This window comes from Notolabrus celidotus, chromosome 3, assembly GCF_009762535.1.
Source record: "Notolabrus celidotus isolate fNotCel1 chromosome 3, fNotCel1.pri, whole genome shotgun sequence".
Classification (NCBI taxonomy): Eukaryota; Metazoa; Chordata; class Actinopteri; order Labriformes; family Labridae; genus Notolabrus; species Notolabrus celidotus.
Genome location: NC_048274.1, coordinates 18,747,019 through 19,323,734, shown reverse-complemented (window position 1 = coordinate 19,323,734; position 576,716 = coordinate 18,747,019). Strand labels below are relative to the sequence as shown.

Genomic DNA, 576,716 nt, shown 5'->3' with positions numbered 1-576,716 from the left:
AACAAGTAAATAAATAAATAAAGTAGAGTAAAAATGACTAAATTTGAAATATATAATAAATAAATAAATAAATAAATAAATAGATAAATAGATAAAACTATTAAGAATAAAAATTAAACTTAGTTAAAAGCAAGACTAAAAAGGGAGGTCTTGAGTTTGCCTTTAAAAATATTTATGCTCTGGGCAGCCCTTAGATCCTCAGGCAGGGTGTTCCACAGGTGTGGGCCGTGATAATAAAAAGCTGCCTCACCGTGGGTCTTAGTTTTACGTTTGGTACAATTAAAAGTCCGCTACCTGAAGACCTGAGGGCTCTCACTGGCTCATATGATAAAAGCAAATCTGATAAATAAGAAGGGCCAAGGCCATTAAGAGATTTATAAACCAATAAAATAATCTTAAAATCTATTCTAAAAGTTACTGGAAGCCAATGCAGAGACTTTAAAATTGGTGTGATGTGGGCTCTCTTTCTGGTATTTGTCAGCATTCTAGCTGCTGAGTTCTGGAGCAGCTGAAGCTGAGAAATGTTCTTTTTGGGGAGACCAGAAAGAAGAGCATTACAACAATCAATTCTACAGGTTATAAAAGCATGAACTAGTGTCTCTGCATTGGCTTGAGAGAGAAACTGACGCACTTTGGAAATAGTTTTTAGGTGATAAAAAGCCTTTTTTGTTATTTCTCTAATGTGTGGCTCAAATCTGAGGTTTCAGTCAAAGATCACACCCAGGCTCTTTACCTGCTCACATGGTTTTAGAGCCAGTGCTTTGAGTTTGGTGTTCAGTTTCTCTCTCTGAGGTCCAGTACCAATGACTAAAACCTGAGTTTTGTCCTGGTTGAGCTGTAGAAAGTTCTCTGCCATCCATGACTTAATATCTAAAATACAGTTAAAAAGTGTGTCAATTGTTCCTGGGTCATCAGGAGACACGGCGATATAGAGTTGTGTATCATCTGCATAGCTATGTTTTGGCAGATTTAGCATCAGAATTAGGATGATTCAGAGTCAAAGGTTTCTCACTTCTGGTGCTTTCAACAGGCTTTATTTTGTCCTACATTTACATAGGATAGCTGTCCATTACTATCAGTTTTACACCTGGAACTTTTAGGTTGGACTCATGGCTAACATGCCTTCCTCAAAACAACATCAACAACAGATGCGTAGAGAGGAGAGGGCGGTGCTCCGTGAGCATGAACTGAATTCAGTCAATAAATCAAGATGTAAATACTGGATACTGAGCTTGCCTGAAGTGTCCACAGTACAAATAGCTGTAATAGAAAAGTTTTAGGATAAATAGCACCTTTCCCCTCTTAAAGTTCACCCTGTCTCTCTCTCTCACACACACACTCACACTTTGTGAAGACAAACGGCCTTATCAAACTTTAAAAAAAGACTCTGCTTGGCGGTTGCATCCTTCAAACTAAAGCTGACAAAAGTGCAGAAGCCTCCACCTCCGAGACATTTATGCTGATCTGATTGGTAAGATGGAGGAAATGTCAGCCAGACTCCCAAAGGGCAGCAAAGAGTTCCCTTCTTTGGATCTTCATTACGTTTTCAACCATCTCCAACTTTATCTCACTTTTAACAGCAGGAGTAAGAAGCAATGTCGAGCTAAAGGCAGGGCTCCAGACTAACTTTCTGCATTGGTTGCACTGGTGCACCAGCACAAAATTTACGTGCACCGGAATTTTTTATTGCGTCGCCTTTAACACCATGAAGTCACCTTTTTATCACTCTCCATAACTTTCATATAATGAGAATGATTTTTAAACAAAAAAAAGGTGTTGAGAAATGCTCTTTATTTGATGCACAATTATGTATAAACAGAAAATGCTGTATGCAACATTAAATTTGATTATCATTTCTGATTCCTCAGAGGACCTGATCCAGTGGCAGAGCCATAGAGTTTTGACTTGGGTGGCCCAACTGGGGCACTGACTGTTGAAGGGTTGGCCAGGCGTGGAAAACATTAGGGCCTTACCCCAAACCTAGGAGGGTTACTTCCAATAATCACATCTACTGTAACTTCTTTATATAAAATAATTTAAAGTTAACATTAAAATGTAACTGGACAGAGTGTCAACATTTAAATTTGCTGAATTGAACTCTTTAAGGACTCAAATGAAGATGAATGTCCAAAGTCAAAGCATCAACAAACAAATCCTCAGAAACTACTGTCTCTGCAGCTTGCTGAAACGCAATAGCTGATTTGAATATAAGTAATGCATTTGACATGGCAAATAGCCAATCATGTTTCAGAATTTCAGGGTGTTGTGCACACTCTTTGTACCTACTTTTTTTTTATATACTGTCAAGCTTATATGCACTATACTACCAAAATCAATAAAAAGAATTGTGAAAGAAAGAATTTCAGGGTGGCCAATCAGTTTTCAGAGGTGGCCATGGCCACCCCTGGCCACCCCCTGACACCATCACTGACCTGATCATTACTGCCTGCCGCTGAAATGCAGCTGGGAGAGGGGCCACTTTCTGTGCACACTTGTCACGGCATAGGGTATGTTTTTTAGACATGTTTTATTAAGTTTCGATACGAAACGTTGTTGACCCGCTTACGAATGCACTATTACCTGCCATATTCAGTAAACACAATGCTTTGTGTTCTGTCCTTTGTCTTACCTCAGCCAGGGAAATTATTTCAACCTGTCCTGTCTGAAAGAATACAATTTGGGCTTTTTCATTTGAGTCTTGGGTCCAGGCTCTAGCTAAGACTCGGTTGTCGCCTCTGGTTCCAAGTCTGATGTTATCGCTGAAGGACCGGGGCTTGGCATTTTACCAGGTACCGAGGGTGTCTTGGCTGGATGGATAGAATGACAGGAGCAGGGCTGGTTGTAAACCTGGAGCAGTGAACGAGACCACAGCCAATCAGAGGCAAAGACCCGCCCGAGCTCTGTCTCTTATTGGTTTAGACCACGATATGATCTTAACATGATGTGAGTTTGGTCACAGGGGAGCAGAGATGATTGCTTGCAAAAAAAAAAATAGATGTTTTCACCCGGGCAGTGTCAGGTGCACCAGTGTGACCTAGAAAAAATTTTAGTCGCACTCTGGAGCCCTGTAAAGGTCTTGAAAGTATCGTGAAACTGAAACTTTCACACACAAATCTGTAACTGAGGACAGTGCTGCACTGTAATAAACAAGAGTTTGGTTAGTATGGTTAAAATAAGTGATGTGCATGAGTGGAGAATATGTGTGTGTGTATGTGTGTGGGTGTGTGTTGCTGAGTTACTGTAACTGGCGTTCTGCAAAGGAAACATGTCAAAACACACCTCCAAGATGACATCAGCAAAACGTTACATGACACTACAGAGGTATTAAATATGATCTTTGGTGGCTATAGCTAACTATTATAAGTGAACTAGTTGCTCTTCCTTACTGAAGTTTGACCTAACACGAACAACCTGAAGCTGCTGGAAATTTGACGCAAATACTGAAAAGGCTGGTTTCCCAGCTGTGTTCAATACTTGATTCTGATTGGTCAAGACTCAATAACAGTACCTTGTTGAACACTCACTGGAAATGATCAGTTTAAAATGAATTATAAAAAATGAGCAGGCTAATGTTGTAACTTAACCATGGATAGAGATGTTCAGTTTAGAATATCTATCCTGCAAGGTGGCTTTTCTCCCATATGGTTGATCTCTTTCATTACTTGCCAGGTGATAAGCAGGAATGTAAGTCAGTAGTATTTAAGTAAACTTTATTTATAGTATAGCACCTTACACAGACCATAGTCACAAAGTGCATCACAGAGTATCACAAATGGACAAGACAAAACAATGGGCAATACATAAGACAATAATGAAAGCAGACAAAATAACAATGAATCACAAAAGATGGTCAAAAGCCATGACAAACAAATGTGTCTTAAGATGCTTTATTAAAGCTTCAGAGGAATCAGCACAGCGCACTTGGGGCAGAAGATTGTTTAACAGAGTCAGAACCACATGCTCAAAGGCATGGTCACCTTCAGTTTTTTAGCCTCACACGAGGCACAGCAAGCAGACCCTGGTCTGAGGATCTGAGGGGTCCTACTGGGGATGTGATGATGGAGAGCTTTACGCTAATACAAGGATCTTAAACTTTATTCTGAATTTGATTGGCAGCCAATGTAAGGAGCATAGGATGGGGTGATGTGGGTTGTTTTACTGGACCTGGTTAACAGTCTTGCAGCAGCGTTTAGAATTATTTGTTGTCAGTCAACAGGAGGTTTACTGAGGATGGTGAAAAGAGAATTGCAATAGTTGAGCCGTGAAGACATAAAAGCATGAACCAGCATCTCTAACTCTGGGATTTAATTTTGGCTATGTTTCTTAGGTTGAAGAAGCCTGAACTGGTTATTGATTTGATGTGTTGGTCAAAAGCAATCCATGATCAAAAGTTACAATAACCTGACAGCATCAAGAACCAAGGCCACTAACTCAAGATACAAACACGTTGGCAGAAAAACACTGACTAAAAGATTATTTTACTGATATAAAATGATTTATGTATACAGTTTTTTTAGATATACTCCCAGTGATTCCACAGCAGTAAGTCATGGCAATAGATTATTCGCCTGTTGAGGTCAACTTCACGTTAAACTGAACACTTCAACTAACAAGTAAGGCTTTTGCCTACATTGTTTACCACTGCGATGACAATCGAAACTGATGGTTATACCTCACATACGGTCTATGGTGTCAATAAGCAGAAGCAAAATGTGCTGGAACTCTTTTCCACGGATTGATTTGACATGACGTGTGGGATCTTGTCTATGGCGTTGCTTGTATTAGTCAAAATTAATAACCATCGTCAAGGGGTGGTCAAGGGGCTCTGACCAGTCAGAATCAAGTATTTAACAAGGGTAATAGTCCTAGATAATTCATGGTCCAGTGAAGCAAGAAACTGAATATTTGTTAATAATGCAATAGCTATAGCATCTTTATGAAAATGTGTTTCTCTGAATGCCAGGACAAACTGTACAAATGTTTATTCTTCCCAAACCTGTGTCCCTTCAGTAATTAGTCTGATATCTTTTTACATTCACCACCTAATACAACAGGGCAGCCAGGCCTCGCAGCTCCCACTGCCAGAGCACGGCTTAGAAGTTGGCTCATTTTGCCATTAAATGGAGCTAACAAGGTCCGCTGGGATCACGCCGGCACAGCAATTGATGTCAGTTTAGAATAGTTAAGAAGCGTTGATAATACTCGCAGGAACATCCCAGTGGCCCAGATCTCTTATTTTTTTTCCATGGTGGAGCTGATAGGAGCAGAACTGGACACCACACACCCATGAGCTTTCTCTTTGAGGCTTGAAAGAAAGTGGCTTTTAATGGACTGGTGTCCTAAAATCGTGAGCACTTCATCTGCTTATAGATTCTCTTTGAGGCTTGCTTCTTAGTCTGCATAGAGGCATCTGCTGGAGAACATTATTGTCTTAGTAATCAGCATGTTGAGTGTTTGATTTAACCTTTTTTTAACCTGTAGTGATTTACTGGTCTGTCTGACTAGTCACAGTACACTGTAGAAAAACAAAGGGATGCTGACACTGAAGCTTGTCTCTCCCTGTGTTTCCCCTCTTATTCTTCAAGCTTGTTGCATTGTAATACATTTGCATGTGATTTACTCTCACCTCAGAGTTTTGATGTTGGAGTGTTCCTTGAAGCCACGATCCTCAGGGTTCATGCGCAGACATGAGCATGCATTTGTCAGATACTTCCCTGAGCTCATTGCTAAGGAAATAGGTCACAAGCTGAGTTTAATTGAGTTCAGTGTGTGGAAGGAGGTGTAAGGTGGTAGCTGCCTGGCAGGAGGCAGGGGGGGGGGGGGGGGGGGGGGGGGGGGGTATAGATTAAAATACTTTTTTTCTTCAAAAAGGCCCTTTGAAACTGCTTGGCAGCCTATCAACCACAGTTCGATATTCAGCTGACCCTGCTCCTGGGTTAACTTGCATTACTTTCTGAGCAGCGGCAGAGCAGTGGTTCATTTCAGCCATTTTTACCTGCGCAGCCCTGACAGAAGAACCACATCCCTCATCGTTAAGACCACCTGTGAGTTCATTTGTGAGTTTATTTGTTATGACTCTAAACTGACATGATACATATGTCGCTCATTACCCAGCCTTCAGCCAAAGATACACCAAGATGGCATTAAATATTATTTAAAGATGTAAAAGATCGTCTTCTCCCTAACTTTTGTTATGGCATTTCTTCTCACTCAACCAGTCCTGTAACACTCCCAAAGCTTAATCCGAGTTGCAGTTTGTGGTAGCTTAGTGTCTGTTTTCTTTAATTATATCTGTGATGTTTCCCAAGGCTTTTCTGAGAATGTTTTTGCCACACGGTCAACAGGAAGAGGTGAAATCGTGAACTTTATAAATGTGCCAGACTTCTTTCTGCAGATTGATTTGATATGTAAGTAAGAAAGTAAACTTTATTTAGTATAGCACCTTACACAGACCATAGTCAAAGTGCTTCACAGAGTTTCAATATTCGCAAGACAAAACAATGTGCAATAAATAAGACAATAATGAAAGCATTCAAAATAACAACAAATTACAAAAGATGGTCAAAGCCATGATAAACAAATGTGTCTTAAGATACTTTTTTAAGGCTTCAGGGGAATCAGCATAGCGCAGTTGGGGTGGAAAATTGATCCACAGAGTCAGAGCCACATGCTCAAAGGTCCAGTCACCTTTAGTTTTTTAGCCTCACATGAGGGCACATCAGCAGACCCTGGTCTGAGGATCTGAGGGGTCTTACTGGGGATATAAGGGGGAGAGGTCAGAGATATATGAGGGTTCTTGATGATGGAGAGCTTTATATATTAATATGAGGATCTTAACCTGTATTCTGAATTTGATGGCAGCCAATGCAAGGAGATGGGGGTGATGTGGGTTGTTTACCTGACCCTGGTTAACAGTCTAGCGGCCAGCGTTTTGAATTAATTGTAGTCGGTCAAGAGGAAATTTATTGAGGCTGGTGAAAGAGAATCGTCTATCTGATGATAGGACGAGAACCAATCAAGGGCGCTCCAGTGATACCACCCATCTACTGATTCTGTCCATCAAACTACTGTCATCTACAGTACGAAAGCTGAGCTAAGGTTCAGGAGGACAGGACTTGTGACAGAAACCAGTCTGGAAATTGTCCAAGATATTGTGGGCTGTTATAAAACAGAAAGTGAGCTGACTGGCAACAACTTTTTCTAAAAAATTGAGAGTAAGGCAGTTTGGAGATGGATTCAAGGATTCAAGGATTCAAGGTTTCTCAGGTCTGTATAAAGCCAGAAATGGGCCTGTCATTATTGATGTATTATATGATGTGTGTGATCAGGTTATCTTAAGCATCACTCTTGCTGTTCAGAAATACTAACTGTTGTTATGGGGTTTTTGACCAATCAGAATCAAGCATTTTAACACAGCTGGTCGACTAGTAAGACAGTGTGTTTCAACCATCTTCCCTTAAATTCTGCTCATTAGTTACTATCTCCGTTTAATGTCATTGTGTTGAGGTTTTATGGCTAACTCGTGACTATTTCTTTCATCAGCAGGTAGAGCTTTTAGTTGAAGGATATGAGTTTTAAGTCTCAATCTGAATCTTTGTATGGCCTGTTTCTGTTCTGTGCCTGTTCTTCCTGGGTGAGAGATTTTAGAAATACTGCTTTGTGTATGACCATGTAAACAGAGCATGAAGATGACTCTCCTTTATGAGCACAATGTGATACGATGTGTTACTCTATGATCCGATACAATAAGATGCAACACAATACAGAATGGTACCCTTTATTGTTCCCTTAGGAGAATTTGTCTTTGACAACAAACCAACATGCCAACAGAAACACTGCAAACTATATCTATTTTGCATTGCCAAGTGGAAATCTCCGGTCTAAAAATATGAGTCCAATGCAGAAGTGCTAAAAACCGCAGTTCATCAAGTATCCACTAGAGAATGGCTCCAGAAGTACTGGAAACCACATATACACCAATTCAAAAAAGCCAATCTTTACAGCAGAAATAAACATATTTACAGCCTGGTACAAAAGACGAGGGTAGTCTGGATAGCTCATTTCTCGATCGGCACACACTGTAGGGGGGGTTGAATTTTTTTCTAACACGTCAATTTCGAAGATATTTAGATTATGACTCTTCCAATGAGAGGCACAACTGATTGACAGGCGGGAACACTGTAGGAGGCTCAAAGCCCGCCTCTTTACGTCACAACCGCTCGACAGCAGCAATATGGCTGCCAGCGACGATTGGCCTCAAAACCGCTTCAGAAACAGATGGGTGACGTCACGGATACTACATCCATATTTTATACAATCTATGTGCATTACCCATGTTGCACATTATTTTAACCAATTTATGCACCAAAGAAGTGCTGGTGAATGATATGTATGCATATGGTTATAATGATATATGGAGTAATCAAAACTGCATACACTGAGGATTTTGCAGTGGTACTGTGAATTATATTGTATTTAAAAAAACTAATATCCTTATGTATTAAGCTAAGCTCTGGTATTTAAGAGCTTAAGGTTAAAAGTAGGCAGTGTTTCAGAATAGAGGGAAAACAGTTTACCTGTTTATTTAGACTGATATAATGAGTTTTATTATTATGATTATTATGTCTGATGAAGACAGACTTCAGTGGCTGTGTACGAATAAAGTGTTGCAGCTCGCTCAGTGTGTTAAATACCCTAACACTGTATGAGGACACTGAGTTTGATTCCTGAAATTATTGCCAATACTTATTAGGTGCTGAGGTTGTAATGTTTTAGGTGTAACATTGTGTCAGCCTCTGGTTGACATACATGGAAATGTATTTTATTATTTTTTCTCTAGATGCTATTGTTCTTGTTTCTTGTCTAGTGTCTACTAGGTCCATGTGGGCTGGGCATCATTTTGGCACATGGAGCATTGATTAAAATAAACTGTGCAGTGCTTTATGCAGTATTTGTATTTGTCGATTTAAAACAACGTGTGCTGTAGTAATCTTTCATGTCCATTAGTTGTTTTCCTGCTTGCAGGAACACCACAGTTACCATACATCTTATTAGAAGATGTATGGTAACTGTGGTGTCTTGTAATTCTATGGAGACCAGGCAAAATGTTTGGAATGACATGGAAACTAGCAGAGAAACTTCATTGAACTGTATTTTTGACAAATTATTTGAGCCACTGCTGGATCTCAGCACTCCATATGCAGACCATCCAGCTGCAGACGTGGCTTGTAATAATGATCATCAATAATCATCAATAATGACTGTGAAGTTTATTGGAGGCCTGGTAACTGGTTTGAGTCCCTGATATTTTAGAGAAACTTTTCAAGTCCTGCAGTTATCCTCACTCCTGAAGAAGACACAGCAGCCTGTTTCTTCAGTAGGAGTGTTGTGTAGGTGACAGTAGCATCTACCAGCAGGAGTGTGTGAGTGTGTGGATGTGTGTGGATGGGTGGGTGGTGCGTGTGTGTGGTGTGTGTGTGTGTGTGTGTGTGTGTGTGTCTGTGTGTGTGTGTGTGTGTGGTCTGTGTGTGTGTGTGTGTGTGTGCGTGTGCGTGTGTGTGTGTGTTAAGCAGAGCAGTGCTGACAAACAGCATGGAGCTCAGCTGACTCTCCTGAATAATTACAGTCCGTTCTAAAAAAGAAAGTGAGAGCATGGCTGCTGCAGTGGCTTATCTGTGTCTCTCTGTGTCGTCTCGGCTCCTCTAAGTGCAGCATCTGTTTCTGCATTGAGTCTGTCTGAGCTGTGACACAGCCCCAGTAAACCAGTGTGCTTCTGATCCAGCTCAGCAGGTCACCCTGCTGCTGTGCAGAAACCTTTCTTCAGTCTTTTATATGAAACACTGTAGAAGCGCAGTTTAAAACCCTTGAAGAGCTCTATTGTCTTTTTAAGATATTATTATTCATTGCTGCTTGTTATTGCCAACGAGACCCATTAAACTTCAGTTACATATCATTTGAATCCCCACGGGGTACTGTGCGGGTGTTTTTTAACAAAACGAATCCCTTCTTAATTAGATTACATTGAGAGAAATCTTTGTTTGTCACCGGGTGAAGTTAATTGCTGGATTGTAAAGGAAAAGGCAACAGATTACTGCAGAGACCTTCTGTTCCCCTGCACACTGCAGGGAAGTTGGAAGGCATCCATGTGAACCTGCTGACTGGAACGAACATACAGGGGAGAATCAGTGCTCCTCTTTCAGCTGGGCTGGAGGAGGACGTGTTAGATCCTGGTGGCTTTGTTGGTTTCACAGGAACAAGTGCTGTTGTTGGGAGACAACTCCAGTTTAAAGAAGCACTGTGCAGAACAATGTACAACAAAACAACACCAAGAAACATGCATCTCCTTTTGTCAGATACTGCTTCTAGCTTCTTCTTTTTCAGTGTCTATTATTTTGTTTGTTCAGAGTTAATAAAAAGACCAAGAAACACCAAACCCCACATTTTAGCCATTAATATGATAACAATCAATTAAGTCTTGATTTTTAGGTGTGTGTATTTCATCACAAGTTGTAATACACAATACGAAGTAAAAAACTATTTAGTTTTTAAACCATTGACTTTATAAAGATAGACAATGGCGGTCCAATCATTCTTGTTTTAAAAGCCAAAAAGAAAAAAGAAATCAAGTCAAAATGAAGTGGCTGCTCAAATCTTGTGCTGGTGTCGTCATTTAAAGCCAGGATCTGCTATTGGAGTGACATCTCCTGTCTAAATTATGCTTCTGCTTGCTGTTCCTCTTTTAATCTGCTAAAACAGAATGCAGAATAAGGATTTGACCTCTTTTCATAACAACAAATAAATGAAAACCTAGCTTCTCAGAAAAATGAACACTCAGTATGATAAGAACCAACTATACAAGAAATGTACCATGCCTAACTTTGAGCAGTGGTGGAATGACTCCGTGCCACCACTGTATCTCTGTGAGATTCATATTAAAGCTGAGACATTCAAGGGCATAAATATCATCACTTGAACTGAAAATATGAATGGGCTATTGACATCTGCATCAACGGCAACAAAATGTTGATCTCTCTTCCTGTGAGTTTTGAAAGGCTTTCTATCTAGGATGACATCAGCGAGGTGAGTGTATGAAATCACTAGTGAACATAATGACCCTCTCAAGGTCTATAAAATAAGTGATATATGGATATCCCGCTGTTTTTGACCTCTGGAGTTCCCAATGGCTCAGCACTTGACCCAATGGATTTTCACTGTTACCATGATGATGACATTATTTTCCTCCTCTACACAAAAGGGAAACTGATATAAAAGTAATATCTAAATAATGTAAAATGTTAACACCCATAAGATTATACCATCATTCTCAAACCTTCTTATACTGCTGGCCACTGAAGTGTTTGGGAGTAGATTTAACCCAAGAAGTGTGCATGGACTCATTCACATTTTGACATTTACCCTCTCTGAGCTGTAGCAAACTGTGCACTCCTCAAACAGGACTATACCTGAGGTCTTGACTAATGGGCCACCTCTGCCTTTTGAGACAACTGCAGCTGCAACCACATATCAACATTGGGTTAACCATATCAGTATCCACTTTGGGTGTCTTCCAAACAGACTCTCAAAAAAATGTGCATTCATTATTGATTTTCCTTTCATTCTCAGAGCAGCTCTGTCAAACAAAATACAGTCGTGATAATCTAATTAAAGAAGAGTATGAGATAAAAGTGAGATGTGCATGAGGTGAAACAGAGCTGATTATATCTGCCCTATCAGGTGTGTTAAGCTGATAAAGAGATATCACTGAAAATAACAGGAAGTGTAGAAGTCAAAGCAAACCATAGAAGTGTCTCTGCTTTCATTCCCTGATGTGTTGTGTAGACACACTGACGTGTTGCTATCATGTGTGGCACAAACACGGTTAATTAAATGAGTCTTTTCATTTCAAAATTAAGGAAATGAAGAGAGGATCCCTTCACCTGAGTGATGAGAAAACATTTTTCTTGGGTGGAGGAGAGACAGACTCCCTTGGGAGACAGGTATCTTACTGCAGCGTGAACATGTTTCAGCAATATGCTAATTTGTTTTCAAATTAACACTATTTGTGGCATTTTTTGCCTTTATATGATTGGACAGCCAGAGAGAGTTATCATATGTAGGGAATAGAGGGGGTGATGACATGCAGCAAAAAGATCATGGCCAGGAGTCAAACTAGCATCCACACTGACGAGGACTATGGTCTCTGTACATGCCAAACTATTGCCCAGCCATGTACAAATTGTATTCATTTTCCGTAACTGTTCAGAAAACAAGAAATTAAGCAATACTATGATTTATTAAGATTGCATCTTGAGTACATTCTCCGCACATACAAACCAACTCATAACTCATAATGATGGACGTTCACAAACTGAAGTCAAAGTCAAACACAAATGTAACAAAAGAGATGCACTGCAAATAAAGGAACATGGTAAAGACAAAACAACTACACTCAAATATCATGCATATACAAAAACATCAAACAATACTATGCAAGTAAAAAAACGCGTTTAGACCATAGACTGTATCAAATATGGACGCAGGATCCACAACGTCACCCATCTGTTGCTGAAGCGCTGTTTTGAGGCCAGTCATCATCGGCAGCCATATTGCTGCTGCCGAATGACTGTGATGTAAAGAGGCAGGCTTTCAGCCTCCTAGCCAACAGCTACAGTGTTCCCGCTTGTCAATCAAGTCAGCTGTACCTCTCATTGGAAGACTCGTAATCTAAATATCTTCGAAATTGCTGTGCTAGAAAAAAAATCACCCCCCCTACAGTGTGAGCCGATCGAGAAATGAGCTATCCAGACTACACTCGTCTTTTGTAGCAGGCTATAAACATGTTTATTTCTGCTGTAAAGATTGGCTTTTTTGAATTGGTGTGTATGTGGTTTCTGGTTCTTCAGGAGCCAGCCTTAAGCGGATCCTTGATGAACAGCAGTTTTTAGCACTTCCACATTGGACCGATTTTTAGACCAGAGGTTGCTGCTTGGTTTAGGCTGAAACCAAGTGCATTTTTTATTTATTTAATGAAAGAACCGACTTTATTTTTGGATAACAAAATGAGGACAGGTAGTAATATTGAAATGAATGTAGCTGCAGGGCTAAATGAGCTCCATAGCAAGCACACACACTGTATTCAGAGCCTGGCAGCTGGTAAAGTCAGCTCTAAGTAGCATTAGCCACACAGCTGACCAGTATTGTCACAAAACCTCAACTCTGAGGTGAACCTTGGGTCCTCAGTGATCAAGTCAGAGTCACCAGAGGAGAATATGAATCAAGTTCCTTTTATCTGAGTATTTATAAAGAAGACCGTTGTGTCACTCCAAATATTCCCTGTATGAACCTCAACTGACTGTGTGGGATCTTTTGGATGTGAAGAAAAAACATTTCATTTATAAACATTAAATTCTGACTGATCCTGTGTCTGGAGATTTAAGTTATCAAAGTAACAGTGCTGCACCATACAGAAATGCACACAGTGCCTCTCTTAATGGGGGGATAAACTCATCTACCAGCAGGAGTGTGCGGATGTGCAACCCTGCTGCAGTGGGATCACCCTAATAAACTCAAAGATACCTGCAACCCACACGCTACTAATCAGAATTTTAACTAACCAAACATATTGGACTGTTACTGTTAGCGAGCTGCTTGCTAACAGTAACATTCTGAGTAACTTCAGAATCTCACTTACTTTTCTTGCTGAATCCTGATGACTGTTTAAGTTTGAGTCCCTGCCTTCACTTTGAGTTTTTTTAATACATTTTATCTTCTTTTTTTTAGCATTTGCTGTGAAATCTCTAAAATCAAAACACCCTATTCGTGGCACTTCTTGAAGCCTCCTGGAATGAACATGAACGTGCATGCAGATGAACACATACCAACCCTTGCTCAAGACATACATTTTATTAATAATAATAATAATAATAATAATAATAATAATACAAAATAAAATAAAGTACAAATAAAAAAGGGGGTGGAGGGTGGTCTAGTGCATTTCTATTCTTGATGTAAGGTTATGAAATTGTACATTCTGCCAAGTCTGATTTTAGGGTAGATTTTATGGATTTTTTCCACATCATCTCTAATAGTATGAATTATGCATTATCTTTTATGCACGTTCAATTGTTTTTAACCATAAATTAATTTTAGGTGGACTTCGTTGTCTCCATGTCCTTGTCATCTGCTTCAAAGCAGTCACACGTAATACATTAAATAGATACCCCCTCCAGCAAGGACCTTATATGAACAAAGACAGAAAGAAAAAAATGAATACAATTAAATTCTTTATCTATGATTTCTTATTCCAAATACACCGCTCCGTCTTCAGAGTCCAAATGCAACCAATATTTAAGTCAGAGTTCATGCCAGTTGTTGAATGGAGGCAAGACTTAACTCACATTAGTGTCCAAGTCCTGTCCTTGGTTACTACAACACTGCAGATAACCGAGAGTCGAAGCTCACATGAGCTGCACTGAGAAGAGGTAACATTAGCAGAGCTAGCTGGCCATCAGAGACAGAATAAAGGTGTCGAATTCTGTAAAAAATGTTTTGGCACAATGGTCGGACACTCAGCTCTGGCCGTACTATTGTTCTAAGGCAACTGCCTCAAAATGTTGAATTTATTGTTATTAAATATTTCACTGAGCACCCCTAGAGGCCTGAAGCACTTCCACTGCCAGGTCTTGATCTACAGCGTTTTGCCCTTGGATGTGTGGCCTGCGTTTGTGTGTTTTTTGATTTGCATTGTTTCAGCGTCAGCGGGCCATTGCATGTGGGTTAAAATGTTAGGCCTCCATAGACAACACACATTGACACACAAACTTGCAAGTAGCTTGTGCCACTTGACTTTACGAGGCAGTTTAGCATCAAGCTAAATGAAAACATCTTGTATGTGAGTGTAAACCGTTAATATGGGATGAAAACATCCATCACGAGCCAAGCTTTTCCCCCCAGCTGAGGTATTAGGGACATTATTAAACACCAGACAACTTCCTAATACAATTGATGTAAATGGAGCTCATATACTGTAAGCACAGCTCCACAGGCTTATACAATGCTCTCAGTCATCGGTGGAGAATAGATGGGTGTTATGAGCCCATCCTTCATTAGTGGACACTTTCCAACGATTACTCTTTAACTCTATCTCCTCTAAAGACAATTCACAATATAGTCCCTACAGACAAACTATGTATTTAGATCAGAGGAAATGTTGTGAGCAGGATAAAACAGCCCTGAAGTAACACCACATCTTCTAGTGAGCAAATCAGGATGGACACACTGTAGGATGTGCATGATTTTTATTCCATGTAGCACTTTAGGTCACATAAGCTTTATGTTTGTAGAATCTCTACTATATCTCACCCTGCAGACTGTTACGTAACGCACACTCGTAGCGCTGGGGAGTAGTTTGAAAGAAGAAGGAAGGAGCAGACTCTTTGCCCGGGGATGTTGGCCCGGGTCTGTCATGTTTGTGGAGAAAGACTCGAGCATGAATGCTGGGGACATATGCTCTGCCCAGTTCAACCATATGTCCATTCTGCTGCTGCCGTTTCCCAACAAACTGCATCACTTTAGCACAACAAGTCTGTGTCTGGCAAGCCTGCTCCAGCAGTATTAATGTGGACAGTGGCTATATTTGAAACAGAGCCTGTGAGGCAGAGGTTAACGGGAAAACTCACTCTAAATCTGCATTACAATTGTCCTTCTGTAATGATTTTACAGAGTTAAACTGTGATCCGAAAGCACAGAAAGTCTTCTCGGTTATGAAGACATTTATTTAGATTGTAAATTTACATGTTATTGACACAGATTGTGTTTTTCTTTGCTTTAGAAATAATATTTTCCCTTGAGATATAAAATCTGTTTTACGAGGGAGACCTGACCAAGACAAAAGCATAATCAGTTTCAAATTAAAGCCTTAAAAAAAAAAGACTTAACAGAAATGACATTAAAAAGAATTAGCAGCATTCAGCCAAAAAAGGTAAATTAACTTATCAAACATTTTTACCTGTTTCCATTATCATTTCTACTTAAATACTTAAATAATTATCTAGTTTGAAGCCTTTGTGAGAATTTTGCAGTCTGCCTTGATTTTGGCGCCTCCTGTGGAAAGAGCATGGAGTAAGACATGTCTTCTGATCAAACAATTCTCATCCTGCATTATTCTAACAGTTATCTTTCACTGCAGAAAACGTCAACAAAGAAAATGTTTAAACTGGTCTGTATTCAACTTTGTCTGTCACCTCCACTGTAGCCGTGGTTACAAGCATTAAAAAGACTAAGTAAGGGGTAATGTATGGTGAATGGTTGGTTCCCAGTTACCAACTAAAGACATTAACGTTGACACAAAACAATGATTTGAAAATGATTTCATTGATCTGATTCACGATGAGCTAAACATTTCATTTAATGAAAAGTCAGACAAGGTGAACAGGACTTCTGCAAGATTATTAGAGTATGTTGACTTTTCTGTCCTCATTCCGCTCTCCTCCTCAGAGCTTTATTGTTAAGATGACTTTAAACATTAACCAACCTTAATGTCACAACTTGTTGCTTATGTTACAATTGCTTCTGCTTTGAGTTGCTTTGTAGCAATTGTTAGCTTAGAGATGCTCTTGCCTGCTCTGCTATTGTCTGGATTGCAGGACAGGATGTTGCTCCTCTTCCCTTTCAGAAGTGATTGGGGCTTAGTAGCTCTTCAGGCGGCTCTGACGTCCGTGCCTGCTAACTGTCTTGCTTTAATGCCACTCTCAACAGCAGCCTGAGATGGACACTAACGTTTTTGCCACAGTGTTAACAGCAGGGGTGAAATGTATCAAACTCCTTTCATCAGATTGATTTGATTTTTAACCAATCAGAACAGGGTATTTAACACAATCGGTAATAGATCAGAAATGATCAGTTTTGTCAGAGACAGCCTTATATGCATCACAAAGAGGCATTGATAATAATTTCAGTCTGCTCTACAGCTGGGCGATATGGACCAAAAATCATATCTTTGTATTTTCTAGCTGAATGTTGATATAAGATGAATCCACATTAAGCCTTAATAATTCAAACTGATTTTTTTTTGGTCAATAAGCATTAATGTAAGTGGTTCTTACTGTAAACAGTCCTTTTACTGAGCACAAGGCCTGGCATCTTTAGGTTATGTAATCTGTTCATTTAACACTGCATTCACCAATTGCCGGATGGAGTCTGTGACCAAAACATTGCATCCTCTGCCACGTGTTTTTCCGCACTCTTCTGACAACATTACTCCTATTGTTCGTTGTTATAGCAACCAGTCCCATCGGGCTGGGCTTTCAACTTGTGAGGACATCGAAGTGTGACCTTGGAGAACATTTCTGGTTAGGAGACAGGCACTTTGCATCTCCCAGTCTGAAATGTAATGTCACACCTATACATGGCTCACAGGTCTTGCTGGACCACATATTGATGGTTGGTGTGAAGTGAGGCACTTTGGAGAGCTGTGTGGCGAGGCTCTTTCTGACTGCTTTTGCAAAGTAATTGCGACTGGAACTTGGATCAGTGGTTGTTAAATAAGCGGCAACCTCCAGTCTTAAAATATGAGTCCAATGCGGAAGTGCTAAAAACTGCAGTTCAACGAGGATCCACTTGAGGTTGGCTCTGGAAGTACCAGAAACCACATACACACCAATTCAAAAACGACGATCTTTACAGCAGAAATAAACATATTTACAGCCTGGTACAAAAGACGAGTGTAGTCTGGATAGCTAATTTCTCGATAGGCACACACTGTGAGGGGGTTTGAATTTTTTTCTAACGCAGCAATTTTGAAGATATTGAGATTACCAGACTTCCAATGAGAGGTACAGCTGACTGCCGGAACACTGTAAGTGTTGGCTAGGAGGCTCAAAGCCCGCTTCTTTACATCACAATCGCTCGTCAGCAGCACTATGGCTCCTGCCAATGATTGGCCTCAAAACAGCGCTTCAGAAACAGATGGGTAACTCATGGATTCTACATCCATATTTTATACAGTCTACGTTGTTAATAGATGTTGAAATCTGTCCGGTTTCAAAGCTACAACGGGGAACATGTCTTTTGCAATATGATAGGCTACTGCCTCAATAATATCACAACACGGGCATGAAGCTTGCAACATGGATTGTTCCAGTTCAGAGGGTTGTGAAGACCTCATGATCTGGGTTGCATCATGCAACATAAGTATAACAAACTGAAAAAAAAACAGGAAAATGACAAACATATTGTGTCTCTGTGACCTCTGGATTTAACTACTGATAGTTTAAGGAGTTTGTAGACAAGATAAATAAGAAGTAATGTAGTAAGATATGCCCTTACAATAAAAGATGTGAACATGTTCAATCCTACGCTTGAACAAGGATGACAAACCTATTTTTAATCCAAGATGGAGTGGAGTTCCTGACCGACTTGTTTCCTCACAATTTTTAGTGTGAGACATCCAGTCCATCTTATGACAGCTGTGAATCACAAAATGTCCCTGTACCCCAGCGAAATCTCACAGCTGCTGACACAGTGTCCCAGCAGTTCTTCCATTATTCAGTGTCTTCAGCATTGGTCTCCAGATGACCTGTCTGCAGAGTCTGTCTCTCTCCTGATTGAAACAAAGGATGTGAAGGAAAAAAAACACGTAAATCCTGCTTAAGGCTGGATTTAGTCTCCAAAAGTAACAAACTGTAAATATTTATATTTGTATGTTAGAGAAATGTAGATACAGTCTTGAGGACAACTGGAATGAACCCACACAAAACCCCTTCTAACATCAGTCAATGTGTAGTAAACCTCTGAACCTTTGTGGTGCAGACATGGATCCACTCTTGCTCTATTTCTGAGGTCTCCCCTGGCAGCCTACAAATGCTTTACATGGGAGGATGAATATTTTCCATCTCAATGGTACACATTCACATCCCTCTATCATGTAAAGCTGTTTTATATCAAATGCAACCCTGAAATTGAGTATGCATGAGCACTGCACGCACTGCCAAACACTTGGCAGAAAATCCTTTTCATATTCTGAAGGGATGCTATTCTCTGAGTGTCCCATGGCTGCGTGCACAAATGCCCACCCCTTGGCTTTTTGCTGCTGGATGAAGTGCCAAGGGTAATGCTTTTTGCTGGGTGTCAATGCTGTGTCAGCCAGTAGGGGGCACTGTGACTTTGTGGCAACCCTGCGCCTGTTGATTCCCTCCTGCAGCGGCTGAGTGGAGTGGCCTCAGCTACATATATCTGTCTTCTCTCAGGAGCTTTCAGAGCTGGGAGAAAATCACTGTGTTTGCTGATGATAATGCAATTAATTAAAGAGCCAATCATTTTAGCCTGGCACGTCTAAATTTGAATGGAAGTTGTGACATATTGCTGTGTGTTTTACATGCTGACGCCGCGCTGTGTCTCTGCTCATCATCTGCAGACTTGTTTTTGTTTTTTCATTGAATGACCACCATAATGCAGATCATGTTTCTTATTCATTTTGATATTCAAGGTGCTGCACAGCAAGCTTTGGAGAAAACAAACAAAGGCACAAACAGACCCTCCCTTATTGTCTTTCTGCAAGCTACTTTTAAATTGAATTCTTTTCCCTTCCTCTTTGGGTGTATTTGTGAGGTTAATGTATGTCTGTGTGTTCTGTAGCCGGGGGCAGCTCTGGAGATGAGATCCTGTTCCCCTGCCAGATGAAGGCCTCTGCTGCCATTAGGGTTGCAGTGGAGTTAGAAAGCAGCTCGCATAATGCAGCAACTTACCGGAAAAGGACATAGACACGGAGGAAAAAGATAAACAAAGATGAGGACTATATGCAGAGAGGAAGGCAGGAGAGACTCTAACCAGCATCCTGGGCTTTACAGGCAGGCAGAGGGAATGAGTGAAGACAGTTTGGTCCCAGATTTCCTGTAAGGCTCTCTCCCCTGCGCTCCGTGTGTGATGGATAGCATGACAACGCCTGGGTAAAAGGGAGGCGGTGTAAATCGTGTGTTCACATCACAGTAGTGTGTGTCGTGATGTGTGCGTGTTGACAGGGTCTCCTCAAGTGATGAGGTTCACTGGCATGAGATCAAGTCTGTGAACATTATTGCATGGCTTACTGGTAAAGCTGCAATTCTTCTGTGATGTCAGAGGAGAGACGAGAAGAGGAAGAGTGAGGGATAATCAGACAGCCAGAGAAAAGGAGAGAAACAGACAGAGAGAGAGAGAGAGAGAGAGAGAGAGAGAGAGAGAGAGAGAGAGAGAGAGAGAGAGAGAGAGAGAGAGAGAGAGAGAGAGAGAGAGAGTGAGCAGAGGGGAATAGCAATAACGTCAGCTGCAAAATGCTGCCGGGGTTTTTCTATTTTTCTTGCCTTCCAGCTAGCGTAAAGGGAACATTCATGTAAGCTACTCTTGCTCAGCCTAAAATATGAACTTGGTGTGTGCATGATTTTTCTCTCACTGTGTCCACTGGGATCCAGTTCGCTGAAGCAAAGTGCAAGCTGTTTGTAATGCATGCAGTCGAATCTCCAAACGTGCTGCAGCGTAAAACTGTAAAACGTTTCTCTGATTCACTGATTATCTACGTGCTAAAAATACACGCTGTCAGTCGCTGTATTTACTCTAAGAGAACATTTGCACCAAGAACAACAAGCAATCTGAATCCGTGGGACGTGCAACAGCTGCAGGCACATTTGTGGGGGAGCACGGATCTTTGTGGTTGTGTTTGCAGCAACTTCCTGATGTTTGGGTTGCATTTGTGGTTCATCAATCAGAAATCATGGTGCTTGTTGTCTTGGTAACTCCACCGTCAGCTCATTTGTACCCAGTCAGTGAGAGGCGTTCTTAGAGACACTTTCTATCAGCTGTGAATATTGATAGCTTGAACAGAAATAAGCTGAGACAAAATGTGCATGTTCCCCTCGCAAAAATATAAAAAAAACGCTCTCTTGTCACTAACATCAGTTTGATGAAACAGGAAGGCCACCTGGGACCATCTGATCCACTGACTTCAGTTCACCCTTCACTAAACTCCCTCCCTCATACTGTCACTGCCTCAACCTTTCCATTCCAACAAAACAAAAATGCAGTTTAAAAAAAAGTGAAAATGACAGTCAAGTTCTCTATAATAGACCATGTTCACAAGGCAGTCATTTCCTCATAACGTTGTGCTCAGGATGGAAAGCTCAAATGGTGCCAGCATGCAATACTGCTTAGTTCCAGGTTGTTGGTCATCTAAACATCAGCAATCGGATCATTTGTAATCATTAACAGCTTTCAGATGGAAAAGCAACTACAAAGACAATGGATAGTTACACGTAGTGCCAAATGTCAAGTTAAAATATATTTGAGAAAACATTAGCTAACATCTGAACACAGCTAGCAGTATTCAGACAATCTTGAATATACAAACCCAAATGTTAATAAAACCAGAATGTTATGGTTTGCAAATCTTTTAAACCCAGTCTTTAATTCAACATAGTGCTAAGACAATATAACAAGTGTTTTTGTTGTATGACCTGTATAAAATCACTTAAAATGTGTTGTTCATTCATTAGGGTATGTGTTTTTTAAGTTTTCAAAGCTACAGATTTTTTCTTCTGTTTAATCTGGATTTTCTTGGCTTTTAAACTTAATATTTGACTTTAATTCTGTAGTAGAATACAGTCATTAATTTAGTTTAGGAAATGTCAATGATTGAGGGCTTGGGATTGAAGCATATAGGAGGCTCTGCTTAAACAGCATTTAAGTGCAGCTAAAGAAAAATGAATGAAAAAATATCAGTTTTCTGGACCTTGAACATAGATCAAAGTTAAAGTTGTGAACTTTGAATGTGAACTATAGTTCATATTAATCTGTGTGAACTAAACTTTGAGCTAGCTCATTTCTGGTGTGAACTTGCACAAAACTGATATCTATCCCAACCTGCAATGTTTACAGTGCAGTATGGTCTTAGTTTAACATTTTCTCATCCCTTTAGCTAATTCCATACAGAATTCAACAGAAACTGCTCAAACCCACCCTCAGTGTGATGACGCTGCAAAAAGGCTGCTGTGTGTGACCATGGGCTAATTGGTCAAAACTAAACAACAGTTACTAAACAACAGCTGTCAGTTAGTTGGCTGAAATTGATATTGCAACCATGGAGAGTAAATTCATCAGCTTGCTCACTGAATTATTAAATTTTTGATAAATATTATTTTTTGCAGAATAGTATTTTTTGTATAACACCTGAGACTCTTGCATGGGACTCTTTCTGACAAAGGGTACTGGTAATCTAATGTAAGAAGTCACACTGAAGATAATTTTTTTAAAACTCTTAAAGAACCTTTTCAGTTTAATTTGTGCAGTACCTAGCAATTAAAATGCTCTGCTCATGAGGCCAAAGGTGTTGAAGGTAGAGAGAAGACTCCTCTCATTTTCACCGTGTTCAGGGGATTAAACTGTTATTTGCACATTTGTCTGTTCTTATCCAACTTCTACAGTAGCACACAGAAAAAGAAAAAATATACATTTTCTCTGGATAATTTATCAACATAAAAGCTTTACTTTCTTCATTTCAATTACAGTTGTTTTTCGATTTAGTGGGAAATTGGGCAGACTTATATAGTTTTCTTATTTCCTCTTGCAGTTTTGGTAATATCCTTGCAGTCTTGACGCACTGCTGCAGAGTGAATTCAGGGGAAAATAGAAAATTGTGCTGGTGATTATTAGGGTAGAGGAAGTTAATGAAATCTTCTGTTTGAATGCATGTATCCCTTTCTACACCAATAAATGCGTTCACATCAACATACTTGTGTGAATTGGAGTAAGTATTCAGTAATGTACAGATGCAGCATATAGCCATATTCACTGTGAGATTTTGCAAAGCTGCATTTGTCTAAAATCTTGGGTGAATGAATTGAAAATGTCAGCTAAACTTTTTTCCTGTGAAAAGTAAGAAATACAGAAAATAACTTAGTGGATCGAAAAGGATGTAAGAGGACATAGATAACAACTGCTCTGTAATGAAACAGTGACGTGCTTCTGTGCAGAATGATGTGATGAAAACGGTCATGCAACATTTCCACAGCTGGTGCAGGTGCATGCAGTAAACAGATCTGTTGCATTCTCGCATGTTCAGTGACATGTTTCTTCACTCACATGTGAGAAATGTGCTCTGTGGAGGAAATTTCAACTGTGAAGGCTTTATCACTCTCAGTCCTCTAACAGGGCAACATGCTAAAGTGGGACAGTGTGAGCAAATGTTCAGCTGTCTATTAATAGGAGCCTAAGCGTTATGTGTACAGTACAACTGTGTTGTTCCAGGTACACAGTCTGAATTGACCAAGCTTAAGGGTGTTGGCAGATCCATTAATGCAGCTGAGGTGACTGAGAAACTGTTTCTTGTTTTTGTTCACTACTATTACATCACTGTGTTGTCTCTTGCTCTCCAGCAGATGTGAAAATGGAAATCTTTCTAGTTTTCTGTGGTTGATATCTGACAGACTGCAGAGTGTGTTTGCATTCATCACTTGTATCAGTGGTACATTCTCAAACAGTTAGTGCAGCAAACATGCACAAATATCTGCCTGATTAAATAGCACAGATTTACTAATTTGTTTTAATTTCTCTGCTACTCAAACAGAAAAGGCTCTGCTTCAAGAAATTTGCAATTCTAACAGCTTGTGTGAGTGACTTTTCAGGAAAGAAAATTAAATGTCTAATGTCTCTGAGGAGAGTACAACAGAAACAACAGTTCTCTGGTCAATATACAAATATTTGGGCCTTCAAACATTGCCATTGCCCTTGAATTTAAACCACTTTAAATATCACATACTTTTCTTAAAGGAGTTCTGTAAAATAAAACTTGTACATGTCCTGCATACCTAATCAGTGTTGTAACGAGCCTGCTCCTCTCATTCTCTCAGTGACTGTGTGACTGTCTGTCACACAGTCACTGAGAGGTTCCCTCCTTAAGTTTCATTTATGAGCCATATACATATGAAAATAGACACATATGTTTAACGATTACACCTCTTGCTACCCACACGTCTTTTACATCGGGATGCATGCTAAATAATGCATTCACTAGAGGGCACTACTCAGTCGTTAGACTGGAGAAGAAGAGTCCAAAGTTTCTGACAACAAACTTGGGGAGGTGTTGATTATGTTTTTGAAAGATGCAAACGTGGAGGTAGCATTGTAGAAGACAATGGTCTGTTAGGCCATCAAATTCAGTGAGGGGTCAGCATGTACGTATACATGTTTAGAGTTTCCAACCACTCGTCTAATCTTTCCTCCAAGAGGTCCGGCCGTCTTCAATTCTTCATTCTGTTATGTTGTGTTCTGTTGGTCTGGCTTAAACTTCTGACTGCACTGCTCGACAATGCCCACTAGATTTTAGGCGGTACTGCAACATTGGTTTGTATCCATAAAATTACAGAAAACATGGCAAAAACCCAAATGAAATGGAAACAGTGTAGGCAGAAGATCTGTCCTTATCTATATTCATAAATGAGCCTTTACTTGAATATCCCTTCATTAATTACGTGAAATGTGCTACTATTTTTTTTTTGTAACATAACACACTTTATTTGATGCAGCTTTATGTGATGCTATGTTTTGACTTTTTTTAAAGAATAAAACTGCAGAACAAAGGCAAACATAGTTTCAAATGTGTCAAAGCTAATTTTGCCTAAAAAAAGTTCTGGTCTCCAACAGTTCTGATAGATTATGCTTTGTTTTCAGATAAGGGGTGTAGTTTTGAGATTATATACATAGCTCAAATCAGTTTAAAACTTCTAGACTAAAAAAACTATAGCTTTACAAAGAATATGGACACATGTCAGCAATAATGATAAAGCTTATGTTTAAAGGAGAATCCACACAATCTCCTGTTTGTTTCTTGCAGCTGTACATTTATGAAAAACAATTAATAAGAGAGAGGGTAAATCTCACTGCACCATTCTCTTGCGATCAGCACTGAAACACACATCAATAAGAACCTCTGATTAAATTAAAAGTTAAGAAAACAGTCTCTGATTGGAGTGGTCAAATAATTTCGAGCAGACATTGAGTATTGGATTCTTCATTATAGATTTAGTGTCCAAAAAAACACTGGTTTAAGGCTGGATTAGAAAGTTTCTGAAAGAGAGACGGTAACCCTGAGCCACACTATAACAGAGCAGCTGTGAGCTTTGCAGCAAAACAAACAAACAAAAAACAAAAAAGAGAGGTTGAACTGGATCCTATGTTTCATCAATTCATTCAGAGGCAGTATTCAATACAGAATAGCAGCACTTTGAATAGAGAAGCTTTCAAAACCTTCTCCTCAGTGCTATCACTGTATTGTGATATCACTTGCAGTGCTTTGCATCCGTGTCTCCATTAATGTGTTGTACACATTCAGCCATTCTGTTTCACATGGTACTCACGGGAAAAACACATTAAGAAAATCATCATTTGACTCCTGACTGAACGGCTGCATTAAATTGGCTTGACTGTCCAATTTTTGGTTGTAAAGTGCAAAGTGTTGGATTCATCTCCCACAAGATCTAATGATTTTCCATGGGTGGGGTTCAGGAGCTGCTGCATGATGAATAAAATATCTTTGTGAAAGAATACAGGGCTCTGCAATGCATATCATTGTATGTATACAATATCATATCATGTATCATTAAAAGTATTTTCTAATTTATAAACTTAAAATACAGGACAGGCCAGGGCACATTTATGAGCATAAACATGCAAGATTGTTGCCAAAGGCTAGTTTCCATCCACAGTCCCTGGAAGGTTGGCGGTATATACTTTTTTTTTTTTTTACATAAAACCAGACAACAAACTGAAACAAAACTACATAAAATGTATATTACTTTACAAAGACCCACATATGAGAATACAGAAGGTGGCTGTACGATTATGCACAAGACAACCAAGAATAAAGTGACAGAGTTTAAGTAAACAGAGAGTTAAAAGTGCATAAAGTAAGAAGTAAAGTACCAGAGTGTTTAAGTGCGAATGAGCTGGTGTGTTGCACATAAATGTAGAGGTGCGAGTATACATTTTTCATTTCCCTTAACATGCTTATGTAATTGTGCCGTCTGCACAATTGTTGCAGTCTCCATATACAGACATTTGTATGCATATACTTTTTGAACAAATCATTGAATGTACATTAGGGCAGCACTTTCAATCAGAAATTTCCTAACTTGATTACAGTTCTAAAGGTTACATTATACAGCGTTTTAATCCCCCCAACATTACTGTTGCACACTGTTGTCTTAGACTTTAATAGGACACATGATTTGGTGAGGCAGTCCTTAATACCAGTCCCCGCTGTTTGGAGTATTTGGGCGGCTTCTTTGACATTTGTAGCCGGGTTGTAAATTACTGCACCATCCACAAAGATTTAGAAATTAATATTAGGATAAATGTTGAGAATATTATTGATATTTTAAAAATTAAACAGGTCCAAATATGGATCCTTGTGGGACCCCAACTGGATACCCAAGGTAAGGAGATTTGACATATGTTTACTCTGGTATTGTTTACTCTGTCTGCTGATTCATTATTAATGTTAAGCCAGATTATATTTCCCTTTCACAGTGCCTAAGTAATATAATTTTTTGCAGAAGTACAATTTTCTCAGTCTATAATTAGACCAGCTTGAAGGGATTTTTGAGAAGTTGTTCTCTAACCTTTGTTACTATCTGCTCTCAGCCATAGGAAATAACTGATTTTCTTTTTTCTGCGGCACACTCTCCCCAAGAAGGTCACCATGACCTCTTTAAGTTTTGCAATTAGATAGTCTGCATTGTTATCAACACTCCTCTCATGAGAATATTTTATCATAAGCAAGGTTCTTCTTCAGACTGTTGCTGGCTCTTTCGCGACAATAATAAAAAACAATTATTATTAGTTTAAGCAAGTTTTTAAAAAAAAGATGGTCGAGCTTTCTAGAAAAGACGATAGCATTATGGACCAGTCAATAAGTTAAAGGTGTTGGTGATTCTGTCTGGTCTGTTTTCAGTAACTCATTTCTGGTTTTGGAGTGGTTTGTGACTGATTGGTTTACTATCAGTTGAGAAATGGTCTGTGATTAGTTTAAAGTTTTACCAACCCCTCTTATTAGCTCCATTAACATAATAGTGACCAATCAGAATGATCCTTATATGATTACATAAATTAGGCAGAGGTTTAAACTGGTTAGAGGATCTTCCTTAGTTAGAGGTTTCTTTTACTGGCAGATGACAGTAAATGTCATTTCACTTGAGAGTGTGATATTTATTCCAAGACACGCAGGTTTGACATCTATATACCATTCAATCTTGTGACATTAATGTGCTTTTGATACACTATAATATACAATAAATCTTTTTTAAAAACATTATAACCAGGCATTATCATAGCAGCACTAGATCACAGTCACACCGGCATTGCTGGTCCAGGTCAGTGGTGTGACTGTTGGCAGAGCCGCTGCTGGTCCAGTGCCCAGGAGCCACAGCTTGGTGTAGCCCAGCAGTTGGGCTTTATGTTGAAGCGTGCAGGTGTGACTGCAGATGCACTCATCTTTGTTAGCCTGTTGATGTTCCAGCTAGGCCACTGAAGCTGGACCAAAATAGACCACGGACCGCTGGAGGTAGCCACAAGAACTCAGGGGGCAATAAGTGGATCATGGGTAAGCCGAATGTCCAATCGTTAGGATTTATTGGCAGTGTTGTGCATGTTGTCGAAATACTAGCTGTGTTATCCAGGTGAGCTGGGATGGCTGGGCTAACTGCAGAGGCAGTGCTAGCTGTGTGTCAGCTAGGCTAGTTGTATCTGTGGGCAGTGGGCCAGGATTCAGTTCTCCATCCTCAGCCAAGACCAGTACAACTGCAAGGTGTGCAATCCTCACAAATGTGCTGGACCGTTTGCTGTGCTCCTGTGTTGTTGTGGGTGCTCTGCTGCGGCCATTATCTAATAGTTTGGTACACAGGAGGTTCTGGCGTCCTATAGAAAGGAGGCTGACTAGATCATCATTATTTTCTACAAGAAGTCATTGTTGTTTTGCTGATAAAAGAGGACACAATTTTCGAGCAGTGCTTGATGTCAAGCAATACTGAGGAACTGAGGGTCTTTTGGTGGCTTTAGATGGTCAAAAGGGCTCACACACAGCACCTGCCACACTGCGTGTGTACAGCTGTAGTGTAGCCATTTTCTTAATTGCCTGCTTCCATAACACAGTGCCTGTAAGTCATGATCATTAATAGTATATAAATATGGATGGCAGGCCTCTTTCTCCACCCCTTAAAAAGTGAAGCCTTTATATCTCCTCGGTGGGCGCTTACATAATGCACTGGTGACATATTGTAGAGCAAAGGCATATTCATAAGCAATTTAGCTGGTATGGTTGCCGTAATGACGTCACATCCCTTTGGCTAACCAAAGCACACATTTAACTCAATGATAACACATCAAAGATCCCTGGGTGCAGTCCATAGTAGAACAAATTCTCTGGTTGATTTGAACCAGACACTCGCGGCTATGGAAAGTTCAATGACTCTTGTGTTCATGTTCATTATGTTTTCTCTCATTATTCCCCCTCCACTCTGCTAATCGGTAAAGAAAGCTGCAGGAGCCTGCATTTGTAACAGAGCTTTCAATCATGAAGTCAAATTTTTAGTCCTAATTTTAGCATCAAACCGAATTAAAGATACGCAGAAAATCAGCATGATAAGACTGCTATAACATAAAGCATATTTGAGAAGAATTCATTAGACATGTATTTTGATTTTATAGTTTGACCTATGTTGCATCTGTTAACATGAAAGAGTTGGGCTTTGACCTGTACTGCAGCCAGTCACAAGGGAGGCTCTAAACATTTTGGCTTCACTTTCAGGCAGATGTTGTGCTGTCTAATAATCTCCTACAGTGTTAGGTCATAATTCGATACCAGCTAACTGACAACTGGATACAAGATATATCTTGACTAATGCAATGCTTTGAAGTACAAACTGAGTTCATTTACATAACACAGGATCACACACTCCATGGTGCTTAGTTTCCCTCTTGTGGTTACAATCACGATGTGACCATAACCAACACAGATCAGAGTATAAGCAGTCAGTCTTACTGGACATTTATCACTATAGTACACAGCTCCTATTGAAAGTTTTGGCAAAATTGTCTGACTCAGTTTGAGTGAAACAGAAATTTGTTGCTGAAATGCTCAACTTGGCAGCTCCAGCTTGTAGTATCTTGTAGCTTCGCAAAGCTGGTGGTGGAAATGGCATGCAATTTTGCTCATGGTGACAGCTGGAGTGACTTCAAGTCTCCTCTGAACAAAACAATTTTCTATAATTAAGAATATTGGGCACATTGCTAATCCACAAGCTCTCCAAAAAGACCTGTGCAGACTCATGAAGACTCTCTAAATGACTAAAGAAGTGGCTCCATTATAGATCTATATGTCAATGCAACCCCAGCTCAGCCTTTGACAAACACAAATTGGCAAGCCATTTGGCGGCCCCTTTTCCCTCATTACATATGTATTTATTTCAGCAGCTTCTCTTTTCATGCTGTCTGCTCCTGTCACAGGCTGTGCATTGGTGTGCATCAATAACGGGAACATTTCTGACTTGGTGCTGATAGCAATACAGCAACGAGAAGGGAAAGAGACAGATACACAGAGAGACAGGGATAGAGAGGGGAAAAAAAGAAGAAGGAGGCAGACTGAGAGAGAGACATTGACGCAGACAGAAGGTCTAAAGGAACGGTGGAAATGAAATAATCTATTAGTGAAACAAAAGTGAAAAACCTGGCTAGCTGGCTGGTATCCCAGATATCTAGCACGCAACAAAGCCAGCTATTCATTTCATCTCAGCCTTATTGTCTCCCTCACAACATCTGCGTGTCTGAGAAAGTAATACCAATGTTTACCCATGTTTCTGAATGGATTAGCATGCTCATAACTTCTCTTCTCTGTAGCTGAGCCCATGTTCATAATCATAGAAAGCCAATTTTAGCCAGACAGAGGGGTTTACCCATGAACACACACAGACTGAGACAAAAGCACAATATATAGATGGCTAACACAATACTTTATGTGAAATCTGCATGTATTTCCTGATTAAAGTACTGCATTCAACTATAATGAAGGATTACTAAACATATAAGGGGCTGAAAATATATTACATAAAAAGCTGTATTGCATCTTAGACGTACGTACAATCAAGAAGAAGTTTCAATGAGTAAAATGAATAAGTAAAAATAAAATAGATAAATAAAGATAGAATACAATTTAGATATATACAATGTTACAAATGGAATTTAGATTAAATAGCAGTAATTACAGGCAGTATTAAAAAAAATTTCAGTAGTAGCAGGTTGACATGGTGTGATTATGGTGTGGTTATGACAGATTAAGCAATAAATAAATACATATGGGTATGTAATATGACCATGAGTTGTAGTGAACAAGTGTGACAGACAATGCAGGGATGGTATGAATCTGTTCATTCATGCTTCAGTCATGAGATATGTCACACATTCACAAAGGCATTTACAGCTTTTTCAGCTCATCTCATATATCTTGCAGCAAAAATGATTTTATAAGTGAGCTTTGCATCACTGTCAGCAACAAATAAATTCAATGTGTCAAAATAAAATATTACTTATTTTGCTCCCAAATACATCTCAAATGTTATTTTCAACCAAAATGCACAGTAGCCTGATGTAAACACTGCTACTTCCATGTCAACTTTAGTGAGAGACCTCATACTAGACACGTGACTGCAAGTGGTCAGTATGACTGACTTTCATATAATTAGCAAAAACATCCGTACATAAAATGCAGTACAACAACGTACAGTAGAAGTCTGCTGTGTTGAGTCTGCGGATGATTCTGATTTTGAACCCGCTTTGGTTAACTTTGCATCCTCCCTCTCTTTGTAAGTATTTAACTTCACAATTTGCCCAATAAATGGCTCATATTCAGAAACACTCTGGTACCAGACATCACACAAAGTTGTTATGAAAACTGTATTTGAATTTTCCAATAATTATATTCGGAAAATCTGCCATAATAGTAAATATCACCCTTAAACCCTGGCAGTGCTTCCAGAGAAGAAGATACGTGGATGCCAAACTGCCTAAAGTCAAGAACTTTTCAGTTAGCGGGTTGCCTTGGTGTGGAATCTCAGCTGTTTCTATTGAATGATACAAAACAACTGATGAATTTACTTACCTCATACACAACTAAAATAATATATTTTTTTAACGGGTTGTGGAGACAAGTGGATTTCCAGAGTATCTATAGGAGCAAATATGTAAACAATTTTAACATGTGGATTTTGTCATAATACATGCTGTGTGAGACACAAATCTCTATCAATCTATATCCAGAATCAGACTCGTCATTTTCCTTCATCAAACTGTTTGCTGTATAAAGAAGTATGACCCAAACGTGTTTACTTTCCAACTCTCTAAATAAATCGACCAGTGGTTGCTGTGCATGAACTAACATTGGCCTTTTCTTCTTTGTGTTTTTGAATGATGCTGTTCCTTTATCTTCAATTTTGTTCGACTACCTGAAAACACTGTGGCTTTCTGCCACATATCAAAGAAAAAGCTTTTCTCTAAGTAATCACTTGCAAGACAAATGGTTGGCATTGAGACATCTTACATCCCTGTCTAATTAATGGCTCCCCCCCTCCCCCATGTAATAATTCACGATGAAGGACAAGAAATAAATGGTGCTGCCACAGCACAGGTTTTTGTCTGAAGGAGGACGAAGGATTCAATTAAAAGTAAAGCTTTGAGACGATATTTACCCAAAGTTCTAACATTTACGTCAGCTGTATTGTGTCTTTATGTCAAGATGTTTGCTGAGAGACAATACAGCTTCTGATTGTACTGTAACAGAAAATGTTCTTTGGGTAAATATTTAAAGAAAAACTTTACCAGAGACAGACAAACCTTAAGAGAGAATAAGAGGAGGGATATTTCTCCACAGGCAGATAGGAATCCAAGAGCCTGATAGACCTCAAAACAAATGTAATAAAAAGGAAGAAGACAGAAACAAAGAGGTCAGCTGGGCAAAAGAAAACAGAAGCTATTCAAAGTCAACACAAAGGAGAGCAGTACAAAAACAAAATCTGGATGCAGAACAAGAAAAGGAAATTAAATTAATGAACCAAGTGTAAGTGGGCGTAGTGTTTACTCTCAAAGTTTGTGTATGTGTGGGTTGCTCTTGACCTGTGTGACTTGTGAATAAATAACTTCGACCTGAGAGTCTAAAAGGAATCAAATACTCACGCTCCATGAGTCAATGTTTTTTAATCTTTAACACAATAGCTCAGATACATTTTACAAATTTTTCAAAAATCTGACTATCTAATGCATCAAATCTGACTTGATTTAATACATCATGAACATAACCCACAGTTTTCTCTTCATAAGTAATCCCCTGCTCTAACACAGGAGACCAGTAATGGTGAAATATTTGCAGCAGCTTAATGAACGAAGAGTGTGAACTGCACCAAAAACTCAATTTCATTAAATGTGATTGCTCCCTCTGAGCTGATGGGGAATGTCGCCCGCTATTTTCTTTCTCCTTATGTTCAAAGCGCTTTTTTAACCACACCTCTCACTTTCTCAGAAGCTCCAGTCAATTAGAATAGAAAACAAGGTTAATATTTCATATCTCAGTGCATGAGAGGAATCCTAACCATGTCCGGACACTTAATGTGCTTCCTTTGAACTACTTAGTAGCCATGTGCCACCTTTAGGAAATGACCTTGATTTGGTTTTGAAATGATTAATGTTGGCGCTTTACTGGATTTGGTTGAATGGATGGAATACAAATTCTTGACATATTCCCTTTGTTCCTGGTTGAACAATAAACCAAACTACTACCTGTTCCTTTTAACAAGCATATTAGGTTGTTTATTTGGGTCTTCAATAAGAGCCTGTAGTCCCATGGACATTCAGACATTATTAGTACACTTTTTCTGATACCATTACCAGTATTTGTATTAGTCTTATGTAAATTATCATGTGCAACAGTGTGTGATGTGGCTGTGTATCTTCAAAGCCAGCAAGATGTCAGAAATCAGTGGTTTTTACTAACATATAATGTGTTTATCAGAGTCTTTATCCAACAACAGTGGATGGCACCGTCTATCTGTAAAGCAATGTACCTCTCATGACTGAGGTCATTTGTCATGTCACTCACTGCTACAGTCCCAGTCAGCACACCCATGATGGGCCTGAATGGGTTGCACCTGGGGTCATGTGTGGGACCCATCTCAGATCCTCAGCTGGGTCCCAGCTAATTTTGTCCTCAGTCTCCATGGAGGCCCCACACGGCTTACCCCAGATGTGTTCATGAAGGGTTCTTGATGGGCTCCATACAGGGCCCGTATGGGTAACATACATTGTTCCCGCTCCGGGCCGACAGCAATTTAACAACAGGGGTCGATGATGGGTCCCAGCAAGGTCTTATCTATTGCTCTTATGGACCACAGCAGGCATATATATGGGCTATCATATCTGTCTGGTTGGGTTACCTTATTCTACAGTAATACCCCCGCTACAAAACGTACACAGAATCATCCAGCAAAACAATCCTTGCAACAGAAAACAAGACATGACAGAAAACACAACAAATGCTGTCACAATGACACAGCAAGAGTCGGACTATTAACTTTTTCTTGCATTATTAACAAGAGCAGGCTAGTACAATGTAATCTTAATACATTTTTAAAGGAAGTATTGTCTATTTATCATTTGCATATAGGAGAACCAAGTGCAGTAGTGCTGTTCCTCACCCTCCTCCTCTCCCAGTGGTCGTTTGATAAGGGAAAATAAATGGAGTCCTACTCCCTTTTTGGTACCTTCAAACGTAGAGGACAGAAATTACAGTGACCTCTTGCTACATGCTGTACCTTTAAGTCAGTTGAAAGACTTACAGCTGGGTGCATAAAACACAGTGCTCAATAACTGCCACTGCAGAGAGAGTGGTTCAGTTCACTGTTCACACAAACATGAGAGCATGCAATGAGCACATTCATTTCAGCTCGTTCAAGGACGGTGCTGAAATTGGTGTTTGAAGCTTAATGACTCTAGCTAAAGACCCACGTGAAGGGACTATGGACAAAGGAAGTTTCTGCTGAGTTTGAGATCACTCAGAGTTCAGCTAATAAACAAGAGTGCAGAAAAAAGTTTCTTATATAAGGTGTTGCTTACAGTTAACATCTGTATTTCATCAGCTGCTTGGGGCAGAAAACAGTGTGCAAATGGTCTGGCAGTCATGTTTCTGCAGGAAATGTAAGTTCTGGGAGTCAAGGGTCTGTGAGTCAGTTACTGAAACAAGATAATGTTTGATAATATCATAAAGAGGAGGAATGCTAGTAAATGTCTTTATTGTCAAACAGTTACAGTAAGTGGAAATTCCTCTGATGTCATGTTCATGAGGTAATGTAATATAATATAATATTTATAATGTATTAAAAAGCCATTTACATCAAATTTTGTCATTTCACTCTAATGGAATAGCTGCCACTGAAGTTAGCCAACATTAGTGGTCACAAGCTGAAATAAAACAATAATCTTCCTTTTCACTCTGAGACTGATAATGTAGTGTTAACCATGTGTCCCTATAAGACAGGCAATTCAAACAATATGCACTAAATCATTATGGATTTCTCTGAGTCTGAGAAATGTTGGAAGCATTTAAGATAATGAAAGAATACAACTCAAACAAATATGGCATAGATGTTGTCATCTTTAAACTTTTTATGTGAAAAGGTTTAATAGACCTTTAAAAAATAAATGTTGAATCTCAAACACAACTTCATAAAAACTCAGGGATATTATATTTGAAAAGAAGAAATAATGCAGTATACAGTACACTGTCTGTTACTATCAGCTCATATCTAGATCCCCTACCATCTCATCCTATCAAATCCCATTAAAGCTATGGTATCTCCACACCAACACCCAAGACACAAATCACAGCAGACCATCTGTTTGTCATTGTCTGTACCCTGAGGCTGGCGCTCTGTCCTCCTGTTAAAAGCCACCTTCCCAAAGCAAATATTTCCAATAGTAAAACACAAGGGAGCATTTTTAAAAGCCTGTGGATGGCATCCAAAGCTTTGTCCCTCTGTCTTGTGTCTCTGTCAGCCTGTCTGAACAATATGAACTCAAGAGCTGACTGAATCCATTTTGATGCTGTCAGCTATATACTGAAGCAGAGGCTGGCACTGACCCTCATGTGGCTGCAGGAGCTGAATTAAACAAAACATAAAAACCAGCGAGGGACTCCAGATGTAATTTTCTTTTCAATTTCAATCATTTTGAAACTGAGCCTCTCATACTCTGCACTAATATCCCTGTTGTTCTGCATTTCTCTTTCATCCATATGGAGGCTGTGCAGCTGCTTTACAGCTATCCAGCCTAGTCATGGACGGCCTCTGGAGAACTGACTCAGTACAGATTTTCAGACATAACAAGATGTCTATCTAATAAAAACACAAAATACTGCCAGACCAGCCAACTCATGCCCATAATAATTTATCAAGCCGAGGACGTGTTTAATCAGCTCTTATGGTTTTACTGGGACATAAACAGGACATATTTTAACAAGGCCCTACAGTGCTCATATTTCACTCGCATTTGCTCCTAAAATTGGATATGTGTTAACCAGAAGATCATTTTTAAAGCTACGTGTGCCGGCAAATACCACAGATGACACTAGATACTTCTACCCCGATGCTAACTATCAATTACTAAGGGTCTTGAGATTTGACAAATGAATGCTGCTTTCAAAGAAGATTTTCCTCGATGATACAGCAAATGCCAAAGTTAACTCTGCTCAAAATGACAATCAGAGCGTCTATGTTACCTGAAAATATATCAGCTGTTAAAGCTAGGGTTGGTAGCCACGGAAAACTAGCATGTCGTCAGGACTCCGTCTAACCCCTCCCCCCCGAGCTTCTCCAAAACGACGCCCCTGCTCACATGCACGAGCGCCGCTGATTCGCGACTTTATGATAGTGACTGATTCAAAACCGGTCCTCAGCACGTCGTTTGTGTTTTGCACAACGTCAACCCATGTCTCACTCAGAGGTAAGAAAACACCAAAACATTATCATAGTGAAAGTTAAATACACAAACAAACATGAAATGTATGCGCAGGAGGCGGGCAGAACGGCAGGATGGGATTTGATTGGTATCATAATTTGGCTCCTGATGGCAGGGATTGGTCGGTGTTTTCCCAGGTTTACTCCGGCTGCATATAGCAGCTTCCTTTCACTCTTTCTTAAGAACTCATTATGTATTGATTGCCATCAGGACATAAAGATCATTTTAACCAGTATAACAAAAAGTGTATCTAAATCTGACTACCAACCCCAGCTGTAAGTTGAGGGGAAATAAATCTCTCAAAGATAAACAGGGATCCAGCAGGTGGGATTCAAGTGTCCAGCTAATTAGGCAAGGGTCAACTGAGTAGGTTAAGAAAATGTTTATAGAGGGTACACACATAGTGGAACAGGAGATGGAGTAACTGCAGGATACACGTAACACTGAATGCAGTGAGTAGCAGCATCATCATTGAACCTGAATGCTGTTAAAACACATTAAAGACTTAAAGAAATACAGGGTGTTACAAAGCAAGATTAAAGAGAAAAATTGTGTCTCTTAATTTTAAGGTCAGAGTTTTTCATGACCTTAACTGTATGCTAAACTGCTAAGCAAAACTAATGGGGTTGAGGCTGGGTTATGTTCAGAGTTTCAGCTTTGAGTAAGCCAAAATAACGATGTCCTTTAAGTAACTTTGACTTGACCACGTCCTCTGTGGGCAGGTTAGATCCTCAGCCAAAAAATATATTCAAGTTGAACAGTTTGAAACATCAGAATCAGAATCAGCTTTACTCGCCAAGTATGCTTGAACACACAAGGAATTTGACTTCAGTAAACTGTGCTCTCTTTGTACAAGGCAGAATAGGACATTAATATAAAGTTAAAGCCATGGAATAAAGCTGTTCAGTAACAGTAACACATACTGCATGGACAACATTCCAGAGCCTCTGCATTCTGTTAGTGATAAATATAATCCGACCTCCACTCCAATCTTGCTCCTTTTCATTTTTACCTGATTGCTTCAGGTAAAAATGAACTCTTCCAATATCAGCAGATCATCCATATAGTAAAAGAAGTCTGAATAAGGTTAGATTGGCACATAGATACAAAACAGTCTGTATATATGCATTGCAAATTGAATTAAATCAACAGTTATACATTCTATTATCGGCTCTGTCCTTGTATTTTTCATGAAGTGAATGTATCAGACTTAACTACTGTCCCTGCCTGCACTGCTGTATCATATGTAAGAGTTGGCTTTTAACCTATAATAATAATTGATTGATTTTTGTTTGTTTTGTTTTATTTTGTTTTGCTGCTTTGCTTTCCTTGCTTTTTTTGCACTGTTTTCCTTTGCTTTTCTATTGTATAATTTATTTTCTTGAAAGGTGTCTTGGAGAAACTTTTAAAGCACTTTTATAAATCAAATTCATTATTATTATTATTATTATTATTATTATTATTATTATTATTATTATTAGTTGTGTAGTTGTCAAATTATAAATAAACCGGAGGCAACAACTGCTTGTTTTAGTGGAGCAAATAACAATTGTTGGTAGTAGACAAATTCCTGCTAGCTTTACTGTGTGTACTCCTCTTGCATTTAAATCAGTTAAATAGAAGAACAGGACATTTCTGTCCACAAGTTGATTTCGAAGTTTGTGGGTTGTCAAGTTCAAACACCCCTAGTTTAAGAAAATATTTTTCTGTTTCAGTACCATTTTTTTCCAATATTGAAAGCAGCTATGTTGCAAGATGTTTTGCAACTCTGACTGAGGGGCTATTTCCTTGTGGGAAAGTGATATCAGTGCAAACTCTCTGATCTGTATGGGGACTGGTAACATCATGGTGGCTGAGATCAAATTTGGCAAAGCTTCACCCACAGTCTGAGGGAATACCTGATTCTATTGGCTTCAGGGTGTCATGAACTCCTGAGAATAAGATGTTTATGAAGTCCTCTGGTGAAACTGTCTATTCATGCCATTTTATCTATTCTTAACATCTGATAAAGAATAACTTAGACATTTCTTGTAACTATGAATTAATTTTGTATTATTGAATATCAGGATGGAATAGAAGAAGGAAAGAGGGAAAACTTTTGTAATTTACAGTAAGTGCAGCCTATTAGTGCCTGCTGTGCTGTACACCACAGGATGATGGCTTTAACACAAACTGGGAATTGGACAGTTTTGGCCTCCACAAAGACCATTAAGACTTATAATTGACATCCCATCAGGCATTGTCCATTATTTCCTTGACCCCGCTGTCACTTTAGGGTCAGCAAACAAAAAATAGTTTGTTTATCCTCTTCCTGCCAACATACAAAGACTTCATAAAAAATAGAAACCATAACCATCGTAGCTAAATGTTAACTGATTTCTTTCCCCAACATTATTTTATGATATAAACAAGATAACCCATCATCTGTTCATAGCAACCATGACTGCCAAAAAGAATTGTCTCATTTGAGAAATGCACTATAACACTAGCTACTAATGATCCATCTCTTTAGGAAAGCAAAACTGCCTGTTTCTGAAGCTAGTTTTTTTTTCTGTTACATAAAGTGTAGTGTTGGTATAAATAGAAATATGATTTGGGAATTACTTCACAGGATAACAGAACTTGCCTTGATTACTGTGCTTACAGAGTTCAGTGAGAAACAGAGAGGTGAGAGCTGCTCCTTATGGAATTGTTCGGGATTTCAACATAAATCTTCCTCATACAACACTCATCACCGTGAATCCGATCCTGGAGCTAAAAGGATCCTTAAATGCTTGTAGAAGAATCCCTGACATGCGTCTTAGAACAATAGATCCTTCTTTTCTTTTATCTTTTCTTTTATCCTTTATGCCTTACCCATATACTGTTGGTATATTGATATGTTTGTATACATTGCAAAAGTAAAAAAGAAAAAGAAAAAATAAATAAAACTTATTAAAAGCAAAGGGTGAACAGAAAATGCTTTGGTGAAAAAATATAAATCTACTGTACTATGGACACACTTCAATTGCTCAAACACACAGTGGGAACCTCTCACTATCTCTGAAGGTGAGACAATGAGTCAGCACAGAGCACTGACACTCACTGATATATATAAGCTACCCACACCTGGTCTCAATCAGGACCAATCAGCCACACACACACACCTGACTGCTCTGGGATGATTCGCCCACGAAACTCAAAAAGTAGCCAGAGTGAGTGCCCCTTACAATTATCTACACAGGAACACCTTCTTTTGCATATTTCTGCTAAACACAGGTAGCAAAGCCATTTAACTGCATTCAAAGAGCAGTCTCTACATCAAGAAGAGTTTCATTAAATTGGGCAATGGGAGTTAATCTCTCTGTGAGCAGCAAATTGCATTAAAAGGTGTAGCTATGTCATCAGGAGTAAACTCCTTTCAGCAGAGGACATTCAAAAACATGTTGTAAGGACATCTGAATTTGGCCCGAGCATAACAGTTAGTTATAGCAAACATTTGTTGCAAAAGTTACAATGTTACAATGTTACAATGTCATTTAGCAGACGCTTTTATCCAAAGCAACGTACATACAAGAACAAGCACAACACAAACAAAGATCTAGACAAGAGGAAACAAGATCAGTACGGGTAACAACGTGCTTCAAGTCCATTTGGTTGCAGGTACTGCCAAACAGTGTAAAGGCAATGCACAAAAGTAAATACTTTTTTTTTTTTTTTTTTGTAAAATACGGAACATCTACAATGAAGCAACCAAACCATTTAAGACTTTCTGTTATCATCATCAACAATTAACATCATCACAATAATGAACAAAGTACCAAGTGCTGGGTTACTCCAGAGCTGAACACAGATTCCCAGAGTAGAGCAGGAAAGTGCGAGTCAATTGTAGCTGGACGACATGGTCTGTCACTGGGGACAACAGTGGAGAACAGTCTAGCTAAGTGCATAGTGCTTCCTAAAGAGCTGGGTCTTTTGCTGTCTTTTGAAAGTAGAGAGGGACTCTGCAGATCAAATGGAGTTGGCCAGTTCATTCCACCATTTAGAGACAACAGAAGAGAAGAGTCAAGCTAGTGATTTTGAGGCCTTGTGTGCTGGAAGCACTAGGCGCTTTTCAGAGGCTGAGCGTAGCGGGCGAGAAGGGCAGTAGACCTGGATGAGGGGTTCCAGGTAAACTGGAGCGGTTTTGGTGACTGCTTTGTAAGTCATGATTAGAGTTTTGTATCTGATGCGAGCTGCAACTGGAAGCCGAAATGAGCAGGGGAGTGACATGAGCTGTCTTAGGCTGAAAGATCTTCTAAAACTTTTTTTCTTTACGGTGACAACTTTTTAAAGGATGCAGAGTGATGAGGTAATGCATTGACTTGTAGCTACATAAGATTATTAACTGTAAGGTAACATTGACAAATCTTTGTTGTGCAATTTATTAACATTAGTTAGCTAACAAAATGTGACATGACATACAAACACACAATGTTTGAATCGTTAGTCCTCAAGGAACAAATGAAGCATTACCCCGACATTAAACATTAAATCCTGTTTATAGCCATTTTGCTCTTTTGCTAATTTATTTGACCAAAAACATTTTCCACAGAAAACTTACGTCTTTTGCTAATCCTGCTCCAGTATCAGCCATGAGGACAAAACATGAGTCAATAGAAAGCCATCTTCTTCTTTATTCAGATCCCCATTAGCTTCCACAAAGTGGTCGCTATAGTCTTCCTTGGGTTCACACATAACAACAATAAAAAGCAGTGATTTAAGGCCTCACAATTCAAAACATCTTAAAAAGATCTAATAAAACATTGCTGAACATGAAAAAAGCCATAACAACCCTGAGAAAAATAATCTAATAAGAGAAGTCTAAGATAATACAAATACTTAAAACCTCTATATAAAACAGTTTGCATCAAGGAATTAGAAATGAAAAACTCCTCTTGTTGCTAACTTTCTTCTTCTTTACCAGCAAAATTCTAAATATAGACATTTCAGGCTGAGTGCTGAATATTGTCTCAGCTTTTTTATCAGAAAAACTGACCCAAACACAGGCACTAAAATTCAGTATAAGGAAATAGCCTAACTTGTTTCAGTTTACTATGCAGGTCATGAAGAGACATCAGTGTAAGAGTTATGCTATTTCAAAATCAGCTAAAGACTCCTCACAGCGCTTTTAAGTAAACAAGAAATAAAGGAAAATTATAAAGTTGTTCATGTTTCTCTTTTATGTTTAATTTATCTAAACTCTTCTCTCTACTTTGAATGATTCCAATTGTATTGCCTGATGTGTGTGAAACATCTCTAAACCGTCCATATGTCAGTTTCCTCAAGGTTTATCCCGCGCTCTTTAAACTGTCTCGTCTCCTTCATCTCCATCTCTTCTTCATGAGATAGGTGGATTTAACAGGTAAATCAATCAGAGATCAGAGCTTTCACCTGGATTCACCTGAGCAGGCTGATTGATGGAGACACTTGCTGCTCTTGATATCATCATATTTTGTCCACTTGGTGGATTCGCCCTGCTGGGGCCTCACCACTGCTCTCCATGCTCAGTGCATTTGAGCTGAGGGGTGATTGATGTTAGAGGCTTAAAAATAGAAGAAGAAAGGAGATGAGGAGCTAGTGAAGATGGGGAGGGAAAAAAGGGAACAAAGGAGGCTTAGGAGAGGAATGAAGGCGAATGCTGAACTGATTGTCTGCACACATTTCCTTGTGTGTGTAATGAAACGTAGGTCAACATCCGGCTGCAGCTTGTGCCTCCCCATCCAAACATCGCCACGACCACAACCCTCAAACTCCCCCATCAGGCTGATTAATAGTGAGGAGAGCCAGCTGCATGGCTCTCCCCGCAGAGAGGTCGGGCATATGGCAGAGTGGAGAGTCGAGCTGCAGAATTATCATATCAAACCTGGTTTCCCCTGAACACTCGGGGGAGTGAGCGTCGAAGCCACTGATTCTGGGAAAAAAAAAGGTAAGTATTATGAAGATCAAGGTGCTCAAGCCGTCTCTGACATCCACTGTTAGCTTTGAGATTATGGGTACTTTTTTTTGGAGCCAGGCTATGTGAGAGCTGCCGGACCTTTTCATCTTCCTTGCTATATCTGTCCTCACACAAGTCGTGATGTAAATTATGCATGGAGCAGCAAGGCCAATTTCCCAAATGTTTAAGCCTGTAACCTCAGAGGCATTGTCGTGACCTCAGTTATACAAGGAAAGTCTGCGGTCGGCGGCTGCAGATCTGCAGGACGGGGGGGTCCGGGGCCAAAGAGGCAGCAGGTTTGCCCTGTGGGAAGAGAGAGCAGCACAGGAGGTGTCAACCTTTTGATCCTTGACTTGTCAAAGGTTTGCTGAGGTTTTATTCCACACTGTCCTCCTACCTGAAGTACAAAATACTTCACTTGACAGTGTCTTCCAAAAAACGCGCCCCATGACCCTTCCAAAACTATCTATTGAGGCATAGAAGAAGTATTTGCTGCTCAGTAACCCCTGTGGCAAAGGTTCTGTTAAGTTTAACAGATAGTTTAACATTTTAATCAGGGTTAGGTTTAGGGTTTGATGAAGCTGTACTTTTCTAATCTCATTATTTACAATAAATCATCGGATTTTAACTGACTTTATTTGGCTTTTTTGCTTTAATTAATGCCACAGCAAGAACCTACTTTCAACAGTGCTGCTCTGTAAACCTTTTGTACACTACCTGCTCAGCAAAAAAATGATTACATCAATAAAGTGGTCGTGTTAGAGGAGAATTTCTCTGCTAAAGAGAGAGGAGGATAGATGGGACAGTCAATACTGGATCTAAACAAGCCTGGGAGAAGCATTAGCATGTACATTTTTGTTGAATGTGTCAATAGATAACCACAACCATGTTTTCCTTTATGAGAAGTTTAAATGTCCTTGTTGTGTTTTGGTTTATTCAGGGGGAAACTTTAGCAAATACTCACCTCTCCACATTTATCAGTAAACTAAGCGCAGTCACATCTTCGGCCTGACATCACCCAGAGGGACACACAGCTCGCTAGATTTCACCACCTTCTATCGGGATGTTCTAAATTCAAAAAATGTGCTCATCCATAAGAAACTTTTTTTTCTTTTAAAGCCTTGTTCAAAAAACAACACATAACCAGACAGACTATACAAACAAAGAGCAGACAGCAGTCTGGATTAACTTTACAGGCACTGTGAGGAGTTATTCACTGATTTGAAAAAAGTGTCACTCTTGTGCTGATGCCACTTCATGACCTACATAGAAAGATATGATTATCAGCGACCGGATTGGGTATTTCTTTTTACTGAAGTTAAGTTCCTGTGCTCGGGACAGATTTTTTGTGAAAAAAGCTGAGTCGGCATTTAGCTCTCTTCCTGAAGTGTCTATGTCTAGAGCTCTGCAGGTAAAGTTTGGCAGGGAGAAGTAACTTATAAAGCTGCAATATAAAGTTTATTTTCTTTAGATAATTTTCTTTTGACAAATTGTTTTGTCCTCATGGCTGATACTTGAACAGGATTAATATAAGAAGTATGTTTGCTGTTGAGGTTTTGTTTTTGACAATGCCAATACTACACACAGCAAGTGTATGAAGACATGTAGAGTAGTAGAGTATAAATACTTTATTCATCCCGGGGGGATATTCAGTCATTAAAGTTGCTCCTATACACAATAATTAAGAATATCAAATAATATTAATAGAATAAATAATTAATAAGATATAAATACAAATACAATGAAAATAATGATAATAAAAGTATGTACAGAAGACAGAATAAGCTATGTAGAAAATAAATGGTTGAAGTCCCCGAAGATCAGGAAGAGGGCACTCTGGTGGTCTGTCTGGAGTCTGGCTATGGCAGATAAGAGAAAACTTGTGTGAGTTTAAACTTGTGTAAACACTTGTTTGAATTACGTAGCATCTGTGTCGTTTAACACTCCAAATACTGAACAGTGCTTTTGATGGATGCCACAGGTCATATTGGACCAACCACGTGACCCAGTCAGCACTATGTTTAGCACTTTTTGTGACAAAGAGACAGACTTAAGAATAAAAACACAAAACATGGTTGTGACCCTCAAATGCACTGTGTTACATTAAGTGTTAACGTAACACAATGTTAATGAGCACCAGGACAAAAAAATACTGTCTTTAAATCTTTCATGCTTTATCCCTTAAGAGTTCACTGCAGAGTCTGTGACGGCAAGTTTACATTTCACAGTCAAGCTACGCACAGATACTCAGCATGTACAGTGGTTAGTTCTATGTGTGTTCAAGTTGGGGGCTCCATCATAGTTATATCAGATAGATTATTTTAGATTATTTAGGGAAAACAAGAAACACGTGACCACATTCCATGTTTCAGGTCATAAAACTGATATCGCACTTGTGAATGTCAAGTGATACTATGCAGCCCTACCTTTATACCATTTCAAAGGGAGCTGTGAAATACACTTATAAAACGTTCATGAAAGGTGGCCAGAGCAGCCAGAATGTGAACAAATTACTTCTCTCAAACGTGCTTGGTGTTTTTTTGTCTGTATATAGCTTAAATCACAGTGAAAACTTGGGAGCTTGGAAATTTCAATGTGTGGACAGGGTTTCATTCTTTGTTTGAAGTTAATAAACTATAATATGGGGTTGAATATTCAGTCAGATGTTGCTGATGTGCAATGTGGTTTGATTCAATTTGATTTAAATGCCATCAGTGCCTGAGTCTATCAGGATGTAGTTCAAGCAGCTTTGGCTCCACTGTGCTGCTTTCTTTCTCTTTTTTTTGGCAGTGTAATCAGGAACAAATGATTATGGCTAAATATGTAATCAGCCATCCATCCATCCATCCATCCATTTTCTTGACCGCTTATCCCATTAGGGGTCACGGGGGGCTGGAGCCTATTCCAGCTGGCTTCGGGCGGAAGGCAGGGTACACCTTGGACAGGTCGCCAACCTATCACAGGGCTGTAATCAGCCAAAATACTGTAAAAAATCCTCTTCAATAACACCCTCATATTTTGGGATTCCATCTTTGCTGTCCATATATACATTTATTTGCTAGTTTGCTACAGAAGCTAATACAATTTAGATAAATATAAGTGTAGTTACTCCAGAGTGTCATCTTCAACACAAATACACAAAGGACATTGTAGAAATCTTCAGGTTCCTTCCATTACCTCATTTGGATATGGGAAGATACAGTTCGCAAAATTTCCCTCTATTAATGAAACTTGCATATTAATGGACAGAATGACTGCAGTTCTGTTAAACTAAAATATCAATGGATTCAGTTTTTCTCCTGTCATTTATAATTTATCAACATGAGATAATGCAGCTCTGTCTCTGAAGGTCCTTTGCATCACAGAGGCCCCACCTCACTCTCATTAGGACATCTTATTCAAATTTCATGTTGCTCAGGATCCCTTGTGATAGCATAGCAAAGATACTTAGCAAAGTTCTGCATAAAATCAAACAAGTAACTTTGGTTCTCATTAATATATGCATCACAAAGGCAAGTTCCTTCTCTAATATGTAAGCCCTTGTTGGGGATAAAATTCATACATGGTTCGAAAGAGGTTTTGCAATTTGTATCAGCTAATTACACCTTTTGACTGAACGGCGATGGTGGCTCCCTCTGAGCACAGTGCCAGTGTAGAAAGCAGACTTCTCAGATGGTGTCAGCGGCGCAAAGACAGACAGCTGATTGCAGAGGCTGCCGCTGATGATGGACCTCCGGAGCTGTGGGAGCTTGCTCTGTTTGTACTTGACAAGACACTTCTGTGTTTTCAAGAGGTAGAAGAAAGAAGTGGGTTATAGGGGGACAGAAATGTACCAAAAACATTTCCAGGACAAGATAAGAGAGAAGCAAGCAGGAGACGAGGTAGTCCAATTCCGGCAGCACTTTAGGGGGAATCTTCCTCGTCACCCCTTGTTGGAAGAAACACACTTAATGTTTCGGTTTGTTTGGGCATTTTATTCCCTGGAGGTCTAATTTAGAACGAAGCGATCTGATTAGCCCAACTCCCCAGGAGTCTGTCTCATGGGAGCAGCCGCCCAGGGCATCACTTGAATCAGAATCAGAAGACGCAGAGACAAATTATGCTTCTTACCAAAAAAAAAAGAGATGTTTTTCAAATCTTTTTCCTCCAGAAGCCCCAGATCAGTGGAGATCCTCTCCTCTCTGGCCCTGCTGTTCAAGGGGAAATTTCCTCTGAACTGATACTCCCTGCTTCCATTAATGTGTTAGAAGCCACAGTAATGCTCTCACATCTGTGCCTCTCACAGCATGAACATAAATAGTAAAGAAAATGTCCAAATTAAGGATTTGTATGGTACATATTCTCCGCCTCTGTAAATTGAAAAAAATATTGAACATGTGAAGGAATTTTTAATCATATATCGATACACATGACCTGTTGTAGACTTGACAATGTGCATGCAAACACATTATTGCATTCCTACTCTAGAGATTAAAGTTTAACCTTAGGACTGAAGAATTAAGCTAAAAACCAAGTGCCAAGATCTGCAGTACCCCAAGTGACCACTTCATGCAGGCTCCATAAGCCAGTCGATCTCCTGTAGAATTCATATTAGTTGTAAAATACCTGCTTCTTTAGCAAAATGTAATGCTGTGTTTGTCTGGTATAATAACTGTTTTGGAATTTCTGAACATTTCTCTGTTTACCTCAGCTGCATGGGTGATTTTTTTTTTATAGAACTCTCATGTTCAAATGATATTAAGGGGTGAAGTTAAGAGAAATTAGGTCATGAGTGGGTGCTGCTAAACTTAACCTTTTGGCTGTGTTGGTATTGCAGTGCCTTTTTGGATTGTTTTCATGCAATCATTTGACAATTAGTGTATCCCTAATTCAGCTTTTTTAATAACTGATCAAGGCTTCTTGTAAATCTACTAAGTCAAGTCTTATCCTAGTTAGGTTTGCATTATTACCCAGCTTGAAAGCTTGTTTGGTATTGTATATTGTAATATGCTGATTTATGTGTGGTAGCCAATGCATATACGATAGAATGGCTGTGATTTTTTCGTCAGCAGAGAAGATGGTGTACTGAAGGGGGAGAAAATCTTAAGTTACCATGTTTGTGTCATCACCCAGTACCTGCAAGCACCCAGTCCTATACATTTGTTAGGTTCTTGTAGCGTTTTTAGTCTTATATATGGTGGCCCTGAAGAACAAAACAAATTTACAAAAGATGAACCACTTTTACAAAGCTGGAGACAAATTTACATTTTGGAAAACATTTTTTCATTTTCTAAAAGAAAATTACATCAGCAAAACACTTTTTTGTTTCCTTAAACGTAAATTTGTTTTGACCTTGGTAAAGTGTTTTGCTGATGTAATTTTGTTTTATAAAATGTAAAAAGGTTTTCCAAAATGTAAATTTGTCTCCAACTTTGTAAAAGTGTTTCATCTTTTGTAAATTTGTTTTGTCCTTCAGGGCCACCGTACATGTACATAAACAACTCCAGTCAGCTACCACTACAAATAGAGTCACTCCGTCGAAATCATGATTGTAAACTAGTGTAAGCTTTAATAGGAAAGACAGTTTGGAATTTGAGTTAAGATTAAAATATGTTTATATTATTTATATGGTAACTATTTACATACAAGTTTATATAAGTTATTATTTGTGTATGTACATTGTTATAATTATTTGTACAGCGTCATCTAGTTGGGACCAAACGTGTTGAATGTACTTCTGTGGTTTTAATTACATTTACCTGGAGCTCGGTCATCCTGGCCTCTCATTGGTTGGTTCTGGAACATGTGATAGAGTGACAAGGAAGTGTTGTTAGGCCGATCCAGTGTGCTAAAAAGTAAAGTGCTTCAAGAAAGTTATCCGTCTCCATCCTGCTGTTTCTTATTAATAGAGTGATCCAACTATCACCCATCAAACCCTCACGTTACACTAGCTTAGTTACAAACCGATTAATTAGTCACACATATAAACTATGTAATGGATTTATAGTGAACAGGTGGTTGTGCAAATTAGAATCCCCAAAGGGTAAACAGGACCCTGATGTGTGATGGTTGGGTTGCCTTACCTTTAAGATTAGGTTATGGATCAAGTTACATTATAGCAATCGTCAATGTAGAGAAGGTAGAGATGCACTTCAGGCTGCCGTTGCCTAGATTTCACGACATAATCTCGCTCCACTTTCTCCTATCAGAGATGGTTGGGATCAGTTGCTCCTCAGGCTGCTCAACACTTAAGACCAGCCTGAGCAATTACAGTTTTTGCAACAGTGACGACAGGCAGGTATGAAATATGCCAGACTCCTTTTCAAGGAATGATTTGTTAGGAGTTGTGGGGTAAGGTTGTTTTGGGTCTCGCTTAGTTGAAGACTACCAAATTACTTAATTACTATTATTACGGGGTTTCAACCAATCGGAATCAATTATTTAACACAGCCAGGTAATATTTAGCAAATGCTGAGTTATTATTTGCCAACCCCTTGCTGCTCTTCAGTGTCAACTCTCTTTTGGTCTCTTCTGGTCCCAGAAAAAACTATGGCAAAATCAAGGCATCATAAATAGTTGGCATATCGGTGAATGACCTAACACTACTGTGTCCATTAATTATTGTTAATGATCAATATTCAGTAGCATGGTAAGTGGCATAGACATTTTTTTAGTTATCTCAGTTAGTCCTCTTTTAATGCTGAAACCATAGTATTTACAACACTTGCATGTTTGTACAATTGTTCAAGTCTCCTTTGCTCCTGTTGGTATTATATTTTTGCTGCACCATTGTGTCACTTGCTGTTCCAAGGACCCAGATTATAAGAACAAAAGGCCACATCTTCTTAGACTTTAAGATCAGTAACAGGTATTGTAACATCCTGTTTGTGTTGGGAATTATTTTCAGACCATTGCAGTGAAATTGTTTCAAACCATTGAATAAACAAGGTCATTATCTCAAACCTACACTGAGCACTTCTGCCTCCCAGCAGGGCCCTAAAGCTTTCAGAGGTATTACAGCTGAGTAATCGAGTCAATGCAAATATGTTCTCATGTTGTGCCTCGTGGGAGTATTTGTGTGTTGTTGTCAAGTGATCTTAATGTCACTGTGTGTGGCTGAGAAGATTGTTTTGTACAGCAGTGCACACAGAGCCCACCAGGAACAACTGATGTCTATTTATGAGCAGCAAGATGACAAGGACATGACTGAACACCCTGTATATGAGTGTCTGCAATATTGTACATAAAAGCTACTGTTGTTTAACACAAAGACAACAGAGGAGACGAGGATGAAGCAGGAGGGATTACATGTGTGTGTATGTGTAGCATGATAGAGACGTCACTTGGAGGAGTGGCGATCAATCAGGAGCCATGATTAATATGATCATCTTATTGCTTGGAGATAAACAGCCTTTGGGACAGAGTTAATCTACCTGTCAGTGTCTGTTGGTTTTCCCAGGCTACAATGCCGACTGTCAGTTTGATATTTGTTTTGTTTTTCTGTTTATCCTCTTACTGCTGAATCATTTAACTGAGTAACAACTGTATCACCGTTGTGAATCATTGTTCGGGGCTGGCTGTGGTTAGTTATGCTCTCCTGCTTTCACCGCCTCTCCTTCTGTCACATCTACACTACCAGTCAAAAGTTTCACCTTCTCATTCAAGGGATTGTATTTATTTGGATTATTTGATTAATACCAAAGACATCAAAACTATGAAATAACATATATGGAATTATTCAATTAACAAAAGGGGTTAAACAAACCAGAATTTGTTTCAGATTTTAGCTTTAGAAGTAGTCCCCTTTTGCCTTCATGACAGCTTTGCACACTCTTGGTATTCTCTCAGTCTGCTTCATGAAGTGGTCTCCTGGAATGGTTTCCAATTAACATGAGCCTTGTCAAGAGTTCATTTGTAGAATGACTTGCCTTCTTAATGTGTTTGAGACCATCAGTTGTGTTATTCAGAGGTAGGGTTAGTACACAATGGATAACCCTATTTGACTACTGTTGTAATCCATATTATGGCAAAACCAGATTATTTCATCGTTTTGATGTCTTCAGTATTAATCTACAACGTTGAAAATAATTAAAAAAAATAAAAACCATTGAATCAGAAGGTGTGTCCAAATCTTTGACTGGTATTGTACATTGAATTTCACACACGCTGGTACACAGACACACACACACCACCTTGCACAAATGCTCTTCCACGTTTCCACCTGGCATGGGAATATAAATGATCCATTTCCCAAGCTACAGTCGCAGTGCTCGTGGAGGAAAATTAAATCCCATGCCTGGGGCTGATGGGATATCCATCTCTCCCGTTTTATCTACTGCTTTCTTCCCCCAGCAGTTGGAACATTTTCCATCAGTGGCATTTTCCTCCAATCAGTTGCACTCTGTGTGAACACACAGGAACAGTGCTACCCACTGAAGCAGGTCAGGTTTTTATTTTTATTTTTTGACAGGGAGAAACTAAAATCACACAAATCCTCATGTTTGACAGAAAATAAGACAATGTTTTCTTAAAGCTAGTGCGAGGAATTCTTATTCTGTGTCGATCTCTGCAACCACTGTGAACAAAACGGCAAGCGCGGGGTGCTGGTGGCCTAGCGGTCTAAGCGCCCCACATATAGAGGCTATAGTCCTCGTCGCAGGGGTTGCCGGTTCGATTCCCGGCTGGTCGACCATTTCCTGCATGTCTTCCCCCCCTCTCTGCTCCCCACATTTCCTGTCTCTCTTCACTATCCTATCAAATAAAGGCAAAAAGCCCAAAAAATATAACTTAAAAAAAAAAAAAAAAAACGGCAAGCGCTTTAACTGCGGATCTTGTTCTACATGCATAAGTAGTGTTTTCTGAAGAAAGATCATATTTTGTTGTCTTGTAAAAGCTGAAGTTATCACTCGCTATGAATCTGCCATGGAAAAAGTAAACAAAGGGATTTTTTTGTCTGTGTGCTGAATATTGTTTCATTTTACACCAACCCTGTGGCATTGCTCACAGACATTATTATTAGCCAACAGTATAGAACTATTTACAGTTTGTATTCAAAGATGACTTTCCTTAGCATGCGTGTGCGGTTTGTCAACAGAAGTGTGGCAGAGTACAACAATTTGTCACCACCAAAGATGGCAAAAGCTACCAGCAGCACTGACTCTGACAAATGGTGAACGACGTACACAAGTCTTTTGATGCTTATGTGACTACATTATCTGTGGTTATACACATATCATCAGATATCAAGATGTAGACTCTAAGCATTATGTCTTCAAACCAGAAATCCAAACGAGCCAAAGACAAGCACACAAGACCACTGTGTCTGAGACCTGGATCTTAATTAACAAGCCAGAAAACTACATACAACAGCAAATTACAGCTGCTTAGCGGGGTAGTTACAGTATCAAGTTTTGTGCCGGCTAGCTAGCTAGCCTAGTTGATAGTTTGATGATATAAATTCAAAGGGAACATGAATTATTTTTTGGCTTTTGTAATGCGGTTGCCTGCAGACATTCTGATTGGCTGCACCTGAATGCTTGGCTTGTAGGTGGCACTTCAAACTTGAAGTGCTATTTTTGATTCCATTAGACACAGAGTGCATGTAAATGTTAAGTGAGCCATGTGGGAGTTTAAAGTGAAAAGTGCCATTCAAAAATGCAGTGGTGGTGGGGTTTATTTCATCACGGCAGCAGCAGACAGCAGGGAGATGCTGCAGCAGCCTTACTACGGTGTGCCGAAAATGACATAATAGCAGTGGATAAAGCGTTAACACTGACCACCCTACTTATTAAAGGTTCAAACCTGATCGGACTCAGGCTGGATACAGTCCATCGTTAAATTGCTTGCAGTCACAGATGCCACCAGGCATTTCTTTGTAAAGAATGACCCTGTTAAGTGACAACTTTCAGATTAAACTTTATAGGCATTTGGCTGAAAGTCAAACAGCATCCCTCTTTTTTTTATTAGCATTCACAGGATTATACAATAATGGTAACAGATACATATATGAGCACCCTTTGTATAATGGCATCAACAATGCACGTGATTAGATTTTTTTAAAAAGTGAAAAAGTCCTGTTAAACTAAGACAATCTTTAACAAGTAGAGATATTAGAGAAAATAATAGCTGCATTAACATATTTGGTGATGTCAAACCGACAAACAGCAACCCTCTTTGAACTGAAACACTGGCTACTCTGAAACTGTGGTGATCTGGTCAGAATTCTGTAAAACTTGAGTCTGCCATTGGAATATAAATCCTGACACACGACCAACAACAACCAGAAATTTTGAATCTGGTAACTTTTTAATTCAGTGTGGAAAACTTGCCAGCTCTGGATAAATGGATCAAAATGCTGCTTTCATGCAACATATTTTTTTATTGACATTGGATGTAAATGGGTCTACTGAAATAGTCAATCTTATTGTTGATGATGTTTTGTGCTTGTAGATCATAAGAAGACATCACAGTTAAGATAAGATAAGATAAGATAATGGAGACAATGAAACCACACAGCTTCTCATCTTAACCAAAGCAGCACATTAGAAACAAAAAATTATATTCATTTTAAATCCCCCATACTGTGTCGTTTGTCTGGAGGTGAAGAAGGCAGCTCAGTCCTAATTGGTCAGGTCACTTAATGTCTTGTAAACAGTTGCTCATCAGTGATCATCAATTTATGATGCCATCATCACCATCAGCCAATCACCTGTGAGTTATTACAGCCCCACCTACTGGAGAACAATGTGCTGTGATGTCTTTGTGGGATGACTTCTGTTGTTTTCTACAAAGTCTGTTATTTTGTTCTTTGGATTTTATGTTGAGTGATGCTGACAGCTGTCAGTAGCAGCAGGTGAGGAAGAGCCATCCTTCTCCTCAGTGTCCTATCGATGGAAAGCGTTATTGACCAGAGCACTGATGTGGAGAGAATTGAACAGCAGGATATCCAGGGCCTTCTGGATTCATCAGCCGATCTGCCTGTCAGAGAGCGAGTGATTGTGCTGGCAATCAATGAGCACTGTAAGTAATGCATGCTTCCTGATGACATGTTTAAGACAGGGTCACAACTGGGTTTCTAATGAGAGCTGTGGATGGCTCCCACAGGCCTGAAAACCACTTACTGATACCTGGGACACAGAAAAAAAGGTGATGTCTCACATAATGGAAGCATTTGTAAGACATCACATATTTCATTAGTTTCCTGCCAGAAGGGGGAAAATCAATCACTGCTCTGATGTACCTCACACCACATACAGATGAGAGTTGATTTATCTCCCTTTTTTTTTAAAGCTATCATTGGCATTGCTCCTGGAAAATAAATTTATATGAAGACCACATTTATAATCTACCTGTTGGCTAGTGTAATGCCGTACAGACTCTCCTGCCTCAAATGACAGACGTGTGGAGAAATTCTCACCGTGCAACATTTCATAATGAGACCATGCTGAGTGAGGGAGGCACTGATTGGATCTGAGTTTGAAATCAGATTCACACACGCTCACACACACAAATACACACACAGAATTGGAAATGACACTTCAGATTTTTTGATCTGCCTTAAAAGTTTCCATCATTAGCTCAGCTGAGTTGCTAGGTACTTGGTAGATGGCAGTCTGCTCCAACATATTTCACAGTTGAGTTTAAATATTAAGCGTGAGCTGGAATGAACTGTCAGGACATTTTTTGATGCTTATCAGAGACCCCAGCTTCCTGAGAATACACCAGAGGTACACCCAAACATATGATGACATCATAGGAAGGCATTGGCCATGGTTCAGTACTTGATTCTGATTGGTCCAAAAAATCCATAACAATGATGATTAATTTTCAACAGCAAAAGCAACACCAGGGACAACATGTCCACACTCATTATATCACTGATGACAGATTTCACCTGCCTTTTTTTTTGCCTGTTCACTCTGTAGCAAAATAATGTTTTCATTTAGAGACTAAATCAGGAGGCTAAACAAAATTGTCATTTACCGGGCTCAGATGTGAGAGCAGCCTTAGGAGCTACTGGGCCCCAACCATCAACCATCTCTGTTAGAGGAAAGTTGACCAACATCCTGTCCTGCAATCCAGGTTCGGCAGCAGAGCTGATGAGATCCTCTCTAAAATGCTGCTCTCCACAAAGTAACTTAAACCATAAGCCTTAGTGATGATAGCACTTGTTGTGTCACTAAAAGCTGATAGAGGACAGAAATGTCAACATAAACATTCCTTCAGGAGTCCCATCCACCTTGTCTAATGTCACCTTTGATGGCAATGTTCAGTTCAATGTTTATTATAAAAAAACAATCAGGGTTATGTTTAAATTGATCCTGAATTACAATGTTCAGTTTAATGTTAATTTTTATATTTTATGTTAATGTTAATTTTTCCCGCAAGGAGGCTGTTAAGAATCAGTTACCATAGGTTAGTTAGTATTGGTTAGTTGGCAATTGGGTGACAAGCAGGATAATGTATAATGACATAGACCCCCTACTCTGCATCTGGGTCTTGCTCACCCTGTTAGGATAATAATATGCATAAACACCTGGTCACTACAAATTATTGTTTATATTGCACAAATGTTCACAGCTGATTCAGAGTTTGCTGAACTTTTAAAAACCAAGACATTGCATCCTCTCAGAGTATCTTATATAGAGTAAACCCCTGTCAGTCCAACAGTCTCATCATGTAGTATTTTCATTTGGTTATGTATTTCATTATTTGTTGTTGTTCAGTTTTCTTTTCCTGTTTTACTTTATTACTCTCTTTTCCCTGACAAAATGCTCTACATCCCTCTTTTGTTTCTATTCCCACCTTTATGATTGTGTGCCCAACCAACTCTCATCACATCCACAATGTTTGGATTTGTGGATTTTGTTTGGATCTTGTATGTTGTGTGTTGTTTGTTTGTTCTGCATATTTTCATGTTACGTTAGATTTTCAACATTCAGTTCCTGTGTAGATGTTTCGTTGTGGCTCTATCTGTTTTTCATCCATTTATTCTTTATATTGTTATTTTTCTTTGGAAGTTAAATTCACAGGACTCAGTCAAAGTAGGTTTTTGTTTTAGTCTTTTGTTAAATAAACCAATCTTTAAGCCATGTTCTGGTTATCTTATCTTTGTCTTAAACCCCGTCTTCGTAAGTCTGTTTGTAAGGTTTAATGCCATTATCATGTGGTATACAATTTGTCTGACGGGGCTCACTGTGAAAATGTTGAAAAGTTTTAGGATATTGAAGTTTTATCTGGTTACATAAAAGATACGTTATCCTCATTTAACTTTCCTCATTTAAGATGCAAATCTTCTGAACATTTACTTTCATACAAAAAAATGTGCAGATACATTTGGATATTATTTTTATCTATGGACTCTTTCCCTACTCTACCCGTAGAGAAAGACTTCCCTTAAGTACCGCCCACACCAAGAGGGAAAACTATTCATGGACCTCCATTGACTTGGTTATAGTGTGGGCGTCTCCTTTTATTATCATTTGCTGGCATCTGCAACCCACCACACTGCTTGGTGGTTGGCTGCACTGCCAATGAGGTAAACACAACACAGCCCTAAGTTTTTGTAAAATTCTAAGCAGAAAAACAGAGAAAACTAAGACACTAGGCATCAGACTAGCAGAAGACAAACACCTGAAGGATGTGCAGGATGCAAGGCCTGGTTTGGTGTCTGTAATTTTAAATCTGAATAATTTGAATAATGATTACAACCTGATGATGGTAACACGTTTAAATAGTCAGAGTATTTACATCTAGCCATTCATTTGGATAATATCTCAGGGAAAAACAGTGGAGAAGGGACAGTGTCTCTTTCCCTCTGATGAAACTGTAAATTTGATTTTCATACAGTGTCTAACAAAGAAGACCTTGTTTCAGAAATGAATCACCAAACAATGCAAAATTAAAGATAAGTTGTAGGAATTACAGCAGCTTGGCTTCAGAAAAAATACAAAATAAACTCACGTTGCAGAAGCATTTATCCAGTGTGTGAGCACCTCATGTCTTGAGGTTGTGATATAACTACATTTTTTATCACTGACAAACACATTATTTGTAATAAGCCACATTCTTACATTCATATCTTATATCAACAGTGGACCATTTACAATCAGTTTTTACATCATTCTTTCAGACTGGAACACTCTCGTCATAGATTTGACCATTTATTGCCAGATTTATATGCAGTTGTACTTGGTGCCAGTAGCTCAGCTTTTAAATATGCTCACTTTTCCAAGCAGCATGCAATGGCTTTCCAGGGAGTGCATTGCAAAATTTCCTCAAGGGTAAAAAACAATGCTTTTAGACAGGAAAGGAGGAGGTTGAGGTGGTGGATGAAAAGCTTGGCAACCATTAGAAGAGTGTAACCACAAATTGTGTAGCAAAAATCAGTGAGACGAGACACCTAATAAATGGACCGCCTTGTTGTTTGAATGGGCTGTGATGGTTTGTGAGCGATTAGAAGCAATGATTGAATCAGCAGGCTGTCAGCTGATTACAGCTAGGACGAATGACTCCTCTGTCCTGCATGAACTAACATCATACTGCTGATTTCTGCTAAGGAATAGAGGCACAGCCCCCTCTAAACCTCTTCTATTGACCACTTAACTGCCAATGCATGCACAAGTGATAACCTTCTACAGATGAGTAAATGGTTAAAGAAATGCAATTTGAATGATGACTTTTGGCACAAAATCAAGAACACAAAATGGACCTAGTTCAGATATTGACTGTGCAATGATGCACAAAGCTCAGAGCCTAGAATGATTCAAATTCCATCCCAAGACATGCCATCAACATGCAATTACTCCATACACTCAATAAAATAATGCTTACCTTCAAGAACAAACTGATATTAATTCCCTACCTCATTTAAATGCAAATTCTGTTAAGAAGTCCCTCGCCATGGTCACAGTCAGACTTGAGTGAAGATATGTTTTCTGACTGCAGTGTTTCCAGGATATGACAGGCCACAGGGATTCAGCTGGAGGTGTGTGTTTGGTTTTATATTCTTGATGATTGATGCTGCAGCTCACTCCTCCAAGCCCTCTGTGTCTAATATAGCTTCAAGTCTCACCAAAACTAATCAACCCCTGCAAAATCTGTTTTACTTTTTAGACTTGCCTTTGGTTGTTGGTTTCACTATTTTACGTCCAAAAAGAAGAAGAAGACAACTTTAAAGTCTCCCGCATAATTTCCCCAAAGCGTGTACATAATGCTGACTTTTGTTTCATGTCCTGACCTCTGCCTTGTTGTGGCTTTCCTCTGCTTTGTCTCCTCACAGCCGGGTCTGCTGGGAAACTTGTTCACTTGAGTCTACATCTCTCAGACTTCTGTAACTTTTTTCCACATGCAGGTCAATGAGTGAAAGTAAGTTGAGCAGAGAGAGGCTGCTGCAGTAATAGATGCTGTGCTGAGCCTCTCTTCTCTACAGGCAGCGCAGAGAGAAAACTTTTAGAAGAGACCATGTGACCTGGACTAACTGAGGAAGATAAGTTAAAGAGAAAGACAAATGTTTCTACTACAGCAGACAATAATTAACCCAATGTACATGCTGAGCACCGATTTAATTAAATGCAGCACTATACTGCAAAGAAACATTGAACAATCAAAGAGTGAAAACAATTCAGCATGCCAAATTACACTCATAGGATTCCTATAAATTGAATCTGCTTAATAAAGAGAAACAATTTAAACAGGCAATATACAAGTTTGTTTAACTTATAATGAAGTGAATGTTGATTGCACAAAGCAATATCTAGAAAACACACAGTAATACGACTACTTCCTTATAAGCATGGCTTCCATTGTGAAGTTTTATTTGCATCCATATATAATTTCCAAAGAAAATGAACATTTGATTTAGCATAAAGTCATTTGACCTTGCTGGTAAAGTGTAACAGGAGCATAATACACCAGGGGGGCATGTTCATACGCTTCTTGGAAAAGAATTGCTCCACCCTTAAAGACTCTAAGTAAATTCTTGAATTCATGACATATTCTAAGAATTTCTCCATGAAGATAGATGTCATTCACAAAGCATCTCAGCCCTTACGAGAGCCACTGAGGGGAATAACTTGTTAGGAGGACTTTTCAGGTGCTAAAAAGTTTCTCAAGCAGAGGATAGCGAAAAAGTGAAAGAGGGGTGAGATAGGAGAAATGTCTCCAAACGCTGAATGACAGTGAGTTAATTAAGAGCTACAGAGTGCCAGACAGAGCAGTACTGCTGGAAATGATCACAACAGTGAATATATGGCAACTAGAAAAATGCAACAGGTAAACTTGTGGTTCTATTCTCATAGCAGGTGAGTCTCATGCAGTGAGGTGTATTATTAATGACAAAGCAAAACTAAGAGTGTGCAGAACAACAATGGCAGCAACAAGCTGCACAGAATTATTAAAAAAACTACATTACAAGGTTCATATTTAGCATGAACTCAATGTCTAAACATTTAGAAAAACAGATAAAATGACTTGAACATGCAGCTTCCACAAAGAACAATGCAATATGTAGGAGTATCTCAATCTACCTATGCTCAACCTCCCAACACAAATCTCTTATTACAAACAGCATGTGCAGACATTATGGCAGAAATGGCAGAGAGACTTGAGCTATCTCAGTGGAGTCTGTTATTCTGAGCTTCTCTGTGGCTTATTTACAACCGGAAGTGGATAAGCTTGGCTTGCACACGTGCAATCAATTATGATCAGCACCTACAGGGAAACCTGCCATTTAACACCACCAACCTTACAAGTCTAAATAAAATGTTTCTAACAGCATCTTATAAGTACTTTAACATCATACAATACGAGACAGCATATCAGCCGAGACACTGTCTGACCCTGTTTTATGAATAATCTCCAGGTTGTAGTCCTGAACGATCAAGTACCAGCACATAAACACATAATGCATCCTGAGAGAGGAACACAAGAGGGTTATGATCAGTGTAAACTTTTACAGGCTTGAAACCTGAACTGAGATACACTTGTTGTAATGCCATTAACAGAGCAAGACGTTCCTTTTCAAAAGTGAAGTACTCCGGTTGATGCCTGCTGAATTTGCGCAAAAAATAACTCATGGGAAGATCAATGCAGTGGTCATTTTGGAGAGGGTCAGCCCCTGCTTCAGTCCTGCTGGTATCCACTTCAAGTTTAAATGGTCAGGAAAAATCTGGGGCAGACAGAACAGGAGTGCAACACAAAAGACCCTGAAGATTTTCAGAGGATTGTTTACCCTCACCGGCTAAACAGAAGGCTTTGTGGGGCTGGTTAACTTTGTCAGAAGAGCTGTTGCTGAAGAGAATTCTTTACAGAACTGTCCAATAGTACCCAGCCATCCCAAGGAATCAGCGCAGCTCTTTCGCTGTGGTTGGTCAGAAAGACTTTTATTTTGGCATTCATTTGGAATGTGAGTACCAAAGACTGTATATTAAAAGGGATACCATAAGTGTTAACAGACTGTAAAGCCACAAGATTTAGAGCTCCCTGCCTCTATTCTAACAGATGGAATGAGGGTCAAATTGTCAGCTAGTCAAATAGTTGACAATCAATAGCACAGGAAAGGGGGATGACCGTCGCTCGGACTTGCAGCTAAAGGCTTGTTATGTTTAGAAAAGCCACACAGCTATTATTATTATTATTATTATTATTATTATTATTATATTTTTATTTTTTTATGTGGATAAAATGTGATTCTGAACAGTGTGACATGTCACAGTGGACTGCTTCAGCTGTTTGCATTACAGAATACAATTTTCTTTGTGCACTAGAACCCTTCTTGGGCATCTTTATTATATAACAACTAGTCTGCTCCTAGTTTGTAATTTTAAACATTGGTAGTCATGAAACCCCTAATGTGATGTCATTGACAGTTCGGTTGACAAATGCAGGCTCCCGCAGTGTCCTGTACTAGATTAGTGGAGCAGAGGGGGCATGGTGAGAGGAAATGCAGTGAGAACTAACACAAGAGTCATTGAACCTTCTATAGCCTTGAAGGTCCGCTTCCAATCATCAGAATAATCTGTTCTGCTGTGAACTGTATCACCTGAGTGATCTTCAAGGTTTTACTGGTAAGTGTCATGCATGTCTTGGTTAGTGGCGAGGGAGTAACATGGCACTATCAGCCAGGTCTCTTATGCACATGCCGTGGCTGCACCAGCACAATATAGCAGCAGAGTCCAGGGAGGCGGCCTTTTGGCTTCACATCTCAAAAGTAGATAAACTACATTTCTCAATAGTTTAATGGTCTTGTCTCTGTTTTCTCGATAAAATATATTTTGAGCTGTAATTTAGTTATATTTGTCGATTAGTGCAGTAAGTGTCAACACAAGCTACATTTGTCCATATCACAGTTGAAGGACAGGGGAGCATTCTGCTGAGGTCAAATTGAAGGAACAGTGGCTGAGCCAGCCAAAACAGCAGTTATGACTTTAACACAAAAGTATCAAGTTGATCTCTACCCAACCACATGAGGTATCTAAATTGGCTGATGGTGGAACTAAGGCTGTAAAAGTCAAAACTTTATCCTGCAAAAGACAAAGAGCTTTAGAAGGAGACACAAAGGCGAGGAGGGACAATGATACAGATGGTTACACAAGAGTAAACCTGAGATGGACATTTATTCGATGAGAAGAGCTCTGGGACTTGGGAGAGCTCCAAACCGATACTCAGTGAGTGTTCATTCAGCTGCTTATAAATGCTTTCAGGTGATTTACACTGAATTTATTGCAGCACTGAGATCAGTATTTCTTGTTCAAACTGGGATTAACTCTTGTTTCTAGTTTAAACTGTGTTATCACTCAATACAGAATTATGGCACTTTCACTTTAGCTCTTCAGTGAACATGCTTCTTTCTTCTCTCTTATTTCTAAAGAGGTATTGATCGCTTCCTTAGAAATTTTAGAAACATATGCAGTGTGTTCTGTGTTGTTTGTAGTCACCAGGCTCTGAGAAAAATGGAAATTGATCTGCCTTTGTACCATGGAGATGACAATCTGCGGCTTCTAAGAAAACAGGCAAGGTTTAAAATAGTAACATGGTCAGCTATGTGATCGCATGCAGGCTCTGACAACTTATGATAAAACCACACCAGCAAGCAGAGAGTGGACAGTTAAACACCACAGTTTAACTTAAATGTACTTCAGTGAAATATCTGCTGTAGTTATGAATCTATGTTCTAATCTAATTATGTTCATTTTGCTTATTTAGGTGATTTTTAATGACTGGGTCATCCCATAGATGACAAAATCTGACAGAAGCACATACTAACATGCTATATCCATTTTTATAACAAGTCTAAAAATAAAATTAAAGGGTTCTATGAGGTTCAAGGCTTTTCTTTACCATTAACTTCTTAGACTTTCTGTGAATGCAAAACACAAAATCTAGCAATACACCCAAGGATTGAGGGTTCCAGTCTTATTGGGAACGGCAAGGTATGTGGTCTCTATAAACAAGGCGCCTGGTCTACCGATGAAGCTAAACACGGCGCCAAAATAACTCAACTAATGCAATAACGGAAATTGAGAAATTAAAAAATAGAGGTTCAAAGATTTTCCTCATACTGAAAGACTTGGGAAGCAACTGATTCCCTGCAGAGATCTACTGCTGAGGTCTGTCTCTCCCTCTCATTTTCTCTCATTTTAGTTCTCTTTAACCTCAGTTTGCTCCATTATCCTATCTCTTACTCCATCCCTACCCCTTACCCATTCTGTCTATGTCTTATTCATTGTACGTCACCCTGGATAATGGCGGCAGATCAAGGCTCAAACTGTGAATGTGTCTCTCCTTTTCCCTTCTATACATTACATTGAATTAGAACTGGCCTTCTGGTCGAAGCCGGCCTCTTATTAACCGCACACAACAGGATCTATGTGTCCAATCTCCTCTGCAATTGAATTCTATTAATATCCCTTTGGCAGCTGTCTGTGAAGTGATAATATTCTTCATTTTTTCATTTATGTTGGGGCGGATGGGGTCCAATAGGAAAAGAGAAGAGGGGTAGTTGTGCTTGGGGTTTAGCTATTAGATGCATGTGTTTGATGCAGTGGTTCGTGTGGCTGCAGGGCCGTCCGTCTCGCCGGGACTCGGCTGTTCGCATCATAGACTCCTCTGGCGTGATGTCTTGATGCTTCTTTCCAGTGGGGATTTTGTCACAGTCATTCAAAGGCAGCTTCATGACAGCGGCACAGAATAACATGCAACCATGCTGTGAGGAAAGTGCATCCAGCTGCAGACGAACCAAGCACACTGGGAGAAAGCTTTCATGCCAGCGGAGATGTTGACCTTGAGACAAGCTCTAGAAGAAATGGTCGAGCAGAGCCCCCTGAGCGCTGAGGTGAATATGGAGTCCTGTCAACATGAGGGATGTTGTTGTGCTGCTGTCTGGTAATAAAAGAAGCCATCATTCTCCACAGAACATCAAAAACAATGCTGTCACTGAGCATGCACCCCAACAACATGGAGAAATGAACCACCCACTAATGTACGCATTTCACAGCTTTCTCCTGTATTAGCTTTTTGACATTTATAAAAACATTGCCACTGAAAGGACCAAAATACAGTTCATCATGAGACAACAGAGCTTTTCATTACCAGTGACTATTAATGGTCAATTTGGCATTTGCTGTGGCTCTAAACTACCTCCGGGCAGTGCAGCTGGGTATTAGAGGTGGGGGCTGGGTGAGAACCTAGCATAGTAACATTTCATTTTACTGCATATGCATTTCATGCTAGTAAAATAACACAATTTATAGTTATGGCTTCATTTCAGTAGCTAAACTGCCTTGATAAATCTCAGTGTTGTAAGAAGCAACTGCTTGAAAACACATTAAAATCACTGCACTGTTAAAATCAGCATCATCCTGCTTACTAGCCCATCCCCCCCAGGTGGTAACAGAAAGCAATAACAGACTGACAGTGATATAATTCAAACCCTCTACATCAGTGACAGTGGGAAAGGTGAACAGCATAGCAGACAAAAAAAAATCAATTTTAATATAGCAATTTAGCTGTCACATCTTCCTTGTATCTCTACTTTTTAAGATCAGAAACAGGCATAAATTGGACGGCAGAGGTTCCATCAATTCTGTTTTGGACAGACCTCCAGATCTATGAGACTTCCAGCCATTTATCATATCACAGAAGAAGAGCAGGTATCCACGGTGGCAGAGCAAACACACAGCAGGTCACACTGAGCCATGACGCTGGCCATGAGAGACAAAACAGTAAAAGTCGAGAGGGGTTAAACATTATTGAAATGTTTGGATCCCTCCCTTGCCGTCCGAGCCTGTGACATTGACTTCTGGTGACACCCTCCAGCCTGTTTTGCTTAGACGGTTAAATGACAAATGGTCCTGCCTGTCAGACAACATCTGTTATTCATCTGAAGCCTGGACTGGCACTGCCAGGCCAGCAGCAGGCAGACGGCCGGCCTGGCAGCTGCCTTCAAAGCCAGCCTCCTACAGCTCACTTACACCTATACAGTCAATCAGCTACCAGACTGTTCACTCAGGTTCTTTCGACCGCAATCACATCCTATCTTTCAAAGAGTTACTATGTTGTATGTATCAGTTGGACTGAAAATTTAATTTATAGCGTCAATTAGTTTGACTGCTATCAGTTCTCTGAATGCAGCTAAATTTTAAGCATTTGGTGTTAATATTATTAACAGTATGTTGAATCATACAATAGTCTATAAATATAACTTCACTCTCTTATTGTGATAATGGTTCTGACCCTACATGGTTTTACTTTTACACTTGAAATAATGAAAATCTGCCCATTGTTAGATAAGTTGATGTATAAGATATAACATGGGCAAAAATATTAAATGACTTGAAGACATTACAAGCTTTAGTAGATATAATTGATTTTAATTGTTATTCCATGTTCAAAAGCGAGGACATGACGTCATGATTGACAGCTCTGTTGACAAATGAGGGCTCTAACAGCATCCTGTGCCGGATTAACGGACAAGAGGAGGAATGGTGAGAGAAAACATGACAAACATTAACATAAGAGTCATTGAACTTTCCCATAACCATGAGTGTGAGGAATCTGTTCTCTGGTGGGCTGTACCCACCTGTTGTTTTTTTTTTTTTTTTCCGTTAGTTGTTTTTTGTTATCCAAAGATGTTGGCCCCTTCAGCCAGATCGCTTCCATGCTTTCCTTGACATACAAATATATCCAGCAATGACAAGCACAATATGTCCGGGCCCTTTGGGACAATATTTTGAATTCACCTTTTAACAAATAAGGAGTGGAGGTGCACCGTCCATATCACAATACAGTTGATGGGAGCACCCAAAGTATATTATATAAAAACTTTCTGGAGTATAGGACGAAGTATGAACAGACTTGGCTATGTCACGTGACGAAAAAGGAAGAGCTGATGAGGAAAGGTGCCGCTCACGTCACGCAATGGGATGGAGTATTATCTAGGTGCAGCAAATGAGCCAAGGCATGACCGAGAGAGGAGAGCAAGGGAGCAGCATAGGCAGGAGTGCCCCCGTACGAGCTTGATATCAGAGGCCCCGGGCTAGGAGTCCCTCTCCAGATGACTTTGAGGTCAAAGCAGAGTGCGAGCCCCATGACCAACATGACGACTCCTTTTTGGGGACCGAGTCCTTCCCCCACGGGTTTTGCAGCTAAATAAAGGCTGGCGCACAAAGCATCCAACCCAGTGCATATAAGAGCACTACTGAACAAAATGAATCATTCATTTCGTCCTACATGCAGGGTGGGAGAGGTGGAGGTGCCACTGGATCACTGGATGCGGTACGAGTGCCTCTTTCTCGTCAACTAGGAATCGTGACGTGCGCTGACGCATCTCCTCCCCGTTACTCTCCTAAAGAGAAAGAATTCAGTTTGAGCAATTATTTTATGGCCAGGCCTATACAGACAGCAGTCACTACATCAGCCCCTATTCGTCGCGAGCCGTGCCGATCAGCAGAGCTGACCGACCATGGTGCGATTCAACACCTTAGACCAGCGCAAAGATGAGATGATCCTCCTTCTTAGGAGGATTAGAGAATAGGTTGCCTCCCTTACAAGGATCCAATGTAGCCAGGCCAGTCAGTATACTTATGTCCCCAAAGGGGTGCAGCCCTCAACAGAGGGCTGCACGTCATGTTAGAGGACCGAATCTTGCCGCAAATTTTGACCCTTCAGGATTCTCCGCCCACGTCCCAAGCATGTCCTCAGCCAAAACATCGGCTCTGCTTACATTGCAGCATATTTCAAATGTTGACCATGAGGCTCTAGCTGCTGAAATTCTTCAGTACAATACTGTCGAGAGGGTCGGGATGATTAACGCGGCTATGCTTTCCGACTTGGGTTATGATGCATCTGGAACTATCTATTACGATGCATCTCACATTCTCCAAACCCTCCAAGACACAGTCACCCAGCCCAAGGGGACAGGGCCAGGCGGAAAGGCACCACCTACGCCTGCCGACACAACCCGTGAGATCACTGACCTGACCAATGACCTGGTGCAGACATTGACCTTCCAGCCTCCAGGGGCAGCAGGTGGCTCACGCAGAGGCTCATTGTCTGTCGGTAGCACAGGAGGCCAATCAGGCAGAGAAAGCCCTGTTGATAAGGCCGAAACATCAAGAGCAGCTTCCCCAGAGAGACACAGCAACCAATCCTCAGTTTAATACAAGTGCATAAAGAATGCCTTTCCAGTTGAAGTCTTTTGTTCTAACGTTCAGACTTTGTTAATATAAATGGCACTCTCCGCGAGGTAGTTAATGGATCGAGCAGGTTGTAAGTTTCGTGAAGAGTATTAAAAAAAAAAAAAAAAAGAATACAGTTGATGGTTTGAATCAAATTGCAAAATCACCTTTACCAACAGGTTCTTGAAGCGTCAATCAGAATTACTTCCAATGATGGAAGGCAGTGGGAACAGATCTATTATCTATTATGTATAATCTCTAAAATTTATTTCCTCTTTGCACTTGCTTCTCCACACCATCTCCTTGGACAGGGATTAATAAAGTAGTGGAATTAAATTCAATAAATCGGTAGCTTACAAAACAGTACTAGATATGTTTTTAGCTGCATTAAGGCCGCTTAAAAGAGCTGATTTATGTTGTATCATCTGATGGTTTGTGGTAAGTGCAGAGTGCTCTAAAAGTCCACTATAGCACAATTACAGCATTTAGTATTTTTAGATTGTGCATTTTGACTCATCATCAAAAGCTAGATATTTAAGCAGAACCTTTAAGTTTGATTCTATCAAAATGGATGATTTGTGAAAAATGTCACCCCCTATTTACTGTGTACAACATTGAAAAAATGAGCTACTCAGACCAAAACTGTTGTTTGTGCCAGGCAGTAAACAGGTTTCATGTTTTAATAAAAATTGTGTTTTTAATGTGGTCTCAACTGGACACTTGAGGAACTGTAGTTTTTAGCACTTCCAAAGGGGCTCAATCTTTAGATTTTTCTCATTCAAGTAACACAGGTTAGGTTGTGCCATGAGTCCAGTCCCTTCAAAACTCATCGCCTGTTGTTAGATTATTATTGGTTCATAGTGTTTACCAAGGCCAGAATCAGCACAAATGTAGGACTCCTCAGGTGAGCTGTAAACCGGCGTGAAGAGTAAAATATGCATAACTTGGTCACAGAGCGTTTAAGCATGAATAGTACTTAAAGTTGTTACACCTCTTTTTAAATGGCTGGCAGAGTCAGGCACAACTAATCAAAGATTTACTCTGTCAATTGATCTGTCAACAAAATGTTAACTTTATTAACTATTAATCTATTAATTATATTCCCTATGAACAGAAGTTAACATTAACCTTAGAACCTGTTGGAAGTCTAAAGGTCTTCCCCCCTTCACGCTGCAATAAAGACAGTCCCCACGATACAAGTCTACTCAAAAGATTTCATCTAAACACATTTTATCCATAACATCTACAAAGGCCATGCTCTTGCTCCAGTTGTCAGCAGTCCATCTTACTGTGTTGGAGCAGGGTTTCTGTCCTGCTATATCCTTCACGAAAAAACAGTTGACTTCCACTGACTGACTGACAACAAGTTTTAACACCTTTAACATAATTCATAAAATGTACAACCTAAGTGCCGATAATTATAATCTGAAAATAATCCGATGGCTGGCAGTTACTATGGTGACTTAATAAGATGGGGAGAGCTTCTTTCAATACTAGCAAAATGTCAGTGGAGAATAATCCTTGGTTCATTTGTTGCCTGGAATATGGGGGGAATCCTAAAGCTCCTGTAAGGATCTTAAAAGTTTTTGCTCAATGTGACACCTGTGGAAAAAGCAGTCTGACCTTTATGCTGACATGTTTAAGTGAAATGTTTTTGATAAAAATAGTTACCCTGCATTCTTTGAACACAAACATCTCACGTTCTGTGACGCTTTGAAAAAGTTGTAAATAAATGGTGTTTCTGCATCTCTTGTCTGACACCAACCCATCGGCAGCAGGGACAAACATTAAAAATGACTATATGGAAATAGTCAGTGCTCTTGGTCCTGTTACAGCAATTTTCATAACCACCTAAAAAATCTCCACACAAGCTTAACATTGTTAGTTATCAAGGTGTGATAATACAGGAAGAAGTTTACAGCAGATGCAATCAATTAAACACATTTCTACTCTGGAATCTGTACTGTATTTGTTTTTCTTTATGTAGCTCTATCATCAGCCTAATGATAAAGTAAAGAATTCCATCTGGCCTTTGAGACCCTGCAGAGTTGCCCTAATTACTCAAATGAGCTGCTTAATGCAGCTTCCCCCAGAATATGAATGCTTGGAAAATGATTGCCCCATTATGTTGGTGTACTGCCAGCAGTACAACTCGGAGAATAGAAGAAAATACACAAACAAGAAAATATAATCTGAAATTACCTAATGGGAATAATTTGTAGCTCTTGAAATACGTACAAAAGTGTAACTTTTAGAACTGAGGACATAAAATACATGAGATTAAACTTAATAATGCCAGCATACAGTTCGGTATACTGTCCAGTTTTCTTCTCAGAGGACAAAATAATTACTCACATCAAAGAACAAATGTCACATTCTGCTTTCCTCTCCTCTGGACAACACAGCTCATATAAATCATCTGTAGGAGGAATAAGATGTTGAGTCAAGGTTAAATGACCCAGTGTTTGTGCTATGCTGTGTTTGAACGCTGTGTAATGCAGTTTCTTCAATGATTATGGATAGTAGAAGAGAAGCAGCAGTGTTAAGGGACTGTTATCTGCAGCCTCTTTCCATTCATGATGGTTTTATAATGCTCTCTCCTTCATGGATCACACTCTGTGAGGCACAATGCCTCATAATACTGCATATTTTATTATTTTTATAAGAGGTGAACAACACTAAACACTAAACACTCTGCCGTCTTTGAAAGTAAGCAGCAGCGGTATGTTGTAGCTTTGCTGAGGAAATGGAAAACATAAAAACTGATGTTTGTTCAGCTTGAAGCTGCATTAGGCACAGTTGGGTTACTCATTTAAGAAAAAAAGTTCACCTTATTTGACCAGATGAGATTCAGGTGTTAGATACTTCCCTGTGGGCACACTTCTTTGCCATGAAGTTAATGAAGCCAGCACAGAATTTTTAAGGTTTCAACCTTGAGACTGTATAAATAATGAATTTCCCCACTACACATTCCCATGTCCCTTGTTTAAAGACTCGTTGTTTCAAAGAGTAGAGTTTGACATTTTTGCTGTCACCATGTTGTTGGTTTTTGGATTGAGGTGTCAATTATTTACATGAGATTGTGACATGGGAGAGAAGGAAAGGGTTGGTTACCAGGAAGATATCGTAGTAGATACCTAAATCCTCATCCTAATTGACTAGCTGGTGAATGAGCAAGTTCCCATCATCCTCCCCACAGAAGGATGGCAGCTGGCAGGAGATGTTTATTATTTGTGGACTAAAGAAGCATCAAGAGCTTGTGGAAGAAAAAGGACACACAGCTGACCAGCCAATGTCTCAAATAGGTGAATAGTGGACATCTAAAAACAATTTCCTCTACTCACCTTCAGGAACAGCCGTCTGCATCTCAAACAAAGCTCCTGACTCTCCTCTCTGAGTTGCCACAAATAAATAAACAGAAACACTTGAAGTGTATGTTGAGCCCACATACTTACTGCTAACATATTGATCAAATAAACTTAGAATTTCACTCACCATACAGCCGGATCACTGATTTTTTCATTAAAATGTGAATAAACAGCAAAGCAAGCCACTTTTAGTTCATCATTGATGTGGCAGTGAAATATTGGGCCTCAGGGGCATTGACCCCTTTTTAAAAGCCAGCCTCAAGTGACCCTGGTAGAGCAGCAGTTTTTGACACTTTCCCATCTGCTTCCTTTTTCAGCTCTTGGATGGTGCTGCTTAGGTTACACTGTAATCTGTATTCACAGATTCTGCCTGAAGGTGCAGACTCCGTGGCCAGAGACATAGCTAGGGTGTTTGAAACTTTTTGGTCTCTGGTTTTCTTAATCCGCAATTAGTGTTTCACCATGTTTAGTTTATTGTATAAAACAAGCAAACGACTACAACACCATTCTTGCCTCTCAAGTTGCTGGTTGGACTCTAAACAACAGCAACACATGGAAAAAAGTCATGGCCAGAATTTTTTGGCACAAATCACAGGCTACATCCAGAGCCCTGAAAAGTTGACTGCCACTCTCAGAAGCTTCTTGTTGTCATCAGACCTGGTGTTCTGAGTCGATTAAAAGCTTTAAAGAGGGGGTATTATGCTTTTTCGGGCTTTATACTGTCCCTCTGGTACCTCGGTTGTAACGTATGATTTACAGCTCAAAAAATACATATTTAAGCAATGGGCTAAAATAGTTTCTGTTGAGTGAGCAGCACAGAGGAACCACTAACTACAGCTATGCGATGACCGCATCATTTCACCAAGTCTTATGAAGATTTTGTGATCTTGCTGTTTTTTCAGAATGGATCGTTTTGAACAGTTTACACACAGATTCAGGGATTACTAAATTAAATGCATAAACCTAACGATTATAAAATTTGCATTTTTAGTATGGACATCCAACATTGTTACTTTATATCTATGTTTGAAATATGACAAAGCATAATACCCCCTCTTTAAAGTCATCTCAAAGGTGTCACCCTACGAATGGACACATGCTCAACTTATCTGAATTACTACCTCTGAAACATGTTTGCTTTTGATAAAACAGGTTAAGTAAAGTTTCTCCCAAATCCTCAATGAGATCTGTTAAGATCCGAAAGCCACAAACAATCTGTCAATTAAGGCTTATCTTTGGCACAGCACACGACTCTCCAACACTTCTGTGCCACTTACATTTCTGCAGCTCTATGCAGCACGGTGTCAGTCAAAACATCGTCTCCCCATCCCTGTCTACAGTTTTCCTTAGGGATGATAACGTTTTTTCATGCTAGATTTGATGAGTAATTCCTCCAACTTTGCTGCATCTACCCTAGAGCCTCTTCCCTGTTGGACATGCTTAGAATATCTCCACAAGGAGGCGTATGGGAAGCATCCTGATCAGGCCCAAGAATGACCTAAATTGGCTCCTGTTTTTAGTTATGTGTGCATTATGTATCTTGTTTCCTTGACCCTCGCTACTCCAAATGGGAAAAACAGCATGGATGGATGGAGGATCCTGGTGTCCCATGAACAGAAGTTTGAATGCCAAGCAGATGATCTTTGTGTTTCTTGTGATAGAGTTTAACCAATTGAGCAAAGATAAAATCAGATATCACAAGTGCATTAAGCTCACATTGGTCTTACATTTGACTAACAAGAAGCCAGAGATTTCCTTTAGTATCAGCTTTTGCCCAACTATTTTGAAATTTCCAAATTGTTTCTTGTTTTCTTACAGCTGGATACTTAAGAGACCTTGATCATTTCAAAAGGTTTATTTAAAAAAAAAAATGTTTTCACTCAATTGTTAACTGGTGTCATCTAAATGAAGTGCACCAACATTGAAGTGAAGTTAGTGAAAAGTCTTCCTGTAGTAGTCAGTGAGTCTGCACTAAAAGGCATTTCATTCATGAGAGTGTGTGAAGCACACAGGAGGTAGTGTACTGTAGCTGGTTTACTTGCTCATAAATATTTATTGTTTAAGTGATGTGATTTGTATCCTAAAAATACTGTACACGCACCAAAAATAAACCTTTTAAGGAGAGCAAATATTTTCTGCATGGTCACTCAGGGTGACTGTCTCTATTAGTTTATAGGTCACAAAATGTGAATAAAATATTCTGCAACTTCTACATCACTTGAGGTTATGACAAGTGTTACTGAAATTACAGAGTTAATTCATTATATAGTATAATTAACTGTGAAAGTAACTGTGAAAGTAACTTTAATGTTACTTATTTTTTGCTGATACTCCCTTTAATATACGCTGCCTCTTGTTTCACTGGTGTTTGATAATATGTTCTCTAGAACCAGCAGCTACCCATACTCAGAAACATGATTGACAGTGATTGTTGATGTAAATGTGTAGTCTACCTGTAAAAAAACACTAAGTGGTCCAAAATATTTCAAGAAACACATTACCCTATTAAATTACATTAGGTTATACATTCTGTTCTCTATGTTTATTCTCCAACTGATACTGTTTGTTCACAAACAATATTACATAAGCAGGCACCCTGCAGCTCTCACACAGAGGCCTTTTCTTTTTCTTCACCATGTATGTCTTTTCTCTTGCCAGTTTTCATCAGCAGTTTATTTTGTCACCCAGACAACACAACACGAGTTATAGAAAGTTTCATTTGCGAGTATGTCATGACAACAGGTGACCCTTGTGTTGACAAGGCTTGTTTTTAATGTGGAAGCTTACCTTAATGATCTAAAATTAAGAAATTGCAGTAAAACATCTACAGCAAAGCAAGCTGAGAGCAGGAGGATCATGTGTGTGTTAGTAAGCATAATGAAGCAACAGCATTAAAGAGTATCAATGATAAACAGTTCTGTTGTTTTTTGTTTCTTTCATTGTGTCTCAATCTTCTAAATGTGTGCTCAGATGATTTGTTAACTGTCTTTGAGTGTTCCGAAAAGCACTATATAATTAAAATGTATTATTATTATTATTATTGTTATTATTATTGGTGCTAGTAGTAGTAGTAGTAGTAGTAGTAGTAGTAGTAGTAATACATGTAGAATTACTGTATAAGCCTAAATACCTGCTTTAAAGTTGAAGTCCAAAAGACTGTCTTGTAGGTTACATTAGTAACTGCACTGTGATAAAATGTATGTAAGTTCAAAAAAAATAATTTTTAATACCACAATGTGAACTACTCCGCTATACATGAGAGTCTCATGTTCAACTGTATTATCTTCAAAATTAAGTCAAAGTTCTTAGAGAAGTAAAAGTTTGATGGTATTTGATGCAATATTTTCATGCAGGGTCCCATTTATTTGTTTCAGTCCAGTCCTAACAATAGTATGTTTATGAAAAAATCCCTATACTGATTAAATAATCTAGATTAATGATCAAGATCTCAATATTGAATAAATTAATCCTGATTATTAGTATAGCCAGGGTTGTGTAGTGTTCTGTTAGCTGCAATGGGGCACTGGTGTTTGCAGTGTCAAGCTCTGAAGCAACCAGTTTAGAGGAAGTGTGTTTGGTTAGATGCTTTGTGAGATTAGAATTATTAGTCTTAGCAGTGGATGAAGTTTGTCTTCCTGGACATAGACTACAATTTACCACTCTAAGTAGTCCTTTACCTCAAGGCAGGGAAAATAATGCTTTCGGGTAATAGTTTATTAGGTTTATTTGTGATTCTAAATTGCCATTAGGTGTGAGTGTGTGCGTGATTAGTTGTTTGGACCGGGGACCTGTCCAGGGTGTAGCCTGCCTTGATCCCAATGACAGCCGTGACCCCAAATGGGGTAAACTGTAAAGATAATGCATGGATGGATGAATGGATATTGTGTTTCAAAAGTAACTAGCTACATCACTACTTTCTGCAAATAGTAGAGCCGTTGCAGTAAAGTGGTGCTCTTGTTGTCCCTGTTATAAGTTTAGTTGTAGACATTTGCTGCATGTCTGTCTCATCCTTTGACCTGCTTGTTTCCTGTTATCTTTCCACTGTCTGCTCTCAAATTAGCAGAAATGAATAAAACTTGATTAATTTTAAGTTTCAATTAGAACTGTTATACACAACATAATTAAATCAATTAAACCCCCATTTATAGTGTTAATGAGCCAAATTGATGCTGTAAGAAAGACTTACATATTTTTGATTTATGCCAACAAAATGTTAAATTAATTCTGCTAATGAAAATCTTTTATGCTTTATACACATCCATCACCAGCATGTTTGACCGCTAATATCAACAGTTGCTTCGTACCAGTGCGTTTTTTTCTAATGGAGAACGTATATATCTGATCATGCATGCTTGCCGGTCCATAGCCCATGTCCTTGTCACATGGGAATTTTTAGAGCATGCCACTTACTTAACATGAATAATTAATCTGATTGTGTCATTGGGATGCTGCTATGAATCCACTCCCTGCCTGAGATAACCCCTGCAGATCTCACAGTGACGTCTTAAAAGAGAATATGTAAAGCAGCAGAGCTTTAAATAGAAACATGCTTGTCTTATTTGCCTAATCTGCAGAGTAGAAAAATAACCCAGCACCCTCAGTGAAAACCTCATGGCTGTCTGCTGTTTACCCGAGAAAAATTGTGGTGTTAGGTACAGACACAGGTGGGAAATCTTCTCAAACACAAAGAATGATTGTGGTAGTGGCAAAAGGTGATAGAAAAAAATTGGGGTGTAAAAAACAAACAGAACCCCTTGATGCTATCAAAACGTTGCAGAGCTGTCAGAGGGGTCGCAGCCACAAAGTCTTGAAAAAGGCATCTGAGGAGAAAGTCAGACCCTTGCACCAGGAGAAATAAGAGCCAGGGGGAATAAAAGTCGAATTTATCTCCTCCAGTTTTCCCTTTCCTGCCGGGCTGCATGTTTCAGTCTGTCAGAGGCTACTGCAGTTTTTCGCCTCGTTGACTCCTTAATGATGTGGTAAAGACACGTATGAAACCAGTTAGATGAACTCTGTGAGCCAGAAACACGGCATCATCTGCAGCACAAAGACATTAGTATCATGTTTTGCATAATACCAAGCAGGATGGGAGGCCAATTTTTTTTGCCGCATGATTGAGACATTAGTTTGTCATCTGTTTAAACACAGCTGCAATTGGTTTTCTCCTCCCATAACAAGGAAAAAAGGGTAACTCAGCACTGCGGTAGACTGAACACATGCAATAAATTGTGCATCTATAATACTGTAATTGTTAAGCTCTATGTTCTCCACTATATCATTGAGACATTGTTGTAGCCGAGTCACCAACCTCCTGTCTGAGTTGTGTCTTCCTTGAGCGCATGCGCCAACCGTGCATACGATATTCTTACTTATTGTATATAGGAGCAACTGTAATGGCTGAATTTCCCCCCGGGATACATAAAGTATTTCTGATTCTGATTCTGACTCAGAGTGTGAGTGGAGTCTTCATTATTAATATCACTATTTATTGCAAGGAGGGTGGCTGTTTTATTCCAATCCTTTGACTGTCTAAACCTGGACTTACTGTGTGGGTGTGTAGAAACACGTCTTTTATAACGGTGAGATTCAAACAGAATCCTTGCAGGTCTACATTTACATGACACACAGCGCTGTGTGTCAATTGGAAATGTGCACAGTGCTTCCCTTAATGAGGGGGCATGCTCATAGATTGTGTTGCAGTAGGATCACTGCAGGTGTCAAATAAACTCAAAAACACCTGCAGCCAAACTACCATGTATCATACATTTAACTAACCAAACATTGTGGACCCAATGGTTGGGTCAGTTAAGTTGCTAAAACTACTGTTAGAATGCTAACACAATAAGGTAATGGAGTCTCAAGTGGACAGATGTATGTCATAGTTTGAGCTTGCCTGTTTATTCTCCTAGGTGGTTCTGTTAAATAGACAACATGTTACTTGCTTACGAAAATTACTGTAAAATCTTTAACACTACGTGCACGATATGTGGCTTCTATCCTAAACCAAATGACACATGAGTGCACATGCAGGCAAACACGTGCCAGCCCTTGCTCTAAATTACTATATGTAAAAAAGCAACACATAAACATTACAACAGTCATACTTGAGTCCAAGTACAAATCAGAGTAATCAGCAATCAAGTCCCAATTGAGTCACAAGTCCTGAAAATTAGGACTCAAGTCAGACTTGAGTACTACAACTGCTTTGAGGCAACTCATTTCAGTTCAGTCAGACAACTCATGTTTACTTAAGATAAAGGGGCTATGGGCTCCGAACCTCATTACTCCTCGTAGATTATTTAAATGCAGACATTGAGGAGTAATGAGATAGGTCTAACCCCCGGAGCCCACAGGTGGATGCCGGGGAGGAGGTGGGTACAAAGTTTGCACACAGCACTGAGCTGGACAGCAGGAGCACTGGCAGAGCAGAGACAGAGACAAGACGACTTTCAGCTTAAATAGACCGCCAAATGAGAGGATGTTGAGATCAGCTGATGGGGAGGATGACGTGTCAGTATAAATCAGCGCAGCTCGAGTTGTCTGCCTGAACTAGCTTGCAGGCAACGCTCCATTTTTGACAAATTGATTAAAGATGCTGTCACACCTGGATAATTGTTCTGAAACAGGGTCGTTTTTGTCCTTGGCTCTAATCGTTGTGACATATCAGTACCGCAGTCACACTGATACAGGACAAAACAAGCGTACGAAGATCACCTAGAAGAGGTGGTCTCAGCTCGCTCCTAATCAAATCCCTGTCTTGATTGTCTGCAGAGGGAGTGCAATCAACCCAGCAACCTGAACAAAAAGCAGCTTGACTCACCACACTTCAGTTGTAGGTGAGGTAGTTGGCATAAAAATAGCGACAGGCTAACTCACTGTCTCCGTTCAATTTACCTTCAGCAGCAGAGATGGTGCTAGGTGTAGCAATATCACAGGTTTCAACATTATCTATTTGTACAACAACTGGTTCAGTTCAGAGAATTTTGTCCAGTTTATCCCTCTCATCACCTGAACCTCCATTTTTGCCAAACTTAACTCGTACTTTTACATGATGCTGCCAGTTTCTTGGCCACTGCGTAACACTGCTCTGCAAAGCATTGAAAGCCCCTCTCGTTCATGCAAATGGTGGACACCACTCAGAAAAATACACAAATTTGTAAACTTGTGTATTTTGGTGGTGTCCACCACTTGACAAATACACTCATCTGGTCAAATATTGATAAGGTATTTGACCTCCTTGCTGTTCTAACCCCCATTCATCTCATTAGAAGGCTAATTGCCGAACGCTATTTAGCATCTTGAAGCCGTCTTCCCACCATGCAAAGTATAACCAGAGTGCATAGCAATTGTTTACCTATGCAGTGGGAAAAGGAAGCCGTGATGTAGGGACGTGATCACCGCCCTGGGGTGGTGTGTCCTTCGGCCTGCTTCACATCACAGAAGACCCAAGGGAAACATGCAACAATGTAATATTTGAATCATCTTGATTGGAACAAAGTAAACAAGCTACAGCTGTGATATCACCCTTTAAAACTGCTGTTGCTTTAATTGCATTAATTGCTCTGAATGCTACTTAGCCCCATCCTCTAAGTATAGTGTTCAGCAATTTTCAAACATTGCAATAAGCCTGGTTTTGTCTAGCCTATTACAGAAAAGGGTACAAAATGGTTCAAGCAACCTGGTTAGTGTGTAGAGTTACTAATGGACGGGTGACCAATTTAGGAAGTAACCTGAATGCCGGTCTCTCACAGGAAGGGCTATTTTGTTGAAATGGTTTGGGTTCACTAACCTCTTAGAGGGTAGAATTACCGCAAATCAGTGAGACAATGTTTAAGTGCGACCACCTTTATACTAAGGAAACATTTGATCTGTCATTGACACTGTCTCCCTAGTGTGATGCTGAGTTCACTGGCAGAGTTCACACAGGTTCATAAGTGGAGATTAACCATTCAATCATGTCACTCAGTTTGAATAAAATTATCCACAGACTTTTTAAATCACTGCAGCAGCTACTGATTTTATTACTTCAGTCTGAACAATCTTTTAGTTGATTGCTGTCTTTTTTAAATTGAATTTCAAAAGAGCAGAAATCCAAAATGAAGTCCCTACCCAAGCTTTAATCTGTCAAACATCAAATATAAAGACAAAACAAGGGGGTGCTGTAAATCATACATATGAAGATAACGGAGCAGTGCAGCCTTTTTTCTCGAGGGAATCCATTGCACAGCACAAATGGACGAACGTTTTTACAGGCACATCACACAGTTATAACCATATATGTACATACATTTACATATACACTGCTCAAAAAAATAATGGGAACACTTAAAAATTACAATATAACTCCAAATCAATCACACTTCTGTAATATCAACCTGTCCAATTAGGAAGCAACACTTATTGTGAATCAATTTCACCTGCAGTTGTGCAAATTGAACAGACAACAGGTGGAAATGAGAGGCAATTAGCAAGACAACCCCTATAAAGGAATGGTTCTGCAGGTGGAGGCCACAGACCATTTCCCTGTCCTCATCCTTTCTGCCTGACTAGAGGTAGCATGCAGCGGTGTCTGCAACCCACAGAAGTTGCTCAGGTAGTGCAACTCATCCAGGGTGGCACATCAATGCACGATGTGGCAAGAAGGTTTGCTGTGTCTCCCAGCACAGTGTCGAGAGCATGGAGGAGATACCAGGAGACAGGCCAGTACACCAGAAGACATGGAGGGGGCCGTTTGTGCAAGGAGGAACAGGAGGAGCACTGCCAGAGCCCTACAAAATGACCTCCAGCAGGCCACTAATGTGCATGTTTCTGCTCAAACTGTGAGAAACAGACTCCATGAGGGTGGTATTAGGGCCAGACGTCCACAAGTGGGGCCTGTGCTCACAACCCAACACCGTGCATGCCGATTGGCATTTGCCAGAGAACACCGGGATTGGCAGGTTCGCCATTGGCACCCTTTACTCTTCACGGATGAGAGCAGGTTCACACTGAGCACATGTGACAGATGTGACAGAGTCTGGAGACGCCATGGAGAACATTCTACTGCCTGCAACATCCTCAAGCATGACTGGTTTGGCGGTTGGTCAGTGATGGTTTGGGGAGGCATATCCTTGGATGGCCGCACAGACCTCCATGCGCTCGCCAGAGGTACCCTGACTGCCATTAAGTACCGGGATGAGATCCTCAGACCCATTGTAAGACCATATGCTGGTGCAGTGGGTCCTGGGTTCCTTCTGATACATGACAATGCCCGACGTCATGTGGTTGGAGTGTGTCAGCAGTTCCTGCATGATGAAGGTATTGATGTTATGGACTGGCCTGCTCGTTCCCCAGACCTGAATCCAATAGAGCATCTCTGGGACATCATCTCGTTCCATCCACCGACGCCACGTCGCACCACAGACTGTCCAGGAGTTGATTGATGCCCTGATCCAGGTCTGGGAGGAGATCCCTCAGGAGAACATCCGTCGTCTCATCAGGAGCATACCCAGACGTTGTAGGGAATGTATACAGGCACATGGAGGCCACACACACTACTGAGTCTCATTTTTAATTGTCTTGAGGAATTTCCACAGAAGTTCGATCAGCCTGTGATCTGATTTTCCACTTTGATTTTGAGTATGATTCTGAATCCAGACCTCCATGGGTTGATGATTTTGATTTCCAGTGATCATTTCTATGTTATTTGGTTCTCAACACATTCCACTTTGTAACGAATAAAGATTTTCAACTGGAATATTTCATTAATCGTGATCTAGGATGGGTTGTTTAAGTGTTCCCTTTATTTTTTTGAGCAGTGTATAAAGCAAGCCATTCAGGAAATTAATATATATGGAATAAGAGTCTGAATATATGGAATGAAACTTGGAATATATGTAATGAAAGTCTGAATTTATTGAATGAAAAATGAAGTCATGTATGGCCCTCACCATTTTGTGTTTCTTGGTGTGATACTTTTTTCCGCATAGACTTAGTTATTAGTAATGCAACCATGAGTGAGGCAGAACATTTTTTAGCTGCAATTTTAATTAAAGAAGGGGTTAACAACACCTTGGGTAATGCATGTGCTGTTTAGTCAATCCATAAAGGAAAAGGAACCCACCCCTCCTCTCTATTAATTTGGTTTCATCCAAAAGTGACGATTGGGCCGTCTGCGCCGGTCTGCACAGACAGACAAGAACAACAGGGAGCAGTGGGCTGCAGAAGCAATTATCCGGGCAGAAAGCCAGTAAACATGTGAAAATAATAAATATCACAGCTTATGCCCACTTCTACAGTAGCTAAATATAGTTAGGGTTAAGATTAGGGTTGGGATTATGATTATCTTTAGGGTTGTAATTAGGGTTATGTTCAGGGTTAGGATTACTGTAAGGGTTAAGGTTATGATTAGGGTTAGGGTTATGATTAGGGTTAGGGTTGAGACACAATGACCACAACGTGTAACCCATGCACCTACCCCCTGAACCAATTCTGCTAAAGTACAAGCACAATTCCTGCTTTACACTCAAATTGCAGTTCTAAAACACACTTTTTTCAAAACATTACACACAATCCTCTACATTTGTCACAATTTTCAAAAAGAAAATCTCTTGTTTTCACAAGGAACACACTGTCATTCAAAATACAAAAGTTAATTGCCCTACTATGCACACTGACTCATCACCTGGGCAAACACCTGTCACACAGTTTTACAATTAGCCATCAGAGCTTTAGCACAAAAAGGCAACAGGTGAGCTTTTCTGTTTTGGAGCAATGGATGCCAGCATTGGAAACAGAGTTTAGTCTAGAGGAGTGAGAGTATGAGGAGGAGGACGGGGAGCAGGGTTCCCACTCTTTTCCAGAGATCATTTGAATCAAGTAAATACCACTTGTATACTTTAAAACAGAGGGTCATTTCATTCCTTGTGGACTCAACATGACAGCATTTATACTTTTCAAGTAATTGATCTTAAACGCTTTCAGAAAATTTAAAGAAGCAAGACACACATATCCCTTCAGCCACCAAATGGTATCAGAACAATGGTGTATGCTGTTTTGTAATGACACAGCACAATTTTATAATTTATTAGAAATGTATTCAAATTATTTCACGGACCCCCACGCTATGGTTCACCCCCAGCTGGAGTACGGTAATTGAGCTCAATGCACTCAACTTTCCATGAACAGGGATGTGTTTTGTTAATAGGGTCAGGTCGCACGCAGCCATGTTGGAATAATTTTCCAGGACTATATGTGATTTTCCAGGACATTTGACTTTTTCTCCCATTTTCCAGGTGTTTTCCAGTACTGGAAAACGGGTCAACTGTTTTCCAGGTTTTCCAGGACTCGTGGGAACCCTGGGGGAGGACAAAGACGAGGAAAGCCAAGGACGGTAACCTCTGATGAGATTCGAGCCACTTTGGTTGACCATGTGGTCAACCATGGTCTAACAATGAGGGAGGCTGGGCAAAGGGCACAGCCAAATTTGAGCAGGTGCACTGTAGCATCCATCATCCGGACTTTCCGAAATGAGAACAGGTAAGAAATCTACTCTCACTAGAAAATTGCAGTACTGCATATCAATACAGTATTCAATACAGCAGTACAGTATTGCCTGTGGACTGTTCTGCAGGACTGTAAAAATAAAGTATGTTTATTTGTGAAATGTATTCCTACATTGTGGTCTGGAACGTCTTCTGTCTCCTGAACAGGAAACTGAAACCATGAACATGGTACTAGAAAATAACGCCATAACATTACGGCAAATACACAGAAAAATAATAGAAAACAATGAGATATTTCAAAATATTGATAGGGTAAGCTTATCAACACTGGACCGTGTCTTGTGCAGAAATAATCTGAGGATGAAGCAGGTCTACAGGGTGCCATTTGAACGCAATTCAGAAAGAGTCAAAGAATTGCGATATAACTATGTGCAAGTAAGTCCTATACAATCCCTCTATCGATGCATACTCTCAACACTGTGTAAATTATACATATTTCAGTATTGTAACCATAATGATTGTGCTTCACAATAGTGACCGCTCCATGTCTATTTCTGATATTGTCATGAGTGTATCAGAGAATCCTTGAGCTAGAAGTGGCTGCAGTGGAGCACCAGTTCATGTTCATCGATGAGGTTGGATTCAACCTCACAAAAAAACGAAGGAGGGGAAGGAATATCATCGGCCAGCGTGCCATTGTTGAAGTCCCTGGCCAGCGCGGAGGGAACATCACAATGTGTGCAGCAATTACCCACCACGGCGTCATCCATCACCATGCTACCCTTGGCTCCTACAACACTGCCCATCTGATCACATTCCTGGACACCCTACACAACACACTCATTCCACCTGATCAGATAGACGGCCCAGAGCAGCTCAGGTACGTTGTCATTTGGAACAACATGAGTTTCCATCGGGCTGCTCTGGTTTGTAGCTGGTTCACTCCCACCCGTGCTGTTTAGTTGTTTATCTCCCTCCATATTCTCCATTCCTCAATCCTATTGAGGAATTTTTTTCTGCCTGTAGGTAGAAAGTGTATGACCGAAATCCACAAACGCGTATACCCCTTCTCCAAGCTATGGAAGATGCATGTGGAGATATAACAGTTGATGCTTTTCATGGCTGGATTTGCCATGCTAGGCGATATTTCCCCCGCTGCTTGGCCAGGGAAAACATTGCTTGTGATGTGGATAAGGTGCTGCGACCAGACCAAAACAGAAGCAAGGATGCAGTATAGTTTTTTATTTTTTTACTCTAACTGTATACAGTACTTTTTTGTGTTGGTTGGGATGTACACTGTACAATGTTTTTTTTTTTTTTTTTGGGGGGGGGGGGGGGATAAAATACAACAAACTAATGTATGTACTGTCTGTAGTAAGTGTGACACTGAACAAAATATGATGAATGGAGAAGGAGTGTTTTCCATTATTCATAGTGTTTTCCATTGAGCACATTAGTGTTCAACTGGTTCTTATAAATGTCTATTCATATAGTGGTTTGTGTGTGTCATTTGAAAACAAAATACCATTTTGAGAAGAACTAACCTTTTGAATGTAAAGTTTCATTTTGCAGGAAAATTGAGGGGTTTTGCCCATTGTGTGGGCAAGGGTTAGCCCACACAATGACTAACTAAATAACTAACCCTAACCCAAAGGCATGCTTTTAGAAAATGTGTGTAAACAATCCAAAAAAAATTTAATGCAGTGATAACAGCAATAGAGTATAGTTACAGGACCCCAAGTAGCAGTTATAGAGGCAGTAGCATCAATAGTACTGAGCACTGTTCCAGTCAATCAAATTACACTGTAGTCTTTCATATCAGGTCAGATAACAAATAAATAACAAAACAGAAAGATGTAATATGTGCAGGATACAAGGATCCAAACTTCCAACAAAATTAAAACTCACAAATAGTCATTCTTAATTTTATGAACCACTGTGATCCATTTATTCTTTCCACTCATCTTTCCATGCTGTTAAAAAAAGTGTATATGTTTATCCACTGACTGAAATCCCTCTCAAAATCAGGAGCTACTTCATGTACGAATTATAGTTCCTCCTCTGTTATTGTTCAGTTTATTTGCTTGATATCAAACAGACAAACTGCTCTGAAACTGGGACAAACTCAAACAAGCATGAGGGGGGCACTGTATTCATCACTTTTCTTTGACCTTGTGTTTAACCTGTACTGACTTATTTAACCTGATTTAACAACTGAGTAGGCCTGTCAAGATCAAAGCTGTCGTTTTATCGTTTCAGGGAGATCTGACCCAGGACGCAGCATCATGACCAGCATACTGAGGCAGAAACGCAACAGGCCAGAAGCAGGACGAGATCTTAGGTTTAGAAAACAAGAGATATATACTTACCCTCCTCGCTCATAGATATCTGTTGAGATATTACACTTACACATATACACATTGAGAAATTCTTATACAGTATATTATAATTCCTGAAAGTTATAATCTGTCTCTGTTAATTCAATTCGTTCTGTGAAAAATTAAATAAAACAAATATTAATGATAGAACTGGGATAAAAGACCTTGTGTTTTTGATAAATAAATTCATTTGCGGGAGGGAATTACATGTAAAAGTCAATGTACAGACGTGATAAGATGCAAGTTCTTGTTGTTGCGAATTACGTGAAATAGGCAGCTTGACTTGATCAAGTTGTACACGTGAGTGGTGCAAATTTGGGACATGTTCAATGCTCTAACATGTCACCAATCTTGCTGCTTGGAGGTTTTTTAAAATCAAAGAAGAACTGAACACAAGCTACAGTTATTGTAATTAGACTTCTTATCTCTTCCTCTCTGACTTTTTACAGGAGAAAAATACCTTTATAGCCCTGTGAATAGACTCCTGTGGAGCCCAGATGAGCCTTCACAGTCACCTCTCCCATCCCACCATGGAAAAAGGCTACAAACTGACTCCCATCAGCACAATAACTGAAGCGGTTATTGGATATTTCACATCAGCCATCACTGATATGATGGAAACTCCTTCTCTTATTTGACCCAGAAATCAAAACTCTTATTCCAGGGTATTATATTTCACAAAGATGACTGGGAAAATCATTCCTGTGGTGTGAGGGATTTTAAGTAAATGGCTTCACGGATGCCACTCAGGAACCATCAACAAAACCGTCAGACAGAATCAACTGTACCAAACTGATCCATGAAGAATTGAAGTTTCTCATGATGATCCTCTAATAGACATTTTGACCTTATCAGCTATACAGGCCCCCAACAAACACATGGATACACACAGTCCTTGAAGATGTATTGCTGTTGTCAAGATTCCTCCTCTCAGACTTAATCCTACTATTGAAAAATGGTATATGACACCCAGCATCAAAGTTTTTACAGGAGAAGAGGTGTATATTTTGTCAACTATAATGCTTCTCCAGTTATTGTTGGTTAAGTTGTACAGAGATGTTGGCCTAATTTATAAAAGGTTTGCATGACTTTTGTGCCAGCTAAATTAGTGTAAATGAAACAGAAAGACAATGACTGATTCACAAAGCAGGCATGATAAATGCTTCTCAATTTGCGCTGCAAACCATCTACCATCACTGTGCGCCGAGGCTGTTTGTGGTATGTGGTCAACGTATGTAAATAATCGGTTGTGCATATACTTAAGGGCTCAGTTATGCATCAACATTTTGAGCAAAATGAGCAAAATAAATATGCAAATTACCTCCAGAATGCTTAGTGTTCACTGAGCATGCGCAGAGCAGCTCTCTGCCGCTACGATAGTCTTCATGTAAACAGTGCTCATAAGCTACACGTGTTGCTCACATAATGCATAATATACAACAGAACCGATATCCAAATCATAACGCGGCACTGCAGTGGATTGTACGAAGAAACACATCTGTTGTCATCACTGCTAGTTGCCAGGGTGTTAAACAAGCGCTCTGCCGCGGCTAACGTTAATAGCCGAATGCTACAAGTTATAAATTATTTCAGACCAGTAATCTTCAATGCAACAACTTACCCTAACACTGCGTGGCAAGCTAAGGTACACAAACATCTGAACATTATTAGGTAGTGTTAACAGCTGTAACATACCAACAGGCTATATGCTCCTGATGATGGTCCAGGTAAAAAGTTTAACCTGCAGTGGTCGCGCATAAGCATTAGTAATACAGCAAGAAAAGCTAACCTGCAGGAGTCGCGCATGCGCACAAGCACATCATCACAAATGTTTATAAGTCAACACAAACAAAATCACCCTGATCCATTCCCCTCACCAAGTGAGCCAAAGTCTTAACAATCTGTCAAACATTATGACCACTAACAAGTGACATGAATAATGCTGATTGTTTTGGCACCTGTCTGTGTGGGGCATGTAGGGCAGCAGGTGAACACTTTGTCCTTACAGCTGATATGTTGGAAAAATGCTTGCTTTGCTTTGTCCAGTGGTGCCCTGCTGAAAGTATGTCTAAAGCATAGCACAGCTGACTGCAGCTCAAAGCAGCTGGATTTGCAAGAGCACTACATCACTTGAGAACTACAAGATCACATGGGGGTATCAATATTATGTGACAACAGCAATGTACAGTATTCAGAAAACAGCATACTGGGCACCGTGACTTTTTAAAGTTGATTTACGGTTTATTTAACCATTATTTGAAGATTTCTGTGCCTATACCATCATCGAGTATGCCACATAAGTTCTGTTTTTTTCCTCAAGTTTTAATGTATTTGCTCATAATTATGTCCAACTTTATTGTGCTGTTACCTAGAGACAAAGTTGACAGCGGAAATTCCTGTTGTGATCAAAGATCTGTGGCTGTTTTTTAGTTCTAAACAATATATTTGTCATTAATAATTCCATTTTTATTTGAATCTCCAATAGCTTCCACAAAGTGGTCGCTTTAGTCTTCTTGGGGTCCACACTTAACAACAATAAAAAACATGAATTTAAGGCCTCACAATTCAAAACAACTTAAAAAGATACAATAAAATATTGCTGAACATGAAACATGCCATAACAACCCTGAGAAAAATAATTGAAAAAGAGAAACAGAAAATGATAAAAAAAAAAAAAAATACAAAAACAGTCAGAAGATCACAACAGATAATATTTGAATCTACCTCTAGCTTAAAACAAATCTTTTGATGACCTTTAAAAAAATTATTTTATCCTCGAGTTGTCTGTTTGCGATGGGAAGCATATTCCAGGCAGTAAAACCTGTATGTAACAGTTTGCAACAAGGAATTTGACCTTCGGTTTGATAAGGCCAGGAGCTCTGAACTCACTTGATGCATAGTATGCTTGTGGCACGAACCTATGTACACCAGTTTTTCTTGAAAAAAGATTGGAGTGTCTTTCCAGACTGCGTTGTGCATGAAGTTCAGGATATTGGTTTTTATGTTTTCCTCCACAGTCACCCAATATAACTGATTGTGAATTTCACAGACGTTGGTTTGGGAAGTGCAATGTAGCGCTAATCTAGCAGCTCTGTTCTGCGCAAGTTTCTACAAATTGTACGGACAGTTCATACCAGCTTTTTAAATGGACCAGATGTTCTATGTTCAATGTCTGACTGACTGTCTAGGACTATCTGCTCTTGTCAGCATAACTTGGGCTGGACTAAGCTCTCTTGAAAATAAACCTTGTGTGTCTGCCTTTATGCCGAGATAAGAGAAACTTAGGGGACGCTTCCCTGTGGAAACATAAGCATTGAACGGAGTGGGCATGGATAAGCTCCAGTGGTGGGCAGTAGCCATGAAAGGCGGTGTACACACTTGCTTAAGAGCCAAGGGGTAAGGATTTGAGCAACTTTGTTCAGGACCAAACCATGATGGCTGGACGACTGGGTCAGAGCACCAAGGACGGACAACTGGTGATCCAGCAACATGATCATAAACAGCCAAGGCTCACTGATGCTCATGAAGAACAGGGGCTGGCCCTGGCGGTCTGATCGAACAAAAGAGCTACTGAAACTCACATTCAAAGTTCGCCCTGGTTCTGAAAGAGAGGTGACAGAACACACAGTGCAACATGCTTAGGGCCTGATCTATTAAGGGTTTGAGTGTATAAAAACATATGCAAACTTGACAGCCCTGACGTACTAACCGGTGCACCGAAGATTGCGTCTGTCAAATGAGCAAAACAGCACGCGCAATCCATTTAGCGTGTTTGCCGTCATGAGTATGCAGAATACATGAAGATTATCAGAACGCGCAAAATACTGGGAGGAGGAGATGCAAATGTAATTATTTAGCTCAAGCAATGTGATTTATCACTCAGTGCTCAGGCCAGTAGGTCTCCTCTTTGGGACAAAAACATTTAAATGACAATTAAAGTGATGTTACTATTAATGACATCAAAATTACATTTTGTAGATTTTTGTATTTGCAAAATTCCCAGAAGTAAAGTCCACACTTGGTCAGTAGACAATGTTAGTCCAATGTTGGTAAGGTAGGCTTGTGTGTGTGTGTGTGTGTGTGTGTGTGTGTGTGTGTGTGTGTGTGTGTGTGTGTGTGTGTTTTCTTGGAGATTAAATTGGCCCTGTCTAGTATGTGTCCATCCAAGAAAAGACTTTGATCAGAATGGGTTGTGAAGGTGTTGAGCATGACACATACTTTTCCCCACAGGACCATCCCTTGTGTTTTTTTCTGAAGCCCTGTCTGCTCGAATCCAAGTCTGACGCCTCTGCTGACAAAAAATTATTTAACAGTCCTTCATTTTCAGCGCCTTGGGCTTTCTGTCTCAACTCCTCCTGTTAAGCAAAGCCTGAGTGTCAGGGGAGTTAAAATGAAATTCACTTTGCAGCAAGGATATAGAGGAGGATAAACCCATCTTAGTTTACTCACCTTCTGATTTGCAGAACATGGCTTTTCAGCTTTTTAGCCGACTTAAGTCTTTGTATCAAACATTCAAACTATCAGACCAATACAAGTATTTATTTTAATCCACTGCTTATCTGGAAAAACTCCAAAGAAAATGTGTTTGCATTGACAGATGCCCTGAACAGCCACAGTCTTCCTCTGCTGGTCAGAGAGCAGGTAAAAAACACTAATGGTTTCATATTTTGCACACGAGCACTCCAGTTGTATTGAATAAAGGAGAGTATACGTGAATTAAGCTTTCAACAAAAGCTGTAGCTCTCAATTGATTCAACTTTTTTTTGCATCCATGAAAAGTTAGCTTTTGCCAACCGTAAAAGGTCAATTAAAACATAAATTATTCTCACCTTATTCTTCAGAGACTTAAAATGATGAATACTACTGGAGTTTCTGTGAATATTTCGACAAAATCGAGACGGTTACTTTACAAAAAGGAGACAGCTAGCCTTTTCCTCTTTTTTTGTCTTACTTATAGAGGCATCAAAGCTGCCATACTAGCTTATTGTTCTAACAGCACTATTTTTAATTGTATGGTTCTTTCTTAGAATGATGATACCAAACCTTTGACTATTACACTATTAAACAACTGCAGGAGCAGAACAAAAAACAGAAATGATGGGTTATATATGACTCTAGCAGGGACAGCTGAATTCATGTAAACCCTCAGAGATAGGATTAAAAACCATGAACTGATCTAAACAAACATTACAGGTCCAAGCTCAGACGTTATAAAAAAGCAACACTATGCAGGAATACAAAATGTCTTACCATTTAGCAAGTGATTAAATAGTAGTTTTCAATGTACCTACTAAAATGATCTGGCAAAAAATAATTTTAATGTGGGGTATTTGTATAAATCTAAGCAGTTTGTATAAGCTTCTGTTTTTCATTTCAGCTTACTCTGGTGAGTCCTCCAGTTTCTTTTACTTCTACATTATTGTTTTACTGGCATTGTGCAGCTGAGTGAAACCATGTGTCTTATTTTTCTGCTTTCAAATGTACTAAATATAAGACTGACCAATATGGTTACATCAGCACTACTGACATCATATTCTACGTCACACAAATATCTGCAGCCAGTGCTTCCTCTAAGGGCCTGTAGCAAGAATAAAGAGTTTGTATCCTAATTTTTAAAACGGAATCGGAGACAGATATTAAATTAAAAAACAGCACAACTACATCCCAATCTGTAGTCATCATGCTTTGTAAGGAAACATTTGAAACAGAGATAAAATGAGTTTCTATGTGACTATTGTTTCATATTTTCAGTCAGGAACAAACTCATGTACCTCCTCTCTAGTCCATATTTTCAACTGAGTGACAGCATGCGTTTTTTAACACACAGGAATTACTTGCAGCAGTAGATGTGCCCTCAAAATAATTATTAATATAACACCAACCACACTGGAAATGCTTCAATTCATTTTCATTTCACCTCTTTCCTCCTAATATTAAATAAGTCTGCCCCCTCTTGCAGGTAATTTTGATCCCTAATACGGCACAGTCCTTATTTTTTAACTTGAACCTGTGGCAGAAAACCCATTAAAAGCACCACTTAACATTGCTGGAGTGTGGCGCTGTGTCACCAGGTGTGACCTAAAAAAGGTAGACGGCATAATTAGGCGCGGCAGATTCAGGTCGGAGAGGGCATCAGTCTCCGTTTCACTCCCCTACAAATTAGCAACAGAGCGGATGTATTCAAATAATGAATCCTTCTCCCTGACAAAGTTGAAAGGAGCGAGCGGCAGAGGACTAGAGGAGAAAGCGGGAGAGAATCAGAGTATTACAAAGAGCCTAGAAATCAGACGGTGTGCACTGACCGAGTAACATGGCTGGTTTTTGAATATCAAGTGCAGGCTTCTTTCTCTGATGAATGCATATGGCCGGGGAGAATGACTCCCTGACTGCAATGATGATGCCTGATGAATGGTAAAGGGAAGCAGATGGTTGCCCACACATTGACAGGCAGCTACTGTGGTTATAACATATGAGGGAGTGGGAGAAGGATGAGTCATTGCTCACAACAACTTAAATCAGCCTTTTCAGAGCAGGTACTTCTCCCTGAGTGTCAAACTTGACAACATCTGTGAAGTTTATGGTCACTTTTTTCAAACTGTTAAAGTTAAACAAATAGTAAAGGCCCTGAAAATACGTCCTTTCAATCAGCACCTCATGATTAAAGAGGTCCTACATGAACAAAACAATTAATCCACATTTTTGCTTTTTTTCCACAAGATCCATCTTCCCTTGAGGCCACACTCCCACAAAAAAAAAAAAACAGTAACAGAATTTTGCTGGGATGTGCATAATTTTATAAACGACTACAGTGTAAGCTTTGATAACCTCCGGGATGTCTTAAGTGACGTGAGCTAGTTGGGGGACAGAACACCTGGTGCTGTAAACAAAGAAATCCATCGTATATAGCTCAGTCTGAATGGTCCACCCAGCCTATGGAGGCCAGGTCTGTCGTATAGCCTGGAGGAATCAGTTTACATTAAAGGTGACATATGCAAAATCGACTTTTTAATGGTTCTCTACCTGAAATATGTTTCCCTGGCATGTCTACAAACCCCCCCGAGAATGAAAAAAAAACATTCTGCCCCTGTTCTGATTTCTCCACCTCTCTGTAAATGTGTGCTGAAACGAGCCGTTTCAGACTTCCGTGTTTTTGTTACGTCACAACAATATCCGGTCTGTAAAGGAGGTCAGAGCTCGGAGCTTGTTCAGCCCATAGACTGTATAAAATACAACTCAACTCCTCCTCTGTTTTTCATTACCTGCACATGTGTGCTAACAAGGAGCTTAGGAGGGAGGCATGCTAGTTGTAGGCTGTCTTAATAAACACAAAGGTCGGTTTTACTCCCCACGTCTGCAGACTTGAGGATCTAGGGGACGATTTTTATTTGTCATGGAAAAGTGCTAGTGCTAGTTAGCATAGCCACATAGCTACATGTCGTAGCTGTGTACCAAGACACACGTCGACATACTGACAAATAAAACAACAAGAAACACTAAATCTGTGACCATCCTTCAGAAAGGTCCTGCTGCCATTCTGGCAGATGTTGGTTTTACTCCCTACGTCTGCAGATTTGAAGATCTAGTGGATGATTTTTATTTATCATGGATAAGTGCTAGCGCTAGTTAGCATAGCCACATAGCTCCATGTTAGTAGCTGTGTACCAAGACACACGTCTACATACTGATAAATAAAACAACAAGAAACTAAATCTGTGACCAATCGTTCAGAAAGGTCCTGCTACAGGCGCCTCTCCGTCAGGATCAGATTCTGGATCAGATTCAGAGGGTTGAAGTAACGTGATCTGTGCGCAGCCAACATGTTAACATTAGATCAACGTGCCGGAGAGCCGAGGGCACATCCACTTCCTGAGGGGGTGTGGTCAGAGAGAAAACAGCCTGTTCTGAGGAGGGCTGAAGAAGAGGGCTTTTCAGGCATGCCAAAATCTGATTTCAAAGTGTTTTTTTGAGCATAAACTTTAAAGACATGTTTTGGGGACCTCTTAGACCAATATATATTGGTGAAAAAAGCATGATATGTCACCTTTAAATCTACCCTTAAATCCAGATATACTGGACTTGCTTGGCAGACGAGGTTGCCGTGTTGAGTGTCCATTCTTTGTTCTTTGAAGAAAGAAATGGTGTTTACAAATCTCTCCCCACAGTCAATGAAACTGTAACCACATTCATGGTCATTCACCCACAGATTGCACTTCAGAGGGCACGAATTACATGTATCTATGGGCACAGATCATTAACTTTGTGCATTTTGTTGCTTAAACCAAAATTACAGTTTTACAATTTTTTTTCTCACCTGACACCGTGAGACTATGTAAAAAAGAAATTTTTAAAAACAATAATACACTATTTTTGGTCGCAAGGGCAACAGGTTAATTAAAATAAGAATGAAGGCTTTTTATTTGCAAGGTAAATAACTAAAAAGCGCCAATGTAATTTAGTTCAACTAGAGTTCATCCAAATTTACTAATTTACTTGTTGCTGCTTTGATTTGCCCTTTAAACTGTGAAAAATAAGCAGCTTCAGTCTCTCCTTATTATTGACTTTTATGTAAAAATACACCTGTGTTACTCGCCTGAAACCAGTAAAGCAGTAGAAGTGAGGAGCAGCCCACAATCAGTAATTAAGACCCCATAGAGTTACCCCAATTTATACAGACAAAAAGTGAATTTGAATCAGCACTAGTAATAGAGTAACCTGTCCAGAGAAATCTTTGAGCCCAGAAGAGTTTAGAGTAGAATATTTGTCTCTGTCACCTTCCAAGGTATATATATCTCTTCATAGGTAGCAGCTCAGAAAAACATTTGTTAAAGCAGTATGTCAAATGTGGGATAAAAAATATATATCAGGCTGGCAGACATGATTGAGTTATATGAATTGTAGTTCCATCACCTTGCATTAACTCATATTCCTATCAAAGTTTAAAGTCTTTGATCTTGCTTCTTGCTGCCACTAAGCACAATTACCAGATGCTGCCACTGGCGAGGCTCTGTGAGTCGGGATCGGTCATCCATACCGTGACGACCTGGTGGATGTCCCGCTGCCAGGCTGACCCGTGTTAGGAACTCTTTTGGTGGCTGTGGTCCTTATCTGAAACAGGTCCAGATACACTGAGGAGATGCAGTGTCGGTGAGCTCTGCTGGCATTGTTCCAGTCCATCAGTGAGGAGATTGGAGCAGCCTTCCTGTATCACATCAGACACACTGGTGCATGCATTCAGATCTGCCTGAAAGACCACTGGAGGATGTCAGAGGGACAGACTGTGCCTCCAGGCCTGTGAGATGTAAAATTCAAGAGATGCAGGCAGTTTGGTGGCTTAGCCCAGTTTAATCTTTCTGCTCAGTGCCCCTTGTTGAGTTCTGCATTTTTATTAAGTCCCAATGACAGGGAGTGGAGAAGCACAGCATGCATATTCACCACCAGAGACGCTCCTCTTCGTCCTCCACCGCAACTAATTGTTCCTGTGCCCAGCCAAGCGCTACTGCCCTGATTTCTTGTGCATTCACGTAGCTTTACAGCAAAGCTGGCCTGCTGACAGGGTAAACTCTGCTACTTAGAAAATGCTTGTACCCAGGTATGACTCTGTCGCCTCCATGTTAGGGTGAATTGTGTTGAGGAAAGTGTAGATAAACAGCAGGCCTGGACAGGGCAAAGAGACTCACCAGCTGACTACAATGGAGCATGTGTGTGCCGTGTGTGTGTAGGTGTGTATGCGGGGCAGCTGATTGGGTGGAGGTGGAAGGAGCAGATGCTGTTCTGAAGGGACCCTGAGCAGAATACATAACACCTGCATGCTATGACAGATCACCTGTGATCTCTGAGAGATACAGCAGCCATTCAGCCACAGTTTGAGATGTCACAGGGGGTGGCTTTGGCTGACTTTTTACTGATAGATTTTTTTACAGAGAGATGAAAGATTGAGCATGACCTGTGTCTTAAAATAGCCCTGAGGTATCTACGGCTTTAGGATGAATAGAAAGGATTTTAGCAGGAGAAAAATAACGTCATCAGCACTTCCTTCCATATACCATGGTTCTAGTTTTTGTGTAGACATTTGTTCAAAGCTGTACCATAAATTATTTAATGTTCACCCTGCCATGTCCCTTTTAATCACTGCTGCAAAACCTTTCAAGCTTTCTAATTTTGCACAGTACATGCATACGTGATGATAATTAAAGCAGTTTGACCATATGACAGTCGTAGTATATCTGAATGAATGGCTCTCTTTTAATTTAAATAGGAACTGTTTTCCATATTAAATTACAACTGTCCCCATTTCATCAGCTGCTGCAAAGCTAATCAAGCTCCCAACATTGGTTGATAACTCGGTATCCAGCTCACAATTCAGGGTTTGCAGAATTCTTGATAAACAACTCAGATTATTGAAGGGTTTTAAAAGAGTCATTAAGACACAAAACATAAATGATAACATGCTAAAAGACTAAAGCTCCATGTCCCAGGCAAAACAGTTAGCATACTCACAGGTTATTGTATAAAAGGATGATGAGGAAAACTATGAAATCTGAGAGTTATTTAGTTACATTAGGCCTGCTCCTCTGTTTTTTCTCTTAGCTTACATACTTCAAATTGAAATTTCTATTAACATGAGGAAGGATAAAAGGCTTGTCTATGATCTCAGGAGTGTCCAGAGGGGTGGCTTAGGAGGTCATCCCCCGAGTCAAGTCGAGTCAAGTCAAGTAGAGTAGGGCTAAGACGGGCTGGTTGAAAAGGGCCATAACTGTCCAAACATTACTGAAACAATGCCAATAAATGTATTTTTGACTGTAAGACAGTTTGCTTTTTTACTTTAAATTGTGACCTTGCTCAAACATTTTATCTTTAATTCCTTAAAGAATTAAACTTAGAATATATAGTATATCAGCTGTTTTACCTTTAAAAGTTGAACAATCCCACTGGTATATAACATCCGGATGATACTTTAATGTTTGCAGCTAAATAAATATGAATAGCAGGGACATGGGTGGTGAATAAATAGTATGATTAATAAATTAGGAAGGAATAAGCTATATTCACTCGTGTGGGCTCATATTTCATGCCAGCCCTGCATAAGTCAGTGCCCTAGTTGGTCCACCCCAGTCTAAATAAAGTCTGGACATGCCCCTGATCTCAGGTAAGATTTGTCACAGTGGATTGAGTTTGAACCTACAGTAAAAAGCATACCTCAACCAAAGTTACCCCTATCTCTGTCATACTCTGAGAGCACACGGGGGAGATGCAAGGAATTGGCAGCAGTGACCTTTTATTACCATAACCTTTGACCCTGAGAACAAATTCAACATGGGTAGTTTATGATGTGCTCACTGTCTTTGAAGGAAAGTTCAGTAATCTCTGCAGGAGTGAGGCTAATTAGCCAGGAATGCTAAATGTTGCAGTTACAGCGTTGCACACTTTGTTAAACCTGTTCCTTACACCTTTGCCTTAGTGATTTTAGTTTTTGGAAAAGCAAGAAAAAAGAACATTTGAAACTCTTGAATGATCTCTTTTACAACTCCTGCACAAATGCTAAATGTGAAATCCAATGCTTGACTGACTGCTAATTGTGGTTGCTAAGTTATGGAGATACAATCAATGCACGGGGGAGGTGTTTATCAGGTGGTCAGTTTGGCTCCTACATGGATATTTTTCTTCTGTAGTAAGCCTTCCCTCAGGTCTTTTTAACAGCTACCACTGTTACTGCAGGGAGGAAAGCTGCCCCCACCCCCCCCATCTTGAAGGTTATCCACCAAGGGAAGTGTCACAGTCAATCAGATCCACACCCCACTCTCAGCATAGGTGACAGATCATTACAGTCCCTTACAATGGCACCTCGCCATCCTTGTGCACACAACTTAATTAGGTAAAAATAAACGATGCGCTGAGAGCTGTTCACCGAGCAAGGGGGAAACAAGCTGAAGCATTGTGTCTTTACTTTTTGTTTCCCTCCTATGCATTCTCTGCTCGTACCTATTGTGTCTGCTGCTCTTTGTTTCTGTTAAGCACGTCTGAGTTAGTTATGCATCGAGCAAAACATGACCTACTGCAGCGTAGAAAAGAAACGCTGACGCATTGAGTATGAGTACATACTCTTTATGCATGTGAAATCTTTGAGACGTGAATTTAGCAAGCTGTTCCGCAGGGATCTTTGTCCATTTTGGCTCAGCCAAATGACACAGTTGGTGTAGATTTTTTGGCAGCACATTCATGCTGCGAACATCCTGTTCCACCTGATCCCAAAGGAGTGCCGGTGGGTTTAGATGTTGGGACTGAAGTGGAGTTACTGTCACTTTTCTGAAACATCTTTATCATGGAGGATATTTCCATTTGAAAAGAGGGGACTGTGGAAGAAAAAACTCTATTTTATAATGTCCTATATGTGTATTTTGCACTTTGTATTCATACCTGACTGTCTGGAGGATCCAGCTCTTTGTGTAAAATGGGACTAGTGCCTTTTAAAACAGATTCTCAGTGCATATATAGTAGAACAGAGTGATGGGGGCTCTGTAGGGGAAAGTGACAGCTGTGAAGATTATTAAATTTAAAAGTTGCAGTGTACAGCAATTGCAGAGCCCCTAAGGGTGATCAGACCACTCACATTATTGATTAAGCCCCTCCACCTCAACATCTTCTCCAAATCTCTCCACAGCAGTGCTAACGATCTAGTTTTATCACATGGTACTCAATAATATTATCTCCGCATGGAAGCTATCAGAGACCCTACCATGAGGATTAGCTAAGGTTGACTTCAGAAGAACCTTCACTCAAGTGGCTAAAATGATTGCAGCTGACAATTTGAAGAGTGCAGAGATTGAGTGGGTCAGAGCGAAACCAGCAGCTGATCCGCTGTGCTTCCAGGAATAGAGACATCTTTAGAGAGAGCTGAAAACAATTTAAGACAGATTCTTCAAGCATTCATTTAGCCAGAGTGTCATGGATGAGAGAAGAGGAGGGGAGAGGAGGGACCACACAAAGAAGGTGGAGGGCAGCTCAGCAGGTGTTTGCTGATCCATGCAGCTATTCAGAGAAGCACATGGACCGTGCATCATGTTTCATTACGGTAAGAGGCTGCTCTAACAGACACCTTGAGCAGGTATAGAGCTGATCTCCATGTCACTCCATCTAACTATACCAAGACTGTGCTTCCGTGCTAAGTGGTGGCCGTTTCTGCCACCCTCAAGTGTGCCAGATCATTCCCGAGCCTGACGGCTTGAGACTGAATTTGCAGAAAGATGGCACAGGGCCTGATTGGGCTGTAGTCTGGACAGCTGCCCTGACAGACGTTCTGCAGCCCAGGTTGTGAATAGGAAGAGGGCCAAACACTTCTCAGACGTCCCTATAGGCCTGTCAGACAAAATTCTCTGTGTATGTCGTCTGTCCTCACATTTAGCATTTTTGTTGTTTGTTTGTGGCTCCGGAGCTGCAGACTGTACCCCTGAACTTGTGAAATGTTTTTGAATAAGGCCCGAAATAGAATAGTTTATTAGATTTCATAGATTGTTATTAGATCCTCCATCGTCATCAGTCTACAATTGTAATCAACATTGATAAAAAACATGGACCTGTAATTATGTTACCCCCTACCTCCTCAGTTATGATATCCTTACTAATGGTGGCACAACATTACCAACAAGTATCATTTGTTCTTGAAGACATTCCCAGCTTGTCTCATACATCCTTTTGAAAGGTAATCGTGTGCAGAAGTTTGATTTAGATCTACAATCATCCTGGTCACCTTCTGCAATCAAGGCTGTGTCATTTTTCTGCTGTGAAGGCGAGTGAAAGATGGAGCGCACAGTCAGTGGAGCCTGCAGCCTTTCTGTCCTGCATTACAGCTGCAGATATTAACACACAGCTAGTACAAATAACCCCGAGTGTATGACCTGTCAGTGACACGCTAAAAAGAGCAAATGAGGCACCGATCAGTGTGACCTGAGGCTGTGGCTTGAGTACAAACACCCTGCAGGAAAACACTCCAGAAGCACAGATTTCATTACCACAGACAGTTTTTTTTTGTGTGTCAGCTTTACTGTTGATTGATTCTACTCAGATGCGGTGACATTTTTCAAAGTGTGTTGCTAAAATGCTTACTGAGCAAGGTAAAGGCCAAATAGCAAGGCTCTGCCAGGTGAGATGAATCAAAGATGATGCCAGATGTTCTTGGAGAACATTAAGGAGCCGATAGGATTAGCGAATGGAGCAGCTGGTCACCCAGATGTTTCAGGCGTGTGTGTTAGGGTGGAGCCATAAGACTCAGTGTCTTTGATTAAAAAGTCAGTAGTTATTTACTAAAAACTCTTCAGATGGCTGGCAGAGCAGCACACCATCAGACTGTAAAAGGAAAAAAAATGAAGTCAAGTCAAATTTATCCATGACGAGCCTTTAGCGAGGAGGCCAGTCACGACATGTTTTTAAAGAAAACAGACTTACAAAAAAAAAGTGTTACTTAAATGAAACAAATCCGAAATAGAGGCAGTCATAGCCGATCTGTGTGTGCGTGTGCGTGTGCGTGTGCGTGTGTGTGTGTTTCTTGGTTTGTTATTTTAATCCAAAGACAGCCATTACACTGTGATATCTGACATGGACAGATTAACCTTTATCACAGCTATGCAGCTGAATGAGCAAACTTAGACAGCTCACCAATACAGAACAAGGAGAAAGGGCATTTAAAGTGCCATTTCAAATACCACCATCCCGATGATTAAGCCTGCGCCTGTTGAGCCTCACTGCTAGCCTTTTCAAATCAAGGTGGTGTTAGTTTAATATTTTGCAGTCCTTTTCTTCCCACTCCTGTTAGTCTGAGTGCCTTCGTAAGCCCACGCGACTTGACAATGCTTCAAACGCAGCAGCAAAGCAGCCGTGAAGGTCAGTCTCTTTGCAAGCAGGTTCCTTTTCATACAATATTCATCAAAGCCTAATTTCAAATGAAAGAGACATGACATGTAGGGCTTAAAAAAGGGAATGTCAAATGTAAGAGGATGAACAAAGACCACTTCAATAGCAGGATGGCAGAGAATTCAAAAAAATGTTTCAAATTATCTTGCTATACAAAGGTTTGTACAAAAATGTACACATGAAGTCAGATTTATTCACAGTGAAGAAACCAGTTCGACTCGGATACAGTCCTCTGTACCTAATGTTCTGTTTGTCCTTCAGGAACAATGAGGTTATTCTGGTGCTTAACACACTGGATCAAAAACATTTCCTCTGATTATATGTACATGTATGTTTCTCAAAAAGAGTCTCACACTCCTGCCTGTTGGCTTCTTCATGGCATTAAGAGAATAGCAGCTTATTTCAGTGCACTCCTTCTTGAAGTCTCCCAGGATAAGACCGTCAGCTAAATGCATCAACTCTAAATCCATATTTAGACTGGATTAACTACACCTGTATTTGCGGTCCCATCCATATCTCACACGCCAGTGATATTTTACCGTCACACCAGTAAAAATTCCCCTCTTTTTTACCCTCTCTTAAACACTCAGTAAAAATAACCTCAAATAAAACTAGACCTGTACAAACTGACGTCCCCGAGGTTGTTGGCAAACTTCTTCCCTCCCAAAGCATATGGTTGGGAGCCATCTGCTCAAATTACACCTGAAAGTGCAGAAACATTCAGTTCACCCCAAGCTGAGATCAGACTCTTTTACTTTAGTTCACTTTTTTTTTTCTTCTTCTGCCTGCACAGCTGTTCTGGTCCATGATTCTTCCTTGACTTTAGAATAGAATATTGTTCGATATTAATGCGCCATGAAATAACCATGCCATGTTTTCAAATGTATCTTGTATCTTATAGGGCTGTACATCAAAGCTCCTATTTATGTTGCAAAAATATGTTGCTGAATTTGGATTCATATTTGACTAAAGTTGTTGCTTTTTATTTTTCCTCTGCTATAATCTAAACTCCATACACATGTAAAACTGGCATAAGCTATGAACTCAACAACATAGGTACCATAGGGGCGGCTGTGGCTCAGTGGGTAGAGTCGGTCGTCTTACAATCTGAAGGTTGGTGGTTAAATCCCAGCTCCAGCAGTCACATGTCGAAGTGTCCTTGAGCAAGACAGTGAACCCCAAATTGCTGTTGTTCATCGGTGTGTGAATGTGTACAAATGAGAGTTCAGCTAATACTGATGGTTCCTTACATTAGCAGCCTCTGGGGCGCTGGTGGCCTAACGGCCTAAGCGCCCCACATACAGAGGCCACAGTCCTCGTTGCAGGGGTTGCCGGCTCGATTCCCGACAGGTCGACCATTTCTTGCATGTCTTCCCCCGCTCTCTACTCCCTATATTTCCTGTCTCTCTTCAGCTGTCCTATGGAATAAAGGCAAAACCCCCCAAAATATAACTTTAAAATAAAAAAAAACATTAACAGCCTCTACCATCAGTGAGTGAATGGGTATGAATGGGTCAATGCGACGAGTAGTATATAAAAGCGCTATGAGTGGTCAGACAGACTAGAAAAGTGCTATATAAGTACAAGTCCATCCAGGTCCATTTACCATGCTCTGTATTAAAACTATGTTATTTAAGTAAGGGATAATGTAAAGTGAACGGGTGGTTATGGAAATTAGAATCCTGACATGAGCATGACCCTGATGTAAGGTGGAGGAATTATGTCACACCCTGCTTGACCACCAGTTCACTATTACTCTGTTTATCATATCTATCCAACAGATCCTTCAGTGTCTCCATTAGCAACTCAACCTCCTCCTCTGCCCCTATTCCCTGTGGTGTCCCCAAAGGCTCCATACTCGGTCCAATCCTCTTCTCGATATACTTACTTCCGCTAGGCCACATTATTAAAAAACACCACATTTCTTTCCATTGTTATTCAGGCGATACTCAACTCTACCTTCCCCTAGGAGCCGATAACCTCAACAAGCTAACCGACCTCAAAAACTGTCTTTTAGACATTAAATCATGGATGGCTGCTAATTTCCTTCAACTGAATGACAATAAAACAGAAGTGATTTTATTCGGACCACCTTATCTGGCAAGTAGTATTTCTCCTCATCTTGACTCCCTGGCCCCTTTCATAAAACCTCATGAAAAAACCTTGGAGTCATATTCGATTCAGGATTAAAATTTGACAAATAAATAAATCAGGTAGTAAAAATAAGTTTCCTGCAGCACCGCACCATCTCCAAACTCAAATCAAACTTTAAGTTCTTCACACCTGGAAAAAGTCGTCCACGCATTCATATCATCACGCATTGATTACTGCAACTCCTTGTACTTTGGTATCACCAAGTCTTCATTATCTCGCCTTTGAATCGCCCATAATGCAGCAGCCAGGATCCTGACAAGGTCAAAAAAGAGAGACCACATAACTCCAATTCTTGCCTCCCTACACTAGCTTCCGGTCAGTTAAAGAATCCATCTCAAAATCCTTCTGTTCGTTTATAAGGCACTTCATGGTTTGGCCCCCTCTTACATCTCAGAACTCCAGTCTCCACATCACTCTGTCAGAGTACTCAGATCATCACACCAAAACTTCCTGTCTGTCTGAATTTCAAGGACAAGGAGATATGGGGACAGGGCCTTCTCTATCTGTGCCCCAAAACTGTGGAATTTTCTTCTCCCCACCATCCAGTTCTTCCTGTCTGTTGAGACTTTTAAAAATCGTCTTAAAACGCACTTTTATTCTTTAGCTTTTAACTGCCCCTAAATACACTGGCTCAGGTGCTTCACTGCACTGTTCATTGTCATTTTTGTCATTGCTGTTGTCATCATTACTGTGAATTTATTTTTGAATTATATTGCTCTCTCACCTCTCTGCTTTCCTGCTCTCTTCCTCTGTTTGTGTTGTTTTTATTTCATTTTCTCTTTGTTTTCCTCATTGTCTGTTGTAAAGCACTTTGGATCAACCGTGTTGTGTGTAAAGTGATTTATTAATAAAGTCGATTTGATTTTGATTTGCTTATTATCCAGCTACCAACTAAAGGCATTAACAAGTTGGCTCAAAAATAATGAATTTAATATATTTTATTTATTTCAAATGATTTATTCACACAGCTGAAAAAGACGAGTCCCTCAGATTCCACCGCCAATGACACTTTCATAGCAACAGATTCTCATCAGCCTCCTGATAATAAACATTAAACTGAATATTTTTATTCAAAGTAAATTTAACTTTATAATTTTAAACTTTATAAAAGTAAATTTATTTACTATAATTCAAATCAAACTGAACATTTCCATTGAGGGTGAACTGGACTGCTGCAGCAATATTTATGTAGACTTTTCTGTCCTCATTAATGTCATGATTGGGGTAAACTAAAAGGAGGACCAGAGTGCAGATTGAAAATAAAAATGATTGAATCACAAAATCTGAGATAGAAAAACTAAAACTTAATTTAACAAATCCACCAAAAAAACAAGAGGACTAAGAACACAGGAACACAGAACTTGAGTAATCAACACAGGTGTGAACACAGGACACAGGTGAAACTAATGAGAGTAATCACAAAAGGAGGGAAACACAAGGACATGACGTAAAACTAAACTGGAGACACAAGGATTCAGAACTACAAAATAAAACAGGAAACACAAGACAAGACTAAGAAAACACAACAAGAGACATGGGTCACTAAACACTCAAGAGAGACAAAGGATAACTAAAACAGAATAAACACTGGGAGGAACCAATGTATGAAACACAAGGAAGAAACTAATCAGACCATGACAATTTAGCTCTCTTTCTTCTGAGAGCTGTGCAGTTCACACACCTTTAAACATAAATGAGACAAAGTCACAACTTTTAACACTGTTGTTATCATCTCTTCCATGTATGGTTTGAGTTACTTTGCAGAGATCAGCAGCTTAGAGATGCTCTCACCACCTCTGCTGTTGTTGTCTGGATTGCAGGACAGGATGTCATTTTTACCCGACTCCCAAGACCAGCCTGAGATGGGACTGGTGTAAAAAGGCAGAGGTGACATGTACTGGACTCCTTTTCGCAGATTCATATGATATGACGTGTGTGATCAGGTTGTCCCTGGAGTCTCTGTAGCTATTGAGAATTTATAACCATTGTGGGGTTCTAGCCAGCTAGGTAATACACAATTTCAACCATTCCCCATAGATTTAGGAAATGGAATATGAAGTTTCTGACACCAGGAAATCAAAAGGATAGTGCATTGCTGCGCACTTCTTTTTGTCATACTTCACTTTGAAATGGAGAGCAAAAATCAAGGATAATAAGAACAAAGACAAAGAGCTCTATAATCTTTTGAGCCATACTTCTTAGAGAGTCAAAAATTTACAGAAAAAAATCAGACACATTGCTCAGTGCGCATCTGCTCAAGCCTGAGAAATATTTACATTTCTTTGACTTCCCCTAGTTTAAGCGTTCATGCTCACCACTCATGAGAGTATGAAATAATCCAAATACAAAAATGTCAATGTTTTCTTCCTGATGGGAAAGGCAGCATCTCTGCAGTTTTCTGTTTACATCTGTGAGCAGGAACATACACTGAGCTCTGAGAAGGTCTGCAGATGATTAAGATAATCACCAAAGCTGTCATCACTGACAAATGAAAATAAAAAAAACAGCTCTGCAGTGTCCACTCATTAAATCTAAACACTTTGCTGTTGGCTGAATGGACGCCCTCCTCGCCTTTACAGATGATTTGCTCCATGACATCAAGGTCAGCAAGTTTGCATCCATTAACTTATAGATCCACAGCGGCCATTCAAAGATTAATGGTTTGTTTGTGAGATTATGATGAGTGAAATGTTTAGCTGCATTAAATGGATTTATAGAGGCAAGAGAGTATTGAATTTCAGCCCACTGTCTTTTCTGCAGTACCAACATCAATAGTTAATATATTAGTTGCAAGTCAAATCCGAAAAACATTTTATAAGAAAGCAAATGAAAAGAAACACAATCAATGGAGATACAACTAATGGTCTAACACACAACAAATGTTCGAGGAATAAAAAGAGACATGAGGTTAAAAATATCTACAAAACATTTCACTTTACTGAGGCATTCTAATAAATATATGGGTTTAAATGCAAAATACATAAAGGCTAAAGATTAAAGTTCAACAACGGGAGTGTTCCCAGTCACAGACCACATCTCTCAAGTCCTGCTTTCTAGGATTTGTGAATTGACTTTGACTCCAGCATTGATGACTTAGACAGAGAAGACACATATGAGGACTAAGTTATTGATAAACAAAGGTTTTTTTTCTCCCTTCTTTTTATATAAGGCCCAAAGAGTTCATTGAGTTTCAAGCAAGTGCTGGCACGTCCTCACCTGCATCCATGTGCACCCGCTGTCTTGTTCAGCAGCAGTTCCTGCCAGGAAGTGAGGCCATGAATTGTGAGTTTTGCTTTCAAAGATTTTACAGTTAATGCAAGAGCAGTGTAACATGTTTGTCTTGAATGCACCCAGAAACCAGAGTTTACAGTGAAATTAATAGTAGATGGGTTTCAGATATTATTGCATGTATTAGACACCTGCAGTGATCCCATCTGAAACTATTAGTGCATCTCCACATGAAGGGAGGCATGGTATTTACGCAAGACACATAGCGGTGTATCATCATTGATACTTAGATCTTCAGATCCCCAGACCTTCATCAAAATCAGGAACAATCTAACGCTAACCTCCAAAAAGTCCCACACTGTCAGTCCAGGAAACAGTGTTCCTCTTTGTAAATCATGAATGATGACTGGACTCAGGATCTCCTTTGGGGTCTCGGACTCGACTTAGACTTGAACACTGGTTTGGTGACTCAACTACAACATCCTCTCAGTTCATATACGTAAGTACATCTTTAATGATCTGTTAGAGCTTTGCATCAAAAGCCTTGATGGATCTGCATCAAGCTCAACTAAAAATATCACACTCTGTTCTGCACAAAGCCAACCAAAGACCACCACCACTCCAATATACGACAATTATTCCTGTAAATGTGTGAGAAGCCATGACTGCTGCTATAGCCTTTATGTTGCAGTGCGTTAGTACTTCATGTCTACCTCACTTCTTTTCATTTCCTACACAAAAAAATAAATTTATAACATGATGAACATGAACTCGCTCATAACAGCATGTAAAAAAGTCAGGGGCAATCTTGCAGTTTCTTGAGAGATACAAAAAGAATGCAACCACAATGGTACAGTCAGTGGAGAAAGTTATATGTATTCATTTGAATGTCATAATGTCCTTAAAATTACTTGAATTTAATGTTCTATATGTTCTCATTTCTGACTTTTAGTCATGCATTTTAATACACTAAAGCCTCAAATCTTACCAAGAGTGTTTGTCTGTTTTCTATTCAAAATATCTCATAACACTTGAAGCTGGAGTTGGTAGTCTCAGAAAACTAGCATGAATTTGAATGTAGCATGTCTTCAGAACTCCGTCTAACCCCTCCCCCCCTTCCCCTCTGAGCTCCTCCAAAACGACGCCCCCACTCACATGCACGAGCGCCACTGATCCCCGACCATATGATGGTGACTGATTCAAAACCGGTCCTCACCAAAACATTATCATAGTGAAAGTTAAAAACACAAACAGACATTGCTATTGTTACTTCCCACAACTGTCATGCTATATTATCCAGTTGTACTGGTGACATGATATCAGGAGAAAAGTTGTAACACATATAATACTGTAACAGCTCTACTGTTTGTTAAACATGTTCAGTGTAGATGCTGTTAAATCCTACAATGTTGACAGTTGGTGAAGGCATCAGGAGAGGTGTAGAGTGTGCAAGCGGGAGAGAGGAGAGACAAGAGAAGTTTTTCATTCATTCAAACATTGATTGTTGCTTTGTTGGTTGGCGTGATCACGGCCGACAGTGACCGTTTAGTAAAGATCAACATGTTCACGAATCGGCTCGTCATCCCTACAGCGTCCGGATGGACGCTACAACACATATACATTTCTGTAGGACTTACTAAATGTCATTAATTCTTTTGCTGAATTTTTTGTCAGAGCCCCCGTGGTGAGAGCTTTTTAGACTCTGATCCGGACTACAGTCCTGAGCAAAGCACCTCATTGGGTCAGAGGAGACAGGCCCGAGTCGAGTGAGAGGGGCAGTCAGTAGAGTCAGGGGAAGCAGAGGCAGGGGACGGCAGGGTTCCCACTCTTTTCCAGAGATCATTTTCCAGGACATTTTAATTGATGATCAAGCTGGTATGACAGTATAAATTTAGTTCCTAATTTAGTTCCTAAATAGTCAAATATGTTCCTCTCAGTGGAAGTCTACATTGAAAGACATGCAGTCTATGGCTATCAATGAAATAATCTCTTACATTCTTAAAAATGATGGCAAATTGACAATAGAATAATGCAATCACAGATGTACAGCACTTCACTTTATTAGTGGAACCAAGTTTAGTTCTGGTTCTGTTTGCTTGAGTTGGTTCTGTTTCAGTTTATTTGAGTTGGTTCTGTTTCAGTTTATTTGAGTTGGTTCTGGTTCTGTTTGCTTGAGTTTGGTTCTGGTTCTGTTTGCTCGAGTTTGGTTCTGGTTCCGGTTCTGTTTGCTTGAGTTCGGTTCTGGTTCAGTTCTGGTACAGTTCTGGTTCTGTTCTGGTTCTGGTTCTGTTCTGGTGCAGTTCTGGTTCGGTTCTGGTGCGGTTCAGGTTCGGTTCTGGTTCGGTTCTGGTCTGGTTCTGGTACGGGTCTGTTCTGGTTCGGTTCTGGTTCAGTTCTGGTTTGGATCTGGTTTGGTTCTGGTTGCGTTTGCTTGGGTTTGGTTCTGGTTTGGTTCTGGTTTGGTTCTGGTTCGGGTCTGTTCTGGTTTGGTTCTGGTTTGGTTCTGGTTCGGTTCTAGTTCGGGTCGGGTTTGGTTCTAACCCTAATCATAACCCTAACCCTAACCCTAATTCTAACCCGAACTCTAACCCTAACCCTAATCATAATCCTAACCCTAGCCCTAACCCTAATCACAACCCTAATCATAATTGTAACCCTAATCCTAACCCTAACCCTAATCACAACCCTAACCCTAATCCTAACCCTAATCATAATCCTAACCCTAGCCCTAACCCTAACTCTAACCCTAATCATAATCCTGACCCTAGCCCTAACCCTAATCACAACCCTAACCCTAATCACAACCATAGACTGTATAAAATATGGACGTAGTATCCGTGAAGTCACCCATCTGTTCCTGAGAGCTGTTTTGAAGCAAATCGGCAGCAGCCATATTGGAAATGCGGAACTCAACCAGGCAGAGTGTGATGTAAAGAGGCGGAGTGTGAGCCTCCTAGCTAACAGCTATGTGTTCCCGACCGGGAGTCACGTCAGTCATGTCCTTATTTGGGCAAAACTTGTATCTCAATATCTTCTGAACCGTCACGTTAGAAAAAAATTCACCCCCGTACAGGGTGTGCCATTAGAGAGATTAGCTTCTTAGGGCCAAGCTGTTTTCTGAACCAGGCTGTGAACATGTTTATTAATGCTACAAAGATTGTCTTTTTCCCATTCATGTCTATGTGGTTTCCGGTGTTTCTGCAGCCAGTCTCAAGCGGATTCTTGATGTATTGCAGTTTATAGCACTTCCGCATGGGCTTCATCGTTTGAGACCGGAGGATGCCGCTTGATCACAACCCTAACCTTAACCCTAACCCTAATCCTAACCCTAATCACAACCCATTATAAAGTATGCAGATGATTCTGTCATTGTTAGTCTGCTCTATGAAAATGAAACCAGCCACGGTCCAGTCGTTGATCAGTTTGTTGAGTGGTGTGAGGAGTCTTACCTTTAGCTCAATGTTTCTAAAACCAAAGACATGGTTATTGACTTCAGAAGGAGTAATCACATGAGTGAAGTGACTCAAATCAAGGGTCAGCCTATCGAGTCTGTGCAAACTTATAAATACCTTGGGACCGTCATTGACATGAAACTGAACTTTGAGGCAAACTGTGCAGCAGTGTGCAAAAAGGCTCACCAGCGTCTGCATTGCTTGAGAAAACTAGCTTTCTTTCACATTGATCGAACAATCATGACCATGTTCTACCATGCTTTTATCGAATCTGTTGTGTCCTTCTCCCTAGTCTCGTGGTTTGGCCAAATCACTCTGAAGGAAAGGAACTCTTTAAACCAGATAGTTAAATGGTCAAGCAAGTTGATTGGTGAGCCACAGGCATCCACAGTTTCCCTGTACACTAACCAGTTACAGCGGATAGCCACCTCTATTTTAAATAATGCCTCACACCCTCTGCACAGTGATTTCCAGCTTCTTCACTCTGGACGACGGTTTTTAGTCCCAAGGTGCAGGACACAGCGTCACAAGAAAAGCTTTGTTCCTGCTGCTGTTACTGAGCTGAACAAGCAATAGCTTTTATTTTCCTACACAGTCAGCCTCCAATCTTATGACTTGAGCCCAGATTGTCTTATTTATTCATGTGATTCCATTGTTTTTATTGGTTGACTGTTTTCTGATATGCTTTTTAAAATGGAACCTTTAGCACTTTTATCATTTTATCATGTCTATTCATTTTACCATTTTTAGTGTTAGATTCGTTTTTAGGATATTTTTTGTATGTTTTGCACATTATTTAGATTGTTCTGTCTGAAGTCTATCTTGTAATTTTGTATCGACCTAACATCTCGCTGGCTGCAAAACAAGTTTACCTACGGGTACAAATAAAGTAACCTGAACCTGAACCCTAACCCTAGGATCAGGGTGAGAATGGTTTTGTAAAAGAATGAATGCACAAAATTGGGCAATATAAGGCTTCTCATAAAAACACCGTACGTAAAAGGGTTTTCAACACACAAACCATTAGTTAAAGTTAAGGTAAAAATATACGTCTACAAAAGATCCTAAATTAAGAGCCGTTCGGGAGTCGAACGAGCCGGCTCTTCTTTGGGAGCCAAGTCAAAAGAGCCAGCTCTCTGAAAAGAGCTGAACTTCCCATCACTAAAGAACATGCTTACTACCATTTGCACTCTTAGTTGCCCTTGGAACTATTTGTATTGTAAAACGTATCAATGTAAATACTTCAGACCTGTACCATAGTGATAAACAGATAACACTTCAATTTGAATCAAGTAAATACCACTTGTATACTTTAAAACAGAGGGTCATTTCATTCCTTGTGGACTCAACATGACAACATTTATACTTTTCAAGTAATTGATCTTAAACTTTTTCACAAAATTAACAGTAGCATGACTCACATATCCCTTTGAGCCACCAAATGGTATCATAACAATGGTGTATATGCTGTTTTGTAATGACACAGCACAATTTTATAATTTATTAGAAATGTATTCAAATTATTTCACGAACCCCCATGCTATGGTTCGTGGACCCCCAGGGGTCCCAGGACCCCACTTTGAGAACAACTGAGCTAGAGTACGGTAATTAAGCTCTCAGCCTGCAAAGAAAGTTGTGAGGCACAGACCCCAAAGCTCTCAGCCCGACTCCACTTGTCACACTATAACTTAAATATAAGACTCTTTGAATCAAAAGAGCACTCTACAAGGTTAATGTACCAAAAAACTAGACAATATACCCCCGTTTTCTGTGAATGCATGATTATGAAGTGAAGGAGAAAAGATGTGAAAAAAGTTGCGCAGTGTCGCTGTCTTTTCCAGCACAGCGTGCACTCAACTTTCAATGAATGGGGATGTGTTTTGTTAATAGGGTCAGGTCGCACGCAGCCATGTTGGAATAATTTTCCAGGACTATATGTGATTTTCCAGGACATTTTACTTTTTCTCCCATTTTCCAGGTGTTATCCAGTACTGGAAAACTGGTCAACTGTTTTCCAGGTTTTCCGGATGTTCCAGGATGGTTGGTAACCCTGGGACAGGGACTCGGAGTGCACGCTGAGGAAATGTACGCGCAGGAGGCAGGCAGAAAGGCAGGCAGGATTTGATTGGTTTAAAATTTTGGGACCCAAAAACGGAGATTGGTTGGTGTTTTCCCAGGTTTACTCCGGCTGTAGATAGCAGCTTTTTTTCGCTGTTTTTTAGGAACACATTATGTATTGATTGCTGTTGGGACATAGAGATAATTTTTAACCAGTATAACAAAAAGTGTATCCAAATTTGACTACCAACCCCAGCTTTAATATGAGCCTCTGTCCTCTTGGCCTGACAACACCAGACAGAATTCTTTGTCCCAGGTATTACAAGCCCAAATGAAGAACTTCATTGCATGTACTGCCAAATTAGTTTGTAGAATGTTTTGATACATTTGTTGAAATAACAATTTAACTCCAGAAACTTATCATGAAGAATTAGCTCACTGTGGAGTAAATTAAATAAGAATAAATTACAGCACCAAATGTACCAATAATTCTGCATTACTTGCCCCATCTGCTTTGTCCATCTCAAAGTCTAATTCATATAGCATCTTATGGTGATGATTCAAATGCAAAAATGCTCAAAAGGTTCTGCAGCTCTGCGCAGTATACTCCTGTTTTGCGTTTTATTGTGATTGAGATTAGCTATAAACATCCCAAGAGCTGCGCTGTGCACTCTCACCCTGACAGTGTTACATGCTATCCACAAAGCCTACATGATGAGCTGGATGGAGAGGGAACGTCCTTTCTATTTTATTGTGAAGTTGATTTATTATATATGTGACACCATTTTTACAGTTTATATCCAACTTACTTCCGGAGTGAGTTGACATAAAGCAATAAAAAAACTCTGTTGTATGTACGGCACAACCTGTGTGTGGGGGTTAAGCAATACAGGAGTAATATTAACAGACTTTATGTACAGATTAATTATTTTTAGGTCATCTAGAGGGGATGTTACCTTGATCACCTAAGAGTTTGCACTTTTAAATACTCCACTGCAAATACCGCCAGCTTTCAGCATTCAGTAAATATTTCACTCTAACTGGGCTGTTAGTTAATGAATTAGATGTTTTACACAATGAGGCTAATTATCATAGAAAAAGGCAAGTTTTGCTCCAATTTCATAATAATAATAATGGCTCTTTCTATGTATGCAAACAACGTTATTTACTCAGCAGAGCCATTTGTGGAGCATTTAACCCTGTGTGTATGCTCTGTGAATTAAATTATGTCCTTTTAGCTCATGTGTACAGGTTTAGCAGGCTTGATTAAGTCCTTGATTTCAGCCTGTAATGTCTTCGAAAAATATCTATATCTGAAGTTCTCAGGTCAACATGGCTTCTATTAAGTGGAATTAGATATTATTTAACTAGAAATTAGACAAATGTACTCAGTAAGATTTGACTTTTTTGCAGTGTACACATGAACTGCACTTGATTAACAAACATGCTATGTACTTTGAAGTTTCAGAATATGCTCTGAATACAGTTCACTAACAAACTCAAATTCCCCATTATGCAGCCTTACATCCTGTCTTTACATTCTGAAACACATGAAACAAAGAGTCTGCCCCTGCCAACACTACTGCTTCAAACAGATCAGCATGTTTTGTATATCTGCATAATACATTATAGCCTAATGTAGCATGGCATAACATAGCATGCATCAAAGACTATGAATACAAATGAGCTGTAACATATCACACAAAACAACACTTCATAAAGTAACAACATAATCATCAATGTGGTTTAACCACTATGTCCAACCCACATCATCACTATTAGAAGCAGCATCAGAGCTGTGTTAGCTGCAAGAGCATGACCTATGGATGGTAATGTGGGTGTGTACATCAAAATGTATGTTCTACAATTGTTTGATTGTCAAAGGTATGCAAACGTACATATTCCCCGGAGGACAGATCATCTTTGTTTATTCCCCTGAAGCTATCAACTGACCAAAGTTATCTTCTAAAATATATCACGTACTTCATACATTGATGCCGTTAGTTTTTTTTACAATGCGGGCTCCCAGATTAATAATTCAGCTGACTTTGCTGAGCCTTTACCACGATGAGATTGATATTTATTGTGTAGTGAAAAGGCTCATGAACTATGGATTGATTCCTATGTAGTAATTTTGTATAGGGTTGTGTTATCTTTGTGATGAATTGTAAAAGCGTTGTTGATACCTTATCTTCTTATTTAGTGCCATTGTTAGATCTAAATTTTAAATGTCTAGTATATTATATGATCATGCGCTTGAAAGCTAATGCATTTCTCATTTTAAGTTTAAGTGCTCAACAATTCTTTTACATTCACTTAATTTTTGCCATTACTGCTGTAACAATGCAAATGTCCTGGTTGTAGTAATATAAAAGGCTTATCTTTCTTATTACTAGGCCTTCATAATTATACTTAAAATTAATTAGACTGACTGATGCACATTTACTTATATTATTATAATATTATATATGTACAACACTTAACTGATAGTTTTTAAAGAAGATGGTAAAGAGAGGGTAAAAGTTAAAGCACACAGAAAACAATGGTTCCTGAAAGCTAACAGGCATTCAAATTTGTTCACCAAAAGATGCAGGAAAGCACTTGTCCAATGTTTCTTAAAGATTGAGAGGAAACTTCAACTTCTGACCCAGAAAGACAGTAAAAATACAGCTCCTGTGCTGGAGCGAGGAGCATTGGAGCGTGATATGGGCCTACGTGAGTGTATCCACAGCAATCACTTCCCTGATAGGTATTACAGTCTCCAAAAAATTTATCAGGAATAAGTTTGACGGAATTTTACACCACACTGAGAGGAATCTGCTGCTTAGGCTGGCTTTATAGATGGATATAAACGTGTAAATAATGAAGAAAACAAACATCTTTTAAATAGATTACAGAGCCACGTACCCTTCATGTCTGTAAACACTGGTAAAGTAGCCTATATTATACGAAGCCACCTCTCTGTCGGTACAATAGGTTTGCACAACGAATCTTTCAGTTAATGATCATGTAATAATAATAGTAACTATACAAATATTATTAAATTAATTAATTTAGAAATTGAAAGCCTATTAGTTGGGTAGTGTTTTCTTACTGATAAATGGAGGTTATTTAGCATGTAAGGTTATTCAGGGTTTAGGTTCAATAGTAGCTCACTGGTTGGAATTATGTGCACACTGCGCAGAATTTAGTCCACCTTAAAATTAGCTTAAAACAAAGCCTAGATTTAAAAAATTTACCCTGATGCTTTTTAAAATGCTTTTTAAAACCAAACTAAGGACAATAGTAAGGCCAACATCTCCCATTCTCTCCTGAAAAGTGTGCACATATTGTTGATGCACACCAATGATAGAGCTTCTGTTGATCAGATTGGAGCAAGTGGTGAAACTGAAACCAGGAGTTCATTTCGAATCAGATCAATCTATGTAAAATGTATGTATGTATGTATGTATGTAAAAAAAATAAAAAAAAGTCGGTATAGTCTCTTGGTTTTCACAGTGTAGTTCTATAAAGCTGCATTTTTTTTTCTAATGGCCTGTCAGGAACCATGTCTGACAATGACCCTGCTCTTCTGTTGATTTATTATCATGTAAACATTTTAGTCATGGAGCGTGGACTGCTATCTAGTTCAGACAGGAAATCCAAGCTAAACTGATTTCCCATTTGACATGCATCATCCTTACAGTCACATGAAAAACACATCTTCCTAATTTGGTGGTCCATTTAAGCTACAAGATTCCCAGTCTGTCTCTACTCTGCAATTACCGGCAGTGCCATTTGCCATTACTGCGCTCAAACTTTCAGCCCCACCACCTCTCCACAACTGCTCATACTGGGGATTTCATGTATCATCTCCCCAAACCTAAGTTTCTGCATGAAAAACTAAACTCGAAGCGTAGATGCAAACTCAGACAATGTTTTGCTGCAAATAACATTTCAAACCATTAAAACATAAGCTGTCTGACTGAAATGTGTTTATTGTCCCAACAACTGGTTTCAAGTCTTCCTCAATGCAGCATAACATTCTTTTTTTTTTTCAGACAAGTCTTTAGCATATTTGATGTTGAGGTAGCAATGCTAATTTCCATTCCATCCAAATATGGTCACTTCTCATCCGAACATGTTGTTTCTGACGATTTTTCAGAAAAACAGTCAACAAAGTAACGGGTGACATCACAGTGACTACGTCTTTTTTTATGTAATGTCTAAAAATAGGGACCACAGACGTCTCTGGACTCTACTTCAGATATTTTGTTTTTTTCTGAGGCCATGTTGCATACCTACGCATTCTCTCCTGCATGCATATAAGATGTATGAGAGAAAAAGAAAGAAGACATTAACAGAAAAATGACCACCTGCATCACAGTCACATCACATGCTGAGGGGAATCTGTATAATTGAGGCCCGGTTGACTCAGATGAGAGATGCAGTGCCAACAGGAAGTAGGGCCCAGAGGCGGTGCTGGTTCAGGTCTTTGAGTTTGAGCAGAGGAGGCTGAGTTGATGTGCTTCCTACTCTATGTAGAGCATTGCTCATTGATAAACATGATCTGCATTCACTGCCCCAGAAAATGTCAGAAAGTGACTGGAGAGCTGACTCAGGAGCCCTGGCACACAAAAAACTCAGGTAGTGAAAGGACACATAATCCATTTTAACGCAGGGACTCAGAGCCTCAGTATTTAGAATACAGAGAACTGCTGCTTCTTAGGTTCCCATTTCATTTCCCATTACGTTTCATTACCTTTCTGAGCTGCTGATTCACAAGTTCACATTGAGCAATGCTAAGTGGCAGGAATAAAGAGGAGAACAAAGAAAAACGGATGAATAATTTTTGAACTCTTACAACACTTGTAGTTTTATCTTTAACAAGTTTTGTGAAACTGCAGAGCAGGAGTTCAGAGACATGTGGGTCTGGTGGACTTTTTTCCAGCATTTGGTGGTGGTGGTGGTTGGGGAGATCTTGAAGAGTAGTTTTGTGAGTGTGACAGAATTAGTCAGGCTTAATACATAACAATTTCCACAGTGAAAGCTGAAACTTGCGTGAGAATAATATTCAGACGGATAAACAATCTGAAGTATGATCATGCATATGCAAACCTGTGACATGCAAGCTGCTGCTGACTCATACAAAACAAGAGAGAGCCAAGCATTAGCATTGCAAAAGGCTTTAGTCAGTCAGTTAGTCAGGCCGCCCTCCTGTATCCCCTGAACTTTATAGCATCATCCCTCACTCCTCTGGTGCATTTTCCGAATATACTTCAGTAGTGCCCTCAAGGAACGCAATGGGTAACTGTATTGGGATTACATTTGTCATTTGTCAATAATGAAACACGTAACTTTTTCTGACTTAGTAGTTACTTTACCATGACTAATCAAATGTTATACTCTTCAACTATTTGTGTAACCAGAAGACGGGAAACAGTTCAACCCTCCTCTTTAATGCGTACTTAAGGCTGGTTTATAATTTTGTGCGACCCTACACACCAGTCGTCGATGTGGATGTGAGCCCTACATACTTGTGCGTGGGAAGGGGAAGTCAGAGGAGATGAAATACACAGCTGATGTGACAACTTTCAGTTAATTGGTTAAATTTTTTATCACAGTGGCAGAAAAACATTGTGTGTGGCGTCTAAGCTCCGACCTCGTTGCTCCTCTTAGATACATTTTACATGCAGTACGTTAGGAGTCATAGTATGATATAGCAGACCCTCTGGCTGGTGCCTGCTAGAGGATATGTCTGTAAGGTGATCTGGGGTATGGCACTTGTCAAGTGTAAAATCAGTGCAGCTGGTTTGCCTAGCTTAACCAGCTCTCAGGTATCGCTCCATTTATTGCTGGTGCAAAAACTCAAAACTTGGCAAGTGTTTTTGTCGTATTCATAGCAAAAAATAAAGAAGCCACACCCACCTGAAGTTTCTTCGAATGAAGCCTGTGTTGATTGCCAGAGCTGTGTCGTCTACGGGTGTCCATTGTTCAAAGTTGTATGTTTTAACCCTCCTGTTATGTTGTGGGTCAAATTGACCCTTTTTAAAGTTCAAAAATAAAAATATTCTGTATTTTTTTCAGTATGAAACATCTTTACCTGGCTTAATAGGTGAAATCAACATGCAAAATCAACATGGTTCATTTCAGATTTTAGGCAACATATGCCTTCCAAACCAGCTTAAAACAGCCTAAAAGTCTGGGCAGCATGTGACAGAAAAAGTGCCTCATGTTAATTTGTCAACATCACTTCATAAAAATAGAAAATATTCAAAATAAAATAAAACAAAATCTATATCATGATGAACTATTGTATTTATATGTAGGTCTTTCCAATATACATTTTACAAAGTTTTAGCAAGAATTTTCCATTAAAAATGAGTGAGATATCATCATTGAAGCATGATCTGTAAGGATTAAAGAACATTATTGCACTAGATATTGATTTAAATGGTTAGTAATGGAGTTAATAATGAGATTAAAAAAATGTTTATTGGGATTTTTTTGGGTTCTAACACTTGGATAATTACATACCCAGGAACATTATTTCTCTTCCTGAAAAACAAACATAACAGGAGGGTTAAGTCGGCATACCGGACAGTCTTGCATATTGTATGTAAAACCGCATTGTTGCCTTTATAGCTGGCTGTTACTTTTTAGACATGCTTGACAACTTTTACATATAAATACATGAGGTAAGAGTTTTACGCTGATGATTTAAGTAATGTTAAAAAGGTTTGATCTCTCTTCACCCTTCGCTCGCCCACTTCCTGAAAATTCTTATGTGAATCTCGATATCACTAGGTCTAGTCACTTTGTCCTTTAAACTCCTGAGGAGTCATCTGAATTATGATGCGTTTTTTTAGAGGTTGTCTGATGGGTAGGAAGGTGTTATTTTGAGCTGAGCTAAACGGCCATGTTTACCCAAGATTTCAAGTTGAATGTGTTTCAGTGTGTTTGTTTGCTCTGGCAGCACCGCACAGCATTAGCTCTCTGGTTATCACAGTGACTCTGCTGAGTTCATTAATTGTTACTCACCAGAGGCCTTTGAATCACGCTGTCATTTTCTAATTTGGTTTAGCTTCTGACACTGTTTTTAGCCATAATTCCTCACTTTATTTTTCACATCTAATTGTATACTTGTAAATTGGCTAAATGTATTAAATTACTTATTTATACACATGATGAAAAACATAAAACATAGCCAACATAGTCCATTTCCAGGTGCTCTTTGGAAAACACATTGACCAGGTTCAGGCTAAGTCAGTTAATGATATGACAAAGCATAGTTTCATATTCTGATGCCAATGTGAACCAACACTAAGATTTTCTTGCTGTATCTTTTTGTACACGCCTGTTCAAAGCTTCTCCTTATTTGTAATGAGAGCAAATTGCATAGTCCTCTTTTACTGATTTTCATATATTTTAACACAATCTGCTCGAAAGCTTTGGGCTTCTGAGTAAAAAAAACAAAACGTAATACACAAACAAATATTGTCCAGTCATTAAGAATTCAGTGTAATGCGTACCCAGTGTTTTGATGTTCAGCTGCTGCCTGAGGTCATTAAATGAGGGAATTTTGTCCACAAACGACTGAGTTTGAAAAGATATCCTCTTGGTTTCTCTAACTGTATAAGTTTCTTATGCGTTCTGATATTCATACAATGACCCTTTCTCTGTGAAGCTGTCATCATTAAGACATAAATCAAAATACTGTCACACAATGTAGCATGAATGCAAGTTTATGATTTTATAATGCACAACATGGAATGTCTCATTCCAAGCAGATTTTAAAGTGTGTTAGCAGAGAAGACTTTGTAGAAATGGAATATAATGTTCATAAGTTTGTCTAAATTTGTATATAAATACCTGAATATAAACATTGTTTTGGTTTTATTAACTTAGAATGAGCTTTTTTGTCTTCACAGGAGAGGGTCCACATCATCGGATGCTGCAGTCTTGCAAAATTGTATGTAATTCATCAAGTACACTAGACTCTATTTTCAGTGTCCATGCTAGTTTTCCCACACATGTTTTAGAGTTGAAACATCATGGCTTAATAACATATATCATGCCCTGTAAGCTGTTATTTCTCTTTATGTTTGCCATTTGATTAAATTTAAAGAAGACTGGAGGAGCCCGAGTATGATATGTAATAACATAGCATTACACTATTTGGAGCTTTTAGCTACAATGACTTCCAGAGTAGTGACGTTCAACTGTTTTTGATCTGGCTGAGTTAGTGCATGGCACTACAGGACTGAAAAATGTGGAGAATTAATGAGCTAAAGTGTTTCCTCTGCAACAGCTGTAGTGAAATGTATCCTTACAAACACCATGTATACATCAACACAAGTCCAGGAAAGTGGAGTGTAGGCTGCACACACTTACTTGGAATACATTAATGTGCACACAATAACCTAAGATATATGTAAATATGTTTTTTTTTTCCCCTCACATTAATACAAAGCACAAAGTTACTCAAACTCGTGCTCAGCTACAGGTTCTCCTGCGATTCATAACAGCACCTAAAGTACATTTCCCATACGTGGGCGTTACATCTGTTTTGGTATTTTTTACCAGAGAGTAATGTACCAGAGTGTAACATCAAATAAACACAAGCTTGCAAGTCCACTTCTTTCAATTGTTGACAACACCTTTGACATTATGAGTTTATAAGTTCCAACATGAGCAACATACCTCTGAAAAATGTTAACCCAGGCTGTGTGGTCATACAGGAACTCAACAAATAAAATCAATGAGGCTATCTGAGTAAGACCTAACTGCATATCACAAATTAGCTCTTGAAGTTTAAATGTAATAATACAAAACAAAGTAAAAAATGCTTAATTAAAATATTAAAAGCATTTGTACCATTAATAAACATGTAAGAAGTTCTTAAAGTTTGATCTTTAGGTCTTCCTTTTGTCGGTTTCATAAATTAAAATCCCTTCAGACCTTTTTTAAAAAGTGGATTATGTTTCAGTTTGTTACAGCTGCAGTGAATTAACACAGTCAAATTTACATCCAGCATATCTACTGAAACATGTAAATGTGTAGTGTCTTCTTCTTCTTTTTCGTGTTTTATTGCAGTTGACATCCAGCTTAATGGTGAATTACTGCCACCTATGTAGTGTCTGTCTAATCAAAACTATTCAAGAGTTACAAACACAGTTTTATATCACCTTCAACCTGACATGGTTGAAATGGGGTCTCCCTCCTCTGACATTAGAAACAGGTTGCTGTTACCCCATTCCAGACGACGGAAAGTGCTCTTTGTGAGATCTGGGAGAGGTTAAAAATCAAATATACTTTTTGTTCTACTGCATAATTGAAAAATATTTCCTGATTCGTTTTCCATGTCTGATTAAGATAGACTTTGGTACCTGTTAACTCATGAAGTTCACACAGCTTGCTGAGTTTGTGTTAAATTAATTCCAATAGTGTTGGAGGACTTGTTGGTGTTTGATTTAGTATAGTCAATGCTTAACAAGTGCTCAAGCTCTAATGTCTGAGTTTCAACATTGTGTTAAATGTTGGTCCATCACTCTTTCACTTGCAATGTATTTGTTTTGTTATTTTCTCTCACTCTCTTCATGTTGTTGCTCTTTATCTGTTTTGGTTTCTTGTGTTGTGCAGGTCCATTTGGACTGGGCACACTTCCAGTGACTGACACACTAAAAAAAAAAAACTACCACAACTACTATATAATTTTTTTAAGAGCCAGAGGTTTTCTAATGAAGATTATTTGTTTTTTACACTTTAATCTCTTTTAAACTTGTACTAGAACATTTCAGGGTTAACAGGCTGCTTTAAATCTCTTGCGCTAGGGCACTCTGGTGCTAACATTTAGGAGTACTTCATGTCAGATAAGCTCATTCAGATTTTCCCAATCTGTTATTCCTCATTCAAATCTTTGACCCTTGCAACATAATCCCATTTCTGTAACCTCTACAGCTGCCCTAATTTAGATCAGACATAATGTCCACAATGGTCCCCTGCTGGGGGATAATCTAGATTAAATTGGCACTATCATCTCTAACAGTCGTAATGTGGCTTCATCTTTACTATTAGTGATATTATAGCTGTTGTTAAACGTTACTGTCATTAATGACACGCTGTAACTCTCGTTGTGCTGCTTTAGCACTGCGCTGATCGGAGGACATCATTTGTTATACTCGTCATCTCATCAATCACGTCCTTCCTGGTGCCACATGGCATGAACGCAGCCTGATAGCACAGCCTCTATAACACAGGACAGAGGAGAGTCACTGATACATCTCTGATAAATCACCCTCTGAGTCGTTGAATGTCTGGAAAGCTGTCTAACCTGACTGACTGACTGACTGACTGACTGACTGACTTGTTTATTTGCAGGCCAACTGGCTGACTAACTTTCTGAACTCCTTGTTTAGTGGATACTTTGTTGGTTCACTGACTGACACATACTGCTGCCCTACTGGCTGCCTTCCTCAGCGGTCGAGCAGCTGAATGACTGACTGATTGGTTTCCAGTCAGGCTGCTTGGCTGCAGGTTGATGGCGAACAAATCAATTTCAAAGAGAGCAGCAATCCCCCAGAAGAGATCTGAGCCCAATTAGCAGAAGGAACGCTAATTACCACCAGGAGCCACGGATATATGTTTTGGTTGGTCGTCTCGGTTCTTCCGTCTTCCTCCTGAATGCTGATTACGTTCCTGAGCAGGAGCAAACCTTCTTGCCGGCCTACAGATGAGGCTGAAGCCGTCTCTGTTTTTCTTCCAACACCACAATCCTCAGAGAGCCGGGGGATGAAAGATAGAAAGGAGGGGGAAGTAATGGAGCTGTTGACTTTGTTGTAATTAAAGAAGACAATGACTGAAGTTGTTAATCAGCCAGATGAATGTCTCCTGCTCTTTCCTCTGTGTATGGATGGGAATGTTGTACGCACTAAGCTGATGAGAGAATTACTCATCTCACTGTATTAAATAGGATCACAGAACGTGCACATCCTATCAGGATTATTCTCTTTGAAAAAAGATCAACGCTTCGTCTTAGAGTTTGTCCACATGGCTACTCCTCACGCTAAATCCTTTGAAAACCGTCCATGTTGTCCTGGGATCTTGAAAATAATCCTCTATATGTTTATCAAGCCTCTCCATGTAATCTGAAAAATATGCATATGTTATTTGCTCCTTTGACATTTTCTTTGGTGTGTGATCGATGCGTAAGACATAGTGATTAACTGTCAGCCATTTGCTTGGTGTCCTTTCAGTCTATCTCTCCGAAGAGAGCGAGGCCTGAAGCCTTGTTAACAGGAGACGGCTTAATTAGAGAGCAGGACCAGGGAAGGAGTGTGATGATTATGCATTTCAGCTCTTTCCACCTACATATGCACTGAGGGTTACCTCCGTCTCCCCACCACTCGTTAATTGATGCTTCTGCCCTTTCTGGTGCCAGAGTCGTTCCTCTTTCTGGAACTGGGGGCTAAACTTTACGTCCACTGGACGAGGAAGGAAAAAAAGTACCTTCTCTCTGGTGGTTTTAACTTCGAAGACTTAGTTATGATTTTTGTCTCAATTTATCTTCTTTTAAGGATTATTCTGATTCTCATCTCATCTCATACTCAATCCACGAACTGACAAACCTGGTAAAATTGTTTACTTACCTTGTTTTAATCATTGCGTCTGTTTTATTATTATTTTCAGTTAAGATATATGCTTTACAAAAACAAGATTTGGTCTTCAAAAAGGATGCGGGTCATCTTATCATCAGGGTCAATAATAACAATAATCAGAATCATAAATACTTTATTCATATAAATCAATACATAAAGGAAATTCTGATTCTGATTATTGTCAGGGTCAATACGGCATCTATTCAGTTATCATGTGCTGGAGTATGCTGGTCGGCTCAGAGTGTATTGTTATTTCAGTGCCACAAAAAGAAGTAAAACACTATTTATTATATTAGTTATTAAAATAATGTTAATTTCAAACTTAAGACTTTATTTTCTTTAGACTACAAGCAAGGATGCACAGACACTGTCACTGATTAGGTTTATCTAGACGCTGACCAAATTTACACATGTTAAAAAAATATATAATTAATATAAATATTAAGATGTACACAAAATTATATTAGACAATGTATTGTACTGCAACTGCACTTATATTTAACAATACAAATACAGTTACTTCAACAAGTAATCCAAAAGCAGAACATATGAATATGAGGTTTATGATTACTTCTATATTAGTATGTGGTTGTGCAAGATATTTTTTTACAACCATAGTATCACCACAGCAATACTAGTGACACATTTATATTTCAAAAGATTTGGATACATCTTGAATGCATAAGAGTACACATTGGATTAACTTTAGCAATTTGTAAACCCTCTTGTATGACTCCTGTATCCATAGACGGAAACAAAATGAGCAAGTGGATGCAGTATGGACTCTTTCATTTGTTTAAAAAGGAGTCTAGAAATATTGTCATGTCCGGATGAAGATGTTTCAGCTTGTCACTTATTTCAATTATTTCTTGAATCTCAGGTGGCTCAAAAGAAGACATTATGGGAAAAGTTCCGGAAATATATTCAAGTAGGTTTTCTTGACAAACTGTACTGGCGACTTCCTGGCCAATATTAACAAAATTAATTATTACAATCTTGAGCTTTATCATCATCATCACTGAAGACTGAAGGTAACTCAGTCTTGTCTCCTCTCTTTGCAACATCTAATTTATACTTTCAATGTATTTAAAATATCATTAGAGTAAGTCCTCAGTTCCTACCTAACGTATTTCTTTTTTCAAATCTAATTGAACATATTTGTTTCTATAAGATTTATAGACACCATGTGTAAGGGGTGTAGGATTGGGGATATAATTTATGTATCTTCCTCAGTAGTAAATCAGCTGTTACCAAAGGCTTTTTAAAGTCTTCACTATATTTCTTTGAGGAATTGCCAATTGGAAGACACTCATCAAAAACTGAGTTTATAACATTTATAAGTTTTTGATGAGCAAAATCAGCCTTTTATTTTCCTCATGAAGAGAATCCCAGGAAATTTTGGCAAGCATATATTTTAATTTAGAAATATTTTTGTTTTTTTTCTTTAGTGCAATGCTTGCTTGGTATGTTGGTTTGTTTAACCTTCATCAAACATAACTGGAAAATGATCAGACAAATCTGACTACAAGATAAGACATGGAGTCCTGCATTAACCATATTTATGTTAAAGAAATAATCTTATCTCTTATCTTATCTATAATGTGCATGAAGTGTGATGGGCTGTATATGTTTCAATTGTCTATCCATAGTAGTGGGGCCTACAGTGACAGGCTCCATGTTGGCCTCTGTGTTTGTCATATCTTAACTACACAATGTCACCTCTCTGCCTTCATTGCTGGGAGTAGTTATTTCCTTTTTTGCCGGACAGCCTCCGGGAAGTCCTCATTGATGAAGATACCTGAGCCCTTCAGGTTTTTAGTTTTTCCAGAACAGCATGTTCGTCCTTCATCCATAAAAATCTGAACACAATGGGTTAGGACTTTTCAGTTGATAGCATTGGCTTCCCAGCCCTATGAGCACACTCAAGCTCTATTTTCAGATGATCCTGTTGCAGTTTTTCACTGAATAGTTTTCTCACTCTCTCCTCTGACTCAGACACCTTCTCATTTCCAGACTCCTTAATGCCTTTCACAACAACATTATGGCGTCGTGACTGACTCGAGATATTCAGTCTCGTCTGTGATTGAGAGCAGACTTTCACAGATAGTGTCTAAATCTGTCCCAGTTGCACTTCAGTTCTTTGCCCAGTTTTTACCTCAGATTTTGAAAACATCAAATTATTTTTTGAGTCATTTCTAATCTCACCTTGAAATCATAGACCTCCTGTGATAACTCATCTCATGTTTGAGAGTTAAATATGATCAATACACATGTTTCAATGTTTTTTTCTGTTGTTCAAGCAAAGTTCTGTGGAAGTCTTTCTATTGGTACAATTCACACACTGGAGACACGCTGATATGTTCCTCCGTGGAGGGATTTGAGGTTTTGGGGGGCATTGGGATATAATCAAGACCTACTACGCCTAAAGTTAAGTAGAGCAGCTGTAAACTTTCAAAAATAATTTTGATAAGTCAACAATTGTACAGGAGAAAATTTGTTTCTGATCAAATGCAGAAAATTTGAAGTCTAAGGAGGATTTTTCCTATTTATTTCAGGTTGAAAATTAGCCATAAGTCCAGAGAAACACGGTAGCAGCCATCTTGGAACTGAATCAAGGTTATTACATCAAAACATCTTAGAAACCTGTTTGTATCTTTTTGTTATCATGAAATAACCTCTGTTATGATTTAATACAGTGTGAATCATTTGATGGATGGACGGACTGACACTTTTATCACTGCATTTTTAGTTGTTGCTATTTATACTTTTACTAGTCTGTAGGGGAGGAGAGAAATGTCGTTATATCATCATGTATCAGATGAAGTCCAATCAAATACAACTTGGCTATGGAGAAGACTTTATCATGATGAGGGTTTGAAATGATCACACATACTGCAGTGGGGTTCTTTCTTACACAAAATATGTTTCTTCCTCTACATGTCAAAGCTATTTTAAGTAAACAATACTGTCAGGCTCATTCATTGAACAGGTCATGGGTCACATACAGTTGTGCTCATAAGTTTACATACCCTGGCAGAATTTATGGTTTCTTGGGTAGTTTCTGTTGTCTTTATGATATAAAAAGAGTAAACACAGTTCTTTGATAAAAATTTTGCTTCAGCCAACCTCTAACCATGAGTGAAAAAAAAGTTTGTCTCTTATCATTCATATTCTCTGAAAAATGGCCAAAAAAAATCACAAATTCTGCCAGGGTATGTAAACTTATGAGGACAACTGTACATTCCTCTTTATTATGTAGTCCATTGAAGTATAGTCACATGGATTCCTGAGCAAGGGTAGAAGTAACAACATAAGAAAGAAGAAAGACAGCAAGCAACACAAAAGACTGTGAGCTGAGATATCCAGCACAGTAAGATGGATACAATGAGGCATGTGCTGAGAGGAGGAGGGAGTGAAAAGGAGAGAGAGGTGGAAATGGAGGAGATGCAGTGAATCAATGTGCTTGTCACATCTCCATCCCCTGGGATCCATGTTTTTTAATCTAATTAGCCAGCCGGGTCTTTGTGTTGCCTGTCTATCTGCGGCAGCGTCTCAAGGTCAGATCCTCCTTCAGAGGTCTGAGTAGAAACAGCGCTCCTGTTGGTATTCAATTACAGCTTAGCCTCAGACTCTCACCCTGCACATCAGACCTCTCTGTTCTGCACAGCATCCAGTGGAAGCTTGCAGTGTGTGCTCACATGCATCCCAACTCCAAACACACACACACACACACACACACAAACGCACACACACACACACAAAAACACACAACCACAAAGGCGCTGCTGGAACTGTGATTATTCCAACACACTCATTAAGGTTCAGAGGAATATATCAGAGCCGCACAGAGCTCTGTGTGTAATCTCAATCAGTCAGTCAGTTAGCCAAAGCTTCATCTGCATTTGTCTTTATATCTACATAAATCTGTCTTTATGTCTGTCTGCCAATTATTGCATGAATGAACAAATTAACAATCGATCAGCTTGGAAATACACTTATCAATCACTGCGGCGATTGCTGAGGTCATAACGACACGATTTGTTGCTCTGTCTGTGAAGAAATGCTGTGAACTGCTTAATCAGTGACTCTTTAGGACAGCAAATCTACAGAAGCTTTTTTAACACGTATTACTCAGCCTTCCTACTAATCAGCCAGATGTGTCAAATGCTAGATTATGATTGGTCAAAACCCCATAACAAGAGATATTAATTCTGAATAGCAAGAGCAACGCCTGGGATAAACATATCATTCAATCCAATCTACTAAAAAGGAGTCCGGCACATTTACAAAGTGTATGGTGTCACCTCTGAGCTGAGTGAAAGGGACAGACACAAAGCAACAACAAACAACAACACAGTACAGGTGTCAGTGTTACAGGTGTGTCTAAGTGAGAAGGCCAATATAAAGTTACGGGGAAGAGGACCTGATACAGGAGCTGCTGTTATTTTCTGGATCTATTAAGAATGACACGAGTTAAACCATTAACCCATCCATGCTTGCAGGCTTCCCTTGGGAATCCAGTGTTTTGGAGGAGGTGCGCATCAGCTACGTGTGTAGGCCTCTGCGTAGGTACGGGAGCTACGCAGACCCCCAGCGTAGGCTACGCCATCGATTCGACGTAGAAGTATTAATCAGCCTTTAGTGGGAATGCGCCACAAAGTGGGTGAGTGTGGACATTGAGACTTGAAAACCGACTCCAACTAACATCTAACCACTCAAAAGAAACTGAGAAGGAGATTGTGATTATCCCTGCCTTACCTCCTGGCAAACAGCTTCAATATTTCTGCCTGTCAGTCAAGCCTTAATATTATCAAAACCAATGATCTATTAAAAATAACCTAAGAAATTAAGAACTGAGAACTATTTTTTTTAACCAGGCTGTAAACATGTATATTGTGAAACTTTGAATTTTTAATGTAGGGCCTAGTGGTGCATAAAAGTTAATTCACACGTAAAAATCACACAAAAAATGTCAATCCAAGCAGTCAATCTGACCACAAAACATAGTGGCTAAACTGAGGAAAAATGAACTCATTTAATGAACAATATCTATATAAATAAGTGAAATCAGATGCAAAACTTTAATGAAAAGATCCTACTATAGTGGGAAATCCACATATATGTATCAGTGTCTAATAATTGCTCTCACTTAGTCACTGCATTTGTGGGCAATTTTCATTTTATCTTTATCTTGAAAAACAAAAGTGACAATTGTGATGGGGAAATTATTAATGAATAGGTTCACAGAAAACAATGTATATGATGCACACTGTCATAATGACTAAATGTTGCCATACAGGTGCAGGTTTGGGGGTTTAGTTGGACGTAGTCACCTTATATTGGTAAATATAAAAACCTGTCAAAGAGACTGCCTAGGTAGTTCTAGTTTAAACTGTGCTTACAGGATAACAGGTCCTGATTCCCATATAGAGCTACAGTGTGAATTCTTATTGTATTTTTGAGGCACATTAAATGAACCAGAGCATCGCTAAATCAAAGATCCTCTATTCTATCGATCTAAGAAGGTCGCGGAGAGCAGCCAAACATCAGCTCTGGCTCCAGACTGGCCTGGCACATCGATTTTACAACTACCTAATACAATGTCACCCAGATCATTGCCAAGCTTGAAATGCGTCATAAAACAGTTACATCGTGGAGACATTTTCTGCCTCATAAAGAAGCCAAACAGAGAGAAGCCCTGCTGATGGAGACAGCTGACACGGCTGGATAAATGAGACAAACTGCTGAAATACCCAAATGCTGAGTGGGTCAGTAAGGATTTGCTAAACACCTGGAGACAGATGGATCAAACTGCTCCTGCAAAGCTTAAAATACAATAGAAGAGAAAAGCTTATTGGGCCAGCTTTAAGGCCCTTACTCACAAGATTAGATGAAACAATAATCCCTGTGAGGAATCGGGTTGTTACTTCAGATTTATTATGACAGGAATAGCACAGAGGTAGTTTTTATCCCCACAATTTATAATGAAAAGCATGGTTTAAAAATAAAACAGTAATAAATAAAGAAGATAAAGGGGTATGAGAAATACATATACAAGAATACAAATTGTTCAGCGATAGATTACATTTCTTTTTTTTTTTTAATCTATCACTTGATTCATGTTTGTCAGTTATCCAATTTTCTCTGTTATAAGAATTTCCACAATGAGGAATTAGCTTTGGGCTGATATTAGCTTTATTTGGATCCAGGTTTTGTTGTCCATATGAAAGAAATTAGTGTTTTGTATGCAAACAATGAGAAAGATAGTCAATTGAAAAAGTTATTTTCAATAGAATATCAAAGTAGTTTTGCTCCAAATTGTTCAGTGCTGGTAATGGCTCATTTCTCATCAGCGTCTCATGTTATACACAACATGAAACAAACAATGAACAAGAACACCTGTGAGGTGTCTTTCACTGCTGTATGAACTATGAATACATGGAAAGCCAGAGGTTCAGTCTGTAAACTGTTTGAGACTAAGTGTCTTTGAGCAAAAAATGTAATCTACACACTGCTTGAAGTCTTGACCAATCCTTTTTCCAGTTAATATAAAGACCATTCTCCCACAGTCAAGTGTCTGGCAGTTGCTTTCTAAACTACCTCATACAAAAGAGTATTTTTTCCTTCCATCAGAACCTGGACATTTTCTGGACAGACTTCACTGTGAGTGAACTGGTATTTTATTAGACATTTTCATGATGAGGAAGAGGGTAGTGAGAAGTATCTGACCCCATCATAGTGGTGCAACGGATCATCGTTGATCCGTGATCCCTACGGATGCCTCTCCACGGTTCGGCACGGACGTTGTCCGCGGATCGGTTGATGAAAAAAGTTGCGCGTGTTCACGTGATGACTGCATGTTCAATCCACACTCACTCGTCAAGCGCAGCGGTAGCCATGGTAAGTGAAGGAGCAGAGGGACTTGAAAAACCTCCTGCATCTTGTAAGTCACATGTATGGGAGCATTTTGGTTTCCCTGTAAAATACAGTGAATGCTGAATGTGATTGAGCGTTATGAAACTAGGTTGCGCACCCACTAGACCAGAGGCCGTCAATACGCGGGCCGCATCCGGCCGTCTATTTGTGGTCCCCGAACTGTTATTCCTTCAGTCTGTGTTTTAGTCGGGTCACCGTGTGTTTACCGGGACTTGTCTCCATGTCAGATATGCAGACAGGCTGTCACTGGGTCTCTTAGAGTCCAATGCTGCTATTGCAATTTTTAACTTCCACTTTTCTTTCTGGAGCAGTTCGCATGTTGGCACTTTGCCAGATGTAGGACCCTAGAATGCACGAAAACGGTGTGTTCACAGTTTGCAGCTCAAAGAAAAGTGGACGGTGTAAATCAGCAAATGAAAGAAGAATGGAGTGAAACTTTTGAAGTTCCTCTGCTCCTTCACTTGCCTTGCCATGATATGCAGTGGATGAGGCAGGACTGGGCCCACAGATAGGGTGCTTTGCACATGCAGTACATTTTGAGTTGACTGTTGTTTTTATTTAATGGGCAAAAGTTTACAAGGGTTTTACAAAATAAATGGAGGGACAAAGTTATATTTGTCTTGTCTTCTTTTTTTTTTTTTTTTTTTTTTGCTGATCCGAAAAATGATCCGATCCGTGACTCAAAACCGTGATCCGATCCGAACCGTGAGTTTTTTGATCTGTTGCACCCCTACCCCATCATGATGTTTTCCTGTATCTAAGGAGTAGTGCTGGTGTACTGGCAAAATTTGGTTAGTCATTTCTTTGAGTAAAAATAACCACTAAGGTCAAACCAGCGCCCAAGAACTTAATTGTGAAAATGTGAACAAACTCCAACACAATTTGTGTTGTTGTTTTGGAGACTGAAGCTGGCTAAATGTGTAGAAATGCTGAATTAATGCGATCCCGCTTTTCTGTTTCATCTTTTGTTGAAATATTTGTTTTTTGGTGGCGGCATACGATGCAATAAAAAAGGATGCTTTCACTAAAAGATTTGTAAAATAGAGTTCAATTTGTGTTTTCAACATCAACACATGGGGGGCGGCAGTAGCTCAGCCCATAGGGACTTGACTTGGGAACCAAAGGGTCGCCGGCTCTAGTCCCAGCAGGGACGAAGTTTGGCAAGTGGACTGGTGGCTGGAGAGGTGCTGGTTCACCTGCCTGGGCACTGCCGGGGTGCCCTTGAGCAAGGCACCGAACCCCAAACTGCTTGGGATGTCCGGGTTGATGGCAGCATCCTCACTCTGACATCTCTCCATAAGTGCATGTGTGTGCATTGTATGTATATACCAAAAACTGTGCGTGTAGCATGAACGAAAAATAACATGAGTGAAAAAAAATTTAATTTCCCCCTAGGGATTAATAAAGTACGTTTCTTTCTTCTCTTCTTTCTAAAATATCTCAATTTCCTCAGAACATACACACGTTATCCTTTTTTTTTTTAAATAGAATCCACACGAGTCCCAGGAGAGTTTGTGATCTAAAATGAGACCAAGATACTTGTAGTCTGTCACAACCTCAATCTCCTCTCCTCTGATCCAGGATGAAGCAGGAGGCGGAGCCTCACGTCTGAAATCAATGATCAGCTCTTTGGTCTTAGATGTATTCAGAGTAAGTTGTGAGGCTTCACACCAATTTACAAAATCATTGAACACTGGACCATGTTCCACTTCATCCTGCTTCAGGAGGCTGACCAAGGCGGTGTCATCAGCAAACTTAATGATATGATGACCCGGGTATCTGCTGCGACAACAGTCTGTGTATAGGGTGTAAAGCAGAGGTGACAGCACACTGCCCTGTGGTGTGCTAACACTGGTATTAGTTATTTGGACATCCGTCTCTGTTAAACACAGCCATATGTAGTCTCTGTGATGGTCTCTGCAGCATTCTCTAGAGGATGGCTCGTCGATCTGTTTTCAGAAACATCCTCACATACTCACCTTTTGTCTGACTGATAGCATTTTTCTCTTTTTGAGCTCGCGATCTTCAGACATTATACTCTGGGACACTTTATTTCAGCTCTTGTTTAATGACTCTGCATCACCGATAACCACTATCCTAAAATCAGCATCATAACTTGGTTGACTTTTGTGTGACAAAACCATCACTGTGTCTCTCCATCTTTCATCCCCCTGTCAAGGTAGTTGTGAGTGAGTGCTGGCCTCAGTCACTTTATAGATATGTGGCAAGGCCCACTGTTGTGGGCATTTAAAAGTTTATACCCTGGATAAAATACAAACCCAATTTTCAGTATACTTCAGGAAAAAAGGTTTTACATATGGGTCAATATGGTAGAAAAATGAAATAAAAGACTGGCAAAATGTATGGTCCCCAGAAGATAACAATAACCTTCATACTTTGGTGATCCCCTGATTCGGCCTGAGGTTGACATTTTTAGCTGTGGGTCAGTTTTATTAGCTTTCATTGGATTGCTATTAAACTTGATGTTGACATTAATGTCCTTTTAATGATTAATTGTAATAACTGAAGTGGTCCCCTGACATTTTTTCTAGGACCATTAATCAGGTCAGAGTTTTAATTTCTCCAGTACTTTGCCTTATGACCAACATTGATAATATTCCTATCAGCCTCAGCAGGACTTTTTGTCAGGTGTTCAGGTAATTAACTAATTTAAGCATGCTAAAATGCTTAACTGTCATGATGATTTAATAAAATAATACATATTAAATGTTATCAGTGACATTTTTAACATGCTGGATTGCTCACATTAACATTTTGCCAACATGTTATAGCTTTTGAAACCCTTTAATATACTTTATCATGCCTGATTAGGAACATATCTCTTAACCTATTGGCTGACTGTGTCGTGTGCTGTTCTCATAAATTAATCAGAATAGCTTTGCTTTTAGCTTCTTCTTCTCCTTCAGATAATTCATTTTTTTCATGTTCTTTTAATGAAATATATAAAAAGTAAGAGATAAGTAAAGGCTTTGATAGATATGTACTATCTTAATGACACATCTTCTTTACTTTTCTTCTCCTGAGCTGTTGTATTACAGTCAGCTGTGCAGCCTACCTCTCCACTGTGACAGTCTCATCCTCTGAGATGCAAAGCTTTATCTGATGGAGTGGGGGCGTCCAGGTAGCGTTGACTTCATCTGAATGCTGTAAGCGTGGCCACGTTCACACATGACTGAATTTCTTAATTAGTGTCTCATTCAGATGCCTGAGCCTCTTTTCTCCACAGGATCAAATGGCTGTGTTATTACGAGCCAAACCGCGGGGAGCGAGGACGGCTGGGATGTGTGGCTGGTCTCAGAGCTCTCTGACAGTCAGCAGCACATGATTGTCGTGCTAGTTTCATAAAGAACTTCAGTTACCCTAAGATATTTTTGAATAACTATGGAAAAAATATTTTCATTAAACCCAAGGGCTTCACCATAAACTGTATAAAAGAAGTGGAGGTTGTAACAGGGGAGCTAATGAAGAAGTGCCTCACATCTACATTATGTCTAATGGTCAGCTGGGGAGGCTGAATTGGTTACTACAAGTTAAATTTCATCAAGGTAACTGTACTTCCACTTGAGAGGAATCTACAGTATTTTACTACTCTTTCCCCTCAGTCTTTAGCTCAAATGGTAGAGCAGACTTTCGTTATACCCCCAAGCTGTCAATCAATCAATCAATCAATCAATCAATCAATCAATCAATCAATCAATCAATCAATCAATCAATCTGTTATGTCCTCAGCATATGCCCTGTATACACCTTGACACAGCTTAACTCTTTCTTTATACCAAGACTCTGAAGACACTGTCTGCTTGTCCACAGGTTTATTGGTACCTCAGAAAAGGGTAAAACTATAAAATATACAAAAAAAATATCAGTATTGCTTGTCGTTAACATGCTTTGACATATATACAGCGATAATAAACATATATCATCTCTAATGAATTAAATCCTTTTAACGTAACCTTATTTATATATCTATTTATCTATTTATTTATTTATTTATTACCATTAGCTTAGGAACACAGTATCACTCTACAAAATACGTTTATCCCAAAAATAACCCTCTACAAATAAAGACAAACGTTGTACAAAGAACACTTACCCACGATGCTATCAAAAACAAGAACGTTCAGGCAGATGTCCCTGGATTACTAATGCCATTACAAAACACCACCATGCTCTCTAATGCTCTTTCACTTTCTGTTCACAGGTCATGGGACCCAACCACTTGAGGCCCACTTTCTGTAACTCTTAAAGTGACAACACCAAACTGAAACTCACAATAAACCAGGAATAAACAGAACATGTATTAACTGTGTAACATCACACAATCAATCAATCAATCTTTATTTGTATAGTGTCAAATCACAACAAACGTTATCTCAAGATGCTTTTACAAACATAGCAGGTCTCAACCATACTCTATGTTAAATTATGAACTGAGTCCCAAGACTGGAGCGTCCACAGCAGGAGGATGTTCCAGGCGTTCCTGTCCCATGTAATAAAGACAAAAGGCACAAAAAATTGTCTTAAAAAACAACAACCACAAAACAAATATAAAGGTATGTTTTAGGATGTGACTGCCTGTCATTTTCAAGACACTACCATGGCAGCCTGCAAACCAGGACAGATTTTGAAATGTGTTTCCTGGTAGAGCTTTAAAATTCAAATATTTTTACCAGCAGCTTGACAGGCTTGACAAGTTCAACTTGAACCAGAATACATATTCATTTATCTACAATTTATCTACAATTTCAAAAAAAATGAAGAAGAAAAATTTATTCCTGCGTCCTCATTAATTTCTCATGGTGCTGAATAAACCAGGAGCGTTTATCTGTTTCTGTTTGCAGAAAGCACTCACCCTCACCCATTTCACAGATGACAACACTTTCAAAACCATACTTGCTTAAAATGGGCATGTAAAATAAATATCTTGAGTCAGCAGGTAATGTGTGCATTGAAGTCATGAAATATTTAAAAACTTTTTAGGTATAAAATTGTCTGCCTTACCTGTGGGCTTTCCCGGCCTGGGTGATCCTGGTTGGCTGTCAGTGCAAAGCAGCTAATGGATATCACACACGCAACACACAACACTCACGACACTCACGACACTCACTCTCTCTTTGCAGACACAGTCCTCTCTCTCTGTTCTGGTGTAGTTTCAGTTTCTCAAGTAGCATTTTTTTTTTTTTCTTATTTCTTCTAAAGTATGTTTCATATTTTATTTACAGTTTAAATCCTTTGTGTACTGTAAATGAAAAGCTTTACAACTGCTAACATCACTGTGCCAGAAATAGAAGCCTTTGTCTGCTTGGACACTTGTATTGTTTGCATCAGTAAGGAACTGTGCGTTGCAAAATCTAAGTATGTGCTTGACTTTCTTGCTAGCCTTGATTTAATGTACAGGATAATAGATACACATGTAACACAACTGTATTCATATAGTATTTATTTTTATTTAATTCTTATCAGAGATATTTTATCAGATTTTTTTTTAAGTTATCTTTCAAATTGGATTGTTTTTCCTTTATCGGTTACCTCTTTTATTTATTTTTTTTAGTTGATTGAGCAAAATGAGTATCTTAGTCCAGCACCACTGTGATGGTGCCAATTAGCGCTACAGCAATAACTATTTCTGTATTAATGATGAATATTTGAGAATGTTTAGCGTTTGAGGAGTGCCAGAGTCCTGATGAAGTTGATGATGATGGAGGCCTTAAGAATAACTCAATCATTTTAGCATTGGATGAAGACAGATTTATTATTTTAGCAGCATTTCTCAGCAGTTATGTAGTAGAAGTTGAAATCCTATTATGAGAAGATTTAATCTAATTTTTTTTTATTTTTCATTCAAAAATCAAGAACTCTACACTTTAAGGGCTGTGTGATGTTAACAAGAAGGTCCAGATACATTATTAAAAGGAGCAGTTTTAAGTATTCTCCATTGAAGCATGCTTATACACTTAAACTGCACAACTCCAACTATAAAGACAGGAAGACCCCTTGATGCTGGTGGATAATATAACTTCTAAGCTTGCAGGCCTGCTTGTCGTACCTAAAGTCTCTAAAAGTAGTATGGGAGGTAGAGTTATCATGCCCCTCTCCTTTGGAATCATCACCAGTCAGGTTCCAGGAAGCAGACACCTTCTCTGCTTAGAGTCGATTTAAAACTTTCCTTTTTGACAAAGCTTAAAGTTAGAGCTGGGTCAGGCATGGACCAGCTCTAGGTTTCTGCCTGTTAAAGGACGTTTTTCCTTGTCACTGTAACTTGATAAATGCTGCAAAGTGCTCTGCTAATGGTGGATTAAGATGAGATCAACTGAGTTCTGCCTTTAAGATGGGACTGGATCTCATCTTGTCTTGATGTTGTGTCTTTGTAAATAAATGAACAGAGAACGGTCTAGACCTGCTCTGTTTGTAAAGCGTCTTGAGATACAGTAACATTTGTTGTGAATTGGTGCTATATAATGATTGATTGACAGCAGTGACACTAAATCTAAGTGGCTGACTGTGAGAGGGTAAGTGCTAGACTTTTAGCCGCTCCATTTGATACAGCTTTGAAATTGCAGTTAATATGTGAGTGTGAATGTGTGATGATTCACAGAAGCTGATTTCCCAGTGAAATCCAGTCCAAGATGTTAAATCAGAGTCTGCAAATAGACGTAGAAAACTTTCAGTTTTTAGCCTTTTTTGAATGTCTTTTCAACAGTGGCCAAAGGCATTTTTAAACATTGTTTGAACTGAAAAATGCTCAATGAGTGTTCTAATAGCAGTGCCAAAGCTGTCCAAATACATTTTCTAGGTTTAATTCATTTTAAAGAAGACAAAAGGGATGAGAAATTGGCCTAAGCACTGAGTAAAGCATTGCAAGTACAAAGTTTTAAGCTCAGTTTCGCCCACATTCAGGAGGAGCAATGAGCTAAGCAGCTACTAATATAAGCTCAGCTTGCTTTAAGGTTATATCTAGGAAACTTATATAGGAATAAATAATAGAATATAGGAAATGTCTTTCTCCTCTAAACAATTCGAACCAGTGATCAAAACTGAAAAATCTTTTCAGGTTAAAAATACATGTTTTTAGCTGCACAGGACGTCCAGTGAGAGCACTGCTAGTGCAGGTTTCATTGATCCATCCATTTAATAAAATAATGTTACCAATATTTGTATTTTTTTTTTTTTTTTCATTTATGAAAAAAAAAAAAAAAGTTCATTTAAATGTTGTAAACCTTCTGCTGTCTTTGCAAGCTGCCATACAGTGCGCTACAGTATGATATGGGGGTGTGTAAATAAAATAACTTCAGACTGCCTGCTGTTGTTATATTTGTGTCCTTGTTGTGGGGAGGGCTGGTCAATTGTGTGCATGTGTGTTTCTTTTCCATGAATAAATCTAAAGTAAAATCTGAGTATTTAAACCATTTCCCTCATTTCTTTCAGTGGGAGATTAAAGGTTGCCAAAGCTGTAAAATCCTGTCTCAGAGTACTTGAACCCTGGCATAAGGTAAAAGAACCAAAAGGTACACCCATGACATTTTGCTGGTTCTTGGGAGACTACTCTCTGAGCCCTTGTTGGCCTTATATGACTGCACACGGTGAATCTCTCAGCAGGAGGGAAGACAAAGTACATCCTTGTCAGAGACGTGTGCCCACCTTGAACAGGCCCGAGTGCAGACACAGCTGTCACTCTTAACTGAACCGGGACCAAATGGATTACAGCAGCGACCCTGGCAGCCCACACAGACACTACACCACCTACAGGAGAGCTGCAGGATCCGTTTGAAACCCACAACACATGTAGACAGGAATGAAACAGTTCAGGAAGTGTTTGACACACAGAGCACCTCTCAAGTTGGTCTTTTCCAGCTTCTACACAAACTGAAGCTATGAGGAAGACTGAGCTTTGTGTTTTCGTGACAGTTAACCACCAGTCAAACAGACAAAAAGACATTGTGCTGTGACATCAAGGCTGTTTCAAAGAAACAAGGTTAACACTGACAGGCTGTCTTTTCTTCACCTGCTTTATTAGACCTGTCATCTGTAACACCAGATAACAGTAGCGGCTACGATTTCATAAGTTTTCTTCAAAGTGTGTTCATTGCAGAAAAGAGAAGATTGCACAACATGATGGAAACTGTTATGAAACAGAAGCAGAAACAAGCGAAAACAGAAGTAAAATGTGACAGTTTACTGTGGTATAGTCCTGCTGATAGAAGTCAGATAATACATTTTTATACATATAACGCTAAATCAAAGGTAAGGGATAATGTATACTGAGCAGGTTGTTGTGCAAATCGGGATACCTTCAAGGTGAGCAAGACAACATGCAGACAATCAAATTTGCATATTAATACAGATCTACTAAATACAGACATTGACATCAGAAGAATTAACCTTCCTCTGATTCCAAGGTTGATAACGATTCCATGTGAACAGACTCTTATTGGCTTCATGGCTGTATGAATAAACATTAAACTGAACAGTTTAATTTACAGTCAAGCGAAAACATTAACCTGCTTGTTGTCATAACTTAGTTTTCATTGAAGGTACAATTGTGAACAGGACTTCTGATGATCAAGTTTTCAATGATGTCTCTAAATCAACGGTACATGTTTGAGTCACCTGAGAGATATTCATTTCAACTAATCCACTGAAGGTATTGTTAGTTTATGAAGTTAAATCCTAAACTTTGGTGCAAGTGTAAAGCAAGTTCAGAGGGAGTGGGTGGAACTTTATTTTATCATATTAGGAACTATTGTCATCAACTATTGTTAGTCTAAATGAAAGTTTTTAAATTATTTTACAACATAAAATTCAATCACTTATGTCTAGAAACAGGATTTACTTTTCTTTTTACAACATTATTGTTAGAGACAATTTCACCACACATTGTTTTATGCCATCAGACATTGAACTTGACATCTTTGTATGTGTGTAGCTATTCTGGGTAACCTATTATCAAACCAGAGATGACTAATGCAGTTGTTTTTGCAACTTGCTGTTTCTGCATGACCAAATCCAAGCTTGTCTGTTTGCACACAAGGGACTTGATTTTTCAGAGTTGTGTGTTACAAACACAGTGGAGGAGGCATGTGTAAATGCAGAATACTTTGAAAATGCACACAATAACAAGCAGACAGAATGCACAGTAAGGTTCCTGTCACGCTGAAAGCAACTCGGAGATGAAAAAATAGTCTGTTGGTAGGTTTAGCTTTTGTCAGAGTGAATACAAAACAAATCATTGATGTATGCGAGGAGGTTAATGAGGGTACTTTTATAAGATTTTACACTGTATAACAGCAAAGAGCATCATCATCATAAAACCCTAATGATGTTATTGTGGTGTATATGTGTGTAGTTTGATAAAAAAAAAACTAGAATGTTTGTGAACTAGTAAAAAAAGAAAATCCTGTACGTAAAAAAGCTCTTGATTTTCAGGGTCAACATAATGGAGTAGTTAAAAAATAATTTCAACACATGCTGTAAAAAATGTAAGAGGCAATAGATGTAATACCTTTTTAAAAACAACCTTTGTCCACTTTGCATTCCAAACTTTCTAACCATCCTCTCCTCTCCATCTTCTCCTCTCCGGATCAACGTTTAACTGAATAACATTTTTGGTTAAGATATTTTCTTTGTGGGAAACGCTTAATAATTGTTGCCTGTTTCTCTGCAAAATGTTTTGCTCATTTAAAAATATATATTTATTTTATAACATCTACTAAGACAGAGTCATTACTGAAGTTGTTTCATACACCTGAGAGTAAGTGCAACACAATTAAGAAGGGAACAATGTGAGACGATGCCATAAAAGCTTGAAGTGCAACACCATCAGCTATCTCTTCTGTCTCTCTATTGATGATTCTGAAAAGAATTTTCCTCTCAGTCCACAACCAAAAAAAAGGGCTGTATGGACACAAAAGGGCTAAATAAGAAAACTTGATTTCATCACTTTTTATTTGAGGAGCATTTGAGTGTATTTTGGACCCATTTTCTTGTCCCTTTTATAATAGCATCCCCTTTGCTCCATTTAAAAACACATCCTCAGCTGTGAAAGGCACTCAAAAACAGCTCTATAAATAAACAGGTTCAACAAACTGTTTGATGCATGCTCCCATGTCATCATGAATAATACAGTGAACTCTGTGTGAACGAGCACAGAAAGCGAGGTGGAAAGGGCAAAGATTTGTAGCTGGAAAAAGGAGTCTTCCTGTTTTTGTGAAAACAGCATAAGTCTGACCTTTGACCTACACTGTGGGAAAGCAGACAGTTGGTCTACACAGGGAGCCATTCACTCTTTTTTTCTGTATGTCTGCTTGCCAAGCTTATGATGCTGCCCTCTCCATGTGAAGGAAATTTTGAGATTTTCTACAGGAAAAAACAATGCTTAAAAACTGCATTTTATTGTGGTTGTGAGTTGCGTTGTTGTAACATGCAAACTTCCCTATTAGGGGCAATGACATCTCTAGTCTGACAGCTTTCAGAGTGATTCAGCTGCTCCAGTTCACCTGGGATTGGAGAAATGATGAGGTCGCCTGTGGTCAACAGGAGACACAGCAGCAGAGGAGCATGCTAATGGAGACTGTGTGCTGCAGGGTGCAGTGTGGCGGCAGGAAAGGACAGAGGCATCTCAAACACTTTAAATCTGGTCACATTTTACATTACCTGTCTGTACCTTACACTGACAAAGATAAGGTGAACCTAGATATTGAATTTTTATGAAGTCTGTGGTTGGTGCTTCAAAATAATAGCAGAGCAAATTGAAGACTTGCAAACACTGAACACACAAATCACACATTAGATAGACAAATGTAAAGTAATACATGATAAACAGCTTATATGTGCCTAAACATGCAAATTGCCAAAGAACTAAAGGGCTTAAGTAAAAGCTTCATCCTCCTTGTTAAGAGGATACTTCCATTTTTCTCTTTTTAAGTGGGGTTATATCAGGTATTTGTCAATAATAGGTGTTCCAAAAGCACAAACAATAGGCTATCAACTGTTGCAGAAAGGATCAACTCTTCCATCTCAGAGCTTTACTTTGCCATAAGAAAGCCATCCTTTGGGCACTGTTTTGCAGATGCAACACATATGTATTCCTCCACCTCATTTTAAGCAACAAATGTTGAACATTATTTGGCTGACAAAGTAAGGGCTGTGGTTTTTCATTTCAGCTCAGTCTTCCTCTACAACAGCTAACACAGTGTGCTTTGATCAGACCACAGGTGTGTTATAGTGCAAAATAAAAAACAATAATAGCCTAACACTTGTTTTAAACATGCACTTGGCTTCTCTGGTTTTCTGATTTAACTTCTGGAAATTGAAGAAAGTAGGTAAACAACATAGACTGTATAAAATATGGACATAGTATCCGTGATGTCACCCATCTGTTGCCGAGCGCTGTTTTGAGGCCAATCGGCAGCAGGAGCCATATTGCTGCTGTCGAGCGATTGTGACGTAAAGAGGCGGAGTTTGAGCCTCCTAGCCAACAGCTACAGTGTTCACCGCCTGTCAATCAAGTCAGCCGTGCCTCTCATTGAAAGACTTGTCATCTCAATATCTTAGAAATTGCAGCGTTAGAAAAAAATTCACCCCCCTTAGAGTGTGTGCCGATCGAGAAATGAGCTATCCAGACTACACTCGTCTTTTGTACCAGGCTGTAAACATGTTTATTTTGGCTGTAAAGAATTTTGAATTGGTGTGTATTTGGTTTCCGGTACTTCCAGAGCCAGCCTCAAGCAGATCCTCAATGAACTGCAGTTTTTAGCACTTCTGCATTGGACTCATATTTTTAGACCGGAGGTTGCTGCTTGGTAAACAACAGCTTTCAGTCAGACAGGTAACTCTGATCATTGAGTGATGCAGAGTGCAGTCATATGTGATCCCCTGGTATCCTCTGATTCAGAAAGGTCCTGACGTTTTGTTGTTTGGTCTCATAGAGACAGAGTACACGTGAGTGTCTATATGTGTGTGTGTGTGTGTGTCTGTGTGTGTGTCTGTGTGTGTGTGTGTGTGTGTGTGTGTGTGTGTGTGTGTGTGTATGTGTGTGGTGTTACTGCATTTTTTACAAACACAACCTACACAGGAAGCTCTAATGCTGTGGTGTTTACTGACCTGAAGGGTTTTTGCCATTGTCATGTTGAATGTATCAACAAGTTAAATGTGTGTTCTAGATAGCAGGGGAGGCAAGATGTCAAGACTGTGGCCCACTAGCTGATCCTCACCACACAAACTCTGTCTCCGAATGTGCAGTAAGGGTCAGCTCTCGTCAGGGGGTATTTTGGTTTCAATTTGTAGGAGGAGATGGAGAGGTGTCATCCAGCTTTATTTACAGTCAGTGATAGGCTTTAAGGACACAGCCTGTTTCTCACAGAAGTCAGCTAGTTCACATATCAGAGCTGTGAAGAAACACACTCCAAAATGCAAAGTGAAAAAGATAAACACCAGGTGAACAAGTGTAGACTCAGTCTTCTTCAAATCAGGCTACACAGAAATGTATGAGCTCTACTCTTTTTTTATTGATATTTTGTCAGTTTTAACATTTGTAGAAGTAAGCATTATGAAAAGTAACACACACAATGTTGTCATATGAATTTCTAAATGGTTGAGAACAGAAAACCATCCACCATTACCATTTCTTATTAACGTTAATGGATTATATACTGCCATAAATATTAAACAGCAGGCCCAGGAGTATAAGAGAAACAGAAGGACATTTTCTGCTATAAAAGCCTGTTTTTTGTGATTAAGTCACATTTGCAATATTCAAACAATGTTAATGTATTCCTAAATTCATGAGGGACCCACTCTGCCTTATTTAAATTAATGGCAGAACAGGTGATTGATGTAAAACTTGTCTTTTTCAGTGAGTCACCCGACACTCTTTATGAAAGGCTGACTAGTTAGAGGAGTTCAGTGACCCTGTTCCAATCCTCTGTTTTGAAGTACCCTCAAGGCTCATTGTTGTGTTTTTGTTTCTTTATATTTGAGCACATAATTGTACAGTGGAGCAAAGGAACAAGTCAGACAATATTTCCCTAATAAGACTCTCTCTCAGCCAGAGGGGCCTGGATATGAAGCAGAAGAGATTTTACGTTTTTATCTAAGAAGCGCGTCTAATGACTCTTGGTATTTGCCCCACGGCGTCAGAGCAAATGTATGCCTCCTATTTCAATTTCAGGCACACAAAGCACATTTCATTCAATGATAATACACAACAATAATTATTAGGGCGTGGTGTGGTGCTCAATTGTCATACAGAGTTGGAGGAAGCATTTTCAAGGATTCTGTGTTGGTGACAAATCATGAATGGTAGCGGTGTCAACACACAGTGGTGTTACATGCACCTTCTTCACTGAAATGCAGATATGACATGTGCTTCAGATAATAATGCTTGGCTCAAAGATGCTTTAATAGAAATAGTTAATATTGATGGAAAATAAAAGAAGAGGAGTGATGAGTTCAAGAAACCACTTACACTAATTGAGAATGACCCAAAGATGACCCCCAGTTATGACTGTGTAGTAATGTTTTGCAAGTCAGAGAGCTCAGAGATGTAGTTTAGAGCGTTTAAATATTTTCCTTCCAGATAAGAATTTTCTGTAATTGGCAGTTTTGAAAATATATAAATGCATCTCTGCAAATGTGCACAATATGGCATCACATTCATCCAAACAAGCTGTCCAATTTTTAGACAGCAAATGTGGCAAAAACCTTCTTGCTATTCATTTTGCAAGACTGTATGCCAAAATCCAAGTGACCAGTCCAGTAATGATTACTAATGATTACCGTCAAGGTTGGCACCTTGACGGTGGAACTAGGGGTTAAAGTAGAGTGTTGTGTTTTGTACGCTAAATGAACATGTGTATGTGTGTTTGTGGGCAGTGATCAAAGTGTAAATACAGTAAAAATGGCTGTAATATTGGCCAGATGTGATTTCTCACACATGGGCTTGGACTCACCATGACATTATGGCTCTGTATAATCTGATCTTTACATCTTAATTGGCGGGATGTGTCCCTCTGTTCCCACCTGTGTGTAAAACATTTAGGAAACATTTTTCTCTGGCCCCAAAAAGTGGACTGGTGGCTGGAGAGGTGCTGGTTCACTTGCCTGGGCACTGCCGAGGTGCCCTTGAGCAAGGCACTGAACCCCCAACTGCTCGGGGTGCGCTGGTTGACGGCAGTATCCTCACTCTGACATCTTTCCTTAAGCATGTTCACTGCATGTGTGTGCATTTGTATGTATATACCAAAAAAAAACTGTATGTGTAGCATGTCCAAAAATCCCCCCTGGGGATCAATAAAGTACCTTTCTTTCTTTCTTTCTTTCTTTCTTTCTTCTTCTTTCTTTAAAAGCTTCTATCTCTTGTACAACTTCTGACCAGAGTAAAGGGACGCCTGAGGTGCAAGACTATTGCTCACCCCAGGCAAGAAACGCTTGACTTATCAGTAACTTTAGACACTTACCTCCACTCTCATTAGAGGTTCTATAGTTGTACTGAATAGATATGTATTCACCCAAATATAGAACGTGTTTCTTTTTTCAAACATATATCCAAAAGAGTGGGATCATGTTATATTTGGGGTCATGTAATTGGTCACAACAGTGGACAGCACCACTTATCTGGACAAGGAGTGAATCCCCTCATGGCTGAGGCCAGCTGTCACTGCTACAGTGCCAGGGGGGGTGAAAGTTGAATAGACACGGTGACCACAACAAAGTAGCGCAAAAGTAGGACATGCTAACCGAAAACTGAGGCAGAGGTACGATGCCGATTTTAAGCTCATAATGCAGCTGTCATTGAAGGTACATTTTACAGAAATGGAAATATTTATGGATATCTAGCAATCAGATTCTAGTTTGAAACTCTCCCTGTCTCCATTTGTCAAGTTTTTATCATCAAAAACTAATATTGATAACAAGTATTTTTCGCACCACAACCTCTCTCTTCTTCTTCAACGTCCTACAACTGGTGCTTTTCACACAGCCACTCACTAAATAAGAAAATGCATATGCCACTTAGGGTAGAAACATGGCCTCCTATGTACATGTAGATATACAATGTTCATTTCAAGTTCACAAAATGAAAACAATAATAATATTCAGGTGATGACACTTCTTTAACATACCTATGGATATTATATTTCCTTTCTACTCAGTCTGTCTTGCCAAATGTTGCTTAATATTACACACTGCACCTTTAAACAATTGTCAAACAGCCAAGAAAAATAGTTTAAAGTTCATAGATGAAAAGCCCAGAAACACGCTTGTAAATACGTTACTGAAAACAGAACAAATGTATGCCCACTGCCAGACTAAACATTCATCCAATAGACTGTAGGTTATTTTGATTTTGGGGAATTTAAATACTGATACCAAACGTCCTTTATGTTTTACAAAAGATCACACTGATTTTATCTAAATGTGAAATTTAATTTAACAGCATCTGGTTGGAATTCTTAGTTATTGTTATACCTGGCACCCCCTGTGGATAAAGTACCTCTTTTTCTTAATTTAATTTTTCATTCACATATGTAAATGTCAGTTAAAAGTCAACCTTTGCATAAAGGATTCTTGTTCTGTTTATTGGTTATGAATATGCATCCCATTATGTCAATTTGAGCCTGAATGAGATTCAATTATAAGCAGTATTATTAGCACCCCTGCTAACAGGGTCATGGATTAGAGGTCATGGCACAAAAATAATCTGGAAGATTGCATTTATCCAAGATTATTATCACGAAAGTTGAGGTCGACAAAGGGAGGAGAGGGTCAACACAGTTCATCTCCAGGTTTACAGAGGAATGAAGGATTCTGCTGACAGAATAAAACAAGCCGATGCCCCAAACTCTTCTCATAGAGATCCAATGAAAAACAGGGAACAGCAAAGTCATGCATGAGCTAACTATAGTAAGTAGTTGGCTCGAGGGCACTCCCAGCCAACACATTGCTGCTGATGGACATGCCAGCAGCAGTGGGGAAAGACATTAAAGGCAGTGAGAACAGAAAAAAACTTTACATGCACCAAGCAGAGAATTATCTGAGACAATTAGCTAGCTTTATAATGCGTCAGTTATTTCTCTTTGAGTTCACTCTGCCACAAATGACATCCTAATTAATTGCAGACGAGCTGATAATAATAATTTGTCTCTTTCAAGATGGGGATTGTTTGAAATGTCTCTGGACAAACGTTTGATGCCTTATCAAGATCTGAGCTTTATGGCTGAAAATAATCCATTGTGTGCTGATGAAAGAGCGGTTAAATCTGAGGACTAAATGCATGGTGAGAAAGTGGCATCAGAAAGAATGGGATCTTTAATTGAGGGATTTTCTTCTAAAATCATTTTAATTGTGTTGGGGGAATGTTCATCACTTTAATTTGAAGTATTAGAATATAATCATCATATTTTCTTACTTCTCACACTGCTGAAACACTGCCTTTGCTCACCTTAAATGACTTTATTGTTAACTTGTGGTTGAAAACATCAAATCTCCTCCCGGTTTTATCAAATCACACTAACCTTGTTGTCCTCCCCCCACTGAGTCATCTCTTCAAATCTTCCTCCTAGACTTTCTCTAATCTTGCTCTTATCTGGGGAGAATAACTACTCTACCTTCATCAGCAGTTCAATTTTCTTTATTTTTCATTAATTTTTCATTGAACTACCCCCTCCCCTGATCGTTCCCCAGCCTCTGTGCCCTACAATAATGGAATATGTTATGACATTAAGTCTCTTATTATTACTGTAGCGTTCTTGATGTATAAGTAGGGCATACTCCATTCTCCCTCTCATTTGAGAAGAGAGATAAGAGTCACATATATGTTGGTAAAAGATTAGCATCTTAGCTGTACAAAAATAGACTTAGGTTTAATTTGACAGGTTTCACAATGTGATAAATTGATTATGGCTTATAACAAATGGGAAATAATGAAAAAAGTATTAAAAAAATTGGTACAACACAGCAAAACATTCAGACTTAGACAAAGTTTCTTTGTCCTTTAACACATTTCATTGTATTCCTGCCAGCCACGGACAGGTGTGTGACCCTGAATCACAAACACGCACAGCTCAAGTCGGTCTCAGAGGAGCTTCCACAGGATCTGTACTGCACACTCAGTTTCAGTGACTCTAAAGCCCTTGAGCTAAAGTAAACAGAGGAATCGCATTGTGTACAGAATGTGGAAAACATAAAGATTTAGACAAGGACTTCAAGCACATGCAACTCTATAAAACTCCCATTTTCCTGATTTCCTTTAAATAAGTAAAATGGACTGTGTTTATCATTTTCAAGTCTTCTAACCATTCAAAGAGCTCATACACTGATTGCTGAGGCTGCTATGTAAAGTATCTATCAGTATTAACTAATCCCCTCCACGTACCGCTGGCACAGCCACCAAGGGAGTTTGGGGTTAAGTCACCTGTGGACAGCAGGGTCTGGGATTGAACCCCCAACCTTTCAATTTAGAGAGGACAGACTCTGACCACTGAGCCACAGTCAGCACTGCTATTGAACTTGATTTAAGACTTGTTTAAGAGGTGAGTCAGATTTTGTGGCAAATAAGCTTTAAAGATAGAGGTGGTGAGGGGATCAATGCACTCTCATGTTTATTACATAGACTTTGCACAGGAGGTAACCATAGCAACTGAATTGATTTAAGGATGACCTTCATGAAGCCCTATGTGAGGAATTTATGTATTTGCCATCTTGTGACCATATTTGGACGGCCCGTGGATATATACTGTTACGTCTATAGTTCACAGGTCTATGGAGGAAATAATATATATCCACTGGGTCGTCCAAATAGTTTTCCCCAGCCAGGCAGGAGCCTGTCTTTATGGAGTTTTCATGTTCTCCCCCTGCAAGTTTGGGTTCCCTCCTGGTACTCCGGCTTCCTCCCTCAGTCCAAAGACATACTTGTCAAGTTAACTGGTGGCTTTAAATTGCCCATGTTTGTGTGTGTGTGTGTGTGTGTGTGTGTGTGTGTGTGTGTGTGTGTGTGTGTGTGTGTGTGTGTGTACGTGTGTGTGTAAGGGTGTGTGTGGATGGTCTTCTGCCTCTATGTGTCAGTGGATGTGATTGACTGGCGGTCCCTCCAGGGTGTGACATGCCTCTCACCCAATGGCAGCTGTGATTGCCCCCCCCCCCCCCCCCCCCCTTGACCCATAAACATAGACCAGCCATTCAGGCCATAAACTCATTGGTTAAATGTTTACTGAGGTACAAGCTTATATGAGAGGTCGGCTCTGTTTCTCAACATGTTGCATACAAGCCAACTCTTAATTCAAATCATTTCGCTTCCCTTGTTGGCAACTTCAGTATTAACTTCCCTTTTAAAAAAGTCTATTGTTGGTATGCTTAACACAAATCTTCTGCTATCAGCCTATTAGCTTATCTTAGCCTATCGTCAAGAATGGGATACAGCAAGCCAAGCTCTGAATGAAGGTGACATTTCAATGAGGAAAACAGTGAAGACCCTATGAAGTGACTGCCATCTGTCTAGAACAACTAGCTCCCTAGCTCTGATGTATTAAACTTAAATTCTTAGACATGATGCAAACTTAACTTGCCTATTTCAATTATGGTGTCATCCCAGGATACGACAATGGAATAAGTGGCCAAAGTCTGTGCATCTGTTTGTCACCATTTCCAGGCAACATTAACTTCAAAAAAGATTAATTGATTTTCTGCTTCATGTCATGTTGAGATGAGCCAAAATGGATGATTATATCAAACAAGTAATAACACTTTGAAAGAAAAGTGGTACACAGAAATAAAAGAATGAAGCAGAGCAGTGTGTGGAATCATTATTGCTTTTGTCCTAAGACAATAAATGGTTTGTAAAACTATGCGTCTTCATCAGCGGTCACAGCAGCAGATTTATGAATTAAGCATGGCAGGGTCAGACACCCTCATTTCCATGACTACTGTTCCTACTGGCAGCATCTGCCTTCACTGGGTGGTCAGACGTGCGTTTATGTGTGTGTGTGTGTGTGTGTGTGTGTGTGTATGAGTGATATTTGTGACACAGTCATTCATCTCACTGACACCTGTAAGAGCTGGCCTGACCTACACCTATACAAAGGTTTTTAATGAGTGAATCCATAATGTGGCCAACCTCTGCCAACAGCTGCCGAATACCCATCACTGATTGGATGACCCCTTGGATCTTTTGTCATGTGACCCGTGGCCCACAGCAGTAATCAGCAGGTTGTGGCTGTGCTTAAAGCAGAGGCGGCCTTCAGCATATGGAGGATGGTTTCAAGAGCCAAAGTGAGCCTCATAAAAACACACAGAGACACACATAAAAGGGACAAGGAGCAGAGTTTCAAGTTGGTTTGCATCAAGAACGTTTTATTTTTGGACTTAGATTTCCTAAAGTATCATAGAATCAAAGGCTCTCCAATACGGAAATAGAGCAAACATTTTACTTTTGAATTTAAATTTGCCTGAGGAGGAGGAGATGCCTTTCCCTCTTTTCAATGATTTATGTGTGATTTATCCGCTGAAATATAAACAGATAAATATTTCCTCCAAATAAAATATTAACATTATCCTTAGGGGCCACCACTGTTGAGCTTTGGGTGTTACAGCAGAAGTAAACATAGTTTCTCCCAGTAGCTAACCTTGGGCTAAACTGCAATGGAAATTGCTTTGAAAGGAATTCACCTTCAATTTCGCAGATCATGTGGTTTTTTATATAGATGTCTGAGAACATTAGCAGTTTTATTTTCAGAAAAGTCCATGAGGAGTCCTGGTACCTTGCGTCATTCAGCATTGTATTAATAATCTGACAAAGCTAAATATGTGGCTTGAACAGCAAACATGTTCCCGAGACTAACACGATTGTTTGGAGATTCCAAAAGGACATGGATGGCATCGGGTAATGTTATGATTTCAGGTGTGGTGAGGATGACAGGACTTTATATTTACTTTTGCCTGCAAAGTCCAGAAAGTAGCATTAAGGCTGAGGAGAGCTTGATGAGATGGACCTCACTACTAAGTAAATACTGATTCACCTCAGGGGTTGTCCATTACTTTACCGCCTGTGGCAGCAGAGCTAATAAAGTTGCTAAATATGCTAATGTATGGAATCCAGAGCCATGTTTTTATATCTTCATCCCATAGTAGAAAGCCGAGGACTGATTATATTATCCTGTTTGAGGTGTAATAGATGCTGCATTCAAATCTCTGATCTCTGGCTCATTCTAATATTTAGGGTGAGTGTCCTGTTGCTATAAAAAAAAAATACTTGTTTTGTGTTCAGCGACAGAACACCCTGGTACGCACAATTGAGGGCTGGGAATAAGGTGGATACACTAAAGGCAAAGATGTGTTTTGCTTTAAGATGCAGAGCCTGGAGAGCTCAAAGGATACCAAGGGAAAGAGAAGGAGCAAGCCCCTGGACCAGGCCCAGGTGTGTTTTTCAAGGGAGCAACAGATTTGCCATCCAGGCTGGTGTAAATCCCATAATATTTACAAGTCCACTTAACCAGAAGTAGACATAACTCCTGTTACGTACGCTATTATTTCAGTCAGCGACAGAACTGAGTAACACTACAGTATAATGATGAACAGTTAAAGCCATCTCCACAAACAAGTTGGACAAAGGGTTGGAAGGTAGAGCTTGTTAAAATGAATTGAGTCCAAGACGCCAGCATTTTCCAATGTAGTACAAAACAGGCTATTGAGATTCACATTAGCATTTACAGCACTATGTAGACCAGGGGTGTCAAACCAGAGGTTGCAATCCGGCCCACGGAAGGACTTTGCAAAGTGAAAAAATTACAGATTAGACATTAACTGCAAATTTTCAATAAAAGTAACTACTATTTTAAATTTGTCCTCTGAGGGTCGCATACAATCATAGTGCTGATGGAGCGCACCTGAACAGCACTTTTTCCCGGGACTTTTTTCTCAAAGTGAGAAAATAGATTACTTGCTGTTTGCATAATCCGGTTGAGATTCATTAAGTCTTTTTAGAGCACTATAAGATGATCCACTAACTACTAACACTAGCACAACACCCCTGCATACAACACTGTCCAGCAAGCAAACAGTTCCTTTCGGAGCTGAGGGGTCCAGGATAGCCAACTTTACCTTCTTCATTATTATAATCTCTCTGTTCTTTTGCAGTAAAAATTACACTCTGTGTCAGGTGAATTGATAACTTGTTTGGTGTGTTTGCAGCAGGTTTCAGTGCTTAAAGAGTAAAATGTTCTGCCCCACTATGAGACTCATCATGGAGAACTGTTTTTGTAGAAAGATAGTTGATTACATTTTCAGCACATACTTGTACTATTTTGCACTAAAACAAAGGGAAAAATGTAAAGTTGTCGTTATTAACAGGTTATTATGTTATGATTTTACTGGTCCGGCCCACTTCAGATCAACTTGGGCTGTGTGTGGCCCCTGAACTGAAATGAGTTTGACACCCCTGATGTAGACAGTCGCTCTAAATCATGGACAATAATATGGATACACATTTAGCCAGTTTGCAATAAATACGGCTAAATGTGTGTCTACAACAGGAATCAATGGGAGTCAAGACCCAGTGTCAAAGAGCCAGCAGTGAGGAACATTCCCACCTTATTTTCTGATTTGTCACAATTTTCTCTGCTTTTTTCTTCTGCTCCTATCATGATGAAATCTCTGAGAGGTGAGGAAATTCAGTCGAGTATTTCAGCCCAGTCAGAAAGGTTCTGTGGACCGAGAGACATGCTGCCGCTTTGAGCTGTGAGTTGAAGTCATTTCAGAACGATAATTTTCCCCCTTTCTCTGAGAAGAGGTTACCCATAACCACTCTGTCAGCTTTCTGAAAAATCCTTGGCAGGGGGATTGCCAGCTATAAAGTGTGCATTAAACAGATCTATCACAGAGCCAGATCCTTGGCTGGGTCTGGCTCTAGTGTCCACTAATACAGTCTGCTTTCTCCAATTTCAAATGACAGACAGGGAGATGAGGACAATTAACACATTTCACCTCCTCACACACACACACCTACACACACGCACACACATACACACACACACACACACACACACACACACACACACACACACACACACACACACACACACACACACACACACACACACACACACATAGACACTCACGTATACTCTGTCTCTATGAGACCAAGGCTTTCACTTGTAACGGTTTAATCGTCAGATCTATCTTTTTCATATTGGACACTGAACGTTTTCAATTTACCCAAGCCTCGATTATGTTTCCTATTTCTATTGCCATGAGAAGAAAAAAAAAATCCAGAGTTTTGATGGCCTGTTTTGTTCTTCTATTGTATCCCTGCACTCTTCCTAACCTCACCACCGGGACTGATTTGCGTATGAATGCATTTTTTTCTGTTTGGCCATTTTAATTTTGCTGGAGGAAAACCTTGGGCCCTCTGAAATGGGTGCGTGGAACATTTATAGGTGTGCTTCTTTAACAAAATAATGGATTTGCACAGGGGAGGACAAAAGAAAGGGCTTTTCCTTTTAGGTGAAAGGAGGCGAGCTGTTTCGAGTTTTGCTTGGAGAGCTTTGGGATTATTCCACTGTTTCATGTTGAACGTTATCATGGGCAGGCAGACTGATGTGGGCTAAAAGCAGCAATGCATCACAACACCTATCCAAGGTCAGGCACTTTCTCTCTGCCCGTCTCCTCCAGTCTTAGGGAGATTTGTTCAGGAAAAAGTGAGATGAAATGTCAAGAGCAGAGTGATTGCCAAGGAAAGGGAAGTCCTAATTAACTCTCTCTGGTGGAGCTCTCTCATACCACATGTGTCCGTATGAACCTTTCATCTCATCCTCCTTGCCTCGCCTCTGAGGACACATCCACTCACAAAGCCAACTAAAGGACAGACGGAAAAAACGAATGTAAAGGTCAAAAAATAAACAGTTTGGCTATGAATGACAGACTCTTTCTTGGGGATGGATACAGACAGCAAACCAATCCCTGCAGGACCAAATACATTGCACAAACAAAAAGCACGCAAGAAGAAGTGACATCAACTAGTGGCCTGTCAACAGAAAAAAAGGACATTGACCAATCAGTGGCAGCCACGGTCAATATCAGGGGGATGATGTGGCCTGTCGGGGTTCTTATTTGCTGTATAATTGACACTTTACACTGAGAAAGGAGCACAGCAGGGATTGATTCATGCAGCAGTGATTTGCTTGTCAAGGGCATTGATATGAGCATTTACTTAATTTTCTCTTCTTTAAATATAATCCAAATAGACCTCTGTGTTTCCCTCCAATGAAAAAGGGTCATTATAAATACCAAAACAAAATCTAATTCTAAAGTTTTCAGTTTTACCTTCATGCCCCACATGTCCAATTAGAAAGGCTCTAACTAGAGTTGTGTAGCTCAGTGAAAATATGAATAAATAGTTCTTCTATTAAAAGGTTAAAGGTTAAATTACATATTTTGTTGTAAGATGTGTGTTGTAAATATAAAGTTATTGTAAGTGCATAAGAATGTTTAAAAATGTATGAATGTAAAGGGGGTATGAGACTACCGGACCCAAGATTATACTGTTTGTCTTTTGAATTGGCCAAAATAGCTTAGTATTGGGCACAGGACATTTACTCAGAAAGAGAGAATAACTCAGAAAGTCAACACAACAAATCCAATTCTTAATCACTCCAGAGAGGTTTGGATGAAAGCGCACTGTATTTTGAAAATAACACACTATGTACAGCTATATGTGTCCTCATGGAACAATCCCAGTATTTGTATTGGGAAAGCACCTGTGTACTGGAGGCGATATCCTTTTTTTTTATGATTTGAAATGTATTCATTTGTACAAACATTCAAATAAAGACAATACACTAAAATTAAATTAAGAATAAAATAAAAATAAAATGCAAATAGAATAAAACAAAAGACAAAGCAGAACAAACAAACGACAAAAAACAACAACAACAAAAAAACAGACAAAATAAAATTCAACCAAAAAACATAATTTGACGGATTACTTACAGCAAAAAAAAATTGAGCATAACAGCTTGTCTAATGAGAGAGACATATCATACTATACACATACCGATATATTCAAATTCATAATTATTCACATGGCACATGTATATGTATATGTACATATATTAAAGAAAAAAAAAAAAAAAGGGGGTACGGGGTGGCCTTATTGGTTTTTAACTATTAAATAGAAGAGAAAGACAAAAGTTTGAAAAGGGGCTACTACATCCTAATGTTTTCCCTTATGGGGTGTTAATATAAAGGCGAAATTTTTCCCACTTTGAGTGGTATTTATCTGACCTGTTAAGCAATGAAAAAGAAAACTGTTCACATGCTGCCACCCTAGCAAGAAGGTTATGGCAATCAGCGACAGATGGTGCGTGGGATGACTTCCGTTGTTGAACGAGCAACATTCTACCCAACATGATAGCGGTCTGGACCCATTCTGTATAGGTAAACAAAACTGTATCTTTCAAAGTTGATGGGTCCCCTAGAACAAATAATCTGATGCAGAACGGGACTGCCTGACCAATGATTCTCTGAATTTATAAAGCGGTATCATAATGATAGAAGACTTGTATAAAGATGGAATGTTTATATAACTTGCTGACTTGATCCAAAATTTTAAATTGGAGGGTAAGGATAATTTCTGGAAATACCTACAGATGAAAAGCTGTATAACCTCTGAATGTAAGTCAGAGGGAATTGTAGAAAACTGCATTTGGACTATCTAGAAATGCCGCAGGGGTGCCACATGGCTTCCCAATTTTATAAACTTATTGGGTGTTCTATAAGTGGTGAGTCATCTAATGTAAAACTAACATGGCAGCAAGATTTAAGACAAGAATTTACACAGGATAGGTGGCTGAACATTTTATCAAACTGTGGAAAATATATAAAGCTTGAGGGAAGTTCATTCAACATAAGATCTTGCACAGGTACTACCACACCCTATCGAGAATTCATAGAATGAAACTGTTAAAGACAACTTTTGTTAGAAATGCAAAACAGAGGTTGGAACTTTCCTCCACTGTATTTGGGAGTGTTCTCTTGTTGCACCATTCTGGAGTAAAGTTGTTCAAGTTCTGAGCAGCTGGTTTGGCTCAATGATCCCTTTGACCCCAGTTCTATGTCTTCTGGGTGATACATCTCAAGTACAGAATGTTACAAAGAGTGCTTTTTCTGTCATTATGGTTGGTTTGATCACTGCATCCAGAATTATTTTAAGACTTTGGAAAACTGACACAAGCCCATGTCTGAAAGACTGGGTAGATGCAATGATAGAGACGGCATCTTACAAATCCATGCTGCACAGATTAAAAGGTGATACAGAAGGTGGGACCACCTTCTGGGACTGCTTTTGGGCTCACATAAAAACTGACCGAGACACTGCGCAGATCCCAACAATATCAGGATCTCCTGTATAACTATAGCTATTACTATAACACTGTATTATTCCCACCACAAGACACAATGGGCTTTTTCTCTTTGATTGGATGTCCTGTCTGTATACGTACCCTTTATCCTATGTTTGTGATTATCTGTCTGGCCTGTGCAATGTATCCCAGTATTTTGTATTTCTGTTTTGTTTTGTTTTCTCTTCTCATTATTGTTTTTTTTGTATTACATTGAAAAGTTATTGAAAACTTTAATGAAAAAAAAAATATGAATGTATTTTATTCCATTTATTTTGTTTAAAATCTGTAAAACATTTTAAAGCTATTTTTCTAGAGAAGCGAACATAGTTCCAGACATAGTTTGATGTGTGTTTATTGGCTCACATATGATGTGCACACGGAGACAACATCTCTGAGAAAGAAGAGAAACCAGAGTTAAAGTGGCATGCTGAAGTATTCGTCCCAGTGGATTTTCTGAAGTTGTGCACAGAGTTTGTGTACAAACTTTTGCCTTTGGATTATTTGCAAATGAATCTGCAAGAAGACGTGTTTGTGAGTAACAGAACTTTGACAAGAAGTAAACCACAGAGAGTGAGTGAAAAACGTGGCTAAACTATAGCTGCTATCTAATGCAACTCAACTCAGTAGCTTCGTCTAGACTGTTTTTTACCTGGAACACTACAACCAGATAGTGCTCTGAGCTATCTGGGAATACAGAGTTCCTCTGGCAACATTGGATTAGATGACTATGCACACATGATGTTACTGTGCTCATTCAGGAGGCCTAGGGATGGATAAACCACTCTGTTGACCACACATCACTATAAAGTCACTGCCCTGATCTGTTGTTTTATTTTGCTGAGTTTGAGTGAAGCAACCACTAAACTGTTTGTCTCAACACAAACAAGCAGTGATACAGGGCTGCAACAGGTTTTGATTTTAAAATATAGTTTGCCAGGCTTGAGGATCAATTTGAGTTTGATACTGTGAGGACTGCAATCTTTCGTGCCTATGAGCTAGTCACAGAAGCTTGAAGGCAGGCATTTGTGAAACAAAAATCCCCAAACCAAACTTGCAGGGGTCCCTCATCCCTGCAAGTTGACATATTTAAACTCCTTGGCTTACAGGGACTTCTTAATATCGGCAAGTTCCTGTTACAGTTTCTCTTAGCGATTCATAATAGCACTAAACATTATCTGTGTGTACTGTTTGGTGCTTTCGTACTTTCACAGGTGGTTCATTACGCTCACTTGTTTTTGCTTGAGAGTAACGTCAAATAGTAGCAACTTTGCAAGTCTCCACAGTGTTAGATAAAGAAAATCTGTGTAAAAGGACAGCGGCAACACTGGCCTGGCTCCAAAGGGGAAAAAAATAGGACAGGATGATAAAGGATTTACTGATACTGGCTGCAGGATACACATACCAGCAAGTGAATAAGGGGAGGACTGGCACTTAATATTTTCCACTTAAAGCACTGGACAAGAGGTACTGTTTTGTCTACAAAAGAGGTACCTGGATTGGTATCTCTTCAGCACCAAAACTACATTATTTGGGGTTTTTGAAGAAGATAATAGACTACAGATAATAAGTAAATGTCGCAAAAGCAACGCTTTAGAGTAACTTTTCTAACTTGTGTCAGAGAAAGACCTTTAAATGTATTAATCAAAGCAACAGCAATTTTTTATCTGCCACCACTCGTGTCAAAACACTAAGTTTGAGGTTTGACTCCCATATCACAACCACTTAGGAAATAACTCAATTTGAGGTGTAGTGTTGGTATAAAAAAAAATGCATTGAGTTATTTCCTCCATTTATTCAATCTTTGCCTAGACCCTGAAGTGAGGGTCCAATGAAGGGAAAGGGGGAAAATCGATGACACTTTTCCAGCGAGCTAGGAAAGTCCCACCCAGGACAGAATAGAAATAAATGATATACCTTCAGAAAATAACAAGTAGGCCGAGGATCTTGAGGCCAAAAGCACAGATACTGACCTTGAGGTATTAGTGAAAGCCTTACATCAGACCAAGCTGCCGGGTGCGTTGTCTTCGATTCTGGAAAACGATGAGAACCGGGAGGTTTTGGATCCGTGGAGGCCCACAGAGGAGGTTTCTCTTGGGACAGATCTTAGCAGCCTCCTGCTGAGTTCAGAGATCAAAGCTAACCAATTATAACAGAACTTACACCTCTCTGTATTCATGCCCTGCACTGAATGACTGTAACTCTGCCATCGCTCCTGGCTGTGTTATCTGAGGTATTTTTATTCTCACACCTCTCAGTATGTATAAACAGACACTACAGAAGCTATATATTTACATTTACTTGGCACATTAAGAGATTGGGATCCTCATTTAGATGTTACCACATTGTTAGTGATAGTGCAAATGAGCATTCATCTAAATAATAATATGGGTTACAATCATTGACCTGCATTTATTGTGGGAGTAAACACTAATCTTTTATTCATCACTTCTTGTTTAGCATTCTGTTCCTCTTGTGACTGTATTTAATTTATTTCATCAAGCAACACGCAAAGCCCAAACAGATATCTGAACAGATCTTGACCAATGCAGGCTTTTGACGAAACCAACCATGTGTTAAAGTGATGGAGCGCTTCATTGCTCAGTATATTGAAGTGTGCCGTATCAATAAAGGTCAAGTGCTTCACTGTAATGTACTGAGGTGCCAAGAAGTTATCCATCAAACATGACACGGATGTGGCACGCATGGTTAATGAAGGAAGGCCAGCCTTCACATGTATCATCCCAGCTGGTGATGATGGATGGGAGCTGTATGGTTTCCTGTAAAAAGCATCTCTATTATTGTTATCATAATGAGTATGGTGAAGAGTCTAAGTAGTCAATGCATTGAGAAAAAAGGAGTCTGTTTTATTTCCTTATCTTTCACAGAATAACTAAGGATGGGTATGTTTTATTGATCTGCACCTGTCTGCATGCACAGGCAATAAACTGATGCAGACACATCTTTTCTCAGCGCATAAAAGATGAGTCATGATGTACGAGTCATTTTTTGCTTCCTTTTATTGCCTGATGCACATTAAGACAAAATAAACAGTAAAAACACAGTAAATTACTGCCCATGTCTTGTCTCAGGTGGGACTTGATTGAATGAGGCGCCGTCTGGAAAGCGGAGAGTCTTCCACAGATGCTTATCAAGGAGGATATTGAAACAGGGATGGCTTCTGTATTATTTGATTTTGTGACAGAGTCACGTTTTTACACCTTATGGTGAAATTGCATTTCCTTGAAGTTTGCATACTTTATCAAAATCCTGGGTTTCAATTTGTGTCAGTGTCCATTTTGGAAAACATGACAGTTCTGAATATTTAGAATAACTGAAGAGAAAAAGTCATATTTACTCTCTCCTCTCTCCTTATTCTGGATGATTTTCAGAATAATGTTATGCAGCACAGACTAAATGTATACAAATGCTGGTGTGCTGTTTACAGTATATTATGTATTCCATCCTTACAGACATGCTGGTCATTAGCATAAACCCCTATGTTTTCACACTTAAAATGAGGAGAGCTATGTGTGAGCAGCACTCTGTTGTGTTGATTGTTAAAGGATGAGGTTAATCTTCATACACAGCTGAAGCGGTGGATATTAAAGAGTCCCTTGTGTCTTCTTGTTTGTCTGTAACAAACAGACTCTTTAGTTCCCAAACCTCTGCAGGACTTCAAGAGCTGCCAACATCACCATGAAACTTCCTGATGATCATATAATTTCAGACTTTGACACAGATGAAAGTGTCTCAAATGAGACACTTGCAAAAGAAAAAGGGGATAAAATAGTATCTAGGCGAGTCTTGTTGCCTTTGTTTGTACTGTATATGCTTCTAGATTAGAGGTTGACTGTACTGAAGGAAAAATAAAATGGATTTCCACATTATATCTACTTAAACAGCGAATAGTGCTGTTTTGTCTGAGAAAAATACTGCTTTAGTGCCAGAGAAAAAAAAGGATTAAAACAGGCCAATCCATCCAGTGGTTTGCCTTTTATTTAGAGGTTCACAATCCTCTCTGTCTCTCGCTCATTGGTCTTAGTGAAATACAGATGCACTTGTTTTGTCTCTGTGCCTCTCACTTCATCATGGTGTCAGAAGCCGCTTTAGTTTAACTAAGCTCTGGTAAATTTTAGTCTGGTGATGGATTTACATTAGAGAGCTTGACTATTGAGAATTTCCCTATCGACTTCACACAGTCACTCAACAGATCCATAAAAAGAGAGCAAAAGTGTCCACCACTTTCTTACACCTCATTCATACATTATCTTCTTCCCAACAGGCCCAAATTCAAAGGGGGTATCCTGAATGGAGAATTTGTTTTTTGTGATGATGTCCTAAAGATGCTTTTTACCATTTCGATGTCTACTTCAATACCTTTATTTCATTAGCATCATTGCATTTGAATTGTTGATTCAAATGGCAGGATGTGAGTACTGATGGTATGCAATCTACTTGGGAGATAATGCTGCACTTTGTTGAAGATGTTGGAATTATAAAAATGCACAGTCCAGTTGTGAATGTGTAGTGGTTACAGAATACAGTTTTTAATGTCAGAAGAGTAAGCAAACCATAGTCAACATTTAAGTACTTATTCAACAAATCACTAAACCTAGGCCAGTGTAACCTGCTACCTGGTATATATTTTGTTGGACATTCTCAAAACATGTTTATGTAACAGTCTCAGCTTTATAGTTAATCCCAATATTACTGCTAAGATGGCAAAAAAAAGGACATTTGAATTTGTAAGACACACACAAGAGCGGCTGTGGCTCAGTGGGTAGAGTCGGTTATCTATCATGGGAAGTCTGGTGGTTCGATCCCAGCTTCTGCAGCCACATGTGGAAGTGTCCTTGGGCAAGGCACTGAACCCCAAATTGCTCCCGCTGTTGTTCAGCCGTGTGTGAATGTGTACAAATGAGTTCAGCTAATACTGATGGTCCCTCACTATATAGCCGCCTCTACCATCAATAAGTGAATGTGGTGTGAATGGGTGAATGGGTGAATGTAACGACTAGTATAAAAGCGCTTTGAGTGGTCAGAAAGACTAAAATAGCGCTATATGAGTACAAGTCAATTTATCATTTACACAAGACGTAAGGTATATTATAAGGGACATTATGTTACTCTGTAATGGCAGAAAGGGACCTTAACAGGATAGTCAGTAGTCAGTTATACTCACACAGTTTGAGCTGCATCCATATTACCAGTTAGCTCTGCAGCCCTCCTAACACGAACTGGCGTAGCTGTTATCACCAAGTTTATGATAGTTTTTAAAAATGTATTAGTTTATTTTTTAATTTATTTTGACTTTATTTTTTTCAGTTTTCAGTGGATAGGCCTGAGTAGTTACTGTGCTCTAGACCCCTTTCTCATCGTCTCTCGGCCCCCTAAAGGGACCCAACCCCTATATTGGAAACAACTGCTGTAAACACAAAATTTACAAGACTTATTTCCGTGCATTGATAGTTTTACAGTTGGTCCTCCACAGTCTGTGACCAGAGCCATTTCCCTAGCTTCAGTCTTTTTAAGATAAGATAAGATAAGATAATCCTTTATTCGTCGCACAACGGGGAAATTCATGGAGTTACAGCAGCAAACAAAAAGGTGTACAGTACAAGAATTTCAACAAGAATATATATAGGAAAGAAATGTCCATCAGAGACGACAGCTTGGCAATAACACTCCTGTCAGCCACCACCTCCACAGGGTCAAGGACTGAGCTGGCCTTCTTCCCCAGTTAGTTCAGTCTTGCTCTCCTGTATCCTGTCCGCCCACAGCAGGTGAAGTCCTTCCAATGTGGCGTTCGTGTCCAGTGTTAGCTCTGTTAGCATGATGCCACTCTGCCAGTATTCCCTCTGGTACTGGGTTAGCTCGTCCACCTTATCATAGATAGATCTTACATTCCCCATAACGGTGGGTGGAAGGACAGGTCGATGTCGTCTTTTTTAGCTAGCACTTCAGTACCAGCACGTCATCCTTGCCTCCTTCTCCTCAGCTCGCAGGGAACATTGGGCCTAGCATCATTTAGCATCGCCATGCTACGGACTGCTAACAGCTGATCTCATATGTAAACAATGCAACCATGGTTACACGGAGGATCTCCGGACACACACAAGAACAAAAATAATGAAAACACCACTGCAAATGTAGCCAGTTTGGTGTCTATGGCCAACAAATGAGTCATTAAAAGTCATGACAGGCTCCAAATACAAAGATAACTAAACGGAAAAGTTGAAAAAAGAACAACAAAGAGAGAGCAACAAGTTTATTTCATGGCAACGGTCTGCAATAAAGAAACAGCAGACCATTGCTATGAAATGTGGTTTTATAATGACTGATCAGAATCAAGAACTAACATAACACAACTGTGTGATACATTTCCACAAATGTGTAGTTAACATCCTTAATTCCTGTTCAGAATATGCACATACACTGACTGAGTGTGAGATGAAAACTCTATGATATCTGTACACTTATTCTAAAGCTAACAGCTGGTTTGGTTAGTTTAGCACAGAGAGTGAAAACAGTAAAGTAGAAAAAGAAAAAAGCCTGTTTCTGTCCAAAGGTTCAAGAAAAAATAAACATGCCAACTCGCACCTTGTGAAGTCACTAATTCACATTTCATGTCTTGTGTTTTATCTGTACAATAAGAAAAATGTAAAACAGCAAGTTATGGTTTAATTGGCAGGGAGTTGCGTGCTGAAACTATTTCTTAGCCAAGCCTTTCACTTTAAGCAAACAACCAAGTGTACTTTGACCACATCAAGCACGCAGGACTTTCTGATGCAATGAACTTTTACTGGAGCATGTGGCTCAGATAACAGAAAATGTAACAACAAAAGGCAACATGCTGATGGAGATTAAATGGAGATTTAGAGCAGAACAGGATTGAAATGCAGACTGTGGTGAATCCAGAGCAGTGCAATTTCCATCCTGCTGTACTTTCTACCCTCACAGGGGAGCTCTGTTAAGAATCTGCAACTTTGCTCTTCTCATCTTCCTCTCCCTCTTTAATCTCGACCTGACTGTTTGGTTTTCCAGTGAGTGAAGAGTGTCTACTGAGTCTTGGTGAAGGAGAGACAAGGTGCTTTTAGTCCCAGTAGATCTGAAATGTTTCTGACAAGACACCTTAACAAACTAAACCTTCATTTGAAGCTACACATGAATAAGATACTGACGTCAACAGAATACCACAATATGCCTCTGGGTGAACTTTCTGTGAAAGTTTTGTGCATGTGTTATTTTATATCCAATACAGGACAAAATGAAATATAAAACTAGGAATAAATGGAGTAGGATCAATCTATTAGATGTAATCATATTTTGATGTCTTATTGGTGTCTTACATATGGTTTGTTTATTTCTCTGGAATTCAATTCCCCTGAACTTCAAGTGGTGCCACCTGTACCATTCATTCTGAGCATTTTAATCACAAACATATTATTAAACCCAGAGACAGACTGAAGCATCTGTCTTCTGGACATCTGTCCCACCCAGTAGCTTATTGCTTTCCGAGAGATTGTACATCAATGAGGCTTGTTACCCAAGATGCTTCAGGCCAGCACTTACTTTTTTAGCTGTTTACTTGACTGTGTTTCCATGGTAAGCTGTCAGTCTAGAAGGACTTTATCATGACATTAAAAATAGGCACGCTGAAGGACCTGATGTGGTCACCAAAACTCGACCACCCAGTGAACTGGAAAATTTAAACTGTCCAGGTTTACACAGAGAGGTTCAGGGATCAGCCTTTTTGGTTCCATGATCTGTAGTTAAATCCTCATGTCAAATAAAATAAAGGGAGTGTCTTACACAAAGGCCATGGCATAAGTTAAAGGGACAGTCCCTTCTTTTTCTTTTTTTAAGTGGGTTATAAGAGGTTCTTGTTGATATTAAGTGTATAACCATCGGTGGATCCCGGTCAGCTCGGCCCCTTTGTTACCAGCACAAAGGATGGTTTTTCAACCTCTGCTGACAGGATCAACTACTGACCTAAATACAATGTAAATGTATGTTCTATTTGAAAGATTTTCAGTGATTTACTTTGTTGTCAGAAAGCCCATTTGTTTTTTCACTTTTCTCGGATATGGCACATAAGTGATTGTGACAACGAAGATGACATGCCATTTTGTGTGGACCTAGGAGGACACCTGCATTAACTAGAGTTTAAAGAACAAGACTGAAAGTGTAAGAGGTGAAACTTCTGTGCTATCTAAACTAGAAAGCAGGAGAGATCTGAAGTTACCTGGTGGTGCAGGTGTATGAACTTTCAGCTTACGCCCACAAACCCAGAGACCTGCTTGCTGTCATGAGTGGGACTTGAGAACAACAGAACTTCAGGACCTCTCCAAATAAGAGGAAAGCAGCAGATAACACATAGCTGAAGTATCCACTGCTCACCATTCAGAAAATACTGCCTCACTGAACACCGCTGTTTGACTGACTTTCTTCCATTTTCAGAAGTTAAATCAGAAAACCCGACGAGCCAAATGAGAGTGAGTTTTCATAGTAAGCTTTGGCTCTAGTTGTTTTTTTTTTTTTTATTGTACAATGATACGACCTATAGACTTCACAATCAATTTTCCTTATCGAAATATACTAAAGTGACCTGATTTTATCAGGTAAAAGAGGTAATGTATTGAATAACTACCGCTCCAGGTACTCATACAGGACAATTCAATGAACAACAGGTTACTACATTCAGAATCAAACCCAGCACTGATCACAAATCCAGTTACGTCAAGAAGTAGGACACATTAATAGATGTCCTCCTCCACACAGGGGACACTCACTTTCATTGCGATGGTAAAATCATTAAGGACACATGTTCACAGCACTACTCTCCCCTTTTGGATAATGCACTTTCCTCTCTTCTTTTTCATGTTGTATAATGGTCCTGTACATTACACATCTAGCAGAGAACTGGAACAGGACAACAAAAAAACAGGACAGGGTCCCTGGAACTAACGTACATGCTGACCCATATCCTCATTCACATTATGCAGCACATGCCACTGCAGAAGGACATGTGCCCTTTAGGGTTTTGTAGAACTGTCCTGTGTCAATGTCAATCAGGATTTTGTGTTGTGTCAGTCAACATGGTCTCATAAAATGGTGTGAAGGTAGAATATATCTTTGAAGGCATTTGCTTTTCATTTCTGTACATGTACATAATGTGACCATCCTCCATAAAGTTAAAATAATAAGTACGCAGGAGATATTGTAAAACTGGAGTAGGTTCAGATACATTAAGATTACATCATCGGTCTTAAAGTTAAACAAACCTGGACTCCAATGCAGTCAGATGTCTTGTACTCAGTGTTTATCTCCTCGCTGTGTGGTCACCTGACATCTTTTTCTCTCAATAACACTCATGTTCAAATTCAAATCTTGATCCAAAAAAGCCACTGGACGTGGTAGAAATTCTTAAAGATGTTTCATTGTTTTCATCTCTCCTCCGAAAGACCTCTTCGGTTCTAAACAGACTGGTGGACAGAGCTAGAAAATACAGACCTCTAAAGGTCGTCAGTATGTACATGGTTGTCTCATGGGGTCATTAGCAGAGTCATTGACCTGGTTCCTGATGGTCGTTCAGGTCATGGGTCATCTGTGGCTGTAGTTGGCCTTACCTGTTATGATAGAGAATTCAAGACTGCATTGTATGTATGGAGATAAGTGATGAATTGAGCCACTACCACTGTGAAAGGAAGGTTGTTCAAGCTTAACATAGATGGCTTCCTGGACACGTCTTTCATACCAAAGGTCTTCTCTGTCCAAAATCTGAACGTTGCTGTCCTCAAAGAAGTGTTCCTTCACAGACACTCATGCCTAAATGACACACCATCCATGTGAAATATGTGTTTCGGTGAAGACCAAATGGTGTGAACTGATATGCAATGCACAAAATGGATTGTCATGACAACCAAAAAAAGTTTAGACATTTCTGTGTCATTTCTATGCAATTTAATGAGACTGAGCTGTTAAGGCTGGAAAAACACAAAGACATCTCAGACACCCTGATAGTTATATTTTTCTAGACCAATCATTCAATATCTGAAACAAACAAAAGCTGAATCAGACTGAGGATGACATAAGACAGATACATTGGCTCCATGTCTGTCAGCAAGAGGACACATATCCAACCAGGGCTTGTTGTGACCTACTAATTGTTCCTCCTGTGGGCATGTTTGTATGTTTCCTAGCTTTTTTGGTTTCCTGTCACTGTCCTGCATATCTGCTGACCAGCAAACTGTGCAATGAGAAAGCTGTATCAACATCCTACCTTCCCAGGGTCATGCAAGGGACTGCTGCGTTCTTTAGGATGATTCAGTCAGCTAGCTATCCTAGCTCATAGCTAGCTAAATAACTAACCAGTCAAGAGTGGATGTTAGAGAGCATGGGAAGCATGCATAATTTAGGCCCTATATTCAACTCAGTGCATAAAATAAATAATTATTTATTAGATGTAAAGGTACCTTGTGACCCAACTGAAAGTCTGCACAAGAGACAAGATGAAAAAGTAATCCTGTTACCCTTTTTTAAAGAGCAGAGAGCGCTATCTTCCTTTTAATGGTAAATGGTAAAAGGACTTGGATTTAGATTATGCTTTACTAGTCACTCCGACCTAAACGCATATAATACTCATCACATTCACCCATTCACACAAGATTCAAACAGGGTGATAACAGGGTGCTATAGTAGGGTACCATCAGTTTTAGATAAATCCATCTGTAAGTATTCACACACCACTGAGAGCAGTTTATGGTTCAGCTTGTTGCCAAAGGACACTTTGGTATGTGACTGCGGGACATGGGATCAAACCGCCACCTCTCCTATTGAGAGATTACCCACTCTGCTACTGAGCCTGACTCTTTTGTTCAACATCTCTTATGTCTCACACAACATATAAGAGGCAAACCCACTTGGCAGTGAGAGGATGGATTTTGTAGTAGAGCTACAGCCATCTACACCATAAGTGTTTCCCACTCGCACACGACAGAGGTGTGACTTGCTGAATTATAGTTTCTGGCCATTTCAGCGTTTTTAAAACCACACAACACTGCCATCTGCGATCAATAAATCTCTGTCTCTGTCTCTGTCTCTGTCTCTGTCTGTCTCTCTCTCTCTCTCTCTCTCTCTCTCTCTCTCTCTCTCTCTCTCTCTCTCTCTGTACTCTTTGCATATACAGCCCTGAGTAGTGTCTCCACTCCTACTCCGTACTACGGGTAAAACAGAGAGGAACTCTGCCTCTTTGGGAGGTGTTAATACATTCAACGTGTTGATCCATATTTTAACTGTTAGTGATTTAGCATCACAAATAACATTTCATGAGGCAAGCTCTCCTCTCAAGCTTGAACATAAACAGAGTAATTTACTCCTTTAAAAACCCATAAAAACTGTACGGTGAACCCGGCATTGTGAAGAGAATTGTGTCATGAATCAAATCCTACTGTTTCACATCTTAATGCAATGTAGTGGATGGTATTGTGAGTAAAATGTATGATTGCCCTTATGCATACAAGGCCTTTATCAGTATGTCTGGCAAACATTTCGATAATAGAAAGCTGGGATGACAATGACTCTTCATGGTCTTGGTCAGGTATAAGGAGGAAATCACTGGCAAATCATACTAAGAAAGAAGGAAAGAAAATTAGAAAATATAACATTCATTTGGTTGATTAGAAAACTGTTTGCATTTCCTTTGGGGTTACTGAATGTCACTTCCTGTGGGCATCACATTTCCTGCTGCGTCCATAACTGAATTAGTTCAGAAAAACAGGGTAAATTGATGGACCGCAGTCAGAATCTTTGATAAAATGTATCTGCTTCATCCCCAGCTTTTGACTTAATAAGGCATTGGCTTCTTTACATACATATTCACCATGGTGCAGCTTTAAATGGCATACATATTAGTAAATCAATCTTGAAAATCGTCTTTGATGTCGTATTAAAACAGTCAGCATGCCCAAACTCAGACAGCATGTCATTGAGAACATGTTTTCCTGGTTGATCTGTTAGCCGCCATCCCTGAGGCCTCTTCTGATGTCCCTCTGACACTATCTGCTATACTGCAGTCAGACAAGCACACTACATGACTAGCAAATCAACCAGGAGAGACTATTTTCCCCCTCTGATAACATCTCCCTGCCGCTTTGCTAGCCGCCATAGCATTCATGAGCTTCTATTCAGCGTTCCTTCCTATTCATTCACAGCCCACAGAGGATAAGAGACAGACTGAGAGTGTGCCACATGCATGTGAAAGAAGCTCAGTGTGAGACTCGTCTGATAATCCGCTCGAATGGTGAACTATAGGCTGTGTTTAGTAACATTACACCAGGTAATATAAGTGCTCTATGAGTCTACTCTGTATGTATAGAAATGGATACTGGTAGACAATGAATTTACATGTAGCAGCATTAAAAATGAACTGCAACTGAAATTATATTATAGAGTTGACAGCTCACAAGATTTCTTGATTCCCGACTGAGGGTAACATAGGAATTTGAGGGGGTCAAGCTAATTTCAAATCCACAACCACTTCCATGATTTTAAAGATTCATTTCTCAACTTTGTGTCTTTTCAACACCTATGGCCTGCAAGTTGAGGGCAGACGGCACATAGAGCCTGTCGGTGAATGAGGGTTTGATGAGCAGCACAGGCCTCTGGAAGCTGCCAGAGCTCCATGAGCCTCTCAGTTAAAAGCACCATCTTTTTCCTCCAGATTATTCAGTCTCAAGAGGCTATTGTTGCTTGTTCCTTACAATACCGAGAGCTCAGCATATGTTTAGCACTCAGAAAGAAAAGTCCTCAAAGTTAAAAATATTTTAAGTTTCAGAAAAGGAGTGCTACAAACAGGATTTCAGTAATCGCAGAATAACAGCAGGAAGCAGTTTCCCGCAAGCATGTTGTAACCATTGCCAGACATTCAAATGAAAAAGAGAAAGATGGTGGTGGAGTCAACCATTTATTTATTAATTTTTTACTGCGGGTTCCATGACCCTGTCACTCCCCTCAACAGGCCCTCCCTTTCCAACACATGTAAACTGTCTATCTCATCTCTAACCAACACTCATCCTTTTGTACATCAGCATGTTTATTCATGGCATGACTCTCACTGTGGCACATCAAGAGGTTGCTGGAGGAAGAGTGGCAGAGCGCTGTGAATTTGCACGCTGACAACATGTCAAAGTCAGACAGACACAAAGGAATAAAAAATGCCCAAATTCAATTGCTGAACAACGCTCGAGATCGTGATATGAAATGAACACTGGAGGCATTACACTTGCTCTGTGCAGCGGCGGTACATACAAATCACCTCATCCAGGTGACGGCTGGAGCAGCACACTTTTCAGAGAAATAAACACACCCTGTTCTCGATTGCTGATTCGCCGAGACAAGCCAACATAAAAAGACAAGGCAGATCAAAGACGTGCAGTGCAACAATGTCACATCCTGTAAACAAATATGGCGAACCCTGGGACCCGAAGCCTGTGGCAGTGCATACTATCCGTAGCTAAAAGCTGTAAAATCCTGTCTTAATTTGCAGAAGGAGGGTAGAGCAGGAGACTGAGCACACAAAGAGGTAGGACATATGACTCACTGCGGGTTTCCACCTCCTGCCTAGATGTTGGTCCTGTGTTTGAACATGAGCAGCTCAGGAAATAGCTCTGCTTCACCAACGCTAATGGGGCCTAAGGTTCCACATGCTGAATAAGTAATATGGGGAAAGTAACACCAGCACTGCCAGGGAGTGTCTCTTAAGCCTCTATACATAATTCAATCCAAAAAGGAAAAAGAGGCTCTATTCTGCAGCAGGAGGTGCTGTCAGGTTGTTGCATATTTTCTTATTCAGCCAACTTTGGCAGTGGCAGAAAGCAGGCTTCTCTTCTCTAACAAAGGCAAAGTTGGATTGCAAATTTCAATCTCTGAGAGAAGAGGGCAGTTGAGGATAATAGATAAGGAATCCATGTGTGTATGTAAGTGTGTGCGTGCGTGTGTGTGTGTAAGTGTGTGAGTGGCGGGGGTGTTTTGGCTCCCGGGAGGGCGGTTCACTCCAAGTCTGATGTACTGCTACTGTATCACGTCTGAAGGATTTACAATAATGTCACAGCCCAGGCTGGGAGTCGTGAAATAATGATAAATTTATAGTTAATGCAGAATCTCATTATTATACTGACATAAACATATGCAGACGCACACACACACACACACACACACACACACACACACACACACACACACACACACACACACACACACACACAAGCACACACAGGACACAAAGTGAATGTGGGTAACACGCTTCAATTACTGTGCTGTGAGTCTTTTTAAATGTAGAGCATGTCTAATCTGTGTATCACCCAAAATATGAACCAGCAGCTTCACAGACATACAGAGTGGGCAGTTTGCTGAGCACAACCATGCGCATACACACACACACAAACACACTTTCACACACAGACATGCACAGCAAGGCACAATTTCCAGTCAACGCCTCGAAGCTATCTGTGTAATAATTTGCATTGAAAATCCTACAGTTAATGGACTATAGATCTTTAAAATATTTGCAGACAATGCTGCTCATCTCCAAAGAGGCTAAAGAAAGGGAAGAAAAGTCCTCAAACATCATCATCATTCCCTGCCCTCAAGTTAATTGGGTCTTAATCCCTCCATCACACATCTATAATCCCAGATCAGAATGTCTCTACAGGTCGAAGGCCTGGACTTATGCACAGCATCAAAGTTGAGTGGACATTTAAGGCCCGTAATTAGACTCCAAACTATAAGGTGTAGCACGTGTGTGTATATCAGATATTTAAAATAAAGTGGATATTCTCCTGAAGTGACCCTACAAGTCAATACTGTATGGTCTGAAGACTACAAGAGTGAAATTTAATCTACACAATGTCCTGCTCTGAAGGCTAATATTCACAGTGAACCTTCGTCTTCAGACACCACTGGAGAGTATCATTAACACTGTTTGATCTCCTGTTCCCCATCACAGAACTGAGAAACACATGCTCCATCTAACTCAGTCTTTTTAACATAAAGTGGGTTCAGTGGTGCTGGGGGATTCAGTTTGCATTTCATGTTATTCACAGCCAGCGAGCAGCCAGTCAGCAGGTTTACAGTTGAGTAAATTCACCACTTTGTTGCAAAATTTGAATCTGAGTGGAGGTGCACTGGTACAGAAATTTCAGAGGAAGAGGAATACTAAATGGGTCACACAGAGTTTGGAGACAAGTGTTTTTATGGTTAAGGTTGAGGGATTGGCTTCAAATTTATGGTTATCTGATAAGTCAGATTTAAATTTAAGGAATCACAACCCCTGACAAACATTTCCCTGTAATGAATTCAAACATGCAACTCTCAGTACCTCTCAAAGGACAGGCTGAAAAGCAAGGCTAACAAAGAAGTTGACCAAAGGCTGATTTATACTTCTGTGTCAAATCGACAGCGAAGCCTACGCCGGAGGTCAGTGTAGCTCCTGTACCTACGCAGAGGCCTACACACGTAGCTTATGTGCACCTCATCCAAAATGTAACTACCCGTAGAATTGTCGCTGACTGCAAGCCCCGTGAAAGAAGTATGAATGAGCCTTAAGCCTCTGGTTTTAAGACCAACATTCATTGAAACAGCATTGCTCATAACTGGGGGAGACTGCGCTGGTTGTCCAGTCGTATAAAAGCAGTTGAGAAAATTACTTTACTTCTGACTTAATTTATGAAGCAAACATTATCCCAATTTGCTTGTCGTCTGAATTGTTATTGCTACCTCAACTAAATTGTGTGTTTCATAAATCAAAGTGGCACAAGTACAGACACTGATAAATCTGGATATGCTCAAGTACATGACTACCTGAGATCACCAAGTCCTGCTACAGAGGATACAGATGCAACAATGTCCATTGCAACCTGTCATCCAAATCTTCTGGTTTTTAAAAAATAATAAATGAATAACATATTGTGTCTCTGTAGCTCTTCGGTAGAGATCTCTCAATCGGAAGTTCATGTTTCAATCCCAGATTCTGCTGTCTACATCCACATGCTGTACCATCCGTGTATGAATGGGAGTAGTCAAAACTGATGGGCTCTACGTTGCAGCCTATGCCCTCAGTGTATGAATATGGTGTTAAAGGGTGAACATATAATGTTAAAGCACTCTGAGTGGTCAGAAGATCAGAGAAAGTGCTATATAAACACAGTCCATCTTACCATAACAAAATGTGATCATCCGAATGCCAAGTGGCCCAAAAAACAACATCTAATGCCATGTCAGCCATGACTAATTCTTTTATTCAGTCTATGTTGCAAAGCCAGTCACTCTGCATTGTATTAATACATAAGTAGGCTGGGTTTGCTTTCTCTAATGTTGGTTGTTTTTTCACTTTAATATTGTTTGACATCAGTAGTCAGTTATTTAAACCACCACCAATTCAGCACAGGATATTTTGGTTTAAAGGATAAACAGCCAATTTGGCTGTTATTGGCTCTTTAAGAAGCTTTATAATGTTCCACTGAGACCCTAAATAAGAGGAAGAAGAGCCCTACTGTACCTTAGTTGGTGGAGCAGGCAGCTATTGGTAAAGTGGAACTACAAATTTTCATGGTGGGCAAGGATGCCTTGGGGCTGTTGTGGGTATGTTATACATAACAAGGATGTCAGCAGCAGGGGTTGTTGGATAGATCCATGAGTTCCACAGTTACTTTGACTCATGTGATAGGATTGTCTTGTTGACTTGCACAATGACTTGCTTTAGAGCTCTTTAAGTAAGCTGTCTTTGTTTTAAATAAAATAGCTTTGGTGCCCAAAGTGAATTAAACTCAGACTTAAAAAAAAAACAATTTCATGTTGAATAGAGGGACGGCAAATGTGGACATTCTGGAGAGATGTAATTCTCTTGAATTTATCTGTATTTCTAGATTTTCCAACCCGTATAGGTGACCCATAAATAGATATTCTTAAAAAACACCTTTTTAAAACGAACAAGGTTAAAGAGCTGCTTAGTGAAATAAGGTTCATTTAAGGACAACTACAAGCTAAAATGTAAAGATGCTTTTCATTTCCAACAGTCCATGCTGATGTGTGGGTTGAGCTTGAACCTAAACGTTTTCATTTATTGTTTTATTTATTACGAAATGACAGCAGTGAGCCATATAATTAGTTAGTGTTTGTATGTAGGATGTGCATGTTCTTCAAAGTACAAGACAATGTCAGCCACCAGCAAACGACACAGCAAAAGCTTCAAAGTAATTTGAATTGGCTCCTGTGGTGATGTAACAACAGGAGGGTTTTGCATAGGTATACATACAAAACCACTCCAAAAGAGTGGGAGAGTGATGTCAGTGGTTGCTTTTTATTATTAACAACAATGTGTCAGCTACAGATGGTGCTAACTTGTATGTTTGTGCCAGTCACCTCAGACTGCTTCAAAATGAAGGTCAGTAAGAAGCTGTAGCTTTGCTATCTGACAGTGTCACAGACATTCATCAAATGTTGAAATTGTTCTTTTTTTTTAGCACCATTCTTGTCAGTGCACTGAAACAATTTCAACAATTGTATACAATGCTGCATTTTATCAATAATGTATACAGGCCAATCTAAAGCATTTTACTTGTTAATGTGTTTGTTGTTTTCCAAGTGTTTATACAGTTTAGGAAACATACGTGGATCACATGATTGACTTTAAAAATATTTTATTTGAAGAAATTTCAAAAAGCAAAAGTTCATTCAAAGATTTTATCACTTGGAGTTACATTAAATAAAGTTTGATTTGGACATTCACAAAACCAGGGTAGAAATCTGGCTTTCAGCATTGGTGTGTACTGATCGACCCAGAGTGTATCTGATCTATTCAGTGCTCTTTGTTTATTAAGCCCTCTCCCTGAAACTGCTGCCACAACCCATCAGAGCTGAGCCAAATATGTCAAAACAAATTGGTAAAAATCTGAACAGCAGTTTGAGTACTTTCTGAACAAGCTCACCATGGCCAACACATGAGCCTAACTTATTCATGGAAACTGTCCAAACGGTACAATTAAAAGGCTGAATGGTGAAACCATCCCAAAAAAAAATTTCACCAAAATTACTGTCAGCCAAATATCTTGAAACCAAACAGAAGCTAAAAAGAACCCAAAAGCATTACATTACAATAACATTAATGGTAAAACATTAGATTGTAGCTGTAAAATAAAAATTGTTCTAAAGGCCTTCAACAACTAGTTAGGGGACAACTTTTTTTGGAACTTCATAAAGTTGCTGTACTCAGAAACACAAACATTAAGAAAGTATGGCTGCAATCAAAGCAGCAGATGATGATTCATCCTAACTTTTGGTTTGCAGAGGTCAAGCTGTAAAAATGTTGTTTTTTTCCAAGCAAGGACATTTTTTCTTTGTAACTGCCCTGGCCAGATGTCTCTCAAAGTTCATAGCCCTTTGTTTTGCAACCCTAGCTTTTGTTATAAATTGTTTCCAAGCTGCAGCAGAAATAGCCCCAAACACATCATCAACGATATTTTTTGCATCAACAACGACACAGGTTTGTGCAGAGCCACAAAAGGCTCCATACAACAGTTTTAACAGGCTACATTTTGCCATTTTTGAGAGGTGAACTGACTTTTTTGTGAAAATCCAACAATTCTCAGCACCATATACCAGTGTGTTTGCACAACCCTTTGGCATCCTACTTAGACGCACAAGGTGACGTCTGTTTTCCTTCTGCCTTTCATTAAGTGTACGCCAAACAGTCAACTGTATTATGATCAGGCAGAAAAAATACATTTTGAGGGATCCAAAAATAACCTTAAACTTTGACTTTAGGAAAAGACACTAGTTTCCAAGGTGGAAGTCCTGTGTTGATTGTTCCATCCATCATCCCCCACCCACCACCTGAGGCAGCTGATATCAGTCTGTCCACTACATCACTACGAGCAGTTGTTCTGAACATGTTTCATTGCTGCAGATAGGTTTACATAAGAGTTAGCTGTAAGCCTTGGTCTAAATCAGTTTTTCTCAACTGGTGGGTCAGGACCAAATGGTTGGTCACAGAGCCATTTTTAGTCTGACACAGATGTGTGATCAATAACTGTAGTTTTATTCTTGTTTGATATATTGATTCAAATATTGGACACTTTTGGGTCTTCTTTGTAGTTTTTATGTTTTATAGTGTGCCAAATAATTATAAGGAGTGAGAAGTCAGAACTGCTGGCAGGACAGAGCCATGCTGTTGTTATACATGCAGAACTCGGTTTGGCATTTTCATCCAGTAATTAGCAAGTCCCTCGTGTAAAAAGTGGTTTACTTGACAGTTTATGGTGGCTGTATCGTTCATCATTAATGGTGCCCTCACAAATGTGCAAGTCATTCATGCCTTGTGCTCTAATGCACCCAAAACCATCAAAGGTGATGGGTTTTAAACAGTGCTATGATAACAGGCCGGTTAATTCCTCTATTCCAAAGAGCGGAGGACCCGGCGCCTATGATTTCCACTTCACCTCAGTCCTAGGGAAGGTAGTAGGGTTACTGAATAAGGTTTATAAACAGTGTCTTCTTTGCATTTAATAGTTTAACCTTGTTTTTGGGAATGCAGCAACAGCCAGATGATCAGTGGTTTATTGAAGGGATTTTGAGTCCACGTAGTGATTTCGTAGTAATACTTGTTATGCTAGAGTGCCCAAAGATCATGTATGTCCATTTAAGGTTTTCAGCCTTATACCTTGCACAGAGATTTCTCCAGATTCTCAGAATCTTCTCTTTTTATAATAACAAACATTATTTTGAAATTGCTGCTCTAATTGTCAACCTTGTCTTTCACAGTGGTGAACCACTCCCCATCTCTCCATTTACTTCAGACAGACTCAGCCTCACTGAGTCTGTCTTTATATGCCAATCCATGTCTCAGACATGCTGCCAGTAAACCTAATTAAATGTGAACTGTTCTAAACTAAATGTTTTTTTGTGGCTTTTTTAACTTTTTCCAGTCTTTCGTTGCCACTGTTCTAACATGTTGCTAGTATCAAATAAAAAATGGGCACATCATTGTCTAAAAACAATGACATTCCTCAGTTTAAAGATTTGATATGTTGTCTCTGTGCTACTTTAAATTTGTATGGGGTTTAAGTTATTTCCAAATCATGCTACTTTGTTCTTATTGACATTGTAGACTGCGTTCCAACAGGATTGTAGCATCAAATGACTAGTTCAAACATCTATTTATACTATAAGAGTATTTTAATTTGACAGTGTGACCTGTGTTCCTTCTGTTAGCACGGAGAAGGCGGGCTTTATTTCTTCTTAATGCAGCCAGTCAGTGTTGGGAGCTCTAAATGTTGTGGCTTTACTTTGGGGGAGCTGTAATTTTGCAATCATTTCATACAGCCTACAAAGATGGTGCAGTCTGATATAGCATTGATGCATAGTTTCTGTATAACTCTGTCTTTCTCTCTTATATAATGTTTCCCTTTACATTCACCTTGAATGGAGACAGTTTTAAGAGCCTATCTGGACAAAAATAAAGCCCCTAAATGGAAATATTGTTCTTAATTATAATTAAATTTTGCTCCTACAGCATATTCAGATCTACGTTCATCATACTATTCCTTTTTTAAAAGCACATCATTGCTGCTGTGTTTAATTCATCCCCTTGTAGAGAGACAGAACGTACATTGTTGTCCATACTAAACAGGACTGATCAACATCCTCATCTAAAATGCCACTTTCTCAGAGTTGCTATGGCAACAGCTTGTGTAACTTCTACTCTGGGACTTAAGAGTGTCTGAGAATATTAATTCAGTTTTGCAAGTTAACATGCAGGTTGTCAACTGTAGGAAAATGGTGTTTGGTTCATGGTGTATGAGGCTAATTAACAAACATATGGTAACACTATGGAGGCAAAAACAAAGCCACCATGGAAATGTCTGACGTGTTGCTAAACAAACCAATCAATTTGTGAGTGAGAGATACAGAGAGAGCTTCATATCTGTCTGCACTGCAGCAGCCAGGTGTTTGTTCAGTCAGCACAAACAAACAGCTCTCATCACATGGTTCAGCACAGGAAATATGTTGATACAGAGGTTGAAAAAATTAACTTCACCTCAGTTTTTTCTCTAACACCATGTCATTATCTTGTATTATCATTATGATAATCAAACAAAGTAATGTTTTCTCACACTATTACCTGTCACTTCCATCATCATCATCATTATAATCATATTTTTTACAAGATTTAGTGCAATGTTATCAATTTTGGAACCCTGTTTTTACTTAGTCTCCTAATGATTATGTGTAACAATTTGAGTACTTTATTTTTGTTAACAAGGACCCCAGTGAGTTGGGTTGTTTTTTTGTTTTGTTTTACATTCTTAAGGTGTTGTGTCCACTGCAGCCATTTTTATTATTATTATTAATATTAATATTAATATTAGTATTAATATTAATATTAATTAATATTATTATTATTATTATTATTATTATTATTATTATTATTATTATTAATAATAATAATAATAATAATAATAATAATAATAATAATAATAATAATAATAATGCATTTTATTAATAGGCTTTCTTGACACTCAAGGTCACCTTACATCATTAAAACAAACACAGAGTTTGGAGGAAGTTTGAATGAACTGAGTACCGCCTGAAAGGTATAAATGAAACCAGTTGAGAGGTGTGTTTGTGATTCCAATGGAGGAGAGTCCATTCAGAAGAATGGTGTGTGAAATAGTGTCGAAGGCCGAACTCAGATCAAGCAGGAGGAGAATGGATAGAGAACCAGAGTCAGCAACAAGGAGGAGGTCATTGGTGATTTTGATAAGTGCTGTTTCAGGGCTATGGAGGGGACGGAAACCAGACTGGAATTGTTCATAGAAATTATTGCAGAGTAGATGCGTACGGAGTTGAGCGGAAACTGTTTTTTCAAGAATTTTGGAAATGGATGGAAGATTTGAAATCGGTCAAAAATCATTGAGGTCATTGGGATCTGAACCAGGTTTCTTGAGTATTGGAGTTACAGCAGCTGTTTTGAGGGAAGAAGGAACAATTCAAGTGGTAAGGGAAGAATGAATGATGTCAGAAAGGAGAGGGGACAGAGAGGGGAGGGTGGCCTTTACAAGGACAGTAGGAAGTGGGTCTAATTGGCAGGTTGAGGATTTGGATCGTTGAATGAGTTTGGATATTTCATTGACTGAGGGTAGGGTGGATGCTGAGAGTGAAAGGGAAGGGACAGATGAATAGGGAGCAAAGGTTGGTATAAGCTGTTGGTGGATAGGTTTGATTTTTGATGAGAAGAATGATATCATAGTGTTACAGAAATCAGTGGAGTACAGGTGAGGAGGAAGTGAGTATGGTGGCTTTGTAATATTTGTAAGGAGGGAGAAGGGGGAGCGCCCATAATCTCAATTACAGAGCCCTTCCAACCAGCGTTTACTGTGGCTAGGTAATGAAGGTCATTCTGTGACACTTCCGCGTCCCAAACTCCAATACCAGCCTGAGCCCCAGCCCCCGTAGTGTAAGAAGGTCCCCTTCATATTGTTTATATTTGTGAATACTGTTGTCCTGCCTCAGTCATCTTCAACACAAGTTGTATAGATTTGTGTAAGTTGTTTTTTTTCTGAATAGTCCCATGAAAAGGTTTTCAGCTGACTGTAAATGGTTAAAATATTTGTCTTTATTCAGTGAATGTTTGCCAATGTTGGACAGAAGTGAGGGAGTAGAATAATGACCTCTGAGCTGTTGCTGTTCTAGCAGTTTAGAGCTGTCCATGGTGCTGATGTGTCTGTCATGATTTGGTGTTTCTGACTTTGTCCTGCACAAATAACTGACTGAGTCATCAGACTGTGAATGAACTGTTAAGGCTCCTTTGACAATCTTGCAAATGACAGGCTGCACTGTTGGATGCAGCTGCAGGTAGCAGGTGTGTAATAATGCTGTCATAATTAGGCGTATTCATTTGGACTGATTTGTTAAGGTATGCAGATTTTCATATTGGTCATATTGATGGTTATGAATAGAGTGTTGTTTTACTCTGCCCATCCACACAATAAAGGACTGTGCTAAATCTTTTGTTTTTTATGAAAGTCATTTTGAATGTGTGGGCCTGTTGAGGAATGAAATGACCTGCCAGCTACTTTCTTCTCGCTATGGGACTGAGGTTAATGGAAAAGCTTTTGACTTGTTCACACACTGTTATGTCATTTTGCTTGGTATTAATACAGCAGACCAAGGGGCTGTATCCACTAATGATGTTATTTGCGCTGGCAGAGCCTATTTCCTATTCTAACTAAATACACTGCAACCTTTTTTTAGCACACAGCATCCACAGCACAACACACCTCAAGCATCAGCTGATCACCTTTGTCAACATCACTGCTGGAGGTCTGTATGGAAGAGAGATTAACCTCTATTGTTGTTTTTAAGGCACATGGATCTGGTCTAGTGTCACTATGAGGGAGGCTAAAGTGCTCGTAGAAAAAGCGCTCTGAAAATGAGGTGTGGGCATTGCCATTAAAAAACTAAAACAGCGTTAGGGATCACAGCTCTTAACTCGTCTCATGTATCTACATTTTAGAGAAAGAGTTTTCCCAAACCTCCTAACAGTCTTGTGATACAGAGCATTTCAAGATCAGGATATTTTTTGGCCATCTGACCTTTAGTCACTGACTCAAACCAAGGGTCTTCATGAACCCATTCACATAAAATAGATAGTGATAGGGATAGTTGCAGCGACTGACTGATTAACAAAATGAACACGTTTACCCACAGATGAGAAGGATAATCTAAAGACTTCAAACAAATTACACATACTTAAAGCAACCTAGCTGTAGCCGCCAACATCTGACTGTTTGAAAGTGCTAATTAAGCCTTATGATATTACGGCCCAATCATTAAGGCACTAGGAGATAGACTAATTATTACACATGTGTATTTTGTGTATTTCATTAGATTAAAGGTTGCTTACATTTTTGTTTTGGTGTTTATATACTATGAGCCTTATTTTTCTGCTCTAGCCCCTATAGCATCAACAAAAATCAAATAATGAGCAAGTATGGAGTCAGAAATAGAAATCAGCAGTGAAAGGGAATACTTTCATATCTTATAAGGCAAAAGTATAAAGCTATAGAGCTTCATCATTCTCTTTTGAAGTAATTGATAAATAACACATTGGTCTGATATATCAAAAATCCAATGAGAAAACTACTATGTCGGTCTCTGAATACACACTGTCTTCATGTGAGCACCAAGCTCTGGGATCAAGACATTCGATTGATGAAGAGTCAGTGCTTTTATACAGGTTGATCTCTTACCTCCAAACTTCATATGATCCAGGGAAGGTTAGGTGCTCAGTGTGAGTTACCATAAACATTTACCCCAGCCACCAATGTTGTGCTCCTGAGGGGAACTCCTGAAGAAACAGGGAAAACTACTTTGTGGTACTGGCTTCAGATCTCTTTCTCTCTCTATCTCTCTCTCTCTCAGACTTGCTGCTGTTTTTCCTTTTGATGATAGTAATTTGAATTTTGTTGGTTTTGGATTGCAAAAATCTACCTTCAGTACTTCAATGAAAAAAACGACCACAGATTTATGAATCAGGGACGATAGCTAAAATTAAATTGGTTGCTCTTTAAATTTTTCTTCTATTACACCCTTTAAAGATCCCCAGATTGCTGCATTTATTTGTATTTTTCAACAATTCAGTATAAAATTGAATACATTGTAAAAAATTATTGAAGACGTACTGTTCTTTTTTTTTTCTTCCAAAAATCAATGATCCCAGGAACAAAGCTATACTGAAAGGTCCACCACAGAGCTTTGCTAGCTTTGATATACCAGGGTTTGACATTATTTCTAAAAATTAAGATGTGTCTCATGATTATATCTTTGTATACAGTAAAAAATCAAATCACTCAGAAGCAGAGTTGAGTGGCTTTTTTTTTTTCGTGTTGAGCAAGTTAATCTTTGGACACATTACAGGATGGAATATTTGCGAAATAGCCCTTCTTTTCAAGGTGAAGTTGTACATCCTGGATTTACCTTGATGTGTTGCTCCCTCATGAATGAATCTAACAAGCTCCTGCAGGAAAAGTCTCGGTAATATGAATGAGGAGACACTCGGTCAGTCTTGGGATAAAGTCCCAGCCAGCATCCTGGTTTCCCACCTCCCTGCAGCACTGCTCTGCTGACCCTTTGACTGACAGGCCAGTGAATGAGGGGCAGTACCTGGGAGCATTAGGAGCCGGGGATTGGATACAAGCTGTCTGTGTGCATTCTAATACGACACTGCCTACCAGAGGAGTCGAACTCACAGCATTCCAAGGTTAATCTAGATGTCAACACCTGCTGAGTGTGCTGAGGATTGCTGCAGGGTGACATCCCCAATCTTTCCCCCACGCTGTGCTGCTCCCCTTCCCCCCTCCCCGCCAGAGGAGGTGTACAGGTTGGTATTCCAGTGTTGCCGTGCATGACTGTTCCTTCTGGCACTTCTGCTGCTAACCTCCTTACTTGCTTCTTGCTTGATTGCTTCCCGTCCACTCTGGCCACACTCCCAACCTCCATTATGACAATCTGAAAAGTGTGTGAGGAGTTCATCTTTTAGGACGCTGTGAATATATGAATAAAATGAGGGAGGAAACATTATCACCATCTGTCTAGCATTCTTTTATTCCTTACATAAAAACATATACCACATAGGAGACCCTAGGCTAGAGTTATTGCTATAATGATATTTAGAAAGTGTTTGTCAGAAAAGGTTTGTTTTTTATAAATTATGGTTGCTCTGCAGAAAAGTTAGAACCATCCCGAGTGAGTGAGTCTGAAAAACAAACTGTTTTTGTGTGGCACATATTGATGGGAACAGGAATTGCAGTTTCCAGCAATGACAACAACAAATATTATTTAGAGATTTTTGTTGTAATCAGAACCATGCAAACCGAGGCCAAGTCATAACTGAGAGTCTGAGGGACTGAGGCAGCACCAAGAACAAGCTCTGGCAGGGAGAAAGCATTGGCCAACTGTACCTTTGTTTTCTTTTTTTTAACCTGCAAACTGTTTAACCCTGTTATCAGAAACATCCCTAATTACACATCATGCAAAGGGTAAACTAGGTAGTCTGCTATTTATACTTATTTACCGTCACATGCATGCCAAACTTAATTATTATTGTTGCTATAAGTAGTCAGCAGTTGTTCTCACCCTTCAGTCAGATCTGTCAAGCAGCACTACAATGCACCCTTTCTTAGCCTATCATACCGCTGCTGTCTTATTTAATTTTGACTTTCTCTGCCTCCTGTTCATTCATGCCATTGTTATGCGCAATCCTCCATCTCCCCATCATCACCCAGTCCTCAGAGTTTCATCAGTTTCATCATCTCATCCATGGGCTTCAGCTAATCCAAAATGCTGCTGCTCGGCTTTTATTTCGATCCAGCAGAATGAACACCCATCCTCGCTGACCTTCACTGGTTACCAGTTAGATGTAGAATTGAGTTTAACATTTTATTGCTTGTTTTTAAAGTCCAGCATAGTCAGGCACCATCCTACATTAATTATATTTTAACTTTTCATGCACCTAATCACAGTTTGAGATCCTCTGGCAGAAAATTTCCTATCATTTCTGAATCTTGCCTTGAGACCAAAGTTGATCAGGCCTTTGCTATTTGAGCCCTTAAGCTTTGGAATTCCCTGCTAGAGGACATCAGATTGGTTTAGTCTTTGTCCTCTTTAAATTCTTTATTAAAAACATTCTTTTCTCTTTTATTCCTCTCAAACTGATGTGCATTTGGACACATTGGCTGCTGCTCAGAGCAGACATTCTTCAAACACCAAATAACCTCCACAGTTGAAGCACCAAAGACTTTGACAATAATTCATCATCGCATCATCAATGTAAAATATTTATCTTTCATTAATTTACCCGTCTCTCCTGACTGAACCAAAGTAATCCAGCACTACTGCAAGGCATCCATTTTGTCAATCAACATTGACAGAGGATGCATAATATACATCAGGCCAACAGGCCCAATAAAAGCAATATTTTATTTGTTATGATTATGCAGATAATACAATTTTATCAAATATTAAACAACCAATAAAAGTTGCTTTGGTTAACTTTTTAACAAGCTTACACATTCTGACACAGTAGGTGGCAGTATGCAATCCAACATTACATACAGAGAAGAAGAAGCGCAGCCGCAACAAGGCGACTGAACTCTATGCAGTATGTAGTAGTGTGTGAAAAAGAGCAAAATCTGCAGTAAGCCAAAACTCCCCGGATGTCTACTGATTCGGGAAAAAGTCTCAGTATGCATCGGACCAGTCTCCCTTGCGTTCTGTTTCCCACAATGCACAGTGCTCGTTCCACTTCTTCTTTTTTCTTCTTTTTTTTGACGGGGGGAACTCAGTTTTTAAGTGCTGCAAGAAGTATTAAATTACATATAAACCACTTACTAACTTTTCAAATCATAAGTGAATGCTAAAGAAGCAGTTTCTCTATTGGCTTGGCCGTTGTTTACTTCCACTTTCCGAAACCGGAAATCCAGTGACGTCTGGCTCAGCATACTGCAACACAGATCGAACAGAACAGTCATACTACATACTAAATTCAAACGCAGCTTGTAGTAGGCAATACCTACTGCCTACTATATTAGTAGGTAGTATGTAGCAGGCTGTTTTGAAAACAGCCATGGTGTCACCCATGCAGATATTCATCTCTGTTTCAGAGCAGGATAACATGACAACAACTTGCAAAGCATGTGCTGGAAGTATTCAGAGAAGAGGAAAAAGTCCTTAAGTTCTAAAACGATTAATCTTTAATATTTTTTTGTAACAGAGATGATTAAAAGACTACGAAGCAGCTAGTATTAGCATAAATAAAACGGCATGTGCTAATGCTGACTGAAGAACTGCAGAAAGTTTACCAGTTCTCTTTAAATTTATATTAGTAAGAAGGTAAAGTGAAGCCACAAGAAGATGCAGTTTAAACACTGTACACTGTCAGATGATGCTAAAACAACCAGAGCACCATCAATGAGTATCAACCAATTGACCATGAACAATTACTTTGACCAAACACCGTATTTAGGAGGCACCTGAAGCAAGGGAATCTCATTTCACTGGTAATTGTCACCCATTCCCCAACAGTGGAGTCACTTAACCCCCAGAAACCCTCTGAATCCTCCTGTCACACTCTGCCGTCTAATCCTCCCTGCACACCACCTCTTTTGCATTTTGTCAAAATTCATTTATTTCCTCCGCAGATCAACCTAATTAGAAGGAAGGCTTGTGGTGAAAGTACGTCTTTATTGCTGTCATCATCAATATCACACTCCTTATCTGGGTCACTGCGCACTGATTGGCTGCATGGCTAATGGAGTGGAAATTTCCCATTTTGTTACAAGCCTTTCATGTTTCAAACGCACGCCCTTTGGGGAAACAATGTGCATATTGGAGAGTGTAAACAGTTAACAGGTCTCCTTTTTTTCCCCACAAACACCTTGTTGTGGAGAGAAAAGAAAGAGATGCAGAAATAGAAAATAGGGAAGATAAAGGTTAGGCGGTCTTCTGGGGACTGAAGGCTCTATTCAATCACACTTGATAAGAAAGCCTTGGGGATTAGTCAGAGGCGTTCTCCCTGGGTGGTGCTGAGGGTTCAGGTACTCACCAAAAACACTGCATAGAGAGCGATAGCACCAGAGACTGCTTTGAGGCAGAGTTGAAGATTAAGATTTCTCAACTTATCTCAAGGAAGGAACCATTTTTGATCAAACAGTGGTGGGCAATTTTGCATTCAAGGTCAGTACATTTGCTGCATCTCTTGGGGGAACAAAACAGGAAGGTATTGGATTATATAACGAGCTTCAGCAGCTTCTGGTTTTTGATTGTACAACCTCTCTCTCACAAATGAGCTTGGCTCCTCATCTTTCCACCACAGAGCCGATGCAGACAACTCTTAGCCCCTCATTTCTTGTCCTTGTGTTTCCTATAAAGCCAGCACAGTTATAAATGAAGTTCAATACCTGCTTTTATCCAAGGCAGACTGAAACAGCTGAATACAGTTCAGGAGGATTTTGAAAAAATAAGACGGGCCCTCTTCATGGGAGGAGAGCGAGTGATTTTCTTGTAGTCATTTTGTGTTTTTGAAAGACCCAGATGAGGATGAGTCAGAGGCTGAATACTTGAAGGTGATACACTTTTAAAAGCAATTTGGCAAAGATGCCTTTTCTGTATATGTGTGGATTGTTGCTGAAATGGCCTGGCTGTGTCACAGAACTTGATGCTGTCAAGAAATACTGGAACAACAGGAAGCAATCTTCCAGAGAAAAACAACAATATATTCACTTTAAATACACTCTCAGCGGGAGATTTCACGTCACAGCAATGAGAGTCTGTTCACTGCAGCAGTCAGCTGGCATGTTTAAAAGGAAAATACTAACACCTCCAGTTCAGCAAATCAATACTGTGTGTCATGGGAGCCAGCAGCATAGCTGCAGATTATGTAATATTATTGTTGCTCACTGGTAACATTGGTTCTTGTATAGCAAATGTATAACACATAACTCTGAGGTGGGGTGGTAATCACATGCTACCAAAGTCTGACACTGCCCCCACTGAGACCACTGTGCCACCCAGATACCCCTCTCCAATCCATGAGATTAAAAAAAACAAGCTACCTTGACTGAACATGTCTTAAAATGAGCTACTATTACATTAAAGTAGTCATTTCCACTGGTAGTGAAGCAAAAGAAGGTGAACAGGTCAGCATGACTCAGTTCCGACCCTGTTGGAGTTTTCTGCCTCGTCACTGTCAGTCTTTGACACAGCCTATATATACCAGCATACTCCACCCTGTGATCATGCACCACCTTCAATTTTGCCAATTTTGTCACCTAGTTTTGTCTCTTCAGCCTTTACTTTACAGTTCTTGTCTCTTTTTTTTGTTTTCCTATGTAAAACAATGTACCAGACTCCTTTTTCGCATTGATATTGTCATAAGTTGATGTTTAGTTTTTTCCTTGTGTTTCTTGTCTTGGTTCCTCCCTGCATTAGCTATCCTTTGACTCCGTTGTGTGTTTAGTGACCTATTTCTCTTGTTGTATTTTCTTGTGTTTCTTAGTCTTGTCTTGTGTTTCCTATTTTAATTTGTAGTTCTCGATCCCCTGTGTTTTCAGTTAAGGTTTACTTACTGCTCTTGTGTGTTTCCCTCCTTTTTGATTAACCTGATTTTCTTCACCTGTGTCCTGTGTTCCACACCTGTGTTGAGTACTCTGTGTATTTAGTTTCCCTGTTTCTCCTGTCCCGTGTTTGGATCATTGTACGTCTTTCTTGTGTCCTGTGTGTAAGTCGTCCTTATGTTCCTAGTGTTTTCTTTTCCAAGTGTTTCTAGTGATTTCTTTTGAATTCAGTTTCTGGGACATTTTAGTAAGTTTGTTTGTACCTTTTGTTCAAGACATTTTCAAGCAGCATATTTGAAAGGTCCAAGCTATTCTACCTGCTGCTGAGTCATGATAACAAATGTTAGCATTTTTCCCAGAAAACATAACGAGAATACTACTAATGATACTTAATACCACTGGTTGCCAGGAGTTCATGGTTTCCTATCTTATCATGTTGCAATATCAAATGTGGCATGATCTAGAAAACTAGATCAACATGCTAACATTAGCTTTCAACTGACTGTGGCTGATCATTTATATATAACAGGGGAAAAAAATGTCTATGAAGTGTGCAAAATGCCCCTTCAAATGCTCACCATCCGTTCTAGTTCCAGTTGCTGATCCCTCTGGAGGTAAAATGAAATGGTATCAGTGTTTGAGATATCCTTCATTTATAGCGTTTCTGAACCTGGAACACAAAACAGCATTTCAACTTTCCCTTTGAAACAATAGCCGACCTTTGGACATGAAAAATAGTGACATTGATTGTACTGGCTAGCTGTTTGCTACGTCATCCTTATTACCTTATACTTAGAAGTATTTTGTGACAGCACCATTAATAGCTGTTTTAAATAAGCCTCCTGTTTGCCGTTTACAAACAACTGCAACTTAAGTACTTTGATGCTAAGTAGAAAAACAGGATTATTCAGGCAAGTTCTGGAGTCAAAAGTTGCATCTTTTTCTGTGAGATCTAAATAGTTTAAGGACATTTATTTGCCTCAAGTTCACAGACGATGATATCCTCATAGTGTTAGTCACTACATCTCAAAATATGTAGATTGTGACTGTCGTCAAGTTTTCTCCAGTTAAGACTGATTTTGATTTAAATTGCTGCAATCAGGTGCTAATATTTTAAAGTACCTTATTTACCCTCATAAGCTGTGTCACAGCAACTGCTACAGCTCCAACTGCTGACTGTGTTGACAAGCGGCCAAATCAGTGAGCGTAACTACAAAAACAAAACACCAGCATGCACCTGCACGTTTCATCTCATCAGGCAGCCCTGACTCACGTGTCTCTCTCCCCGTGCTGATTCACAGTGTGAAAATCTCTTGTCTAAATGAATCTATTCTGATCTGACAGATCTGTACATCAGGTTGTTCTGTGAGTATATGATATACACAATTATGTCTGCACTGATTACTGCAATTACACAGCTCCCCATAGGACTGTTATCGTTGACACCCACATGTTCAGGTGCAGATTTGTTGTCCACACCCCTGCATTTAACTGCTGCCATGTTGAATCCTAGCATTAAAAAATCCTTCTGTACTCTTACCTTTTTGCGAGCCAGATGTTTTTCTTCAGGCCTTATGCACATAAACCAATAATAGAGTTTTATGAACGTTACAGCAGATAGCACAGGTTCATATCAGCATGAATTCTTCCCATTAGAATAACAAGAGTAGATGCTTTATGTTTATATGTGATGGAACATACAATTTCATCAACTACAGCTGAAGGATGACAGGAAAAACTAACAACGAGGTTTACAATCATGAGATCAAACTTTCATCTCTTCTCTATTGAGATCCATTTCTGTTCCAGGTTAGATTACTGATAACTGGTTCTGTCCTCCATTGTTAGTTTAAATGAACATAGGTATGGCCGGACTGGCCATCTGGATGCCCTGGAGAACCACCGAACATCCAGTGGTCCAGAATGGCTGGCAACTGCCATGCAAACACTGTTGTGGGTTATATATACAGTATATTTCTTCAACATCAGCATCTAAGGTTTGTTGTATTTGCTCTGTCAGGCGACAGACAGTACTAATTCAAAAATTTGGTTCCCACACACCCAAGAGAGAAAGGAAGACCAGAGCACAAGTGGCAAAAGTACCTGCAGTAGGAGCCTCGAATGGAGGCATTTCACCTCACCATGGTGACAACCTCATGAGGCAGTGCACAAGAAAATGGAAAGAAAGGGTGATGCTGAAAACTTGGAGAAAAGGCTTAAATCCCTGGAGAGTGATGCTTCAAAATGTCACAAACTGAGATACATTTTGGCCACTACCATCAGCAGCAGCTGCAGGAGCATACCTGAAGTCCAGCAGCACAGTTTGAGGTAAGGATACTGCAGCAGCACAAGGTGTGCATTCTCAGCCTGCTTTGACCACTTCTTATGGTGAGTGACAGAACACTATTTCAAGCTCCCACGATAAGTACATGTTAAGTGGTAAGTACTGTATAGAACACAGGTGCATTAGGCTTGCTCCTTTTTTAAAAAGCCCCGCTGTGTGTTGCTCGTGTATGCAAAAAGATAAAACCATAACTACATGAAAGAAGCTTGAACTGGGGTAACTTTCAAGCAAAGGTAAGTCAGATAATGAAGTGCACTTGTTATGTCCTGATAGATCATCTGAACCAAAAGTGTAATTATATTATAAAAATATGTATTAAGTAGTTATCAAAGTAATACCAGGGAAATAAAAATACATGGAATAGATGATGTCAGGTGCTGTAAAATAATTATAAACCTTGTTTCAAATATATTCATTCTATCATTTGTTCCTCCAAGTTGAGCATAGACACCCATTGCAGCTCAAGCTTGAGTCATTTTCAGTGCCTCAAGTCAGACAAGTATTGTCCGGAACTTTTCCTCTTACCACCCTCAGAAGAAGACAAATACCTGACAGAATAAAGTGTGGAACGCAAAGAAGGCACATACAAAAAATGGCCAAAAAAGTGAGACATACACTGTATTGTACAGTATGTTCAGCTTGATAATTTGAGTTAATGTTGAGGCATGTGATGACACCCAGGAAGGGGGTCTTGCTCCAGTCGAGCCTGTGCACTGTGTTGTGTGGGCTGGGCTTGGTTAGAGTCCAGGGCTGTATTTTAGTCCCAGGCTATCACTGTGGACAGGGATTTCAGAACTATAGAACATTCTAAAATATCAGTAGCTGACTAATGCTTGTACGCTTTGTAACACCGAAGTAATCAAGGAGTTTTTTACCCTAACATTCTATAACAGCAGTTTAGCAGCATGTGTACAGTTGTATAAAGTCACTTAAAGCTAGGGTTGGTAGTCACGGAAAACTAGCATGAGTTTGAATGTAGCATTTCCTCAGGACTCCCTCTAACCCCTCCCCCCTCCCCTCGGAGCTCCTCCAAAACGATGCCCCCGCGACCATATGATCGTGACTGATTCAAAACCGGTCCTCACAATAACAGTATCATAGTGAAAGTTAAAAACACAAACAAACATGGCTATTGTTAGTACTCACAACTGTCATGCTAGCATTACCCAGTTGTACTGGTGACCTGATATCAGGAGAAAAGTTATAAGATATATAATACTGTAACAACTCTACTGTATGTTAAACGTGTTCAGTGTAGATATTCTTAATTCCTATAGTGTTGGCAGTTATTGAAGGCATCAGGAGAGGCGTAGAGTGTACGAGCGGGAGAGAGGAGAGACATGCAGGATAAGTTTTTCATTCATTCAAACATTGATTGTTGCTTTGTTGGTTAGCGAGTTCACGGCCAACAGGGACCGGTAAGTAAAGCTCAACATATTTACGAATCGGCTCGTCATCCCTACAGCATTCGAACGGATGCTACAATGTAATTTTCTGTAGGACTTACTAAATGTCATTAATTATTTTGCTTGTCAGAGCCCCCGTGGTGAGAGCAAAGCACCTCATTGGGTCAGAGGGGACAGGCCTGAGGTGGAGCAATAGTGGCAGTAAATAGAGGCAGGGGAAGCAGAGGCAGGGGACGGGGAGTGCACGCCTGGGAAATGTACCGCAGGAGGCGGGCAGACCGGCAGGACGGGATTTGATTGGTTTAAAAAATTGGACCCTAATGAAGGTGATTGGTTGGTGTTTTCCCAGGTTTACTCCAGCTGTAGATAGCAGCTTTTTTTCGCTCTTTTTTAAGAACACATTATGTATTGATTGCCATCAGGACATAAAGATCATTTTAACCAGTATATCAAAAAGTGTATCTAAATCTGACTACCAACCCCAGCTTTAAAGCTGCTGTGAGGAACTTTTAGCTTGTATCGATTCTGGCGCCCCCTTGTGGACAAAGCGATACCTCTTATCTCTTGTCCTATACATGCAAAAGTAGTGTTTTCAACAAAAACCTCATCCTGTTGTCTTTTAACAGTCAACTTTATCAGGCAATGTGATTATTTTCCATGAAAACAGTCAAATAAAGGCTGTTTCTGAACGAGATGTCCATCATCTGGTCTGACACCTACCCCCTCAGGGCAGTTTCAGGCATTAAAAATGACAACAGAGAAGGTGCCAGTGTTGCCTCTGATGGTACTGTTTGCTATTGAAGGCCATAAAGAGGCATCAGTATCATTTTCAGTCTGTTTCTCAGCCAGTTAAAAACTCCTCACAGGGCCTTTAAGTTTGACATAATGTTTTAATACCTTGTGAAGATTCCCTGAAACATCTAACTTATTATTCTAGAACATACTAGTGCCTACAGTTTTTACCGTATTAGACAAAATCAGTGCTACTACGTGCTATTTGCAATACATGGGCTCAATCAAAGGAATTTGTTTTAACATAGGAGAACAACAACTTATTTTGGTTAGGTAATGTAACAAATTAGTTTGTATCAAGGCAGCTCTAATAATGTGCACCAGAGACAGAAGTTTGCAAACCTTTCATATAACAAACACCATTTCTGTCCTTACAAATGTTACCCTAAGACTAAATCTTTTAGTCTGTGTGTGTTTGCTTGCACACAAAAGCTAATAATATCTTGTGCAAGTAAACACACATTTTTATCTTTTTACTTTTTCTGTTAACGTTGTAACAAAATGGAAACTACTATTTTCTGAATTATGAACCTCAACAGATAATTGAATCTTCATGCTGCTCAGTTGGTTGTCTAATGTTGGAAATTTGAAAACACTAACAGCTAAGGATTGATTTTCTGAGCTCCTAAACGGCTGACAGGCCCAGTTCAAGTCTTTCTTGTAACTTGTACTTAAAAAGCAGGGCCTGGTGTGTTTAAATGACCTTGTGTACATTTCTCAAAGCTGATGGTACAAGCTGCAGTTAGAACTGACAGAGGCTGAAATCAGACACTGCAGATGAAACCACAACTATGAGCATGTGCTACACACACACTTACACACTGTAATTGTAAATCAATAAACAATTAAGGGACCACAGTCATAACACACTGCTAACTGACCTCAAATCCCCCAGCGCTGCCAGTGTCTCCATTCTCCTGTGTGTAAGAGGGCAGCTCAAACAATAATAGGAGGGCCGTCAGCTAATATGTGGACATTCGCCAATGAAGCCTCGAAGTCTGCGGCTACAATAAAGATCCAATGTCTCTATTTCCACTGCGGCAGACTGTGAAGTTGTTTACATTTCTCTGGGGTGGCTTATTCATTTAATGACATTTTTGAATTTTTCCACAACACATTAGAATATGTTCATAGCTTCGGGCACAGTTTTAATTAGAAAGTCTGACATGATGGTGTGATTTAACACAAAGTTACTATGGCTTTAGGGACTCCTGGCATCAAATGGTTAAGTCGTATTCTATCTTACCAACGGGTTTTTTTTAATTCATCTTGTCTGCCCTTATACAATCAGCCATCCAATAAAAGTAAAAAACTTGGTTGTCAAGAAAAATGTTCTTCTCCCTCAAGAAAGACATGAAACAGCTTATGCGAGGCATCTAATTTGCAGTAAACTGCATCACTTAAACAGCTTGGTTGGCTTGGTTGAATCAAAACGGCCTAATCTCACTTTGGTCTGGGTACTCTTTATTACAAGTGACAGATATGAGAGTGAACCTTTACTGATCGGATGTGGGGAGAAGCTGTGTTGTTGTCTTTCATCTTTGAGAGCAAAAAGGTGTTATTTAATCAAGATCCAGCGTTGCTGAGGCAGACGTGGCTCAACAAGGACCTTTGGAAGGAAACAACAACAACAGAAAATCACGCTTGGCCACACAGCAAAGAAGGATGTCCTCGTTCAACCTTTCCTGCACTCTTTCACATCTCATCTGGCATTGCACCAAACTGAAGATGTTAAATTACATTTTTTTCAAGTAGATTGTCCTGCAGCATGTGCAAATTGGGTAATGCCAATTCTACTGTCTACATGCATGGGGTGAGACAGGGATCAACTCACTGCTGGGGGGAGAACCCTGAACAGAAACATCCAGCTTCATAAAGGGGTACAATGATTTCTCTTCAATTCCCAATACTTTGCTTGTAACACAGTTTTCCCTCTGTGTGACACTTTGACCATGTACATGCAGAATGAAAGTAGGAATATTGTTTTTTCTCTTTGTTTGTCCTTGTGTCTGTGTAACAGGGGTGAAAATATGAAAACCATGTTGCGGGGACATTCTGAGCAAGCCAAGGGTTTGGTCACTCCTGTCATTTTCCTTTACTCTTTCTTTTTTAAATAAGCATGCTCTGAGTTATGAGACTGCAGTGGTTGAATACATTTTAAGAAGTTTGGCTTTGTTGAGTTGCAGTACAGTGGACGCTGGCTAAAAGGCATATGCTTAATATACCACTGGATTTTACTCCGTATAAACTGTGTAAACTTTATTTATTTTGGTCGAGGCAGATGGCTGTCTAACATGAGTTTGGTTCTGCTCAAGGTTTCTGCCTGTTAAAAGGGATTTTTTTTCCTTGCCACTTTAACTAGCGAAATACTGCGAGGTGCAATCCTCATGGGGGATTAAGATGAAATAAGACTGAGTCCTGTCTTAAGAGATGACTGGATCGTATCCTGTCTTGATGTTGGGTCTTTGTTAATAATTTAACATAAAGTACGGTCTAGACCTGCTATGTTTGTAAAATAATCTTGAGATAACACTTGTGATTTTGCGCTATACAAATAAAGATTGATTGATAGATAGATTGATTTGAGTGTTTTTTAGAATATTAAAATAACCTTAACTTGCAGGTTAACTCATCTCTGAGTAATTTTTACAATGTCTTGCTTTGATCAAAGAAAGGATTCTCTTTAAAAATGCTTGGCTTTTCTTTTTTTTTTGACTTGCTGCTGTTTCTTTTAATTTACTTGACTTTTAAAAAATAATATATAGTTATATTCCACTAGCCACCACTCTCATATGCATGCACTGTTTGGAAATTGTGCTCCAATATCTTGTTTTTGACTGATGTTCTGTCCTGGTGTCATATATCATCAACTTCATTGTAAACAGTCAATATACAAATTAAATATTTACTCTTACACCAAAAAACATTTCTTTGTCTGGTCTTTCAGGTTGCATGTCCTAGTTTTTCTTTCTTTTGATTGTGCATCTTTTATAAATCCACCCAACAAAAAAACAGCTGCATTATTTAAAATAAGTTTCTGTTCTCATCAGCACAGACATAAAAGAACAGGATTTCTTTGACACTGAAGAAAATGTGAAAACATGATGATTTAGGGCAAGATCTTAGAGTTACAGGAAACTTTTTTGTGTTTGATTCCCATGCTGAGTTATAGACGTCAGAAATTCAAAGTAGATGGACATCAAAGATAAAATCCTGTGCTGAAGTAGCCAATGCTGCATGACCTCTGTTTCCAAACTTGACCTAGAGCACCAAAGAGAGTGTTAAAATACACCAAGAGATGTTCTCTAAAACGGTGACAAACACCAATTAGCCTGAAGCTCTTGTGGGATGTTCTTGGTCTGTAGTAGTCACTACCTATCAAAAGTGGTCCAAGCGACGGGGCCTTGAATGGCCAAGGCCCACTGATGTTCATGTAGAGCTGCCCCATATAGTACAATCCAACTGAAGAGCTACTACTTGCTAAAATAAGTTAATGTTGGTTCCGATAGAAAGGTGCCAGAACACAGTGCATCTCAGTTTGTTGTCTATGTGGCTGCAGAGCCACAGACCAACACAGTAATAGCCAGGTGGTCATAGTGTTATGGTTGATCTGTCACCCATGCTGACCTCTGACCTCAGATAAAAGACATGTTTCTGTCTCTTAAAGCCTCTGGAAAACGTAAATGGAATATTCAAAATTAATATAGAATATCAAAATGTAATGTGTAATCAAGCTTAAACAAATATCTGAGTGAAAATAAACATCCACAACTATGAATTTTTTTTTCAAAAACAGCTTATTTTCAAGTTCAGAGCATTTCTCAGGACTGTGTGGGCATGGCTATTAACTCTTTGATTGACTGGTCGAAAGAGAGTTCACAGCCTGCATGTTTGAGCCGTCTGACTCTGAATCTAAAGACATAAAATCTCCAGAATCTGAAAATTATTAATTTCAAATTGTCTCTGAGAGCTGAGTTACAAAATAAAATACTTCAGAATCAGGAATTAAATCAATTATTAGTTTTATCCATAGACTGTATAAATAATGGACGTAGTATCCGTGACGTCACCCATCTGTTCCTGATTGTGTTTTGAAGCCGTCGGCGGCAGCCATATTGGCAATGCTGAACTTAACCAATCAAAGTGTGACGTAAAGAGGTGGAGTTTGAGCCTCCTAGCCAACAGCTATGTATTCCCGCCTGTCAGTCATGTCCTTATTTGGGCAAAAACTCGTAATCTTAATATCTTCTGAACAGTTGGGTTAGAAAAGAGTTCACCCCCCGTACAGTGTGTGCAGATAGAGAAATTAGCTACGTAGAGCCAAGCCGTTTTGTGAACCAGGCTGTGACCATGTGGAGCCCGGAGCAGAGGAGGCTAAAGTGCAAGAGCACGGCTCCGGGTGTCAGATGGAGCTGTTTGGCTCAACTCTGAGCTGTTAGGGGAAAGTTAGGGAATTTTCGTCATAAATATCCAACTTAACCCCGCCCTCTTTATCCTAGTGTGAGAACGGTATCAAAAACTTAACCGATAATACTTAAAAAATTGATTAAAGTTCAGTTCTAATATTTTGAATATATATAATAGCAATTAAATGTGACTATAAATATCATAGGTAGAACTTTTTTGTTGATTTGGGTTACCAGAGGCTTTAAGGAGTTGATAGAAGAAGAGCAGATAACACAGGACGCACACTGAACTCATGCTGTTCAGCTTCCTCAGAGATTTAGATGAAGACAAGCTTTAGTCAAATTTACACATCTTTATAAGACAGGACAAAATGGAAAAGGAGAACGTCTGATTGTTTGAAGACATTTTCTTAAGAGAGTCACATTAATACAAAGATCTATCATGGAATACCAGTATTTTATATACTGCAGCTGTTATACCACATTTTTATATTCTGTAACATGTGTACATGGTAATATGCCAACTTTGCTTCAAAAAGTGTTCAGTTAGTTCATCCAAGAAAAAAAAAGGAAAAAGGAAAACTTTTTAAACAATATTCAACTCACCATGAAAGGATTACAATACCCTGCAAATGCTCACGGTCTGTGTCAGAATGTCTTTAAGCGTTTATCTTCACCACAAGAGAATACACAAAAACTCAATGCTTTGGGGAACTCATTGGATTTGATCCTGCCTTTCGTATAAAATACTTGAAATAACTGAATACTCGTTAATGATTTACATCCTCCCAAGGGGAACAGAGACAACACTGTGAAACTGTGAGAATTCGTGTCAAGATAATAAGGAAGAGATGCACTTCAAGATGCTTTATATCCAGATACAACTTAAAATGAAATTGTTGCCTGAGGTTTGTCATCAGTGTCTGAGAAATCTAAAGAATCCACTTTCTAAAAATGAACTTATTTTGACACTGAGCGCTTAATTACGAACTATTTTTCAAAAGTGATAGCATTTGGTTTGAAATTCTGTTTTTCTTGCTGTTGCGCTTTTTTTGGGGTCACGACTTTCTGTCACAATTTGAAGCAAAACTCCTTGATAAGTCACACTATGTTCTGCAGTTTTAAAAAATATGGAAAACCCAATACACAACCAGCTGATCCATTTTGGTGGGTGTTCAGATTTACCATCCATATTTAATAAAAGCATCTACCTGTTTCAGTGGCTCCTCTCCGGCTGTTACAGAAGAGGTTTTTCCTCAAAGCAATAGACGTAAAACCTCTGAGTGCTTAATATGCAAAGGCCACGAGTATGAGGAAGAAAGTAGAAATTAACTGTTTTTCTTTTGTTGCTCTGAAAGGGCTGTGAGAGAAAGTGTCAGGATCCTTACACTGTACGACTAATATGACTTGAATCAACAGCTTGACATTTTCAGGGACTTTGCTTTCTTTCTCAGATTAAAATGAGAAGATTGATACCACTATTACATCCAGCACGTGGGTAGCTTAGCTTATACCTTATGTTAGCTTCAACATAAAAACTGAAAACAAGGGGGAATCATACAGCTCATTGATTTATAAGTCAGATCCTCTGTGTTTGATTTTTGCAAACACTTCAGGGTAAACACAAGTAGAAGTATTAAGGGCTTTTGTACATTTTGGGGTTAGGATTTTTGGACAAATAAGGCTAGGACCTTTGAAGGATGAACTCAAATAAGACAGTCTGGTCTACATGGGATTTTTGGTTTATGTCACCAGCTGTTCCTAACCTTGACCTTACCTCACTAAATGCATCTCATGTTGCCTTAAAACTTAGGCTACGTTCGCACTGCACGGCTTGATGCTCAATTCAGATTTTTTTGCTAAGATACGATTTTTTGTTTGCCTGTTCACATTATCATCTATAATGTGACCTGTATCTGATTCCAGTGTGAACTGCGAACTGCAAACTGCCCCGCATGAAGAACAGTAACAATGACATCACATGCAGCTGTTTCACAAACATAAACATGGAGTAAGTCAGCGTTTTCGTGCAGTGGGAGCCGGAGAATGAATGACCAGGTGAGGTGTCACCCCATATATTTAGAAGGTCCAAGACCTCGCTGTCTCTCCATTGACTTGCTCCATCGTTGCTATCCTCCATTTTTGCAAGGCTACCGCCGCACAGAATTGTGACGTGTGTCGCTATAAGGTGATGTGAAAGAATCAAATGCGCATCAAATCCACCTTGGCTGTTCACACTGAGGTCGCATTGAAAAAAATCAGATCTGTATCTGATTCAGGTACAAATATGCAAGTGGTCTAAATCTGATTTGAAAAAATCTGATTTGGGTCAGATTTGAGTGTTCACACTGCCTCTAAAAAAATCTGACCTGGTCACTTGACCCCCAAAAAAATCATATTTGGGCCACTTTTGCCTGCAGTGTGAACATAGCCTTAGAGAGCTGTACTAGCTAACACAGCTAATATCACGTTTTGTTTTATAGATATCTTTAAGTTTCAAGGCCCCTTTTGTTTTTTTATCATTTGTATCAGCAGCTATTTGACTGGATCCAAACCAAAAAACTTACATTTAAAAGTGTACAGCTTGTCTGCTTGAGAGTGTGTCACCTCATTTTGATTGGTGCACAATAAATCACGGGACATGTTCTTGAAGGATGAAGTCCATGTATACTTTGTGGCTATGTCAGCAGCATTTAATAGAGTCTCCTTAATGGGACAGCCTGTGATGCACTGCTGTGACTCAAATGATCTTGAGATGTGCCTTATGAAGGATGCAGCCTCTTAATAGGAACACAGCTTATTTCTTGGCTTGATGCAGTAGCCTCTCATATGGTGGACTGGCAACCTGTGGGTGATGATAAGTTTGTACTTTGGCTCTCAAAAGTAAAGGATATCTTAAACCTGCATTCTTTCAAATGGCCAGAAGGGGGCAACTCCATTTGTATCAAAAAGAGGTCTGTTTGTATTAAACCAGATTGGAAAATGATTCTACCGCCCAGTACATTTATTACCTCATACTGAGTTTTTGGTTTCAATCCTAAATTTTAAGTCCCCTTTGAGCAGCTTCGTGTTTATTTCTGAGATTATGGACTTTGTTAGAGCAAACTGAGGATGAAGCAGAGTATGCTTTGGGAGGTTTTTACCTGTGATTGCCAAGTTGACAACATCCACTTCTTATAAACAGTCATAAGTCCAGGCTTATGTCTGGTCAAGTGGAGAACACTGCAATAAATGCAGCCAAACACATTGAAACAAACAAAGGAAAGTTGAGCTACAGCCTTGCAGGATTTAAAACTCATTTATGGTTAGGTTCAAATTTAAGATTGATGAATACAGACTGCAGCATCTGTCCACTATTCCCTCAACTTAGCCAATCTGTCTTCATTTGAATTAGGTTTGATGCCTGTCATGTTTCAGCTGGATTTCTTGGAGTGATATCAATCTCTTCATCTGACTCTCAGTAAGAAAGCAGAGTCTGACTCTTCCTTAGTGTTGCAGGTTTTCTTAGGATGGGGATGCAGGGCTCACACTGCAGCTAACAAATTATTTATACTTTCAGTTACAAAAAGGTTTTTTTAAGAGAGCAGAAAAGCAGTTTCACACCAAAAAGGCTGAAAGTGACAGAACAGTTTCTCAAAGTGTGTGTATGTGTTTGGAAGTGTGGTGCAAGATATTATTCATCGACACATTATTCTCGCCATAAAAAGCAAATGAACTGGAAAGTGACTGCGAGGTTTCATCACCTCTTTGGAAAAGTGTCGAGTTGATGGCTCTGAGTCGTCCCTCATCCTTCAGAGTCTCTGTGAATCAGTGTCAGTGGACTTTTTCGAAGTGTATTCACTGCCATTCACCTTTACCACATAAGACAACTTACCAGTACTGACACAGGTAATTCCCAAGAGAAAGGTCCTCTAGATTAGGATGAGAACAAATACCATAGCTTTATACTTAAGCCACCCAGATCACAGTCAGAAAAGGAACCAAAATAACACCCGAAAAAATAAGTTAACATAATTTTGACACATAGAATTTTACAATATGTACATTATTTTTAAATTAAAATAGATTTGTCGGTTGTCTGATTGGGTAGGTCCTCTATAGAGCGTTTCCCTTTTTTTCAACCATCCAGTGTTATTCCACAGAAGCTGAGTTTCCATTAAAAGCTCAGTACCGGACCCTCAGAGTGCAAGTAAGGCTGCCATCGTCGAGTCCCTGCCAATAGTTTGTCGGTGACGTCTTCAGACAGGGCTGAGCCCTTAGCAACACGCATGGCAGACCCTCCAACATCCTGACAAAAAGAAATAAATATAAAATATATGTAATATTTCTATATATATTCATAAAACCAACCCAGGATAGATTTTAACTCTGTGTTCTCTCCATAATAGAATCAAACTGTGGCCATTTTTCCTATTGCCAGTCCGCTTTACTTCCCTTTTTGTCTCCATTTTTGTGTGTTTTTGCAGTTTTTCGAGAAAAAAAAGTCTTCTTCAAACCTGTACATCTTATACCCAAGTAAACAAAATGTAAAAGTGCGTGTTTTTTTTTTTTTGAATACGTTTTATCCACTATATCCAAAAGTGTTGCAGGCACTTAAGTCCTTCCCAAACATTGTAGGTGTTTTTCGACAGTGGAGCAGGTTGGTTTGGTTATTCCTGGATTTCGTGTGGGTCGGTCTGTCCGTATGTCTCTGTCGATCCGTCTGTCTGGCGAGGAACGGGCCACCCCGGGCCGCCGCTAGCCCAGGATGTCCAGGTAGACCGGCGTGGCTTTCCCCATGGCGAACAGGACTTTCTGAATGTCCTTAATGTTCAGTCGCTGCTGCGGTTCCCTCTGCCAGCAGCCCAGCATGATGTCGTACACCTCTTTAGGACAAATCCTCGGCCTCTCCAGAACCCGACCCTGGGTTATGCACTCAATAACCTGCAGAGGAGAGAGGGCAGCGGAGTGAGACAGACGGTTTTCACTGACTGATTGCTTTCGTTTGTTTTTAATGAGAAAGTGATGACACAGAGCAGGCTGTCCTTTGAGGTTTGAACCAATGAAACTGAGATGAAAGAAATAAGCAGTATGCAGTCAGTCTTAAATTTGTCCAATATTAAAGAGGAAACAAGATTTTATTTTTTTCTGTCCCACGGCACAGAATAACAAAAACACTGCATGTCTGTTGGGGTGGAGGTTTGAGATGCTGCTAAAAGCATGATTGATCATTTCTTTGTTGGGCTTGTGCTCTAATTAGCCAGATGACTCACTGCTGTTGTGACAATTTGCCTTTATTATTTGTGTCAATTCCAGGCCACTGTAGCTTAAGAGGATGGATAGGGGTCTATTTGTGTCTAATGACTGTGTTTGCTCTGAAAAGCAGCACAGAAAAGCTGCTGTTTCTTTTTCTTTAAGCAGTGTCACAAAAAACAATATATTCAGGCTTCAATCACATGCACTGATACAAGCTTAAGGATTGCATTATTTCTGTGCATTTTATTTAGTTATTAAGGTATCAAAGAACTACCAAACCTGAAAGTTGATACAGGGACCAATTTTTGAAACATTATCATGTAAGAAATGTCATATTTTTGCAAACAGGCATGATGGCAGAAGGAAGCATTTAATAACCTACAGCACTGGTGCTCCTACTTTTCTGAAGCAAATGTTGGACAAACTAAACATGTGTTTAATAATCTGGTCTCACTGTTTTTTTATAACCAAGGTCTGAGAAAACATCAAAAACCAGAAACAAAGAAAGTCTAAGCAGGAATATGGCGTGAAAACCTGGTTCTATAGTTCCACTGACTGCCTCTGTTTATTGAGGTGAGCTCTGCTCTCAGTGTACGGTATTATTCTGGTTTTCATGTGTTGCCACCAAAGGATGAGAGAACTGGCAGATGGACTAACTTGAGACCTAGACTTAGGGAATCGAGCAGCAGCTCCCACAAAGACATATGGAGCCTCTTTGCATAAATTCCCAGAGCGCAAACAAGGGGTAACAACCAACAACAAAAGCTGTAGTGGCCATGGCAACAGCACATTATGAAACGCAAGTATTCAGCTGAACCTAGAGAAATCATAAATGACAGAGTCTAGCTTATTCAGCCATAATGACAATATAACACATGCAAACTTTGAATACATTTGAGTTGTATCAGTGATAGGGAGTGGTTATAAATTATGAAGGCAATTTAATTCCCTGCACTCCCCCATATAGATTTAACATCCCACTATATGATAATTACAGTAAATCATCTGACATCTCATATGTTTTCCGTCAGTTAGTGATCCAAGTAGATATTAAGAATACAAATGAACATTGAATCCAATTAAATGGATGTTGCAGCAGGTGTAAAAGAGAAAGGTGTAGCAAAACAAGGCACAAACATCAAATAAATGATCTTACATGCACCCCATTTTATCCTCAATAATACCGATGTAACACCACACCCTTATATCACTGCTGGAGTCAAAATTTCAATTGCACCACAGCTGTCATCCTTTTAACCTCACAGTTCTTCTTCTTTGTCAAAAATAGCCAGCTACATTACCCACAATGCAACACAATTGATGACTGCTAAGTGATGAATGAAGGTTTCTTATGATAGTAGCGGGTATTGTAGCCACCAGTCTGCATCATGCATAATTAAGTAGTGGGTGATGGAGTACATATAGTATTTGTCCCCAACTAAAGGCTTATTTATACTTCTGCGTCTCCCCTACGCAGCAGGGGCTGACGCAGACATGAGCACCACATACTTGTGCGTCGGTGTGTCCGTGTCGCGCAGCAATTCTCCGCCGAAACGCCTGAGGGCAGTGTGGTCTCTTTGATAGCCGGCCGCCTGCTTCCGGTCCCACTACGATCTCTGTTTACTTTTCCACAGCGATTCAGAGTGCGTTATGTTAATCTACAGCTGATACATGTTGCTGTTTATCATACAGACATGATTACATGAAGAATAGAGAGGAGGAGATGAAATACACGGCCGATGTGTGGCCGATGTCCGGGATCCCGGAAGTGCTTTAAATGCGGGAAAGACAAAGCCGCCGAGCAGACCAATCACAGAGCTTGCGGTCCGCGTCGGCTCTACGGGGAGTTACATTTTGGAGGAGGTGCACGTCAGCTACTTGCGTAGGCCTCGGCGTAGGTACGGGAGCTACGCAGACCCCCGGCGTAGGGTACGCCGTCGATTCAACGCAGAAGTATAAATCAGCCTTAATAATGACTCTAGTGACATCATTTGAGGCACTCAATCAGATGACAGACAGTTCCTTTTAGAGCCACAGAAAACTTTATTCTACGTTTTTATGTGGCCATCCATTCCATTTTTCTGTGCACATTTTTTACAGCTTTTCCTTTAAAAGGCTAACTTGGACCTTTAACTGGGGGAACACAAATTTGCTTCTGGTCCTATTTTTCCATAGCTGTGTAACTAATATGTCACTGTACTTATGGAAACAGTGTAGTAGCAGTTTTCTAACCTAGAAATGTATGGAGTCTGCCTATTGGATACACTGTGCACCTTCAAAGAGCTACTTGCAGGTTTGAGACCCTAGTGAATAAATGTGTGGGAAAATGATTTAGAAAGTATATTTTAAATTAAATATATAAATCGATACATTACAGTGACCTCTGATTTAACTTTCTGGAAGTGTACATTTAGTTCCACATCAGAACAGACAACCTGACGTGACACATCATAAGAGAATTGGTGGATTTCTGCAAAGTTCAACAATGATAAACATGGAGCTAAATGAAAGTCTATGAAGATGAAGAGGAAGAGGAAGAAAATGTGTGTACATGCTTGTGATTTCAATTATCACCCTGATGGGAATTGAAGAGACAGGACACAGGGAAAGATCAGGAGGAATAACAGCTTCAGTATAGGTGCTTTTGTGTGATGAGAGCAAGAGAAGAGTAGACAGGTGTCATGGTGAGTGCCTGGCGCAACCAGCTGACATTCAAGGCAATGTTCACATCACAACATTGTAGAGTTTTCTTTCTCAAATCAAAGGCTATAACAAATCACGAGTTGTAGTAAGTGGAAGCATTGATTCTTAACCATTACAATTACCAACAGATGAGTATAAGCTTGTGTCAGTTGTATTTTGTGTTGCCTCTTATAACATAGAGAGAGAGAGAGAGAGAGAGAGAGAGAAATTACAGTTTCCTGATACTTTGTTTTCAATTTCTAACGTGAGAAATGTCATTCTCTGACTTTTACACATTTAGCCGACGAAGAGTGGGAGACCCCAAATCCTGTTTGTGATTTAATGTGTCGCAATATAGAAAATAAAAACTGTTTATAAGCAGCATTAATGAAAATCACTACTTTTTTTCTCCAATCTGTGTCTTATAAGAAATTAAAAATCAAGGATTTACTTTTTTTTTTTTAACAGCCCTTCTCAGAAAAGGTTTGGTGTTAATGTCTTAAAAATAGGTTTAAACTACTGGAGAGGATGATGTGCGTCTAACTCCATTTAAAAGTCGTACTTTAGCTCTTGCATCGCTCTTGGCCAGGCGTGCAGTATTGCTGAGATGGAGGGATGCTGCCCCGCCCACCCACCCACAGTCAGTGGCTGAGGGACATAATGTCCTGCTGAAACCTTGAAAAGGTCCGCTATCAAGTCACTGGCTGTAAAAAGTTTGTTCAAATGTGAGGACCTTTTATGGAGCACTTTCAGCAACTTCAGTCAATTTAAGAAACACCCTCCTTCTTTGACTTTACGGTCTTTCTTTTCTATGATTTTCAGGCATACAGTTTAATGAGTGTTACTCATTTTCATTGTCACCATGAATACCTCTTTCAGTATTCTTTTTTCATTTGTTTTCTTTTACATTCTTTTACTTTATGTATTCCCACCTATTTAGTAACATTACATATATTGTTTTCTCTAGTACCACTGTGATGCTTAAAAATAACAAACAACCTGACTTCCAGCACTGGAAGGCTGTTTACTCCAGTATTCTATGTAATATATATGGAGCCCCTACACAGACAATGGGACTGTTGGGTTATGAGGGCTGGGTGAGTGATAGAACCAGCTGATCTTATTGTGTAGTTTTTTTCTGTTTACTTTTTGTATATCTGATTGTGTGAAAATCACTAAAGAATTTCTTGAGGAAAAAAAATAGATTTAAAGTGCGAATTACTCTTTAAAGTCAACCCTTTTTCATCTTTGAATGTACCAGAAATTACATACCAAAGTGTAAATGTACAGCAGACTTAATTCAAATTCACTGTAATCGACAAGGATTTCCATTTGATGCTACTTCACTACATCCCAGATTTAAATAACATAAATTATTCATAACCTAATTTATTTGGCAGATGTAGTTACTGGTTACTTTGCAAATTAAAGCCCCTGCACTCCCACACAGGTGCTCTCAATTACCTCAGCTGATTACAACTCCAGTCAGGTGTAAGCTGAGAGGAGCGGTGCATGGAATATCCGATGTCACCAAACTGTACGCCACTAACTTAGATGTTAACAAGGTCATCTGTCCCTCCCTGACAGGTACTACCAATCCAAGAGAGGAGGGAGATGCTTATCATCACCCTGAAAACACCTGTATGGAGGGACTTACTCTGTGATACAATATTTAGTCCTCTTTAAATGGCAACACATGTAATTGACTTGCTGTTGTAAAAGCAGCTCAGTCTATCTTACAACCCAGCTTGTTACAAAGCTTGTTGTGGTGATAAGATACAATACCATACAATATGATGCAGCATGGTAAGGTACAGTGCAGTGAAATGATACACTTTAATGTTATCTTTGGGAAATTTTTCTTTGACTCAAGGGCTGCACATGCTCAAATTCCTCCACAACAGTATACACACATAAAAACTATCCGCACACAATCAGGGAGACACAGACCAAAGGAAAAAACAAACAACACAAGGTGGAAAAGGCGCAGTAAAAACAAAGAGTACTTTTTGTCATCAGTGAACATGAACTTTAGAAATCATTGCATGAGAGAGATCACCCATTGTAACAACCAACTAGTCTCAGCTGCAGAGAGGTGAAGTAGAGTGGATATGAACCAGCTGCTTCAAAGGGATCCAAATAGAAGGGCCATAGTTTCAGGTAAAAGATTTTAGAGACAGAGTTATTTATTGTATTTAATCTGAAGTAGCTACATTTTTTTAAAAAAATCATCTTATCTCCCACAGCCCTGCATCACCCTGCACACATTCTCAGTTGGCTTCCTCCAACTCATCATTGGGACAACATCTATGTAATGTAAAATATACAAATATATATTAATACCCTATGGGCCTGATCTACTAAGATCCCAAATAACGAGTGCTAAATTGCGTGAGCAAACAAAACAGTTGCATGTGCTATTAATGGGCGTGTTGCAGGTGATCTACTATGATTGCGTGCGCAATTGATAACAGGTGCAAAAGTGGTGCATACTGCCCTTAAATGAGGATTTTGTGTGTGCCACCGGCTGTCACCATGGATAGTTTGGGAGAGCAGAGTGGCTGTGAACGAAAAATGAAGTTTGAAGTCATGGAGCTAGAGGTCTTGGTGGAGGAGGCAAATAAACACACTGGCGAGAAGAAACGCGATTTGGGAGAATGGGGGAAAAACAGTGATTTCATTATTTGAGAAGTGTTTTTGTAAGTTGTCCATCATGACCGTAAAAAAAAAAAAATCTCTTTTTTCGTAAATGGACAATCTTCATCAGATATCTGACAATCCCTGCCGCACTCCTCAAATCAGCTCAGACCAGCTGGTCAGTGCTGTGTCTGGGCTGACAATGGCCGTCAATGCCCTGGCAACAGTTGGGAGTTCATACAGTGACAGTCCTTCAATAGAGCCGCTGGCGAATGAAGAGGGAGGGGAGAGCACAGGAGATGAATGTTCATTATGCACGGGTGGACACTGGGAGACGCCGGCACTAACTGTGATGGTGCGCTGGAATCATCCAGATGCAAGAAAAAGCAGTGTTGCAAGGAGCTCAAAAATGGCATTGCTGGATAGACGATATGGCTCTACTATTTTTATTCTGACAGTCCAAATATGTTGACACACGCACGGAAGATTATCTCTCTCTGTCGTCTGTCATTGCACCTATGCTTCCTTCTCGCCACAGTGACCACAGCCATTTGTGTGTAAGGCTGTGCCAGTTTGCATCTGCCTTTCAAACGTGCTAAATATAGACGCAAATACACCGACTACAAACAGTTGCTGGTTTGATAAATCACATTGCAGGTGCTTAATGATTACATTTGCAGCTCCTCCTCCCAGTATTTGCAAGGTACACTCTGCATGTACCCTGCATATTCATGACGGCAAACATGCTTAATGGATTGTGTGTGCTATTTTGCTCATTTACAGACGCAATCCTCAGTGTTCCTGGTTAGTACATCTGCTTTGCTCGCGCTATCAAGTTTGCGCGTGTTTCTATTCATGCAAACCTTTAGGGTCCTAAGTTTGCTATGACTGCATTACTGTATCAAATGGGTTGTACATCCCTTTAGACCTAAAACTCAGTCCATTATATGTGTTGTCTTTGAAAACTTTCAATATTCCTCTAGAGAAAATAAAGTTTGTGACTTTGAATGATGTTTGGCTGCACAGCAGATTGTAATGTATGGCTCTTTGTTATGCAGCTCCCTGTTTTGCATGTTTTGTTCTTGTGAACACAGAGTGAGAAAGTACAGAGTGTATATATAGTGTAGTGGTGAGTGAGGCCTGTTTGAAACAAGTTCCTCCAGTGCCAGAATAATTTATCATTGTCAATGAGACCCAATTATAACTGTTGCTGTAATGTATCACTGTTTAATGCAGTACACAAATCTGAATAACTGAATAATAAGAGCAATAACTCAATCAAACACTACCTGAAGTCAAGACTGCTTTAGAGAAACAGTAGATTTAACAGTTCTCATCTCATTACACTGTTGCGTGGTTTCAGTGATGTGGTTTAATATGCTGTGTGTACAGTTCAGTTCAGGACAGTGTCTATACAGACACAAAATATGGAAAACATGCATTTGTGTCAGGCTGCAGAACATATTGATGTTTCAATTGAAGACACTTAGAGGTGCTATGCATGCCACATGCTGGGTTATTCTCTTGGGTCAATTTAATGTTCTCAATATGCTAGTTTTGCAAGGGTAATTCTAATTGAATTTTATTGATTCAAAGCAGAGCCTCTGATGAAAAAACAAACTAATCGTGGGTGTTGTGTAATGTGATGTCTTGTCTGGTGACAAAGTGACATCAATATCACCTTGTTTGGTCGACGTGAGAATAAAAACAGCAGGGGGCTGTAGATTAAGATCTAGATTTGCCATTAGAAGCTCATGCTTGTAGATGTTCCTTGATGCTCCATGAGGGATTGTCTACCTGTTTGATTCCAGCATCTTATCCTGTTTATGATTAAATATGTTCAACAGATTTTTTCACTCCTTATATTGATTTTGACACCTCAACTGGAGGGTTGTTGGACATCATGAACTCTTAGTACTGATTTAATTTGTAATAAACTGCTAATACACCGTTTTTGAGGGTCACTCAGAGGGAAAAGGGTTTAAACTGTCCTCCTGCACAACAAGTTCTACTTCCTTATTTTGTGCTGCCGTCTTGGCCAGGTCACTCTCGAAAAAGAGGTTTTAAATCTCAATGAGTCTCTTACCTAGTTAAATAAATAGAGATTCCTGAAGCAAATTCCACTTCCTACAGTTTCTGTGCAGCTGTGTAGCTCTCTCTCACACCACCATTAGAGTTGGCAGTCCCTCTGCCTATTGTTACAGCAGTTAACCTCAGCCTCCAGTTACTTTGATTATTGTGAGTTAAGGAGCCACTGCTTCCAACCAATTCACAGAGATTTGCGCCATCCACCTCTGCCGTTGACTTGTCTTATACTGAAGTCCTTACAATCACACCAGTGCCCTGCAAGGTTTAATTACCTAATAATAAACCACCATGTTCTTAAATGTAATGATCATGACCCATGAGGTAGGACATCTACCAAAAGGTGCGCTACCAGCATGTTCCATGGAATGTACCTGGGCATGCTTTGTACAAAGCCGCTGCTTGCAAAACATGATACGTTTTAAATTGCATCAGGCCGCATGCAGTGGATGATGGTGGCGGTTGCACATATGGTCCTGATGGCGCATGACTGTGAAAAAGCTTAAGTCAGTATGGCACTGCTTTACCAGTGCATTAGTCACATCAGTGTATTGCATGCAGCTGACTTTTTTGATAAAAAGGTATTAAAAGTGCATCTTATACACTGAATTCTAAGGAATTTGATCATCATTTAAAGCTGCAGACATGAGAATACGTAGCTAAGCTGACCAAGCTAAGTATAAGTATAAGTGCTGTGAGAACCCCCCCCCCCGACTGTTTAAGTCTGTGTAAGAGTGTAAAAATACAGTTGATTTAAAAAATCAAACTGCTTCATATTGTGTTTTTACCGGTGTATCTTAACTTTTTATGTTAAAATATAAAATCTTTAAATTGTGCAATTGGAAAATAACATTTTCCTAAGTTTGACTTGAACTGCACACCTTGCTAGCATCATACTGTCAATGTTTGCCTAAATCTCATGATAATACACCTGAATATTGTTATTCTTCACCACCTCTAACGTAGTAGATGAAGTGAAAGCCAAATTCTGCTCTGGTATTTTGAGTTTTTATTTTGCTAGAAATAATCTAAATACCATATTTCCCTTTATTTAAAGCCACAGGTACAGATGCTTAAATTATTTTAGTAACCAAAATTGTACAACCAAAACACCTGAAACTATTATTTTACGTGTTCAGTGTTTGACAGTTGACACCCAGCTAATGTATATCAGACCATACAAAAACATCTGACTCAGTTAACTATTTAATCTAACTGGATTTGATTACTAAGGGGGGCTAATAAATCTCAATATCTGATTTATTTATGCCCCACACCCCTTTCTATGCTGCACCAGGGGCATTCCACATACTAATGTATTTTTCATACCAGCTCTATCAATAAACATCAATAAAGAACCAATATTGCTTTAAATGTGAAGGGATCACCTGTAGGACACATAAGACATTATGAAATGCAAATGAAGACTTAAGCACAAACACCCTGGAGATGTAAGTGTAATGTGCGCAGGAAGGCCTGTAGTGCTGCCTTCAACAGTATACTGTGTGTAAACAGCTTCTTATGCAGGCTGATATAACTGCTTAAGGCTCTTTGTACCTCATTGTTCCCCAGCTGGAACCAAGGCTGCTTCCCATAAGTAAAGATCTCCCACAAGATGACTCCGAAGCTCCAGACGTCGCTTTCCGTGGAGAATTTCCTGTACATGATGCTCTCTGGAGGCATCCAGCGAATAGGTAGCATGGTATGTCCTCCGACCTGAGGGAAGGGAACAAGAGGAGAACATATCTTTACTATAAAAGCTCAAACACAGATTATAAAATTCAGTCTTCACAAAAAAGATCCCAGACATGTGGGGATTAACTGTCCTCGCATGTAAGTGATACAACAGGCTTAACTATGAATGTGTGCTACGTGGCTGGATGTTGACACTGATGCAGCTCAGGAAAATGCTGGTGTATCTGCCACTTTCTCTGCATGCACTGGATCACATGATGAGGAACTCTGTAGGTTATGGTTTTAAACTGCCATGTTCTTTATGACAAAAAGCATCTGCAGTCCCTTCTCAGCAGAAATGTCGGCATTAAATGGAGGATCAGAGTATCAAAGCATGCAGAATTGAATGTGCTCTAATCAGCACTTTAAATAAACCTTTTCATCCATAGGGTCCAGAAGAGCTCAATTCATGCTTCTATAGATCCTTTCAGCAAATTACTTTTCACGTTTTTCTAATGTAAACATGAGCATTTCTGTCGTATTTTCCCCTCAAATTACGTATAAGCATGTAAACCTTGTGCATTCATAAGGAGACCAGGCAAGATACCGGCTGAGATAGGGGTAGACATCAGCTGTGAGCTCTTTAATGTCTTCAAACCAGCAGAACATGAAATGAAGTCTCTCTAGCTGTAAATCCTCCAAGGCTGGATATTAATCGATTAAACAATCGTCCATTAATCATCCTAGCTCTCAGCTTCCATTAGCCGGGCATTGTTTTAAAATCTATTTCCCATTCATGTCACTGGCCGGGCTTTAATCATGGCGGCGATGAGCTGGACAAGACTGATGTGGGAATGAGCAGCAAAGTATTGCAAGTTTCAACTCAGAATCCAGCATTAATTACAGTGATTATAATGGCGCCCACAAGTCAAAGCACAGTATTGACGGACAGTGTTATTGATATGCTGCTGTAATCTGCTGTGAAATCTGCTGTACTACTGCTACGATTTGTTTCTATCCAATATGGGGAGTTTTAGAACTGCAACTGATTATTTGTAATGCTGACTGACAATAAAACTGGAACACAATGGAAACAACTTTAACCTGCTTGATTTTATAGAGCTTTGAAGTGTTTAACCACTATTACTGGTGTTTGGTGAGTAAACTGTGGAGTATTCCTTAAACTAAATTTTACTCAACATTAAGTTAAGTTTCACTACACCAGAAAAAAATGTAGCTATCTGAGATACAGCACCACCACAGCAGTAGCTTCCCCCACCAAAACTATGTTTATTTTAAGTGAACAATTTATTCCATTACAAACAATGCAGTGCTTTTATGAGGACCACTATGTTTTAAAACAAGTTACTATCTGCATACATTGTTTATTTTTCCCAAGTACTGTACATTATAGCAGAGAGAAAACCTATCAAACAAAGTAGATTAACCATCTGTATGTCTTACACGCCAGGAAATAACCAACTACATGATCTACTGGCTTGGAAATGTGTTCCAGTCTGACCTGTGGCTCTTTTCTGCAAGTTATTCCCCACTCTCTCTTCCCACTTTATGACTATATCCACTGTCCTATCCTCTAATAAAAGAAATTATACCCAACAAAAGTAATTTAAAAGAAGAAAGTAACTCACTCTGTCAATTTGAAATCTACTAAGAAAGGCCATGAGATGTTTGAAATCCTTTGATGAAGTTTTAAAGAGCACTATCTTGAGGAGAGGTTTATAATATGACACTCTTAAGTTGTGCTCAAAGCAGGTTACTTTTCCCCTCCATTTACAAGGCGACTAATGAGGTCACTGACTTAATTAAGCAACATCCTTAAAAATATGGAGTGAGTGCTAAGGTAAAACTAGAAAATTGAAACAGGAAAAAAAGTGAGTTAAAAAAAGGAGTAAGATCAAGTTGATATGAATTAAAAATAGAAAAGAAAACATATTTGTAGAGAAAGGATAACTTTGAATAAACACATGCATATATAGCTAATAGTCCATCGTTTAGTATATTCATCTTATAGTATCTGTTTTGCCAGAAAAACCCTTGTCGGTCTCACATTGGGCAAAGATGGGCAATGATATGTAATAATATTTAATGTGTTATAATATATATTTTATGTGCAGTATTATCTTCAAAGGTCATGAAACATTTAAAGCTTTGATGAAGAACTTTTGGTTTGTGTTGATTCTGCTAACCTCAGTGGTAACACTGGTCTCTGCTGGAACATGAAAAATCTATTCTGGCTCGCTGTTAGGCTGGCATGTGTGTTTACATGCATTCACATTCACATGCTGTCTTATTCAGCAACAGTTACTATCTTGATGCCCAATGAAGTGCCAAAATCATGCGTCATGCAAGCTAGAGTTGCTAAATGTTTGGTATTTCAAATAATTATTGATAAGAAGATGAGGATAAGCTCAAACTGTAACACACATCTCTCCAGGATGAACCCAGGAAAGTAAGTGAGATGCTATAGTTGATATCATTACTGTTAGGAAGCTATTGATAATGTTAGCAGCTAAAATCTCTCAACCACTGGATCCAAGATGTTTGGTTCGTTGAAATGATAGTTAATGGCAGATGGGATCACTGCAGGTATTTTTGAGTTTAGACACCTGCAGGGATGGAAATTTATGCATGACACACAGTGCTATAAAGTCAGTCCAGGTTAATAGGTTGAATAGTTTGACAGTGGAAAAGCGCTCCCCCTTAATAATACTAATATTAATAGTAAGGACTTGACTCAAACACAGACCCACATAACGGGGGTGGTTTCTGCTTTGGTGACTCAGACTTGAGGTTTAGTGACTTGACTACAACACTGCTTTACATCCAGATGTAACTCTTTGGGAGAATCTTTGGCGTGGAAAATGTAAGGAAGGCTGCAGTGTGTGATTAATCAAATCCACTGGCACCTACCCAAGGCAGCAGTTTTACATAGTACAAAGAAACTACAGAATAACCTGTCCTAATGCTCAGCGTCTTGTCTTTATCTAAAAAAGACACTAAAGATCAATTTCAAATTGTTAAAAAATGGCTTAATGTCTTCATGAGCTTCAACACGTCAGCTGGGATGCACTTTTTACATTACTCTTTTCATTCATCATGGGGACACAACTATTAATGTGTGGCCATGCAGGGAGTGATTGATTTGTTTACACAGCTAAGTTTGTTTGTACAAAGCCCAATACATATAAATATTAGATACTAAATATTAAATAAGGTGTGATTACATCCCAGTATTTACAATTCTTATTGTATGGACTTTGTTGTCGTATCACTTCTTTCCTTAGGGATTTTCACTGTCATTTAGTTTTGTTATCTGGATCACTTTTTGGCCTTTGCTGTCGATCTTTCTGTTATCTTGACATTTTTGCCAAGATAACGGTGAGATGGATTTTTAAGCCTCTTTGAGGTTTTTATCTCTGTGTCAGTGGAAGTAGTCCTACAGAGTATCAGACACACATCTATCATCCATCCATCAACACAAGCAGCCATCCATGGATTCACTGATCCACCCATACAACCATCCATCCATGCATCCATCCATCTTTCAGAGCAAAAATTTCCCCAGCTTAAGGACAAGAAAATATATTGCAAAAACAAAGTCATACATACAGCATAAGATGTGAAATCATCATTAAGACAACCTCTTACAGTATCAATATGGTTCCCCGGCTCCAATCAGATTCATTTAATCACGATAAGCTCTTCTCCAAACTCCATTTACCAGCTCTGACATCTGTGTGCCGTCAGCTGTGAGCATTGTGTCACATTTTAAGTATCAAGGGAAAAAAAAAAACAGCCCACGTCGCACTAATTACCGCCTAGTTCCGTAGAGCGCTCATTGCACATTTCCTTTGAAAGTCAAACACAATCTCTGCGTGTCAGCTTGACGCAGAAGATGAATCTTCTGGCTGTTTTAAAGAAACATGAGATTAGTCAATGTGCCAGAAAGCTGCTCCTTCCCCGGCATTTTATTCAGAACGTCCTCTGGTTTGTACACTTCATCAGATTCTGCTGCTGAGCGTGAGGTTCCTGTTTGTTCACCTTTAATTATCCTTCATCTGTAACCTTCTCTGAAAGACTGGATTGTTTTGCTTTATCTGTTGGTAGATTTATCACTGAGTGTCTAGTAGTTTTTTGAAGTCCCTAGCAACTATTGAAATTTATGAAATTCACCAAGAAAAATTTAACTGGTAAGGACTAGAAAGTGTCAATCAAACACTAAAAGCAACAAAAAATCTCTAATAGAGATGTTCCTTTGTTTTCTTTTCTTCCAAGTATCAGTTTCTGGACTACCTGGATTGATCAATACAATACAATTGTTTAATGTTGTCTTCCTCATGAGGTACTGTAACATCCCTGATGATTGTGCCGTATGTGTGGTGCATTGAAAAAAATCTAACCTAAAAACAAGCTGGCAAACACAACACAAGCTAACGCAACACAAGCTAACTTAACTTGGTTTGACGTCATGCTTCTGTTGAGGAGTGTGGGACAAATCATAATCTTCAGCAGGAAATGCTTTGTTTTGTTTTTTTCCCTGTATTGAGTATATTTACTTCAAATTAAAATAACAGCCTTGTATTACTGATAATAAAACAATAAATAATATAATTGTGTTAGCTTTGGTAAACTCTTGTTAACAACAATACATTTGTATCCTCCCAAATCAAAGTCATTTGCTTTTGACAAGATATAAGTGGCTTTTTTGGGTGAGTGTATTGACTTGTGTAAAGACCTGTTCTGCTTTTTTGGCAGTATGGCAGTCATTGGAGAATTGTCTCTTTGTCAGAACTGAATCTAAGGTTACATCTTTCGTCAATAGTGATGCAGACATTTCAACCTGGTGCAAACTTTGGGTTTGAATTTTAAAGTGAATCATTGTCATTTGAAACAGTCTGACTTTTTAAATTATGGGCTCTGCTGTGATTGTCTACCTAGACTGATATGACTAATATTGAATGCTGCTCAACATTCGCAAACTCTATTCATAGTTTTCAGTCACGTGACCACCGCAGAAGCCTGGAGGGCAAAAAGGAGCATAGTAACATGACGGCTTCCATTCATAGAGATTTGTAAAACCGTCTCCCCCCCAAAAGTTCACTGTCAAGCCTTGACACTAAATATTAACGTTCTCCTAAACTAACATAAGAACACTTTATCACCAGACTGTCAGGATAAAAGTGTTCGGCTCTGAAAACAGCGACGTTATTACTATACTAGCGTTAGTTGGTTTGCTAGTGGTGTCAACAAGTTACTGCTGGAGTTGTTTACATCGGTCCACACACAGCGACAATGTCAGGAGTACTACATCAACATCGAAATACTCTGTGTTTACTTCAACCTACCATTAATGAAATGTTTGCTCAAAGACATGTGGACTTTTATTATTGTTTTGTTCCCTCACCAGGGACAGCAGAGCGTCTAATATAATCAATCCACATCTCCTCCTCTCAGGGTTTTATTTCTTAGATGGGAATCTTACAGGGATATTTCAGTGTTTTTGAAGTGGGTTTGTATGAGTTTTATGTCTATATAATTGTCTATACTATTAATTGTATGAGCCATAACGGATGCCGGTCAGCTCGGCCTCTGTAATGAGAAACTGCACACAACACAAAGCTACAGATTTCTGCAGACTGGGTCAGTCCTACCAGGTAATTTAGACAATTTTGAAAGATTCTGACTGAGCACCAATCTAGACACCGGAGAGCCTGTTTGTTTTTGCATCATTTGAGGATGCAACACAGACGTGCTCCTCTGCCTGCAGCGCACTGATCAGCTGTTCTGGTCTGCAGGTTCAAAGTGACAAAAATACAACCAAACTGAATAATGAGTGATTCTGACCGAGCTGATGTCATGCCGTATACTGTGGACAAATGAGGACACCTTTAGGGACCGGAGTTTACAGATGAAAAGGAGATTCAATGCACCGGAGGAAAAAGTGGAGAAACTTCTGAGCTAAACTGGAGAGCAGGAGATTTACCTGATGGTGCAGGTGTGTACACTGTGAGCTAATGCACACAGTTTACACACAATGAACCGAGAAAACTCCTTGCTGTCACAAGTAAGACTTGGTTACCACAGTCCATCTAGACCTTTGGGAATTACATAGACCAGCTGGTCACATTGTGGCTAGTACAATTACTATAGTGACATAAAACTCATACAACCCCTCTTCAAAACAATGAAATATCCCTTTAAGGTGTCGTCATATAATTGAAAAAACAACTGTCTGGCATATTTTTAGTTTTCAAACACATAGTGGGAAGCAAATTCCGGTCTTTTCCCCGTAGCCCGTAGCAATAAGAATCCTTTTTTTTGTTCCACAGGTGTGTGACGTCCAGGGTGCATCTCGCTCGGCTGGAGCTGAAGCTTTCAGCAGAGCGTCTGCCCCCTGGTGGCTGGCTGCAGTATAGATAAAAAAATGTCAAACTTTAAAAAATCAATACACGTCGTACGAATGTTTCTCACGTCCGTATGCTGTGGTGATATGTAGTTATTATTTGACTGTTTTGTGTTCAAGGCCTCTTTTTCCTGAAAAGTTTCTTTTTCATTAGTTATTAGAGTTTAAAAAACAGGGTTTTACTTCCGGGTTTGCTTTGATTCACAGCCGCCGTAGAGTGAAACTTCAAAGGACACACAGCGTCTTGTGACGCTACGCTGTAGGGCAGAGCTCGTTACAGTGGCTTCGCAGGCTCTGGCTGCACAATGGCTGCGTCCAGGAGCGTGATTTTTTGGCTTCAGAACCGTACAACGGGAAGAGGCTGAGCAACGCTGTCCATTTTTATTTACAGTCTATGGTGACGTCAACTGAAAACTATGAATATCTGTGTGAAAGATAGTTCTACACACACGTTTCTGACTGGGACATTCCTACCTATTTACTCTGCATTAAAACAACATTTTAGTAAGATATCCTAATGATTATGTCTTCAAAACAACTCACGTAAGACTGTTGATGAATGTAATCCCATAATGACCTCATGTCAGCACAGAAGGTGTCATTCAGCCAAAAGTACACAGACTCACTTTGAAAAAGGCCAATGCAAACAGCTTTTGAGGGTTGCAGGGCGGTCAAATAAGGTGAATTTAACTCTGAAAACACAGGGCTCAAAATAACTTTAAGGCTTTAATGTAAAATTCAGGACCCGAGACAGTAGCTTGAAGAAGTATATCATAAATGGTTAATAAGACTTGTTGTGACTTCCTCAATGCAAACTTTCTTCAAGAAACCCCACCATCTCACAGGAAGAATCTCTGGATACTGCAGCGCGACTATGGTTGGAAGCATTTTGAGCTACTTTGGACCTCGGAGCTCCTCTGTGTAACTTCTTGTCTCCTGAAGAGGTCGTTACTGCAGAGCAATTATTGCGCAGTGATGTCACAAGGCTGCATGCTTTCCTTACATTTAACACAAATCGATATTTGTACACATGGCCTGAAGGTCAACAAGACCATTAGAGACGGTTTTATACAACGGCAGTGATATGCTGATGGTGAATAAAAAATTACCTTGGGGATGTTTAACTTTGGGTCTCAGTGGTGTTTCAGCAGAAAAAAATTGAGGGTGTCATTTCACTTACATTCTCTCTTCACTGAAACATATGAGAAATGTTAAAAGTTAATTAATAATAGGAAGGGGCAGGTCCGGGGGGTTGGACATGCCCCCCCCCCCCGGAATGTGATTGACCACCCCATAATACTACACTGTGATTGGCTATTTTATAAGAGGTGGAACTTGTGTTAAAGTCAGTAACTTGGGCTTTATAACAAAAAATGCCATCGGCTTTCTTGGCATTTACATTTGACAGATTTCGTGTTCTTAGTGCTTTAGATGTAGATTTTGGACAAACACCTTTTTAAATCCTTTAAGATTTAATCTAGGACAGTTCAATACTATTTCAATACAAAACACAGGAATATAACATCTATGATACATTATTGCCAGTATGAAGGGAGATGAGTTTAGTGGGCATAGAAAGGTAAATAAAATGCTTTTCTTGGTGTGTACATACACTTCCGCTGCCAATGCAGAGTTCCATGCCTTAATTTGGCCAACCCATTCCAAAAAGTTTGGATATGCTCCTAATAATAGACACTTTTTGTACTATTCTCTTTGAAAAGTTAATTAATTTACTCCAGTATTGGAAGTTCAAATCCTAACTTCTCCAGTCAGTGTGTCCTTAGGCATGATAGTGAATGATAAACTGCCCTCACTTGTATTATTTAGCATTACAGTGACTGGAGTCTCTACAGTATACTGTTTATTAGTGCAATCTATTACAAAACTTAAGGATCCGACTTAACAATATTCATACATAATTGTGCTTTATGCCAAAATAAGTGTACTTCATGTAAAGATAAGTGTACTTCATTGATGGATTGGTTATGAAATATTTTAGCAAAACGTGGCTTTTGGTCCTTTTACTCTCGTGTTATTACAACTCTGTATTTTCTCACATTCATCTAAAAGTCCACCGACACTTTGCTGAGCACAAACTTATTTTTCAGGCCCTCCCTGCTTCACATTAAAACATTAACACACATTTACACCTCAGAGCAACCCGCTCCGACCACAGTCTTCTTCTAATCCCACCAGGGGTTAAGCACTTCGCTCAGCCGCAGCTCTGTGCAGAGTTGTAAAGTGAGGAGAAAACACTTTTGTGTCCTGCAATCCTGCAGTCACAATTCTGATTTTCTACAAGTAACCCAAAGGCATCAGAGGTATTAGCAGAATCCCTGAGGCTAAAACATCATTTTCCTCCTAATTTTAGAGCTCCACCCTGCTGACTCACTCTCTGCGTCCCACACTAAACAAATATCATCCACCAGGAAAACAATGAAGCAGTTGGTGTTCGTCTGATAAAAAAAGTAATTAAGGTAAACATACATTTAAAAGGTGGGTAAGGTGCCTTTCTTTCTTTCTATATCTTGAACATAGTATTTTTGACAGGGTGAACTGTGGCGGCAAAGAGAGTTGGCAGTAGTTTCCCTCGCATTCACCCTCAACCCCATTTGCAAGGGTTCTTCTGCAAGCTAATGGCCACATGAACACTGACTTATAGCCCACCTGGTCTCATTAGACATGCCACATTTTAGAATTGTACACAACATTAAGCCAATATTGATGCCGGGACCAGCGGCTCCCGTTGTGTAAAACCTGTGGGCCGAGCCAAGCTAGGTGGGCTGATCGAGGTGAAGGAGTGGGTGAGGGGCTGTGTACCAATCTGTCCCCCTGTGGAGCTTTATACAGATTAAACAAAATTAATTAAGTTCCTGTTAGTCTAAATGACTTATCTGTGGTCCACCCAGCCCATTGCATGCAAGGCTGAACCTCATCAGATGCATACTAATGATTCAACCGCTGCTGCTGCTGTGGCAAGGGGCATTAAAACTGGCTGACTCTCTGCTTCCCAAATGATTGCATGCTATCACCTTGGGTTTTTGTGACAAGGCCATGGCAATTAGCTCGGAACACGGGGGTAGAAGGAAAAAAAAAGGCTGAACACATAATAAAAATAAAATAATTGCCCCTGTAATTATCCTCATCTTTCTCACTCAATGTCACATGGAGAAGCTGGCAATACTCTGCGGGGAGTGAGGAATGAGTCTGGGGCTTCTTTCTGTTGCTGTGTAAACTGGATTAGTGCTCTGCCTGTCCCACCGTGGCAGGGGAGTGATTGGATTAACGGCATGGAGAGCACAGCAGCATGGCAGGGGGATAGATTACTGGCCCAGTTGGGCTCATCGATGGGCGCTACGCAGCCTGCAGGGAGCCCTGGGAGGCCCCAGACATCTTAAAGGGCCCCGATAACCATCTATACATTCTCTCACCCTCCTCTAAGCGTGCGGCTATCTCTGCTCTCCCGGCTCAAACAGCAGCGAACACAACTTCACTTTGAGGGGCTATGATGTCCATTAGGTTACTACCTGCTGTGCTGCTGCCATGAGGAGATAAAGTGGTATCTACTGTGGCTGCTGCATGCTGGTGGGTGGTGAAAGTTTCAGAGGGATTCTAAAAACACACATGCACACGCACAACTTCCACTACTGCTATCCTGCAATTCTGCATTCACATTTACAGTATAAAGCTCTCCAGACCAGCTTGGGCTGACAATGTGCAGATAGGTGTTTTCTCAGTATTACTGCTGACTTTGTAACTACATTCTGAATATTTAATCATGAGCAGTGCAGCCCTATGATGCTGCTAAATTGTATGTCTTGTGGAAAAGTATGCTGGATGGATTAGCTGGGATCACAGGACGGAAAATTTCCCTGAAATTACTGAGAGTAAATTAAAGACCTCTCTCTTTTAATTTGCATTAACCAAGCAGTATTATTGATATGTCATATTTTTTAATCAAACTGTTTTGGTTGTGTGCTTTCATAGCTTTTTTTTTTTTTTTACTAGTGATGATGTGTGTTTTCATTTGATTGATGCTGTGGGGCACTTAGGGATACATCTCCAAAGAAAAAGTTCAAATGATGTAAGTCATTGTAAAGGACACCTTCAATTTTACTTTTTTCTGTAACAATAACAATAGTCTATGAGAACTACGTAGCCCATGATCCAAAGTACAGGGTGTACTTTAGACCTGCACTGAGTGCGTCATCTCACTGTCTTTTTGAAAGACAGATGAACCAGCACTCTGTCCATTGTTTATAAGATGGCAGCTTTGGCAAGTGGAGGAGGTGAATCTTTTTCTGCTGAGGTGTAGATCATCTATACGAGAATGCAGGAACTGACCAAACCTCCTAGAGGAGAGCCTGCAGCTACACAACGCCAAAAAAAGTACAACAATATCAGCAGACCCGTCCTTGTGAAGAGCCAGTAGAGTGAGAGTGTTTAGAACCAACTTATTTAAGAGCATCTGAATATCTAATAAATGTGCACTTTAAATCACAGAGGAATAATACAGCTCTATTGACTTCAGGCCTGCTTTTTGACCAGGTGTCACTAACAATGCCTCAACAATGTGCTTTGCTATGCCTCATTGTGAAACCAGTGTGGGAACATGCAGGAAGATAACAGCTGTGCCAATTGAACACTAGTATTGACCTTCAGGGTGCAAAGCCATGCTGCCATGCCATGAGCCATGCTGCCATGAGCTCTGAAGGACAGCCATACTCAGAGCTAAATGCTTTGATCACCGAGCCAATATCAATAGGTAACCCAGGTCTTCAGAAATGAAAATCAACGTGGAAGTGCTAAAAACTGCAGTCCCTCCAGTGCCCACTGCAAAAGCCATGGAAGCTGCATAAACACTCATTCTAAAAAGCTGAATTTTACAGCAGAAATAAACATGTTTACAGCATGGTACAAAAGATGAGTTTGGTCAGATACTAAGGTTTGGAGGCTTGCATAATTAGGGGTATGGCTGAATTGACTGACAGGCAGTGACACTGTAGCTTTAGGAAAGAAGGCTAAAGGCCCGCCTTAACTTTGTCTCTTTGCCTGTAGTTAGGTCGCCCAAAGGTTAGGTTGAGTCAACATTTCCAAAAACAAAAACACAAAAGTGTGAATTGAAGAGTTTTAGGGGTGCTGTACAGCAGATTTTATTTCTTTTGCACTTTACAGGGATAGCTAATTCCTGTGCTTTGGTCTTAATGCCAAGCTAATCGACTGCTGTTCATAGCTTAATATTTACCGACAGTCAAGAGAGTTTCATATATTTTCTCATCAAACTCCCTAAAAGTCAGTGACTCACACATATCAAAAGGTGGAACATGCTCTAAAAGGTGGTAAAAAGTGTAACTGAGTCTCTCAGGTTCTCTAAAGCCAGACTCCCTCTGAGGGCCACAATAGTATCTCCTCTGCTTTTTATATCATGTAAGACACGAGGAGCACTTCAAGAGAAGGGGAATTCTTTTTTTTTTACCAAACCCAGGGGAAGAGGCAGAAGAGAATATTTTTTCTTTCCCTCATGCAGTAATAAATATGGCCTGTGTACTCATTAGCACCAGGCTGCATACAGTTTTGAGGAGCTTGTGCTTGATAAATAATGCAGCAGAGGAGTGTCTGTTTGATCCTTGAAACAGAAGAAACCTGGGGACCGTTTTACTTCAAAGCAAAACAGTGCAGGTAAGCAGAGACTTCCTGGCAGAGTCACAAAGAACACCAAGTCCTTGAAAACTAAGTCATTAGATTATAACAGTGGTGCACTGTTTGATCAACATTAGTCCTTGGTTCAAAACTGCACATTCCGACTATGAAACTATTTTTTGCTCCTTCTAAAATTGTAATTTTTACAGACGTCTTCTACCTGGCTTTCTGTATGGACCCATGTGCGCTCTTTTTTTTTCAACACAATCCATTCATACTTTGCTCAACTCATTAAAATGAAACAGAAGAAGAAAAAGTCCTGGCACTGCTAAAAGTCAACACTAACAATGTATCAAGCATCTGGAGAAAAGTTGGAGGAATTTAATATTCCCTACCTACAATGTAGAAAATGGAAGTCAATAAATCTTCTCCCCTGACAGGAACCTGTGTGTCACTTTTCATAATTTCTCTTTAATGAGCTCTTTTTTTTGCATTTTCCTTTAAAAAAACAGCATCTGAGGTAGAAGTCTACCTGCCATCAGAAGTTTAACCCTCTCATATGTTGTTCTTTTGAACATGCAGGTTAGATCAGAACATTGAACTGTAATACAGGACTCTGTTACAGTCAATCAATTTTTTTTTTTCATAGCACCGTTTCAAAATAAATGTTAACTCAAGACAGTTTACAAAAGAGAAGAACAAGACCTCAGTCTTTGTTTTCTATGTACAAAAATCAAATTTAAACAATAATTATATCTTGTCTTATAATCCATCATGAGCAAAACCCTTTTCTGCATCTAGCAATTAGCAGTGTCAAAAAAAGCTTTCTTGAGACAGTCAAAAACCCTCCGTAGGAACCAGACTCATGCTGAACAGCCATCTGCTTAGACTGTGCTGATGAACCCACATTGAGCATCAAGACTCAGACTCCTTACTGAGCATTAATATTGTACAACTGCAGCTAGGTGTCTGTAAAAAAAAAGGCTGTCAGGAAGCATCAACTTTAAGCCAGTGCATGTTTTACAGGTAACTCTGTTCTGTATTAAAGAAGAGCTGCAATATGTAGAAGCCTGTCATTACACTGGCAGGATATAATACATCTTGTAATGATATTTGAGAAGATTGACGGAGACCTTGAATGAGCCCTTCCGTCTGCCCTGAAACATTTCCTTCTTGCACCTTTAATGCAAAGGCTCCTTTTCAAGCATTCACTGTCATTCATACCTAAACATGCATAATTCATTGCTCCATCCCTGAACTCGGGAAAACATTACCTGATATATGGCGAGGCAGCTGAATAAAACACCTACATAGCAGTCACCTGTGCTGCTGTCGGCCTGTGCAGGTTCTGCAGTTGTCTCTTTTGAAACAACACAAAGGTGTATTCAGCGCAGGCGGAGTGGGAGGATGTAACAGATGGATGTGATTTAGGACAATATTCATCTCTTTCTTGAAGTTGTTCCCTCCTGCTGCAAAGTGTCTCGGGAGTCCCTGAGGGCAACGAGCGTCAATACGACTAGTCAGCGATGGGAGGATTGTGTTCTTGGCAGGGAGCAGCTATTTATAATCACTCGACACAAGGAAAGTGTCCAATACTGTTAGGAGCTCCTTATCTCTCAGCTCTGTCAATATTCCTCTGTGTAGGCGGGCAGTGATGCTATCACAACGTACCAAACAGCAGCTTCACACAAGGCAGCAAGCACACACACACATTCATGCTTACATATAATCCTGTGTTCAAACTCTGGTTCTTTTTTAAACAAACTATTTCTCTGGTTTCCGCTTAATGCAGCATCCACATTTGCTATTTTCCCTTCCTGCTCTTGTGTGTGTGTGTGTGTGTGTGTGTGTGTGTGTGTGTGTGTGTGTGTGTGTGTGTGTGTGTGTGTGTGTGTTTGTGTGTGCATGCTGTACAACTAAATTATTCAATAAATTATTCAGGCACCTAAACTTTCCTCAATAAATTCTGCAGAGTTTGGTAGAAGGAACTAACATTTGACTGAAAAAGTTCACTCAGACTGATTCATTTCTCTCTAACAAACTGTTGCTGCAAGGGAAATCAATTCTTTCCTTTTCATATATTAGGATATATTCAAATCAAAACTTGTTTGGGGTTTTTGTGATAAACAAGCAAACAGTCTTTGAGCACATTTTTTTTTACCATTTTTTTCACTATTTCTCCCTGTATTCCCTGTTACCTGGATTTGGAAAGTCCATTTCCCCTGACACTGCGGTCGTTTCCCCTGCTAGCTGCAATGTTAGCCGGGCCACAGTGTAGGGCCACCAGCTGCTTCTCTTCACCTGTCAGTAAGGAGTACAACGGGCTTGGAGGCCCACCTTTTTGCTCTGGTTAGCACACACACCCTTACCAACCAGCATGAGTCTTTATTGCAGTGTCAAGGACATGATCCTTCTCTGGCTTCCCACTTATGAATATTTGGCACACAGTCCTGGATTGAAGCTGGGCCCCTGCAGTGGCAGGTGAGAGCTTTTACCCCACACTCTTGACACTTCATTATTTATATACTGCATCTAGAAAGCCCAGCACAAGCAGCTCCTTGGTTCCCTGTTCGGTCTTATATGGGATAAATTATCTTGCAGATACCCTCTGTCCATCCTCTGGCTGAACAGTTAACTCCTATAAATTAGGCTTATAATTGTTCAGACAAGAACAATCAGCCAGACCATTTAATCTTTCAGCAGAGCAGTACATCGCTGCTAAACCAGCTGTGACTTGGTCTTCAGAGACCATTACAGGAACTGTTCTTTGGGCCCAAATGAGGAAACACACACAGTTTTGGCTATTTTGTCTACTAGGTCTTACCTCAGCTCTGTTCTACTAAGGGGGGTACCAAGCTCTCAGTGGCATCCAACAGAGTGTTCGAATGTATAAAATATTATTTGAGCAGACTTCGTACTCAACTGTTTACACCCAAGGGGTCTGAAATGGAGTCAGTTACATAACAATCAATCAATCAGACCAATTACCTCCAATTCAAAAGTCCTACTCAGGCTACAACAACAACAAGCCCAATAGATCTGCAGATGAAACTCAAAATGGGGATAACACATTGAGAACCACTTTATTCAAACCATAGATTCTAAAGAGGCATTATGAGGCCAAACAATGGCAGGCACCATATTGAAAATGCTGACTAACTCACTTTCAATCAATGTAGAAACAGTTTATCCTGTATTAAAGCGTTTCAGAGAGTGACAAAATAGGGTTCCCATGGCTTTTGGAGACCGCCTCAAGTGGACATTTAAGAAACTGCATTTTTTTTTTCACTCCTGAATTGTCTTCATGTTTCAACAGCCGAGGTTGCCTCTTGATTCAAACTCTTCATACTGTAACAGGAAGACTAACTGATGCAACATTTGCACAGCCTACATGCAAGATAAAAGGCAGAGGATATGCCATGGTTACCCTAAAGCTGGCCGACACAAGGGAGCCAGTGTCTAAACATTTGATTGTTTTCCTTCACAAAGAGCATGTAATGAGTGTTCAAGACTGTAAGTATGGTATTTATAAACCACTGATGCTAAATTCATGCACTTTAAGTTTTGAATATCATATTTCAGAAACGTGGCTGTAAAATTAACATACCATTAAGCCATATCTCAGAGTGTGAGAAAGGTCTTTGATATTCTGTAATTCAAAAGGTTTCAAATGTGCAACACAACAACAACAGCTGTGGAGCTGGTTTAATACTAAAACAATGTTGGAGTTTATACATTTTAATTGTACATATGTTTGTGTCGTTTTTAAGTGTTATGTTGGGATTTAACACCGTCCCCGCACAGCTGCTCTGCTGTGATCAGAGATCTTTAAACAGAATTATGCATGACCATTTTTAATAAAGTCCTGAGTGTCGATTTTCTGTTCCCACTGAAATGTCCTCATTTACGACCAGACATTTCTCTTTCCACTGAGGGCCAAAACTGTTAGAAAGGTTGGTTATACAGACACATAATCAAACATCTCAAAAACCAGCACTAAACAACAAACAAACACAGGCACACCTATCCCCACACACAAAAACAGAAATCCTGCCATCTATCCCTGACGACACAAACAAGATATTCAGATTTTAATAATACACACGCCTCACAGATGGTGTGCAGAGACAAACCATGTTCCAAACCAAAGACGTCTCACTCAAATGTCCTTATAAACGATTTCACGAGTGTAGAGCTGAGGCATCCAGCAAGCAAGCACTTCTTCACTGCTGGCATTGCCCCCAGCAAAGTCTGAACTGGCCCAGCTGCCATGCTGGGAAACAGTATCAGGTGCACCTAAAGCCATTTCAGAGGACCAGACTGTTGAAGGCATCCAGATCTGTAGCAGCCATCACACATCATTTATTCGACAGAATGCTCAATTCTTCAGGCCAGCAGTTGCGGCCTCGTTTGCAGCATTCAGTGTTGCTAATCGTGTTAAACAGTAGAAGAGACATGAATGAGGAGCTAGAAAAACAAGCCTGCAAGCATCAGACTGGAGGCTCTGCAGGCTCATCTCCATCCACAATGCTAAACCTCAGCATGCTCATATGAATGTATGAGGGCTGGTGCGGGGGCCTGGGGCTGCACAGCTAACTCTCCATAGAAAAAAAAGATGGAAACAAAAACATAAACACATAAACAAAATATGACCCAAGAGAGAGCAGTGGATTTCACCCCCAAGAAATATCTTTTAAGTTAACAGCCCAGGAGGATTTATTTAAGGCTGTTCTGGACCCAATTACAAAAAGAGTCAAAAGTATTGTGAGCATCAACATCTCAATTGTACTTTAGTGTGTTGGGTGATATCCAATACTTCTGCTTCATGGACCCTACATCAAAATGAGGCCTTTTGATGGCCAACAGAACTTTTAAATAACAAAAACGGGACTTGTTTTTGACAGCATAACACAATTTTAAGTCAAGGAAACCATTCACTAATTCCACAACCATTTCCTCTGATATAACAATACGAGCATGAGGCTGAAGTATTACATTGTTCTGTTTTAGTTATAAGTCATAGAAATGTAGAGTAATTTACAAGTTATCATAATTGCTCCAGTTGATAAGCAACTTAAAAGCCAGTAGTGAAAATCTCACACTTCAAGTGAAAGCAACATAACTTAACTTGATTGTCAAAAACAATAGTAATTAACCCATGAGCTTTGTCAGACAAAGGCTAACGTAAGCATTCAGATATTAACTAGATAATATAAGCTTTGGTCAGGAAGTTAAAGCTAGCATTAACCTTACCAGAGGTTAATGCTAGTTACGTGACACTATAGAAAAAAAATGTATATTCCTACTTAATACAGTGTAAGATAGGAGTTTACTTCAGAGTTAATAAATGGTTGAATGCTAGCATTAGTTGTCTTACAGTAGCCAATTAGTAAACAAATATCAATATGCATTATTTGCCAGAGAATGTTGCTGTGTCTGTGGTGGGGGAGGTGGGGATGTGTATAACATTACATTGTCTTTAACTAAGACTTGAAATCACTCAGTTTTCACAATTCACAATTCTAAGATAGTGCAGAATAGCATTGGCAGCAACCAGATGCACATGACTTTTAAAACAGCGGTATGTGGTGGTTCATGTTTAATATGAGACTTTGCACCTATCAGTGCATTAACAGGTTGGATGTACTGAAGGACCTCTCTTTCTGATCACCTGCAGAGCATATGTCAGCAGGTTACCAGACAATATGGGGAGAACTAATATAAATAAATATTATATATGTTAAACGTTAAAATTCTCAGTGAATACTAATGGGCGGCCCACCCAGGTATGATGTATGTGCAGGATATATTGATGTGATTTGGTTTTTTTTACTCAAAATATGGCTCATTTGCCTTAGATTTTACTTGCACTGTCTTTTCATTTGCTGATCAATGAAGAGTCAGGGATCAGTTGCCAGATATCCTGGATGGAATACTCTGAAAAGCTATCTAGCAACCCGCAGTTGTCTGATGACAATTAACAAACATTAATAAGACTAAATGTATTCCGGTAAAATCTTACCCTGTAGTAGTCACTGCTGTAGATATCCCTGGACATGCCGAAGTCTCCAATCTTGACTAACAGGCCGTTGCCCACTAGGCAGTTGCGGGTTGCCAGATCTCTGTGGACAAAGTGCTGTGAGGCCAGGTAGACCATGCCTGAGGCAATCTGGCTTGCGATGTGCAGCATCTGGGAAAGGCCCAGCTCTCCATTGGACTGCAGAGGCTGGCCGTCTACCAGGATCATGGCATCTGGGCCGTGGGCTCTGGATTACAAAGAACACAAAGGAAAGAAAAATTCAACAAAATTATTTATGATTAATTTGATCAACAATATATAGTATTTATTTCTGTCTTAAAAGCAACGGCTATGGCCAGAGGAAATACTTATAGGATGATTAAATATAAAACAGTAAGTACCAGTAACACAACTAATGAAGAGTCTCTAAGTCGTTGTCACATGATGTCACCTATGAAGCAACATTAACATTTCTGTTGCCGACACAAGCCTCTAGTCATATTAGACCAAATTATGCGTAACACTAAATACTGAATTAAACAGAGATTATCTTATTACTTCTTAATTAAACCTTATTAATAAAGAAAGAAAAAAACATGAATACTGTTTTATCTTTTAAAAGATACATAATACTTCTCATGATTTCATACAGAAAATGTAATGCCTTTACAGTAAGGAGGACTGTAACCTGACTGCCCCATTTGCAGCACTAATAAACCCTTATGCTGGCAGTATTATTGTCTTTCGTTACCCATTGAGACTAATTTGTGTAATGAAGTGTGACTGTGGTAAAAAAAATTAAACGATTAACCATCACAATGTAAGCAACTTCTTTTGCAAAGTGCAACTTAAGTGTCTGCACGATTATTTCAGTTAATTCTGGGGCTGTTATAACAGTTCGTGGTGGCTTTGGCCCGCATGATATCAGACACATTTGTCAACTTCTTACACCCCATCTCTAGCTTTGGTCCAACATTGCCTCAGCTTTAACAAATTCATGTGGGGCAGGGGGATTTAATTTTTCCCAAGTATCCAACTAAATCTAACATGACTCTAAGTCGACACTGATGAGTAGCAGTTCCAACATACTGGTTTTAAGCATGGAGCAGAGCCAATTAAAGACAAAACATACAAACCAGTGAAACTGAGAAGACGTGCTCACTGTGTAAAGTAAGAGTTTTTATCTCTAGTGCTGAAAGTTGGTGCAATCACCCTTCCTTGGTGCTGATTTACTTGTGGCTTAATCTCTATTTACATATTCTAGAATAAAACTGTATAATCTGTACTCAAGGGTCCATGTTTTCATTGTGGGAAGTGTTCTGGTTTCCATTTGTCGTACGGTTGTAGTCTCAGTAGTCTTTACCAATCATGTTTCAGCAGGCTTTGGTGTGTACAGTTTGTGTTAGAAAAAGTAGAATGCAATCCACCATAATGACAACTCTGCTCCCATCAGAGGTAACCTGGTGACAGTTTATTTAGCTCTATGAACAGATTTAATTAAGTGCATCTAACAATGCATTATAGGACTAACTGGGGTGACAAATCAATGTTAGATTTCCAACCACTGGAGTGCTAAGAAATGTTTGATCCAACCTCCATTGAACAAAAAAACATTTTCAAAGTTGTTTTCTCCTTTTGAAGACAGACCTGACAAAGTTTGATTTTAACTTTTGACACATCTGCGTCATGATGATGTTGTTTTGGCAAACTTAAGACCTAGTGATTGTTAGTAAATCACAAGAAATATTTTTGAGCTGAGTCCCTGCAACTAATTTTCAAATGTTGAGTTGAAACCTACTTGAAACAGATGACAAAAAGAAAGCGTTGACATAGCAGATGCAATTGTCACATGGAAAAGGAAGTCTTTGCTGAAAGTCATGAAACGCTCACTGCTGGCTTCACCTGAATTACTGAAAAGTTGGCATCTGCTCCAAGAAGCATGTATTGCATAGCTTCATCAGATGATAATAGACAATGATGGGTTAAAAGATTGCTTATACCAGTCCCTCAGTGGTGCTCATTGTTTCGGCATCTTCATGACCAAAGTAATCTTGAAACCCATTTTTTATCATTTATTATGAAAATGTAGCCTCTTACAACACAGCCAACTTTATAGGCCTTTAATGTAACCAACAATTGAAGGGCTTCTGGTGAAGACTTCCTATTATGTACCCTCTAATGTTTAGTTACTTTAGAGGCAATACTAAAAGTGGAGTTGAGAGCACATTGTTAGCTGCAGATGTCCGCTTTAGGGGATTTATTAAAGGTAAGTTGTCGTCACATAGCTTCTGATGGGAATAAGTTGCATAGCAGTGAATTGCTCTCCACACAGTATGCTACACCCTTGTACAGCCAATGCCCCTGAAGCTCTAGGGGACACAACTACATAGACTACTAGCCTACAATGTCTATGTTAATGTGTTTAATTATGTCAGATCATGACTGAAGCAACCGCTGTTTTTTGTCACAATGACAGACAAATCGGTCAACTTGGTGAAAAAGATGTATTAAAGGTTGCGAACCAGGACCATTTTTTGCAGGGTTTTAATTTCAATCCGACAGATTTAATCAAGGTTCAGTAAGTTGCTACAAGATCTTTTTTTTTTTTACCCGGTCTCCCAGTTTTAGAGCATTCAGGGTATAACTTTGTCTGTGTAAAAATTATTCTCTCCTGTAGAGGGATTACTTGTGCTCTGCCTTGGTTCCCGTCTGTCTTTTCACCTTTATTTGACTCCACAGACATCTTGTAGTGACTGAAGGGAGTACATGTAGCCTGCATTTATCTGAGGGTTGAACTGGACTCGCACATCAGATACTCTGTTCTTCCTTGTGATTCTCCACACATCTCATTTGTTAAATGTGACCAACAGGACCAATAGACCAAAAATCAGCCACGTCTTGCACCTTGCATGAAAGAATTTCATCATTCGCGACATTGCCTTTCATTTCAGGAACGATTTCCCAACAGAAAGTCTTCGTGCGTTGCAGACTCTGCTTACACACACACACATTCACACTCACACTCAATCCTAACATGTCATCTTTTCAACTACTTCTCAAACTTCAGACACAAGAAAGATCTCTCACATACACACACTGTTGCTGTCAACGTATATGAAGCAACACACTTCTATCACAGACGCCTCCTGTGCACGTTGACATCAACCCCAGTGAAGCTTCCCATTACCAAAGCGCTTTCTGTACCGTCGTCTTGTCGCTTTTGTGGAGGCTTATCAGAGGTCACTTCCCTTGGTACAGCCTGACATTAACGGAACAAAAGCACGAGAGCTCTCATGTTTGCTAACCCAGAAACTGTGAGGCTTGGTATCCGCAGCAGGAATTTGACAAAAGAATTAAAGTTTTTTTGGACTTTTACCAAAGTTTTTACTTTTACATAGGGTAAATTGGCGGTCACTTGCATCTAGAATTGACCTGCCAGACATGCAGCAAATGGTCGAGGCCAGGAGCTTTACCAGTGACTGGCACAACGAGGACTGTAGCCTCTGTATATTGGTTGCACACTTACAATTCAGACTCTGTGGAGGATCTGCAGCCTCTCAGTTTCTAACTTCAATATCCATGCAGTGATCTGTGTGGTTGTAGACACTATGATATTGAGGAGCTTCACTAATTAGCTGCCTGAATGTATTTTGAGTGGGGGTGCTAACCGCTGCAGATGGCTGCAGAGGCAGAAAAACACCAAAAGAAACATGGCGAGCACTCAAGAAGCACCAGTACACTACACATATGATCCAGAATCTGAAAGGAGGAAGGGGTTCATGCCTTTCATGTGTAACTTTATGCGGTTGGCTCTCGTAGCAGTCCGAGGTGAAATGATTTGTACAAACAAATCTAACCTTTGACATCTTGACTCTGCAAGAACGAAGCAAAACCACAATAATGTAGGAGGAAGCAGAATCACTTGACAAGTGGGAGTGGTTTTGAATACATATCTATGCAAATCACTCCCATCATTATGTCACCACATGAGCATCACCATTTGTAGAAGCAATCCCAGAAGATGTGCTAAAGAAACGATGCAGAGGCTTTTTCACTCCTACATTCTCAGGCTGGAGACTGACATAAGTAGATAAGTATAGGTAAGGAAATACATGTTTTTATTATGTGGGACCGTAAAATAAAAAGGCACCCACTTTAGCTTTTTTACTGTCTGTTCATATGACGGGTTTCTAATATGCTCTCCCAGCTCTAGCCGGCTACATTAATGTTACACTGACTTAATCTTCATTAAAGAACTGACCTGAGGAATTTGTTGAGGTCTCCATGCTTCATGTATTCAAACACCATGATGAGAGGGTCTCCGTCTACACACACTCCGTAGAATTTAACAATGTGGTCATGCTGCAGATTGGTCAGCAGCTCTGCCTCCCTCTGGAAATCCTTTCTGGCAGACAGATTGGGATCTTTCAGTGTCTGGAAAGGAAAATTAATAAAGTCAGGTTAACAGATTCAGAAAAGATGAACATTCAGTAGCTGGAAAGGCCTGCCCCGCTCCAAAAGCCTTCACAATACACCTGCCCTTTTCTCTGGAGAAATAAACCAATATAACTCTACAGCCTTGATATCTTACAGTCTATGTTATTCAACCATATGATTGTTTTTCTTTAGTTTTTTCATGACAGTCGGGGACAAAATATGCAGTTTTTTATTGTAATCAAGAGGTATCAGAAGGTAGGGGTTATATAACGATTTCACTGATGCATTAACTCTTTTTAAGTAAGTTCCAAACTAAAGTGACCATATCATGGCCTCTCCCTCGACATGAACTAAGACATTTTTAAATGACCTACTTTACAAGATTGTTCATAAAATAATGATAAATCTGTATAAGGGGAACCGTTCTTCTCAAAGAGGTGTCCCACTTCTTTTAGGAAACATCCGGCAGATTTTTGTTTTGTATTGTATTCATTTACACTCTTCCCTCCTTGTTTTGTACAGTAAGTTACACCCTTGGGCTCTTCCTCCTACGCTTGTTTTCCTCTTAATTTTTCTGACTGTTTGCTTTGAATAATTCACACAGCACGCCAGTTTTGTCACTGAATGTGTAGCTATGCTAACCACATAGCTCTGGGAACATCTGCTGTTTGGTGGGTCAGTGGACGACTGCTGTTAAGGCAGAAATATATATTTCAGGATCAATTGACGTTATATGTTCCATCCATTATCTTGACCGCTTATCCCGTTAGGGGTCACGGGGGGCTGGAGACTATCCCAGCTGCCTTCGGGCGGAAGGTAGGGTACAGGTCACCAGCCTATCACAGGGCTAACACAGAGAGACAGACAACCATTCACGCACACACTCACACCTATGGGCAATTTGGACTGATCAATCAGCCTGGTGAGTATGTGTTTGGACTGTGGGAGGAAGCCGGAGAACTCCACACAGAAAGGCACCTGCCCGGCCGGGGATTAGAATCAGGAACCTTCTAGCTGTGAGGCAACAGCGCTACCCACTGCACCACCGTGCAGCCCCAAGTCATATCTGTTTTGACTGAAAACTTTGAGATCTATTGGTCCTCCTATAAGCCTCGGCTAAAAAAAAAAAAAAAACCTGATCTTTTTATAATGTAAAAATTATTTTGAAAATACTGACGTTAGAATTAAGTTTAAAATTCTGTGTCTTAGACTAACAGACCTCTTATTGTGTCTTTATTCACTCCAATTTTCCTCCTCCTGATTGTGTTGGTTGAAAACACGATCCTCTGAGGCTGTGTTAATACCAAATAATGTGTTCCTTTTTGTGACTGCCTCAAACTAATGTTGTTGAATTGCTTTTTGCCCAATATCACTTCCAGCACAGGCACCAGCTAGACTCCACAAAATGTCATTTACACCAAATCCCTCCAAATAAATCCATAAAGTTTTATAACTGAACAGTCTGTTCTCCATTGTTTAGTCGAACAGCATCCAGTTGTTGGCTGGGCTTTATATCCATCTATTAAACTGTGTACATTGAATTTAGCTCAGTAACCAGTGTAAATAATATCCAGTGAGTGCAGGTGAACTTGCTGGAACAACTGTACACAAAACAAATTGATCTGATTGGTAAATCAGATCAAACATGGGTGTCTTGAACACCTTTGCAGCGTGGCACACATGAAATATTAGATTTGGATGGTATGTCAGCCGAAGCCGACAGCACCAGAAGAAAGAGACATAAATCAAATAACAGCAGTAGCATGCCTTGTTGTAGCTTCTAGTGGAAGAAAAAGACCCTTGACTTTTCAGCAACAAGAAAATACAGCAAGCTGATTCTCTTGATGTCTCTGGCCTTGTGTTATGCGGTCCCAGCCTGCTGCTGACGTAAAGATGGAGAGACCTTGAGATGGAAATACATTTACTCATATCTGCTGTTCTTGCAGTGGAGCGGTCGAGGTGGTTGAGATGTACGGCGGAGTAGGTAAAATGGCCATAAAATTCTATTACCAAATCAAACTACACTCTTAAGGAAATGTTTCTTGTCTGGGCTTCTCTCCAAAACAATACCTTCAAGTGCTCGGCCACAATAAATTGAGGGAAAACGCCGCTATGAATTTTCCTTTTGTTGACCTTTAAGCAAATTCAGAGGGCTTTTCTGCTTTATCACAAACAGAAATATGTTCAGATAAAAAATTACATTGCATTCTGTTTCAAAAAATAAAGATGAAATTGCAGACGACGGGTATCGTAAAGTAGATTAACCTTTTTTGTTAATCCTATTATGTTACAATAAGTAAGGCAGCCAGACACTCCATCATAATCATCTCAATTCTTCCAAGAACTTCACCCATTGTCAAGGTCAGGCTGGTTTTCTGACTGTTTTCAGGTTTGCTGAGCCTGCAGCCTTGTATGCAGCATCCCCCCTGATTCACATTCATACACTTCCCCGTATTCACACTTGGGAGCTGCCAAGCACAAGTTAATGTTGAGCACTGAGAGTGCACTGAGAGCCACCACACAGGGGCAATGCTTCCAAATCCTTTAAGCTCTTTAAAACAAAGCATCAAGTTCACCAGGGTTTCAACTTTTCAGGTCCCATGGCTGATACTTGGACAGGTTTTAAATGTACAAAGACAGGTGGAGGTTGGGGCACTGAGCCCCATTTGGGAATTCCTTCAGCTACCAACCAGAACACTTTTTACATTATTTATATCTGCATTGTGTCTCCTGTTACAGAGCTTTAAAATCCCTTATTAACAATATTCACTCTTCAGGTTAATAGATTTGTATATGCCATTTTTCTTTGGTCTTCTGGAAACAAATTCTGGATAACATAGTGACGATTCAGCAAAAAAACAAGCTAATGGATGCTTAGAGAGGGCCATTTGGAGTAATAGATCAACATTAGTAGATTTTTGGTTATCAGGGCTGTCAAATCACTCAAGAATAATCACTGATTAATCACACACTTTTTACCTCTTTTAAATGGGAGATATTTTTCAATATTTCAATACTCTTATCAACATGGGAGTAGACAGATATGATTGCTTTATGCAGTGAATGTCTCTCATTATTGCATCAGTAGTGCACCTGGACAACATTAATGGGGTGCTCTGCATTAGCTGTGAGCTTGGCCAGCAAGACTTGACTCCAGTGGTAACTCAGTTCACCTCCACAGTAAATGTGAATGATCTTGTGGAGATAATATTTGGTAGGGGTTTGAAGTCGAACTTGCCTCTCAAAAGACCTGTTTCTTTATCTAGGATGCTTGTGTCTGCTTGCGCTCCACAATGTTACTGCCACACCACTTCCTGATTAACCAAGGAGCGGATCAAGCGTCATAATCACAGAACACTGTACATTGACCACACGTTAAAATAATTAGTGGCATTAAAATGAATTTGCATGAACAGGTTATTAAGGCATTAACGTTGTCAGTCATGATTATTAATTACTTTTTTAGCTGAGGGAGGGATAATGGATACCACTCTTGTTGGCTTCCATTTACTATGAAACTACAACCAGGAAACAGTTAGCTTAGCATAGCTGTGTATGGAGTCCCTTTAATCACTCCTGTTTGTCACTGCTGTCTTTTGTATTTCAGTAGGCAGTAGGTACTGCCTACTACATACTGTGTCTGAATTTAGTCTGTAGTATGACTGTTCTGTTCAATCTGTGTTGCAGTATGCTGAGCCAGACGTCACTGAATTTCCTGTTTCGGAAAGCGGAAGTAAACAACGGCCAAGCTGATAGATAAACTGCTTCTTTAGCACCCACTTATGATTTAAAAAGTTAGGAAGTAGTTTATATTGAATTTTAATACTTTTCACAGCACCTACAAACTGAGTTCCCCCTGTCAAAAAAGAAGAGAAAAGAAGAAGCGTAACTTTAGCGCTGTGCATTGTGGGAAACAGTACGCGAGGCAGACTGGTCCGATGCATACTGTGAAATTTTCCCGAACCAGTAGACATATGGGGAGTTTTGGCATACTGCAGATTTTGCTCTTGTTAACATACTACTTACTACATACTGAATTTTGGCCAAATCAGTACAAACTGCTAGTACAGTAGGCGGTTTTCAAAAACAGCCACTGTGATAGTGGTTGCAATGATGACTTTGAAATGAAATGTAACTACAAAGAAAGGAAGTTTACCAAGTCACTGCAGTTGAGCTTAAGTATTAAAGTATGGCTTTAGTATAGCCAGCAGCGCCACCAGCGATTTTTGACCCCACTAGAAAATATTACATGGAGCCTCATCACTTCACCAAACCACACTAATCCTAAAAATATTACAGTTTGCAGACAGGGGTGTAACATTCTGTATATAACAGAGCTCACCATTTGATGCAATACTGATAAGAAGTGTGCTACTGGATTTTTTGTATGGTACTTTAACTACAATTGGGCTGTCAGCAGTAACGTGTTAATTGGGATGTGATTAAGGTCAGAAATGTATGTTTACATTTTTTTTTTTAACCATGTGCTATTTGTACACTGTAGTTAAGCTGCTGGAACCCCCCTGCTTTGCAATAGATATCACTTCCCTTTATTAGTACACTTTTAAGAAAGTTTTCCCATGCCGTGAAAAAAAATGATTTTTTGGCCTCTGTCATTTATGCGCTCCGAGAGGCATCCTCGCTAATGAGGCGCCCTGTCTGGGTTCAAAAGTAAAGCTAATGAGGCCGTGTCTCTAGTCTGTATTCTCTGTCATGGCCAGCAGGGGGCGATTCAATTGGTTGCAAAACTTGTCAATTTCTGGAAATCCAGGGAGTATAAACCCTTTTCCGTTGCTTAGCGCCGCTGGAGTGGCTGCTTGTTGCAGCAGCTCTTTCTTCGTTGTCCTTTTTTCGACTTTTTTTCATATCTGTTAAGTTATCTTTGTATTTTATTTGGAGCCTGTCATGACTTTTTAATGACTCATTTGTTGGCCATCGACACCAAACTGGCTACGTTTGCAGTGGTGTTTTTACTATTTTTGTTCCTGTCTGTGTCCGGAGATCATGCGTGTATCCCTGGTAACATTGTTTACATACGAGATCAGCTGTTAGCATCCTGTAGCATGTTGATGCTAAACGATGCTAGGCCTCATGTTCCCTGCGAGCTGAGGAGGCAAGGATGACGTGCTGGTATTGAGGTGCAAGCTAAAAAAGACGACATCGACCTGTCCTTCCACCCACCGTAATGGGGAATGTAAGATCTATCTATGATAAGGTGGACGAGCTAACCCAGCACCAGAGGGAATACTGGCAGAGTAGCATCATGCTAACAGAGCTAACACCGGACACGAACGCCACATTGGAAGGATTACACTTGCTGTGGGCGGACAGGATACAGGAGAGCAAGACTGAACTAACTGGTGAAGAAGGCCAGCTCAGTCCTGGACCCTGTGGAGGTGGTGGCTGCCAGGAGAATTATGGCCAAGCTGTCATCTTTGATGAATTTTATTTTATTTTTATATATATATATATATATATTCTTGTTGAAACTCTTGTACTGTACACCTTTTTGTTTGCTGCTGTAACTCCATGAATTTCCCCGTTGTGGGACGAATAAAGGAGTATCTTATCTTATCTTAAAAAGACCTGACTTCTTTGCTCAAATGAGTCTCTGCTCTCAAAAAGCTGTAATGTCTTCTTCAATACAGCATGATGTTCTTTTCGCTCCTCTTTGCTCTTTGTGGGTTGTTATCTGTGATGTAAAATCAGCTAGCATGGCGGCCTGTTAGCCTACTGTTTATGCTCACTTTTGGCTCCAAAAACAAAATGTTTACACATACAATCAAACTTATATCATTCAAAGTGGGGTATGAGGTCACGTTCGCTGTGTCCACTTCTGTTATATCGACGATGAGCTTGTGAGGATGATACCAGTGGCTACACTCATGGCTGCCCAAGCAGGTAGCAGGCATAATGTGGATATCAGGACAGGTCAGGCCTCAGAGTATCAGTTCTTTGTTTGGCTGACAGTGGGATTTAAAAGCAGCTTAAAGGCAGGTTAGGTCAGAGCTGTAGCGTTGTGTCGACCATCAGAGGGCTCAGTAGATTTATGAGGGCACAGCTTGATATCTGCTCAGCTTCAGGGCTCAGCGACATGTTACAGTCATCTTATAACTAACTGCACATCAGTAACTTTCTCATCCAAACTATGAGATTAAATTCATTTTTAGGACATAACACAGTCATGTGCAACACATATTTTGTTCAGTTGTGGATTTTTTTGTTGCAATGTTTCATGGATTAATTTGCACATCTATATGAAATGGAAGAAAGTAAAAACAAGACATTTTGTATTGAATGCAGTTGATTCAGATCATTACTTGAAATATTTTTGGAATGAAACTGCTTTAATTCTCAAATCCTTGGCTTTCATCTTTGCTTTTTTTGATTTTCCTATTATTTTATTCTAGTCTAACACAAAACTGTTCTTCAACCCACATGCTTTAGTGTACGCTTAAAGAATATCACCAAAAAACATGCTAATTGGTGACATTTAAATGATGCTAGGAACAGATTTGTTACTTTTGGATAGAGAAACACTCTCTTTCTCCATCTGTGTCCAGTCTCTGCTTTTTACTTATTGTTTAAATATCAGAATGGCACCACTCTTTTCATGATTCTACAGCTGAGGGGGGAAATCATTTTATATGACACACACACATAGCCAAACAGTGAAGACGTACCTTGACAGCCACCAGCATCTTGTCCTTGGTGGGACAGAGGTTGTAACACTCCGCCAGGAAGACTTTACCGAATGCTCCTTCACCCAACTCCCTTTTCAGGATGATGTCTCTCCGTTTTATGTGCTGGACAACTAAATCACCAACAGGCAGGGAGAGAAAGAAGACGAGGGAAAAACAGAGTAATTATTTAACACCTTTCCTCAGATAGTAAGCATTAGTACACTTTTATAGGACAGAAAATCAGGCTGTGTTAGCAGAAAAATAGGTTTAGGAGGAGAATTTCAGCCCCACATGAATAATTGTCATTATCTCTGAATAAACGGGTCGAAGAGATACAAAAGAGAAAAGGGTAAGAGAGAGAATATGGTGCTCAGAAAACAGACTGCACCATGAAGGCAAAGAGAGAGACAGATACAGTGGCAGCTCTATGTGCTGCTCTGCGGGTGCAGCTACTTTGTACTTTAAATTCAAGTCAAGATCTCTAGTTTCCACAGATACAGTACCAAATATGTCACACTCAATCCCAGAGAAGTGCAAATGAAATGATGCACAAGACATCTTCAATCCTGGCTCTGATGAAATGGTGAAACCCTCTTTAATATTTGAATACTTCTTTGAATATTAGTGTGATAAAGCTGCAGTGAAGTTCTGACAAAAGCGCTTACAGAATATGTGATAATGGCAAACTGTAAAAGAAAAAAGTTTGATCTAATTTTGAAGCTACTTTAGAGAGAATATTGGAAACATTAGTGTTGAAGTGGATCTAAATCTCCAAAGCACAAATACACTGCCAGATGACACTGGACCTGCCATGCTGCACAGCTCTTATCAGGATTCTTTGGTTTTACTGTTGGCAACAAAACAACACAGGAGGACATTTTCTAATGAGAACTGAATAGTAAAATGTCCTTTTCTAAGAACTCTCTGTGAGGGAATAAAGCAGTAACTTAGCAAGGTGAGAAAAAAAGTCCCTTTGTCTCTCTTTATACTTCTTTATTCATTTTTTTCCCAAATAGCTCCCTTCAACAAGAACATTTAAGTGTTATGCAACATTTTATCTATTTTGGAAAATGTGACCTTCAACTTTTTCTCCTCCTTTCTTGGTATTGTTTGCAATGTCTGTGATCACAAAACTGAAGCGTCTTCTTCCTTTGTTTAGCTTCAAAAATCTACCAAATCTTGCAGGTTGACCTGAGTATAATAAAATGATGGAGAAAAAAACTAATGACATTGAGCCAGAAAGACATGAGCTGGTAAATGTTCCCCTCTCTCTACCTGCTAGGCTCAGTATGATGGAGTTGGGCAGGTGTAGGAGTTGTTGGCTCTTTGACAGAATGGATCTTCATGCCTCACTCTGAATAAAACATGACAGCTTGTAGGTTTACCATCAAAAACTCCAGGCTTCTATAAATGTGCACACATACACCCACTTGTGTTTTTATATATAGTTTCCAACAACACGTGTAGGTAAGCATGAGGGCACTATGTGAGTGCTTTACATCACAATTTAGCTCCATCTGCTGTGAAAAATGAATGAAGTGGAGCAAGAATGTTTGATGCTCAGTAAGAGGAAATAACACAGTGAGTGACGAGCCAAAACAAACTTATTAATTATTCAAAAAAGGCATACATTAGAAATTCAAGTGAATGTTCAGCTTTGACACTAGTACATGAAGGGGAATGCCAACAATTTCAAGGCACCATTTTTATAGGTCATGTCTCCTTTTTTTGTAAACTCCTCTTCTTTTAATCGTAAGGAAACCTACATGAAGTTCAGATGTCACTGTAAAGGTAACAAGGTCTGTACCATAGAAGGTAAAAATAGTGCGAACATTTTCACTCAAATTCAGGGTGAGACAAGACTCCTCCGCTATGCGTCCAGTTCCTGCTCACCCTGTCAGGATCCCAGTGTACATAACCATCCATTCACCATACATTGTCCTGCTAATTACCTGGCAAACAACTAAAGATAAGAACAGGTTGACACAAAATGTTAATTTGAAGATGACTCAATTGTAGAGCTAAGAAAAATATATTCCTTCAAATTGTACCAGTCATAACGCCTCCATGGCAGCAGATTTTCAACAGCCCACTAAATGGACAAATCAATATTAAGCTGACATTTCGATTTACATTTGAGTTGAAACATTAGCCTGTTTGTTTGTTATACATTACATTAACCTGAACATTTCCTTTCATGGTAATGTGAGTCAAGTTGAACGGGACTATACATGATGGTGGCTCTGTCCTCAGTCAATTCTTCTTCCTCTCAGAGCTTTGCAGTTCACACAACTTTAAACATAAATAAGGCAAATGTGACAATGTTTATTATTTTCGCTATTATCACTGTCTTTAATGGTTTGAATGACTTTGTAATGATCATCACCGCAAAGATGCACTAACCAGCTCTGCTGCCGTTGCCTAGATTGCGGTACGGGATCCAGTGTTAAAATATCCTTTCTAGCCTGCTGATTCAGAATGCTAACAGTTGTTTTTGCCACAGTGTCAACAGGCAGAGATTAAATGTATTGGACTACTTTATCAGATTGATTCGACATGGCGTGTGTGATCAGATTGTCCCTGGTGTTACTCTTGCTGTTGAGAACTTATTCCTGATGTTATGAGGTTTTGACCAATCAGAATCCAGTATTTTACACAGTCTGATAATAATGTCTGTGAGATTGTTGACTCAGGGCTCATTTATGCATCCTTTGTCTATTATCTAAAGAGTCCTGCACTGTACGTTGGCAGGACATTACTTCATTGCCCATCAACAATTATGTACCATTATGTACATAGTTTTTTTATGTTTTACTTTTTCAGTAGGCTCTTGGCAATGAATTGTATTGCTGCATGACACATCTTACAGCTTCCAGTGCATTTTTGTCAGTCAAATCTTGAAGCCTAATGCATCCCCGGTAGACACATAAACTCCCAGAATCTCTATCCATCCTCCATCTGTGTGTTATTTGCATTCTTAAAATCACACTGGGTGGTTGGTAAATATCATAAAATATGTCACTGAGGACTCAAGAGTACACAAGACTATATATATATATATATACTGTGAAGACAGTGACGTGTCTGCAGCAAGAGCCCATGAGCCTCTATCATCGGCAGACAGAACAGAGAGACAGCTTCAACTCTAAGGCTCCTCAAAAGACATAAAGATATTCACCAGATTCATGCTGCAGCCATTTTCCTCTGCATCGTGATCTGAGTGAGAAGTTCAAATGATGTTATGATGCTATGATGTAGTTACTCTGGTGTTAGAGGTTTGCAAATCGGATAAATGTAGGCTATGACAAGTCAACAGGGAAAAAAATTGAATAAAATGAAGAATCTGTCAGGAAACTTAGGCAGATTGTTTTCTGTTTTGAATTAAAATTAAAAGGTAACACTAACTGTCTAATGAGTTAACACACATAGTTTAACCATGAAAAATAGTGTCACTCCCACCTGAAAATGCACTATTTGTTGTCCTTAAAGTTGTTGTTATGTGTTTGACTGGATTCACAAACAAAGCAGTAACTTGCATAATATTTGAGCTCTCAAAACTGAGAATGAAAATAGCTAATGGTCAATGTGTCCCCAAACCACCTCACTGTTGCAGCATTGGTTGACCAACAATTACAGGAGCACAAAAGTACATGACAAACTAGATTAACGGACCTGCAAACGTTGTCAGGCTGAGCTAGTATATTATACTGGCAGTAGGTGTGCTAAATGTCAAAGATAAAGCTACAGAGAGGAGACAAAATATAAGCATCCTTACCAGCTAATGATCCATTGAAAAGACTTGGGAGCATTGATCTTATATTGCAGTGCTTCATCTCTAGACAAGAGAGGCTGGGTGAAGTTAGCCAAAGTTTGTCAAGTCAAACTTTATTTATAAATAAATAATAAGAAAAAGCCCTACTTTTGGTGAACATAACTCTCATATGAGACATTAATACTTTGAAAAGTGTTGGCTGGAGTTTAAACATGAATCAAACTGAGCAAGTGCTACTCCAAAATACTCAATGGATGCTTTTTGTAAGGGTCTTCTTAATGTTTAATAGAACCTATAATGCAACAAAATATAGTATGAAACGTTACTGGCCTTAGAATTAACCTTTGATCAGGTCTCAGATGTAAGTACTGTAAGTGAACCAGGTGTACCAACATTACTAGTTGGCTTTAAAGCTTTAAACTTACTGATGAATGATTTTCTATTTCACATACAAATACATATACTTGCCTTCCTTGTACTGTTTTAAATTCAAGTCAAGACCACATGCTTGTGCGTTGATGTGTCCGTGTCGCGCAGCAATTCTCCGCCGAAACGCCCGAGGGCAATGTGGTCTCTCTGATAGCCGATCTCCTGCTTCCAACCATGCTACGATCTCTATTTACTTTTCCACTTATTTTTATTTTTTTTTGTGATTCAGAGCGTGTTAAGATAATCTACAGCTGATACATGTTGCTGTTTATCATACAGACATCATTACAGGGAGGAATAGAGAGGAGGAGATGAAATACACAGCCGATGTGCAGCCGATGAGCAGACCGCAATCACAGAGCTTGCAGTCCGCGTCAATTCTACTGGTAGTTACATTTTGGAGGAGGTGCGCGTGCATATGCCTCAGGAGCTACCCGGACCTCCAGCGTGGGCTACGCCATTGATTCGAGGTAGAAGTATAAATCAGGCTTAAGAGTTGTTTGCAAAGCCCGCAACCACAAAACGGAGGCTGCTAAGTTGTGGTTGTTGAGCAAAGACAGGACAACTGAATACACTTTAGTCTCTTTAAGGTGTGTTTGATTGTGGAACCAAAATGTAACTCCCCAGGTTACGGTTCATGTATTTGTGTTTCTCCATCTGACTCTTGTGATTGATTTGCTGTCAGAGATAATACTGGGGAGGCAGGATCTCCATCATTTCTTGCTGTGCTTTTGTGGCATTACCCATGAAGCGTTTAATCACTGAAACATTTCCCCATTCATAAACATAGATTACTAGTTCAGTTTGACCGTTTCTTTTTCTGGAGTTTGTAATTTCTTCAGAATCAGCCGACCATCTGGTCGCAAACATGTCGAGGAGGTGATTCATAACAAACGTCACCTGCTCCTCTGGTGTGTTTCGTTAGCGGGTATAATAACAACCATTTCTGAACTGAGTGTTAAATATGAAAAAATGTCCCAGTTTGAAAGTAGATCAGAACAGAAGTGTCTGCAGGAACTGGCAGCCATTTTGCCGGGTGAGAGCCCCACCAGGGACACTGACACTTCATTTCTGCTGGAGCTTCAGCCTCCAAATCTCTGCTCTCCAAGAGAGTAGAAAAACACCCTTAAGTCTACACCCATGCATTTTAATTCAAATGTGATTTGACTGGATTTCATAGACCAAATGTCTCTGACACTTGCTCAAGTCTGAAAAATTTCCATACTTAACATCTACTCCCCACTGAATCCTCTCTACTTCTCTATTGTGCTTTCTTTAAGGAATATGAATGGTCCCCATCCTTATCTTTTATTTTAATTCAGCTCCATGCACTCCTCCATCATTTATGATCATTAGAGGCTCAGCATTGGCCTTACTATCGCCTGTCACGCTGAACATCCAGCTACTGAAGCTTATTCTTTTGTTGCACCCGTCATTAAGCTTCTCTGGATGAGGTGGTTGGTGAGATGCCAAAAATGTAAAAATGTGAAGGTTGTCATTTATCAGCAGGTGGAGGCTCAGAAAGTGTTTCAAATACATAATGCCACAGTATTATATACTTATTTGAAAACTTTTCAGCTCAAGTTTGTGCAGGATCTATATCTTCACTTTTTCTGATATTTCAAAGATGTATTTTTTATCTAGCTTGGAACATTGAATTTTTTTTATTAGTTGTATTCTTTTTTTAGCAGTTTGATCAGAATTTTCACTTATGTCTTTGTTAGTGTTTATTAACCACAACCCCAATTGCAAAATAAGTTAGGACACTGAGTAATTTGTTGATAAAAAACTAATTCTGATGGTTTGCAAATCATTCAAACTCTACAATTAACTGAAACATTTACAAAACAACATATCAAATATTGAAACTGAAAGGTTTTACTGTTTTATGAAGAATATACACTTCATTTGAAATTAATGTCAGCAACACATTTCAAAAAGTTTGGACTGAGGCATGATTACCATTGTGTTGCATCACCTCTTCTTTAAACAACACTGTGAACATTTGTAATGGAGGAGACCAGTTTCTGAACTTTTGAAAGTGAAATGTTGTCCCACTCTTGCCTGGTAGAGGAGTCCAGCCATTCAAACGCCTAGGACCTCCTTTGTCATATTTTTCTTTCATGATGTGCCAAATGTTTTCAATGGGTGACAAGTCAGGCCTGCAGGCAGGCTAGCTTAGCACCCAGACTCTTCTACTACAGAGCCATGCTGTTGTAGAATGTTCAGAATGTGGTTATGAATTCTCTTGATTTAATATGCAAGGTATCCCAGAAAAAGGCGATGTCAGGATAGCAGCATATGTTGCTCCAAAACCTGTATATATTGTTCAGCGTTAATTATGCCTTCCCAGATGTGTAAACTACTGTAGACACGTATGCATCCCTGTATTTTCCCAGATGATGGCTTTTGAATTGTGCTCTGGTAACAAGCAAAGTATAGTCGCACTTCTCTTTAAATTAGAGGATATGGCGTCTATGGTTTTCAGAGAGAATATAACATTTTGATTAAACAGACCACAGGACAGCTTTCCACTTCACTTTAGTCAATCATTAATGGGCTTGTGTCTGGATAAATTGCTGGTGTTTCTGGAGCATACTTACAGTATAGCCTATATGATCTCCTCATAGCATGGTACAGTTTGAACCTGCATTTGTAGATGCAGCAACAAACTGTGTTCACAGGCAATGGTTTTAAAAGTGATTTTGAGCCCATGCATTGATTTCCACTTCAGAGTCATGTGTGTTTTTGCTGCAGTACCTCCTGAGAGCCTGAAGATCACGACCATCTTGTATTGGTTTCCAGCCTTGTCCCTTTTACTAAGATTTCTCTGTTACTAACCTGTTGCAAATCAACCCAATGTGTTAGAAGTTGTTCCTCCAGGTGTTTTTGTAAGCATTACACAACTTTTTCAGTGTTTCGTTGTCCACAATTTTAAAATGTGTTTTTGGCATTAAAATAAGCATATATTTTTAAAGTTGTACACTGAATCACACTAATTGTTAAACAAATTGTACCTTCCATCAGTTTATATTTCTGTTTATGTTTGCCTTCCTTGCTCCTCATTGCCTTGTCACTCTGCTTACCATGCTGGATGAACTCTTTCAGCACTTCTGTGTCATCTGACCTTTGAACCTGAACCATTCTTATGTGGGAGGTTTTGCTAATTGGCTGTTTTTGACAGATAACATTACTGTGAGATTCTGTAAAACCTGTTCCATGTTGAAAAATATTGTCATTCAAATGCCATTAAATTAAAGGTTAGAATTTAAATCACCCCCTTCTTTTCACCTAAGCAGACATCTGAATAGACCACTAGATGGCTTTCTCACCAGTTAATCAGCAGAACCCCACTTACTGGGCCGAGCTGTTATCAGTGACAGAAAAATCCACCAGTTCTTATATCTGGACTTCATTTCTGCTTAATTACTCTCCAGCTCTCCCTGTGTTTCCTGGCAAACATTCTCATCCACAAATTCATGTGTTTTTTGGACCTCTTATGAATTGCGTGGTTGTTGTTTTCTGATTAAAATGCAATAAACGACAGACTAAGTTTGCTGATTTTTAATTATGAATTTGTTGGTAGTGCTGTCCTCAGACTGGGGAGATTGGATAGAGATACAGTTTTTTTCTCAATGCCTATGGGACTGACGAATGTCCACATTTCGATCAGCTTAATAGAATATTAACCCAGTCGTGGTAGGCAGTCGGCTTAACTCTGCCACTTCTATAAGGACAGCTTTGCCAGAGAGCGACCAGTCAATCAGACTCAATCTCAAATGTTTAGGGATTACATAGCAATTGGTGTATAGCGCAATACAACTTTGTTAACATTTCTATTATCTTAAAAAAACATACTTTTCATATCAATTGTACTACTGTGAATACTTGCTCTTGGACAGTAACATTGTCAAAGTCATGATGGAAAGTTTTAATACAAGGAGCAAAATCAATGCAGCATAACTTGAGATATCACCTTTCTTAACTCGGAACATACTTTACTCCTCTGTCAATTCCTGCCGCTGACATCATCTGCACCTCAACTTTCCACAGAGACTAAATACTGTGATACTGTAGCAACAGCCATTGTGCCCTTGAGCCAATCAATGTTGACTTCATTGACATCACTCGAAGAAAAATATTGAACTTAACACAGGTCCATCTAGAGGGAGAAAAGTTTTATGCACATTTTTGTCTATATACACAGAAGTGCTTCCGATGACCTTTAAACAAAGGGCGAGTCGTAAAAACCTCTTTTCCACACGATTCAGATGCTGAGTCCTTGGTGACTGTTGTCGATACTTTTTGCCTCTGCTTGAGCAGCTAGACCAGGCCTATCAACTTGTTTTGACAAAAATGGATCGACACCTGTGAGGTAACACGAGCTGCTCTGATTTCACACTTTACAAAAGTTTCCTCCTGATTTAGTTGTCTATTTAAGCTGCAAGTTTTCAGGTCTCTCTCTGCTCTGTCTGCTCTGTCATAGCCACTACTGCCTTGCATCAGTAATGTATTAATGCTGTTCAGCTTTACCACCTCCTCAGCATCCACTTGCACGCTCTGACTGGGGTCTCCAATATTATCTCATTACTCCTCAAATTTCTGCATGTAAAATACCTTTGTAAGTATCAATGAAATGAGCCTAGAAGCCAAATCCAAACAATGTATTACTGCTGTAATACACATTTCAAACCTTTCCAACATGGCTCGTCTGACTATACTAATAAAACTTAAATCTAAACTCTTTATTACCTTTCTGGTATTTCATAATTTATTTGTCAAAAAGATCTTGATTTGTATGACATTTGAATAACATCCACATAACTGCTGGGAATTTATGAGAAATGACTTATAGAGAGGATTAAACCCTAAAGCCACCACAATGAAAAATTGTTGAACTCTCCTTTTGTAAACCCCACCCCCCACCCACCCATCCCTATTTCCCAGATGTAAATATTCTATCTATGATTGTCATATTCAGCTGCTAAATACTCTCTGGCCACCTCATTCCTTCACCCTGATGGAAATGAAGCGACTGTAATGGGGTGTGCGCATCGACAGTGGCGAGGACAAGTTACTTTAACCTTCGGTTTCCTCTGCAGGCAGACTCAGTCTGCATCCTGCAGCCTATTTACGCTGAGTGGCACACTGAAAAGCCCCAAGATTAAATCTCCATCCCGCAGCTCAGCATCGTTCATTTGTCCTGGCTCACCTGAGGCCTCGATGCCAGCAAACATTCTCCCCAGAGGCCGAGCTACGAGGCGGCACCCAGATTTACTCAGCTAGTCAGGTCAGGCTGCTGGGAGAGCACAGATGTTTGGGGGGCTTTGTTCTGTACCTGTTTGTGTGTGTGTGTGTGGGGGGGGGGGTGTTTGTGTGTGTGTGTGTGTGTGTGTGTGCGTTTGCACAGTTCCCCACAACTTGCTGGCAGTGTTCCCTAGTTTTCAGTAAGTGTGTCTCTCTTTTTGTGTGTATGTCTAAAAATGTGTTTACTTCCGTTACTTGCCAACCTTGTGCATCCATGTGTGTGTTTTTGCCTGCACAGGTGTGTGTGTGTGTGTGTGTGTGTGTGTGTGTGTGTGAGAGAGAGAGTTCTTTTCTGCATGACAGCTTCTCTGAGTGTGTGTGGTGTGTCAATCAATGTGTCTCTTGGTCATTGACAACTTGTCTTTTGCAGGCTGGATGCTTTGACATTGAGAAGCGGCTCAATCAAAACACTGAGGACATCCTGCAGAATTCTCATCTCCTGCAATGGATCAACATTCAGCTACTTTGTTCACAGAGTTACCTGTCAGGAATGTTAATTCACTCAAACAGCCTTTATTTACTAGAACCAAAATAGACTCTGTCCCAATAAGGCAACATGCATTAAATGTTACCACCATGACTTCAAACAAACAAAACAAAGAACCAGTTTATGACTCTTCATCAGTCTTACACTTTCTTAATGCCACTGATTCAAAGAGGAATTTATTCATACTAAAAACCATTAATGAGAGTTTATAGTCATATCACATGTGGCTCACAAAGTAGTTGAAGGAAACCCATCTGAATGAATGTTCCGTTATGTGGTTTAACTTGTCTTTAAAAAGGGAACACCACAGGATGCTAACAGTTAAGTGAGAGTCACTCATCCAGCAGCTAATAGCACATAGAAAGCTCTTTGCCGTTAAATTCACTGTGGCACAGGGCCTCTGAGTGTTTTGGCATCATTGGGTAACAACGACATGAACACCAGCATTTACTGTTGACTCTCAGTGGGAATCTCCTCCTAACCTGCTGCTGCTGGCTCACTGCCGGCTCGTGTTTTCTTTCGCTGCCACTTGGCGTTGGTGAACAGTGTGCCTGTGTGAATATGCACATATGTCTGGCTAAGCTATAAGGAGAAAAAAAAAAATCACGCACAAAATCATCCATACATCGATTACATGTAATTCAGCGAGCTGTGAAATTTCGAGGATCAAAGACAAAGCAAAACCAGTTGAATGTGCTAAGACTGAGAGCCTTAAGGGCATTTACCAAAGTGAGTAAAAAGCCACTATATCATGTGCCAATGAGCTAATATTAGATGAACATAAAAATATGAATGACCCTATAATCTTAATAGTGTATAAACACAAAGGAACTGACATGTTTCAAATTGATTTAAAATATAACTGTGTAATCACATAGCTGTAATTCTCATTGTCACAAGGTTAAACTGAAGTTAATTGTTAATTGTTAATAGATACTTTATATTAAAGTCTGTTTAGATCATAGCAGTCAATGTCAATGCCACACTTATTTTATGACAAATTACATATAATAGTGTCGGCTTTCTTAATTACATTTTATTTCATCATGACACATTTAAAATCATAAGTCACTTTTATGACTATGGAGCTGTCACCAATGCCTTTACCTTCCAGCCAATCACATGACCCCACCTTCACAGCACTGAAAAATACTAGAAATAAACGAGTTAAGAATAAAAAAGGGAATTTGAGGACATAAAGCATAAATTAATCATCGGCAAGGTATGTGCACATTTCATCAATCCAACAATTCAAAGTTGTCACCATAGCCAGCCCCAGAATTACTAGTTGCTTAAACAAATTGTTTTCAGTATTGTACACCCGTAATGCTGGTCATATGGTCTTTGGTTACTGCTGCTGCCATACTGCTCTATTACCTGGATGTGATCAAGCATGGATAACAGATGGCATCTTGTAGCATGCCGCAGTTTAGCAGTATTTTGATGTACAAAACGGAGATACAGATGTATGTAAGCTATGTCTGGTTAACCTAGCATATGGCCAATTGACTGGAGCAATGCATAACTAGCACAGACTTGTGGACTTAAACCTACAAGGAGGACCGAAGGTTGGTGGTGCTAGCTCTGCTAAAGGTAGCCACACTTGGCAACTTGACATTGTTGACTGAAGATTGTAATCCCATATTTAGCTGTGTAAAATAAATTGTGACCAATGTTGACTGTTTTTGTGTGTCTTCACACCTTTAGTCTGTTTGTCAGAATGAATAGGAAGATGTAACATTGCATATCTTCTTATCTTTACACACCTGACAAAATACTGTTATAAACCAACATTGATGTTTGACTGTTGGTTTCTTAAAGTTTTCTAACTGTTGTAACAAAATTTCGACAAACACGCCTGTTAAAGCACACTAGGCTTACCCAGTTAGCATAGTTTGACTTTAACATACTACTCCTTTTCACACATGTAAAGTAAAATGTTTCAGTGCTTGCTATTGGAACTGATTGATTTTGTTTATTTTGTATAACTATTTCTTCTTTTCTACTTGTATGTTGTTGTTTTTTCTATTTTACTTTTACATGTTTGAAATAAAGACATCAAATCAAATCAAACATCGCTTCAAATAGCAGTGTTTATAGTTATATTACATTTCTCATTAGGGAGATGGTGGCATTACTGTTTTCTGAATCAAGTAGCTTTTGTGTACTTATAGTAATAGACTCAAAACAATAAAACAGAATTAGATCAAGTTTACTAGCATGCTGTTATATTACAAGCTATACTTAGTTGGTTTATCCGGACTAACCTTGGCACTGTTGGAGCTTAAGCTAACAAGAGCAAACATGCTTAATACAGTAGCTGTTGAGCAAGCTTTAGATGGGGAGAGGGATGTGATGAGCTGAAAGCTGAGAGGATTGGGGACAACATTTTAAACACTGTTTTGAATAGTAATGTTATTAAAAAAGATTACCTTGAAATAAAAAAATGTCCATAAATGATTCAAATTAACTCACATAAAGATGAGAAGAATATAATGAGTGTTCTGATGATTTACATTTCCTTGATTATTTTATAATATGTATTTTACTTTCACACTTAGCACAATTACAAAGTTAAAATACATTTAATTTTCTCCACTTAGTGTAGCCACATAACGACACATGCAGGGATAAAATTGAGATTGATTTCTTTTGACAATAACATCTCCCTAAGCTCGCCCTCAGTGTTATTGCTGGATTAAAGTTTCAGCATTAAGTACACTTAAGCATTAAGTACTTTACACTCGCTGCTCAGGGGAGGTTCTTAAAAAGTCTACCAACACAAAATAGTTATATTTGACATCTTAGAGGAGAGGCATGCAATCCACCCTGAGCTCTTAGTCCCAACAGACACAGAGGAAAAAATGTTTCTCTTAAAACAGAAAAGTACATTTATATAAATTGACTTTGGCAAAACATTAATGTTCAACATTTGGTTTGTTCTGCTGCTTTAATAACTGTATATGTAATATTTTTCATACAACTTTAATAAGTTAAGTGTTAGATAGTGTCAATGCTGATAAAAAGTTACCCATGTGTTTTTGTATGCACCCCATGCTGTCATATACCATATTGTTATATAGGTAGAGTAATTTAAGTATCTTAATTGACTCTAGCTAGTGTTTAGCTTCTTGTCACCTTTATAATTTCAAACCAATTAAACCTGTGTGCCAGAACAGACTTTTTTAATTTAAACTTTAATTATGTTACTTTCTTTGCTTACTGTTTTAAATGTGTAGTTATACTGTATATGGATTGAAACTGGCGGTTGCATTCACATATTTTGAAGTTGTCATTTTCCACGTCTGAAAGTCTGTGTGATGGGATCTTCAGTGGGTTTTAATGTGGCCTATGGGTATTCAGTTCTCATGCACCTGGCATCAGTTAGCATCTGTTTGGAGCTCTTGCTACTGAAGCTCTTTATTTCTGGTTTCTGAGCTGAGTTAAAAGCAGCCCATCTTGGACTTCTTGGTTAACAAATTAAAGTATGGTGTTTGAATTCACAACTGGCTAGCCTCTGGGCCTTTTCTATTTCAAACCATAATTCATGGAATCATAGCCCTGGAACATGAGGACTGCCTTCCAATCAATCTGCTCGGCATTTCCATTCATTTGCTGAGCATTCAAACTGCCAAACCACTCATTCCTTGTCTGCGATGGAAATATTTTAATCTTCAAAAACAGCATAATTGCGTCTGCGAGAGTCAGAGCTTGTCCAAGCCAGGGCAGAGAACGTGTCGGCCTAACCCACATGTGATATCCCCAATAACATGGATATTATGAAAGGCTACACGCTATACTCTAACATCAAAAGCTATTGTCTAAGTTTGGCCAGCAGAATGTGACAAATCCGTAATTAAAATAGCAAGCTGAGTGATAAAACAAAGCCACTTGCTGGGAGACAGGGGATCCGGCTAGATACAGATCTGTCATTAGGCTAAAGAATTGTCCTTTGCCTTTTATGCCTTTATCTCCCTAATGCGGCTACATTTCCCCAGGATTGGCCTTTTTCCGCTTGTGGTGAAAAAAAAAAGCTAATCTCACGAACGTCCTCATCAGTCACGGCTTGCCTGTTTACTGCAACCAAGGTTGACCCCAACAGTGCATCGGGAATTTGGACCAAGTGCATGACTGCATTTCATGTTTTTAAATTGGCATCAGAGTTACCACTGTGCAAACACTTTTCTCATAATGTCCCAATCTTTGCAGCTTGTTTACAGCTGCATGTGTGCAGGTTCAACTAGAGGGCAACTGCAATTGGATGATATTTTTGTCATTTGTCTGTGATTTCTTTTTATTTTTCCACCCGCAGCAAGGGCAGCCTGACAGCTAGGACACTAAGTGCTCAGTCTCTCCTCTATTGCTATTATACCGATGGTACAATCCATAAATACTGCCAGGATTGACTTGAAGATCAAATATTTATGAATAAAACATCTTGTAAGGCACACTGGAATTACTGGTGTGAGCTCTGCAGCAGGCCAGTTCCCATTACATGCAGCTGTTTCAACCCAAGCCAGCAACACACTCTTCCTCCTCCTCCTCCTTCTCCTCCACTTTTCAGTTATTGTTAGAGCTGATTTCAAAATGCAGCGAGCACCACAGCTAGGAACTCCATAAATTACCCAGAGGACGGAGGTGGGAGCAGACTGGGACTGACCAGCGCATAAGTAAAGTCCTGATGGGCACAGGTAAGGAGAAGTGTGGGCGTGTTTGAATTTATGTGTGACTACTGCTGGACTGCTAAACTAGGAATGTATTTGTGTGTGTGTGTGTGTGTGTGTGTGCGTGCGTGTGTGCGTGCGTGCGTGCGTGCGTGCGTGCGTGCGTGCGTGCGTGCGTGCGTGCGTGCGTGCGTGTGTGTGTGTGTGTGTGTGTGCGCGCGTGCGTGTGCTTGTGTATGAGAGAGAGAGAGAGAGAGAGAGAGAGAGAGAGAGAGAGAGAGAGAGAGAGAGACAAGCCAGCAGCCAGCTATTCTCCTGGATAAGAAGCTTTCAACTAAATGAATGAATACATTATGGATTGGTGGCCGAGCATCAATAAAGCAGCCATGCTGTATCTGAGCAATGGTGAAGCTCTTTGGTTGACACATGAAGCTGCAGGACAATCAGCCTGAGCAAGGCCAGGAGGAGAACGGGGACTTAACGGGCCCCTAGGCACCTAAGGGAGCCCTGACTAGAGACATTTGTCAAACCAGAGAGGAGGCGGAGGAAAGTAAAGGTACAATATTGACGAGATTTGTCCTCTACCTCCAAATCGGTACGCCTGCATCCACAAACATACATAGATTCATCCTCACTGTCAAACACCTACACACAGACTGTACATACACACATGATGCACATAGATGTATCCTTTTCTGTGTGTGTATCCTGGGGGTGAAAATACATTTGTATTCAGTGAATGATCTGCAGAGGCAGGAGCTGTTAGGAGCCATTTTGTTTTCCCAGCCAATGGCAGAGAGCAGTGACCATTATGACCTTGTGATGAATTTAGGGTTTATTTCCTACAGATTTCCTTTTTCATAATTATGTGTTGAATTAAATCTAAAAATGTAAACAAAAGACGCAGCATTCAGAGAGGGTGAACATTCCAGACACCCTTTATCAGATCGACCACCACGCACATTCATGGGTCTCACTTCTAATTCCAGGTGCACGGGCAAAAGTTTCATTCTTGCCCACTGTCATTTATTCATTAGCTGCAAATCAGATCTCCTGTGCAAAGCATGTGACGCTATAAATCAGTCAATGGCTGGACATTAAAAATTAATGCGATTCATAATTCATAAGACCCGTCATTTATTTATTTATCACTCCTAAATGGGATTTCCTGCCTTCTCATTGGCTCCAACTCCCAAAGTCAGCTCCTGTTAGCCTGACCAGCGGCCATTTTGAGAGCGAGCCAAGAGGTAAACACAGCGGATATGAGCCTGATCTCATGTGCTGCCACTCACACAGGAGGAGGGTCTTCTCCCTGAATAAATCCGGCTGGTGTCGTCTGGAAGAGAAGCAGCAGGCGCCAGACTGCGGCTGGCTGCCGGCACAGTTGTTTTCTGCTGACTCTCTTGAGCAGTTGATGTAATTGTGAGTAATTAGGCCTTAAAGTGGTCTTGTCTCTCCCCAACCTGGAACATGAGTCCCAGGGGAGGCTGACGGAGAGAGGAGGGGGCTGCCGTCTGAACACCAGGAGCTGATATACAGAACAGAAAGCTGCTTTTTGTCTAAACGGATCCTATACAAGGAGGCTGGAGCAGTGCCACCAGATGCTTACACCATATGATCACGCTCAGTCTAAGTCACAGGATACTTAGCCTCATGTTTGAACAACAATCTGTTGAGGGTCCCTTTGTATTCCCATAAAAGGAGGTCAAATGATTTGCAATAATGGTCACCAGAGGTAATGAGGGAGAAACTTCAGAGGGACTTACGGGTTGCTGGTTTGTTGCAGTTGTGCCCGTGCCTGAAGTACTGCGGATTCTCCACTACTGGGATACGAGTCATCCCTATTACAACCGCATCAGGACCTGCATCCAGCGTGCAGGGGGTAATAATCCCATGGTTGACATGATGAAGAGGGCTGGCAGAGTCTTCCTCACCACTGATCACTGCAACTGGACCTGAAATGAAACAGAAAAAAGATGGATTAGTCTACAGCAGGGCTCAAATTAAGTTTGTCTGACTGAGGACAAAATTGATATCATACCTGTCCACTTAAAAATGTGTTTTGTTCCTTATTAAGTACTGTCTATTACATTTGTTTGAATAAATGACTTTTATTGGGAATTACTGTATACTGAATGTGCAGAGAAAGTTTATCTGCATTTGCCTTAGTTGTAAAAATCAAGACAATCACCTAAAAAACAGGACCCTGTTTTGAACTGTCGTACAGTTCATGCTGTTCATGTCTTTATCAGCCATTTTTTAAAGCAGGTTGGTAAAATGTTTCAAAATACGTCTGGAGGTATACCTTAACCTTGTATTCAGCTTCATGACATATGGTGGACTGCTGAGAACATGGGTGGTTTGTTTTTATGTTTCTTTCCAGACTCAAGCCAGTGTAAATAAGTGACAGTAACTGCAAGGACTACTTCATAGATGTGAAAATGAGTGCAGTCAGTGAAATATAAGCAGATTTTTCACTGTTTCAATTACATACTGTATGTCCTTTTAGAACTATTTTGTATGTTATCATATTATATTATATTATATGTTATACCTAGCCCCAGATGTGTCCCATCCCCCTGCCTACTTTCCTTGGTGACTCCCTCTTACATTACATTCCCTAAGTTCCTGAGACAGCTCCCACATACAAACTTTGATATCAGATTTTTGGTCAATACATGGTGTCTTGTCATTCTAGCTGAACAAGTTCATAATTCTAACACAGGTGACGACACCTTTGGGTTGCATGTGAGTAGCTAACAGTTCTGCTTTGTCTGAGTTATTTTGAATCAGATTGTGTCCTTGGTATTTTGTCAGACTTCATTTGTCTTTCAGTCTTTCAGTGCTAGCTGAAAGATTTTACACAGCACCTCAGGGTTCTCAATCAGAAATGTAAGTACATTTGAGTACATTACAGATGTCAGGAGGTAATTTATGAATTACCTGAGGTTCCCAGGTGATACTAATTCCTTTCAACACTGAAACCAAGGCATCTTTCAGTTTTGCCAGTAATTCGAGAAAACAAGCAGTTTTTAAATGTAACCTTAAAGGTTTCGTAATTTTCAGAGGCAGTTTTTTTATTTTCTAACATTTATTGACCAAAATAAACGGATAAAGTAAGTAGCTTAAACAGTAACCAAGAAGGAAACCACTGATTAGCTGCAGCTCCAGTGTTTTCATTGATTTATGAATGCACCATTCCCTCCATTCTTTTCCTCCATTTTAAAACACTGAAGATATTACCTGGTATATCTCTGCTGGTATGAATCATGGTGTCACACAACACATTCCAACAATAATTTCCTTTCCTTTATAAAATTCAAAAAAAGCTCCCGACATGACTCCCTGTCAGCCGGTGTGATCTGGTTTCCTGTTCCATCACTGCTGTGTCAGAGGCAACACACAGCTCTGACAGGTGCAATCTTCAGAAGGGTGAGAGGAGAGCAGGCAAACACAAAGTGCACAGAAAGTCAACAGCCACCAGTGGCTGATTCAGTGGAGCTGTGACAGTGAATCTGTTTACCCACAAAGTCGAGTCCCTCGCTCACTCTGGCAACACGGTAAATAGTAATCAAGGCCCAGTCATAGCAAATTATAGAGCCAGAGATGTAGAGGGGGTGGGCTGTGATGAAGTGACACATGTGCAGTAATTTATCCACAGCATTCCCTCTCATGCAGGGTTTTCATACCTAAGCACAGGCCTCCAACAGGTCACTCTGCACCCAGCCAACAGGGACATGAAGTAATCTACAGCTCTTAATCTGTGCTGAAGCCTCCTTTATGAACAAAATTCACAGGACAGCCATCTTCATCTGATTTCATTCCTGAGGTGGGGTTCAAATGTTTAGTGCTCTACTGCTGGGTTTTTCATTGTAAGTCATAAAAGCAAAAGAACTGAGACAAATCTTGAGGATTTCATTGCCTACAGTTTGATCATAAAGCTCAAATACAGTTAAAACATGGAGCTACTGTTGAATTTACTGTAAAATCTGGAATAAAGGTCACAACAGTTCGTCTGTTTTGGGGGTTTCCCAGAATAAAAGATTAAACTGTTTTCTTGGGTGATGATTCCTCTTGTGTTCAGCAAAGTCCACAACATCATCACAATGTGATGTATAACAGCAGGCTAATGAACAGACTTTAGCATGAATTTAAAATATGAATTCAATCTGTGAGTAGGCTGATAAAAATGATGTCACTGTAGAAGCACTACCAACCATCAGATCAAGGGGAAGCTTATTTTTTAGCTGTACATCATTTTTAAATCAATACTTAATGTCAACTCACTTCGGTCTTTAGTTGCTGACTTGGTACTAAGTGGGACATCTATATAATATCTCAATGACTTGCTCACTTTACATTAGTACCACAATTTTCTTTGAATTCATGATAAATACCTAATGAGGGAGAAAAGCTGTTAAAAGTGGTACTGCTAGCCTGAAGTAATAAAAAACATGTATTTTTTTAACATATTAATACTTGCAAACTAACCATCTTATGTTAGCAACCAGTCAGTCCCTCGCTGATGGTAGTGGTAAATGCTTTTATTACTCGGCTCTCTTACTGATCTCTGGTTATTAACTTTCACTAAAATGAGCAATGCCAGAGGCAAACTGATCACACATCATGTCAAAAACCAATCCGTGGAAAAGAGTTTTGTCACATTTTGCATCTGCTTGTTGACACCACAGACTGTAAGGTGAGGTAAAAGCATTAGTGACAGTTAGCATGCTAAATCGTCAGGCTAACGACATTTTCATATTGGATCCTGTCCAGCAATATTAGCAATGGTAGGTGAGTAAAACTTTAGGTTATCAGTCACTAGGAGAAAACTTAAACCATGAGTGGTGGTGATGACATCAGCAAAATTAAAAGGTCTGACATTTGCCACGTTTATTTTTTAAGGTGTGTTAACCGCAGAGCTTAGAAGAGGAGGAGAGCTGAATGAAGGCAGGTTCATGTTAAATCGGCCGCAACAGGCAGATAAGAATCCATCGCCATGGAACGCTACCTGCAGCGGAATCACTGGGACTATTTTTTAGAAACTGTGAACATGAATCATTTTAAATAAATAAAATATTCATCTAATCAAGGGTTTTTGCCAACATGTTTGTATTTTAAGTTATTAGCCGGGTAATAAGCGGGATAATCTATGGTTAGACAAGACTCCGAAGCGGACTCTATTTCCCATAACTACCTGCTAACCATACATTATCCCTTACATATAAGCTAAGAGGTAGCTAATGGCTTACCCTGTATGGTATTCTACCATGTACTTTAATATGGCCCATGTAATCCCTGATATAACAAAGAGTTTGAGACCTGCTCTTTCTGTTAAGTGTCTTACATTAACATTGGTCATGAACTGGCACTATACAAATGAGGATTGACTGATTGATTGAGAACACCTCAGATTTCCATTATCCATAATCTGTTCCAGTGTTGATCAGTCATGACACATCAATATATCCATGATTTGTCTGCATTTATACCGCTTACAGCCTGAACCATGACAGTATGATGGAACAATGTTTGAAATTTAACCTACAGCAACGACTAAAGATATCAAATATAGAAATATATGTCCAGTGTGCTGCTTCAAACATCACTACACTAAATGTAACATCACCACCCTTGAAATCAAAGCATTACATGAAAAGCCATCATGACAAATGGGTGAATGTCTTTAAAAAATGAGAGGATCTACCTCAAAGAGATCCGGGTATTATGTTCTGCTTTAACACATTATGGGATGAGATGAAACCTCATCTGATTGGACTCTGGTTCCAGATCGATGAGGCCTCAAGGGAACTCCTGGCCTTGCTACAGAACTACACAAAAATCTCCTTCCTGATTCTTTGGGAGATGGTTTTCTGAGCACTGAGGGGGAAATTGCACTTCTTGACTTCAGAACATCCTAAAAATTGCATTTATGTTACCTGAGTGATGAAAAGGCCCGACGGCCTCTGAGAGGGTTTTTATCATCCGAGTCGTTGCCTCTGTGCTGAATAGGATTCAGGACTGGACATTTTCCCTCAAACGCCTATCTGAGAGTAAAGTTCCTCTCTATTAAACCTGTGCTGATTTATTCAGGAGAACTGGAAAATGAAATGAGACGACTTTTGGCTGCTTTTCAACTCTTTTCATGTCTTATCTTTTCATAACTTTTTTTTAGCAGTAATATGGTTCATACGGAAGGTATATTCAGCCATGAACTAAATTCAGACCATCACTAAGGACAGTGAATGAAGCTCGGATCATAACTTTTGGATTTGTGACATTACTTCAGTCTCGAGAAATAAGAGTTTCTATGATTTATATCCAAACATGGAAATAACCAACTTCATGAAGATTGGTTATTATTCTTCTATTTGTCTGTATCAGTTCAAACTTGCAATGTCTGGCACTCATATTAGTTCCATGATGTCACCTGCCAATCAAAAGTCATTGCAAATAATTGTGTCAGAAAATGTAAAAAAAAAATTGCTTCTCATGCATCACAGTTTTTATTCTACTCATCAAAATATGTCATCATAAATGGCTATTCTTAAGCCCCGCCCCTTTCACTGTGCAGCAATAACTTGAACAACCAACAGGATCTCCATAGTTCAAATCACAAATTATAGGGCAGTGTTTAAAAGGTTGCATAGACCACAAATATGATTGGCCATGGCACATTTAGTACTATACTCTTGAAACCACAAACATACTCAGAGTCTTAGTTTACTAGATACATGCTACATCGAACAGAAACCTGTGAGGACAAATGTGGATGGGATTACATACAACGCCTGCTCTCTTTTTTGAAAGTCATTGCCCATACTCTAGTGCGGAGAATAGTTAATGTTATTACCAAACAATGTAAATACTTGATTGTGATTGGTCAAAATCCCATATAATAGTAATTAATTCTTAATAGCAATATAAACGCCAGGTACAACCTGCTCATATAAGTCATAACAAATCAATACCTGGAAAGCAGTCATGCTCTTTTCACCTCTGCCTGTTCACACTGTGGCAAAAACATTAGTGTCTGTCTCATGCTGGTCTTGAGGGTCACAAAATAACAACAGTTAGCAAGTTGATTTTCTCCCCCAAAAAAGTAAAAGAAAGGATGGGGGGTAATTTTTTCTCTTTATTTTCTATGGAGCCGGGCTAGCTGTTCCCTCACTGCTTCCAGCCTTCATGCTAAGCTAAATAACCAGCTGCTGTAAGACAAGGTTTTTCACTCTATGGATGTGAAAGTGTTATTGATGTGCTTATCCTACAAATGAAATATGCATTAAGCAATACTATTGAGTGTGTAGAACACATACTGTTCAAATATAAAGTCTAACATTCAAAATATGTGTGTTTAATATATATTTAATAAATATTAGTTTCCTTTAAAACCAGTCTCATTCACATCCGGATCTCACACAAAAGAATATAATTGATCATCAAAGACCACGCCGCCAACTGCAAAATAAATCATTCATTTAACATGCTCTGAGTAACAGACACCACTTTGTCCAGGGATTCCTTCTGTAAAAGTCTCAGATCACTGTGGCGTGCCGTCGTTTGAAGATTAGTTAAATCTCATTGCTCAAATCCTTCTACACTTTGCCAGCCGATGTGTTTCTCCAGAAAACATCCTTTTACTTTTCTGTAGGAAATATGTCACTGCAGCAGAAATCCCTCCATTATTTTCAGGAGACACTTTGGACAGTTGGATATTACTCAGTGTTCCTTCACATAGCGTGCTGAAATCCCATTGCAGAGTGTTTTATGTGTATGTAAGGTGCAGATCGCAGGTGCATTAGCTAATTCAGCCAAATCCATTGATCAAGTGTGACATTTGCATCATCTGTTTCTCTGAGTTTAGAAGTCAATCTAATTTACTCAGAGGGAGCAGAAGCATCGCCACCTTTCCCTCCTGGGTTTTAAAATGGACTCGTTCATTAAGGTGTCGTCCAAGCGCCGGGCCAGCGGGTCCATCTGGGACCAGAACTCAGTGATGAATTAAAAGAGCAAGAAAAACCTCTGAACCAGCCACCTCTCAGACACAAGACTGCTTTAATTTATAGGCTTTGCCACCTTGTAAAAATAATCTGACACAATCAATAAACCTCTCTCACACACACACTTAAATCATGACTGTATGATTTCTTTCATCAAGTTTACTGATATTTCCACATATTGCTGGTGATGTATTGGAAGTGCAAATTTCAAATGAAACAGATTACATACAAGGGATGCTGTTCAATCATTATACACATGCTAACCTGTGCCACCCGCAGGAGTAAAAAATAACAGTAACTGCAAATTTCTCCAAATGTTCAGCTGTTGACGTTTTGTGTGCATGTCAGCAGAAACTGAGGAAATGTGTCTTCACTGAAAATTGTTAATTTGATTTAAAGAATAAAACTGTTTGGACTGTTAACTTGGCAAATACATAACTTTTGGGATACGGTCGCAAACAACATACTGAAAATATAACAAAAAAAACTTGACTACACAGACTACTGTGATGGAAATCAGTGAGAGGAATGATCTTTTCTGGAATGGAAATACATACACCAACATACAGTATGGTTGTTTTAAAGAGAATACATACTGTTAAGGATCCTCTCTTAAAATCAAAGTCAGGGCTTAAGATTTTTCCCTGAAACAAGAGGAGGCATGTGAATCTTTGTTTGATGACATAATTTTTACCATTATGTAAGGTTAGTTTGTTACTTAGCTCTGTAAGACTTGTTGTTTAGCTGCCCTGCCTCTATAATTTAGATGATACATTTTTGTGTACTTATATACATTGCATTCAGTCGTATTTGCTTCAGCTGTGAGTGGAGTAGCATATGCTGGATCTTATTTTGCCCTGGATTCTGCCTCTCAGGCCATTTACAGCATCTGCCCTATTTATCTAATTGGTGAAAGTCATAGGGGTTATACTCTGTAGCCTGAAAAGAGAACCTGCAGATACTGCTTGGTAAGTGACTAATTAAAGGTAAAAGTATTCATTGCTTTGTTTTAATAAATTCCCTCAAAAAGATGCTAAAATGAAATATCACAAATCTACAATAACAGTAACATTAATCTCATACACTTTGTGGTGAGGTTAGTAAATTAATAAATAGGTCCCATAGAATAAAAATCCTATTTGTCCTTGCCTGTACATACTGTTTCAACTTTATTTGTCCTCCAGTCTAGCAACCCTGAGAACATGGAAGTGAAATAGCATCTGCATAATTTCTGAAGCCCACCTCCTGGACAAACATAGCTTCTACAGGGTGCCTCGAATTGGCTTCTTTGTTGACATAACAAGTGGAGTGATTTGGATATGTATGCATGCAAAGCCACTCCCACTCCCACTCCAACTCCTCGGTGATTCCCCTTCAATTTGGTGCTAATTTGTGGTTTGTGCCAACCACTGTACCTCAGACTGCTTCAACAACAAAGGCCGACCACATCAAATTGCACACAAGAGGCAAAAAAATAGGAACAAGTTTTAACATATCACTTGTATTCATAAACATGCTGTTGTAATAGCGGCTACAACTCTTGAAAGGTTGCCCCCTACTGATCGGGTCAGGATCTGGTCATATGTCTAGTGTACTGTATGTTCTTCTGGTGTGCTCGCCAAGATTGTTTTGGTGTTTTTCTCGATGCATTCCTCTGCACGGGTTTGCACGTTCTCTCCTCAGACAACAGTCAGGCAGCCAATCAGCGCAGTGCCTCATTATCATATCATCCCTGCCCACTCAGGTCACTGCTTGGATAATGAGGTTAGAAACTAAGACACTCCAAGTCCTCATCAGAGGGTTAATTTATGAGGTTTTTAGCAACTGAATCTAAAGCCTTGCTTAAAGGACAACAAGGACAAATTGTAAACAGCTTAAAATGCCATTATATGGGATTTCCGGTGCCCCCCTCCACTCCTCTTACCTAACATTCCCCTTCCTCACTGTTGAGTGCTCTCTCTCCTCTTTAGAGCATTCAGCAGAAAAATCTGCTTGACTCAACAGAACTTTTACATTTGACACGACTTAATGTAAATCTGAAACCTTAAACACACACAAATTTCACAAGCAGCAGCTATTTTCAAGGGCAAAACACAATGTCTGCAGGTGAAAAAGTGTGAATATCAGAGAACCTCTTACTTTCCTTACTTGTATAAAAACTATTGGCCTTATCTCAATCAAATGCAATTCCATTTCCAGTGATCATATGCTATTCGACAAGTGCATGATAGAGACGAGAAATATGCTGCACTTGGACCCAATCCAGGTGTCTCATATATGTTAAGAGGCAGTGACTTTGAGAGCAGGACAGGATTTAAGACACTAACATGGTTTTGGCAGACGAAAGGCGCGGCATGTGATGAGTCTTCTGAGGAGCTCAACCCGGAGACTGGATGGGATGTTTGGAGATGGACAGGGTGGAGGAGGGTCACAATGAATCCACACTAAAATGAACACTGACAGCAGCAGAGAGGAAGCAGGTTTAAAGTTTGACAGCAGCAAGATGACCAGGGTTCAGCTGATTAAAGAAGCAGAAAGAAAGAGAAGGGGGAAGTAATAATGGAATAATGATACAAATGAAGCATGAATCAGTCTTCCCGCTTGAACTTACACTACGGTTTAACAAAGGTTAATACTTTGAAATATTTGTGTAGTAGTAACCTTGTGTCTTTGCCATAGACGCTCTATTTATGTTAATGTCTTGAAAAAAACATAGCAGCCTCTACATTAGTTGGCATGTTCCTTCATTACCATGGACACACAAACACACTGCAGTTTATTTTGAGTCAGTCTCACACACAGATCTGCAGCTATTAATGCATACTCGCTCACTAAATGTGTTTTAATCTCCTGCTGAAATAGTTCAGAGCATTTTGAAAATCAAACTCTAAATAAGCTGATTTTTAGCGAGTAACACCTTCAGAGGAAGATCTTAAGTCAGGGTTGAGTTCCAAGGAACAGAGAGAGCTTGACAAGTACTGGAACAAATACATTTAAGACAAATTCCAAGTAGAGAACTAACATATCAGTCTTTTACTTGAAATATAATTCTGACTTCTGACTGTGCGTAAAGATAGAAAATGCTTTTTCCTTCACATTATTACAAAAGTGAGGTCAAAATACTGCAGAGAAGGGTACTGATATCATGCACTGGTGACCTATTTGTAGCCAGAGTCTGGGCTGTGAAGATGCACTATTTACATCCCTTTTTGCAGATATTTAACTCACCAATAAAACGGCTCCCTCAGGCTGGTACAGTATTAAGTGTATCAGCTGCTTGTGTCGGTTTGAAGCAGACACTCACAGAAATGGAAAGTTAAATGACTCATGTTTAAGTGTTTGCTATGTTTCCCCTCGTCGTTCCTCCTTTACTCAGCTAATCTGGGGCACATAGAACCACAGGTGCTGTATTTAAGAACAGAGCGGACAATCATGACGTCATACTTCATTTAAGTATGCTTGTACCAAACTGTACAATTGTATCAAATAACCAAGAAAATATACTCAGAAAAATGAACATTTGGACTGAAACAATATAACAATGAACACTCTATAATGATGGACACCATGTTATTCTTTTAATAGTTCGACCCATGTCCCATCTGTTAACATGGAAGAGGCAGGCTTTGTGACATAAACTGCAGCCAGTCAGTTGGGGGCTCCAAGTGTTTTGGCTTCACCTTTTGGTAGCATCTTTTATTCAATCTATAATCCAAACTAGGGATGTCAACAATGAATCGAGTATGGATTAATTGGTTGTTAGGAACTTACTTGAACACATTTTTTTGTTTAGATTGTATATCACATGTAACAAACATCATGTGGTCTCATATTTCGTTCAGCTATCGGGGAGGTGTTTTAAGTTTAAAGCATGTTTCGATGTGAATCAGCTGACTTAAGGTGTTGCGGAGACGCTAAGCTGGGGACTGTGGCTGAGTGACAGGTCTCCACGGGTGCTTTTTTTCTCCACCGCCTGACTGATCATGACCTGGTTGCGCTCCCCGCTGACACCTGACCACATTCACATGCTTATTTTTCTCAATAAGAACGAGTAGACAGAAAACTGGACACTGTGAGTCTGAAGTATGTTTCTGTTCAGTTCCCTTGTTGAAGTCTGAGCCTTCACTTTTTTCACTGTATGTCCGCCGGTGTTATGAGCCTGCTCCAAACGTGGATAATCAATGTGTTTTACGGTTTGAACACCTCATTATGATCTGTAGTATTTGGCATTGTTTTTGACGCCGAACTCGGTAACGTTTTGTTTTTTTTCATGATTCATCGATAATTGATGGTTAACATTTCCAAAGATTGATCAGGGAAAATATTTGAAATTTACATCCCTAATCCAAACTAATACCGGCCACATAATCTCAAAGTTGTTGTTGTCTTTTTTTTATAAGGGCTGCAATGATTGAATTTAAACTGCTTTAATGATGTGACCCTGGAAGTTAAACTAAATGATTTTGTATTCAACACATGCACTGCTCTCTTGAAAATGTCCAGACTTTGTGCGGGTGGTGCATATGTGAACAGTACAAGTCAAATCTATTCACCCAAATATGTCCAGACAAGTGGAAAAATCTGCAGAAAGTCAGGGTGTAAACGATCAATGTGTAAATGTAGCAGATAATATTCTAGAACTTTCACTGTAAGTGAGGTGGTGTAATGAGGTAGAGTGAAGCTTTACTGCTTTTAACTTTTACTGCTTGCCTCATACGTCAGTGTGTTTGTTCTATTATGGTGTTTGTTTAGTGGAAACGTCCATATACATGTTGTGTCAGACGCCATTTTGGAAGACTCCTCCTCCCCCTGCATGCTTTATCAAGCATCCCACCCCTTCACCCAAAGCAAAAGGAGTATTTTGTGATGTTAAAGCATATCCAATGTAGATAATCTTCTGTAGTGAGATGCATGTGTGAAAGGCAAATCCAAAAATTACAATGAGCTGGATGTCAGTAAATTATCAAGAAAAAGTCAGAAGTTCTCTTGTGAAAGGGACTTGTGTTACTCATTGCAGAATAGATATGAGAATTGTTTCTGGTTCTAATTTTCCCTTATCAGAGTCTGCTGCAGGACCTATTCTTCTTCTTCTTTCTTTTGAAAAAAAAAATATAATTTGTGTATTTTGGTCTCACCTGCACATCTTGTACAGCAGCTCTCATTTCCCTTTCCACCATGTTTTTATTTTAATACTTTTTGTGCAAATATTCAACTCCAGACTCAAAAAGCAGCAGGGGTGTTTGTCTGTGGAGCAACTTGATTTTTTTGTGTTTCTGCTTCCAAAATGAGTGCTGAAGGTGATTCTCAGGACAAAAAAAAAAAAAAAAGAAAAATAGAAAAAGCCAGCGGGTGACTCTGTCGGGTTTTCCCTGTGGTGCTGAATGAATTGTGCAGAGTGTGATTGCTTCCGTTCCACCTCCTTGTGGTAATTATCACACAGATTCCTTTCAAAGGTAGTTAATTAGGACTGGAATTAACTTGAGGACATGTAAAATGAACAAGAGAACACAGGAAGGATATCTTACTGCAGCGAGGCCCCACTTCTGGTTAATGATGGATTTAAATCAAGTTAAATCCATAAGTGTGAAGGTGGAAAACAGGCATGTCAAGGCAAACATCATGCCTGTGATAAAGACAACAGACGACACAAATATGAACCAGCTATGGAAGTGCTCGAAGGTTTTATTTCCATTAATCCATCAAAGATATCATTTTGGTGTCCAGCGCTCTGTGCAAGTATTTGAAGGTTACTTTATTATCCTGTTTAAAGAGTAACAAAGAGCTACTTTAATTGCTTCTTCAAATAAGTTTTACTTGCAAATTTTGTTGACTTTATGATTACTTTTCTTTTGAACCAGACATACAAAAAAAAAAAGCTGAGAGTCTGAAAACATAAACAAGCTTCAAACTATTAGAAGACATTTCTATTTTCAGAGGTGATAAATTCCCAGTTCTGAAAAGTGTTCTATCCGAATATGTAGCCACAAGCTTTTGACATGCTTGGCTGATTAAAGGCCTGGTGGACTCAGGTTGCCTAGATGTGTACTGATATAACTGACACATCAGAGGCCATGCATATTCAAGAAACAAATCAAAAACAATCCTTTAGATTTAAAGGCATACCAGCCAATGAATGGAGCATGTACACTCAGTTGCGTGCTGGTGGCTAAGCTGGCATTTCATTGTCCAGAAATATGCTAAAACGCAGCATAAATGTAAAACAAAGAGAGCATTAATGTAACATCAGCCATTAAAGCACCTTCATTGAGCATGATGGCATCAAAACTGGGGTGACGGGAGAAGCTGGTCTGGGGGAATGATAATACAAGTGCTAAATTGAAACATGACTGTTTACCTTCCCCTCACTCGCCTCCCCTCTTCTTCTCCGCGGCCACCCCAAACCACCGGTCTGCGCAAGAGCTCCCCCTACCCGCCCCCTGTGTCATTACCCCCATCCACAACAACAGTTCATCCTATTCACACCATCACTACAGAAAGGCTTCCCTGTCCAAAAAACGGTATTAAGTCAGTAAACAAGCAAAACCTCATCTACATCCAGCCCAGTCACCCCTCACAGTGCCAGACCATTTATTATTTCACATCCCCTAACTCTATCCCATCCATTTGGACAACACGCCGTTCCACTCCCATTTCTGCACCTCATCCCCACATCAAAAAGCACGTCACACAACCAACCTCCGCTCTCTCCCTAAGTCCTCCCACCAAATCAGTTCACATCATCTGAAAGTCGCTCTGTTCAACACCCGGTCATTAAATAACAAGTCTCATCATCAACAAATTCATAACTGACAATAAACTGGATATCCTCTGTCTCACTGAAACCTGGCAACAACCACTGGACTACTACACCCTGAACCAAACCACCCCACCTGGATACTGTTATCTCGCCAAGCCACGCCCTGACAGCCGTGGCTGTGGAATAGCTGCTGTCCTCCGCCAACAAACAAAAACATCCCTCACCACTATCCTTTCTCCACCATCATTTGAACATGTGAATTCAGTTTACTATTTCTGCCTGTGTTCTCAAGAGGAAATAAAACATAACATGATGTAGATGGAAATGTGCTAGGCTTGCGTCATGAACCAACTTGTCTATTCTTTTTCCCACCTTTACTGCAAGTGATATAACTTTAACGCAGCAGATAGCCGGATTAGGGCTTTTTTCCACACAAGGGGTGCTAAGTCAAGCTGTCAATCATGTGCATATGAAAGTAAATTGCAGAAAAACAAATTACAGTGTTCAGCAGAGGTTACAGCTTGATTATTATTATTGTGAAATCCCAACAGGATGCGCAAAAAAAATGTAGTTTCAGTTTCAAACGCGATTCGCAAAGGTAGGTATTTATGTAGATCCCGCCTATAATTATGGTCCGATCAACTCCCGACCATGCACATTTTGCAGAAGACACATTGACTATCAAAAGTTATCAGATATATTTCTCTAAGTCAACTGGTGTGGGCGTGGCACCTCGCTACATTTGAAGGACATTTTGCCAACCTCTAAACAATAATATCTCTCATATGCAATAATGGATCAGGCCCAGGCAGGTCATGCATGATAAGTGCCCCAGCCTGAACGTCTCTATAGGCAAATATTCACCAATATCATATAGTACCCCCTACTGGCAACAGAAAATCACATGTCCTACAGTTTTTTATCCCATCAACTCCTGCTTCACTCAGAATGTTGTTGTCACATTGAAGATGAACATTTGTCAAAGGAATCTTCATAAGTCAATGGATGTGGGCATGGCGACGCATCAAACTTTGATGTCTCGCCCTGAAACAGGAAATACTTATAGCTCCTTCATACAGTGATCAATCTGTTTGAAGTTACATACACTTGATCAGGGTCCATCCCTCAACACACCTATGGGTTCATTTATCTACTACAGCCTAGTGCCACCCACAGGAAAAACGTTGTACTGTCATTTACATAAAATACCCGATCTCTTCCAAATTTGACATGTTTCATCATGGACCCAGCCTGAACTCATCTATATACACATGTTTGTCATATGAATAGCGCCACCTAATGGACACAATGAGTATTTACTCTCAGAACATGTTTTTAACATGCTTGTGATCACAACTCTTTCTATAATGATCTGTGATGAACAATCCTTTAGAACATAATTAAAGACACAGCAGCACCTACTGGTAACAGGCATTACTGCAATGTACACTATACTGATAACTGCACGGGTATGCTCACAGTTTTAACGTAGGCAGCACAGCAACACCTGCAGCACATCAGGCTGTGGCGTACATCAGGCAGTGGCTTACATTAGGCGGTAGTGCACATTAGGCGATCGCGATTATTAAATTGGCTTCAACACTTGTATTGAGGCCCCAATACACAACTTCCAGAATTTAATGGATCTGCTTCTTCCATCCTCAGGAAATTTGGGGGGGAAGGGGGAAGGGACACAACAACAGGTTATAATGTTATGGCTGATTGGTGGATTATTTTCTCTAGACTTTGTTCTTAAAAGAATAATATTGAATTATATTTTCTCAGAAACTGTAGCTGATTATAATTACATTCATTCTGTCAGTTAATCACATAGCTATGTTTCATGTATGTGTTAGTGCCATACACTTTCTGTGACATTTAAGCAGGTTAATTGATTCATATACTGCTGTAATTGAAAACAGCACATGTCCTATAAACCATCTTAATACCCCCCGTCAAAACCGGGACCTCAAACTGAAATCCCAGCCGCCTCACATGATTATTGAAAACCATTACGACAGTGTGACTGCTAGCCATAATGTAAAAACCCACACAGCGGGTGTAGCATTAGTGCTGCTAAAAGACCAGCTAATTAACAAATGCCACCTCTCATGGAAGACGCCCGGAGGTTATGTGCTTAGCTCAGATGACAACTTCCCTCTCTGCACTGAAGACGACATGTAAGTAGCTCGTCTGACAAACGGCCTCAACCTGCTCGCTGAACTGATGAGAAAGACCAGCATGCAACCAGCGTACAGAGAAGAAACACGCTTAACCTGTTTCTCACGGTGTCCCAACAGCAGCGACAGTGACCAACTGTGGTGAGTATTCAATGCTGTGACAGCTGATGTTTACCGCCCTCTGCAATATAGGACATTGACAATTTACAGTCGTTCTGCACAGCTCAATGTGCTCTGTGTTTATTGTCACATAAACAATGGCGGACGCAGAAGGGAAGGACCGAGGAGACAAGAGAGAAATAAACATGGATTTGAGATCTGTTGTAAAGCTATCAGTCGTCGCATCAGGAGCCTCTTGTTCGTCCTCTAAAAATCAAGCTCCCACACCACACCACACATCATCCACAATGACACAGGACCCAACCAATTACAGCTTGTGCTGCCGTGTATCTGTGGTCGTGATGCTCAGAATGATAATAAATCTAAACACTGAAGTTGTTATTCTGACTGTGCTCCAACAGTGCCCTATCAGCTCTTGTATCTTTGACAACACATTACCCTGTAAGCTCCCGGAAGACAGACAGAGCAATTTTACACAAGTCTAAAAAGTGATGGGACATGACATCATTCAACAGCCGAGCTGTCCTGAGTCTGTTCCTTGATTTATGACTACGACAGAGTCAGGATCTTTACCCAAACTGGGACCTACATTTTATTTCCTGTTATGCACCCAAACACAAATTGAAAACATAACATCTGAGAATATATTCAGAGCTGCTCAAGTCCCCACTCTGTTCAGGGTTTCATTCTTCTCCCAAGGCAATGTAATCAGAAAAGCCGAATGAAAAGCTTGTGGTGCCATTGTTACAAAAACTAGTTTGCATCATAAACTCAGCAGTAAAGGCAACATACACACAAACAGAACAAACATATGCACACTGGAAGCCACGCACTCGATGGCTATATTTCTTGTCATGGCATTAGAATATGAAACGAATCCTCGACGCCGAGCATCTGGCACGGTTTGCATGTAAATCACAGGGAGAGCCACATTCAGCCGCTGCAGCCCACAAAACGCCTTGATGATTGTGCACATCAGTGCAGCGGCTGAAGCCTCTGCATGCTAATAAGTCCCACAATCCTACTGGGATGCAACAAGTAGTTTTCATAGAGATAAATAAAGGTAAAAATGTGGTGAAAACTTTAGTTGGGGTTAACTTAACAAACATATATCACCAAAGTGAATCTGTTCAAAGGTAGCATTGAGCCTGAATCATTCTCCTTTTATAAATATTTATAACAGGCTCGCTAGCTAGACAGACAGCTACTTCATTGTGCTCCCAAGAGAAAAAAATGCTTCACAGTCTGCACATTGAACATGAACAGTGTGTAGTTGCATACCTAGAAATGTAGCTAAAAACCCAAGGACCCAGACCAGTTTATCTGCAGAATCCTGATAGATGGATGTGAGAAGCTGTGTGAAGGTTCATGAGCGACGATATTATAGTTACAGTTTTGACCTGATGATGGTACTGTGAGGAAGTGTAACCTGCTCCTTCACTTAGCAGGTGAAATACTCCTTTATAGTTTTGTTTGGTTGTTTAATATTTCCTTGTTGTAATGTAATATATGTAAACTATGGAAAATCAGCATGATAACTAAATTCGGGTGATTACATCAGCTTTCTTTAATATGTTTTTTATGTTCTTTTTGGCATCGATTTCTAACTTTAGAGCTCTCTGAGGTCCACTCCCTTGTTCTCCCACAAATGTGATCACATCACTATTGTGGTATGGCTTCAATGTTTAGGAGTCAACTGACAAATGAAAAGTTAAAAGAAAGTAGTAATAACACTGAAGCTTTAATAAACCAGCAATACTGTTCTAACTGCAGCTGCAACACTTCAACAGTTGCCTCTTCCTGCTCGGTGCCAGACTCTGGATTACATGTGAAGTGTAGTGGCACAAGTTCTTCTGGAGTGCTCACCGTGCTTTTTTGTGTGTGTGTTTTTGTGCCTCTGCATATGTCTGCAACCTCTCCCCTAAGGCAGCATTCATGCAGTCAATCAGCGCCTCATTATCCTAGCATTCCTGCCCACTCTGATCACTGTATGGATAATGAGATTAGAAACTAAGAGGCTGCAATTCCTCCACAGAGGCTCCATCTGTGATCTTTTTGCAACTGAATTCAAAACCTTTCTTGAAAGACAACTAGGACATGTTGTACACAGCTAATTATACCACTAAATGGGACCTTAAAAAAATTAAACCTGTCAGCCTCATTGTGGTGCAAGAGGGAGCATCAGTGCATCCTCAAAGTCATTAGGATCATCTTCTGGGAACCATCAATATAAGTGTAAAAATGGCACAGCATTCCATTTGATAGTTGTTGAGATATTTCCATCCGGATTAATGCCATGGCCAGAGCAACAAAGGAATCCAGCTAGCGTGACTTAAAAGCCACAGTCCCAGCAGAGGAGCATTAGACTGTATAATGCGGAAGTGAACGATGCAATGGCAGTTTAGAATCCACCAGTGAGACGCTGATTTATTTTTAATCAGAGGTTTTCCCAACTGGTTCAGGTAACAGCAGCAAGCACTCTATGTGAGCTTAAAATGAATTAGAGGCAGCACATTAAGGTCATTGTTAACCATGTTTCCTGCACTTAGGAGCATTCAAGTCCCATTTCCTTAGCGTTCATTCAGTATCACTTACACGCACACCAACACATGCACGATTAAAAGGCTAGCCCGCAGGGGATATCAATCAATCAGGTGTCACTGTTCTCCTTTGTGTTTCTTGTAGCTCTTTTTCAATCTCTCTCGAGAACTCACTTTTTTGTTTGTTCACTTTATTTCCATCAAATGGTCTTTGTTGTCAACGTGTCACAATATTAGCTATCATACCGATAATGATTAGAAAATAAAATGCCTCCAAAATCACAGCCAAAGCCATTGATCAAAACCTAAATTCATCAATCAGCACATTGTACACCATCAGCTGCTGTTTCATCATAACTTAAAAGCCGTTTCAAAAAGACTTCCATCATTTATTTCATCTCTCTCTGCTGTCTCTATTCGTCCCGGCCTTTTTTCACTTCCTCTTTCTTGTTTCCAGCCCCAGGGGTCTTGATTTCTTGCCTCAGTTCTTTCACAAATGCCTCCCTGCGCTTGTTCCCTACCAAACAGATTTGTTAGCCTGAGAGGTGGAGGAGGGGGAGGAGGAGGGAGATGCAGGCGAGTGTGTGTGTGTGTGTGCGTGCGTGTGTGTGTGTGTGTGTGTGTGTGTGTGTGTGTGTGTGTGTGTGTGTTTGTGTGTGTGTGTGTGTGTGTGTGCGTGCGTGCTTGCGTGTGTGCGTGTGTGTGCAATTGGGGTCATTCTAATTACACATCTAACCATGACATATGAATGCAAATCAACCTTCACACTTCCCTGCCTGGTGTCATTTATTACATACTTACTGGGCAACATCTCTGCCCAGTGCTGGATCTGATGTTACAGAGAGAGCACAATGGGACAGGGCTGTGATACAACTGAGCCTGAAAGCTTGGTCTTAATAGACTGTACTAATTCATTATTTAGCTACCAACAAACTTGTCTCGCCTTTTTTATACAATATCTGCTCATAAAACAATTTTATAGCTATGTTGGAGCTCTCACTGAACATATTTCCGTCTTGGTTACAAAATGATATATTCAAAAAGGACAAAGCATACCTTGTCTACTACTCTAACATTTAACTAAAACAGATACATTCCCAACCCACGCATAGATTTATGATACCACAAACACCTTTGATACCAAAACTTTTACACTGCAAATAATCTTGTTCTCTGGTATCTGAGGCAGCTTTTATACCAACAGTATCCCTGCATGGAAAAATGCAGCCCTCTGAACATTTCAATGACGTCAATTCATCAGTTTCCAATACAGAGGGCTCCAGCAAAACAAAGCAGTAGAGTCAAAAAGTCAACTGAGTTCCCCATGCACATGCACAAAACAGTATTTCTACCTCTTAAAATAAAAGTCTCAACTTTAATTCAGCCTGTACTGCTTATTTGAGTGCCTCATAATCTTCAGCAGCACATTTCATGCAAACATGAGAGCTTCCAAGGTCAATGATGTTCTTTCACAATAACAATGATCTGGTTAAAGCAAAACAGTCACTAGGGTTATGCCTCATATACTTTGATTGGAGTCAATATTTAGAAATATTCGAGTCAAGTTCAAGTCTAGACTCTAGTATCCTAAGTGTTGGAAGTGCTTCATGTCATTCGTCACTCTGACCTCTATGTTCTTACTTTTCACATCAAAAGGATACATGAAAGACACCAAGCTGAATGATTGCATTCAACTTAAATCCTTTGGTATAAAAATGTCCAAGATATAGGAGGGTATATAGGAGGATAAATCCTAATAATACGCTGGTGTTCTTAACTACAACAGATACATTCCCTAACCTCAAATAGATTTATAATACCACATACACATTTGATACCAAACTTTTACACTGCAAAGAACATTATTCTCTGGTATCTGAGGTGGCTTTCATACCAACAGTATCCCTGCTTGAAAAAATGTAGCCCTCTGAACATTTCAATGACGCCAATCCATCAGTTTCCAATACAGAGGGCTCCAGCAAAACAAAGCAGTAGTGTCAAAAAGTCAACTGAGTTCCCCATGCTCATGCACAAAACAGTATTTCTACCTCTCTCTCTCTCTCTTTGATAAGCCATGTAAACAAAAATCTGTCACGACAACTGGGAAACCCAGATCTTAATTTATATCTCACCCGTGCACAGGGACCTTTTTTTATATCTCTCTTGTGAAGATGAATCCAGCAACAAATTTGCATGATCTACCATTTTGTCTAGCTGTCTTTTTTGTGGTGGTAACTCAGAGTCTGCTGCTACCTGCTGACTGTGACAGCTGCATAGAAAGTTGGATTAAAAACATAAGACAGCCTACCTCAGTTACTGATCAGTTACTATTCTGGTGATCTTAACATTATTTAGATTGTATATATAAGGCAACAGTTACATCAACACCCTCACTACAATGGATTACAAAACATGGCCACATATTCAAATGATAAATGGACTGTGTGTTTCTATAGTCTTCTGACCACTCAAAGTACTTTTACATTACATGTCACATTCACCCATTAACAACCCATCCATAAACTGATAGCTACTATGTAGAGTGACCATAAGTATAAACTCATTCCATATACACACTGATGGCACAGCCACTGGTAGTATTTTGTGGTTTAGCATCTTGCCCAATTAAGGACACTTAAGAATATTGACAGCAGGGCCTGGGAGTGACCCCCCCCCCCCCCCCCCCCCCCCCCACCTTCCAATTGAATGACAACTGACTCCATCACTGAGCCCCAGCTGTCCCTTATTTTTGATGATGTGCTGTGTAATATAATTTGATTCTATGACGGTAGTTCGCTTAATCAATGAGGAAAGTAATGGTTCAAGTAGTAAAGCTGGCATTCAAACATGCAGATGTTGCAGGGAGACATCATCAAAGTAATGGCAGCTTGTAAACTTCCACAAATTCCTTATCACCCACCACTGAGCTTTGACTGGCTCAGTGCACTTTAGCCACAGTATCTGAATTTTAAACTCTTTCTATTTAAGGGACCATGACCCAGGAAGTAATAAAATTTACAAAATGTAATGTAGCATGTAAATGTAATTGTGCAAGGCAATAGGGTTTATAAAATCATTTTTTTTATTGGTAGTATACATTTCCTGAGAATTAACCATAGACTGTATAAATAATGGACGTAGTATCCGTGACGTCACCCATCTGTTCCTGAGCGCTGTTTTGAAGCCAATCATCAGCAGGAAGCCATATTGGAAATACTGAACTCATCCAAAACAGTGTGACTTAAAGAGGCGGGGTTTCAGCCTCCTAGCCAACAGCTATGGGTTCCCGCCTGTCAATCAAGTCAGTCATGTCCTTATTTGGGCAAAAACTCATAATCTTAATCTCTTCTGAACCGTTGCATCAGAAACAAAATCACCCCCCATACAATGTGTGCCGATAGAGAAATTAACTACGTAGAGCCAATTTTTTTTTTTGAACCAGGTTGTAAACATGTTTATTAATCGGCTTTTTTGAATTGGTGTGTATATGGTTTCCAGTGTTTCTGCAGCCAGCCTAAAGCGGATTCTTGATGTAAAGTGCTGTTATGGAATTATGTACTCCTGTTGGAAATGTTAAAGAAGTTTAATTTCTCAAAGCCTAACATAACAGTTCCTTCTGTCTTTCTATTTGTTTTCTATCTTGGGTACCAGCCGAGGCATTTTCCTGAATTTAACAAGACTTTGAGGTCAAATGTTTGGGCATTGTATACACAAGCAGATGTGGTGAGTAATATTAGGCCATAATAATTGTTTGGCCACCCATTCTATTCCACTAATATTTGAAAGTCAGAATTGATAATGCTGCCAAAAAGGTGAACAGACAGCAGCATGGAGTGGTACCTAATTAGCAAAAAAAAACTGTTCTAAGTTGTTCTAACCATGCTGATGAAACTTTCATTTGCTGTGCGGACAAACCGCAGATCTCTGTGTTTTTTAATAAAGGCCACAACTTTAATTCATCCTGCACTGCTTATTTGAGTGCCTCTAAATCGTCAACAGCACATTTCGTGCAAACAAGGTAATTTTTTTTTTAAGTCAAAACAACAGTGATCTGGTTCAAGCAAAAAGCTCACTGAGGTTATACCTTTAAAACTTTGGTTGGAGTAAATCTTTAGAATTATTCAAGTCAAGTTCAAGTCTTGAGTCTTTATACTCAACAAAAGTTGGAAGTGCGTCACTCTGACCTCTATGTCCTTACTTTTCAAATCACAAGGCTACATGAGGGACACCAAGCTAAATGTTTGCATTCAACTTAAATCCTTGGGTATAAAAATGTCCAATATATATGAGGGGTATATAGGAGGATAATTCCTAATATGTCCTTGAAATATGTCAAGTAAGTGAAGTTCACACTTTCAGAGTCTGGTTCATTGTAGGAGTTCCACAGAAGGGCAACATGACTTTTATCCTATTTCAAGGGCACCACTTGGAACACACGGTATATTACTTCTCTCATAGTTTATTCTTCTATATTCTTAAAGCAACAAAAAAAAGTGTTATGCTAAAAAAATACATCAGGAATGTGAAGATAGGCTGATGAATATTACAAATCAAAGGATAATAAAAGGATAAAAGATAATAACACATATCTACTGTACCTATGACACATGCTGCACCATTAACTCAGGACGTTCTGTGTTGCGGTGGTACAACGAGCGAGCAGACAGCCTCTTTAATATTTCAGTCAGTCTCTCTGCAGACTGATGGCTTACAGGAGCAGCCATGCAGGGTGCACAGCCAAGGTTAGCTGCAACATCAACCTCCATGCATTTGAACCTGAACACTTAAGCACTACAACCACAGAGGGGAAGACTCTTCTAAACAGGTTCTTCTGTTTTGGATAACAGTTCATACGATAATTTTAATGAAATACATAGCTGTAAAATTCAGGATTAAGTACCTGATTTGGTTCTTAGGAGAAATCCTTTAATGTTGATTGTATTTTCTAAGCTGCTAAGTGGGTTTTTACAACATCATATGGAGTTCACGCACAGGCATTACAGCATGCTGTTATCGCATGTGTGAAAAACTGCAGTCAAGTGGATTAAGTTTGGCATTAATTGAGGAATTAAATTTTAATTGGATGAAAACCACACCCACTATTACATAATGGTTTTACATTTGAAGCAGGTCTAGTTTAAGTGTATTAGCAAAGCATTAAGATTCCAACCTTTTCAAACTCAGGAACAGGGTCACAAATCTTAAAAACTTGGCATTAATATTAGAGTTAACTACCTTACATGACATCCGTGAATGCATGCATTATCTATACCTCTAATCCCTTTCAGGATCAAGGGGGGCTTCAAGCTTTATATCCCATGCTATGTTGTCCCTTTTGGCTGACCGTAGTTAAGCCGCCGCAGTGTCTTCCTGCTTCCTACTGCCACCATTACAAAACATAATAACACCACTGTGCTTTGAAGGACACATTTCAATTCAGAAAACTCCTGGACAGCTTAGCTGAAACGTCAAAACTAACATGCACTTTGTGTCAAGAAAAACTTAAATATCAACAAAATACTTTGCGTTTGAGCTAAGCATTACAGTCATTAAGCAGATCAGTCTATTAGCATCAACTTGCAGGTCTCACAATTAGTACATAATACTTGTATCATTATGACTGACACTCTAACCTGAAGTCTGTATGAGCTGTGTTGTTGTTGTCTGTTTCTCTCTGTCCATCTCTCTCTTTCTGCATCTCCATCTACTCCTCTTTCAAACATGGTCTAGGCAGAGGACTGTTTAACATGGTCTTGGTTCTGCCTGAGGTTTCTGTCAGTTAAAAGGAAGTTTTGCCTTGCCACTGTATCTTGCTAAATGCTGCAAAGTGCTCTGCTCATGTTGGATTAAGATACGACTGGATTTTATCCTATCTTGATGTTTGGTCTTTGCAAATAATACAAATGCGTACTATTTAGACCTGCTCGTGTTGACTTTTAAGAGGTTGGCTTGTTAGTACCTTTATAAAACTAGCTCTTAACAATACTACAATTGTTTTTTAGTTATATCAGTTAGTGGGTTTAATTAACAATGGCAAGGCAGGCCTTAGTAAAAAGGTAAGTGGGCAGGACTTACAGCGTACGTACAGTGTTTTTCAAAAAGACTTATACACTACATGTCTTATTCACCCATTTACACACATCCATACACTGATGGCAGAGGCTGCTCTGTAAAATGACCATCAGTATTAACCAATCATATTCATGCACCACCATGCACTGCTGGCTATCCCCCTCAGGAGCTACTCGCGGTTCAGTGTCTTGTCCAAGGGCACTTCAGCATGCATACTGCAAGAGCTACAATTAAACCATCAACCTTTGTTTGAGAGATGAAAGTTTCTACCATTTTACCACTGAGCCAAAACTGCCCTACTAATCCAGAAATGTAAGCAGGAACAAACAAAACTAAACTGTGAATAAAAAGTTAACTAGTTCTAGGATCAATGGTTTGTGAGTCTAAAAAAAGATTGATTTGAATGTGTGTCTCAGCATGGAAGCCTCATGGAGCCCAAAAATACTGCAGGAGATGTCACACTGGATGTACAAGGGTGTATAGGCATTTCAAGCAAAACAAACATCAAAAGTTTTCCGAGGGCGACTGCTGTGGGCGACACTATGTGAACAGAACACATCATTACCCACAGCAGGCTGTCAATCAGTGTCGTGCATAGGGATAAAGTTGCTAAATTTAACTTTCCCTGTAGTTTGTGTGAACATATCCATGTCCATGTACACCAGAGGACTGTGGACTTCAGCTTCACGATGACTCATTGTCAAATTCCTTTTTACACAAAGAAAACAACCACCATCTTCTGAACATCTGGTGGACAAGAGCTGGAATCTTTCAAAGAAACCAAAATACAACATGAGGAATAGAAACACTGAATCAAGATGGGGAAAAAATGCTAAAACCAAAATGTAGGTCGCCTAATCCGGCTCAGTGAGACCGGGGGGCATCAATAAAGAAAAAGAGAGGCAAACCAACTAATACAGCCAATTAAAGTTCTCCTGCCCCCACACCAGCCCTCCGCCCTCCTTCAGCAAACACTTCAAAGTGCTGCCATCAGCGAACAGCAGTAAAGTGAATGAGCTGGCTGTAAATGGGCTTAGATGCTGAGGATGCTGAGGCAGGGGGACTGTCAAATGATGCTCATCATACAGAGAAAACAGAGGTTCTGTGTTGTTACGACAAAATGGCTGTCCAAAACCTCCGAGACAGAGGCATGGCATCCAAATACAGCAGCAACTTATTCAGTAAATAGACATTTCTGGTGATGGCCATTGGGGTCAATGACTGTGTTTGCCAGTGCTATGAAAAGAGAGCTACATTATTAACGCTCTGTGTCACAATGTCCTAAAAGGAGGAGCAATCTCACAGCAGGAGCCCCGAAATGACACCCTCTCCTGACGACTGGCCTCGCTAAAGTCTAAATCTGAGAAAATACAGAGCTGGAGTGTTTTTGTGGAATTGAGGATAGGCCCGGTGTAAGCCGAGAACAGCCGGCTCCGTGGGGGACAGGAAAAAAGGAGAGATTTTTATTTTCCAGCTCCAGGTAACACTATTTCAAAGGGCAGAATTTGGGGCGTCTCATTACACAAAATACATTTCACAGAAATCCCTTCCTTTACATAAAACCCTCAAGATTTCTCCTTTTCTTCTTTATTCTTTCTCCCTCCTTCCAGAAATCTCTCTCTCTCTCTCTCTCTCTCTCTCTCTCTCTCTCTCTCTCTCTCCCTTCCTCTGTCTCCCTTCCAGAGCCCAGCTGTTTTGTGTCCTGCTGGGCATTCGCAACGGGACGATTTCCACACCGATCTGAGCACCATTTAAATAAACATCAACAGAAGATGTCAGAGGGAGTCTGTGAATAACACCAGAGGCTTATCCACTTCCACAGCTTTAAAGAGGGGAGAGGAGCCTTCCAGTTTCCTCATTTCTCTCTTTCTGTATGCTCTTTGAATAACAAGCATCCAGCCATCACAGCTTTGGCTGCGTCCACTTTATGTACGGCCAGACTTCAGCTCCCAGCAGGGCCGGCTCTCTGCTCTCCTGGAACTGTTTCTTATACTATAGACATTTATTTCAATGTGCAATCACAGCCTCAGTTCAACGCCTGATGCTTTGTCAATTATAATTAAACAAGATAGACAGAGGAGTGGGAAAAGGTCTGGATATGTGCACTTAAACGCAGTATAGGTGAGTATTTATATCCTGTATACAATTCTCATCATATATATGTCTTATTCTTCTGTCTGGCAACATGGACTAATGATAAGATCGGCTAGACTTTACTTTTTAACTTGTGCACAAATACAGCTTCGATCAAAAGCAAAGGAGACGCCTTTGGCTCAACTTTGAAATTGTGCAGAAAAAAAACAGCAATGACTACTCTGTGCCAAAAAAAGACACAGAAAAAACAAAATCTTTTAGATTAACACTTTAGAAGAATATAAATAAACAAATACAAACGTTTCCCTCTCGCATACATGTTCCTATGGCCCTTCTAAAATGAATCAAAAGCACCAGAGCTGCAAGCTCAGGACCTCCACACAACCCAAGCTAACTGCTCCGGCTCTTCTTCACAGACCTCCATCCTGAGTGCTCGCTCTCCTCTCTGCTTTTGTATTTGCACTGTTAAGCTTTTGGCAGCGCTTGTCATTTTGTTTCATAAGTGATAGCAATTACTATTCCAGCGCCGGGATCAAAGAGACACCAAAAGAAGGTTTTTAGACAGGAGAAAACACCAAACACTGCCTCCCCTCTTCTGTTTACACTGATAGAGGCTGAGGCCTGGGAGGCAGAGCAGCAGTGACTGACAGAATGAGACTACACCTCCTGTTTTTAATCCCGCAGAAGGGAAGCGATGAAGAGAAGGTGGGAAAGAGAGAGCAGGAAGGAAGAGGATAGGTTTCTACAAAGGGCAAACTGTACCACTAACCAGGAGGATCCCTGCTGCTTACGCTGGATTAGTCATATTACTGATTCTTTTTCAGGGTAGGGGAAGCTGGGAGCATCGAACCGATAAACAATTACATCAATCACAATGTGACGCGTGGCCCTGACTTCAAATAATGAGCGTCTACCAGATTTTCTCTTTACACAAATAGAACCAAATTTTATCTATCCACGTCATCTGGAGTTTATTTTGCCCGTGCCAGAAGTCTTACATATCTCTTCATCGATGATTTTAAACAAAAGGGTTTGAAAGTTACACTGACTGAGGGTTACTTTCCAGACTGAGAAGGAACAAAGGGACCAGGATTAAAGAATAACCCTTCATTTTCTCAAAAAACACTGCCATGGGGCCTGTGAGCAAGGCAGTTACAGTTAATCCCTGCTGTTTTCATAGCCTACAGTGATCAGATGTCCCAGTTTGAGCTGGATTTTCCTGCCTCAAGCTGTGTCTCTAGTCACCAGAGATAGTTTTAAAACATTATAATGTCCCAGTTTTACCAAAAATAATAAAAATAAATAATGTATTTGCTGCCTGCACTAAACATATGTCGTAGAAGTTTATCATGTTCTGCCCATATCATATTTTATAAACCCATTTCAAAGAACACAAAATGCATCTCATGTCTGAATTCAACACGGATTTCTCATGCATGTTACTCAGATAGAGGTTGTAAGCCTGTTGAGTCACACACTTGATATGCTTAGAGTTCTTTCTGACACATACTGCCACTAAGCTAGCATCAGATCCAATGCTAAAGTGGCAGTTGGCCTTTTTTATCAGCTCCAGGTGGCTTACCCTTTCCTCCAGAAAATATGTGGCAACACAAATGATCCCTTTATGGCATATATCGTGCTGAAAGGTCACCTTTTATTACAATAATTGTCCTCCATTGTGATGAAAATGCCATTGGTGCTTACATTCACACATATAAATGTGTTTGCATCAACATGCAGTACATTTCAGTGTCATGAGTGCAACTTGAAAATAAGGTCACCTTTATGTGCTTTATGCTAAATGCTACACACATTAATGTACTGTATTAGAATAGACAGTTTGTGATCAACATTATGTAGCAGTGCTGGGTTATTATGTCCAGTGCTGATGGACAGAAAACCAGAGGAGGATTGTGACTAACATGTGACCGAAAAACAATTTGTAATGATAACAACAACTTGATGTTAACGGCATCAATGCAGGCCAATAACATGAAGCAAAATAGCTGATGAAAAAATCGTTAATTTGAATAATTGGAGGATTTAAAATATTAAGCTAATGCTGCCACTAGAGATATCTTGTCAAATATGATGAGACCTCTGTATTATAACCTTTGGTGGTGAAGTACCTTAAAAAACTAACCATGTAACTGTGTGATGGAATGAACATGAAAGTCTCAGCCAAAAATATAGTCTTTATAAAAAATATTCAGAGGTTTCTCTCAAAGCAATAATCAGTAGCCTGGAGACAAAATCAGTCACTACTTAAGATTAGAGTTGACAGTGTTAACATGTCAATTGAAATGTGATTCAATTCTGAAATTAACATGTTATTTTCTCTTAATTGTGTGCTATTTTATCCCTTTAGGCACAGCGTAGTTAAGCCACCACAGCGTCTTTCTGCTTCCTGCTGCTATGATGTAAAATAACACCATAACTGTGCTTCTGAATGGTACATTTCACTTGTGCAGTTAATCAGACTGATGCCAGCGGGCAACTGGATCACAAAAGCTGGCAGAGCATTATTTTTGCTCACCACAGACCTGTAGATGAAACTAAATTGAATAAGTTAGCGCTTGCGAAATGAGAGGCAACTGGCAGCAGGCCAGTCAACATTGTGGAAGACTCAGGTCTAAGGGACGTCCTCAGTTTGGCATGTTGTGAGCTGTTAATACAGTGAGGAACAGTTCAACTGATACAGGGCTACAGAGGATTAACTAATAGCACTCAGCGAATAATCGCAAGTAAAAAAAAAAAGTCATAGTTCAACAGCCCTAGTGAAGATACATCCTCTGAGGACCATGACATCCTGCTCCAATGGCTTTTAATCAATTTTGTGTTGAGAAGTTCACCTCAAAGCTTGAGAAGTTTCAGTCTGGACCACTGTTGGGGAAAGCTGGCAGGTATGCTCTCCTAAAAGAAGATGCTGAATTGCATTTAGAATTCAGCACAGAGTTGTAATACCTTATCAGTCGTGTTCAAATTGTGCAGAGGTGGATTTAAAAATGTTTGACTTCAGTTCATGACCTCTTGCTAGAGACATTTAACATGTGTAATGGTCAATTGCTGAACCTTTATCGTAAGCACAAGCTGATCGTACTTTTGCTTCCCAGGCTATTTTACTTGGTTAATTAAAAGAGGGAACCTGCAGGCCTCAGTAATTACTTATTTCAAAGAAAAAAAAAAACACATTTTCACATTATAAATCATCCCACTGAGCACAGAACCAGACGCTCCATAGGCAAGATCTGCTGTGGTTTCTTGATCTTATATTTTAGCTGATAAGTTCCCGAGTGAGGTGAAGACTTTTAACCAGTTCTAATAAAAACTGGTGGTCATGCCCAGCATCTCTGTTAGCAGCAAAAGTGATGCCCTTTTTAAATGCACAAAGCCATTTCATTTCAGCTGGAAAGACAGGTATTAATCCCAAAGCCTTACTTGAGTTCTTTGCAATGCTAATGGTGCAGGGGTAGAGCCATATTCTACTGCAGGAGATCCAGTGAGTCTGAATAATAGCATCAGCTAATTGCCTTCAATGTAAATTAAAATGTTGCTGCCCTGGTCACGATACTTGTACTTGTATTGTGGGATTAATCTGCAGCATGGTGACAAGCCAGGCCCGACATTGTGCCTCGCCTCGCCTCTCCTCCCTGGACAATTCTCCCTGACACTCAGAGGACAGCTTCCAGGCCCTCCTCCTCTCACTGTAATGGAGGTCGGATGCTGCTTTTCCGCATTTCTGCCCACATTAGCATCTCTAGTTAATTGGCACCATTTGCTCAATGGCATCGCTTGAGTTTGTAAATTACTTTTACAATTGTCACTAATTATCAAGCTCCATGAGTGGAATTGGCGCGATTGGTCCCCAGTGGAGCAGAAACACAACAGGCCAAGGAAGGATTAAGACTCCAGGGGCTAAATAAGGAGCCAGCTATAGCTGAGGAATACAGTAGTGCTATATGCTAATCAACAGAGGATTACATTAAATGGTGCTCCTGTAACACTGCCTCACCCTGCTAAATACGCTTGACGAACTAGCTGTACACTTTGGCTGCATCTTCAAAAGAAAATAGTTCATGTCCAAATGTATTTCTTCTTCTTTTGAGTGGATGAATGTTGAAACAGTGAACAACGTCAGTGGGACTTCAGATATTCTATACTATCAATTCACATGATAGCAGACAGTGTAGGTCTTTATTCATTTAAGCTGGAACCTCTGAATATCACAACAGACTCTTCTTTCATGACAAAGAGCATGATAAACTAAAATAATATGTTGTGAATAAATAAATACATAAAACACAAAGGCTGCTTTGTGTGACCATGGACACAAACAGAGTAGGGAGAGGGAAGAAGAATGCTTAGGTGTCTTGGCAACACTGAATATTCTGTAGTTGAGTTAGTTGAGAGTAAATATGAATCTGTCAGGATTTATTTTTACTAATATTTACTGCTTATATAGCTGTTGTGTAAAAGCATTGTCACATGAGGGGAGTGATGTTGCATGCAATAGCAGCACTGCTGTGACTATATTCTATAATAAACAATGGAATTAAAGTGTTAGTATGCAACATGATAATTCAAATCGAAATTAACTCTGCTACCTTTGCTGAGCACCTCCCACCAAATGATGCACACAACATGAATACCAACCGATTGTTTATAAACTGTACAGTCCCCTCTAGTCCCAGCCACTGTGCTTTCAGCCCCATCGAGGAGAGAGGAAAGAGCGAGAGAGAGAGAGAGAGAGAGAGAGAGAGAGAGAGAGAGAGAGAGAGCTGCTGACATTAATTGTGATAAGCTAGACATGCAAGCTAAACCTTATTGGTTGTTTGATTAAGGCTGGATGTGTTTTTGTTGCATGAGTCTGAGTTATTTTACCAAAATTTTAATAAAAAATAATGTTGCCTACTGTTGCTTAAATCTAAAATGTCTCCCACTGCTACCATAGTGCAAAATAACCTTAGCTCCTTTCATCAGAAATGGCAACAGTTGATGTCCCTCCAACCTCTGCCTTCCTCTGGGAAAGCTGTCATGCCTGTTCTGCTTTTTACTTACACTTGGTCGTTTACAATGCTACATAGTTTAAGACAAAAGCAGCATCTTATTTCTCAGTGGAAAATTTGCTGAAATGTGAAATGCTGCTCACAAATGTTGTCCTTACGTAGCAAATTAACTTAGCTTATACGAGTCAAATGTGCCACTTTTGCAGCTCATAGAGCTACCTGACTCATCTTAGTTTGTGGCTGAACAGTTAAAAAACAAGCACTACCTCAGGGATGTGAAATGCTCTGTTACTACCTGCTTATTCTCCAGAGGATAATGTTTCATCCCAAGTATAGTGTAATTGTTTTACTCCATAGAAAACATGTAAGTTTAAAGAGACAAGACAGCATTTTCACTTCCACTTAAGTGTAAGGCTAGTTCTTGTAAAATGAGTCTTGTGTATACAGATGGCACTCAAATTGTAAGTGTGTACCAGGTACTTAAGCACTGAGGGTTTTTATGGCATGAAGACCTGGCAAGACATGCCAACCTTCAGAATGTATCCCACTGCTATTTACCTGGACCAGATACACCTCTGTAAGCAAGTGTGTGCAAACAGAATTTTAGTTAAAATCCACACCTTTCCTCCTGTGTCCTGTGTGCCTATCAACTTTTCTTCAATGCTAACATCAGGGTATCGTATTACATGTTTTGTTTCTTTATCTTTTACAATCTACCCAATCTGAAAGCAGAGAATGAATGGTCCGAATCCTGTGCTGTGACCAAGAGGCAACCTCCGGGCTCAAACTATGAAGCCCATGCGGAAGTGTTATAAACTGCAATTCATTGAGAATCCGCTTGAGGCTGGCTGCAGAAACACCGTAAACCACATAGACACCAATTCAAAAAAGACGATCTTTGCAGCAGAAATAAACATGTTTCCAGCCTGGTTCAAAAAACGGCTTGGATCTATGTAGCCAAGTTCTCTATCGGCACACACTGTACGGGGGGTGATTTTTTTTTTCCTAACACGACGGTTCAGAATATATTAAGATTATGACGTTTTGCCCAAATAAGGACATGACTGACTTGACTCCTGGACGAGAAGACATAGCTGTTGGCTAGGAGGCTCAAACTCCGCCTCTTTACTTCACACTATGCCTGGTTGAGATCCACATTTCCATTATGGCTGCCGCCGTCGATTGGCTTCAAAACAGTGCTCAGCAACAGATGGGTGACGTCACGGATATTACGTCCATTATTTATAGTCTAGGGCCGTGACCAAAAATTCATACAAGCATAATACTGAAAACTTTAAAAAAGTAGATTTCACAGAGTGCCCAATTTGATACAAAACCCAAGGTACTTGAACTGCACACTGTTAATGAGGAAGTATTACAGCATGCAAACAATGGACTCTACATCAGCTCAAAAATAATCCTACATTGCAATACAGCAGTGTCAAATACAATGGCTAACAGTAAACAAGGCAGCTGTAGTGCTAAATCAACACTCCTTCAGTTTAATGTATAGGGTTTCACTTTGGGTTAGTGGTCATATAATTGTATGCATATTCACAGGCCCAGTTATGGTTGTTAAACTATGACCATTATACATCACCAAGCACCTGGAAGGCTCCTGAGACCTAGAAGATACATACTATCATGTATTCAGTTAAACACAAGATAAACATAATGTGCACGTATAGTGCAGAGTTAGCATGTAGACTTTTGTTTAAATGACTCTAAACCAGAGCAACAAGCATTAATTTTGCTAAGAGCATTTGAACTTTGTCTTGATTGTAGCTTAAAAGGCTGCTGTTGGAATACTGTGAAAAATCTGAGTGTCCAAGCTTGACAGGCATGTAACCGCTAGTAGAAGTTGCTAAGCTACTTTGTGATTGGAGAAAAACTGTTTAGAGATGGGGTTCAGAAAATGGTCAATTCTGCTCCTCAGTCTGTCCTGGTGTTACAGTTTTATGGTCTCATGCTGGCCTGTGAGCAAGAGTTTCTCTCTGCCTAGAGGGACAGTGACAAAGTCCAGTACCAAACAAACATTGCAGTTGTAGCCATGCTGTGGGCTTGCTGCTTATCTCCAGCAGATGACAGACATGGACAGCACGGGGAACATTTGGTTCAAAGAAGTCTAATAATTGAGGATGGAGCAGTTATCAGAGAGAAGGTTTTGTCTGTCTTGTCAGTATGAGCTAGACAGTCCAGCCTTCTAAAAGGCCAGACAATTTGCGCTCCAAATGTCATGTTGCGCGAAGGCAAACATGGCCTGGTGGAAGAAGGCCAGGGAGAGACAAAAGCTCAGGTTAAAGACGTGCCAGGCCTTATCATGCAATTATTCTGCCAGAAACCTACTGAGAGAGCAAACAATGTATTAGCTGCTGCACTCTGTCCTCTTGGAATATGCAAAAGATAAATAGTCATCCCCTGCAAAGCATTAATCATTGATTAAAATAGTGTTTTGCTTTTCTTGTTTTGCATTTTTTCTTCCCAGTGAGGAGGAAATTGGATTTTGCCCTCTGGCACAGCAGTAGAATCAGATTGTGGGCTGCAGAAGCGTGGATCTTATCTCACCTGCTGCACTGGTCCAAAACATATTGCTGCCCCTCTCCCAGTGGAAATAGGCTTCAACTGTACTTTAGGTACTCGACACCCACCCACCCCCACACACACACAGGCACAAACAAACATGCTTAAAAAACATATCCTGTCTCTTAAATTATATTTCTGTCTTTGTGTGCACACATACTGTACTTATACACATAAATGACGGCATAAACAGTATGGTGTGCACGTTTGTGTGTGTGTGTGTGTGTGTGTGTGTGTGTGTGTGTGTGTGTGTGTGTGTGTGTGTGTGTGTGTGTGTGTGTGTGTGTGTGTGTGTTTGTGTGTGTTTGTGTGTGTGTTGGTGATTGGAGGGGGGGCTTTGATAGATAAATCTAAGTGACGCCAGCTCTCACATGACCCAGAAAGTGCCTGTTGCCTTGCTGTGGTTGCCATGAAGATGCTCTTAAATCAGAGCTCCATCTCTGGAGATGGTATTAAATCAAGTGTGTTCCCCTTTCCACCCCCACACACATATGCACCATGACACATCTCCAGAGCTATACATATGTAACAACCTGTGGACATGATGTGAATTCAAGTGCATTTTTGCTCATCATGAATACGGTATGATGTAATATTCACTCTTAAGTGTCCCTTGTGTAATCCATATAGACAAGTTTTATAAAATAGTCACTACAACAGTTATTTTCCATTGCAGTTTTAAGTGTTTGTGTAATTTTTTGCTCTAGTAATCATTTAAATGATGGTCAAACCTACGGCAAGGATTTCATCAATGTTGATCCCAACAGTCACAGAGGAGTGTCAACAGAGCACCCATTAGCTAAAAACACAGCTGAGCCAGCCTTTCAGAGCTCCCCTAACACCTCCTCTTGCTCCACTCACACTCATCTCCTCCTCCTCCCCTACATCATTCCCTACTCTCCTTTCCTATCTTTCATCTCCTCCCCTCTCATTCCTCTCCATACGTAACAAGCATGCCGTGTTCAGCAGACCCTGCTGTGCTGCACTGTTGTAGCACAGTTAGCTTGTTTGTTTAGCTCATCATCACCACGCTCCCCTGGGCTACGTGGAGTTTATCTCCCTGCCAGTTAGCTGCCATGAAGCCCAAACACAGGAATAAAGCCATTTTTCCAGGCAGCTGAAATGCAATATAACAGCTCCAATACAATATAACAGCACCTATTGGATTTCAAAAGGCCCTCAAAGCACTGTAAATGAGATAGAAAAGCTTTATTCCTTTGAGAATGCTTTTTAATAAAGAACGACTGCTGAACAGGCATGACTATAATGGAGGGGAAAGACGTTTGTATAACAGAAAGGTCAAGGTTTCAGTTCATCAAAACACAGTGGGCTCTATTTTCATGGAAATAGTTGCAACTACGTACAGTCAAGCACATCTTGGTTCTTCTGGAGATGTTTCTGTCAGATTTTGGTAATCAGAGGTAAATCATGGGAATATCTTGGATTACCATGATTACACTGTTAGCAGGAGAAGTGCACTATCTACTGTATATCTGATGGAGAATGCTTGATATCCCAAGATTGATAAAAACAGAATAAGTGAAAAGAACAGTACCAACCATGAACTCAGGATGACTCAAATTATGTATAGTATGTTGAATCTGTGAAATATAACATTGGGTAGTGTAAAAAAGGACATCAATTGTTTCATTTTTTAAACTAGACACTACTCAAGAGGGTTGCACCCAACCTTAAGAACGAGCAAGTAATCCACATAACCTTTTATTGCATTATAAATCGATACCTATGATTCCTTAATGCTTGCATTGCAAAACAACAGCAATTTGCGTTTGTGAAAAGAGATGCAATGACACCAAAACTATGTGGCACCCAGAGCTTCTGCTGAGCCAAAGGAGCCTGGTGCTAATTAAAAGAAGCATTCACAAGCAAATGTGTAAGCTGCAAGGAGCAAGAGCGACTGATCGAGAGGATAACGCAACTTGAGAGAAAATTGAAACGCTGCATCAAATATCTGAGAGTGAGCAATTCATCGACTCTATAACAGCTACTGTAGAAGGTGCCAAACGGCAAACGATAACAGGCCATTTCTTTCTGCCGGCATGGACTTGGCAGGCACGCATCCCCAGAGGTTTCCTGACGCCACTGGATCAGATGCAGAGGCACCGAAACCAACGCTCCCTAATGACGCTCCTTAATGGTACAGCACAGATGCTAGACTGAAAGCATAAACACCAGCCAAGACCTGGGTTTATGTTTGCAGAAGGAAACCAAGCAAGAAATCAAACAAGAGAGCAACAACACTGTGACTGTCAATGCAAAGTAGGTTGAACCCATCGACTCTGGATGAGATATTTTTGAATACTTACTATTTCTAACCCAGGACTAGGCAAGTCAGTCTTCAATCAAGCCCAATAAAACCACCTCTCGGCCTTGTGCTAGAAGACCATTGCTATTTCCAAACCTCCTAACCAAGACACCAATCCAATTCCAATTGGAGCCTCTGTAACCAAGCATGTAGGACAGAAAAAGAGTCTAACTATGGCTGACATATCTGTCAGAGAGCTAAGAGGGCTGTTGCCAGTTATCCTCTCCACACATCCAAGTAATAGGAGGATTATTATCCATGCCGGGCCTTTTGACATCCTGCAGAGAAGAACTGGCTCTCAGATTGTGAAGCGGCTTTTGCCTGCTATTGGGGAAACGGATCGCCCGCCAATCACAACATGCATTCATTTCAGGCCCTGTTCCAGTTTTCTTTAAGCAAACTCCTTGACCTGAATACACATGGCATTAGTAAGATATATATATATATATATACCTATATCTTTTTGAACTGTGCAGGCATTTAAAAACCTGTTGGGATTCATCCAAACATCACTGGATCAATTGCAAACATGTCCTTGGGATGCCATTCTCAAATATTAATGTATGGATATAAATGTATGGACAATGCATATGCAGAGCAGACAGGCTGTATCTACTTCCCCTTAGTCTGATCCTCAGCTGCACATCACCAAAGGCATTCAGAGGATGTCTTCCAAATAAGGGACCCAAAGTAACCCACACTCAACAGCCAGGGTATTAGTTAAGCTGTCAAGGTGAAGCGCAGTCAAATTGATGACTTATTAAACAGGTGTCTATCAGAAATGAGACAGACCCCATGTCGCTTTCTTAAGGATATCGTTGATCTTACACAGCAGGATGCCTGGTCAAACACACTGCAGCGATTACAGACCATCTGGTACCTCTATCAGTGATTACATTTTTTCAACGTTCAGTCACAACAAGCTTCACTCCAGCAACATAATCCCCACAGCTGAAATTAGCCTTTTAATGTCTGATCATCGAATTAAAGATCCTTTTTGGTTAAAGATCTGATAATTGAAAAGAAATTGCTCTAATATTTTCACTCGAGACCAAGCTCAACAGCACTTCTAGTGTAGCAACAATCAAACTGTAACTACTGTTAGTCGAGAAGGAACAGGATAGAGCAGGAGGCATTCAGTTACTTCTGTAGAGAGTTTGTTTGTAATGAAAAAATAACAACATAGACATGATCAGTCTCGTTGATGATGATTCTGTTTGCTTGGGCTCACAAAGAAGCATCAGTACCCCAACTCAAAAAAGATGGGACGCTTTGTAAAATGTTTATAGAAACAGGTTTCAATAGCTTGCAAATCCATTATATGATAAATTGAAAGTATTGCAAAGACAACATATCAAATGCTGAGACTGAAAAATTTGATACAAGCAACATGTTTCAGAAAAGTTGGGACATGAGCAAGTTTTCATGTGTTGCATCAGCTCTTCTTGTAACAACACTCTGTCAATGTTTTGGGACTGAGGAGTCCAGTTTCTAGAGTTTTGTAAGTTAAATGTTGTCCCAATCTTGCCAGAAAGAGTATTTCAGTCTGTCTTCACATACCATGGTTTTATGGAGTGTCTCTGAGCCTGTGCAAGGGTTTCCCTCTACAGAGTCATGTGTGTTTTTAATACAGTGCTGCCTATGGGGCTGAGGATCATGGTTAACCAGTATTGATTTTTGACCTTTAGTCCCTTTAGTACATACTTTTGCAGAATCTTTTAATGATATTATGTTCTGTAGATATGAGATTGTCAAATTATTGGCAATTTTATGCTGGAGAACATTATTCTGAACTTGTTAGGCTATTTGCTCACATAGTTTCACACAAAGTGATGAATATTTTCCCATCTTTACTTATGAGAGACTCAGCCTCTCTGAAGTGTCCTTTTTATAACCAGTCATGTTGCACATTAACCTAAATAGTTAGGAGGTGTCCCTCCAAGTTTTTTCTTTTTATTTATTTAGCATTACACAATTATTTAATGTTTTGTTGTCCCTGTTCTGGCTTTTTGATGAGCATATATTTTTCATTAAACAACATTTGTAAGTTTTTTAACATTTGATATGTTGTCTTCACACTATTTCTGATTAAACAAAGGATTTAAATGATTTGCAAACCATCCAAATATGTTTTAATCAACATTTTACGACTGGGAGAAGGTCACGGGGAAGGCCCAGGACACGCTGGCGCGACTATGTCTCTCAGCTGGCCTGGGAGCGCCTCAGTATCCTCCCAGAAGAGCTGGTGGAAGTGGCCGGGGAGAGGAGTGTCTGGGCTTCCCTGCTGAGGCTGCTGCCCCCTCGACCCGGACCCGGATAAGCGGAAGAAGATGGATGGAGTTGTAATTTCAGTCTGTTCATATCAGGCAAAAACAACTTCTCATGGGAGCTTTAAAGTCAATAATGATGTAGTCAACCAGGGGACATTCTGTGTCATCATGCACCTCTCCACAGAGAGGTCAGAGGTCAAGAGGAGTATGAACTGAGAATAGGTGGAATTAATGTCACTCTAAAGAAAATCCCGGCAGGTAGACCTCTTCGTCATTGGAAATTTCTCTGGATCGACGCCATCCCAGTTGACTGAAAATGGAGCTGTTGAGCCAGCGAGATATACAACCAACAGCGTGTATTCAGCCATTAAGCCCCATATAAACACACAGAGTGACAGTCTTCCAGACGAAAGAGAGTGATTGTTGCAGTGCCTCCGAGCTGCAGAAGCAACATCGCGACACCATCTGGCTGTGTCTGATCATCGCCAGTAACACCCGTTAAGCTGCTGTTCCTGAGCAACACAGCTCTTAATGCACATTTGAACCCCAGACGCTTTTGGACTCATTACCCAGTGTTCAGTTGTCACAGAGACCAAAAGGATAAGAAATGTAGTGACCCACAAGACTGTGACCTGTAAAATTGACATAATCTGCTGCCTTTGAGGAGCCAGTAATGACCTCTCATTGCAGTGTGACACACTCTCCATCTTCATTTCACACCCTCTTAGAGCAGCACAGATGGCCTTAGCATTTCCTTAACGGCCGCTACAGTCATTCATAAGCCGGGCTGAAAATCTTGTGCATCTCTCTGGGAAATATTGTAGAATGCTCGAAGACGATTGGAGGGCAACTAGTTATCTATCACACAGACTTTGTAGACTTGAAGGTAACAACCGTACAGTACTCAAACAAGTCCATCCAAAGAGTTTGTTTACCCAGAGCAGCACATTTTCCCTCCTCACACATTTACCCTCCATCTATTTTGCATCATTGTGAACCAACAATGCTTTTCCCTGGGTTAATAAACAGGTTAATGAGGTGGGACAAGGCCACTGTAAAATGCTAGTAAACCAGCCATGCACGATAATTCGTCTTGCCTCAGAAGTGTCAGCAACTGCAGCTCCCCACTCTTTAATTCATTCAAATGAATTTTGTTTTAATTGTTTTATCCTCGAAGCTCACTGACTCCATTAGTGGGGAAAGAGAGAGAGATGATGATGAGAAGGGAGAGAGACATATGGGGAGAAAGGTACAAAGAGAGAGAGAGAGAGAGAGAGAGAGAGAGAGAGAGAGAGAGAGAGAGAGAGAGAGAGAGAGAGAGAGAGACAGAGAAAGAGAGAGAGAGCAGAGAGACACAGAGAAAGAGATATGCAGAAAGAGATTTGAGATTCACTTTGTGTGTATGTGATCTTTGTGTGTTTGTGTGTGCGTGTGCATGCATCCATGAATAATTAATCCCCTCGTTGTGATTACACAACAATCACTCTCTAGGGGTAAAACTTTAACCATCCCTATGAAAGATGAAGACTTGTACTCCCTGAGAGGCTGCGGTCTGACACTCCCAGAGGTGTGTTAATGCAATCTGGGGAGAGGCTGATGGAAACATGAACCGATGGGAATATTGGCCCAGGTAACACTGATGGAAGTCCAGCTTCATATTGAGCTAAAGAGAGATGCCCTGATCAGCATTGAGTGAAGTTATTAAGGCTCCTGGATGGGATGAAGAGGAGGAGTTATTATAGCTTAATGTGCTCTACACAGTTCATCATTATTGCAGTCTTTGAATAATGAAAGCTTCTTTCACCTATGAGACATAATACTCTTGCACAATTTTGAGTCACAAAATGTTATCTTAATTATTCTCCTTGGTTATTCTTTCTCATTCCTTTAAAGCTCTTGTGAGCATTTTTGGTTTGTGTTCATGTTGGTGCCCCCTGCAGACAGAGCAGTGAGTCTTAAATCTTTGCTTATTTTGTTTTGTACATGTGTAGGTGGACAAGAAAACTTAATTTGTCTGTGTTTTAACAGTCAAATGTATCACGCATTGAGGATATTTGTAATGTAAAATGTAAAAAGCAAGGCTGTTTCTGCAACTTGCTGTTAATCACTTTGTAACCCGACAGTAAAATATAATGTTGAGATGCTCTAAATGTATGTTAACGATCTTGCTCTTGTTGTTTACAAAGAGGCACCAATTTTAATATCAGACTTTTTCATAACCTGCTCAAAAGTCCTTGTAAAAACTATTTTTTTTTAATTACTTTGGAAATTTGCATTTGGTTCCAATCCCCTTAGGTCAGCAATCTAAATTAAACTTGATAATGAATATGGTTTTACTTGTTTAGGTTGAAGAAATGGTTTAACCAAAATACATTATAACAGTTTGTACATGACATGCAAATGATGCATTTACATAGGTGTTTACAAAAGATATGTTCATAGTGAAATGCAGTTATAAAGTACAGTAGAATCTGGTCCCTAATACCTGTTGTATTATCTATAGTGAGCTCTGTCCTATACACTGGCACGAACAATGTACCTATATAAAACGCAAAGAGGGGTATTCTATTGTGTCATGGTATTTAACCCAGAAGATGGTGCTTAAAGAAGCAAGCAGCTGCTTTGCTCTGTGAAGCATGCTGGATAGATAGCAAGCTGTACCAGTGTCTAGTGGTGTCACATCTCAGGGACTGGTTGCAAGCCCTGGCACCTTACTTCACAACTATAAATATGTTTCTATATATACATAAAATATATATGTACTAGGGATGTACACAATTAATCGATTATTGATTAATTGCTAGTTAAGAAATTACTCGAAGCATGCATTTTTGTTTTCAATTTTCCGTCACGTGGAACAAACATCATGTGGTCTCATATTACACTCAGCTATCAGGGAGGTGTTTTAAGTTTAAAGCATGTTTCGATGTGAATCAGGTGTTAAAGGTGTTGCACACAGCAGAGATGTTTAGCTGGCGGCTGTGCGTCAGGTCTCCTAGTGCTTTTTTAAAGAGGATCAATACGCAACTGCTGCCAACAATGACACGAACACGAATGTTGATAACTTTAAACAGGACATTTCCCCACCTTTGGACACAAAGCCAACAGACTGGTGGGAATTGCTACTACGCTATGTTTGCAGAGCAGCAACATCAGAGCCGTGTGAGCTTTTCTGCAGCTGGACTGATTATGACCCGGTTGCGCTCCCAGCTGACACCTGACCACGTACACATGCTTATTTTTATCCATAAGACCGATTAGACAGAAAACTGGACACCGTCAGTCTGAAGTACTTTTCTGTTAGTAGTATGAGCCTTCACTTTATGAGGCTATGTCCGCAGAGAATATTTTTATGAGCCTGATCGTTGATAATCAGTGTTAAACATGTACCCGTATTCAATACCGTCAAGTCAAGTTTAATTCCATATATATCGAGTTTCATTCCATATATATCGAGTTTCATTCCATATATATCGAGTTTCATTCAATATATTCAGACTTTCATTCCATATATTCAGACTTCATTCCATATATATCGAGTTTCATTCAATATAGTCAGACTTTCATTCCATATATTCCGAGTTTCATTCAATATATTCGGACTTCATTCAATATATATTAATTTCCTGAACGGCTTGCCATAATATATATATATATATATATATATATATATATATATATATATATATATATATATATATATGTTTGTGTGTGTGTATTTATAAATAATTATTTTTTTATATGTATTTATATATTTAGATCTTTACATATAATAAGAAGAACACCTGTTACTTGTATTACTAAATACATGTGAGTGAACATTGAAGATGTTTTTACAGCTGTATATATTTAATGCAGTTGTATATTCACTCATTAATTTGATCTAATCGTATTAAATACTGTATATATATATATATATATATATATATATATATATATATATATATATATCTTAACATATAACAATAAGAACACCTGTTTCTTGTGTGTCTTGAATATATTTTTACAGCAGTATATACTGTATAATGCATTTATATACACTTAGTAATTTTATCTAATCTTATTAAAGTTAAATTTTACTAAACATATTGAGTTTAGTTCTGTCACCATGACAGTTATTCTGTTGTGTCACATTGTAAGTTTACAGGGATGGTTTTGCTGTAGTGCAAGTAGACAATGACCCCCTTTAACATGAAGTGCTGTGAATGTTTAATACGAGGATCCTTTCACTGTGAAAAAAAAAAAACCACAGAGGGGTGCAATTACTATTAAAACATGATGCAATATTTACTACATTGTAATTAATATAAATGGATATTAGATGTTAACACGCACACTGTTCAATAGAAATAATCCTTTCATCATAAAACACAATGTCACATCATCGATGATTAAGCAAAGAAAATGAATTTCACTGCAGTGGCTTGTACTTTGTATCTGTCAGTATAAAAGAAGCACAATCCTCTCCAGCGTGGGAGTGAGCATGCGGCACCCTACATTTGGCTGTTACATAATATGAGCTGTTTGCTGGGCCGGTGGGTAAAATTCACTCTGAATTAACTAGTGGTTAGAGTGGAGGCTAAAACCTTCACAGCATGCTTCTCTTTTTCAGTCTTGGGAAGTAAAAAAATCAAACAGGAATATCATGTCAGACCCTGAAATCACCTTCACATCTCTGAGTGGAAGATCTCTTATGTGGTTAAATAAGCAAAGCATCACCCTACATGAGCAGAAAAACCAAAATGGAGTGAGGTCAAAGGTTGTCTTAAGAAAACAAAAGAGCTGACATATTAATGAGGGATGTCAGTGTTTCCCAGGCTGGTTGAAATAGCAGGTTACTGCACAGTTGTGGACAGATAGTTGGGTTGTGATTATAGCAAGCTGTTTGAGGAAGCAAACTTTATGTGGGCCTTCACATTATTTTGCCAGATTTCTGTATTTATTCTTTGTAATCCATAACCAAGCTTTAACATGGCTTCTTTAAAAGTAACAAGGCAGCAATTTGCAGTACGTCCTGCTGACACTGTGAGGCCAGCAGGGAGCCGTCAGTCGTGTATTACAGACTGTGAGAGTGCTGTCCAAGCTGAATGCACTGAACTCCGAAAGGGTCTACCGAGACTCAGTCTCTTAATGTTCATTAACTTGGAAGAAACTAATCAGCACTATACCGCAAGAGTCTATTTCAAGGCCTCATGTAAATTGCAGAAAATATGAGTGTAATAATCATTAGTTAAGTCCTCCAGGATAGGGAATACACTGTGTGGTTGGGAGGTTGACAGAAAGTTCAAGGCAGAATAAAGTGTTCATAATTACTTACAGAACTGATAGAGATCCTTTCGCCACTCATGCAAGAAAAAAAGTTACAACTGCATTAATTCATCTCTGTCCTGTACAACATGATTTCAAGGCGTTGTTTCCATTTGCAGGAGTTTTCGCTTTGTATGTTACTTAGTGACCCAATGGACACAATCTGTCTTTTTCTGGGATGTAGACTGCATTTCCCATGAGCACCATCACCTTGTGTTGTTAAAATGTGGCTCTTGCTGTGTGGCTCTTGCCAAAGCATGCATTTGTTGTGGAAGCGAATTAATGGAGTACCAATCTTCTTTTTGATACTACTTCTCCTTTTCCTGGATGCAGAGAGATGAGGTAATGTGCTACAGATAAATGTCTGAATAACTTAAATATGTACACAGTTAAAAACTTCAGTCCTCAAAGAGCACACTAGCATAAACATGAAATCCTGTTCATAGGCACTTTGCTCCCAAAAGCCCTGGTTGTAGAGTTTCTCAGTCTAAAACAATACTTCAACAGAAAACGTAAGTCGTTTGGTTAATCCTGCTCCAGTATCAGCCATGAGGACAAAACATTATGTCAAAAGAAGATTATCAGAAGAAAAGAAACTTTACGAGCAGAGTTCTAGACATAGACACTTCACAATGAGTGACAAAAATTGACTCAGCTTTTTTCTGGAAAAATCCAACTCAAAAACAGGCACTGAAATTATAAAAAATAGTTAGGGCATGAAGTGGCATCAGCTAACAGTAAGACTATTACAATATCAGGTAAAAACTCCTCACAGTGCCTTTAAATGCATCAGTTACTTTTAGAAAAAGCTTAGTGTACATGTGTGATGTAAGTCACTAAAATACTTTACCTGCTTTTGTGTGGTTATCTTAAGAAACTAAAAACAATTTAATCCTAAAAAGAATTAAATTAAATTTGCTTTATAATAAACTTTTGTATGTGTCTCCTTTTCTCTCATTTCATCCACTGTGTGCAAACATTAGTTTGATAAAACTTTTGAAACAAAAGCATTTTTCAATTTTCATGAATTTATCCTGACTTGTAACTGACTGAGTTATCCTGCTTGGTATGATGTAAACACCTGGACTCTAGTACCTGGAAAACAAGGGTTAAATGATGGACATAATATGAAAAAGCTAAAGCTGTCATCATTTACTTTTTACTCGCCGAATTGGGATATTTATTTCTGATTATTCAAGGCCAAGTGACCAAGTAGACTTTTATTCAAACATATTTTATTGAATAGGTTTTAAACTATGTTGTGTTATATTCCAACAACATTTTTACATTTCAAGTTGATCATTCTGTTTATTGAGTAGTTTGTACATTTATTTCTTAGTGGCTCTGTTAAACCAAACATTATTTTCCCTCAGCTCTCCTCTGATATTCCTTCCAGTGTGCAGGAGCAGCTTGCACAGCTTTACTTTCAGAGCAGACTCAACAACACTAACAGTTTTCTTGATGAAGCACTATAGTATAGCTATGAGAGAGAAAGAGTTTTTTTTCAATTCCAGTAAAAGAGATTGATTCAGGAATAATTATAAAAAATATCCTCCCTTTTTAAACGGACTGTTAATGTGAATTGAAATTAACCTAGGTCTAACAGTAAAAAGCTGACAACACATTGTTGGTGTGCAGGATAAAACTGGAGAACTGTGCTGCTACCATGAACTAATTAAAGGTTTTAAAATGTGTGAAAATTCAAAAATGATTAAGCATTGTGCTCACCTAAACAATACCAATACACTTGATTGGACTGGCATCCGGATAAAAGCGCTGAGACGTTTAGCTTCACTCTACAGCCCACAATGAAAGAATGGAGAAGCAGTCGAGGGGTTTTCCAGATCAATACTAATTGAAACATGGAAACGTAGAAGTTGTCCCTGATGCATTTTCATGGACCTATTGTTCAGCTGCAAAAGAAAACAGTTCTGCCTTGTAAATGGTTTACTGTGTAAACTACATTTGTATTCATTATAAAACTGAATGCTCATGTCTCTCACAGCGAGCTCCTGCAGCTTCCCATGGCTGGAAAAAGGAGCAAACATGATCTCTTCAGAACAATCCCTCAGGGGGGAAGGGGCTAAATTGCTGCAGCAGAACAGGGAGCCTGTTATAGAAAAGTGCGGCTTCTTTTCACTATGCCTACATCTGTGTTCTGCCATATTCTGAAATTTTAAAGAAGCTATATAAAGCTATTATTAAACTTGAGAGGCCAAGGCTTGCCTTCTGAACTATTGATAGCAGAGCTTAAAAGGGAAGAAGCTTCCAAACATCCGTCAAAGTGCATACAACGAGACCACTCTGCAGTCCTGGCCTTTCACTTTGACTCACTTTACAATGCATGGACAGATCTGCAGAAACACTCCAAGAAGGCACTTTGCTATTAGCAGTCAGTGCTGACAGTATGAAACTCTAAAATACAATAAAAAAAAAATAGAAATCCCATTTGTATCAGGAACACTGAGTCCATGGCAACCACTGCAGGCCACCTTGCACTCCATATCCATCCAGGGACAGACAGCATTGCAGCCAAACTCACAGAGAAGGCTCTCATGCAACTTTTAGGTGGAATGAATAAGTAAACACCCCTTTTTTGTTTTCATTTTCCATGCAAGGTGCAAAAAGAACGAAGGGAAGATATGTGAGATCATGCTGTGGCTGAGAGTTTACAGACAGCATCCAAATCCTTTTAGAGTTCACTAAAAGCGCCGGTGGTCTGCAGCATCAGCCTTGAATTTTCGGCAGAAAAAAACAACGTAATGTGACGACAGCTATGATGGGAGGTGAGCATTTTTTTCCTATAAACTGCCTAGTATTCTGGGAACAGTTATAACATGAAGCACTTTTCAAAAAGAGGGAGAAAATGAAACACTTCCCAGTCCGCCTGTTGCTGTTTTCTCGGAAGTCCCCATCTGTCGCCTGCGCACAGAAGAATGAATTACAGCCAATTAAGATGGCTGCTGCTGAAGCAACCCAGCAAAGGGTAAACATCATTTGTGCAGAGAAGAGGAGAGTTTTGTGATCTGTAACTTTGAGCCTTCATTCATGAGGTACAACACTTGGCTTGCACTTTTACTATATGTGCTTTGATGTTTGAATAAGGAAACCTGATCATAAAAGGCAACTATTTACATTACAGCCTTTTGAAAAGAAAGAAAAATAACATGTTTTTGAAAGCAAATGTAAAACTGACCAAAAATTAAACAGTTATGAAGCAGCTCAAATAATGAACCTGTTTTACATCATTTAGTTCAAAGGGGACTGAAACGTCCTTAAAACACCTGTCATGGATGAGGGACGCCAAACATTTAGTTCCCTCTTTTTAAAAGACGCCATCTGCACACAGTTAACAGAGTTGTTAATGTGTTAGCCTTTTTCTGCCCTCTGTGATGTTAGGAGAATTAACACTATCAAATTGTTTAAACAAAAAAAAAAACATGTTTTGTTTTTATTAGAATGAATTGGCTCAAAAAAGAAAAATTAATTGAAACACATATTCATAACTGTCTCACAAATGGTTTGTTGATTCATTTTTTTTGTTAAATATTGATACATTTGCCTTATGGAAGGCCAGTGAACGAAAACAATGGTATGAATGCATTAAAGCTCCTGAGGAAAGTTCTGCTTGTGTTGATTTCGGGCAACACTGACAAAGAGGCACTTCTTGTCTTTGCAGATTTTGTTCTGTACACACGTAAGTCATGTTATTTTTAACCAGATGTCACTCCCCTAAACTTTCAAAGTCAAATGTATCGATCACTGAGCCAAGGAAAGGAGAAGTATTATCAAAAAGAAGATCTGTACACTATTCATTTGCTTACACAACAAATGCACCCTCTGGCAGAAAATGACCTTGTCCAAAGGGGTCAACAGAATTAACACACACACAAAAACCCCTCCTTCAAATGGAAACAATGCCTTCAAACACAAGGAAAATATAACAGTCGTTTTCCACTGTGCCGTTTACACAGAGATGTATTCAGTAGAACATATTAAACTATCGTCTCAGTTTGGCTGTTGTTTTACACGAAAACAGCATTTTGGGTAGCTGGAAACACAAACTCTTGACCCTGAGTTTCAGGGTGATATCTTCTGAAACTCTGCCCCTTCCTGTCGCTGTGTCAACTGGCATTATGGGGATCTATTCACACATACATATTATGTTCCTTGTCAAATAGTTTGTACTCACCGCTCTGTACCCACGATCTTCAGTGGTATTTTACTACCATTGAAGATCTGCTTTTAATAGGGCAGTTCGCATCCAAACAAAGCCTATGTGACACCAGCTTTTTCAGGCATTAACAATAACTATAGGGGACTACTCTTTATATTGATGGTCTTATTGGTTTTTGTATGCCGTACAGAGGTATTAGTAGCATTTCAGCCTGTATAATTACCTTCTAAACTGACTAACTAAAACCCCATAACAACTGTAACTAATTTCCTATAGCAAGAGTGATGCCAGAGAGAGCATATCACACATGTCATATCAGATAATCCACAGAAAGGTGTCCTGCATATTTATTAAGATTATGATATCATCAATTCCTGTTGACTATGTGGCAAAAATGGCAGTTTCCAATAGCATCAATACACAACATGGAGGATATTTTTTTATATCACTCTGAATTTAAAATTCACATAATCTTGCATTTAACTTGCTGCTGTATATAAGATGCAATATGTTTTTTGGGGTCGCTCAGAGGGGAAAATCATTTAAACTGCCATGTGACAACTCACACCATCCCCAACTATTGATCACTTGTCTTAAATTGAGGAGTTCTTTCAATCAAACTGCACTCCACAATGTTTATGTATTACAGTAAATTCCCCTGTTTTCTTTTAGCATGAAAGAAAAGTGTTAAAAAGTGGCATTGCTAGACTGCTGGTCCATCTCACAATGTATCCAATACGCTTTAAAGTGTTCATTTGCTTCTTTGAGTGCCATCTTCTGGGTAAGATACAGTAACACAATGGCAAACGTCTCTGAGTGGTTAATGACTGACCAGTCAGCAGCAGAGAAAAGATGAACCTGTCAACCAGATTGAAGACAAGTTTGAAGAAAAACAGGCACAAACTGGGCCACAGTATGGGCTTTAATGTTAATCTGACCTGGTAGTAGGCTGATAAGAACACTGCTGCCATGGCAATGCTACCAACTGTCAAAACTAAAGGACTTTTTTTATGAGTACATTTTAATCGATAAAATCCTCTTTAAATCAATACTCAGGGCCCGATCTACTAAAGGTTTGCGTGTATAAAAACACGTGCAAACTTGATAGCGCACGCAAAGCTGACGTACTAACCGGGAGCACCGAGGATTGCGTCTTTCAAATGAGCAAAATAGCACTCGCAAAACATTTAGCGTGTTTGCATTCATGGATATGCAGAACACATGTAGATCATCAGAACGCGCAAAATACTGGGAGGAGGAGATGCAAATGTAATCATTTAGCAATGTGATCTATCAAACCTGAAGCAGATAGCGCTCGCTGTATTTGCGTCTATATTTAGCACGTTTGAAAGGTATATGCATTACGCACACATGGCTGCGGTCACTGTAAAGCTCATCATAACATCGCTTTACAACATGCCCGCAAAAGCTGGGCTTACAAGCATTACTAAATGTTTTAGTCAATCAAACCAAGAGAACACAAAAATAATAATAATAAAACAACACAAAACGCAGTTCAGCACCACAGATAGCGACCGCATCATTCTGACACCCACTTTAACTTTTTCATATAATGAGAGCACAGTAGGTCAATGTATCAACAGCTATAAAGTTTAGTAAAATTGGCACAGCGGCCCACATCTTCACATACAAACAAAAAATCAATATGAAGTACTCGACCTACTCACCACTGTTTGGACGAGCCTTAAGCTCCGCGGACTTGTCCACGATGCACTGTATGTCCATTTTCTTTGATCTGTCATTGTCAATAGATAACATGACATGTCCACTCAGTCTATTCTGTCCCATCGTGCTCATCAAGGGGTTTTTAGTTAGTTTTAACTTGGAGAATGAGCGCTCACTGAGCTGCGCCAGGCAGCTCTGCGTATCTCCTCATCTCGTGTTTGCAGCAGTGTGTTGGGGTGAATTGCCTTAAACATGTTCACAGTTCCATTTAAGCTGGTGAATCTTTGGGACGGTTGCTGGATGATGATATCAGGCATTAAAAACGTTCACCCGAAAGTTGCTCCCTGGGACAGTGAGGCGACGGTCTTCATCCAAGTAACGCATAACTTTTCTTGAGCAAGAGTGGCAGACTTAGCCTCATCAAATCGCTCTCTAAACTCCATCAAAACACTGATTGCTTTTTCTCACAATATTCACCTTTTCACAGATGGCCTCCCAAATCGTGTTTCTGACGCTTAGATTTCTCTGCTGGAGTTCACCGATGTGTTTATTTCCCTCCTCCACAAAGACCTCCAACTCCATGGCTTCAAACTTCATTTATCACTTAAGACCACTCTGCTCTCTCAAACTATCCATGGGGACAGCCGATAGCACACGCAAAATCCTCTTAAATTAGGGCGGTCCACACCACTTTTGCATTTGTTATCATTTGCGCACGCAGTCATAGTAGATCACCCGCAACACGCCCAGAAATAGCACGTGCAAAATTATTATTTGCACACGCAAATTAGCGCTCGTTATTTGGGATCTTAGTAGATCAGGCCCTTAGTTTCTTGATTGTGTCTTTAGTTGGCAGCCAAGTAATATCAGGACAATGTAGTGAGTGTCAGGGTCTTCTCTATAGCAAGATCACCTGCACACTATATGTCATCCCTTACTGAAGTAAATGGAGGTGAGCAAAAATTAAAAGACTTATCTAAAATGTGGTTACTGAAAGGAGGCATATAATGAAATCACTCCAGAAGAGTACAATTATCACAAATTGTACTCAAGTAAATGACTGGAACTCTGCGTCCACGTCATTAATGATTTATGTTGACTGGACTTGGATGAACTTTTAGTTTCTTTGACAGCCGTCCTTAATTTGGCAATGCCAGTGAATCACATTTAATTGAAATTTTTTTCCTGACAATGTTCCTGACATTTGAACAAACACACAGTAAGTCTGTCTGTCTCTGTCTGTTTATCACTCTGTCTGTCCATCTGTCTGTCTGTCCATCCACATGTCTCTCTGCTTTGGCAGCAGAGCTCACTTCAGCCACTGGAGGCCGAGAGAGGCAGTGATGCAGTTAATGCTGCAGTGTGTGTGTGTGTGTGTGTGTGTGTGTGTGTGTGTGTGTGGGGGGGGGGGGGGGCTGATCATCCCCAGGCCTGGTTCAGGTAATGTAGCGGAGAGGAGGGTAAGCTGCCCTGACACACGCCTGGATCACAGAGGCTAGCAGGCAGCCGCGGGGCATGGTTTGTATGTGTGTGTGTGTGTGTGTGTGTGTGTGTGTGTGTGTGTATGTGTATGTGTGTGTGTGTCAGTGTGTATCAGTGTGTTGGTGGACATTTCTTTGATTTACCTACATGTCTCTCTGTATGTCGAAGAACACAAAACCTGTCTGTGTACATTTAGTCAAAACTCTAAGAAGACCAGACTTACCAACATTAAAAAATCATTGATATCAAACTCTGCTGGTCGCTTCAAAAAAAAAAAACCCTGAGAACACTGAGCAACAATTCTGACTAGATGACTAGATGACCGAATTTAATTGAATATTTCTGCTCACCTTGACTTGAAGGTAACCTCTTAACTGACTCTGCTTCATCTGACCCTGACTTACTGGTGTCTCAGCATTTGGGAATCACTCATCTGCACCGGTCAGCACTTTCCGCCTCAAAGTATTGAAAGGGTTAAAGAACCAAGAGCCAAGTTTCTCTCTCCACCTACAGACAGCATGTGAGGAACCCAACAGGCTCACTGTCCTCCGAGCACCATTCATCTGTGAGTCTTTAATTAATTGTTGCAATTTATTAACAAAGACAATGTCCTAAAGACCAGGTTCTGAACATTGACCAGATTGTCTCTCTTACACATGCAGCTCACAGCCGGAAACTATCCATCTGGGACATCATCTTTTGAGTTGTGTAGGCTGTCTTGGTGAATTGTGAAATACAAGTTGGGTACTTTATCAAAACAAGAATTATTCTGGGGAATCCACAACATCATCAAAAGAGTGAAGAGCAATAAAAAGGAAAAGTCAGCAACATCACTTTGACATTAGCTCTCTCTCTCTCTCTCTCTCTCTCTCTCTCTCTCTCTCTCTCTCTCTCTCTCTCTCTCTCTCTCTCTCTCTCTCTCTCTCTCTCTCTCTCTCTCTCTATGTTTAAGCAGATAATGTATTCAGACATCTATCTGCTCAATTCATACATGGAGCTGCTGGATGGAGGTGCTGCTTTTACATGCAGTTCCTCTGGGGAATGTCCCAACCAGGGATGTGAATGTATAGTTAACTGAATGATTTAATATCTTCAGAATTACTAATCAGTTAACTATACATTCATATTTTGATTGAAGACCTGAACTGATGGTCCTAATGTGTATAGGCTTTAGCGCAGCCATCTGTCACTAGCTAGGACTGTAGCTCCAGTTAATGGCTAATGCCTTAATGCTACAGTGCTCTTCTACCTGGATGTAAACAAGCACAAATGACAGATGGCAGCTTGACTTGAATGCTGTCTGGCAGTGGTTTGATAAAGAAAATGGAGATAAGGCTTTCACAAAGGCTATGTCTGGTTGCATGTGGCATCTAACCACTTAACCAGCACAGGCATGGGGACGTTAACCTACAAGGTGGACCGAAGGCTGTATTCAGACCTCAAGCAAATTATCCAACACACTCAAATGTTGCCCCCACCTCACAAGAATAATGTTTTCACCAGTGTGCCTCAGTCTCCCCTGTGTAAACTAACTTTTTTCCAAAAGTGATTAACATATAAAATAGCTTAGTAGCAGTTGTTATCAGATTTCTACTTGTGCTTGTTCGGCAAATATGAGGCTACAGCCAGCGTTTTGCAAACTTTGCAGAAAAATTGGAAACAGGGGAAACTGCAGGCCTTACTCTTTCCAACGCTAACAAAGCCTGCCAATAAATTCCTCAAAAGCCCTCTTATTAATAAGTCATACCATGTTGGATGTTGGATGTCTTGTCTCTATGAGGTGGTCCAGCAACTCACAGAATCTAGGCAGTTACTGCACCTGGCCAAGATGAAAGACAGATCCACCAGGTAACTTGCTTTGAAACCAGATCTTGTTTTCACACCTACACTGAATTTTAAACAGCAGCAGTTTGGCTTACATTTAGCAGGATTATTGGAAAAGTTTAAACTGGGCAGTATATTTCCCAAAATGCCAAGTTAAACCAAGCTACACCAGGTACTACACCTTTAACAAGGAGCTGTAAAGAAAATGTAACATGTACATTTAAAAAGAAGAAAAGTTGACTGTATCAAACCAAAAATAACTTGAGGTTTTAAAAACAACTTCAGATAAACAGAATGATACCAAGAAACATCAAGTCTGTCCTGTTTAAAAAAAAACATCTTTGAAATTATCATTAATCAAAAATGTCTCCCCTTCCTGAATTTAATGTCAATCAACATTGTCCCCTGCATCATTTGTCACTTTTCTTGTGTCATTTTACCTCTGTCTTTTTTGTGATTGTATATTTTCAGTTCAAACTCTGCCATGGAGTGTGTCCAAAAATAGAGTCTGTATCATCTGCTCCTTACATAAACACACAGCAGCTGCCAACAGCCACTGTGGATGAGACCCAGAAATACCAAGAATGCAGCACAATGCAGCATTGTCCCTGTTGGTACACACAGAATTAGTTCAGAATTTCTGTATTTCCCAACTTCGGATTCAGATAAGTTGCTCCAATATTTAAAAATCATTGAATGTGCTAGAGGAAATCTGAAATTAAAAATAATAGTGTCAAGTTTCAGTATTCTGGCTGTTCTGGTATTGCATTATCAGAAATACTCTACCAAGTCGAGTAAGTGCATCCCATTAAGTTGTTTTCAACCAAAATACAGAAAAGCTAAAGAATCCATTTCATTACGGTTATCTTTGCATATAGTTTTCGATTTCTACAGTCAGTTGCAGCTTTAAAAAACAGATCTATTGCACTTTCCAGCTGAGAAAAGATGGTGCAGCCAATAAGTCTTTATACAACACGTTTGGCCTGTGAGATAAGAGAGGTGACAGAATGATATACATTTCGTTGTATATCGGCTACACTTACAGCAGCAGGGGTGGAGTAATTTTCTCCCACAACATAAGAAAAGATAACAGGGGAGCGTAATACTTATTACTGACATGCTGAGTGTCTGTTTCTAAAGAAGCATTATTGATTCCCTGCTGACAAAACTCTGTGTGAAAGACACTTCAAAGCCTGCTGGAGAGAATCACAATGTGAGAGATGGACCGGCTGCTTAGCCTGCAGGATGTTTTGTCCAGGAGGTAGGTCGACGATATATTGATCAGGACAACATTTTTTTTTTCTTTTTTCAGTGAGGGTCCATTTTCACATGCACACTCCCGTGCACACATGCAGACAGGCAGAGTATCTTAAATAAAACCACAATTACAGGCACATAAAGAGAGCTGGAGTATATCAGTTGGAGCTGTAAATGCAAGGCAGCCAGTGGACAGACTTGGCAGTGGGCCTTGAAATGCTAGCAAATCAATTGAATGCAGCGCAGACACACACACACACACACACACACACACACACACACACACACACACACACACACACACACACACACACACACACACATAACCACACACACACACACATAACCACACACACACACACACAAACACAATCACATGCACACTCCATCCACATAAAAGAAAAAAAAGAAAAACAGAGTTTTTATTGGATGCCCAGAAACGGTCGGTGATCAAACTCCAACAGCCAAAAGAGCCACAGTGATTTAGTGGAGCGAAAATCCATTATGGCTCCATCCAAAGGTAATGACTTCTTCAGGCCTTCCAGCTGATTCTCCAGAACAAGGGTGGGAGGGGATAACACACACACCAATACACATACACATGCGCACGCACACATAAACACACACACGCACTGAACAAATCAGGCCTTTGTACAGAACAGCGTGAGGTCCAGAAAGATCACACACTGACAACAACCCTCTTTAACCGTTTCAAACCTTCAATCACTCACAGTGACAGTGAGTAGCATCTCTATTGACACTGAACTGAATCACTGTATAGAACCTGCAGTCTACTGTTTCATACCACAAACCAAAAGAAGCATTATCACTGATGTCTCTTGTTTACTACTCATTGTATAAAGTCATGGAGCATTATGGCTAAATCAGGTTTAATTGATAACAATAAAGCTGAGAGTTTTTGTCTTGCACACGCATCCTGCACACGTGACTGCATTTCTGTGATGGCCCAAGTGAAAATGTTTCCATAGTGATGGGCATGAACATGCTAAAATGAATGGGTTTATTGAACGCGCTCACATTTTGATGAAAGGTGAACTGAAGGGCTAAGTTTGCAACTCATGAATGGGAATTTGAGCGTAATTCACTCTGAAGACAGTGAACAATCAGTCACATTCCAGGAGGATCTGAGAGGTATTGAGAGTTGTCAAGAGTTACAGAATGCTGTGTTTTATGGAGTTCAAAGATTAATGGCAATTCAGATTAGCGGTGCTGATGAAACCAGCTCATGTGAACATTTGAAGGATTTTCATGGATGATTCTGGACGGATTCAAACAGGTTAAAAAGTGGTATAGTTTCAGAGAGATGTGACTTTTTGATATTGGAGAATATTTTTTTTTGTGTTCGTATGTTTTTTCCAGTGTTTCTAACCCTTAGCTCTTTTATTTGAGGGGATGTGAAAACAAACTCACCCACATCATCTCTTAAATCTTAGATTCACCCTGTGTATTTGGGTGTTTAGAGTCAGAGCCTTTAGCCAAATATTCAGCCAACAAATCAGTCATACTGTATGTGTGTTTCTAAGTTTCCACAGCTGTGGGTTTTTTCTCCATGTTTATTTTGGATTTTCTCAGATTTTAAACTGAACTATCAACTTCCTAACGAAAAGCTGCAGCTCGCCCACCCATACATCAATTATTTATGCAGAATTATGAACAACTCTCTGCCTTGATAAAATCATAACAGATGTGTTACAAAAATATTCAACCTCTGTATAGCATGCATGACTGATTAAATGAGCTAAATTCAAGGAGCCATTGTTTGAGCAAGGGTGTCAACATTTGTAATTTTGCTGTTAAACAGGCATTTAACATGGGACCAAATGGGGATTAATCGTTTTTTGGAAGCAGCCTCAAGTGGACATTCAAGGAGCTGCAGTTTTGCACTTCCACATTGGCTTCATTTTTCAAAACTGAGTGTTGCTGCTTGGAAAATACTCATATTTACTGGTAAAACCATGTACATTTATACAATGTATGGATGATAACAGCTTTATCTTAAATATGCTTCCCTTTCCTGTTCTGTATCAGTCATTTATAGATGCATTTGTTACCCTCAATGTAGGAGATAAGTAAAAAATAAAAAATAGAACTAATAGACTAAACATCAACCAAAAGCAAGTATAAAGAGTGCTTGAGGACAAAAAATTATCAGGATTAGAAGAGATGCTGACCTGGTGGTATTCTGATGAACAGGCCTGGGATAGAGAGGCTGCATGCTCAGCTCAGTGTGTGATTATGGTGTAATGTCATATGTGTGAGATCAGATGCGATTTTCTATGATGACACATTACAGGCTATTAAAACAGCTGCTGACCTGGCAATAACCCTTACATGGGATATGATTCTAGATACACTTTTCCTAACAAAGAAGGCAAAAGGGGAGGGTCAGGCTTACAATGTTGAGTAAAGGGGATCAGGAAAATGCTCCATGAAGCAAACAACCAGTATTACCAGTTAAATGCTACCAAAGTGTGTGTGTGTGTGTGTGTGTGTGTGTGTGTGTGTGTGTGTGTGTGTGTGTGTGTGTGTGTGTGTGTGTGTGTGTGTGTGTGTGTGTGTGTGTGTGTGTGTGTGTGTGTCATGAGCAACAACGCTCATGCCACCTACAACATGCTGTTTGGTCTCTTGACAGAAATTGCTGAGATGCCCTTGACCACAGCCCACAATCTAAACACATTGTATGAATCATTGAGTGTTGTAGCCGAAGCATGTGGTGCACAGTGAGATAGTCCTTTCAATGCAGTTCTTTAAGAAATTCCCCACAGTGTGCGAGAGCAGTTTGGACGTCGCCATCAAGGAAATAAATTACACTCTTTATCACTCCTGCATGGAGATTATTGAAACTCCATCTGAAGCGCCCTTTACAAAGAGATGACATGAGTGCTGGGATACGCCTGTGAGCATTATAACATGCAAAGCTCTCAAAACAGACAAATGAAACAAAGCATGCTTTTGTTTGATATCAAGTGGAAGAAATAAGTTACTGATGTACAAAAGATTCCTGGGAGACTAAATATCTGTTGTTTTCCTGATTGTGGGTGGACATTATAAATATTAAACTACTGTGTTGTGTGAAAAAAGCAATATCATCCAGTGTTTAAAGGTGGTTTGGAGCAAAGGGAATAAGAATGTGCTAGACGCATCATTAGCAAGCCGCCGGGCAGCCATTAAATCTTATCTAATTCGCACCAACATAAAGGGTCACACTGCCTTTGTGACATGTTGCTTTTATCCCAACCTTTCATTGTCTCATCAGTGTGTGCTGTCTTTGTTGTCTTTGTGTGTGACACACTTTGTTAGCATAGATTAGCTTCATAAGACTTGCCATGACATAACAGACACGCCTGTGAAGCTTCATTAACTATAAAACCAACAGCCAGCTGTGGGTCAATGTTATAATTGCCACCCCCTAAATAATTGCAGCAGACTGGTTTATTTTGATGTTGTTTTTGTTTTTTACTAAGGTAAGTAACAGTCTCTAATCCTGAAAGTAGCTAATTAAGGGTTGGCAGCTGCTAATGCTACTAGCTGTGCTTCTGGTGTGAAAAGTGTCTTAGTGTCTGCTATTGCAATATATATTTGAATGAAAACATTGGACATATGCTAGAAATTGGCAGAAACAAGCAGACTAAATAGAAACAAACAGACACGTGTACATGGAATAAGACAGTAAGCTTGAATCCACACCTCAACCTAAACGCAAACAGGGATGTGTGTTTTGGATACAAAAGCTCACCCACATCAAACCACAAGGGCCTGCCAACTGATAAGAGCTGCATTTTGGTGGGCAAATACTTGATCCTGAACCACGGGACCCCTGAGCATCTATACCGTCCTCCCCTCTATCTGCCCTGCTCTCTGTTTCTAGATCAGAGCTACGAATGCTTTCGCCTTTTCCACAACGCCAACGCTAGAGAGAGCCAAGCAAAAACCTGGAGCTGACACAAAATGAAAGCTCAGCATGCACAAAAGCCATATTAATCCTATTGAGTTCCTCAGCATGATCGACAGCACTGAGTCCACTAATTAATTCAGGATCACTCTACGCAGCAGACACAGTGAATGTATGAGGTGAATGTACAGTGCATAGACCTCGTCTGCATGCACACTGCCCTTTAGTATTGATCTGGCAGCCTGTGTGTATGTGTGATTGTAAATGTATTGCCTTTAGCAGGATTTATCTACAGCAACACAAAACTTCTGTGTCCTGCAACAGATCATTCATCATCCATTACCCTGGGGATTTTTTTCCCCAATTAAGTCCTCTGTGGGAACGACTGCAGCACAGTAAAGGGTTCAAACTCCTACAGTAGCAGCAAATGTACATTTTCTGGTGAACAAAGGTCTTTGAAGAGAAGATTAGTTTGGGGAATGGACTCAATAGCACAATGATGCAACTGGCAGAAAGGCGACAAAAAAAACAAAGCTATCTAACTGCCCGCCTTGTCTGCTCGTCTGACTATCTGTGGAGACTTACCTTTCATACCGAATTTGGAGCGCCGGCCGTATTTGTTGATGAGAACAAATAGGACGAGGAGAAGGACGCAAGCGAAGCCGGCCAAACCCACGGCGATGGAAACCTGAGAGGAAGAAAGAGTTCTGTCAGACTAAGAAGGAAAGTGTTCACATCGTAATCCTTTCCAGATTTCTGATCACCTCAAATACAGCAAATCAGTGTTTAATCTGCTAGATTGTGGGGAAACCTTTCTCATAGATTACAGCTGCTGCCTTGGCTGTGATGTGTTCCAGTTGACAGAAAACTCATCTTTTTATGATCCTTAAATGCAGACAGATTTACACTACCAGCTTAGTTTGGGGGAAACATGACGCTGATTCTTAAAAGTTACAACATGGATGATCATCACCATAGCAACAAATCATTTCTGATTATATAAGTCAAGTTCTGAAACGGGGCTGCACGGTGGTGCAGTGGATAGCACTGGTGCCTCACAGCTAGAAGGTTCCTGGTTTGAATCCCCGGCTGGGCAGGTGCCTTTCTGTGTGGAATTTGCATGTTCTCCCTGTGCATGCGTGGGTTCTCTCCGGGTACTCCGGCTTCCTCCCACAGTCCAAAAACATGCTCACCAGGTTGATTGATCACTCTAAATTGCCCGTAGGTGTGAGTATGTGCGTGAATGGTTGTCTGTTTCTCTGTGTTAGCCCTGTGATGGGTTGGCGACCTGTCCAGGGTGTACCCTGCCCTCCGCCCGAAGCCAGCTGGGATAGACTCCAGCCCCCCGTGACCCCTAATGGGATAAGCAGTGAAGATAATGGATGGATGGATGGAAGTTCTGAAATACAAGGCACTTCAATTGATGGCATAAAGAATCTAGCACTGTTTGCTTTTTGTTATCATCACCTTGAAGATTTAATTTTCTCATCTTTCATGCCGTGTTAAATAATCCAATAAATAGATGTCTTTGGAGGCAATGCAGGAATGCCTTTTTGCCTAATGGCCAACAGGGGGAACGGAACTCAGATTAGATTGATGTTAATAAGAAAATGACTTTAAATTAAAGGCACTCAATGACTTTTCATGTTGTCCTGATTCTGGGGAAACCTGTGGACGCAATGAGTAGTGTTTTTCTTGAAGAGACTGCATTTCCCATGAGCACCATCACCCACTGGTGTAAAGGCACTGCTCTTACAGTGTGCATTTGTTGTGTAAGCAAATTGAAGAATACAGATAGTCTTTTTAATTCCACAAGACAGCTGTTTTGCATGATACAGGGTGATGAGGTGATGTATTGATCTGTAAACCATATTTATCTAAAAACAATACTTCCACAGTTTTTTGTTTTTTTCCAGTTTCAAGCATGAGGACAAAACATTACGTCAAAAGAAGATATCCAAAGAAAATAATGGTTCTTCTCACTGTCAAACTTTACAAGCAAATTTCTACTCTGAGAAATTTCTGGGTGAGTGCAGAATTTAAATCAGCTTTTTTCTTGAGAAATCTGACCCAAACACAGGCACCTACTGTAAATTCAGCATAAAGAAATAACCAATATCGTCCCTGATAATCTTATTTTATGTAGGTGATGAAGAGGCCTCAGTATGAGAGTGAGACTATTTCAAAATCAGAAACTCCTTGCGGTGTGTTTACAGTATTTCTCAATTGCTAAAACACATTTCTTGACATCCACCACGCTTTTCTCAACACTATAAGCACAAAACCCAATTTTCAAACTACATTCACCAAACCTCTGACTCTTCCTGCAAAACCAAACAATGTTGTTAGATCATACCCCAAGAATGAATCTTATCCTACAACAATATACTTTTCCTGCAACTTAAAATGTCTGCAATTCGAAACCTCCCACTCAAAATGTTAGCAGCTTGTTCTCTGAGCAGAGCTACAGTGGAACACCTCACAAGTGTTTAAAGCACACAGAATCTCGTGTTACATAACATCTTGAAACAGCAGCACTCACGGTTTGAAAGTTCTACCATGGTCCACATCATTAGTGTCCAAACATACAATTTTGAACAATGACTGTAACGTGTTTGTTGTATCGTTGTCTTTGTGCATCAGCACTATAAATTAACACACAGTGCAAAGTGCTACAAGGGTCCTCTGACAGATAAGACCCACTTTAGATTTGTGTTACTGCACACAGCAGCTCTGTGTCGAGTCCACAGGCAACATCTTTAGCAGCTGTTTCATCAACATCATTAAGGAGAAAACTCACCCCAAATGTGTCTTCATCTGGTCGGCCTACATCTTCATTTGACGGCGTCGAAGGACCTGTAACACAAAAACACAAAGTAGGCATCAGCAGCTGTAATGAGAATAAATCTTTAACGGCCGTGGTTTACTTCCACACTTATTTACAGTCGATGTCTTCACAAAGTCAAACAGCCTTATTATTTTGAGATAGCTTTCAGCTAAAGGAATAATTCCAGGCTTTCCTCATTCATATTTTCCTCCTTTTAAAATAACTCTTCAATAAGAGTGCTCTTATTATTTTTCTGACAAATGAATGAATGTTTAATCTCTCAACTTGTCCTCTTTCGAGGAAGTGCATTGATGTGAGAAGGAGGAACCTTGCCTAACCTTGGGGGTTTAGACAATGTTGATGAACAATACATTTTTTATGTCTAAAGTTAGAGACCTGCACAGCCTTGAATGCACACTGGAGCCTGTCACCTGTCTCAATGTTAATAAAAAAAGCTGGAATTTGCTTTCAGCCAGATTCAAGTTTAAGATGAAAGCTACAGAGAGAAAAAATTGAATAGTTACACAGATGCATGCTCAAGCTTGTACATAGAAAAAGACACAGACTCAAACAGCTGTTTTTAAGACTAAACATAAATAGGAGAATAAATATTGAAAAGAAGCTTAAAAAAAGCCAAGAGCACCAAATGTTAACTTAGATTAAATCAAATCAGCTGGGAAAAAGGCATCAACATAACTCAGACTTGACATCTTCAGCTGAACAACTGGACTCAATTTTTTAGACAAAAGTGGAGCCTGCTGGACTCAGGTCAGGAAGCAGACCCCTGAGGTCACATCAGGACTTGTGTTTACAATGCTTTTTCTGATACATATATATATATATGAAAACGCAGGCAGTGCACTGAAGAGTGCTGGGATGAAGCACTTGTGCAGAGAGAGAAAATAAATACGGCACATGGGTTTTGTTTTTATGACAACAATATCTTGACAGCCGCCTTTATATAATAAGTTTTATCTTACCCGTTTGCGTTTTATCCAACCTATTTGTTACTTTATTCTATTTGTTTGATGCTATTTTGAATTGAGCATCCAGAGAATGCAGCCCTTTTACTTTGTATGATGACCCTGATGTGTTGTTGGAGGATGTGTGCAAAAAATAATCTGTCGAGGGTGAAAATCATCGCCTCCTCCAAAAGCTGTTGTTAGACGGAGCTGTTTCTGGATGATCTGCTCGTGCAAATGCATCTTTGTTGCTATTTCATGACAAATTCTGTCAGAATAGAAACACACAGCCAGGACAAGATTCTTCTCCATTCTCTTGGCTACCAGGGTATTGAGTCCCACTCCGCATGATTGGTTGCCTGAAAAAAACTATGGTGACAACACCGGCGCCTATCTAAAAGTTCGCAAATTTTCAACATAAGGCACTCAGAGCATCCACTTGAAGACAACAGATTTCTTTAATAAAGATACTTTGTAGACACAGACCATTAATATCTGAAAATGAGCATGAAACCCATGCCTTAATTTTTCAATTTCTACTTGCCATGACTTCATTGTCTAGATTTTAGCAAACAGCAGAGATGTGAGGAGTGCACAGGGAAGATGACTGAGACAGAGTCCTGAAACGAAATGAGCTGGTGAGAGGGAAACTCCAGTCTGAGGCCTCCAGCCAGGACATCAGAGAGTAATTGTGGGCAAATTAATGGCCACATGGTAGACTGGCTGCCACTGGCTTAGACACACACAGTGCATTTGATGTGTGTGTGTGTGTGTGTGTGTGTGTGTGTGTGTGTGTGTGTGTGTGTGTGTGTGTGTGTGTGTGTGTGTGTGTGTGTGTGTGTGTGTGTGTGTGCCCTAGCGGCATCTCTCTCTTTTCTCCTCCCTCTGCCCTCCTCTCTCCTCTGCAGCATTAGTATCAGTCAGCCTGTCACTCTGCCTTCTCCACCTGAACTCCCTCACGCCGTCGCTATAATGTTTCACACTCCCATCAACTAAACACCTCACCTCACCTGCCTCGCTCCCAGCAGCTGTGTGAGTGTGCGTGTATGTGCCGTTGCCTGCCTAATGCAGCTCACCACACAGCTCGCCTCCATCCATCTCCGTCCCTGGCCGTGCCGCAGCTTTATAATCCATGGCTGATTAGAAAGAATGGCCTAATATGGAGATGGAAGAAGACTCAGATGAAGGTCAGAGATCAGACCAGCCTACTTTGTTTAAGCCGTCAGCTGTGAGGCTGCCACAACAGCCTGGGGCCAAACCACACATCACACACAGGAGATTTAATGTGTGAGCCGGCCAGAGCATCATTCCAGCAATATGACTGCACTCCCCGCCTCACACACGCTCACGCATCACTAGCTTAAGGGGTGGGAACTTGTTTGTTTAGACTGTGGCTCATTAGATGGGGGTTAGATAAGAAGTAGGGTTATGCACACTGAATTTCAGATACAATTTCCTTTAAATAGAGTTACTACAACCTGAGGTGCACAGACGAGTAAAATGCTACCAGCTTGGTTGCCCAATCGCTTACAAGAGCAACTGTCACTTCATGTTAAATGTTTGTCTGCTTTAAATTTCTATGAATATGCACTCAGAAAGTATGATTGGAGTTATTTTAAGAGCAACACTCCCAAAACTGAGGGGCTAATTCACTGAGAATGGATTGTGACTGCTACTAGCAGCAAATATTGTGCCTCAGTTGCTCCCACTCTCTGCTCTATCCCAAGGCCTGAATCACAATTGCACTAATGATATTTCAGTGCAAAAAAACACCCCAAAAGTTTTATTTGCTCTTATTTTGTTTCTAATTAACCGTCAGCATCTCCACTCACTGCTGAACTGAGCTGTGCTGTGTGCTCTCATCCTGACGGAGCTCAGATCTGTGCACAGACTTAGACGATGAGCTGGATGGTGAGAGGACACTTAACAAATCTGAGTATTGTGAAGTCAATATAGGAAGACTTTATATCAATCAATCAATCAATCAATCAATCAATCTTTATTTGTATAGCGCCAAATCACAACAAACGTTATCTCAGGACACTTTTACAAACATAGGAGGTCTAGACCACTCTATGTCAATAATATATACAGATCCATTACTTTTATCATGATCATCCAGGGCTGGTTTGTTGTCATGATCAGTGGAAAGTCTGAGTGTGACGCCACATAATGTGGTGCAGTTCTCACCTACTCTCAAAAGGTGGTAAAAATGTCACTACAACTAAACAATGAGTTTAATTTTCCTTGAAAAAGGGCAAATAGTGCCCCTAAAAAATGCACGATTGCTTATTTGAAAAAATATATAAACAACACTAGTGCACAAAGATGCTATTTGCTCTTCAGTACAGCTTAAGGATCTTTTACCCTTTGTGTTTACTTTGCAAATTAGAGGATGTCTTTTTGGAGTATTTGCACCATAATATGCAAAAACCATGCAACCCTGTACAGAATCAGGCCGTTAGTTTTTAGTAACTGATTCAGCTGAGTGTCTACCTGCTGAACAAAAGCTGAAATCGTTATCATTTTAAGCAACCTAGCTAACTTGCTCAACAACAGAAGAAAGCCAGACTTACTTTAAAGCCAGTGACCACTACCTACTTCAGCATTTTGTTGAGTCAAGCATTAAATTTAAGGGAAAAAAGCTCTGATTGTGACCAGAACATCCACTGAGTTAGCTTGATGTATGCAGCTGGACATTGATACTAGATTTGCAGAGTTTTTGCTAACATTAGCTGTCTTTCTCTTGGCTGTAACCAGGAATTTCTTATTCAATCAACCCCAGCTTAACACTACTTATGCAGTCTGATTGGTTAGGCTCCCTTAGTTAATGTATAAAGCCTGTCTTTCTTAGCCAATTATGTAACCTAGGCAGCCAAAAAGATTCATAATAGAACACAAGAGCAGTTGGGTGTTTCATTTCCCCACTATACATCTGTCATTTTAGACTTGCACCATATCATGATATCAATATTGTCAGGATAAAGACCAAATAAAGAGTTTTTTTTCAATATTAAAGCACACTGAACAAACAAAACAATATTTAAATGTTTTCTGACATGCTGTGATTTTTCAGTGTGTCCAGCAGAGCACCTCTGGCTCTGTAGTTTCTCAGCACTGTCTGCAGCACATGGAACAGATTATCAAAGATGAGCAGAAGGTAGTCTGAACTTCAAAAGGCTGGAAATGGATTATAGTGTACCATATTCTTCAATGACTACTTTGTTAAGAGGGAAGTCTTCTGAGACCATTTGCAAAGTCATAACTGGGAAGTTCCATTTTTATTTCAGTTAAATAACTCACCATAAGGCCAACGATAACAGTATCCTGAGATTTCACCTTCTTGCACAATGATATTATCAAACTCAGAAATCGGTCAGACTATTGGTCAGTCTTTTTCCCAAACCCTTTCCGTTTGTTGATTTTGCTTCCAAAAGGGGACTAAATTTGCAACAGCTGTAGCAATAATAAATGTGATGGGAGCTTTAAAAAATAGACGACCAATGCATCATAGCCAAGCTGCTTCACCAACTAGCATGAGTAAATCGAGGTTTGACAGGAAACCACTATGGCGTTATCTGAGTCATCAAATCCCCCCCCAAAAAAGACATGGCAGAAAGTTTTCAATTAAATGTAGCAAAATAATAGCAAGTGAGTGTCTGCGGCAAAGTCCTACAACAAGGACATCTATAAGGGACAGGATATTCTGAAGTATAAACCCGACGACCAAACAAGAAGAAAACAAAACAGGTTTCTGACTCGGAGGTGGCTGATGAAATAATGCTGCATTCTCTCTCTCTGAACATCTTGTGATGCCCTTTAGCCAGACATATGGCATGAACACAGCATTATGTATGACTGCTTTGTCTCCCAAAGCCTTGCTGGATTAATATTACCGTCAGGGTCCAGAAAACTGATCAGCATTGCTTACAGCTTTTAACAAACTACAACACAAAGTAAACAAATTTCTCCATGATGTTACATCTGTGTTTGTGTGTGCATTACGACTCCAAACAAACAAAGAGTAAAAGACATAACGTAAATGAGGGGGAAATAGCAGGGTAACACGTGAACTTTAAAACACTCACCTAGTTCCACTATATCTGCAAAAGAGAAGACAAAGAAAGTCACGCTATGTCAATAAATTGACACAAGGGATCAACCTTGGAATATTGACCATGGGGAGAAATTTGCCAGTCTTTGTGGGTTTATTTCCCCCTTCCTGTGAACTCAGTATGAACCGCAAGTGAACAATCTACTGGACTGAACTGTGGATGAACTCTGGCTGTGATCCAGCCAGCAGGGATAGGCTCCACAACCTGCACTCTGTGAAGGGAGATTTTAATAAAAACTAAGAGCTCCCAATAGTTTTTCCACCTGGAACAGAACCTGTAATTCCCCCAACAGGTAGTTTAAACAAGATATTCAACTAGTTGAAGACTTGTTTCAATCCTAATGTTCATCCCTAAGAAGTGGGCCATATAGCTCTTTTGGGATTCAGGGAGTAACTTGGCAGGATTCTTTATTTTCTACTATGCCTTTTCTTCCTATCAAAATTCAGAAGAAGAAAGAAAGTTCAGGCTGTAAAAGTGTGTTAACAACTCCTGCATAAATGCCATTTTACCCACGAGTATCCTCTTGATTTCGTTTATGGCGTCATCAGTGTTGTCAGCTGCAACCGCGTGCACTGCAAAAAATAGCACCCTGTCAGAAATCATCCACTCACCCTCGTCATCCAGACCCGGGGCCATGAGGAAGTGACCATACACTGTTTTTGTAACTGTTCCAAGAGAGTTGCTGGCCTCCAGAGTGTAGTTTCCGTTGTTGATGTGTGTTGGGTTCTGGAATGTGAGACAGCCCTCCAGGTAGTCCTGGTAGAAGTCCATCTCAGTGCGAACATACTCGTTTTGGACAATCTCCTTCTGCTTGTGGAACCAGCGCAGCTTGGGATGAGGGTAACCACGGACCGTGAATTCAATGCAGGTGTCGTGGCGCTGCTCCGGCTCAGCCAGTCTCAGGATGACTGGAGGAACTGCAATGAAAAAAAAGAAGAGACCTTATCACTTAAAAGTAAGCTAATTTGTGTTTTAGTTCAAGTTGTTGTCAGCTCTGAAGTTTGCCACTGTACCAGATTGAGCCGGTGAATTCAAACCTTTATCTATTTGTTGACACCCTGCTGAAGAATGTAAGAATGATAAAGATTTTTAACCTGAATCTGCTCTATTCAGTGTTTTACCAATCCTTTGCTTTGAGTGGAAAGCCCTGAGGATAATTACACTCCTGGAAACAATCATGTGAGCAATGCACATTGAAGGAATTCAAACAATCATGTGAGCAATGCACATTGAAGGAATTCAAACCTAAAATCAGCATCGACAAATCAGCAGGCAGTAGACGAGACAGATAAGATTTACTTCAATGTCCCCTTAGGGAAATTTGTTGGGGACTCTGTCCAGCAAGCACACAATACAAATCACTCACACTCCATGGTAATCCATGAACAACAGCAGCATGGCAATGTAACAGTTAAACAATACATAAACCAACTCACAGTCCCCACTGACCCTCTGTGCACACTAAACCAAGTTAGATCAATCAATCAATCAATCAATCAACACACATTTCAAAGTTTAAGGTACAGCGTGTAAAATTTTGAATATTTAGTGACATCTAATGTGTTCTAGATTGAAACACTCCTTTGCTTTCCCTGTGCATGCTGTTCCCTTATGCATGCTAAGTGATTCTCCATTTGGCATATGAACGATCAATGATTAAAAATTACGCACAACCACTCAATCCTTCTTCTTTGTCGCCCAACTAGTGCATTTTTGGCGGCGACTCACCTAAGTCATAAACACGTATGGCCCTACATAGTTTGTTTGTGCAGTACTGCGGTAAGAAACATGGTGGTACAAGATGGTGGCGTCCGTTTAAGATGACTGGCTCTTTATGTAGACATGAAAGGCTTATTCTAAGTTAACAAACACAAAAGGATTTTCATTTTCAGGTGATGGTACAATGATTTAAACATACATGATATTGTATTCCATTTTCACCAAGTCTGCTAAATACTACACACTGTGCCTTTAAATGGCCTTTCCAGTGCTTTACCTTTTCTAGCCACATGGTCTGTTTGTTTTTACCTCTGTTAATAATCCATCTCTTTGAAAAAACATGTAGAAAAATAAACACTGAAGGATCTTTTGGAGACTCATTTTGTAGTTTACAGCTGTTAACTTTGTCGCTGCATTATCCTGTCTAAAATGATGCAGTTGAAAAAACAAAGTGCAAAAATTCAGGTGACAAAATGTTATACACCTCACTATCTTCTTGACTATTATAATGAATCACAGACTTTAAGGTCAGTCCTCATAGTAGGTAGAGTAACACCGCATTCACAGCATGAGTAGAAGTTTGCCTTACTCCTGTGCTAAAATGTCTGTATTACAAAGACCACCGCTGTTTACATTTGTTCTGGACAACATGACATTTAGGAGGCAGGTCTGTTGCCTGGAAGTGACAATGAGCCTTTTACTGCGTGTTATGTATTGCAGCAGAAAATGGGAGGATGAGGCGAACCAACAGACACAGGGATTCCTCTCATTTGAAATAGACAGAGGAATCTCCTCGACATAAACCAGAGCAGAGAATCTCTTCCCTGACATGCAGAAACACACCTCTGAATCCACAATGCCGCCAAGCTGAGAGGCAATTTATCACTTTAATACCATCAGATACATTTCATAAACAATTCATCCACTGATTTGTCTTTGCAATAAGCCACTCTTGCAGCTACATCATCAAAAGAAAATATTTGGCAGAGGGTAATACCTGGCAGTCTCTCTCTATGTCTGTTCTACATACCAGCAGCCCCCCTACCAAACCTACCCGCCCACCTCCACCGCTCACTCACTCACACACAAATGCTCATAATGCACCACTGATTCCTCTCTTTCTAGTGCTCAGTGAAAGCTGCTTCTATAAGCACGAGTGAGCACTCCTGCAAATATAGCTTGATCATGGTTGCATAAGTGTGTTTATGTTGACATTCAAACTGTTCTGCAGATGCCCCCAATGAATCAGTACCAGCAGCTTTGAGCACTCTGTTAATTAATAGTACTTTTACATTAATCAAAAAACAGCATGTATGTTCAAAGTCCTTTATTTTCTTAATAATTATTAAAAGTATAATGACAATAACAGGCTTCAGATGGGGAATTCATATTGTCAGATGAAAGCCTTATTGGGCGTAGGTAAGAGGGTTCTTGACAGGCCTTTATTTTCTATTGCTTAGACCCACAGTGCTTTGTGTTTTGTACTCTACAGTACTGCCAGAACAGTACACAGTCAGGCTTTATAGTCACTAAGCTGTCTTCCCAGGGTCCCTATATTAATATAAACTGTGATTGAAATATAGCCAGCAATGCATGATGTCCAACTCAGGGGTCAGATGGTTAATTTTCTCAAAGCAAAAAGTCACTACTTGAAAATACTCCAGTTCTTTTGTTGGGACAATACATTTTCACCCTTAATGCCCCTGTAGGAAAGAAGGATTGGTAAGCTTTCCCTGAGATACTTGGCATTTCTGACCTTCTGTCGGCCATCCTGGTTTTGGGACATTTCAGGTACATTTACAACAGGTGGTCATTGAATGGCAGTGTATGGGATGGCTTTCTAATGGCCACAGAAGTCAGTGATGATAAATCAATCCAAGGAAACCCTTGTATTTTGTAAGAAAATGCTTTTCAATACTGTCCACTGTAGTCACCACGATGCATGAGAGGGTTAAGGTACGACTACAAATGAGCTTAGGTTGTTACAATTTGTCCTTTTAGGTCTGTACTGTTGCTATGTCAGGTGATTATATGTGCAAGTTTTTAGGTTGTTTTCAACCTAGTGACTCACACTGAAGTACATTTTTTGAGTTATACATGGAAGTTTTCAGACCAGGTTCTTTGCCAACATGGCCTGCCTAGGTAGTTGTTCACCACTGGTCAAACAGTAGGCTGATTGGAAAGTAACAGTTCAGTAAGAATATTTAATGGCAAAGAAGCTTAGATAAGTCATTAAGGCAACATTGAACTTCTGAACTCTAACTTTCTGAAACCTAAACCTACTTCATTTAGTGACAGGCCAAACACATAGACTTTAGATAGAAGCTTTCACTGTAAATATGTCTCTTTTTTTCTGTCTTTCTAGAGAAATGGTTAGAAAATGTGTATGGATGTTTGGAAAGTTTAAAAATACTTTTACTGAGGTGCCATGATGCTATTTTCCAACCAAAACCAAGTTTGAAAATTCAGCAATGAACATATGGGTTATCTTTAAAAGACAGTGATAAAATGTCATTAGTTGATTTATAAGTAATTTTCACATTCATTGAAAATAAAAGTAGCTTTCAATTACAGCCCTGGCTGATATAGCAGTGACTGAGGGTGTGCTGGTGGATCGCTTATGTCTTTAAACCAAATAATCATCCTCGAAGGAGACCAAAAAAAGCATTTATTAGTGTTTGAAAGCTGTCATTTCATAAATTGCCTTGGTGATATTGTTCCTGCTAGACAATAGTAACAATAAAGTCATTCAATTGAACTAAAGGCTAAGGCATGCGTATGTGTGAGTGTGTTGGTGTGGGGGCGTGTGCCGAGCTGTGATTGTGAGTGCAGGAAGAAAGAGAAAAGATAAAGATGAGAGAAACAGAGAAAGGAGGAAGAATGGGCATGAAGTGAAGGCGCTACAAAGCTGTTCAGCCTAAAGGAAAAAGAGAGAGGGAGAAAAAGAGAGGAAGAAACAAAATTCTCTTGTTGATGGACAGTTAGGGGCCGATCCATTTTCCCCTCAGCGTGGCTGTCAGCCCAGTCTCAGTCAATACAATACAAATCAGTACAGCACTCTATACTGGTCTTTAACAACACGGTGTCCTCGTGGAGCTCATGCAGATGGCAAGCTTTGATAACTACAAGGCTTTGATCAGGGAGAATACAAAGCTAGTTGTTCTGTGTTATCTGGTGGTAACACTGGTGGCATATTAGAAATGCCATGTTTCAGCTAGACTACAGATAGGACATCACGGCTGCAGGTGACAGGAGAGGCAACATGTGGCAGATATACCCTCATATTCCCACAGAGATATAACTATGAGCTGTGATTAAAATATCAACCTGGGGGGTGCAGCATAGAGAAACTGTTGCAGATAAAACTCTGTTGATTGATCAGTTCTTCCACTGCACTTGATCTTCAATAACTTCAACAAAACACTCAGGGGCAAATTCACTGAGAGTAGATTGTGGCCGCAAATAGCACCAAGTGTTGCGGATCAATTGTTTCCACTATCTGCTAAGTCACAAAGCATATCTTGCAAAAGTGCCCAAAAGTTTTGCAGTTCTGTGCAGTTTGCCCTTGTTTTGTGTCTGTTGAGGATATGAGCTGTAAGCATCTTCACCCTCTGCGCGACTGAGCTGTGTTTATGTGCTCTCGTCTGGATGTCCACATACTATATGAGGAGCTGAATAGGGAAAGGAACGCATTAGCCAATTTATCGTGAAGCTTATTCATGACAGATGTGTTATAAATGTTACTATTTATGGGGCGGCAGTAGCTCAGTCCATAGGGACTTGGCTTGGGAACCGAAGGGTCGCCGAGTCCCAGAATGGACGAAGTTTGGCAAGTGGACTGGTGGCTGGAGAGGTGCTGGTTCACCTGCCTGGGCACTGCCAATGTGCCCTTGAGCAAGGCACCCAACCCCAAACTGCTCGGGGTGCGCTGGTTGACGGCAGTATCCTCACTCTGACATCTCTCCCTAAGCATGTTCACTGCATGTGTGTGCATTTGTATGTATATACCAAAAAAAAAAACTGTATGTGTAGCATGTCCAAAATAGCATGAGTGGAAAAAATTGAATTTCCCCCCTGGGCATCAATAAAGTACCTTTCTTCGTTCTTCTTCTTCTTCTTTATAGCATAGCTTCCTCACTGAAGCAAGCCAGCAAGACCCAAATAAAAAAACACTCATTCTGTCTGTAGCTGCCCAGACATCTCCACAAATGTTGACAGTGTGCTCATATGTGCAGAGATTGAGTCTCTGATGGCCTCAGTCTGATTTGACCACTGATTAAAATGATATTAATGTTATAGTTTGCCTGTGAATACATGCCTGCAGTGACTGACTTCATCATATGTTTGCTTAAAGAAGACAGAACTTTCAGAGTTCATCCCTACTCCCATCATTTGGAGTCTTGAGCCTGTGGCCTTTGTTTACACAATAAAATTTACCACAGAGCCTCAGGGAGAAATAATCACCTTACTGCCTAATTAACTACTACTAATTAAAGTTACAGGATAGTTTGAACTTTGTGAAGTGGAGCTGTTTGAGGTAGTTAGTAAGTTTATTGCCCATAGTAGATGGCCTTCAGCTCTGACCCTGTTTGGAGAAGCTGGTCGGAGTTTCGACAGGGATGCTCAGCTGTGTACTGCTACGGATTGAATTTAAGACAAACTTATTTCAGTGAATAAGTCCATGAGAAGAAATATAGAAACTGTAAACAAAGCGCCAAAGAAAAAAATCAGGCGGCAGTAAAGGGAAAAAAATGTATTCAGAATATAGAGTACACTTTACTGACATCTACTTTTACAGGTTGGACTTATTTTGCTTCAGTCTCCTACACAGAAAAAGTGTGTATCTTTAAAAAAAAAAAATCCTTTGTAATTTAATTCAAGAAAGTTAAACTTTCATGTGCATTTATTGCATGTAAATTGAAATATGTCAAGCTTTTTTGTTTTAATTTAGATGATTATGGCTTATAGCTCAAACTTTTGCAAGTCAGAAATCCAATGTCTCAAATGTTCAGAATACTTCCTCAGATCATCCAAAAGAGGATTAAAAAAAAAGGTCTTACTTCTCAAAAGTACGTTCATTTATTCACACAATGTTTGGGATGTGGCTCTTTTTTCGAAATTACTCAGCCTGTTGCACTGCTGAGGTGCGATGAAGCCAAGGTTACTTTGACAGTGGCCTCCAGCTGGTCTGTATTATTGGGTCGGTAATGGTTTCTCATCATCTTCTTTATACACTATATATCCCATAGATTCTCTTTGTGGCTGAAGTAAGGCCAGTTGGCTGACCAATAGAACACAGTCGTATCAAGGTCAGAAAACCATTGGCACTGTGGGCAGGTACTAAGTCCTGCTGGAGAAGGAAATTGGCCTCTCCATAAACCTTGTCTGCAAATGGAAGCATGAACGGCTCTGAAATCTCCTTCTCGACGACTGCGTTGACTTTGGGTTTGATAAGACACATTCGCCCAACCACAGCAGATGACACCACAGACTGTGGTAACTCCACACTGGACTTCAAACACCTTGGATTCTGAGCCTCTCCCCTCTTCCTCCATACTCTATAGAACCTTGGTTGACAAATTGAATGTAAAATGTAATTACATTGAAAAGAGGACTTTGGACTATTGAGCAAAAGTTCAGTCCTTTTTCTCCTTAGGCCATTTCTGACGTTGTCCTTCAGGAGTAGCTTGATATTAGAAATGCAATAGTTAAAGCCCTCTTCCTGAAGACGTCTGTCTGTGGTGGCTCTTGATGCACTGACACCAGCCTCAGTCCACTCTGCATGAAAGCTCTCCAAAGATCGACTTTTCTTAGAATCCTCTCAAGGCTGTTACTTGTGCACCTTTTCGTAGCACACTTACCCAGTCAGTTGCCACGAATATTCAATACAGCACTCTATGAACAGGCAGCCTGTTCAGCAATAACTCTATGTGACTCCCCCTCCTTGTGGAGGTAGTCGATGATCGTTTTCTGGATGACTGTCTTCTCCATGATTATGGTTGTGTTTACTGAACTAGACCAAGAGATACACTGTATTTATCTGTTTGAATAGTGATTTACTCAAACTCAAAATTAAATATTCTAATTTCTTTAACAGTAAGCCATAACTATCAGAATAAAAATCAAAGAAATCCTTGGAACATTTCATTGTACATGTAAAGAATCCAGAATATAACACATTTTTGCTTTCTTAAATAACGGATGGAATAAATTTAACTTATTTGAAGAAATTCTATTTTTTTTAAGCTGCACCTGCAAATAACTTAACTTCTGTTACTTAAACCTCCATCTACTGTTGGTAAAACAGTGGCTATACAGAAGACTCTTGTTCAACCCCATTAAACAAGAGAGGACGTATGTTTTATATAAACCAAGTATCTCAGGGAAAGGAACGACATCAGGTGTTCTAAACAGACTTGCATGTTCTGCCTATAGGACTAAGGAAAAACACATGCTAAGTTATGTGTGTCCACGATGCTGTAGAGCTGCTATTGTTTGAGCCAGCAGCAGGACAAAGGCTCTGCAGAATTTGCACTGTGGTTAATTACAGTCCCTCTAAAAAATGGGAAACTCATCTTTGAATGCAGAGAATGTTACTTGACGGCTGGTAATTTCCCTGTCAATCAGATTACGCCCTAATCAGAGAAGCAGTTTGAGCTATTTTATGACATTTCCAGAGACAATAGGCTGCACAGGGGAGGAAATGTAATTACCATCAGAGCATGTGGTGAAAAATTAATAAGTTAATTTGCAGCACCAGCAGAGAGTGTCAACAGAAAGAGAAAATGCCTGGAGATGTACATCCATAGTGTCCATGTGGAGGAAGCCCTGAAGACAAGATGTTGCAAAGTCAATCTGTCATTCCTACGTAGTCCTTAGCAGCTCTGCTCCAGTAGGGAGTGTTTGAATTGGTGACAAATCTCCCCCTGTCCTGCAGCGTGATGCATTGCAAACAGCCACAATAGATTGTGCTCTACAACAGCAAGCTCGCTTCAAAGAGAAAAATGTCAGGCACCTTTGATAAATTTTAGCTGTGAATATAGTCTGTCCCAAATCTTCTCAGGGCTAATCCACAGGGCCAACTTATGTAAGAGCTGACATACATGCTGTAATTCTCAGTCTGGATATTAGAGGCACATTGTGACTGTTACCAAATCATTGCTCTATCATTGCTGGAGGTTATGTTCTTTTTCCTTGTCGTTTTCCTCTCAGATCCAGGCTAAGCCTTCATGTGGGCTGGAGGGTTTATTCTTGCTAATTGGCTACATCAATTCCACTTGGTTTGTGACTCTGCAACACCTCATTGCATTCTAAATGTACCTGCATAATTTGCCTGTTCTGCTTGATAAAGGAGGGTTTTTTTCTTGTTGTGAATTATTCTCTTAGACTGTCACTGTCATTAATACAAGATGTATTTCAGCTCCCAACATAAGTCCATCAAAGCTGCCATGAGAGACAGAAGAAAAACCACCACAGACTGTTCCTGGCGGCAAGTGTCCGTACTGTACCAGCTACATGCTAAAAAAAGATTTGATTTCTTGCCTTACTCTATCAGACTCTCCTCTCAGTTACATTTTGTTAAGTCAAAACATGAGTCAGTCAACAGACTTCAGCGAACAGTGTCTCTACCAAGTCTCCACGCAGTGTATGTTTCAATCATGATGTAATGAAAACCTCATGTATGGACTAAAATGATTTGAGGTGATCCCACGAGAATGTACCTAATAAATCATGTGCTTTGCATTCATTGAATCTGCAATCGTTTTGTTTAGTTTGGTCATGCCCTGACGCTTTACTGTAATGCTTTTTTCCTCTGCAGTTCTCTTATTTCACCCTTAGTAAGATGTTTATTTAAATCAAAGTGTGCAATCATCCAGCTCAAGTTCCATTATTTCCTGTGCGATAGCTGTTAGTAGTGGAGGTGGTGGTATTGGTGCAGTGTGTATTTAATTCCATTACCCTATAACTCTTCCACTGCTCTGACTGTTGAGCTGCTGTAACAACTGAATTTTCCCAGTGGGGGATCAATCAAGTTCATCTTATTTCACCCCTTATGTTATCTAAACAAAAAGCTCTGAAAAATTGATTTTTAGAATAATAACAATCTGTATTATATTAAGTTCATTAACAATGAACAAAACATACTGATTCTGAATGTAAAGGGTCATGGCTTTGATTACATAGTAAACAAAAAGGAGCTAATATATCCCTTAAAGGTGTCAATACAAATTGAAATGCTGATTCTGAGTTTTTTCAGAAGCATTTAATGTAAAACTGTCCTCAGTCTGCAGATAAGAAAGACAATCAGGGCCCTATTCCAAGCCCATATATTTGCTAATACAAATAACGGCTGTATGAATCTAAATAATGGTGACAGAGCTGGCACCGTTTTTCACACATTATTACCTCTGGCTGGTGTTTACTCTTCACTATGTCCAGTCAAATTCAGCAGTCAGCACTGTCTGTAAAACAGAGCTGACTGCTTACTATCTGGACCTGCTTGTCTCTGAACAAATAGTTACTGCAGCTGTTCGACATTGATGTATGCCTCACAACATAATTGACTGGCAGACGCCTCACAATGAAGCTGTCAACAGCACGAATGTCACTTTGTCGCACTGAGGTGACACCACCATTTTTAAACTGCGTTGTCCCTTAGTGCTTGGGATGAAGTTTTGTATCAGCCTGTATTACACTCCAACAGTTGTGATCCCTTGATGACTTGATTAGCTACCATCTGAGTGGTCGACAAAATGTTTTCATTGCAGCCAATCAGGGTAGATTGACAGGTGCCTTCAACAACGGAGAAACATTCCCCCCTCATGAGCTTAATGTCAGAGTTTTCATGAAACATGAGTAATAAGATCTCATATTGAATAAACACCACTCCTGATGAATATTCCTGTGATGGCGTGGAGGATGGAGGCTGTGAGTCAGTGCAGATGTTCATGCTAAATTCAACACTTTGCTAGTCTTCACTGACCCTGCATTAATGTTAAATAAACAACATGACACATGAGCCTAGTCACACTTGCCTCATGGCTCTCTCTACTTGAAAGAGTATTGGTTTGTCATTTCACCTCTTTGATGTAGCCTGAAATAAATGACTTTTTCTCTTGCACCATCACAGCGATGATACATTTTATGAGAACATAGTGATATTTATTCTTCGCAACTAATGGATGGATTAATTTAGCACAGATATTCAGTCTTTAAAAACTGAAAAACCATTGCACTTCCTGCCATTATCAGGACCAAGCTGTAGGCTACATCTGTCCAATACTAATTGAATAATTCTAGTTCTATAAAGTACCATTATGACACCAATCAGCACTTCTCTAGCGCTCGTTAGCATCTAATAACATTGTAACAAAATGATTATCAGGCAGGCATTGTGCTTGCTGAACATCACCAGGAGGATTGTAATTGTGATCATGTTTGCATCATGATGTTAGCATTTAGCCAGCACACTACTGTTGCCTCTGGAAAGTCCCACATAGATAATAGCTTCAGTGTAATTTGTGGATATCAGCATTGGTCTAACCAAAGGGTGCCATGACACACTGCCTATATCAACATTGGGATATTTATGACTTTAATTTGACACAAACAGACTTTGATTCCTAATCTTGACTTTAATAAGCAATAACAATAAAGGTCTACAAAAATGAGATTAAGTAAACAGATTATTCAGAATTAACAGACATTGTATGTCAACATATCTTAACAGTGCACATGGGCAGCTTTAACACAACCTATAAGGGAATAGTGTGTTCTAATTAATATGCAAATTCAAGCCTCAAGGTGCAATAAGGTAAACACAGGTAATCCATAAGATGGACCTTCAGAGTGACTTTGACATCTTTGGGTTCAGTTGAAAGGTACCCTGTTCACTGCTGGCTTAGAGGACATTACACTAATTTTCGCATATCATTATGTCAGTCTGGGATACCTATAGAGCAACTATGGATGATTTATAGATTGAAAAACTCTGTCTCTATCTAATGCTTGCATCTGTGAAAACCCTCATTTCAGCATTCCAACAGTTGAGACACAATTCCAGCTTGTTCTGGCCTTTGTTTGCTGTTTTCTGGTGCCTTTGGGAATAGAAAATAGCTGGGACTTTTCAACACAACCAAAAGAACACTTATGAGCAGCTTTCCAAGATAAGAGTAGAGGGAAAGCTGGGCGGTGAAATGCATCTTCCAGGTAAGGGAAAGTTTGAAAGAGCCTCTGAGTGGACGTGCCCTTGACAGAGAGGCTAAGTGGCTATGTCCTTTAACTCTGTTCTAACAGGACGGCAGAGCCTGATATCAAGTTGAGGCCATGCCTCAAAAAGTTCTCCAAACAAGGCATTCAGAGAAATGGAAATCTCGTTCAGGAATAATGCCAACATTTGTGTACCTCATTGTCTGAATCTTTGCTCAGGTTTAGTACGGACATTCAAGATTGTAACATTGTATGTATTATGACATGTATCAGCATGATAGGTCTCCTTTAAATGAATCATTCACATGTCTGCAGTACAAAGCAAGCGTTTCTTTGGATAAAATAACTGGAGGAAAATCTCACTTACATTGTACGTTCAGCTGGATGGAGGAGTTGGTCATCCCCACCACGTTCTCTGCAATGCAGGTCAGCTGGAAGTTGTTGTCATCCCGGCTGATGTTGAACAGAGTCAGGTTGATGGAGTGGATGTTTGGCCAGTATACGTTAGACTATTGAAATAAGAAACAAGAGATATATTTAGTAATATGAAGGATCAAAGGCATACAATATAATTCACACGGGTTTAAATCATTATTGGTTAATTATTGATTCAGAAAAATAAAACAGGGGAAAGAATACAATAAAGCAAAGGAGTGCATTCTGGAAATGTGTGTTAGTCGATATCACTTACACTAGATTTATTGAAAGAAAGTTAAGAGTGATATCCTGCATGTTGTCACTTATTGGACATCACCTTTTGGTAGCAAAACTAATGCTTGTGATTCCCTCCTCTCCCTTACATGGCCGGGTTCCCCAACACTTTACTCATCCTGATGAGCTACAGTATCCTCCCTCGAACATTAAGCCTGAGGCAGAGGCAACTTTCAGCCATAAAGGCACTGAAGACACGGATGACAACTGCAGCCGCACAGTAATTTCACAATCCACTGTTCCTCTCGTCCTGCTGTTTATCTCTGACGTATTTTTTGTTGTGAGGTCCCTGGGGCCTGTCTCTGTGAGTTAGATTAGCAAGTTAGCTGACCCACTGTGGGTTCAGCCCGGCCCTCACAGCGTCACAGAAGTAGCTTAGTTTGAGGAGGGGGTAGGTCATACTAAACAGACTGATTAGAGAAACCCAAAAAGCTTAAGCCAATGTCTTTTTATTTTTATGCAAACATGTGTGGTAGCTTAACTTGTTGGTAGTTTGGCACAACCATCACTCTTTCAGGAGTTCTAGTTAGGCATATTCTTATTAAACTACTGAATCAGCAGCAAGTCCTAAACCCCAAATCTGCGAGAGCTCATTCTGCTGAGATTATACTGCTGAGCCAGAAAAACTTTCATATTTTTCAAAGTAAAAGTAGATATGACATCTGGAGACTACTGGAATGCACCTAGACTCTTCTCCTCTGTAGTTCCAGAGCTGGAAGTATTTGATCCTCACAGTTCCTGCCTACACTTGAGAAAGTTTTAGACCTAGCTCTTTGTGAGCACTCTGCACTCAGTAGTTTAGTGCCAGAGATGATGTTTATGACAATGGCATTGATGTTGATGATGCTGGGGTTTTATGATGATGGTGGTTATATTATTGCTGATGCTTTGGTGGTGATGGTGTTTAAAATAATAACTGCTTATATACACCATGTGCATTCCCTCTAGACCTGCATGTCAGCACCTGTGTCTGATTGGACTTAAGGCAGTTTGTGGCACTTATTAATGTTGTTCCCTCCTGTCTCGATTCTTGCTTGTGTCGTACTCACTCTCAGATAGGAATCATTTTGGACAGATTAACATTGTGACATTGGAGATGGACAGGGCATATAAATACTATTCAGGAAAAAGTGTGTGCACACATTCCTCATGTCACCCCTGCATCAGCCACCCAAGCTCTACCTGAAATTAAAAGATTATTCTACCAATAGACTAATTGACCAAGAAAAATAGGGTAGGTACAAAATGATGATGTATGACTTCACAAGAATTAGGCATGGTAAAATTGTTCCATTTATGGGTATCAGAAAGAGGACTTTTTCATGAAGTATATTAACATAAGAGGGAAATTGGCCATGTCTGTTTTATGTACTTTTTTAATGGTAATGCACATTAATGTCTTTCAACCAGTTAGGTGTGTGTTACATTTTTTATCAATGCTGCAATAATTATCTGCGAGATTTAACATCATGAGTCTGAATACAGTGTAAGTTTCTTCCCTCATAGTGGTGATAAACGACTGCATGAATGACAGAAGTATAGTGTATAAGAAGTTGGTGCAACCACGCAATAGCCATTCATTTGTGGACTAAGGTTTTAAAGTCTTGAGTTTAGCATTGCTGCCATCTGTTTGATTCGCAGCCAGAAGTAAATATAGTTAGAAGAAAAAGTTGGGTACTCAGTATGTTCAGTTCAGTCACTAAATAAGCTGACTTCACAGAGGGCAGAGATCCAGATGCATCCACCTGACACCAAAAGGACCTGAGTACTTGTTTATGTTTAACTTTCATTTAAATCAATGAAAATGGATAATCCTCATCAATATCTTTTAATGAAAGACCAAGCCAAAGGGACTTTAACTGCTTTGTTGCATGCTGTAAATGCTTGATTCAGCTATAAAGTTTGAAACTTTCGGACTCTTTATGTTTGACTTGGTTTAACAGCCAGCCTTGAGTGGTCAATCAGGGAACTGCAGTTTCATGCATTTCCATGCTGGCATAATTTCTCAGCTCAAAGCGACTGCCCCTTGATGAAGCATGCAACTGAGGGAAAGTTGGATTAATTGTGGAGCATGAAGTACAGTGCAAATACACAAGTAAAAATGCAGTGTCTGTGTGTGCATGTTTGTGTGTGTGTGAGAGTCTGACCAGGTGTGTGTTGATGGAGTGCAGGCCGCCAACTGTCCAGTCCACTTCAGGCAGCGGTGATCCGGATCCGTTGCAGCTCACCGTCACGTTGTCGCCCTCCATCACCAACACACTGCTGTGGCTCACGCTGATCTCTGGTAAGTCTGGAAACACACACACACAAACACACACAGTACAAGTTCATGTTAATACACACCTGTCACTGTCTGTGTCTACACATTTTCACACTAAATCAATTAATCACTTTTCATTAATGTAACAGAATTAGTACAAAGCAGACAATCACATATAGACACACACACACACTCTCACACACACACAAACACACACACACACTCACACTCACACTCACACTCTCTCTCTCTCTCTCTCTCTCACGCACACACACACACACACACACACACACACACACTTTAGATGTCAGGGATGAGTCACCACCAGAGATAATACAGCAGAGTCTACAGGCTCTGTCAGAATCAACATACAGCTCCTCACATACTCACCCTCTGAACTCTGTCACAACTCCTCCCCTCCTGCCTTCATCCGTCTCTCTGCTCCTTTTCTACCTCCTCTTCTTCACCTTTAACCCTTTCTTTCCTCCTCCCGGTTTTCATGTCTTCTTCTGTCAGCCACTTTTCCTATCACCCTCCACTTTCCTACCTCTCTTTCACTCTCCTTCTTCCCTCCTGCTCCCCTTTAAGTCCTCGTTCCTCTTTCTTCTGTTTTTGAATGCAGATCACATCCTACCTCCCCCCCTACCACTCCCCCTCCATCTCCTCCTTCTTCTCCTCTGCTCTTACCACAGTTGTTGATGTACATGTTGTGCAGTCGTATCTTGGAGGCTCCATTCCTGCAGTACAGCTGCTGTGTATGGAGCCCGGCCTCTCCTCTCTGCTGCCAAAGCTGGATCCAGCGGATATCACAGCCGCATTCGAACACCACGCCATCAAGACGCCTGGAAAGACAGTTAAGAAGCAACTTAATCAACAGAGACAACAACAGCAGTCAAATCACTGGGGATGTATAGAACGCAATTATCTGTATCTGTTTATGTCTTAAACACATATCTTGGACCATATTTCTTCATTTATCTTTAAAAGCTTTAAAAGCTCTCCAACCTTGTTGCATGTTTCTAAAAGGAGAGCTTGTTCATGCAGTGGTAGATGACCAGAATATAAGGAAAGTCATTTTAAAGTGTCTATGAAAATAATGAAGGCAGCTAACAAAAATACAAATCTGAAAAGCACCCTTTGTCTATTTTGGATTGTTGATTTAGACTCTGTTTTTTGTAGGCCTCAGTATTAAATCATGAGGGGAAAATATCATCAGAGTGCATTTAAGTTCATATCCTTTATGTTTATGTGTAGTCCTTTACACCTCACACAAAAGACTTTCAGAACTGTTATCTCAAAAACACACAAACAATGGCAGAAGTGACACTTGTATAATGAGCTGCATTCAGGTCCTATCTTAACCGACATAAATTTTACAGTTGCTGTGACACAGCAGTATACAATTGGAGGCAATAAGCCTCTTCAGCAACAGCAACAAAGATAATATTTGGCATGGCAGCAAGTCAAGTTCTGCAGAGATTAACATGAGGAATTAAGATCCAGTTTCCTGGAAAAATACCTACTGACGAGCAGAATGTTTGGCATGTGTCTGCACAGTCATATGGATGTAAACAAGAACGCCTTATATAATCCTCTCTAATACTACAATGCAACTGTCACAGCCCAAATTTCAAATGTCTTTTTTTACATATTAAAACTGGGTTAACACTATGGCTACAAGGGCTTCTTCCTTTGTCTCGTCATGCTTTAATGGTATCCTGCTGTTCAGCTGTGTGGAGATACAAGGGTGGTCAAAGCTGACTGCTAAAACAAGAACTCTGGAGGCACCTCAGTCTTAATTAGACATCTAAAGAAAAAAGAGGGGTGGTGTTTAATGCTGAGCACTGACAGAATAACTTTATAATTTAATTTAGCTTATATCCAATTCCACTCAGGATTATTACCAGACAGTTCTTATTCTTAAGTCCTCATTGGGAATGTCTGGGTTTTGTAGACCTCAAGATTAAACATTGTGATCATTGCTGAAACAAGAATTACTAGTTGCTCAAATAAGTTATTAATATTGTGATCATTGAAGGCCTAAAATGTTGATCATTTGTTGTGTCTGAACTGTTGCCCAGCCACCAACCACTACCTAGAACTGTGGCTCAAGTCGATGACGACTATTATCTGGTTGTAAAGAATCGCATCTAATAGTGCGTCGAGGATGGACAGTATTTTGATTAAAAAAATTGAGAAAAGTTGTGAGCTGAGTTGTAAACTCGCCCAAAGCTTTGTGTAACAAACACAAGCATGTGTACGTTCCCTGCAGGGAAGGCTGGTGCTGCTAGCTCTGCTAATGTGGCCACCCTCTGTAAATCTGTTGTTTACCCACAGACGTATGAATCCGTGTTGCATGGATTGGGATCATTTTTGACTTTGTTTCTCAGTCTTTTCTTGCTTTTATACTAGTCAGATAGTCAGAACATACATTTCCCTTTGAAAAACTAGTAAATTAGTCACTTCAGAACATCGTTAGTACACATGGCTTGAACAATGGTATAAAACATGATGCTGCAGGTACCTGTAGCTTCAATTCTTAAAGCTGTCTTTTATCTTTGACTCTGAATGAAACCATTCCATGTGTGATTATCTGCAGCTCTGTGTTTAAAATCAAACTCAATTTAAGGTGGTAAATCCCCAGAAAAACTATCAAAAACTGCTGTATTCACAGGAAGTTAAAATCCACAGGAGAACCTTGAGTTCCAGTCTTTAGAACAACATGAACCTCAGCCTGCTGCTTCCACCAAGCTGTGCACACACTTCACCTTCTCCATTAGCAGCAGCAGAGAGGAGGCAATAACAAGTTGCAGCTGCACAAAATCCAACATTACTGACACATCCTAATTAGCAACATTGTTCACAGAATCAATAACAATACAATTAACAACATCTATGATAAAAATCTGCTTTATAATCAAGTGACTGCTCATGCACAACACCCTGCAGTAAATGAGTGTCAGCACAGATGTATGACTTTGTTTAAAGTGAATGGATTCTTTCAAATTAAAAGACAAGATGAGAACAATGCAGGCCGACACTGAGACATTCAAATGTGAGGAGGTCAAAGGTCAAAGCAACGCTCATGCTATCAGTTTTAGTCAGACAGGCATCATTAGTCCTCTCTGAGCATATATTTCACTCTCACAGCAAAGACTAACATTATTCAACACTGTACACCACCTCTGCAATGTGCATATGTCCAATCTGGAAGCTGTGATTGGCCAATTTTGTCAAGATGAATACCTGTCCAAGTGTCCTTGAAAGAGGTCAATAATATATTGCAGACAGCATGAATAATGCATGTGAGCCGTCCAATGTGCCATATGAAGTAATGAGAATAGATTTCCTCAGGTGGATCTTGCTTATTATCATGTGCTCACTGGATCTGATACTCTGGTTAGAGCAGTCTTTTCACAGCCTCTGTATGACAGCTTAGCAGGAGTGCTACAAGGATAGCACACCACATCCATCCAGTGTGATCGTATCTTTCCTTTTCCTAGAGAAAAACATGGTGACCTTACACCTGGTTATTGAAGGGTTATTTTGTACAGGTGCACTCAGTCTGTGTTAGAATGATTTCAGAAATACAATCAGGTTTATTTCCATGAAAGATCACCCATGTCAGGGATTTATCTTTGTGTCCAAGGTGCAAAAGAATTAACCTAAAAGTACAATTTAAAAAAAGGAAATCTGCTACACAGCAGCTACTCCTACTGACAATAAAGTTGATTTTATAAAAATATATATTTGTCGTTATTTATATCAAATTATATTTAATACCATACAAACTGTATACAAAGGGTTTAGAGGACGAGCTGTGCAATTGTGAAGGAACGTGCAAGATGATGGTTGAGTTTAAATATCCTAAAGCATTGAAAAACAGATACAATGTTCAATGTGAAGGTACAACACTTAAAGGAATAGTTTGGCAGAGGAACATGCATATGTGTCTTCAAATGGTGTTAAAGAAAGTGGTTTTCTGATAGTAAAGCACAGGAACATTTCTAAATTAGCATTATTTTATTTAATTATTTAAAAATAATAATCATAAGTATGTTTAAATGAGTGTATGATCACCTGAATATAAAAATATTTTTGTTTTATTTCTACAAAAGGAGCTGGTCCCCTTTCACAGAGACCGTCAACTGACAAACAAGTAATATGTGTGTTTTTATATTTAGTGACTGGCCGTGCAAAATGTGCCGTTTGTGAAACAATGAAGAAGACAGTGGTTTTCGTTGTAAGCAAAATTCTTTGTATCAATCATGTTTTGATGGTAAACCTTGACAAATGTAGCATTACACTAATCATGCATCACAGGAGCCGCTTGTCCTCAAAGGCCACGGTCCCATAACTGTCAGGAGGGGTAAGAAAGGCAGCATTTCAATCATTCAAACCACTAGATATCACAAAATATTCCCACTTCTACATTATGTACCTTTAAGTGAAGAATAATTAATAGTTAATGTAACACATGGCCTGATTTAAAGTCTGAACATTCGTGTAATGTTAAGACTGAGGGGCTGGGTGAGAGTCTGTGTCATGTGGAGGTTGTAGGTGGGGCCTTGTTTTGGTGATGTCTTTTATTCTGTCTAACAAAAGATACAAGTCAAAATGTATAAGTCAAATAAATTCATAAATACCTCTGAAGAAAACTCTGTTTAACTCCAGTTACTTTCTGTCACATATCTACTTAAAAAAACAACCTGTGCCCTTTTTACACTATATTTGAAAGTAAGAACAAGAAAAGAGATATCTAATTCTGTCCTCCAGTCTGAGATTGCCACAGTTTGTGTTGTGATCATCAAACATCTATTAGACAACAAAACCCCTTTATTTCCTGATAAATGTTTTTAGCAAATAAGATTAATCCAAGTAAAATGTTTTTTCAATATATGCAGTGATGTTAGCAGCTACAAGTTCTGCTTAATTTGGTTCAGTTAGGGTGCATAGTGGCCATACAAACTGTAAGAAGTATTTGTTGGGTATTACTTGGCTGGCTGATAAGCTCATTACAATTTACTGAGCACCACAGTCTTGGCACCTTGTTAATAATTATTTCTAAGAGTGCATGACTCTTTCCAGGGAATGTTTTGGGAAGTTATTGGGGAATCATTGACCCAAGAAATCAAGCACTTTACAAACTTATTTCCAAACATGTAGGTCTAAATTGGGATTAAAAGACCTCTCAAGGCTGTGATTTAGTAAGGAAAATCCAAATTGCTGGAAACATATTCACATTTAGTCATTTTTGGAGGGCTTGAGGTGATCATATACAAACATTTTTATTCAAAAATACATAGAAGTCACAAGTCAAAACTACCATAAAGCAATATTACAAATAAAGCAGCTTAACTATTGCATAAAACATGTAGATTGAAAGCAAAATGCTGTTTTAAAAAAAAAAAAGTTAATTAGACCGAAGTGTTAAACTTCACAAATGAGTTGGGCTCACACCAAAGACTGCAAAACATGGTCATACCTTCATCAGCTGGTGGTTTCTAATGAGGTGTTTTGCAGTCCAATGATGGCGATTGACTCCAAAGCTAAAACACCCCCACCCGTCAGCCAAATCAGCCATTCCCCTAATTATGTGACTTTATGCTAAACTCTATAATCCAAACAGATTATTATAAAAAGATAGCTTTATGCACATTGTGTAAAAATAAAGTACTGAGCTATTCCGATCTAAACTGTTTTTGTATCAGGCTCTAAACATGTTTTATTTTGCCGTGAAAGAACATTTTAATATTGTCTCTAATGGATTTGTTGGCTTTTGCAGCCATATATCAAGTCAGCACTTGAGGAACTAGATTTTTTGCACTACATATTGGCTTCATTTTTGAACACCAGAGGTTACCATTTAGTCCACACTCAGGTTGTGCCCCCTTCATGTCAGAGACGAAATATTCTATTAAAGGCTTTTATTTAATGCTGAGCAAAGTATACTGCAGAAGATCAAAGCTCAAGAGCCGGGCTGCAAGCTCTCCCCCCCTCTATATAATTAGGTTAAATGTTATTTAGAAGCACCACCTCCACTCACAATTCCTCAGGGCAGAGCTGATTGGGCCTGAAATGCAGCAATGCAGATAAAGAAAGCAGCTGAAATAAGGCTGATGTTGGTTTCAATTGCGTGCCCTGCTGAACACTACAGTAAAAGAGTTTTGGAGTTTTTTACAGCTTTACATCTAAACAAATTATAAGACAACAAAAGGAGAAAAACTGACAGCTGGAAGAAGATAAATGTGTGGAGGAGAGCAGATTAGACTGAGAAAAGAACAAAAGCAAACAGCAGTGTGACCCCGGATGCAGAGAGCTAACAGCGTGATGTTTCCTTGAAGCTGGCTAACGATCCCGCCCGCTTCTCAAGAGGAGAGCTAATGATCACCACCGGAGGCTGTTTTTCTGGGAAATGTACACACAGGTGCTTCAGCTGAGGAGCTGCGGATCACAGGCAGCGTTAAAGCTATATGCTGCATTGTTGCTCTCCTGCTTTGATCTCGTCTTGAACGCTCTGCCTCCTCTCCTTACACTGTTGTCAGGAATTATTTTAGCATTTTGAATCTTGTGTGTTTAATAAAATACCTAATTTAGCACATTTACAGCTGAGCTACTGATGTCTTGTGTGACGGTGTGTTTTATTTTCTGTGGTGTTTGGCGTTTTGGGTATTCCGTGCATTGATGTAGACTTGAATGTAACCTCAATGAGAGGTAACTTTTACTACAACACAGTGCATCCAGATGTAAAGATACATGAAAGAAAGTCTCCCAAGAAAGTGGGAGTCTTTGAGCTGAGCGTTTGTTCCTTTCTTTAGGTTTTTCAAAATGTGGAGCTACATGTTCTGTGTGGGAGCAAGGGTGGCCAATAAAATCATACAGAGTGTGTAAAAGAGTCTCTAAGTCTCTAAACTATCTGTTACTAACTATGGCAATATAGAAGGATTCCAATTGTGCCAATATCTACGTTTTTTGGAGTGCAGTTCGACTTCTCCTGTTTTCATAAATGTTCTGTTTTATAACCCTAATCCAGTAGCTCTTCAGGCTGCTCACACATCAGTGCTCGGTAACTGTCATTATTTCTCAACCCAAAGATTTCCCAGAGACTTACGTTTTCGACACAAAGCACAATGTTTTCTATCCCTTTGCAGGGGTTCAGCCATGAAAAATCATCACATGTAACTGTTAACATGCACATGAGTGTTTTTGCGCATTTTCAGTATTACCGTAATGTTTTAGACTCAAAACACTTTCATATACCATCACTGGGTCTCAATATCACCGACAGAAGTTAGCTTCAGAGCTAAAATAGCACAGCTAATAACAACTACTCAACTTCTGTTGAAACGTTGATCGTGGAAATAAACGACCAGCTTACCCACTCTACCTGTGACCAACTGCCACTTTTATTATTTATTTCTGCTTACCTGCAAATGACACAAACAGGAGAGCCCATTGTTGAGAACACAGGCTTTTGTCTATGAACTCATTAACTCTCTTCACAATAGCCAAAAACTTTTGGTGCTTCATTATAATATATTCATCTTTTTGTTGTTGTTACTAAAACTACCAAGAAATATGGTAAAAAGGGACAGTGGTTGTGAAGTTGTTCTCACTGACATAAGTGAAAAAGATTAGTATGAAGACATTATGGCAAATCCTATTTCATTTCATTTAAGTACATCATATACCAAGTTTTTCTTTATAAGAGTTGATATAAGAAGGGATTTCTAAGTTCTAACTGTCTGTTTTTGGAGGTAAAAAGTGACTGTAGTAAAATTACTTCTATGTTATTACATGGCAGATATCAGGGTCTCCCTGAAGATGATGCTTCATACTTTTTAAAGGTGACATATCACGCTTTTTCCATCAATATATATTGGTCTAAGAGGTCCCCAAAACATGTCAAAACAAGTTTATGCTCAAAAAAACACTTTGAAATCAGATTTTGGCATGCCTGAAAAGCCCTCTTCTTCAGCCCTCCTCAGAACAGTCTATTTTCTCTCTGACCACGCCCCCTCAGAAAGTGGATGTGGCCTCGGCTGTCCAACACGTTGATCTAATGTTTACATGTTGGCTGAATATACACGGCTGCTCACAGATCGCGTTACTTCAACCCTCTGAATCTGATCCTGGCGGAGAGGCGCCTGCAGCAGGACCTTTCTGAACGTTTGGTCATAGATTTAGTGTTTCTTGTTGTTTTATTTATCAGTATGTAGTCGTGTGTCTTGGTACACAGCGACGAACGTGTAGCTATGTGGCTATGCTAACTAGTGCTAGCACTTATCCACGATAAATAAAAATCATCCACTAGATCTTCAAATCTGCAGACGTGGGGAGTAAAACCGACCTCTGCCAGAAAGGCAGCAGAACCTTTCTGAAGGATTGGTCACGGATTTAGTGTTTCTTGTTGTTTTATTTGTCAGTATGTAGACGTGTGTCTTGGTACACAGCTACAGCTACGACATGTAGCTATGTGGCTATGCTAACTAGCGATAGCACTTTTCCATGACAAATAAAAATCATCCACTAGATCCTCAAGTCTGCAGACGTGGGGAGTAAAACCGACCTTTGTGTTTATTAAGACAGCCTACAACTAGCATGCCTCCCTCCTAAGCTCCTTGTTAGCACACATGTGCAGGGAATGAAAAACAGAGGAGGAGTTGAGTTGTATTTTATACAGTCTATGGGCTGAACAAGCTCCGAGCTCTGACTCAGTTACAGACCGGATATTGTTGTGACGTAACAAAAACACGGAAGTCTAAAACGGCTTGTTTCACACACATTTACAGAAAGGTGGAGAAATCAGAACAGGGGCAGAATGGATTTTTTTTATTCTCGGGGGGTTTGTAGACATGCCAGGGAAACATATTTCAGGTAGAGAACCATTAAAAAGTCGATTTTGCATGATATGTCACCTTTAAGTCATGTTTCTGCAAATACAAAGGACAATGTCATCAAGGATTTGAGTTAAAAGGTAACTTTGCCTTAATGGTGTATTCAGTACTGTGCATTAAAATATTGAAATTTCACATGTTTATAGTCTGAGTCATTCAGTCTGTGTATTCAATTGCATCTTCAGCCAATCTTTTAAGGACGCAGATATATAAAGGAGTGAGTCATGTGCTTTAAAGCAGTTTAACTTTTGATATGACTTATTTTTCATAGAACTGAACAGTGGAATGAATATAAATGTTGTGTGTTTTAACCAATAGCCAAGGGCATCTGAGCAGGAATCTCTTGCTTTTCAATTTATTGAAACTTTTAGATTCACCATAACATATGTTTGAATGGATGTAAATGTATTGAGATTTCACATTCTCAACTAATTCTCAAAGAGGCCAAGCACTGATCAGTTCACAGAGCAAACATTTCTACCAATTATCATTTTGGAGTACAGTGACTTTTTTGAGAACTCTACAAAAACTGTGTTTGTCTTTCCTGGTCTGTCCTCTTCTTCTTACCAAGTGCCCTGAGTGATTAATAGTGGCTCTAAATAAACTGCATTACCCAACGGACACTATGACCTGTCCCCACCTGTTCCAGTTATAGCCTTCCTGCTTTCTTTAGCTGTCAATGGCTAGGCACATATTAATGTTGCACAAACATGCACCCACATTAGAGCCAATGGGTGTGTTGGTCTTAGAATAAGGTGTGCTCAGGAACAAAGATGGCATGTTGCAAACTAAAGGAAAGAGGAAGTTTCTGCACCTTAGAGTAATAAAGACCTAAAGAAAAGTATAAATCGAAATAAAAATAGTCCAAATCAAAATCTGAGGCAGTACTGTCCTAAAATGTTGAGGGTGCATTAGCAAGACAGTAAGATGGGCATGCACGTTCACAATGTGCCTTCCTTTGCTTTCTACACACAGATATGCACAGATGTGCTCCCACTCATAATAAAATATCAGTGCTTTTGCTGATACAGTGGTATTGCGTTTTTTATTAGGACAGAGGGCTTGGAAACACAAGTGAACCCCATACATCATGATACTGCTCTCGATATCTACTTCACACCAGCGCTGCATGAGCCAGAATCTACAGCCAGAGACATCATGAGATCTCCACTATCACCAGACATACCATCACAAGTGCTACCACACAAGTAAGGGGGATTTTTTTACAATCCTCAAACAGTGTTGCTTATCATGGTGCACAATTATTAAGAAAGACTGAACTATTCATCGCTCACGCAATACAGGACACAGCCATGTGATCCAACAGCAAAAATGTATAAATTAAGATTTAGAGCCTGCCTTTCTTTGATGTAAAGCACACAGGACATTAATTGCCATTAGATCCTGTCCAATACGGTCGACATTTCCTGTGTTATATATGTGTTAGGCTGCTGTGTCTCGTGCGTAAATGTTCATTTGGAAAGTCCATGATTGTTTCTGCCGCGACAATATTTTCTGGGATCTATCCATGCATCAACATAGCTAGATTCCATTGATTGGTTTCGTTCACTTTATGCCCAATACACACCTTTGAATAATCAAGGGAATTAATCCAACCTCTTTACTCCTTTCATTGCACCTCACAAAGTGTCCTGATTGTGTGCCACTTCACAAGCACAGATATGCCCTAATTCACTTTGTGCGCTTTAGTCTGTTAAGTGTGTTTTAGATAATTAAAATGGGACCCTAATACTTGTGTAGAAAGCCGGTGAGGTGCTTTGTTTGTGTAACACATCTCAAGTTGAGAGACTGTTGAGTATTTGCCCAGGAATACAAGGAACCTAGGCCACCCCAGCCCAAAGTCTTTATTTAAATCAACAAAACAGCTAGTGCTTGCAGTCAGTTACTTTTTATTCATAAAAAAGCTAAATAACTGTATTGTGTTAGCATCAGCTCACTATTATCATGTATTCACTGTAAAAATCTAAATGTGCTACTTAATGGTTTGCTGACACCAGCCAACTAGCACACCAATTTAAATGAGCTGAGTCCTGGCCCTTATTTATTCCCACTTCAAGAGATTTAGAAGTTATATTGAAAAGGTATTAATAATTCGCTCCAAACCCCTCTTGACAAGAGGCTGACATACAGCTTTTATACAAATCACAAAACACCATGTTTTCAAGAGAACATATTTCATCAGATCTTTTGTAAATAGATAGGGTGTTATGAGAATGTACTGCAGTTTTGTACAAGCCAACAGCAGAGGTACCCTGCACTGGTATCATTATTTCATAAACTCCTGTGCAACAAAGTCCACTCAGCTGTTAGTTTTTGCAGAGCCTGTTTCATTTGAGTGAGTTACAGAGCTCAGTCAGGGAAGGACTTTACATTCAAAAAGATGTAAACACCTCTACTTCCACCCATCCAAAGCTGCTCATTCCTTATTTGTGCCAGCTTGAACACAAGCACTATATGCTTCACAGCTTGAGTGATCAGTTAGTATGTCAGAACTCACTGGATTAGAAAAATAAGTTGGTGTGCAGTGAGCTATGCTGCCTGCTGATAGTGTTTTTATGGAAAAACATCCGCAGTCCCACAGGCAGACAGCATGGACAGTGGAGGAGACGGTCTGGTTTTACATCAGCAGGTCACAGAGAGAAGAGGGTGACTGACTGCACACAGGGATCCAATCAACTGCAACACTGACAACTTATTAGAAGGCACAAATATGCTCTTCTAGTTATAGTGCATCACTGACTATTATTAATAGAGATCCACCGAAAAGAATACTTCCTTTCAACAGCAGTACTTTTTTGTGAAGCAGCTATTAGAAAAACAATGTACTGTTCACCAACATTATGTAAGCTTTGATTTCTATTACTTAGGGATGATTCAGTTTGATGAACAATTGATTTTAACGTGCATGTGATGACTCAAATCTCCCTTTCCAAGGTACTACACACATTTGAAAAGTATACAGGAGCACACATCAGATTGCTACAGGTATGAGCTTTTTGCATGCCCTATTCTAAAACCCTGGGAATCAGAAGACCCCCCCTCTGCAGCACTAACTGCATGAACTGCCACCAGTCCTCTGAGAGGAGTTTCCACAAGATCTTGGAGAGTGTCTGTAAATTTGTGCCAAAAGAGCATTGGTGAGGTCAGTCACCGATGTTGGCTGGGAACACCTGGCTAACAATCAGCATTGTTATTCCTCCCAAAGGTGTTTAGAGGGGTTAAGGTCAGCGCTCTGCAGGCAAGTCGAGTTGTCAAACCCTGTCGTATACTGCACAAGAGCACAGTCGAGATAGTTTTATGTATCTGCCAATGGTAGTATTTCTACATAAGGAATAACTAGATTTTCCCTGGAAGACATACACAATTTCCATGCAGGGACAAGAATGGCTCATGACCTTTTACCTGCAGCTTTATCCTTCATTTTTAAACATTATACATCATGTATTTAGCCACTATTGGGCTATTTCAGACCATTTAAAGGCTTCTGGTTTTACAAATGATCAAATGCAAACCTTAAAAAGTCAGCTGGAGACAGAGTTATCATCCAATTTAAAGGGTTGAGCATTAGCTTACACTGGTTAGCTGCAGCTGAGAAAATCTGCTAGCAACTGTCAGTTTCAGCTGACAAAGTTCAAGATCTTTAGAGAAGCTTGCTTTTGTTTGCTTTTGTGTAAAACTGAAAACCCATTGTTGAAACGTCTAATATTTAAAGCGGTAAGTCCTCCACTGTTATCATTGTTAACTGTACATTAGTCATGCTAGGAAGGAGAGATTGACAGGCATTGGAACAGTAACCAGGGGCGGTGCTAAACATCACTTTTTTTCTGTTTGATGGTATATTAAATTAAATTGTATCAGGATTTTGTATAATATCATTCTACTTTTTTTCATCTTTTAATGCAAAGCAATCATTGTAGTGTTCCTGCTTTACACTTCCCATAGATCAGCTGTCAATCAGACGGCGTGGCCAGTCCTGTCATTATTATTATGGAGTGGAAAGGAGATAATCTAGCTGTCATGCCATCACGCCATCAGACTGGCTTCTACATCTTGAAGCAGTTGATTGACAGTCGGCCATCTTTTCTCAGGGAACATGCTGAATATCAGATGTAGTCATGAACTGCATCATGTCATTTTTAGCCTATGTTTGCTGCATTAATACTGCACTGTTGCTCTCTTTCTATGAGAAATGTCAAATTATGCTCCATTTTTGTTGCACAGCAGGAGGTGTGGAGATTAGAGCTGGGGGAAATAATGGTGCATGTCAATCAAGGGGTAATACATTTGGAAAAAGGGAAGAGTTGACATAACCAATGTTAAATGTAATACTCTGTTAGAACTGTTAAAACATGAATGTTTCCCCCTGATCTGACTGAATGCAGGGTTTTACAACACTGTAGTGAGTATCTAACACAGATTCCCCACACTTCTGGTTGTTGCTGGACCAGCTCCATCTCTCTAACGCTGCATCTTCTGCTTGTGTCACGGATAAAGGTTTGCTGCAAACAAATAAATCACCACTTTGTCCCAACATTACTTTTCTGTTAGGTTGCAGCCCTTGGCCAGTCAGTGTCCCTGCAGGCTCTCTCACTGCCTGACTTTTTTCTCTCTTCTTCTCTTGGCCTTTTTTGGGGGGCTGAGGAGCCAGCTTCGACTTTGGCTTATCGACAACACCACCTGCACTGCAATCATGTAGAGGAGAGGGGACACCCGAGTCAGGTCAGGAGAGGCTCCAGGTAAGAAAAATGGACAAAGTGGTCTGGGGCGTCAGGCAATTTTTCCCTCACAGTCAAATAACTTAGCAATGACTCTTCAGGTGCTGTAGGAGGATAGATATCGATAGTGTTCATTCAGGATTGATGATTAAATTATATATTTACTTTCTATTTTAAGTCTGATAAAACTAAAATCCCTCACTTCAACTTATTAAACGCAGCATGTGCTGTGGACCTTAACTTCCAAATATAAAGTTTAACTTGGTAACAGGGCTAAGAGGTCAAGAAAAACCTAAACAAATAAAACTTTAAAAATAATACAATAATTTGCAAATATACAGTTATGTTTTGAAACAGTCACAGCTTTGATTTTGGAAAACAGTTTAGGATTAAGGACTAAGCCTTGATAAGCACCATGTACGTAGCTCTCAAAATGCACCTTTGCACACTTGCCAGTTCTCTGTGGTACAGCAGGTGAAAACCTCCGTTCATCCAAACACCTCAGGCAGCTGTTTTTAGCTCTGAAACTCTGAAAATCCCCCGTGTTCCACCTGCTCAGCACTAAGTGACAGGCAGCGTTACTTTTGGCCAGGTGGTGAACACAGTGAAGCACTGAGCTGATGCTGGAAACCAACACAGACATTCATCTCACAGTTCCTCAGCTTCTGGGTGTATAAAGAGTCACATGTTTTAACTGACTGTCATTATCTACAGTATATCTACTCTTTACCTCTATCTGACTTCTTTTTACTGTTTTATTTTTTAAACCGACTCAGCTGACACATCATCATACTAACACATAACCAGACCCTGAAGCTGCTGAATGCAGCCACCAGACTTCCAGCTCAACGATTATGAGCCAAATATTTTACTCACCTTCCCCCTGAAGCCTCTGCTGTCACACTAATGTCACGGCTGCCAGTCTTTCCTTCTTTCTTTTGGGATTTGGTCACTCTGTGACGTCATTTACAACCCTGCTCGAGTAGAGATGAGTGTTGCACTTGAGGCTTTGGATATTTTTGTCTCTTCAGATGCATTCACAGAAGTTTGATACCTAATTCCTCAATGACTGTACAACCAGTGGAAGCCATATCAGAGGTTACCTAATCAAACATACATTAAAATGCAATTTTTCATGTGATTAAGAAGTTAAGTATGCTTAAAGGTTGCTTCTTCAGTGTTTTGTCATTGACTCTCGCTCATAGGAAGATTGAAGGCTGCACTTTCAGCTGATGAAATCTCTGAAGCTGTCAAGTAACAGAAATGAGCGCTCCATATTTAATCCTTAGTTGCATTATGCATGTCTAATGGTCTGCAAAATCACTCAAAATACCATTTTCTCCAGATAATGAAATAATATCTGTGAAATTATGATGAGTTGTCACTTAGGAAATCATGATTTTTTTATGATAGTTCTTGGAGCCTTGTATTAAATGCATACATGACATACCCTTTATCTTAGCACACATAAAATGAATGTTAAACAAAAAAAAAAGACCGATATGATTCTGCAACTTATTGCACTCCATTTGAATTAATTTTAACAATGCATACATTTTGATAGATATCTTCGAATATCAAACATACTTTAGATGATTATAAAACAAAAGAAAAGTAAAGCAAAACAGAAAGTTGTTTCCTTAAATATCAAGCATGACATACTTGCTTTTTAAACCAAAGAAGAAGAAAACACACTGACGTAAAGCCACAATGACAGCTTACAAGTGAGTTCTATTTACAGGAGGCGGATATTGGCTGGAAGCATGCCTATTGTAAATTCTTGTCCGTATAACACAGTGTTGAATTGTATTGCTTTGGAAGGGAAAGGCTTGTATTTGCATTCGTAAGTCTAACTGCTTTCACAAACATCAAAATCTAAAATTATAGTTAAACAGCAAAGTCGTTAAGCTTCATCTTTTTCCGTAGATTATATCCCACTGTCCAAGTTTGAAGCTGTCCTCTTTTATGCCCAAGCCACTGTTGCCTCCATTCCAGTCATTTCTCTGCTACATTTCAGATTTGAACACTTCCTTCTCCTCCTGCAAGTCAGTCTTTGAAGTTTTTTCACCAGAGTCACTGTACATGACATGTGTTTCACTCAGAGTTTGCCCCAAGTGCAATTGAGACCCTAATAAAATGAAGGTTAGAACTGAGTAATTTACCTGCCATGCAGCCCTTGGAAAATGTAATGTTTAATTCATCCTAATCCACTGGCAGTCAAATCAGAAGATTACAGGTTTGATCTATTCATATTTCATCCATATTCAAAGAAAAACCCATTTTGCAGTGAGAGGCGTAAATGTTTGACTTTGCGTTGGCCCCTGCTTTCCAGAGAGCTGGGATTAAAGAAGTGCTAACAGAATAAAGGGATTGGTGATGCACATTGCCTCGGGCACATCGCTTCTGTTACTAAAGACGGGGAATATTTTACTCTTTTTGTGGACCAGACAGAAAAAGCTTCCTCGAAGACGGTCGTATCTGTGATTGCCGCTAACTCTGTTTCATATAATCTACAGTATTATCACCCCAGAAGCCTCAACAGCAGATTTAGCATTTAGTCACCACATTCACCCTGCTGCTGTTCTCAGGCCTGTGATTGGGTGAGCTGTGAGGCACACTGCAGCAGCTCTGCTCCTCTGGCTAAAGGGCACACAGACAAAGAGGCAGAGCCGATTATCTGAGTCTCATCCAGAGGCAGCACACGGCAGACGTCTATTGTAGAGCTTCAATGTGATGTTGGAGCCTTTTCACAGGAGCAACAAAAGGCTTGAGATTATTGAGATTTTGCTGATAGTATTGTCATTGTCACTGATATTAAGATACTGCAAGGAGTGTGAAATATCTGTGCAACCAACCTGCAAAACAAAAGACACTGTTCTGCAGCTATACTTCGCTAAGTCTGATAAGGAGTGTCTGATAAGAGAAAAACAGACTTAATGTACACTGACTGATGGGGAGTTATTTTTCCTCTGCTATTTTAACTGCTGTCTCATAACAGAGTTAGCTTGGTTGCTACGTTGGAGTAGATATTTAGCACTAGACCACACACTCAAAAGCTGTCTGAGGTTAACAAGTAAGTCCTAGCTGAATCTCAAAGTAGATAAATGAAAGTTTCTTTATTGGTTACAAACCTCTTTTAAGTGGGTAAAAACCTGTTCTACACCTAATCAAGTTTGTGTAAAGGAGCATTTAAAATCAGAAAAAAGTGGTGCTCATTAAAAGCTTGAGCAATCCCACAGCTGGGACGAAGATACCTGTTGTTGAATAAGGGTGTGAAATATACAGCAATATCTTGTCAGTCGTGTACTATATTTATCAATTTGCCTGCGCCAAATCTCAAAGTTTGCGTCACTACTTCATCCCTCCATACAGCACTAATGACATGGACAGGGGTAACATAAAAGAAAGCATCGGGATAATGTCTGACAGCAGTGAAGTTCAGGGATGTGATGGCCACTTTCAAAACCTCACATGAGAAAGAACGAAAGTTCTATACCAGCTCGAGATGAAATAAAAGGTGGAGGATGCACTCAGGTCTGAAGAAAAAAGTTGCACCCACCTGCAATGGGTGGACTTAGTGTGCGCGTAAAAATCCTTTGTGACTGTTAAGGCACATTTCTTAGACAACAGGAAAAGCATTCCCACGTGCACCAGCTTGGTTTTGAAGTTGGAGACTTGTACAGGTTTGGGTTTTAACTTGAATAGGCAAGGTCTGCAATGGTTTTGGTCATGTTAAGGTCTGAATCTCTCAAATTGTGGGTCTTATTTTGATCTCCTAATCACTGGTCTTTTCCACAGCTTAGTCTGGTCACAGTGTTCTGGACTGCAACAATAGTTTTAAAATTGAGTACAATACTAAAGGGATAACATACACTACTGTTCAAAAGTTTGGGGTCACCCAGACAAGCTTGTGTTTTTCATGAAAACTCACACTTTTATTTATCAAATGAGTTACAAAATGAATAGAAAATATAGTCAAGACATTGAGGATGTTAGAAATAATGATTTTTATTTGAAATAATAATTTTGTCCTTCAAACTTTGCTTTCATCAAAGAATGCTCCCTTTGCAGCAATTACAGCATTGCAGACCTTTGGCATTCTAGCTGTTTATTTGTTGAGGGAATCTGAAGAAATTTCATCCCACGCTTCCTGAAGCACCTCCCACAAGTTTGATTGGCTTGATGGGCACTTCTTGCGTACCATACGGTCAAGCTGCTCCCACAACAGCTCAATGGGGTTGAGATCTGGTGACTGCGCTGTCCACTCCATTAAAGACAGAATACCAGCTGCCTGCTTCTTCCCTAAATAGTTCTTGCATAATCTGGAAGTGTGCTTTGGGTCATTGTCCTGTTGTAGGAGGAAATTGGCTCCAATCAAGCGCTGTCCACAGGGTATGGCATGGCGTTGCAAAATTGAGTGATAGCCTTCATGATTCAAAATCCCTTTTATTTTTTATAAATCTCCCACTTTACCTGCACCAAAGCAGCCCCAGCCCATCACATTACCTCCACCATGCTTAACAGATGGCGTCAGACACTCTTCCAGCATCTTTTCACTTGTTCTGCATCTCACTAATCTTCTTCTGTGTGATCCAAACACCTCAAACTTTGATTCATCCGTTCGTACCTTTTTCCAATCTTCCTCTGTCCAATGTCTGTGTTCTTTTGCACATATTAATCTTTTCCTTTTATTGGCCAGTCTCAGATATGGCTTTTTCTTTGCCACTCTGCCTAGAAGGCCAGCATCCCGGAGTCGCCTTTTCACTGTAGACGTTGACACTGGTGTTTTGCGGGTACCATTTAATGAAGCTGCCAGTTCAGGACCTGTGAGGCGTCTATTTCTCAAACTAGAGACTCTACTGTACTTGTCTTCTTGTTCAGTTGTGCACCGGGGCCTCCCACTTCTCTTTCTACTCTGGTTAGAGCCTGTTTGTGCTGTTCTCTGAAGGGAGTAGTACACATTGTTGTAGGAAATGTTCAGTTTCTTGGAAATTTCTCGCATGGAATAGCCTTCATTTCTAAGAACAAGAATAGACTGTCGAGTTTCATATGAAAGTTCTCTTTTTCTGGCCATTTTGAGAGTATGATTGAACCCTCAAATGTGATGCTCCAGATACTCAACTAGCTCAAAGAAAGGCCAGTTTTACAGCTTCTTTAACCAGCAATACCGTTTTCAGCTGTGCTAACGTAACTGCACAGAGGTTTTCAAGATGTTTCTAATCATCCCTTAGCTTTCTAAAGCGATTAGCAAACACAATGTACCATTAGAACACTGGAGTGATGGTTGCTGGAAATGAGCCTCTATACACCTATGTAGATATTCCATTAAATACCAGACGTTTGCAGCTGAATAGTCATTTACCGCATTAACAATGTATAGAGTGTATTTCTGATTCATTTAATGTTATCTTTATTGGAAAAAACAGTGCTGTTCTTTCAAAAATAAGGACATTTCTAAGTGACCCCAAACTTTTGAACGGTAGTGTATGTTTTAATGTGGAATGAGATATGAATGACAATTTTTCACATACCATTTCAGCCATTCATAAAAAACAGTAATTTCTATGCTTCAGTGTTCTCTTTACACATAGCACCACAGGAGACCTTCCACAGCAGCTTTGTATGATAAAACTACAAGTCTAAATGAATCACACAACAAATAAATCAAGGACGAAAATGGTATAACAATGTGTGTGATGGGTCTATAGTACAGCTCCAGGCTTAAAAAATATTTGTACATTGTCTATTCACGGCAGGTCACCTTCATCGTGTTTCAACTTTTAAATTATGACTCTTTCATTGTTCAAAAACGTGATACAATTACAACAGCAGAGCCTAGGATGACAGAGATAACGGGGTGTAACGACAACACCGGAGCAGCTCTCCTTTCGACACATAAAACGGAAATTATTTCAGCTGGTTTGATCTCTCTCTGTTTACATAATATCAGGGTGGTTCAGCAGCATGGGTGGGTTCTTATCAGTGATAATGCATTGTGTTTTATTCTTGTAATTAAAAGCAACGGCTGCACAGTGACCACGCTTCATTTGGTGTGATTGAATGATTGGCACCCACCGAGCTAACACAGTTAGGGTGAGCATGGTGAAGAAAGTAATGATGTCAGGGCTGCGTCGAAGACTCTGCACATGATGGAGTGACTCATTTCCTCTTTGCGAGGCCTGATTGCACATGGCTTCCTTCTTGCATAATGCCTCGGCCCTCGTCTGTGCCGCCACGCCACTCCAACTGACACATCTTAACCAAACACACCAAATGGAATAGACAGAAAGCCTTACTCCTCATCAGTATTCACTGGGAAATACAGGCATCACTCTGGCCGGCTGTTCACGCAGAACAACAAAGACACCGTTTGTACACATGGAAAAGGGTTTCTTAGGGAGAAATAGTATCAGACATGAGCAGATCATGCTCTGTGATCCAGAGCAGAGAGGGTTAATGAAAGAAACAAGCTCTTTATTTTGCTTTATAGCATGTGATGTACTCCGTCTAGGAATGTGAGGTCATTTCACTGTAAACTCCAGCACTGTACTCCTCACTGTCCCTGCAGGCATCATGGCCATGATGTGTTTTTCCTCCTGAATAAAAATGTGTGAAATTAAAGCTGCATTGTTTAATACACTCACTGGTGAAAAAGTATCAGTTCAAAAAAAGTATAATCATAACAGATTTAACTATTTAAGAGGACAAAAATGAGTAATAAGCTCTAATAATAAAGTTTTTTTTAAATAATACAGCACTCTGAAAGAAACCATTCTGCATATTTTATATTTTCACTTTTCATTTTCGGCATACTTTGCTGATATGACTTCTGCATTTTTAAACAAAGCTCCTTCAAACGAAGCTTTAGACTCAAGATATTTCTGTATGATATTAACTTTCTGTGAGTAAAGAAGCACATTTACGTTTTTAAAAGCACATTTAATTATTATTTCTGACAGTTTTTTGCCCCAAAAGTGATCTGCTTCCTAAGGACTGCAAGTGATTAGATTTAGTTGGTAGTAAAGACACAAACACCACAACATTCTGATTCAAAGGTTTCTAAATCATGATTTGAGCACTGAAGCGCGAGTCATCACTTTTTTCCTAACTTAGCTCCGCCCATGTCACACCAGTAAGTCAAGCTCAAAGGGAAATGAAAACACTACCCTTTTCCAATTTCAGCAGTTATGCATTAATTCTGTCACACACCTGTTATTAAAGAAAATGTGTTTTAAACCTGATCAAATGTTTTTGAATCAGAGCTTTACAGCAGAAGAGCTAGTGTTGACTGACAAACATGACCAGTCATATATCTGTAGAGAAAATACATGTTCATTTAAGGAGATTTTAGAAATGAATGATTATGTTTGGGCTTGTATAAATGACCTCTTTTTTGAAAAAGTAATTTCCATGTGCCTTTGTGTGCACACTTTTTGTTTTTCATAAACATACTGAAATCCATTTGGGAACAACTTTAATTATCAGTTTAATAGAACTCTGAATTAAATCAAATATTAAAAACAACTCAGTGAAAAAAATGTTATTTGAATTATTGTAATGGGTCTAAAGTACAGTTGCAGGCTTCCACAGGGAGTAAAGCACAGAAAAGTAGAAATCTCTTCTGTGAAATCACCAAAACTGCTCCACCTTTGGAAAACAGTGCACTTTTTCAGCTTTCATTATTCAAAATAAGCAACGTTGTTTTTTAAGGGTCTTTAAGTCAGCTACAGCATGGAATTTCCAAACTTTTTAGCCTGTGACCCTGAAAAAAAGTGCCAAAGACTTGTGACCTACATAGTCCCTGGAAGTGATTCAATATTGCTTCATACTTAGTTTAGCTGGTCTGCTGAAATTAGCCTATCCACATGCAAATGTGGCTGCAGTTTCCTGTGCTGTTATGAATTAACCTACTGCTACTGATGCTTTTGTTAATTAACCGTTAACTAACTCTAACCTAACCTTAGCATTAAGAGTCATCTGGTTAACACAGAAAGGTAGAAAACTAATAAAAAAAACATAAATTGTAAGGTTTTATTTCAGATTTAACTATTATTTATGTTGATATTTTCACAATAATGGGTAAAATATGCAATCATAGATTACTTTAAAAAAATTAACCATATTGGAAGACATTTCGCAAGCCCAATTAGTGTCTTTCGATCCGCCAGGGGGTCCTGATCCCCACTTTGGGAACCCCTGAGCAACAAAATGCTTACTTTGACTTGTATGTGGTATTTTTATACTGAGATATTGATGGCTGGTATTGTCAACTAAGTCATTGGAATGAAGTATCCACAGCTAAATATGAGTTATATCACCACAAAACAAACCTGGACATCAAAAGCATGGGATACAAAACTTGGATACATATGGATCAGCACCAACAATAGGAGATGCTAAAGGCTAAACTATCTTCTCCAAAGAAGGTTTGGACAGCTGGTGAAAGAACGAAAGTACAGAACTTTTACAATCCAGTGAAGAATGAAATTCACAACCAAATAACAGGCACACAATGAAGGATTCACAGACCCATCTGCGTCTGATGAGGGCCCACAGTGAGATGACACTCTGTTAGCACTGGTATGGGGTCTGGTGTGAATTGCTTCCTACACACGATGGATAAGAATGAGAGTTCTGCTATATTATTTTGGAGGAAAGGGCTGACATGGTCTTAAAGTCCCCCTGAGAAGGTTGAGCCCTTCTTGTATCCAGCTTTCACCCCAGTGGATGTGTGATTAAGAAAGAAGTTAACATGAATATAAATTAATCTAACTTATACCAATACCAATAGGTTGAGAGAACCAAGCGATCATCACATTTGTGTCAACATAACAACATGCCAGTAAATTAAGTGATGACTCTTTCCTGTTTGTATGCGCTAAATCATTTGGTGAAATACATTACTTTTGTGTAATCTAGAGGGTTGAAGCTAATAAGCAGTTCATGAACCACTTTACTTTTGAGGATTAGAGGATGCAGGAGTTTATTCAAGCATTGGTGGAAAAGATCTTGATGTCAAACAGTGAGGATATTGAGGAAAATTAAGAAGAAGACTTTGCAAACCAGCTGCTTCAATACTTTAAGTTGCTCAAGTGAGATAAGTAGGCTACTTCTGGCTTGTGCTGTGTGCCACAGGCTAATATTAGCTACAGATTACAGGCAGCTGCTAGCTAGCAAGCTGTTTTCATAAAAATGTAAGATGAATATGCTCTACCAGCTTGAGCCAATGCTTGAGTCAAAAATCCTCTGATGTTTTTTTGTTGCTCACTGTAGATTTTATAACTTAATGCATTTTGATTGGTTCATTCTTGTTAGACAGCATTGATTATGCTTGTGCTGCACATTTCAATAGTATAGTCAGGTCTGTTTTATCTTATTTTCTTCAGTGATAGTTGTTATTGTTTGTTGTGTCTAAAATAATTGAAACCTCTTGTAAACAGCCCCTCCCAAAGCAACCCTCTTTGCTGCTTTTGGTCTGTGAATGAGGGACACATTTCTCTCAACACTATTACAAAGTTGTTTAAATACACAAATATCATATTCTGGTGACAGAGGAAGCAGGGCTTTCCCACTGTGAGCTGTATACAGCAGTGGGTCTACCCCAGATCAGCATTGTGCCGCGCTCTCCATGGTCCTGCCCTGCTTCTACCTCTGAAAATAGAACAATAAAGAGGCCTGCTTGAAATAGTTTTGTGACATATCCCACTAAACCTTGGCTTAATGCGAGGAAAGGCGGGACTGTGAAAGTTTAAATGATGGACAGCGCTGACAGCCATAATGATGTGTGAATTACAAGCAGGTCGACAGCGCTATATTCTCCTCGGTGGTGAGGGAGCAAACTCATTTCATAAACACAATGAACACTAAAATATTCATAACAAACTAGATGACGGGACTAGGCTCCCTCCTCCTACCAGACCATTACGCTTCCTTTGTGTGGGTTAATTATGTCAACAAATGACTTATGTGATCACAGCACCACTATACCGCCTATAGGTTCAGTCTTTTACACATGCTCAGACAAATGAGAGGTTTTGTACAACAAAGACAGGAATTATAATGGCATTCAGTGAGGACAATTTGTATTGAGGCAGATAGTGCTCTGGGAGCCAAGATAAATTGCTGTAATAAAAGACAAACAAAAGCCAACGAGAGGGCGATCAGACGAGAGAAGAAGACTTACAGCTCGGAGAGTTGGAGGTGCTGGAAGAGCTGCCATGACAGAGTGGTGAGAGGATTCTTTGACAAGTTTCTGCAGAGGAGGGAGAAAAACAAAGAAGGTTAAAATGGATTATTTTATGTCACTTTCCTGATGTCATGTGGACTCTGTTGCCAAATCCAAAGGACTCAAGAACCCAATTAGCAAATCTTTCTCTGGGTCATTTAGGCTTTTCTGTTCTCCTGCTTTTGAGGTAAAATTTAATTTTGAGTCTTTTATGTCTGCCTTATCACAAACCCACATCATTGTGTACTTTTATCCACAGCTCTGTGGTGAGTATCTGCACAGTCAAATAAACTAAACCTAATCTCTGTCAGATAAAATAGATTCAATCAGACTCACATAAAATAAAGTGGAAGAAAACAAGCAAGAGATGCACAGTCCTGCCTTTATGGCAGAAAAGAAAAGAGTGCTATTGACAAAGAGGGGGGAAACAGGCCCTGCTGCGTGTAGCTTCAGGCCTGAGCCAACTCAATAAAAGAAAGTTGACCGCTTTCAAGTCAAATAATTCAATAGACTTAAGGAACCCCTCTGGCTCAGGAAGCCACTAAATTCAATAACAAATAACCAGAACCTCCAAAGTGATTTGACTAGAACTTTGAATCAGTTTAAATACAAACACCAGGCATCTGTCTGTACAGTTATTATGAAATACAGCTTCTTTGAGAGAGAATTCACACAGCAGTTTGTCATAAAACACACTATCTGATCCTTTAATCAGCCTGTGCAGCGTCAGTGTTCTGTATTACATTACAACAGGAAAAAGTGAAGCTCTATCTGATGCATTGTCTCCAGTGACGCACATGGTTATAGTTTAGCATTAATTTAATGGTTTACATGCTTTGCACATATCTGTGTCTATGAATACAGCACATAATAATCTGTATATAAATATATCAAAATAGCTTGATATACAAAGAACTTTTCAAAAAACAAGTTTCAAAGAACTTGACAATGAGTAATGCAGGATATTCGACTAAATGAAAAACACTTCCGCTCATCAAATACCAATAGAACGATGCATGAAGCAGGATAAATGTAGTGACGACATCCGATTCATCCATAATCTTGAAAAAAACGCTTTGACTAAAATGCGAAAGGATGCAAAATAAAAGTACAGGAAACATTCTTAGATATCTACAAATTTCATTTTTCATGAATAAGTTTATCATGACTCACACACAGACTATAGTTGGTTCATTTGTATGGAAGACCTATTAGATACTCCTGTATCCGGAATTGTCACCATGGCAACAGGGAGCTAAGGATGTTGCAGGTCTGTCTTATTTCCTGAGATATCACACATACACACATGGAATCACTAGTCTACATTCAAGCACAGGCACCTGCTGAAACACACACAGTTAAAAATCAACAGAAACACATTTACATGAAGTCCCTCTGTTAAGCAGCTAAGTACTGTCACCTTGAAATGTGTGTGAATGCTGCACTGCTCTGAATACAAGAGAGGGGTGTGTGTGTGTGATATGTAAAGATGCTGCATGAAATTTCACCTCCCAAAGAAAACCTGTGCTCCCAATGGGACTGTGTGATACAATGAGAATATATTACAGAGAGAGAGGGAGGGAGAGAGAAGGTGGGCGAGCAAACAGCAGCTCATAGGGTGATGCAGAGCAGGGCCGCTCAACACTTACGTCAAATCACACACCTCAAAATAGACTCACATTTATCCCGCTGTTCTTCAAATAGACATACGTCAAATGTGGACCCTGAAATAGATACACATTGAACCAGAGATCTCCAAATATACGTTCAACCCCATTACTCCACACACACATTAGAGCCTCAAATAGTCACATGTCAGATCCTAATCTCATTTGATTTTGTAGATTTTTTATTTCAATATGGAGCAGATCTCTTAAGCGTACAACATAAACTGAATTGAAATTATTTCTGGTTTTAGAGATACTCACAGGAGCCCTGCATAGAACAACAGACAGACTTTCAGGTCTGCTGCTTCTTCAAATATCCAGACAAAATCCGGGGACAGCAGGCGAGCAGTGCTGGCATGATCATAAAACCAGCAGAGGCAGCATTAAGTTTTGTAGCTCAACATTTGCACCTTTACTGTAGGGTTAAGTAAACTACAGAGCTAACAGTTACCTCATGTATAAGTCTGGAAATTTGGCTTGAAACAGTTCAAATTTAAATATGCTGTCAAAGAGGCTCATTCAGCATCCATAAAAATCAGTGTGAACCAGCAGAGCTATTAGAAAGCATCATTTACAAATCAGCTCATGTCTAGACCATATCTTAAGTCTGTTTGGGCGTGGCACATCAGGTTTTGACTGAGACTCAGACGAGCTTGCTGCAAAGCAATATCAGATGTGACAATCAGTGAAGTCCAGCTTTAGATAAAAGAGGAGAGAGGAGAAGTTCTGCCAACTGAAAACATTCATTTCAACACTGACAAGGGTTTCAGCGCTGAAATTTAGTTGAAAATGGGTTTAAATCAGGTCTCTGCTTCCAAGACCAAAAATAAGCCATTTTTATCTTGTTGTTTGGCATCAGTGGGTTAGACATTTTTCAACAATTTTCTTTCATAACTTTGATATGTTTGTTTCATCAAAGGAAGATGAAAATTATAACCTATTGTGATGGAATTTCCCCCAATGTATTTTTCCTATGGTAGTTTGAGTCCAATCTATGCAAAGAGGCTTTTCAAAGTTGTTGTTTTTTTCCATACAAAAATTATGAATACAGCTTGCATGGGCTGTGTGAAGTCAACAAGAAAATTCACAGACAACAGATGTGTCCCAATCCAGGGATAGGATCCTTCTAAGGACCCAGCCTGCGAAGGATCCAGCATGCATAGCCTGCCTGTACCGCTCAGGCTGATTTAAGACAGGGCCCCTTACACTTTGATTTTACTTCTACTACTACTACTACTACTACTACTACAACAATAATAATAATAATAATAATAATAATAATAATAATAATAATAATAATAATAATAGTAATAATAATTATATTATTATTGTTATTATTATTATTAGTTGTAGTAGTAGTAGTAGTAGTATTAATAGTATTATTATTGGTATTATTATTATAAACATTTTAGAGATATAAGCAGGCCTGTTTTGTTACCTTTAGATGGACCTTGCAGTTGTCTATTTTAAGGCTGTAGCTAAGCAGCTGCTTGCCTTGTCTGTGTATACAATTATAAGACTGGTTACAAAGTCAATCACATTTTTTCACCTTAATCTCTGCAATAAATCAATTACAGTAGTTTTATTCTCATGTTATTTTTTTCCGTTCCTGTCATCATTAAAGAAAGTGTTTTTACTGTTTACAACTGTGACAATTTCTAATATGCAAGTGGATACACAGAAATTTAGGTATCAAAGGTGGTAATAGAATGGTTAGTAAGTTCTTTTAAAAGTAGCCTTATCTATTCATAAGATAGTCACTGAAGAATTAACACAGAGAGAAAAATAGATAAGTGGAGAGGAGAGGAGAGGAGATAGGCTTGGAGGAGTGTTTTCTGTGCAGAGAGTGAGACCTCCTTCACATCTCCGGCGGGAAGTGTTCTGTTTTCAAAGGTCATTCTTCGCATCTTGACAAGAAATGTCAGCTAAAATTGGATTGAGGGGGGTAAATGAATTAATAAATATATAAACAAATCAGCAAATAAGCCATCAAAGACGCTGGAATGCTAGAAGACAGGAGGTGAGGAAGGCCAAGTGCTGTGGAGAGGGCGGCCAGAGATTATTAAATTAAAAAATTAGCGGTGTAGAAAATTAATCTATTTACCAGCCAGGCAGCTCTGTTTCCAGGCCTGGAAGGACGTATACCACCCGCCCTACAAACACACACACACGCACACACGCACACACACACACACACACACACACACACACACACACACACACACACACACACACACACACACATCCTTCACCACTTTGACTTAACAGTGAAACAGACATAGCATCAGCAACCACTCATGGAACAACAAATCATCTCTGCTCCTCAGACAGAGCTCATTTGAATGAGGAATTATAACTATGTGATTCACATGAAATTTTCATTAGGTTGGGGTAAAAGATATGCGTTACAGCAGCGGATGTATCTAGGTGTTAATATTGATGACAGCAGTGGCTCCCTAGCCAGAGGGCGACGAAGTGAATGCTAAACTGAACCACGGTGTTTGCTTCTCTGCAGAGGAGGTGCAGCTCCACCCCCCTCCTTCTTTAATAATTCTGTTTGGCACAGATGCCATTGGGAGGGCCCGGCTACTCGAGAGGGTTAGCTAATTAGTGCAGCATCACTGGTAGCTACTGTCTGAGTGTGGGGGAGCTCGACAGATTGACATTCAGGTCCACGCAGAGGAAGCAGACAGCCACTGAGCGAGGTGTCGCAGCTGATCAGCACCGTGGACGTCAAGAAATCTAGTCATCATCTGTCACGCTGAAGAGAGGCTGCAGATATTTACTGCAGTGGCATAAAACTAATTGCTTTCTTTGCCTGTCTATTTTAACAAAGTTCTGATACTCATGAATAGATTTTCTTTTCCTTAGATGTTATGCGTAATGTTCATGACTTCAGCAAAAACACACCTTTTAAAATGCCAATCTCTAAAATACCACAGGTGTCAATCTTGAGAGAAAGCTCTTTTGCTTCAGTCTTAGAGGGCTGATCTTTTTGAAAAGGTTTGTCTTATGAATCAGCTATGTACAATAAAGTGAAATAATAAAAAATGTAGTAATAAATAATATAAAGGTATACTTTGATGTAGGCCATACAAGGAAAAAGTATGTGAATAATTTAGAGGACATGATGAAAGTACATTGAGGAAATGTCCATTACAGACTGACACAACACTGATTGGACCTGAAGTCCAACTCCTATCCAAGTTTTTTTTTTCTGAAACACATCCAAAAATGAGTGTTTTAACCTGGAAACACTGTCCAAGAAAACTGATGGAGGAAATTATTATTCTGCATCTGTTGCATAGACTCAGAGCCCAAAACATCAAAGCTAACCCGCTCATTTGTAAAGGTTGGATTTATTTCAACCCCAAGACTGTCTGTCAGCTGGAAGGTCACACAAAAGTAAGAAAAGCTAACAATAAGATCTTACTATTCCACTCCAGCTTTCCGCATGTCTGCCCGGTAATGCTCAGACTTATTTCATGTTTTTTATCCCACCCAGTGTAACCATGCATCTCATGGTCCGCCGGTCTAGTGCACCAGTCACTCGACAGCTTAAACCTGCTGCATGTATCCTGCTTGAATGCACACACAGATAGAGTACTTGATTTATGTTGATATGTTTATTCAGCCATACTGGAAATGCATATATGGCAGCTGAAAATGCTCCTTTAGATGCCTTTGATATTGACCACTTAGGGCCTGATCTACTAAGATCCCAAATAACGAGAGCTAATTTGGGTGAAACGCGATTTGGGAGGCCATCTGTGAAAAGGTGAATGATGTGAGAAAAAACAGAAGATCTGCCAATGAAATAAACGCATCTACTCTACTCCAAAACGCAATCAGTGTTTTGATGGAGTTTAGAGAGCGATTTTATGAGACTTAGTCTGCCACTCTTGCTCTAGAAAAGTTAGGCGTCACTTGGATGAAGACAGTCGCCTCACTGTCCCAGGGAGCAACTTTCAGGTGAACGTTTTCAATGCCTGATATCATCATCCAGCAACTGTCCCAAAGATTCACCAGCTTAAATGGAACTGGGAACATGTTTGAGTCAATTCGCCCCAACACACTGCTGCAAGCACGAGATGAGGAGTTACGCAGAGCTGCCTGGCGCAGCTCAGTGAGCGCTCATTCACGTTAACACTAACTAGAAACCCCTTGATGAGCACGATGGGACAGAGCAGACTGAGTGGACATGTCATGTTATTTATTGAGAATGACAGATCAAAGAAAATGGACATACAGTGCATCGTGGACAAGTCCGCGGAGCTTAAGGCTCGTCAAAACAGTGGTGAGTAGGTCGAGTACTTCATATTGATTTTTTGTTTGTATGTGAACATGTGGGCCGCTGTGCCAATTTTACTAAACTTTATAGCTGTTGATACATTGACCTACTGTGCTCTCATTAGTTGAAAAAGTTAAAGTGGGTGTCAGAATGATGCGGTCGCTATCCGTGGTGCTGAACTGCTTTGAATTTGGTTTGTTTTATTATTATTATTTTGTTATCTTGGTTTGATTGACTAAAACATTTAGTAATGCTTGTAAGCCCAGCTTTTGCGGGCATGTTGTAAAGCGATGTTATGATGAGCTTTACAGTGACCGCAGCCAAGTGTGCGTAACGCTGTGCCAGTTTGCACCTGCCTTTCAAACGTGCTAAATATAGACGCAAATACAGCGCGCGCTATCTGCTTCAGGTTTGATAGATCACATTGCGTGTGCTAAATGATTACATTTGCATCTCCTCCTCCCAGTATTTTGCGCATTCTGATGATCTACGTGTATTCTGCATATTCATGAAGGCAAACACGCTAAATGATTTGCGAGTGCTATTTTGCTCATTTGACAGACGCAATCCTCGGTGCTCCCGGTTAGTACGTCAGCTTTGCGCGCGCTATCAAGTTTGCACGTGTTTTTATACACGCAAACCTTTAGTAAATCGGGCCCTTAAGCTATTTCAAATGTTACTTTAAGACTCTAAATCTCACTGGATCTTCATTTAGAATGAAAAGCAAAGTACAACTGCAACTGGAGAAGAGTTTGGATGTTGTGTAAAAGGGAAATAAAAATAGAGTTTGATGGTTTGTAAATCATTTGAACCCTATGTTTTTTGATAAAACAACATATCAAATATGCATGTTAATTGTTTTGTGGAAAAATATATGCACCATTTATGCAAATGTATTCAAAGTCAAATGTTGTCTCATTCTTCCCTTATATAGGATTTCAGCTGCTTAACAGTTTGGGATATCCTTTTTTACATTTCTTGTTTCATGATGCGCCAAATGTTTTTGATAGGTGACAAGTCAGGACTGCAGGCAGGCTAGTGAAAAAATGCATTGTCTGGATGTCAGCATATGTTACTTCAAAAGCTGTATATTGTTCAGCATTAATGGTGCCTTCAAGATGTGTAAACTAGCCATGCCATGCAAACTTCTGCATCCTTATCACGGATGCTGGCTGCTCTGATAACAAGCTGGGTGGTCATTCAGCCTCTTTAGTGCAGAACGCTGGGTCCATGATTTCTATCGACAATGTTACATTTTGATATATCAGACACAAGGCAGTTTTACACTTTGGATTTTAAATACATTTCTTTATGGTTTCCTCTTTGCATGGTACAGTTATTGGAGTACAGAGATGAACTGTGTTCACAGACAATGGTTTTTGGAAGTGAGTTAGAGCCCATGCAGTGATTTCCACTACAGAGTTGTGTCTGTTTTTAATTCAATGGTGCTAATCCAGGATTACTGCTTCGTCCTTTTAAAGAGACTCCTCTGGATTATCTGAATATTTGAATGTCGTACTAAAGGTGTATTATTTTAATATGTACTGTAGATGATGAAACCTTCACATTTTTTATCATTTAAAACTGAAGAACATTATTCTGAAATTGTTTAACAATTAATGCAGTCTCTCATGGAAGGGTGAACCCCCTTTGGTAACCTGTTGCATCCCTCTGTGTTCTTAAGCATTATGTGACTTTGTCAGTGTTTTGTTCTCCCTGTCCCTTCTATCTTAAAGTCTGATGCTAGCTTCAAATTTAAAATGAGCGTTTAAAATGTTTCAGTTTCAACATTTGATACATTTTCTTTGCACTATTTTTAATCAAACAAAAGCATTAAACGATTTACAAACCATCAAAATCTGTTTTTGTTCACACTTTACAAAGCAATGTTGCATAATCCAAACCCTAAAACATATAATGTTAGCTCTAAAGTATCCCAATTCATCCATCTAAACCACCTTGACAGTTCTACCTTCGCTAGAATTAATCCACTACATTATACTTTTATAGGCTACCTGTGAGAAATCATTATTTTTCCTTTTACACTGACAAACAGAGAACAAAGACTTCACACTGCTGCAGCTTCCTCCTCCATCCCCAGCCTCCAGTCATGAGTTGTTTAGTAAAGTATTGTTGATGATGCAGGGGATCTTTTGTACTCACATGAGCACATACTGTAAATGTACCTCTTGAAGTTCATGTATTGTTATGGGGATCACTTCTTCGTAGTATCCCTGTTCTGCTTCTTTGAGAGCTCCAACAAAGGGTTCTTTCAGTGCAATAGGCCTTTAACTGTTATGTAACCATGGAAACATGAAGGGTCAATGCAACATAAGTGCCTTGAAGTAGTAAAGAGCTGGAGTTAGAATTGAATGGGTAAATAATGACATGAGTGGGATTTTCACTAGGCAAAAAAAAATATCTTCTTCCGTTGGTTTTTGGCATTTGACATAGTTATTACTTGGCTTTCTTACTAATTACCCATCTATGTTAAATACTTGATTCTGATTGGTCAAAACCCCACAACAACAGTAAGTAATTCTCAGTAGCAACAGCTACTGCCAGAGACAAATGATCACACGCCTCATATCAAATCAATCTGCAGAAAAGGAGTCTGGAACATTTCACCTCTGCTTCCTGACAATTTGGCAAAAACGTTAGTCATTGTCTCAGGCTGCTCTTGAGAGTCAGGACATAATGACAGTTGGCGGGCACAGATGTGAGAGCAGCCCGAGGAGCTACTGGACCCAAACCATCTCTGATAGGGAAAAGTGGAGCAGCATCCTGTACTGCACTCCAGGCCACAGCAGCAGAGCTGCTGAGAGAATCTCTAAAATTCTGCTACCAAGTCACATAAACCATACGTGGCGGTAATAACAATGTTAAAAGCTGTGACATTTGCCTCATTTATATTTAAAGTTGTGTCGACTGCAAAGCTCAGAGGAGATGGAGAACTGAACGAGGACAAAAATGAATGAAAATAATAAAGTTATTAAACAAAACCATAACTGATGGTAAAAACATTTTTCAGAAACCAATGGCTACAGTTGGACAACACATAATGTTAAAATCTAAGCACTTCTCATTAACAACACTGTTTCATAGTGTTTAAGATGAGACAGGATTCAGGCAGGAATAAACTCCTGGCAAATATTTCTGTTAGCTGATGTAGCTAAGAATTAATTCAGTGTAACTGAATGCATTGTTAGCTAAGCCATTGGAACCAATTGATATACATATATATATATAATTATTCAAACATGTCGATAAAATTAAAGTAGATTAAAAAGACCTCAAAAGGCAAAAAATAATGTGAAAAGTAAACCTTAAGGTGGCGTGTCAACTGCCGCTGTTATTTGCGCTGGCAGGGCCGGTTTTCTATGCAAAATATGAGATTCAGCGCTTTCAGCGGTCTCAGTTGAACAAAGTTCCAAAAGACAACTGTTTCACTCTGAGGATGGTGAAAACCAAAATATAATGTTAACAGAGGTATAATGTTGAACTTACAGTCACCAGGATGAGCTAAAAACTGTACACCACAGACAAATGACTGCATCAGCCATTAAACAAATGCCAAATAGTGAGATATGTTAATGCTTTAGTGCATATGGATGGTTGTAGGACTGTCTAACTATAAAGGTATGGAAAACTGAAAGACTAATATTGTGCCAAAAATAATAGCTAGTAACTAACTGGTTCATAGTAGCTGGCAAAAGTGGTTCCATACGCCGGTTTGGCATCCATTTTAAAATAGAGAGAAGTCAAAGAAGCAGCAGCAGCTGCAGAAGAAGACTCAGTGACTAGCTAGCTTGCCAAACTACTCCAGCACAAATCATATCAGAGGAGGTAAAAGATGAAAGCAAGGCACTCTTCCTGCTCCTCCAAAAAAGTTTCCTAGCAAGTTCACCAAGTTTTACATACTGTTTTACATACAGTAATTTTTGCATTAATATGTTTATCGTCAATTGTACAGAAGCTAAAATCTTGAGGTGAATATCTGCCATCAAGACAGATAGTAATGGGGTTAACATGTTGTTCATATAAGTAACTGCACTGCATTGAAGAAGGTAAGGTATTCATAAATGCAGGTTTAACTGGTGAAGTGAGATGTTGAAGTTCTTTGGAAATTGTGTCTTTTGCATAAGTTGGCATAACTCCAGCTCAAACTAATCTTATTTAAATACATAACTTTTTGCTTGATTGGTGTTTTTTTTAATTTTTTTTTTTTTTATGAAGTCCAAAAAGCTTTAGATGGTTCTTTTAAGCACTGGTAACTTTGTGTCATTAATTGTGCAAAATGTGGTTAAATTCCCAAAATATTGACAATGAAGTAGAAGTTTGCGTGGCATGGCTAGTTTACACACCTGGAAGGCACTATTAATGCTAAACAATATACAGCTTTTGAAGTAACATATGCTGACATCCAGACAATGCATTTTTTCACTGGCCTGCCTGCAGTCCTGACTTGTCACCTATTAAAAACATTTGGCGCATCATGAAACAAGAAATATGAAAAAGGATATCCCAAACTGTTAAGCAGCTGAAGTCCTATATGAGAGAAGAATGGGACAACATTTGACTTTGAATACATTTGCATAAATGGTGCATATATTTTTTCACAAACAGTAAAATTCTAGATAGTATATGACCCCCTCCCGCTCCATGAGGATTCCCCACACCATATTGTTCCCGACAGAAGATATTTAGATGTGTACTTCTTTTTTTATAATTGTGCCCTAAAAATTCTCCTTTAATGTTTCAAAAGAATTCATGATGATTTTGGCTCAGTCTAACCCCGGGACACTTTATGTAAAATTCAGCACAGAAGCTGACAGGCTACTCAGTGACCGTCTCATTTGTTTACAGTAATTACCCAAATGTCTGCAAATCAATGAGGTCATGATTTATTACTGCCAAAATTAGTTAATTAAAAATAGAATAATCTGCACAAAGTAAATTAAGGTTGTATTTTTTTACAGCCCTCCATAGTTACACATGCAGTATATACACTAAATGAAGCAAAAGAGAGCAGCCTAAGCCGCAATGCAGAGTCCCTGGAAGAGATCTGTGGTTTGAGTTGACAAATGGAACCAACAGTCAGCTGTCATACTCTGTGAACTGTATTCTAATATTAGTATCAACAACAAACTGACAGTACTAATATGAATGTCTCTTTTGTCCTATCAAACATCTCAGATTGGTCTGCCACAAATTCACCATGGGGCCAAACTGTGACTCATTTATGAGAGAGAATAAATTCTTCTTCAGACGCACTGATGTGATGTGCCTCAGTGACACTGCACTTGTACAGTATTATTGATAAGGGAATTAAGATATCCCTCCTTAGGCAGTTCAATCACTGGAAACACAAAGCAGGGGGAACGAAATCCATAAATTGTGTTGCAGGTACCATATGGAATTCATTTTGCGAAAAACAGCCGAGGAGAAACTTCAAACAGCCACCACTTCATTATAATCAAGAACATTATTCGCTCCGAATCTGCATCGTGCATAGGTAAGGTTGGCTCTGGGGAACAGGGATAAAAATAGTCAATTCTTTAATCTCAGAGAAATCCTCTGGTTGTGGTGTGTGTGCATGTGTTGTACTAATCTTCCTGCTGAATTCCTCTCATCTGCTTTTAAACCTGTTTATTCCTCCTTCACATTTAACTGGGCGAGGCGACATAAAATGACGCTGGAGTTTACTGATGAAGTACCTGCAAGCACCGGAGGTATTGAGTCCACCTGTTTGTGTTAAGTTTAACAGGAGCTTTGAATGATAGTAGGAGTGGTCTGAATTGTAATTTAATTTGTTGCAAAATAAATAATTGTTTTGTCTTTATTTGTTGCAAGAAACAAAGTAGATTAATGCAATTTGTGTTAATTCTTCCACTGGTCACCACCAAGTGTTAAACTGTTAACTGTAAGCTAGCTAAACATTTGAACTAAACATATGTAGTGTCTTTGTGTGTGTCTTTGTGTGTCTTTGTGTGTCTTTGTGTAGTATATTGGATTCTGACTGATTTTGGAACTCAACAGGAGCTCTGCTTTTCTTGCTCTTGACTCTGTACCACACAAAGAAGATTATCAACCCCCGGGGTTAAACTGAATATTTTACTCAAGTCGGAACATCTTCATGTGGATGCTTTTTCACCTCAGTCTTAAATTCAGGTCATGCATATTACCATTGACTTTGAACACATTTGTATCCCATCTATCATTCACCTTGCAGCCTGTTTGAACATATTTCAGAAGTCTGCACATAAGTCTGTACATGAGGCAGTGCAGCTTTTTATTTTGAACTAGAATGCTAACATGCTCACTATAACAATGGTAGCCAGCTCGACGTTAGCAGGAGAGTGTCAGATGTGTCTAATATTTATAGACACAAAATACACAAGTTTTCATTAGTTTGCAAGTCTTTGGTTTTAAACCAAAGCATAGTTTAGACTTCAATAATATAGGAAGAGGGATGCATTTAACAGAACCAGAGTAGTGCAATTTTGTGAGAATTCCACCTACTACAGAAACTGAACACACACACTAACGAAATCCAATAACAAAACAGATACATATCCTCGGCTGTAAGCGTTTATCCAGAAATTAACCTTGCAAGCTAATTTATAGACAAACCTGCAGCATCTACATTAGCATATATGTTCAAACACAGAGGGCTCAAAGAGGTTGTGCCATTTGCCCCTTTACACCATAGACTGTATGAAATATGGACCTAGGATCAGTGACATCACCCATCTGTTCCTGAAGCGCTGTTTTGATGCCAATCGTCAGCGAAAGCCATATTGCTGCTGTCGAGCGATTGTGACGTAAAGAGGCTGAGTTTGAGCCTCCTTGCCAACAGCTACAGTGTTCCTGCAGTCAGCTGTGCCTCTCATTAGAAGACTAGTATTCTCAATATCTTCAAAATTGCCGCGTTAGAAAAAAATTCACCCCCCTCACAGTGTGTGCCGATCAAGAAATGAGCTATCCAGACTACACTCCTCTTTTGTACCAGGTTGTAAACATGTTTATTTCTGCTGTAAAGATCGACCTTTTAACATTCATGTGTATGTGACTTCCAGTACTTCCGGAGTCAGCATCAAGCGGATTCTCGATGAACTGCAGTTTTTAACACTTCCGCATTGGATTCATATTTTTAGACCAGAGGTTGCCGCTTGCTTTACACGCAAAACACACAGAGAACCGTATGACTTGTGTCGCTGCATCGATTGCTGTTATGTTCACTATGAGGAGATAGATATCAGCAAATACACATAACATGAAGAAATGAGAGTCAGAGCCAGTCAGCTCTGTCATGTAATTTCAGTAGCCAACTTATGGAGTCATTTCAGTCCAACCAAAGTGGGCGACCAACCATCTGCCAAGGATTTCCATCATAATACATGCACAGTGCATTCATAAATGATCACCACCCTTTCATTCAATGAGAAATTGCTACCTGAATTGCGCACTATCTGAAAATAGATGACTTTGTCTTCAGCCCAATAACTGTTGTACAAACAAAAGCCCTATGGTGACTCACAGCATTAATAACATCCCATAATGTCTTTTACTTTCATTCCAGACAAAGAATGATTACTTTTAATAAGGGCCTAATTTTGATTTTTCAGTGTCTTTTTATGAATCCTGCTATCAGTTTAATAACATCAACAAATTAGTCTCCGTGCTGTGGCATTGTTTGACTGATTCTAATCTCCAAACACTACTTTTCTATGTGCTAGTCTGATTACGCTAATTGCAATGGATAGTTAGATGAATGCAAGGAAGTAAAAGTGATTATAAGACTACATAAACGCCATGACACTCTACATGCTGAATGAGCCTTTAAGTCAGGTTAGTAGCAGTTTGGTTCAGGCACCAGTGACTGGATATATCTCTGCAATATCACATGAGATTTTGTTAGTCAGTGTAATTAATGCAAGACAATATTGTGCACAGTCATCCGTCTATACTGCTGATTGCAAGGGAGAGGAGTGAGTCAATGGTCCAAGACACGAGAGAACGAAGCCTTTAAGCCATGATTCTGATTATTTCTCCAGATAGCAGGGAAGTAGATGTTAATAAATATCAAGTAATGTAATGAAAACTGTCATCAATCTAATGAGACAAGCAGAAACAGAGCTGCAATTGGGCTTACAGCACTACCACATGTAGACTTCATCGTTTAGGTATAATTCTGAGAAAAAGGAGTTGAAATATGCGAAGCCTCAGCCAACAAAAACCTCTATGATGCAAGAGACTAACATTGCTAAAGGAAGAATTAAAGAGCTGCAGTTGAATTTTCTGATCATGAACCAGGGCTTTAGGTTCCCATGGAGAAAAGTTTGCTGCTTGTTCAGCGGAAGGTACACACTGCCAACCTGTTCTGGCCTGCTGCTTTATGAAATGCCTCTTGCTGAAATCGATAAAATGTTAGAGTTGATTAAAACACCAATAAAGACACCCGGGAGTATTTTTTCCTCAGACGACTACAAGAACATTTCCAGACTCTCTTACAGCCTTTGTTTTTCTGAGTGCTTTAGCAAGCAAGTCAGCAAAGTATTATTACATGAAATATGTTCCATAATTATGTGATACAACATGTTTAACATCAGCAAAAAATGTGGGATATTAGGCTCAAACAGCATCCAATAATATCCATCCAAGAAAATAAAGACACAAAGATGACCATGACTTTTTGGGACCTATGCCCTAAGCAGGACTCCCTAAATCCTTTGGTCATAATCCAGAGGTTTCAGAGCAGGGATCGAAGCATTCATACAAGACAGACCTGCATCCAAATCCACTGCAGCCTAGAGCTTGCGGCCAGACCAGACTGCAACACTGGGCTTCTGCTGTGCCCATTTGCAATTCCACTGTCCCGAGGACTGGATTAAACATTGTTTCAGTTAATTAAAACAATTCTACCGAGCCACAGGCCCAGCCCATGTTTCAGTCTTTCCCACAATGATTGTTTCTCCCAACCAATAACCGGGACTACAGCCATGGGAGCCGCAGGAAAAACGGACATCACTCTTTAGAGCACTGAAGGTTTGTGCAATCAAAGCTCTTATCATCTAGATGTGCAGCAGGGGAATCCTGTGCTGCTGTCAGAAGCTGCAGTGTGAGCCATTGTGAAGATCCCTGCTTTTCCTGCAGACTTGCTGAAAAGCTGATACACTTGCCCAAGAGAAATGGTTTGGAAAAATTTAATTTAGTTTACCTTTGCCCTCAGGGGCTATAAGGAGCAATCTTTAAGTGGATTCAGAGTGCTGTAAAACACTAAAAAACATTGTTTGCAGTTATGTCAGTACATTGCACCACTACTTTGATACCAGATAAGATGCATCTGTTTTCCTACGTTGCCTTATACAGGTTTTCACCCCATTAAGGACTTTTTCACAGATACCTTTTTTTTTTTTTTTACAGAGTTAATACCTGGAATAACATTTTTGGGGGGCTTTCAACATTTTTATTAGCAAACAGAAGCGATCCAGAAATGGTTTTCTGTTGGATGCATGAATATTGATTACACCTGATCTAGGTGGGTTCACAGCTAAGCAGTCAAATCTTTCTGTATGTATTTTTGTATCTCTTCAACTCAACTCTCTTCAGTGTTTGACTGCTACAAGGTGAGTCTTATGTGCATTGGGTGCCTGTTTCAATGATTTGGTGTCCTTATTGGATTCATGACTCTGGAAGTGATTGTTAATTCCTGTCTTCTCATGTTTTTTATACACATTGAGGTAACCTGTGATTAAATGTGCTTTATAAATTAAATTGCTATTCCTGCAGATGTTGCTATGTTAATACACTTTGATGAGATGCGCCTGTATAACCCATCTAATGAAGATTTTAGTTATTTGAAGGGAAAAGCTTATTTATCTTGCAATAGTGTGTCTTTGCCTCTCACTGTGTGCCTCCAGAAAGAGTGTGAGATTCAGTTACTGTGGAAACCAGGAGACCAACTGCAGCAAAGACTGAAACACAGTTTTAAATTAAATTTGCCAAATCACTTCTAGCTGACAAAACACGGTCCACTGCCTGAGAGAGGCAGACAGTCACAACAAAAAATAGGATGTAACTAAAAACATTATACCAGGTAAGGTCATGAAGTTCACTTCAAAAAGGTAGCTGTGTTCATCTCAGGTTCAGTCAGCCGTCTATATGAGATAGTTCTTATAGTGACGCCAGAGAGCCTCAATGTGTTGCCAAGGCATCTGCTGTATGCACATCCTGTAGCAGCTTGTTAACTGCATATAACATGTAAGACAGAGAGACAGCCGGGAAGACAGGGACAAGGGTGCCAAGTGCGTTAGCTTTAGCGCCTTTAAGTATTTTAACAATCTGATGCACAAAATGAGAACCGTCTCCACTGCTGCTGTTTCATCAAAACAAGAAAGACAGAGAAGGGAAGAAAATTATTGTGAAGAGCGGGTTCTCCTTGACAGCACAAAAACAATAGCCTCAAGGACACTCAACTTTCCTATGCCCCACTTACACAACAACAATGCCAATTTATGGAAATGCAGGTAAGAATGTGCAGAAAGAAGATTTACTGTCTGAGCATCTTAGACCATGTCTTGTTATCTTAAAGTGGTGGTCTGCCACTCTCACATTAACAGCTACTGCCTCCACAGAACATAGAGCTTGACAATGAGGTTACACAGGCTAAAGGTCATACTTTCAAAAAATATGAAAGTAAGATGGTAGACTATTTTATTTAAAAAAAACACCAACACTGAGGCAGATTAGAAAAATAACATTGAGACCCAAACCTGACTTTCAAAATTATAATCTGGCTTTCATTTGTGTGGCCTTTGGTTCTAAAACCTGGAGTTGTAGATGTCTGTAATACAGCGAGTCAGGAGCTAAAGTGACGTATGACGCTAAAGCTGCTGTATGAAACTCATGTAAGATGAGATTTTATTTTGGTCTAAGTATTTGTATAATCAATTAAGTTTGAAGTTAACGCTGTTGCAGTTTAACAGATCTGAAGAGATTAAACAAGCTAAGGCATTACACTAAGGCTAGCTGGAGAAATAGCTACAACTAGCATAGGATACAAACTTATTTTAAATTTATTCTTGTCTGAAGCTGGTATGTGTTTCTAAAACATACATTGTTTGGGTACACTGACAAGTTAGGAATTCCATCTGCAATTCACTTTACTCCTGTCTCACAAATTAACCTCAATAAACTTCAACTAATCTAGAATGTCGCAGCCAGACTCATAACCAGGTCCAGCAGGAGAGAACACATCACACCCATTTTAAAATCACTTCACTGGTTCCCAGTCCATTTTAGAATTGATTTTGAAATGATGGTGTTGACTTTTAAAGCTTGTAGGGGGTCAGCTCCAGACTACATTGCTAACCTCTTGACTCCCTACGAGCCATCATGTAACCTCAGATGCTCCGGTAGGTCTTTACTAACTATTCCACACTCAAACAGAAAAACAAAAGGCAATGGCACATTTTCTGTCCGGGCCCCTGAGCTGTGGAAAGACCTGCCGGGGGATATCCAGGAAGCTAACACACTGTCGTCTTTTAAGTCGCTTTTAAAAACTCACTATTTTAGATTGCTTTTTATTGATTTTATGGTTTATTGCTTTGATGCTTGTTTTATTACTAACGCTGGATAATAATATGTTCTTCATTACAGCCTACTGCTTTTAATTTTTTTTTGTAAAGTGCTTTGTAATTTGTTTTGAAAAGCGCTTTATAAATAAAGTTGTTATTATAAAGAGGCAGCTTGTACTTAATTAATTCCATGATGGAAAAACTTCAGCTAAACTTAAGCTAATAGTAGCTAGCTTATTAGTTTCTGCCACCACAGTATGTTGGCTTTCTGTCAGTACAGTGCTCTTAAGGTGGTGTAAAAGTTTAACTTAACACAGATCACAAATTCATGTATTACAATAATGTAACTGTCTAGATTATTAATAAAAAAACACAGCTACAGACAGAAAAATATTTGATTCCTCTGGAGAGTTTTTAAATATTAAATTTGTATTTTTGATAAAAGACGTCCAACAGGGGAGGAAGCTGAACAAAGACAATTTGAACCATAGCATGGATCAAACAATCAATCATGGGTCAAATTAGAATAATAAAATACACTTCAAGTATTTTTTCTCATAGATGATTTTAGTAATTATAGTCGGTTCTCATCATGCAGTCGTTTATTGACAGCCCTGCAGGCTCCCGTAGAATTCTTTACCACATTAGCAGAGTAGAGGAGGGACTGTGAGAGAAAACTTAACAAACATGAACACATGAGTCATTAAACCTTCCATAGCCATGACTGTCTGCTTTAAACCGACACAAAAATCTGTTCTGCTGTGGACTGGACCCACCTGAGGGATCTTTGATGTGCTATTGGTAAATTAAGTGTGTGTTCTGGTTAGCAGAAGTGTGACATCAATCCCTTGGCTCTACAAGCCGTATCGCTTCTGTGCATGCCTTGGCTTCACTAGCGCAATATGTTGGTGCTCATCAAAATAGTATTTTGGCTTCACATCTCATAATGAAAGGAGCATGGAAGGGAAGTGTCCATATCAATATACAGTCAGTGCTTTGAACACAATCCCTGGAGATAAACCAAAACAGAGTTAATCTATCTGCAACCGTATAGATCACATCTTTACAAACTGTGATATATGGCAGTGGTGACAGAGTTGCCAGTTTTAGCACAAATCACTTAAATAAAGAACACAGAACGGATGAAAATTAGATGCTTTCAATTATTTCAAAAGGAGGAAGCACTTTTGAAATTCTACTTAAGAGAACTAACCATATGGATACAACAAGAGGCATTTCTATAAAATTCACCAAGGAACTGCATAAAATGAATAACATTCCAGAGGCAGTCAATTGGAAGTAATTACTTGACCAACTTCCACAATAATGCTGAGAATAGCTCATAAAAGCATAATAAGAGCAGATTAAAGGGGAGGAAATGACTTTGTATTCCGGTCTGGTCTCAACCTGTCTGACGCCAAAGGAAATATAAAGATGTCATGTTTGAAGGACTCAAGAGCACAGAGTGAAAATATAATGCTGCTTATTGAAAAGATGACAGCTAATATCCCCAAAAAGTGCATCCATACTGCTCTGAGTCTCTTTTTCCCAACAAAAAGTATTTCCTTCTTATTGATCAGTAAATGTGAGCAGAGGTTTAGTGAGCAGCATCTGTTTGTCAGCTAAATCCGAGTTGTCGTGTCTAACATGTGCACAGCTGGCAGCATCTCTGCAGAGCGAGAGGAGCTCTGAGGCCGTGAGCTGAATGACAATGATAAATTCAGGTGGATGGACCTCGTCTTTTAGAGACATAACCCTAGCAGGTGACATCCAAATCATCCCCGCTCTCGCCCAAAGAAATGAGCAAGGCGACATTCAGAACATGAAAAACAGCTCAGCCCCCTGACGGAGAAATTTCCCTCCAGCTCGACTACAGCTGGCTCCACTCAGCGGGCTGCAGGTTGGGACGCCTACCTCCATTAGCCTGGAGGATCCATTTATCCTTTCATCACACTGCACTCCTGCAACAATACCAACATCACCTCTCCATGCATCGCACACCAGAGTGGCCAAGTGCCTTTTTCTCAGTGTCCCTGATAATGAGTACTGGTTTAAAGAAGGAGTGAAGGAGAGCTAATCTCATCAAGGTGTGGAGCGTTTAAAGCCCTTCTGAGTATGACAGGGGAAATGGTGAAAGATGGAGGAGGAGGAGAGATAAACAAAGAAGGAAATGATCATATCACCAAGGAGAACATTTGTTATTCTGGAGCAACAGTTTAACCAGTTTAGCCCTTTTTTTCTTTTACCCTGCTGAAAGTATCAGCTTCTCACCTTGTTTCTTATGGAGACCTACAGCTAAAGAATTGCAAACTCTCACTAATTGAGATCATTAGTAACACTTTAACAAAAACCTGTTGAGCTCAGTAATGAGGTTAAATTGATTTAATTCATTAAAAAGCAACCTTGATTTATTAATATATTAAGATATTCTTAAGTTCAGTATATAGTACAGATAATAAGATATGAGATTTTAAACTGAACAGTAAAAGAGCATTAAGGTCACAGCACAGATGTGGTGGTTAGAAAATACAATGCAATACAGCAAAACTGAAATACTAGCAATGCATTTTTTTAGAGGACTGCCAGGTAGGGGTGTCAATCATCATGGATGAGTGATTTGTAGGTTCAAAATGACTCGGCTCTACCCTTTTAGTTTTTATTTAGTACACAACAGAATAAAAGGGATGATCTTTTGTCCTTGTCTCTCAGCTATAAGCACACCATGTGATGACTGAGTGTTGTGTCAAAGTGTGTGCGGTGCAGCCAATCCGATGCAGGGGGAGGGTGATGCTAGCGTTCAGAGTATTGTTGCTTGATGGTCAAATATTAATGTTTTTATACCAAACATCATGTTAAGTGGAGTTGTTGTTTTTAGTGGGAATGATATGGTTTATGATAATTACAACTAATACATAAAGTAAAATACATCCCCACATATCATTCAGAGGCCAAAACATTACTAAAAATGTCTGATTTAATATAACTAAAATGATACTATGAAGAGCCGTTTGGGAGCCATTATGACAAGTCATACTTCGCCAAGGCTTGACTTTGTCCACCAAAACATTTAAAGATTTGGAAGTTGCATGTTGCTGTGTCGCTTTAAATTGCTTCAGTTATTAAAGTGGCTTATTAGGTGTTCAATTCAGTGTTGCACATTCTATATTTTTTTGCTGAAAATGTTTCAAATAACTGCAAAGATTTGAGAATTTGTTTACAAAGGACATATTTGATAGTGTGTCTGGTGGTGTATATGTATGTTCACATGTTCATTGGTGTGTGTGGTGAGGGGAAGGGGGGATTTAAAATATTATCATCCATCAAAGGAGTGCCCTATACAGAGAATGTTTAGGAGACACTGATTTAAGTGCATATTTAAGGAGAACGGACTGGAAAGGATTTGGAATACTCAGAATTGTTTAATTGTTCAGACCACACCAGTCTCCCTGATCTGGGCCCAATGAACTTATTTGAAGTTACTCCTTCACGTCAGCAGCCTGTGCATCATGTATCGTGACTAACCTCAGTTGACCATAAATGTAAATTTTGGAGTTATTAAAACTTTGAATCACCCGAAACACAAACAATCATTGAGCAAACCAGCATAAGCATGCACGGAAAATACAAGGCTGACAAGTCCAGGAGTATGGAAGGTTGCCATCATCTGTGTGGAGAAATAAGAGGCATGTTGCCAGTACGCCCCAGGGGCAAAAATCACAAGTCACCTCATTTCCTGTATTCTGGTGTATTTTAAGCATAATGCTGTTCTTTTTATGCATACAGTTACTTTCAATGTCTCCTGCTGATGACCAAAGAAATAAAAGAGTGGGGCCCAACTGCATTAATTATGTTATGATGTTATTAGAATGTTAAGGATTAAAACCTCAAATCATAGACGCAGGCCAAATGTTAATGTTTTAATTTGTAGTTATAATGATATAAATTAATTTGAACCTTCCGTCCAAAACACCTCGTAAAGGATGGGGTAGCATAGCCTTTGGAAGATTAATTTTCACGAAAGAGGGCATTGAATTAATATTTCTCTTAACCACAAAAACACACACACATCAAACACACCCACACGTAAGGTATCACAGCAGGTATTCTCCCACTTTTGTCAAGGGGTTTGCAAAATGACTCAAACAATACATACATGTAAGAGCGAGTGCAAAATTCCCCTCAAACTTAAATCTTACTCAGAAAATGAAAGCAAACACAGCACAACCTAGTTTTTAACACAAATGCATGTCTATCCCTATACATTCATGTTGTTTAGAAACCCTTATTTCGGTTGTATTACTTTTTACATAAGTGGGACTACTGTGATCATCACAACTTCATTTATTATTTCTCCTAATCCCTTTGTATGGCTCACATTAGTGCATATGGTTCAAGCAGAGAAACATGAAACAACACCATCATGGTCTTTTCTCACTGCTGACAATTATTTTTAATGTTATTTGAATGCAGGCCAGCTGTGCTCCTTAAAGTTTAGCATGCTTTAAATATACTCCATTGGGAGCTATCAACAGTTAAACAGCTTTAAAAATAATATATAGAATATTCATAACCACTTTATAGCATCATGGGTTTTTCTACACTCAATACACTATGCTGCAAAATGAGTTTGAGATATACATTTAAAACAAGTGCCATAAACAAATGTTATGCATCAGTTAGTTTCCATCGAGTAATCTGATTGTATAAGAGGCATTGCAGGAGTGAACAGCACTGGGACATTGAACTGTGTGCATCTGTCCATGTAAGGCGTTATGAGCACCTTTCATTATCATTCCAGCAGAAGGTCTTTGTCTTATTGATCATGCTGGTACCTTTGAATCACAAAGTCCAACCAGAACAGCAGTCAACAGACTCTTATCTCAGAGGTTGTACAATAAAAAAGGAAAGATACAGACAAAATAATGTAATCATTATGATGGGAAGCCAAAATACAGCTTTCATCTGACATATTGAGCTGGGGGAGCAAAGGGCCTGATCTGGCTGCTAGAGTAAAATAATCTGTGTCACACTCCTTCCATCAAAAAAAAACACATTTAAATTATTATTTGTATTGTCCACAGCAGAAAAGATTATTGTGTTGGTTTGAAGTGGACTTTCATGGCTTTGGAAAACTCAGTGACACTTGTGTAAGTGAGTGTTTCATTTTCTCCCACCGTTCCTTCCTCATTCGTCCTAAGAGCGCTGCAGGATATTTCATCAACAGAGCTGTGAATCAATCATCTTTTTCTTTTCTTTTTTTCTCCTTACGTTGTTTTTTTGGGCGTTTTTGCCTTTATGACAGGACAGCTGAAGAAAGACAGGAAACAAGGGGAGTAGAGAATGGGGGAAGACATGCAGCACATGGTTGAGGCCAGGAATTGAACCAGAGACCTCTGCAAGGAGGGCTATAGTCTCTGTATGTGGGGAACTTAGACCGCTAGGCCACCAGCGTCCCATCAATCATCTTTTTAACATGAAATAACTAATTCATACAAAACTCATAAATTGACGTGCACATACATCATAATGATAATAAGTAACTGCTAAGGCAGAAATCATGCTTGAGAAATAATTATTTGACGTGTCTTTTCATTTCATAGTTTGACCCAGGTTCCATATGTTACAATGGAGGAGCTGGGCTTGAAGACGTATACTGCAGCTAGTCACCAGGGGGAGCTTTAAAAGTTCTGGCATCTTTCGAAATAGCATTTGTTCTGTCCATGGTGGTATACAGTCATTCAGTAAGTTTAGATGCACACCATATTCCTATATTATATAGTAATTATAAATAATTATAGGAATGATGTCAATATTTTTATTGCATGCGAGTCTTATAAACACCTTATCCTGATTGCCATAATCCAATTAAGATCATATTCCAGTAACTAAAATCTCGGTGGAAGACAAATAGCATATGCCTGCATTAATCTGAATAACGGGTCATGTAAACACGTGAGTTTGAAAATGGTCCTTCACAGAATATGATGCTACTTCCACACATGTTCAGTTTGCTAGTAATTGTGGTAGTTTGTTTGTTTGGTCAGGCATGTCTAAAGGCTAAAAAGTTAGCATTTCTGGGAATGAAACAAATCTACTAATTCAAATCACAAAAGATTTTGATATAATGGAATTCATGTTGGGTTAAAGCACCGTAACAGCAACATATTTCAGAGGGTGTCCAAGAAGGCGGGTTTACCCACCCTGTTGACCAGGTAAAGCGTTGCTGAAGAACCCTAAAGCAACCTGTTATAAGGCAAAAACAAAAACACAGCAGCAGCTCTAATCCTGCCTGTTTTACTTAATTCATGACCACAAATGACATTATTGGTCAGGGACTGTTGGCAATAGTCCAAGAGACCAGTGTCCACGTTAGCCTTCAACAAGATGTAGGCTTATCTCTGCCCAAAAGTGACCCAAGCACACTTCATGCTGACAATAAAGGTGCCGGTAAGTTTGATAGATAAAGTTAAATCTGCTTAATGCTGGTTTATTCGGGATATGCTGCTTAACATGTAAACAGGAATATTCCCGTGGCCCAACTCTGTTGCACAGACAAAGTCTTGGGAGTGGTCGCTCAGGTCAAATTAATGTTTTCATAAACAAAGTATAACAATCTTGTCTTTGCTATTTCTGTTCACTCAAATGCCACTTGTTGAAGTGTTGCATGAAAGCTTTAACACACTTGAGGCCAAGCTGCTGTGCTGACAATGAGTATATTCAGCTTGTGGCCTTGTGCGTACAATTCTATCCTTGCTGTTCTGATATTTACTACAACAGCACTTCCTGTCTTGTCACAGTCTTCAACCAGCTAATTTGTTATTACTTTTTATACATCAAAACATGTCACATAATGACTGCTCCCTCCCTCCACTAATAAAAGATCAGAGATCACTGATGTTTTTGCTCTGTACTTGAACAACGGGATGCAGAAACAAAACATCCGGCAAACAGCACCTTTGAAATCAAACAGCAGCAGGTCTCATGTAACAGGGTTCAGGCAGTCTGCCAGCCCTCTGAGCTCATCCAAAGCTAGCTTGAAATCCACAACCTGGGGTCTGCCTGCTAGAGGGGCAGCAAGCTTCCTCATCCCTGTCTCACAGCTGAGAAGGTGTTGAGGTTGTTACACGTTATAACACCAGCTCAGGCATGCCTGGATGATTGCCACTACCGCACAGCAGCTCTCAGCATCTCCCAGCATCCTCTCTGCCGTAGCTGTCATACACAGCCACCTGGGGCTGCCATCTTGACTTGTTTTGACGAGGCAGGCTGAGTGGAGGGAGGAGCAGGGGCAGATGGTAGCGTTAAACTGGCAGGGGTGACGTGGCTGGCATCGAGCCGGGCATCCCTGCAAGTCTTAGACAGCAGGAAGCCACCTTGACCCGGCCCAGGCTGCCAGATCTTAATTCCCATCACCCCACTGGAGACAAAGGGCCACAGGCCATGCAGATCCACGCCCGGTGAAGACAGCTCAGACAACCTGGCCTCCGAGCAGCCCCTAGGTCATTGGCCAGCTCTCTCCTAAACATCTTATTAGGGATAATTTTGTACGCTTTGGCTAAGATCTGTCTCTGTATGCAGGAACCCAACAAGTATATGAATGCTAATGAGATTCTTAACTAAGAGGAGGAGAGCGAGAGGGCTATGTGGAGAAACTTTATTTTAGAAACAGTGAATGAGTAAACAACAAATAATACAAGTCTACGACTAAGCTAGCAATTCAGTGAGACTGCACTGGCTGTTTCAAGCTAAATGTTATCAACAATTTGACAACATGCTTCAAATGACAACTTGCTACTGTTTAGTAGATATAGGGCTAGTTATGTTCAAAATCTAAATGCAGCATATTGATAACTGACTTATTATCAGTAAACATAGAGTGTACTTGAGGCTAATTTCATACGTTTTGCAGTTATTTAGACATAAATTAAAGCATGTGATATATTTTCTCTTCCTTGTGCGGCTACATGAAAAATCAGAGGATCATCAAAGTTATCAGGAGTCATCTTCTGGAATCATGATGTTATAACAATTTGATAGCGCCAAGTGATTTCCAAATACATACATTGATAACCTTGGTGATGTGCGGTCCATCTATATTTGGATTGTGGGGGCCAATAGAGGTCATGTTGGTAGAAGAGATAGCATCAGTGTGGTTGATTCTGGGGCATTCTAAACAGAGCTTGATTCTGTTAAAGGTGACAAAGCTATGTGAGTTGTGGTAGCCACAAAGAGCTACGTGGTATGTTAGTGAACTTAACAATATGGCGTTAGTTCTGAAATGAGGTGTCTCTCACTGAGTGCATATCCTTCTCATTAGAGCACAGGGTATCTTGTGTTTATTTCAAAAACTATGCAGTAACCTGTCCTTTGCCCTCAGACAGATGTTTTATTTTGCATAGCCTTGTTTTGTTGATCTAAAATAAAAACTTTAAAAGTCAGAGCCTTTGTTGTCTTTTGCAACAGAAAGCTAAGGCTACCACTGTAGATGTAATCATGCTGTGCATTTCTTGATCTTGTTACGTGTTGCAGTGATGCAGATGCATGGGCGTAAAGGAGCCTGAGGGATTGTTATATATAACATTTTGGGCTTCACCTGTTTGAAGTATGTCAGGCATTAAAACACAGTATGTTCCAAGAAATGGTTTCACAACAAGCAAGACTACCAGTGGAGATTTATACAGCAGACGCAACTATAAAGAAGTATTCGTACTGTAAAGGATGTTTACTGTAAAAAAAAAAATAAGCAATTAATATTAGGTTCTTATTTCTATTTTTCAATGGTGTTTTTATCAATATGACATGAGAGGTTATAAAGCAAAAATCTGATTATTTTTTTTAATTTTAAATTTAAAAATTATACTTTTTTAAGTACTTCCAAGAATAAATACTGACTTAGCTTACTTTGTATGTATACTCTAGGGTTATGAAGCAAAAGTAACACAAGAGTGACTTCATGATGAGCAAAAAATACCTAATATAGTTTCTGTTGCACGAGTTAAAGTGTTACCAGATATTTAAGCCGGCAGGTTAGAGCCACATGGGTAGTTCTTCACTAAGATATTTATGGAGCACATTGAAAACAGGCAGATAAGGAGAAAAGGAACATTAAGTATCTAAACTCCATGGTGGCCTTCCAGTGACCTACTGCTTCATTTATATCACGCTGGTTGTTTTTTTCCCCTTTTTCTTTCTCCTCAGGGTGTAGTGTAAGCCTTAACAGAGCCTCCATGGTGTCAAACAGAAGATGGTAAAAAAAAATAACGGATTATTGTGCTGAGCATCTATAGGATTAGTGGAAAGGGCAGGGAAGCATACGATCTCCAGCTGTGCAGGAAGGAAGTGTGAGGCTGGTGTGTTTTATCCCGCAAGAACACCATTCAAACCAGACGAACAGCATTCAAACCAGAGGCCAGACAAATCCTCTCCAGTCTGAGGTAGCCTGTGAAGCCAGAGAAAGCTATGCCAATGTTTTACTCTCTGCTGACATGACTTAATTAAAGTGCCACAGCCTTTCTCTAACTTCTACAGATTTAATTGGATCATTAGCAGAACAGATTTAATTACAGCCACAGCCAGTGGTTTGTATTAAATCTGCACCTGGAAAACTTGGTCCAATATCAAAAGCTGAACAAAACCGAGCAGTTAGTCAATTAGAGGCTTTTCAGTGGACCATCCTCACTACTCACTTCTGAGCGAGTTTGTCTGTAGATGCCAAACAAGATGATTAAAACCCGAAAATTGTTAGATTAATGCAAATATAATATCCCTACATAATCAGATGGAACGGATAAAACCATATGACATCAAATACTATACAGATTGGTTCAAAAATAGAATCATAATTTAACCCTATGATTAAAGGGTAAACAATAATCAAGTCTGCTTGACTGCATCTGTTGGTATACTGTTATTTTACATCATTTAAATACAATCATGCAAACACTGACACCCCATCCTGCAATTATTGTAACGTCTTATACTTGGTAACGTTTTATACTGCCCCCTGGGGGAGTTGTTCTTAAAGGGTCAATGGTTTAATGATTAACCAGGTATGATGAGGAATACGTTGATACATTTAACAGTTATGGACATGCTAAGTGCAAACATTGGCAGTCATTCATACAGTAGATTAAATTCATTTTATAGTGGTGAAATCATGTGGAAAATAACAAACTGCAAAGTCATTGACTGCAGTTCTTTAAACTGAGCTGAGATGATGATTTAAATCAGCAAGTAAGTGATATTTTTTATCCCCTTGTACAGAGAAGCATCAAATCTGCTTTGAATCTTGACGTTTTGTATTCTTAAAACATTTATCTGAATTGTTTCTTTACTGTGTCTAATTGAATTGTCTGAATGGGTAAGATATGCACCACTAAAACAGGATTAAAAAGAGGAAGCCTAAGGAAATGAAATTAAAAAGCTGCGATGTGGACAGTGATAATGACGGCAGAGTGTGAGTTTGTGCTGTACGCTCATGGTGACATTTCTGAGAGAAGGCTCGGCTGATTATCAAAGGGTTCAGTGAGTCTTAAGCTGTGATTGCTAACATCACTTCTGAGTCTTTTACACATTCGGAGAGAAGCAGGGAGTTATCACTCACTCGAGCTGTCATATCTCTGCGGCTCAGATACGAGGCTCAAATGCTGTTTTTCTCTGAAATCTACCAGTTTTCAAGATCAATAGTCAACTAGACTGTCAAATCCTTAAATGTGCAGTCACAGTAATGTGTATACGCTCTGCTGACTTCGAGGACACACTTCATTTGGTTGCAATTTAAATTTTCTTGTCATATTAATGACATACACACATGCAAAAGCACACTTTAAATTATATGTTTACAGCTTTCAGTCAAAGAACAAAGAAGATGTGAAGGATTTGACTGACTTATGCTTTTACTTTATAATGCACAAATATTTTCAATACATTCTGCCCTGGTCTGTACTGTATCAGACAGAATGACCTGGGGTCTCATTTATAAAAGAGTGCGTAGAATCCCTACTAAAAGAGTACGTACTCCGAAAACCCGGAAATGGCGTACGCCAAAAATAATTCTGATTTATAAAACCGTTCGCACGCAAACATTACGCAATGTTCTGTTTATAAATCACAAACCAGCTGGAGATCAGCCTCGTATTCTGCCCTTTTCACGCCCACATTCAACCATATACGGTCAATGCAAAGGAAGTTATGAATGAAGATGCATACAAATGAGCCGGAGGATCATAGGTTCTCATTGTGAACCACGGCAACAACAGAAAGGAAGACGGAGAGAATAAAGTTTCTGACACACAAACCGTGATCCTCGTGAATGAAGCGGAGGTCAGAGAGCACTTATTGTTTGTTTCTTACTGCAGGATGGACATCATTCATCATTACGCACATGTCTCACTGCAGTGTTTCATGTTTACAGGACACAGACTTTTTATTTCACATTACAGCACATTAAGGAAACGACTCAGTATAACACTGGTTATCATCATAAAGGGTCAAATCAAATCAGTTGATACTATTTGACTATGAACTTCATTGTCTGAAGTGTTGTATTATGTTAAGGATAATGTATAATGAGTGGGTGGTTACACAAAACAGAATCCTGACAGGGCGAGACGTGACCGCCACGCGACTGGAGTGGTCTAAAGGGATAACCAACAACTAAATACCCATTATCCTGCTTCTTACCTGGCTACCTGTATGCAAACACTTGATTCTGAGAATTTATGTAAAGATGACTTTTTTGATTTGAAGATGAGTTGTTTATGCAGCTAAAACTTAAGTCCCCCAGTTGTGATGATGTCTGTCACGTATTTTCGGTGCATGACTCATTTATTTGCACCCTCAGGCCTCCATTGACTTTCATTATAAGTTGTGCATGTACATTAGCTCCTCCTCAGTACAAGAGATAATTCATTGTGCCCAAAACCCATAATTCATTATCAGCCAGGAGTTGACCGTAAAAGGCTACACCCCTGTAATTAAGACAAGACCAACATGGCATTCAGCATAGCGCAAAAGTTTAAATGCAGTTTTGAGTTAGCTGTTGAACCTGAGGAAAAGTTTTAGGCAGGAGAGGAGAGCTGTTACCAAAACACAGAAAGAAAACTCAGTTGCTTTGCTGAAAGTAAAGCCGTTTTAGAGGAGACCAGCTGGAGAAGCTGAGAGTTTGGATCTGATCCGCTGGACATCAAAATTTAAAAGCAACAGAAATTAGAGTTTCCAAAGAGCTGGTTTAGGGGGCCTTGGCTAATGGCATGAGTCATGCTAATTCTTACCTCCTTTTTCAAACATCAGGAAAGAACCTAGCATGGGTTCAGACAGGTATGACCAATTTAAGGCACTTCTAAGTAAACCTTAAAAACATGAACAAAGAAGGGATCGCGTTGAAAATGCTCCGTTCATTCAGCTCAGCAGACTGTGATATTGATTTAATTAACTTGTGTAATATCTATGTTACACCTTGTATGGAATATGTATTTTAGATTTTGTTATGGCCTCCCACTGGAGAAAAATGCACCAGTAGCCATTGCTATCACCCATTTCTCTTCACAGTGATTCAGATTGATGCTTTCTCAATGAAAAATAATTTCTGGCCAAGTGTTATCTAATGAGACACTGACCAACAGCAAACACATTAACCAGTTAATAGGGAAGGCTTTCAGTGTTGCCGTTTGGCCAACTCACAGAATAAACATTAATTAACAACATCAGAGTACACTTGTCATGGACAGTTGTCATTTCAAGCCACTGCAAATTAACAGTTGCCATCAAGTGTAACAGCTCATCAAGATGTTGCTAATGTTGCAGTCTTTAAATAAAAATATAGTTTTGTTTTCTTAAAATGACACCTAATTGAGGCACATAAAAGTTCAGCCTTGTACTTACATCATCATCTTAGCTGTGTTTTGTGAATATTTCCACAGTGTGCTGTTGAAGCTGAACTCTGTGATTATGTGGCTCTTCTTGAACAGAGAAGAGTGGGAAAAACACTGGAACCCCACCGCTCCAAACAGGCATCTTATCAGCCTCCCCGGATACACAAGGGGAAAAAACCTTATTTCCTCTTGCACGTTATCAAACTCAGTCTGCTCTATCTGTCTCTGTCACAGGAAAATCAGGCACACTGCGACACACTCATGGCTCCACACAGCTTCAGAGTGTGAGAGGCTGGAGGCTCCATCCAGAGGCCATGAGAAGAGCCACAGGGCTGATCCTCTGCCCCCTGTGGCACAGCAAATGGCAATCTGCCGGGCTGAAATCTTCATCGTCTTGTCCAAACACATCTGAGCTTTCCTCGCCAGTGTCATTTGATTGACAGTTCCTGTGTCGGAGGGCTTGGCGCTGTGTACACTGAGTGTCAGGCCTCAGCCAGACAACTGTCTGTCAGTGCACAGGTTGCAGAGTGAGTGGAGAGTGATGGAAAAGGGTGGAGAGGAGGGAGGCCGGGGCGAAGTGCTGCATCAGGAATCACAGAACCTCATCTGGCCTGCAGGATTTTGGCTATCTCAGAAGTAGGTGCTGCTGATGCTCCAGCTTTTAGCCCCAGACACACTGTTAGCCAACACTGTGAGAGCAGAGTGTGATGACACTGCATGTTCAACTCCTGCATCACAACTTGAAAGCACCCTAGCATCTTTGCTTAAAGGACTGAGCTCCGTGCACGAGCTCCTGCGCACCGCCTAAAACCAATCCTTTACCGAGATGAAAGCAACTATTTTTAGTTGCTCTGTCAGCTCAGGTAAAGAAAATGTTGTCTCGCCTCAATCCCCCCCCCCCCCCCCCACCCTTTGGTTGTTCAACACTCAAGAGATCAAAAGCGGCATCAGAAAAGCCAAGGCTGTAAGGTGAGGATGCAGTGAACTGTCGATGGGGGGTTTGAACTTGAGGCGATGGGAGAGAGCTCAGTGTTACAGACACTATCGATCCAGTCACGCCGGCTGACAGGGAGTCCCCTGAGACCTAATGTCCTGTACTGCAGATTAACTGAAGCCATTATTCCTGTGGCTCACCACGACCCAAAACCACCCACCATGGTCTCAGGACCAGCAGAGCCGTCATGAAGCATTAGGCTCTGAGAGAGTGCTGTGATTAGGGATGTGGAGATCGCCTGCACAGTCTAAATACTCTCATCTCTCTGAAGGGGCCTCCAAGTGAAGTCCTGCATCTTCCTGTTATTTAGATTCGCAACATATACATACAACATTAGCTTGCACAGGCAACAGTGGCATGTAAAACTTCATATAAGATAAGCAGACGATCAGATAGAAGGAAAGACAGGCTGGCAGGCAGAGAGATAGATATGCACACAACACATTGCATATATAAAACAGACACTTATTTTCTCTTTTTGTATATTCTTACAACACCAATAATTGTGCCAAGGGGTAGAGCTCATCTAACCCTCCAAACAGCCCTTCAAATGGATTGTGTTCAGAAGCAGATATCAAATATATGATGAGAAGAAGATTCTCATAATGCAGCTGAAGTAGTAAAGCTTAGAACATGGCTCCAGTGCATTTCCATTTCAGGGAAAATATTTCAACCCTTCCTTTTTAGCTCCATTCTGCAGGACCACAACCCACTCGATGGCACTTTGAGACTAGGAGGAGGGCCAAGGAGGTGGAATTGGGGTTGGGCCTATTTCCTGCAGACCTGCGTTCCAAATTCTCCATTTTGTGCTTTTTCTTTAACACCAATTTCCTACTTTTTACTCAGTTTTCCGGCTTGGTTTGGCCTCAGCAGGAGCACTTCATTGCCATACATCACTCCCACATCAATTTGTCGGGACGTTGACTGAGTGAAGCACAAAAAGTAATTAAGACCTTAAAGAAACACTGAGCACCTCACACAAACACACTTGGAGACTACTTCAATCTTGTAATTTAGCCTGAAAGATTCATTAAGTGATATTACAAGTAGAAAGACTCAAAAACAAACAACAGCAATTTGGATCATGTATTTATGGGTTTGGACCTTTTAGTTTCAGTAAGGCAGTACTCAACAAAGTTGCCAAGATCCTTAAAAGCAAAACAACCAGAGAGTGCAAGAAACACAAAAGCTCACACACTATCAATCAGACCAGCAAGTTAGCTTACAATGAGGGATCACAATGCCAGGTCTGGAATTTTTACCAAAGCCTTACTTCACTTCGTCTCTTCCATTCTGAGTTTCCAGCTACTAATATGTCTCTGTGCAGTCAGAGATCAGCAGTCATAGCGCAGGTGTGATCCCCCTACATTTTGCACTATATGTATAATGTGGGTTTGAGATGTGGCTGTTGGACTCTATTGGCTACTCTTATAAGAAGGGATGGGGGGGGGGGTGTCACCTACGGAGACACCCATGTTCTTCAGTCTCAACATAAAAAATGTCAGCCTCAAAAGTTATACTGGCTTACAATTACAATTCTGAAAAATGTGCACTAACAGCAAGTTTAAACGCTATGGTTGTTACAGATCTTTCCTTTGTTGATTATTGTGTCAGCTTGACTAATGGAAAGGATTCAGTAACCTACAAAATAAGATGCTGGTGTTACAAGTTTTCAATGGTTGCCAATTTAGACTTTCATTCAGGAGAGTAAAACAAGCATCTCATGAGACTTTCCTGAACAACTTGCTTTGAGTCACAAAGGATATGTATTATCTTTGTTTCATTAAAAAAGAGTGTCTTTAGCTGATTAACTTCACACTGTGCAGACACAGTATGATCAGCCTGTGGGAGCTGTGAGAGAAATCTATGGTGTGTTTGAGCGGTAAACTCCATCTCTTAATGACAAGTTAAGAGTCAGTTGCTTTTTAATTTATTTCAGTCAACAAAGCGTATCCTGATAATTCCTGATAAAAACAAGTAGCATATTTTAAAATATTGTAAAGCCTGTGGTACAACTAGAGATAATATCTGTGATCTTACAAAGTAGCCTCATCACATAACTTAGGAATGCAAAGTTTGTTTATCCAAGAACGTGAGTTTATTCATTTTATTTATAATTATTTTCTTAAAGTTGTGTGTACTAAAGTTAGCCAATGTTTCGTTAACAGGTCAGGTAAAAAGAAAAAAAAACACAAGGACGCCAAGCTTTCACCCACTGCTTTTTGTTGCTCCGTTTTACAGACAGGGATTTATTTCTTTATTGGTATGCTTTGTTTTTCCTGCTGCATGACAATGAACCCCTGATTCTGATTCTGATTCTGATTCTGATTCTTAAAGATGGATGGAATGAAAAACACTAGGAATCACCATCATGTTCATATTAGTACAACTGTATAATTCACAGGGGTTTTGGTGGCAATACTTATGAGAATGATATTGTTGTCAGAGTAATTTCTTAATGGTTGGTCTTGGTCTTTGTAATGTGTTTGATATCCCTGAACATTAGGCTAGGCAAGGCAAGGCAAATTTATTTATAAAGCGCTTTTCAGCTACAAGGCAATTTAAAGTGCTTTACATAAAATGATCACTAATGTATTATTGTGTTACCTTTATGTCCCTTTATTCCAAAATGATTTGGACACCAGGACAGTCAGGGGGAACCTTGTCATGCCATATCATAGCCATGATACAACACCAGAAATTAGTATTGGACACAGCCTTTGTGAAATCTCACACTGGTTTATACATTTATTTAAGATGCCTTCTTGGTTTTTGAAGCCAGTGTTGACCATATTTGTATAACAAACTGGGTACAAGTTGTTATATATCTTTCTTGGTTGACTCTAGACGTGCAAACCACAGGAAGCCACGACCTAAAACCTACCCTGTTTCATTAACTATTATAATCTATTTGGGATCATAATTAGCCAAATGAACATCATACTGTCTGAATGGAAACTTGGAACCAGAGACAGAGACCATACAATATTTAGAAAAGTGTTCATAGTGGTAAGAAATTCAACTGAGAAGAAGGCTAGTTTAATTAACGGCACTTGTGCATTGGCCTCATTTTTGAAACTGCACACACTTCTATACAGTCTTTGGATTTGAGCTGTCTTTTCTGGAGCCACAGGCCCTTTAGCAGGTCTGACAGGCTCTCCTGATTGACAGACCACTAGAGTCATGTACCTACATGTTATATTCAACACTGTACTTCTTCAACATCAGCCTATCAGAGCTCTGTTCATCCTTGCCTGCCCACAGAGCTCAACATATAGATAAATACAACCAGTACAAAACGAGAGCATGGGCTGATGCTCTCCATTCCCAAACAGCGAGTGTCCCAGTGGTCAAGCTGTGTCAGATAGTGGGCCGGTGAGCAGCCGAGCGTTTCTCCCTGCAGTTCACACAGCCAGCAGATACCATGCTCCATGACACCGCTATCAGAGGGTGGCAAGTCTCAGTGTTTGTGTTTACAGTGAGATTAGCAGCATGCACATCCAAGCATCCGGGCATGAGGATAGAATGTAAATTTGGATTCAGCATAAAATTTATGAACGTGCAGATTCAATTTGAACGGCTTGTTTGCTCTCCCAAACCTCGACGTCTGGGAAATAAGCTTTTGCTATATGCCCTGTTTAACCAGCGCATCTAATGTTTTCTTCTCTGTTGTTGAGTAACAGCTTCTTTTGTGCAAAAGTCACCTTTTCCATACTGAAAAATTCCATTACCCCCACTCCAGAATGCATGCTGGAGTCTGCATAATCAAACGCCACTGTGATTCACCTACAACAGAAAACACTGCAGCTTGCGCATCTATGATTCCCCACACTGCAGAGTGATTTCATGTGGTGCATTGTGGGCGGTGAGCTGTTTAAAAAATGGTGGGGGCGGTCTACTACGAAATCTAATGTTAGAGGGAGATCCTGAAGTGCCCTTCACCTCCCCATCAGCGCTCTCCCACAGTCACGTGGCTTCAGTCCTGGCAGAGCGGAGCGGCAGGCTGGCCTGTGGGAGGGAATCAGGTCCACGCAACCTTTACCCGCAGAGCAACGCCAACTTCCAATCTAACACACTCGGAGAGCAGAAACGCTGCCACACAGAGCAGAGTGGGCAGGAGCTGCTCAGAGTGAGATCTCTGCCGAATCACTGTCAACTCTAAGATGGATTCTGCAATGCACCGTTAGTATGTGCATGTAGTGTCTGCATACAAAGTGTGCACACAGTTTGATAATGCAAACATATCATTTGATGGAAATGAAGGCTCTCTGGAATGAGCAGTGTCGGTCTCCAAAGGCTACAGCCTGAGTGTGGGAGGAAGTCCTCCTCCAGAGCGGAGCTAAATAGAGAGAGGACAGGATGGGGAGAAATAAACAGCCGTTCTGCATCTCTTAAAGAATCAAAAGTCATGCTATAACGCCCACAGAAGCAAAACATTTAAGCTAGCCCACATTACTGAGTTCTCTTTTAAAGCTTTGCAAACACAGCTGAACTGTTCTTCTAATGTATTCTGTATCACTGTAATTGCAGAAATCTAAATTCACATGAAAGAATTTCCTCATTGGAGGATTGTAACAGATCTCTAGCAGACTGGTTGATCTAATTTTCCTAGTTTTTTATTTATTGATTCATTTTGTATTATTATTATTTCTAGCATGATTGAATCACATTATTAGATTTATATTTAAGGAAAAATAACGACCTTTTTTAAGGAGATATTAAAAAAGATGTTTAAAGTGATTAAAAAAGGATTAGTTTTGTGTTGCTTTAATATTCCTACATGTGCACGTTAAATTGTGTTCATTATCACAAACTAGCATTAAGAGGCTTTGTTCAAATCTACAGCCACACACTATAAATGAAAGTAAACACTCGCATTATTTGTTAATAAGACTCCAAAGCTGTCACCATTTGTTTCTTAAGAGAGAAGTTGTTCATTTTTTTTTGTAGAAAAGATAAGTTCAGCATGGATGCTGTTTCTTAAAAGCAGCCTGCTTCATATTCCTACTGTTACATACACTCACCCTAAAAGCTCCTCAGTACAACTGAGCATCTCTAATGAGGCTCTTGTGAAAGAAAAAATCTGTCTCATCACTTTCTCACAAATTTCATCACAAAGCTTGTCTGGGTTTTAAAATGGCAGCTCTCCAGCATGGTTACAGACCACTTTACTAAATAATGCATCAACTTCAATAAAGGGTGATGGTGTCATTAGATTATCTTTTATATTGGTTTGCTACTTCTGCTCTTTTTTGAGACCAGGTGAAAGCAAACATTTTGATGGACACTTGAGAAACCACCTCTCCAGTGAGGGAAGTATCATGGCTGCATCTCAAATAAAAAAGGTATCAAGTTCAGTCTCTTTAGCTGCCAATGAGTCAAGCTGAAGCACTCTGTTTAGTTAAGATGACCCACAGCTCTAGTGGAAAACCTTTCTGCTTTTTCTGGGTCACAGCGTCAGCTAACTGCGTGAGTGTGAATGTAAGATGCTTGACACACACCGTGTGAGCTTAGCAGTCATTTACACCTTGGAGATCACCGCTCTATTTTTATGTTCCCGATGAGGCGCCAAGCTGAACAGTGCAGACACTGAAGGTGTCATCTGGGTAACATCTCCCCACCACCTGGAGGAGAGGCTCTTTTTAAAAGGATATAGAGACAAAAAGGAGGTATATTTTGAAGGAAGGCAGAGGGTTTTTAAAGCCTGGATGAGGTAAACAGGGTATAATCTGAACTCTAATTAAAGGTGGTCTCAGGCTAGCTGACCCAAGTATGAATGTGACATTTAGGAATTAAAAAAAGGAGAAAAAAAAACACATAGCCGGGAAGATTTAATGAGAGAGAATCTCCACTTCCTCCTCCCTGTGGGGAGTGACCTTTCCGACTCCCTGGTGACAACGCTCCCTCCAGATTTATTGGGCCTCTCCCTCGGCTGCACTGGAATAAAGAGAAAAGTTGCCTCACCATCCAGACGCTGACCTTTAATTTGACACAGGCTGGGACAAGCACGGCGCACGAAGCCCATCCGGCCAGCAGCATCAAACAGAAAACTGGACCCAGCGGTGGCACAAATGACTTGAAAGCCTGAGACCTTGTAGCGGCACCTTTGTTGATGGACTTCATTTCCACCTAGTGCTTTGTGTGCAGGATAAATGTGTGTGAGATGAATGTCATTGCAGCAGAAAAAGGAGCACCGGTTATTCACTGGCAGACACATGGAGGGATCAAAGGGAGCAGCAGAACAGAGAGTGATTGTTCAAATGACACTGACAGGTCACCACCAAGCTAGCAGTCAACTTAACTACTATCTTCAACAACTTCAACACATGTCACCCCCTAGTTGTCAAATACTGCAGCTGATCTGTGGCCCCAAGCTTCAAAACATGTCATAGATGTACCAGTCTACAGCATCAGTGTTAAATATGCTGGACTATATAAGGTCAATTTATCATTAAAAAATTGTAATGTTCATTTAGTTAGTGTTAAAGTTGAACAGTAAAGAAAGTTATAATGTCGTTATGTTTTTGGGAGTGCAGTGTGTTTAATAATTCTCAGGTACAAAAGTTCAGCTTTAAAAAAGGATCAAGGTTTGGACTTAAATAAGATAAACATATGCTACAGAGATAACTAATATAACATATGTCACACCAAGTCAACATTGCCCATGTGTTCCATCTATAGAGCAGCCCTTTTCACTCTCTACCAATGTCACATCAAAACAATATGCGAAAGGGCATCGGCAGAAATAATGCTACATAGTGTACATTTAGTGTTACATTTTGAAGGATTGCACTCCGTCTCATTTCTAAATGTTTGCAGCCTAATTCAAATAGAGTTAGATGACAAATAAAAACACTCACACACACTGTCCTCTAAACAGAAAGCAGCCCGTTAGCCAAGCTCAACACGCAGACTGAATACAGGAGGTCACTAAAGCATGGCTTTGTTCAAAGAGTGGTGAAAATGTTGACTACAGCATACTGTACACCGATATAACTGTTTATGTCATACATATAATATATCTCTGTACGTGAAGAGCAAAAGTGTGAGTTAAGATCAGAGTCATCATACATTTTTGATTCATGTAATATAACACGGAGAACACCAACACATCACAACAGGCAAAACTCCCTGCCTCTCCTCATCCTCCAAATTATCCCATTTTCCAAAACAATGCGCCTTGACAACCGGTCTTTTACAGAGGGCTGTACAACTACTTAGTGATGTATGTTTATGTTAGAACTATCTCAGCATGTGCAACACCCAAGATGTTAATAGAGTGTAAACTCCATCCTAAATTAGAAATCAAACTAGGCAACATTTGAAATTACGCATAGCTGGTGGAATCCAGTGCAGTTCCCCAAGTGTCCACTTGAGGCTTGCTCCAGAAGCCCAGGATATCCTAACAGCAGTGTTAAAATACTAGTTTTTACAGCAAAAATAAACAAGTTTACAGCCAGGAACAACACCCCATTCAGCCATAGCAACTGAATGGGGTGCAACATTTTAAACGTGTCTGTTTTGATGATTGAAAGTTATGCATAGATTTGCAAGATTAGGGGCGCTACTGAGTTGACAGAAAGGTTGGTGGTTGTAGATCTTTGCCAGGGTGTTTAATTTTCACCTCAGCTCCACCTCATGCTGGTTTCTAGACTGAATAACAGTTAGCCAGCATTTCCAATGTGGTGGGTGCCATCTTCAGGCTTTCATATGCATCTAAAGAAAGCAGTGGGTGATGTCACTGTGACTATATCCATGTTTTAATTGTCTTTGATTGTTTTTATAGCTTAACTATTGTGAGGCTAACACGTGTTTCATGTCCATTTATAGCCTTTTTTCCTCAGTGTTTCAGCCCTGGAAGTGTTGATTTAGCCATCCAAAGTGTTTCTGATGGCTTGCATAACATCCTCTGCTTCACCAAAAGGAACAAATTCCAGACAAGTGAAAATAAGTAGAAAAAGTTCTTTATGCAGAGAAGAGAGAGGAGACACAATCACCTGTCAATCAGCCGAGAATTACAGCTGTCACAGGATGTCATGGTGAGGAGCTGAAAAAAGCTTTAAAAATGCTAACTGCAGGATAGAAAAATCACTGTGACCACTTGAAAAAGCTTGACAGGCAGATAGCGTGAGAAGAAGTCACTCATAGACCCAAAAAAAAACATGATTTACTGCAGGCGTTTAATGTTTCACTCTTATGGGAGAAATAGCTTAAGAATGAGAAGTACCTTATCTTGGAACTACAGAAACCAGCTCTCTCTGTGTTTTATCTTTTAAAGTATATTTTCAAAAACAAGTGTAAAGATGAGGTTGTCCTGCAATAACGAGTGTTTTACAGTCAGCCCGCTGAAGTTTTCCCTTAAGGTCTAAGCAGCAACTCACCAAATTCAGATTATATAAATGGTCTTCGGTCAAGTGCATATGTATACAGATATCCAGGAAATATATTGGCCCTTTTGCAAAGCCTGGGTTGAAGCGGTGCATTTTAAACTGATGGAGCACTGCCCAGCTTTGTGTGACCGTTTTTCCAAAGGCATGCCTCCCCCTGCTTGCCTGACCAAACACAGCAAGGTCATATCACCACTTCTCAGATGCCTGTAACTGTGCGAGCGTGGGAGTGACTGAAATGAAGCCGGCTAAAATGAACAATAAACAATAAAGGTTTAATAATAATGCTAACCGAGTTCAGTCCTATTACCATGCTGTGATAACACAATTAATTCCAGAAGAATAAATCTCCATTGCAGCAATTCACAAGATGATGTCGCTGAATTGGAGTCATTTGCATGGTGGCAATGCGTGCAGCATGGAAGAAGTAATGCTCACATACCTTCAGTGGCACCATGAGTGCATCTTTGTAAGATTAAAGCTTCATACAATTACTTTTATTTAAAGATGAAGTTTCACACTGGTACATGTCTTATTTTCACCACTTTGCAGGTTAGAGTATTCTATTATACAGCAGATGCTAATGAAAAAGTCCTTTTCTGACACAATGGCAAGGATTATTGAGTTCCCGATCCAAAACAGAAACACTTAAACATGGCAACTATTCAGCCCATTGTTTTCATTTTGAACTGGAGAGATATCGTAAACATATTTTAATTTTTTTTAGTGACTAAACGCCACATGTTAAAGTATCTTTTGATCCTAACAATGGCCAAAAATGTTTCAGGTTCATTCAATTTTGTTAATGTTTTACAAAGGTCATGTAAATATTCATTATGTGCCTTTATGTCTCTTTATGGTACTTAGGAGGTTGAAGGCCCTTGCATTTGTCTGTCCAGACACAGTTACTGGTGATATCAGAGCAGCAGCTGAGTCACTGGTTATGCTCAGACAAACCCTGACTAGCTTTTCTATTACAAGCTTAACAAACAATATCATACTAATTTTTTAACAGCAACCTAGTGCAAACTTAAGCCAGTACTTTGAATATGTTGGTTAATAATTGGGCTGTGAAATGTTGAATTTATTTTAATCGCAAATTAATCACAATTTATTTTTAACCCTTAATCTTGGCATCAGTAGTTTTGAGGATGTATTTTAAACTCATTAGGGTTCATGAGATGATGTTTAAAAAAATGTAATTCCATATGTAATGCCTATTTTACAGTATATATAATATAAATTTGTCCTCTCCCACCATGTAATTCTGCTGTGCTGTCCTTCCTGATGTTTTGAGGTAATGAAAGTGCATTACACACAGATACAGTATAAGTAAAAATAAAGAGGAATTTTCCTTTCTCCCAGAAAAAACACATTCTGTCTTTTGTTACCATGACTATTTTCCCAGACTTCAAACTAAAACGCATTGTACACATTCATGTGTGTATATACTGAAAAAGGCTATTAAAACACTAACCGTGCCTGTGGTGACTCTTAACTGCATGCTCTCTACTGCATTATCATCTTTGATGATTTATAGCTGATCAAAACACTTCCAGCTCTTCTTCCCTATACATGCTTCCCCCGGGACAAATAATTTTTCTTTTTGGCGGCATATCTCATCATTACTATGCTGACGACATTGAGTTATACATCTCTGTTAACCCTAACGACTGCAGCATGTTAGTCTCTCAAGAACACTGCCTGGCTGCTATTAGGAACTGAACGTCTCATAATTTTCCTCAGCTTAATTCAGCTTGCCCCCCCACACAAGATTCTCCAGAGGATTGGTCCTCTGTCCATGTTTGCCATGTCTGTATCAGGAAATCTTGGCGTTTTGTTTTTTATCCTCTCCTGAAATTTGATATTTGTGATAAAACAAATTGGTCCAAAGCAGATTTTTTCTGACAGTGTAACATTTAAAAAACAAGATGATTTTATCCGCTGCAGGGAAAGAATATATCAATCATTAATTTATCATTTTTCAGCTTGACTTTTGCATCTCATGTTTCACCTGCTTCAGTAAATTAACAAAACTTCAACTTGTGGCAAATGCAGCATCCAGACTTTTACTAAAACCAATCACAGATCCCCCATCACTCCAAATTTAACATCACTACACAGGCTACCAATTAAATTTAGAATTGATTAAGAGCCTTTTAATTACTTTTTCAGCACTACATGACCTAACTCTTGTTAACACTTTTGAGCTTTTAATCCCTTACACCACAGAAGGACTGCTCAGGTTGTCCAACAAGAAATCTTGGTGGTGCCTACCTCGAATCTTAAAAGTAAAGGTGACTGCTCTTTAGCTGTTTTAACTCCCAGACTTTGGAATGCATCCCCCTGCACTTAAATCTGCTGAATCTGTTGACTACTTTAAATAACTTCTAAAGACCCCTATTTTTTAACTTTTACATAATCATACAGCTTTTACCTGTATATGTTTGACTGGGTCCATGTATGTTTTTCTGGTATGTATAATTTGTATTTATGTATACCTGTATGACACTGTGGGTCTTCTTTCAGGTAAGTGAATGACAGATTAGACAAACAAAATGGGAAATGTGGATTCCAATGTCAAATAGGCCACCACTTACATTTAAGCCCTGTCTGTCTAATTATTGAAAACAAACAAGCATTTGTCAGAGTTTTCATTGTCTGTGATGTATTTCCAGCTCTTCGGCGTCTCGTCTTCTTGAGGAAGGAAAGGTAATTGAAAAACATTTATCATCATCATATTTGTGAGGGATATTAACACAGAAGTAGAGAAATATTTTTCATACTAAATTAGATAAACTGAATTATACAGTACGTGTCTAAAAATTTTTTAAAATAAATTAACCATGTTTTTGGTTTGTGTTTATTTATTGTGATATTTTATTGGCATCCAAAGTCAAAATCATATTACTGGATGTTTCGTTTATTTCAAATGTTTTCATACATGTTTATTGTTGCTCTAAATTAAAACACATCAGTCAAAGTACATATCTAACAATGTGGTTATTTACTTTAAAATTATTATATAAGATTTAATTTCTACAACAAACATTTCAAATTATGGCACTTCACAAATGATTAGGTTAAGTTTTATTATATCAAATAATTTAACTCAGAAATGTAAATAAGAAATCAAAACATTGCTTAATCTGGCTGAACTATAAAATCCATAGTTGGTACATAATGTGGCACCATTTTAAAGCAATTTAGGAGCAGAAACAGTCAGCTCTTTTGCTGACCTGACCCAAATGATCAGCCTAAGTAACAGGAGTGTGGATTGCCATCATTAGTCCATTGAAAAGAGCGTTTGAACAAGACACAGAGATATAATTGTTTACTGTCAGGTGCAGCCACCCCTGAATTCAACCACTTGCTCCAAGCGGTAATTTAGTCTCAGCTGGTTCCATTAATTAAAAATCATTTACCACAACAGCATCAGCTCAGGTGTTTAAAGGTAAATATAACAGTTAGTTGATTTCCTGTTTGCATCTTGCAAGCAGACTAATTCAGAGTGATGCACAAATATTTGTACCATGATTGTATGTCACGTAGATTTCATTCTGGATCGTTAATCTCATTCTGGGGCGTTGTATTGTCTAACATGATTTTTATTTTCCTTCAAGTCACTGAGTTGATGCTCTCATCTGAGTTTTCTCGGCAGAAATGTTACACTCTGTGTTTTACTCACAGACACATCATCAGTACACAGGGTAACCGATTATATTGGCTGATGCATCCCACTGATCACAACAAAGCTGTCTCCGGTACTCTAGAGCATACAATAATCAGCTTTAATTTAGACTCAAATTAAATAAATCTGGTGCAAAGAGGTCATCTGATAATAATAGCGCTAATGTTTTGGCATAATCCGCACTTAAAAGAAACAAAACGGGAAATTAAATATAGCTGAGGTCATTCCTAATCAACAGTGTTGATCCTAGTAGAATGTACGCAGTACAGTACTGCTGTTAGTTTGTCCTCTGTATGCTTCTGACTGACGATCTGTAGTTTAAGACTAAGGATTAATATTGTCTCTTTTGTACTCATGTCTTAATGATTCATGTAAGCTTTCATTGATTTACAATATTATGAAAATATTATTGGGTTTGACCACTTCCCCGTGTCTGAGATGCTGGAGGTCTGAATCAATAATTGACAGAGTAAATGGTATAGATCAATTGTAATTGACTGTTCACCAAGCACCACCCCCTCCCCCTTAGTTACTGTTGTTAGGATGTCATGCTTCCTCATATCGTATATATTGCTTTAGGCTTACACAATTGAAACTTGGATGACTCTCATCATTTGTGTGTGTTTCAGACAGGTTAACAGGAGTGGTTTCTCATATATTCCTAGGAACTGTCTTCTCTGGCTGAATTTTCTAAAGTTTAACTAGGTGCCTAACTTAGCTAACAAGAGCTAACTAAAGAAAAGTGACTCAGTTTGCCTCTTTGTTTAAAGATACCTTCCGTCAAAGTAAAATCTGTACTGTAGACCTATTGGATTAAAAAAAGTGCAATTACATTATTCAATATTACAATAACAATAAGTGCAATTAACAAACAATATTTAAGAGTGCATTTTCTGTCTGCAACATGTCTCTCCAAAATAAAGATTTTTTTACAACTAAACTGGCACATATTAATCTTGGTGTAGCGGATAGTTAGCTAAAGCTTCATTGGACTGCATCAAAACAGTGTGAAAGGACAGAAGTTAACCAGGCATCTGTCCAACAGGTATGTGTCTTGTTGAGTGAGAAATCAAAGCTTTCCCTTAAAATGTGTTTATTCTGAAGTGTTAACTGTAGGTGCTCACAGTGGGTAAGATGAAATGCTTTGTTTTACAGGGTTCTTAAAAATGCTCATTTTTGCATTGATGCTATAGAAGATGGAAGCAGAAGATACAGTATCTTACCTGATGAAAATGTTGATTTATGTTCAAAATATAGATGTAAAGAAACAGTATTGTTCAGGAAGAAGCAGAGAACTAGTCCACTTTAGTTTAGCTTGATAGTTGCTGGAGTTTCTGTAACTCCTTGAGTTCAATCCAGCAGTACATGGCTAAACCAAGCCTACTTTAAAAACCTGACAGCATTAAGGACCAGCTTGTACACAGTATTTAGATACAACAGTTATGATTTTTGATTTCAGGTGTGACCCCACAGAATACTGAAGCTCCACAGGCCTTGGAAGTAACTCTTTGTTATAGTAACTTAGCAGGTATTTTAGTGTCAGATGAGATTTGTTTTGGTCTAATTTATTCAAGTGTCACCAAATAGTCCTTATTTAATTATAATTTTATTTTTATCATTGAGTTCTTTAATGAAGTTCAAAAGACTTATCTTTCATACATTGCACTGCCCCTTAAAGGTTGCTCAGGGTGATATGGTTTTGAGTTGAAGTGAAGGTGTCACATGAGTTCAATGTGCTGTTGTCCTATGTTGATGAAGGGCCATTAAAGGCATCACGACGCACAGCAGAAGTTGTCCCGTGACGACAGCTCTTTCTTCCCCACAGCCCTCAAGTATGATTAAATGAAGTTTCTAGTTAATGCTGTTAAAGTTTAACAGTTCCGAAGAGATACTGAAACAAGTTACGGCGTTACACTAATTATTGCAACTTAGCAGACATGCACTATTTCTAGGCCATATTTCCTTACACTTGTGTTCCTCATCAGTGGCGCCGTATAGGGGGGAAAAGTTAGGATGATTCTAAGGGCCCATGACTGACAGGGGGGCCCAAAATAATAATGAAAAAAAAAATCATAATTAATATTTCATTCAGAATAAGGTAATTAAAAAAACAGTCCCGTTGTCTTCATAAAATGTATATCAAGAGATATTTGGGCAAATTCATATATGTCTCCCAACAGCTCCCCCCAACCCAATGAACAAGAAGGTGAGCAACGCAGCATGTCAATTAGCATTATTGAAAGGGGTCTGTGGGAATCTCTTTTTTCTCTCTCTATCTGTACTATTACAAAAACCTATCAAAACAAAGCTATAGCTAAGCTACATAAGCTGCAGCCTATAGTCTGTTTTGGATGCTGGGCAGGTTGAAGCATTCAATGATTTAGTCTGTTTTAATGTCACAGAGATTACTCAAATAATACCTTAAAATCAGATATTTTGATGCTGACTGATGATGCAGTTGCACAGGGTTCTTGCGGCCTTTGGTGATGGGGCCCAATGTGATATTTTTTCATGGAGCCCAAAATCACTGGCGGTGCCCCTGCTCCTCATAACACCATCTGATCTCTTAGGAAGCTACATATAGATATACATACAAACTGGAACATGCGGAGAGAGTCCCCTGCAGTGCCTTGTAATGGCTGCTGAATGATAAAAGTAAACAGTTTGGAGTCAATGTATGTTACACATACAAAAATAATGCGATTAACTGGGGGTAGAAAAATCTAATTGAAAAAGCGAGAGTAACTTGGGGCAGGTGTTAATCACAGTCATAAGGTTTGCAGCATGTAGGATCAAGGATACCTTTAATGTGTGTGGTTTAGCCCGCTTTAACCTGAATGTGTGATGAAGAGAGGAGCTTCAATCCTCCTCACAAAGGAGCCAGCGGCTGAGCGGGTGATGGCCGAGGCTTTGAGCAGACCTGTCTGACACACACATCAATGAGGTCGCCCTTCTGAGGCTAAGCTTAGGCATAATAATTAATCCTCTTTGACATCATCATCCTCAGTGTCACCTAGCAACCAACCAACTCCATTAAGGAGACCACAAAGAGAGAGTCTGTCTTGGGCTCTCAGGGGTGTGGCTTACAATGATTATAATGTCAATGCCTCTAGGCTAAAGAAGTTAAATGAAACTCATTGATCAACATTTAATTAATTTGTAGAACAGTGATGTCCACAGAGATTTCACATATGGGACCTTATACTACGGAAAACCCCATCTATTAAAGGCAGTGGGAGTAATTTTTAACTGATCATGATATAGTCTCACTCTTATACTGTTGCCTCTTCATGACACAGTAAAATCAGATCATCAGTGAGTAAGTTATTTCTCTTGCTTGTGTTTGAGTCGGGTATTCTGTGAAAAAAGCCGAGTCGACATTCAACACTCACCCTAAAGTGTCTGCGTATGTCTAAAACTCTGCTGGTAAAGTTTGGCAGTGGGAAGAAAGTGAGCAAGCAAGAGGAAGTTTTCTTTATTTTTCGTTAGATAATTTTGTTTTATACTAATGGCTGTTACTGGAGAAGGAATGGCAAACAGACGTACATTTTCTATGGAAGTATTGATTTAGATGGAGAAACTCTATGACCAGGGCTTTGCTAGCTACAAAAACAAATGATTATTAACAGGATTTAATGTTTATGCAAATGTGAATACTTTACTGCTCTCTGAGGAGTAAATTGTTGAACCGTGTAAATATTTAAATTATTCAGGCAATCATTGGGACACCAGATTACACATCATGACACCAGGGTTGTGACGGGTAACATTAAGGATAGGATAGGCACTTCACTGTCATTGCAAAGAGATACAACGAAACTTCGTTCGGCAGCATTTCCATACGGCAGTTTTCAATCAATCAATCAACAAAAACTATTTAAAAAGGTACTACAAATAAATACTTACCTATATAAAAATATAAAATATAAATATGTGCATCTGTCACTTTAAGTAAGTAACTGACAGTTATGTGCAGTGCGCTGTTAGCAAAGTGGCTAAAGTCAATTAAACCAGTACGTCTGCTCACCTTTTGTAAGCTAAGTAACAGTAACACATACAAGCTCATCAAGTTTTCATTGATACATTAAAGTTAATTTTACAAAGCTACAAATCAAATCATTACACCCTGCAAAAAGTTGTCTTGAACAATGAAAATTAGTATTAAAAAGAAGATTTGTATTCATCAATTTGCTTCAATCAAATGCACGCATTAGCAAGAGTTGCATTTCATTAAAAGTGGGTGGTTGTGCTCATGGGAAATACAGTCTTCATCCGAGATAAACACTTCCAATTTCATCCAAAGGGCTCACCAGAATCAAAACAACAAGGGAATTCCTGACAGTGCCTTTAATCTGAATTAAAAAAGTGGATTAGGATTTTCGTTTTTTCACACTCTTACAAAAGGTGAAACACGTTTTAAGTGTTGCCTTAGTGAGTCCATCTTCTCTGAGAGAGAACAGGGGGGATTTAAATAACTCTCATTAAATGTTGATGAGCTTAACTAGCTCTACAAATCAGCTGACTAAATGAAGAGAGAGAAGAAAAACTAACTTCTGAAAGTACATCCACGCACATTCACACTAGAGTATGGGCACACAATGCCCAAAAGTCAGCTCATTACAAAGTGTAGCTGGTAATCAGGTGGTATTTTCTCTTTCAACTAACAGAGAAGGTTAAAATCTCAAACCACAAAGAATTGATTTACTTTTCAGCTATGTAATGCACACACACAAACACACACACAGTTAAAGGTACATACACAGTTCAAGGTGCACAGATTCAGTGCTAACAGCTGTAATCCACAGCAGCTAAAAGAGACCAAACTGCATCTCAGCTGACAAGTGGAAATTGCAAATGGCAGAGTGTTCAGGTAACAGACTGAGACAGAGTTCTTCACCGTGTTTACTCGTTGAAAATTGGGGAATAACAGGCTGTCATACGGGGTGACACATCATCCTTTGTTAAAGAAATTACCTTGTTCTGTGCCTGGCTCTGTGACGTTCAGCCTCCCGGACAAATAGTCCGTTTGGAGAGTTCAGACTAAATGGAAGTACATCTTTGGCATGTTGCTCTGCCACAGCACAAAGAAACCGTCGCAGATAGGAATCCAATTATCCGAGGCAAATAATGGAGGTCTCATTTAAGATGTGCGGCTGTAGCGACAGTAATGGCAGTACCACGAGTTTCCCCAGGCCATTCTCTATCAGCTGCATCACCTTCTGCTCAACACTAACTCATCTGTAGCCATATACTACAAGCTGTCAGGCATCACAGATCATAATAAATCTAGTGACGGAACTAGGAAACATGGCTGTCAAAGATAGAATATTTACTCACATGTAGCGTAGGTGTGGGTTCTGAGCGAACGCTCGAGCCTGGATCACCCTCAGGTTGCAATTCATGATAGTTCTGAAACGATAGAGAAATGAGATGAAACTGTGAAAACCAACTAAAAAAAGAAGTGTAGTTTTCCTAGCGTGGGCACATACAAATGCATGCACACAGTATCACAGTGTTATGATCATGTTGCAGCACTAAAACCATTTTGATTTGTTCCCTTATTTTCCTTTCTTAGTCTCACATATGTTTCATGGTGCATGTGTCTCTCTGTTCCTCATTTTGATCCTTTCACTTTATATTGGCCTGTTTTTTGAAGCCTCACAGCATTTCTTTCCTCTTTTTCTAAGATGCTCCCATTTGATCATTTTCAGTTGGGAAGTGTTTTGTCATTTGAATAAAACTGCACATAAACTCATCTTAAATTCACAAAAGTCTGGTCTCATGCTGGAGCATTTATAGATATGTTTTATATCTTTTACTCTGGCCCACTGTAACAAATCACAGTTACTTTTCTGTTCAAATCACTTTCACTTCAATCTACATGTGCACACCCTGCGGAGCTAACAATGAAATGAAAATTCACTTTGAACCACCATGTGATGAAAGATTTGTGAACTTGTGCTGTGAGGAAAGTGAAACCTCTGATTATCACATGCATTCTCACACGTTGCCTCATTGTGTTAATTTGTAAGAGGTGAAAAAAATCTGTGAAATTAAACCAATAATCCTCATTTAACTGTGGACCCCATGGAATCCTGTCAAGGACTGCTGGAAATCCCAATGCCCCAGTTTGGGAACCACTATTCTTGGCTACAGTTGTAATGGCTTTTAATCTTGTAATCACAGAAGTCTCTCTCCGAAGACGACAGTGACGTCATCAATGAATGCCTCATAACACAGCATGCTAATTAGACACAGTGTGGGTGACTTCCTGAACTCTGATCAGTCTTTGTGCTATTAGTCTGGATTTGGAGTTTTATCCTCAGAAAAGGTTCCCAAAGTATGGCTTTGGGTCCTTCAAGGGTCCTTTGGGGAGTATTTTGAACTGTACAATGACTTTTCCACAAAACTTAAAAACACTTTTACAATTACTAATTCCCTTGAAATTAGCACAACAATGTGCATGGATGACTGCTGAGCTTTGGTAATTATTCTCGCAGTAGTAATTCTAACAGCAATTAAAATTACATTCAACAAAATCATCTCTGTAACTAGCAATAACCTTTATTTTTATTTTTTGTGCAGGCTATACAACACTCTTTTTTTTTCTGTCAGTGTTAGCATGTTAATCATGAAAAAGGTCCAAAATGTGTGAGGAATTTTGTCATGGCCTACTATTTTGTCCCTTTAAGCACACCATAGTTACCACTGTGCATTCACATTTCCCTCACAGACCAATCATTTGGCAGGTCAAAAGTATAATGGACATTTTGTCACAGGGAATTCAGATATCACAGAAGGCTTTAAGTTTGAGCTCCCACCTACGAGCTAAGCAAACAGGTGCAGCTAAACAGACTGACTTTTGACAAAAAAGCATGGAGCAATTTTTTGTAGTGTGCAAATGGCCACAGATAAAACATTCTGAAGCTGTCTCCTACTTCTAAGTTACAGACCACGCTGGCTTACCAGCATTAAATTGAATAATATATCATTCAGTCAAGATCATTAAGCACATTACATTGCATCCATTTGATCCCTTAATAGAACACAGGTAAGAATTGCTTGTCATTGTTAGTATTGACTTGAAACCTGTTTTAAAAGTAAAATATTAATTAATTAAACAAGCAATTAAAATGTGATTCATTTGGATTAACTATCAAAATTCAGAGATCAATTGCAATTAAAAATATACTTTTTGTAGTGTCCTTTCCAAACCAAAGTGAAGGACCAAAGCACACCTACATTCTTGTTTTTATAAGTACGGCTTATAAGTGGTTCAAACCGCTACGACCTTAAAATCATCTCACTCACTTCCATCTCTTCAATTCTCCTTTCAAAAGCAACATAGTTCATAATTATTAATAACCCACACATGTAATGCCTAAAATGTGGCTGATTTCATCTACAATTATGAACTAAAAACCATGTAAAAGTCTACTTTCCGTTGTGTCACGGTCAACAAAACCCCATTAGATTACAGAAGTGATGTTTGTGTTTTACTTCAACAAGTCTGCGTAGCCTCATATTTCTCATTACTCTGTGCCGAACACCCCCATTATTCTCCAACAACGGAAAAGTACATCACTGAGTCCGAGTGTTGAACTTAGTGCTCTGTTCCTTCAATACCAAGAACACACTGTAGTTTAACTTTAATCTGCAACAAATACAACCCTGTATTATTACAAGTGCGATAGTGAACATGTATCATTCTGCAACAGAAAATAGTCCGAACCAAATGTGCAGTTTACTCCTGCATGAGAACAATTAATTGAAGAAATAGAACCCGGCTGTCTAAGAGATGTACTTGGCTTTTTTTTTTAAAACACATGAAATATAAATTTGTACGTGAGATATGGTTTGTAGAGCCTGGGGAAATCAGAAAGGATTACTACATGGACTAACTCCCTGCTGTTTTTGGTGTTTTTATGGAATTGTTGACAATGAGAGAAATATCTGACGCCTTACATTTTTATTTTACTGAGTAAACTCACTGAAAATTGATATGACAGTCTTATTTTGCTTGGTTTTGGGGATTGCTAAGGATCACTCTTGAAAAAAAAGTATGAATTGGAGCTACTTTTATAAATCTGAGAAAATGCAAGTTAAGAGGCAACATTGGTAATGCTATATTCACAGATATGAGGACACATTTCTACAGCCTTCATTGAATAAAACAAAGCATATGATGAATGAAAAAGCTTTATATTCTGGAGATGTGCACTTCTTAACACACTTGATAAGTCAGTGTACATTCTAAACAAATTGGGCAATCTTTTTTCAGTTTTAATCAAATAAAAATATGTGAGGTAAAGTAAAAATTGGGCTGAAAAAAGGTATCTTTGAGTAACTTTTCCTTCCTCATGCCTCCGTTCTGCTATCAGCCAAACACGGTTACATGACACAAGGTAACAACCTTCCCAGGGAACGCTCTGCTCCAGCCTGGGAGGGGCCGGCGTCCCCAGACAAGGCAGCAGGAGAGAGGAGGTGGTAATGAGAAAAATGCTAATTTAGCGCTGGAGATATTGCACTTGGCCTCCCTGATGAGGGATCAAGGGGATCAGGGGAGAGGCCAGCTCTGACTGTGGAAGGCGTAGGAGAATTTGGTCCTCTGCAGGAAGAGAAAAAAGGAGAGGAAGAGGAGGTCGGGAGGGAGCGAGTGAGGGAGGAGTGGCTGGGGGAGATGAATGTAAAGGATGTGGCCTCATGGCGCTGGGAAGCACAGCAGGAAAGGAGCGTAACATTGCTTTAAGAAGTGAAGAGATGAGAATTTGCACCAAAAAAAATCTGCCATGACACAGCAGGGACCCTTAATTCAATTTTCCCTGCTGCTTTTTAGCGCTATTTGATCAGTGGCTAAGCAAAGCAGAGGGGATGTTTCACCGGTGTGTGACTGTTGAGAATTAAAAGCTTGTTTAAACATCAGCTTGTGTTAGGATCAGAAATACACCCTTCACTTCCTCATCCCCCCCAAACACCCTGACTAACACCTTGTCATCTCCTCTGAGAATTAACCACGTTTGTGTCACTTTCAGAGGAGTATCGGATCAAATCCCAGCGGGATGCTGGTGATGCCACGGCTGCAGACACTTGTGTTCTATCATCGGCCTCTCTGCAGCAAGCAGACGGGCAAACCTAATGGAAAACAGGGATTAACAGCGGTACAGGTTTCTCTGTCCTTTTCCAGATCTACGACACAGTGGGACCGAAATAGAGTGAAGTGTCTATCATTGGTTTCCCCTCCAGATAACAGCAGCAACACTCACAGTCTCTGTAGTCCAGTGTAGAGCTCCATATCGACGTCTCTGAGAGTCTGCAGTCCTGTCCAGTTCTCTATGTGTCTGTAAACAGAGAGAGAAAAAGAGAGAGAGAGACATACATGAAATGCTGCTGTGCATCACAGATAAAACAAACCAGGAGATATAACCTGAGCAAACTTTTGTTTCAAGCCTCAGTTGCAAAATGGCTGACTGCGTGTAGTCAGAGATTTTGAATCCATATTCATTTAAATTGCAATTATTGGAACAGTTGTGACAGAGTGCTCTCTGCGGCCCTCTGATAGATTTAATTGCCAGGAGGCAGCTTGTGAAGCTTTAATCTATGTGAGGGGAAGTGTGAGCGGGACAGAGCAAATAAATAGTCCAGATGACTGAACGTCTACTAATACTATCACCAGACTCCAAGGGAGAACTTTCTCTCTGTGTGCAGGGATAAAAGAAGTGAAGCTGGCGCCATCAAATGAGCTTTAGGAAAATGAGCATTTGTAAATGATTTGTTTGTTATGTTTAGAAATGAAACAGGCAACACACACAGGGCACACCGATTCAATTAGGTCGAGGAAATGAGGAGATGTAACAGAGGACACGGCAAAGGCTTTATTGCTTTGTTTTGGAAAGAGGAAAATATGATTAAACACTGAAGGGAACTTTATCTGAAATGTCAAATTTCAAATCAATGCCAACACAACAATCAGGAGTCCCATACAGACGTTTTTAAATGGCAGCATTACAGCTCATTGGTGGTCCACCTCAGTGAACCTACAAAAGCACAACAGCAGGAAGTTCATGGGACTAGTGGGGTCTGTAAGCTCCCGTTTAAAACCCTAAGTCTATTTTGACTAACTAGTAAAAAACAAAAAACAAAAACTTAAGTCATATTTCGTGTTGTTGCAATTAAGTCTATAAGTATCGACATGTAAATCACGGTGCAATACAGATCCATAGGTAGCTTTTCTTTTTGTGTAGACACTTTAAATATAGGGCCACACATACACAAACCCAGTCACATGCACACACAGACACACACTAACCTTGCACTCTAACTCTATGATTTGAATGCACTTGGTTTTTCCTGCTTTGGTAAGTGTTCTGGGATCAGATACTAGAGTGTATTTTATGATAGCAGTAGGAAAAATAACATTCCTGCAATTTGTTTTTGGCAAAAATGTATGCTCCTGCAGCATATCTTTTGGCTCCTGTGCATCTGCTGCACAATGATGAGGCAGCTTCTGAGACATTCTGTTTATTTGAGCTCTGCGCTCAGGGGTGCATCACCTGCTTTGGTAGTGAGGAGGACACAGGTCTGCCAAATGTAACCAGCACCATGCATGACTACACTGTTAGCGACTCAGGCGCCAATTTTTTTTATTTTTTATGAGGGCTGGCAGGTGGGAGCAGTTAACGGTGAGAGTGATGCTGTTTCAGGATGTTTTTTCCGGTCGGTGAGCTTTCTGTTTATATCCAGAGTAGCAACGATAGTAAAATAAAGGAGATATACATATTCACTATTTTGTATTTTGTTAAAGATTCGCAATTATACCCTAAAATATCGTCGTAGAGGTCCTGGGAGCTCACACACAAGACCACTGTCACAACTGGGGAAAACAAAAGAAGGAGGAACAAAGGTGCAGACTAAGAAAAGGTTTTAATAAACAAAAAAAATAAACAAAAACTTACTTTCAAACAAATCCACAAGAAAAAAAGTGAGAACAATAGGAACACAGGAACACGTAGACTAACTCAGGTTAGAATAGACAATGAACTGACATAGAAGGGAGGAAACACAGAGACTATATACACAGACTGGGCAGCGTGTAACGAGACACAGGTGAGACCAACAAGGCACAGGTGAAGACAATCAGAGAGGAGGGAAAACACAGGAAATAAAATACCCTAGAAACTAAATAAACCTGAACAGGGACAAGAATAACCAAAAATCACTAAAAGAAAACAAATTACAGACCAAAACATTACAAATACAAATGTTAAAGTGATGGTGAAAAGATCTATCAGCTGTTACTGCCTCACACTGTCAGAGGGACACTGCTGATGTTGAGACAAACTGAAGGCAGGTGATTCTAAGGGCAGGGCTGACTGAGTAATGTGACCTGTGAGCAGAGGATTCTCCCAACAGGGTTTTAGTTACTCACAGTCCTGTGTGTTAACACAGTGGCAAGGTGTCAGGGCAGACTTAGAGTAGCTCAACACACTGAGGTATCATTAGATTCCAGGGTGAGGTCTACCAGAATGAGTGGCAACATGGTTGAGTTTATATTGAGCTAAATTTCAATACTTGTGTCCCAATCGTTTACTTTGGAGTGTTTTGACTCCCTGAGCTCTTCCTAGTGGAAATCCCTCTTGAATCAGTTAAAGTGAACATGACAACTTAGGAGGGGAAGTCAACTGTAACTAAAGTCCAGTCAATACAACTCCAACTTCCAGTGCCTTCACCTTTAAAAGGATGAAGTGGGGAAGGTTTTTAACAATCTGAAAAAGTAACAAAGTGAACACTCCCCAGAGATCTGCATGGGAAAACATTGAAGTTTCAATCAATTATTAACGAACATGTTTTTAATTATATATATTTTATTCATGCTATCTGTGCATAAATATGTATTTAATAGTAACATTAGACTATTGAAGTCATACTGTGAAGTACTAATTGTGATGCCCTGAAAGCATATATGAAATGTGTTGGTGGGTTGCAAACACTCTTGATTAAGACAGTGTCACTTGTCATTACATGAGCTGAATCTTTCACAAAAGGAGTAAAGGTAGAAGTAGTTTTACACTCACACTCACATTCACACTAAATAATATTTATTGGGTTAAATGACTTAAAGTGTCTTCATCAGAATATAGTTTAATGGTTGTCATTTATACAAAAACAAGTGCTACGGACACATAATGTAATTGGCTGGCGTCAAAAGATGTTGCAACTATGACGCGGACTAAAGTAAAAGTACTTCTAAAAAAATTCTAAGCTGTAAAATCTCAAGACAACTTAAGAAATATACAATTGAGAGTACTTCTAAGCGGGTCATTGTTATTATTTTTTAAAGAGCAAAATAAGCCGAAAAGAAAACCCACAAAACTCAATTTAATTGAATTCCTAAAAATAGTCTCTTGTGTAAAACTCCCCAGTCAGTAGTCTTGGATGCAGAGAACGGATTATGGTGTTTTCAAATAAAAAAATTCAGACAGCTTCTTTTCATTCTCTTAAGAACTTCAAGTCCCAGACTGACATTTGCTGAGAACCAAAAGTGTTGATATTCATATTAAGAGCTTTCAGGATTTTCTGTGAATTATAATTTTGTAGTTTGGAGAATGACAGAACTGAAATTAAATACACGTAAGGAAAGCATGTGAAAAACAAAGCCTTGTTTGTCATCGCTGATGATATTCTCCGAAAATGCCTCTAGTCTAGATAAATGTACATGGACTTCTATAACTGGAACTGAAGGGAGTACATCATTCGTCTAAGAGTCAGGGGTGCCTACAGAAGGGGGGTATAGACCCCGCTGTCAATCCTACACTATTATTGGCTATTTGTCCTGTCAGAGGCAGTACTTGTGTAAAAATATACTACTGGGCCAGGGTTGTAGACTGCCTCCTTGCCTTGTGTTACTCTTCAAGTGTGACACATCCATCTTCTTCTTTCAGTCAAAATACATTTAAGCTCAGAAGATCTAAATGTTTCCAACAATATACACAAGAATATATCATGTATTAGATACTTGTATGTAGTCAAAGCAGACATAATAAATAGAGAGACAGAGTAAACAAATGCTTCAATCTTGTGTACAGGCATACAGCATTAAAAGTCATGTCGCCCCTGTAAGTCACTGCCTCTGTCAGGCCACCCCATACCAAAAAGCAAATCTGGACTAGCCCTGCTCTGACCATCTATGAACCATTATGTCACTACTTACAGTGGGGCAAAAAAGTATTTAGTCAGCCACTGATTTCGCAAGTTCTCCTACTTAGAAAGATGAGAGGTCTGTAATTTTCATCAGAGGTACACTTCAACTATGAGAGACAAAATGAGAAAAAAAAATCCAGGAAATCACATTGTAGGATTTTTAAAGAATTTATTTGTAAATTATGGTGGAAAATAAGTATTTGGTCACCCACAAACAAGCAAGATTTCTGTCTCTCACAGACCTGTAACTTCTTCTTTAAGAAGCTCTTCTGTCCTCCACTCGTTACCTGTATTAATGGCACCTGTTTGAACTCGTTATCTGTATAAAAGACACCTGTCTACAGCCTCAAACAGTCAGACTCCAAACTCAACCATGGCAAAGACCAAAGAGCTGTCGAAGGACACCAGGAAGAAAATAGTGGACCTGCACCAGGCTGGGAAGAATGAATCTATAATAGGCAAGCAGGTTGGTGTGAATAAATCAACTGTGGGAGCAATTGTAAGAAAATTGAAGACATACAAGACCATTGATAATCTCCCTCGATCTGGGGCCCCATGCAAGAACTCATCCCGTGGGGTCAAAAAGATCATGAGAACAGTGGACAAAAAATCCCAGAACTACACGGAGGGACCTGATGAATGACCTGCAGAGAGCTGGGACCAAAGTAACAAAGGCTACCATCAGTAACACACTACGCCGAGAGGAACTCAAATCCTGCAGTGCCAGGCGTGTCCCCCTGCTTAAGCCAGTACATGTCCAGGCCGGTCTGAAGTTTGCCAGAGAGCATATGAATGATCCAGAAGAGGATTGGGAGAATATCATGTGGTCAGATGAAACCAAAATAGAACTTTTTGGTAAAAACTCAACTCGTCGTGTTTGGAGGAAGAAGAATGCTTAGTTCCATCCCAAGAACACCATACCTACTGTGAAGCATGGGGGTGGAAACCTCATGCTTTGGGGCTGTTTTTCTGCAAAGGGGACAGGATGACTGATCCGTGTTAAGGGAAGAATGAACGGCACCATGTATCGTGAGAGTTTAAGCCAAAACCTCCTTCCATCAGTGAGAGCATTGAAGATGGAACGTGGCTGGGTCCTCCAGCATGACAATGATCCCAAACACACCGCTCGGCCAACGAAGGAGTGGCTCCGTAAAAAGCATTTCAAGGTCCTGGAGTGGCCTAGCCAGTCTCCAGACCTCAACCCCATAGAAAATTCGTGGAGGGAGTTGAAAGTCGGTGTTGCCCAGCGACAGCCCCAAAACATCACTGCTCTAGAGGAGATCTGCATGGAGGAATGGGCCAAAATACCAGCTACAGTGTGTGCAAACCTGGTGAAGACTTACAGGAAACGTTTGACCTCTGTCATTGCCAACAAAGGTTATGTTACAAAGTGTTGAGTTGAACTTTTGTTATTGATCAAATACTTATTTTCCACCATAATTTACAAATAAATTCTTTAAAAATCCTACAATGTGTTTTTCTAGATTATTGTTCTCTTTGTCTCTCATAGTTGAAGTGTACCTCTGACAAAAATTACAGACCCCTCTCATCTTTCTAAGTGGGAGAACTTGCAAAATCAGTGGCTAACTAAATACCTTTTTGCCCCACTGTATGTTCCTGGTTGAAAGATGAAATGGAAACATTTATCGCTAGAATCACTAAAACAAGTTTTCTTTTATTAATGTAGAAAGTTTTAAAACATGAAGGACGTCTTTTTTGTGGTAATATAAAGAATACAACACTGCACAAAGACACAGCTGGGTGGTTATATGTCATAGTATTGGAGCTAATATACTTAACATGATTTAGATCTTAGCAACATTGATTTTTTTTGCACTCAATCAGAGAAAACAGTGCAGGGTTTTGACTTTTGTATTCCTTTTCTGTCCTGTTTGAACACATTTTGCATCTACAATGATTAAACCCACATGGCAATAAGACCTGATTGTATAACTGGGATATAATTTCAACAATATTGTAAATCATACTGATACAATATTGTGATATTAAAAAAAAAATCATCCTCATGTATGAGAGCACAAGATGTTTTCATTTGCAGCGTCGCTTCATGCTCTGTGATATAATTTAGCACTATCTCCATTTTCATCAAGAGGCTGTCAACAAACCGCAGAGAGGGAGCAGGAAACACCTCCCTGCGGACCTGAGCACGTCGTCTGCTCACAACCTCTGATTGTCCGCGGCACGTTGAATATGCATGTGGATTAGAGCACTGTGAAAAGATGAGAATGAGTAACAAATATGCAGCGATAATGCAGGAGTGTTCAATCTCTGTCCTGTTATTCCCACATCCTCTGAGGATGCACAAGTAAAATGGTTCTAAAAGAACATCAACATAATTTGAAAAGTAATGAAGTTGTGAACATTTTATATTTAAGTAGACACTCTTATCCAGACTTACAGATGGTAAGGCAGTGCAAAAAAAATGCCACTTGTCAAAATGAATATTATAATAAAGAAAGACAGGAAAAAAAAGGGACTTGGGCTTTTTCTTGGAAACATGGTTTGGATGAAAGTCTGGCTCTTCTCTCATATCTTGTTTCATATAATTTGTTTTCTGTTCATTATTTATGGCCATCCTGTTTTCTAAAAAGGCTTCCTAAATAAATTTACCATGACATGACTTGATAAAGATCTGGTCAGAAAACAAAGGAAATTAGTGGGATACTCTCAGAACAAATTGTACTGGCAGATCTAGCAGCTTGCTCTCTTATATACAAGCCTATGAAATTACCGCCACCTTCCATCTGCTTTCGAAAATGGCCTCCAACAAAGAACAATCTGAACTGGATGGCAGGATGGTTCAGTGCTTGAGGAAAACACCCTGGAACCAAACAGTAACAGATTCGATCCCAGCAACAGCCATCTGTCGTGTAGCAGTGGCCCCCGGGCGACTCACTCAGCCCCTACAGTACCTGCTATCTTGTACTGGGCGTCTGTGAATATGAGTGCCAGAAATAAAAATGTTTCCCATTTCTTAATAGGAGAACAAACAACAAGTGAGAGTACAAAGGAAGAGTTTGGCTAGAGAGACAGATACAAGTTTGAACATCACATATTGGAGAGCCCTGGATTAGAAAGCTAGTAGTTTGATGTATGAATGTTTAAAGTGACACAACTAGTGAGCAAGCAGAGAACAGATATGAGCAGTTATTAATGTGCTGCACTGGATTTGAGAACACGTAGAGAGAGATTTAAAAGTTAGCTGAAATATAGTTCTGAATGGAAGCTGGGGAAAATCCTGAGTCAGATTGATGTTTTGAGCAGAAAAATAATAATACTGCCAAACATTCAACTTTTTTAAGCAAAAAGAAGGACCTTGTTTGCCTAAAATTGTAACGTTGACGCTAGGGGTTGGAATCGAAAACCGGATCCGACTTAGAACCGGTTCCAATTGATCAATTCCATCGGAATTGAACACCTCAAATGTTATCGATTCTTCTTGACGATTCATTTCCCAGGACGATGTCACGCCATGTTGCGGTACATTGCATTACGTCACACACTCTACGACGCAGCACTCCTGGGTGCAAATACCTCAAATATGCTGAAGCATTTGTCGACTCAGCCAGCATGTTCAAGTTGAATTCTGTATTGTGCAGACATAATTTTGGAAAAAATAAAATGGTTCCTTTTGGTGCGGAAAACTGTGTAGAAATACCTTTTTTCCCCTCAATAAAAAACAAAAAACAGGAATCATAAGGAGAATTGATAAGGAATTGGATTGATAAGCAGAATCGACAATGGCATTGACATTGATAAAATCTTATCAATTCCCATCCCTAGTTGACACCAAGTGAGAGAAAAGCAGAGGCAACTGGACATGGAATTAAAGTGCCAGCCTATGTTGGATTTGTTACGTGTCAGAAAATCCAAAGGAGGAGGATCCAAATGCAGATTAAAATAAAAAAGTTTTAATAAACAAAACAAAAACAAAAACTTACTTTAAACAAAGACACTGGGAACACAGGAATTACACTTGACATCACACATCACGCATCACACACAGGGGAAACAAACAAGACACAGGTGGACATACTCAGATCACGATCAAAACGGCGGGGAAACAGACAAATACGGGAAGTAAAACTAAACCGGACACACAGGGAGCAGTTACTACAAAATAAAACAGGAAACACGTGGGGCAAGAAATACACACAAGGATCACTAAGAAGTACAATAAAAAAGAACACAATTAGCACAGAGGGAACAAAGAACAAATCTTTACAAATAACAGCTCATGACAGGATAATCCATTAGCATTATCCACAGCTAAAAAACTGACACTTTAAAAAAAATAAACAACCTTAACATCAAATTTTGTTGGCATGTCTTTAAAGCATTAATATTTTGGGAAACCTGCAGCCAGCAGAACAATCTGTATCCACTACATTGACATTTAAAGCATTGTACAGCAGGGGTGTCAGCTAACAGCTCCTCAAACATTTAGTTGCTACAGAGCAACATTAACATTTATTTGCCTTCATGTTACAAGCTACCAGGTGAATTAATTAATAATATGTACACCTCTCTTTTTTGTATTTTTGGCCCATTAACATTATGCTGAATGTCATTCCCATCCATAATGTGTAACCTCCAGCATATGGCGTATGAACAGACAAACACTACACAGATGACACCATGATGAGCACATCAGCTCTAGCTACAACAGTAGCATGTTCCACACATACAGCATACCTTGGCAGACCATATAAATACTTTTTACCGACGGTGCATACTGTTCCTGTTTTGGTCACTTCAGTCAAAGAAGTCTGGATGTGCTCTTTGCAGATGTGCATGGATAATAGAACATGACACAGTTAATATCTAATCCATGTTAAATAAATCTGGTCCTTAATTTTCAATTGAAAGAGTTTCATTTCATGACCAAACCTTTTTTTTTATTCGGTTGTTATTTATTAAAACCATGAGAGACTTGACTTGGATATGTGACCAAAGACATGAGACTAAAAACTTGGACGTGAAAAAATTGATGCATGCACCTCTGCCTTGAAGGCCAAAGCTGCTCATATCTGGCCGCTAAATACTGCTCAATATTTCAATTACAACCCACTGTGCCTTTAAAGGTTTTTTTCTAAAAGTTTCCATTGCAATTTTAATCTCTCTAAATATATTGGTAAAGTATTGGTCTTGCAGCGTTGAGTACACACAGTAGTTTTGTTGCCGGTAAGTGTCTGTAATTTAAGAGAACTTCAGAGCTTCCCCTCTTCTCTATGTCAGATGTTAAGGGTAGAAGAACACAGATTTAAGGAACTATAATTTAAAAGCAATGTGACTTCGATTCATCTTTGATAATGGAAAAGATTAGAAACAGGTCATTATCTAGTTAAGCATGTCACATGCAGATGTTTTCATGAAAAGGTTACACTTTTGATACTGTGTTTCCAGGAAACCAGTCCCTCTACTGAAATATGTGGTAAAAAAAAAAGGATACTTGTGGCTCCCAGGAGCTCAAACACCTCATAGTGTCTTCTGTCTCTTGATAATATTCTCTGATCCTGCCCATTGTTTCCAATACTGCTGTCTGTCTGTGATTTACGACTTTGTTGGGATGATCTACAACACTCTCGCCACCACCTTAATGGGAAAATGTTTAATAAAATAGAATGTCTCTGGTGTGTTCCCTGGATATTGATCTACATTCAGCCTCCCTCTCTGTTTTCATAGAGGCAGAGCAGCACAAACACTTTGGAGTGGGGATGCGGTGGTGAAGTAGCACTCCTCTAGATTAAAGCACACGCCTAACATCAATCAGGCAACCTGTTTTTCTTTGTGTGTGTGTTTTTAATGCCTGACTCATAAGTGTTGCATTGTAAAGATGAGGCCTAGAGATGCATTAAAAAGCACGCACAGGAAGAGGTGCTGATGAAAAAACACAGAGTGAAGGAAGCTATTTCCCTCAACATTTACTGGAACTGGTAGGCTGGAACAAGCCATCCTCCAAACCAATCATGAGGGACATTTGGCATTCAAAGCTGGTAGATGGGAATCGAGTATTACGATCTCCCGGTTTAGCTCACTGAGACAAACCCACGCCTGTTACCTCTATGCAAATGCAATCACACACAGGCAGACAGATGCACCGGCTCCTTTCCTAATGTACGAGCCTATGAAATTATATCCACCTTCCATCTGTTGGTCAGAATCGGATTTATAAAATGGCCTCCAACAATAGTATTCATGTGCCAAGCTAATTGACTTGTCCACAGTGTTTATTTATTTTTTTTACACCTTTATTACTTCAGATAGGAAGGATGGAGCCCCGTCCAGCTTCATATTCATTCATTTTCACACATACTGATTGACATGGAGAGGCCTCATCAGAGGAGTTAGCCATGAAGTTGATTACTCTTAACATCAGGGGGTTTACTTATTCCAGCCTGAACATGCATGCATAGTGAGTCTTTGTTGTAGACTGTGTATAAGAAGTAAAGACACAAATAGATATGTATTGCAATGTTTCTTGTTGACAGGCTGCCTGTAAGACTTTCAATCACTAGTAGCAATACCCTAAAATGATATCCTGCTTTTGCATAGCATGTTCTCCCAACAGATAGAACAAATATCAATCTGTGTTGAAACTAGCAATAGAGACATAAAAAAAAACATTGATAAAGACTATCATTGGTACCTTAAGTCTTGGGTTAGGGTCAGGGTTAGAGAATGTAAGGCAGGGCTTTTCATTTTCAGGTCCTTTTAAATAATTTCCTAGTTTTATTCTGGTAGGCAGACACCCTCTTTACTTCTAAGAGTAGAATTTAAACTTTCCTCTTTGATAAAGTATAGCGTAGGCTCAGACTTGCCTTAGACTAGCCTGAAGGTATGCTGCTATGCTACAGTTGTGATGTTTCCTACAGTTGTGTTGCTACAGGCTGACTGTATATTTCATGTACTATCAATGCATGGTCCTAACTATGTATCTTCACAGGGGTTGGTGCTCCCTGTTCTGCAGGTTTTGGTGGATCATTGATTCAGATTGCCTGCTGTGGATCTGCTTGACAACCACTGCTACATTAAATATAATCAGAAATACATTATTCTAAGCACTAATACTATTTGAATGAAAAATCTCTTGTTATTGTTGTCTATGTTTTTCCGTCATCGCTCTCTTTTTCTCTCTAGCCATCTTTCTTGACCAGTCTGGTTATGGCAGATGGTCAGTCAGCAGTGACTCTGGTCCTGCTTGTGTTTCCGCCTGTTGACTGGAGTTTTTTATTTGCCACTGTTTGCAGGTGCTCGCTCATAGTAAAATTTGTCAGGTTGCTCTAAATAATAAGGATAGAGAGTCGTCTATTCTTGGGGTAGCCATGAGAAAGAATGCAGGTTTGAGGCATTGCTGCAATGGTTTCACTTTTTGAACCAGCAGGCAACATTCACTGCTTGCATACAGTCTAAGGTCCTAGTTTAATAAATAAAGGTTAAACCTATTATTATTCATTCAGTGTTCATATTGGCAGATCAGGAACACCATGGGAACAAATGGGCCCACTGCGCTTCTCGACTGCACTTTTACTGGAATAATATGAAAACGGGGCAAATTGTGACAATTTGTCTCAATTACATGAACAGCAGAGACTGTGGGCAGGAGAATATTATATCGATATAAAAGTGACAGGCAAAAATTGACCAAATTATAGCTATATTAAAAATGATTCCTCCTGCATAGAAACCATGGATTCAGCACTAAGGATAAAGCCCAATTTTTTTCCAGCAACTGCATCTGAAAATCCATGGGGACAGAAACAAATGGAGGGAGAGGGAGAGAGTTGTCTCACAGTACAAAGTGGAATGAAAAACCAGCAGGATGAAATTTCAATTGATTGCTTTCGTTATCAGCAGTTTCCAAGGGACTGATCCTCTAGAGGAGGGATGGCCCGAATTATAGACCGATCAACCAAACAGCTGCTTCTACTTAGTGCTGGTCTCAGTGGACCAGGACATTATTTAGGACACAATACCATCCAGTCCTTTATGAAGAGCTCTACAAAAACTGCGAGAAGGTACAGATATTGATCAAGTATTTGGTGAATGATCTCCAATGAGTCCATTACCCTGACAGCCCAACCAGCTGTAAACTGGTCACAACAATCATACAAATAAATTCATTTTAGAGAGATGAGAATATCTATTTCTTCAAATTAGTCCACACAATGGTACAGCTCTCTTAATAATCTTAAAATTACCTAAAATGGATTGTGTGATATTCCTGGGTCCAATTATTTTCTAAGGCCATGCTCAGACCACACAAGTTTCTGAATCTGAAACTTTTCCTAATATTTTGAAAGGAAATCTGGTTTTATTACCAACATAAGGAGAAGCTTCATATTCTTTATATATTCCCATCTCTAAAATCAGACACACCCTAGAAAATATGAAAATACTCACTTAAATATCACACAGGATATTACTAAGATGATATTATGTGCCAGAGTGAGCAGGGTACCACCTCACGTGAGATCATAAGAGATCTCATGTGGAAGCAAATGTAATAAAATAAAGACTCAGAGACGCTTTTTAGTGAGAAAAGAAACAAAATCAGAGATCAACAAGTCTGGATGACAAAACATTTGGAGAGGCATATTTCAAAAACTGAAGGTGGGATGTTTGTTGTTCATTCACTGTTAGCAGTAGCGTGAAAGCTTAGCATCAGAGCTAACACAGTCAGCAGCTAAATGATGTCTGCTTCTATCGCAATCCTGAAAACACAACCAGATGTAGACTGGTCAGTAACAATCACACTGATAAACTGGTTTTAAAAACATACAGCTCTTTATTTCTCGTATCTACTTACATTATTCACCAATGTTAGTCCTTCTTTTTCAACACTCTGCAAATTAATTCAATGTTAAATAGTATCCCACCCTTCTTTCTCTCCTCTCTTCTCTCTACAACTGAATGTATCTGTCCTGTCCTTAAACAACTGGCATTTTCATCCTGATTACAAATCAGGTTTTGGGGTGACTCTTCTGAATCTGTTAGCCATGCAGGATCATTCAGTTTACATCTGTAAAATCTTCATATTATTCATTAATCTGAACATCAGAACCGATACAGAAGTCCCAGAACCGATTTCTCCAGGGGAGGAGCAAAACATGTATTCATTTTCCTGAGACACTTGCAGCGTGAGACTTGTCTAAAGCCCTGTCCATATGTTTGTGGATATTTCTGTGTTTTGGTCTTGCTTTTGCACATAAACAGAGTTTCCGGTCATTGAACACTGAGGTTAAAAAAATGCCTTCCAATGTGGTGTTTTTTTATAACTCCTTTTTGCCGTTTTTTTGTTGACAGTAAAATCCAGAGTTTTGTGGGATGGTAACATACTTGTCCATGGCAGTCGTTGTTATGTATTGTGCATGGGCCAAGATGGCGATTTGTTTTCGGTACTGTTAGGTTTCATTTCATCTTTAGAAGGAAACTCTGCTGCTGTTCTTCATCATTGTACTGCAGTGTGAGGGCACATATATAATTCAAGCTCACTATTTTTTTAATTCCCCACGCCACATATTTTAAAGCACGCTGTACAGTAAATGCTTGCTCAAGAAGATGCTCTGTGCACAATGTTCTTCTATGGTGTTTGATGTGACAGACTAATCACACTTATCACCTACTGGCTTGGCATACTTATGCAGGCATTTTCAGCCATATCTGTGTTGTCGTGAAGACAAAGAAATTGTTTGTTTTTTTACATTTCCAAGAAAAAACCTAGTTTTTTATTGTGTTTCGTTAATACATGTTGACGTAGTGGAACAGAGTTAGAGGTATGTTTATGTTTAGAAACCATGATGTACACACACATACTCACACAGCCTATGGTCTGTGTGCGTGTGTGTGAGTTGGGGGGGGGGGGGGGTCCAGCAAGCAGTAAAAGCCTCATCATTGTCATTCAGAAATCAACTACAGCTACACCAAAGCACTCTATTTTGTGAAAACAGTAAACAGTAATCATTCTTGATTATTTTCAAGGAACTCCTTGATTCAATTGCAGTAATACTTATAATAAAAGCCTAGCCAAATTAAAGAAAGGATCCCTTTCAATAACAGAACATGGTTGCATGTTTTGACATATGAAGGCAGGTCATCCTACACACATTCATTGTTTAGCGCCATGGAGAAAACAGTAAGACCTATGTGCTGGTTTTGAAGATGTAAATAAAGACAAATAAAAACAAAAACCCCAATTTAGCAGAGCAAAAGTTGTGTTCACAAATAATCAAAAGCCTGTCTCTTATTGACGTCTGTCCCAAATAAAGGCAGGGTAAGTTTTACAGACTGAAACAAATAAAAGCCCTGGCTACTTATTACAGTTTAAGGTAATTTGTGTTGTGTCTTAAGCTGTACTCTAATAACTCTCCAAACAGAGTGAGAATCAATATGAGTCAGTGTATCCTACAGTTCTCTTCCTCTAGCTATATGTGAGACCTGTGTGGTTCTGAGGCCATGCCAGAGCCATTTGCTCAGAGTACTTTAACTCTGCTAATATTCCCAGCAGCCAGGCTGCGGTCCCATGGCTGCCCCCAGTCTGTTCTGTGTCACTGGTTTGCCGATCAGCACTGGGTGGAAACTACCTAAGCCTCTGAGTGTCACTGTGTGCTACAGGCTCAGCCAATCTGCAGCAAGGATTTGGCAGGGCTAAACATCATGGGAGCATCGGTCCGTGCTCTGAAAGGTATCAACACTTTACACATGACTAAGCTCAAACGTTTCTGCCCAAAATGAAAATGACTATAATTAGTGTGCCGTTTCACCGAGTGTCATCAGACTACGATCCCCTCCAGATTCAGCCCCATAATGGAGTTTTACTCAACATTAGCTCTGAAGGCGATGGATCTGCACATCAACGCACGTCACTTGCAACACGATACACTTCCATCTAAGCGGAAGGTAAGTTCAGCACATCCACACTGTCAACCCACAGTTATCATTACACCATTAAATCCACAGTCTCTTAAAAACATCCTTATTCACAGTGTCAGGGTGGCCTGTTAGAGCTCATTCATGGATTCAAAACTGCATCTCTGACACATCTGCATCTCTGTTTTCATTGCTGACAAAACTTAAGTTTGTTATACGATTGAGTACTATTGCCACCTTATAGAAAAAACCCTGAAATTTCCTGATTCAAATCGTCAATTTATGAGAATAAACTTTTACATTTCCAAGATTGAAGTCATACATTTAGGAAATGTGATGTTTACGGTTGTAAATTCGTATAGTCAAAATATAAGTCTATTTTTAACCTATATGTTATTTTGAAGGGACAGATCATAAGAGCACCCTTCAGCTGCCTGCACTAAAATAGGGAATGTTTTTGTAAATTTACACTTAATTTAATCACAAATTATTTAATGCCCAATCTTTAAGTACATCTGCACCACAGCATCAGGATTGAAGAGGGGCGTGCAAATAGGCATCCAGTGCACACAACAACCATTGGCCCACAGCTGTTAAGTTTAACTTAAGAAAATGATCCATGATCTTAATTCTAAAGCGAACACCTGGCTGCTCTTCCAATATCACGTTTTAAATGTACAAGTTTTTTTTCTCGTAGTAATAGGACCTAAACCTCATTCTTCGATGCCTTTATTCTCATAGAGTTATGAGAATTAGCTTTGCACTCAAACCTAAACTTGTAAACAAGCAATGAGTCCTGAAAATCTTAAAGCACCATTGAAAAGGATACTTGTTCACCTTTCCAGTAAACATAATGGATCTTGGCTCAGACCTGAGGTCTGTACTACAAAACAAGATTTGCAGTAAGTAAGGTAACTTTCAGGGTTAACTGTGGGTTTTAAGTACAGCGAAGGTAGTTCACTTCTTACTGGGGTAGATCACCATGCCAACTCATCCTGAACACCTCATCTGCTCTGCAGCAGGTTGTGCTCAGGATAAGAGATCATCCTCTGAAAAACGCTGCTCACTGACCAATCAATGTGCTTGATTGTGGAGCTCTATGAGCTGATTGAGAGAGAGAGAGAGGGGAGGAGAGAGAGACCAGCAGGACCTTTTGTCTACTATGTCCAAAATTAACTCAATTACAACAAAAACTGTCATAATGGGCGGGGCCAGGCCTGGAGTCAACAGGCTCAAGGTTTTAGAGGCCAATTACAACAACTTGGATGAGGAGAAACTCGTCATGGACATAGAAAATAATTGATTCTGTAATTGCTGCATGGCATCCTTGGTCTTGTGAGTCCAGCTGGCTGGCGGAGCTGCTCTGTGCAGTGCTCTGAAAATGGAGCCATTGGGTGCTGACGGATGAGAGAGCACTGATCCAAACTGAGCGGAACAGGTATGGACTGAACACGTATCTGGTGGAAGTGCAGTGTTAGAAGGTGTTGAATACCAGGCATATGATAACACCATGCAGCCGATCAGAATTGAGTTTTCTGCCAGACTTAAGTATGAAGCAGCAGCAACAGATTTTTGGCCATTTGGGGGAAGACAACTGAACCTTAAACACAAATTTGAAAAATTGGAGTTTCTACCAAAAACATGTTACCAAACAGTTGTGTAAAAGCACACACTTAGCAACAGTGGCATTCAATTTGTTACATTTCTTGCAGACACAAAAATAAGTCCAATATCGGCCCTGCTTTTAGATCTGAATGGTCTCCACCAGCTCCTAAGGGACATTTTTTTCTGTGAAAAACAGCTTTCACCTGCAGTTTGCTGATGAGAAGGTATTATAAGGGGCTTATTAAGGTATTCTTGATGAGAACATTGGGCCAAGGTTCTTGGAATGTATTGAAAAGGTGACAGGGAATCAAAGCAGCAATTTTAATTTAAAAACTGCCTCTGTGGAGATGAAGGAAGCAAGGTGGTTGTATTTTTGTGGCAAGCATCTCCGTACATGTACTCACTGAGTCATTTTAAGATAAATAACAATGCTGTGTAGCTGATCAATAATTGAACAACTGTTTCTTATGAGTTAATGTTCAATTTCTCCTGTTAAGAATTCCATTCAGCTTTAACAGAGGATGCCTCATTTGGGGATGATTGGGATTGATTGGTGAAGAAATTTTGAACACTTGAGTCAAACTAGTAAATAGTCTGAGAGATTTCAGGGACTGCCTACAGTGTGAACAAAAAAATGGAAGCCACAGTTCACAGTTCTTTTTTTTTTTTGTTTACATCTTTTGACTGGAAAAGTAATAAATGAACAAGCAGTAAAAGAGCAAACATTAAATTGATTACGTTCCAGCTTTTTGCACATAAAAACTATGGAGAGAGTTCTTCCATTTATGACCAAAACAAAACCTCTGTGTGACTCCTAAAGCTTTCTGCTGCTGTCAGCAGTTATACCTTAACTCTTCTTGGAGCTGCACTGTCCTGCTGAGCATGATAATGTTTAATCAAATAAGTGATCGTATGGCTCTGGATTTCTGCCCAGGGTGCCATACTGCATGCAAATGTGTGAGACCTTAAGCACAGAGATACGCAATGTACTTGAAATACATCCCATCTGGGGACGTGCATAATTATAGGAATGATATACATCAGATCTGTTCTGCTCACAGTTGACAGATTTATTTTTTTAAATTCTGCCTATGAATGTATATTTCTGATTATATAAGAAATACGGTTGTATTGTAGATGAAGGAGAGGTAGGACAGCAGAGCAGGACTGTATAGAATGAGAGGGAAGGGATGCAGCTGAAGAGAGGACAAATACATTAAAATATTCTACAGACTCTGTCAGAGTGGGATAGAATACAATATTTGATAGAACTGGCTACCACATAGGATATGATAGCAACATGTGTGATGACAAATAAAATATGAGATTACTTGAATGGATCAGTATAGAAGAAATAATAGGGTTTTAAAAAAGAGATAACAGATGAAAGGTTAAAATAAGATAGAATGTGATAAATGATGTCTTGGCCCTATGATGGACTGGCGACCTGTCCAATGACACCTGGGATAGGCTCCAGCCCTCCAACTAAAATATGACTTAGAAAAACTGTACAAAACAATAAAAACAATTGATACGATGGACACAATCTTGAAACTTGTCAGCCATCTGACAACAGAAAATACAAATCTGACAAATGGTGACCAATAGACCATATTCCCACAGCAGCCATCTTCTCTCGACGTAAGACCTAGGGTGGGAAGCTCAAATATTGTCATCATGTCTTACCACTGTGTTACAGTTTATACGACATATAGATCTCAACATTTTAGGAATTGTTGTAATTGTATCACTGTGATTGACAAGCGGCTACAAATACAATGGAAAGTGAAAATATGGAGAGAGGTTTGACCATATTCTCAATTATAAAACACATTTGACAATGCATAAGCTAACATCAAATAATTGCTTGCATTCTACTACTTCCTAGTTATGGGTACAGTGTGTAGAAAATAGACTATTCAGCAATACGTAGCAGATAGATTCTAATTTGAAACACTTCCTTGCTCACCCCTCGCCTCAATGAAGCTATGGTGGCCTCGAGGACAGAAAGTGCCTCTGATGCATGATAAGTATGTCAAGTTTTTACTATCAAAACTGTCTATCAATACTAATTATTTGGTGCACAACACCACTCTCCTTCATCGTCCTTCAATTGACTCATTTAGTACGGCTGCTCACTAAACACAAAAATTATTACTAAGTCTGTTCTGTGCTACTATACAACATAACAAGGTGGTACAAGATGGCGGCCTCAATGTAAGGGGACCCACTACTTAAATAGAGATAAAAGATTAATCGAATTTAACAAAAACAAACAAACAAAAAGAATAATTGTTATATACAGCGGATTATACACTAATTTAAACATACTCATGAACATTACTTTCCATTTCTACCTGTCTGTTGCGCTGAATGGCACCAAATAGTCACTGAACCTTTAACAACACTGTTTTAAAATCACAGATACAATGGGGGAAGTGAATTTTATGCTCAAGTAAAATTATTCTTTTACCTGACTTCTTCAGCAGTGCTAAGGTTTGTGTTGTTCTCTTCTACATGTTTAAGAGCTGTACAGGCGTCTTCCTTCAACGTCAAGGATAAATGGATCAGGATCAAAGGTGTCTTTATCCCTTTTAGCAAATTCATTTGTTGATTTGTTTGAAGGAAGCTACAGGAGCACAAGTAAGTTTTCTCATACTGACACCAACTTAAGGTTTATATCCCCTACAATGAAAGTACGATAAAGTGTCTCTGCTGGCGACTGTCTTTTCCATGCGTTACCTTTGTTTAGAGTCACACTAATCACACTTTCTTCTTATTATTACCTGATGAAATGCGGATTGACAATAGTAAGCTTATAACGAAATTGAAGCAGAACACTGCAGATATCTAAACCTGCATCTTCACTTTCAAACTCTGCATTTTTATGCAGTACCTGTACACAGAGATTACAACAGACCAGAAGAAACAAGGACATGGACATGGACATGGCAGGATTCAAATCCTTTAAAGCCAGATAGTAAAAGATAGCTCCTAATGGTCATGTGATTTCCACAGTAACAGGATGCTCGCCTGTTTGCATACCCCCTGCAGAATTCCAACACCTCCAACTGTCCTCCACGTGTCTCCTTTTTATGATTCACAAGCAGCACTTATCAGCTCTCCATCTTTATGTTAACAAGACACCACGTCCTACATCAGACCACCTTCCTGATGAGATGTCTTTGAAAACAATCCTCCCTGTTATCTTATCTTTTATGTCAAAACTGTTCATTACCACAGAGTGGAGGAGAAAGAAGAGGAGATGCTAATTGTCTATTACTGCGAGGAGAGAGAAAGTTAGAGGTGAGAGAGAAGGAAATTTGGAGAAGAGAGAGAGAGACATATTGTGCAGTGAGCTGCATTTAAAGGGCTTTGATTACAGATTATGATGCCATCTGTTGTGAATGGTGGTCATACTGTACATGACAGGCAGCATATTTGATACGGGACGTGTACACCTCCTGCTGCTGCTGCTGTTCATTTCTGCAGCGCTGAATAAAGACACCTCCCTGAAGGCCACAGTCCGCAGTGGGATCAGTCAAGTCCTGGCACAGACCATGGCTCCCGGCTTACAGCATGAGGAGTGGATTAAATGTTCTGCGCACGTCCTTCATGGAGCTAGTCTCCTCCAATTTCAGGATATGATAAATCTGCAGCTGAGGGGCATCTCTCCTGGAGAATTCAATTAGGTAAGAAAAGAGAAGAGGATCACAGTGATATTAGAGAGCTGATCGCAGAGCTCTTCAGCCCTCCCAGTAATGAACCGCTCCGTCTCTCCACCGTGACTAGATTGATTTGACTAGCCGGGCTCAAAGTTCAGCCTTTTTTTAAAGTCACTCTCAAAGGGCTGTCATTGTGGAGGGGAAAAGTTTGAAAGTTAGAATTGGATTGAAATATGAGTGACGGTTTCGATTGAAGGCAAGGGAGTACACTGCTCGCACGCTCCTGAGACACCTGCCAACATATTGAGATAACCTTTAAAGAACTTTGTGATCTTTTCAAACCCGGTACAACTTGACGGATCCTTTGGACCCTGGCATGAATCAATAATTCTGCTCTGCAATTACCTCACATCTCGATTATCTTTTCATTGTGGAAGGCCTGTCTGTGATATTGGTCTCTGCGACTATTTCAGTTGCTTCTAAGTAAACATGTGAAGCTTCTGAACTTCCAAACCTTTTACATCTTAGTGTCTTTGCATCTTAAAGTGTCCTCATACATAATCTGCTCATGTCTACATTCCTCATCTAAAGTTGACATCAGTTCACAGTCCTTAAAGTGAGCCTCAAGGATGTACCTAATGTGCGGCTATAAATAGCATAATTAGCGTTAATAGCATCTGATAAGAATCTCTATTATGAGATTACGTGACAAAGGCGCGCCTATTATCACAATTATGAAATGGTGAAATTACCTGGGTCTAATTTGTGCCTCTTTTACACTGTGAAAGATGTTTATCTCTGGACTCCTAGGAGTGATTCACACAGCCTTTTGGCTATTTGAAAAATATCTAACAGACAAAGTCCTAATTCTAGCATTTTTGGAACTCGACTTTGACTCAAGCACCGATGACTCAGGCTTGGACTCTGACATCCAGAAAAATAAGTGAGTTGCTAAGGTTACTTTGATTGTTGCTGCTCTTTATCCAAGATGTCCAAATTGTGACGATAAGCGGGCTGGTTACAGGTATTTCTAAGTTCATTAGATTCATTAGAGTCTGATGTTTAATAATTAAAATGTGCTTTTTGAAAAGCTCTGTCCAGGTTCTTACATTGATTTTTTTTTGAGTGAAACAGTAGTCTTTATAAATCCTCAGGTAGCAAGAACTGGACTTCAACTCTGGCGAAGGTAACAGGGATGCAGGTTAGACTCAACTCTTTGGTGATGTGGACTCAACTCAGACTTGGACTTAACTCAGACTTGGTCAGACACTGGGGACTCCTCAAGACTAGACCCTGACTTGAGATCTGGTGACTCAACTACAACACTGGCATCTACTGAATGACTTATATTTGGAGATGTAAGAGAAAGGCCCTTAATCAGAATTAGGCGGTAAAACAGCATTTGACTTCTGGCATGCACTCAAACAGTCAAAAAAGCATAACTAACATTTCAGCATTCATGCAATTTCCAGTCATTGTCTGTCGCTAAAAGCTTGGCTGAACAATTAAAATCACTGCTCTCTTTGAGGCTCCACAGTAGTAACCTGTCTTTTTGGATGCATAAGTTCAATTTTGATTAAAGCTGTTGGCATTTATAGACTTAAAAGCTAGAAACAGTTTCTCATCTTTCTTATCCAGGCAGTCCCATCAGCTAAGAAAAGAAAAATGGATGACTGTTTGGGGATTGAGATACACTTGACTGCACTCAGAGGAGAAGTCTGTCTCTACTTAACTCTCTTGTTTACTGTGACATTTAAAGATCTTTTGACTTTTCTGTTTATTTTTCATTTCTCTGTCTGACGTTTCTTATCTCCCTTTTTGTTTTATCAGCCATTTCTGTCTGGCTGCTCTGACCTTTGACTTTTTAATAACTGGTTGCTTGTTTGGTTTGTGAGCTGAGAAATAGCATTTTTTCATTTTTGCTTTTGTTTTACTTCTTCCTCAAAAAGCCCACGCCTGAAGACAAAACTAGAACCATGACTGACTGTCTTTATTATTTAGTACTTAAATAAGACATGCTGACAAATATATGACAAATTATCTTATTTTTGCATCAAATGTTTATGTTCAGTGCCTGCTTTTTCAGCTCTTTCCAATGTGCTCCTTGTATCCCCGAGGAGTAAAATAGATTCATTAAAACATCATAATTATTTTCCTGCTCGCTCTGTAAGAGAGAACTGAGCACAGATATAATTGGAGTACCTTATGCATGCCCTGCAGGGTGGTAGAAAGTCAGACAACATTAACACATACTTGTAGCAACAACACTGAGAGGGAATAGATGTGGCAGTTAAACTCAAAGCTATCATTAAATGTAAATTTAGGCATTTTGATGAGACACTTTGCATGAAACTTACAAGGGTCACAGAATCCGAGTGGTTTGTTTTTTTCCTTTAACACATCTCAAAGAAAATAGTTAAGATTTTATGGCAAGTTTGTACATTACTGCTCAGCATTTTCTTTATTTGTACTGAATTGCTGCCCAAGATTCACAGATTGTTCACTGTTGACTGAAATGATTGTACTTACTGGAGTGCTTTTTATTTTAAAAATGCTTAAAACTTGTTGGTACAGAATAATATCATAACAAACTGAGCCGTCATAGCAGAGATAAATAGTGGAAGATTATGCACAACATGGAATTATTTCAGTGACTAAAATTATATCTCACACTTTGACTTTGAGACGTAAAACAATCATTAACACACAGGTAAGGGTTGTTGTTGATAGGCATACGATCTACTTAAGTTAAAGACAAAGATTGTGATTTGGATTTTAATAAGTATTGCTGTAAGTTCACTAATTATGTTGGGAATAGAAGACCATGAATTTAAGTTGCACCAGTAGAATAAGCAGTCTGTTGTTGGGGGTGATCCCAGAGGGGTTGAATGTCCCTGTGTGAAAACTTCCATTGCTTTCAGCAACATGCAGTTTCTCTTCAGATGTGGAGCTCCCTCTAGTACCATCTGTTATTCCACACCCTGCCAGCTACCCATACTGTAGTTGAGCTCAGCCCATGGTAGTGTTGACAGTTATGAGGTATGGACGAGCTCACGACCAATAACCAATGCTATTACGTCTATGTCATCTGGTTTCAGTGTTAAAACCATAGACTGTATAAAACATGGATGTAGTCTCGGGGATGTCACCCATTGGTCGCCATATTGGAAATGTTGACTAAACCTAATTTTGGTTAACCTAGAATGAGGCAAAGAAGTGGAGTTGAGGCAGGCCTTTGGCCTTCTTGTTTACATCTACAGTGTGCTCACCTATTCGTCAAATCAGCTGTCTGGGACTCCTAACTATAATATCTACAGAACAGATGAGTTATCAAAATCACCACATGTACAATGTGTATTAATAGAGAAATGAGCTATCCAGACCAAATTAGTTTTTTGCATCAGGCTGTGAACGTGTTTATTGTTGCTGTAAATATAGCATTGGCTTCATTTCTCCAGACAGAAAGTTGTCAATTGGTCAAAACCAAACAATAAGATACAGCTTCCAGAAACTACGATCCAGGGATACTTATCCTATCTTGAAGCATGTGCCCGCTTCCAAGCAACCCTTAGGAATGCCTTATGAGACTGAAAGGGTTGGACACGCTGGTTGGCCAGTCCCAACATCATTCCCTGAAATACTGGGCTTGTATGATTATTCTGCAAATGATCCACTTTTCAAAAAACTTTTTATAACTCAACTGAATGTTGTTTTGAATTCCGATGATTAAATACTTTCACTCGTGTGTATTGATAAACCTGTGAAGATTGCTGTTTAAGGCTGTATTTCTTGCTACAGTGCTAAAGTAAGCTTCTGTCAGTCTTCTCTTTTCACACTTTATTTTTTTCAGCAAAGGTGAGACAATCATCCCAACATGTGGGCTGCTTTTTGTTCAAGGATTTTGGTGGATAACTTTTCAGGTGATGGATAAAAAAATAGCACACATTCTTCCATTCCCTTTCTTCCTATCTATTTCCTCTGAAAGCAATTTTCTATTATTTTTGATCATTGTACTTAGAACCCTACAATTTCCTAGAAGAGATTGTTTTAGATATTTTATTTTTAAAAGAAAATTGGAGGGAGCAGGCAAGTAATGAAACATGTAACTGTGGTAGAAGAGAGACGTCTGAGACATTGGTTTATGAGTATTTAATGAACATACTGTATAGAACATTAGCCCAATTAGTGATGGAGTGGAGGGATAGAAAGATCCCCGTCATGCAAAAAGAGGAACATGTAGGGATGCCCCAAACAGGGAGTAGTCTCTTCAGTTCCCAGTAAAACAAAAATGTAAAAGGTATTAATTTGAAACACATGAAAATGGAAACTGTAGTTCCAGGATGATACACAGATATCACACAGCTTCTGCACCACACAGGCAAACAAACAGGTTTGTTTTCCTGTGAATACCACGAATCAGACTTCAGGGAAATAAAAGCAAAAGGTTAGGCTAAATTGTGTGTGACACTTCTCCACCTGAGTCCTCGTGCTAATTATATCTCCTGATAAAATTTGCATCTTCGTGTTCACGAAAGTCTCTGACAGGAGGAATTCACACCTGTGAGAAAGGTACACGGCTCACAGCTGGAATTAGATTCAGCCGATGTGATATTTAGCCAGGTGTCAAAATAACAGAATGCTGTTTTTTTTGCAAGAACACAGACGCTGGTTAACAGGGTGATAGTGAGCGGAGGTGTACTGTTTCAAGGAGTAAAACACACTCCAGTGTAGGAAAAAAGGCACTGAGACAAAACAGCACTCTGATCTCCTCAAAACAAAGGATCAAAGATTTTGGTGTTCAAAGGTTTTATTTATTTTAATTTCACCTCAAAGAGAGATGATTAAGTTAAAAGTGCATACATATTTGATTTGACTGGCCTACATTACAACTCTGAATGTTAAAAAATGGAATTATGACATTAAATTGACCTTTTGTGGATTTAAAGTAGCATAGAAAGAGAGCAGATGAACAATGTCATGTTATATTTGAAAATGTCCCCTTACAAGGCAATGGTAAGAATTGTTACATTGTTAATATGGAGTGTGATTAATCACAATTAACTATCAGTTCCAGAATTAATCAAGGTTAAAAAGTTAACTTCTTACATCTGTATGTCTCTAGTTTTCCATTTTCATTCCGACTAAAACACTTTCAGCTTGTTAAGACACCTGAACGTGAACAGGCTTCAGTTTGTTCAGATGTTTAGCTAGCAGTTTCAGATGTCATGATGTTGTCTAAATAATCCTGCGTATTTAAACTTTAGGCTGGCATATGCACTGCTGCTGCTCTGAGAATGATTTGTAATGGTGGACTAGAGAAGAGATGCAGTTTACATTGTCAGTATTTGACAGGAGGATCATTTCATTATAACACAAGGACTAAACCACTACATCTCAACATTTCTACCTATGTGAGCATATCAATAAACATCTGTTCTCTCCAATTGAGTGAAATGCAAGTAGAAGGGGAAGACTTAGCAAGTTCTAGCTAAATTCTGCCCAAATTTCTCTTCTTGTTTTCTGACTATGATGTGAAATGCAACACCATGGAGTCCTCATATACTCTAGTTCTCACAGCAGCCTACAGTGTCATCCAATTACCTCCAGAAGGAAAGAGAGAGCTGAGGGGGAGATAGAGCTCAAGGTTGTTGAATATTTGATTTGTTTGCCATTTTTCTCCCTGCTTTCATTTAAATAACTGCTTGTATCGCTCTCTCTCTCTCTCTCTCTCTCTCTCTCTCTCTCTCTCTCTCTCTCTCTCTCTCTCTCTCTCTCTCTCTCTCTCTCTCTCTCTCTCTCTACACACACAGACAACCACACTGTCTTTCTCTCTGTCTCCACACATACAAATACACTGTCAGTATTTATCAAACAAAAAATCTGTAACTGACGCCAATTCTGAGTGTATCGTGAGTCTAGGCCCCCAAAGGCCTGGGGGATGCTATTAGCTCTCAGTATATGTTTTCAAAGTGCTATTTAACCTAAATTAAGTCCAAAATGACCACAAAAAGAAGCAAAGCAACAACAAAGAGTCACAAAATTGCTGCAAGATTTTAAACTGCATCCAAAAGGACTTTGAGGAACTAATAAACTAAGCAAAGGGACAAAGCAACACCAAGAGACAGAAACAAACTAGAAATAGAGATAAAATAATAAATATAAATAGATAAAATATATAAAGACACAAAATAAGAAACGTATGACTTAAGAACAAAAAACACAGATGTGGTGGCTGTGAGCCTGTGTGTGTCTGTTTTTGCATGTATTTGAGAGATGGCACATTCAACAGTGTACCAATGATGGAGAACATGGTAACGTCTCTGGCTCTTTGGCCTCTTCAGGGCTGAATTGAAGCAGGTATGTGAAGAGATAAAGGTTACGATGATAAAGAATCCTAATTTCAATGCATCAGCCAACAAAGAGGTGAAAAGTTCCAACAAAGTTTTGCAAAACTGCAACAAAGAGCCACAAGTAACCACTAAGAGTTGTGTATCCTGCCCACACAGAGCAGGACACACACATGCAGGAGTGAAACAGATTACTGGCCCAAGCAGCAATCTGTACTAAACATCTACCCAAATGTAGCCAACTGCTCATTCAGGCCTCATTAAAACAACCACAAACAGATGCAAATGGATACAGAGACACAGAACAACTACTTAGAGATGCTGTTGACAATTTAGTCACACAATGACAACATTTTACAACCAAAAGACAGTGACCTTCTCCCTGGTGGTCTAGTGGTTAGCCCGGGTTTGATTCCTGGTCAGGGAACTAGCTCTTAGGGACGGCAGTAGCTCAGTACATAGGGGCTTGGCTTGGCAAGCATCCCCAACTGCTCGGGATACACTGGTTGTTGGCAGCATCCTCACTCTGACATCTCTCCCTGAGTGCATGTCCACTGCATGTTGTGCATACAATTGTATGTATATACACCAAACTGTGCATGTAGCATGACCAAAAAATAACACAAGTGGAAAAACTGAATTTCCCCCCTGGGGATTAACAAAGTATGTTTCTTTCTTTCTTCTGCATATACAAAATGACAAAGACACAACAATAAATAATAAATATACAGTGACTTAGAAGAGACACAGAAGAACACAAGAACAGAGTGATTCTTAGCCCAGCTAAGAGAACTAGAATGACAACAAAGAGGCAATATATTAATGAAAAAAATTGACCATTAGGTGATACAAAATAACTTAAATGAGCAACAAATGACCAAAAAGACAAATTAAACTCCAACAAAAAACACAGACCCATCTTCCGTGTCTTAAATCTGAGTGTCTTGTTATGGTGTAAGGGGGATGGAGGCCTTTGGAAATGTCCATTCAAAATTATTGCAGTCCATTATTGTCTTTTTGTTAGCCCATACACATTCAGTTTACATATGATTGTATCGATTAACTACTCAGGGCAAGTTATACTAAGGCTCTAAAAATACACAAATATATGAACTTCACTAAATTCTGCCCAACACGGAACATTTAGTCTCACACTCCAACTGTCTCCTATTTAAAATAACCAGAGGGGAACAAGTTGATCTTTCCAGTAACAATAAACACATTAGTGATGCTTGACAGGTGATGGCTTCCTCCGGAAATAAGAAGCCTCTGCAGTTCACAGTGTCAAATGTAGACAGCTGCCGCCGCAAGTCATTTCTCCTGACTGACGTGCCAACCGGTTTCTCCATCAAAGTCTTGTCAAAGAAGAGACATCCGTTTTCCACACGGAGGCTAATTTATCCAAAGCACCAAATTAGTTTGGTGTTGCTGCTAGTTATGCTGTTGTTGTTTAACCCCATGGACTCTGTTAACTCTGAGTAATTTAATAAGGGGAACTAGTGTGATAATAAATTAAACACCAACCTCTGTGCTTCATGAACTGCCTGAAATATGGGATGATGAAATTTGCTGAAATCGTCCGTGTCCTGACTATAGCAAGTAAGGTCAAAATGTGTCAAAAGTTTTCTCTTAGTGACCGAGCATTGTAAAACCAAAGCTATTTCAGAGTCTATTTTAAAATGATCATTGCTAAATCTTCAAAAGGACTGATCAAAAGAATGACAATAAAGCCTAAACACGTTAAATGGTTGTTCATTCTCTCCACAGTGCTGACCTGTGAGTGTAAGATAATTAGGGATGGCTTTTAAATTTAAAAAGTGTATTATAATCACCAACAATACAAATTTTCAATGACTAATAGCTGTGGGAAAGGCATGCTTATTTAATCCTTAGAAATTCAACAAAGATCTTTATATAGAAGCCCCTGCTGTCACATCCTCCATCATCCCTAAAGAACATCTGAGTCACTGCAGCAGCTACAACAATGTGTCCATTCAGCTGCATCAACAACGCAACCCTCTCCCTCTCTCTTCATTTCATATTTCGAGTACGACACTGAACTGGAATTCCCACATTACTAGCCCAAAACATAAGCTTAATAATAGAGAGCAAATGAGCCAAAGCATCCCTTACTAGTTTTTTTTAAATGCTTCTTTTTATTAACAGGCAGCTTCTGGTAATAGCATTATTTCATTATTACATGCCAGAAATATCAAAATGAGACAGAAGCCAGCGTGAATCATCAAAATGAAATAAAAAGCCTTTAACTAAGGCTATGTATTAGAATGTGACTTTCCTGCACTGTTTTCCTGCACACAGTGATCAGAAATTACATCTGTAAAAGCAACTGATAGAAAAGAGTGGTCTCTTTGAATACAGCAAACAGATACTAATACTGACAAAGACTAGACAAACACTGATATGTCTCAGCCCCGGCACAATGTGAGAGGACCAATCCAAAGTCAATAAAAAAGAAAAACAAATCTCTCTGTGATTTATTTTCATTTCACTTTTAGAGTAGAGCTTTTCTTGAATTGGTCAAAAGTAAGGTCAGCAGGCATCTTGAGACTAAATACTCAAATTTAGCCAGCAAAGAGATATATGTTTCAGACTTGACTATTTAAGATGGTCTATGGTTTTTATATTTTGTTTGTGTTTTTACATTTGGATTGCTGAAAAAACAAAAGGCTACAGTTAAACAGTCTAAGCTGATACCTATTGTTGGTGTACAGGTAATTATTGTTCAAAGAAAATGCCCTTATTTGCTGACTTGATGAGAGTCAACGTGAGAAGACTGATATCACCCTGCATCCATGTGGTGTCGGACACTTTGAAAAAATTAGTGTCAAAGTTGGAAAATGCATGTGTATTACTGCTCAAAACAACACCAACTCAGAAGCTCGATGAAGAACTTGATGACCGACTTACAGACATAAAGTTTTTGTCTTCAACATGTTGGGCAAACAATAGTAAACCATATCCTACCTAATGTAACTAATGCTTTTTAACAGATGTCAAGGAAAATCAATTTTATTCCATGGTTCTTCTGATCTGGTCCTTTTGCTCCTCATTGTCACAGAAATACTGGGAACAGCTATTGCCATAGTTTAAACTCTCATAATAGTGACATTCAACACATCTTCTTCATAGCATCAGTGTTATCTGTTGTTGTTGTTGTTGTTGTTGTTGTTGTTGTTGTTGTTGTTGTTGTTGTTGTTCTTGTATCAAAATTCCAGCTTTCTGAAGTGAGAGCATGTAAACACACCAACTCGTAAGCCTGGCTCTCTCTTGACTTGTGTGCCTAAAAGCAACTATACAGCTCACAAATGAACACTTAAATTCCATAACATGAGTCTGGTTCTGTTCGAGGTTTCTGCCTGTTGAGAGGACTTTTTTCCTTGCTGCTGTGACTAGCTAAATACTGTGAGGTGCAATGGTGGATTAAGATGAGATAAGATCGAGTCCTGTCAGAAACAGGGGCCTGGATCTTATCCTGTATTGATGTTGGGTCTTTGTTAACAATTTCACATAGACTATGGTCTAGACCTGCTATGTTTGTAAAGTACCTTGAGATAAAGTTTGCTGGGATTTGGCGCTGTACAAATATTGATTGATTGATTGATTGATTGATTGATTGATTGATTGATTGATTGATTGATTGATTGATTGATTGATTGATTGATTGATTGATATACCTCATATAAAGAGCAAGTCAAAATATGGAGCGGGAGGATGATTGATTGAAGCAAGACTTTTAACCTGAGGACAACCAGATGCTGTATGGAAAACAAAAACCTTTAGAATGACACATTATTTTAGCTCAAATGATGATCCTTTGTTTGTGCCTATCATTTTTATTAGGACAACTTTTTCTAGATGTTATGCTAAGCTAAGCTAAGCTTGGGATGTTTCACTGTAGCTTTATATTTAGCACACAGATAAGACTTCTATTGACATCCTTATCAAACTCAGGAAGTGAGCCAACAGCCTTAGAGTATTCAAGTTTGAAATGCATCTGCAAATCTGTTCAGATTGACAGTTACGCCGACACATACAGAGCTGATGTTTTATTCAGTAAGCCGTTAGCTCGTATGGGCTTCTTTTTCAAGGCTTACTTTATAGATTGCTTTCGACATATATGCCATGGTTTTTAAAAAGTTTGGGAACTACTGGACTTCTATGTAGTGTTTAAAATGGTGAGAGGGGAATATGAGAACTGAAGTCTGTTTTTCTATTATAAAGCATATTAGAGCAGAGCAATATGAGAGAGGAGAAAGTGATTCAGCAGGAAGAAAGAGGGATGTCAGGCACTTCTAAAAATGATGAGATTTTTAGCTTATGAGGAAGATGGAGAGTGACTGTGATATTTTGTCAGGAGTATCAAGGTCATTGCACCAACAGGGAGCCAGTAGGAAGGAGAGCTGAGTCCCAGTGGACCATTTACTTTTAATGTGTCCTCATCTGCCTCCACACAAAGCTCTGTCGGGGTCTTAAAAAACCCTCCTGGTGCTGTCGACTGAGGCTCGGCCACCGACAGCCATCGGCTCACTGAGAATGATCAGTGAGTGCGGCTGAATGGCCTGCCAAGTCTATAATGTTTTGATGTAGTGCAATACGCACAGATAGTCACCCAGAACATAGCAAACACAGATATCAAAGCATCTGAGATAATCAATAAACACAGGCGGCTACAGTGCTCAGTGAGGGACAAAATATACATCTTTCTGCCTTCTGGGAAATATGAAAGTACATTTGTGCTGCAATGCTTTTTCCTGTTCCCGCTGCTGTTGCTGATGTTTGCGGTCAAATCTAAACAGCCAGGATTGTAGAGAGCCATTAATTTATCATGAGTGTTTACCACCCAAACAGCGACACACATATTGCCTCAAATAGATCTCATTTGTACAGATGGAGAACTGATGGATGGATGAGGGCAGGCGAGGGCGGCTCACTGTGAGCAATGATTTGCTTTGCAGGAACAAAGAAATGCCAAAACATACAACAAGTACTTTTCAAGTTTTTAAATATTTTTTTCCATGTCACAGAAGCTGCGGCCTAAAAATGTTTCAAGCTACTGATGAAAATAAAAATAATTTTCTGGTGCACTACTGAGAAAAGCTTGAGCACACATGTGACCCTGAACAAAGCCACCTGAGGTCACACTGATACAAAAAGAGAAACACTGCTATGAAATAACATCCATCAACATGCAAACTCTGCAGCAGAACATGGCTAAAGCTCAGTGAGAACAAAGAGAGCTGCATTATTCACACAGCCCTGCCAGTCAGTGCCGGCATGGAGGACAGTGGGGTGACTCCTCCTACTTGATAATACATGATGATTGATGTTTTCAGAATCACAAAACATCCCACATGAATTATAAGCAGGGGGTTTATTAGGAGCCAGGAGAGAGAGAGAAGGGAAAGGTGGGGTTTGGTGTCTGTGGTGTCGGGAGGGACTCGGCTCGGGATGTGATGGACACTGTGGAGGTCAGACAAAGATCCTAACCTGGGAGGGGGTTATCTCGGAGGAAATTAATGGTGTGTGTAACCGACCGAGAGAAGCCAGGGAGGAGAGGGAAAGAAGAAGGATTTAGTTGTAATGCTGCTTTCAGAGTGGCTTCACTGAGCCACCAGCTACATGTTTAAACATGATTAACTCTAATAAACCTTCAGTAAAGCCACCTGATTAGACCTCAAACTGTTTAAATTGTGGTCACCAGGAGACACAAACAGCAGCCGGCACTTGATAATTGTTGTTTAGAGGTGAGAAATCATGTAGCACATTATAAATAGCGAAAAATAGCGAAAGCGAATGCATGTAAATAGATGTAAATTGATGAGCTATGCACGAGGGAAACATTTCTGTTGTGTTTATTTCATGTTTTTATGCTACCACGGAACAAATTGAGGCATAAATAGGTAGATACACTTTTTTCAGCTTCCTTCAATCTCTCAAATTCGACAGATATAGAGTCAGTGTTGCCCACAGTGGCAACACTGACTCATAATCTGTTGTATAAAAGCTGAAGCTCAACTAAATGTCAACAGAAAGCCTCTGGAAGGCGGCTGCAAGGCTTTAAAGGGTTTTTCTAATCCTGGCTGAAACAGCAGGGCCCTCAGTATTTCTCACCCCTCCGTCCTCAATGCATCTTTTGATTGTTGGAGGGGGGGGAAGGTTCCTCATTGGTATGCATCCTTTAAGGCTGAGGGCTGCCTGCAGATGTGGGAGTTGAACTGAGGTGGGGGCGTGGGAGAAGATGGGTTGGTCACATGGTCAGGACTTCTCACAGCACCCCTGCACGTAGAAGATCTGAACCAAACCACCGCTCTCTTCCCCAAATCCTCAGATGGCAGCCGTGACCTACTTTCCACAAAGACAGGCTCATGCAAACTTGATGATATGCTTATAACGGAGGAGGCCGTCGTGCTCTGCCTGAGGTGAGGCTGGTGATGGGAGCAGGGGGTCTGCATGGTGAGGTAGGACGTGTGTTAGCAGCTCTATCCTTGGTGGTTAAACGACAGTCGTGGTGCAGACACCACGGGACAGGATGCAACAAGGTGTTTGAAAGCTGCAGATCATCTAGACATCATGAGCAAAGCGCTTCATTTCACACTCATTTTATCACCTAAGACAGGACAATAATTAATGAATAAGTCTTTGTAGCTCTCTGCAAAAGCTATGATGACATGTTGTTGTATCTACTCTAAATTAAATACTGCAAGAGACATTTCTAATGTACTCTAGTTCCCCTAGAATAGAAAGCAGACATCATCCAATCAAGTATTCTAATATTGCTTAACAAAATCTTTAGAACTTCCAAAAGCATAAAAAATATCAGTTTTATTTTTTTTTTTATTTAATTTTTGGTGAAGATGAAATGCGTCCAAAGCACAGAGAATCAATACTGGCAAGAACCAGAAGTTGGCGTCAAATCTCTGGCCACATTCCTAATCTTGTTTACTTATTCTTTGATAATTTTTTTTATTTGATGAAAAGAAATCGTTTCCTGGTTTAAGCTGTTTAATTGAGCCAAAGTTTTATTTTGTTTAGATGCCCTTTCACATTTAAGAGTTTCAGAACCTGAAAGATCATTCAAGCACTTCCAGGACCATCTCAAAGTTAATTGACTGATCATCAGTCATCTTGTAAAAAGGTCCTGTTGAGTCTACCTTGCAGGTGGGGTGCAAGTGAATTAGGACATTGGTAAAGGGTAACATCAGACGGCCCGCTGCTTTTAGCAAACCTTTGCTTTAATCTTCAAAAGACTAAAATGTAAGGCTGGTTATCAATCAAATGATACAGACACAGTGTGTGTACGCTGTGCAGAGCATTGATACATTTCAATTGTACTGCACTTTTAGTGTTGCAATTTTTGTTTCGAGGGCAGCTGATGTTTAAGACAAATCAATAATCTTAATTCTGCAGTTTTAATGCTTTTATTTTCATTTGTTTACTTTAGGGGAGAGGGCTCTGTAGATAACCCTCCTACCCATTAAACCTTCTGAATGGTTAACAGGAAGGAATCATGGACTTCATCAAATGAGCACCCAAAAGGTGTCCAGCAACATACTAGCTAATGATAGAAACAGCTGGGCAGGTAACCAAACCTCAGCTCCTCAACTGGCGTCTATTTTCAGCTGCTGGAATCTATAGGTACTCGTAAAAATCCCACATCATGTACGTTATGATTGGTCAAACTCTAATCCCATTTACTCCTGTCATTTATGAGATGTTGTTAACACAAACCTAAATTTTGCCCATTTATGGAACCAAACTCAAAGCATACTACTTCCACGCTCTGGTTTTACCAATTGAGGAGTTTCCCTGTTAAAAATATTTGCTTAGAGGAAGACATGCTCATAGCTCTCGTAGTGAGTTATCAAAAATAGTCGTGTTTTGGTTGCAACCCTGGAGTACCAGCACTCATGAAAATCAAATGTTTGCCAGCCCTACTCAAAAGTCCATGACACAACCAGCTCACGAAACACTCCCCTTGAATATGAATACAAACATTAAATTAAGGACATAATGGAGTGTGATTTTTTTGCTTTTCACTGGTTTAGATATAAAGCAAATATCCTAGAACGATGTCAGACAGTTAAAAGGCCCTGGGTATTGTTTTTTGTGAGCTGCTAACAAAGGCTAACTGAGGTTTAGCAGCAATTTATTTGGGCCGTCAAAATGATAGCAACACAAGTTAAAGTGGATCACACAAAGAAACCCCAGCAGGCTTGTAAAACCCTTCACCCCAACAAAGTTACAAAATGTAAAAAAAAAACACACATAAATGAAAACGACAGAGAAAAATGTCACGGTGACAACAAAAAATAAATCAAGATGACAAACAGACACAGGTGAGCTGGGCATCAGAGACTGAAAAACACAATAAAAGTGCACACAGCAGGAAGAGAGTGATGATGAAGACGTGAATAAAAAGGAGATAGGTGGCGATTGGGTAAAAAGAGTAACAGTGCACTGAGAAAGATTTGTATGTTTCAGTGTTTGAATGCTTATTGATGGCGGGGACACACACTCTGTACGTCCAGCTGACATCACAGATGGGGGGGCGGACAACAACCGTATGACTGGGTTCCAGTTCACTGAGCCTCAAACACAGACAGTGAAAGCTGCTGCTGTGTTACCCATCAATGTTTATCAGCCTGTATTCAGAATACCTCAAAATCATACAGTCTCTAAGTGTGTAATTAAACCAGAGAAATAGTTTTAGATTTTAGGGATCACTGTGTTAGGGAGGTATATCACATTTCCCCCCTCATGGGTATCTCTCTCATCATTTATTTCTCTCTTAATGCCAAGATAATTTCAAAGCCTTTATTCTGCAGCATACTGAAGCACTGAATTGATAGTTTTCGCCCCTTAATTATGGCCCTGAGGCTAAGCTATAAGCATATTTTATGGCACTCTTTTTAGCCAAATTGGATTAAAGGACGAGCGTGGGAGAATTTCCGTGTCTGCTGAAAATATAATGTATTATATTCATAAGTATTTTTTCATGATACTGTAAAATAAGAATTGACTTTGTAACTTTAGAATGAGCATCTACATTGATATAGTGGGCAGGTCTTATCAATTAAGTCCAGCATGTGACTCTGCCGTATCTAACAGTGCTACTCAACACTCGCTCAGGAGCGTGACTCTGCTGTATTTTACTGGTTTAGTGGGATGCAACGTTGTCAGTTAATTGCCTGTATATGTGCATGTTTAATGTATGTTTATGTGCAGGATTGAAATCAGTTAACAGTTGTGGCAGCTCTCCCATTTATGTAGGACCTGCTGTTCTGTGTTCCTTCTGCCCCTCAGCTGGTTCTGCGTTTATCTCACTGCAGGTCGCAGGCGGGTGGGGTTTCGCCGCACCTGGAAGTGCCTGGCCAGTCTCCCAGGTGTAAAATCTCAGTTAGTCACACTCCACACACCCAGCAACAAACAAACTGATTTATTGATGCACACATCTCGTCCCCTTTGTTCAGTTTGAGTTATTGTCACTTGCTTCTGTAATAAACTTTTGCATCGTTTCACTGACCGTGTGTTTCCCTTCTTTTTGTCATGTCCTGTGAGTCGGGTCATGACAAGGAATAATTCCAAACGTGTAATGGTTTAGAAAGAGTTGGGTTGAGTCACTACAGCTTCAGAAACAAACCTCCATAATTTTGTCCAGATTCTCTCAATGACAGCTTTGGACAAAGACATGGATGTACTGGCAGGAGCAGAGACTGACTGAAACATCTACTGACTGATATAAGCCAATAGTACTATCACAGATAGCTGTGTTGCTGTATTTCATTGTTAATATGTGCTGATTATTTTCCACTTTTTAAGCCCAACAGGCTCTCAGCAGATGGCTGTTCAACATGAATCTAGTTCTTCTCAAGGTTTTTGCCTGTTAGAAGGACGTTATGAATTAGCTATCCAATTAAAAATTGACTGAGTGATTGATAAAGCATATAACAGAAAAAAAATACACAGAAATGCTTACATCAAGTAGCTTGTTAAACAGAGAACCATCTACTTACAAACTTTCTTCACTATCTGCATCACACGCAAATGACCAGATTGTGGTAGAATTGTTGACAGTGTATACAATGAAACATAAGAAAGCTACCTGTTCGAAAACACAATAATTTCAGTACCTTGGCAGAGTAATTTTGGGTTCAAATCTGAGCAGTCTACATAGAAAAGCTCCAGTTAAATGATGCACAGCAATATAGCTAATCAATGATTATCCATTCTTCAATCTCTATTCAATCATTCTCAAAAAACTCACATTGGTTGGTCTCTAAATGAAAGATGGCCATGATAAGTGAAAAAGGAGCAGCAATTTGGGAAATGTAGGTTCAATAGTGACAAAAAGTTGAAGATGTTGACCTCCACAGCTTCATTTTAAACCATTCTTCTTTTTCAATTTGTCTCCTGAAGGTTTCTGAACTTTATGGAAATGAAGCGGTATATCACTGGAGTGCTCCTATAAATACACAATCCTATCGTGCAAAGGTTCCTTTTCATTGTGGGGTCAACATGTACTCAAGCTCTCTAGCAAAGACTCTCTGTTGAACAGGAGGTACTCCACATCTGACAATTTCACTGAAATTCTATAAAAGTCTACTTATCAATTCCCATTCAGAAGCCTTATGCAACAATTACAGAGCAGATATTTGGATGTGAAGTTGCTATTGGCCGCAGTCACACACTTATGTGGGCTGCACTGGAGGTTTAAGAGGGAGAGAAAACGTTGCATTTATGTAATACAGTATTGCTCGCTGTCTGAACCAGGGGACACTCTAAGCCCACACGAGTCACCTATAAGCAGACCTTGGAAACATTGGTGTATGAAACAGGTTTGTTTGGCAGCAGCTAGCTGGCAGGTTTCATATTAAATGTGTAGCTGAAGGTGTCCACAGATCGATTGTTTCCAGCAGAGCTTAGCTGTTTTGAAATTTAAAAAGGAAGAAAGAGAAAGAGAGAGATCACACTTCTCAAGCAAGTTTAAAGGGAGCAGGGTACTCGGCATCAAACCATGATTTCTTGGCCTTTGTTGGATACAATGGTTATTGAATTACACAAGAAGTAAAGCTGTGGATGGATGCTTCGAAGCTTTGTCCTTTAAGATCACACCCTATCTCATGATACTGTTTTGTGACATATTACAACCAAAATTAGCTCTTTTTTTTCACATGAAGGTCAGAGATCAGGGTCAGTCACAGCCTTTAGTTCAGCATGGCTGAAATAAAACCTGATTAATTCCACAACATGAGTTCAATCACCTGAAAATGTCACCTCCTGCACACAGAAGATTAATCACGAAAGAACCAATATTATGATGCATTTTAAAGGATAGCTTACATCCTTGGAAATGCGAAGGCACAGACTTTTATAAGATTTTAGAGATATTAAACGATAAATTTCAAGCTGCATTTGGCAAAGCAGATAAACAGTAAACTGCTTAAGAGTGTGGAAGTCTCAGTTTGTTTGCAGATAAACAGATGGCAATTTTACAAGTCTAATAAATCTCTGTGATTGAAAACAGAGTTGACATTGAGGAGGCCAAAACTACAATCGTTTTGGAAGAGGATTCTCATTTAAAAGGCAAATGGAGGACTTCTGATTTCAACATTCGAGTTTAGAGAGAGCAGTGAATACTAATGACTGTAATAATCAAATCAATTACTGTCAAAATAAGACATACTCTGGAATGACAGAGGAAATCAAAGGGTACAGGGACTCTGTCTGGATGGATGGATGGATGGATGGATGGATGGATGGATGGATGGATGGATGGATGGATGGATGGATAGATGGATGGATGAAGATGGATGTATAAGGTTGGAAAATTAGAAGATTTTGGATGCTTTTGGGTCTTATAACTAAATCATGGACAGTTAGTGGAAAGTCTCTCTTCACTGAAAAATGTGAATTTTTGGACATAACTTCTGCTGAAGTTTCTGTGAGCTCACATCAAATCTGGGTCATAAATCAGACAGCCAATTATGCTAAAAATCCAGCTTACATGATTAAGATGGTCAAACTAGTGCTCATTAACTTGTCCAACATCCAGGGTAAACTTTTCATAGATTGTGGATTTCAACTGAGGAAGAATGAGTCCCCTCTTTTTTTTTTAAGAAATCAAACTCATCAGATAAAAAATAATTTTCAAAACACACGAATATAATTTTGGTTGTGACGTGTCTTGAGAGATATCTTTAAATATCACCAATAAACCATAAATTCTGTATAAGATCGTGATGTGCTTTATTGTCTTTTATATCAGGGCTGTGTTTAATCCTTGATTCTGATTGGTCAAAACACCATAATAGTGGTGATTCATTCTCAACAGCAAAAGAGACAACCTGATCCCACACATCATATCAAATCAATCTGTGTGAAAGTGTCAGACACATTTACCCTCTGCCTGTAGACACTGTGGCAAAAGTGTTAGTGTCTGTCTCAGGCTGGTCTCGAGTGTCGGTAAATCAGGACAGTTAGCAGGAACAGATGTAGGGGCAGCCTGAGTAGCTGCTGGACTCCAACATTCTCTGATAGAGAAAAGTGGAACAACATCCTGTCCTGTAATGCAAACAACGGCAGCGGATCTGGGGAGAGCATCTTTGAGCTGCTGATCAAACTCAAACCATCGGTGGTAGTATTAATAACGATGTTAAAAGTCTTCTTATTTGCCTTATTTCTGTCTCATGCAGCAAAGCTCTGAGAAGGAGGGGAGCTGCATGAGACAAAAATGTCAAAATATTCCTACAGAAGTCCTGTTCACCTTGTCTAATGTTACCTATGATGGAAATTTTCAATTTAAAACAATTCATTGATTAAACAGGCTAATGGTTTTACTTGACGGTAAACAGAAATGTTCAGTTTAATGTTACCCCTTCATGCAAAGAGCCTAATAAGAATCTGTTGCCATGGAAGCATTACAGGCCGTGGAATCAGAGGGACTGTTCTGTTGTTTTACTGTATGACTAAATCATTTTTCAAATCAATACACTCATCAATATTTACTTCTGTTAATCAGGGTCCTGCTCACCCTATCTGGATTCTTATTTGCATAACCACCTGCTCACTATAGACTGTCCCTTATGCCATAAAGACAAAGAAACTATCCCTAAAAATATAGACTAAAACACTTACATGGGTTAAGCTCATTATGGCTAAACTAGAAGTCTACCTGTTTCATGGAGATACCTTGTAAGCATGTGATTTCCTGTAAAACTCAGACTGTGCTGTTCTCTTAAGATGTTTAAGTCCTCAGATATTTAATTGGGAATGCTCTCAGCATTTTTTTTCTCTGTTACTTCATGAAGATAACAATTCAGGGCTGCAGTGGCTCTCTGCAGATTCTATCTAATATATGCAAATAATATGTTTGTGACTACAGAGAGGTCCCTGTAGGGATATTATTAAAAGAGAACATTTTATCCCCATTAATCTGTTCTATTGCTGCAGAAAAGCAAAGACACAGATCAAGTTGTTCCCATATAAGAAGCAGAAATGCCTCCTATACAGTGAAAATGCTTAATCTGCTGTGAGTAACTATGCCTGTCAGTGCACTGGACAGATACCATATTTTACAATATATTAATAAATTATAAAATGAAAGCTTCCACTAGAGTTTTTGGAGTGACAAGAAGGAAGTGTTTACAGGTCAATTATTGTGTGATGATGGGCAAAACAATGCAATAGCAAAATAGTCCAGTGCTGTTTGAAAGTGTTCAAAGCTAGCCAAATGACAGCAGTGCTTGTCAATCACACATTTCCAGGAAATACTGTAAAAATAAAGTTAAGACAAGAAAAACTAAAATACAAATTAAAACATTTATCTTATACTCTCCAAAGGATGTCAGGAGGAACTGTGAACTGCACTGTTCTAACATTAACTTAGCATCTTTTTACGTCATTTGAATGAACAGAGCCAAGCCATAACACAATGATAGAATACTTGCTCTTTTCAGGCTTAGGAGTATATGTTAGAGCAAAGTAATAATATGTATTTTTTATTCCACTGGTACTAAGAGGGTACTCTATATTGGACAATACCAAAGTCCAGGCATCAGTCAAAGAGAGACTATTACCTTAAAGATGAACCTTTTACTCTTTGACCTAGCTAAGTCCCTGAAATGGGTCTAACAGTTTAACACTTTGTGATGGTGGGCGTGTGGGTGTGGGATGGATGTACTCAGGAGCAGAAGAGATGAGGAGAGAAACAGAGGTGGTTTGGATCTAAATATATATTGGAGACGTTTTAGCAGTTGACACCACAGAGCTGCCTGCACAGATTGGACTGACACTTTAGCTTCGCCTTACAAGCTACCCTCTCAGAGGTACTAAAAAAGAAACAGGAAAACAAAATGAGGCCAAACGTCATCAGCAAAGGTGGAACGGCTGATTGGATTCTGCAAAGAAACGAGCACCTGCAGTCAGAGCTGCACTTACACAAACCAGTCACATGCTACAGCTGCTCTCAGAAAGCCGTCTTTTCTTCAAGTATCACAGCAAGGCCTTATCTCATCCACTTCAAACACTGATGCCTCTTGTGATGAATCTCTAATGTGAGAGAACTGGAAAACTATTATCTGGACTTGGCAGATTTCTTTGGCTGGCCAATCGCACTGCGGTTCCTGCAGGGAGCCCTCGCTCTAGTTTTCAGGCTCCGTAAATTGTCCCCACGTCTCCCTGTTTCCGCTGCAATGAGCCAGATGCAATTTTTGTTAGCAAAAATTAGACATCTAAGACCTTGCAATGAGAGAGGGCAAAATTTGTACTATATATGGTCTCCATCCTGGATGCTACAACTATGAATATTGCTTATTATACCTTGAGAGCATGAGTATAAATGAGCACCAAGCAAATACCGTCTAATGGTTGTTGGACTAACATATTTTTAGATGTGGTACAAGTAGCTATGTGCAATGTTTTAAAGCCAAACAAGTAATTTGATTACATATTAATACTTCTAAATAATGTAATTGCCATATTAATAACACAACCTATGCGGACAGTTGTTGTATTTATGTTAAAAATCGGAATAATAAGTCATGTTTGTGTGTTTTCAATGTATAAATTCCTCCCTTAGATGTGACATTGGGAGGCGTAGTGTGATAGGCTGTCATTGAGCTGCTGGTGGTGCCGGGTGGAGGTTGCTGTCCATGCTGAGCAGCAAGAAAACAAGTGAGGGCCTGCTGGCGAAGGGCCATGAAATGCACAATTACTCCTGGCTCAATCGCATTAGGCCTTCTCAAAGGCAAAAAGGCAATCGATGTGTGACTTATAGCTTATTATAAAGTGAATTCTGGCATTTTGAAATTAAAAGCCAAGAGATGGGTTATTCTACTGTTGATCGCAGATAATAAGGGAATAGATAAATGACAGGAATTTGAAGAAGCAGGCTTTACAGAGTTGATATCTCCATTTTGGGGTCAATCTGAGGTCACACTAATCCCTTACAGTGTGCTCTGGACTTTGAACCTTCATCTCCTTTGCTTTTAGCGTCTCTAAGCGACCTTATTCTGGGCCTCGTTTGACTAAAAACCCTCTCTGATAAAACAGTCACGTAAATGGCTCCAGTGTTGTAACACAGAGCTCTTCATTCCCTCTGTATAAAGGGGGTACCAGGCTACCCTCTAGTGGCCCGGCTGAGCGATGAACCGTGTCACAGAATAAGTTGTTGTCTCCCTCACACGGATAAAAGGGTAAACCGGATACCCCCCCCCCCTCCCAAAAAAAAAAAAAAAAAAAACACTGACTATAGGGAAGAAAAGTCCTTAGCGGCGTGGGACGACGGAGGGAAGCCGTGCGGGGAATTCCAGCGCGTAAAGTGAACGGAGGATGTTTATACTCTATATGCAAATCAACCTCATCGACACCAGAGGTCTTATTTTAAGGCCCGGGCTCTGCTTTTTTTCTCCTGACTTTTCAAGAAAGAAAGCTTTGATGTTGGCAGGAAGGATCGATGCCAGATAAAGAGAGAGAGGAGGGAGGAGGAGGGGGGAGAGAGAGGGAGGATGCAGAATAAAAATGTACTTCTCTTCTGTGGTGTAAGGGGGGTGGGGGGGTCTACCGTCATCATGTGTTTAAAGCAAACCCTTCATGAATTCTCTGACACCACGTCCATCTCTTTGGTGAAGAAAAAAGCCACAAGTGACGTTTTCACCACCCTCCCCGCATCTCCCCTCTCCGTCTCTCTCATGCGCTCGAGACCCCCGCCATCATGTGGACATAATAAAGTTTGTCGGGTCGCATCACGCTCTCAGAGGATGCGGGCTGAAATGTAACTGGTTGACCTTACTGCACCGCTTATTTCTGTTTCATTTAGCACAATCTGTCGGAGCAGTTGCTGTACACGCGCGCGGACGGGAGGCGAGTGAATGGCTGATCTGCGCCTCTCCGCAACATCACCCTTCTGTCGGTTTTGGCCGCGCACAGGCCTGCGGAGCCGCTGCGGAGGGGCAACTTTATGAGGACACACGCACGCAAACACACTGAACAATTATCTCACTGCTCCTATATCCAGACACAAGATTAAGTAGTTTGTTGCCACGTCTTAAGGTTGCAGAGGATTTTTTTTCTCTCGCTGTGCAAAGGAGACACGAGACAGAAAACGCGCATTTGCACCCACCATTATCAAACACGGTGTTACAAAAACAGACTGATAGAAGTGCATAAAGTCTAAAAATAGGGAATAATCCCCCAACAACTCAGATCAGCGCAAAGGAAAGCAACAGACACCCAAAAAGCGCAGGCGCCCCAAGGAGGACGAGATTAATTAATGATTACAAAATAAAAGGATAATCCGCATTTACTTACATGGAGCTGATGTTTTTGAATAACTCTGCTATGTCAACGCTGGTCCCATTGCTTCCAGTGTCTTGCAGCGCCAATAAAGGGAAAAACCTGCCGTTGTCGGACTTATTGCAATATATCTCTGTTTGAGAGCAGCTGCAGGTCGGCGGGCAGTCCAGCATGGAGCTCAGATAGTCCTGGAAAACACTCATCAGAAACAAAACCCTCCACCAGCAAATCCGGATCGAATGAAACCATAGATCCATGTCTCCGGGCGGATACGGTCGGAGAAGAGGTCCCGATGATGTCCTCTGGGTTAGAACAGAACAGGAGAGAGGAGAGGAGGAAGAGTAGGAGGAAGGAAGGAAGGAGGAGGATGGTGGTGCGTCTGTACAGAGGATGCTCTATGTAAGCGGTTCTGCCGGGGATGGATGCTGTAGTGTCCTTGCGCGTCAGCGATTGGGTGAAAAGGAGAGAGGGGGTGAAAAAAAGAAAGGAAAGACGAAACAAAAAAAACGGAAATCAAAAATAAGAAAGCGAAATGATGAGTGGCTCCGCTCGTCCTTTCAGCCTAAGATACATGGTGTTTCGCCGGAATACCGCGATGCTGCTGCTTCTGCTGCTGCTGATGTCGTCTCTCTCGCCGAGCAGGACCAGGACGACTGGCTGGAGAGCTCACAGACACTAAATGAGAAGTTGAAGCATCAAGTCCCTCCTACCGGCTACAGTCAGACTGACACCTGCACAAACTGCAGGCGATCAACTGTGATTAGATTATTATGAGAAAAGATACACAGTAACCCCATCAAAATACAGAGAATAACGTCAGCATATGAGAGGATCTTTACTCTGATAGCTAATAAAATACAATATAAAGTAAACCTTATTCATTTATTTTGGAATATATTTTAACCTGAATGGTGTACAAAATTGACATCAAAATGCTGGCTACATCAAGTTGGGTTAACAGCACATACACTTTATTATAACCCCCGCCTAGTTTTTTAGTATTGACTGTGATCAAAATAAATGTCACTTTTGAAGACAGTGGTTGACAGTAATAAACCCCATGCGTAAATACATCTCAAGTCTTTAGCCTGCTTAGAGATCACTGGAGTGGTTTAAAAAAGATTGAAATAGACGTTTTTCTGCAAGGTCCTGTGTTGCCATTTAGACATGGAAGGAGCTTCCCAGTGCAATTAATGATGTGGTGGCTATGTCAAGAAATCACCCAGAAAATCAGCAAAGAGGACAGATTTGTGCACATGCATTCAAAGTTTGAAATGCTATCAGTGGTGAATATAAATTTTGATTGGGGGAAGAATATATAGACAAACATTTTTTTAAATTTCCTTTTGATTTTAGTATTTTTAAAGATGTTTCCACTTTGAGATTAAAGTCTCCTTTCTGTCTCCAAATGGGGTAGAAAATAAAGTGTTTTTGAATTAATTAGGACTGTCACAATGTACCAGTACTGATGATAACCATACCTGTCTTTTTATTTTTTTTTGAAATATTGATATTGTGAAGAGGCAAAAAAAAGAGCATATAGTAAAACCGTGTAACTAACTGGTTCATAGAAGGGGGTTGGTAATGGTTCTTTCACTGGTTGCCAACTGCCATAAAATTAAGGGAAAATGAAGAAGCAGCAGCATCATCATCAGCTGGCCTCTATCGCTGTTTGTGGCTACTAATGTAGCGCAAACCATGTCAGAGGAGATGACAGATGAAAGTGAGGCACTCTACCTGCACTCAAAAAAGTTTCTTCACTATATTTTGGAGTATTTGGATTTGGTCAAAACAATGCCATGCATGTCATACGCAGATGATGGTGAGTTTTCTTTGATTAAAAGTTTTTCTCAAGGGGCTGTGGATGCAGATATAACATTATTTTGAGCATCATAAGTAATAAGTGATCAATTAGAGAATTGTTATTTATAAATAGCCAATTGTTAACTTATACTATCAGAAGACACTCTACACTGATGACATATAAGTCACTTGAATTTATTAGTGAAGTTGAATTAGTAGCATGTCACTCCATCCATGACATGCCTTTCCATAATTTGTTTGTTTGCATTGTTGTTTTTTTAAGTTTTCCATACATATCATAATAATTTTGTTATTGTGCATTATTTTTTAACACAATAGTTAGGGAGTTGAAAATCTGATACCGTGACAGCAATAGTCTCAATGTTGTTGGACAAAAAAAATTAGGGTAAAATTTCAGGGTAGGACATATTTACTGTGAGGTTTGTCTGTAAGGTTTAGTGTATGTGAGTATATTCTAGGGTTTTTTTATATGAATACACAGAGGCTTTTAAAATGTCAACTCAGACATGAATACTGTGTGCTTTAATGCTGTGTTCACATATTTTATTTTACATAAACATATACATTATTTATCCCAACTGAGCGATAAACCTTCACTATACACTCATTTACTGTTGACATGTGAAGTTAAAAGCTGCTGCTCTGTGATTATCATATACATCAAAGACAGTTAAACATTTTTTACATATATAGTATCTGAATAGTTGTGTCAACAGTTTAAGATCATTTTGTGGTTTAGTCTAGTTTTATCCGCTTCAGGCCAGGGAGGTTGTGATGATGAGGAAACGTCAGCTTCAGTGGGAAGCTGGAGGAGAATAATTTAATGCTGAAATGTAATTATGCAGGCAGTTTTGAGACTAGATGGCATCAAATTAAATTGATGTTGCTCAGCAAAAAACCATTACGGTAAAATAGCATCAGTGCTTTCATATTGTAATATAGTACATCTAACAAAATGTTTTTTTTTTCTTTTTTTAAACACTTCATCCATTCTAATAAATAAGTGAATGAATCTACATCAGTTTACTGGAAACAGACAGCACTGTATGAGTTTGTATTTTCTTGCTAGTGCAGCTTGCCTCTTTGTATAGAATGTTATCATTATCATTATTATCATGATTTTAATCATGGAAGTGTCACATTGCGGAAAATCTGAGGAGGACCCATGTGCAGAAAAATAAAGATTTAATAATAAAACAACAAAATATATAAACAAACTTATTAAAATGGAAAATAAACTGAATTCAAAAGAAAATACTACAAACACTGGGATAAGGAAACACCAGGAACATAAGGAAGACTTACACACAGAACACAAGAAAGACGTACAATGATCCAACACAGGGCAGGGGAAACAGAGGAACTAAATACATGGAGTAATCGACACAGGTGAAACTAATTAGGCTAAACAAAAAAGGAGGGAAACACACAAGGGCAGGAAGTAAAGCTAAACTGGAAACACAGGGATTCAGAAATACAAAATAAAACAGGGAACACGAGACAATAACAAACACAAGAAAATACAATAAGAGACGCGAGTTACTAAACAGTGTTTAGTAAACACACAAGGGAGAAAAAGGATAACTTATAACACAGAATACACACAGGGAGGAACCAAGACAAGAAACAAGGCAACAACTAAACTAAACATCAACTCATGAAAGAAAGATTTGTAAAATATCATTAGGTAACCAACAATAGTCTGGTGTCATTATGTTGGCTTGTTTGCATTCTAGATATTAAGATATTTCCTCTCTATGGTTTAATGTTAAAGGAGGACCAAACCTCTGACAGCTCAAACTTCATATAACTTCAGACACACTCTTTTTTTTCTGTAACTGACACTGGAGGCAGAGGTAGTGGAAAACACCACCCCAGTCCCCCAACCACCTCTGCTTTGACTTTATTTTTATTTACTAATAATGACTGTCATGAAAGAAACTTTTCATCGTACTATTCCCCAAAACAAGTTCATTTAACTTAATAAAGCTAATACAACCTGAAAGCCAATACAATATGAACAGTTGAAGGGTGAGGGTAGATAGCATTCACTGGAGTGCATACCTAAGTCAGTATATAACCAGCAGTTTTTAGGCCATGCCTGTTTAGCTCAATATGAGGGATTTTTTTAAACTAAATTTAGAAAAACTGACATGTACAGTACTTTATACAACAGGTACTTTTTAATATTTCAACAACTGTACTATTTCTCTACTGTTTGAAATATTGGTTAAAATGTATTGTTTTTCTTTTATATTTAACCTAATATTTGTTTAACCCAAATGGTGAACAGTGTCTCACCACCCAGAACTAATAAACTGTCATCAGAATGAGCTATTTCCATAGCTGTGCTACAGGAGCTGAGAACAATGCAGTCTAATTACGGTATTACATTGGGCAATAATGTGTTGAAGAAAAGATGTGACAAAAGAATATCAGACATTTACAAATAAGGGGAATATGTAAATGTACAAACATTAAATATAATATAAACTATTTAACTATACAAGACAGAACTCTACAATTCATTTTTACTTACAGGTACGTCAAAGTGGAAACCCATGGGCTGAATAATTAAAACTAGTGCTGCAGTGCCAAAAAATGCAGTGCCTCTGGTGGCCACTTGAGGCTGACTACAAAGAGGGGGCCAAACCCCATTAGGCCTCATATTACATTATCAAATTGTAACAGCAAAATTAAACACGTATACAGCCTGGTGAGAAAAAAAGTTTTGGGTCTCTATGGCTCATTTAAAAAAAACTTGGGAATGTCGTCACTTTGAGAGTCATGTGCTTGCTCATATATTTTGTGAAGTGTCACCTTGGATACATCATTCAGTGAACTATACCTTCTTGCCCGTGATTGTGTTTGTGGAGTTTAACTTTTATTTTACAAGAATTTCTGATTTAAAAAAAAGGCTTTCTGTGTGGTTTACTGTGCCATACTCGAAATTTGCCAACCTTTCACTCCTCCGTAGCACCACCCTTATGTCTACATACGGCAACTTCTGGCTCCAGAAAACCAACATGGCAGCAACCACACTGCCAAACCTGAGGCTTCTCAGCAGCATCCTACCAACCAATTGATGGTGTCACTGTGGCATCAAGCAATCTGAAGTATTACTAAATCTCACTGGTTCTTCTGTCATTCCATTTCCTCTTTGACTAGGTTGATTTATTCATTTCTAGCTATTTTATTTTGTGGTTATGTATTAGTTAATGCTTTTAAAAAGCCCCAGAGCACCTGACATGGATGTTATTAGACCATTGAATGGCCCACTATTAATTGTTATCACTATCATTAAGCTGCATTAGCTGGGGGGGTCAACTCTAAATACCACTTAATCTTTCAACCTACAGATTTTAACTCAGCTGACTAGGAGGTACAGTGGGGCCATACCACCCAAAATCTTTGCACATTATAAATGAACCAGAGTTCATGCATTTATTATATCCTTATAAATGCAGCAACAAATTTTGAAAAGCTTATTGCAAACACATTTGCATTGTGCATAGTGAGCAAATCCACTGTTTATTGCCTACAACAAGTTCAGGACAATGTTTAGTGGATGCAAATTACAACCAAAGCAGGGTGAGCAGGACACTAAGCAGTCAATAATGCTTCAATGGCAAGGGAATCTGATCAGTTTTCCCAGGCTGCTCTCACATCTGTGCCCACTTACTGTCATTATTTCTCGACTTGACTTTTGCCACAGTGTCAACAGGCAGCCACCCTGTGGATTTTTTTCTTACAGTCGTTTCTTTCTGAGGGAAAAAGGGATTGGAGTCTGTTCGTAGTCAGTTAGATGTATTCATGTTAGGGATGATTAATCAATATCTACTAATAAAGCTCAGTGGAAGTTCAAGCAGGAAGACTGTTTCATACTCATTCAGTCATTCATTCTTAAGTCATCATTCATTCACGTCAATCCCTCTCTAAATCTCTCCCTCCTGTGCTGTTGATCAGCTAACAATGGGTGTTAACTGTTTCATGACTAAAACAAACAAACCTATCGACCAATCATCCTTCTGCTGCCAGAAATTTAGATCTGTTCTCCTCTGCTCCCCTTTTAGTCATTTCAGATCGAGCATTGAAACCCTCTTTCACCCCAGTCACCTCTGATCCATCTCATCAGTGTCCAGCTCCTTAGCTCACCCTGCATACCTCACCACCACCAGTGTCTAGACTCCTTAGGGGGTATCCTATGCTGCTCTGCCTCGCTATCCCTTTGAGTACATGAAGACAACACAACTGAGTCTAATTGGCAATTATTTTTCACATTTATTCTCCAAACTTGTCAAATAAATAACTTTTATATGTATACGCTTAAAGACACATTTCTTTTTTCTGTAACATATACCTAAAAGTTGTTGCAAAAATATATTTCTTTACACTAAAAATCATTCAAGCAGACAGCCAGCTGATGGAACAACCTCTTGACATAATCCTTTAGAGACTATGTCCATAGAGGTTCATTTTGTTTTGTAGTGAATGTAAAATCCTTCAAAATCCATTCTTTTTCAAGCGTCACATAGAACTCTATCAAAATGTGATTAGTTCCTCATATGTTGGTCGTTCACTTGTCCCCATGCTGAACTTCTGTTGGTCTTTAAATATTTCTATTAAAGCTGGGGTTGGTAGTCTCGGAAAACTAGCATGAATTTGAATTTAGCATTTCCTCATGACTCCGTCTAACCCCTCCCCTCCTCCCTCGGAGGTCCTCCAAAACTCAACGTGTTCACGAATCGGCTCGTCATCCCTACAGCTTCCGGACGGACGCTACAGTACATATACATTTTCTGTAGGACTTACTAAACGTCATTCATTCCTCTGCTTAGAGCCCCCGTGGTGAGAACTTTTTAGACCCTGATCCGGACTACAGTCCTGAGCAAAGCACCTCATCGGGTCAGAGGGGACAGGCCCGAGGTCGAGCGAGAGGGGCAGTAAATAGAGGCAGGGGAAGCAGAGGCAGGGGACTCGGAGTGCACGCCAGGGAAATGTACGTGCAGGAGGCGGGCAGAACGACAGGACGGGATTTGAATGGTTTAAAATTTTGGCACCCAAAAAACGGTGATTGGTTGGTGTTTTCCCAGGTTTACTTTGGCTGTAGATAGTGTCTTTTTTCACTCTTTTTAAGAACACATTATGTATTGATTCCCATAAGGACATAAAGAACATTTTAACCAGTATAACAAAAAGTGTATCTAAATTTGATTAACCATCCCAGCTTTAATTCAGTTTGAAAATTCACTTTAGACCATACTGTGCTCATGACAGCTCTTCATCCCCAATCAACTAGAGACAGAGACATCATCTCTTGTTCCTTTGAACCATCATCCATGGTTCTGCACATTAACTTTCAAAGCTGCCCCTGTGACTGTCACCCATAGGTGCACATTTCTCTGGAAAGTCCAAACTGAAGCCTGCACATCTGCCGGAGTCCAAGCTAGGCCTCCATCTTGTTTTTTCTAGCACAAGCATTTACTTTCCTTGAATGAATATCTGTTATGCGAGAATATTATCTCTTCTTTAAAATGTCTGTTTGCCATATCACCCTCCTCCAGTCGGTTCTTTACCTGCTCAGTCGCTGAGTAATCTATCAAGAACACCCAGTTTTACTGTACAGCCTTCAAAGAGTCCAGCTGAAGATGAAGGGCTGTATGAGCAGAGCATGGAGTTGGTATGGACTAATTAAGTAGAGGGAGCGTCTCTACAAATTGAGGTACTTAAAAGTCAACATACACAATCTCGGATCTCTTTTACACCAATCCATAAGTCTGCAATACAGATACATCATGCTTCCAGCTACTGGCTTTTCCATCAAACAGCCTCTGTAGTCTGTCCTCTTACTTCATGTAGTGATCACAGACCTGAAGTATCGTAAATGCCTACAGATCTTCAATCAGAGATCTGTCTTCTTTTTGTAGCTACTTTTTTATGTTTGTCACACACATAGCAATGGATAAATTATGTTCTATTTAATAAAGCCCTCATAAATAGAACAAAATGACTCATTTAGATATACACGTAAACTCCACCTCATTATAGAGCTACATAAATTGTTGCAATAGATGAAAACATGCATTAATGTATATCAAGTCAAGTCAAATTTATTTGTATAGCACATTAACAAGAAGGTGAGCTAACCAAATTGCGTCACACGCAGAAGAAAATTAAAACCATTTAAAACCTAATAAAAAAAAAATTCTTGATCACTGACAAACATGATTACACTGAATGCTGCACATTGATACAAAAAACACATATACTGGAAGTGCTTTGGTACATTCAAAGGCCAAAGGAAAAAAAAAGTGCTTTGAGCTATGCTTTGAAAAAATGCATTGAGCTATGCTTTGAAAAAATGCATTGAGTTTGCACATATATGTTGCGGAGGCAATTTGCTCCACAAACAGGGACCTGCAACTTAAGGTCAACTCTTAGTTCACATTAAGCTCAAAGGACAACAAGAAGAGGCTGCTCAGAAGAGTTAGGATTAGGTGGACTTACCGTGTCTGATAAATATGAGGGAGCCAATCCATTGAGTAACTTAAAAATAAGCAATACAATTTAACACAAATTCTAAAATCAACAGGGGGCAAGTGGGGAGGAGAGAAAAGGGGGTGTACCAGTTGGAAATCTTGCGGCTGCATTTTGCACATACTGCAGATGTGATAAGAAGGACTGAACCCCCTAGTAGAGGGAGTTACAGTGGTCCAGGCAAGGTGTGATAAAAGCAGGGATTAGTTTTTTATTGTCTTGGGAGGAGAAAAACAAAGAAACAAAAGATGGTTTAAGGCTGGTGGTTGAAAAAATCCATACCTCACCACAGATTTTACTTTTTAATGGGTTATCTTTTTGTTGTTGTTGTTGTTGTTGTTGTTGTTGTTGTTTGGTTTCAAATTTAAAGGAAAAATCAAAAAACACCCAAAAGTTTTTAGTGAAAATTTTAACACAAGCTGACAGCAAGCAAAATAGTTGCAAATGAAGCTGGTGGAGTCAAACAGAACAACAGTTTTTAGCTCAATGCGTTTTCAAAAGTTATGGGCTATCCAGTTTTTAATGTCCTTGGAGCTTCCCAGGAGCTCTTGTAAGGACTTTGGGACATAAATCTGTGCTTCATCTGCCAAACAGTGAAATGATATTCTTCATGAGACAACCCAGAGGCAGCATGTACAAGGAAAAGAGACACCAAAACTAAGCCATGAGGAGCCCTACAGGTAAGCTTACACTAAACTACTTTTTTAGTTATACGTTTAGACTTCAATGCCTTTATTAAGGGAGGATAGGACAGTGGATGGAACAGGATACCAAGGGACTGATCTACTAAGATCCCAAATAACGAGCGCTAATTTGCGTGTGCAAATAATAATTTTGCACGTGCTATTTCTGTGCGTGTTGCGGGTGATCTACTATGACTGCGTGCGCAAATGATAACAAATGCAAAAGTGGTGTGGACCGCCCTATTTTACGAGGATTTTGCGTGTGCTATCGGCTGTCCCCATGGAGAGTTTGAGAGAGCAGAGTGGTCTTAAGCGATAAATGAAGTTTGAAGCCATGGAGTTGGAGGTCTTTGTGGAGGAGGCATCTACTCTACTCCGCAATCAGTGTTTTGATGGAGTTTAGAGAGCGATTTGATGAGACTTAGTCTGCCACTCTTGCTCAAGAAAAGTTATGCGTTACTTGGATGAAGACAGTCGCCTCACTGTCCCAGGGAGCAACTTTCGGGTGAACGTTTTTAATGCCTGATATCATCATCCAGCAACTGTCCCAAAGATTCACCAGCTTAAATGGAACTGTGAACATGTTTAAGGCAATTCACCCCAACACACTGCTGCAAGCACGAGATGAGGAGTTACGCAGAGCTGCCTGGCGCAGCTCAGTGAGCGCTCATTCTCCAAGTTAAAACTAACTAAAAACCCCTTGATTAGCACGATGGCATGTCATGTTATCTATTGACAATGACAGATCAAAGAAAATGGACATACAGTGCATCGTGGACAAGTCCGCGGAGCTTAAGGCTCGTCCAGACAGTGGTGAGTAGGCCGAGTACTTCATATGGATTTTTTGTTTGTATGTGAACATGTGGGCCGCTGTGCCAAATTTACTAAACTTTATAGCTGTTGATACAGTGACCTACTGTGCCCTCATTATATGAAAAAGTTAAAGTGGGTGTCAGAATGATGCGGTCGCTATCCGTGGTGCTGAACTGCTTGGAATTTGGTTTGTTTTATTATTATTATTTTGTTATCTTGGTTTGATTGACTAAAACATTTAGTAATGCTTGTAAGCCCAGCTTTTGCGGGCATGTTGTAAAGCGATGTTATGATGAGCTTTACAGTGACCGCAGCCATGTGTGCGTAATGCTGTGCCAGTTTGCACCTGCCTTTCAAACGTGCTAAATATTGACGCAAATACAGCGCGCGCTATCTGCTTCAGGTTTGATAGATTACATTGCGTGTGCTAAATGATTAAATTTGCATCTCCTCCTCCCAGTATTTTGCGCGTTCTGATGATCTACATGTATTCTGCATATTCATGGAGGCAAACACGCTAAATGTTTTGCGAGTTCTGTTTTGCTTATTTGAAAGACGGTTAGTACGTCAGCTTTGCGTGCGCTATCAAGTTTGCACGTGTTTTTATACACGCAAACCTTTAGTAGATCGGGCCCCAAGTGAGAGAGCGGTGAATGACACACAGGGCAGCGTCTGCAATGCTGAACGTGTCTGATTGGTAGATTACCTGCAGTGTTTTTATTCTGAACTGGTCTGCACAGCAAAAACTTGAAACTAAGACAGTATTTTTGTCTTACCTCTTGCAGTTTTTTTAGCCTTACTTAAAGCTGCATTCACCTGACAGGGCCAGGTAAATGCCTTATTTCAATATATTATAAGCAGAAAAATAAGGTCTGAATTTCTTGTAGTAAGTGAAATTAATCTGCCAATGGGGTAAGTGATATTTACTGGTGAAGTTTCTCGAATTAATGAAATATTATATTCTCTAAGGATACAATATACAAATAGAATTGTTTGGTTAAATATATAAAGTGATTAAAATAAATGATTGTTCAGATGAATAAATAAACCAAAAAACAGGATCAGTACAATACATGTTTTAAGCAAATTCAATAATACAGCTCAATAAAAGCAGTACTGAAAGGAAAGATCTTGAGTTTGCTTTAAATAAATCAACAAGGTGTGTTTAGTGTTGTTTTGTCCTTGGAGGATGAACAACTTACTTTTTTGAGCTGTTCTATTGAATTTCTCAAACTTGAGCCCTCAAACCCTGCAGCTCAGTTCATCTGTTACAAAACAGACTACAAACTCTAAAATGAGTTTATTCCAGCACTCAGTTGGCTCATCATCTGACCCTGCTGGCTGTTGACCGGACTGATTCCCATCCAGCTTCAACACAGAGAATATTTGTTTGTGTTGTTGTACTTTTGAAATTGTGTTGTTTGTCAAAATGCTGCTTTCCTGGGCTTGCCCTTTGCTATAGAGCCTGAAAAGCATAAAATATTTATACACAGATGAGCAAGGAACCAGACTTATTACTTAACCCCATTTATGAAGTATTTCTAAAGACACACTTGTTGTCTTTAGCCAACTCAAAGCTGAATGGCACAAAAAGTTGTGAGTATTTAAAAAAAATATATATATATTCAACACGCTGATGCTGTGGGTTTCTTTTCTAGCAGACACTGCACCAAATTCAGTGGCCATTTTTCTCTGAACTCAAACTTAATGTTGAAAGCTTAAGTTAGGGTGACTTATGTCCATTTTTAACAAGGACCATCCAGTTGTCAAGGACTGTATCCCAAATCCCAACAAACAACAACAAAGCATTGATATGTCTTGGCTTTGAACAAGCCTTGTCCTGGTTTTAACCAGCTCATACCAAAATAACCTGCCATTCTTGTAATACTGATTTGCCTGTACATGTGTCAATCAATCTTGATGTGTGGCTGTTGCTTAGCTTGCCCAACTTATCATACTGTGAGGATCTGCTGCTAGGTGGGCTATAGCTGTCATGCCTGCAAGGTAGTCAAGCAAGGAGCTTCCTTTGAAAGTACCAGGTAAAAAACATGCTGCGTTTTGCACACACTGCAAGTGTGGTGCAAATGCCAAAATTCAAAGCCATATTAAAATGAGCAAACACAAACAGTGGGTACATGCTTATTGGCCATTAGATATTTCTAAGCATACCTTGGTTTAAAAAAGTAAAAACAAAGAAAGTGCCAAAGTGAAGATCACCTATCACCTACCACCTACTCTATTACAACAATGCACTTGTGTTTAGTGTTGACTGCTGTTATATTATTACAGTTTTCAAATCAAGTTTTGGTTTATCATGGGAGACAAAAGGTTTCACCTGCTGATGCACTTTACATTGTGCTGAAAGGTGCATTTAAAAAAAATCCAAATGTAACGTGAGCTCATTTGGGTCTGCAGACATTTGAAGATTTTCTCATGAGTATTTTTTGCCAAAAAAACGAAACTAGAATGCATCCAAGAGGGCTCTTCCTGTGTTTCAACAGCTGTTGTAATGTAACGCTAACCACTGACACATTCAGCTGGTAGTCCAGAGTTAACAGGGTCACTCTTTAAATAAAAACACTGTTTCCTCTGAAATGGTCATGATCCTGTTGGAATCCAGAACTTGAGTCCTCAGTTGAAATATCCATCTTGTTAACCAGACATTTTGATGCTGGTGACAGTTTTAATTCAGTGTTTAAAGGATGCAAACTTCTCTGAATAAATAAAGATGTGGTACCTGGTATGATGCCAGAATGAGTGTGCTGGCTGCGATGACGCTGGCCATCAACAGGTCTATATATAAACAGTGAAATAATCACAATTTGTCCGATTTATTTTAGTTTCCCACTCTGAGCATTAGGTCAAATGGAAAAATGGCTGCCATATAAATTATTTCCCTTACCTCTTAATCATGTCAGTCTACAATGGCTCACTCTTTTTTTTTACAGAACTACAGGAGTCAACAATAAGCTTTAACAACTGTTTTCAATCTTCTCCTCAACCTTCCCTCCATACACCAGTTAAAATTATCTCTAATTTCTTCATTTATCACAGCTCCCTCTATGCTGCATGCAGTTTGGTTTATTAAGAGTACATCCCACAATGATATTAAACTCACTTTTGTTTTAATTTGGTGTCAGACGGGGTGAATTTCTGGGAGCAAGTAAGGATCACACAGTTGTTGCCCCTCTGATGTTTTAGTCTCTCTAATGAGACTAACTGATTATAAGCCAGTGGGCCACTGGGTACTGGCACATAAACAACCCCCCTCCTGCCCACTTTGTTTATTGTTGTTTTGTGTATTAAAATTAAAAGAAAAGTTCAACATTTTGGGAAATAAGCTCATTTGTTTTTCTCTCTGTTGACCCCAGTTTTGGGGCTTTTGACTGAACACAAACAGAAGAGTATTTTTTGTGTTTTTAGATCTACTAAAAAAGCAAAACCAGACCCTTCATTTTGCCCTGATTTGAGTTCTTGTGTCATGCTAAGTTAATTGTCTCATGGCTAAAGCTTCATTTTAACTGTACAGACATGAGGGTGGTAGTTAGTTTCTCATCTTTATCTTAACAAAAGATAAAATATGAACATTATTTGTATAATACTTAAAGGCTGAAACTATTCCTTTGAAGGATTACTATGAGGACAGAAGGTTCTCCACAGATGCCACCAGGTATTTATGGTCTCTCCTGTGTCGTGAGTGTGCAGGTGCTGTCTCTGGGGGTAAGAATCCACAACATGGCATGATACCATTGGAGCAGTTTAACATAAGAAGTCAAGTCTGTCGTTCAAGATAATTACAACAAGCTCATTCTCTCTCAACAGCGGTCAAAAAAAGCAGCTTGGCCTGCAGCCCAACTTTTTAAAATGCATAGCTGAAGGCAGTCCTCTTCCATTACTCTTTGACACTGTCATTCAGCTGATTGTTTTGATGTAGAGTTGAAGTCAGGTGATGAAATATGAGGAGCACAAAGTGAACCGAGGATTGCAATAACAATGGAAGATACACTGGACTTTGATGCATCTTTAGTAGCGTTATATAAAGTCCCTTTCACACATGCGCTGCACTCCTGAACATTTCTTGACGTAATGCAGATGAAGTGCATGAGTGAAAATAAAAACCTGAATCTGTTCATTCTGATTTCCTCTGGACTTTTTTCCTGCCAGTGCCGTGGTGAAATGTCTGCGTGGAGTAGAAGTGTGCTGATGTTTGAACACAGCAGGCAATAGTTTGCAACACTTACTGCAATCAAGTGAACAGGGTGATGACGTCCTTCATGTGGAGTGGAGTTGCTGCTTTATACTCTTTTAGTTGCCTGTTAAATGTTTTCTGTCGTTATGTTTGTATAATGAAATGTTGTTAGATGTTTTAGCAATATGTCTAAAGCAGTCTTGATTGCTGAAGACTCTCCCTTTTCCTCTCGCAGCTGCCACCCCCACTTAACCCAAGCTGAGTATTTTGAGTTGTGAGCATGACCAAAATTATATCCAAATGTAGCTCTCTGAGTTTTGGTGCCTGAGCCTGTTATCCATATATTTAAGATTTGTCCTTGTTTAAACAAGATAAAATCTTAACTTTTTTAGTAAAGGCTCTAATTTGAAAATTTCACCGGAAGCTGCATGGTTAGGGCCTGTGTCATCAAATGTCCAACGACCTCAATGTCAGAGCACTTCTCTGCTGCTACAAAGGTTGTCTGACGGCACTTCTGAGTCGGTTGGTAGAAATTGTTGAGTCGATTATAAATCGCTCTTTAGGCCTTACATTCACTTTTATTCAAGGAAGTTTTTCAAAGGCAAGGTAAAAACATCAGAAAGAAATCATGTCTTGGCATTAGCAGCAGCTTTAGACCTGGAAAGCATATATAAAAAATGATTCTGAGTGCATGAGATAAACTGTGCAGAGAAAGGAATGGGAGAATATCATCATCTGGTACAAGAGCTGCATTTGGATGATGCCCATTTTAAAGCTTATTTCTGACTCAACAGGGTCCAATTTGAGGTCGTTTTGGAAAAGATCCGCCCATCCATGGTGTAAATGCAGACCAATTCCAGTGAAACTATCAGCCTGGCAGAAAGGCTTTGCATTTGTTTGAGGTCAGATGATGAATTCTGCCCCTTCTTGAATTTCATTGGACTGTTTGGGTGAAGTGATATTGACGTGGGTGGTGGTGTTCCAAACATTGAACTATTCTTAACTGAGAGCACTGTGAGCACATTGACAAAACACAGCCGACGCAGAACAGAGGGTGTTGTTGTGCCTCAGACGCTGAGTATTGAATACACTAAGCTGCATTGGTTTTGTGTTGAAAATAGTGGCTGCCAATTCAAAAAATGTGGTTAGTAGATCCAGGCCCTTATTATTTTGACTTGACTCGACTTGGACATGGAAAAAAACATAAAGATCCGCAAACCAGGAAGCTCACGATGTAAGGTTTATTCAGCACAAAGAGATGTTTCAAGTAAATGAACATTTTTGTGGTCTCATAACTACCTACACACCCAACAGTATGTTATTTAACCTTCAGCTGCTCAGAAATCTAAGGCTCGAAAACTCAAAATGTCACTTTGTACTGAATAAACTCTTCAACAGGAGCTTCCTCATGTGCAGATCTTTATGTTTTTTTATATACTTGATATATGCCTGATTGTTTTGAATCCAGCATCTGTTGGGGAATGTGCGTGTCTATATTTGATTTTTGGCGTTCAACTTGACTGTGGAGCCATGCATGCACCAAGATTACAGTATTACTTAAATTGTCCTATTTTCAAGCTTTGGGCCGCAGACCAGGCTGCAGTATCTGAAGAGTCACAAGTGCAAATGATCAAATTGGGTGAGGAATTGAAAAGTGTTGTAGTCTCATAACTACCAGCAGCAGGTATTCAACTTGCAGCTGCTCAAATAGAGCCACTCTGGTTGCCAGCAGAAGAGGACTGTTTTACCAGACCTCTCCCTGAGGCCAAGAGCTGAACACTGATTGTAATTGGCAGCCTCATGGAGCTGAATGGACTTCAGACTTCCTGAGATAATTACATAAAAGAGATCCCCAATGATAAAAAAAGAGCAATAATATCCGAGTTAGACAAGAGAGGAGAGCATTTTGCCACCTTGTTTCATGGGTTTGTTCATCAGGAAGTTGGTCATAGTTCCATGTGGTCAAGATCAAATTTCCATCAGAGATAAAGTCATTTTAGGCTGTGTGTTATCAGGATCATAATTTTGTTTTAAGAGGAAGGAATCCATTTGCCTGCAGGCCTAAAAGACTAATGGAGGGACTTAACAGTACAAACATGGAAGTGATTAGTGTTTGATTGTACAAACTGTTTTATTGAATATGTCAAATATAAAAGTAGAAGAGGTTTCTGTATGTCACAGTCTTAACATAGTAAGAAGATGTATTTGTTTTTATGAGGAAGTTTGAATCTAAGGTTCAAAAAAAGAAGGGGGAAGCGAAAGGAGAGAGGAAAAGCAGAAAATAAGAAGAGTGTGGGAGAAAGGTTTTGACAGGAAAGAAGGAGCATATTTTGGAAATAAAGGCTTCACAGTGACAGAATGGGAGGAATGTTTTTTCTCAGACTCATCCACCGGTGTGATCCTCCAGCCACTCATTTCAGCTCTATGGAGGCTGCAGCCAATGCGCCTAGCAGACCAGAAGCTTCAGTAAATACACACCACCTCTGTTGTCACCAGCTCCTATAGTTTCTCTGTTTCCACATCCATTCAGCTGCTGCCATTCAAAATGCTACAGTCAGTTAGTCATGGTGCATTACACATTGTCATCCTGACCTGAGATTTACACCCCTCAGTGCCTCAGCCACGCAGGGGAGGAAGGATGTAATCCTCACAGACTGATGACAGTTCATGTTTCTTGGTGGAAATGTTGGATTACAAGAATTTTCTCTGTATGGATTGATAACATTCAGTGCTATCACACTGAATTGATGACATGTACTTGCACAGCAGTCACACATGACTCATCTGTGGTTGTCTTTGCTCTTAGACACTGAGACATAATGTTTTATCTGAAGAAATATCTGCCTACAAGTGTTATCAAAACATTTATCATTCTTCTCTGAATAACAAACCTTACAATGTTGTTATATTAGAGGATTTTTCACAGATTGGATTCTTATCTCTGTCAGTCTTACAATATAAAAAACACCTGCAGCTGTTGTCTGTGTCTCTGGGCTGCAAATTTGCAGTTCCTCCACTCACCACTTCTGTTTCTTGATGTAGTTTGTGGCCACTGGCTATTTCAGTTTTATATTTCTGGTTCGCTCATGCATCAGTAAGGTATGAAGCCAACTAGGCTTTAAACAGGAAAAGTTGACCTCAAAAATAGGAGTGCAGAGGAAGTTATGGTTATGCACAAATTACACAGTTGCAATACATCTTGGTCAGAGTAGTGCAAACTGAGGAATTGGTTGATTTAACTGTCTATATCTATTACCAACACTGATGGCTACTAACTGCATTTCCCTTAAAATGAAAGCATTTGACCTTTTGGAAAAACCAAGCCTTTTCAAAAACAAAATTGAAAGCTGAAATTGTACAAAATTAAATCATCCGTTTAACTTGAGCTGCAAACAAAAAGCATGTTCATGTCCTTATTTTCCACTGAAGTGGCCAACAAACATGTTCACCAAAGTCTCTAGTTAGTATAAATCCTGAATTTGATAATATGTTTTTTTGAATATAAAAATATCAAATGTACACATGTTCTGCTGCTTCAATCTTATCAGGTCTGATGAGATAAGTAGCTTATAGGCTAATTTTTGCTAGACCTTAGCTGTGATTGACAGTCTGTCTAAATGCTTATTTATGCTTCCTTCCAAAAAAATATAGATATGTTTTAAACAATATAACCATCACAAAATCCATACATGACCCTTTACCCTGAGGTGATTGTTACACAATGCATCATCTAAAGGACTTTTTTCTTGCTGCTGTAACTTGCTAAATGCTGCAAGGTATCAAGGACTGGATTTTATTCTGCCTCATTGTTGGGTCTTTGATTGATTGATTGACTTACTGACTGACTCATCGGTTGATTGACTGATCGGTTGATTGACTAATCGCTTGATTGACTGATCGGTTGATTGACTGATCGGCTGGTTGGTTGATTGATTAGTTGGTTGGTTGATTGATTAGTTGGTTGGTTGGTTGGTTGGTTGGTTTGGTTGGTTGGTTGGTCGGTCGGTCGGTCAGTTGGTTGGTTGAGGGCACTCAAACAATCCAGTCTTGGACCTACACATTTTTGTCCAACTGTCATTCAGCTCCCATCTGACCATTGCCCAGCTGTCCTGGTGTAGTGTTAGTTATGTCATATTCATGTTCAATTTTTTTTTTTCAACCAAGTTTACAATCGCTCCCTTCTCCAAAGGAACTACATTGCTCGACACTGCCCCCATGATTCCCAGTGGTTCTGCAACATTTGATCCAAATACATAAGCTCCCAGAATCATGCAGAAATGTGGACCGAATTGATGCAGAGAAGAGCCTGGAGGCTCCGCCCTAATATGTATGCTTATTTGAGGTAGAGTATGGGTGAGCCATTACTGAAGTTAAAAAAGTAGATTAACTAGAGCCTTCAATCTTCCAAATCGTCTCTAAAGACACCAAATATTTTCAAGCTCTTGATCAGTTGACATTTGTCTTTCTTTTTGTGGTAATCAGCTAAACTGATATTTGGATTCAGTTACTTGATAATTGAAATTGTTCAAATGATGCTAAGCTCAAATGATCCCAACCCTCCCAAAACTATGTTTGCTGCCTCATTAAATAAACAGCAGCCCAACTGCTCAGCCAAACTGCTGACATTTATTGGCTGACTGACTTTATGAGCCGTTCTCCACTTGTTTCACTCTTTCATTTTAGGATTCACCTTTTCCCAAAACTGCTGTCTGTTGTTGTTACAGCTGATGCTGCTCCGGAAAGTTGTGTCATACTTTACGAGATACATCAATCATAGTTCCTTCCATATTGAAGGAGAGTTAAGATATAAAAAAGAAAGAAATGGAAGTACTGTATGGTGAAGTATAAGTGCCTGTAATTTTCAACAAATCAGTTATTGTGCACATAGTTACTTTCTTCCACTGACTGTACAGAAACTATCACCTTTTACTCTTTGCTTTAATAAGGGAGCATCTGTTTCTAAATTCAGCACTGTATCCCTGGGCCTCATACTGCATTTGTCTCCTTGTTTGCAACATGAGAGGGCAGAGGTTTCTTTATTTAAGAGTATTTCTCTCCCAAGCGTGGCCACTGGGAGGAGGAAAACGCTGGGGGAAAGAGCCTGTATCTGTCATTTATAATTAGAAGCAATTCTCCTCAGCTGGACTGTTATCTCGCCCACCTACTGTACTGACAGTGAAGGCAGCCGGCTGCTTTACAGTGGCCATTCTGTAAGATCATCCCACTTCTAACACACAGGAACACAAACATTACACCAGAGCGCAGACACAAATACAAACTGAATGGCATTTGAAACGGTGAGCGGTGCTTTGTCTCCAACCTGTGGTATCCATGTAGATCAGAACTCGTCTGACAAAGCTGTGACTGTCTGAGCCATCAGCCGCGGTTAAATGAAACATCAAGGCACCGCCCTGCCACTGCCTGATTAAAAATGGATTAATCAAGTTTGGTTAGGGGCAGGATGGTATAGAGATTCAATTTATCACCAGAGCCTATTTAAAATGTAATTACATCACAGGCGTTGATAGATTTGAACAAGGCACAAAGGTTTTTAGATGTTTCAAATTAGCAGAGCCCTGACATCGCGCCTTCACTCACTCTGTTTAAACTGTGGCAGCAGCCATGTCCTTGCCAGGCCTGTTGCCTAACAATCATGGCGAGATGAAAATGATTTCAACAGGTTTCTGAAGGAGAAATATATATTTATGTATACAAATGTATGTGTGTGTGTGTGTACGTGCGTGTGTGTATTAACTGGGATAATTTATGGTGAGTGGATTGTTAGGATGGGGGAACTCCTTCAGGGTGAGACAAGGCTGCTACACCTGCTATAATAAGCCGATCACTACATTATCCTGTAAATGGAATAGATGCTAGATGGATTCTTTGAAGGGCCACAGTGTCAATCAGCTGGCATTGAGCATATCTTCACTTTCAAACTTTAAATGAGATATTAAAGAACAACAAAAATGCATAAATAAACATTAGAAAATCCAATTGTGATAGGATAATACAGAAAACATATTTTAATATGCATAGATACATAGAAAATAAAAATTAAGAAATGTCCATATAATTATCTGAAGATGAATGATGCGTCCTCCTGTTTTAACATTTATTTATTTATTCTTGTCTTTTTTAGCTTCATTTCATCTTATCAGTTATCATTTTATTCTTTCACTGTTTCATTTTTTTTTTTTTTACTAATCAGCTGCCAATCAACTGACAACAGGGTCCTGTTCTTTGTTTCCAACTCTGAAGGTGCTGCTAAATTTGGATGATAAATTACATATTCATAATTTGAAAAGAGTCTTTTTGAAGATACTGAAGGTTGAATATTGGATTGGAATATTCAAAAATATGCAGGGCATTAAAAATCCATTCAGTGTTTCAGCATTTCATATGCATCCAGACAATATTTACATCCAACATAAATCTTTATATATCTGGTCTCTATGTATGTTTTGCTGAAATATAAGACAAATCTGAAAATGAAGGCCACCGTAGCAGAGATCATGCAGCAACATGTTTTAAAGTTCACCCCTCACTCCTGATGTTATTTGTAGACTGGTGGATATCCATCATGGCTCAGCGGCCTCATACACCTGACAGAATCTCTTTGTGCTGGACCAACACAGCTTTGAATGATACTGACACCGCAATCAAAATTCTCCACATCCACATCATGTCTCTGCAGGATTCACACTGCTCTTTATGCTTCCTGGAGGCTACTGTGGAGAGAGAGAAAATGAAAAAAAAGAATAACAAGTCATTTCTGGATGGCTCACAATTAGCTCAGTGGCTGTGTGATTGGAGTGGAGAGCTCCCTGAAATGGTTTAAAGATGGGTTTGTGAGCACAGGGTTATGTATTCAAATCTGTGACCTGCTGAGATAATTCTGCTGAAAAAATGAGAGCAAACTACCTTCATCATGCACCCGTTTCATGACTAGGTGCCATTAAGCGATGTGTTTAACACCTAAATGACTCAGCTAGCTGTGAAATTGGGAACCAAGCCGTAGTCACAAATAAAACCACTGTGGTCACACTGGGCAGGTGCAGGTGTGAAATGGTAGAACTGTTTTGTTAAAAGGATGGCGCTGCAAAAGAGAATAGAAGTTAAAAGCAGCCTTCAGAGAGAAATAAAGGCTCAATAACAGTGACATGTCAACAGAGTGTTTTAGGCAACAATATACCTGGAATAGAATAAGGTTTTATTGAAAATTAATCCATTAATGTCATAAGTTCAGTGCTGCTGATTTTTGGCTATCAAGTCTTTGTAAAAAAAATACCAACAGTGCTTAATGGCTTTCAATAATACATTTTGTTTTGAAATTGCTGCAGAGGCCTAAGTGCATTTTTCTTAGAGATTGGGTTTGAGTTTTGTGTGTAAAGTTAGGACTACAAACACAACAGGAGGCAGACACTGTCTCTACTTTTAAGATTAGGCTTAAAACTTTCCTTTTTGATAAAGCTGATAGTTAGAGCTAACAAACTAATCACTTACTCTCCCTGTTCCCCTAACCACAGACTTTTCTGGAGTCCCTTCTGTAGACGTCCTGCTGCTGGAGACTTCCTGCTGCTGTGGACGCTCCAGACTCCAGCTGATAAGGACATGCTGGACTCCAGCTGCAACAGCTACTACTACTACTACTACTACTACTATTTGTCTAATCACTATAGTGTGTGTAATGACCAGCAGGGTGCGACCTCATTAGTTGCAAACAAGTTTAATTCTTCAACCAGACATGAGGCACTCCATACTTCCTGAAGGGGTCTCTCCGCAAACCAACCCTGTCACATTTTATTATTTTGTTATTACACAGGTGTTAACTTAGGAGATCTAGCCTTTTGCAGCAAGTATTGATTTGTAAATCACTGTGTTGATTGTAAATTATCCATCACACAGACAGTTTGAGCTGCATCCATTCTAACTGTTAACTCTTTAGCCCTTTTAGAATGAGCTAACCTAGCAGTTATTGTCGTAAATCCTCAAATATCGTCTGGGGCGTTTATTTGCTTTGACTGCAGAAAGTAACAGACCTTTACAAAATGCAGGCTTGTACTAGAGGCAGGCCTTTATACCAAATTATCTCTGTCCGAGATGCATAATTGTTAAAATTGTAATACATAGTGAGGGCCTGACATACAGGGGTTGCACATTTTTTTGCTACTGTATATTTCACAAAGCATGCACAAATGGTTAAATGCTCAATATATTATTCTGCAGAGCAAATAGCTTCTCTGTGTTGTTAGCATACATTTAAATGATTTATTGTGTAATTATTTGGAGCAAAATATGCCCCTTCTATGCAAACAAACATTTTCCAAAAAAAAAATCTAATTCACAAACATCTGCTTTAACACCCCCATGCAGTTAGTGACATTTTTACCTTTTGCTGAGAGTTGGCAGTTGCTGCAAGCAATTAGAAGTGTTGTTGCACTGAAAGTATCATCCAACTCTGGAAGACCTTAACATAATATATCTGGGCATTAAGCCTGCATTACCTTGACATAACACCTTTTAAAATAATAAGAGGTTAAATTGGTCTGTGGATGTCTGTCTACTCTGTCAAAATCATTCGCTTCATCAAAGCATCATTACTCTTCTTTAAAAAAATCTACTCTGTCTTCATTCTTAGGCCACACAGGTGTGTGAAGAAGCTCCTCTCCTTGTCTTCTTATGGGCTCAGTAACTTCTAAAACCAGTTTGAGCCAATTACCTGCCACACGACACGTCCAAGTGTCCTTGTGTAGGACACGGTGGCCGCTGCCTGGGCACCAGAATTCTGGTTTAATGAAACACCATTTTGTGTTTTGCTGTCAATATTTTCATTGAAACAGTGTACAGCTGAGTAGCAGAATGTGTGTTGCATCACCCTGCTGGGAGTGTGTGTCAGACATGAAGGTGCTGAGGTGTGTGTGTGTTTGCATGCAAGTACAAAAAGCATGGTTGAGCCTCTACCTGTGACTCCCCCTCCCTCCCTGCTGTTTCTCTGTTAGGGTCTGGATAATGCACATAATGCTGCATTTGGACATGATGCTGTGATGTGTGTGGATGGAAACCATGTATTCATCTACCAGAATCTGATCTCCAGTAGCTGAGATGCAGCGGTGCGATAACCGTTAGCCAAACCCCTCTGTTAGCTCACAGCCAAATGGGCCGAGCCTGCTGGCAGCCACACTGCAGACAGATAATATTCTTATTATGTACACATTCCCACTGCGCAATACGATTAGATTAATGTGAGCGAATATGTGCCGTTATTGTAGCATTAATTATTCATCTGCTATTTTTACTTCTCTGCAAATATCCGCTTTATCCCTCAGGATCTGGTATTTTCTTGGATCAGACATGAACAGTATGTGCACAGCATGGCAAGTGAGGGCTAACACACAATGAGTCATCACCAACTGCAAAGCCACACAAGTCGATGCATGCCGACTTCTATCGACCAATTACACACCAGGTCATTGCCATGTGAGCAGGCCGACTGAGTTGTCAGGAGTGGCACTGAGCAGGTTGTGCTGTGGGCTGATGCTGGGATTGAATGGGGATGAGGAAAAGGGGGAGGCTTGAGGAGGCTTTCCATTGTGTCTGCCTGACAGACTGCTGGACAGCTCTGCAGCCAGGCGGCAAACATCACACTCCAGCCCCTGTTCCAGAGCAGCGACAGGTCACTTTCAGGACCTTGAGAGAATCAGCGAGTCGGACTCCATTTGTTTTCCGTCTCTGTTCCTCGGGGGAATCAAAGGGGAAAGACAATCCCCGCCGTCCTGCCTGACTGGGTGCGACTCACTTAAGAGGTCCGTTTTCTCCCCACTCCCTCCGAGCTTTGTTCACACATCCAGCAGACATGGCATGTGGGACAGTTGTGGCTTAGCTTGGCCAGAATAGCAGAAGGAGCAGAGGAGTGGAAGAGGCAGCGCTGGCTGGCAGGGACGCAGCTGAGAGGACAAACAGCACTGTGGAGTAATGAGAGGGAGCTTTATGAAGGCCAAAACCCAGAATAGGCCTCTTTCTTTTTTTCAGGATGCAGGGAAATTGGCTGTAAGACTGTGCTCTGGATGTGTTTACATGTGCTTGTTTGTTGTTTTTTTCACGTTCCTCCTTCATATCCTGCACAAAGAGCTCAGATATTTTCTTCTGACTGCCTAAAAAAAAACTGAAATTGAAAGTGTCTCAATTGACAAAGTAGTCATGGTTATTTCTTGTGAATGTCTGCCTGTGAAATGTGAATAAAATGTGTTTCTTCTTCTCAAGTATGAAGCCAAAGTGGAGACGCAATTCAGTAAATGTCAAGCTGAAAGTAGCACTTCTACAATGATTAGGGCCATACAGTCCTGGGACTAAAAGCAGGGGGACAACTCGAGTAACAGTTCAGAAAGTGAGACAACATGGCAACTTCAGAGCTGTTAGTGAGACAGGTGAAGAGGTAGGAATAAGGTTTCTGTCAAATTCACTAAACTTTGACTAGCAGAGGGCGACAGGACAAACAGGTGAGTTGGGGTGGCTTAGAAAAGTAAAGGCTCAATCAAAATTAGATGTCAATCATTTTAACAACCATGACACCTGCTCTGAAGGAATAAATCATGTCATGTACAGCCTTTAGATTCCCTTTAAGGAAGGCATGTTCTACCATAACAGTCAGAACTGCTGAGCTCAAAGCAGTTTCTCAATTAATTTTAAAGCTGGTTTCTTCATTTATTTATCAGTTTATTTGACAGGAACAATACATAGACATTGTTACATCTAATTAAAGTGCAACCAATGCAGTGTATATAGGATTTCTGGCTTTGGCTAATTTGCAGTCTTTGTCCCTGGTTAGGCATTTGGGAAATAAGAAGCATGTTAAAACTGTAAAGCAGACATAAAACTAACTGTTAAAGCGTCACAGGCAGGCAGTCACATAGATGCAAAAAAGATAACAATTTAGTCAGGCACAGTCCTGTTGGTAATGAGACTACAGTTATATAAAGATGAGATAATATCTCAAAAGAAAAGGTCTCAATTAAGAATCCTAGAAAAAATAGGCCTGTAAAGGCTGATTTATACTTCTGCGTTGAATCAACGGCGTACCCTACGCCGGGGGTCCGTGTAGCTCCCGTACCTACGCCGGGGCCTACGCACGTAGCTGACGTGCACCTCCTCCAAAATGTAACTACACGTAGAGCCGACGCGGACCACAAGCCCTGTGATTTGTCCGCTCGGCGGCTTTGTCTTTCCCGCATTTACAGCACTTCCGGGATCCCGGACATCGGCCACACATCGTCCGTGTATTTCATCTCCTCCTCTCTATTCTTCATGTAATCATGTCTGTATGATAAACAGCAACATGTATCAGCTGTAGAGTAACATAACACACTGAATCACCGTGGAAAAGTAAACAGAGATCGTAGCGGGGCCGGAAGGAGGAGACCGGCTATTAGAGAGACCACACTGCCCTCTGGCGTTTAGGAGGAGAATTGCAGCGCGACACAGACACACTGACGCACAAGTATGTGGGGCTCATGTCCGCATCAGCCCCTGCTGCGTAGGAGAGACGCAGAAGTATAAATCAGCCTTAAGTGTTAACGAGTTAATCACAGTGAATTTAGGACCCAAAATCAGCATGTTTTGGTTTTTTTTACTGCATTCCAGGACATTTCCAGGGCATTTTCATTGATGATCAAGCTGGTATGACCGTCTAAATTTAGTTCCTAATTTAGTTCCTAAATAGTCTAATATGTTCCCCTCAGTGGAAGTCTACATTGAAAGACATGTAGTCTATGGCTATCAATGAAATCATCTCTTACATAATTAAAAATGATGGCAAATTGATAATAGAATAATGCAACCACAGCTGTACAGCACTTCACTTTATTAGTGCAACCAAGTAACAATGATGGGCAACTCTCATCTCAGCTTTCTCTTTTCTCAAAAAATATAAAATGAGCTAAGAAAAAAACATAAGAGCCAGCAAAGGAATCAGGAAGCTGCCTTGCTGAAATAATAATAATAATGATCAGAGGATCAGTGCATTAATGACCTAAATAGATCTGAATGACAAAAATGGCCACAAATGTTTCTCAACTCAACTCAGACTCAAAATATACCTGCTTAATCATGATATTCATCCTGCTAAGTGGTTGATATAAAACAAAGCAAATGTCACGTTTTTTTATTTGAGTTACCGTAAACTCTGAAAAAATCGCACCGGTGTAAAGACGCACTCTGTATTTGAAGATCTCTCAGATATTTCAAAAAACGTAAACTGTCTTCCTGCATGGCGATGTCTATTATGATCAGCGATGTCTACAACGTGGAGTTTCTGTGCAGCTGTGTCGCTCTTTTTGTTTCGTTTGTTTTCACTATCGGGAGTTTGCACTCCTACTAGCTAGAGCAGGGGTTCTCAAACGTTTTGGAGCCAGGGACCCCTTACAGGTGAGAATGTTGTCCAAGGCCCTCTCATAATTGTAACACAGATTAAGCACATTAGTGATGTGTCATGATCAAAAGCTGCGGCTCTGAGAGCCAATGCTTTATAGTGAATCAGAAGGGCCGGCTCGCATTGAGAGAAAGCCGGCTCCCAGTTTTGTCCTTTCGCTGCTTAGCTCTCACAGTGCTCAGCTCCAGCTCTGCTCACAGCAGAACTTTGTCTGATTGGTCAGCATGGTGGCCATGCGGCCAATCACATGTGAGGATATAGGATACAGGTGATGGAGGGGAGGCTGTGTATCCTGGCTTCTTCTGTTCCTTCAGAGAGAGTCTTCTTGAAGACCAGGCAAATACTCACTGAGAGGAGAAATCGGATCAGCCCATCCAAGCTGAGGCATCTGATTTTTCTCAATGCCAACCTGAGGACATTAATAATGTTTGCTCCAGTTTGATTCTGGTTCTGTTTGCTTGAGTTTGGTTCTGGTTTTGGTTCAGTTTGCTTGAGTTCAGTTATGGTTCTGTTCTGGTTCTGGTATGGTTCTGGTTTGGTTCTGTTCTGGTTCAGTTCTGGTTCGGTTCTGGTTCAGTTCTGGTTCAGTTCTGGTACGGTTCTGGTTCGATTCTGGGTTAGTTGTGGTATGTTTCTGGTTCGGTTCCGGTTCGGTTCTGGTTCAGTTCTGGTACGGTTCCAGTATGGTTCTGGTTCGGTTCTGGTTCAGTTCTGGTATGTTTCTGGTTCGGTTACGTTCCGGTTCGGTTCCGGTTCAGTTCTGGTTCGGGTTCGGGTCTGGTTTGGTTCTGGTTTGGTTCTGGTTTGGTTCTGGTTCACGTCTGGTTCAGTTCTGGTTCAGTTCTGGTTCGGTTCTGGTTCGGGTCTGATTCGGTTCTGGTTTGGTTCTGGTTCACGTCTGGTTCGGTTCTGGTACGGTTCTGGTTCGGTTCTGGTAGGGTTCTGATTTGGTTCTGGTTCAGTTCTAGTTCGGTTCTGGTTGAGTTTGATTCTGGTTCTGTATGCTGAAGTTTAGTTCTGGTTCTAAACCTAACCCTAATCCTAACCCTAACCCTAATCCTAACTCTAATCTTAATCCTAACCCTAATCAGAACCCTAACCCTAATCACAACCCTAGCCCTAATCCTAACCCTAACCCTAATCCTAACCCTAATCCTAACCCTAATCCTAACCCTTACTCTAATCACAACCCTAACCCTAATCACAACCCCAACCACACCCCTAACCCTAATCACAACCCTGATCACAACCCTAACACTAACCCTAATCACAACCCTAACCCCAACCCTAATCACACCCCTAACCCTAATCACAACCCTAACCCTAACCACAACCCTAACCCTAATCAAAACCCTAACCCTAATCACAACCCTAACCCTAATCACAACCCTAACCCTAATCACACAACCCTAACCCTAATCACAACCCTAACCCTAATCACACAACCCTTACCCTAACCATAATCACAACCCTAACCCTGACCCTAATCACAATCCTAACCCTAATCACAACCCTAACCCTAATCACACAACCCTAACCCTAATCACAACCCTAACCCTAATCACACCCCTAACCCTAACCCTAATCACAACCCTAACCCTAACCCCAACCCTAACACTAATCACACCCCTAACCCTAACCCCAACCCTAATCACAACCCTAACCCTAATCACACAACCCTAACCCTAATCCTAATCCTAACCCTAACCCTAACCCTAATCCTAACTCTAATCTTAATCCTAACCCTAATCAGAACCCTAACCCTAATCACAACCCTAACCCTAACCCTAATCCTAACCCTAACTCTAATCACAACCCTAACCCTAATCACAACCCGAACCCTAATCACACCCCTAACCCTAATCACAACCCTGATCACAACCCTAACACTAACCCTAATCACAACCCTAACCCCAACCCTAATCACACCCCTAACCCTAACCACAACCCTAACCCTAACCACAACCCTAACCCTAATCAAAACCCTAACCCTAATGACAACCCTAACCCTAATCACAACCCTAACCCTAATCACACAACCCTAACCCTAATCACAACCCTAACCCTAATCACACAACCCTTACCCTAACCATAATCACAACCCTAACTCTGACCCTAATCACAACCCTAACCCTAATCACAACCCTAACCCTAATCACACAACCCTAACCCTAATCACAACCCTAACCCTAATCACACCCCTAACCCTAATCACAACCCTAACCCTAATCACAACCCTAACACTAACCCTAATCACAACCCTAACCCTAATCACACCCCTAACACTAACCCTAATCACAACCCTAACACTAATCACAACCCTAACGCTAACCCTAATCACAACCCTAACACTAACCCTAACCACAACCCTAACGCTAACCCTAATCACAACCCTAACACTAACCCTAACCACAACCCTAACCACACCCCTAACACTAATCCTAATCACAACCCTAACACTAACCCTTACCCTAATCACAACCCTAACATTAATCCTAATCACAACCCTAACACTAACCCTAACCCTAATCAGAACCCTAACCCCAACCCTAACCCTAATCACACCCCTAACCCTAACCCTAATCACAACCCTAACCCCAACCCTAACACTAATCACACCCCTAACCCTAACCCCAACCCTAATCACAACCCTAACCCTAATCACACAACCCTAACCCAAATCACAACCCTAACCCTAACCCCAACCCTAACCCTAATCACACACCTAACCCTAACCATAATCACAACCCTAACCCTAACCCCAACCCTAACACTAATCACACCCCTAACCCTAACCCTAACCCTAATCACAACCCTGATCACAACCCTAACACTAACCCTAATCACAACCCTAACCCCAACCCTAATCACACCCCTAACCCTAACCACAACCCTAACCCTAACCACAACCCTAACCCTAATCAAAACCCTAACCCTAATCACAACCCTAACCCTAATCACAACCCTAACCCTAATCACACAACCCTAACCCTAATCACAACCCTAACCCTAATCACACAACCCTTACCCTAACCATAATCACAACCCTAACCCTGACCCTAATCACAACCTTAACCCTAATCACAACCCTAACCCTAATCACACAACCCTAACCCTAATCACAACCCTAACCCTAATCACACCCCTAACCCTAACCATAATCACAACCCTAACCCTAATCACAACCCTAACACTAACCCTAATCACAACCCTAACCCTAATCACACCCCTAACACTAACCCTAATCACAACCCTAACACTAACCCTAATCACAACCCTAATACTAACCCTAATCACAACCCTAACGCTAACCCTAATCACAACCCTAACACTTACCCTAACCACAACCCTAACCACACCCCTAACACTAATCCTAATCACAACCCTAACACTAACCCTAACCCTAATCACAACCCTAACACTAATCCTAATCACAACCCTAACACTAACCCTAACCCTAATCAGAACCCTAACCCCAACCCTAACCCTAATCAGAACCCTAACCCTAACCCTAATCACAACCCTAACCCTAATCACACAACCCTAACCCTAATCACAACCCTAACCCTAATCACACACCTAACCCTAACCATAATCACAACCCTAACCCTAACCCCAACCCTAACACTAATCACACCCCTAACCCTAACCCCAACCCTAACCCTAATCACAACCCTAACCCTAATCACGAGTCTAACCCTAATCACACACCTAACCCTAATCACAACCCTAACACTAACCCTAATCACAACCCTAACACTAACCACAACCCTAACCCTAATCACACCCCTAACCCTAACCCCAACCCTAACCCTAATCACAACCCTAACACTAACCCTAACCCTAATCACAACCCTAACCCTAATCATAACCCTAGGATCAGGGTGAGAATGATTTTGTAACAGAATAAATGCACACAATTGGGCAATTACACTTAAATCAATAAACACTCTCTGAGGTGTTAAACTAAACTCCCAAACCGGTGGCAGTCAGGGGTCCCAATCATTGAGGACTCACTTCAGATCTAAGTGGGTCTGTTTGTTCAAAACCTTCATGTTTTCTCTCTGAATGGTGTATCACATTGGCTCTTTTAATAAGTGCCACGGTTTCATATGAGATACGCTGCTTTAGCTCTCCCAGTGGGAAGTATGAACAGAGATGAGTCTGTCCATTCTGAATTAAATGCTCTATTTTCGCCACTCACTTTTCTTTTATGGAGAGGGTCACTAGTTCCTTATTTTCTAAACTTTCTCCAGCGCAGTTGTCTGTATCGCTCCATTTCTCCATCTCACTCCTCTGCCTATCTCCCTTTTTCTCTCAAACTTTATCGTGATCTTTCTTTTTCTTTCTGCCGTGTTTTCACATGTAACTTGCCTCTAGCTCTCTCATCTGTCTGATCCGTATAGTCGCAATGTTTAATGCCTGGAATACACAGATTTGATGGCTGAGTAGTATCACGTGGGATGGCTTAACTCGCATGCAATTGGTCCGTATGCTTCCTCCGCCGGTAAACCACTACCGTAAAGACTACAAAAGCTGCGCCAGTTAAAACAGAAGTGCCCCGTCAGATTTTAGATCAGAACCCTCTGTTTTGGCTGTCGTTCTAGGTCCGTATGGGACGGCTTCTGGGTCCGGACCCGGACCGCGGTCCGCCAGTTAGTGACCCCTGGTCTAAGGTAACTGGGAAAGACTGGTCCTTAATGTTTCTACTGCTTTGTTTGGTGTCTCCCCCTCTGCCTAATCTTTCTTCAACCAAGAAGGACCAGATAGCATTCATAACTCTGCTGGCAAGGAGATTGATATCGTTAAATGGAAATCTTCTGTACCACCTACCAACTCAAGCTGGATTAAGGGGATGCTTCATTTTATTAAACTAGAGAAAATTAGGCTGACCCTTTTGAAAAGACATGTAATCCTTCAAGCTGAGCTTGTCATATAACTTTAGACTGAGCATTATTGTGGTGTAACTTAATGTTTAAATCAAGCGGCAACCTCCGGTCTAAAAATATGAGTCCAATGCGGAAGTGCTAAAAACTGCAGTTCATCGAGAATCCGCTTGAGGCTGGCTCCGGAAGTACCGGAAACCACATACACATGAATGGGAAAAAGACGATCTTTACAGCAGAAATAAACATTTACAGCCTGGTACAAAACGAGGCAATTTCGAAGATATTGAGATTACAAGTCTTCCAATGAGATGCACAGCTGACTGCGGGAACACTGTAGCTGTTGGCAAGGAGGCTCAAACTCCGCCTCTTTACGTAACACTGGCTCGAAAGCAGCAATATGGCTGCCGCCTCCGACTGGACTCGAAATAGCTCTTCAGAAACAGATGGGTGACATCACGGACACTACGTCCATATTTTATGCAGTCTATGGTTTGAATACAAAAATATATATAAATTATTTTACACTTTGTGTCAAAATTAATTAGATTATCATTAATGTACTCTGAGTTTGAGCTACCACCTACGACCAAAGCATACAGGTGCAGCTTATAAGACTGATGTCGCCGGGCAATCGCATCACAGAAGTTGTTTGAAAATTATTTTGGAGTGTGTGAAACAGCCCTGTGGATGAAAAAGAAGTGTGTTGAACATTTTTCAAGAACTCATTTATCTTGATCGTATTGAATTAGAAACTGTTATGAATGCAGAATAATGGAATTGTAAAAATGTGAAGAATTGCATTTAACTTTTGAAATTCATGAATTATACCTGATTTTAAAAAATAATCATATGGCAATCCTAGTAAACATTTACTTGACATGTCAATGCACAGTTCTACTTAAAAAAGTAACGTAGAGGAGCATAACTAGTGTCTTGAATCAAACCATGGAGCAATTTTTCGGCAATCTGCACAGGATGCTTCCTAGCAGTTCCCTGTGTAGATTACCCCCTATCAAAACTCAGAGCCCAATAGAGTAGCATGAGCCCATGGTGCATCTTTAAAGTTCTTCTGAATTTCTTTCTCGGAACAAAATAATAAGCACTTTGTTGTTGGTGGTTATACGTATATGTATATATTCTGTTGCAAATGTTCAAATAAGAATCCATATCCAATTTCAAATACATTTAACAAAGTAAGTTGCCGAGAGTCTTCTAATAAGGTAAGTGTAAGAGTTCAATGGGCATTTTTGGTATGTGCCTACAATCTCTAATACATCGAATCTTGTGTTTTCTTGTGTTTTGACCTCTGTGCAGATAGTGCATTTATACTGCTGTGCCTCTGCCACCCCTGGGCTACTACATCACCACTAATTAACTGTATGTTACAATCAGTGTTTGGCTTGAGGGTTAACATGAATTTAACATTTTCTCCTCTTCAGCTCGTGATCATGCCAGGAAAATAAAAATATTTATTACATCTAAATCTGCACCGCAGTGTTCTGCTGATTAGTGCAATCATTCGTTTCTGAGATTAAAAATGAATGTCCACATTTAAATGCTTCTTGTATCTACAGATCAAAGCACCACCGTGGCAGGTCTAATCATTGAGCGGTGTCTCAGAATATAACATTTTCCATGTTGCAAAATAAATCCATGACCTGGTTCTCTCTCATCTTGCATCTTCAGTAGTCTTGTATCTGAAGGCTCTGCATGCTTACATCGCAGCAGGTAGTGTCACATAATGTTCAACCACGCTTCTCTGTAATTAGCCCCCTGTGCATCAAGGTGCATGCTGGCAACATACAGCCTGTCAAGTACATGTGTCATCAAGTAATGACCTGTCAGTCTAAAAGTGTGGGCTATCATTCCCTCTATTTGATTTTTCCGATAGGAGAAGTGTCTTTTTCTCTTGCTTTATCTCAATCAAGCAGACAATGGTACATTTCACTCAGGAAGCACAAAGGAGATACATAGATGTTACAAATGACAAAGGAGACTGATTCATATCAGAAAGACAGTCATTTTTCTGCCCTGATCAATTACCATGTGTAGCAATGTTCAAAAATGGGTCTGACCAGAACCAATCCAAATTAAGTGAATAGACGGAAATTACAGCAGGAAAATGAAAAGTCATGACCCTGTTCATCCGAAGGTGACATGACATCTTGTTAGTAAGATAACTGAAATTAGAGTCTAATAGAGGTTTGTCATGGTGTGTCTGCAGGGTACTTAACCCAGAGTTAGAAGCTACATGCCACAATGCTGGTAGAGGGACAGCAAAAATCAAAGATTGAAATACTAATCTCTGTTCTCTCATTCCTTTGTGCTGCTTGAAAAACATAAATTAAGGCCCGCTATTCTTCAAGCATTTGACAGTATTCCAAAAATATTCTAGCAGTCTTTCAGACAGCGGTAAGGTCACTTCTTCAATTTATTCTGAATGTTTTGTGTTGGAATTCAAACATCTTCCTCTGTGTGCATACTTTTTTAATAGAAATTGTTTTATTTTTCAATTGTGTCCTTCAAAAGCAAAAGTTACTAACAGCCTTGACTCTTAGATTCTCTAGACTTTGGTGGACACTCTGGATGACCTGAGGCATTTTCCTGAATGCTTTATCAGAGGAAGTTATAATTTTCCATTATCAGAACGTTAGCCAGCAGCATTGCTTAAGGGGTGGTGATGTTTGCCTCTTTGTGAAATCATAACTTTGGCAGATTAACTTCACATGAAGCACCTTCATCAGGTGAACATTTTAGTTTGTCTGATTTCTCAATGGTCAGATTCTTCAAAAACTGACGTCCCCACCACTCTCACCTGTACTTTTTGTTTAGAGCTATCAAATGTGGATGCTGGCACAAAACTGAAGATGGCAAACATGTTAAACATCATACCATCTTAAAAATTGCACATTGGCATGTCACTGTGTGCTTGTTAGCATGCTGACGTTACCATATGGTTCAAAACTCCACATACAACATCACACAGCTGGTGGTAGCCTGGTATTACCAAACAGTGGTATGGAAAGCATGTAAGATTGTTTTATTTTTTGCCTTAATGCTTTTTATTTTATTTTTTTAAAATCCAAAGTCCACACAGGGAAGAGGCTTGGGTGCCTTTATTTTAACTTGTACTATGTTCTGTTTTATAATCTTAGCCTGAAGCCTGATTTATACTTCTGCATCGAATCAACGGCGGAGTCCTTGTAGATCCCGTAACTGCACGGAGGCCTACACACGTAGCTGACGTGCACCTCCTCAAAAATGTAACTACCCGTAGAATCAACACGGACCGCGACCCCTATGATTGGTTCGCGTTGTTTTTCCCGCATTTACAGCACTTCCCGGATCCAGGACATCGGCCGCACATCAGTCGTGTATTTCATCTCCTCCTCTCTATTCTTCATGTAATCATGTCTGTATGATTAACAGCAACATGTATCAGCTGTAGATTAACATAACACGCTCTGAACTGCTGTGGAAAATTAAACAGAGATCGTAGCGGGGCCGGAAGCAGGCTACTGGCTATCAGAGAGACCACACTGCCCTCAAGCTTTTCGTCTGAGAATTGCTGCGCGACACGGACACATCGATGAGCACACAAGTATGTGGTGCTCATGTTGGCGTCAGCCCCTGCTGCGTAGGGACAATGCAGAAGTATAAATCAGCCTTGAGTCTCATGGGTGATTTCCTGATTTTGACAAAGTTGTTACTCTCAGATGTTTATAGCATGGATTGATGTAACACAAATTTAAATGTAACCTACTCATGTGCACTGCATGTCTTTGGTAAGAGAGGTGTTATCTGTACACAGAGCAGGTGGACAGTTTTTCTTTTGTTTGTATCAGAACTGTACATTATACAAAGACAAAATATTACAACCAACTGCTACGCTGATGACACACAGATGTGTCTCCCACTAGAACCCATTATGAGTCTAACCCTCTTCAGTCTGACAAATAGTCTCACAGATAATAAAAACTGATGCAAACACATTTTCAGTCAATTGAACTCTGACACAAAAGAGATTCTGTAAATTTATCTCAATTATGCATCCTGCTACATGGGGTTTGCATCTTATGAAAATGGTAAACAAAATGTCAAGAAGCAGGGATGGATGCACTTTGATAAACAAACTAACAACTTGATCCTGTTATGTTAAGACTTCAATGTAAGAAATGCTGCAAAGATAACTTTATTGCAGAGTTTTAATGACACTCATTTCATTATTTATGCTTTTATTTCCTGCAATTAGACCTGTGTAATGGTCTCATGACAGATATAAATCAAATCAATGGACTTTGAACTGTGCAAGATCTAACAGCAAGACTCCTTTTAATTAAGAAAAAATACACATTCAATCAATTTTATTGATCTAACACTGGCTTCCCATTTCTTCCGGGATTGATATTATGCCTTGGCACAAAAATATACATGTTAACAAGTCACAGCAAGGTATCTAGCTTAAGCCCCTTAAACTATATGCAGTGCATTTGTACCTTTCGTGATGATAATTTGATGTTCATGCAGCTGGCAAAAGGCATCAGTAAAAAAATATAAATTACCCCAAAAAACAGGTGTGCTTAGAGAAACACAATCTAGGTAGTTACTAGACTTTGTTGCACATTCAGAGGGACATCAAGGTAGGCTGGAAGAATTTGAGTTGTTGAAAATAAAAATTAGAAAAAATCACAGCTTCATGCAATGAAGGCCATTTCCACAACTATTTTTGAATTAGTGTAGATCCCTGTAAAAGTGTCTCTGTTTTGTTAGCCTGCTGGGAAGTTTGCTAGACAGTCAAAGTCAACAATTAGGGAATTGATTATGTTTGTTATTTACTTTCCTATTTGAATTCCTATTTGTCTAGTTTCTGTGAATCCTGAGGGAAGGCTCAGTAGAAGATGTAGAGCATGTGGGCAGAAATCGTTTTTGTAGTGCTTGGCCATCTTGGCCTCACCTAAAGCAGATGACTTCTCCATCCTGTCACCCAGAGTTGCCACCACAAATCAGAAATGCAAAGGTAGTGTTCTGGTTTAAATGTACCGCTCCATCTAACCAAAAGCACAAACAACAACATATGTAACAGGGAGATGTAAAGTGCTGTACTTGATTTGTGCAGCCAGATTTACCAATATATGATATGAATGTTTTGGGAAACCATAAACAGTCACCAATAATTGTGTGTAATTGTCTCTCCTCTTCTGAAAATTTTACTCCAAAAGTAGATGTAGAGCTTTGCCGGGTGGGGCTGAGGATAGTGTCATCTGCAAAAGATGAAGCTCAAAATCAGGTCATGTGCCAAAGTGTTTCATGCCAAACCATTACTTTGAGTGTAAATCATAGTTGCATGCTTTGATTGAGGCCCCTTCCAGTTGTGAGGTGCTAGAACCTTTGGTTGGCCAATGTTTGGATCAATCAGAAAGCAAATGTTGGCTGTGGAATCATCGAAGTTTTTAAATACTTCCTAGAAATACTGAGCTAGTCAGTTGGGGCATAAATTACCAAGAAACAAGCCAATCCCTCCTGTATCCTCTATAACAGAAGGAAATAACTTTCACAATGACCAACACATACATTTCCGTCTCACATATTTCAATTTCCTGGTTGAAAGAAAAGATTTAATGTAATACTGCCAATTTATAGCAACACAATTATATATTTAGAGAAAAAAAACAAGGACTTAATCCTAAACACCTTTCCTATAAACCCTATTTTGTGTGTAAAGATGCCATTGCCTCATTTGCACTGCAGTGCCTGTCCAAAAGAGATGCTTGTTCAGCAAGAAGACGAGGCAGCAATTGGAGTGCGACATGCAGACAAGGTGTAATCCATAGATAAACACTGACAAGGAGAAGGCAAACAGGAAGCCTGCACTAGTAAAAGATGGCTGTACCTACAATTCACAGCTCTGGCCAGCCAAGTCAAACAAGCCAGCTGGAGGTTGCAAACACAGCTCCATTTACATCACATTTTACATTCACTATTTGATTGACATTGGGGGTTGAGGCAAGGATAAATACAAGAACATACTGTGTGAGGTGCAAGGGCATGTTTCATAGCAACAAACATAATGAATTATGGATTGTTTACATTTAACAAGACTTGAGTAGATAGATAGATAGATAGATAGATAGATAGATAGATAGATAGATAGATAGATAGATAGATAGATAGATAGATAGATAGATAGATAGATAGATAGATAGATAGATTGATAGAATTCAAGGTCCTTTGTGTTTTTTTCAGATACCTCATTAAAAACTCATTAACATCTCATTTAATTTAGAGTATATATGGGCTAAACTCAGTGAAGCAACTCACATTGGGCCCAATGGGTGTGCAGGCTGCAGGGCCTAGTCAGAGTTTAAACTCACCACTGAAATAAGTATTTCAGCCCTTCCATACAAACCTCACTCAGGCATTCTGAGACAGGAACTAAAAATTGCAAAGAAAATTATAATAATTGAACAAATCATTGGTTTGTACCTTTGCAAGTCTGGTAACCCTGTGGAGTAATATTGATTTATTGAATTTTATCTATCTATCTAATTAATCTACTCTAGCAAGAAATACAAGTTTTAAAGTATTTTGACAAAGAGTGTGACTTCTATTGTATTGCCAATGTTCACTTATGTGACGACCCCTCCACACCACTAGGTGTGTCTGTGTGTCTGTCTTTGCAGGTCTGGGTCGTCAAGGTGATGGGCTGCACCTGGAGCAGTCGGTATAAAGAGCTCTCCCAGCTGGCGTGGGTCTCTCTCTCGTCGGGCACACCTCTGCCCCCACCCCGTGGCGGCACCGCGCTCCTGTTTTGTTTTCGTTGTGCACTATTATTTACTTTTGTAATAAATTTGTAATCACTTTTGTATACTTCGTCTCCTCTCCCGCTTTTTGTTGCGTCCTCAGAGCCGGGACGTAACACTTACGTATCACCCCAAAATGAGCTACAGTTGGTGCATTGTTGACATTGATTCCCAGGCTGTTCCAGATTTCAGCTATGAGAATGCAAACATGGTGGAGAAAATTACATTGCCATACATGGAGGATAATGAAGACTGTATGAATGAGCTTCATGAATATTACAATTAAAATGATTTGGTTGTAGTATGCTTCTGTTGACATTTGTTGTGTTCCTCATTAGCTACAGCTGCCCAGCAACTGCTAGACATTGGGAATTGCTGTATCCAAAGCAGTGTTACTTCTGTTCATTAAAATTCTGACTAAATCAATTTCTTTTTTCCCCCATGATGAAGACGTTGATGAGCTGAAAATACATGATGTATAATAACAACTCTGATGAACGTATGTTTTGTTTTTGTTGACTAGATGAGACAGGACTGAAATGTCAGTGGTGGATCGTCAGACATTAAAAATCAATGATATCCACTGGGTGTCTAATCTGTTTGTCAAAACAGAAGCATTGCATTCCTGGCACTGACTGAGTAAGTTGAGTGTCAATTTTGTCACCTATCTGCATCAACTGTGCTGCGCAAATTAAAATTCAATTCAATACAAATTATCACTGCCTCCGTACATCTTGCTCTTTTACATTTATGCTTTTTTACAAAGTGTATGTCAGTGACGAAACAACAACTAGCTACCAGGGTTATCAGTATGTCAGTTTAATATTTGAAATTTGCTGTTTTTACCTCTAATAACTTTAACAGCTTCATGTCAATACCTCAATTTTTCCCAGTTTGGCCATATGTCAGAGGGCATCTTCAAAAAGACTTGTCTGAAATAAATAAAATAAATAGTGGTAAACTCCAACACGTTGATGCAGTTGAGTGCACAATGAATTGTATGTATGTCAGTGTGCCTTTCACCACAGACACATTTGGGGACCATCCTTAAGGTGCAATACCCTCTTTATTAGTAAGATACCTTTTTTTTTTTTTGCACTTCTATTGGAAGTCAGGGCATTTTTTTTGGTTTGAATGCTACTTCTGGCCATAATGAAATACTACTACAATAATAAAACTTGCATGTGGTGTCTGTCTGTCTGTCTCACGCTATGTCTGTCTTACTCTTGTTTCCTTTCTCTGAAAAAATAAAACATATGTGTTTTCTCAAGACTTTAAGTGGCTGATCCCCCACTTGCACCTCCCCCCAGCACACCCCAAGACGGCAGCCATTTTTATTCAGTTCTAGCTGTGACTCTGACTGGATAAGCTAATCAGCTCTTGCCTCAGGGATTACAGTCCTTATCATATCTCCGCCACCAGTCAGGTTAAGCATGCTGCCACGTTGTAACTCTTTTTAATAAAGCTCCATTTTTAAATCAAGATTTGGGGAAAGCCACCCACTCGGTTAATTGGTTTCTATTTTATTAGGAAGGATTGTGTAGCAGCCAAATCAGTGGAACTGGCTTGGGTAAAAGAGGGTGCAGCACTGCTGACTCACACATAGAGACTTCACAACTCCAATTAGCACCATCATTGAAAAGTACTTCGAAAGTTCTTTAATGGAGGCCGGATAAGTGTGAGGTGAGTGCAGAGGGTTTGGCTTTTTTTTATGCTATGACTCAGGTCACAGTGACTGTGTCAATGGATTCTATCAGCTCTGCTGCTAATATGCAGCGCTGAGGATTGCAGTAGCCTTTTATCAGATGTAATATGTCTTCTGGGAAAAATAGTTGGAATTCCCCAAAAAGATGTTCTCTGATGGAGTCCAGGCATTGGATGTTAATGGATGAATGGGGCCACAGATATATGACTCAAACTCATTATAACTTTGAGTGTAAGTCAAATTTCCTCTTGAGATCAAACTTATAGCTCCTGTGAGGAACTTTCATATTGTGTTGATTTTGCTTCTGCGTACACACTGCTATGTCTCTACTCATCTCTGATCTTGTCCTGTACATATATGAGTAGGATTTTCCTTTATAAATATTTAATCCTGCTTTCATTTAGAGTCAGCTGTACCCCTCACTGTGAGGTTTGCAGTGACAAATGTAAACAGAGGCTGTAAATCACTTCATCTGACACCTAGCAACAGTGACAGGTATTTTATAGAAGTAACTGCTGAAAAGAAATCTTTCTTTTCTCTGATGTCAAAGAGATACATCAGAGTTGATCTCTCATGGCCAACCAGAAACTCATCACAGCTGTTATAATCTATATGGATTCATGTTTACATATACAAGTAGCTCTATATATTTTCTTTTATTTGAAGATACTGGTACAGATACCATTTTTAAAGTTGCAGAAGATTTTTACAAACTGTGAACACATCAGAATATTAAGGACCAACAAAGGCACTATTAATTAATTTACACACTCTAAAATGAATGAGAAAATCTGAAATTTTTGATTGCCAGATGCAAGTCAAAGTATTTATCCCTTTATTAGATGAAAGATTCATTCTAAAATGATGACTGCCTGAGTGTATAGCAAACCAGACACTAGTCTATAACTGACAGTTACTTCCTAACTCTTCCAATCATACAGAGAGCTGACGCCATAATCCCAGCAGTGTCAGTGTGTGGCTCTACATGTTAATTAAAAAAGCACCACAGGGTACTCTGCCTGTTCTTTTTAAGGAAATATTAAGGCTGATACAAAGTGATTTATTAATAGGGCACAACATGTGACTTATTTTGTTTTTAAGTCAATCATCAGCTTTTAGGTTTGTGTATTTGAGCACACTGTAGTTCATGTAAACAGTGCAGTTTTGTCTGAGATGTGGTGGGAGGAAAAACCCAAACAAGAAGAAGCTCCTACACAAATTAAAAGAGACTGTTGCTGACTGTTCATTGAAGCAGTTTCAATAGCTAGACCAAAAGATGGCAACAGAATGGACATTTTTAACGTCAGCGTTACTCTCTTATCTTCCTCATGAAATAAATGAAACGTGTCATTCCTGTGTAGTGCAACCTTCTTTACAGCAGTAAATCGTCAGTGAAAAATCATTATTTGATAAGAATGGGAGTACAGGAGCTAAGCAGGTTTAAAGAGGCGTAACTGCCTCGTTGTACTCACATGAAATCTGCAGGGAGACTGTGCTCAACTGATGTCTCTTGGGTAAGGTGAGCCCTGCCCTGACGTTACCTTTCACTGATCACCTTCACCTCCTTCTCACAATCCTTGCCATCCTTTTGGGGGGTGAATTGTGTGCCCACAGCAGACAAACACAATGAGCCATTCAGTACAAACTTTTGAAGGGACATATAGCTATCATCAGTCTGACATTGGTTGGGGTCATTACATGATCCATGACAGAAGCTGAATTCCTTAATCACAGGGTGTCAAGGTGGAATCCTTCATCTCAATTAGGATTTTGCCCTTCCTGCTTGCTGAGGCTCCCTTTGTTCTTGTTGAATGTATCTTCCATAGCAGAAAAATCAGCGCCTACTTTTTCTGCTCTTTTCCAACTTCAAGGCAGAAAGTCAAAGCCAATGTGTAAGTGAAAAACTGCACAATGTCTATCGTAAAAGTTGCAAATCGCAAAAGAGAATATTATACAAATAATACAGTTAACATTGTAGTCTACTGAACTAATTGTTGGTTTAAGAACTCTGAGCTCTTCTCAAAAGACATGTGAAACTATAAACTAATCACAATGTGACACTATGACACTACAACTCCCGTGAGAACTACCTGCACACAATTATTTGCTCATTGGTCAATTCATGAAACCTATTACTTCACGCTTGTGCACTAGTGCCCGATGACTCAGGCTGTTTCCGAAACGGCCTGCTACATATTACTTACTAATGTAGTAGGCTGTAGGTATTGCCTACTCGATACTGCGTTTGAATTTAGTCTGTAGTATGACTGTTCTGTTCGATCTGTTTTGCAGTATGCTGGGTCATACGTCACTGGATTTCCAGTTTCGGACAGCGGAAGTAAACAACGGAGAAGCCGATTGATAAACTGCTTCTTTAGCATCACTTATGATTAAAAAAGATAAGAACAGGTTTATATGTAATTTGATAACTTCCACAGCACCCAAAAACGGATATCCTCCCGTCCAATGCATGCTGTGAAATTTTCTCGAATCAATAGACATGCGGGGAGTTTTGGCATACTGCAGATTTTGCTCTTGTTCACATACTACTTACTACATACTGAATTCTGGCCAAAACAGTACGTACTGCTAGTATAGTAGGCGGTTTCGGAAACAGCCACTGAGATGTGAACATGGGGAGCTATGTTATATAAGACGTGTAAAAAAAACCTTAGGAGCAAGATAAGACACAGGAGAAAACCTAAAGATGAAAATGAAAATGAAGAGGAGAGAAAGAAAAAGAAAAGATGGGTCAAGAATGGCTGTTATATGATCCAGCCAAGAAGCCATGTACTGTATCGAGTGAAGGACATACAGTGGTAAAATGTCAAGATGTTCTCAAGTTGTTACGTGGCCTTTATTTGGTTGTGTGGTTGTACATTTAGTTCAAGTAAATATTGGCATAGTCAACTATGATTGTACAAAATGTTATTTCCCAAACAACAAAATTGTGTCTGCTGAGTGGCTTGTAACTTTGAAAAAGCACTATTCACAGTGGCTGGTGACCAAATGGGTCATGTCAAGCCCGATGGTGACATAATGAGGGAGAAAAGCTGTCGAACACTGCCAGTGTGGAACAAATTACGTATCCCAGCAAGGTTCAAGCAGTGAATTAGCTGCTTTCTAAACACAATGAATGAGAACAAACTTTTAACTGCCTCAGTTCGCTTTCCGTGGGCACACGCCCTGAGCCTCTTCATGTTATAGACAACCATCTTTAGTTACGACTACAAACAGAACATATACTTCAGAACCATTGACTGTAGAACGATATGAACAAGCACCTCCACCTGCTTTCATTGTGAGAGGTGAAGCCAAACTACAGCCTCAGTGGATGCTGACTTATTGTGCTGGTGGAGCCAATATGACCCGGAGCAATCTGGTTTATGGAGCTGTGGGGCTGACAACACACCCTTTAACTGCAGGAGCTTGCCCTTTGTCAACAGAGCTGTCAATCATTTATCTTTTTTAAATCAAATAACCAATCATAATGGAACTCAAGAAAATGAACACATGCACACATATCAGTATGCTAAGAACTAACTGTTATAACAGATAGCATGGTTGGTAAAAATGCATCTGGCCTGTATTTTAATTTTCTAGTTTGATCCATGTTACGTTTGTTATAATAGAGGAGGAGGGTTTAATGTCTATTCTGCAGCCGGTCGCCAGTGGGTCGCTAAATGTTATGGCTTCACTCAGGATAGCTATCACTTCATCCAAAGTTTTATGCAGCCCAAGGACATCTTCTGAGCAGAACAGGGTGTTTAACTAGCTTTTTTTTCTCAGCTAACTGATTAGCCACAAGTATAGTGTTCAGCTTGGATAACTTAGCATGTGCTAACTCATTCCTCTCCATCCCACCCTCTTGTCTAAATACAAATAATTCTGGCTCCAAAGAAACAAGGTGGTGACAAACAAAGCCAAAACAAGGCTTTGAAAAAGACATTGAATGAATGGGTGGGGAAGTAACCCTGGTTACTGCTGGTTTTTAAACAGCCTATGTTTCGTGTCAGTTCGTGTCTTGGTTGTTATCAGTGTTTGGTAGCAATTTATTTAGTCTTTAAATTATTAACCATCTTATAAAAACCACCAAAATGCTGATTCAGAGCCTTTACATCAGTAGGCAAATAACGCTGATGTATGGACACTGCTTACCTCACTCTTCTTTAACAGTCAAGGTTTTACGATACACCAAAAAACATAGAGTATAGCCATGTGTAAATAAGGTTTCAGTGTTAAATGTAAAAACCTTAAGAGCCCCCATACTCCCAGGAATCAAGCAAATCCATTTTCACTGCAAACACTGTGAAATGAGCTCAGTATCCCAAAGTAATTAAAAGAATGTAAACTTCAAACAAAGGCAATGAACTAAATCAATAAGCTAACACTATAAATCCAAATCCCAGCAGCACACATCTTTGTGGGACCACTAAACAGTCTCTTTTCTCTCTGCAGTCGAAACCATTCCCATATGCCATTCACAATGGGGGTAACAAAAGACAGGTCTCTCACCTGTCACCTGTCTTTAGGCCTGCTCTGTGAACAGCTGAGGCATGGAGGGTGGCAGGAAAACAAGCAGTGGGTGCTTTTATCACAGTCTAAAGCTCCTGCAGTCTGTACCAGCTTTTGGCAGAAAAAACATGTCCCCTTACTAGAGCATAAGCTGGAAAAATAAAAAAGATATGGCTGTATGAATCAAAATGGACAGGTGGTCTGTCTCATGTTGGTGTCATCCATTGTGTGGCATGGAGTAATCTTCTTTTGTTGGGGACGGAAGAGCTGGTCCTGAAAACATCCTTTCTGGGACGAAAGGTTGTCAGTGTCATTGTGTTCTAGTAACAGCTCCAGGGACTAACCAAAATATCTGTAGCACCTCGACACCTCTCTGCAAAAAGAGCATTCTGGCTTGTCCACTACACATGTGCCTGGTGCTGAGGCACTTGAGGCATTGCTTTTAGAGAGCAAAGTAAATGCCAGCAGACAAGTGGATGACAGCTAATGGAGTTTCCGACAGAGTCTTCAATACTGTCTTGTGTATAGAAGTGGGTGTATAATGATATGGTAATAATTATAGAAGCAGAAATTCAGGACACCCACTCTTATATTAAAACTGATAGAAAATAAAAAAGGTCACTTGCAATGAACTTATAGAGTTTTCACCACTGTCTTGTGTTCACAAATACATCGCTAGAGTGGTAACAGCTGTAGCGATATTGGGTCACTCTCAGATACAAAACACAGTTGAGTACATGTTTATATTGAGGTAAATGAATCAATGAATGTCTATAAATATTGCAAATATATCTTAGATAAGAGCCCTGAGAGCACCTCTCTGACCCCAGTTCCCACAAAGAGACCCTGAAGTGCAGAGACTCTGTTCATATTAGTGATGAAGGGCATGATGAACAAGTAGAAAGTGAAGGAATGTGACCATGTGGATACCAGTGTTGCATCATTGATATCTGGTTATTTATAGGAATTTCCATAGATGTAAGCCCAGTATATTTCTTGAATCATGATAGTACATCAGTAGCAGATGGCAGAGTAATTCACACCAAACACCAGGTGAATATCTGTTCTCTAAATATTAGTTCTTATTTAACATTGCAAAAATAATGGAATGAGAATCGGAGAATCCGCTATATTGACAGATGGGAAATGGATCAATCTTTAACATCACAATACAAGTTGAATACATATTTTTCACTCAAAGTTTATTTAGGTGTATCATTTTTAACATGCCAATGAATTTGCAAGTGTTCATTTTTAAGATTAATTCAATTTTAGCTTTAATAGGCTGTTTGATGCTATTAAAGGGGAGTTTAATGTCATGATTAACAGCTCTGTCAGAGGTGTGGATTTTTATCAATTTCCTGATGATATTATGAGACTTGGGCAAATCTAAATTTTGGTTATTGTTAAATAATTCAAGAAAAATTGCTATTTCTTCATCTTTTGTATAATTGTAAGACACGTAATGATTAAAACATGTTGTGATAGGAGAAATGTGTGCGCATGCGTGTTTTTCATTGAAGCTGTTGTTCAATGCTGAATTGTCGTGCACTTGTATGATGCGTATGTCTCTGTAATCGGTGCTCTGAAACGCTCTGACCTGTTACTTTGAAATGTTACCTCAGAATCTGAGGTAACCTGAATAAATAGCTTGGTTCTGCTTTGTTAGCCAGCAATCAGCACATGGGATGGGGAGAAAAATGATGGGAGTTTAAAAAGTACTCTGCTTTTTGAGCAGTAAACACTCCATCTAACAGTGTGCAAACCAGACGAGTTTATAGCGTGACAGAGTGGCTGCCAGCAAAAAAGCAATCAGCAATCTGACAAGTTTATGTTACCTAGGAATCAACTCATTCTGCTATATCTGTCAGGATCAAACTGTGGTTAATAAACAGCACAGACTCAGTTAAAGAAGACTTAAAACTTTTGGGGATTTTTTTTGCTTGGCTGTTGTGGGAGGATGTGGCCTTTCTCTGATCCTCCTTTGGGTTTGCACTTATTGTTTGAAAGACAGGCAGGCAGACAGGCAGAGTGCTTGTCATGCATCTACTTCGGGTAAAACTGTCAAAAAAATATATCAAGTAAAACTCTCCAATTCACAAGATTTGTGCTACACCAGTTTTACATCCTGGTTGTGGATTTTTACTGCTTCTGGACCATTTGGTTGCTAACATGTTGGAAAGGTGATTCATGTAAAATGCCATCTGCCTCTGTGGAGCTTTCACTCAGACGCCATACTATTGCTATTTCTGAAATAAGTGCTAAGCATGACAGATTCCTTAGGAACATGTGAGTTTCCCACCACCTCCTCACTTGAAATCCTGAGCTCTGCAGATGACAATTCTGACAGCCATCATATCCGCTGCAAACTTTCAAGCCGGCAAGGGGAGGAAGTTTGAGTTAAATATGCAATATTGGGGTAGAAGAAATCACATTATCAGAAAAGTATTTATTTAGAAGCCAGCATAGACAGGCTGTTGACAAGCAGAGCCACTTTAAAGTTACTGTGTCTGCTTTTAGTAATTGAGCTGAGCATAATCAAACTGTCTTCAGCTACACCTGCTGCCTCCTCTGTCTCATGATGTGCTTTTCATCTTGTGTATAGACAAAACCAATGTTTTGGCTATAAGACAGTTTCATTTTCAGCATGCTTGATTTGCTGTCTGTGATTAGTCCATTACTTTTTCACTAGGGCTTGTGTTGGTAAAGTCAGAGTTCCTAGCCTGAGGCGGAGCTGGAATAACGGAGCGGTAGGCCTCGTCCGCCACCACAGCAACAGTCAGAGTTCCTCCTAGGTTCTTTGATGTGGGCGGCTCTGAATAAGAAGGTGGGTGGACTGGAAATACATTCATTAAACACCACTGGAATGACTACAGCTACTACTTTGATCTGGAGAGAGAAAGTTTGTGTGAGAGAGAGAGCCGTACTGTATAACAGAGGGACACAGGAAAGAAGCTCTCCGTCGTTACTAAGAAATCTCATCTTGTTTTGGAGAATTTTAAGATACTTTTAGTTGTTTCTTGTGCTTGAGATAAGATTGAATGATTTTAAATGGTGTGAATGGTTTAAATATTCAGCTCCTATTACAGTTAATATGAGTTATGCAATCACTGTTGATTTTTCCCCCTCTTCTGAAGCCCTTTCATATTTAACGTAAAATAATTTTGAAAGCAAAACGTATAAAAAGTAACCAAATCATGAACTGCTCATATTAAACATCCAAAACCTGCTGCTTTTCTTTCATTTCAAAAACTTGAAAGTATAACCAGTGGGCATTTTTTAGTTAAAAAAAACTAACAACTCAAGTCGTTCCCTGCAAACTGATCTTTGCAATACAATAAAGCAACTTTTAGTCAGTAAAATTTCCCTTTCTTTTATTTATTTTTAACTGCACCTTAGGAAGTTTACTCTCTCCCTGATCATCTCTTTAAATGTAACCAGATCAAGTGTAAATAACTGAAGATAAATGACGTTTTTTTATCTTCAAGTGTGTATTTGTTCACATCTTGTATCTGATCTTCATGTACTGCCAATCTCCATGTCCACTGTTCTGGGAAACACAGCTAGTGCTCAAGCGACTTGGCTGCAGGTGCATGATGGGAAACTCTGTGACAGTTGGATTTCTCGGTAAGGCATCAGGATTCTCTGGGTAATTTTATGGGTCATTTTGAGGACATTCGAAAAAGATGTTTGAGAAATAACACCAAATAAACCTGTATGTGAACAGATCTGTGACATTAAAGATCCAATATCATTTTCAAATGCAATACATACTGTATCTCTATGGCTCAATGTGAGGGCTTGAACAAACTGCTTCTGCTTCTTAGTTTTTACAGAAGAGAAACCTTTTGACCTTTTTCTTCAGCTTTCCATCTGGAAATTGCAAGTGTTGGCATGTTACAACGTGAACTTGTGAAATGTGCTTATTTCTGTTGGTGCACTTGAATGATTCTTCTGATGAGAGTAGTATGAACCAGTTTCTATAACTAGGGTTCCTTTATCATCTTCTATGGTTCTGGGTACATTGCTGTGAGAGGAGCTGGAGTATGGATCTGCTCAGAGGAGTGTAGTAGGGCTGCCCTGACACTGGAGATAGATGTTTGCTTGACTTGTGGTTTCATCAATCGATGATCAAGGACATGAAAAGGGTTGTTATCTCTGACAGTATTGTTGATAGTTCAGAGAAAGAATATCCATCTGGTTGACTTAAAACTGGGAATTGTCTTCCTCTGTTAAAAAGAAAGGGCGGTGTGGATGAGGGGAGTCCAGCGCCTTTTTCTGACAGGAAGACTTTTCAGTTTCTGTCTTTTTGCCCCATGTGGTCCTACATGCAGTCTAAATAAGATAACCAATGCAGACTTACAACTACACCTAGAAATCTATACTGAATAAATAAAAGAATCGCTCAGTGAGACAGCAAGTTAAGCTGAGTTCAATTTAACTGACAGACGGAGAGAAGGAGACGTGAATGAGAAGAAGTGTGACATTGACATGGAAACAGAGAGGGGTGATGGAGACACAGACAAGGAAGGGAGAGGGGGGTGCGGTGTCTAGGAATGCCTCCCACCCAGAGCACCAATTAAAGTGATGAAGAACAGTGGAGGAGGTGCTTGTGTGTGTGTGTGTGTGTGTGTGTGTGTGTGTGTGTGTGTGTGTGTGTGTGTGTGTGTGTGTGTGTGTGTGTGTGTGTGTGTGTGTGTGTGTGTGTGTGTGTGCGCGTGTGTGCGTGTGTGTGTGTGTGTGTGTGTGTGAGAGAGAGAGTGTGTTTGGGAGAGATCAGGTGGAAACGAGGTCACTCTCTCCTCCCTGAGATATTTACAACCCAGCATGAACGCCCTGACCAAAGAAGAAAAAAGAAAAACAGACAGCGGCGTCGGTCCTGAAAAGAAAAAAAAGGATGAAACATCTGGGTGCCTGCTGACTTGACAAAATAAAAAAAGTCAGTGTCTGTCCCTTTCCAATGTCAGAGAGCAGCACGGCCCGGATCCATCCTCACCTGAGCAGGGGAGATAATAAGAGGCCTCATCCGCCCTTTCTCCATCCTCCAGATCATTATCATAATTCTATATTAATCAGCACCGCCTCCGCTGCTCAGCAGCAGAGATCTAAAAATGACCCAAAACTCTGACTCTGCCTCCTCTTGCTCCCATAGAGGGAGATGTGAGGGTTTTGGGGATGGAGTAGGTGCTGAAATATCCCAAGGATTGTGATCCCACTCCTGGTATAAAAAGGGAAGCCTTTGATGTGGCGATGGAGTTGTGTTCTAATGAGGCTCGTTACGCAGCGATCTGTCCCTGCCAGACTAGAGGTGGCATCACAGAGCGGCAGCCAGCCTGCTAAAACACTCCTGCTGTTCTCAGTTTGTTCAGCCAGGCTCCATCACAGCCAGCCCAGTGCTACACTTTGTGGCTGTACATCCACACTTTCAATTATTCAGCGGCCTTCAGCACCTCGCAAACAGAGAGGAGACGCACATCAGCTGCTGCTAGCACTCAACATGTCTCGTCTTTTAACCAGTGTTAGGTGTAACCTTATTGTCAACCTTTCTGCAAGTGTGAAAATGCTTGAAAACCTTTGAATCAAGGAGGACCTTTTTTATTTTTCATTGGTGCAACGTAAGTAAAGAGAGTAAGGAGAGCTCTATTAATACAGTGCCTCTTAAACAAAGGACAAGGGGTTAAAGCATGAAGCCAGCTCAATGCACCCAGTCTTTCTTGGAGCGAGCCGGCTGGACGAAGCTCCAGTTAAAGATATCTGGTATCAGGAAGCTGCTTATGAACTTCATCTGTTTACTCACACTGCAGACTCTTTGCACTCTCACGTGAATGGGAGGTTTTTGCATTATTTCACTCTTCTTTCTCACAAAAAGGAATGATTGGCTGTCAGCTTAAGACAGACAGATGCAATGAGACGATGATCACACAAAACTTATTGAAGTAAAGTTGACACTGCAAGGAATCCTCCAGAAAACAAAAAAATCATTTTATTACATGATACAGTTTGAGCGCCATTGCTTATTTCTAATGAAACAAATTCACACAGAGTGACTCTTAAACATTAATGTAGCAACATAAGCAGAAACTGCACTTATGTTGCAGACCTCCACTTCATAAAAAATGTGAAAATAACTTATATTTGGCTTTATAGATGTATGATTAGTTTATTAATTTGATATAATCTGTGATGAATATAAATTTTATTATCTCTGTTTATCCTGTTAAACCAGCCCTTGGACAAAACATAAAAATGCCATCTAACATAATTATCAGATGCTGTGCCTTTATAGTTCTGTTATTGTATGAGTGCTCAGTAGATATTTAAAGTGCAAAATGCACCTGAGGCAAACAGGGGAACTGATAGGAAATGGACTGGAGCGGGCAGATTACATTCATAACTAAGAGAATTAAATTAAACTATATTAAATGCGTGCAGGCTGTACGCCTGTGTTACTGAAACCGCTCATTCTGTGTTTTTAAAAACATGATTTTATGGTTCAAAAATGACCTCACTACACAGCTGATTATCTGTAATATCTGCATTCAGGCACTTTACATTAGGATTCAAGCTGTAACTCTGAACATGTGTTGATCAAGACCAGGTCTTGTGTTTAGAGTAGTTACCATAGTGGTTAATTCAGACAGGTAAAAAGAGAGCCAGCCTCATGACACTGAAAACTCTGGGTTTAAGCTCAAAAGACCCGGCTTACCCTCCAATCTCACTTCATGGTAAGGCAAGGCAAGGCAAGGCAGCTTTATTTGTATAGCGCATTTCATACACGAGGGCAACTCAATGTGCTTTACATTAACACATTAAAAGCATTGGAGACATTCAGAAAAGCATAAAAGAACATAATTAAAATGACAAATATGATAAAACAGAAAAAAAAGGAAAATTAGAAATATATTAAAAATTACATTAAAATTTTAATTTAAAGTGGGTTAAAATAATCTAAGATAGGAAGGCAGAGGTAAATAAAAAAGTCTTAATCTTTGATTTAAAAGAGGTGAGAGTTTGAGCAGACCTACAGCTTTCAGGGAGCTTGTTCCAGATATGTGGTGCATAATGACTAAACGCTGCTTCACCATGTTTCGTTCTGACTCTAGGAACTGAAAGCAGACCAGTACCTGATGACCTCAGAGGTCGAGGTGGTTCATAAAGTAGTAGCAGATCAGCAATGTATTTTGGGCCTAAACCATTCAGTGCTTTATAAACCATCAGCAGGATTTTAAAGTCTATTCTCTGACAGACAGGAAGCCAGTGTAGAGATCTAAGAACTGGAGTAATGTGGTCTACTTTTTTGGTCCTTGTTAGGACTCGAGCAGCAGCATTCTGTATGAGCTGCAGCCGTCTGATGGACTTTTTAGGGAGTCCTGTAAAGACCCCGTTACAGTAGTCTAGTCTGCTAAAGATAAATGCATGGACGAGTTTTTCTGCATCCTGCTGAGACATAAGTCCTTTAATCCTTGATATATTCTTAAGGTGATAGTAGGCTGACTTTGTAATTGTCTTAATGTGGCTGCTGAAATTAAGGTCTGAGTCTATGACTACACCAAGGTTTCTGGCTTGGTTTGAACATTTCATCATTGCAGATTGGAGCTGAGCAGTAACCTTTAACCTTTCTTCCTTGGCTCCAAAAACAATCATTTCAGTTTTTTCTTTGTTTAACTGAAGAAAGTTCTGGCTCGTCCAGTCATTGATTTGTTCAATGCATTTACTCAGTGTTTGTATGGGACTATAATCCCCTGGTGATATGGTGATGTAAATGTGTGTGTCATATGCATAGCTATGGTATTTTATTTGGTTGTTTCTTATTATCTGACCTAAGGGGAGCATGTAGATGTTGAATAGTAGAGGCCCCAGAATGGATCCTTGAGGTACTCCACATACGATTTTCATCCGCTCAGATGTGTATTTACCTATAGACACAAAATAGTCCCGGTCATTTAAATAGGACTTAAGCAAGATGCCACATATACACAAAAACATATTTAAAATGAATAGCTAAATACAAAAATTAATAAACACCAACATAAAAAACAACACAGACAGATTTCTTCACTTTAATAGCCAAATAATTGGCTCATTTCATGGACATAAGGAATGAGTAATTGTATGCCAAATATTGATCTGATAGTTGGTTTATTGATGTAAAAATGTCTTGGTTTTTTCCTCTGAAAGGGGTCCTTAAAACTGTGTAGTGTACATAGTACTGGTAATACCTGTAGCCTTGTTAATTTGAGTTGTCTTAGCTGTCATTAATCCCATTAGGCCTGACATACACTGTGCAACAGTATACATGTCATTGAGGAATATCAACTCACACTGTGCAAGTGAATCGTTTATGAAGCATGACCGAAGCTCACAAATGATGTGCTCAAACTGTTCTTGCTGAATCAGGATGGAGCATCAGACATTTTCAAAAACTTAACTTTGAAATGTCCATGGACAGAAACTGAAGTCAAGAGAATATGACTTAAAAACAGAAAGTACAATTATCACACTGACGTATCAATCAAAACTAAAAATGTAGAGGCTTTGTCAAGAAAGAATGTATTTGTAGAGCTGTTGTATGGGAGTATGTTTGATGGCACAGGTGGTGATAATGTTATGGGGATCAGTGTTTATCTATGTGTATTACACTTGTCAACATCACACAGAGTGTCGCCACAGTGCTTTCAGACACTGTCGACCATTTTGCACAGGTGCAAACAGGAAAAAATAATAACTAGCTGAGGAACCGGCTCATGGCTCAGCTTTCACTGTGGCTGACCAAAATTTCCAACATGCACAAAATTCATCCAACAGAGCTGTGATTGGCCTTCGTGCTACCCTGTATGTCGTGAAACAGGGCTTCAATTCATACAGTGTATGCTCGGCCTCAATCTGAACATTTCCACTGATGGTGAGGTAAAATGACAGGACCACATGAACTGGCACAGAACCTGGTTCAGTTTTTCTGTCTCATCCCTGCCAAGTCTATGACATTATCTGTTTTTATTTATCAGTTCTTAAACACTACTTTCTCCTGTACCATATTTGGTAAAGTTTAAACTTAATGTGCCATCTTGGGTTTTATGGATCTCTCAGTTGAAAGCAAGCAGTAACCTCTGGTCTCAAAATATGAAGCCCATGCGGAAGTGTTATAAACTGCAATTCATGGAGAATCAGCTTGAGGCTGGCTGCAGAAACACAGAAAACCACATACACAAAAAATTCAAAACAGACAATGCTTTGCAGCATTAATAAACATGTTTACAGCCTGGTTCAAAAACCGGCTTGGCTCTACGTAGCTAATTTATCTATCGGAACACATTGTACAGGGGGTGAATTTTTTTCTAACACAACGATTCAGAAGATATTAAAGGTGACATATCATGCAAAATCGACTTTTAAATGGTTCTCTGCCTGAAATATCCCTGGCATGTCTACAAACCCCCAGAAATGAAAAAAAAAATCCATTCTGCCCCTGTTCTGATTTCTCCACCTCTCTGTAAATGTGTGCTGAAATGAGCCGTTTCAGTTTTCCGTGTTTTTCATACGTCATAACGCCATCCGGTCTGTAACGGAAGTCAGAGCTCGGAGCTTGTTCAGCCCATAGACTGTATAAAATACAACTCAACCCCTCCTCCGTTTTTCATTACCTGCAGACGTGTGCTAACAAGGAGCTTAGGAGGGAGGCATGCTAGTTGTAGGCTTAGCAAACACAAAGGTCGGGTTTACTTCCCACGTCAGCAGATTTGATGATCTAGTGGAGGATTTTTATTTTTCATGGAAAAGTGCTAGCACTAATTAGCATAGCCACATAGCTACATGTTTGTCGCTGTGTACCAAGACACACGTCGACATACTGACAAATAAAACAACAAGAAACACTAAATCTTTGACCAATCGTTCAGAAAGGTCCTGCTGCAGGCGCCTCTCCGCCAGGATCAGATTCTGGATCAAATTCAGAGGTTTGAAGTAACGCAGGTCTGTGAGCAGCCGTGTATATTCAGCCAACATGTAAACATTAGATCAACGTGCTGAACAGCCGAGGCCACATCCACTTCCTGAGGGGGCGTGGTCAGAGAGCTCATTCTCATTTAAAGGCAAAGACACAGAAAACAGCCTGTTCTGAGTAGGGCTGAAAAAGAGGGGTTTACAGGCATGCCAAAATCTGATTTCAAAGTGTTTTTTTGAGCAATAAACTTTAAAGACATGTTTTGAGGACCTATTGGACCAATATATTTTGATGAAAAAGAGCAGAATATGTCACCTTTAAGATTACGAGGTTTTGCCCAAATAAGGACATGACTAACTTGACTCTCGGATGGGAACACATAGCTGTTGGCTAGGAGGCTCAAACTCCTGGCTCAAACTATGCCTGGTTGAGTTCAGTGCTCAGGAACAGACGGGTGACGTCACAGATACTACGTCCATTATTTATAGTTTATGGTCGTAAGCTACATTTTTTTTTGTTGTTAACCTCTCCTGCTCTTTCCTCATAGTTGTCTCTTTTGTTGGTTTTCCCAAAGTAACCAAACCAACATCACATTAACCCAACGTCTTTCAGACCATTGATATGATTACAATTAGTCATTCAGTCTGTGATCAGTGCGGCATCCACATGGTCTCTTCTTTTTATGCAACAATCTGCTATCAAGAAACAACAGACCATTACCATGCACTGTTGCTATGTAAAGATTAATCAGTATCAAGTATTCAACACACAACTAAAAACACATCACCTGTCCTTTGGGTCCATTTTAATTTATTTCATGTTTGCCCATATTTGTGTGAATAAATGTCTTTTCATTGATAGAGTTAAAGAAAGCCCTCTCAGATCATCACATGAAGTGACTAGAGAAGACATTGTTTACATTTATCTTGTGAATATCCGAATATCCACCCTGTCTCAACCCCCGAGTGAATGATTGAGACATGTCGCTATTTGCTATTCATAGAGCAGTATATGACACATTTCAGTTATATATGGATGTGTCATAGATATAAGACACTGTGCATCTGTCATGTCACACACTATCTCTTTCAAATTCTCCGTCGGAGCATTTCTCAGACATGGAATTCATAACACTACTGACTTCATATGTCTGTTAAAGTGATGGCTTTTTGTTTTTTTAGAAAAAAAAGGCAGTTTAAATGTTCTGTACTGCTTTGTTCAGAAACAACAGCACCAACACAAAAAGAGCCATTAGGCTCTCACAATATTTGGCATCTTATTTGAGAAGTGTTTCTGGAGAGCATCCATGAGAACATCCAAAGAAGAAAAGTGTGCTTGCTTCTCTAATAGGATGGAGCAGTGATGATCTCTAATTGATCCTTAATTATTGAACAGAACCTCCTCAGTGGATCCCTCAGGTGCAGGTTCACTGAGTGAGAGTGTGTTGTCAGTAATGAAGCGGTTCTGTCAGGTAAGTGGACCATACTCCTGCACTAATGATTACAAGTGAGCAAGGAAAAAAGAGCACAGAATTTAAAATGCTCACTGGTCAATCAAGTTGAAGAATTTAACAACCTGCCACAAACTTGGGCATCGACCTGCTCTTTACCTTTGTTGATTTCCCGTCTCTGAACTCTGCACTTTCTAATTCAGAATTGATTGGTTTTGGCTGCAAGTCTGTTTCACTTGCAATCCCTTGTTTTCTGTTTCTTCACAGCTCTACCGTCCGAGACCCCTCGGTATAGTTTACTGTATGTTCTTTCAAGATAAACTGTGCTTAAACCAGCTTGTTACCCCAATGAACGAACCCAGCTGACTCTACATTTGTGAATATGTGGACTTATAAATTCCCTCTAACAGGGGTCATTGCAAGAATTACTGCTTCTACAGGGACCCTGAGACAAAAAATGCGTGTGATGTTTGAATCCATTTGTATTGTAATTGTTGCACACTCAGATGCAGATTTTTTTTAATTACTTCATTACACAGCTTTCTTATAAGGCTATGTTAAATGCTTGGCTACCAGTTTACTCACCCACTCCTGCTCCAGAGCTCACATCACACCCATCCAACCTCCTTAAACGCCACTCACCATCTTGCCACTTCAGATCAAAAGATGCCACTTGAGGGACAGAGCCTTTGCCATCGCTGCCCCACTATCTGGAACTCTCAAATACTGCAAATCTGACTCACCTCTCTTTTTAAAATCAACTCAAAACCTACAGCTTCAAAAAAGCCTACAACATGCGACCTCTACTCTCTTCCTATCTCTGATCTGTCCTTCTGTATCTTGTAGCTTGTATCTGTTTTGTGCATTATGTAAATTTTAAACAGCAAGAGCAACTCCAGTGACCACCAGACAAATCAACATATTCTCATATCAAATCAATTTTAGGAAAGGAGTATGGCATAGTTCTAAAGTTCCTGATTTGACCTCTTCCTGTAAAGTCATTGGTTTCCTATAGCACTGGTAAACAACATTATCAATATTAATCTAAATTTGTTGGGAGAGCACAAAACTTAAGATTCATGGTTAATGGCTGAATGGTCACAGAAAGAAAAAGAGGACAAGGGGTAGAGAGAGACAGTGAGGGATCTCCAACACACAACAAGCTGAGTGAAAAAGACATTGAAGTTAGTGACGAAAGCAGACACACAGCAACAGACAAGTAAACAGCAAGGTATGTGCTTTATCAGTGTTACAGGACTGGTTGAATGTGAAGAAAATGCCAACGGAAGAGTTAAGGGAAAGAGGACCTTATACAGAAGCTGCTGTTATTTTCTTCATCTGTAAAAAAAATGCCAACAGAACAAAACCTATGTTTCACTGTAATGTGAAGGAAAATGTTAGCTTTGATGGCGAAATGACTCAAAAGTCAGCTGGTAAGAATGCTGCTACCATGGAGGTGCTACCAACCATATAATCTAAGGGACAATTTTTCTTTAGCTGCTTAAATGAATACATTTTTTAAAATCAAATAAGTCATCTTGAAATCAATAATTAGTGTATGTCTTCTTAGAATGCATTTTTCATTTGCACACTGGAAATATTCCGCATACTCGCACAGTAGATATTTTTGCAGGATACAGGTCTTTACAATGTCGCCTGCCTTACTAGCAAAACATGACAGGTGCAGCAAAAAGTCTGTGTCAGCAGTTAAACATAATCTGTTATCAGGTAGCTCGTAAACACCTGCTCTCCCCAACTCTTTGCATTGTTTTTGTGAATAAAAAGCCAACACATTACCAAAACACATGGTAAGCATGGAGAAAAGCAAAATGTCATCTGCATTGTGTGTCATCCAACACTGTTAAGGTTTAAACTAGCATGAGATGATAGCTGGGTTGTTTCTGTAAACCAAACCTAAGCCTCTACTACACTAGTTGTCAAAGAGTGACCCGGGTGCACCTAACGATTGCTCAGTAGACCAACAAAGAGGTACTCCAACTAAACAACCATGGCTTGATTTCAAGCTCCACAACTAGTGAGCCAGGAAGGACAAACAGACCGATTGCAAGATATGTTGTTGAAGACGTTTTCCATATCAGCTGTTAATTCTGCTGCTGTCAGAGAACAAGAGGCCAGGTACATCAATGAGAGTACTGAAACAAAAAGAAGTAACGCCCAAGTTACATTCTCACGTTAATAACTACCTTTATGATGCAGTAACACAGTTTGTCTTTCAGTTACTTTTTTAAGGTATTGAGTAACTAATGAAACTAAAAGCAATTTTTTTGTAACTTGCCCAACACTGTCGGTAAATATTATGTTTACACATTCCTTAGCTTTATGATCACATCATGTCACCTCATAAGAGTTTAACTGGAATGATTGACTTCAGCCATCTCTTCTTCTAGTTATTGAAGTGTTGATAACAACAAGAGATTCAAATGAAGGTCTTCTTGGACTCTGATTGTAAAAGAAGACAGGGAGAATCAGAGGTCTGTGGAATATAAAAGATGTAAAACACAGATGTGGCTTGGATCTGGAAACAGTTTTGTGCAGAAGTGTGATGACACCACTTAACAATTGGATTTCAAAGCTTCAACATTTGTTGTGCGCAATAACAAGGGTCTGTTTTTATCACACATCCTTTGTAAATCTGCCTTGCGATGTGCCGATTTGGCCTTGTGCCTAAGACCCATGCCCCTTCTTCAGAGGCTTTAGCCTTCAAGTGGACAGCCTGGGTTCGATTCCAGCCTGAAGCCCTTTCATGTCACTCCCCACTTTCTCTTATGGTGTCCTGCTCTATCCACTGTACTGTCCTGTTTGAATAGTCATAAAAGCCCAAAAGAATAACTGAAAATAAAATCTGCATTGCGACAGCGAAAGATAATTTCATCACTTTTGGTCACCTGAATACAAAAACTTACAAGGACATCAGCTTAGACTGGCTGCATGTTTGGAGGACATCTTTGTCTACTGAATGTCATGTGTGCACCCTAAAGACCCTGAAGCTGCCAAAAGTTCCTGTACGAGTTGTACTAATTTTAACCACAAATGAACCATCAAAAGATTAAAGGTTCTTTTCTGTACCACATTATGATCAAAGACATCTAAACATGAGAATGTGGTGTTCCCAGTGATATATTTATACACTCAGCAGTCTCCATAAATATGTTTAAATTACAAGAAGTCCAATACTTGCTCTGTCACAGATTTTTTTTTCCTTAATGACCAAACCGATAAGTCATTGCACCAATCTGTTTCATCAGGCCTGTGGAATTACTTTTTAAGAAAGGTCAGATTCAAAAAATGCCAAAGGACAATCATTTCCTTTCTCATTTCACATTTCCATGTCAGACCTTTTAAAGCTAGGACTTAAGATGTGTCAGCAATGCCATAATAATAATAATAATAATCTCTTTTGGTTGTTATTTGAATTGAACAAAAACAATGTTGCTATTAACATCTGTTGACTCTTCCAGATCCTCCGTGCTTAAAGCAGTGTGGGTTAATACTTTTTAATGAAATATGTAATTCTGTGCTAAACAACAGACATAATTTATAAATAGACTAAAAGCCTCCTAATTAAAATGATGATCCCCTTGTAATTAAACACTGTACTGACAAATAACCCGACATTAGCACTGTGTGCTGAGCCAACAATGTGAAAGGTATCAGGAAAAAAAACATAGGTAAATTTTTAATTATTTTCTCATATTTATATAGTTAATAATTAAAGAGCCAGATTGCTGTTATTACAGGGTAGGATTTGGCCCAAGGCTTCCAGATGAACGAGTCTGTGTTACTATGAAATCCTGCAAAACACTGCAGCCTATGCAGTGTCGGTATATGAATAGAATGTAGAGCATGTCAGAGTTCTGTACGTAATTTAGTAAGACACTATGACACATGGTATACAGCAACATGACATGTTCAATTACTCAAATTCATACACTTCCTTTGTATCGAGCAGGCTGATTGCATCAGCCTGTATGAGAGATTTATTGAATGAAAAAAAATCAGACCGTATTTTAAGATGGACAATAATATCAGCTCTCTGGTGCACATCTGGGATCAAAAGCAGCTTTCATGCTTCAATAAATTTACTGAGCTCTCACTGTGTCAATATATATCAGTATCAGAGTTTCCCCTCACCTATGTTTGCTCGCACTATTCCACAGATATGATGGTGCAAGTATATAAAAGTTGTAAGGTCAAATAATACTACTCGTCCTGGTCCCCAAGCATAAGACCAGCACAGGATTCCATTGACCTTGTGTGCCATGATACAAAACACCTGTTGACAAGCGTTTGAGGTCACTGCGTCGTATGACTGCTTTGGTATTTTTGGCATCAAATATCACATGGGGGGATTTATTCATAGACCTGCAAGCAGATGAAGAAATCTCCATCACATCATCATCATCATCACTGAATGCAACACCTTTCATCATGCCTTTCTCTCATATGGATTACACTTTGTGAGACGTCCTCGGCATCTTCTGGTTGACAGTGATGAGCAGGAAAATGTACAGTGAACTCCTGACACCGCACTTTGGGTCAGAATTATTCATTTTGACTTATTTGTCATCCGTTCACACAGTGGCAGACTTCTGGTGAGCTGAGTTCAGGAACTGACTGTGCTCTCAGGTCAAAGAGAGCAAGAGGAAGAGAGTCTGTGTATGATTCTCCACTGACTCGTTCAAGCAGTGAGCTACTGCTGTGTAGCCAAGGACACACACAGAGAGAATAAAAGTCTGTTTTGTTTTAAGGATAAGTTTGCTAATTAAATAAATATTGTGTTTTATATTCAACCATAACTCTTGTATACTTTGCTGGAGGAATGGTCCAAGTGGATGCTGCCACGACTCTACTAGGACAGTAGACCTGGACAGTGAATTTACTGTGAGGCATTTGATGGTTTAGTCCTGGCCCTACCTTTGTCTGTCTAACCATGTCATTACAGACTGTCTGAGGGCCCTGAACTGTCATCTGCCTGGCAGGTAAGGCTAGTGTTAGCAGGAAAACATTACCAACCCAGTGAAGGTATGGTGCTCATCTCTTCACAAAGTAGTGGGTCATGAACCAAACCCCAGCTGCTGAAGTTTCCCTTTTCCTGGAGTTACCTTGACTGAAAGGCACCAGGCAGATGTGGGAATACTCAGAAGCCCCTGGCTGAGCAGCACTGTGTTGGAGTTATCTGCAGAGGATGAGAGTGTCGCTTCAATTCAACTCAAACACACTGAGAGAAAGGGTCTGACTATTAGTACTTCTCTCTCCTTAAAGGTAAGTTTATTTAACCACACTGCCTTTGGCCTTGTGGTTTAGATACTTAAACATATTTTATAGCAAACTCTTAAATACATTTAATCACAAGATGTATGTTTCTTGCCTTAAAGATTAACTTTCAGGGAAACTTTGAAATATAACACAACCCCCTATATCATAAATCAAGCTTACTTCCTATTATATGATTTGACCCATTTCCAGCTACTTTCTGTTTGCTGCGTTGTTTTGTTTACTCTCTTTATGAATTGTGTTCTGTGATTAACTCGCTGTCACAGACAATAAGGTATTGCTCCTGAAAGTAGGTCTTGCTATTTAGTTTCAGGGATATTGCCGTAATATATCTACATCATAACACACACTCATATTTGTCACACACACACACACACACACACACACACACACACACACACACACACACACACACACACACATGCACACACACAGACAAAATGCACATTTCATTTCAAATGCTACAAATGGTTTGCCATTGCATGTCTGTATTGTGTCAGCATGTTGTTTCTTCTGTTCTTTTTTTTATCTGTGTGTGTGTGTATGGATTCACAATATGCTGTAGGTGTGTGACATTTTATTAACACTGAAAAAACATACATGCATACACTCAGCAGGAGGCAGAGAAGTGATGATATAGGTGGAAGTGAGAGGTTATGGAGGACAGGATTTACCAGCAGGCTGATTATTAACCCTGCTATCACCCCCCTGACACACAAACACACACCTACACACACACACACACACACACACACACACACACACACACACACATGCATACACACACCTTGTTAAATCACTCCCACATCCCCATCTGTACTGAGATCACAGAGATGGATGCCAGTGTCTGTGTGTGTTAATGTGTGTGAATTCTTGCATGTACAGTTTGTAAGTGTATGTGTGTGTTAGGCTGGATTTAGACTTGTGCATCATCAGAGTTTTGGAGAAGCTTCATGCGTGCTACTTACTGAACAGGTTGCCTTACATGACAGAGATGCAGAGGAAGCCAAAGACATTTTCACTTTAGGTTAATATTTCTCCAGTAATAGTGTTTAATGATGCTTTTGAAGATGGCAGTGTTGTTATTTTTTATCTCCAGGGAATGCAGCAGAGCCAAAGAGACAAGAGGTTTTTGATGGGAAAATGCATTGAAGTACATATGTCTTATTGGCTGATAAATCTATCAGTTCCTAAAATTAAGGGTTAAGTATGCTGAACTGCAGCTGCTGAGCTCACAAAGTCAGTCAAATGTGGAAATTGGAAAGACTTTTCAAGAAGGTCATACAGAAACAGAGCAGTGTTACAAAAATTGTCTTCTCTGAGCCAGGAAACGGAGGTGTGTATACATATTGGTCCTACTAACATTGCTAAAACCATTAGAGAGTTTTCTAACCAATCTAACTAAAACAGTAAAACATTTTATAGCCCAACCCACCAGGGCAAGTCAACAGGTGTTCTCTAAAATAAAAAGGAATAAGTTCATTTAATGGTCTGTTATATCTTTGTTTTTACAACAGGCCCATCTGGATAACTGTAGCACCTTGTTTTGAAAGGTGTCTGCATAAATAAACAAACAATACATGGTAAACTGCAAAGTCTGCTACTGTAGTCATAAGAATATTGATGATTAAAGGCTGTGCAGTAAATATAAATGTGTGTCTTGTGCAATACACTAGAGTTCATGTGTGACATTTTCTAACACCAAAGTTCAGACTTTTTTTCCTGTTGGAGTAAATCACTCTTCAAAGAGGCATCTTGTACAAAGAGTACAGGTTTTGTACAGGTGATTGAAAGGTGGTCTTTGGAAGTGAGTTTTCCATGTCTCAGATGCCAAAACTTTGGTATTTTAAAAATCCAATATCCTTGCAGCAGTACTTCACTACTTCATGCTGCACGCCTTCATTGCTGGAAAAACGAACCAAACTCAATTAAGTGAGGCTGATTTGAGGTACAGGTTTGAGAAAGGAGTTGCATGGGATAATTAAACATGGTTGCTTCAGGGTTTTAGTACTTTAGTAGTAAACAATTACTTTGAAATGCCCCCTTCATTTTAGAAAAATCCATCCACATGTCCATGTGATGTTTAAATTTGAACAGCTGTGCAGTTTGTTTGCTCAAGAGTTTGGGACAGTGAGAATTTCTGCTAGATGCTATCATTAGCGCTGGAGTTACCATACAAGGCAACCACCTATCATTTTTCTTTTAAATTTGGCAGTCTTAATGTGCCCTTTGAACTCAAAACTTTGCACACTCACAAGTGACAACAACATTACTTGTGATAGAGGTTTTGTGCTCAGTTGTGGCAACATGGCACTACCTTGAACTTTTTTCAGATTCAGCCCTTGACCTTGTCACAATCTGGCAAGAATGTTTATTATATCAAAACCATAGACTGTATAAATAATGGACGTAATATCCATGATGTCACCCATCTGTTCCTGAGCGCTGTTTTGAAGCCAATCCTAGGCTGGTGCCATTTTGGAAATGCTGAAGTCATCCGAAAAAGTGTGACATAAATGTTACAATGTTACAATGTCATTTAGCAGACGCTTTTATCCAAAGCGACGTACATACCAGAACAAGAACATAAAGAGGTGGGATTTGAGCCTCCAAGCCAACAGCTATGTGCCGCCTGTCAGTCAAGTCAGTCATGTCCTTATTTAGGCAAAAACGTGTAATCTTAATATCTTCTGAACCGTCCCATTAGATAAAAATTCACCCCCCGTACAGTGTGTGTGTGTTACGGGTATGAGGATGAACCCAAAAGCAACACACTGGAGCCCGGGGAAAACAGCAGGTAACAGTCTTGACCGACCAGGTGGCGCAAAGTCTTTTAAGATGCTGGATGTCCTCAGCAGGAATGCGGTGCAGCTTCCCAGGTGGCGAGGTGGCGAAAGCACGCCAAACCGCTGTGTGGAGGAACAGGCTGGAAACAGACGAGGAGCAGGAAAAATCTCTTGGGCTGTTTCTGAAACAGCCTGCTAAATACTACTTACTAATGTAGTAAGCAGTAGGTATTGCCTACTACATACTGCGTTTGAATTTAGTAATTAGTATGACTGTTCTGTTTGATCTGTGTTGCACTACACTGGGCCAGACGTCACTAGATATTGAGGAATTTCAGGTTCTAAATCAACAGTACTCTTTCTTGATTTAGCTAAGACTGAAATTGAAGGATGCTTTTACATCTGGATCATTAAGACAAGTTGATCTACCACAGGGCCATATATAACTGATAGCAGATGCTGCTATGTTAAGCTTCTATCAGTATCAACTAATCCCATTCACACACTGATGGCACAGCCACCAGGGGCAGTTTGGAGATAATTGTCTCGCCCAAGGACACCTCAGCATTTGGACAGCAGGACAAGCAATGGAACGCCCACCTTTCTCATTGAGCGACGACCCACTCTAAGCCACAGCTGCCCACAGTTTCTGTCTTTAAGATTAAGTGCAGTGGAAGTAAAAGAGACTGGAAGAAGACGACCCCAAGTACAGAAGAAGAGGCTACTTTAAACATGTGAAGAACTTTACTCCTCTCAGAGTAATGTATTGAAACTGTGTGTTTAACAGTAAGATCAAACTGTATTTTAACTTGTGTTGCTCTGTGAAGCAGATGTGTTGTGTGAGCTGTAGTGATGACGTGTCTTCCTCAGTTTCTGGTAGCAATGATCTCTGACTTGTGAAAAGGTAAATGTTTTGATTAAATTGGAAGCCGCAGAAACTAAATGCCACACATATCAAATGACTAAATTAAAAACCTGTCTGACAGCGAAAATAGCACTTTATTTTTGTCACCAACATCGTATTTTATTAGCATATTTTAACACTGATGAAAATCTGTCATAGCAACAGACAACTTTAATCTGTGCTAATCTGAAAATTGTTTAGTTTATCAGTAGAACAGAAGTTGGCTTGAGTTAAATCCCATATCGACTTTTTCCGGTCACATTTGAAGTTTTGTTTGTTGTTTCTTCTTCAATTTGGCCTCTTTTTAAAAAAAAAAAAAGCTGTGTGCCAAAGTTTCCCTTAATTTGATTTCTTGCCAAGGTTTTCTTGTTGTCTTTTTTGGTCTGAGGATGGGAGGGCAGCAGCTTCTTCCATGGTGAGAGTCAGAAGGCTTTCAAGTTTTGAAGATCCAATTTTGTTTCCTGTTATTGGTTTTGCTGTTCACTTGTTTCCCTTTTTCTCACTTAAATATGAGGTAAATTTTTCTGAACTGCAAAAGTGTAAAGCCACATGTCAAAATCAGGGCCTAGTGACCATATCTGCTAATTGGTTTGCAGTTTATGTGGAAAGAGAACTTGTAAGCATACGAATGGAGCTGAGAGGACTCAAATGTAACACCCAATGGCATAGTACATCTGAGGGCTCGGCTTGTGCAACTTGCACAGGCAAATGGGCATTGGAGCAGAGTGCCTTTAAATGTGTGGTTCCTTTTTGCATATCCTCTGTAATCACAAGGTAGACTGTGTTTTGCTGAAATAAGAATGAAGGTGTTATTAACGATAAACAGGAGGGTTTTGGATGTTCTGGATGTTTCTTGGCTTTTGATTGCCTGTGATGAAAGTTTCATTGGAAATGTTTCACTGAGGAGGGAGAGAGGGAATGAAAAAAATATTATGCTGTTTTATAAAGTGGGAATGCTGAGTCAGCTGCTGATATTTCTGTATGACTCATTTGTGATGTTACCGCTAAAAAAACACAGTCAATTTAAGTATATTAACTAATAATCATTGACCCTGTTTGATCCTGTTTGGCCCTCAAACTAAATCATGTGTTGAGTCTCTGCCCTGTCTGAACTGAGGTTAATACCACTGGTTTAAGGTGTTAGATTGTCTCAAGCAGTGTGCTTGGTTGTTGGCATAACAGCACCTGGCCCTCCTGATTATGAAGACATAAAACAGGAGTCTCCATCTGACTTCATTTGTGACTTTATGAAATCTACAATTTAAAAAAGAACGCCCACCTTCACCAGACTCTGTGGGAAGGTGAGACAGACAGCAGTTTTATTTCTCTCTCAGTTTTCTCTTTTAGATTACTCACCAATCTCCTTCCCTGTATGTGAGCAACAAACGCAACACTATGAATGACATGAAAAGCCACGCATAGAGCTACAAGAGGCTTCATACAGCTGTTTTTGTAACTGAGACAGATGGCCATATAACTGACAAACAACAAGTTGTTTTAATTTGTGTGGTATTACACGTAAATATTTATACCAAAAGTGCTTCAATATTAAATTGAAAAGGTTTTGAAAACAACATACTATGTTTTATTAAATGTGTTTGTTTTCAAATTAAAAAAAAAAAGTTTCCTTTATAAAAACAAGAATCAACAAGAAGTCTTTCAAAATAATAATAATAAAAAAAATGCTAATGAAAAGAGAAAGTTTTCTTATAATCTGGGTCGTCTTGTATTCGGACCAATACAGCATTATGGCACAAAGATGTGAATTAATTATTTATTCATATATTGTTTACCATGAAGAAGTTGTCTATTGTAGCTTTTAATCAGTGTCCCATCAGGATTTTGTCATCATACTGAAAGCACTGAAAAACAAGTCCCTCAACAACCTTTAAGCCTTTAACCCATTCTGAATATAGAGCTGTTTTACACTCATAAATAATGCAGGATGTGTAAAGCAGATGCATTTCGTACAGCGCTATTGTTCAGACACTCTGTTCAATGAATAGACCTCACTAAGAGCCATTACCTGAAAGCAGAGCTGTCCCCAATGTCTTCTCCTCCCCGGTGCATTCACTGACCGGACTCGTTGTGTTGGAAAGGCCTTGCTCTGGCCCTTTTCTGACAGTCTGATTCTCATGCTCGGTAAATTGTGTTGGAATTGCTCCCCTGGGAGATATATATGTGACAGTGGTCTTTAGGCTATAAGTAACTTGTTCATGGACAATATTGTGAATCCGCTTGCCCTTTTCCTTTGAATAAGAAATTAATTATTCATCCACCGATGGGCGATAAAGAGTGCGGGGGAGAGATGAGGAGGTGTTTTTGTACACAAAAGATCCTGAGAATCTTTTTAGATTTCAATAAAGCTGAAAATGAAGGCGTCTGGATAAATGGGAACAGAGGAAACGGGCACGGAAGCATCTTTTTTCTGAACAAAAATGTCCTCAAATTACTCAACCGCATGAAAGCCAGCCACGGAAATTAAAAACAGAGTGTAAGCATACGTGCTCTCAGGTCCCCATATCTCCACCATAACATCAGTGTTAGATCAGCCCCCCCTTACCTGTTGACTTTTAAATGCAGCAAAGGGACCTCGCTGGAAGTCTTAAATGGCAACGATTATAGCTTCTGTATATGGGGAGCACTTAGGGCCCAATCTACTAAAGGTTTGCGTGTATAAAAACACGTGCAAACTTGATAGCGCACGCAAAGCTCATGTACTAACCGTGTGCACCGAGGATTGCGTCTTTCATATGAGCAAAATAGCATTCGCTATCCATTTGACGTGTTTGCCTTCATGAATATGCAGAATACATGTAGATCATCAGAACGTGCAAAATACTGGGAGGAGATGCAAATGTAACCATTTAGCACAAGCAATGTGATCTATCAAACCTGAAGCAGATAGCGAGCGCTGTTTTTGCGTCTTTATTTAGCACGTTTGAAAGGCAGGTGCAAACATGAACATCGTTATGCAGACATGGCTGCGATCACTGGAAAGCTCATCATAACATCGCTTTACAACATGCCCACAACAGCATAGCTTACAAGCATTACTGCATTTATTTGTCAATCAAACCAAGAGAACAAAAAATTGATAATGATAAAATAACACAAATTCAAAGCTGTTCAGCACCACGGATAGCGACCGCATCATTCTGACAACTTTAACTGTTTCAACTAATGAGAGCACAGTAGGTCACTGTATGTACTGGTTTGGTTCTACCCTAATTATAGCCCTAATCATAACCCTAACCCTAATCCTAACCCTAACCCTAATCACAACCCTAACCCTAATACTAATCATAACCCTAACCCTAATCCTTACCCTAATCCTAACCCTAATCATAACCCTAACCCTAATCCTTACCCTAATCCTAACCCTAATCCTTACCCTAATCCTTACCCTAATCCTAACCCTAATCCTTACCCTAATCCTTACCCTAACCCTAACCCTAACCCTAACCCTATCACAACCCCTGGTTCTGTTCTGTGGATATGTTTGCAGTTTTTTGTTAATTTTAACAATAAAACAGTTTGATTAAAATACTAAGCAAAGGTAAGAATGTTTTTTGTAACAGAATAAATGCACAAAATTGGGCAATTATAAGGCTTCTCATAAAAAACACTGTACGTAAAAGGGTTTTCAACACACAAACTAGTTAACAAATTAGTAACTAACAAATTAGTTTTTGCAAAGTTAAGGTAAAATATACGGCTACAAAAGATCCTAAATTAAGAGCTGTTCGGGTGTTGAAAGAGCCTGCTCTTCTTTGGGAGCCAAGTCAAAAGAGCCGGCTCTCTGAAAAGAGCCGAACTTCCCATCACTACATCAAGGGATTTATAGTTAGTTTTAACTTGGAGAATGAGCACTCACTAAGCTGCCAGGCAGCTTGGTGTAACTCCTCATCTCGTGCTTGCAGCAGTGTGTTGGGGTTGCCTCAAACATATTCACAGTTCCATTTAAGCTGGTGAATCTTTGGGACAGTTGCTGGGGGATTATATCAGACATTAAAAAACGTTCACCCTAAAGTTGCTCCCTGGGACAGTGAGGCAACTGCCTTCATCCAAGTGATGCCTAGTTTTTCTGGCCCTGCTTGTTTCAAACTGCGATTGACTTCCCAGTTAATAGAGCAAGAGTGGCAGACTTGGCCTCATCAAATTGCTCTCTAAACTCCATCAAAACACTGATTGCGTTTTGGAGTAGAGATACTCACAGTACAGATATGTTTATTTCATCGGCAGATCTTCTGTTTTTTTCTCACATCATTCACCTTTTCACAGATGGCCTCCCAAATCGCGTTTCTAATGCTGAGATGTCTCTGCTGGAGTTCACCGATGTGTTTATTTCCCTCCTTCACAAAGATCTCCAACTCCATGGCTTTAAACTTCATTTATCGCTTAAAATTAACACTGAATTTAATCTTAGGCTTCAAAAGTAGCTTTAAATCGGCTCTTTTGAATATTGGGACCAAGCTTCAAAACATGATCAAGTGTCCTCGGATGCTGCAATTCTTCTTTTACTGTGCAAATGATTTGCTAAAGACTAAAGTGTTCCTTTTTTTTTTTTACCTGAATCAAAAAGGTATAAGTTGCTCTGCTCTTGCTGCATTTACTGTGAAATCTTTTAAATACAAAAGGCATGGCCGGTAGCGTCTTTTAATCCTGGCAGACGTCACATGAACGAGCATGCAGGAGAATGCTCATGCCAGCCCTCGCTCTGAACAGAATACATTATATGAAACATACAAAATCTAACATGAACATTAAAACAGTCTAAATCAGTATATAAACCCGAGTCCTCATCTCTATCACCCGAGTCCTTATGCAGTCAATTCTCGAGTCCAGGTCCGAGTCATCAGTGCTGGTGTCCAAGTTGAGTCACAAGTCCTAGAGTCCAGTACTACAGCACTGGCGGGACGGGAGGGGCCACAGGGTACGTGGGTGTTAGGTTATCAGATTTAGACTCTCTGAAACCAAGGGAGGTAAAGAAGAAGATGCTGAAGAGGAGAAAGTGGTGGTGGTGAGGTGTCAGACATATTGCACAGCCAGGTGCTGGAGAGGACTATAAATACAAACGTGCTGCCAGCGCAGTGGGTAACCTCCAGCCAGGTTGGAGTCGTTTCCATAGCAGTAAATGCCATTTATCTAATGTATTGGCCTATTACGACCCCTCCTTTATGTGTGCCTGCTGAGGGATCCCCTGCAGTCTCACAGCAGGCCCACCAACGTACAATTGATTGGGGAGATGTTCTATTTCTGCAAGCAGACCCTCACTCATGTTTCTGCCTCCTTTTGCTCTTCCTTTATCCCACCCCACTCTCCATCTGCCTTTTCTTCCCCCCACCCTCTGTCTATCCATCTCTCTTCCTCTGCCTGTTCCTCTTTATCTCCTTCTCTACCTCTCTCTGTCCCTTCGCCTTTTTTCCTGCCTCTTTCTCTTCACTCTCTGAGGACTGGCTGCCGGCGCATTGTCAGGCCGCTCTTGCAAAAATCAATAATATCTTCTAATTCAAACTGATATCAAAAGGCACAGGGCCAGAAAACTATTTCTCTGCAGACTTATCATAAGCCCATGTTTTTCCACGCCGTTTATTTTTTGCCATTTGGTCCCTTCGATCTCCTCTTTAGAGGGCTCCTCTGGGCCTCACCCGCCCAGCATGTCTGAGCAGAGTTTAGATGTTACATTTGACGCTGACAAATTTGGCAGAGGAGCTGTGAGTATCCATGAGCTCCAATTTATGAGATATCCTTTTCTTTGATAGTCTGGATATTGGCACACTTCTGCTACAACACAGGGAGAAGAAGCCTGCCTTAAACGTAATTTTAATCTTTCATAAGCTAGGCCAAGAGTAAAACAAGTAATTATGAATCCTCAGAAGCCCTTTCTTAAGAACAATACAGGGGGGGATGGGAAGGATAATGTACGGGTGCATTAAGCGCTCATGTTTATTCCATTTTACAGTCAGCCAGCATCACTTTCTTAATATAATCATTGCAAATTACCAGTGCTCCTCTTCCCTTCTGGCTATACCAAACCACTAATGCTATTCCAAACTCTACCAAAAATGCAGATCAGCAAGTTTCGTCCAATCACAGAGTCATTTGTGAAGCTACAAAGCAGTCAGTAGTATGAGGAGATGTTCAAAACCTTAAGGCGCTGCTACAGTTCAATATTTATTTGATCAAGTTAGCAACAATGCAGCCACTTTGTGGTTGGATAATTCACAGTCCATATGGCTTGTAGTTGGTTTACCAGAAGTCTTGTGGAGATGAAGTAAGCTTTTGAACAGTCTGTAATGGGCAACGCAGCAGAACAACACTCTGAACTTTGTAGCTCAGTGTTGGATGCCAAGTTTGTCTTCTCAAGACAGAATGATATTTCAACTTACTATCGCAGTTTCCTCAATCATAGACTAAAAATAACAATAGTAATCCATTGGCTTGTTGACCACTATTTTGAAGCTTTATCTGAGCATTTTGGTCCTTGTCATCATTTTGGAGCCACAAGTAGTGACCGTATTACAGTTTTATTTAACTGCGTAAACACTAAAATCAAAAGTATGACACAATTATCAAAACTTTGAACTCAAGGAGCAAAACATCAGCCCAGATTTGCACCACTATAAGCACAATGTCAGCCTCACGCTTTTTGCAAAACAATACACACAGTGATTTAAAGAACACCAAACATACTTGTATACATTAGAGACCGAAGTATATCATTATGTCACTTCCTTTTAATTACAAAGCTCTGACTGTCAAATGACCACACCTATGAGCCAATTGGTTAAACACAGCCATCAGGTGCCAAACACATGATTGCTTAATTGTAGACACACCAATCAGGTTTAAGCACTATAAAAATGCAGCAGGTGAGTTCACATGTCTTCAACTGGATCCAGTATTTGATGTTTGTTTGATATTTGCTGAGCGTAAAGTGTTATGCACACTACTGTGCATCAAAACTGGGACATGTTTTGTTATGATTCTCCATGTTGACATGTTGACTGATTTGGGTTTATAGAGAGAAATAAATGATATTTCCATCAGTCTGCAGCATTTCTCCTGTGTAGTGTTTGGTGAATTTATTGTATATTTGCATTTTCTCTGTGTACTTCACTTACAGTTCTCTTGTCACTGAGAAGCAGAATATAAAAGGGTCTTAGGTTAGCAGCAGCAGTGTGTAACTGCTTTGAACAGGATTAAGTCATATGAAATGTGTGTCTCATATGGTAACAAAATATGGTTTTGATAAATTAGTGTATAGTTTTTACAAGAGTGTTTCATTTTGCAAAGGATAGGAGGTGATCTACTACTTGTGTGTGTGGTTGTATGAATTGTGTGTAGTGTTTTGACAAAATGGGCCCTGTTTTCTAAATCCTGTTTAAGCAATCGAAAAAAACTGTAAGATGGATATTTGTTGCTACATCTATATCATCGCTGACAAGTAGGTTAATCACATGTAGCCACGCCCTGAAGCATATGCTGCTTTATCATCAATTTAAATCTAAACTTAACCATAGCTTAAAAAATAAACATCATGCTTTACTTGACTTTCGAGGGCATGAGATACTTGCTGAATTGCTAGAACATGGAATTGCCCTCTGCTGACCAGATAAAATAGTGCAGGGTTAGGGCGATTCTGCTTTTGCTTCCATTTGAAAACAACAGGCTCCGCCCTCAACTTGTATTGTCTGTTTCTAGCATATTCAGTGTGTTTTTAAGGTAATTAAGACAGTTTCCTTCAAACCACCAGTGTTCAGAGTAGCATGTAATTAAGTACATATTACTTAAACTCCACAACTATTTGTGGTTTACAAGTGGTGTCTCTAGTTCCTAGCTGATAAAACTACAGAAATGTAAAAAGACTCAATATTCATTGCTTCACATCAAATACTGTCACAATCAAAACTGCATACGATTAATCATCCAATTTGGGTGGCAAGGTTCAGCATAATAGCATCCTAGGAGAAATAACGTGTTCAATAAACACACATGATGAATGATCATCATTCAGGTGTGAGTTTTTGTCTTTGAAATACCTGCATCATTGGTCCCTCATAGTCTATGTGCAGGAAGGAAGGAACACTTTGTCCACCAACAAGACTTGCAAATTGAATTCTCATGAAGCACCTAACCAAACAACACACTTTTACTAAGCTAGTTGCTAGCCGCTTAGAAGACCAAAGAGGTGGCACTCCATCCATCCAGTCAAGGCTTGACTTCAAAACACCACGTGCTCCACAATATGTAAACTGGAGAGGTGTAAACTGAGGTATATTGTTGCAAACGTGCTTCCCATTTCAACTGTTGAGCGCTGCTCTCAGAGAACTAACTAGGTAAGTACTGCTTAGACGAGAGGCAGGGTACACTCATGAGAGTGCTGAAACAAAATAAGTAACACTAAAGCTAAATTCTGCTAGAAACCTATTACTTTTATAAAGCTGTTACTCAGTAATTTTGTAACTTCTCAGTCCTAGTAAATTGTGATAGTAGCTAATTACACACCCAGCACTGTAAACCACATTACTCTACCAGTTTCAAGACACTGTCTGCATTTCTCGAAGGCAGAAAACTCCACTACTAAATGATTTGCAGTTGACCCCTGCTATTATTCTAAGTGTAGCTGTAATATTCACAGGCAGTCACATTTGATTTATTTTATATGGCATGGGCACCATGATTGTGTAACACCTATTTGTCATTGTTTGTATTCACCATGTCTGCCTGGTAGTCGGTCAGTTACAGTTGACACAATGAGAGTATGTGAGACTCATATTCTTGTATGAGGCGCTGTTGATAAAGAGAAGATTATATTTAGACACAGACTCCATCTGGATATAATGACCAGTTTTTCCATCACAACTGGAGAACAAAACCACTTCCAGTTTGATTTTGTCACAGAGCTGGTCATTGAACATCAGCATCTGGGTTCTCCCTTCTGATAGTTTTTTTAATTAATGAAGAGGGTTGATGATTTACCACACTTTAAACCACTAGAATGAAGGAGGGAACAAACATTGGTTAGTTTTCCTCCTCTGTAATCCAATTCCTCCTCTATACTTTACCAGAGTTTGAACAAAGGCTGTCTCATTTCAAATTAATTAAAGATGGGAGTTTGCAGCACGTCGTTGGAACATTTGGACCGACGTTGCAGTGAGAGAACAGGCTGTATGGTGAGACAGCACAGTTTTCTCTTACAGTACGCACGTGTCTGGTTCTCACAAACGCTCGTGTCTAGTTGTAAATCTGGACGGAATTTTATTTATTTATTTTAGCATGAGTCAGCGTTGGAATTATTATTTTGTTAGCGAGGACAAGCAGCTACTAGTAATTATCTGTATATGTATCATACTGCACTATTTTACTGCAAATAAGTGATCAAGGTGTAACTGTTTCAGTCCACCTGAGCATGATGTAAAAGGCGGGGTTTGAAAAACAATGATAATACACATCAGAGTGCCTATGCCCATTGTTGCTTTCTGTTATGCTGCAACAGTTTTCTTTTTGTTATTGCAGTAATTTTAATTGCAGGTTGTCAGATGACTGAATTACACAAACAATACATCACTGACGCTCAAGAAGTTCTACACAAAACTACCAAGTATTTAGAAGTGTTGTCAGACACAATACTTAAAATGACCTGTGTGGGGGGACTGTAAGTGGGAATGGACTCTATGAAAATCAGGTTTGTCATTTACAACAGATAACTGCAATAAAGAGAAATATCTGCAATTTATTTTAAGTACATGTGAAGAAAAGGTGTTTTGATCATTAAAGCAAATTAATATAACCATTCAGATCAAGCTTTTTTCCAGAAAAAGAGAAGTTGTGTTCATCCTAACACTTACAGAAATGAGAATCAGTGAAGAAGAATTAGCATTAAATTGCATTTATTTAAAAAATGCATCACAGTCTCAAGAGGCTGTGTGCCAAGTTATGTTTATATGAGGTATAAAATTAAACTTCAGCCTGACAAAGGGATGACTGGGTTCTCTTTACCTAATGATGCAAATAATTAAAATACATCCTCATATCTGGTATTCAAAACACTCCTGCTCTAAAGTGAAAGACTTTAATTAAATTAATACATATTGGTTATAAATGACTCTCTTGGCAAAATAGAGGATTCTTTTGAAAATTGGTTTAAACTGACTACAAGTTAATTTTGTGACATCATATTAGCCTTTGCCCATATCCATTTCAACATTGAAGATATCTACAGTACAAGCCAGCAAGAAGATAGAGTGGTTCCTGTTTGACACAGACTTTATCTTGAACACCAAAGGTTGAAGCTGGTCAGCAGCTCCAGATGACCATCAACCATCTAGCTACTGAAAGGCTCAGTCTTGAGGAATCTTTCCTACACCACGAAAAACTGAGCAAGCTAGATCCTGCAGCTTGGGCAAAGCTGCAAGGAGGTGAAGGAGGAGATCATCCTCCAGCCTCAAGCCCTCAACCATGAGGAGAGTTGAATAGTAGAGGAAGAGAAATGCAAGGAATGCGAGGAGGCAAACTGCCTTCTGGCAAACCCATCCAGCTTACTAAACAGCTGCAAGGGTAAAGAGCCTCAATAGGCAACTCACATACTCCAAGCCTGGTAACCCCCACCTCAGAGAAACCTTCAATGATGACTCCATGGAGCAATACCTAGGGCATCATAGATCAATGTTGACTCCACCAGCACCAACCAACTTAGGTGAAAGTGCAAGGGGACCCGTCACTAACACTGGTGTCCAAACAGCCACTCTTTTGAGCTTTTATTGATGACCTGATGGCATCAATCCAAGGGAGCAGGTATGAGTTGTAAGCAAAGTGCCAAACCATGGTTTTAGAGAAAGGAAAGGCCATCCAGTAAAATCACTTGACTATTGTCAGTTCCAAGGCTTCATTACCTAAAGAGACTAAAAATCTATCAGTGTGATACAACAAGAGCTAGAAGCGTGGTTTGCTGCAGTGGACAGATCAGGACAACCTATTGGTTTAGGGTCTGGACCTACCAACACAGCATCCTTCTAGGAATTATCTAGTCCCTCTTGGTCAATGAGGTATCAATCTCCACAGTCTAAAGGTTGATTTATACTTCTGCGTCGAATAGATGGCGTACCCTACGCTGTGGGGCGCATAGCTTCCGTACCTATGCAGAGGCCTACGCACGTAGAATAGACGCGGGCCGCAAGCACTGTGATTGGTCCACTCAGCGGCATTGTGTTTCCAGCGTTTCCAGGACTTCCGGGATCCCGGACATCGTCTACATATCAGCTATGTATTTCATCTCCTCCTCTCTATTCTTCATTTAATCATGTCTGCCTGATAAACAGTAACATGTATCAGCTGTAGATTAACGTAACACACTCTGAATCGCTGTGGAAAAGTAAACAGAGATCGTAGCTGGGCCGGAAGCAGGCAACTGGCTATCAGAGAGACCACACTGCCCTCAAGCATTTCGGCGGAGAATAGCTGCACGACATAGACGCATCGACGCAGAAGTATGTGGTGCTCATGTCTCATGTCTCTTAAGAGTTTGATAGTAGGGTCAGCAGGTTCCTAAGTGACAGGCACTACCTTGAAGCCTGAACAGTATTACCCATATCAACAGCCTAAACAAGGGATTTAAGATAACCCTTCCTGCTGCATTACCCCAAAAGTTTCCCAGGCAAAGGCTGTGGATGTTGGTCGTAACTCTAAGGCAATGGTTACTTGTGGGCACAGTGGCTCAAGGGAGAGCTGACCAAGGCAGCGGGAAATACACCTTGCTATAAGTAGGTTCAGAGGAAAGACAAGAAGGTGAGGTAATCCAAGTCATGAGTGTCAGTAAATTGACAGTAGGCCCGCAGGATACTTGATTTGCAGGGGTATGGGGCCAAGCAAACAAGCACAGTTTTTTTGGTTGAACTTTGGGGAGCTGAGCCCCACTGAAAGAAAATAAAAATCCAGGCTTTGTATGGTGTGCTACCAAGCCCATCCAAAGTGTTTTGCTGGGGGACAATGGACCCGTCAGCATGCTCACTTTACCTCTGAGGCACATCCTCAGCTGTTGTCAATAATGCCTGAAGGTCATATTAGCACCATCCGTTGTAGAATGAGTCACTGGAAGTATCTCTCTCCGATAAGGAAGACCATTTATTTTGTAAGGTGAGGGAAAAACTTACACCAGTTACCAGGACCATTTCTTTTTCTTTTTTTCTTTTTTTTCTTTTTAAAAAAAATATATATATTTGGTCATTTTTGCCTTTAATGGATAGGACAGCTGAAGAGAGACATGACATGTTAGGAGTAGAGAGCTGGGGAGGACATGCAGTAAGTGGTCGAGGCTGGAATCGAACCTACGACCTCTGCGACGAGGGCTATAGCCTCCATACATCGCGCGCCTGCTTAGACCGGTAGGCCAACAGTGCCCCACCAGGGCCATTTCTAGCTCACCTCTGACCTTGCAATGGGAGTCAAAGTACAGAGAAACTGTTGCCAAAACATGAGGATACAACAGGCTGGGCATCACAGGGGCCAGCTGACCAATGGCCACGAAGTTGGCCAGCAAGGCTGCTGAAGGTGCATCAAGGTGTCTGTCAATCAGGAAAGGAGTACCATGGGTAGAGTAGAGTGATCTGGGCACAAGCTGGGTTTTGAAGCAACTTGACAGGGTCACCTTGGCAAGGCTGTCTAATGATGAAGTACCCAAAGCACCCAATGAGCCCAGGTGATATCACTGAAGATGTGTCTTGGGTCATCACGAGATGAAAAGCTGGATATTCCAGTAACTGAAAGCAACTTGCATCATAAGGAAGAGGAAGAAAAATAAATCCTTAAGACTGTCCAGGACATACTTTCTTTAAAGTTCCAAATACTTTCTTTGTGTTTGGCTTTTTCCTGCAATAATATCATGAATCCAAAATTAGGATGTAAAGCAGTGACTAGTGACAATAAGTGAAGAAATATCTTTTTTTAAATGTCACATTAAAGTGTTTCAATTCTACTCAGTTTAATAAAATAGGGGAACTGCCTGTGCATAGTGAATTGTATATCTGCTGTCAGCGTGGCTTTGTTCTATGCAGATGCATCAAAGAGTCCGAGAACGTTTCCGGGACAATAAAATAAAGCCACTGATAATTATTTCTGACAGTAAACATTGTAAATTTATATGTTAATGATGTTTCTGTTTTCCTCAAGCACTAGTTTGGCTGTGAATGAAGATCATCTGCTCTGAAAAGAAAATTACCTGTGCAGATCATCATTCTTTCAGTGGATGACCCTTAGAAAACATCCAGACAGTCTTTTTGTTTACTGTTTAATTTTAAAATGTAATTTCCAAGATTTCTTAGAAATATTTTCTCTTATTTTTTCCAGGATAATTGGCGAGCTGTTTAGAATTTGCATCAAGTCCCTGCTGTGCTATTCATATGGCCAGACAGGTTCTTGGTTTCTAATTAGTATTATTTTTTTTCTTGCTGCTCACAACTTTGTGAAAGAAGCACTCAATTTACTAATGTACATGCAACAATATATAGATCATATTTCATCGTACCATATTTAAACTGAGGCAGTGTCCAGAGGGGATCTTGGTTCCCAATATTTAAACAGGGGTTGGTTTTCCCATGGGTCCTCATTAGAAAGTGACAAGACATAGTGTTGATAATCTAAGAGAAGGGAAATAAGGAAACAGTAGTAAGTGGTTAATTACTGGTATACAACTGAACAGCACAACCTTGCCCCATTTAACATTATATTAACCATGAGTTGGCTTCATTTAAATCACCATTATGCAAGTCATTGTTCTAAGCTATGACTAAGCTTCTCCCTAATTTTACAAATATATGTATACATTTTAGAGAATGGGCAATTCACAACAAAACCGTTTCTTCAACCATGCTGTAAACATGTTTTATCTTGCTCTAAGAATTTATATTTTATCATGGGGGGTAATGGGGATTATTTAGCTTTTTCAACAAGCATCAAGTGGACACTCTTCTGCATTGGCTTTGTTTTATAACAAGTTGCCACTTGGCTTAATACCACACTAATGAATCACTGCACCTGTATTTGTCAAATGATCATGAGTGTACTAAAGGACAAGTGATTCTTTTTTATTATTTGCCATGTGATGAGTTTCTGTCTATGTGGAACAATGAAGTGCTTTCACTCACCATTATGTCTGGGTTAGAATAAAATATACTTCTAGCTGCTCCCATTTCAAACTGGACTAGTCCTGATTGTGCCCACACTGTGTCATTATCATGTAGCTGTCCATTGCACATTAAAGATTAGACATGAAACTATTCAAAAAAACTCACAACCCAAAGTTTATAGCTTGACTAGAGGTTCCGTCAGTACAACAAATAATGATTGAGCTAATTATTGAGTTTTCCCTTTTTTTGTCGATGAGTTAACTATGTTCAACATTATATCTATCAAACATATTCTTATTTTTTATAATGCAGAGTAATGTAGTATAATTTAGAGTGCTTTCTATATATCTATTTATTCAATTAAACTAATGATCAAAACCCTTAACTTTAAAACATTAGACTTACAGATCTGTTGCAGTAGAGAGGTAAGATCAGACAGTTTAGGTGATTACTCCCTCTGACATCTCATTCAACATAGGGCAGACACCATGAAAATATGTTATTTCCAATGATGAACAGACAAATGAAAACACATAATCAGTTACAATCTTGAGCAATGACTGCAAGTGACACAAGATTGCTTTGAAAGCATGAAGTAGCACATTAATAATCAATTTGTGTGTTAGATTCATTTCCATGACTGAAAAAGAAAAAAATGTAATATGCTGATCATGGAGTGGAAACCACTGAGATACTCATGTTTTATACAAATTAGCTGTAAAATGAAAGGCTAGTCTCTTCAAATGTATTCCGTTTTATTCTGGTAACAGATACTTCTTTTTATAAAGTCTAAATCAAGTTATGTCTTCAAGCATTCAGGTCTCAAGTAATCTCTAGGTTGTTGTTTTTTTAATCAAATGGGGTAGAGTGATGGTTAGTGTAAGGTTATTCTCCAAGGCCAACAGCATCATTTTTTTCAGAGAAAAAGGCAATTGACAACATCCCCAAGAGACCTCCTTAGCTGGTGTCGACTAGGGGAAAAGAAAAAAAAAAAAAGAAAATTATGTTATAATTGAGCAACAAGCTGTGCAAAGGGAGGAAGGTAATCTCAAACTATGACTCATAGTCTGCTATTTCTTTTCAGGTTGATCAAGGCTCAACTACTTTTTATGTTGTGGTGAAAAGAAACAACATGGTAATGTTAGGTGGAAACTACCGGTTATGTTAAGTAAGGGATAATGTAAAGTTGGCTGGTGGTTATGCTCACACTGAAGGGATTGTAATTGTGTGGATAAATTCAGACATGAGAAATAAGTGAGACATGGTCCAGGCAGAAGTACGGGTCTGCGAGGAAAGGCAGAGGCACGGACAAAAATGGGATCCGCCAAAATGCAAGATTTCATGGGCAGGACTGTAGAGACTGGAGCCCTTCTGTATTTAATTTCCCTTAAGATCTGTGTACGACACCATCCTGTTATAAATCCCATTAAACCTAGGATTTTATTTAATGGTAAAGTCAAAACAAAACACGTGATTTTCCATTGGAATTATTAACACATGCAGAAAATAAAAGTAGCAACCTGTATAAGATCCTCTTCCTCTTGCTTTTCTGTTGGCATTTTCTTCTTACTCAACCATCCATACTGTGTGGCAGTTTGCTCAGTGTCTGTTTCCTTCAATTTGGTCGACACCTCTTTGATTAACAGTACAAAATTAAAATATATAAAACTAAAAGCACTACACTAAAAAAAATTATGATAGAATAGTGCATAATCACTATACTGCAAATACCTTCCACAACTACATTGACATTACAATATGAAATGCTGAATATACTACAATATATAAGAAACAAAAAACATTGGATACTTAGGATTCAACACATAATCAATATTATAATAGACATTAAATCACTACAGGATTATAAAACCGAGTTAATAAAACAGAATGGGTTTAAAGCTGGGGTTGGTAGTCTCGGAAAACTAGCATGAATTTGAATGTAGCATGTCTTCAGGACTCCGTCTACAGCCCCTGTGCAGTGTGTGCTGATAGAGAGATTAGCTTCGTAGCGCCAAGCTGTTTTTTTAACCAGGCTGTAAACATGTTTATTAATGCTGCAAAGATCATCTTTTTCCCATTCATGTCTACGTGGTTTCCGGTCTTTCTTCAGCCAGCCTCAAGCGGATTCTCGATGTACTGCAGTTTATAACACTTCCGCATGGGCTTCATCATTTGAGACCAGAGGTTGCCGCTTGGTTGATTCCCATAATTTATCCTAAACTTAAATTCAGTAAAGCTGCAGCACTCTGTTTTTACTTGGTAATGAATACATTACCATTGGGGTGAGTGCATGCTGGTGCGTCTTGAGCTGCCGCTGCTCCCTGGCCTCTTTTAAGTAATTTTAAGTAATTTTAAGTACTTTGGACTGTGGAATTGCTGTCTGACTGTCTGTGTGATTAACGAATGGTGTGGACTATTCGTTAATCCAGTCCTCGTATTGCACTACACAAACTGACATCCGTGTCTGTGTGTGTTTGGGCTAAGATTAGCCTACCTGTTGCCTCTGACGCTGTCACCTCGGCCGCTGTAACAGCTCTCCACAACCATGTGGACTATCTATGTGTGGTTTGTGCTCGCCTGGACTGTCCTGTCTTTTGTCCATCGTCCATCGACAGCACTGCTCCAGTACTCAGCTGCTGAGCTTTTTAACCTCCGCTTACACCCGCATGAGCCACCACCACCAGCTCTGCTCCTGCATCCAGACATCCTTCATCTGCCTCGTCGGAAATACATTCACCGTGGCTCCCGTCAGAACTTCCAGTATGACAAATCCAACTCCATCAAATCATTCTGGTCTACTGCTCGACGTCCACCGAGGAACACCGGTCGCCGTGCTGCTCACAGTGTGTTAGCCCGCCTGGCTAAGTCGGCTACCACAGCTGTCAAACACAGCGGCACTGCTGTCAACCTTGGTCTCCTCAACATCCGCTCACTCACGAGTAAGGGGCATCTTGTGCAGGATCTTCCCGTCGACCGTAAGCTTGACTTTTTGTGTTTAACCGAAACGTGGCAGCAGCCAAATGTCTTTGTTCAACTCAATGATGCTACTCCTCCGGGGTTTGTTTACGTTTCTCAACCACGTCTGTCTGGCCGCAGGGGAGGTCTCGCGATGATTTACCGCAAGAAGTGGAGGATAGCACCTGTGACTGTTCCTGTCTGTCACTCATTCGAGGCCACTGTATGTCAGCTCTCTGGACCTAATCCCACTATTGTGGCCACTTTATATCGTCCACCAAAGTCCAACAAGGATTTTATCTCTGACTTTGCTGCCTTTCTGACACACCTCTCCACACTCTCACCAAACATAATACTTTTAGGGGATTTTAATATGCATATGGACAATGTAAATAATACCCTCATCAAAGACTTCACATCCTGTTTGGACAGTTTTGGACTTCAGCAATATATCAACTTTCCCACCCACATCAAAGGACACATTTTGGATTTAGTCTGCTGCTCAGGTGTCACACCGGTTGACTGCAAAGCCGATCCCCTACCTGTCTCAGACCATATGATGTTGTCTTTCAGTGTCAATCTCTCACTTTCCAAATCCAACCCTCCATGCACTATAACTTTCCATAAAATCAAGGACATTAACCTGGACAATCTATCTGCTCATATTGACAGCCTACCCAGTGTTGACAGCCTCTTTACCCCTGATGAATTGCTCTCCCACTACAACAACTCCCTCCATAACCTTCTCAATAATCTTGCTCCACTCAAAACCAGATCTGTCTCATTTAAGGCTGATTTATACTTCCGCGTTGAATCAGCGGCGTACCCTACGCTGGGGTCCGCGTAGCTCCCGTACCAACGCCGAGGCCTACGCACGTAGCTGACATGCACCTCCTCCAAAATGTAACTCCCCGTAGAGCTGACGCGGACCGCAAGCCCTGTGATTGGTCCGCTTGGCGGCTTTGTCTTTCCCACAACTTCCTCAAATTAAGCAGCAATAAAACTGAACTTCTTCTAATTGGCACAAAATCTACAATAAACAAACTCCATAACTTCTCTATTCCCATCAACAACTCGCCCCTCTTCCCCTCCCCTCAGGTTAAGAGTCTGGGTGTCATCCTTGACAGCACCCTCTCCTTCACCTCCCATATCAACCACGTCACCCGGTCTGCCTACTTTCACCTCCGCAATATTAACCGTCTCCGTCCTTCACTCACTCCCCACTCCACTGCCATTCTTGTTCATAACCTCGTCACCTCCCGTTTGGACTATTGCAACTCCCTTCTGTTTGGTCTCCCACACAAAACCCTCCATAAACTTCAACTGGTTCAAAATTCAGCCGCCTGTATCATCACACGCACCGCCTCCATCCACCACATCACACCCATCCTGCAACAGCTCCACTGGCTCCCCATCACACACCGGATCAACTACAAAATACTTCTCCTCACCTTCAAATCCATACACAACCTCGCCCCTCCATATCTCTCTGACCTCCTCCATACTGACACACCCGTCCGCATCCTCAGATCCTCCTCCTCCATCCACCTCACTGTCCCCCCTGCTCGCCTTGTTACCATGGGGAGCAGAGCCTTCAGCCGCTCTGCTCCCCAGCTCTGGAACTCTCTCCCACCTGAACTCCATAATACTGACTCACTCCCACATTTTAAATCCAAACTCAAAACCCATCTGTTTAAACTGGCTTACTCCATCTGACTACAACTCCTCTGTCCATTCACTTGTTTGTTATTTAAACTCTGTTTGTTATTTAAACTCTGTTTGTTTTTAATGTTGTAAGGTGACCTTGAGTGCCAAGAAAGGCGCCTATAAATAAAATGCATTATTATTATTATTACAATACATCTGTCATGCTTTCCTTCAAAACCTTGTTGTTGAATTTTATTTGCATGTGCTTACACTGTATGCTTGTGACCTCTTACAATGTTACAGATGTTCTGTGCTTCTGCTTCAGCCTTGAGTGAAAACCTTGTTTAAGTTATCAACCTATGTGGAACACTTCCACAACAAGGCTGAGTCTACTCACTCTTGGCACTGTATTAGTTTGGGTGCAAAAGATCAAGAGCAGAGCGGAAATCTGAGAGCAGACAGTTTAAGTATCAGCAGGGCAAATCCAAGTGCAAGCAGCTGCTATTTGTAGTCAAGGGCAGGGTTTTGAGGGAAAGCTTGATGACAAAAATGTGGAAGTAAAATGAATTTATACAAATCTTGAACTGAAATGCAACCCTCTTGGATAAAGCTTTAATTAAGCCTGTACCTGTAGAATGTTTTATCAAGACATACAAGACAATATCTTTTTAGGTATTGTCTTGTATGTCTTTGTCTTATAGAATTAATAAATACTATACTTTCTCTTGTAGGGAGAGTTTTCATCTTTGTGCATTCACAATTTCAGCTTTTAAATCAAATAACTACATAGCACTGTAACAATAAGCGACATATACTTATACTGTGTGTTTCAGGGAAACTTTTAAGCCGCTTTTCACACCCTTAGAGCAGTAACTATGTTGAGATGCCTATATGCGCATGGTTCCTGTTGTATTATCTCTGCTAGCAGCCAGCTCCCATCACGGTTAATACTGAGTAAAGTAAATGCATTTTTCTATCCAGCAATTTTCCTCCGTTTCATGAGCGACAGCATTAGTTTGTCAGTATTTTGATGCTCTCTTCAGGCTGGGATTAAACTGAGGGATTTGGTGTTAAACTCACTTGCTGTGACTGTTTTACCTTCAGGTTAGAATGAAAAGCTTCATCACGTGTTTCACAAGTGTCCTTTCTTTAACAACTTTTCCATCTATGCTATAGAATGCATGAGTTTCATGACCTGAGGTTTCAAACTCAAGACATTTTAGGTATTAACAGAGATGAAAAGTGAATAATTTTTCCCTTTAAGTGACAAGCTTCTTGCAGTTCCCCTGAGAAAAGCTGGAAATTATGGAATAGTCTTTAATTTTTATGCCACTGACAGATGCTTACAGTCCAGCGTTACAAAAAATGGTTTGAGATATTTGAGTTTAATGTTACCAAATTTAATTCAGCCCACACAATCTGATAGGGAGCAGGCTGCAGTGATGGATGTCTGTCCCTTCCAGTACTTGAGCACCCTGCCATCCTATCAGCAATATGAAGAGCATTTACATGATAAAAGAGTCCCATCTGCACAACAGTGTGCTGCTGTGATACCACATTATGATCTACTCGTTGTCATGTCACAGACCCCAAATGCACGCATTAGATCAGAGAAACGGACAGATTTTTGCCCATATGGGAGGACCTTTGCTATTATTAAGCAGTGATTTATAGAACTGTGTTGTCTCTTGACACATGTTTCTTAAATCTGTTTCTAGATCAATCACACCTGTACTTTAACCAGCTACAGGTGCTGCTCTGGGGCACTGGACTCTGCAGATGCCATCTGTTTGGTTTCTCCTTAACCTTCCTGCAATTTATTTAATGAAATAAGCTGCTGCCCTTTACAGTGACAGTGTAATATCCATCCATGTAGGGCTCATATTTAAAGATACAACAGATGGCTTAAAGCTGCAGAGAAGAATGCCACCTTTTCTTTTCACTGAACCAAAAAGGATGCTGCTTTAAGAACCATCTGGATGATTTGAAGCTGCTTATGATGACTAAGCAATAAATGATGATAACCAATCATCCATCAGTGGTGCATTGATTGTTTGCCTAATAGCATGCTTGTCAATGAAAACATAGATAAATGAGGCCTGGTCCTCCCTGCATCACTGATGATTTACTGAGAACAGCTTTCAAATTGGCATGATTATAGCCCGACAGATCAGCTAGCAGCAGTTTGTCAACATTGAAGCTACTCTAATGGCCTCAAATGTTTGTGGCTACTGTCCGTGCGAGCTGTCATCTGTACAAAGGAATGGGTATGAGCCTTCAATGTATGTGCTGCACATGAACTTTCTAATGGGTCCAATATAAGCCATGTGCTGGTTCATCTATCATCCACAGCTCAGCCTGACTGTCCTGACGGCCTCCAGAGTGAGGCGGCTGTTTAACCTGTAGACCTGCAGTTAAACAACGAGAGTGGACATAATTAGCAGCACTGACGTCCTATTCTTCTTCTATGCCACCTTTCCTCCTCCTGTCTAGCCTCTCAGACCTTCACCTCCTTACAATTAAATTAATGAATACAGCAGGCAGTTTTTAAATTTTTGTATCTTTCAACAAACCACATGAATAGGCAGATGCTGTGGCTGAAATCACTCTCTCTAAATAACAGACATCTTGTTTTATGCATGAGAAGTAGTTTGGGCTCTTGTACACTTACAAATCTCAGAGGTGAAAAAAGTACACACATTTTACTCACAAAGAAGTACAGTTACCTGCATGAAAAAAATACTCCAGTACAAATTCAACTTCTTCTTTCTCAGGGCTCATCATCTATCGTCTTCTATCATCTAAAGATGAGAGACAACATATGCAGCTGGGAACTATGCCAACTTGTAATTCTGGTGTTGCCAACCATAAATGACTTCCAGCCAAGACTTCCCCTTTCGTCTCCTGTTTACATCCACAATTCAAGCAATGTGTAATTTCTTGGTCAATTACATCCCCTTGGATAGTAATAGCACTCGTTCATCTGTTTCAGAAACCGGCAGGTCTCAGTTCAACAGTAGATACACAAATGCTTCACTGTGGCTTACTTCAGCATTATGAGCCCCAAAAGAGACATATTTTCTTGTGATTTACTTACAATTAAAAGGTCTTAAGTTTTCTGAAATATCTCAAAAAAAGTGAAAATGCAAACTTTGTCACGACGGCTGTCCTCAAGAGGAGAAGGAAACAACTTTTAAAATGTTCGTTGAATTCAGGTAAAATCAATCATTCGTGATGCATTCCTGGTAGTCAGGAAATTTTACAGCTGAAGGGATTTTGCAACACAGTGTCAACAGACTTGTTGCTCAGGTTGGAATTTTGATCTGGAATGATTTGTTAGCACCACTTGCATAAAGATCTCTCAAAAGAGATAAATAAATCATTGTCAGATTACCGGAGATGGGGGCTGGGATGTCACCGCAGTAGAGTTTTTTCTTCCTGCTTTTGCTCTCCACATGGACTGTTTTTCCTACATACACATTGTTTCATTGCAAAACTAAAAAGACTTCTCCCCATGTTTGGTACTAACAAACTGAAATGACTAAACTTCACACTTGATGAAAGCATTGATGAAGATGTCAAGAAATTGTTTTCTCTAAGTGATATGGTCACATAAATTTAGGTTGAAATTGGGCCTGAATTTGGGAAGGTAACATACAGTGACAAAAAATAACAGTACCAGATGATTTCCTTCAAATGCACAAAAGGAAAGAAGTAACGAGCCTGTCTTATGAAATAAGAGGTATAGATAACACAGATATCTACTGTGTTTTATGAACATGTTGTGTTTCTTAAAACCATAGTGAAGAGTTTCTAACTGGTTGTCAAACTAATTAAAAGTGATACTAATTACTCTATGCAAACTACCAAAGCAGACAAATCACAAGCATCAAGACTGACTGTTTTTATTTTGTAATCCTTTATGTGTTAAATGACTGAAATGGGTTAGGTGTCAGACCAAAAGGGTGCAGATAGTTGAAGAGGAGGCCTTTCTTTGTATTTTCAACAGTGAATATTTGCCATGAGTGACACATTTGACTGTCAAAAGATCTTTTGTCTGAAAATACTACCTTGCCAAGTACGGGACAAGATCAACAAAGTGATAGGATGTACATCTTTGCCCACAGAGGATGTGTACGATTCTCACAGCAACTTTAAATTATCTGCACTTTTTGTAAATGGCTTTATATCTCAAATATGCTGTGCCTTTTGTACTAATTGCTTCGCTTACTGCTATATGTTTATCAGAGCAACTATAACACAAAAAAAACCTTGATATAAATAAAGTATTTCTGATCTCTGATATTTCTTTTAAATTTAGGGGGTTAAAGTGAAAGCTGTGAATTAAGTACATAGACCTCAAACTCCACTCCACTTTCCACCTCTGTAAATTATCATTGATGACTTCATCGACAGGTGTGGTGTCCCAAGACTGCTTGAACACTTTGCATTACAGGGGTAGAATTTCTGGCTTCACATGACTCAATTATTGAAACTAAAACTACATTGTGAAAGGTAAAAGGTTGACCTAACTGTCAATATGGAGGGATATTCATAGGTGAAATGGTCTCTTATGACTTTGAAACATCCTCACCCTCTGTGGAGCAGGAGCCTTAAGGCCATTTCTTTCTCCACAAGTTAGTTATCCACATTTATAAATGGCTGTATAATTACCCAGAATTGCTTGGCACTGTAGTTTTTGGCAAATGTTACTGAACATGGATGACTCATGCATTTGTTGGGTCTATTTCAGCTGCGAGTAAATACACAAATGGTTTCCTAGTGAGTGTTTATGCCAAAATGACGGCATGTGTGGGAGAGACTAATAAACTACAGTACACACACATTTGAAGTTAAGGCCCATTCAGCACAGCTATGATCTGACACCTGGTAATATGGTGGCTTGCACTGCACCAAAACAGCTTTGTGATGTATCAGGCAAAGAGCACTGAATGGTTAAACATGTGAAGAACCTACATGAAGAAAGAGATAGGGGGGGGGCACTGAGGACAAAATGAAGAAAAAGCTAATATTGGGCGTCCAAATTCTTTAAATTGTACAAGACAAGTGTACACTTATATGGTGACCCGAGAAGAAATTATCTATCTCAGAGACAGGGATGGCATCACAGGACAACAAAGGTTTATTGCACAGAAGAATAAAATATATCAGACTCTGAATACACAGACAATAAGGGATAGATTGTTTTTGATTTCAGGTTTCATTGTTGGTTTTGATCTTTTCATGGCATTTGTTGACACAAGAAAATAAAGAAGAGTGGTTTTTTTCATCTCCTCTCTATTGCCAATCAAAGTAAGATATTGTCAGAGCATCACCGACAGAAACCCATCAAAACTAAATCTGAGGGTAAATTTGTCACAGAAGTGTCTGCACTGTTTGTTTGACAAGTGATCTTTGAGAAATGCTGCAAAAACACCACAGCAATGTTCAGGAACTAAACAGAGAGTAATGGAATAAGACACAGAGGCAGTACGACAGGAGACAGGCGGATTTATACTTAAAATGAATGGTAGAAAAGACAGAAGCCTTTTACTCTGACATTAGGATCTCCATGAAAACGATCAGGTGAATTAATTACACCTCATCTGTGTCCTCTGGCCTGCTCACTCATCAAGTGACCCCTGCTAATTTATACAATCAATTACTTTGATCGAACGCTTCTGTTTGTCACTTTTGATACCCATAAGTACTAAATCACTGTCGCTGCAATCACTATGAGCCCTGACATTTTCTCTTTTACTCTCTTACATTGTTGAGGATCCACAAGTTTACTCTCCTGAAGGCCTGTTGCTGCTGATAAGGGATTCAGCTAAATGCTTAAAATACAAAAATGGATGATCATGCAGAGGGGCCAGACTCCAAAACAAGTGACATGCTCAGTGGATTTTAATGCAAGCATCAATTTAGTGTGCATGTAATTGCTGTGATTATGTGGTGATTGCGTTATGTAGATTACACACCTGGCGCAGGCTCCCCCGCAGCATTTTGTGTTTGACAGAGAGAGGAAATTATTGTCAGACTCTGATTCAGGATAGTTGGAATTTCTCTTCAACACTCAAGGATAGAAATTCAGAGTCTGTGGGGTGTTTGATAACTTAAATGAGAAAAGCCTCGGAGGAGGGAAGAGTCTCGGGGATTTAAACAAGAAGAAATCTTTGGAGTAAAATATTTTAAAGGAGATGTTCCCAACATTAGCCTTGATGGCTGCAACAAAAAGTGGCCCGTAACTTAAAATTCCTATTTACAGCGGTGAGGATGGATTTTTAAACAGGTTACAAGGACTGAAACCACAGAAGGGCATCAAAATTTAGCCTTTTGAAGTGTTAGAGGCAAGGTGAAAAAACATCTAGTTTTTATAGATGAATAACAAACAGAACAAGAAAAGTCAAGACTTTTCTTCAAGGAAATGACAAAATATACCTAAAGTCCAAAATGTTAAAGTGCTCGTCATGTAAAACAGCTTATTTCAGAATTCAGTACATCATTGTATTATAGTTAATGACACATCAGCGTGTTACATGAATGTTGCAGCTAATAATGAGCTGAAGTTGAAAGTCTTTTAAACAAATGTTTGTGTTTTGTGATTAAATCTGTGAAAAAATTGCCAGTGAATTGACAGGCAAAGTTCTATTATAATTATTACTCTGCTGTATTAATACTCTTTTTCTGATTGGTCAAACTCCATAACAACATTGAGTCATTCTCAACAGCAAAAGCAACGCCAGGAACAATCTGATCACAGTTCATAACAAATCAACCTGTATAAAGGAGTCCAGCACAATTCACCTCTGTCTGTTGACACTGGCAAAAACTTTTGTCATAACTCAGGCTGGTCTAGAGAGCCAGGACATAATGACAGTAAGCAGGCACAGATGTGAGAGCGGCCTGAGGAGCTACCGGACGCCAACCATCTCTGATATAGAAAAGTGGAGCAACATCCTCTCCTGCAATTCAGGCAATGGCAACAGAGGTGGGGAGAGCATCTCTAGCTGCAGATCTATACAAAGTAACTTAAAACACTACCAAAGTGGTAGTGTTAATAGCAACAGTGTTAAATTTTTTGTTGTTTGCCTCATTTATGTTTAAAGCCTCTGGTAACCAAAATCAACAAAAACGTTCTATGATATTTATAGTCATATGCACATACTTATATATATGATATTAGAACTGAACTTTATTCAATTTTTTAAATATTATCCAGTCCCTCCAGGGTTTCGCAGGATTTTTTTGTGATTGTTGCGGCCCAAAAAGCCTGATTTTGCGGCAGCTTTTTGAAAAAAATACGGTGAAAGTTGCAATTTTTCTTTTTCTTTTTCCCCAAATAAAGTGTCAGGGGCAAGTAAATATGCTAAATTATAGTTGGTTTTAGAAAATATTCTTGATGTGACCACTGTGACTGTATTTTGATTATCTTGATTCACATAAAAATGCCATGAAAGGGCTGTATTGCACATTTACGACAGTCCCTGAATGCACCTCGCAGTGACAGAGGTCACTTCACAGTCAGTTCACGGCACTCTGAAATGAATCTGCATCTTTGATGACAATGAGTTGATCAAAACTTACTGAAGGTGTCTGATGTATCACCAAACTGGATTAAATCAAGCTGTAGAAGCTGAGCTTTTTACGGTAATGGCGGCAACAACGTCACACCTCAAATAGTAAACAGACGTACCCCGGTTGTGTCTTTGTCACTAACCCACACCGGGGGTAAAATCCTCAATGAAGATGAGACAGATGCATGGAGGAGGGAGAGCTGGTTCATAAAGCACACCTGCTGCAGGTCGAGACCAAGCTAACACTGAGCCCATCAGATAATAACTCTAGTATCTATAAATAACAACATTGTCATCATCACTTGTCCTGCCTGCTCTCCTCGCTCTTCACCCGTTCTCTGTGCGTGTTTTGCTGTTGAAAAGTGCCGATCAGGTGAGGACTTACGTTTATGTTCCAAGGAAGTGAAATTGATGACAAAACCGATGATGACGTACAGCCGCTGAGATTAAAGCAATTGGTCAAATTTGCGGGAAAGTTGTGGTGATTGTATAAAATTGCAAGGCCGTGAAAAAATTGCTTTTGAGTAGTTTTTGATAAAGTGTTGACAATATGTTGAAGTGGGTGTGGTTTACTTGGATATTTATGAAGAAATAAATATCCAACCAATCATAAATCAAACAGAGTCACGTGCAAACATGTTTAACTAAACTACTCCACTCCTCCTCAGACATCTTCTAATGTCTGAGCGATCTCCTCTCCGTGTTAGCTTGTTTGCTAATCACGTACTGCCTGTAATCTGTCTGTATAGCTATATCTCTTCTCTTTGCACTGCTGTGCTCCTGTGGCCCGTCCCTGGCTGCACATCCACCGGTGAAGATGACCGCTTGTTGTCATTCTTCTATTTTCCTTACTGCGGTGGATTTGGGGAAACATTGGATTTAGTTGAGGTGTGGCTGAGTGGCTAAAGCAGTCCTGCATACGCTCTGCTTATTTCCCCAGGACTGGTTCACTAACTTTCCCCAAACAGCTCAGAGCTCAGCCAAACAGCTCTGCGTTCCTGCAGTTCAGCCTCCTCTACTCTGGCATCACATGGTCCTAATGTCCCGAATGTGGAGAATACCAAGTGATACAATTAATAAATTATATAAGTACTGATTGTGAAGTATTTTGTAACTCAGCACTCAGAGACCATTTGAAATAAATTATTTTCAGATTCTGGCATTTCTTATGTCTTCAGATTTGGAGTCTGACGGCTCAGACATTCAGGCTGTGGACCCACTTGATGATTTTTTGTTGATGCTTAATTACACAGAAAGTTTTAATATTCTATATGAATTTTAAATATCCCATTCACATTTCCAGAGGCTTTAAAGGTGTGTCAATTGCAAAGCCCAGAGAAAAAAAGAAAAAAAGAAGCTGACACAAAAAGTCCTGCAGAAGTCCCGTTCACCTTGTCAAATGTGACTTGAGATCAACACTGATCTCACACTCTGCCTCTGGTTTCGTATAAATGATTGATAGATATCCATCAAAGCCAAGGAGAACTACTCCTGAGTCCCGCTTTTACACTGAAAGGTTTCTGGGCCAGCGTGATGGCTGGTTATCAGTTAAATTACAGTGAGTGCAAAACAACGTATGCTTCAAACTGAACATTTCCACAATCTCATTATGTAGCCTGACAATTTCCCTTGGACAGATGTTGTATGACTAAAAGTAGAAAGGTAGTAAGGCTGTTTCTTCTGGGAGTTAGACAAAGGAGGAGGATGTGGGTGGGGATGTGAGATGCAGTGTGGTGATTCACTGGTTTGCTGACCCAGTTTGGAGGAACTTCAACACGTGTTTCAACAATTCACCCTGACAACCAACAATATGACCAGCTCCAAACTGGTCAAACTGCAGAGTGGGTTGTCAGAGCTGCAAGTGTAATAATGTTCTCTGTCTGCAAGTTATGATGGATGGAGCAAGGCCTGATTTTAGCACACATACACACAACCACACGCCCACACACACACACACACATAGTATTTCATTAACGAGTAACATCAGCAGTCAGCAAGCAGAAAGCCAAAGTTCTGTTTCATGCAGTGTTGTAGTACCCAAGCACTAACAACTCGGACTCGCTCTCAGACTCAAGCATTGACTGCCTCAAGACTCAACACATGTAGAGGAGGACTCAGACCCTTGTTTTGATAAAGACTGTCTTATTGTTTTTGTTGGACTTTTCTTAAAAGGCCCTGATAATTTGTTCAGCTTAGCGAGGGCTGTCTCTTGTGTTCACTTGCATGCTTGTTTATGTCCTTGAAACAGTTCCTGCCAGGATGTCTAAAGTGACGGTTTGAGTTGTTTGTTTTGCTTGCATGATGATGCATTAAATGCAGCAAGAGCTATGCAACATGTGCAACATGTAAAAGAGCCATCAAGGAGAAGATGGGGAAAAACTTGTTGACAAGTTGTTTTACGTTTATTGGACACCGGCAGTGATCCCGCCACTGCAGAATCAATGAGTGTGTCTCCCCATTAAGAGAAAAGTGGTGCACAATTACGCACAACACAGCGCTTTGTTGATCATTTAAACACTGACAATACCGCTCTGAATCTAATTTTAATGAATGAAATGTGTTTTCTACACACTCAAACGGTTCCAGACAGTTGGAGTCAAGAAGAGCTGCTTTTTATAATAAATAATGACATAATGAGGACTTGACTCAGACTGAGGTATACTGGGGACTCGACTTGATGCTTCTCTGGTGACTCAGACACAACTTGGACGTAAACACAGTGGACTCGAGACTCTTGGGCTTGGGAAGAAACCATCTTTATTCTACTTATTCACAGTGACAGCAAGGTGAGATACTTTTGTGTGAAAAATTACTGACTTGTTTACAGGACAAAATCAGTCAAAAGAGAAGAGGTATCACTTTGCACACAGGGGGCGCCAAAATTTACACAAACATAAAGTTTAGCACAGGAGCTTTCTTTTTTTTCAGTAATGTTTTGGGGCATTTGTGCCTTTTATTTGATAGGACAGGAGACAGAAGAGAAACAGGAAATGTGGGGAGAAGAGAGAGGTGGAAGACATGCAGCAAATGGTAGAGGCTGGGAGTCGAATCTGCGACTGCTGCAATGAGGACTACAGCCTCTGTATATGGGGGCGCATACTTAAACCACTTGGCCAACAGCACCCTACCAGAGCTGTAATTTAACCTAAACCATGATCTTTTCCTAATCCCCCTCCAAAAGTTTGGTTCCTAAACAAAAAAAGATAGAAAGTTCTTTTAATCGTCAATATGGACTTCTTTATATTGAAAGTCTATCTGGAAGTTGCATGTTTCCTTTTAACTCCATAGACCGCACCAAAGTTAAGAGTTTGTTTAAAAATATATTTCCCAAACAGCAGACTAAAAGAAAAGCTGATGTAACATTTATCATTTAAGTAACAGGTGGAGTCTCTAAATTTGGCAAACCTTATTTTTCTCATGCTTTTTGATCCAAAATACTGAACACTACAGAGAGCATCCAAACAGCTTTCATTTTGGCCAGTCATCAAGTCACTCATGGAATTAACATTAATTAGCAACAGCTCAGTGCATCCATGTATTTTATCGAACCCAAACAAACCATTTTTCTCTCTGTCAGGCTGTCTAATACTGACCAAACTTATAACAACAGGCTGAGCTGGACATCATAAAGGGAAAAAAAGAGGAAAGAATCATTCATTCATCAGGTTTACTCATGCAGATACTGATCCAGCAGGCCTCTGTGCCCTGGTACCAATCAGCTGCTGCTAAAGCAGTTCTTCAAGCTGCTTCAGACTGTCTCAAAGACCCTCAAAGACTGTTTGCTATTGGCTAACAATGTGAATCTGCATGTCAGGATTACCAAATGTAAAACTTGCTGGGATTGACAGACATGTAGAGATTTTGCTGACGGCTAAAGTGTTCAAATGTTGTGACAGAACTGGTAGGCCAGCCTGATCCGTCAATCCATGCGCTAGCAATGACATGCCTGTGTGCTGACTAATGTTTCTACATCCAAAAATGCAAAATCAAATCACAGAGGGACTCTTCAGAGGGGACAAGTCGACCTCAAAAACATCAATGATTCAAGATGAACATGTATTTTTTACAGAGGTGACTGAGGAGAGAGCGGGACCTAAAGTCACATGTTCACAGATGATGACAAAAGTGTTTATGCAATTGAAAAACGCACATTTCATGAGTCAGAGGACTTAAGTTTTTAACAAACACACATCACAGTCATCAGCATGTCGAAAATAAAAACACTGTGAGAGATTTCTCATTCAAGCCAGAACTGAGTGCTTACTACAGGAGCTGCTGTCCCTCTGAAGAAAGAAAGAAAGAAAGAAAGAAAGAAAGAAAGAAAGAAAGAAAGAAAGAAAGAAAGAAAGAAAGAAAGAAAGAAAGAAAGAAAGAAAGAAAGAAAGAAAGAAAGAAAAAAAGAGGGAGCTCATAGGGTAGAGAAGACAATAGATAGAGACACAAAGGACAAGAGAAAGACTAGGTTGAGATGACAATCGAAAATCCAGATACATACATAGAGACAAAGAAAAAGAGGAGAGTGGGAGTTCAGGGGAATTGCAGAGCGCTGTTCACTCTCTCTGCCGTAAGGGCATGATGAAATATTGAAATATTGAACCAGATATTTTGCATGGCCAACAGGCTTTCATCAGCGCAGAATCTGTTCCCTAAAATGAGGCCAGAGAGAGTCCTCCTGTGGAGCAATGAAGACAAGAACAAGACAGGAGAAGACCCACACCAAGCAGGGGGGTCTTATGTGTTGTAATGAAGTCTGCTGTTTACTTGAGGGTCTTTGTGCTGATATTTTGGATGAAGGAGCCATCCTCCTAGGAGGCCTCTCCACTGACAGAAAGCTGAGTTTCTATCCAAAATAGAGACATTTTATTATCACATACTCATGACGAGGATCAAACCCACTCATTAGCTTAATTCCTTCACTTGACATTTCCCACCTGTTAACCAAACACCAGCAAACACGCCGCTTTCGTTGTGTGCTATTGTGCATCTTTAGATATACTACACCTGTCCGCCCCCTGCCCTCACCTCCTCCCACCAGGTCTCAGTATGATAATGGTCATTGTGAATTTATTTGCTGAGGAAGCGTTTGCAGCCCACGGTGCATAATCACGTCTGATTACAGGCAGAGAGCAGCGGGGTCTGCCGGCGAGGGGACGGGATATTTGCATAATGTCCCAGAGCATGCAGCACAGGTGAAGAAGCCAGTCATTTAAAATGGACAGAGCTGCAGTTCAGGCCTGTGTAGCACTGGATACTGTGGTTGCAGGCTTGATAGCGAGAAGATGGATGAGGCCTCATTAAGACTTTGCCTGTTATACGCCTGCTACCACAATAAATTTACAAATTTCTGTCATATTACAAATAATAATGCTTTGTCCCACTTCTCCCCCTTGTTGAATGTAGAGTCGGCTTTAGTTTGGAGTATCATTCCAGAATAAGAGTCATAACTAAGAGGGGGAATTATTTCACTGTGAAAGTGGCTTAAACACATTTTTATAAGTCATCAGCCAAAAAGAAATCAGGTTTGTTGATGAGTGTGAGAAAGGGATTTTTTTTCCCCCTCTTTGTGGATAACATCCAGTCTGATGGGGCATTCCTTTCCGTTCATATTTTCAGCTATTCACAAAGTCTTATGAGCCTCAAAGACTGCTTTTTGTATTTGGCCTCATTTAATGTTTCAAGTGGTTTACATCATATTACAAAAAGAGAACACAGGTTAGCAGTAGCAGGATTAAATACACACTCAAATAAACACTTAAAAACAAACAGACCATTGGAAAAGTTAGAGTGGTCCGTTTGTGTACAGGCAGAATAAACAGATTATAAAACACTCAATAGATGAGACAACAAAAAAATCAAGGAACATTTTAAGTTGTAGCTTTAGTGAGAAACATTTATCTGGCGTTGGTTTTGGTGATCCTCTGTAAATCCTCTGTACATCCTTTCTTTTGATTGTTCTTGTCCATAGACTGTATATTAAAATGGACACCATATGTTATCACTTACTGTGAAGCCAAACAACTTCAAGCTCTTCCTACTGGCTGCAGTAAAGGTCATAAACCCTGTATTCTTCACTCTAACAAATGGAACGAGGGTAAAACTATATAATTGGAATATATGTCAAATAAATGTCTCTGAAACATAAGTTCTGGCAATGCAGTTAGTTCTTGACATACTGATTTATGCACAGGTGTCATTTTTTCTGAGTTTAGTTTTAATTAGATACTTAATTTTGAAAAGATTCTTGATTGACAGCTCTACTGACTAATGAGGTTCCTGAAGCATTTGGTACCAGATTAGCAGAAAAGAGGAGAACAATAAGAGAAGATGCAACAAACAGCAACACAGGAGTCCCTGAACTTTGTGTGTGCTTCAGATCAACACGAGAATCTGTCCTGCTGTGGACTTTGCCAATGTGTGGGAACTGTGATGTTTCAATGGTAAGTTTAATATGTGTTTCAGTCAGTGGGTAGAGTGGGATATCAATCATGCAGCTCTACCAGCCAGGTAGCTTCTGCACATCGATATGTCAGCACCTATTGAGAAGATCTTTTGGCCTCACATCTCACAAAAGATGGAAATGAAGACACATCGTCCATTCTGTTTACAGTCAGCAAATTTGTCCTGTGCATGTGTAAGCTATGCTTCCTGACAAAAAAATATTGCCCTGCTTTCTTTTAACAATTAACATAGTATTGATTGAAAGTTTTTGCCATGGGAAATTTAAACAAAGGCTGTTATGGCCTCTGTTAATCAACTTGTCTGACACTAACTTGGTGGCAGCCTTAACAGGCATTAAAAAATGACTATTAAGATTAGGTCAGTCTTCTTACTAGTGGTAACACTTTTTTTGTATGTCATTTGCTTTTGTTTGTCAGAGGGACGAATCAGTCTTCGTTATTATCTGTTTTTAAACCAGCGAAAAACTTCTAACATGAGCTTTAACGTGTCTTTGAGATTATATTTTTCTTTCCCCAAAAATTTTTACTCTGCAGCCTTCAACCACGGCAGAAATTTTTCAAATTAAAAACAGGACCACACAAAGCATTATTCACTGAAACCTGGATTGTATTCTTAGTAGCAAAAACCTGGTGGGATAATAGGGCTGAGTATCTTACAGTAATAAGCAAGAGATAAAAAAGAATTGTACTTGATCAGTCCCAATCAGCTGCAAGAGAATGAACCAAAAACTCTGCTTACATAAAGCCAGATCTAATCTTAATCAACAAGAAGTGTACACATGTGTGTTAAAACAGAAAGCAGAGCGGGCTGAATATGTTGCTACTTTGAAAATACTTACAGGTCCACAGAAAACCAGTTAAGAATTGGATACGTTTTATTCGGTAAGAAATGGGGCCAAGAATTGTTTCTCAGGGAATTGATTTTTAGAAGCATCTTAAGATGAAGAGGCATTTCTAACTGCTACAGAGAGACTTATGTTTTGAAGCACTATTCTCCATGTAATATAGAACTTTAGAGCGCTAAAAGCTACCAGAAATATCTGTGCAGGGAGAGCTTGAACAGCTATGTGGAATAACTGGGGAGGGTGTGATTTTCAAAAAAGAAGCCTTTGATTTGCAAAATGTGAAAAAAATATAGTCTTCAGTTGCAGGGAAATCAAACCTCTGCAAGTTTTAGTAACTATGATTGTGTGCTATGCAAGCAGAACTGCTGGGTTGCAATGGGGCATAGTGTTGCATAATGTTAGCACGCCACTTTAAGCCTTTTCACACATGAACACCTGACAGTTTCTAAATAATTCCATGTCCCTCACAGCGAAGAGTTATTTGTGTCAAATGTACTCTCTCAAGTTGTAAAACTCTGAAGGGTGCTTAGAAAGCTTGCAGAAAGTAGGAGGAGGAGGAGGAGGAGTAGTCATATAGCAGCTTCAGTAGTTAAACTGCATTTCTCAGCTCATCTGTTTTATTGATCAAGTAGTGCTGTAGCATCCACATGGGCTTTTTGCTCAAGGTTGAAGAACAGCAGAGCGTTCTGTTGTGGTCTGACATCAAACTGCTAAAGAGATGAAGAAATGTTATGTGAAAAAGACACAATGCCAGGCTTCACAGAGGTGTGTTTGGAGTGTACAATCTACCTCTGTATGACGGGGACATCACATTCTAATCCTTGAGTTGATGCTTATGACGTCCCTGCTGCTCTCACATGCACAGACCATAGAATGTGTAAAACAGGTGCAGCCACACAAACATAAGTGCACTTTACAAGGGGACAAGCATGCAGGTGATTCACACAAAATCTAACATCATTTTTGTGTTTGTGACTTTGTCAGGCTGCTACCTTGGCAAAGTCTCTCTTGTAAGAAATGTTTCATCTCGAGGGGACTTCCTGGTTAAATAGAGGTTTGAATAAAAATAAAGTGAACATTTTTCTTAGTGCAAGTTCTCAAAAGAGCCCTAAAAAACCTCCCTGTCATCACACCATTGTACTTGCGTATTGATCCTTCAACAGCATAATTTTTCTGTCCCAGTGTGTCATTTTACATTGTGTTATGGCGCTGCAGAAGCATAAGAGGTAGATACACAGAGGGAGCCCTACAAACTCTGCAAACTGTGCATTATCACCATCAACTGCTAATGTTTGTTTTTGATGTCCTTGTCCCACACACACGCTCATACACACACACAGTGCTGTTCCGCCCTGCCTGCTCCACTGTACTACAGTGATCCCGTCTCGCCCCTGTAACACCTCTCTTACTTCCTCTGTAAATATCCTGCCTTGAACTGGCAGTACGAAAAGGGCTAAAATCAGTCCTGATTAAGGTAACCATCCACAGTGAAGTCTGCAAAAACTAGCTAACAACTTGTCAACAGCTAACTTAAGATCATAAACAGGAAGAGGACCTCAATATGTAAGGAACAAAAGAGAAATTGAAACAAGTCGAGCCATCCTCTGTTTCTGGGCACATATTGTTGTCAACTGATCATACTTTGAAGGGACACAGATAATTTGTATAATTTGTGCACTGAACACCATTTAGGCTATCATGAAAACATTTCAGCACATCAATTTGAATCAAATCAGCTAAATCACATTTGAACCAGTTGTTCAGCTTATACTGGTTTCTGTCTTTGAGCAGAGCATTTAGCTTAATATATGTGTATAGAACTCGTAATTCCACCACAGAGTGGTCCAAACAAACACCAAAGTAGCATTATCTTTGATTTTAAAGGATTTAACGAGAAGGAAAATAGCTTCTAGGTAGCAATCTTTTGCTGCATTGCTGTAGCTTAGCTTGCTCATTTCTCTGGGAGGTTGATTTATTGCTAAAAGTGCTTGACTTTTACCTTCTGCATTTGTATTTCAACTGACCCTAACTTTGCAAGAGCATTTTACCTGAAGGTTGGCAGGACAAAGTCAGGATAGAGTCTGTAAAAATCAGGCTGCTTACACATCCACCTCACTCGGATAATGTCTGTAGATTTTCAGGAGTGCAGTGAATGTGTGATCTGCCACATTGTGGTGGTCCATCCATTAGTTGTCACAATGTTTCACTCCAAATAACTGCAACTGTGAACCTCTTTATGGTGCTGCAGGGACTTATGAGATCACCTTAAGGCTGATTTATACTTCTGCGTCGAATCGACGGCGTAGCCGACGCCGTAGGTCCGTGTAGCTCCCGTACCTACGCAGAGGCCTACGCACGTAGCTGACGTGCACCTCCTCCAAAATGTAACTACGCGTAGAGCCGACGCGGACCGCAAGCTCTGTGATTGGTCCGCTCGACGGCTTGGTCTTTCCCGCATTCACAGCACTTCCGGGATCCCGGACATCGGCCAAACATCGGCCGTGTATTTCATCTCCTCCTCTCTATTCTTTATGTAATCATGTCTGTATGATAAACAGCAACATGTATCAGCTGTAGATTAACTTAACACGCTCTGAATCGATGTGGAAAAGTAAACAGAGATCGTAGCAGGACCGGAAGCAGGCGACCGGCTATCAGAGAGACCACACTGCCCTCAAGCGTTTCGGAGGAGAATTGCTGCGCGACACGGACACATCGACGCAGAAGTATGTGGGGCTCATGTCTGCGTCAGCCCCTGCTGCGTAGGGGCGACGCAGAAGTATAAATCAGCCTTTAGTGTTCATTCTGACAAAAAAGACAGTAAAACTAAAAAAATAATAATAATAATCATATTTATCTTTTAAGTAGATGTTGAGATGTTTCAATGTGTTGGTGGAAAATGTGAAATAGATTGCATTGGAGTTAAAGCCACTGGAAATATGGCTTTAAATAGTTGACATGCCTTCATCTAACTGACACATAATGCCTGGTCTAAATCGCTAGACCAGTAGTGACTACATGACTTTTCACATGATTGGTTGTGGAAATTACACTGTAAAATATTTACAAGCTTAACTATGCTAATTTGAAACACAAATGTAAGAAACAACTTTTCTTCTTAGATGTGTTCTAGATAAACCCCAGGAAGCAATGAGTTGTGATTCCTTTATTTCCCCTTATAGCTATCTTAAACTTCCAGGATCATCTTTCCTGTATTGCAGAAATGCGCTTCTATTTCTTTTAATTTTATTGTTTGTCAACGTGAAAATAATTTGACTAACAATGTTGAAATGAACAGTGAAGTAGTAAAATGTTTCTTGCCTTAGCAACCCTCAGGGAGGCAAATGGTAAGTTTCGTACCTGTTTGTAAACTTAAAATTATCATTTCATGTGTTTTACTTCATTCATAAAATGAAACTCTATTGAAATTGAACTGACAGTACCACACAATTTGATTAGAGCTAGTTTTTGGTACTTCTCGGTCAACCAGAACATTGAAAATGCCTTATATTACAGTTATTGTGGAATTTTATGGATTTCCATTGGCTTTTAAAGTCAGTTGGTTAAATAAATTTGTTATAAGGAGTCATCTTCTAGGTGCCATGAAAGTCTCTAATGTTTTTATTAATTTCAGCCAACCATTCAAATGTTGTTGAGATATTGTACTTTGAAACAAAAATCTCCCCTCTTGGAGATGGGAAGACACATATCCTGATGTGATAGACTGAATTTCCCCACTTGTATAAAGCTGCTGCCAGCTTTGCTGGGAAGTATAGGACGCTGTCAGGGGTCTAGTAGAGGTTTATGATTTTTACATGATATAACTGTGCCATATTTGTGTTCTCTTGTTGAACTGTGGTGCTGGTTCATTGTATAAAGAACCTTTTCTTGAAGGCCTCTTTAAAGTATGACACACAAAGGAGTAGTTTGATATACTTTGATGATTTGGCAAAAATGTTCCTGAAACTTTCATGCCAATAAAACCTTTGAATTGAATGAAAATAAAGTTGAGGTACTGTAGGTTTAGTGCTGAGCTTGCAGTGTCAGCCAAATGTCAAAAGAGTGAAATAAAGGAGAACGAGGTAAAACAATTGTAAGGAAGCACTGCTGGTCTAATAGTATAGCCCTTTGATTGATGGCCTGATATCTCAAGTGAATCAGAAAGAAAACACAAGCATCATGGGGCCATTAGTATACAATCTTCCCTTCTGTTCTTCAGCCCTGTGGCACTAACAACTTTCAGGATTTGTGAGTGCAATAAAGAGACCATAGATTCAAGGTAATTTGCTCCACAATGAGGTGAGACCCCGAGCGCCGGCGGAAGGCATGCTACAATGCCAGAGCGGTTAACCTATTCATCGGTCAAAACAAACAAGCTTCAGCGTCAACTTTTATCAGGCCTTTATTTCATAACCTTGGCACAGAAATGAGAGCCCCTCTGAGTGGTTTATAGGGAGACCGTGTTGAATGCTGGGAGATGGTAGCCCGCCCAAGCTGCAATCGCTCTGATCTACAGCAATCTATTGATCCAACGAGCTTGTCCAATCAATAGGAGAGAAGAGAAGAGGGGAAACAACATTAGAGGAGAAAATAGCCTATTTAAGGAGGCTGAAGAGTGGGAGAAGGGGCTGCATACACATCGTGATAGGATGTGGATTCTGCACACACATATAGGGCTAGATGAAAGGAAATGCATTTTTCCACCAAGTCCAATAGAAAAAAACTCTGTATTATTTCCCTGAGAGTGCCAGGAATGTAATGAGAAAACTAGCAGAGGGAAGAAAAAAACGCAGTGGAGGGGCTGGTTGGGATGAGATATGAGATGAGGCAATGGAGCAAAGCCGGCACGCTGCGATTGAGTCGTCTGAGTTAGGTGGACACTCCAAAATATGTTACTGCACCAGCTAAAATGAATCTGGGCTGTCAGCTCTGCATACAGATCTATTGGGCCCCAGAAAGACCAAGTGGATGGAAAGATTATACTTCTATCACCAGACATTTGACCCAGTGTTTGAATAAACGCTACAAACAGATCCATTTCTCTGGAAAGAAAAATATTGTGCCCAAAGTGTATCAGACACACGCTGAAGATGGATGACATCAAACAGATGTAAAGAGAAAAACCATGCATCAAAAGGGTAACCACACATAGATGGATGAATAGTAAAGCACGCCACCATGAAATGGTCTGAACATGATCAGTGTTTCATGCATGACAGCATTGTATCTTTTAAAGTCACTGTAGAGAGTTTTGAACTGACTTTGAAATAGTCTCACTCTCACGCTGATGCCTCTTCATGACCTACATAGTAAAATGAGATCATCAGAAGAACAAGGTTCTTTTTTCGTTCTGAATTTAGGGCCTGCGTTGGTTGGATTCTCCACACAAAAAGCTGTGTCGATACTCCACACTTACCAGTGGAAGTGAAAAATACATTATAAAGCAGGATTTTTTTTTCTTTAGATGATTTTATTTTGTATTCATTGGTGATACTGGAGCAGGATTAACATAAAGACGTGCGTTTTCCGTTGAAGTGTTGTTTTAGACGGAGAAACTCTACAACCAGGGTTTTGCTGTATAAAATATCAAAATGGCTATGAACAGTATGTAATGTTTATGTTTGCATGAATGATTCACTGCTCTTTGAGGACTGAAGAGTTAATCCATTGTGCATATTAACATTATTCAGAAATGTAGTGGGACACTGAAGCTCACATCATGACACCAGGGCTGTGACGAGTAACGTTAAATCTATATGTCTGCACAGCTTTTGTTAGCTAGCTAACAGTGATAAATCTGAGTTTGCAAAGTTCAGTCATTGGTGCATTAAAGTAAATAATCTGATGTAGTTACAAATCAATACATAACTCATCACTCTGTATCCTGCTAAAAGTTGTCTTTGTGGTGGGGTGACCCAGCCGTGAGGCGATCGTCCAGCGTAGCAGTAACCAGAAATGAGGCTTCGAACTCAGTATCAAAGTTTACACACAAAGTTTATTCATGCAGCATGAGAGAGAAGTTACAGCATACTCAAGAGCATCTGAAGTTCTCCGCTGAATGACAGAGATGCTCAATACTTAATAGTTCTTCAAACATAAGGGAGGAAAAAGGGAGGGGGAAAAACATGTGTACATGTGACCTTTAATACAGTTGTTCATACGTAAGGAAAAAGAAAAGAAAGGGGGAAAAAAGGGGGGGAACAGGTGTGGGTGAATTGCAATCAAGGGTGAGACAAAGGTCATGTCTGGTAGATACAATACTCAGGAAGCAACAGGGACATTTACCTTAGTCTAGTGATTTTCAAAAAGCGCACGTCTGCACATATTCCTATTCATTTTATGACATTTGGTTATCAAAAGCACATATCAACAATTCTTAAAAGCGTACATTGGCTCTTTTATCTACCAACACATTTGGCATAGTTACCAAAAATCCCCTTCGCTTAGCTTTAAATGTAATATAAAGCTAGGATTGGTTATTTGATCTTTGCAATACAACTTATAAATAGATGAACTTTTCCACCTCTAAGCTGAACCTACATTGAATCTTGCAGAAACTGGGGCTCTGACCTCAGTCTCACCTTTATTCAGAGATCTGCACAGATCTCTGGCCTTATGCCTTACTATTTGCTGGTTTCTTCAATAAAACATATAAAATGGAAAACATATGAATATAATTGTTAAAAGAAGAATACATGAGCATAATAAGAAAAACATGATTATATTTAAAGAAAATGCATGATTATAATGGAGGATATTAATCAAGATTCCACATCTTCAACAAAGAAAAGTAGAATTGAGAAAATTATTCATATTCAGTTATTTGCTTTCACAACAAATGTACGCTTTGGTAACATCTTCAAAACAGTGGGTGATGGTACTCATGGGGAAATGCAGTCTACATCCCAAAAAACATTACCAATTTGGTCAGACGTTGTCACCAGAATCAACACTACATGAAAACTCCTCACAGCACCTCTAGATATAAAAGGGTGTCCGCAGTGGCACACCACAAGAGTCCACATATAAATACCTAGTAATACCTATCAAACTACATCATGCACATAAACATTAACACTCATATAACTGCACACACACATTCAGAATCCCCCTTCACAAACCTCTCTTCTCCCTCTCAAAAGCAAGTATTTTTTCTCTTCTAGATTTTATCTTCTCTTTCTATGTGTTTTTCTCTTTTCTTGTTCTTGACATCTCTACCATAACAGTCTATTCTCTTGTTTAGTTTGTTTTGTGATCGTCATTTATAGTCCAACCCTTTTTATTCCATTTCTTTTTTTTTGTTTGATTGTTTTGCTTTTGTGTACTGTAGTCTATACCTGATAACTTTATTTGGTTATTGCTCTCAAAATCTACTGTTTGTTTTTTTCTTTTATGTTCTGTTCAATGTCAAGCACTTTAATATCTTTGCACTGTTGCATTTAAAACTTTTTTTTTTAAAAGATATAAAAAGGTGAACATGCAGATGTCACATTTGATACAACCAAAAATAATGAAGTCACATATCTGTTCCATGTAACTGTAACTTCAGAAAATATCAAACAGGTTATTTAAAATATAATATGGAAAGATATTCTTTAGGAGCTCTTACAGACTCTGGAAATGTAAGATAATATAATAATGGTTAAAGTTAGTCTTCTGAAGTAAGTCGTTGTCTACAGCAAACAAAACCAATAAAGATCAATTTTTCTCAGCCCCGGTGTGTGTTTGGTTTTTGTTCAACTTTATCCTGACAGAAGTTTGAAAAAATCTTTACCAGACCTTATTTTTGCTAACTGGCTGTAGGTGACAGACTTCTGCTTTAAATCAAAAGTAATACTTTTCAAAAATACATACACAGTATATCTGTCTATTACCAAACACTGCCACCACTCATTATTTTTCATCTCACCGACTTCTTCCCACATGATAAGAAAATAAAGTTTGGCAGAACTAAAGTTCAGTGTACATCAGTCTGAAAATGTGAAACCTTAAGTCTTAAGGGATATGCTGTGTTGATAGAGAGGCCTTAATTGTTGACCAACTCCTCATCAAACTAAACTGCAGACAAACAGGAACTCAGCATGACTTTCAGGAAAGAAGTCCAGTTCACCCTGAGTTCACTTTGACCTCAGAGTTGACTCTGCACATTAAAATTCCTCCTAACCTACTTCATACAAGCTTGATAGAAAACATTTAAAAACACATTTAAATCAAATTTTCACATTTTGCAGTATAATGATGTCAGGGATGTAGGTGTGCACATGGACAGCAGGGACATGTTTCTACCAATATTTTGGAGAGACAGAAATGTTCCTGTATACTAAGAAGGCATGACCTCATTGAAGATAACTCTGAGGTTATCTCCCGGAGGCTAACTCCAAGATGACCAACTTGGACATGCAATGCTAGCCTACGATTGGCTCAAAGGAAAGGGTCTTCAGGCATTACAGAGTGCAAATTAGAAACGTTTAATACTTCAGGTCACACCTTGTGCATGAGCAGAAAAATCTTTAAAATCTGATCTACAGATCTCACAAAAAGTAGTTTTGACCATGTTTGGTACTGTGAACACACCATAAACAACCTGGGAGAGCACAGATGCAAGCTGCAGACAGCTGTTTCTACTCTCACTACTGTTGACTTTACAGAAAATCATTTATAAAGGAAAAATTATTCCATGCTTTGTTGGTGCTAAAGGTTTAAGTGCTATGGTGATTAAAGTTTTATATTCTATTTAAAACAGTCACCATAAAGCTTGTGTCCTTCAAGCATTATTGTCTCTTACAGAGCAAGCTCTTCGCCCTGGTGATCCCCACAGTAGGGGGTGGGGGTCATTTAGTCGCTACCAGGGTTTGTGACAAGCTCTACAACTTTCTCACAAATGAAGGATTTGAACTGAAATCAGCACATTCATAGTTTTTGCTTTTGGGAACGGAGCAAATCTACTATTATTTTTAGTGTCTAGTTTAACTTATGCAAGCTGTGACCCAAGCTTTCAGGACTAAACAACAGAATTTCATCTTCACCCCTCTGACCATATACTGTGGGTTAAAATAATAGACAAAGGGTTCGTCTCTTTACTTGTCTGAAGTTAAAATCCAGAAAAAAGGTTGTAACTTTGGGGTCAACCCCATAGAGTGCTTGGCCCTGTGGCAAGAGCAACTCATGGTGCTATGTGCAAGGTGAAAATTTTTTTAGAAAATGTAAAAGAAAAAAAAAGGAATGAGAAGGTATATAGCAAGTAAGTAAGAATTAAAACATATTTTGCCAAAACAGTGTTCTTTTTATGATTGAAATTAAGACAATTTATGTTTGTCAACCACTTTTTATATAATAAAATTCAATAACTTTATTCCTTTGAGTTGTGTCCCTTATTAAGTTCAGCACTCGAGCCAGCTGTAACACCCTTTAATACTTTAAAAACACTGGGCTGGAGTCAGCATGTTGGACTTCTTTCTTATGCCCTCGGAAGTGCAGAAAACACACACACAGGTCATTGTAAGAGTTATGTTGATGCATGGGCTGATGTTAAATCTACTGGAACAATTTCTGTGTACAGCAGAAACGATCAGGGACTTTCCAAATTAACAGCCCAGCCATTGACTAAAACTATAAAGGGTAAAAATGACTAAAATGTAACTAAAACTAACAGGCTTTTCCATCTAAAGACCAAGACTAAATCTAAAATAGCTTCCAAACTTAAGTCCATGACCATTAACAACATGTCATCCTGCTGCTGTCAAACTTAAAATCTGTTCAATGTTGATACATTGCAACCTTCCTCCACCATGTTCACCTCAAGCTCATCTCTTCAGTGTTCGGGTTAAGCCACTCAGATGTTCACCCAGATGTTCATCACGTCCTGCATTCCTCCTTCAACACCAGCAGCTGTTTTTAGACTCCATTGGGGTGGTGGGGGCTTGTCATATGTTTTCCTCTCTACCTTTTAAAGCATTTGTAAAATAAATAATAGTTCACTCACAATGAAGTCTGTCCTGATGGAAGTGGAGTTAATTTTCTGCAGAGAATTTCAGAAGCATGTGAAAGGTTGCACCAAAGCAGTCGGCCGTATAGTGAAAGTGGATTTGTATTTCTGAGTCCCACTACATGCAATGGAAACAGTTGGTCAGCTCCATTCAAGGTTCTGGTTGAGTGTTAAGTCATTAAGAACAAAATCCAGGAAAACTGTTAAAATACAGCAAAAAGTGTCAGCCAGCCAAAGAAACCAAATCCCTGTAAGCTGATGACAAAAAAATGTGGTCATACAGGGCTTAAGTCATGGTCATTTTTGGCGGATCAAACTGAGATATTCACAATGGGATTTTATTCAAGCCAGGGTAACACCCATCAGTTGTGCAGCTCAGTGGTGGATTGAGTCATATACATGTGAAGGTTTGAGGTTTGATCCCTGCCTCCTGCAGTCTTCAGAAAGTGTCCTTGGGCAAGACACTGGACCCAGTTTACCCCTGAGGGCACAGTGTGTGAGATGTGAGTGCATGAATGTCCATCACAGAACTGATGGTCATATTGGCACTTTACATTGCAGCCTGTTATCAGTGTATGAATATGTGTGTAAATATTACCCGTAATGTAAAAGTGATTTGTGCGTTCAAAAGTGTAGAAAAATGTTATGTACTGAGTGCAGTCAATTCATTACAGTGTATATCAATCCCCCTTGACTTGTCTGTTAGTATGGATAAATACGTTACTGAATCGATTTGATATTCTTGAGTTTGTTAATGTCACGACGATGTTACAGCTTGTTCAAAGGGAAAGCTTGAGAGTGGCCATGTACACTTTAAAACATTATAGCCCCAATTAGTTATATCCATTAACTTTTTTTCTTTAACTCAAAGAGCCTGAAGAAGTTTTAGACTTTGAACTAGGCTTTATGGGTTTTCGAATGTAAAAATTGCAAGAATGAATTGTTTGGACGATTTAGATATTTTGTCATACCTGAACATGTACATTGAACTAGCTTTTTCAAGTTCTAAGTTTAAAAAATAAAAGAACAAAATAAGCGGGAATAGGGGATTTTGATATAAGTTTATATCTATTTGTTAAGATTAATTTATTTTCTCTCTATTATGTTCTTTTACACTTTTCCTTTGGCTGTAGGAGTATTCATGTAGTGCTGTTGATAGTTTAGTGAATGTAAAGGTTGGAGGCTTTTAAGTTAAGCCAATTCTTCTTCGTCCACCATCCTGCCCACAACCTTTTTGGTTTGGTTCCTTTAACATTTGTATCATATGGAAAAAAAATGTAATAGGGTGCACGATATTATTTTCTTTGTGATGCTATCTCTGTTTTACCTGATACTAGCTAGTTTGCACAGTCAATAATGCTAGCCTGAAAACCACAATGTTGGTGGTTCTTGGATTTTTACCAAGCGGCAACCTCCGGTCTCAAACTATGAAGCCCATGCGAAAGTGTTATAAACTGCACTTCATCCAGAATCTGCTTGAGGCTGGCTGCAGAAACACCGGAAACCACATAGACATGAATGGGAAAAAGACGATCTTTGCAGCGTTAATAAACATGTTTACAGGCTGATTCTTGGCCCTACGTAGCTAATCTCTCTGTCGGCACACACTGTATGGGGGTGAATTTTTTTTATAACGTGACGGTTCAGAAGATATTAAAATAACGAGTTTTTGCCCAAATAAGGACATGACTGACTTGACTCCCGGACAGGAACACATAGCTGTTGGCTAGGGGGCTCAAACTCCGCCTCTTTATGTCACACTCTGCATGATTGAGTTCTGCATTTCCAATATGGCTGCCGCCATCGATTGGCTTCAAAACAGCACTCAGGAACAGATGGGTGACGTCACGGATACTATGTCCATTATTTATACAGTCTATGATTTTAACATAGCCTGGTATACATGCTTACAATCATTTGTCAAAATAACTGATGCAGCTAAGTTAAAGACAAGTAAAAACAAATTAGTCAAGTTATTTTACTTAAAGAAAAACTTGAAATTTATATTGAAACAACAGAGAAATGTGTGTTTGTTCAACTAGGTAAGACAAGTTTTATAACTGCAATAAAACTATATAATTCATTGTTTTAACTTGCAGTACAAAGTTGAATGAATGAAATATCAAAAGTTAATTAACATACTTAACTTAAACTGCAGTATTGTGACAAATAGTACATTATTGTTAAATCAAGTTTTTGAACTTTAATTTTGGATTTAAGACAAAGCTAGTTTTGAAGTTGAATGAAATTACATTTTCAAGGTAGCAGGGGAACTTAAATTTCCAAGTTAAACCAGCTTGAAATGTCTTACAGTGTAGGATGTCAGGCCCTAAGCATTCTTGGTAAGTTGGTTATTCTCATAGAGTAATAGGAAGCACCACTGTCCTGTCTCTATTGTCTCTGTTAATGGGGCACCAAAATGAGGAATATAATGTATATTCCAGTTTTATTGGGAAAAAACAACATTATTTTGTGTTGAAATATCCATTTAATTTAGTGATTGCTGAGTTGGGAGTGATAGAGTGTGAAAGACCTGCTTTCAAAAACATTCATGCATGTCTCTCCTCGTAACCCTTGGTCAAACTTAAGCAATGCCCACAACCTGCTCCGCCTTTGAAGTGCAGCTGTTAACTGTTGCAGGCTGTTTCAACATAGCCCACAGCCAATGCCTCATCTTCTAAAGATAGCTTTTATGTTAAAATGTTAGGTGCACATTATTAAATGCTTTATTCATGACCTTGCATATCAGACCTCATCCTACAGTTAAAGAAAATCATTAGTTCTGTGGGGGAAGACAAGCAGTTATGTTTCTCCTGGTGATTCACGTCCTGTTTTTTAACATGGCAGTCTGTTTCTTCAGTATTCCCTTGCTTTAAATTTGTTTTCAATAGTCATGCAGCTCAGTAGCACACAGAACAAGTTTAAGAAGAGCAGTGTGGCAAGACAGTACGAGTTGTCCTCTTAAAGCTTGAATAATTGAAGTTGATATATAATTAATACAACCATGCTTAAAATCAAAACAAAGAGTCGTCTCTACATGTCACACCAGTGCTGCTCACCCAAGAATCTGTGGAAGTGGCACACGAAGGCAATGCACTATAAAATCCTCTTCAACATGCTCTCTGTCTAGGAGGTCGTTGTCAGTTCCAATTTTTCCACATTCATCTCTGTGAAGCTAGCAGCAGTGTGTGCAGAGACCACGTTCCTCTATCTGCATCTCATCTCAAGGAGCCTCAGAGTCAGACGATGGAGAGTTCAGGGCTAGGGCGTCGTAAGAATAGTTTATTTCAAAGTGAATTATTTGAAAAAGTAATCAACACTCATTCATTGCAGGAAATTACATAAACTGCTTTTTTTCTGAAGGGCACTAAATGCTGAAGTCTATGGCAGGCAAAAGCTTGATAATACCATGTTTATTACATTTGTCTGATACTTCATCTTATGGGCAAAATAAAGAATATCTATTGAACAGTGAAGGTTGTATAAGGTACTGATAGGTGCTTAGAGAAGCTGAATGTGGAACCTACAGATACAATAGTACAGTACAGTACAGTACAGTACTCTTGTGTTTTAGACACTTAAAGATATCAACCTTATCATAAATTCTGTCAGTTAAAATGCACACTTTAATTTGTACATTTTTAAATACAAACAAAATTCCAAAAAGTTGGAGTGCTGTGTAAAATATTGTTTTTGATGGTTTACAAATCACTTAAGCCTATGTTTCATTGAAAATAGTGCAAAGACATCATATTAAATGTTGATACTGAAAAATGTATTTCTATTTTAAATTCAACATGTTTTAAAAGGTTGTGACAGGGACAGTGAAACACTAAAAAGGTTCTGGCAAGCCAAAAAAATAAAACCATCTGTCCCTTTACATAGTGAAAATAATCAAAACTGTAGTGCACACTTGAACTCGAAGGTTAAATAATTTATTTAGAGGCTTAAATGTGAGTCTCTTGTGACCCTGTGCAGTGTTATTCAAGTCCACACCAACAGTGATTTTCAGTTCACATAGATATAGATGAACTAGTTCATGTTTATAGTTCATTATTTAAAATTTTGAACTTTATGATAAAAAAAAATTAACCAGTTCACAGATAATCTGCTTCATAAAAGACAATGTGGGTGAATTTTTTTAGCATTCCCCTGATATAAAACAGCTAAGGGTAAAGATATACAAAAAAATTAAAACAAAAAGTTAAATATTCTCCATTTTCAAAAAGTTACATCTCTCTATAGCCATACATGTTTTTAGCCCATTGGACTCTGTCCTGATTTCTTCTTAAAATTCCTTCAAATGTTCACAAGATGGCTTCATCAGCACCCTAACAACATCTGAATTGCTAGCGGCATAATGCAGGGCTTCCAATAGATCTTCCAGTCCGTCTCTGCTCTGTTTCGGTTTGGGTCTGTGCACACTGTCCATCAACACCAACTAGCTATGTGTTCAGAACACATCATGGAGCAGGACAGCCGGATAGCTTGAGTCACAACATGAGGACACGCAGGTTTTCCCATGGCAGTTACTGAATCAACAGTTTCCCCACCCCAATGAAGAGAGTCTCCTCATCCATGTTGTCTTTATCAGACTCTGAAACATCTGGCCTGTTGACTCCAGGACTAATTCTGCTCATTATCACGTTTTTTTCATGTAGTTAAGTGAGATACGTCCTGGTATCAACGCTGAGCATTTTGATCTAAAAATCAACCAGGTGCTTTAATGTTGTTTGGGTGCCTGACTTCCTGCCCTGCTAGATCTTCTCTGTGCTGATTGATGTATCTGGCAAAAAAGGCTGTTTTCGAAACCACCTATACTAGCAGTACGTACTGATTTGGCCAAAACTCAGTATGTGGTAAGTAGTATCTGAACAATAGCAAAATCTGCAGTATGCCAAAACTACCCAGATGTCGTACTGATTCAGCAAAATTTCACAGCATGCATCTGACCAGTCTGCCTCACGTACGGTTTCCCACAATGCACAGCACTCGTTCCGCTTTTTCTTTTCCCTTCTTTTTTTGATGTGGGGAACTCAATTTTAAAAATGCGTTAAGTTCAATGTTCATCAAAATATGAACATTTTCAATGAAAACATTAATCTAAGCACGTTCAAGCAGAACACTGACCCTGTCCACAGTTATCTACTGTATGTAGCTTAGCTTCTATGTAGATCTTACAGTGGGCTGCACGCAACAGGAGTTGTGCTGACTGGGATCTTTTGGGCGAAAACACTCACTTTTGATCAGTACCTCACAGCCCCACTCAACAAACACGAAATATACATTAAAATGTATGCTTTCCTTCCAAATCAATGCATACCATTGCATAGCATTAGTAATGCAGCTACATACACTCATATTTTGTTTTTCACATTAACTTCAACATGTTTTTTGTTACTCTCAGAACCACATTAAACTGCTTGCTGTATGAAATGTGTTTGCTTTGGAAAAACTGTTAAAATTGATGAGAATTGTATTGACATATAGCATTCAGAGCTTTATTAAACAAATATAGGCAGTTAAGGGGTTAGTGCCTGTCTGACTGTGATTGTTGTTAACTGGTTCACATTAGACCTGATAGGAGCAGGTTTTGGTTTGAAAGTGGCTCTTTCATCAAACACTGTTACAGTCGTGCTGCAGCTCTTTTTACCTGCCAGCCTTGGCAGCTCCACAGTTAGACTCACAATAATTTTCCAATTTCCTCCAGCCCAAGAGTGTAACAGTCATTTTTTCATATTTCATCTTATGTTTAAAAGCTCTAAAACCTTCTTTAATTGACTTTTTTACCCCTTTACACAAAATAATACAAGGCCTGAAAATGTCTTCCATAAAAGTGTAAAATATTACATTTTACTCTACAGCAATTAGCTTCCATTCTGTGATGAGGGCCTCCATATTTTATGTTGACTGGGACAGTGCAGATGCAAAGCAGGCCATTGTATGGGGATCTCATTACGCTACAAAGAGTTTCACTCCATCTAAATCATGATGCTGATGTGTCTAATAGGGCCCAAGTAAAGTCGTCTCATTTATGAAGCAGTTAATGTGTTCATCATAACTTCAGTAGCAGGCCTGTGTTTATGACCATTATGCTATTCAAGACAGAGTCTCTCATTTTTCAACATGCTACAGGGAAAATCCTCTTCACTGCAGTCAGCTGGAGTCTGTGGCGTAAAGTGGAGCTGCGGCTCCGAGCACATCTAAACAGCAGTTGGGAGGAAATATTGGCGGCGACTATTTATTTGGAGGATGAGGCATTAAACACATTTGCATAATCTGAGTGTTGCTGCAGCTGGCCCGCAACAACATCAACTCAAACAGCCCTAATTTCACTCTTATCGTTTCTGTGCGAAGAGAGCAGAAGCAAAAATCAACCATTCATCTCTTTTACATTTATTAGCATGACTGCTTTCACAGTGTCTCTCAGCTGCCACTGTTCATTTACCGAGTGTGTCTTCTGGGAGAGATATCATATGTTGTTTTATGAGTGTGTTAAAAACCACAAGCCATGAAAAAGCAGACACACTGTAGAGGCAACCTTTTAGATAAGGTGAGGCAAGGCCCTCAGGAGTGCTTGAGCTTGCACAGAGGTGTCCTAATGTCAGAGAGGCATAAAACAACATCCTGTAGAGACGAGACATGTATTGATGCAAGGTGTACAAGGGCTGAAAAGAAAGGGATCTTTGTGACCAAAAGACTGCACATTTAATGTGTCAGCAGTTAAATTAAAAACAGAAAGCAGATAACACTTTGTTTTGGTTAGGACTACAATATTTTGTTGTAGTAAATCTAGAAATAACATGATGTTGAAACACTATCGAAATTCAAATTCTGTCTGAATACATTTGAATGTTGAATGTTGAGTGTACTCATTTGAATCATACTTCAATGACATTTTTTAACTCATGATGGATAGAAAATAAACTATTCATATCAGCACTGTAGAACCAGAGAACTCATCTTTCTTATTTCAGACCAAGATCTGGTTGTGCCATGATCATCGATGGCCTTTGGTAGAGATGAGGAGCAGGCAACAGGCAGCGATAGGAACATTGCTTTTGATATAGTACAGGTTCCAGGTCTTTAGTTACCCTGTTAACAATATAATAAATTACATTTTAAAATTTCACAGTCAAATAAGTTGTATTTATAACATAAGCTTACTGTTTGAAGAACCTTTCTACATCAACCCTGAAGGGCATTACACAACAACATCGCTGAAAGAACTCTGATCATTACAGACATGCCAATTGTGTGATGGTTAGCACTGACAATCTTCAGCTAAATAATTCTGGGTTCACATCCTGGACTGAGGATTTCCATGAGAGGAAACATTTTTTCGCACAGCTTTTAAAGTATCCTCACAAATATTTAAATGAAAGCACCTAAAAGACAAGCACTGCCAGACAGGCCTGTGGTGAGGTGGTTGGTACTGCTACTTTCAGTGATATAGTTTAGGGTTCAAATCCTGGACAGAGGCCTATTGTGTGAAGTAGACATGAAAAGTTTTCATCAAAAAGGAGAGGAGCTGCACTTTTAAAGTACCATTAAGATATAAATGAAAATAAATAAAGAGACAAGCACTGCCAAGGACCTTTGTGGTATGGTGGAAAGGGCTGCTGACTTTCAATGCAAGGGTCCTTTCTTCAAATTCTGGACATGGACTGTCAATGGGAGATTAATTTAAAACACTTTCCTCAAACTGTTGTTTAAATTCTGGTTTTGAAGTACAATTTCCAAACAGTGGAATGAACAGTGAATGAAAAGACCTCCAAAGGAAGCTCATCGCTGCAGCCTGTGGTGTTGAGAATAGGTGTGCTACCTTTCAATCTGATGGTTCTGGGTTTAAATCCCACTATTGGCTTTCAATATTATATGGGAATGAAACACTTTCCTTACAATATGGTTGAGCTGTGCTTTTAAACTACTACAACTAAATGGTGAAATAAAAAGACCTAAAGATGCAAGCACTGCAAAGTTAGCCTGTAGTGTGGTGGACAGGGCTGCCCACGGACTGTTAACAGGAGATGAATTTAAAAAAATGTTCCTCACACTGTAGTTTGAACTGTGATTTTGGAGTACAATGTCCAAATGGTGGAAAGAAAAGACCTCCAAGAGGAAGCTCATCGCTGCAGCCCTGTGCTGTTGAGGATAGGCCTGCTACCTTTAAATATGATGGTTCTGGGTTTAAGTCCCACTATGGGCTTCCAGTGTGTGAAATGGGAATTAAACACTTTCCTCAAAATGTGGCTGTTAAACTACTACAACAAAATGGTGGAATGAAAAGACCAAAAAGAGCATGAACTGCAAAGCAGCTCTGTGGTGTGGTAGTCAGGGCTGCTGCTGCAGTCTGATGGTTGTGGGTTCAAGTCCAGTGTACGGAAAGTAGAAGGTTGAGGCAGAGAAAAATGGAAGGAGGAAGGGACAGAAGAAGGATGAGGCAGGACAAAAAACAATGACATCAGCATAGCAAAGAAAGCAGCAGGTCTTATAAGGTGGTATACCATTCCTACTAACTCAGTTTAAACTTCTGGCAAGTATTAACCTGAGTAGTAGATGTAGAAACAGGAAATGACATTGAGCTGTCAGGTTCTGTCTAGTCAGAAACAACAAGTGCTGTCCCTACCCTTTCAGTTTTGCGAAATGTTGTTGTGTGGTTTGGTTTGGTCTTTTGCATCTGTCTTGGAATTGACATTGTTTCTGCATTTGCAGCATGTATCTCCTAATGGAAATAGTTTGGGCCCTTGCAGGTTGGTTACCTTGTTGGCCATTAAGCCCTGCCTAGGGCTGCTGAATAAGTTATAATTTCATGGTCATCACTATATGAGCATGCAGAATTAGATGCATCCCAAAACGATGCATTGCATAACTCAAACATTTTATGCAAGACACCATGCATTAACACTCAGCATTCAAAGGTTGCCAGGTTAACTTGCATGGTGACTGAAGAAGGGAAGATTGAGGGAGTTGTAGTTTACGAAGGCTTCACAAACTGTGGAAACAGCCCAAAACACCAAAACTGTAACCCTAGAGGTACATTTCACACTTCAATAGTTGTTTCACTTCCTGTTATCACAACAATATTAAAAAAATGTATTTCAATGTAGATTTTCTCATATCAAGGGGGCATTCTCTTGTGTCCTATATTTGAGAGCTTCATGATAAAAACTTTCCAACTGAAGAACCCCTTCTCACACTGTCTCCATTCCTTTTCTTTCTCCTTAAGAGAGACAAACCTGACATGAGGCCCGATGATTTATACTTCTTTCTTGTTCAGCTACGAAGACAAGACAAGCAGGGGTCAATTGACAACTCTCTGAGATTGTTGTGTCACTTTATTTAAGAAAAGTATCCAAATTATTGTATGCAACCTGGAGGTAAGTGCAATTATTGCATTGCAAGGGGGAACATTTTTCACTTATTCTCAGAAAAAAAGATTTCCAAGACTCAATCAGATTAAATTTGTCCTTTAGTAACTTGTCCCCGGGTTGCCCCTCCCTCCCCAACCCTCCATGCAGCTTCACACTCCATAGAGTTCCAGTCCTTAGGGCCCTGTGCTCCGTCCTCATCCATCATCCTGAAGGGGGGGGGGAGGAGATTCACGTTTCCTTCAGGCGGGAGTCATAGCTGGGGCTGTCAGCCAATGGTGATTGATAGGTGGGGTTACGACAGGGCACCCAGACCGATGCACACGGCTCATATGGGAGCATGTTGGCACCCTAACACCAACTGGGCGCTCCAGTACCAGCACTGCGGAGCACAGTATAGGGACGGCCATGGGTGAAAGTTCTCCATCAGAAGGCAGATTCTTGTTAAGTGCAGTGTAGTTTGAAGGCAGCAGACGTGGTGGCAGCAGTGGGAGAGTCGTGCAGACACCCACTACTGGGAGGATGACACATACAAACACAGACACTGACGCTGCTGTTGCAATACAGTAACTAAGCAACAGGAAACCTCACACACTGACCACTGACACCACATAGTAATAGAAATATGGGTTAGCATCTCTCTCTCACTCTCTCTCTCTCTTTCTCTTTCCTTTATCTCTGTCTCTCTGTTTTTTTTCTGTCAGACCCAGCAGACCTGACTCTATTCCAAACAGCTGAACAGAGCCTCCTCTGCAGCTTTCTCTTCCTCCACCTACTCTTTCTCTGCTACAGTGTAACACAGCTCCACTTTCTTCTGTATTCTGTATCTCCATCTGCTGTTTCTTTGGATTTCTGCACCCATCCTTTTTCCCTGCAGAGACGTACACCACATCTTGCTTCCATCTTTTAGCTCTCCATATCTTCTGTTCCAACTTTCAGTACCACATTTTATTCTACTTCGGACGCTGTAATGCCTCCCCCTCCCTAAGTGCAGTATTCACCACTTCCTTATGTCCTTCTCCTCCTACTATTTTGGCCTTTGCCACCTTGTCCTAGTCTTTCCAGGTCTCTGCAACTCTTCGTCCATGCAGTATTCACCTTCATTCCTCTTTCAGGAGTCATACCACTGCAGCAGACAGGTGTGTATTTCACACGCTGTTTGTTTCCCTGTTTTGTCATTCCACCGAGCTCTGGCGGTCATCATTAATAACCCGGGGTCCCTCTCACTGCCTGTTTCTGTGTCTCCGGGCTGATGTTTCCTCCAACCTGTTGGCAGCGCTGCCAGGCTCAGAGCCTCGGGTGCACACAGAGATGGAAGTGAGAGATCAGGCCAGACACACAGGTAGCTGAATCCAAGCTGCATATAGCAACACAACAAGCAGAGTGGGCTCTCAGAATACTAAGGATATAATGATGGTCTCACAGAGGGTACACCATGAAGCAGAAAGAGTGCATCACATAGGGGGGTTACAATAATTTATATCATGAAGCTCTGAAGAAGTCAGGTAAACTCATATGAGACCATTTTTGACATTGTAAACTGTAAATATAAAATGCTACTTATTGTTTTAATGATGCTTATGTACTAGTTAGACTCAACTACAGATATGATTCTGCTTGCTTTGCAGAGCACTGTATGCACCAAGTTCGTGACCTCAAGATTATTTTCAGATCTGCGGCAGGACTGGCTTTCAGCACTCAGAAAACAAGTACATAATAACAAGTATTGATCTGTTACATATCAGCTAGTTTGGAAGCCAATCCATTTCCTCGGCTCAGTTGATTCACCTGATTGGTGTATAGGGATGGGAATTGATAAGATTTTATCAATGTCAATGCGATTGTTGGGGAAAAAAAGTAGTTCTACAAAGTCTTCCGTACCAAAAGGAACCATTTTATTTTTTCCAAAATTATGTCTGCACAAGACTGAACATGAAAATATTCAACTTGAACATACTGAACAATAGGTTGACCTCGTTCTCGGCCGCGTGAGTCTGGACGTGGCCCCTCGAGCCTAGATGAAAAGACTTTGAATTTGGAAAGGAAAAATGCTTTTTCTCCAGGGGTCATCACGGAGGTAATTTACCCGCTCTCGGTGCCTCATTTTTGGCTGCACGAGTCCGGACATGGCCCCTCGAGTCTGAGGGAAAGCGTCCCGACTCCAAAAGGGGAGGGGTAGGCGGGGGTTCGTCTCCCCGCCGTGAACATGTTCACATGGAACCCTTCTCCACTTTGGCCAGACGCGAACCCCAAGCTTTGAGGCCGAGTCGACAAATGCTTCAGCATATTTGTGGTATTTGCACCTAGGAGTTCTGCGTCTCGGTGTGTGTGACGTAATGCAACGTACCGCGACTTGACGTCGTGCTGGGAAATTAATCATTAGGAAGAATCGATAACATTTGAGGTGTAAAATTCAGATGGAATTGACCAATTGGAACCGGTTCTAAGTCGAATCCAGTTATCGATTCCCACCCCTATTGGTGTACATTAAAGGCTCAAGTCCACATTCATGAAGGAGGGCTTTTCTTCAACACAGGTATATACACCAGCTTTGTTTGTGGTCACAAGCTTGAAATGTGTATATGTAAATTAATGCAGTGAAACAATTGGTTTTGTAATAGAGTTTGCAACAGAGACAGCCAGGACAACTTTAGCGAAGAGTAGGAGGGCTCTCTGAATCACCTATCTGCTTAGCCTCAAGTGGTATTTGAGACTCAATACATTCTGGTGGAAACTCAGTTCACATCCAGAGTAAAAGAGAATAACATTGGTTTTGTCAAGAAAACCATCATTTCCCTTGAAAAGATACAGTTCTTTATCAAATTTCTCTCTTGATTTGTTTGTTTTATCCTTTTGTTAAGCACTTTCACAGCTAGGTTTCGAAAAGTGCTGTATAAATACAATTTTATTTACTGAAAACACAACTAAATAACTATATCACACATAACCAAAATAATATATTTGGCAACAAACAAGAAAATAAGATAAATTAATTATCAACAGAAAATACTGAAGCTGCCCAAAAATAACTTTAGATAAAGATAAATAAAGAAGTTAAATGACTCATTCAAATGGTAAATCAGGTAAACAAATTCACTGAAAACAATGCTAATGGTAGTAACATGAAAGACCTAAATAACTCTGCTAAATTAACATATACATGAACGAAGGAATAATCAATTCTAACAAGAGAAACACATAATCAAAGCAAAGAAGTAACCCCCAGAGTCCATTCGTTCCAAATTAGGAAAAAGTGGTAAAATAGTCTGAGCCCAGCTCATGCAGCGGTCCCCCCTAATACTGCTCACCAGCCTTTGGATTGCGGCGACAGGGTCAGCGCGGCCCTGAATCAGGGCTCCGCACCAAAACGTGTAGCAGGCAGGCAGGCAGGCAGCAGGCAGGCAGGCAGGCAGGCAGGCAGGCAGGCAAGCAGGCAGGCAAGCAGGCAGGCAAGCAGGCAGGCAAGCAGTCAGGCAAGCAGGCAGGCAAGCAGGCAGGCAAGCAGGCATGCAAGCAGGCAGGCAAGCAGGCAGGCAAGGCGGCTTACAGTATCGAGGCAAAACTAAAGCAGGTTCACAAGACAGCAAAACAGTAGAACGGCAGAATAGCAGCGCAGCAAACCAGCAGAGCAGCCAAACAGCAGCACCTATCATGCATCACAGGAGCTTCTTCTCATTGAAGGCCACCCTAGCCTCAGCAACAGGAGTGTTGAGCAGGGGAGCTTTTCAATCTAGAATCTGACTGCTAGACATCACTAAATGTTCATATTTCTACACACTGTACCTTTATTTATTAATATGACAAATGACCCCCCCTTTGAAGATTTTAGCAGCTGTTGCTTACTTACAGTAAATAAAAAATACTGAAAAGCTTGTTTTTGCAGACCTCTCCAGCAGTCATGTACAAATATATCCAGGGGTTTGTAAGAAAATTATGAGGGGGTTTAATGTTCAACAAAGCCCACAACAAACCATCAGAGGGGAAACAAGCTAGAAACTTTCCACCTGAGAGCACAGCAAGATCTGATTCATCCTATTGTTTAATGGCTTTTTAACATTTCAACAATAGTGAAAAGTCAAAAATCACGTATAACTTTTGTCTGGTCAGAACTCTGCAGGCAGAAGTCTGTGCTTGACCAAAGTTTGTGCTTGTGTGAAAAGAAACATTAACTCCTCAACATCACACTGTAACCTAGAGCGGTTCACCAAATCCAGGAAGGTCACAACTTAAACTTTTTTGCATATCAATATTTGAGGCTAAATAGTTCTGAATCAGAGCCTCCTTTATTTTATTTGCATTTTTAGCTTGTGGCTGCAAGATGATAAAACCAATCAATCTCTTATTTTTGCCTCTTTAGCCAACAACAGCTGATGGCAGATGATTGAGTTTTAAATATCTAAACTTTAGCTACTTGGAAATGCTGAATTAATTCGTTGAAATCGGCAATTAGAAAATTGGATTGGCATTAGAAAATTGGATTGGCATTAAATAAAATCCAACTCTCAAGAGGACATTGTTGCTCTTGGATTTGAATATGTATATGTGATTATCAGGCCCATAATGGACTGACAGGCCACTGAAGTTGTTTTTATTTTCTCTTAACACTGTGCACTGGGACAGCGTGGAGTCAATAGTGTGGGCTAACACTGCAATTTACTGCCAACTCTTGATTGTCTCTTTGTCTAATATCATTTCCTGCATAGAGCAACTGTTCCCCAACGGCCACAGCAGCAAATCCAATCAGCAGCACTAAGTTGTTTATTTAAGGTACCATATAGTCACTCATGGCAATTCTACACCTCCCACACAAGGACATTAGTTTTCTTTCAAGAGAGGCTTTTGTGGTGCTCTGGACTATTACGTCACAACATTTTTAAACTTTGAAAGGAAGGAAAAGTGCTTATCTGATTGGTCGTGACAGAAGCCAGACGGACAGATAATGTGTTTCTCTAAATCCAACCTAATTTCCAGCTGCTTTTGCCTCCAGCCTCGACATTACCAAAAGTCAGTCTCTGCATCTTGTGCACGCACACAGGACCAGAGCCAGAGTGAGTTACAGAGGAATACGTTCTTCTTTTTTTATCATCTGTTTTATGACAGCAGCCTTTCTTCACAGTTAATCTGTGCTCACAGAGAGTCACATTCTCTAGCTTGCCTTCCTCCCTTTTTTCTTCCATCACACCCTCAAGCCTTCCTCCTTTTTCTACTACTTCCTTCACTTCCTCTGTCCTTCTTTCTCTTACTTATAATTCTCCAGCCTTTCCTTCTTTTTATTTGTTCCTTCCTTCTTCCTCCCTTTATGCTCGTAGTCTGGCTCAGTGAGGTCATGAAGGGATCTGTGTCCCTTGGCCTGTGTGAGGCAGTGTCCGGTTGGTGTAATTATGATGGATGGAGTAATTTCCAGAGGCGCCTTTCGCCAAGAGGGTTGAGCCCACCATGCTTTCTCTCAGCTTTAATGACTTTTTAATAGAGCTCACTCCCAAACCTACATCACACTGTGCCAGAGAGAGTTGACGACAAATCACTGCTGTTAAAGCAGGTAATGGCACAGCAGGACATGGGTGGTCCGGGCTCTTTAGAGACAACTGCACCCTAAGGTAACAGCAGCCCTCTGTTGATGTGTGTTGGGCTCACTGTTATGGGTCCACACTCAGCTGGACTAATCGACTTTAGATCAACCTGCTGGAGGAGTTGAGGCTGAGGAATCCATTACAGCACTCCCATACATAAAATTTAAAGAACAGCTTTATATATCTAAGTTAGCATCCAGGACTTCAACTGTTGTTGTTATTGTGCGGGTCTGAGATCAGTCAGTGACGTTACTGACATAAATCAATGAAAGGTTAAAGTTACAGTTATCGCCATAATTACAGTGATGTTTATCTGGAAAACATGGGAGTCCTCCCTGTAAGAGTTACCAGATGAAGCATTGGTCAAACTATAAAATTAGAATATACATCAAATGATTACTTCAAACATGGTTTCTGTCATTATGCTGATTTAAGATCAAGCAGTGGCGGATGGTTTGAAAAATTCCAGGGGGCACAATTGTGAAAGGACTAACTTGCTGAGGCACTTTATCACTAGGCAACAACTACAGGCCCATCTCCAACCTCCCTTTCATTTCAAAGGTGCTGGAAAAGGTTATTGCAGCCCAGCTTCAGGATCATATGCACTTCCACGGCCTGTATGAAACATTTCAATCAGGTTTCCGCTCTGCTCACAGCACTGAAACTGCTCTGGTCCGTGTCACCAATGATATCCTTATGGCAGCTGATGCTGGCTCTCCTTCCCTCCTCATCCTCCTTGACTTGACAGCTGCTTTCGACACCATTGACCACCACATTCTCCTCAAACGTCTCCGTGAAGACATTGGACTCTCAAACTTTGCCCTGGATTGGTTTACATCCTACCTCTCTGGGAGGACCCATTTTGTCAGCATGGGACCTGCAAAGTCCGCAACGCTTCCTCTCACCTGCGGTGTCCCTCAAGGGTCTGTACTTGGTCCATTGCTCTTCACAATATACATGCTCCCCCTTGGTCATATCATCAGCCAGTATGAACTTTCATTCCATTCTTATGCCGACGACACCCAGCTGTACATCAAAACCAACTCAACTGCTCCATCACCTCTCTCAACACTCACCACCTGCCTGGAGGAGATGAAGGCGTGGATGAGCCAAAATTTCCTTCAATTAAACTGCTCCAAATCCGAAGCCATACTTATTGGCACCCCCCACCAGGTCCAATCATCCCCCATAAACACCATCACCT

The 576,716-nt window shown here is 39.7% G+C and overlaps 1 protein-coding gene across 1 annotated transcript; it reads right to left on the bottom strand.

Moving 5' to 3' along the window:
- Positions 1-195,283: 195,283 nt before the first annotated feature.
- ntrk3b (neurotrophic tyrosine kinase, receptor, type 3b) lies at positions 195,284-452,478 on the bottom strand. Its single transcript, XM_034679541.1, has 17 exons — positions 452,237-452,478; positions 408,969-409,043; positions 405,043-405,114; positions 356,183-356,251; positions 333,054-333,208; positions 332,254-332,396; positions 329,763-329,904; positions 318,079-318,384; positions 317,441-317,455; positions 312,364-312,419; positions 310,149-310,251; positions 251,739-251,927; positions 235,314-235,444; positions 228,455-228,627; positions 224,197-224,440; positions 205,994-206,152; positions 195,284-196,720 (listed from the first exon to the last, which is right to left on the bottom strand). Exons 1-17 carry the CDS (start codon positions 452,476-452,478, stop codon positions 196,535-196,537), a joined length of 2,460 nt encoding a protein of 819 aa, XP_034535432.1. The 3' UTR covers positions 195,284-196,534.
- Between the last annotated feature and the right edge of the window lie 124,238 nt (positions 452,479-576,716).

What these genes read in the sequence shown, in the direction of transcription:
- ntrk3b (XM_034679541.1), bottom strand. Translation starts at nt 452,478, where the DNA reads ATGGATCTATGGTTTCATTCGATCCGGATTTGCTGGTGGAGGGTTTTG. An exon ending in AGATGCTGGTGGCTGTCAAG is followed by an intron (nt 228,628 to 235,313) that starts GTACGTCTTCAC and finishes TTTCCTTTCCAG; the next exon opens with ACACTGAAAGATCCCAATCT. An exon ending in TCCAGCTGGGGAACAATGAG is followed by an intron (nt 196,721 to 205,993) that starts GTACAAAGAGCC and finishes TCTCCTCTGCAG; the next exon opens with GTTATTGAGTGCATAACCCA.